The sequence below is a fragment of the Episyrphus balteatus genome, chromosome X (assembly GCF_945859705.1).
Source record: "Episyrphus balteatus chromosome X, idEpiBalt1.1, whole genome shotgun sequence".
Taxonomy (NCBI): Eukaryota; Metazoa; Arthropoda; class Insecta; order Diptera; family Syrphidae; genus Episyrphus; species Episyrphus balteatus.
In genome coordinates, this window is record NC_079138.1 from 7,597,515 (window position 1) to 8,174,230 (window position 576,716).

At 32.2% G+C, this 576,716-nt stretch overlaps 14 protein-coding genes and 1 long non-coding RNA gene across 34 annotated transcripts in view; 8 read left to right on the forward strand and 7 right to left on the reverse strand.

Moving 5' to 3' along the window:
- Positions 1-9,655, forward strand: part of LOC129920610 (mucin-2) — a 17,065-nt gene extending 7,410 nt beyond the window's left edge. For all 3 annotated transcript variants that reach the window (XM_056002026.1, XM_056002028.1, XM_056002027.1), the window contains exons 2-6: positions 1-27; positions 6,088-7,703; positions 7,791-7,934; positions 8,090-8,740; positions 8,797-9,655. The exon at positions 1-27 is cut by the window's left edge and continues 104 nt beyond it. In XM_056002026.1, the coding sequence (XP_055858001.1) occupies positions 11-27; positions 6,088-7,703; positions 7,791-7,934; positions 8,090-8,740; positions 8,797-9,014 (2,646 nt within the window). In that variant the 5' untranslated portion in view covers positions 1-10 and the 3' untranslated portion in view covers positions 9,015-9,655. The remainder of the gene's footprint in view (positions 28-6,087; positions 7,704-7,790; positions 7,935-8,089; positions 8,741-8,796) is intronic.
- Positions 9,656-13,170: 3,515 nt separating this feature from the next.
- LOC129920632 (uncharacterized) lies at positions 13,171-38,801 on the reverse strand. The gene is made up of 4 exons (XM_056002047.1): positions 38,491-38,801; positions 37,863-38,414; positions 13,614-13,763; positions 13,171-13,531 (listed from the first exon to the last, which is right to left on the reverse strand). The coding sequence occupies exons 1-4, from the start codon at positions 38,698-38,700 to the stop codon at positions 13,268-13,270; spliced, it is 1,176 nt and encodes a 391-aa protein (XP_055858022.1). The 5' UTR covers positions 38,701-38,801; the 3' UTR covers positions 13,171-13,267.
- Positions 38,802-41,558: 2,757 nt separating this feature from the next.
- Positions 41,559-55,746, forward strand: LOC129920551 (protein DENND6A). The gene is made up of 4 exons (XM_056001874.1): positions 41,559-42,157; positions 42,221-42,523; positions 53,870-55,162; positions 55,225-55,746. The coding sequence occupies exons 1-4, from the start codon at positions 41,978-41,980 to the stop codon at positions 55,477-55,479; spliced, it is 2,031 nt and encodes a 676-aa protein (XP_055857849.1). The 5' UTR covers positions 41,559-41,977; the 3' UTR covers positions 55,480-55,746.
- A 5,871-nt stretch (positions 55,747-61,617) lies between these two features.
- Positions 61,618-111,279, reverse strand: LOC129920731 (eukaryotic translation initiation factor 4 gamma 3). 7 transcript variants are annotated; one of them, XM_056002298.1, is made up of 18 exons: positions 110,877-111,279; positions 105,134-105,217; positions 104,768-105,060; positions 83,802-83,968; positions 81,321-81,812; positions 80,422-81,027; positions 80,212-80,359; positions 80,017-80,143; positions 79,749-79,804; positions 64,674-67,705; positions 64,356-64,608; positions 64,134-64,291; positions 63,569-64,064; positions 63,289-63,503; positions 63,081-63,227; positions 62,778-63,000; positions 62,604-62,708; positions 61,618-62,462 (listed from the first exon to the last, which is right to left on the reverse strand). In XM_056002298.1, the coding sequence occupies exons 4-18, from the start codon at positions 83,874-83,876 to the stop codon at positions 62,389-62,391; spliced, it is 6,207 nt and encodes a 2,068-aa protein (XP_055858273.1). In that variant the 5' UTR covers positions 83,877-83,968; positions 104,768-105,060; positions 105,134-105,217; positions 110,877-111,279; the 3' UTR covers positions 61,618-62,388. The 7 variants fall into 7 exon arrangements, with proteins under 7 accessions (XP_055858273.1, XP_055858272.1, XP_055858269.1 ...); XM_056002297.1 differs by having other exon boundaries at positions 110,399-111,279; XM_056002294.1 differs by lacking the exons at positions 104,768-105,060; positions 105,134-105,217; positions 110,877-111,279 and adding exons at positions 84,161-85,893; positions 89,374-89,492.
- Positions 111,280-117,714: 6,435 nt separating this feature from the next.
- Positions 117,715-119,651, forward strand: LOC129920715 (tRNA-dihydrouridine(20a/20b) synthase [NAD(P)+]-like). Its single transcript, XM_056002259.1, has 3 exons — positions 117,715-118,078; positions 118,141-118,262; positions 118,327-119,651. The coding sequence occupies exons 1-3, from the start codon at positions 117,984-117,986 to the stop codon at positions 119,292-119,294; spliced, it is 1,185 nt and encodes a 394-aa protein (XP_055858234.1). The 5' UTR covers positions 117,715-117,983; the 3' UTR covers positions 119,295-119,651.
- A 4,372-nt stretch (positions 119,652-124,023) lies between these two features.
- Positions 124,024-259,745, forward strand: LOC129920710 (cell adhesion molecule Dscam2-like). The gene is given in 24 exon segments (XM_056002248.1): positions 124,024-124,914; positions 138,426-139,169; positions 166,161-166,336; positions 166,648-166,795; positions 171,597-171,758; positions 172,007-172,156; positions 172,298-172,415; positions 204,577-204,826; positions 204,897-205,101; positions 205,217-205,353; positions 209,017-209,176; positions 210,689-210,799; positions 211,302-211,460; positions 239,073-239,414; positions 242,838-242,957; positions 243,022-243,204; positions 243,275-243,724; positions 243,786-245,132; positions 245,240-245,518; positions 245,573-246,013; positions 246,067-246,147; positions 246,209-246,607; positions 246,681-246,762; positions 257,277-259,745. Coding segments are annotated over 23 exon segments (6,519 nt in total). The 5' UTR covers positions 124,024-124,914; positions 138,426-138,946; the 3' UTR covers positions 258,073-259,745.
- Positions 132,134-137,434, forward strand: LOC129920526 (uncharacterized). Its single transcript, XM_056001821.1, has 2 exons — positions 132,134-132,140; positions 136,479-137,434. The coding sequence occupies exons 1-2, from the start codon at positions 132,134-132,136 to the stop codon at positions 137,432-137,434; spliced, it is 963 nt and encodes a 320-aa protein (XP_055857796.1).
- Positions 259,746-290,862: 31,117 nt separating the features above from the next.
- On the reverse strand, positions 290,863-317,912 carry LOC129920712 (RNA-binding protein MEX3B). 2 transcript variants are annotated; one of them, XM_056002251.1, is made up of 3 exons: positions 316,876-317,912; positions 301,635-302,842; positions 290,863-292,629 (listed from the first exon to the last, which is right to left on the reverse strand). In XM_056002251.1, the coding sequence occupies exons 2-3, from the start codon at positions 302,557-302,559 to the stop codon at positions 291,257-291,259; spliced, it is 2,298 nt and encodes a 765-aa protein (XP_055858226.1). In that variant the 5' UTR covers positions 302,560-302,842; positions 316,876-317,912; the 3' UTR covers positions 290,863-291,256. The 2 variants fall into 2 exon arrangements, with proteins under 2 accessions (XP_055858226.1, XP_055858227.1); XM_056002252.1 differs by lacking the exon at positions 316,876-317,912 and adding an exon at positions 305,350-306,035.
- Positions 312,065-321,472, reverse strand: LOC129920545 (uncharacterized). Its single transcript, XM_056001864.1, has 2 exons — positions 320,711-321,472; positions 312,065-312,133 (listed from the first exon to the last, which is right to left on the reverse strand). Exons 1-2 carry the CDS (start codon positions 321,470-321,472, stop codon positions 312,065-312,067), a joined length of 831 nt encoding a protein of 276 aa, XP_055857839.1.
- A 3,311-nt stretch (positions 321,473-324,783) lies between these two features.
- On the reverse strand, positions 324,784-325,191 carry LOC129920546 (uncharacterized). The gene has a single exon (XM_056001865.1). It carries the CDS (start codon positions 325,189-325,191, stop codon positions 324,784-324,786), a length of 408 nt encoding a protein of 135 aa, XP_055857840.1.
- Positions 325,192-353,141: 27,950 nt separating this feature from the next.
- Positions 353,142-355,171, reverse strand: LOC129920716 (uncharacterized). Of its 5 annotated transcripts, XM_056002263.1 has the most exons (5): positions 354,926-355,087; positions 354,833-354,847; positions 354,531-354,729; positions 354,373-354,471; positions 353,142-354,305 (listed from the first exon to the last, which is right to left on the reverse strand). In XM_056002263.1, exons 3-5 carry the CDS (start codon positions 354,628-354,630, stop codon positions 353,542-353,544), a joined length of 963 nt encoding a protein of 320 aa, XP_055858238.1. In that variant the 5' UTR covers positions 354,631-354,729; positions 354,833-354,847; positions 354,926-355,087; the 3' UTR covers positions 353,142-353,541. The 5 variants fall into 5 exon arrangements, 4 of the variants coding, with proteins under 4 accessions (XP_055858238.1, XP_055858237.1, XP_055858235.1 ...); XR_008773294.1 differs by having other exon boundaries at positions 354,527-354,847; positions 354,926-355,166; XM_056002262.1 differs by lacking the exon at positions 354,833-354,847 and having other exon boundaries at positions 355,058-355,171.
- Positions 355,172-382,308: 27,137 nt separating this feature from the next.
- LOC129920719 (uncharacterized) lies at positions 382,309-383,690 on the forward strand. Its single transcript, XR_008773295.1, has 2 exons — positions 382,309-383,232; positions 383,327-383,690. It is a non-coding gene; the product is annotated as an uncharacterized LOC129920719 (long non-coding RNA).
- Positions 383,691-404,329: 20,639 nt separating this feature from the next.
- LOC129920714 (single-stranded DNA-binding protein 3) lies at positions 404,330-454,087 on the forward strand. Of its 5 annotated transcripts, none has more exons than XM_056002255.1 (15): positions 404,330-404,457; positions 411,472-411,544; positions 411,649-411,710; positions 411,831-411,915; positions 413,395-413,439; positions 413,513-413,599; positions 415,610-415,702; positions 419,753-419,836; positions 419,919-419,967; positions 420,032-420,231; positions 420,299-420,334; positions 426,038-426,098; positions 426,155-426,225; positions 427,075-427,275; positions 453,535-454,087. In XM_056002255.1, exons 1-15 carry the CDS (start codon positions 404,402-404,404, stop codon positions 453,577-453,579), a joined length of 1,248 nt encoding a protein of 415 aa, XP_055858230.1. In that variant the 5' UTR covers positions 404,330-404,401; the 3' UTR covers positions 453,580-454,087. The 5 variants fall into 5 exon arrangements, with proteins under 5 accessions (XP_055858230.1, XP_055858233.1, XP_055858228.1 ...); XM_056002258.1 differs by lacking the exon at positions 453,535-454,087 and adding an exon at positions 448,833-449,056; XM_056002253.1 differs by lacking the exon at positions 453,535-454,087 and adding an exon at positions 437,689-440,354.
- Positions 454,088-454,899: 812 nt separating this feature from the next.
- Positions 454,900-488,368, reverse strand: LOC129920711 (glutamate receptor ionotropic, kainate 2). 2 transcript variants are annotated; one of them, XM_056002249.1, is made up of 13 exons: positions 488,100-488,367; positions 484,356-484,517; positions 484,028-484,279; positions 481,417-481,583; positions 481,129-481,356; positions 478,360-478,512; positions 478,088-478,291; positions 477,829-478,032; positions 477,663-477,767; positions 476,572-477,027; positions 455,822-456,023; positions 455,583-455,771; positions 454,902-455,509 (listed from the first exon to the last, which is right to left on the reverse strand). In XM_056002249.1, exons 1-13 carry the CDS (start codon positions 488,221-488,223, stop codon positions 455,046-455,048), a joined length of 2,910 nt encoding a protein of 969 aa, XP_055858224.1. In that variant the 5' UTR covers positions 488,224-488,367; the 3' UTR covers positions 454,902-455,045. The 2 variants fall into 2 exon arrangements, with proteins under 2 accessions (XP_055858225.1, XP_055858224.1); XM_056002250.1 differs by lacking the exon at positions 476,572-477,027 and having other exon boundaries at positions 454,900-455,509; positions 488,100-488,368.
- Positions 488,369-518,639: 30,271 nt separating this feature from the next.
- Positions 518,640-522,654, forward strand: LOC129920717 (mucin-2-like). Of its 2 annotated transcripts, none has more exons than XM_056002264.1 (3): positions 518,640-518,700; positions 518,784-518,838; positions 518,930-522,654. In XM_056002264.1, exon 3 carries the CDS (start codon positions 519,881-519,883, stop codon positions 520,787-520,789), a length of 909 nt encoding a protein of 302 aa, XP_055858239.1. In that variant the 5' UTR covers positions 518,640-518,700; positions 518,784-518,838; positions 518,930-519,880; the 3' UTR covers positions 520,790-522,654. The 2 variants fall into 2 exon arrangements, with proteins under 2 accessions (XP_055858239.1, XP_055858240.1); XM_056002265.1 differs by having other exon boundaries at positions 518,649-518,696.
- Positions 522,655-576,716: the final 54,062 nt, after the last annotated feature.

Below are 576,716 nucleotides of genomic sequence, written 5' to 3' on the forward strand. Positions count from 1 at the left end.
TCAAAACAATATGTTTCTTATTAAAATGTAAGTACACCTGATAATTATCATTTATCACCATTATTTAAGTGAAAACAAATATGCGGCGCCAATATACATACAAAACCTACTTGTATCCCGCCCGTATCATGGCATGGTCTTGAAGTCTTCAGTCGACGAGTGTTATGGTCAATTGAAATGAATAGAGTAGATAAATGAAAATTTCACAACATAAACGGTTTACGGGAAAAACCTTCAAATCTGGCATCAGCTATGAGTATAGTGTATTTGTTTTTTGTGCTTGTGCTTGAGCTAGAGCTCACATTGTTTAAAGAAAAACACACACCTTAAGCAAAACAAAAAGTTAAAAAAAAAAAAAAAAAAAACAAAACCGCTAAATAAAATTGCTTAATGAATTGGCAAGTTATTGAATAGTTTCACCCATTTGGTTAATTAATTTAGTTTTCTGTAAAATTTTTTGGCAACTATAATAGAAAGTATTGGTGCTATAAGGAGTTTTTTTTAAAAAAGCTTTTCAAAAAGATTTGCAACTTGTGCAATTTTTCAAATGAAATGTCTTAGAATTTTTGTTCTAATTAAATAAATAACCAAGATATCAACTAAATTATTTCTTAATAAATCGAAGCTGGTTTTTGAAATGCAAAAAGTAATAACATTCAAGACTTTTGAATCTCTAGTCAAGGATCTAGGATATCCTGTCCTTATTTTATAGGTATTTTTTTTTTTTGTTTTTAATGTTCTTGCTACATTCCTCCCCTTATACAATTCAACAGTAATACTCGTACTTGAAGGAATGCCCATTAGTTTATACAGATATTCTTTCTTTAGTCGCACTACGGGAATGTGAAATGCATTACCCGCCTCAGTTTTTCCCTCCCAAGAATGTGGATCGATTTCTTTTTATATACCACTAACTCTTTTCCAAACGCTCGCACTGTTTGGACACATACATACTAAGGGCACCCGCAATCCCTTTAGTGCGCGCAGATTATAAAAAAAAATATCTTTTTGGGTCCACGTTGACAATAATTCATAACCCCTCATCTGACTCATTTGTTGATATAATTGATTAGGTTAAGGTAGATGCATTAAGTGTGGCTTTAAAAAGAAAACAAGTTTGCATGTTCTAAGACTTTGTATCGGGTATGGAAGTTTGGTTAGAATTAACCATGTTCTAATATTTTTTTAAGGGTTCGTTAATTTTGGCTAGTGGCGGTTAGTTCACATGGTTGTTATCAAACTGTGTTTAAACAGTTAGATCCTTTTCAAGATTGTATAACTTTAATAATTATGTTTAAACGAATTAAATACTTTTGGTAATCGTTTTAGCAACGTCTAAGGTACTCCTTTAAATAGTTGTTTAAAAATGATCGATCGGCCAATAATTATATCAAAAAGGCGAAGATCAAATTTTGCCTTGGGTCATTTAACCCACTAGTGACAACGTTGATTGAAATTAATAGGTGCAACAACGGGGAGGGTAATTTATCAAAGGCTAACCTTGCCTAAAAAAATATTAATACATAGGTATAAGTCAACTCCCTCTAAGTAGAATTTCCCTGTAACTCGAACTTTTTTCCCTGTAACTCGAACTTTTTTAACCATTTTCAATGAAAGTTTTTGAAGAAAAAAGAATATATTAATCCCCCTAACACGAACCAATTTTATTGTCCCGTGGGGGTCGACTGTACGTACATATTATATTGAATTTGCCTTTAAGCAACGTTGCTTAAATTCGTTCACAAAACGATTGTTTTGTAAATATAAACGTTAGGGAACTAACACGCTATATGAAAAGTACCTACCGTTGTGTTGTGTCAATGTCATAAATACATTTACGAAAATTAATTTGGTTTTCAACTGGTAATCCGGAAGAACTCTGCGATCCCGAACGCCAAAAAAAATACTCAAACACATTTCTTTTCAGTTGGAAGTTTTTCATGTCTATGTGTTTTTTCACAATTTCCCTTATCACTTGACAACTATGAACATGATAAAGAGGGAAATAGCAAACCGTTTATGAATATTCCTAATCATTTTATTTTAATATTAATCATTTTGTGGAACTTTTTAAGAGTTAATTTAATAAAATTTTACATATATTTTGCAAAACAATCGCACCAAAAAAAAACAAACAAAAAATTAAGTTTGACAAATTTGACGTTTAAAAGCTTGAATGTGTGAGTGCTTCTGATTCTGGATTTTGATTTCAAAATCAGAAAAGAAATTCTCTTCTTTCCAGAAGAGCACTGTCATCCGACGCCAATAAAACACTTTCAGAAGCATCCGGAAGCATTCCGGACGACCAATCGAAAACGTAATAAGGCAGATTGCTGATTGATTGATTGAACGGAAAATCGTATCCGTAGGGTATATCCCTATAGGCCTAATTTTTTACAAAACTGAAATTTGTTTATTCAACAATGACATTCAGTTAAATGGTGGCTTTTTCATAAGAAAAAAAAATTGTTTAATCTAAATCTGTCAAAAGAACTAATGTTTTTATCAGTTAACTGAATTTATAGGTGTTTTCGTTTGGTAAAAAATCAATTTATTTGTTGATCTAAATCTGTCAAAAAACTGTTGTTGCGACTACTTAATTGTAGATCAGATCAAAAATTATTTTTTTGACAGATTTAGATCAAAAAATAAATTGATTTTTTTACCAAACGAAAACACCATACAAAAATCAGAAATCAGTTTTCTGACAGATTTAGATATAAAAAAGATTGATTTTTTACCAATGGAAAAGAGGACAAATTTCTCGAGTTCCTAACTGTCAAAATAAATAAATTTGAGTGCGAACAGCTACGAATAAGAAGTACTTCTTATTCTTAGGCAAACAGTTAGTACTTGTTGGGAAGTTTGTTAACCTGATGAAAAAAACCTTGGGACAAACAAATAATTTAACCGCTTATACCGCGCAAACTATGTAGATAAGGGTCGCTGTATTCTTTTAAAGCTAATTGGCCGTTTAAGCAACGAACTACGGATGGACAGTAATCAAAAGTTCTTTTTAACAAAAGAACGTGTTAAGCACCCCAGTCACGCATGTGCTTGTGGCATGTAAGACTTGACTATTAATAGAAAAAAAAAAAACAAAACAATAAAAGGGTAAAGACTTGAAATATAAAATGAGAAACGTACCCAACATAAAGTGGTTTTTCTTTCTTAATGAAAAAAAAAAATCTGTCGAGAGAATTCCAAATGCAGTTAAAACAAGCAAGCTCACCTTATATGTTTTACGGTAGCGTGGCGTAGCGATGGCGTGGCGTGATGTGACGTATACCACAGAGACACTTTGAAGTGAATACCATTAAAATGTCATGGATCTCTCTTATTGCGAACTTAATTACCTTGTACACAATAACCAGTTCATCCACATAGCTAGATGACCTTTCGTATAGTCTCATTTTTGTTTTCTTTTTTTAAATGTTAAATTATTCTACAAAGCTCTTGTCTGTACCTTTAGTTGAAAAAGATTTCTTGAATATCTGTGATATAGTTGAAGTTCAGATAAATAAAAAAAAGAAATAGTAGTTGCCGGGTAATGGCGAGTTTAAGATCAAGTTTTCAAAATCGATACTGGTACTGGTTAACTTGGAATTTGGTAAAACCCAACATTTACGATGAATCATTTTCACAAAATAATTAAGGCCCTTAAATTTAAGCAAGCCATTGCATTCTACTTGTTATGAAGACCAAAATATACATACTTTGGAATAATCCCGACCTACCTCACTTCTTACATAGCTTAAACAAGATACCAACAATCGATGATTTTATATTCCGGTTTTCTTCATTCCAACCTTTTTTTCACAACCAGAAAAGAGTAGGTGTAGTAACCTACCTATCTGCAATACATTTCTTCATTTTTTCGCGATGTATTTTTGTGTATGTTTCAGCTTGATTTGACTTGGCTTAATGAACCTGATCACGAACCGAGTTGTTGGCATGAAAAAAAAAAAAAAAAAAAACATACCCAGACATACATTACATTATTTTCCAAAACTTTTATTATAAAATTTATCTACTTCTGTAACACAAAAGGCAGTCACCAGTCACCACCGTCAGCATCAAAGATGAACGCTTCGAGCGAGGTGTGCCTTCACTTACACGCTGCGGTGATCAGATCTTCATTATATTATACTATTTCATAAAGCAGAAGAAACTAATAAATCTCTACCTATTCCATTTGGGAGATATTTATATGTATGTAACAACCACAATCTACAATCTTGTTGTATAATATTTAAAGATATTTACACTCTGCATCAAATGATTAATGTTGAAAATGTTTTTAAAAATAATGACTGAAACTGAATTTTTAGTTGGAGTTGACTCTTTAACAGTATTAAACGGCTTAAAGTATACTTTAGCAACTAAGATGTCAACTCAGAAGCGCCCAAAATAACGATTCGAAGTTACTACCATAGAATGAATGTTTGAAAAATTTTATTAAATCAAGATAGTTTGTTCGCTAGAAGAAAGTGCCAAAATTCATTTTGAACTTCTTATATCTAAAAAACGTGACGTCATAGATTTTTTTCGACTTCGAATTTGAATTTAGAACATTAAAATATTTAAGAAAAGTATATTTTGTTTCAATGAATGAAAAATTCTCAGTTTTATTGAACATTTATATTCATTTATTTTCAGTATCTATATCATGGTTTCTAATATTTACTTAAAAACACAGTTGGTAACCATTTAACCCCAAAATATTCAACTAGTTTGTGAAACATAAATAGAAAAGATGCCCAAATTGTGCTAATTCAAAACAAAATCCATGAAATAGCGTAATAAGAGGTATTAAAGTGTGTTTTTCTAATTTGGCACTTTTTGGACTTTGTTTAAAAAATTTTTGATTTTTTTTATGAAATATGAATCCTAAACCTTATTCTGCCCGCCATTTTGAAACCACCATTTTGAATAAATAAAAGTTGGTATTTTTTTCGTATTATCCATACTAATACACAAGTCAACAACGTTTTTGGTGCCGAGACTAAGATATACTTTTCTAAAGGTTTTTGGTGTGCTGAACTCGAATCTGAAGTCAAAAACATCCTATCAGCTCCCGTTTTTGAAATATTACCGTTAGAAGATGCAAACATAACTACTTTTGAGGTTATGCTTTTATGTGAAGAAATTTTTTTTAAATACAATTTATTACGGTTTCTGTAAGAACTGTTTTCCTTCTTTCAATATCTTTTCGATATTTTTATTGTTTAAAATATCGTCAGTTTTATGGCTTATTGTAATGTATCACGTTTTCATCTCCTTTTTTGATAAATTAAGCCAAACATTCTTACTTCATTTAAAGATATCTCGCGCAATAAAAAAGATATTGCAAAGATTTAAACGGGTCTTGAAAGAACGAGTTCTTATAGAAACCGTTATGATTTATATTAAAAAAAAATGTCTTCAAATTAAGGCATAGCACCAAAAGTAGTAAAAAAACGTTTTTTTGCATTTTCTAACAAAAATATTTCAAAAACGTGAACTGCTAGGATATTTTTGACTTCGGATTCGAGTTCAGCACACCGGAAACCTTTAGAAAAGTATATTTTGGTTCATGTGGGGAAAATCTTGTTAACTTCAAAATAAGACAAAACAAGATTTTTTTTAACTTTCAAACGGTAATATTTCAAAAACGGGAGCTGATAGGAGCTCAGCACATCAAAAACCTATAAAAAAGTATATTTAAGTGCCCGCACCAAAAAAAATTAAATTTTGTAGACCAGTGATATCTTTCAGTGTACCAAATTGCATGACATTTCGTCAAAAAATGGCTGTGCAAATTAATTTTGATGCAGAAAAGCACCAAAGGCACCACTGTGCAGCGATTACGTCGCTACCAATGTTGATAAGATCAGTAAATTAGAAGTTAACACTTATCGTTCAAAACTATAAGCCAACCGACCGTAACCGGATAAACAGACTGAAATCAGTATCTGTTGCAAGAAATATGCCAGCTAGAATTTGTTCATAAATTATTGAAATCATCATTTTCTTAAATCATAACATTTTAATTGATTCTTAAACAATAACAAAAACAAAAATTCATATTTATTTATCAACTCATAGATGCTTTTTGGGTAGCTTGGTACTGCTTTGCAGTGCGGAAAGCAAGAACGATTCACAAAATCTAACAACAAACGAAAATAACGATTTATTCGACAACGCCGCTGACGCTGCATTTGAAACAGCACATAAAATTCCTGACATGTCGTCGAATGAATTCCAAACATCACATAAGATCTCAAACCAACCTAAGGCAGATTATCTAATCATGGAAAATAATGATGATGACGATGATCATGACTCCAGGTCTTTGATGCAACTACAGCAAACTCAAAATCTACTTTCGACAAAAGAACGACCTGAACTGAATCCTATTTTGAGTGCTCTGATTAATGAAGACGTTATGAAAAGCATAGAAGCTAAACGTGCCATTGAACAGGAACAACTTGATGCTATTGCCCTAGATGAAGCTGCCGATAGCGTCTCATCGACAACAGAAATTCAACCAATGATTTTGACAACTGTCAAAGCTACATTGATGGAACAAGAAGAAGAAGCTAACTCAGGACTAATTGATAAACAAACCAATTTATTCGCAGCTGGATCAGAAAATAATCAAAAATCTCGTATTCAAATTAAAAAGGGTCCCAACGGAATGGACTATGAATATGAATACGTCTACTATTATTACGATGATGATGAGGGTCTTGGAGGTGGAAGTGGAAAAGTGCAACAACAAGAAGCTGAATCAACTCTTGTTCAAGAAACCAGCAAGCGAGGAGCCCAACCTTTGGAACGTGGCAAATCACGTTATACAAATATTGAACGCAGCACAACTTCTGCCCCTGATAATGCTCTTGTAAGTGGAAAAGCCAAGGGACGTGCCGCAGCCCCAACCAATGACGTAGACGAAGGTCGTTTGCCAGTAATTACCCGCTTCCCATCACGTGGAAGTAACAATGAAACCAATCCAACAGCCTCTCTGGAAAGTTTCCAAAACACTGCAAGTGCCTCAAATGAAAAGAGCAAGAAGATCAGCGTTAAGCATCCCAGTCTTGAGTTGGTAGACAGCGAAACATTTAACACTGATGAAAAACAAACTAAGGGTTCTCCACGCAATGGAGATTCTGAGAAAACCACACCAGCTGCAGCAGTAATAAGCGAAGCTCCAACTGAACCAAAAAATGAAGAAAATAACTTGGATGAAAAAATGGTTGACGAAATTGAACAAACAACACCTTTAATGGAAAAGGCTGCATTAGACTTGTATGCAATTTTGGCCAACGAAAATCTAGAAATGGACATGACCACCGATTTAGACAAGGATTTGACAACTATCATGCCAACAGAGTCAGATAATGACATGACCACAATCGAAAATGAAGACCAGACTATAATTCCAACAACACCTGTACCAACAAGTACAACAACCACTACTGAACCACCAACAACAACTACTACAACCACAACAACAACCACTACCACGACTACCACAACGCCGGCACCGCCAACATCTTTGTTTGGTGCTGGGCGTCGTGGATTGGCAGGAACAGCAGGAAGAAACCGATTCCGTTTGAAATCCGGAGCAGCTGAGGCAACTACCACAAGTACAACAGAGGCACCCGCAACGCCAGCTGGAGAGGCACATAGCTCAAGCTCTGGCGGACTAAAAGGAAGAAGTGAGTTTTTTTTTTTCTAATCTTTGAATTCCTTGAAGTCCTCTTGCTTTACTCTGAACCAATGATTATGTTTTTATTTCTTTCCAGATCGTTTCCAGCGCCCATCATTTGGAAACCGTAAAGCTTCTGCAAGCCCAACTCCTGTGTCATCACCAGATACTGTTGAAAAGGAAATTGTCGCCAAGGAATCAGAAAAACCAGTGGAATCTTCGCCTGCACTTCGTGGTAGAAGTAAGTTTTATAATATTATTTAAGAGTAACCATTTGCTTTCATGTTAAAAAAAATTTAATTTATTTTTCATATAATCGCGATCTATCGCGAACTCAGCTTTTGACTTCAAAATGTCTTAATTGAACTAAATATTTGAATTACTATTCATTTCCAGCTCGTAATCGTTTCAACCTTCGTGGCTCTTCCACTACTTCAACAGCAGTGCCGAGCACCGATCAAGAACAAAACGATGAGACTAACCAAATTTCGAGTACTACAGCGCGATCATTACGCGCCCGTCCAACACTGAATATTCGTGGACGAAGTCGCATTGGAGCCCGCCCATCTCCCTCTACACAAGCACCACCTGCAACAGACAACGACGAAACTGCCGCCACTCCAGCTCCATTAGCTGCTGGCGAAGCTGGTGAAGAAAAACCTTCGTCATTGCCATCTCTTCAAACAAGGCCTTCAAGGTTTAATCTAAACCGTGCAGGAGCAGCTGGCGCACCTGGTAGCAATCGTCTATTGCCACGTTCACGCATAAATACTCTTCGTACAACCTCGACAACACCAACATCTGAATCCGTAGATGAAGTTAGCAGCCCTGAAGCTAAAGAAGAAATCGATAACGAAAGTGAACCCAAAAGCGAACCCGAAACAACAACGTCAACAGGAGGACTGAACAAACTCAAATCTCGTCCACGTCTACTAGTTCAACCGAAGACTGATAGCAAACCTAAAGCATCACCGGCAATAGTTGCCGCTAGGAAGCCCAATCCTCTATTAGCGCGGAGAAAGCTTGCACTAGGAGCATCTACGACAGGTAATTAATTCCTCAAATTATACCATTTAAACCTAATTGCATAAAATACTTTTTAGAATCAGTTGCTCCCGCTGAAGAACAGCCATCCGAAGATTCTGGCAGCGAAAGTCATGTTGATAAAACTGACCCCGACGCAAACTCGTCCACAACCGAAGAAATTAAGGCTGAAGACAACACTGAAATTCCAGAAACGACAACAAAACAAGCACGTGGCTTGGGACTTCTAACGCAAAGAAGGCGTCTCCCAATAAGAAAACCTGGAACCCAACTGTAAAATGTCTCAATTTGTTGTTGTCACCCAGTCGCCCATCGTCCTCGCCCCTCTCCCCCCCCCCCCTATGCTGTCCTGCGCCTTCTTAAACTGCATTCACACTCAACATTTTGCCTCTTCTTTTTATTTTAGTGTTTTTTTTTTAGCTGTGCCTTTTTTGAAAAAAAAAACAAACAAACAAAACACGAAAATTATTTTTTAAACAAAAATCAAATCGAGATTAATATATATTTCACTATTTTCTTATTTTTATGTTTTTTAAAGTTCGTAGTATTTCAATATCATATAAAATAATTTGATTTATTTATGTCAGAAAAAAAAAAACAAAATCAATAATATAACTATAAATCTTTGTGTAGTTAGTTATATGAAATATAAAGTCAGTGTTTTGTATTTATTTTTTTTAGTTTCAATCTTTGTATATTTAGCAAAATAAAATAGATCTAAAATAATGCGGGAAAAATAAATACAAACGCTTAAAATTAGTAAGACGATTAATTTAATAAAATAAAAAAAATTATATAACGTATATATAGAAAGAAATAAATGAGATTTATGCTTAGTGATTATTTTAAGTAATTTTCTATTTTAGAAACTACTACTACTACTGCTAAAATTACTTAACAAAAAACTGAACATTGAAAGTAATCTAGCGGATAATAATTTTAAAAATAAAAATTATTACATTCGTTTAAAGTAAAAAATGTTAAAATTATAATCAAATGTTTAATGATTTCTTAAAAAAAAAATAAATTCTTAAAAACAAAACAATAAAAGATGTTTTCCAAGTCTACAGTTGAAACGAATATTTTTTATCAAAGCGGAAGCGGCTGGGCCTACTAAAAGTTCACGGAAATAAGGGGTTAGGGAAGTTATGGATGACATTTCTTTAACCTCATTTTAGTTGGACATTCATTAGAGAAAATTATACCAAATTAAGTTGGGTTAAAAACGGATCATAGGTATATTATATTTTTTCTCCTGTGCGTTTGTTTGTGGCCCTACTCCTACACAGATTTTTTCAAGTAAAAACATCATAACTTCCACTATTTTTAACTGATTTTGATGAATAAAATTATTTAATTCAACATATGTAAATAGAAAAATAAAACTGTTTATAAAAAAAAATCCAAAACACAAAATGTAGTTTAAAACGGTCTCCGAATTTAAAAAAAAAACTGCCAAAAAATGTTACTTTGAGATTCAGTCTATAAAAATCTACACCCAATTTGGTGCTTGAGCAAAATAAAAAAATATTTTCAAAAAGAACAAGTACTCCCAGGGCCGTCTTTAACTAGCCTAGGGCCCTTGGTCACACAAGAATATGGGGTCCTTTTGGAAAGTAAAATAAGTTGTGGTTCACTAGCCGAACCACTCGGAGCTTCTTATGAATAAGAATAGACTTTTAACGTACGTTTTCACGAGATCGCTAGTGTCCTCGTAGAACAATTCTCCTAGATGGAGTTTTCTTCTAATAGCGAGAGAGAGAGAGCAGGGTAGGTGCACAGAAGATGTTGAATAGTTTCCTCTTCTTCTTCATCCATGCAACTTTTGCAGAAATCATTAGAGAACACGCCCATTCTTTTTGCGTGTATGCCTATTAGACAGTGTCCTGTAAGAACACCTATGGTGGAGCTAATAAGCATTCTGCTTAAATTCAACAAACCCTTTGAACGTTTCAACTTTCAAGTCTATAAAAGGCGATATTTGTTGCTAGGCAAGTATTACTCTGAGTCCGTCTAAGATTGGTTTTCTTTAAAGCGTCCTGCTTTAGCATAAGTTTACATGTAGCTATAGGTATTCCTATATAGTGCTTTTCTCGTTGTAGAGGAGTGATAGTTCCTTTTTTGGCAAGTTCGTTCGCCCTACAGTTGCCTGGAATGTCTCTATGTCCCGGCACCCATACGAGGTGAATGTTAAACTGTTCAGACATCTCCCTTAGAGCTGTTTGGCAGTCGAGGACCTTGATTGAATTTGTAGTGACAGAGGCAAGAGATTTAATAGCTGCTTGGCTGTCCGAGAAGATCCGAATATCCGTATTGGATATTACGTTTTCTCTGAGCCAAGAGAGAACCTTAATCGCCAGAATTTCCGCTTGGAACACGCTACATTGGTCTGGTATTCGGAAGAAAAGACTGAGATTCAGTTTTTCCGAGAATATACCACTTCCTACACCTTCGTTGGTTTTTGAACCATCAGTATAGAAGTGTAAAGAGTTATGTCCAGAATGCTACGGTCCTCCAATACAGTTCTGGAGGTTTCGAAATTATTATCGAACACCAATTGAGGTGTGGTATAGTCTAAACGATCCGGAATGAATCCGAAACTGTTTAGAATGTTAGTGTGACCAATATTATTACTGGTCCACTGAAAGGTTGCTTTTAGACTAGTAGCTGAATTTCCTACGGGTTGGGTACGATTGACCGCATTTTAAAATCTTGTTCTTAAAATTTCGCATTACAAAATCTTTTATATCGAAATCTCGCAATTACAAAATCTCGTTTATCGAAAGCTCGCAACATTAAAATCTAGCAAACTAAATTCTCGAAATTTATAATATCGCATTGAAATAAAATATTTATTAATTCGCGCGTGCGAATCAATTAATATTTTATTTCAATGCGAGATTAGATATAAACTTGCATGCTGTATGATATTACTAGCTTAGCATAGCCCAGAGCCTCTCTCTTCTGTTTTTTGTTTTGTTTTGAAGAAAAAAAATTAAAAAGTAAAGGTTTGTAAACTGACAGGCGCCTCAGTCAGTTCTTAGTGTTCAGGGTCAACTGGAGATGTTGAAGTCAAAATGATTTAATGCATGTGAATTTGTCGTATTCGCCCTTACCTGTTCATTTAATCTGCTGCTTACACATTTTACTGCCAAAAAATGTAAGGTCAAAACAATTATTATTTGATGCGGGATTTTCGTATAGCAAGAATTTAATATATATTAGCGAGATTTTTTTCCAAAAAGCGAGATTTTAGTTTCCAGGATTTTGAAAATGCGAGACTTTGTTATGTGAGATGTTTAAAGTGCAAAATTTTGCTTTGCGTGATTTTTGCAAAAATGCGAGCCACAGCGAGCTTATATAGATGCAGCAATCTCTGATGTTCGCAGACGACGAGTTTGACACTATTTTTGTGCCAACCTCCGTCGCCTACTTTTGGAAGGGGTCCTGGTTTCTCCTCAAGGACAGGAATGAACCTGAATCCGAGGTGAGCCCTGACGTCCGCCCAACGGTTAGCTGAGATGTTGCCATTTGGATTACCCCTGTTGGTGACCGTAACAGTAATCTTTTCTCTGACCACCTCACTAAAGGTTTCCCCAATCCGAAGTGCCGGTGGTGCGCAATCGACCACCTTCGCTTTCTTAGATTGAGGTTTATCCCCTTCAAAGGGTCTTGATCGAGGTTTGCCCTCTCCTTTGGTCGAGTTGGAGTTCTTGTTCAGAACTGCAGCTCCAACAAGGGATGGAGCAGCTGGATTCGGGGCGGACTTATCCTGGTCGGTGGTGGTAGTTTCGCTATTCCGTCCACTAACTCCTCCAACCACGATATTCCTCCCCGTTTCAGTGATAATACGGGCATTAGAGGTGGAGGCAGAGTTGCTAATCGTTACTTCGATCCCGCCTTTCTGAGCTTAAGGTGTATCCGGTTTGGGTGTTCCGTCACTTTGGCCTGTGGCAGCAGAGACACCGTCCCCGTATGTTTTGAATTTTCTTTTCATGTGAGACGTCCCGTCACCTTGGTTTGAGGTAGTGAGGTCGTTTTTCACTTCCTCGCCAAAAACCGGTGGCAGCAGAGGCGCCTTGCCTGAAAGATTGTTGTTCCCACTAGCAATAGGATTTGACTCCGTCCTGCTAGTGGTAGCAGTTGGCAAGATAGTCGGCTCACTCGCTTGCGTAGGCTTTTCAGCTAACCCAGAGCTAGTGGTCAGCGAGTCTTGCTTCACGTTCACATTATGTTTTTTTTTTGTTTTGTTTTTTTTTTTTTTGGTTTTTGGAATTAAATTTCAATTAAAATACATTTTTTTTTCTTAACAAAAACATTTCAATATATAATATAAACAAAACTACATATTCGGTCGTTGTAAAAAAAAAAATATATATATATATATTTCATTACATTTTCATGAAATGCGCCTGAAACTTGAAAATAGAATTTTTGTAATGCATATAAATGCCATTTTTAGGCGATTCAAATCTAAAAAAAAAACTCTTTTATCCGAATCACTTATTTCTTTTTTTTCTTTAATATTTTTTAAAATAATGTTTCCTCCTCATTAGGATTTTTGTTGATAGAGAAATATGAATCAAGATCTCTGCAGAGCTCGAAACTTTGCGAAATGCTTAGATCACAGACCCTACTGTCTTTGGTAATATCCAAAAATTTGGTAATTTCTTTCTCATACCGAATACTTTTTTGTGTTGGACCACAAGTCTTAAAGTTTAAATCAGACAAAATTTCATTTCGATGATTACGATTTTTTTTTATTTGATTTGCATGTTGTTTCGAGGTGATAACCTAAGAAAATACATACAAAATGTATAGAAGTAAAACTTGTTTTGTTAAATATGATCCAGCCATTGTACATACTGTCTCTTACCTTGTTTTGATAGAATCCGTTTTCATTTTGGGTATTCCAATCAACTCGAATTCCCTTATGACCATGCTTTTCATTCGTATTTAAATGCTGACTAATGTCGAGGCTGTCTTCAGTTATTATTTTATAAAATTTTGCAGGAACTACAGGGACCTTAAATAAAATTAATTTTTTCAAAACATTATCAACAACAAGATGCTAATAAAATAACAAATAAAGAGCACGACTGGGTCGCACGTACTTGCTCTTATAAAACTAATGTCCTTCACTTCAATGAGAGAACCCTTTTAGTATTTTATCACTTTTGAAGGTTTTTCACGCCCTAAAAGTGTAAAAAATAAAATGCACGACTTGCTCTTAGAGTTAAAGTTGCTTAAATTTTTAAGACTTTTTATATAGAAATTTGGAAAAAAAAATAAAATTCGTTTAAAAAAAAAAAAATAAAATAAAATCTGAAATCAAATTTCCCTCCAAAATAAGTATGCAGTTTTGATTGATATATTAAGATGCATTTTTGGACAAAAAATTTTCAAAATCGTTAGAGCCGTTTTTTAAAAAACTAATTTTTTATAAATAATTTTTTGGAAAAAAAGTTTTAAAATAAAATTGGTATGCCATTTTGTAGAAACCACTAATCAACCACTAAAAAACAAAATTTAAAAAAAATTCAATGTCACGTTTTCGAAATTTTGATTTTTCAAAAAAAATTTTCAATTTTTTTTTTTTAAATCCAAAAATTATTTTTTTGGAAATTAAATTTTTGGTTTATATTTAAATTATATAAATTCTTCTTCACACAAAATTTCGTTGAAATCGTATAAGCACTTTCGGAGATAATCGGATTTGAAAAAAACCGTTCTATGGCAGGTACCGTTAATAATGATTTTCAAAAAAAAAAATTTTCATTAAAAGATAGACCTTAGCTTAAAACTAACATTTGAATTTTTTAAACAAAACCGTTGGAGCCGTTTTGAAGATACTTCAATTTTACTAAAATCGATATATGACAAGTACCATTATTTTTGGTCCAAAAAAATTAATTCCAAAAACCCCTCTGGAGAGTCGCCAAATAAAGGTATTTTTCAGCCAGTGTCCTTCATCAATAAAAAAAAATCACGTGCCAGATAAAAAAAAAATCCCATTTTTTTCTCCCATGATGGGATATTTTTATTTTACAATTATTAGGTATTACTATTTATTATTATTTTTTATTATTTTTTATTTTATTCAACTTCCACTTACATGCTATTTACAATTTCATAAATTCAAAGAAAAATATATTAAATGCAAGAAAATAAATCTGGATCATTCGATAATTTTAATGTTAGAGTTGAATGACCGTCTAAAGTGTTAGTTCAAACAAGATGAAAAACTGACGTGGGGTACTTTCAGTCGTTCTTATGCTAGTTTTTATTACTTTAATTTTTGACGTGATAACGTCTTATAAATCGATGAACCATGGCAGCCACCACAAAAAAGTGACGCCATTTTCTAACGTTACACTCTCGCACTTTCGCAGTGCGGCAAAAAATTTCAATTCAAAATTAAAAACAAACTATTAGAGATACAAAAATCTTTTATAGCTTATTTGAAAGATAATAACCTAAAGCATAATCTAAATGAAGAATTTTTAAAAATGTTGTCATTTAATAGGGTAAACAGGGGTAAAACGGAAAGATGAAATTTGGGCTAAAATCTAAACGCGAAGTCGTAGAGAATTGATTTTTTTTGCTATAGATAGATGTACACGTGTTGGATCTATGACAAAATGATGATTTTGGGTAGAGGAAATTTTTTTTTTTACAATTCCAAAGATGCCGAGTGAAAGATGAGGGAACAAAAATTAGGCGTTTGATACGGATTTTTTTCAACACTCTTCGTTTCGAAATATGAATTTTTGAAAAACACCTTGTTTTTTAGGGGTATTTTTGGGTAGTTTTTGATTTTTAGCTTTTTTTTTGGAGCGTTCAAAAAATCTCAAACTTATAGGACATGTAGGTTTTGGCATTATGCATACAAAAACTTGGAATCCTTTAGTGAGTTTTGACTGAATAACGGAAGAAACTAGTTTTAAAAAAAACACGTTTTTTGACCATTTTTAACCGATTTTCATCGTTTTTTATTTTTATCGTTTTTTCTTTAACAGATACAGGAATAAAGTATATGGAGTAATGATAGACCATGACTAAGACTATATGTGTGCGAAGTTTCAATCATTTTCGTAAACACAATTTTGAGATAACGGTAAAATAAAATTTTAGAATTCAACAGGTTATAACTTTTGACCAAGAGCAGATGGAAAATTTATTAAACTTTTATGAGCATTCTGATACAATTACCTTTCATTTGGTATATCACACATAACGGTAGACTAACTACAAGCTACACAATGTTAAATCAAGAAACTTGCCAAAAACCTCAAAACACAAGTGGAGATATGTTGCCCCCCGAACAGCCACCAGGCACCAGTGTGGGAAGTACAGTAATCTCAGTCTGGAAATTCGACATGGTTGACTTTAAAAAATTCTAACTTCTCTTGTAGGCATCTTTAAAATGAAATTGATACGTCATATGAAAGGTGAAATAATAAGCTTTCACATTCAATATATTTTTTATAGGTTGTCAAACAAAAAAATTGATTCCATAGTCTGAGAACATAAAAATAAATGTTTTTTTTTTGCTTTTTTTAATGAAATTTGATCGAGTTCAAAAAATTCTAGCTCTTTTTGTATGGTTTTGTATGGTCTCATAGACCTCATCGATATATACATTTTGAGCTAAGACAATAAGTTTTCAGATGGTATAAAATTTTTTATAAGTTGTAAGGGAAAAAATGGAATTAATGACGTGAGAAGATAAAAATTCATGTTTTCTTTGCTTTTTTTTATGAAAATGATTGTTTTCAATAAATTATTTTTATACTTTTTGCGCATTATAAAAATTTATCACGTAAAATCATCGTCCGTAAACCGGCTTTACAGACATTCTCTTTTTTTTTAAATAATTAAACTATTGTTAGATGTATGATTGAAATAGGTTATAGAAATTTTTAGAGAAACATAATAGCTATACAAAAAATTCAAGCAAAAGTAAACATTTGTAAAAAAAGAAAAAGCTAAAGAAAAAATCTTTTTGTAAGTATTTTAAATTCTTACTTTATATAGTAATTCAATTTCAATTAAGTTCTTAGTAAAAAGCCAGCCTCTGACTTTTCTAAAAAAAGAATAAAAGTTTGTGATTGTTCTTATTGAAATGGGAAGATTATTGAAGACAATTGAGGATGTCATTAAATAAAAATTCATAAAATGTGTTTTGTGTGGAACTAGAGAATTGACAAGTGAAAAGTTATTAACTCGTAAATTGTATATTGAAGAGTTTCTAGATGGAATGTTACCACTTTGTTTATAAAATTCTTTTAAGACTTTAAAAATATAGATGGCGTAATGGTATTATTTTTAATTCGCAAAAAAGGTGCCAGCTTTCAGTACGTTGATTTTTTTTTACAAATTATACGGAGTATATGCTTTTGTGCTTTCAAAATTGATGTTAATGTGTTCATAAACGCAACGCACCTCCCCAACACACTACCCCGTATTGCAATTTAGACTGAATAAGTCCGTAGTAGATCTTGGTTAACAAATTTTTTGAGCAGTATGGCTTTAACAGATATGTACATCTTTCGAGTTATCAGATTCAAGTAAAATCGTTTTATAATTTGTTAAATTTGACCAATTTTTTAGAGTAAATATTCCACTGTAGTTAGGCTGTTTTGGTCTGCATAAAGCAAATGCGAATAAAAACAAGTTCTATCCCATTATTTTCCCAACGTTTCGTAAGTATTTCTTACTTCATCAGTGGTAATTTTTCCCACACTACTTGGTGTCGAATACTGCCAAGTGTCTTTTGAAGATTTCCTCCCGTCAAAAAAAAAAAGGGGTACTTTATTCAATTTAACAATTCAAAACATAATACATAATTTGTTTCCCTTCCGCTCCTATTGCATATATCCCGGAGACGGCAAAACTCAAATATGACAATTAACACTTATATCACAGCTGGGTATCAGGTACTTTCATTAAATTGCTACAGCATAGCTTTGTTTAAACGTTGGGAAAATAATGGGAATGGGGACTCTACTAAGGAGTACTCTAAATTTTTAGTCTTTTTTCTGGAGTGAAAGAACATAATGAGAGTAATTTTTTTTTTGTAATTGTGTGTGTGACAAGGCAAAAATGGATAATTTCCTTGAAAAAATAGTAATAACAGGCCTAGAGAAAAAAATTCATGAATTGAAAAAAAAAAATAATATTAATAACATAATATGAAGCATAATAAGCGTTCTATGATAAGTCTGCTTCTACACGAAGACGCAAGTCGCAGAAATTATCTTCGAATTTCCTTTTGATTTTCGTTTCGGTGCGTAGCAGTATTTTTTTGAAGACGCAAATTTGACGCTATTTTTTTTTGGTTTTATTTTGTTCTTGTTTTCGTATGACGACTTCTACTGGAAGACGTAGACGTAGTTCTTCATAAGAACAAGGGAGAGAGAAAGATCGATTTCTCCATTGCTCTTATGTGCATCTTGTGCGCCTACGACTTCGTGTAGAAGCAGACTATGTATTTCAATTAAAAAAAAAAAACAACAAAATGTACAAAAAAAAAAAAAAAAAAAAACTTCAGTGGGGTCTATGTGCAACGAAAACTTTTGAATAAATCAAAAACGTTATTATACACGCAAATAATACACAACCGACGAAGCAGACTCCGCGACCGACGAAATAAAATAAAGCAGAACAGCAAAAAATAGAACAAGATCAAAGAGAAACGTCAAAAGACTCAAAATATTTTTTACCGGAGACTCACGGTAGAGAATCTTCCTTCCCTTTTTTCAAATTTATTTCTCCCTTGCTCTTATGTGCGTCTCGCGCTTTGCGTTTGATAATTGAATCGCTTATTTTCAAAACATGATAACTGAATATGTTCTTGGGGGATAACCACACCTGCCTTCAAAATATGAAGCATCTACTCAGTCTATATTCGATTTTACAGCTAACGAAAAACATTTTTATTGTCAAAACATCATAAAAGTCCCGGACTTATCATCTTTTGAAAATAAACAGCAACTTTTTTATGAGTAATTGACTACACATAGAGAAGCTGACTACTGACTCAAAATCTTAAGTTAAAAGCGTCTTTCAAGTAAAATAACTACTCGAAACATTATATTATATTCCCAAATGCAATTGTTTGATAGACTGAGGCTTTAAAAAAATTGTATATTCATTTTAAAACTAATTTCACATTCGTTTATTTTCAAAGTATGATAAGTTCAAAATCGTTTTTATTTTTTATCTTTTAAACAATCGGTCCAAAAAGTAAATACCAAACGATATTCTGTAGCTAGGTAAAAGTTCTACAAAATATATTTTTTGTACATTTTGCTACACTTAACAAAAGAAAATAGAACGTTTTTTTCTTCTCCTGAAAAATTTGAAATCATGGACTTATCATGTTTTGAAAATAAATGATTCAATTGTAAAATAAAAATATCCCATCATCGCAGAAAAAATGAGATTTTTTTTATCTGGCACAGGATTTTTTCATTGATGAAGAACACTGGCTGAAAAACTCTTTTATTCGGTTTTCAATTTCATTTTGGAAAAAGTGAAGAATTAACGAAAATAAACGAAGAAATATGTATGGCGGAATATAATATAATAGGAAATATATTCATAATGGTAATGGTGGTTTTTGTTAATAACAAAAGAATTTTAAAAACTTTTTTTGCATTTTTCTCTTTTCAAACAAAATTTTAAAATTTCAAACTTTAAATTCCTAAAATCTGTATAGATTAGGGTGGTTCAATTTTTTTTTCATCGATAATTTGGTCAAAATAATATCAACGTTGATTTTTTTCGAATTCCACGAACAACTGTAGAAGATAAAAATTTTTAGAGCCACCCTAATACAAAAAAAAATAATTTAAACTCATTGTATCAAAAAACGGAATTTAGAAATTTTCTTATTCATTAAAATTTAAATTCTTCGAAAAATGAAAAAAGTAACATTTTTTGCACCACTCTAATTAATTTTCAATTTTTTTTTACAATACATATTTATATTTACATTTTTTAACAATAAAAACATCGAATCAAGAGCAAAATAAACTTCTTCGGGAGATCTGCAGCCATACAATTTTGGCTGCGCAATATGCTTGACGGACGTTGACGACATAAATGACGTTCATGAACAGCAGTACTGCAGTTGGACTAAGTTAGTCCGATCGCAAATCTTACTTTATGAACACGACTAACGCAGGCCTAAGTTAGGCAGACGTTAATGAAAACACCCTATACCAGATTAAGTATTTTCTTAAATCGCTAATTAATACCAACCATGCAGATAGATAAACCAAAAATAAAAGATTTTTTTACAAAAAAACTAGTTTTGTTTTTAACTTTTTCGAATAAGACACAACATTTTTGGATTCGGTTTTCTATTTTGAAAACAAAATTAGAACTTACATAGAACTTTGTTCTTTTTTTATGTTATAACTTGGAAAACTGTTTTTTTTTTTTCAAAAATCTTTCCTGAAAACAGTTTTATTTAAAAGCAAAATGAATTAAAAATTTATTGGCTTTACAAGAAGTGATAGCACGTCGTTGTGAGTATAACCGTTGATTTGTAATAATGTTTTTTCCAAGCTAAGCCATGTTTTTGAAAAGTACCTACCTCTCCCGTCTAAACGAAGGGGAATAGAACTCTCCCTCTCCTCTACGAATTTTTTCTTGTCCCTATCCGACCAACATGCACTATCTTTTTAGAACATACATACCTTGTGATTCAACGTACCTACATGCCTACATATACAAAATACATAAATATAAAATAGCATTTTAACTTAACTAACTAAATAAATAACAATATATTGGCCGCGGGACGTCCACCTTTCATACAAATACTCCACTCTCCCTAATTAAAAAAAACATATTCGAGTGCACTCTTAACCTTGCCTCGCTCATCGCAACTGCGAGACTGAAAATTAAATTTAGACCTCCTATCCTTATGAATATCTATATACTCTCTTTTTTTCTGAGACCCCAGCCCTATCTAACAATAAATTCGTCTATTTATTCTTTTTTGACCAATCAGAATTGTCCATCGCCACATTTGTTTTCGCAAATTCTCATTTCTCTTTGTAACTATTGCCAGATCAAAACCCAGTCAAAATAATAGTTTTCTATTTTTCGAACTTTTGTCGCGCATACTTTTTCCCTTGAATACTTTTATCTGTTCATACTTTTCTACCTAATACTAAAAGTCGTTTGTTTTCACACTTTTGTTACGGATTCCTTAAATATATATATAAGAAGAAAATCTCAAAATTATATTTCTAAATAATTCTAAAACACGTTTTTCTATAACCCCATTTGAAAATTTCACTTCAACTTTGAAAAGGCTTTTAAAAAATGCTTACATATGCAAGCTTTCTAAGTAGTCAAGAATGAAAGCTTAATGGTTTGTGTGTAATATTTTCAAGATTTTGGATCCGACCGCATCCGACCCCGTTTTTTAGAGCACCATCTTTGTAAATTTAACCCTTTATGTAGTATTTTTTCCAATCTGCAAAGGGGAGGGTTGGTGTTTTTGGCTAGCTAAAAGTGGCATGGGGTAGTTTAAAGCAAGAATATAACTGCTGAATACATAACGTAAAGCAGATTGACCAACAAATTAAAGAAAGAATGAGTAATTTTCAAGTTTTTTTTTTTAAGAGTAAAGCACTGTCAAAGCGATCAACGAATGAACGAACATATGAAATTTTATATTATTATTAGGGTGCTTCTTAAAAATCAATTTTAATGGGACATCCTTTCATTTTGTTCTTCCTGCCGTAAATATAAATTGGGTAAAATTTGGTCCAGTTTAAACACGTTCTAGGGGTCGCTACCACAATTCAAAGTTTTGAAAAATACACCAAATTTTATTTTTTTTTTTTCTCAGAAAATTTTAAAATTTTTAATCAGAATTAAGTACTTTATATTAAATCTTTAACTGTTTTGAAAGAAATTTTGATAAAAATACAGCGGAATAAAAATGAAGTTTAATTTTGAATATTTTTGAATTTGACATTTTTTTTTGTGTTAATCTGTAGAATAGCTAACTGAGTGATCTTTCTTAATTGAAAAATTCAATGATTTTATCTGATCGTTTATGAGCCTTATATCTTTATTCGACAGACAGTTAACTGACTGTTTATTAGAAGATTGAAAAATCGGGTCTTAAGCGTACTTTGTATTGTAACAAAAAAAAATTTGTTGAAATTGATCTTTTTTTTTGTACTTAAACTTTTAGTGAATGGTAGCGACCCCTAAACTTTAACATCTAAATCGGAAAAAAATACCATATACTATGCTTATATAGTAGAACATAATGCAGGGGTGTCCCATTAAAAAATCGAAAAAAAGATTTTTTCGACCATATATGAAGCACCCTAATACTTATGTATTTTTTTTTAGCAAAAACTGGAGTATAAAGTAGCAATCTATGTAACTAAAGTTTAAATTTTTCAAAAAATAAATATTAAATTTCAATTTCTAAAGCCCAGTATCCTGCTGAAGCGAAACGGAAATTTGCATACGAACAAAAAAATTTGTTATGCTTTTCGTTTCACAGTACACCAGCTTGACAAACGACATTCTTACCTTTACTTGAATACTTGGAGAGTTTTCAATAATTTTTCACTGTTCAGGTCAAATTTCTTGGTCCAAAAGAATTTGCACGTTGTGAATTTTTTTCCAGCTTTTTGTCTTCAAAATTATTTTCTAGTTTTAATTTATTGACTTAATTTGATTTTGACTTTCGCTGTTGACTTTGAAGGCTTAGAAACATTTTCGTTTCGCGTAAGCAGCGTACTAGGTAAGCTTCAAATAAGAAAGAAACAAATTGGTGGTTTCGAATTAAAATTTGTCTTATAAACAATTTGTTCTCTGGATTGTTTCTTATTTTTTTTTTTTTGGTTTTTGGAAAAATTTAAACTTTAATAACTACTATTCAATCCAATCCATCATTCGTTGGTCGTCTAATGTAGGGTAGAAGGGGGAGCATTTGCCAATGGGGTACCTTTGCCAGTCCAGGTTTTTTTCAAAACCAAAAGAATATTAAATTCCGAAAAATCATTTTCTGTTGCACATTTATGATTGAAAACTTTCCACAAAGTTTGACAGCTTTTGGCTGGACCCGAAATAAATTAGACGCTTGTGTTAGTTTTTTAATGTTCAGAACCAAAATATGAAGGTGCATAACCGTCGTAAATTGTAGGTATTTGTCTTGTTAAATTACTTTTTCATACAAATATCTTATGAAAATTATGTGTACTATGCTGTGTAGAAGTGATTTTTTTTACTGTTTAACTTATAAAAAAGTTATAAGTAAATGTTTGAAAAATTAGCTTGTGGGGTTCATTTGCCATTTGTTTTTGGGTAGGTTTTGCTCTGGCAAATGCACCCCATGGGAAACATTTGCCAGAAGCGAGCTTCCTCAAAAGAGGATGACAGAATCCTAAAAAATCAATCACTTCTTTGTATTTTCAGCTAAAAAGAAGTTTTGCTTATGATTTTTGCGTTTTATTTGTACTAACTTTGATATTTAGGTAACTGGCAATCCCTCCCCATCCCGGTGGCAAAGCCTCACACCTGGGGAGGCTTTGCCACATCACTTTTAGTTTTTTTGAATAAATTATTAAAAATAGAAATAATTAATATATATCAAGATGAAAAAAATATTTAAGTGAAGATAATAAAGTCAATAATAATATCAGATATAAAAAAATTAAAAGAAACGTAAAAACTTTGCGTTAAGTCAATTTTCCTAAATCCTGGCAAATCCTCCCCCTGCTACCCTACATTTTACATTTATATTTGCATTATTAGCTACTTGCCTTTTATATTAAACTGTAAAAAGCTTTATGAATTTGTGAAAAATACTTTTAGGCAGGTATATCATATTTTGTTTGTTTTTTCTTTCTTTTCCATAATTTTCTTTTAATTAAATTTCATTTTTAACATGACAATAATATTTTTTATATTATATTTTTATGTTTATGTTGATATTTTCATAATAATAGGTACCAATTAATTTTTAAATAAAACATTTTTACATAAGATAATCATTTTTAAGCTATTTTTTATTCATACATTTTTTTTTGCAAATTATCAGTATTTTAAAAGACGGTTAAACAAAATAAACGCTTTTTTACTTAATAAATGAGGACAACAAGGGATTTGGTAATTCTTGTAGGTATGTTATCTGCTATTTTAGGTAAAAAAAAAAATTTAAAGAACTAAAAAGTTTTGTAATTTTTTTACTGAATTCAATTCTGTGAATTTCAATGACATAGACCACTTTTTCATAGTTTCGATCCACTGTGAGGCATAGGGAAAAATGTTTATGAACTGAAAAAAATAATTTCGCAGTAGGCAATATTTTTTGTTTTACTTTTAAAGGGGTTTATTATTTCATGCAAATGCTTCATGGTATATTTTGATTTCTAATATTGAGACAGTATCAAAAAATAATATAACATAAAGAGGTTGGTGTAATTGATTATAAGTTTATTGATTTCTTTTTAGAAATAATACAACTGTCTGCGTAAATAAATTTAAATATAGTTGATGAACCCTTTTTGTTTTCTTTGTAATCTGTTAACTTCACCACAAAGCTATCACTTGTGGCTTTGTTAAATTCAAATTTAAAAAAAAAAATCAGTGGTTTTCTCGTGAAGACCAATGCAATTTGTTTTCGTGACAGTGTCGCGTTCAGGTGTTAAATTTTAATTACATAGGGTCTAAAGGGCGTCTCCGTTTTTCATATAAAAACGTTTTCCTGTTTGTCGTTACTAGCTCTGCGAAAATTTTTGAGATGACCTGACAAAGAATTGATGTTAATACTTTCATTAATTTTTAATTTTTCCTCGTTATTTACTTAACCCTTTAATGCTTAATTTTGGCTCCCATACAAAACTATCTCAAAAGTAAAGCCGAACTAAGATATATTTAAGAATTTCAGCCCAGTTGTGCTCAGATTCAGTTAGAAAATCACACATTCGTTTTCAACTATTCATTTTTTACCTGTAACAATTAAGTGTGCGAAAAATAAGTCAAGAAGAACGGGGAAAGAAATTTCAGCTATAATTTAGAGCGACGTGCGTACTAGGCTTATAGAAATAATTTTTATTTTTTAAAAACTTTTTTTTATTTGAATACATTTTATCTTTCGTTGATAAGAATTACTTTTGATATATTTTCACTATGCTTCTGATCAGTTTTTTTTTTCAGCCTAATCAACACACACTCTTAGTTTGGTTTTATAAATATTGTAAAATAAAAATATCCCGTCAGCTTAGAAAAAATGGGATTTTTTGTATCTGGCGAAGGATTTCTTTTATTGATGAAGAACACTGGCTGGAAAAACTCCTTTATTCGGTTTTTAATTTCATTTTGCAAAAAGTTTTAAAAAGTGTAGAATTAACGAAAATAATGGAAGAATTAAGTTTTGCACTATAATATAACATAACAAAAGAATTTGAAAGAAACACTTTTCGCATTTTTCACTTTTCAAACAAAATGGTAAAATTTCAAACTCCAAATTCATAAGTGTGTGTGCAGATCGGTGTAAATCTGACTAAAAATGTGGAGTAAATCCGGAGTACTCCGTAGTGTTAAAATTACTCCGGAGTAATTCTTGTTTACACTTGTGTGGCGTGAAGTAACACAAAACCTTCAAAAGTGCAAAAATAAGTACTAAAATGGTACTCTCATTGGAATGAAGGAAAAAAACGACACTAAAATAAATGTTTGGTCAGTCTGAGCTAGTCAAAGTTAAGTAGTTTTACACAATGTTTCCACCTACCCTAAATCCGAGATTTAGCTAAGTAGATTTATAATAAATTTACTAGATTTAGAATAAATCTAGATTTACCTAAGTAGATTAAGAATAAATCTATATTTAGCTAAGTAGATTTAGTATAAATCTAGATTTATTCTAAATCTAAAGTAAATTTATTCTAAATCTACTTAGCCAAATCTTAAATCTCGGATTCAGGGTAGGTAGAAACATAGTATTAAATTCCAACGGAAACACGACTAAAGTCTTGTGCTCAACAAAAAAAAAAAACAAATAAACCAAAATAACTGAAAAATTAAATCTTACCTTAAAAATGTCCTTCCTTTCCCTATTATTAACCTTACTAGATTTATTTTGCATGACAAATTTTGGAGGAATTTGCGGCACCTAAAATAAAAATTAATTTTAAGTTTGGGTTGGAAAATGAATTTTCCATCTTTAAAATTCAGTTTTATATAACATTTGCTGTGTTGCTTTACAACAAAAACATGATTTTGTTATTGTTTTGCAAATAAATGATCTGATCTGGATCACGAGGAAAATAAAACACAGCTATTATCAACAAGATTCCAGAAATAAATTAAAAACAAGGTTGAGACGTCAGTTTTTTTTACTATTCGAATCGGCAAAAATGGATTTAACGATACTCCAAAAGCACACTCAATACCCATAACCGTATTAAGGGGGAGGGTTACGGGGTTTCTATCTATCTGTATACAGATCTACAGCCTGAACCAAAAATGTCAAACTCAATGCTTACGAGGGGCCAAAATATCGAGGTCAAAATTTTTATGAGCCGCAGTAAAAAGTAAAATTAAAATTTTTAAAACACAAATTTATAAAAAAAATTGGAAGAATTATTTTATTATTTAATGTTTTCCATTAATCATTTTTTTCTCAAACCAAGTTTGGTTAGCCTGGATGGATGTTATAATAAAATATAAAAAATAGAATACAAATATAAAATTCCGCTTACTTCGGAGTCACACTAGAAATCGCTTGCTATGATTCGGCATAATATGGAAAAATATTTATGGAAAAAACCCGAAGAAAATCGAGAGAACATATCCTTCGAAGATAAATGTAATTCTGCTAGCCTTTTTCATATCTTATATACAGGGTGTCCCACAGTCACCGCCCCAAATGAAAACCATGGATTCCTGGGGTCATTTTAAGTCGAAAAACTTAAGTGGTAATTTTCTCGTTTTCGTCCCGTTTTCGAGTTACCACGGTTTTTATGATTTTTGCTCTCTTGTCCTTTAACTGGCCTTATCTCTGCCAAACTACGTTTGATTTGAAAGATTTTTTTTACAACCAATCAAGAATTTATTACAGTTTAAGTTTGTCTCAAAACTTTTTTTTCTGCGGACAACCGTTTATCCACAATTTTGCATCGAACACAATTTTCTTCGTTTTTTAAGTTGTTTTTTACACTTTCATATCATTTAAGTCAAAAAAACACGTTAATGAGTATTGTTTTTTTGTGCTTTTTATTAAAGCCCAGTTAATTTTCATAAAAAAAATAAGTTTCATTTCATAAAAAGGGCTACTGAAAGTAATTAAAAAAAATAAACAAACTGAGTGAATTAAAAAAAAAAATAATTTTTAAATACAAAATTAATTTAAATGAATTTAAACTCTTTCTAAGCTTTATCTATTTGTTCTTTTCTTAACCACAACAGCTCAGAAAAAGTTTTTAATTCATTTAAATTAATTTTTTATTTAAAAATTATTTTTTTTTTTAATTCACTCAGTTTGTTTATTTTTTACTTGCGATATAGGTACTATATATCAAGTTATGCATTCGTAAAAAAAAAAAAAGTTGAGATAACATTTTTCCATGACATTACGATGGTAGACAATGCCAAAAAAGTGGGTCCCGGAAGTCCGTCTGTCTGTCAGTCTGTCAGTCTGTCAGTCTGTCAGTCTGTCAGTCTGTCAGTCTGTCAGTCTGTCAGTCTGTCAGTCTGTCAGTCTGTCAGTCTGTCAGTCTGTCAGTCTGTCAGTCTGTCAGTCTGTCAGTCTGTCAGTCTGTCAGTCTGTCAGTCTGTCAGTCTGTCTGTCTGTCTGTCTGTATAAGGAGCTACAGCCTAAACGGATGGACCGATTGATGTCAAACCTGGTATGCAGCGTTATTTGGCGACTCTCCAGAGGGGTTTTTGGAATTAATTTTTTTGGACCAAAAATAACGGTACTTGTCATATACCGATTTTAGTAAAATTGAAATATCTCGAAAACGGCTCCAACGATTTTGTTTAAAAAATTCAAGTGTTAGTTTAAAGTTTAGGTCTATGTTCTAATGAAAAAAATTTTTTTTGAAAATCATTATTAACGGTACCTGCCATAGAACCGTTTTTTTTTTCAAATCCGATTATCTCCAAAACTGCTTATTCGATTTCAACGAAACTTTTTGTGAAGAAGCATTTATATAATTTAAATATAAGCCAAAAATAAAATTTTGGAAAAAATAATTTTTGGATTTAAAAAAAAAATTTGAAAATTTTTTTTTGAAAAATCAAATTTTCGAAAACGGTACATTTAATTCTTTTGAAATTTTGTTTTTAGATGTTGATTAGTGATTTCTACAAAATGGCATACCAATTTTATTTTTAAACTTTTTTTTCAAAAAATTATTTATAAAAAATTAGTTTTTTAAAAAACGGCTCTAACGATTTTGAAAATTTTTTTTCTAAAAATGCATGTTAATATATCAATCAAAACTGCATACTTGTTTTGGAGGGCAATTTAATTTCAGATTTTAATTTATTTTTTTTTTTAAAACGAATTTTATTTTTTTTTCCAAATTTCTATATAAAAAGTCTTAAAAATTTAAACAACTTTAACTCTAAGAGCAAGTTCGTGCGACCCCAGTCGTGCATTTTATTTTAATTACTTTCAGTAGCCTTTTTTATGAAATGAAACTTATTTTTTTTATGAAAATTAACTGGGCTTTAATAAAAAGCACAAAAAAACAATACTCATTAACGTGTTTTTTTGACTTAAATGATATGAAAGTGTAAAAAACAACTTAAAAAACGAAGAAAATTGTGTTCGATGCGAAATTGTGGAGAAACGGTTGTCCGCAGAAAAAAAAGTTTTGAGACAAACTTAAACTGTAATAAATTCTTGATTGGTTGTAAAAAAAATCTTTCAAATCAAACGTAGTTTGGCAAAGATAAGGCCAGTTAAAGGACAAGAGAGCAAAAATCATAAAAACCGTGGTAACTCGAAAACGGGACGAAAACGAGAAAATTACCACTTAAGTTTTTCGACTTAAAATGACCCCAGGAATCCATGGTTTTCATTTGGGGCGGTGACTGTGGGACACCCTGCATATAATTCTCCTGTGCGTTTGTTTGTGAGCCTACTCCTTCTAAACGACTTGATAGATTTTTCTGAAATTTGGTGGGGGTGATAAGGTCCATCCGAGACAGGTTTTGTTTTATAATTGGACCCAGTAGGTGGCGCTGTTGTCAAGTTATATGCAAATTCCGTATTTGGGGTCGAATGACTGAACAGATTTTTGTGAAATTTTGTGTGTGCGATAAGGTCTATCCGAGACAGGTTTTGTGTTATAACACTGGTCAACAAAATTTAACTTTTTTTTTGCCACAAGAACCAAAATATACTTTTCTTGTAGTTTTTGGGGTGCTGAATCCGAATCTGAAGTCAGAAAAATTTGATTGGCCTCTGTTTTTGCAATAATACCGTTATAAAATGCTAAAAAACGTCATTTTGGCTGTTTTCGAGGTTCTGTTTTTATGTGGGGTAATTCATTATAAACAAATTTGTAACGGTTATTATAAGAACAGATATTCTTCTTTCAAAAACTGTTTAAATTTTCCCGGTATCTCTTTTATTGCTCGAGATATCTTAAGTTTCATTTAATAAGTCAAAGAGAAACTAAACTTAATCTGAAGTTTAAGTCACTGGTCACAGAATTTTTGCCACAAGAACCAAAATATACTTTTCTGAAGGTTTTTGAGTTGCTGAACTCAAATCCGCAATCGGAAAAATTCTATTAGCCTCCGTTCTTGAATTATAACCGTTATAAAAAAAACCCTTTTTTGCATTTTATAACGGTAATATTTTAAGAACGAAGGCTAATTGAATTTTTCTGATTCTGGATTCAAGTTCAGCAGCCCAAAAACCTTCAGAAAAGTATATTTTGATTCTTGTGGCAAAAAAAGTTTAATTTGGTTGGCCAGTGTTGTTTCTGATTCAAAGACCGCTACTTAAATTTTAAATATCTCGGGCAATAAAAGAGATATCGGAAAGATTTAAACATTTTTTGAAAGAATAAAACTAGCTCTTATAGGCACCGTTACAAATTTATTCACAATTAATTACTCCACATAAAAACATAACCTCGAAAACAGCCAAAATGACGTTTTTTGACATTTTCTAACGGTAATATTTCAAAAACGAAGGCCAATCAAATTTTTCTGACTTCAGATTCGGATTCAGCACCCCGAAAACTACTAGAAAAGTATATTTTGGTTCTTGTGGCAAAAACCTTGTTGACCAGTGTAATTGGACCCGGTAGGTGGCGCTGTTGTCAAGTTATATGCAAATTCCGTATCTGGGGTCGAATGACTGAACAGATTTTTGTGAAATTTTGTGTATGCGATAAGGTCTATCCGAGACAGGTTTTGTGTTATAATTGGACCCGGTAGGTGGCGCTGTTGTCAAGTTATGTATATGCAAATTTCGTATTTGGGGTCGAAAGACTGAATAGATTTTTGTGAAATTTTGTGTGTGCGATAAGGTCCATCTGAGACAGGTATTGTGTTATAATTGGACCCGGTAGGTGGCGCTGTTGTCAAGTTTAATTCAAAATCCGTATTTGGGGTCGAATGACTGGATATTTTTTGTGAAATTTTGTGTGTGTGATAAGCAGGGATAGGATCTTGTGGACCTAAAAACTTAAAAAAAGGCAAAATAAAACTCCCAAAAAGGCATAAAAAGGCATTTATTGAGAAAAGAATGAAATATAAAAATTAATTGCAGTAATTTTGAACAATCATGAGTTTTTTTTTAAATTTTCAGTTAACAAGCGCCTGCGATTGTCCCTTAAGAGTGCTCTAAAGGAGCTAAAATATCTCTCTACATCTGTAGAGACGACTGGACCCCAATTAAAGAACTCGACATCGCCCACTTCAACATTTGCCGGGAGCTCTGGGGTCGAACTACGGCATACGTTCGTTAACGTTTTGACTATTTCTTTCTCTATTTAATTAGAAGAAAATGATAGAGACATAGAGCGTCAATACGTTAATGTACGTATGCCGTAGTTCGAGCCCTGGATTTGTGTTCCAATGTATTACGTAATTTATTTGTTCAACTCTTTCGAGTCCCTTATTTGCCAAAAAAAAATTGATATGTTTTTCTCAAAAACATCTTTTGCGACTGCCCCTTTCGCAGCTTCCAAATCTCTCTTGATTATGTCCAAAATCTGGAGAACTTCTTCAAATCGAGTATTGTAAATTGAGTAAGTTAGCTTTTGAACTCTAATACGTGTTGGTTGTCGGCCGCGCAATAGAACGTAGAAGACAATAAATGGTAGCAATAGCAGACAAACAAGTTGCATAGGTAGATCTTTTCATTCGAATTTTGTTTGTGTGGGGGTAATAAGTGAATTTTTAATATAGAATAGATATATTGAGCAAGTAATATACTGAGTAAAATAGCTTTTTGTTTGTATATTTGAGTGTTTTGTGTGTAGGCATTACCTTTAAGACGCTAAAAAGATAAAAAAAAACATAGGAAAAGACAAAAAAAGGCAATAACAAGAGAAAAGGCAAAAAAAGGCAATAACGAAAGAAAAGGCAAAAAAAAGGCAAAATAAAATACATATATTTGGCACTAGGGGGACGTGAAACGTGTTTGTTTTTAATCTATAATGTCGTACGATTAAGCAAGAAAAAAAGGCAAATTCCACAACATCCTATCCCTGGTGATAAGGTTTGCACCAGGCAGGTTTTGTGTTATAATTGGACCCTGTAGGTTGCGCTAGGGATGGGCTTAACTGCTACTTTTGGATAACTGTTACTACCTGTTATTGCTACTTTCCAATAGCAGGTATAAATACCTGTTACTGAAATAACAGTTAGTAATACAATTTTCACTAAAGAACGAGAGTGCAATCTCATTATTTTGAGAATGATATTTAATAAGAGCAGAAAATTATCTTTAATTGTGGCAATTTAAGTAGTTATAAAACGCGTATCTTTTGCAAAATATAACTAAAACCTGAAGTTATTTTTTTTTCTGTCATTATAATGAAACCATTAATTATGGATGTCCAAAATTACAGGTATAGAAATATTTCTTACAGTAACAGGTATTGGGGAAAACGACGAAATTTTGGTATTAATTTTACATTTTCTCATTTTTCGTATGTAAAATTATACCAAAAATAACAGGTGTAGAAATATTTCTTACAGTAACAGGTATTGGGGAAAACGACGAAATTTTGGTATAAATTTTACATTTTCTCATTTTTCGTATGTAAAATTATACCAAAAATAACAGGTATAGAAATATTTCTTACAGTAACAGGTATTGGGGAAAACGACGAAATTTTGGTATTAATTTTACATTTTCTCATTTTTCGTATGTAAAATCATACCAAAAATAACAGGTATAGAAATATTTCTTACAGTAACAGGTATTGGGGAAAACGACGAAATTTTGGTATAAATTTTACATTTTCTCATTTTTCGTTTGTGTTTTTAACAGATTATTTGCCTGAACTAAAAGTATCAAAGATATGAATTTTATCAAAAGTAACAGGTATTATAAATTCCTTGATAATTTTGAGTAAGGAGATAATTTTGATCCCAATAACAGGTATTATAGGAGCGTTTGTGTTTTTAACAGATTATTTGCCTGAACTGAAAGTATCAAAGATGAATTTTATCAAAAGTAACAGGTATTATAAATTCCTTGATAATTTTGAGTAAGGAGATAATTTTGATCCGAGTAACAGGTATTATAGGAGCGTTTGTGTTTTTAACAGATTATTCGCCTGAACTGAAAGTATCAAAGATGAATTTTATCAAAAGTAACAGGTATTATAAATTCCTTGATAATTTTGACTAAGCAGATAATTTTGATCCGAGTAACAGGTATTACAGATTATTACCGATAAAAATAATTTTTTGTGTAGGATAAGAGAAAGTTGTTTAGATAATTAGTAGGTATTTTTCATTGTATTAACCTTCTTATTACCGAAAATTTTCTTGGATTGCAAAAAAAAATAATATAATTTAAATTTATTTAAGATACTGAAAATATTAACTGTTATTTCAGTAACAGGTATTTTCCCTGATGAGTAGCAAGTTGTTATTGCTACTTTCCAATACCTGTTATTCAATACCTGTTACTGAAATATCGGCCCATTCCTAGGTTGCGCTGTAGTCAAGTTATTTGTGCTCCACATATCAACCGAACCGAGTGAACCGGAAAAAGTTTAACACATTACAGGGCTAAAATTTGAAAACAAATACTTGGAAAGGCGGAACGAAGTCCGCCGGGTCAGCTAGTTCATTTTAAAAGTTTAGTTTGCAAATTTACCTTAATTTGACATATTTCGTCACATCCTCGTTTCTCTTCTGACGTCCCAAAAGAGCTAAGTTGCATTTGAATGCTATAACTTAGTCACAATGTTCGTTATATATAACACTGTGTTACAAAAACAAGGTTTTAAAATATACGCGGTTCTTTTATTGCGGATTTGGCTTCTGCATCAGCTGTTTCGTTACCAGCGATTCCAGCGTGTCTGGGAATCCAAACGATGTTTAAGGTTTCAGAGTTCAAGATCAGATGGTTGCGTATATTTTCTACAATTTCAGTAGAGTTGGAAATATTTTGTAGGGCTTTTATGGTAGAAAGGCTGTCAGAAAATATAATTGTTTTACTTTTCTGGGCGTGAGTTATTGCTTTATATATAGCGAATGCTTCGGCAGTAAAAGTTGAGGTATGCTTTGGTAATAGTCCTTTGGAAACAACTGAATCGGTACCATCAACAACAGCAAAATAGGTGTATGTTTCTGCCTTGGATGCATCCGTAAAGAGTAGTTTCCAACCGAGGGACTTAAAGTTCTCCGAAAATTCCAGAAATAGAGCTTTGTATATATCCACAGAGGTTGAGTTCTTTGGATAGTTGCGAAAATCGGTGTTTATGGTGTAACTTGGGAGGTTCCAAGGTGGTTTGCTAATACTGGTGCGTTTTTGCAAAGAGATCTGTAGGTTGAAATCTTTCGTGAACGTAAGCACCCTGCATAAGATTGATTGTATTTTTTGATTTTTCTTTCTATTCAATATCTTTTTGATTTCTGGATGGATAGTTGTTTTATGGGACGAATTAATTTTTGTAATTATTTTGGATGTAAGAAAATTAATTCGTCCCATAAAACAACTATCCATCCAGAAATCAAAAAGATATTGAATAGAAAGAAAAATCAAAAAATACAATCAACCTTATGCAGGGCGCTTACGTTCACGAAAGATTTCAACCTACAGATCTCTTTGCAAGAACGCACCAGTATTAGCAAACCACCTTGGAACCTCCCAAGTTACACCATAAACACCGATTTTTGCAACTATCCAAAGAACTCAACCTCTGTGGATATATACAAAGCTCTATTTCTAGAATTTTCGGAGAACTTCAAGTCCCTCGGTTGGAAACTACTCTTTACGGATGCATCCAAGGCAGAAACATACACCTCTTTTGCTGTTGTTGATGGTACCGATTCAGTTGTTTCCAAAGGACTATTACCAAAGCATACCTCAACTTTTACTGCCGAAGCATTCGCTATATATAAATCAATAACTCACGCCCAGATAAGTAAAACAATTATATTTTCTGACAGCCTTGCTATCATAAAAGCCCTACAAAATATTTCCAACTCTACTGAAATTGTAGAAAATATACGCAACCATCTGATCTTGAACTCTGAAACCTTAAACATCGTTTGGATTCCCAGACACGCTGGAATCGCTGGTAACGAAACAGCTGATGCAGAAGCCAAATCCGCAATAAAAGAACCATTGAAATAATTTTTTTTAATATAACAAAAAAGACACCATTAGGTTCCTTATTGAAAACTGGAAATTCAAAAGAAAAGACGCTTGGTCAAATTATAACCACCTACACAAAAACGCCAATCCTCACGGGGACAGAGCAATCTATCCCAACATGTCACTAAGTAAACTAAAGGGTTACATCAGGCTCAGACTAGGACATTCATATATAACACATCAGCAACTGTTCAATAAAACATCTCCATCCATATGCCATCTCTGCGAAGAAAATTCCACCCTCACGATGAGCCATTTACTTTCCTGCCCAAAAGTCTCCTCCACATGCGCAAAACTATCCAACCACAACTTAATCCATCTTTTAAAAAATATCAATATCGAAAACATAAACTTAGTTTACAACATTATGAAAACTCTAAAAATTGAAAACTCTGTTTAAAAAAAAAAAAAAAATTATAATAATAATAATATGTAATAATAATCCATTCTTTTTTTCTCTACAGTCTATCTCTCTGTATATAGTTTAAGGCCTTGGTCATCCTTATTAAGTAGGCTCTGTAAGCCGCAATTTCTACATTTCTATGCACCTAGTACCTATATGGCAAGTAAAAATGTTAATTAGTTTTGTGGTCCTACAGAAACTGGCTAAAGACTCAAAAAATCAGAAAAAGAACCGAAAAAATGATTAATAAAAAAAATGATTAAAAAAAATAACTGAAAAATTAAATCTTACCTTAAAAATGTCCTTCCTTTCCCTATTATTAACCTTACTAGATTTATTTTGCATGACAAATTTTGGAGGAATTTGCGGCACCTAAAATAAAAATTAATTTTAAGTTTGGGTTGGAAAATGAATTTTCCATCTTTAAAATTCAGTTTTATATAACATTTGCTGTGTTTTTTGCTTTACAACAAAAGCATGATTTTGTTTTGTTATTGTTTTGCAAATAAATACAATGATCTGATCTGGATCACGAGGAAAATAAAACACAGCTATTATCAACAAGATTCCAGAAATAAATTAAAAACAAGGTTGAGACGTCAGTTTTTTTTTACTATTCGAATCGGCAAAAATGGATTTAACGATACTCCAAAAGCACACTCAATACCCATAACCGTATTAAGGGGGAGGGTTACGGGGTTTCTATCTATCTGTATACAGATCTACAGCCTGAACCAAAAATGTCAAACTCAATGCTTACGAGGGGCCAAAATATCGAGGTCAAAATTTTTATGAGCCGCAGTAAAAAGTAAAATTAAAATTTTTAAAACACAAATTTATAAAAAAAATTGGAAGAATTATTTTATTATTTAATGTTTTCCATTAATCATTTTTTTCTCAAACCAAGTTTGGTTAGCCTGGATGGATCTTATAATAAAATATCAAAAATAGAATACAAATATAAAATTCCGCTTACTTCGGAATAATATGGAAAAATATTTATGGAAAAAACCCGAAGAAAATCGAGAGAACATATCTTTCGAAGATAAATGTAATTCTGCTAGCCTTTTTCATATTCATTTTAAAAGTTTAGTTTGCAAATTTACCTTAATTTGACATATTTCGTCACATCCTCGTTTCTCTTCTGACGTCCCAAAAGAGCTAAGTTGCATTTGAATGCTATAACTTAGTCACAATGTTCGTTATATATAACACTGTGTTACAAAAACAAGGTTTTAAAATATACGCGGTTCTTTTATTGCGGATTTGGCTTCTGCATCAGCTGTTTCGTTACCAGCGATTCCAGCGTGTCTGGGAATCCAAACGATGTTTAAGGTTTCAGAGTTCAAGATCAGATGGTTGCGTATATTTTCTACAATTTCAGTAGAGTTGGAAATATTTTGTAGGGCTTTTATGATAGCAAGGCTGTCAGAAAATATAATTGTTTTACTTATCTGGGCGTGAGTTATTGCTTTATATATAGCGAATGCTTCGGCAGTAAAAGTTGAGGTATGCTTTGGTAATAGTCCTTTGGAAACAACTGAATCGGTACCATCAACAACAGCAAAAGAGGTGTATGTTTCTGCCTTGGATGCATCCGTAAAGAGTAGTTTCCAACCGAGGGACTTGAAGTTCTCCGAAAATTCTAGAAATAGAGCTTTGTATATATCCACAGAGGTTGAGTTCTTTGGATAGTTGCAAAAATCGGTGTTTATGGTGTAACTTGGGAGGTTCCAAGGTGGTTGGCTAATACTGGTGCGTTCTTGCAAAGAGATCTGTAGGTTGAAATCTTTCGCGAACGTAAGCGCCCTACATAAGGTTGATTGTATTTTTTGATTTTTCTTTCTATTCAATATCTTTTTGATTTCTGGATGGATAGTTGTTTTATGGGACGAATTAATTTTCTTACATCCAAAATAATTACAAAAATTAATTCGTCCCATATAAATCAATAACTCACGCCCAGAAAAGTAAAACAATTATATTTTCTGACAGCCTTTCTATCATAAAAGCCCTACAAAATATTTCCAACTCTACTGAAATTGTAGAAAATATACGCAACCATCTAATCTTGAACTCTGAAACCTTAAAAATCGTTTGGATTCCCGGACACGCTGGAATCGCTGGTAACGAAACAGCTGATGCAGAAGCCAAATCCGCAATAAAAGAACCATTGAAATAATTTTTTTTAATATAACAAAAAAGACACCATTAGGTTCCTTATTGAAAACTGGAAATTCAAAAGAAAAGACGCTTGGTCAAATTATAACCACCTACACAAAAACGCCAATCCTCACGGGGACAGAGCAATCTATCCCAACATGTCACTAAGTAAACTAAAGGGTTACATCAGGCTCAGACTAGGACATTCATATATAACACATCAGCAACTGTTCAATAAAACATCTCCATCCATATGCCATCTCTGCGAAGAAAATTCCACCCTCACGATGAGCCATTTACTTTCCTGCCCAAAAGTCTCCTCCACATGCGCAAAACTATCCAACCACAACTTAATCCATCTTTTAAAAAATATCAATATCGAAAACATAAACTTAGTTTACAACATTATGAAAACTCTAAAAATTGAAAACTCTGTTTAAAAAAAAAAAAAAAATTATAATAATAATAATATGTAATAATAATCCATTCTTTTTTTCTCTACAGTCTATCTCTCTGTATATAGTTTAAGGCCTTGGTCATCCTTATTAAGTAGGCTCTGTAAGCCGCAATTTCTACATTTCTATGCACCTAGTACCTATATGGCAAGTAAAAATGTTAATTAGTTTTGTGGTCCTACAGAAACTGGCTAAAGACTCAAAAAATCAGAAAAAGAACCGAAAAAATGATTAATAAAAGCTTACCTTAAAAACTGGCGCTTTTTTTTGCTTGTGATATACTTGACTTAAATCTTTTTCGATGGTTCCATTGGCTAAGTTAGATATTGCTTCTTTAAAAGTAGCCAAATCGTGACGGGTTTCAGTTGTCTTCATTGAAGCATGAATTTTAACGTAGTTTTCAATAATTTGAAAGTTTTCATCATGATATCGCTTTTGACGCTTATTGTAAATCGTTGGAGATGAGTCTAATAAAATGCTTTTGGTAGAATTGGAATTTGGGATAGGAAGAGCTGAAGGATTAAGTAGGAGGTGGAATTTCTTCAAATGGGCTTCGAATGATATACTGTCATTTACAGCAACTGTATCAGAATCTTGATATTGATGTCTATCCGAGGATTTGGGATCGTCGCCGTTTTCTGTAGATGAATAAATATCTCCAAGAAATTGAGACATTTTTAGAGGACGACGATTTGGAGTTGATTTGGTGACGGGTTTGGCAATAATTTCAAATGATTTTTCAGTTTGTTTGGGAGTTGATGATAATAACGGTTTGAATCCAGATGGTACCGCAGTTTCCTTGTATTAAAATTAAGGCATTCGAATCATAAACTCGGAGACATATGAAGTGGAAAAAGGCTATATACGAACTTACAACGCAAGATGATGGATGAGGCTTATTATTGACCAAAATTGTTTCGAATTTATTGTTATTTATTTCAAATTGAATGAATTTCTGCAAATCATCATTTTTGTGTTTTACCACTGTTTTGGGTACGTTAAACAGTTGGTTGTGGTTATTTGCTGAATGGAATTTGTTAAAATTTAATTTGGCTTTTTTAGCCATTAAAAATGCATATAACATGTTGTATGGTATAATAAGGTAATGGTTTGGGGACAATAAAATCTTTTATCTTTTGATTCAGAGTTTTAAACCAGTACAGTTACAGATTACAGTGGAACACAGAAAGGAAGCATCATCCATCAACAAACTATACCAAGACTTTAGACTGGAAACTTTCGTACGTCTTTCCCCCCAAAACCCTTTTGTGTACAGTGCTGTCTGTGAATATATGTGATTGCCACCACGTTGGCAAATGACGTTAACACGCACACATAGATAGATTCACGATATTCACCACACCTCGCAGCTTGTAGGCAAACGTCATTTGACCGCTCAGTTTCAAGTCTTGGTATAGTTTGTCGATGGCCACCACCATAAACAAAAAATACCAAGACTGGAAACTCGGCGGTCAACTGACGTTTGCCTACAAGCTGCGAGGTGTGGTGAATGTCGTGAACCTATCGTTGTGTTCGTGTCAAATGTGTGGTGAATGTCGTGAATCTATAAATGTGTGCGTGTTAACGTCATTTACCAACGTGGTGGCTTTCACATATATTCACAGACAGCACTGTACACAAAAGGGTTTCGGGGGGAAAGACGTACGAAAGTTTCCAGTCTTGGTATTTTTTGTTTATGGCCACCACCACAAACAAACTATACCAAGATTGGTCTGGTTCATAAACAAAAAATACCAAAACTGGAAACTCGGCGGTCAACTGACGTTTGCCTACAAGCTGCAAGGTGTGGTGAATGTCGTGAACTTATCGTTGAGTTCGTGTCCGATGTGTGGTGAATGTCGTGAATCTATAAATGTGTGCGTGTTAACGTCCTTTACCAACGTGGTGGCTTTCACATATCTTCACAGACAACACTGTACACAACAGGGTTTTGGGGGGAAAGACGTACGAAAGTTTCCAGTCTTGGTATTTTTTGTTTATGGTCTGGTTCTTTGTATAAAAAACCTATAGTACTATCATGAAAAAACAGCGCCACCAAAAAAGTAAGCTAGCGAACGAACTAAAAAATATGTCAAATTTGAAACAGAAATGTATATCTCATCACTTACTCCTATTATTAATTCGATCTAAGCGCCCTCGCGACCACTCAGGTAACGAACAAACTAAAAAATTGCACTTCATGATAGTACTATAGATTTTATATACAAAGGTCTGGTTCTACACGAAGACGTAGACGCACAAGATCATAAACAAAAAATACCAAGGCTGGAAACTCGGCCGTCAACTAACGTTTGCCTACAAGTTGCGAGGTGTGGTGAATGTCGTGAACCTATCGTTGTGTTCGTGTCCGATGTGTGGTGAATGTTGAGAATCTATAAATGTGTGAGTGTTAACGTCACTTACCAACGTGGTGGCTTTCACATATATTCACAGACAATACTGAACACAAAAGGGTTTTGGGGGGAGAGACGTACGAAAGCTTCCAGTCTTGGCATTGTTTATCGATGGGGCCAATCCATAAGGTGCGTCCCGCAAAGAGAGATGAGGACTGAGCAGTGAGCACTCAGATGTCGAATTCCTTTAAAAAAAAAACTCGATCTGAAATCGGTTTTTTGCTCAGTAAAATAAAAGTAATATAAAAAATGTTACTTGTGTAAAATTCCCACTCTTTAAGGTAACTGTCAGAAAATGAGTTTGAAAATTTTCAAACTCATTTTCTAAAGTTTTTGCGAGCAAAAAATTAAAAATAATGATGCAGGAAGCTTATTTTTTGGTTAAAAAAAAAAAACAATTTTTGTAGTTTTTTTCATAAACAAAAATAGCGCCAGAAAAGGTATAACTACAACGGCCACTTTTTGCAAAAAGTCAAAAAGTGAAAATTTTCAAACTCATGTTGTGACAGTTTTTTCCACCACAAGATTAAAAATAATGATCTCACCATTAATTTTATGACTGTAAGTATTAGGATTAGGTCTATTTTCACAGATTGAATAATTGAACAAAATAGGAGACTTGGGTGTCACTTATTCAAACTTAATATATTCCTCTTTCGTTAACTTCAAGAAAAGTAAGCGTACTCAGCATAAAAAATCGTATGGAAAAAATGAAGTTTTAGTAATTTTCGATTTTCTTAAAAACTAGCAGAGATACAACTATTTGGTTTTCAGTGTTTGATTAATTGATAGTGCAGTGAATTAAAAAAGTCATTTTAGAGTTTTATTTAACAAAAAGTTAAAAAAAATTAGTATTTTGATTTTACCTTATGTTTTTACATTTTTACTTGCGATATAGCCTGGTACGCTGCTCGCGCTAAAATTTAGCTGAGATAAAATTCCCATACAAGTTATCGATAACTTGTATGGGATCCATTTTATCTCGGCTAAAAATTTTCGATAATTTGTATGGGAGCTAAAATTTAGCGCCAGCAGCGTACCAGGCTTGTATGGGAATTTTATCTCGGCTAAAATTTAGCGCGAGCAGCGTACCAGGCTTAAGTCTCTAAAATCCATTTTCTTCCAAAAATAGAGCAAAATATCTCCTTCAATTTCAGATTTTTTTTTATAAAATGGATTTTAAAGTCATTCAACTATTTTATCATCAAGCCCCTGGTACGCTGCTCGCACTAAATTTTAGCTCCCATACAAATTATAGAAAATTTTTAGCTGAGATAAAATGGATCCCATACAAATTATCGATAACTTGTATGGGAATTTTATCTCAGCTAAAATTTTGCGCGAGCAGCGTACCAGGCTTCATAGATAAAATTTACGGAACATGGCCACAAAGTTCAGTTCTGAGGCATTTCAATCTCTAGCCTCTACACCAAAAACTCCGAAAGATTCAACGAAATAAACACGTCTATAAAATAAACCTACTCCGAATGTCCGAATTCATGCAGAAATGTCATTCTTTTTGACAGAATTTAATTAATTCAATTCTTGTTCTCAGCTTTAAGAAGAGTTGTGCAAAAAAAAAACACACATTTCAGAAGTTTGACCAAATAACTACAAATAATTCCCATAGAGTTAGTTTCAAACTAACAAATATTATACAACACAAATGCTTATCATTATTGTTAACATAATTAAATCAAATTAAATTCAGATATCTCCTCAAATCATTGCGCGCGCGGGAAGAAAAGAAACAAGAGAAATCAAGAAAACAACATTCTCTTGGACATATTTTTTTTTTTGTTTGCTAAACAAAAAATTCCACGACAAATGTTTTTTGGTTGAAAATTGTAGCTTCACCAAAAAAATGCAAAATTGAAAAAAAATAGAAAAATAAAAACACTTAATTGGAAATCTGTGTGAAATTCCTTGCCCCTTTTCCTTCTCGCTATGGAAATCAGTGAAGAAAAAGATTCTCAAATAGGAAGTAATCTCAAAAACAACACAAAACTGCAAACTGGCACTGATACAGAAACAACAACAAGTTCTTGCAACTGGTCAAGATTTTCGGAATGGGTTCATTGTATGTGCGTGGTTACATTCGATCTGGAACTTGGCCAAGCAATCGAGGTTAGTCCTGTTGTTACGATTTTGCTCTCCTAATATTTATAAACAAATTTCACACATTCTTAGGTTATTTATCCAGAAAAATTCACTCCATCTGAACAAGAGAAGACAAATATTTGCTATTTGGCATTTCCAGACTCGAATTCCGGTTGCATGGGCGACACTCAGTTCCATGTTAGATTGAGACTAGCAGCAGATGGAAGCAATCACCAGAATGATAACAATAAAAACACTTCGTTGAGCTTCGAGCATAAACGATTCAATACACAGTGTAATTCTGTGCAGAAAGCAGACAAAGCTCATTATTGGGGTTTTGTGTATTTTCGTCAGAGAAAGGAGGCGTCCTTGCCACGCGGTTACTTCCAAAAGGTTTGTTTCTCTTCTGTTATATAATATTACTAGCTGACCCGGCGGGCTTCGTTTCACTTTTTCTAGTATTTATTTCAAATTTTTGAAACTGTAGTGTGTGAAGCTTTTCCAATACCAACAGAAATCGGGTCTCAACAACAAATCTAATACATACATACATACAATTCCGGTGTCGCGGTGTTTCTGAGACGAACCGATTTTTATGAAATTGTGTGTCATTTCTGGTTGGTCTAAGAATCGTCAGACACCTATTTTTCATACCCCTAAATGCTTAGGGTGGTCGAAACAATTTTTTTTTGGAATGAAATGGTTAAAGTGGTCCAACAAAATTTGTGCTTATCTTGTTTTGAACGATTTTAATGAAAGTTTGTGGGCATATCGGGTTGCATAACTGCTGCATACTCACATTTCGGTTGTACCTCCACTCCCAAAATTTGTTCTGAGCAGAGGCGGATTTACCAGAAGGCTGAGTAGGCTGGAGCCTAGGGCGGCAGATTTTAGGGGCGGCAAATTTGGGGACCGATCTGTTCACCTCATCGAAGTCCAACTAATTTTTCCATGACGACTTTCTGATGTCTTGCAGACAGAATTCTGTAAAAAAAATTTTCCAATGACTTTTTTCTCCCATTAGTCATTGCACATTCCATATTCTAGACTAAAACAGCAAGTTCGCCGCCCTTCAAATAGTAATCGGCATCTGCGCCTTTTGCCCATATTTTGCATGAGAAAATCCCCAATATAACGTAAGACGTTTGTATACTAAAATGACTTGCTCTGGGAGCTACAATTTGTCTTAAATAAGAAATTTATCTTGGCAGTCCCCTTCGCTCTTCGCCCCTCTTTCCCATGACACGATAATTGCTTTATACATTCACACCTATTACGTAGGTCGTTTGTTATGAAACGACACAAAAAAGGACTCACTCTGGACGCCAAAATTGAGGCTCAAAGAGCGAGTCGTTTTTTGTGTCGTTTTATAAAAAACGACTTACGTAATAGGTGTGAATGTATTCCCCTTTTCTCACTAACAACCCATACATCATACATGCCAGTCCAACTACTGGTTGGAGGCTACGAACTGGCTAGTTTATACATATAATTTTGTGATTTTTTTTTAAATTTTAAACAGTGAATTCAATTGTTTTTGTTTTTTTATACGCTAAAAAAATTTAACAGTTACGAGTTACACGTAATTTTAACTTTCGTGTGATTGTAATCACGTTCCTTACAAGTTTTCACGTGAGAATGAGAAGGACTAATGAAGCTATCATATATGACCATATTTGAAAAAGTTGAGGTGATTTTACTTGGGAAAAACATGGTTTTACAAAAAAAAAACAGCGGGATGTTTTCGGAGTGATCCGTTTATCGGGGAAACCCGTAATTTTACTGACACGACATTGTGATTTTACCCAAGATTTTCATGATGTTAAGAACAAACTTGTGGTTTAACCGAAGTGACTCCTGGTTTTCGGGCAACCCATCATATTAATGCGGAACTCAAACTCATTGAAATAAAATGCACGAAATAAAGCACTTTTATATGTTAGTTTACTTGTAGATAGAAATTTAAAAAAAATTTAATGTGGAGGAAGAGCCGACATTTAGGGTAAAATTTTATAAAATGGAAACATTTTTTACTTGCTCTATAGGGCAAGTATTGGTTTCGTGTAGAAAAAAAAATTGAGGTTTTAATCAAAACCAACATTACGATAATGGAGAAGATCAAAAAAGTGGTTTTCGTCATGCCGTCCGTCGGTCTGTGCGTCTGTGCGTCTGTGCGTCTGTACGTCCATCTGTACATCGAGCTAGGGCCTAAACGGATGGATGGATTTGCTTGAAACTTGGTACAGATGACTTTTACGTAATTCCCTAGACCCCTTTTTTTTATTTTTTTAATATCTCCGTTTTAACGCATATCTCCCATATAACGTTTTCGAGGTATTGCAAAATGCGGAGAACGGAAATATGGCGTTGCCGTTTTTCAAAAATTGACATATTTTTAAAGTTCATAAATTTCATCAAAACATAAGTCAATTTTATTCAAAATTTATAGACATAATTTTGAACTGGCGAATGTAAAAAAAATTAAAAAGAAGTTTTTAAAAAAAAATTTTTAAAAGGTTTTTGAAAAAAATAAATTTAAATGTAATTTTTTTAACTTTAATTTTTTTTTTGTATTTTTTCTCGACACTAAACAAAATCTTAAATTTCCGATAGATATTTAAGATAACGATACTTTGAACTACAAGAGCAAGTACGTGCGACCCAGTCGTGCATTTTATTTTATTTGACTTTTTTGAGATTGCTTTGAGTATTACGTCTGCAAATTTAAATCAAAATCGTTAGAGCCGTTTTCGAATAATTTGCTATAACGTGAAAAATTTGTAATGAGAGGTAGGTACACTTTCTAAGCAAGATATAAATTTAAAAAAAAAATGCACGCCTGGGGTCGCATGTACTTGCTTTTATGCTAAAAGTAACTCTAATGGTAAAGCTTTTTATTCAAGAAAATTCGGAAAAATTTTAAATTTGATATTTCCAAGAAATTTCAAAAGAAGTGTAAAAAAATCTGTTTTTATAATTAATTAAACACCGTTTTAAATGATGTTTTACAAAAAAACCAAGTATACCATTTTATTACTTGTATAAAAACGTATTTTTAGAAGAAAAAAAATTCGAAAATCGTTAGAGCTTTTTTTTTTTAAATAATTTTTTATATATACAAAATTTCTGACATTTTTCAAAAAAAAAGTTGGTATGCCATTTTGAAGAATCAATTAATTTACACAAAAAAACGAAATTTAAAAATTTTTCACCAACAGGTTTTCAAAAACTTGATTTTTCAAAAAAAAAAAATGAAATATTTTTTAAAAATCCAAAAATGCGTTTTTGAAAATTTTCTAAAATTTTAATATTATTTTTATCTAAACGCTTTTGCATAAAAATTTTCGTTGAAATCGGGTTAATTTTGTACGAGATATTCAGAAACCAAAAAAAAACGTTCTATGACAGGTACCGTTAATAACGGTACAAAAAATATTTTTATTATTTCAAAAGTTGGCTCTTATGTATAGTACTATACAAAAAAATTTAATCAAAATCGTTAGAGCCGTTTCTGAAAAAAATTTACTTTTCTATTTTCGCTGTACGGCAGGTACCGTTAGTTTTGGTCATACAAAAAATTTCAATTTCCTCTCTAGGGAAGCACCAAAAACTGCTAACTACCAAGTTTGAAGAAAATCACTTCACTCGTTTAGGCTGTAGCTCGAGGTATATACAGACAGACTTACAGACAGACAGAATTGCCGGCACTTTTTTTGACTTCTCCATCATCGTAATGTTAGTTTTGATTAAAACCGCGAACTTTTTTTTTGACAGTTTTTAGTGCTGTACAAGTAGCTACAGCCTAAACGGGTGGACGGATTTTGTTGAAAGTTGATATGGATGTTTTTTTCGTAATTTCCAAGGTTGGTTTTTTTTGTTTTTTAATATCTCGCTTAGAACGTATACCTCCCATACAAAATTTTCGAGTTATTGAAATTTTCTTGAAAACGGCTCTAACGATTTTAATTAAATTTAACACACGTAATGCTGTACATAGTTCTAACATAACTGCGTTTTTAGTTTTTCTCAAAAAATACGGATAGTGGAAATATGGTCTTTACTCTTTACATTTTTTTTAAATCGCGGATGTCGGCTCTTCCCGTACATCATTATGGAGTTATTGCAATTTTTTCAAAAATGGCTGTAATGATTTTGATAAAATTTTGCATAGGTAATATTCAAAGTAATTGCAGTAAAACTGCATTTTTAGTTTTTCTCAAAAAAATCAAGTAAAATAAAATAAAATTGTATCTAACGAACATTTGGCCTCCATGCCGGCTCTTCCCCTACATCAACCAAATTTCTTAAAAATGTATATAGAGGCAGCTCTTATAATCTACAAGTAAGCTAACATAAAAGTGCTTTGAACTCTAAGAGCAAGTACGTGCGGCCCCAGTCGTGCATTTTATTTACCTACTCATCACTCTCCTGAAGAATCTAAAAAACACACTCCAACAACCAACCAATTGCAAAATTTGTCATAATTCTTGAAAAATTAAACCCTTAAAACACGCCTTTATGAGTCAAGTTGCGATGAATAGGGCTATCTTGAGCCGTGCTATGTATTGCATTTCTTTGCATCTTACCTTTTATCTTATAACTTTAAACGAGCTAAAATTGTTTATATATATATATATATATATATAAATATATATAAAATTGGGATCTCGAAAACGGCTCTAACGATTTCGATGAAATTTTCAGGGTTTGTTCATCTAAGCGAGTAAAAAGTTTTGGAAGTATTTTTGGAAAAATCCGCCCACTGCCACGCCCACTTTTTTAACATATAAGTTTTTTCGGGAACGGCTCTAACGATTTCGATGAAATTTTCAGGGTTTGTTTATGTAAGCGAGTAAAAAGTTTTGGAATTTTTTTTTTGAAAAATCCGCCCACTGCCACGCCCACTTTTTTAACATAAAAGTTTTTTTCGGAAACGGCTCTAACGATTTCGATGAAATTTTCAGTGTTTGTTTATCTAAGAAAGTAAAAAGTTTTGGAAGTTTTTTCTTTTTTAAATCCGCCCACTGCCAAGCCCACTTTTTAAATATAGAATTTTTTTTTTTGTAACAACTTTAAAGATTTCGATGAAATTTTCAGGGTTTGGTCCTCTAGGTAGATACAACATTTTGGAAGTATTTTCTCTTATATTAGTTTTTTTTTTAGCGGAGACAGATTCAACGATTTCAATAAATTTTTGAAGGATGGTTCCATGTGTTACGCATTGTTCTTTTTCTTTTTGTTACAATAACTAAACAAAATTTTTTAGATCATGACTTTTTTGATCATGTATTGAAACTTTTAAGTAATTTGTTGATTTGGTATCACTAATTATCTTTGTTTTACGTTTTTTTTTCGTTTTAATGCGACTATTGTTAACGTATAAGAACAAAATAACTCACAAAAAGCAACACCGTTGACCTAATGTCAATCTTATAATATACAGGGTGTCCCAAAAGTAATGGATCAAACGAAATATGCTAATTGGTGAACTTAAGGGCTCTTAGAATTTGGTAACTTGTTCATCCCAAATCCTTACGGTTTTCGATTTAATGCAATTCTTGTGGAATTTCGAAAAATCCCTACTTGGCAACAGTACTCTGCTTCTTGCGCCCATTATTGATTTTTGTTTTTTTAAAATTCTTTTACGACATTGTCAAATAATTAGGAACAATTAATTAATCAAAATATTTTGTATTCCATACACCATTTCGCTGCAAATTAACTAACAGTTTCAAGTTTTATAAAAAATCTATTTCTAACTTTTATTTGCGACCAACACCGCAAAAAAATTTTTCGGTGTGAGAATGGTTTATTATTTTAAAAAGTTGCCCTCTTATTGTAGTTTTCAAAAAAGTATAAAAGTTTCCAAAGTTGCAGTTAGATCGCAAAATATTACAAATTGAATTCAACAAAACAGGGTTTTTCAGTTGGTTGTTTTTTGTTCTGAAAAACCCTGTTTTCTTGAATTAAAATTGTAATATTTTGCGATTATTGATTAATGGCCGCAGGAAGCAGAATACTGTTGCCAAGTAGGGATTTTTCGAAATTTCACAAGAATTGCATTAAATCGAAAACCGTAAGGATTCGGGATGAACAAGGTTCCAAATTCTGAGAGCCCTTAAGTTCCCCAATCAGCATACATAACCTGTATACATAAGTTAAAAAAAAGAAAGGAGTAAAGCATCCACTGATACAGAAAAAAAAAAAAAAACAGGGATAAAAATAGTATTTCTTCATACAAGGCTAAACTTGAAAAAAAGCTTAACTTTATATTCACCATCCAAAACTTTCTGACCCGAAAATTAAAGTTTGAACAAAAAGAGATCTCATTGCTGTAAGCATTTTCGATAATGCAGATTCCTGTAACCCTTCTATTCATTGCTGATCGTATATTCAAACTTAAATAAACTGGATTATAAAGTGGGAATGTGGTGTTTTGTAACCCGCGAAAAAACTGGTCATTGCAAACTCAAACCCACTCCAAAAAATTGCTGTTTACATTTGAATTTTTTCACTGAAAGTTATATTATAACATTTAAGGATACCGAGCAAAGCTCGGTCACCCAGGTACTGGTAATAAAACAATCATTATATTTATTAAATGTGATTTATTTGACATCAAAATGATAAAACATCTAATATTTTGCGACAGAAAAAACAAAAAAACATAAAAAAAATGTATCACAATAATGATAAAAAATGTATCACTCAAATCTACATAATCTTTATCTGAAGGTCAAACATCTGAAAACAGTAAAACACAGAAGCTATTCAGTTTTTTGCGTTTTTCCAACAATTTGGCAAAATGGACTTATTCCGTTCTTACAACTTACGATTCAATTATAGTCAGGGAAAGTGAGGGATTTTTTTCGGTATAATTTTTAAAAATTCGATCAGAAAAATATTTAAGCTGGGGAAAACAAAATGTTCTTTATCAACATTTTTTAAAGGCGAGTTTTCAACTCAAAGCTGTTTTATTTTTATACTAGATATTATCGGAATTTGAGCTTTTTGATTTTTATCCGAAGCCGACCGGCGTGAAGTCTTGGGCAATTAAGAGAAACATGAAGTTTTTTAAAGTTTTTCTTGAAAACTATTTCTCGGATCGAAAAGTGATGCTTATTAATTACAAAAAAAAAGGTAATGCATTTAATCGTTTATCGGACCGTTTTTAAAATAACTATCTATCGGCAAAAAAAAAGGGAAACATGCGTTTTTATTCAGTTTTTCCTTTTTTCGTTTTGTTCATTTGCGGAACAAAATTTTTCGATTCGAGAAACAGGTATCAAGCTAAACGTGAAACTTAATTACAGCTAAAGCTCACTTCGGATTCTTGGGGACTTTTTTTGGGTAATAATAAAAATAATAATTTAAACTATATGCCTGTAAGACCTAAGGTCTTTTTAAATGCATACTCACGGCACTAGTTAGAAGGAATAGAAAGATAGGAAGGAATTTTTTTGTTGGTACAGTGAATTGAGAATAAGATGATTATTATCTCATATAATCCCACGGGTGGCTTCCTGACTGGGGGATAAAGAAAAGTATGCTGCCTGAGGTAGGACTCGAACCCACACCCCCAGGCTGGCAGTCAAGCACTACATCCACTGCACCATTGCCACCATTGGGTAGTCTCCAGACATCCGTTAATGTGTGTGCCAAATTTAAAAAATGTTGAATTTTTTGTTAGGTAAAAACCTTCAGTTACTGGTTTCCTCGGCCAACGAAATTGATAAGTCTTTTGTTTGTTTTTGTTGGTTGTTTTATCATTTGGCGTTTTTTTATTGCATTTTTTTTTTCTTATGGCTTCGTTCAGCATTTTGCTCGATTTCTAGGTCGTTTTATCCTGAGCAAACCGATAAAACTCAGAACTATAAAATACATATATCTGAGCTAAAAAAAAAACATAGATATTTTTTTGACAGTTCCGTGATCTGCTCAGAGGTAAAAAAGAAAAACGCCATTCCCCGCGTTCAACGCAGGCCACCTGAACTTAAGATCTGAATTTTTAGAGGCTCTGATTGGTCAGATGTCATAAAAAGTTAGGTGGCATTTAGTTACGTTTTTTGACATTTAGTTACGATTTTCAGGTGGAAATTTTTATCTGAAAATTCAGATCTGTGTTTGTGGTGGTGAAATTGGTAAACGTGCCAAATGTGCTACACACAAATCGCGACCTTAGGACAACAAGGTTCTAACTGACATTTTTTCCAAAATTGAGTTATATATTGCATTACACTAAAAAGGCTACGCATTGCCGCTATCCAAATTTGGCTATCTCTTTCCGTTTATGAAATAACTCATGAAATTGAAGCCAACAAGGTTCTATCTACAAACACTAAATATGAATTTAAGTTTACAAAGTTCTAATTGCCAGATAGAACCTTTTGCCTTAAAAAACAAAAAATATTTCGGAAATAGAACCTAGTTGAATTTTACGTCGTAAATAGAACCTTATTGCTGTAAATGAATATTTAAACATACATCATTAGAACCTAGTACTCCTTGGAATTACTGGTATTACAATACCCAGTGCAATACCTACATTCCTAAATATATGAAATTAGTGCTGTGAATTCAATAGGTATATATTGTTAAAAAATGCTGTGAACTTATTTAATTTTTACTTATGTACATGAAACTTCATCCTTTCTGTTTTTTCTTTTATAACACTGCACACAAGGTTTTGGATGAATAAACAATACAATACTTTTCCAAGGATTTTTGGTGTGTTGAACTCGAATCCGGGGTCAGAAATATTCTATCAGCTCTAGTTTTTGAAATATTGCCATTAGAAAATGCAAAAACACTTTTTCTGGCTTATAGCTCTTTCCGATATCAATTTTATTTTCCAAGATATCTTAAGTTTAAGTACGTGAGTTTTGGCTTATTTTATCAATAACGTTATTTCAAACTGCAGTAACTTCAAATTAAAATATCTCGGATTATAAAAAAAACATCGCAAAGATTTAAACAGATTTTTAAAGCAGAAGAGCAATTCTTATACAAACCTTCACAAAAAGTGTTGAAAAAAATTCCCTCACATTGCAGCATAGATTCAGAAACAGGTGTTTTTGCATTTTCTAACGGTAATATTTAAAAAACGGGAGCTGATAGAATGTTTCTGAATTCTGATTCGAGTTCAGCACACCAAAAACCTTTGGAAAAGTATTGTTTGGTTAATTCCCTAAACAAACAAATTCCTTACCGTGGCGCAAAGTTCTATCTGGTAATTAGAACCTTCTTGTCCTACGTTTATTTACCTTATCGTTGAGCAACAAAGTTCTATCGATTTTTTAAATTATAAATTATTGATTAACTATTCTTTATAGTTTTTATTGAATTAATGCAACAAAATCCATGAAACAATATAATGTAAAAATTGAAGAACATGTTTAGAATCAAGTTTTGGTTTAAAAGTTATACACGATGAAATATTACATCTTCGTTTTCTCTAAAGTGATAAGAGGGCAGATAGAACCTTCTTGTCCTCATTTCGCGAAATATTGAACTTTGTGATTTTAATACAATTATAAATGGATTCGTTTGTATTTCTTTTGTGTTTGGACATTGTTACGGTGTCATTGTTATTTCAGGATATTACATATGCAATGTAATTAATATAATTTTGTGTTCTTCCTTCGCATGTTTATGTGTGGAAATGGAATTTTTAAAATAAATAAGGAAATAAAAAAACTTAATGAAGAAAATTAAACATACATAAGTGGATAGCAGAAAGAGATTTTATGAATTTTTACAAATACTGAAGTGATCTCACTGAAGTCAATCTAAGTAAAGAAAAAAAGTAGATTCTTCGTTAATGTCATCTGAAATTTTTTCATCTGATTTTTTGCGTTCAACGTCAAAAAAAATCTGAACTTAAGTTCAGATGGTGCGTTGAACCCGGCCATTTACATGATGTGTGCTTACTTACAACACGACAACTTAGCAACAAACGTTGGTGTGCGAGTTGCAAAAAACATGGTACATTTAGTCTTATTTGTTATAATATTTAACGCGTTTAGAGTACAAAGCAATTAATAAATAATAATAATTTAACAATTAAAACAATTAAAAAATTTAATTTTAACAAAAAAAATATAAACAAAATAAAATAAAATTATGAAAAATAACAGATTATACAATTAATTGTGGAATCTAAAAAAATATATAATTTGACGTTTAAAGCTTTAGCAGAACAAACAATTTTGAGCAGCACTTGATCGAACGAATGGGAGGCGAAAATCGATGTTTGGGGGTTAAACTCCCCCCCCCCCGAAATTTTTTGTTTTAAAGGAAAAAAAAAACAATAATTTGGTACTGAAATTCCCAAACTTTAGGACTTATAAAGTAGGTGTTATGTTATAATTTCGCTTTGTGAATGTGGATTTTTTAGTGGGTCCTGGATGAAAACAAATTGAAAACTGATGGATTCATCCCATTTTTACTAACAAAATACAAATGTATGTTTATGTTTATTGTGTCACAGTGATCAGCCAATCTTTCACTTTATGAATCTAAGAATGCGATCTTAGCTATTGAGTAGATGTATGAGATAAATCAAGATAACTAGTTAGATATATGAAGGGTCCAGGGGAAAAACGGCACATGTCCACTTTTTGTCAAAAATAAACTAATGATGAGGTCTTCTGGTATTTACTGAGCACTGTCTGATGGCATCCTTACTTTTAGAAAACAAATTCAAGCCTTGCTAAGAAAATAAATAACTGACGTGCCTTAAGTACTAAGTAGTATGAAGAACAAAATTTTAAAATGCGTTTTTCTCGAAATGAGTTTTTCCCCTGGACCCTTCATATGTAGGTATATGTATTTCACAAAATTTCTATACAAGAATTCGTTCTCAAAATATTGATATTTTTACTCAGAAGAAACCCCTCTTCAATGCTGCATCCAAACTAAGCTGACGTCACAACTTTTTCATTTTTTTTCCCATTAACATGACGGAACGACTTTACGAAGAATAATTTGGAAGCATTTTACTGCAGTTATGGGAATTGCAATGGGGGCACATAACCGCAAAACAGAGAAACGAGACAATTCTTTGCCGCCGGGTACAAAGGGGTTAAGTCATAAATTATAGTTTGCCATTATTTTATCAAAACCCGAAAAGTGAAATTTTATGTTCCGGAAGAGTATTTTCGTCGGTTTTTGGACCATTAATACAGTTAAAAATTACAAGGCTTGGTTTGTTCATTGAGTCGTTCTGGTGGTTGATTCCCATGTCTAACTACTACCTTAAGACCCCGCACGAACTAGTTCCGAATTAAGTTTACAGCAGTCACTTTGCTTTTCAAGCGACGATATAACATATTCAGTCCTATTGTGAGTGAACAAGATTGCACCCGAAAAAATTAAATTTTAACTTTTCCTCTATTGTGAGTTGAGGACAACAAGTTGTTCGCGTCCCGAAAACTCCTCGTATTTTGAACTTTTTGTTCCTGTGAAAGAGGGCATAAGAGGGCTGATAAATAATACAAAGCTGACGGCAAAGCCATAGCTTATAAATTCATTGTTTTTGTTAACTATGCTAAGAAAAGTAGAATAAAAATGAATTACTAAAAAAAAAAATAATACAAAAAATATTTACCTATTTAATTTTTTGAAACTCAGGGTTCCTTTTTGTCTCCGACGCTCTTTTTTATATTCATAAAAAAATTAATTTTAACAGAAACAAATGTGACACCAAATCAAAATAAAAATTTTGTTTGTTTCTTTCAGAGTTTCATATTACTTACGAGGCTTCCGTTTTTTAATTTATTTTACGAAATACTCTCTCAGCTGGCTCCAATGTATTTTTTACATGGTCTAAGTGTGATTGAATCCGCTTGTTATCAAATTTCCAACTGGCCATCATTGCAGGCTGGTGAACTTTTGCGGCTTTCATTATTTGAAACTGTCTATCAAACAGTAATTCCTCTAGCTAATAGCAAAGGTGGCAATCACATCAGCAACACAACAACAACAACGACAACAACAAAGACAACAATAGATAATTTAAATTGTAATTTTAACAAAAACAAAAAACTACTAACTTGTGATGTTTATCCTATTTTACAAACAAAAAACATCTCGTCAGTTAGCGAAATTGATGTTTTTCGAAGTTTATCCTGTGTAATATCAAATGTTTACACTTTGTGGGAACTAGTTCTGACAGCTGAACCAATTGTTGTTATTGGTTCATCACCAGCAGATACATCACATATGGTGCAATCACTTGTTTCACTTATAGCACCACTCGAATTTTGTGCAGAATCACGTCCTTATTTTACAATTCATGATAGTGAATTTAAAGAATTCACACGTGAGCAACAGCAACAAGGCCAATCAGCAACAACAACAGTACCACCAGGTATTATAATTGGCGTGACAAATCCGTTCTTTGTGAAGCTTCTAAAAGACTGGCCACATATGATTCGGATACCAATGAATGATTGTTTTAATTTAACGTCGCATCTAGCAGCAACTACTCCAACATCATCGTCGTCAAGTGTGCCAAAAACATCCTCCTTCACAGGAACATCATCATCATCATCATCATCAGCAGCAGCTAATAAACGAATAAATTCATCAACTAATGACAATGCTGTTGGTCTTATAACAAAGTACAAACCCTTTTTGAAAAAGGACAAAGCATTAATCAAAAAAATTCTAATCGGTGTGAATACAAAGAGACCAGAACATGTTCAATCGGCATTGTTGCGACGAAATTTCCTTGAACTCACCCAAAGTTTCATGATACCGCTCGAACGATATATGGCCTCATTGATGCCACTCCAAAGAGATATTAGCCCATTTAAATCAGCACCAAGTCCGAATCAATTTAAACAAGATGATTTTTTAGCTACTTTAGATCAATCTGGTCCGCATTTGACATCTCCATTAAAAGGAAATTGGAAAAGTCTTTATCAACGTTTCTTTAACTCGCCGAATTTCAAAGGTTGGTATGAGACCCGGCACAAAGAATTACAGCGAACACTTCAGTCTATACAGCTACAAGCATTATCAGGAGCAGTAAGTTTAAAATTTGCTTTACTTATATATATTTTTTTGTTTAATCTCTCTTTTTTTTCTAGGATTTGAATCAATGGGCTCAAGGAAAACAGGAAGTTGAAATAATTGATATGATTATTAAATTAAAACAAAAACTTAAACTATCGTCGTCTATTAACGAAAATTCTAATAATTCATGTTTAAGTGTAAATAATGAAGAAATTATTGTCGGTACAACAACACAATTGAATGAAACAAGAAGAAAACTTTTATATCAAATTGAAAGTATGAAGCAATCTCTACCCGATGACCTTAAAACTATATTATTTGATACGTGATAAGGGGTCAATCACTACTCTACTCTACTACTCTCTCCCCTAAAAAGATTTTCGTTGAAATTAAGATTAAAATTTAATTAATTGTCAATAAATAAATAATGGTAATAAATTTTTAGCTAAATGTATTTTATCCCATTGTGTGATCTCAATAGACGAGGAAGACACAATTGATGAAAAAAGAAACCTATAATTATATTAAGCAAATTTAAACAAAATTTTTGTACCACATAAATTATGTATATTAAATGTTTGGTAAAACACTATGAATTTTATTTGTATTTTATTAATGGAAAGGTATGCTCACTAGGGCCTTCCTTACTTAGGGTTTTTCGAGAATCAAGTTCCTTAGTGGAAAAACTATTTCTATAAAAAAAACTATCCCATACAAATTATAATTTGTTTTGGATAGTTTGACTGGTCGGCAACGTAAATGGAGCTTGAACCAAACCATACTTTTCTAAAGGATTTTTGTGTGCTGATTCCGAATCTCGCAACCGCACTCGACGGATGGAAACTTACGGAAAACAACAACAATTGACATTAGCATCCGACTCCATCCGCCAATTATAGTTCTGCCTTTACAAATCGTATCTACTCGGGAAGAAGAGCATGAGTAGATGATAGTACTAGATTAACCAAAAAATCTACTATTAGTAGACTACCACCTCCAATGGAACAGGGCTATTATGTTTTTGAATAGAAAATATTATCAAATACCACAAGAATCATAAAAAAAAAAAATATTTTCCCACTAAAGATTTTGTTTATCTACTCATTTTTTGACAGCTTACCATAGGCGTGAAGTTGGATGCGCTGATGCATGGATTCGTTTATCGTTATACAAAATCCTAAGAACAAAGAAGTACTTCTTGTTCTTATTCTTAGACAAAATCGCTCTATGTCGTGAATATCGTTGTCCTCCCGTTGGGAGGACCATTTCAGCTTCGGTTAAGGTATTACAAAAGCTTTAAACTTTTAAACTTTAGTAAGGTTGTTGGGCATGGAAAAAGGAGAACGTTATACAAATTTGACCCTCTATAAGGATCTTAAACGAAGCTTTACCGAAGCTCTACCGAAGCTTTGAGATTTGACAGATAGCTTCGGAAGAGCTTGTGTAGCTCTTTAATACATGTCTTATTGAAATTAAAAAAAAAAAAACTACAAAAACAAAAAAGAATTCTTTTTTAACCGGTTTTAAATCATGAATTTTATCTTTTGATCTGATATTATATATAACATTCCATTAGTTTTTAGTATATCTATTAATAATAATTATAAAAGTATATAATTTTTTTTATTACACCCAGGAATCGAACTTCGTATCTGCTTGGTGGTAGTCCAACACTCTACCCACTCGGCCATCCTAGTATATTCATTAATGAAATCAAAAACTTAATCAGTTCAAATAGCAAAAAAATGTCCGAGCTAAATTATTCAATGTCAAAACCAAAAAGTGTCTGACCTAGATTATTTAATATCAAAACCAAAAATCAAATACAAAACTTTGGTAATTTCTGTAAAGCTTCTATAAATTCATTTAGCAGGCTTTTCCGAAAAGAATCTTTTTTGCCTTTAAGTTTCTTTAACAGTATTTAAACAACTTATTAGAAGTTGTTAAACAAGTTCGAATTTCTGTAAGCAATTAAATTCTGAAGCAAGCTCAATACAAGCTGTATAAAAAGTAGTACCTGCGAGATCTCAATTTATAGAAGCTGTTTGTGCTAGTTGGGCTGTGTATATTCTTGTTTTGCCTTTCGTTTCGTAATACGAAATAGGGCCCTGGGACATGCATGTTGTTTTTGGGTGTTATTTTATTTTTCATGCTACTCATATGCTTGCTTTAATAAACCCAAAAAAAAACATGAATACCCTGACCAAACCCCAAGTCCTATGTCGTTTTCCAAAATTATGGGAGTGAATCACTCCTTTTTCGTGCAATTTTGGAATTTGTTCACGAAGAATTTGACAAGTGGAGTTATTTGACGTTTGCTTTGCATGTGTTTGTAATACGAAATAATGAATAAAATAATAACACAATCTTTTAAATTCACTTTTAGTGATTTTTTACAATACTTTATTGAATTTTTTTTGTAAATAAATATAATTTCCTTCACAAAAAAAAGTTAAAACAACCACCCAACAATTTGACAAGCAGTCCATGAAGTCAAATGTAGAAGTATTGGTAATCACTCCGTCACTCCTTCAAAATTTTGGGAGTGAAGAATTCACTCCAAAACTTCACTCCTTTTTCAATTTTGGAATTTGAAATCACTCCTTTTGGAGTGATTATATAGCTAGGAGTGTCACTCCTTGAATTTTGGAAAACGACACTAGAAAAATGGTTTATACCTTTTTGAAAACGGTGTTTAATTTAGACAAGAACCTCATCAAAAATTTTACTTTAAAAGCTATAACAAAATGACCTCATAGGTGAACATATACCTATTTTAAATGAAAAAAAACTTTAACCCTCTTGGGGCGCCATTAAGCGTCAAAATATAAATCTGAAAAAATTAGGTCAAATATCAATTGATAGATAAACGATAAACTTATCAATTGATAGACATTTTCGTATTACGGGTGTCAATTGACAAATTTTTCTCTATTGTGAACATTGGTCATAATTCAATTGTGAATAGGCGCTATTTTTGTTTTGACTTTTCTTTTCACATTAATTTATTTCTTCGTTGTTGCGTTGGTTTTTTAACTTGCGAGTTGTTATTTCAAAAAAATGTAAGTTATTTGTTTAATAAGGTTTGTTTTATTTTTTAACAAATATTTACTTGATTTAGGGCTAGAATAGTTTGCAACAGAAATCAACTAACCAGACTTATAGAGCTATTGGAAGCAAATTCCGAGGTTGCATGAGGCATTTGCGCAAACCCGGCACTTAATCGAATCAAAGTTATTGATCCTTTTGTAAGGCATTTAGCGTTTTAAAAGTTATATTTTCACATCATTTTCTTGATTTTGGCTGCATTGCGGGCCTAGTCCTAGTTTTTTAATCAGAACAGGTACCACGATATGAGTGTTTCCCAAATCGTTCGACTTGAGTCGCAGGTTCGACACGCGAGTCATAATAGTGCCCTAAAAATCACTCATATATCTTCTCGTAATTCCAATGGATTTGAAGCATGCCGTATTTTCCTTCTTAAAATGGTTTCCTCAAATCGAATTTCTTAACCTTTTCGCTCTCTCCAATAATCATTTTTATCAAAAAAAAAAAAACAAAACCGACTTCCATGGATCAAAACTGGGTTTTATGGTTTTTCTAATAGTTCCTATGGCCAAAACTGAATGAAATTGCAGCCACTAGCTTTCCAATACAAAAAGAATTAACAAAATTGGTTCAATTAGTCCAAAGTTATGAGGTAACAAACACAAACAAAAAAATGCAGACGAATTGAATACCTCCTCCTTTTAGGAAGTCGGTAAAAAATAATTCTATCGAGGACATTATTCACTGATACTTGAAAATAAACTTTTTTCACAAAACCTATTTTATTTGACTGAAAATGTCCAACAACGACGTTTTTTAGTGAAAATATATGATGAGAAAAATCTATCGGGAAGAAATTGGCAATTGATGGAAAATTTCATACATAGCAAAATGTTTGACATCCATAATACCGAGTTTATCAAAAGAACTATTGACAATAGATCTCAAATTTTTAGCAATGACAGTTTATCAATTTTGATAGTCGACCACGGTAATACCGATTTATTCGTTTTGTTGATAAATATCAAATATCGTGTTCATATTAAACAACCGTAATAGTGGCCTTAGAAACAGTTTTTCCACTTAGGAACTTGAGTCAAGAATAACGAACGCCCTAATGCTCGCTGTTGTATCTCTGTTTTCGAGTTTTGACACCGCACTGTTCTGAAATTAACTTCAAATAACTCCAAGAAATTTTTAATTTTCGGTTACGAATTATGTTTAAAGAGACCTCTCTTTTGATGGATTTGGAAACATTTGATTTTTTTTCCGAAAATCTTAAAAAAAATAGGTTTGTAAATTTTGTACCTAAATGTATGCGCGTGTTCATTACAAGCTCATAACCTTGATTTTTTCAGAAAATCTTATAAATTTTCCATTCCATAATCAGTGCCTACGTTCTGTAACTCTCGCATCGAGAAATTTCTCGCACGAAACACGCAAATCGGAACAAAAATAATGTGAATCGACACAAAAATCATTTTCTCACATTCGTTTGTTTCTATAAACAAATTTTTCTCGCCTTGAAACATTTCTGAATCAAACTGCTTGACAGACTGGAAAAATGTGAATAAAACTGTGTCTGTAGGAAAATTATCAAGATAATTTCTCGATTGAACTGCCAAAATTACTCACAAGCAAAAAGGATGCGAGAAAGTAAGATATTTAAAAAAAAATTGATAATCTTCCATTAAATGTGAGGAACGTAGGCACAGGCCACAGACTTAGTAAGCCTCGGTGTGCACACAAGTATTTTTTGACGGCAATTCACCGATGTTGTAATGACGCTGCGGTAAATTGACGTCGTAGATTCAAATGGCGTTAGAAAAACGCCGTGCTTAAGGAATACGATCAGTAAAACGAAAAAAAGGAGACAATTTATTCTTAGTTTTTTTGTGTTTGTTTATTTTTGTTTAGTTTTTATACATATAGATTTTTATATATGTTTTACCAATCAGAATAGGTACGTATACATATATAAACATATGTGTGCTTGGTGTACACGTCAATATCTATAAATTCTTACCAAAAATATTAATAATTATTATATATTATTTTTTTTTTTTAATTTTATTATAATTAATCGCTTCTTTTTACTCATTTATACCTTAGTCTTTCCTATAATTGGAAATATTTTTTTTTTAATTTTTCATTTGTTTATATAAAACGTATCTAGGAGAAGTAGCAACACTTTATAGCCATATTATGTATGTATATAGTACTTTTTCCTGATATTTTATATATTTATATATACTTTATATAAATGTGTATTTTCTTCATTTTCATTTCCTTTATTTGCAATGTAAAAAAGTGGTCACCTATACATATTTTTTTTAAATTTTCATTTATATATATACAATGCATTTACAATAACTGTATGTATATATATATATATAATTATATATATTTTGGAAATAAAAGAAATTATATTTATATACATATATTATATATATATATATATATATATGCATAAATTATTTTGGAAATTTTAAACAGCAATAGGATAACGAAACAAAATTGCATTATGTTCTAGTCATGTTATGGGAAATAAAAAAAAATTCTTAAAAACAAATCAATAACAACAAGTCTAAAGATTATGTCCACAGTTGTTGAATGCACATTTTTTGAAAATGAAAAAAAAAGAGTATATTTCAAACTTATTCCTCCTAATGACATTAATTTAGTATATGTGTGCATTGTTTCCTTTAAAAAAAATATATATAAAATATTATACAAAATTAGGTATATAGTAATATTCTATTGTATCTCAACACTGTTGAGGTCATAAAATAATATTATGTATGTAGAACGAAATTGTTGTTTTTTTTTTTGCCAACCTCGCTGTAATTTATTCTTTTAGTTAAACACAAAATTTTATTATTATACAAAAGCTATTTACATTAAAAAAGACATCTTCATTTATCTATTCATTCAGTTTTTTTTTAAATTATTATTTAAAAAAAATCTAATACAACAAAAATAAATAAAATTATTTTTTGTATTTATACGAAATACCCGATAACCAAAATCAAAAATGCAGTAAACTTATTTAGTATAATTTGCACCAGGCTCATGTTTAACAAATGGTATACATATACGCATTAATATATATTTCTATATATATATATATATAAAGCGTATACATCTATGTATTTTATGCATATAAACATATTTATATACATATATATATATAAATATTTATTTTTATTTATAAATATATATATATATATATTTATACATATATATATATATGCATATTTTTTGTATTTTTGATTCTGCAGCTTATATTTATTTATTTAATATTTTTTTAAATTTTAAGTCCACTCTTAGTGAGGAGAAACTGAAAAATAAAACAAATATAATACAAATAAAAACATAACGTCGATTGACAGCTAAATCTGCCATCATTATTCATCGTCTCATAATAGTAGAAGTATTTATATATATATTTTTTTTTTTTTTGCTTTTTCATTATTTTTTTTTTCTTTCAGCAGATCATTATTTATTGTTTTCGTTTTATTTACAATTTTATTACTGTAACCGGTCACAAAATTCTATTATTTTGCGTATGTGATACAAATTGTTTTAAATTAATATATTTAATACATTTCCCTATCTATAGCATTATAAACTGATCATCTGTATTCACTCGATTCGATTAAAATTGAAAATATTTATTTTTTTTTGTTTCTTACTACTTAAAAATATTTATAACAAAACAAGTAATAATGTATTAAAAAAAATTAAACAAAAAAGAAATTAAAAATAAAAATAAAACAAGATGAGCTCCCAATATAATTCATGGTCTATTCATCTTTATATTTGTACAAACAAAAATGTTTTTGCATGCTTGGTTTGTTTTTAGATAGAAACAATAAATTGCAATTTATAATTCAATGTTTGTTTACGCGTGTTTTTATCAAGATATTCATTTCTATTGTTTTCCAAACATGAGGGGTTGGTATTTTTTTGTATCTACCGTTGCATGGTTGTGTGAAAAGGATATGAATAGTTTGATGTTTTTATCGCTTTCAAAATATATCGAATAATGTTTCATGGTTTTTTTTATTTTTGTATGTGATTTTTTTTTTTGTTTTTTTTTGTATTTTTTTTTGTTACTTTAAGTAATTTTAGTTTAGATATTATTCTTAGAAGAGATACGTGACACTTAAACCCAATTGAACTTCATGTTAATTAGCTTCGTCACTCGTTTCACCACTAAGCATTTGATTGAAGAAGAAATTCAATCCTTTAACAGCAACGCCTATGTGAAATAAAAACATAAAATGGAAGGTATAAAATATATGCGGATCTTGTAAATTGTAAATTTTTTCTTATTATTTAAATTGACCAATGATTTTATTAATAAGGTTTAATTTATGAAAAAAAAACATATTTAATTTACCTTTGCCAGCTAAGGCCTCTTCTTTTGAATCTCTCCATTTTAGATAAGATTCTTGCTGTATAACTTCAGCCTCATACAATTCACCAAAAAGTTCACCTAAAAGGCCTGCAAACAATTAAAAACAAAGAAATGTTTAGAATTTAGAAGAATGGGTGAGAGTAGTGTTTTATTTACCCATAGGATGTTCCAACCGATGACATAGCAATTGCATTGCGAACAGAGCTTCAAGCTCTAATTGTTCTTTTGAATCCAATAGACGTGCCATTATAGGAATGCAAGTCTTTTGAAACGTTGGTAATTCTAACTTAAATGTACCATCTTTGAAAGGAATTGCTAAGTTGCAAATGGAAGTTGTCAGTGATCGTGTTAATGTTCTATCGATTTCAGTAACATTGCCCTATAATCACAGCAACAGGAAAAATAGTTAAATTAGTTTTTGGAACACGACATGGAAAAAAAATTATATTTGACACTCACATTAATATAATCAATAACAGATTCAACTGATGCTCCATCTTTAATTAAGTGATCTACACGTTCAATTATTTTTTCATTTAATCTTGTTTTATCTTCTGTCACGACAATATTCGGTTTCGCTGATTCATCTTCCAAGAATTCAAATTTCTGAAAAAATTGAAAGGATTAATGAGAACCCGCACACAATTGATGAAAAGAAAACACCTACATTTGTTTTAATGAAATTAGCGACATCAGACTCGGGCATGAAATCGGTCCAGTTTAATTTTGAATTTTTCCACATAGCACGAGTGAAGTCTGGTCCTATTTCACGAGTGCAATATGTAAGGAGAGTCTTAATGAAACTAACTCCTAGTTTTTGTTCGGCCAATTCTTTTTCCCATAAATCGTTTATGGTTATAATTTTTTTCGTCAATAACGGGCCTGGTATTTAATAAAAAAAAAATTAATATCATCAATTGCATTTGCTAAAAGTTATATAATTTTACCTGCAAATTCAAATATATACATCCATAATTCGGGTACATCAAGTACAAGCTCATTGGCATATTCACAAAATTGTTTATATGCCAATTTAAAGTGTTCGATACTTATGTAATTTCTCTTAAATAAATATGCGACAACATTGGCCGCATAACGTCTCTGCACTTGACCAACATTCCGCAAATGCAAATACTCGGTTAAAATCATAAATAACAAATATGAACGCAGATTTTCCTTGAATTTTGTCAAGCATGGTATGACACTATTGAGTGTTTTTGGATTGGCGACAGCCTCAACCATATCTGGTATAGCTGATCGCATAGCAGTTTCTTCTTCTTTGGTGGGTTCATCGAATACAGCGGGTGGGGCAACAGCTGGTGATTCATATTCTACAGGTGTTGCTGCTGACGCTACATTTGATGACGCTGCTGCTGATGATGTGCTCGAGTTAATGTTTGATAATTGTTGTTGATGTGAAGACGACGACGTTGGTAAGCCCATCTGATGTAAAAAAAAAGAAACAGAATAAATTATTACATCTTCCAGCATACTTGGCATTTAGAAACTAACCTTATTTTGCATTCTAGGGGCCATTGACTGATATTGATTCTTATTGTGACTAGCTGATTTTTGCATATTTGAAGCATTCATCATACCACGACCTGGATTATTACGTGACGAAGAACTTTCCCTAGATCCATGCGCTGAACCACCATGAGAATGAAGACCTGATTTTTTTTTTTTTATTTTAACATTTAGTTTTGTAACTTTTATAACAATCATCATTCTTACCTCGATCATATCGATCCCTTTCCATTGAGTTCTTATTATATGAACTCTTGTTTCGTGGACCACCACGATCGTTTCTGTCATTCCGATCATTGCGATCATTACGGTCATTATTACTTTTTGAATCAATCAATGTAGACAGGGCTGCGAACGAATTCGTTGCATTCGATGATGTTCGAGACTGACCTCCACTGCTGTTCCACAAGAACTGTTGAAGGCCACCCATTTTTTTAGTGCCCATATCTAAGTCATTGAGCTAAAGAGATTGAATGTTTTGACATTAGTTTACAATTTTAAACGAATAATTTTTTAAAAACTTACCATTGGTTCAAGTTTATTGGTGTCAACAGCACCAATCGAACGGTTACCCTTTCCAGGTTGAACATGATGCCACGTATCATCGCTGTTATTGGAGTTATTTCCATTTCCGCTCATACTATTTCCACCTCCTTGATTTTGGTTACGTCTCATTGAACCACTATCATCATTTCGTCCACCTCCTCGGCTACCATCACGATTATTGCCATAAGAATTGTTACCACCGCCACCGAAGCGTCTATCATCTTTTTTCATGCTACCGCTTCCTCCACTGTTACTACCGCCGCCACCACCACCACCACCGCCACTGTTAGACATCATACTACTGTAGTTCATATACTGCGTTGACATTTGTTCAGTTTTAGTTTGTTTTTGAATTTCTTCCATAGTCTTTGGTGTATCTCCACGCGTCGAAACCCATTTCCTTGTCCGCAAATCGATAACATCTTGTAACATAAAACGAACACGACTCGAAATTTTCGCTCCGACTCCTTCTTTGTCTGTTTTAGAGACAATAGCGTGCATTTTTTTCATTGTAACATCCAAATTATATAATACAAGAGGATCTTTTGCCTGTGCGGTCTTCTCGAATTTTTCACCAACTGTAGTCAGCAGTTTACACAGACTCTCTAGTTGATCTTCAGACTTGGCTTTGAGTAAAAGATCGATGCACGAATTAATAATTTTTCCCGTTAACATGGAAATTTTGAATAATTCACCAATGAACCGCACAGTACCTCCCGAACGACGACGTATCTTACGTTCTTCTTCTTCCAATTGTGCTTGAAGTTCTAGCTTTTCAACTGGATCTTTACAATCACGGATTTTATCCAAAATCGGTTGAAGTTTCCTTTCTTTGGCGGCACGTTTAGCAACATTTTCATTAAACTCATTTTCAGTTTTATCGAGCAAAGATGTTCGGAATTGTTTTAAATTCGCCCGCGTACCACTTTCCATTGTATCACGTGCCTTAACTTCGTCTACAAGTCTTTGACATAGCCTTGCATAAGACACTGAAAAGTTGGGCTCATCAATTGCCTTTTCGAAGACCAATTCCATAACGTCGTTAACTTTTTCGTTCGTGTCGATTTTAAGCTTAATTATCTGCTCTACCAATGTATCGAATTTTTCGGGAGTCAATTTGTTGAGAATACCCCGAACTCGACGTTTCAGCTCCTCGCTATCATGCATACCTTCTCCTTGCTCTGGAGCAAGTTGTCGTGGGCGCCAAGCATTGTCAGTCTCGTTAAGTTTGACATCTTGATTGAGAGACAAATTAATACGGAAGACGCTACCTTTGGTGCTTCCTTTATTGCTATTGCGTTGAGTTACACCTGACATTGAAGCTTGTTTATTATTATAACCAGCACCTCCTCCTCCCATACCACCGCTCATTGCCATTCCAGATCGATCACCCATTGAGCCAATTCCACCCATTGATTGGACACGCTTGTTGTTATTTCCTCGAACAAATGATGGCATCAAATTGGGCTGTGACTGTGAGTCTGGAAGAATTGATGCGTTTATCGTACTAACATTGGGTACCTGCCTTGAGGCTTTGGCCTCACGTAATTGCATTAATTGATCACGATCATATTGTTTCTTGCCGGTTGGGTTTTGTGGTGACCATTGTCCTTCGTTGTAATTGATCAATGATTGAATTGCTGCTTGGATGGCTGCAGATTGTTCAGGTGTTGGCTTGGCTTTGCCAGGTGCTACTATTTCTCCTTTTTCTTCAGTGGCACTATTGGGACTGACACCTAAATCAACATTTTCTCCACCGTTTACAGTTGTTACTTCTGTTGTTGGTGTTATTGTTATTTTATCTTCCGAAATCGGTTCTGATTTCGTTTCAACAGATTTAGTATTATTTGTGTTGATATTGCTCTCATTAGCTTCTTGACTACTATTATTGTTGGTGTTTTCAGCCGATTCAACTGCTGTGGTTTTCTCTGCTAAAACGGCGGCTGCTGTAACTTTTGGTGAGTTTGAGTTGGAGTTATTATTGACAATATCTATCGTTGATTTGTCAGTTAACGAATTCAGAACAGAATTACCAGCACTTTGCGTCGTTAGACTGCGATCCGTTTCATCAATGGATGATGTCTTTTTACTTGTGCTAAGGTTGTTATTGTTGTTGTTATTATTAATATTATTATTATTATTAATATTATTGGAACTACTACTATTACTACTACTGCTAATGATAGTATTAATATTATTTATATTTTTATCTAGACTATCGTTTAGTGTATTCGTCTTATAATTTATATTAAGGTTTTCTTTTTGAGAAATTTTCTCTTGTTTGGTGGCATCTTCCTTGCCATTTGTCATCATCATCGCTTCCGATGATGCTGGTGTTGTTGCTGAAACTGATAATTCCGATTGTTGTGAGTCATCAGATGACAATGTTTGCACTGCTGTTGCATTCATTTCAGTTTCACTTAGTTTCATGCTGCTGATGTCTGAGGATTTTGGATTTGCTGTTAATGATTTATCGCTATTAGCCTGAGTTACTTTAGCTAGATCACTGGAAGCATCAATAACAGTGACCTTTTGGGCTGTTTCTGTCGTAGTGGCTATTATATTATTATCATTTATCTCGCTGGAAGATGATTTTTGTAGTAACGAAGTAGTTGATGTAGGAGATGAAGATGAAGACAATGTCGATAATGTGGATGTCGGTGATGAAGATGCTGTGGTTGGTAAGCTATTACAGCTCTCCTGGACTTGAGACGATATTTCAGTAGCAATCGCAGATTCAGTGGTAAATTGTTGAACACTACTTATCAATTCTTTTTCAGTACTTGAAGATTGTAAATCTGCTACTGTTGGTAAATTATCTTGAATTGATTTTTCTTGTTGGATTGGTGGTGCTGCCGTTGTAGCGGTAGGTGTTATTGTTTGGATTTGGTTGCGTGGTGTAGTTGAATTCGTTCCCGGCAAAATCACAGACATATAATCACTAGTTGAAGAAGTTTCAGTTACATCAGTTGTTTTTATTGCTTTATTGAGTGTATCATCAGTTGGTTTAGCTGTAAAAAAAAAAGGAATCCATTAACAATATTTTTTTGTATTTCATCTTGGAGAGCAAATAGACATTTTTACATGCATGTGGCATTAGCTATGTTCGTATGTATAACTCGCTTTTAATTGAAAAACTGAAAGTTCGAAAATAAAAATCGTCCCGACAAACTACAAATTTGTATCCTCTTTTATTCAATGTAAATGTTTGCAATTGTCCCGGTTAATTTCATGGTAACTCACGTTACATTCACGAAAATTTCCAATACATAAATAGATTTTTTTTTATCAATGGTAATATAAATTGATACGAAAATACTGTCCATGAATTTAGCATAACTATTACTTTCATAACTAAGTAAAACTTGGGAAAAATAAAAGTTTGTTAATAACTCATGTTAGTCTGAAGTTTTTGAAATTTAGAATCTTAATTTGTTTTTAATGAGGATACCAAACATAGAGACAAAACCAAACATTTATTCAATATTTCGATGAAAAATTTGAAAATATTTTGGTAACTCACGTTTCATTATTTTGGTAACTCATGTAACCTGCGATTTATTGTTGTGAAGAATAAATGCATTTTCATTAAAGTAATTTTAAAGTCGGATAGTGTGTAACAAAGCTTGCTTAAATAGTTATTTATTTTAGCAATCAGAAGGGAATATATATTGGATTCATCTTGTTTTCTTTGGGCTCATTTTTCTGTCACAACTATGTGAAATTCTTCTGTAGTTGACAAGCTTATGCTTTAAAAGTACTTTTAGATTATTTATACTCCTTGAATTTAATTTCTAGCCATAAGGAAATATAACAAAGAATCTATTCTTGCAACTTGCATAAATAATTGCCGTTTGGAAATAGTAATGAGGAGTCAAATGTAGGAGATCCGAAAAAAGTTGTGAATGCAGTATTGAAGAGGGGTTTATCTTGAGTATAAATCTCAGTTTGCATATTAAATGGTCTTGTTCGGAGTTCGCCATTTTGAAAAACGCGTTTAGTCTCAATATCTCGAGAACGACTGATCGGACAAAAAATTTTCAGAATTTTTTAGATTGGAAATATAATTACCTTTCTTTTTGTAGTACATTATTTTTTTCTATACTTTATATATACTATACATCGTCGGCACAAAGCCAAAACCGCGAATCTGCAATTTTGGACATTTTCACTTTAATGCGTCATTTAACTTGTTTTCGGTCCCTCTATCCACTGCTTCGACCCCAATCATCGATCTGTTTCCTAAAAGCCTAAAATATCAATTTCCGTAGCATGAGTTCCCATAAGATTGCATGAATTTCCAAAACTTTGAAGCCGTTTTTCTCATAACTACAATTTTGCAGATTCGTGGTTTTGGCGTTGTGCCCACGATATATTCTTTCAGAGTTACAGTACCGCAAATAGTGTATTTTTTGATACGTTGAAACTCGATTATCCGGTGTTCGATTAACCGGGACGCTCTATTATCCGTGATGAAAATATTTGACATTCCTTCTCGACAATAAAGGAAATATTTTAATTTTAATTCTGTTATCCGTAATAAACTCTACTATCCGTAACATGAGAACAGGACCAAACAAATTCCTTCAATTGAATTCAGCACACGCCAAAATAAAATTAGGGGATATGTGTTGTGTTTTGTTCCTTACGAGTATTTTTTTCGTTTTTGTTTTTAATATTAAGTTTATAAAAACTTAAATACATACAAATTTTCCGAGAAAAGAAAGTTCTATTATTCGGGATTTTCGATTATCCGTAATGGGCTCGGTCCCGAACATCCCGGTTAATCGAGTTTCAACTGTATTTGAAATATTTTATAAACAAGTGATTTGTAAGGCCTTAAAAAATCCAATTTATAAAGAAATGGACTTGACCATTTCAGCATAATTTAATTTCTAAATTACTAATCGGCATTTGCCGGATTGTTTTAAGGTTTTTATCTTAAAATAAAACCCTTCTCTACATATATATTTGGCACTGCTAAGATTTAATTCCAAATCAAATTGTAAAACGGCAATTGTCGTTTGATTTGTGCTCTCTGAATTATTCTAATCCAGAAATTAGTCATGTTTGTATTTCCGGAATTAACAAGTACAATCTGAATCCTTGATTTTATTAGTTTTTGAAAGAAGCTTAAATTAATATACCCATAAACAATAAAACTAATATCCTCTAAAATTTAATTTGGTTTTGATTAAATGCATCATTGGTATTTTATTTTTCACTTCAAGCTAGGATTGCATAAAACACGATTGTAAGGAAAAATTTGCAGAAATTATGATACATTTTTTGAGATGTGTACATTTTGTAAAAGTAAATAACTCTATTCATGCCAGTACAATTGTAGCGCATCTGAAAGTATGCAAGTAGGGTTAGTATGTTGGGTGAGGTTGGGATGAGAATTCGAAAAAAACTGCCAACTTTAAAACAATTTTCATACCCACTTCTTTTCAAATGAAAGTGAACTGCAAATTAAAACTGGTCAATACTTATGTAAATACATACATACACATACCCATGTAATTCACAAAAAAAAGGAAAAGTAAAAGAAAGAGTGGGTGTGTTTTTCGTTTGAGCATTAAATTTTATTGTGAAATTGTTCATGGAAATTTCATTTAAAAGAGATCTAGATATTATGATGATGGCCTTTAAATAATTCCAACAGCAGATCAATATATATCTGTAAATTGATCATTAATCAATTAAATACTGATACCATTAACTGTCCGCTATTATTGTACCCGCCGTTGCAAACAAACAAATTTATTGACGAAAAACAAAATAAATTGTTAATTTGGAGGAAGCAACAACTTCCCTAAATGGTGTGGATATAAATAATTTTTTTTTTTATTTATTGCACTCGACTATGCGCACGTGTAGTATTGTTTGTCACCATACCAGTCACCAACACTGACACATTCACCAAAAACTCGAAATCAAAATAAAAAAAAATAATAACTAGCAACAGCTCAAGGTTCTTCAAACACCAAGTGCGGCTGGTTTGCCGGATTAATAGTCCCTGAATGAGGTAAAAGTTTTTTTTTTCTTTTGATTTTCTTGTATTAATTAAATTAAGTATTATCTGGCTGCACAAGTCCTAAACAAAATAAATTATTTTCTATTGATTAAGGATCATTATTACGCACGCGGTGCGATTACTTCTCATTAAATTTGGATTCATATAATTATCTAAACAGAAAAGAACCTAGTAAGAGGGCAAGGTGATAAATATAAAAAATGTTCACGGAAGATGTTCTGCATATATATTTTTTATATATGTACATTCACTAAGCAACGGAAGACACAATTGTTGGTAACTCATATATCATATACCTACACAAAATACATATGTAGGTAGTTATATGGTGTAGGCAGGTATATTTGCATTCAAAAGATGTGGCAAAATTCTTTTTTTTTTTTTTTCTTTTGGCTACATTCAAATTTGATATAAATTACATAAAATAGCAACAGGGTATGAATCGTTGAGGTCAGCTTAAAAACTTCACAATTACATTGGAGGTGTGGGTTTTATTACCCAATTTAATCACAGAACTAATATATAAGCACACATGGATGACATCCTCAAATCACCTTTTTTGCAATTTTGTTTCTTAAAAGTGCATATTACAATTGGGAGTCCATAAATAACGATAATTACACAAATTATTTATTAATTAAATTAAAAAGAAAAAAAAATATTGCTACACCGAGAGAAAAAAGAAGCAACAACTGTTAGACGGCCATGCCGCCGCCGCTCCACGCGCACAACGTAACGAATAATTATGATACGCAACCGCAATACGAGGGAAAAATATCATATTGCAAGTGACTGATAGAAAGAAAAAAAAAAAATGACAAAAAAGAAGACGAAAAAAAAGCAAAGACAAAAAAAATAAGAATAAGACTAAGACTAAAAGATTTATTAAAAGAAGAAAGAAACAGAGGTGAATCGAATATACAATTATAAAAAATAATTTTGCCATTAGAACCTCATGAGGAAGAAAAGTTTTGGTACAGAACAGATATATTTAAAGCAGCATATACATTTTTACAACATTAACTCTGAAGTATCTATCTCTGCTGAATGATGGAATGGGTAGATAGATAGGTTCTAGAAATATATACATTTAATGGAATGAGACATGAGAGGCTTGATGTGTCATAAGAAAAAGGTCACACATGGTCGTTACGGCACCAGGGTTGGTTGTCATTCCACTATGAGAAGTTCAGAATAAAATGATCCGAGATGGTCGATGGAGTGAAAAACCGAAAGTGACCAAAAACATATCATTTAATATATCTTGTAAGTTGTAAACCCGGTGAGGTGGTAAATGTGGCAAAAGAAAAGTCATTTCCTAAAAAAATTTTTACCAAATTTACCTCGTTCTTTGTTTTTGATTCGATGAATGATTTTTTAATTTAATTTTATTGAGCTGTTTATACATTCAACTAAAACTTATCGACGCAACGTGCAGAATTGAACGAAAGGGAAACAGAATTTTTAACGTATTTAATATTTATTTTGTTCATTGTTGGCATTGGCACATAAATTTATAATTAATTTCAATCACACAATCTGTTGTGCTTTTTCCTAATAAAATTAGGCATTGCAAATTTGTCATTTTTACTTGCGGTATTTGCGATATAGGTATAATATATCAAGTTATGCATTCGTACAAAAAAAAGTTGAAATAACATTTTTCCATGATATTACGTCCCGGAAGTCCGTCAGTCAGTATAAGGAGCTACAGCCTAAACGGATGGACCGATTGACTTCAAATTTGGTATGTAGCATTTTTTGGAGGCTCTCTAGGAATTAATTTTTTTGGACTAAAAATAACGGTAAATATGATACACCGATTTTGGTAAAGTTGAAATTTCTCAAAAACGGCTCCAAGGCCTATCTTTAAATGAACAATTTTTTTTTTTGAAAATCATTATTAACGGTACCTGCCATATAACCTTTTTTTTTGAATCCGATATTCTCCAAAACGGCTTATTCGATTTCAACGAAACTTTTTGTAAAGAAGCACTTATATAACTCAAATATAAGCTAAAAATAAAATTTCGAAAAAAATAATTTTTGGATTTTAAACGGAACATTGTATTTTTTTTGAAATTTTGCTTTAAGATGTTGATTTCTACAAAATGGCATACCAATTTTATTTTAAAAATTTTTTTCCAAAAAGTTATTCATAAAAAATTAGTTTTAAAAAAAAACGGTCTAATGATTTTGAAAATTTTTTTTTCTAAAAATGCATCTTAATATATCAATCAAAACTGCATACTTGTTTTGGAGGGCAATTTGATTTCAGATTTTGTTTTATTTTTTTAAAAAACGAATTTTATGTTTTTTTTTGCACCTACATATATACAATACACATACATTTCCCAAATTTCTATACAAGGTGATTCAGGAGTAATGTGCCAAAAAGGTAGAGCGTGTAGGTTAGGTCGAGACAAGAAAAAAATCGTATGGGAGGGGGGGGGGGTCTATTCCCCTTCGTTTTGCGGGGAGGGGCAATTTAAAAAAAAAATTGACTTATTTTGGAAAAAATTATTAAAAATCAATGGTAAAATTGCGATTTTATTGCCTAAAGGCCCTTAAAGCTAGAATCCATGGGCGGCGAGCACCCCGAACATAGTAAGAAAAATTGTCAGGTAAGCTTTCAGGTGTTATCAATGAAAAAAGTTGATCGATTCAGGGTTAATCCAATATTGTACCACTTTATTGTATACTTATTTAAGTCTGAATGTTTAAAAAATAATTGACGAATGGTTAATGTTTCATAAATTAATTTATCAACAAGTCCAGCCACGTCAAAACAGAAAATAAAGAGATTTTTTAGAAACAAGTTGTTTTGATTTTTGTTAATTTCTCGAAAATGACAAAATATTTTTTAATATGGTTTTCTGTTTTTGCTTAAAAACAAAAAAAAAGCATCGAATTTTAAAAACTGAATCAGTACTTTAATACATACAATTTTGAAAAAAATTAGTTTGAAATTTTTTTTTTCAAAGTTTTGATTTTGAAAATTAATTTTTCAAAAACTGTGCCATAAAATGGCTTTATTTAAAATTTTTGTAAAAGACTAGGTTTTTATCTTTACAAAAAGGTATAGCACGTTATTGAAGGTGTAACCGTTAATTTTTAAATATTTTTTTTTCCAAATTAAGTAAATTTTTTTTTAAATTGCCTCTCCCCGCTAAACGAAGGGGAATAGACCCCCCTCCCATACGATTTTTTTCTTGTCTCGACCCAACCTATACGCTTCATCTTTTTGGCACATTAGTCCTGAATCACCCTGTATAAAAAGTCTTAAAAATTTAAGCAACTTGAACTCTAAGAGCAAGTTCGGGTCGCACGTGCACGTGCATTTTAATTCCCTAGATTATAACAACCGGTGATTCTTAAAAAAAGGGAGTTTTTTTTATTTTTAAAGGAGAAAAAAAAAACATTACTTTACACGACATGGCCCCATTGACAGACAGTGCATCAATTATTTTAACTTTTACTGGCTGAATACAATGGTGTAGCTGTGGCTGTAGCTTGTAGTACTGTCAAAATTTTACTGAGGGAAACAACAACAAAAGTTGGCGGCAGCTGAGCAAAAAGTTGAGAATACTTCAACTTGCGCTGCAAGCTACAGCCACAGCTACACCATTGTATTCAGGGGGTAAATTTGATAATTTTTTCCTCAAACATTTAATATTTTAACTTTGAATTGACAGCGTGATGTCGTATTCATGAAATGACTAAATATTTGTTTTATATAAAGGGTCGAAAGATCGAGAGGGGAGAGAGATATGTATTTAGAAAGATTTTGACTAGGCCACCACAACGAAACCTCTGGTTTGATCATAAACGCTGGCAAGCACATGCAGCTTAAAAGAAAGCATATAAAGCTACGCTGCAGAGAATGACCAGAGCTTTCAATGAGTTCTAAAAACGAATACAAACTAAGGAACATTGGCTTTGGAGGAGGAATAATAAGTAACATGAAGAAGGAAGGATGGATGCTATTGAAGGAATGAGGAAGTTTTGAGAATGTACTTCTATGGGAAAAATCAGCAATTTTGCTCCAAATCAAAAATTCGGATTACCCGACACATCACTTTTTGTTTCCAATTCGGGTAATTATGTAAATTGGAAATAGCCCAAAAAAGGGCAAACTCGCAAAGGTTCCAAAAATCCAATGTGTAAAATTATACGAAGTTAAATGTCAAAAATACAAGTTTTTCGTATACAGGGTGTCCGAAAAGTCAACGTCGAAACTAAAACGGTAGATGGGGTAGGTGGTGACTGTTATTAGAAAAATAATTTTAAAAAATCGCTGCCATATTATTTTGGGAGTTATGGGCATTCGAAAAAAAATCTTAAAAATGGTGCCGTGACTACAAATCTCAAGTTTTCTCAATTTTTTCTTTTCTTACGGAGCCTTGAATAACCCTGCTAACAAGTGCATTCAAAAATTTTAATTCAGCTGCATCAGTTTTAGGGCAAATATAATTTTTTTGCCCAACTGAGTAGTCAAAAATTTTACATGACCGTAATTCAATGAACCGTAGTGTAACAAAAATGCACTACGATATTTCGGCAAGTTACCTTAAAAGTTGGTGTGTTCAATTCTCTTTTCAAAATGGTATAACATTGTTGAGAATGAAATAAAAATGTTTTTCTTTTAGGAATTCCCACTTTTTTATTAGGAAATTTTTCCATATTTTTTAATTTTTGTACCCTGAAGCCAACTTCTGAAATAAAAAAAAAATTTTTTGTACCATCATAGAAAGGTATTTATGAATACCTCCTAAACGAAATAGCCGATTTAAACAGAAATACAGAAACGTTAAAAAAATCGATACACAAAAAATAGATTTGAAAAAATAAAAAAAAATTTTTTTTTGAAAAATCAATTTTATGAAAACGGGTTGTTGATTTTTTCATGTTTTAAATAACATTTTCTTAAAATTTGCAACTTTTTCTTTTTACAAATAATGTTGGAAAATTTTTATATGCAAAAAAATATTTAAAAAAAAAACGACTTTAACGATTTTCAATTTTTTTTTCTATAAATTCCTTTCTATACAAGAATTGAAATGGCATACTTTGATTCGATTGATTAGATAAATATTTACTAGCACAGTATTTAGACACCAGTAATAGTAAACAAAATTATAATTTATGTTTATATCGCCGGCACAAAACTAAAACCGCAAATCTGCATTTTTGGACATTTTTCTTTAATGCGTCATTTAACTTATTATCGGTCCCTTTGTTTACTGCGTCATCTCATTTTTATATACACTTTTCCAGCTTAGTATGTCGTGCACTTTATTTTTATTGAAGCAGTTAGCTAACAGGTTATGACAGGTAAATTGTACGTGTTATGTTTTCTATGAACTAAAGAAACTCACATCCCAGCAAAAGATAGTCTTCAAACAAAATCAACTATACAAGTTTTGTGTTTGTTTAAATTTTGGGAACAATTGCTCAAGTCTTAAGAGGTTACAAAAACGGTTCTATGGCAACAACGATTTTTGAAAAAAGAATAAGTTTCTAGAAAAGATATAAAAACTAGTATTTGAATTTGTTTAAACAAAATCGTTGGAGCCTTTTTACAGGAAAATAAACTTTTGCACAATCGGTATATGAAAGGCACCTTTATTTTCTGTCCAAAATTCCAAAAACCCCTCTGGAGAGTCGTTATTATTATTATTATTATTATTATTATTATTATTATTATTATTATTATTATTATTATTATTATTATTATTATTATTATTATTATTATCATTATTATTATCATTATTATTATTATTATTATTATTATTATTACTATTATTATTATTATTATTATTATTATTATTATTATTATTATTATTATTATTATTATTATTATTATTATTATTATTATTATTATTATTATTATTATTATTATTATTATTATTATTATTATTATTATTATTATTATTATTATTATTATTATTATTATTATTATTATTATTATTATTATTATTATTATTATTATTATTATTATTATTATTATTATTATTATTATTATTATTATTATTATTATTATTATTATTATTATTATTATTATTATTATTATTATTATTATTATTATTATTATTATTATTATTATTATTATTATTATTATTATTATTATTATTATTATTATTATTATTATTATTATTATTATTATTATTATTATTATTATTATTATTATTATTATTATTATTATTATTATTATTATTATTATTATTATTATTATTATTATTATTATTATTATTATTATTATTATTATTATTATTATTATTATTATTATTATTATTATTATTATTATTATTATTATTATTATTATTATTATAATATATTTTTGGTGACTTCGGTGTAAAATAATTAAAATGGGTAATCAGCACTGTTACCTAGTCTTGGCATAAATATTGATAAAATTTTTAATGCGATTACTTAAAGTCAAAAAAACGTTGTTTTTATCCTTGAATTTATCATTGAACAATTACAGATAGAAATGGCCGCTATTTATGCCCGTGGCGTTATATGTATCACCCGAATTTTGTGAATTAAATTAATTAAAAAAAGGAATTTTTAATGAAGGTCTTAGAAAATGACAAGCTGAGGCGCAATCCTAAACAAAGTTGATCTTTCTTCCGGTCATAGAGGAAGGAATACCTAGAAAGCCGACTCGTACCCCCCTTGCCTAAAACACCCGCAAATTTAATTTCAGATAATTGGTATACATCTCTCTTATTTTTCTCTTGTTTTCCTATCTGTGAATACGTGTGAAAGGTATAATGCGTTTAATACCTTCCTTTCGACAGTAGATGCCCTCACAAACGGGTTTGTGTTTTGAATTTAATCATGATTTTGTTTTGTGTATGAACTTGATTGAGCTATCTGAGCTTAAATAGCTCATTATAGATAAATACGGTGACCATCCGTCCCGGTTTACCCGGGACTGTCCCGTTTTTCTACAGCTTGTCCCGGGTTTTTATTCAAGAAACCCGGGACGTATAAGTGTCCCGTATTTTGTAATTTGTCCCGTGATTGTCCCGTATTTGGATATTCTCTGATTTTTGTATTCAATATTTTAAATACTTTGCACGGAAAATAAGAAAACATTGGGTGGAAATTAAAATTTTTCTAATTTTTCGGATAAAGCATTAAGCCTAGTACGTTGCTGAAGCAAAACGAAAATTTTTCTAAGTCTCCAAAGTCAAAAAACTTTTGCTGCAAGAAAAATTGCCTGGACAAATAATAAATGGGAGTGACAAAGTATTGAAAATTCTCCATATATTCTAGCACAGGTAAGAATTTCGTTACCTAAGCTGCGTTTTGTACAACGAAAAGCTAAATTTGGTGCTGGTTTTCTATGAAAATTTTCGTTTTTTTTTAGTTTTAGTTTTTTTTTAATGTTCGTCAATCATTTAGTTCCAGCTTCTGTTTGTCAGGTTGCTACACCAGGTAAAATGTTTTCGAATAAAGAACAACATATGGAAGAGTAAAGAACCCAGATAAGTTTCAAAACTTTTAAGGACATGTTAAAAGTTGTGTTTAAGATCATACAATTTCAAAATCATTTAAAATAAAATTAAAATGTTAAAAAACAACTCTCCAGACTTGATCAAAAAAATATTTTTTTATAAGTTTTTAACAGACATTATTATAAAACCCCTTTCTTGATTTCTGATTTCGTAAACGACTTGAATGATTTCAACAAAAAAGCTTCCATAAAATCGTTTAGGAAATCTTGATATCAAAATAAGGAAAAATTATGAAAACTCATTTAAAAATTTTTTTTTTTGAAAAATCAATATTTTCAAAACGATCCAACGAATTTTTTATCTGTCCCGGGTTTCGCTTCCAGAAATATGGTCACCGTATAGATAAATCATTTCAATAAATTTGTACAGAAATAAAAATAAAGGTTCGTGTTTTGAATTTATTATTATTATTTTATGAATTAATTCTAATAAGCACTTAAATTATTGTTTTGAGCAAAACTCCACAGTTGAATGTGTTGGTGCCATTTAAAATACACGGGAAAACTAACACATATAAGCACTGTGGAGTTTTTTCTCTCATTGCAGCTTGTAGGGTGAAGGAGAAAAACCAACCGAAGTCGCGTCTCTAGGTATTCCTTTCTCTATGCTTCCGGTGCCGATAGCGCATCTTCGATGTCACTTCTATTTGTAATTATTCAATGATCTAATGCTTTTGATGTACTTCACAAAAGAATAAAATACATTTTTACATTTAAAAATATATAACGATTTTGTCAATTTTTTTTTTTTTTCAAATTTAAAAAATTAATCTTAAATATCCTGACAATATACAATATACATAACTGTAAAGTATAAGTATACATTTTTTTTGTCCAATTTAAATTATTTGAAAACTCAAAAAACTCTTAGTTTAGTAAGCTTATGTTTTGAGTTCTATTAAATGGGAATCCAAAACTAAGGTCTTAATGTTTAGAAAAATGTAAACTGCATTTTTATTTAAAATAAAAACATATTTTAATTTGTCCTTCACATATTGTTCGATACAATACTAATAATGCAATATCTTACACTTTTAATGCAATATAGTTTAACGTTCATAGTGAACGTTTTTCGCAAGTTTAAGTTCTTTCATGTGATACCAAACGTCAAAAATGCCTATCCTCTTTTGGTTTGTTTATATTGCGAAAATATTTTTGACTCAAATTTTGTTAAGAATATTACGGAATTGAATGTGAATTTTCGGGCGAATCTACGAATTGGCGATTTATCTTTTTATTTTCTTGTCCATATAATATTTACAAAATATATTTCAAGGCACAATGACAATTTAAGCCATTTGGAACCTTTTAGGCACATTCACATTATTACATCACTGTATAGATACATATTTCGTACAGTTTTAATCTATATTCGACTATAAAACACTTGAGATATTTAGAAATTCTAATTTTGAAATTTATATTCTGTTGATATAATAGTTCATCTTTTAAAAAATTACTCATAATATAATAAACAAAGTAGATTACTTACCATTTTGTGGATTGTTTTCCTTGTGATCAGGTGGTGCAATTATTGGAATTGATTTGCTGAAAATAAAAAAAAAAAAATATAGAAATATATTAGTTTTAATAACATACAAAACAGACTATAAGATTAATAGTATACACTAAAGAAATGGAAACTTCTATGCAATATCTTAGCTAAAATATAAAGTTGCCTCTATTGAACGTAAGACATGCATTTCATTAACACATTAAAATTTTATGAATCGGTTAAAATATTTTAGAAATTTACTTACTTTTTTCGTTTTGGCGGAGGAGTTGGACGAATTTCTAATAAAGGTCCATCTGATCTCGCCGAAACGATTGGTGTCTGTCCCATAACGTCGTTGATTGTGCATGTTGGCATAGTACGTTGCATCATGTCTATTTTTTGAAGATAAAAACAAAAAAATTATACTCCGGGGTATTAGTTTGCACAGACAAAATGTTACCTATATTATAAGGAATTCCCGGTATACCCTTACTTGTATCACTCAAGTCTTGAGGGACACCAGCTACCGCCGCAACTAATGTCAGATCAGCCACTGGGGCATCCATTGTTAGCTGATCTTGATAGTTTAAATCGGTGTTTGGTCCAGACTTGAAAAGTAATATACATTAAATTTAAATTTTTCATCGTAGTGTGAAAGCAGCAAACATACCTTTGGGATATCTAATTCGTCTAAAATGTTTTTATGTGTTTCAGGATCAATGATTTCTAACGCGTGTCTACGTTTTTTTCGCTGATTATTACAACCCATCGATTGAACTGACTGTTGGCCAACCGATGCTACCCCAAGAACCGTTGTCGAGCCCGACACAGTGGACGTTAAGACAGTTCCAGCTGCCAGTGGAATTTGACCCTGTGTACCATTTGGACCACCCATTGGCCCATTGGGTCCGGCTTGGACTGGTATAGCACTTGTTACACCCGAATGACCTCTTTGATGAGTCTGTGCGCCCGCCGGTATCATAGAATTTTGTGCAAAATATTGATATGGGTAGGTGGTGTAGCTTGTTTGAAGTGGCTGTGTGTAGGAGAATGATGGTGCCTGTTGGTAGGCAGGTTGTCTTGGTGCAAACGACTGGTATGTCGGCATTACGACTGGCTGGTGAATGGGCTGTTGATACATTTGTTGAATGGCAGCTGGTACATGTCGTGCATTTCCACGTGGTGCTGATGAAGCAGCAGCACCACCACGAAATATGCCACTTTGTGGATTCGTGCGTACATTTCCGGTCGAGTTATTAACTGTTGCAGGAACAAACTAAAAACAAAATAAATAAATAAAATTAATAAAATAACACAAATAAAATAACCGAATAAACCGAATAAGTACAGGAAAATCGAAATCGAAAATCTTCTAAAAGAAATGGGAAAACTCAATTTGTTTGTAAATATCAAGTTCAAGACTATTCTTATAAAATAGGAACAAAAAAAAAAAAAAAAACAAAACGAACAAATACATAAACCCAAGACGTAATTTAAGAGCAAAAAAAAAATAAAGGAGGAAAGAAGTGACAACCAAAATTTTTACAACGTTAGACCTAATAGTTTTACCTCTGTTGACTTTTGATATGTACTGCCATTGATTAGTTTACTTTTGATTTGAATATCATATTTCCTCTCAACAACGGAACTCTTTATGGGACCAGCAGCAGCACTTCCACCACAACCACCACCAGCCATACTGGCACCAACACCATTCACATTGCCATTAGCGCTACCGGTACAAGTACCATTTAATGATCCGTTGACACTACCGAATAAAGCTACCGCTGCACCACTGGTCGAATTTATTTGGCAGCTGTTGCTGTGATTCGTAATTGTATATCCGCCACCACTTTGATTTGTTACGGAAGCAGCGGCAGTTTTTAGTATTGGCATAGCACCGTAAGCTGTATGGTATTGCTGTTGGGTGGCAGCGGCCAACGTTGTTGCCGATTGATGTTGCTGATGCTGTTGCTGTTGAGATGGATGCGCCTGCTGTTGTTGCTGTTGTTGTTGTTGCTGTGTTTGTTGAGGATACTTCTTTTTATTTGTTGACATTATCTACAACATAGTTAAGACACAATGGACAGAGAGAATTGTGACAGTTTTGATTTTTAAATTGTTTTTTTTTTTTTTATTTGTTTGTTTCAAATCTCGATTTTGAATTCAAAATCAGCTTTTTATCCACAAAAAAAAATATACAACAAAAATCAAGCAAAACGTTAAACAGAAATAAAACTTAAATTGTGATGAAAGTTTCTGAGCAAGCAAGAGATAGCAAAACAGAAGAGATAAAATACTCTACGTTGCTTTAATGTCAGGTTTTTCAACGCCAATTGTAGAAACTAGGACATTTTTGTAGAAGATCACCGATCATTAAAATGCAATTTGCACAATTGATTGGTAACTGTATGAAAAAAATATGATATAAAAAGCCTGTCAGTTTCATTTTGGACGTTGCACCACAATTCGCGAAGAAATGGCATGTAACAAACAAATACAACGACAGCTATCTTAAAAGTTGGCCCCATACATGGAACACTTCAAATCCGTGAAGCTTGATGAAGTTTTCCATAGTGAAAACGACGACAGGCGCAGCCTGTTAAACAAGAGTGATGTGGTCTTATTCAAGATGATGAGAATCGTCGGAAAAAAAGAAAAAACAGGAAGAAAATTCGTACCAAACTAATTTTTTTTTCATAATAAGTCTACTTCAATATGAAAGGCCATGAAAAGCAAACATTTTTAAGTCATAATCCCGCTTTATGCTATTGTCGTTGTCGTAAAAGTTAAAAAAAAAAAAAAAAAAAAACAACTCAAAATCTTTGTTTAATATTTTCACAATTCAAACACTCTTAAATACTCTTCTAAAAAAAAAATCAGCCTCCACTACCTAGACCTCTGGCAACAAACAGTGCCGACATTTGGAGTGCATCGCACCCTAAGCGTATGGACTCAACAGAAAATTATAGATCCCTGCATTCTTGCAAACTACACGCACACAAGAATTGTTGATATTAGCAAGTCACTAGTCGTCGTCCTGACACATATGTACATTAAGGTGGCCCTTTAATTGGTTTTTAACGAAATTCCATGGTGGATGGACATCAATTAGTTCTAAATAGCGAAACAAAAATCGCTAATTTTTGCGGATTTTTATTTCAACTGCTTAGTCTCCTATACAATATGCGAATTTAATGGAATACCCCATATAAAATTAACTATAAAAATCAAAGGATAAATTAAACATGTGTATTTTAAGTTAAATTCAGGAGAGGAAGTCAGATAAAAATCTAAAAAAAAAATAGGGAAATTGTTTCCCAACATTTCCAACCGGGTGACAGCTATCCAACTGCATGTCCCGGATAAGGACAACCCTAATAATTTAGAAGCTGTACGGCTGTTATGTTTGAGGTGTGCAGGCATGTTCAAAGACAAGCATGAAAGGTAAAGCGTACTTCAAGAATATTAACACGCTTTTTATTGCTTTTAAAGTAAGAGCACCTCTTTATCATTTAAGTAAGCTTTAAGTCGTTTGAAACTATCAAAGACTCTTATTTTAAAATTAATTTTACAAAGCCACTTCTTAGTTTATTTAGAGTAAGATTGAAATGTTCACCAATTTGCGCCAACAATTTTATAAGACAGAACAGAGAAAAAAAAACTTAAAAATAACAAATATTTGAAATTTGTTGCAGAATTTGTCAACCACATTAGTTTATCACCTATCAATTTTCTTTTTATATCGAATATATGAACATTGTACATAGATGGAAAAATAACTGCTTAACGCGATAAAAACTGGAATCGATGACTTTTTGAAAACGATACCAATGTATCTATGTTTCTGTATTGCTTTTTCAATTGGGCCTTTTAATGAATTGATAGCTAAACAATTGTTTGCTCATGTTATTAATATACATTAGGTTTAAAAAACTTAAAAACACTTGAATTTTCGTAAAATTAATTGTGTATTATTTGTTTGAGGGAGGAGACAACTCGTCGAGGCTATATAATTTTTTTTTTTGTCAAGTTGATCAATTAGCTTACCATTTGTTGTTGCGGAGGTGGTTGCATCTTGCTCAGATCTGATTGTGGTGGTGTTGGCGGTGCTGTTGATTGCATTCCGCGTAAAACTGTTTGTGGACCTTGGTGTGGGGATGGCCCAGCTTGTGGGGGTGCTTGAAAACCCGCCGATGATGCTGCTACATAACCATCTGATCCTGCAAGCAAATTAAGAGAGGAAAAAGCGGAGGGAGAGAGAGACAGAAAGAATTGGGAAAGGATTGAAAGTGCGTCATTAGTCCAATGTTTTAATTTTTATAATAATCAAAGAAGAATATTGTTTTTGCTAATGCATAAAGAGTACATAAAAAGTGATGAAATAAACAAATAAGAAAAACACTCACGCGGGTGTATAAAACGATAATGTGGAATTTGCCCTGGACCTGGTTGACCAGGTGCCCCCGCAGCGGCTGCCGCTGCTGCCGCAGCCGCTGCAACTGCTGCTGCCGCTGCAGGGTGCATTAGGCACTGCTGCTGAACGATTGGGTGGAACTCAGCTTGTTGCTGATGTGGAGAATGGGATAACTGCACTTGGGCTTGATGTTGCCCGCCGGCGGATGCATTTCCACCTCCTCCACCATTGAGCACTAGCTGTTGGTGTGTTCCAGAAGAAGTGACAATTTGTTGCTGTTGTTGTTGCTGCTGCTGTTGTTGCTGCTGCTGTTGTTGTTGTTGTTGTTGCTGTTGTTGTTGTTGTTGATGGTGATGTGCAACAGCAGCTTGCTGCTGTTGTGCTTGTTGGTGTTGTTGCTGCTGCTGCTGTTGATGATGTTGGTGTTGGTGCTGCTGATGTTGTTGGTGTTGTTGTTGTTGTTGTATCACAGTCAATTGAGGTACAGTTGCAGCCATTGCCACACTGAGTGGCACTGGTGCACCTACTGGATGTCCTTGATTTGTACCATTTCCTCCACTGCCGCCCGTTGTTGCAGCAATACTGGAGATACTATAATTCGTCACATAACGGGAGACCATTTTGTTTTTTATTTTTTTTTTTTTTGGAATTGGAATTTAATTGCTTGGAATTGCTTGTTTAAAAATATTGCTTTTATGTTTAAGAGAAGGCGTGGGATTTTGTTTTTTTTTTTCTGTTTCACTCGGAAATGTATATTTTTTGTTTTTTTGCTTTTTTTAGGTTTTTCGATTCTTTCTTTTGTATTTTCAAATTTAAAAAAATTTAAAAACAATTTGTATTCTATGTTTTTAAGTCTTTTTTCATGTTTCGATTGTTTCGCTTATATTTAATTATTTTACGAGCTAGTTTTTAGTATTGACTGAACACATTAAAGTTCTCCCATAAAAACTAAGCTTTTTAAATATTTTTGCCTAGATTTTCACTAATATCTTGTTTTCTGTATAATTATAAATAAGTACACGCACACACACGTAAAAATCCCTTTTTTATATAGTTTTTTTTTATGTAAATAATTTAAAAATTTAAAGTGGGTAAGGGATATTTTTTTATGAATTCATTAATGTGTTTTTCTTCGTTTACGAATATAAAAAATTTTCCGAAGAAAAACAGTACAACCCACAAAATAATAAAAGAAAATTATTTATCACTAATTTTTTTTTAGGGCAAAAATGTGTTTTTTTTTCCTTTTTATTTATATTTTGTTCAAGCAAAATTAATTAACTTTTAAATATATTTGTAGTTATTTAATCTCATCGTCGTCGTCTTTTCATCGAACAACAACGCTCGGTTTAATTTGCGATCCTTTATTTTATTTGTAACAATTTTTTTATGTAGTATACGTCTACTACAAATCTCAGCTGACTTTAAATTTGTATTAGTTAACTTATTATAACTTATTTTACAATGATAAGGTTGGTGTTTCTCTTTATTTTTGTTGTGTTTATTAATATTTGTAAAATTTTTGTTGTTGATGCTTTTGTTGTTGGGTTCAGCTAACATTTTTTATTTTTCTGCAGCAGGATTTAATATGTTGTTATTCCGCATTAACCTCCCGTTGTTTTTTTTCTTTGTTTGGAAGCTTTTGTTTGAAACTTCTTTTCAATTTGTTTCACTTTTTTATAATATTCTTGTATATTTGCTTTGTTTTTGTATTTCATTCACGCACTTCTTAAAAAAAAATGAAATGTTTGTTTGTGAAAATTGGCAGTTATTGATACGGCATGTTATATGCATGTAAGTCAAAGCGCAACTGATTTTTTCAAAAATCATCATGAATATGTTTTAGAACATAAGACAAACAAAAACTAGGATCTAATCCTTAAAAATACGAAAGACATTTTCCTAAAGTCTTTATAATATATCGTGGGCACAAAGACAAAACCACGAATCTGCAAAATTGTAGTTTTGAGAAAAACGGCTTCAAAGTTTTGGAAACACATGCAATCTTATGGAAACTCGTGCAACAAAAAATGATATTTTAGGCTTCTAGGCAACAGATGGAGGATTGGGATTGACGCAGTGAATAGAGGGACCGATAACAAGTAAAATGACACATTAAAGTCAAAATGTCCAAAAATGCAGATTCGCGGTTTTGGCGTTGTGCCGACGATATGTAGGTATGATTGATAGGAGTTTCGAAATTATTTAGCAGGTAAAATAAAATAAATTTGCATCACCGATCCTCGAGATGTAATTAAAATGTAATTACCTAGTATTTTTTTTTTTTTTTTTTTCAGAAAACCATTATCTATAAACACAAAAATAAGTCTTTTCTTGTAATTGCATTAAAATGTCCACCATGAATTCGAAAACATTTCGATTGATTTCGAAAACTTCGAAATAGCTTCGAACTCTAAAATTGTCAATTTTGTTAGAAAAATGAAGCAGAATTCAAAAGAAAAGATAATACACAACAATGACAAGAATTTCAATGACTGTAGACACAATTTTCAAATTTTTAATCGCGAGAAGCATGTGTGTTCACAGTTATTGAAATCCTTGTGATCCATTTTTGCGACTGAATAATCGCGCGACTAAAATCGCATGTGTGCGCCTAGCCTAAATCCTATTGCAAATTCATTGGAAAATGCACCAATTTCACGAACAGAAATAAAGTGAATTCAATTCGATCAGAAAATGTTAATGAGTGAAATGCAGAATACCTACCTCATTTAACTTCCGGCGAGTGAATTCGCAAAAAGGGAAATGCAGAATATGGGCGTGAAAATTTAAATTTTAAAAGTTGCAATTCGTACGAAGAATTTCGTAAGGCACTGTATATTTATCATTTCATTCAAGTCCACATGATTTTCATTTCATCTATAGGCCTAGGATATAAACAAAATCATAACAATAAAAATAGTCAGATTAGTTCATAGATTAGTTTTTGAAATAAGATTGAAAATGGATAGAGTTGTACTAAAATGGATGAGCTCTTCGATATTAATATTTTTGGGTGCATCTCAACCTACCACTTTTCTATTTTTTTTTTTTTGATATTTTGTATCCTTTAGTCAAACAGTTTGAACTTGTGAAGCCTGGCAAATAAGTTCCTTAACCATCAATTTCTAATGTATTGATAATTATTGAGGTAGGTATTTAACAATGACGGAACTTTTCAAGTTGCTTGCACACACATAGCAGGTAGGCACCCACTTGTGTGGAGTGTGGCCATATTAGTTCCAAATCTCCAAGTATTTATTGAAAAAGTTTAAAGTTTCCATGTGAAAGGAGTAAAATTACATAATTCTTTAAAACTAAATGTAGGTACATATATCATTCTATAATAGGTAGGTAGGTAGCAACCTTTCAGTTTGGTAATTTGTTTCCTTTTTTAGGTTTTCAAACGAAAATTCAATAAATTTGTCAACATTCACCAACTTGTCAATTCTTGTAGAAAAAAAAAAAAAAAAAATAGAGCGCAAGATCGTATTTCAAATACCATTTTTTTTTTCAGAAGATATAAATTGGATAAGAAAGCACTGACTGGCTGAATACAATGGTGTAGCTGTAGCTTGTAGCGCAAGTTGAACTTTTACCTCTGCTGTCGACTACTTTTGTAGGGTTTTGCCTCAATAAAATGTTGACAGCTATGTACATTTGCACTATTGTATTCAGCCAGTGAGACTACGGTGCAACATATCCATTAAAACAATGTTACAATGTTAAATTAAATTTTAACAAATTAAGTTGATGGGATAGTACCTAATTTTATAAAATCTAGTTTCAAAGCTAAGCCTAGTAACCTACTCGTGCGAAACGAAAAATCCCATATAGACAACGAAATCATAAACGACAAATTCGTAGTGCTATTCATTCTGCAGTACGCTATTCGACCAGCGAAATTGAAAATTATACCAGTTAATTTGGAGTGGTCTTCACCTCTTTTTTGCACACAAATAATAATAATTGCCTAGGACATTAATGTGCGGAAAAATGACGTTTGAGCTTCTTTTACTTTTTTTTTTTTTTTTTTGGTAATTGTTCATTTTGTTATTGCATGTCTTTTTGCTTAAATTTTATTATTTTTGTTTTGCAATTTGTTTAATACTCTACATAAATATAATTTCCGCTGAGATTTCGCAAGCATTTCGTTGTCTCGTGGAGGCTTTTATAGAAGGTTTGTGTGTGTGCAACGAAAAGGGTAGTTGAATGCAATTCCGTCAAATAACTGCACAAATTTCACAAACACATCCAACACAAAAAAAAAAAAACAAACGTGTAATGTGCTTTTCTAGCTTAAGATATTTTTTACACGTTTTTTTATCTTTTTTTTCTTTTCTTTCTTATCCCACTTGATTTTTCGAGAGATGATTGTTTCGTTTTGTCTCTATACTCATCTCGCTCTAGCTTGTTAATTTTTATATAAAAAAAAAACTGTTTCATATTAATTCGAAAAATATCTTCTACACACACATATTTAAATATACATATATACAAAACACTGCATAGCACATGGAAGAGAAACGAGACGAAAGAAAAAAAAATGTAATTAGGATTTCACTTCAGGGTGGGAAGAATTTTGTATGTTTTCTATGTTAAATGATTGATTCTTTCCATTTAGATTTTTGTAAACCTTATCATTAAAAAAAAAAAAACATCTAGAGAATAAATTCACTTTCAACAAAAAAAAAAAATTAAACATAATTGTCAGTCAATTATAATTTGTCGATAATATGCATATTATGTTAATTTAATTTTACTTTCACGACCACCACACAACTTTATGTACCACCTAATATACAAAAAGAAAAATAGCCGTGAGAAACTCTAAAAACCCACTGTTAGATACAAAATGTCTTTTATAGATTATCTCTATTTTAGTAATAAAAATTACTATAAATTTCACGACATAAAATTAAATATTGATTAAACTGGTGAACTGAACATAAAAACATCTTTTTGGTTTTCAGTAATTAGATAGACAGGTACTACACACTTGGAAGGAAGGAAAGGAAACCCGTGTATCCACCAGTCGTTAGTTAGGTTTTCTTGTTATCACGGACACCTTTCTTTTTTTTCAATTTTAATAAAAAAGAATATGTTTGATTGGTAAATAACAAGATGTATTGGGAAAAACATTTAATAAAAAAAATTGGTTTCTATGTTTTCATGGAAAAGATTTATAAAAAAAAAAATACAAACGAGAAGAACACATGATGATGATGAAGACAGAAACGGTAACGAAGACGGTCGACGACCAATGCAAGACTTCATCATTACCATGCAATTTCGTGTGCGTATATTGGTTTCTCTTTCTGGCGTCTTCATGGCAGTAAGATGGAATATTTTATTCAGTAAATTTCTTTTTCTTGCTGAAATTTATCTGTCTCATTCTCATTATATGCAGTGGCACTGTTTTTATCCCTATTTTGATTTTTTTTTATTCTCATTAAAAGACATTATATAGTTTATTCTTTCTAACGTATTTAGAGGCATAAGTGCAATGGAACTGTTTTGTAAAGCATCAAGGTCGAGAACGAAAGAGATAACAGTGAATGTGGGTTTGTAAAATTAGGGATTTTACATAGATTTACATGACAGGCATTGACTTTTTTTTGTCAAGAAATTCGCGAAACTCATGTCTAATTCCTTTCAACAAAAAAAATTGAATCTGAGTGCGTTTAGCGTGTCGTAAACAGTGGGTAAAATTCCCTTTTGTGGGAATATTGACATCAAAAGGGAGAAAGGGAAACCCGCCTGGTTTTGTGGGAATTTCTTCTTAGACCGAAAAAATTATTTTTTCAGAATGTTTTAATAAGTTTTGAAAAAAAATTTTAAGACCTTTTTTCGAAATTGACTTTTTGATGAAAATTTCATCTTTAGGCGTAGACACAACTTCCAAGTTGAAAAAAACAAAAAAATTATTTTGGGTGTCGAAGTTACAGGGGTTGACAAATTTTATAAGTTTGAAGAACAGAATAAATCCAGGATTACAGGCTATTGATTATGTCTTAACTAAGACGTTCACTAGTTTTGATTTCAGAAAACGTTGAATGGGTTATTTATAAGAGAAGATAATACCGCGGAAAAGGTGGAAATTGAAGATAGGGGTGCAAAAGCCCCCTTTTTGGTTTTTTTAATATATCTCGTAAACAAACCATAATTTTAATAAATTGATTTTAAAACTTGTTGTAGAGAATTAAATTCAATATCGGAAAAATGTTTTTAAAAAATTAAAAACAAAAATTCTGTACCAAAACAGGCCAAAAAAAACATGAAAAAAGTCAAGAAAAGCGATTTTTTGAGTTTTTTTTGCTTTTTTAATTGTATTTTTTTGTCAGGGTGAGATAGTCATATGCATTGCTCTAAATAAAAACAGAAGATTAAATTTCCTTCAAATTTTTTTCATTCAAAATTAAATAAAGAATGACCATTCGAACCTTTGCTTATTTCCCCATTTTTTTTTTACCCAAGTAAAAAAGAGACCACTACAAAAATTTTTGTTTTACTATGTATAACACTTTTTTGTTTTGATTACTCAAACTCTATCAATAGTTAATCGATTAGTATCATTAAAACTTTTGTTTTTTGGCTATTGGGTGAAATTTCAAACCGTAAGTTGTAAGAACGGAATAAGTCCAACGTTTTTAAACCGTCATACCTGTCTACCAGAAACGATAGAAATAAAATTTTTGTCTCATTCTACTCAAATCTACATAATCTTTTTTTTATCTGAAGGTCAAACATCTGAAAACAGTAAAATACAGAAGCTATTCAGTTTTTTGCGTTTTCCCAAAAATTTTGCAAAATGGACTTATTCCTTTAAATTAAATGAAAAAAAGGCCTCCTATCAAAAAAAGTTTATTTCATGAACTGGAATTTTGGAAACCTAATATTGCCTTAAGCCTGAAGCGCAGCTGAAGCGAACCGAAAACTTTTCAAGTCTCGAAAGTCAACTGCGAACTTGAAAAAATACCATTCGGTCTTATATGTCAAAATAATAATGATACAAAAAAAAAAAATCAAGAAAAAAACATCAAAAAATAAGTTTTACAGCAAAAACAAAAAAAAAATTAATTTCGTTCAAGATTTCGATGTGCTATTTTTGTATGGTAAATTTCGTTTCGCTTCAGCTGCGTACTAGGCTTTAAAGGTAACAGAAAGAATAAATTGTAAAAACTTCACTTCCAAGGCAATATTTTGAATTACGATCACTTTCTACATTCTTTAATAAGACTTATTAACAAAAGCATTTATTTTGAAGAGCTTTCTACTATCATTTTTAATTTAAAAGACTATACAAATTTTAAAAAAATAAAAGGTTTGCATTGCCTTTGCCCCCATTTCAAAGCAGAGGCTGAAAAAATATCTGTTTATTAATGTCGTTTTCTTTCACTCCAATGAGAGTACCCTTTTAGTACTTATTTTTGCACTTTTGAAGGTTTTGTGTTCTTTGACGCCACAAAAGTGTAAAAAAAAAATTACTCCGGAGTAATTTTAGTTGAAAAGTGAAAAATGCGAAAAGTTTTTTTTTCAAACTCTTTTGTTATTAACAAAAACAACCATTATGAATATATTTTCTATTGTATTATATTCCAAAATGAAATTGAAAACCGAATAAAAAAAGTGTGTTCATCAATAACAAAAAAAATCCTGTGCCATATAGCAAAAAAATTCCATTTTTTTTCTGCGTTGATGGGATATTTTTATTTTACAATTATCAAACTAAGGGTTTGTGTCAATTAGGCTGAAAACCCCGATCAGAAACGTAATGAAAAGATTTTTCGCACTAAGAAGCGCACTTAGTTTGACTTTTGGTATATTTAATATACCAAAAGTCAAACTAAGTGCGCTTCTACACGAAGACGCAAAGTGCGAGACGCACATAAGAGGAAGAGAGAAATAAAGTTCGAAAAAAAGGGAAGGAAGATTTTCTACCGTGAGACTCCGGTAAAAAATTTTGTCACTCTTTTTGACGTTTCTCTTTGATCTTGTTCTTTTTTTTGCTGTTCTGTTTTATTTTATTTCATCGGTCGCGCAGTCTTCTTCGTCGGTTGTGTATCATTTGCATGTATAGCAACGTTTTTAATTTATTCAAAATTTTTCGTTGCACATAGACCCCTCCAGTGGTCTATTTTGTTTGTTTTTTGTACATTTTGGTGTTTTTTTTTTAGAATTAAAATACATAGTCTGCTTCTACACGAAGACGTAGGCGCATAAGATGCACATAAGAGCAATGGAGAAATCGATCTTTCTCTCTCCCTTGTTCTTTATGTGCATCTTGTGCGTCTACGTCTTCCTATAGAAGTCATCATACGAAAACAAGAACAACATATAACCAAAGAAAATAGCTGTCAAATTTGCGTCTTCAAAAAAATACTACGTGTAGAAGCGCGTGACGCACTGAAACGAAAATCAAAAGGAAATTTAAAGATAATTTCTGCGCCTTGCGTCTTCGTGTAGAAGCAGACTTATCAGCGAACGCTTATTATGCTTCATATGTTATTAATATTAAATTTTTTTTTTCAATTCATAAAATTTTTCCTTAGGCCTGTTATCACTATTTTTTTCATGGAAATTATCCATTTTTGCCTTGTCACACAAACAATTACAAAAAAAAAAAATTACTCTCATTATGTTCTTTCACTCCAGAAAAAGGAGTACAAATTTAGAGTACTCCTTAATAGAGTGAAAGAAAACGACATAAGTGAGTTATTACCACTACAAATTATTTATCAACGATATACACAATAATATAATTAATGTTTAAACTACTAATTTAAATCACACAAGTAGGTACAATACGTAAATGTGGTAATAAAAATGCTTTTCATGAATTACCTATGAAAGTATTTTTGCTTTTTTTTCTCTGTGGGAATTTAAAAGGCAAAAATGAAATAGTTTGAGGGGAAAAAAGGGAATTCGGGAGCTGATTAATGGGAATTCTTTAAAAAATGCCCCCCAGCACTGGTCGTAAACAATGTTTCGAGCATGCTTGACAGAACGAAAAATCGATTTTAATTCGATTTTTTTAAAAGGAATTCGACATCAAATTAATCGGTTGACTTGATCGGTAGGGATGTCAGATGTCCCGCCACGCGCGGGGCTGTCCCGCAAAAAGTTTACCGCCAAAAGATTCGAAAATTTTGTGGAACTTTTTTAACAAAATTTCAGCTCCTTATTTTCAGAAAAATATGCGATTTAGTTTTGCATGTTCTGAAAGAAGTTCTGAGAATTCAGTTTATTCAAGAAATCCTAGGGATTGCGGTTGTTAGTACAAAAACCGATTTTCGTTTTTCCGGATTTTTTTCCGTTCGGTTAAACCGGCCGGTTTTGCTTAAAAAAACGGTTTTTGGAAAACCGTTTTTCGTTTTTTTAGCATGATTTGACTGTCAAAAAATAAAAAAAATTTAATCTAAGAACTTTTCGAAAAAAATCCCTAAGCTAGGTAATGGGGTACCTAGTGGCGTATCCAGAAATGGATCATTTTTCAAAATTTTTTTAGAGGGTACCTAAATGTACGAAAAATGTTTCTATTATTTTTTATTCATCTTTGATCGAGAGGGAAGCGCTGTGCTGCGTTACTGAAAGTGGTATAATAGCATTTTACTGCTTCGTACTACTGTCTTCTCCTTTCACATTCAGAGTACCTAGTGTTTTTTCAAAGTTCTTGTGTTCCAAACATTTAACACAAACAGCAAGGAGTTGAGTCATCCTTAAAAAAAAACACTTTATTTCGTTCGAACTTTGTCATGTGCTGAATCCAAAACTGTTTACAGATTTATTCCTATTACGTCTATAGTTTTTGAGCTATACTCATCACTATTTTCGATATATACACCCATGTGCCGCAATTCCACCTAAAGTGAATTCAATTTAGTTTTCAATTTCACGAGAAATGAAATATCAATATATTCTTTATTTCGATCGATTTCAAAAAGTTCGAAATTGCTTCGAACTGTCAAAACTGAAGGATCTTCCATTTTTATTTTGTTTAGTAAAATTACTGATGCTTTTTCAATTGTAGATTGATTGAAAAAGGCCCCAAATTACAGAAACATAGTGAATTGAATTCGATCAGAAAATCTAAAAGAGTGAAAAAATGCAAAACACATAATTTCACTTTCGGCAAGTGAATACGCAAAAAGTGCTCTGAGTCTGTTCAGAGCGCGATCGATGGACTCAGAATAAAATAACTGAGCAGATCCTGAGTTGAATGCTGAACACAAGCATTTAACAAGTGAAATTGAAAAAAAAAAATCTCAAACAAATAAAATAATGGCAAAAGAGTGCAGGAGTCGGTCTAGTTTTTATATTTTAATTTAAGTTTTAAATTTTATTTCTTGTTTCTGTGAAAGAAAATGTCAAGTAAATAGACAAATGTTCATGTGTGTTTTAAAAATAATTCTGAGCGCTCAGAACATTCTTTATTCAGAAGCTGTTCAGTTTTAAGTTATTTGATTTCTTGTTTCTGTGAAAGAAAATGACAAGTAAATAGACAAATGTTCATGTGTGTTTTAAAAAAATTCCGAGCGCACAGAACAAGCTTTGTTCAGAGAAGCTGTTCAGTTTTAAGTTTTAAATAGACAAATGTTCACGTGTGTTTTAAAAATAATTCTGAACGCTCAGAACAAGCTTTGTTCAGAGCGTGCTCACAATGTCCAGGCTCTGTTCACAGCTTTTTTATGAGTTAAAAAAAGAAAAACGCCTAATCTGAGTCCATCGATCGCGCTCTGAACAAACTTTGATGCTCTGAATGTTCAGAGGTAAAAAGAAATACAATTTTTTGTTTGACAGTTCAGGCTCTGTTCTTAACTAAAAAATAAAAACGCCTTAAAAACTCCTGGCGTTAAGAGAGAAATAGGGCGCATTCACGAATGTAGTGTAGAATGTAGAATTTCAACTAGCTTTTGGAATGCGAATTTCCACTACAAAGCTAGTTGACAGATGAAATAAAAAACAATGTGTTTTGAGTGTTTTAAATAGCTTTTTTCCTTGTAATTCCTCAATTTCATAATTTATATTTACATACTGCACAATTAATTTTATTTATATGCTTTTTTCATCAATTCCACCAAAAAATTAAAATCAAAATATAATTGTTTCCATCAAACAGCTGACTGAGAAATGTCAACTAACTTTGAGGTCGAAATTTTTACACTACGTCGGAGGGGAAATTTTAACAAATATTTTAGTTGTTTTCAGCCAGTCGACTACGTAGTCACTAGGTTTGTGAATGCGCCCATAGACTTTCAATAGGTGCGTCCCACCAAGTGAGATCTCTGAGGGCTCAGAGATTTTTTAAGTAAGACGAAAAAATCTCAGCTCACTTTTTTTCTGAGATTTCAGAGACGAAAATTTTTTGGATTTAATTTTTCAGTTTTCTTTCTCTTTCTTTAATTTTTTTTGTTATTGTTTTGATGTTTGTTTTTTGGTGGTGTGCAGTTATAAAAATGCTAAAAACATGAAAATTTAAACAAAATGTTATTATTTTGAGCTTACTTCACGAAGCGTTTTTTTTTTCAAAACTCAACAAACGACAAAAATGCAAAAATGTATGAATAACTTAGATATTGGCATGACAAGGACCAGGCGCAGACGATTTTTTATTGATAATCATTTTTATCAAAAACACAAAACCAAGTTCCATGGATCATATCTGGGTTTTATGGGTTTTCTCATAGTTTCTATAGCCGAAATTGAACGAAGTTAAAATGGGACCACACTGCAGGCATCAACTTTCCAAAAAAGAATATCAAAATTTGTTCACTCAGTCCAAGTTATGACGTAACAAACATAAACAAAAAAAAAATACAGACGAATTGAATACCTCCTCCTTTTTGGAAGTCGGTAAAAATAAAATTTAAGATCGTTAATAAATAATCGTTGTTTTTTTTTTTTCAAAACTCAACAAACCCAAACAAAATTTATGGAGGTTTTACAAAACTTAAGAAAATACTACGAGGTTTTGCAAAACTAAACAAAATTGAAAGTTTTTGCCAAATTCAACAAAGTTTGTCTGTTGTTGCAAAAACTTATCTTTCCCTAAATATCGAATATTATTATTGTATTATTATCACGTGGAGAGCATGGACAACAATGCTCCGGCCCGGAAAGTTTTCGACTGCAACCCAGAGGGACGGCGCAGTAGAGGAAGACCTCGTCTGAGGTGGCGCAACCAAGTGGAAGGGGACCTCAATCAACTTGGCGTGCGCAACTGGAAGCACCGAGCTAAGGATAGAGCTGGCTGGCGAAGCTTGTTGGTTGAGGCCCAAATCCACAGCGGATTGTAGCCGCCTTACGTCGCTGGTCACCCTAAGTAAGTAAGTAAGTAAGTAGAAAACAAAATTTCACTCATTGAACTTGAAAGTTGTGTAAAACATCTTAAAGGAAAAACTCCCAGTAGAGATAGAATTCTCTATCCTATGTTAAAAAATCTCCCATCCTCAGCAACCTCAAGATTATTACTACTATATAATAACATTTTTGACACTGGAATTATTCCTCAAAATTGGAAACAAGCAACAATAATCCCTCTGTCTAAACCGAATAAAAACATAAGTAAAGTCGATGGTTACCGACCCATCTCACTTACACTTGTATGTCAAAAATTCCTCAGAAAATTATTGCAAAACGTTTACTTTGGTTTATTAACTCAAAGAAGCTGATAAGACCCAATCAAGTTGGTTTTCAACCAAACAAGGTTCAATGCATATGTGTTTGTGTAACACTACTAAATGAAAAAAATGCCGCACTGTTTTTTTCAAACACCCATTCCTGTACTTCTTATTCTTAGATGCACTTTTCCAAATTTCAATAAATGCTTTCGGTTTTCAAAAAAAATTATTGGAAAAGCTGTTGTACAGAGGGATTTCTCCCCTTAAGTTATTTATTGGTACATGAATTTGGCGTAAAAGGTTATAACATTAGGTATTAAAAAGTGTACGTTTGGTTTGGTTTCATTTTGAAAAAAAACGCGGTGTTTTCGTGTTTAAAATAAAAAAAATAGTTGCAAATCTTAAAATAACATTTGAGACTACAGATTAGCTATGCAGGAAAGAACAACTCTTCGTTTCTACTTTTTAAAAAGTCGTTTTTTTATTCAAATGGGAAACAATAAACCTTCTCCTGAAAAACTTTTTAAAAAAATTTGTTAGTTTTGCACAAACACTCAATTGCTCAATAATAGGGCCATATAATGTTAAAAAGCCATATCCATTCTTGAACCAAAGTTGAAACACAGGTAGTCCGCCGAATTCAGCAAGTTAAATTCCCGAATCAAAGCTGAATCACGTTTGTATAACTGGCTCTTATGATTAAAAATAAACTTTGATTAACATGCAAAGAATTCAAGAAATTTTGTAAAACCGATTTTCATTTTGAAATTGACGACATTTTTTAAATTTAGGCAGATCCAAACTTTAAAAAATCGCAGATTACTAATATTTTTAATTTAACCTAAAATTTGATTAAAAAAATTGCATGTTTTTAAGAAGTTTTAGTTTAAATAAAAAATATTGGTAATAAATTTTTGATACAAGATTTTCAATTGTACTATGTAACTCTTAATTAATGTCCATATGTATACATCGGTAAATAATATACACATTAGGGTTCTTTTTTTAAGGCGACCATCGATTTTTGTCGCTCCCATTGCAAAATTCGGTTAGAAATGCCCAAAAAACAATTCCCTAAAAGTTTGAGCCCTTAAAATTAAGATTTAGAACTCGCCATTTAAGTTTTAAGATTTCCCAAACAAAATACACATACGTTTTAGGAATTTTTTTTTTTAATTTATAACTATAAAAAAATATGTTCTAATTTTTATTATTTATGAATTACTTTTATGTTAATTTTGTGTGTTTTTAAATATTTTTTTTTTAATATTTCTACTTTTTTATGGTTCCGCAAAATATTATAAAAAAAAAATGTAATTTGATAACTGATTACAGTTATCAGTAATCAATTACTGATTACAAAATATAATCAGTAATCCGGATTACATTTTAATTAATTTTTAATAAATACATATGTTTTACTGTTTTTATGAATAGTCTGATTGATAGTTAAGAAAACAAGATACTTTTCTTAAAATTTACTTCATAGTTATAAAGATATCACCATTTCATAAAGATAAACAATTTCGGATCTTTTTGTAACTTTTCCGAGTAACTTTTCAATATCATGAAAAACAAGCCGAATTCAAAAATTGTTCAAGCAAATTTTTATATAAAATTTTGTTTCCTATCGATATGGATTATTTTAAAAATATTGAAATAATATTTTATAAGAAATTTATGAAAATTATAGATATTGAGCGTATACAGGAGAAAAGAAAATGCTTATACGAGAAAATTTATTACTGCTAAAATTATGAAATATGGACTTTTAAAAATTCTACTGTTTTTTGTTTCTTTGAACAATTACTCTTTTAAACATATTTTGTGTAGTCAACGTCGTTGTTCTAGACTGTTCAGAAAAGAAACGAACAGCTTTTTGCTGTTCATTGAGGTTTTTCTGCTCTGAACTGTTCAAGTTTTTTGTTCATTGACGCTGTCTGGAATGGTTTAGAACAGGATTTTTTGTTCTTTCTTAAGAGTCGGAACAGGTTCGAATAGATTCGTGAGAACTTTCGAATGTATTTGTTGTTGTATTCTGATTTGACATATCTGACGAAACTGTTCTGATCTAACTATTACCTTGTTGAACAAAACTATTTTATCAATTGGTAATTAGTAGTTATTTAATTTACTCTTAAACAACGATTTTTCAAAAATGTTGTGACTCACTTATAAGGTTACCTAGAAAAGTCATTCTAGTGTTTCGGTTCTTCTGTAAAAATTCGTAATTTATTGATCAAGATATGGCCCTAATACTAAGCATTCTTGGAAAAAATAATGAAAGGTCTGAAGTGCGTTCTTTTTTAGGCCAACAGTATGAAGCATTGTATTTATACTTTTCTAATGCTCCCACGTAATAGAATTTTCTGTTTTGCGTAGATGGGATCGTTGCTTAATTTAAAATTTTAAACTTTTTTAGAAAATTAAATTAAAGGGCAATTCCATTATCGCGGGTGCAACATTTATACTAATTTGAAGCTTATTTACAAACAAATACGAAGTTATTTTAATTAAACTATAACTTGAAAGGTACGTATAAACCTGTTTGTTTTTGATTTAGCTATAAAATTTAAATTAAATAAGTAAATCGTCACTAGGAAGGCTTCAAAGTGCGATCGCGGGTGCAAGAAAATCGGCCGTACCTATTTATCTCTTCTTCGTTGGATTAAAAATTACCTTTCGAACCGTTCAATTCAAGTCGTTTTGGATGGATTCAAGTCTGAAACCCACAATATAAACGCTGGTGTGCCCCAGGGCTCCGTTTTGTCTCCGACTCTCTTTCTCATTTTAATTAATGATTTGCTCTCTGAAACTTCTAATCCATTAAATTGTTTCGCAGATGATAGTACCCTCAGCTTTTCATATTCGTTTGAAGATTCACACCCATGTCCTTCGGATGTGGAACTCCAACGGCAAAATTTGATAAGCTCATTAAATTCTGATCTCGAGTGCATTGTCCAATGGGGAATAAGAAACCGAGTAGAATTTAATGCTTCTAAAACACAATGCTGCTTACTATCATTAAAACGAAACCTTCCCCCTTTGCCACTATCCATGAGTGGTACTTGCATCGAGGAAACTGATCAGCTTTCGATTCTAGGTATGTCCATTACAAACCACCTTTTGTGGAATGAGCACATATTCGATGTAGCCAAAAACTCTGCGAAATGCTTAGGTTTCCTCCGAAGATGTAAGAAATATTTCACCCCTTCTGATCTGGCTATAATTTATAAAGCATATATTCGTCCAAAACTCGAGTATAATTCCCATATCTGGGCAGGTGCTCCTAAGACCCACTTGAGTTATTTGGATAGAATTCAAAATAGAGCTTTTAAAATGATAGGTGATAGGTCCATTACTGGTACAATCCCACCTCTTGAGCACCGCCGGAATGTATCATGCCTGTCCTTATTTTATAGGTACTTTTTTAAAAAATGTTCTAATGAAATAGCTAGCTGCATTCCTCCCCTTAAACAATTCAACCGTGATACTCGTACTTCAAGGAATGCCCATCAGTTTACACTTGAAACCAATTTCGGACGTACCGTCAAATACAGAGATTCTTTCTTTAGTCGCACTACGAGAATGTGGAATGCATTACCCGGCTCAGTTTTCCCTCCCATTTTAATGTCCAGAACTTTAAAACTAATATGCATCGGTTTCTCCTTATAAACCCCTCCCTCTTTTCCTAACGCTCGCACTGTGTTGATACATATTAAGGGTACCCAAAACCTCTTTAGTGCGCGCAGATTATAAAAAAAAAAAAAAAAAGATCTAAGTACAAAAACATAAAAGGCTGTTAATTTTCAAACACTTTTGATCTTTTACTTACATATATCGAATGACGTTAAATCAATAATCTTAAAACATATAAAAAAAAAATAAGAAAAAGAAAACGATGAAAAAAATACAAAGAGGAATTTAAATTCGAAGCCATCGTGGGTGAAACACGTGTACAAGGCAACCGAAAGTAAGTAACGGTGAGGAATACACCAACAAAATATTATTTTCTTGTATACAAATAAATACCTTACATGTCGTCGCTCTAGTATTGGAGTGCCGTATACGCCAAATTGCATTTTTTGAACTAGGTATGCAGTCGTATGTTTTCGAAGTTGCTCTTTTCAAATCTGCTATCCATTTTTTTCTATCTTTTTTCGTTGCCGAGATATTCACTATTGTTTTGACAAAAACAAGAAATTTTGGCATTTAAGTCAAATTTTTCATGCAATGCAAGAAAATTTTGAGAATTGTTTTGACGTAGGTACGTTATGTTTTTCTTTGACGTACGTGTATATGAATAAAAGAAACTTCTGATTTTCATGGCGTATACGGCAAACTCATTTTGGACAAAAATTTAAATATTTTGAAAACAAAACGAATTGCAGATGTCCAATAGCATGTATATAAAAGACACATTTTAATTATATATCATACTAAAATATCAAAAAATCCCAGCGGTTAGTTCTTTCGCAATTATCTTCCGAACATTTAAATGCGATTTCCCAAAAATGTAAAAATGGCGTATACGGCACTTCAATACTAGGGCGACGATGTGTCACCACATTTCTATCAAGTTAGTTTAACCTCAAGCTGTCGGTAATGTTAATTTTGAGCCTGTATTGTCAGCCATGATATTAGCTGTTCGTACCGACTCTTTTGTATTAAAGCCTTCCCAAGCGCAAAAAAAACAAATGTTTCTGTTAAATTTGGACTCATGTTTGCGTGTTTTTATTAAATACAGTTATTTTACTTGTTATTATATAAAAAAAAATAACAAATATTGAAATTAAGAAATAATGCCGAAGATCGTCTCAAGCGGAATGGCCCTAAAATACAGCTACACCAATAGATGTCGCTAAAAACTTTCCCTCAATCGATAATACTATAATAGAACAGTATTAAGATAGCCCAATATTATAAAATCTCTTAAAACATCTTCCTATAAAAAATTATTTAGAATTCAATGAAAAATAAAAATTTTGACCATGCCAAGATTCCAAGGGAAAAAAAAGCAAATGTATCTAAACTAGTAAAGATATACGACGTACATTGAATATGATTCTGTTGTGTTGTTATAAGAAGACTTTTGACAAAAAAATCTATTAAGATGTTAATGCATACAATACGATATTTTGACCTCTTAATTTTGAAATAAAAATCATTTTAGTACTTAAAAAAAACCGTAATAGTTTATGTAGTGTGTAAAACTGTTTACATACATATGTATATGTTCGGGTGCTTTTTTTTAAGGCGACCATCGATTTTCATCCTTCCCATTTCGGTTGGAAATGCCCAACAAAAATTCCCTAAAAATTTGAGCCCTTAAAATTAAGATTTAGTACTCGCCATTTAAGTTTTAAGATTTCCCAAACAAAATACACGTAAGTTTTAGAGATTTTATTTTTAAATTTATACAGCTCAGCTGAATTTTATGCTATCTTAATGAATCAAAAAGAATATTATTCAGAAGTGATCGGTCTATAAAAGTGTCATAGCTGACTTTACTTTTATTTCCACCAGTGAGACAGGGCAGGTTATGAAAGCCATTTTTTTCACGATTTTTTGAAATAATATGTATAGAGAATACATTTCTTTTTTCGTGCATAACTTTTTTGAACAGCAAATTAAACTTAACACTGCTCATTTCATTCATTTGCGGGTGGCAATGATAGAGTGGATGTAGTAAATGACTACCTGGAGGTGTGGGTACGAGCCCTTGGGAAGCATTCTTTTATTTATTCCCCACCTTGAACGCCACCGTGGGATTATATGTCATAATAATCAGCTTTTTCTCAATTCACTATACCAGCAAAAATTCTTTCCTATCTTTCTATTTCTTTTAACTAGTCCCGTGCAGTATGCATTTAAAAGACCTTAGGTTTTATATTATACATAATATTATTCACAATTTATACACTAGAAGTTAACATTTCAATCAATTAACTGTTGATAACCTAGCTATCCGTTCAAAGTGGAATATCTTATATGTCTATCATATAATCTATTTATATTTAAAAAAAAATCTCATATAAATTGCCATGCGAACGGATAGTTATGTGAAAGTTTTTTTTAGCTTTGATTGCATTTAATGTATTTAATTTATATAAATATATAATAATATTATGGGTACTCTTTATGCTTGCAAAAATATACAGTTGTGTTCAAAATAATAGTAGTGGCTGCATCAAAAAAACATTTTTTATAATTACGGTGCTTCTACGGTTAAAAATTTAGTTTCTTTGATGTCAAAGTTTGTAACGGTCAATTACTGATAAATGTATCATAGTTTCAAAATGAAAAAGAAGGTTCCAAATAATTTTTCATTGACTTTTGGTTGTTCTTTCTAATTTGACCTGTTCAAAATAATAGTAGTTAAAGTTATTTTTGAAGAATTTAAAAGCGGTTTATAATATAGAATATTTATTTTTGGTTTAAAAGTAAGTACTCATATAATATGAACAATTTTTCAACAAAAAACGATTTGTTTCGGTTTTAATCTATTTAAAGTTCGAAGAGCAAAACACTGCAGTTCGGATAACGGAAACTTTTACGAAAGCTGCTTGAAGAAGGGAAAACCTACTTGGAAATTCAAGGTTATATAAGGATGCTCCCCTACAATGGTAGCCAATGCAATAAACTCAACGAAAAACCCGAAACGTGCGGTAGAAAAAGAAAAAAGACCGTCGTAGATGATAGGCGTATTGTCCAGATGAGCAAAGTTGAGCCTTCTGCATCGTCGTTTCAAATCCAGAAGGCTTTAAGCCTGGATTGCAGTGCAGTGAACATTCGGAGGCGACTGTTAGAGACTAATTTGTACGCTTGAAGTTCACATAAAGTACCGCTGTTAACAAAGAAATATGTTAAAATACTAAAATTTTCGACCCTCCATGTTTAACTTTTTCCGTCGTATACTTTGGAACATATTCCGTATTGGGTGGACGTCGGACGTATTCTGGAGATCCAGTACCACCAAAGAGGACAAATTTGCTCGCATCAGTAAACAATATGTTACGCTATTACTTCGCTGGCCAGTTTATGTAATCTTTTACAAACTGGATACGCTTTTTAACATGTTTCACAGAACTTTTCGTGGACTTCAAGCGTACAAATTAGTCTCTAACAGTCGCCTCCGAATGTTCACTGCACTGCAATCCAGGCTTAAAGCCTTCTGGACTCGAAACGACGATGCTGAAGGCTCAGCTTTGCTCATCTGGACAGTACGCCTGTCATCTACGACGGTCTTTTTTCTTTTTCTACCGCGCGTTTGGGGTTTTTCGTTGAATTTATTGCATTGGCTACCATTGCTGGGGAGCATCCTCATAAAACCTTGAATTTCCAAGTAGGTTTTCCCTTCTTCAAGCAGCTTTCGTAAAAGTTTCCGCTATCCGAACTGCAGTGTTTTGCACTTCGAACTTTAAATAGATTAAAACCGAAACAAATCGTTTTTTGTTGAAAAATTGTTCCTATTATATGAGTACTTACCTTAAACCAAAAATAAATATTCTATGTTATAAACCGCTTTTAAATTCTTCAAAAATAACTTTAACTACTATTATTTTGAGCAGGTCAAATTAGAAAGAACAACCAAAAGTCAATGAAAAATTATTTGGAACCTTCTTTTTCATTTTAAAACTATGATACATTTATTAGTAATTGACCGTTACAAACTTTGACATCAAAGAAACTAAATTTTTAACCGTAGAAGCACCGTAATTATAAAAAATGTTATTTTGATGCAGGCACTACTATTATTTTGAACACAGCTGTATATAATTTAAAAAAATCAGTTTCTCTTAAAGTGTTCAATTAGATAATATTTTCAGTAACTCAGCAACTCATATGAATGTGACAAACTGGACCGATATTTGAAAGAAAACAATTTATTGTTTTCAATTGAATGGAATTTAAAAGAAACTGATTCATGATCAATGAGAATAATTGTATTTTTGTTTTAAATTTTTAAAAATACTTACCGGCTATATAGTAAATTGGCGTTAAGAATACTCCTCTATCAGCTGCTATGTATCCGATTAGGTTTTCTTGCGCAGCAATTTGTTGTTGTTGCTGCTTCTGATACAGATTGTTGAATTCGGACAACTTTTCAGTCTAAAAAAACAGCTAAACAATGATGTTTTGTTTGTTTTTTTATTAGTGTTGTAGGAGTTTTTTTTTGTACAGTGCTCAGACTTTATAAGTTTGACTGAAAGAGTTTTTTTTTATTGAAGTCAATACCACACTAGATCTGTATTGCTTTACTTATTAAATTCTGTTTGGAAGAATCAAATAAAAAATATCAAATTAGTATTATTTCCAAGTTTATTCTAAATGTTTGAATGTACCTTTTATAAGTACTGCGTTTTGTATGTTTGATTAGTACTGAATTATTGTTTTAACTTTTTTTTCGTTGGTTTTTCTATTTAAATCTGAAAAAAAAGAAAAGGGTATAGTAGAATTAAACCTTGTTATGAAAAATGTTTGTTGTAAAAAAGGATAAATCTTATAAAACTACATCACATTGCTCTTATTTATCGATCTCTTTTTACATGATTTTCTTTTTCGATACCCATAGATTTTATTCAAACAATAGAAACAAAAATGCTAGCACCCTTTATAAAAAAAAATTGTGAAATTGATTTAAAATTATTACACCGCAAGATCTTATAGAAGCACTTAAGTCTACTAGTTATCCTCCAATATTAAACCTTATAAAACGAATGTCAAACTCAAAGAAATTGTAAAAAAAAAAATGCAGAATATTGGTCAACAACAAAGACGGGCTAAAGCAAAAATGTTTTATTGTACAATATGATATAGTGTTAATGACAAAATTAGTGGAGAAATATGATCGCGTATATTAAGTGATTCAAAGTGGTAGAGTGAAATGCTTGAAATCCGAGTTTAAATTCAGTAAATTTATTTATCTTCCAGTGGAGATTTGTGCCTCCTTCAGTTGCATTTATTCCATACATCCAGGAACAATTTTTATTTATTTTTTTATGTTTTTGTTTATTTAAAATGTTGTATGGGTCTAAATTTATTTATTTATTCAAATTTGGGATTCACAGTTTTTTGTTAGAATCACATTCCACTTAAAAAAATTCTCCATCAGCTCGTCTGCACATTTTGATTTGTATATTCCAGCAAATGTAAGCAAAAGTTTTACTGTTTTGTTTATGATATATTAAAAAACAATGAATTGAATAAATAAGATTATTTAACAAAAAGATATTGTCGTTTTTTTTTCATATACATATGTCGTCTGTTTTCGACCTATAAGGTATTTTTATTATATAAAAATTAAAAAAAAAAAAATAAAAATGCATTTTGCAGACCAGTATAATTACATATATTAAAAATATTGAAAACCATTAGTCCGGTCAATTCCATTATGTTCTTTGAACAACAACAACAACAACAACATCTTGAAGGTGCTACCACCAAGTGTTTATGGCTAGAGTTACAGTACTGTTTCACGGATGCCAATCCGATCATCAAACTCCTTTATTCCATTTGTATGTGGTGCTTAGTCTAGTAATTTTGCATTTAATCTGAAAAACTTTTTCCGTGACACTTAAATATTGAACCTAGACTAAGCGAGTTTAGAGGCTGGTACACTTCGCACTGCGCCACCTCACCCAATTGAAGGCTTTTTAGCTTATCAATACCTATGTAATGTGAATAGACTTGGCATTTTTACTAGCTGCTTCAAGTATGATTATTGTTATTCGGCTCTTTCAGGTTTTTCTCCATACTCTTAGGCATATCAATAATTTGTTGCATACACGAGAGGTCAATTTAGACTTTCGAGGATGATATATGTATATATGTATAAGTATATTCACGGTAGTATTTAACGAATTGTAATTAATAAATCTTCACTATCCCATGTTTTGTTTTACTCAAGTGAAAAAGAAACCACCTTTGTCTAACACTTTTTTGTCTTGATTACTCAAACTCTACCAATAGTTAATGTATTGTTATCATTAAAACGTTTGTTTTAAAGAAATTATATGTTTAATTCATTCAAAATTTGGCTTTTAAATAAAATTTCGAACGGTAAGTTTTAAGAATGGAATAAGTCCAACGTTTTTAAACCGTTATACCTGTCTACCAGAAAATGATAGAAATATATATTTTCTGTCTCATTCGACTCAAATCCACATTAGTTCGGTCAATGAGGAGTCAAATGGACGGGATCTGAAAAAAGTTGTGAAGTCAGTTGAATATTAGAAATATAATTTATCTTTCTTTCTCTAGTACATCATTTTTCTCTAGGAGTTATACTTTCAGAATAAGAGAACCGCAAAATATGTCACTTTGAGTAATTTCCCACATAGCTCTAAGGGTTGTTTTAAATATTTGAAATATAAAAAAACGCACAATTTGCGGTACTGTAACTCTGAAATTATAACTCTTAGAGAAAAATGATGTACTAGAGAAAGAAAGATACACTGTGTTACAAAATAAAAATCATGTCAATTACTTTGAAAACGACCTAGCAGAGGTGGTAGGTATTACTGAGTACATCATATTTCGGTACTTGAAATTTTTCGTAGACCCGCAAAATTTCAAGTTATCGTCAAAAAACCGTTTTTCAATGTTTTCAGATTTCAACGATTTTTTACTCAGCCATTTTTCGGTCAGTTTCAGATTTTTTTAAGTTCTTAACAGAGGAGTACTTGTTCTTTTTGAAAATATTTTTTTATTATGCTCAAACACTAAATTGGGTGTAGATTTTATGAGCTGAATCTCAAAGTACAACATTTTTTCTCCGTTTTAAGCTTCATTCAGTTTTATTGTTCTATGTCAATGGCGGACGCCCCACAAAACCAAACAATACGTAAACTCAAATTTGTACTGAGGATAAACTACTCTTCAATACTGCATTTACACTTAGCTGACGTCACAACTTTTGCCGGATTTTTTCACATTGACTGAACTACATAATCTTTCTTTTATCTGAAGGTCAAACATCTGAAAACAGTAATACTATGTTTCCACCTACCCTAAATCCGAGATTTAGTTAAGTAGATTTAGGATAAATCTCGAGATTTATTCTAACTCGGATTGAAAGTAGGTCATCATTTTGGATTTAGAGTATGTGAACCCAAATCCGTGATTTAGAGAAGTAGATAAAGAATAAATCTCGGATTTAGGGTAAAACGTAGTATAAAATATAGAAGCTAATCAGTTTTTTACGTTTTCCCAACAATTTTGCAAAATGGACTTATTCCGTTCTTAAAACCTACGTTTCAATTCTTAAAACCTACGTTTCAATGTGGACTTTTTTGAGATTTTGAGATATAACTATTCAAGGTGTTGAAGTTGAATTGTAACCTGCAAGCCTATTCTAAATAAATACTCCCGGGGAAATGTTTTCGGCAGAAGGGATCCCAACTGACATTTCAATTTCGTAAGGGAAAAGCAAAACAGAAACGAATTTTTGCGATTGAAAAATCCCACCCGAAATTATTTCCCCGGCAATTTGTGTAAAGAATGGGTCTGAATTCTAGGTGGTTTAAACAAACTATATATTTCATACATTGTTGAAAAGGTCTAAATGTCTTCTATTCAACACTGGAACATTGTAGAAATATAAAATGGGTACACATTAGACGAAGATAGAATTTTTACAATGCCCTTTAATCCAGATTTTGGGGGTGTTACTGAGTGTTTAAATAACTTTTCCTAATCAGTGCAACTAGCTCTACAAAACGTGATAGGTCTTCTTTGTTTTTGTAACACAATATAATTTTAACAAAAAAAAAAAAAAATAAAATTATTACAAATATCAAACTATACAATTAATTTTGGTATCTAACAAAATATATAATTATGTTTAAAGCTGTTGGTTTTTTCTGACTTGTGTTCATTTGGTAAGGTGTTGAAAATTTGCAAGTCTTTGTAGAATAAAAAATTTTGCTCACTATGGCTATTTTTCATAAAATATTGGATTTGATATTTTTTCTGTCGAAGAAATTGATTCAGTTGGCTTTTGGCATGAAATTATATGAACCTGTTATATCTCGCTAAAAAAAATGCCGAATGTGGCAATGTAGTAACATTTTGAATCGGATATCATTGTTCATATTCTCAATTCCAAGACAATAACTGGAGCGAACGATTTGGCATAGAGTATGAAATGTTGAGAATGAGAAGGGGTTAAGTGAAATATTTCGCGTTTTGAGTCGTCGTCGTCGTTTAAAGTTTTTGTTTTATGGCTTTTTGTATGAAAATGAGAGATTTAGATTAAGAAATATGATCTAAGGCTAACTTCTAAACTATGGACACTAAATGAATGGCAATAACACCAAAATTTAAGTTATCTCGCTGGAAAAAAATAAAAAAAAAATCGAAAATGTCACTTAACCCCTTTTTATTCTAAACGTTTCATACTCTATGCCAAATCGTTCGACTTGCAAATCACAAAAGCCACCACAATTTAAACCACATGGCTGTTACAACAATTGACGACTTGTGCAAGGACCACGAGCAATCAAGTGTTAATAAAAAAAAAAATAACCTCCATACGTCCAACTTCCTTTCAGACAGGTGTCCGGTACATTGTCACATGTTTAAGTAAATTGGAAAAAAGAATCACCCTGCTTTGGGGGTAATAAAACATACTTAAGCAGAAAAAGCATTCACCAGCTAACATGCATGTTACATGGCTTTAAACAAAAAAAAAAAAAAACTCCACAATTCAATGGTTGTTGAATGTTCAATAAGTGCCTAAGTAAAATTACTTGCTCTTAGCACATAAAATGTGGTAATCTTACTACAACCCAAGTTGCACTGGAATTTTTCATCTAAACTGAATCTCCCAACTAAAACTCGTCTAGTTTCATAAACGACAATCATTAAATAGTCATTTAGAATATTACTTATTAGATGCCACATACCCAAAATGTCGATTGCATTTTTATAGTATCCACGTTTTGCAACAACTCAAAAAAAAAAAAAAGTGATATACCTATAGATATTTTGCCGAAAAGACGCCAACTATCGTGTTTTGGGAACTCATCAATTGAGTTTTATTTGAAAGGAATCTGAACGAATAATTCGACTGCGAAATGAAAAATGATAAATTATTTTCAAACTCTAACCCTGTTTGGTTTTAAGTTTAGGTTATTTTATTTTATTTTATTGAAATTTAGTTTTGATAAGTGTCTTGTTGCCTGCTGCCAGACAGGTAATTGGCATTTAGAGTTGGCCAAGAAGCTTAAGCCAGCCACGAACCAGACCAACCATCGTCAATAAATTTACCATGTGTGGCAAACTTCATAATGAAATACGCACAAAACACGTTTTTTGGAATGCCATGTCAGCTTCAGCTTTCAGATAAAAAAGAAAAGGAAAAAAATGCCAAGACAAGAAAAAAACGAAAGCACACACTAGAGTCATATTCTCACATTTTTTTTTTTTTTTTTTGTTTTAATGAAACAAGAACTAATACTTCCCCTTCAATGACCGCTTACCTAACTTAAACTAAAAAAAAAAAAAAAAAAAAAAAAAATGAAAACGAAAATGAAAATGAACACACTTTGTAAACTATTTTTATTTTTTTTTAATTAAAACAAAAAAAAAAAAAAAGAAAAACTCACCAATAAATTTATTTTCAATATCCACTTAACACGGACAAAATATCAAATCAAAAATTGAGAATGGTCCTTTTATTTTATATAGAAATTAAAAAAAAGGGTTAATGCCTTTTTACTTTTGTGGACTGTGGAGAGTTGCAAAACTTTTTGGTTATCTATTTAATAAATAATAAACAATTTTTGCTGAATGTTTCAAGTTTTTATTTTAATTCACTATATTCGCTGTCGTTGTTGTCTGTAACGAAAAAAGACTATAGATGATCGTTATCGTTCGTTGAAAACCCCAACTGATATTCAGGGAATTCTTTAAACAGAAATCACACACACGCGCTCACAACACACGGCTGTCAGCAGAGCTACAGGAGGTTACAATTATAAATTCAGTTTCAGTTTTACAAAAATACAACAAAATTTCATCAATTCCAATTTCGCGAATATGCTTTTGCTGTAAAATTGACTTTTATACGAATACGTTGCGTACCTTTAGATTAACGCGTGTTCACTTGGGATTTTTTTTTTTTGTTTTTTTTTGTTGTCTTGCTGGCCTGTGTCAGCCTGTCGTTGTCGTTATCGCTAGACAATTATTTAGAAACAAAAATCTGTCGGATTTTTTTTTTTTTTGTTCGACAAACGAACAGATTAATTGGATCAAATTATATTAACTTATTTTTTATAATAAAATAAAGAACTTGATAAGTTGAAGTTTATTGTTTTTTTTAATAAGCTCCTCTTATCTCTTGCCGTCAATTAGTTAATGCTTTTTAATTAATCAAATATAAATTTGGATGTTTTCTTTTTACTTGCGTTTTTTTTTTTTATTTTTACACCTTTTTAATGTGACACAGTATTCGTGGCAGCGCTATTTTTCTTTTTAGCGACCCACAAAAGTACGGGACATAGATAAAACAATTTTGAATGGCAATTTGTGTCCCTTCAAGCAGGAAAACTGAGTTCAGAAAAGACACTCCGACCTCCGACCGAGAAAAACGGGGTTGCACTCACACCCCTTCAAGCAAGAAAAGGGAGTTCAGAAAAGACACTCCGACCGAGAAAAACGGGGTTGCACTCACACACTTGCAACTTTTTATGTATGAACACAAAGTCGGACGAGAAATCGTGGTGAAAAAACCAATGCATATAAAATCGGCTCCGCGGTGATTATAATTTCCATACTAATTTGAGCCGCCTTCGGACCCGTTTCGTAGTCGAAGTCGGACTCAGCTTCGCCTGAGGCGGAGCGGACTCGAACGGAGGTCGGACTCGTTTGCTTGAAGGGGTGTGACTTCCAAGTGAATCGTTTATTTCAGAAACGACATAAGTCCATGAGCATAAACTTTTCAGGAGCAACAAAAAACTGTTTACACTTAAAATTTAGAGTATGCCGAGTTATAATCTAGCCTAAGATGCATTTAGAAACCTTTAAAATATAAACTTTTTTTTAGGTCTTTGCGGGTTTTTAAGCCTTTAAAGTCGGTGGACTTATGTCGTTTCTGAAATAAACGAAATTTTTGTGGTAAAACTTTTGTTTTTATTTAGCTATAGTTTTTGAACCCTACTTTCGATTTTAATAAATTAACTAGCAGTAGATAGAGTAAATCTTTACCTTTTTATAGATGTATAACTTAAAGGCTTTCGTGTCATGATGTTTGCCAAAAAAATTTAAAACTGGTAAAATGTCATATTATTCAAGAGTTAAAAATGCTGCCACCACCAGAAATCTGGCTATAACTTTTGAATCCTGAGTACAATTTTAATGAATTTAATAGATATAGATAGAGTAATTCTTTACCTTTTTATAGATATATAACAAAAGGGGGTGCGTGTCAAGATTGCTGCCAAAATAATTTAAAACTGGTAAAAAGTCATGTATTTAACAGTCAAAAATGTTGTCACCGGGTGAAAATTTTCCATATATTTTGAACCCTTTTCTTTCAGTTTTCCTATTTTGGGGGATCTGACATACTTAACTTTTTTTTCAGAAGATGAATAACTATACATAAGTGAGAAATTTCAAAAAAAAAAAAAATTTTGGAAAAAGTGGACTTATGCTGTTTCTGAAATAAACGATTCAAGTGTCATATCCCTTCAAGCAAACGAGTCCGACCTCGGTCCGAATCGGCTCCGAAGTGAGTCCGAGCTTGACAACGAAACCGGCTCCACGGGGGCTCAAATTAGAACGTGTGTGAATTGTGTTAAATAGTTAACCCTGTGTAAAATTTTTGACACTATTGAGGTGAATAAAAGATTTTCAGCTGTTAAAAATTTAATGGGCTCTGGGACCTGGTTAAATTAAGTTAAATTTTTTTTGCAGTTGGTTTTGTTTTTTTTTTTTATTTTTTTTTTGTTAAAAAAGTTTCATGGCAGAAAAGAGGCAGAGGCATGTATTCATTTCAATAGTGTCAAAAAATTTACACGGGTTTAACTTTTTAACGCAATCCACACACGGCCCTAGTATGGAAATTATAATCACCGCGGAGCCGATTGCATATGTATTGGTGTGGTGAAAATCTCCATTCCGAGAAAACACAGCCGAAGTCGTACTCGAGTCGGAGCAGCGAAAACCTACCAGAAAAAGGAATAAAAAAGGAATGACGTTTCGCATTCGCGACCAAAAAAACTTTCACAAACAAAATGTTAACAATTATTTTCTGGAGATACAGCATGCAGGCCAGCGGCAGTAGTAATTGATTTTACAAATTTTATTTGTTGAATGTTGTTCTTGGGTGGTGATGCAGGAGACGATAGATGATTTCCTACGGAAATACAGAAAATTATAATTTATACTGCTTAAGCACACTAAGCAACATTTCAGCGATGCATACCTTTTTAAAATGACGCTTTGTTTTTCTGTTGCCTTTGTCTTTCCTTCGTCAATTTTCCTTTTCGCACTTTTCACCACACGTTTCTCCTTCGATTTTGGGTGTAAAACGGCGCGTGCAAATGGAGAAATCAAATAGAACTCGGTTTTTTTGCTTGAAGGGTAGCTCTGGGCTGGTGAAGACATAACCAAACAATAGAAAGCACGAATTGTGATTGAATTTTAATTTGTGAATTTGGTTCTTGTTTTCCAAAATAAATATGTGAAACTAATGATATTGTTTAATTAATAGGAAATAACAACTTAAAATTTGAAAACAATCGCGAAATATACAAGTTTTTGTGGTTAAATGATTTCGAACACAAACAGTCCCGACAAACAATTTTGGTTCTATAAAGCTTTACAGATGCAATTGTTGCTTCTGTAAAGCATTATAGAAGCAAAATTGTTAGTAGGGGTGTTTGTTATAAGGGCCAGTTGTACAAATATTTAATCCGTGGATCAGCAACTTTTATCTTCTGAAATCGGTAATAAGGCTATAAGGTTTTAGCACTGGTGCAATGTCCATATATGTAAAAATAGCCACATTCACGCTTGAACCGAAGTTGATCCGCAGCTATATGTAATCTGCCGAAATCGGAGGGTTAAATTCCTGAACCAAGGCTGACCTTCGTTTGTACAACTGATGGCCCTAAGTGTGTGTGACCAAATGTTTTTTGTTTACATTTTCCCTGCCCAGAAATGTCAAATTAGAAAAGGAAAAGACAAAAATATAGTTTTTGGAATTTCCCTATAACCTTTAAGCAAGAAAATGGAGTTCTGTTTAAAGCCTTAACTACATTGGCTCAAAAAGTGAAAAAGTACAAAAGTGAAAATTTTCAAATGCATTTTTGTATATTTTTTCGGCTTGAAAAATTAAAACAAATGATGCAGAAAGCGAAGTTTTTGGTCTAATAAACAATTTGTATACTCTTTTTCACAAAACAATTGCTCAAGCCAGAAAAAAAATATTTTCACTTTTGTACTTTTTCAAAAAGTGGTGTATGTAGTTAAGCCTTAATTTCTCCATTTGGACACGCCATTTTACTCACACATAGACAATTTTTTGTGTATGAACACAAAATCGAAGGAGAACCATGTGGTGTAAAGTGCGAAAAGGAAAATGACGAACGAAAGTCAAAGGCACCAAAATAACAAAGCGTAATTTTATATTTTTTTCAAATTCTAGCGTGTCGTGTCTCTCTGTTTATTAAATTATTAATATGGGAAAGTTTTAATGTAAAAAAAAGGTATGTATTGTTGAAATATTGTTAAGTTTTCTTTCGGAGCAATTTTATTAATTAATAATTTTATGTGTTTTCGTAAGAAATTGTCTCCTCCTGCAGCTTGACGCCACCACCTACACAAAAAAATTCAATAGAGCAAATTTGAAGAATTACATCAATTACTCTTGACTGTATCTCCAGAAAATAATTGAAAAAAAATTACTTTGTGAAAGTTAAATAAAATAAAAAAATTTCAGTGAAAAAAAATAAATCTTGTTCTTTTTTGGTCGCAAATGCGAAACGTCATTCCTTTTTTTGTTAACTTTTCTGGTAGGTTTTCGTTGCTCCGACTCGGGTACAACTTTGGCTCTGTTTTCTCGGAGTGGAGATTTTCACCACACTAATACATATGCAATCGGCTCCGCGGTGATTATAATTTCCATACTAATTTGAGCCGCCGTGGGACCCATTTCGTAGTCGAGGTCGGACTCACTTCGGAGCCGACTCGGACCGAGGTTTTGTTTTTGTTAAGGGCCCGACCCATAGAATCCGTTGCGTCCGTTGCGTCGAAGTTTTTGACTGACAGCTCGATAAAATACACACGTTCTTATGGGAAGCGACCCATAAGCGACGGATCGGACGGATGCGTTTATCATTATCATTTCTAGGTATGACTTTGGCATGGTAAAATTGAACTCTACAACAGAATTTAGATATTTAATTGATATATATTATTAGATATTGCAATTTCTTTACAAATAAACATGAAAGTTCACAATTGATAAAATCGGAGAAGAAAAGAACACAGTTCTTAGTTCTGAAATTCTCCGGTGTGCACTCAGAAACAGAAAATCGAAGTGGTCTATGTCAAAACTTTTTTTTCTGTTTTTTTTCTTTGACACTGACGTTGGGCTTAAATTGTATTGATAATATTAATATATGTGAAGGCATAACTACATACACCACTTTTTGAAAAAGTACAAAAGTGAAATTATTTTTGTTCTGGCTAGCGCAATTTTTTTTGTAAGAAAAAGAATACAAATTGTTTTTTAGACCAAAAAATAAGCTTTCTGCATCATTTGTTTTAATTTTCCATCCCGAAAAACTATACAAAAATGTGTTTGAAAATTTTCACTTTTGTACTTTTTCACTTTTTGAGCCAATGTAGTTAAGCCTTAACATTAAATGTTATTTTTATTTAAATTTCTTCACAAATGAACAATGAAAGTTCAGAATTCATAAAATCGGAGAAGCAAAGAACACAGTTCTTAGTTCTGAAACTCCCCGGTGTGCATTCAGAAGCAGAAAATCGAACTGATCTATTGTTGACAACCAATGTCAAAGGATACGACGGATGAAAATTAACATTAAATGTTATTTTTATTTAAATTTCTTCACAAATGAACAATGAAAGTTCACAATTCATAAAATCGGAGAAGCAAAGAACACAGTTCTTAGTTCTGAAACTCCCCGGTGTGCATTCAGAAGCAGAAAATCGAACTGATCTATTGTTGACAACCAATGTCAAAGGATACGACGGATGAAAAAGTAGAAAGTTGGGCTACTTCTTCCGTCGAATCCGTCCGTCTCCGTCCGATCCGTCGCTTATGGGTCGCTTCCCATAAGAACGTGTGTATTTTATCGAGCTGTCAGTTGAAAACTTCGACGGAACGGACGCAACGGATTCTATGGGTTGGGCCCTTATGGGTTGGGCCCTTAACATTGAACCAGAAGAGGTGCGTTCTTTTTCTAACAATAGTCAACGATCGTTGTTATGTCAAAAATTATTGTTGAAGTGCCATTGTTAGAAATCGTTGGATTTTTTACAAATCATTTAGGAACGATTTATTGTTAGAGATTGTTATACTACGTTTCCACCTGACCTAAATCCGAGATTTAGCTAAGCAGATTTAGAATAAATCTCGAGATTTATTCTAAATCTATTTCGCTAAATGGTAGACTTAGATTTACCTAGCCTAAAACCAAGATTTTCAGCTACCCTCAAACTGAGATTTAGAATAAATCTCGAGATTTAAGCTAAATCTACTTAGCTAAATCTCGGATTTAGCATAGGTGGAAACATAGTATTAGACTGTCAAACCACCAGCTAAATTTCTTTTGAGAATACTTTTATTTCCATTATTATAACAAAAAAAATTGTTTTTTATTCACAATAAATTATCTTTCATCAAAAAATTACAAAACTCTCTTTTTATTTTCAATTTTTCCGCTTATTTCCAAAAGAAAAAAAATCTTTGAGTTTGTTTTGTAAAGCCTGGTACGCTGCTCGCGCTAAATTTTAGCTTCCATACAAATTATCGAAAATTTTTAGCCGAGATAAAATGGATCCCATACAAGTTATCGATAACTTGTATGGGAATTTTATCTCAGCTAAATTTTAGCGCGAGCAGCGTACCAGGCTTAAACAAAACATACACTTTGACACATCAACAATCTCATGAATGTTCAACTCATATCATGGAGGTGAGTTGGAAATAGTTACGATTTGTAACTATTTGACACTTCAAAACGAGTTTAGGAACGATGTTCATCTGTCAAATAGTTACAAATCGTAACTATTTTGTAGTTTAGGAACGACAAAAGTTAACGATAGTTAACAATAGTTAACTATTGTTAGAAAAAGAACGCACCTAAGGTGAGTTGGAAAAAGTTACAAAATGTAACTATTTGACACTTCAACATTGCATTTAGGAACGATGTATTGACGTCACAATGTTACATTTCGTAATTTTTTTCTCATTTAGGAACGATGAATGTTAACTATTGTTAACAATAGTTAACATCGGCGAATAAAAGAACGCACTTTAGGGCTACTGTTGGGTCTTAGCCAGAACCATAATTGGCGGATGGAGTCGGAAGCTACTGTGAATTGTTGTTGTTTTCTTTGTATTTTCGATAAGTCAGAGATACTTTGGGTATCTCTGCGATAAGTTTTCATCCGTCGAGTGCTGTTGTGAGCCTTGTTCCCCTCCCGTTTCATCCGACGCTTCAGTCAATTATAGTTCTGGCTTAAGCCTGGTACGCTGCTTGCGCTAAATTTTAGCTGAGATAAAATTCCCATACAAGTTATCGATAACTTGTATGGGATCCATTTTATCTCGGCTAAAAATTTTCGATAATTTGTATGGGAGCTAAAATTTAGCGCGAGCAGCGTACCAGGCTTTAAGGGTTAGAAAAAGAACGCATCTCTCGGGTTCTAGTTATACATATGTTTATGTATAATCAAGTTATGTATGTCTATATACATTTTATGACAACCATAGCCTCAGCATCAGCATGTGGTCTTTCATTATTCAATCTAAGAATAAGAAGTACTTATTCTTAGTTCAATTTGATTAATTTGTTTGCATGAAAATGTCAATATAATACGCGGTCGACAACTAAATGAAAAAAGTATGTTGACTAAGCTACTATTTTGTTCGCCAAATACACAAGTCAACTTTCCTCGCCGTCGTCCTCGTCGTCGTCAGTTTGTTTTAACAATATGACCGAATTCCAAAATATAACACAATTATTCCAAAGTTATAAGGAACAAAACAAATATGTGAATGTAGCTGCTCCCATGGTACGCTACAGCAAGTAAGAAATAAAAAATTCTCCTACCTTGTCATTGTTCATTCATATAACACTACTGATTTTAGGCTAGAGTTTAGGCGTCTTTTACGGCAAAACAATGTGAAACTTTGTTTCACACCAATGATAGTTGCAAACTCATTTAATCACAGCCAACAAGCACGTCTTAGTGAATTTTCTACAAATAAGGGTAACAAAATTATTCTTGACCTTGAAATCGTAATAAAATAAACAATTACCTTTATCTCTCTCAGATGATCGTCCACTCATAGCACAATTTGCATCCCATAATTCCTTAGATATGTTAGCGGCCAGTGAACTTGTCAGCCCTTATGTAGATGGTGTCGATTTGAATTGTGGCTGCCCGCAATCCTGGGCTACAGCAAAAGGCTACGGATGTGCTTTACTTCGAAAGCCAGAATTGGTGGAAGATATTGTAAAAACACTGCGTCGAAATTTTCCTTCATCGTTTAGTGTGTCTATTAAATTGCGATTACTACAGGGAGATATACGATCAACAATAGATCTGTGTCGTCAATTAGAGACATGTGGAGCTACGTTCCTTGTTATTCATGGAAGAACACAGTGGCAGAAAACCTCACATCCAGTTGATGTTACTGCCATGTCCGAAATAAAAAAATCAATTCAGATTCCATTGATTGTGAATGGTAATGTGAAAACAACACAGGATGCCGACGAACTTTACCAACAAACGAAAGCTGATGGGGTTATGGCAGCGAGAGGGCTCTTATCTAATCCATCCCTCTTTACTGGTACGACACAAACAACAATCGAATGCTTACAACAGTGGTTGGACATTGCAAATGCAGCTGGCGATGATTTATCCTTTCAATGTTTGCATCATCATTTAACATTTATGTGGGGCAAGCTGATGCGTCGACGAAGACGCGTAATCTTTAATAATTTCTCAACCAAAGAACAAGTCTTTTCATTTTTCGATGAACATTATGGTATTCGCCCACGAGAGATTGACGATTGGGTTTCAAATATGCCATGTGAATATCCTGATTATATTGCTGCCAAATATTATGCACAAAAAACAACGGCAATCGAAACTTATCGAGATGGTAGAGAAGATGGCACATTTTTTAAAAGTTTCAGACAAAAAGTACTCGATGTAGAGGGTAGTAGTATGAATGGAGATGCAGAAGATGATCGTAATGACTTGTTCTTTCAGAATGGATCAATTTTTGATTTGTGATTGTACATATTTATTAGTCAAATTAATGTCGAATTCTTGTCAAAAAAACAAAAAATATCGAATTAAAATCGATCTTGATGCGTGTTACGTGTCGTTAACAATGTGACGAGACGAGCATGTTTTACTGAACGAAAAAATCGATTTCAAATCGATTTTTATTTTGAGAGGAATTCGACATAAAAGTCGAAGTCCCTGTACAGGACTTCAGTTGTATTTTTTTTATAATTTTTTTGTATGAAAAGTTGGATATATTGCAAGTTATTTTTGAAAATTTGTTAAAAATCTGATCAATTTGAATATAAGTTAAAAATTTTGTGTAGTAATATTAATAAGAATAAACGAAAACATACATACATACATACACAATAACATTAATTGATTAATCTAAGTTAGAGCGCGTTCGAATAAAAGATCACCGAGGTTGCTGCGTGGTTATCCCACAAAGTCGCTGCTGAGAGATCAGACGGCAGCCGATGAATTAAACTGTTGACAGGACAGCCCGTGAAATCTATGAGCACAAAACGAAGAGAGAAACGCCGAATAATAAATGACATATCGTAGGCTTAAAATAAAAAACACTAATCATAGAAATATTTAAAAAAAAATATTTCTATTTTTTTTATGAATCAAACGAAAACTCCCTGGGAAATGTGTTCGGGAAAAGATATCATTTCTTTTTTGTTTTAATTTTGTTCTCTTATCGTTAAGAATGATGAAAAAGTGATTTGGAGTCCTCACGAACGCAATGCCCGGGAGTTTTCATTCACAGTTGTAGGCGGCCACTTGATTATGACCGATGAAAATTTTCACAAATTTGTTACGCTAAAAATTTATTTTATTTTATTTTATTTTTTCTGTACAGTAATTATTATTACGGCTTTCTACTATAACGCTAACGGCCATATTATTCACTAGTTTAAAAAATACATCTGGATGTAAAATTGTCAAATGTCAAAAATAAATCCAAATCCTATTTTAACTATGAAAATAGTTAAAAAATAGTTAAAAATGAGTATTTTTTTCTCTGTGTGATAGTGAATATTATGGATTTGGATTTGTTTTTGACATTTCAATTTCTTTGAATCCAGATGTATTTTTTAAACTAGTGAATAATATGGCCGTAAGTAAGAAAAATTAAAGATTAAAAGGAAAACACGAAATATTGAAAAAATGGTTGTCTCCTCTATCGTCATAAATTTTTTTGACTTTGCCTCTTAAAAAAAAATTAGTAGTGGCTGAGCGAATGTTATAACATGTATTAATTTTAATTATGGGACTACGCATTGATTAAATTTAAAGACTACTTTGCTTTACGTTTTGAATGAGACTCAACTTGTCTTGTCATTCCGATAGTCGCGAGCCCAATTTCCTCAGTGGATAATCGTCGGCACGTTTAAAGAGTCAGCACAATTCAATTATTGTCTCAAAACAATATCCGTAAGATGATATTGAATGGACAATCAAAGTGAACATTATAATTGAAGTGTGCTGAGTTCAACGCACGACGATTTCCTCTGGTAGGTATGGTAGATGGCACAACAAATGTTTTATACAACCGTATACAACGTTAAAACACGTAACAGAAAAATTGTTAAAAATTTGATTATTATAATAAAACTGTACTGTACAGAAAAATAAAATTAAATTAGTTTTTAGCGTTCTAGTGAAAGAATTAATGACAAATTTTTGAAAATTTTCATCGTTCATAATCATGTGGCCACCTACTGTAGAATCGGGTTGAATATAAAACTTTTATTTGGATTTTATTTTACAATATTTATCCCTGATTTTTCAATCGTTTGTAAGAAGAATGTCGCTAAATAAATAAATAAATAGAATAATTCAATTGAAAACGAAAAAAACACGTTTATTCGTAGAAATTAGCCTTATACCCTGTTTTCACTAGAGCCCTTATGAGATAATTTAGCAAATTATCTCATTTCGAATTCCACATCGTATAGAAAAAAAATTTAATTTGAAATTTGAACTGATGTAATTTGCGAATTTATCTCATTTGGGTTGTAGATTGTAGTGAAAACCATTGTATATATTATGGTGCTTCTTAAAAATCAATTTTCGAAATTTTAATGGGACACCCTTTCATTTTGTTTTTCCTGCCTTAAATATAAATTGGGTAAAATTTGGTCCAGTTTAAATACGTTCTAGGGGTCGCTACCACAATTCTACTACAAGTTTTGAAAAAAAAACCAAATTTTGTTTTTTTTTCTCCGAAAATTTTAAAATTTGTAATCAGAATTAATTACTTTATATTAAATCTTTAACTGTTTTAAAAGAAATTTTGATAAAAATACAGCGGAAGAAAAATGAAGTTTAATTTTGAATGTTTTAATGGGACACCCTTTCATTTTGTTTTTCCTGCCTTAAATATAAATTGGGTAAAATTTGGTCCAGTTTAAATACGTTCTAGGGGTCGCTACCACAATTCAAAGTTTTGAAAAAAAAACCAAATTTTGTTTTTTTTTCTCCGAAAATTTTAAAATTTGTAATCAGAATTAATTACTTTATATTAAATCTTTAACTGTTTTAAAAGAAATTTTGATAAAAATACAGCGGAAGAAAAATGAAGTTTAATTTTGAATATTTTTGAATTTGACATTTTTTTTTTGTGTTATTCTGTAGAATAGCTAACTGAGTGATCTTTCTTAATTGAAAAATTCAATGATTTTATCTGATTTTTTATGAGCCTAATATCTTTATTCGACAGACAGTTAACTGACTGTTTATTAGAAGATTGAAAAATCGGGTCTTAAGCGTACTTTGTATTGTAACAAAAAAAATTTTGTTGAAATTGATCTTTTTTTTTTTACTTAAATCTTTAGTGAATGGTAGCGACCCCTAAATTTTAATATTAAAATCGGAAAAAAATACCATATACTATGCTTATATGGTAGAACATATTGCAGGGGTGTCCCATTAAAAAATCGAAAAAAAGATTTTTTCGACCATATAAGAAGCACCCTAGTATATATATTTCTATAGTACTATCATAAAGTCGAACTTAGTATTAGTTCATGTCGCTACTTTTTTGAGGTGGCGCTCAATGTGTTTTTTTTTTCATACAAATTCTGCATTTTTAAGTCACCACTAGAGTTCCTAAGATCGTTTCACTTCATGATAGTACTATGGAAATATATATGAAAACAGGCTATTAACTGGGGTTTATCTGGCTGATGAAAATTTGGCTCAAAAATTAATAGGATTTAAAAAAATAACGTATGTATATGTACCCATGCGTTCCCTTATCTTCAATGATTGCAGCACAATTTCTAGTTTTTTTTTGAAAAACAATATTTTATTCATTGTTTTAGAGTGTTCTCACTTATGGAATTCATGTTTGGGTTAAAATTAATAAAACTAAAATAGTGGAGCTACAAGTTGTTCAAAATAAAGCAATAGAAACTCTTGTTCGGCATCCAACAGGAGAGAGAACGAAATAAATGCACGAGCGTATCACGATATCTTACCAATATCATTTGTCTATGAGCATTAGGTGCTAAATATCACGCATAACATTATAGTGAACCAGATAAATACTACAACTCTTGCATAATCAACACAATACCTACTAGAGGGGCCAATCTTATTCACATTTCATCAAATGAAGCCACGTCAATTCAACATCGGCTTATTATAAGCAGGTAAGTGCTTCTTTCAAAACATTAAATAAAAAAATTTTTTGTAAGAATACTAATGTTGTCATTAAAAATAAATTCATTAATTCTTAATGTACCTAGTTCAGGTAAAATAGAAGGTACATATCATCAACAAATAAAAAAAAATTGTTACACTCATGAACCAAGGATCAATTATATTATCTTATGTTTTTTTTTTTTAATAAATTATGGAATTCAGAATTAGAACCACAAAAACTGGAAAAAAATGGCACCCCAATACAAAAATGGTAGAAATGTTTCATTTATAAAAGAAACCAAGAATCAAAGCAGTCTATACAAAGCAAGAATAAAGATTTTTCATAAATAAAATTAAGTTAAAGGGTGCTTTTTTCGATGAGATAGTAAAATTTGTAATTGGTCCCAAAAAACCACTGATTCTTCTTATTTTTGGCTTTGATGACAAATTGAATTTTAATACTTAAGTTCTTAAGCAATTTACGCAAATCATGGGCCAATGGTGCAAACTTTTTAACGATTTAGTAAAATGTTTAAGCTATTTTAGTAAGTTACTAAGTTAAAAAGAAGAATTTGCTATTTTTAAACGATTTTTTTTACTCAAGTTAAAATCTGAAAATGGCTGCTTTAACTTTTAGTAACTGCTAAATTCATATGATTTCATTTACCTCGAAAATAAAAATGAACTTAAATTTGAGAGAATTAAGTTGTTTTTTAATTTTTTTTTGTCTTGAAATAAATATGTACATATATTTTAGATTAAAAAAAAAAAAAAAATATTCGACGAGAACAGGATTCAAATCCACGTGTGCATATGCAAATTGTATCATCACCCCGTACATAGTAGGTACTCCTTGGTACAATGGTTGAGAATTCCACCATGATAGCTTTTGAGTTACTTTTTATAAAATATTTTATTAAAACTTATTAACATAATAATAAGCTTTAAGGCAAAAGCTTTGCTTGATTAAATTGAGCTTTTATTAACACCGATGAAGTTTTTTTTTTTTCGTTCCAATTTAACAAAAAAGTATGTGCATCAAATCATGGAAAAAAAGCTTCCACTTATAAAGTTGCCAAAGACATCCACCCACTACCTTAAGCTCTGACAATGTTTGACAAAAGTTTTTTACTTTAGCCAACATCATCTCTCTTGAGTTGGCGCATAAGTCAGATTCCAGCATCTGACAGCGTACCACATCTCAATATCCTTATGAACCAGTAGCAGAGAACATACCACAAATGCCATTCACAAATTATACTCCCCCAAAACATAGAAGCGAGCGCAAACGAAACGAAACCCAAAAAGTTTCAAGTTTCCACTACACTTCTCGTACATGAAGAGTAATTGTTAGAAGCCACAGCAGCATCCGTATATCATACAACAACAACAAATCAGTTAAAGGACTTTATCGTTATTTCCGGGACGGAATTTTACTTGGCACGCGCTCTTCGTGCACCAACTCTTTATGCTTCGTATCAGTTCAGCAAAGAAACAGAAACAGGAACAGAACTGAGATCCGAGTGAAAGTTCAGTTAATCATAAATAATCGTCGGCAAAGGATGGAATCGCCTGCACACATTTTCCGTACATCGTTATTTAGCTAATATCTTTGTTTTCCCATGTTTTTTTTATTTTTTTAAAATTGACTTCTCCTGTCGCACAGTCCTTTTCCAATTGATGCACGGTCTTAAAGTAGTTATGCAAAATATAATTTTATCGAAGTTTTCGAAAATGAAAATGGTCAGAACTGAGTACTCTGAGACAGTATTTTGAAAGTGATGTTCAATGCAAAGTGTTTGTGTGATTCTGATATGATAATGATAATAATGATAACAAATAGGTTGCCGCAACGAGAGTGTCAAGTGCCGTGCCGTGTGAATTAATAAAACAGGTCATGTCCCTTGACTACATGCCGCGTGACTGCATTCAGTAATTCCAAATAAACAGTTTATATCTCCAAAAAAAGGTAAATTCTCTTTTATTTTCCATCATAATCATCTCACTGTGCTGTGACTATCGCTGACTGATGTTGGAGTTTCACTTTTCCATTTATTTGTATTTCCATTTTAATAATCCGATTTGGTTGTAAGAGATTATTTTTTGGCATTGGCAGAAGCGCGTTTCATTTAGTAAAATTGGAAAGTAATATGTCAAAACCAACGAATTTTACTCTATTCCTGTCATAATTTGATATTGCTTTGGATAAAAGTAAAATGTGCTCGATTATAAATAAAGGAGAGCAAGGCACAGGTTGGTTGTTTTTATTTCTTTTGGATGATCTTTTGAACGTGTGCCTTTTTTGAACCCACGATTAAATCTGACGTTTTTGGATGAGCATTTAACTCACTAATGTCAAAAACACTTAATTCTTTTCGAGGAATTTCAAAAAGCAAATAAATAATAACCCTATCATAAGGTCTGTTTTCTGTAGTAAGCACGGGATAAACGGGATAAAAGAAACTCAGTCGGGGGTAAGGAATTTACTTGTTAAATGCAACAGCATCTTAACCCCTCGGACTTAGTAACATTGTTTTTGTTGCATTTAACGTGTACATTGTTTAGCCCCGACTGGTTTTTTTGTCAAGCTATTACGGGGGTAAAAAAATCACAGCTATTAAGTTCTTAACGTATGCGTCTATTCATTTTAAACTTTTGAAAGCAAATCATAAAAACTCTAAGTATATTGAAATTTCTTTCTCGAGTAAAAAAATCATAACTTCCACAATTTTGAACTGTGATTTTGATGAATAAAAACTTGTTTGATTCAGCATAAATAAAACTGTTTATGAAAAAAATTTCAAAACACAAAATGTAGCTTAAAACGGTCTCCGAGCTCTAAAAACAGGGAAAAAAAAATCAACAGTTCTCCTATGTTTAGAACTATAGAAAAATCTGAAATTAAAATGACTAAGTACAAAATAGTTGAAATGTGAAAACATTGAAAAACGGTTATTAGAAGATAGCTTGAAATTTTAAGGATCTACGAGAAATTTCAATAGCCGAAATATGATGTACTCAGTAACCTCTGCTAGGTCACTTCCAAAGTAATTGACATGATTTTTATTTTGTGTTATGTGTAATGGGTCAAGTCCACTATTCTATAGGTTGGATATTTTGAGGTCTTAAAAAATTAAGGGTTTTGTTTTATCTTAAATACATACATAATTCAAAAGTTCCTCTAGTTTCCGAGATAGAACTTCTCAAAGTTCAGAATAATGCTCAAATTTCAAATAGACTTGACCCATTATTATTCTGAAAGCCACATTTTTTGTAAAATTTTGTTGGTTGTCTTAAGTAGAAGAATTGTATTTTTTAAAAGAATGGGTACAAAAAACCAAAACCATTTTATTCAAAAATAATCACCCGTATTGCGATTGCCAACAACTATCAATTAATGTTAATTAAATACACAATTATTTTGCAAATACTACCCCGGTTTGTGGTCAGATCAATTATTTGAAAGTTATGTTTTACCTTATTGAGTTCAAAAATAAGAAGACCAAATTCGTTATTTTATTTTGAAATTCTTATTTTAACACACTCAGGGAAAAAAATAGTTATTTTGAAACTATTTGCATAGTCACTTTATATAGAATTCCATGAAATTTGGCGAATAACTATTTTTTGACAGAAAATAGTTACAAAATAGTTAAAAATGACTAGATATTATAAAAGTCACATGCAAAAACAGAATAGTTAAAAATAACTATTAAAATAGTTAAAATTGACTGTGCCGTAGTAATTACGCAACTATTAAAAAAGTAATTTTTAACTCTTATGTTTATATTTAGAAATAACTATTATAATAGTCACATGGCAAAGCAAAATAGTTAAAAAAAACTATTTTGTATAGTTACAGAAAACTATCTTATAGAAGCGTGCCAGTCCGAGTACAAGTTTCAAGTCGTGTGGTACAACAAAAATGGAGGCTTTTGTTAAAAGAATTAAATCTGTTGTTTGTTTAATTCTTTTTAAACAAAAGTCTCTATTTTCGAGGAAAACCAGTCCGTCTCCAAATAAAGGTAAGAAATTATTATTATAATTAATTATTATTATTTGTTCAAAATTATTGACTTATTATTATTGGCCTTATTTTGGCCAATATCAGCATATTTCGTGTGAACCTTATATTTGGGTTACTGCATAAAAAACGATTATAACAAAAAAAAACTATTTAGTAAACATTTTTTCATTTTTAGTGTTTTTTTTATATAATTTCCCCTCCTGTAAGCGGAGGGAGATACATATATACCCCCCCTTCCCCCTAAAAAAAAATTCATTGTATGTATTGTATATAGCTCCTCCCTCCATCTGACTATTTAAATAGTTACAAATAACAATTTTAATAGTTAAAATTGACTATTTAATAGTTAATTTGGAAAACACTTCGATTGACTATTAAAGTAGTCACAAATAACTATTTTTAACTATTTAAAATAGTTATCCCGATTTTAACTATGAAAATGACAATTTTTTTTCTCTTTGTGCAGGAATGCATTTCGGTTCTCAGCTGTAGCATCATCATCAGCGATCGGCAATTAAACTAATTTTTTATTTTTGAGGTCAATAAGGTAAAAGAGCTTTCAAATTACGTACACTGGTCGGGAACGAAAGTATGGCTAGAAACAAACCATAGGTACTTTTCTAAAGGATTTTTATGTGCTGAGTTCGTATCCAAAGTCCAAATTTTACTGGCACGTCACTACCTATGCAGTCTGAATTATTATTATTTATCGTCCTAAATACATATATTTATTTTTTCAAATATTTGAAAAATTAATTCATGATTTATCTCAAAATCTTAGTAGGTATCTACGTATCATAATGAATGTTTTTTTTGTATCCAAATTCCAGTTTGCGACTTCTGGTTTGGATTTTAAAAAATAACATATTGCAAAAAAAATATTTTTGATAAAACATAAAAAAAACTTTAAAAATTAGTTTTTGAGACCTTATATGTATGTAAAGAAAATGTGATGAGTATATGTAGCTAAAAAACTAGACGTCATAGAACAAAACTAAAAACAACTTTGAACTCAGTACTTACGCTAAAGTCAATTAAAATCACCTAACATCAATTGATGATTATTAAATATTAAAAATTGGTATTTTAAAACGTAATTTTTGGGAATAAAATATCTACTTGTTGATGGTTTTCTTTTTTAATAAAATTTCAATTAAACAGTGGGCATATTTTTCTATTTTAAAAACATTTTTAAATTAGTAAAAACGTATACAAATTTGATTTCGCTGAAATATCAATTATTGTAAATCGCAATAAAAATTAAATTTTAAAAACAACAATTCTTCGATTAGATTTTACAATTTTTCTTTTTTCTTTCTGTGGACGTTTTTCTTGTTGTTCATTTTACTCCAGTCAAAGCGTCGGAAAAAAGGACCTAACCTTGGGCACAGAGGCACTGTCAGTTTTTATTTTATGGATCGATAGGGGTATATTTAAAAGGCTTAAAGCCAATTTCTCACCACCTGAGCATTCTTTTTAGCGGAGTTATTCAAAAAATGCATTTTTTGGGATATTTTACTTCTAAGCTAATATCTTTGCTCCAGTTTGTCGTAGACCAAAAAATAAGCATACGTTCTCTTCCTTATAATATTTTCTATCGTTGTATGTGATTTCATTGTATTAAAGTGAGTTACTACAAAATGGCAGCCAGTTAAAGTCAAATTCTAGTTGTTAAAAAACACATGTTCGTTTTTATTTCGAAAAAAGCTAATATTATGGTTAAAATTTTTCTAACATATTTTGTAGCCCTCTTTATTACCTACATTTTACAGAAAAAATCAACTCTTTATAACCAAACCGAGCAATTGATAAATGAACGCAAGTAAGACCGGTGCGAAAACACCCAAAAATATCGTTTTTTGATAATAACTCGGCTTCAGGATGTCCCACGGCAAAAAATAAAGCAATTAATTGTTCGTTACAACATTTTCTATTGTTTTGAGAAAATATTTAATATTAAATAAAAAAGGTATTAGATTTTAACTATGGAATATTACGTTGATAATATTTTGATGTTAAACTTTGCAGAAATAATTTGTAATAAAAATGAAAAAAATATTAATACAAACCGTTTTCCTTTTAATTGGAACTATATAAATATTAGAGTTGGGCACTTTAGTTCATTTGAGTGATCGATCACTTTAGTTCAAATCACGCTACTGAACTAGTTCTGAACTAGTTCATTTTAGTTCAATTTATTTTAATCAGTCCGTTTTTGTTAGAATTAAAAAACAAAATTAGTTTGTTCAAACTATATCCAAATTTATGTAAAATTAACGCATTCTACATAATAAAACGAATTCAACCTAAAAATAGCAGATACATGTTTTTATTTTTTATAAAAATTCTTAATTTCGTTCATATATGTACTTGTCGAGCTTTCTGCTTTCTGATTCCTGACGAAAGTCTAGAAGAAGTTCGTTTTGCTCTCATACAATCGAAATCAAAGTAATGCAAGGACCAATATGCTAGGGTCAATGTGGGTAAATGTAAACAATTTCATGTCTTTTTTTTTCTTTTGACTTTAGATTTTAATATGATTTTACGGAACAACTTGACAGGTATCTTCAAATGCAAATTTGAAATGATGGCAATTCTTTTTTATAAATATAAACAAATATTAACCAAATTGTTTAAATTGCTGTCAAATATGGCATGTTTACAAATACCCCACCATGTCTGTGTTATTTTACAAATTCGGGGTAAATGTAAACAGTGGTTTAAAATTTAGAATTTCTTTTTCAAATTCCAATAAAAGTTTTTGTTTTCTTCCTTTGATTCTTTATATAGGCACTCAATATGCATCCTGAGCAGCTCTGAACGTCATATTTTTATTTTTTTTTACGTCAATGACCGATTTTGCAACATCATTCACTGAAAACGATGTGTTGGCTACTTTAAAGTGTGACTCCGTGGCACTTTAGCAGTAGTAATTGATTAAAACTACTTTATTTTTATTAAAACCAATAATTTCAGCAAAAATATATGTTTACATTTACCCCCAGAATACGTTGTTTACATTTTCCCATCATGAAAAATATTCTGGGGTAAATGTAAACACATGCAAATCGACATAAATGTCCTGTATTTTAAAATTTGTTTATTTCACATAGAATCTACATCAAAATTCGAAACTAAAAAGTATTTGCAAATTGTACTGACTTAATTGAATCTGCAAAAATTTTTAATATTTCTGAAAGACTAACGACTTGTTTGACACTTTAAAAAATTATCTTTCACGGAAAATACGCTCGTCGAATGAATTCTCTCTTGACAGCAATGAGTTTGACGTATAAGTTAAAAGATACATGCGTCCGCGATTTGTACTTATGTATGCGTCAAAGAGATTTAACTGAAGCTTGTTATGAGCCATGTTTTCATTTACCCCTGTTTACATTTACCCACATTGACCCTACTTGTTTTTGTTCTTGCACAGAAATAAGAGTAAGTGGTGTTTGAAGAAACACTGATACTGGCACAAGCGACCTAGTGCCTTTTACATCTAAATCTTGAGGTAGAGCAAAAGAACTGATTTCGCTCCACAAAGAATTGGATGCAATTTCATATGTACTTTGGTTTCTGAACCCCTATTCTTTAAACGTCTGTCAGGTTAAAAGGACGCTGTCGGCGTATAAGACAAAAAGACAAGGACCAAATTTGAAAATTCCCTATACAGATGGGACTTTTACATTCACACAAAAAATATATTAAAAAAAAAAATGATAGTGTAAAGTGAGCGCAAGCTGTTTTGTAATGTCATATTACGACTGCTCTAGGTTGCTGTTAAGTTTGTTGAAAAAAATCTTCTTCGCTATTCGCGAACTAATTTGAACTAAGTAAGTGAACTAAGTTCACTAGTTCACATAAATGAACTAGTTCATTGAACTATATATATTGAATGTTATATCTGATGTATCCATGTTTTTTAATAGATTTGTATTGAAAAATACAAGGGAAAGTAATTCTTATAATAATGCAAAAAATATTAATAAAATAATACGGGTAAAACTATATAGCCAATTATAACGAAAAGTATTATAAATAATATTAAACGTTTTATGCAAAAATATTAAACGGATTTAAAGAAAACCCACATAACTAAAGTATATTATAATATTGTAATACAGAAATATGTATGTATATATTCTTGTATTTGTAGTATTATTTTAGTTAGTTGTTTATAGAAAATAGATACATATACATAGTACCTTATATTTATAATTTTTTATAAATGCCAAGGTTACTGATACACCTCATGAAAGCAAGGCAACTGAACGCTTTTTTCAGTTTTCGAAAATTCCTGAAATTTTCCCATGTTCTAAAGTAAAAAAAAAAAAAACTAAAAACTATTTTCAATTTAACAGTTTTATTAATGCTCACATGTGAGTATAAATAAATAGGTACAGGGCATAGTATTTTTATTTAATAAATATAAAAAGTTTTATTAATTTTTTAAATACATTATTGTAAATAAACTTTAAAAAAAAACATTTCCAGTATCATTTGATGCACATCTAAATCGATAGAAAAAAAAAATGTTCAATAAAAAAAAGTGATTGTTAAAGGATATTTTATTGTATAATATAAGGAACAAATACAAATGTCATTCCTTTTAAGTAATAGCATTCAAAAGGCTTTGTTAGAGTATTTGTTGTTTTGTTTTCAACACAACACAAATTAAACGTTTCGTCAAATTTACTGTAGTTATATTCTTGGCAGTAAAAATATATTTCAGAATTAATTAAAAAAATATGTTTGATTCTAAGGAACTATGTAGAGTTTTTTTTTAAGAAAAAAATCTTTTTTATAATGAAAACCGTTGGAAAATTCAACAAATTTAGTTTCAATAACTGTTTTATCCTCAAGGTGAACTAAATCTTCAGCTAGATTTTGATATGGTGTAAGAGTTCCATAAGTTGGTTTTTCATCAAACACTTTATCATTCCAGTTATGAAAAAAGTATTGCTGATGCCTGACAGCTAGTGTTTCGCAAATATTTATATAATTATTCAAGCTTGCATTCAATTTTGTAAAATAGAGATGTTTCGCTTCATATCTACAGGTAGACATATTAATCAGAGGACCCATATTTTGTATAACACGACAATAATGGGTCAAAAAATGATGTTTTGGCAAAAGACTAATTTTATATTGTTCTACTATGCAACGTAGGTGCTTCTCAATCATGTCTCTTAATGATTCTACTAATAACATTGAGGTTTGGGGCGCAAAAACTATGTTGATTATGTTTAGCACCGATGTAATTCCCTCCCACAAATGTGGAAATATGTCAATATACTCATGAAATATTAATGGAAAATGAAAATTAAGCAGTGGTTTTGACTTGCTGTCAAGCCTAAGTTGATAGGACTCTTTTCCAAACTAATATTCGAAGGTAAACTTTTCCTAAACAAATAACCAAACCGAAAAGATTGAATTTTAATGTTAAGTTGGTCTTCCTTAACAACACCGTTTTCAACTAGCTTCTTTAAAAATGCTCGAATGATAAAAGGTGCGGTTCCTTCCAAAATATCGTGCATGAAGGGTTATTAAAGATGTTAAAATATTGGATATTGTTTAAAAGGCAATATCTTTTTACACCTTTAGATTCACCATACTCTGTATATGTTTGATTATTATTTAAACTAAACATTTCACTATAGTCTGCTGACGAACGAATAAGACTTTGATTTTCAATAAACGATAGCTGTGTGTCCGTTCGAGTCATAGAACATAAACGACAAAAATATGTTGCTCTGGTGGATTCTACAAAGACTAAAACACAAATTGCACCTAAATTGTCATGACTCAGACTTACTAATGAGCCACTTAGAGTTATGTTGTTATCAATACGTATGTCATCTTTTTCGAGAATCATGATATCATCAACGATTGGTTTTAAAATGGTGTTAAAAGAGCACCCAGCATTTTTGATATCATTTGCATAAAAAAGTGAAACTAGATGAATATTTTCTGTTCGCGAATTTATGTTGAAACCTAAATTTAGTAAAGTAAAATATATTGCCCCAATTTTGTGTATTGTTGTTTTACTACCTAATGGATTGACTACTTCAAAATCATCGTAAAATAACTGTAATTGTATGGCACTAGGGTTTTCTAAGAAAAAAGAGTTCGATTTAAATGCTTTTGCACAGCAAAAATTATTTAAATCTTCATCATTACAATTATTATGTTCTTTTGAAAAATAGACACTTTGAAAGGACTCATTTAAAGAGAGTTTAATGTTTCAAGAATAGGAATGTACTGGAAAGTAGGCTTGTGTAGTTCGCGAACGAACTAGTTCAATGAACTAGTTCATCTTGGTGAACTAGTGAACTTAGTTCTCTTACTTAGTTCAATTTAGTTCGCGAATAGCGAAAAAGATTTGTTTCAACAAACTAAACAGCCACCTAGAGCAATCGTAATATGACATTACGACGAAACAGCTTGCGCTCACCTTACATTATGATTTTTTATATATTTTTTGTATGAAATTAAGTCCCATCTGTATAGGGAATTTTCAAATTTGGTCCTTGTCGACGACAGCGCCCTTTTAACCCAACAGACTTTTAAAGAAGGGGTGCAGAAACCAAAGTGCATATGAAATTGCATCCAATTCTTTGTTGAGCGAAATCAGTTCTTCTGCTCTACCTCAAGATTTTGATGCACCACTTACTCTTATTTCTGAGCAACAACAAAAAACAAGAAGCATCTTGGACCTTGCATTACTATGATTTCGATTAAATGAAAGCAAAACGTACTTCTTCTAGACATTCGTCAGGAACCAGAAAAGTCGAAAATGTAGAAAATAAAATATGTACATATCTGTTATATAGGTTGTATTTGTTTTATTATGTAGAATGCGTCAATTTTACATAAATTTGGATACAGTTTGTACAAACTAATTTTGTTTTTTAATTCTAACAAAACTGGGGTGATTAAAATAAATTGAACTAAAATGAACTAGTTCAGAACTAGTTCAGTAGCGTGATTTGAACTAAAGTGATCGATCACTCAAGTGAACTAAAGTGCCCAACTCTACTGGAAAGTACATTGAACAAAAATATCCTTGTATGTTCCGCTCAAAGAATCGAATTTTTTTCCCATCTGCCACCAATACTTTTTGAAATCGAACTTACATACTTTTTTTCAAAAGTCAGTTGTTTCTGTCTTTTATAGGATGAGTCAAATTGCTTTAAATCATTAATGCAAGAATCTTTGCAAGTAGACAACAATGATTGAATATCAATAATTTCAGATTTCAATTTGGCCTGGTCTACAAGAATTTCAACATTTGTTAGGGCCGTGTCAACAATATCACTGGCATTTTTAAGTAGTTTTGTCACATTACATTGGGCTATTCCCATGGCTAATGCTTGGTTTGAAAAATTGTTAATTATTTGCCTAAAATTTATAAGATCATTATTTTGAGAACTAAAGTCGTTTCCTGTATTTGAATTATTAATTTCATTGCAATCACTAATTTCATTTGAAACTGCTTCGATCTCAGAAGAGAGAGTGGAGTCTTGGACAATATTTACACAACTTTTTACATGTCGCCTAAGACCATTATATGTACAAAATTCTCTAGAACAATCCTGGTAGACAACGCATTTTAGAGTAATATTTTTTTCATTTGTGAAAAAATGATCAATACGCAAGTGCGATATAACAAATGATATAGATGGAAATGTTTTTGTACATACGAAGCAAAAATAATGCATCTTAAATAATATGTACCTTAGTTCATGTAAATTTAATTAAATATATTAGTTCATGTAAATTTGATAAGATTTGATTGAAATTAAAATTTTAATTCAAATTTTTAAAAGAACAGTTCAAAAATTTATCAATTCAAAACACTGAATTTGTTGATGAATTTGGAAGAAATTTCAATTATTCTGTTGGACTTGAAATTTCCTATTTTAGGTATATATGGAAAACGCAAAAAAATTATAAAAAGTTATAAGACTAGGATGGTATTGAATATTAAAAACGAAATGCAATTTAAATAATAAATCAAAAGTTTCAATGAAGTTAAAATTTAGAGGTACCTGTTAGATTTTGTTATCTACAATGATATAGTATTGAGAAATTGCCTGGGTGTTGGCACCAACGGCGATTATAAATGGTTGTTCGGAATTGATATTATAATCCGATTTAGGTGTATTGATATGTTGAAACTGAATTAATTTTTCTATTGTGTTTTTAAAATTCATCCTCCGTTTTTCTTTTGATTTGGGCCCTTGAGCAGTTGAGGGAAAGAGCTTAAGAAGTAGTAAGACCAATTCCACTTCAGAGTTCCAATCTGTAAGATATAAACGTTGATTTTTTTAACAAGTAACAATAAACATTATGAAAGTACCTTCTATTTTCTAATCATTCCCATATGTTTCCTTAAACACATCTCTAATGTGCTTTTTTGATACAATAAAGTTTTTTACATTGTAAGAGGTCTATGTAGTCATCACTGATAAGCCAAAAAATAAAGAAAAATCAAAAATTTTCAAAAAAATGGAGAAATATCCTAAAACGGTATGAATTTTTTTTTTCAAAATTTAACTTTTTTTTTGAAAAATTTTAATTTTCTTTGGTTTATCTAAAATTTAAACGTTATTTATTAATAAAATGTGTAGATAAACTCAAAAGAATTTGATTTTGCTTACAATCACCCATAGTTATAAAATAGCTTTGATAGCTTTTCTAAAATGATCTCAAATGTAAAAAAACATTTTTTTTTTTAACAAAGTAAACTTAATTTATTTGTAGAGATTTGAATGAAATTTTCCAATGCATCCTTAAATTCTCTGTAAAGTGATTCGTTGTTGAGATATTGATAGTCAAAGTTAAAAATTTGGTTTGATGACTGATATTGCAGTCTAAAAAAAATCGTAAAAGTTTGAAACAAAAAGAATCTTAAAGCCAAATAAATAGCTTTTCTAAAAATAATAATCATTTTTCGCAAAAAAATTTCCCACTCTTTTTAAGAAACAAAAATAATTTGGAAAATTTTGGTATTTGAATAATTCCAAAGAATTAGCTACCATTAGAAATGAAATATTTAATTTTAAAATCCTAAAACTAGAGGAATGTAGCTTTCACATGCTTTTTGTTTTGTCATGATACGACGATTTTTATACTATTTATCAAAAATCACTAAAAAAATCACAATTTTTTTTGTTCCCTTAATTTTTTGGGCTAGTGTAGTAAGTACCTATAAATTTAAGGTGCTGTAATGCTAATTAAACTTTTTAATTATTTGCTTTCTCAAAGCCTTCTTTGTATTCAGTTTAAATTAAGCCTTAAAGTATAAGAGAAATTCACATCACAAAAAACAAGAAAAGGAAACAAAAAGAATGAATATATTAATCAATACAACTTTTGAAAATATGAGTAATTTTAAAGTACGACACACAATTTTTTAATCACGATTAGAAATCGGTTATTAAATTTATTTATTTATGTACCGCTTTTGAATGAGACTATATATTACATTAAACCTTTAGTAGATTTGAACAAAAATTTCTCCATTTTAATACCAGAAAGAGAGGGGTGGGATTCCAATTCGCTTATCAGCGAACAGGGATTCCCCTTCTACACTGACGGTTCAAAAATAGAATCAGGAACAGGAGATGGGGTGTTCTGTAAACCTCTCAATATTAGAGAATCATATAGACTCCCAGACGATTGCAGTGTGTTTCAAGCTGAAATCTTTGCTATAGAAAAAGCGGCAGAATTGGTTCACAAAGAAAAATTAATCTCCTCGGAGATAACATTCTTTGTGGACAGTCAGGCTGCTATCAAAGCTTTAGCCAGTGAGACGATAAGATCCAAAGCGGTTTTAAACTGCAGAAAGAAAATCAATAGCATTTGCTACACTAACCAAGTAAAACTCTGCTGGGTTCCTGGGCATAGCAATATAGAAGGGAATGAAATAGTGGATGAACTAGCTAGGTTAGGGTCAGCGTCAAAAGAGGATAGCAGCACCCAATTAGTAAGGGGACCAGATATCCCTATCGGTGTGCTCAAAAGGAAAATAGACCTAATGACTAAAGAAAAAATCAATAACACCTGGAAAACTAGGGACGATTGTAGTATCGCTATAAGTTTATGGCCTAAAATCAACGAAAAAGGAACTCGGTATATATTATCCCTGAGTAAAAAGAACATTAGAATCTTGATAGGTGTACTAACGGGTCATTGTGCCATTGGTACAATGGCTATTAGAATGGGTGTATTTTCACCTGATTTCTGCAGAAGCTGTCAAGATGAAGAGGAAATAGAGTCCATTAAACACCTGCTCTGCGATTGTCCAAACCTCCAAACAAACCGACTCCGTTACTTCGGAAAAAGGTTCGTAGGACAACTAGACGATCTAGAGCAGGTGTCAATGGCTAACATGAGAAAATTCATTGAAAGTACAGGATGGTTCGTAAATGAGCCAGTTTTTGTAAACCGATGAACAGTTAGGAACATCAATGCGATTTTTTAAATAAAAGGGAATCACAATGGACCAATAGGCCCCCGTGTATGCTGCAGCTTAGCTGTGCACTACCCTATTTACCTAACCTTACCTAACCTATGTACCAAATTTCAATCAAATCGGTCCACCCGTTCAGTTTTTATAGGTTTTTTCAACTTCCTCCATAGAAGGGAACCACTGTGCGACGCGAAGGACGTCATGACGAGAGCAACTTTTTTTAACTTCTCCATAATCGTAAATCGTAATGTTGGTTTTGATTAAAACCTTGAAATTTTTTTTTGACGACACGAAACCAATAGGATTTGCCTTATATAGCAAGTAAACATTTTCAAAATCGTTAAGCTGGATTCACACCAGGTTCAACATACGTTCCAAATCGACATAATGAATAGTTAAACCTTTCCAAACTGGTTCAATTGATGTGTGGGCTCAGATATGTCCTATATGCATCAGTTAGAATAATTTGGAAATGTTTAACTATTCAGTACGCCAATAAGGAACGTATGTTGATCGTGTTGATCAACCTAGTGTGGATCTAGGTTTAGAGCCGTTTTAAAAAAAATAATTTTTTATACATAAAAATGTCCAAATTAAAAAAAAAAGTGGTATGCCATTTTGAAGAAATAGTTAAGTAACACTTAAAAACGAAATTTCGAAATATTATACTAACCCGTTTTCAAAAAATTGATTTTTCAAAAAAAATAAGACGTTTTTGTATAAAAAATCTCGTTGAAATCGGGTGAGTCACAAACAAAAAAAAAAAAAACGGTTTTATGTCAGGTCAGGTGTCCAGAAAATCTGTTATTCTCTTTGTGTTATGGAAGCTATACCCTCACCAAAAATCGACTTCTAAATCTCTTTTTACTTTTGCTCAAATTAAGACCCTTTGTGTGCAAATTTCTACAATGACACTTTATTTTCAGATCAAATTATAATACAAACATCTTTTTGCTTTCTTACCCTCCACCAGCGTTCGTCTTCTACCTTTGGATAGCGAAAATGAGAAACGACCATGAAAGCTATCATTTTTAATACGAAAACGATGATCCGAAAAATGATCACCAAAAACCATCAGCAACGAACAATAAACTACGACCTTTATCTACCCAGGCTTAATTTATATGAAAATCAATGGCTAAGTATCTGATGGAGTAGATACTTTAATGTTATCAGTTTTTTCCATTACCATCAATTCGGCAAAAAAAAAAAATAAAAAACAAAAAAAGAAAATAAAATAAAAAAAAAAAATTAAAAAAAAAAAAAAAATAAACTTAAGGGAACCATTTATCCCTTCGTCCATATCACATCGCAGGTTAACTACAACTTTACTCTAAATTAGAACTCTGAAACTGAAATTAAAATAATTATACTTGTAATACAATAAGCTACATGAAGATAACTTTTTTTAAACTATAAAAAAAAAACAGAAAGTCGCCATTGTGTTCTTATAATCATAACCGTTTACTTCACCGTTCACTGCGAACTTTAATAATGTTTCAAACAAAGAACGCACACAGGGAGCAGCCATATCCTGGATCAGGGCCAGAACTTAGACGAGAAACCGAAACAGCAAAAGCTATTGAAAAACCATCATTATCAACATCATTATCATCAATGGAATTATCGTCGTCAACATTAAACAGAAAATTCTGTTGCCGACTACGTTTTGTGCGTATTTATGTTGCTCTTTTGCTCTTCATTGTCACTGAAACGGGTAAGTGTTTTTTTTAAATGTTTTTACTTTAATTTTTAGTTTATTAAGTATTTTTGATCCATGAATTAGGAATTCTAAATAAATTTAATAAGCTAATCTGCACCCTGTAAAAGATTTCCCAACAAAACTTGAATACATGTAGGAGGTACGTACTATCTTTTTTGTTTATAAGCAAATAAAAACTTTTGGTGGTTTATTACATTAGAAGAATCCCGTTTTAAGTTTTACCTTTTAAAGTCTAAGTTTCTGGTTTTGGATCCCTAAAGTTTCTGTATTTTATACTGGTTCGGTGCTTAGGGTTTTAACTTAGGTATCCTTCAACTTCTCTTGATATTATGGTATCCAAAACACACTTAAACACACGCTCCCATCGACACGGAATAATCTCCTTCGTTTATATCCAAATCCGGGCCTTTTCATGCATTTTGTTCCCTTTTGACACACTAATGGCTTTAGCAATGAGCGTCCTTACAGTTTTTTGATGGAGGGTGATTATGTACAGTTTTAATCCGAATATAGGAAGAATATTTTGATAAAACTTTAGTATTTCATAGTTTTTTGGTGCAACCAGTCTCAAATTTTCTATCAAAGGCTGAATAGTTAATGGACTGTTTTTTTTTTTTTTTTACTTTTGGATTGAAAAAGTGTGATGAAGATATTCAGTACAAGCTTCTCCCTCAGGTCTGGCTATTTTATGGAATATCGCAGTTTTGCATTTAGTTTAATTCAGGTTAAAACTTCAGATTTTTCCAATATAAATCCTCTAATGGAGTCCTGTTACCATACCATCAATTATTTTCTAATAATTAATCGAGTCCTGTTACCATACAATCAAGTATTTTTTATTTATTTACATATATTATATTAAATTCAATAAAAAATATAAAGTTTTTGGACAAAAATACTTAAATTAGAGGAATAAGTGACCTCCTTACAACCCTATGCCGTTGACCGTGGTAGCAAGCGACGGACGGTGATGGTGCGGAACTGAACCGAAAGCTTTATGCTCTTTGCCATACTTTCCTCCCTTCTCTTTTTGTTATTTAAGCTGGTCGTTTGGGTGGGCTTTATGGTAGACAAGGGGGCGAGAGTGGAGTTTAGGGTACAGAGGAATTTGCAAAGCATGTTCCATTCAATGCCTGTCGTTGTGTCTTTTTCGTCGTTCGGTTCAGTTCTATTCTTCTCTCTAAAGTTACCCTGATTTTCATCCCCAAATATAATTATAATGTAGGTATATACATTTATATCTATAGACTGGGTTGTATGCACATATTTACGACGACCTTTATTGAATGGAATTTTAAAATCCTTTCTCTTTAGTGGATAATGTAAAAAGGAAAGACCATTGATTAAACAGAAATATTTTATTTGCTTTTTAAGGACGACTGACAACTCATCGAATGGAAGACCTTTTTTGTTGTTCATCACTCCGTGTCCGTCCGTCCGCACCTGCCTGGAAAGCAAATATTTACATACACTTAAATACAAGCCACCCGTCTTCGTCTTCGTTTTCGTCTTTGTTCACGCAATCAAAATCCAACCCAAAGCCGAAGCTGAAAGCAATGCCTACACCATTACCATGACCTTCTCTAGTTATCCGCACCACTCCTAAGATTTATTTATCAAACTAAACGAAATTAATCTAACAGAAGCACAAATTTGGATGGATAGTGTTTAGTGTTACATAAGAAATCAGCGAACTCTAGAGTCCCAATCAGAATACACAGGTCTTGCTGTTGCACGTTGCACCACAAAATAAAACAAACTATTTCAAATCGAACACATTCTTTGATGTCTCTGTCGGTCGCATGCATTCTTTTCACGAATTTAATTCAACTCATAAGACATCACTTAATACTAATATAACTTTAATCGGCTATTTTAAATGGACTTTAAAATTCAACGAAGCATTAAGGAAATCTTTATTTCTTGGTTATAAATTTAATTTGTAGGGTAAGGTGGCCTAAAATGCCCCTCCTAATGAAAATGTTTCATATTTCGAAAAAAGTAACATTCAAACATTAATTCTATAAGTAAGTATAAAATGGTATGTAGAAGTAAGTGTGCTATTTTACCCGAGTGCTAAGTAGGTAGGCCATTTTGTCCGTTTTGGTTTTTTTTAAATTTAAGTTTTATACCGAAAAATCTAAAATCGATCTAAGCCAACATATTGCAGTAAATTAGTAATAAATACTTCATACATACACAGGGTGTCCCAAAAGTAATAGGCCAACTTAAGGGCTCTCAAAATTTGGTAACTTGTTCATTCCAAATCCTTACGGTTTTCGATTTAATGCAGTTCTTGTGAAATTTAAAGAAATTCCTACTTGGCAACAGTATTTTGCTTCCTACGCCCATAATTGATTTTTGTTTTTAACAATTCTTTCATTAGAACATTGCCAAATATTTAGGAACAATTAATTGATCAAAATATTTTGTATTTCATACTCCATTTTGCTGATAATTAAATAACAGTTCCAAGTTTTATAATAACTCAATTTCCAACTTTTATTTCAGAGCAACACCGCGAAAAAAATTTGTAGCCTTGTGGTATTACTCCAGTCAAAGCGTCGGAAAAAAGGGCCTCACCTTGCGCAGAGAGGCACTGTCAGTTTAAGTAATATTAAGTCAAAGTCGTTTTTTTGTTTAGCAAACTCTTGCCTTATTATTTTGCAAACGGTGCGAGTATTGGCTAAGAAAATAAAATATTATTGTAGTCCTTTAAATTATCTACAATTTAGCTCTCTACGACCCACGGGAGCCGAGCTATTATAATTTTAAGAAAGTATTAATGCGTACGAAAATTCAAAAAAATTTCCCTTGTTTATGATTCGAATACTAGTTCTCAGTGAGAGGGGTTGTTTTCATTGTTTCTCGTTATAAGAGAATTTGTCTTATGTTTTTTCGTTGGTCATTTGGACTTTTTTTAAAAAATTAATTTCTCATCTCGTGTGGGTCGTAGAGAGCTAAATTTTTTTTAAATTGTAGATAATTTAAAGGACTACAATACAATACAATGTATACAATACAAGAGAATGTATGTTTATTTTTTGGTCTACGATAATCTGGAGCAAAGATATTAGCTTAGAAGCAAAATATCCCAAAAAATGCATTTTTGTGAATAACTCCGCTAATAAGAATGATCAGGTGGTGAGAAATTGGGTTTAAGCCTTTTAAATATACCCCTATCGATCCATGAAATAAAAACAGACAGTGCCTCTCATCGCAAGGTCAAATGACGCTTTGACTGGAGTATATAATAATTTGGAAGTATTGAAACTATCGATAGTTTTGTGAAGTATCGATATACTCGATATTTTTTTGTTATCGATGCTATCGATAGTATGTCAAAGTTTAACCAACACTAAATTAACAGTTAAATTAATTTTTAATGGAAAACATGCTATGTATTTGTGCAAAAGAGAACAAAAACAGCGAAAAAACGATAACAATGTAAAAAATTCCGATTTTTTTAAAAAAATTTCTAAAAAAATCACTAAACTTTCAAATAAATTGTTCAAAATTGTTTACAATGTAGCAAATAACGTTTTAGCAGAATTATTAGCAATATAAACATTGTTTTTGATTGAAAAATGACTAAAAACAGTGGAAAAATCTCAAAATAATTGAAAAAACTTAAAAAAAAAATTTTGTTCGAAGTCGTACCGATAAATCGAAAAACTAATGATGCCAATGGATTTCTCGGGTCCGAAATAGGGCGAAACAGTTAATCGCGCGCCTGTCTCAAAAATTTTTTTCAAAAAACTTGCACAGTGTTTTCAATTCAGAAGCTCTTAGAAAATTGAATTGTGAATTAAACTATGTTGAACTTGAAATTCATAAACTACAATAGCAGGGCAAGTTTTTAAAATAATAAACCACTGCCACACCATACAAATTTTTTTCGCGGTGTTGCTCTGAAATAAAAGTTAGAAATTGAGTTATTATAAAACTTAGAACTGATAATTAATTTCCAGTGAAAATGGCTTATGAAATACAAAATATTTGGATCAATTAATTGTTCCTAAATATTTGGCAATGTTTTAGTGAAAGAATTGTTAAAAACAAAAATCAATTATGGGCGTAGGAAGCAAAATACTGTTGCCAAGTAGGGATTTTTCGAAATTTCCAAGAACTTCATTACCAAATTCTGGAAGCCTTTAAGTTGGCCTATCAGCATATTTCGTTTGATCCATTACTTTTGGGACACCCTGTATAACATTAACGGCTTTCTCGAAATAAATTGTTTTGTATACAGTTTTTTTTTTGTTAAAAAATATGGAAAGGTATAGTTTGAGCTGTCAAATATTAAATAATCGCTTGACAAACATTAATAGCGTTTTTAATTGGCAATCCGGAATTGTTCTTCGATTCGGAATCCTAATTGAACAGTTTTTTTTATTCCGAAGAATCTGAAGTTTGGTGTGAATGTATTGGTTGAGTTTGACGTATGTCACATATATGTGTATTAGAACATATATTATTAGCCTGACCACGGGCAATTGTTTTTAGGTGCAAGAATGTAACCATGTTCCCCTAAAATATTAAAATTCACAGTCTATTCAGGTTGTGATTTTTATAAGTGTCTGTATTCATGGACCAACATTTTGCGTGTTAAGCCTGGTACGCTGCTCGCGCTAAATTTTAGCTCCCATACAAATTATCGAAAAATTTTAGCTGAGCTAAAATGGCTCCCATACAAATTATCGATAACTTGTATGGGAATTTTATCTTGGCTAAAATTTAGCGCGAGCAGCGTACCAGGCTTTAGTAAGGGTATGACAGCATCTAACTGATGAGCCCACTGTCATACCTGGGCGAAACGCATATGGAGTTGAGGTCACTTTAACTTTTTAATAATAAAAAGTTATTAACTTTTTAATTGAATTATATTCAATCACTCCGCTTAAAAATAAAAATAATTTTCATTATTTTTTTCACTTTGTTTACTTATTAGCCTGACCACGGGAAATTGTTTTCAGGTGCAAGAATGTAACCATGTTCCCCTAAAATATTAAAATTCACAGTCTATTCAGGTTGTTTTTTTTTATAAGTGTCTGTATTCATGGACCAAAATTTTGCGTCTTAGTAAGGGTATGACAGCATCTAACTGATGAGCCCACTGTCATACCTGGGCGAAACGCATATGGAGTTGAGGTCACTTTAACTTTTTAATAATAAAAAGTTATTAACTTTTTAATGGAAGTATGTGTATTAGCGCCAAATATGACATTGGTCAAATGTGACATCTGACATTTAAATCTATGAATGTTAGAGTGATTCTGCTTCTGATTCTGTTTTTAAAACCAGAAGAGAAATTCCCTTTTTTTCAGAAACAGAACTGTCAGTTTTGCCCAATTGAACGCATTCAGTTTGCTTTTTTTGCTTCCAGATTGCCAATTAAAAACGCCTTAAAACTTTTCTATTTTGTTCAATTGTACGATTTATATCAATCAAGGAGACCATTTTATCTTGGGCGCCATTTCAGGCCATTTTGCCCTACTAACCCTTACAAAAATTACAGTTGTTTTGTCAAAAGATAATTCCACTAAAACCTTTAGCTGCGTCCATTTTATGTTGATCAACACTGTTTTTTTAGTTGTTGGCCGACATGTTCCTCGTTCACATTCTCAGGAGAGTGTGGAACAATATTGCTACAAGTAAAGATATGCTAAAGCAGGACGCTTTAAAGAAAACCAACCTTAGATGGACTCAGAGTAATAAATTTCTAGCAACTAAGCAATATAGACTTGAAACGCTCAAGGGGAATTTAAATCGAATGCATATTAGCTCCCCCATAGGTAGACACGTAAAAAGAATGGGCGTGTTTTCTAATGATTTCTGCAGAAGTTGCATGGACGAAGAAGAAGAGGAAACTGTTCAACATCTTCTGTACACCTGCACTGCTCTCTCTCTCTCTCTATTAGAAGAAAACTCCATTTAGGAGAATTCTTCTACGAGGACACTAGCGATTTAGTTAAAACGGAAGTTAAAAGTGGTTCGGCTAGTGAGTTCCTAACTTGTACTTGCTAGTCATTTGATGTATCACAATGGATCCATTAGGGTCTAAGCTAAGTGTGTCGGGTAACTTGCCCAACAACCACTACAACCTAAACCTAACCATTGCTTGCTTATGCATTTTGTGAATTGTTTCGCCGACGACTCAACCCTTATACTACGTTTCCACCTACCCTAAATCCGAGATTTAGCATAAATCTCAAGTTTTATTCTAAATCTCGGATTGAAGGTAGGTGAAAATCTTAGATTTAGGGTAGCTGAACCCAAATCTGAGATTTAGCGAAGTAGATTTAAAATAAATCTCGAGATTTATTCTAAATCTACTTAGCTAAATCTCGGATTTACCGTAGGTGGAAACATAGTATTAGCTTCTCATATTCATTTCTTACTTCACGTCCCTGCTCCTCGGATGTAGAGCGTGAACGGTTGTGTATGATTAGTTCATTGAATTCTGATCTCGACAGCATTGTAAAATGGGGATACGAAAACCGAGTAGAATTCAATGCTTCGAATACCTAATGCTGTCTTTTGTCGTTGAAATTCAATGTACCGCCTTTGCCACTATCCATGAGTGGTACCTGCATCAGTGAAACCGAAAAGCTGTCAGTACTAGGTATGTGTGTTAATGATGATCTACCATCTACGTTGGAATGACCACATATTTCAAGTTGCCAAAAATGGTGCTAAATACTTAGGTTTTCTTTAAAGGTGCAGGAAATTCTTCACATCTTCAGACTTGGCCTCAATTTATAAAGCCTACGTCCCACTGTTGTCCAAAATGACTTATCTCGTTGCAAAAATCATAACTTTTGAACGGATTGAGGTAGCGGTACAGTTTTTTTTTTAATTTGAAGGAAATTTCCAGGGCTGTTACACCAATGAATTTCAAGAAAATTGTTTTACAGGGTGTTTAGGAATCATCGGCCGAAAACCGATTTTCTTAAAAAAAAAATATTTAAATTAAAATTGGTATGCCATTTTGTAGAAATCACTAATTCACATCTAAAAAAAGTTCAGATTACACTTTTCCATGATATTACGATTATACACAGAGAAAAATAGACCACATAAAATAGAACAAAAACAATAAGATTTCTCTATGGTTTTCATCCAAGAAGGAAACCTTATTAAAACAATCGGGTTTTCCTTATTGTTTTAAAATCTGCAAAAAAATAAAAAAAACGATGACCAGGCTGGGAATCGAACTGGAGACTTCAAATCATTAGTCGCCCACCTTACCACCTGAACCAACCTGCCTTGAAAATATTGATCGCGATTTTTGTTCTAGTGCTAAGTTGCAAAAAAAATCAACTTTTCAGTCAAATTTTAATAAGATTTTCTCTATAAAAATAATAAGAAATCTCCTTAAAAAAACCTTATTAATCGTTGATTTTAATAAGATTTCCTTATGAAATGTATGGACGGTAAAACAATATGGCAATCTGTTAGTTTTTAGCGGGTCATATTTTTCTCTGTGTAGAGAATGCCAAAAAAGTTGGTCCCGGAAGTCCGTCTGTCTGTCTGTCTGTATAAGGATCTACAGCCTAAACGGATGGACCGATTGACTTCAAATTTGGTATGTAGCATTTTTTGGAGACCCTCCAGAGGGGTTTTTGGAATTAATTTTTTTGGGCCAAAAATAACGGTACTTGTCATACACCAATTTCAGTAAAGCTGTAATTGCTCAAAAACGGCTCCAACGATTTTGTTTAAAAAATTCAAATGTAAGTTTGAAAACAAGGTCTATCTTCTAATGAAAAATATTTTTTTGGAAAATCATTATTAACGGTACCTGCCATAGAACGGTTTTTTTTAAATCCGATATTCTCCGAAACGGCTTATTCGATTTCAACGAAACTTTTTTTGAAGAAGCACTTATATAACTCAAATATAGGCCAAAAATAAAATTTCAAAAAAAATAATTTTTGGATTTTTAAAAAAATTTTGAAATTTTTTTTTGAAAAATAAAATTTTCGAAAACGGGACATTGTATTTTTTTGAAATTTTGTTTTTAGATGTGGATTAGTGATTTCTACAAAATGGCATACCAATTTTAATTTAAACATTTTTTTTAAAGAAAATCTGTTCCTTCTGCCTTCATTTTTTTTTCAAAGTACAAAATCTCGGCAGTGCGCAAGCATGCGCAGCTAAATATTTTTATTTTGGATCAACAATTGATTGGTACACATACCCTATTCGGCTTAATGCATGGAACCGAATGGATTTTTTACGGTACCTGCCATAAAACCGTTTTTTTTTCAAATCCGATATTCTCCGAAACGGCTTATTCGATTTCAACGAAACTTTTTGTGAAGAAGCACTAATATAACTCAAATATAAGCCAAAAATAAAATTTAAAAAAAAATAAATTTTGGATTTTTAAAAAAATTTTGAAATTTTTGTTTGAAAAATAAAATTTTCGAAAACGGGACATTGTATTTTTTTGAAATTTTGTTTTTAAATGTGGATTAGTGATTTCTACAAAATGGCATACCAATTTTAATTTAAACTTTTTTTTTAAAGAAAATCTGTTTTTGGCCGATGATTCCGAAACACCCTGTGAAATAATTTTATTGAAATTCATTGGTATAACAGCCCTAGAAATGTCCTTCAAATAAAAAAAAAAATTGTACCGCTAACTCAATCCGTTCAAAAGTTATGATTTTTGCAACGAGATAAGTCATTTTGGACAACCGTGCGTCCGTCCTAAACTAGAATATAATTCAAATATTTGGTCAGGCGCTTCCCAAACATCTTTGCGCCTACTAGATAGGGTACAACACAGAGCATTAAAACTCATTGGTGATGGAACAATTACTGAATCAATAGATTCTCTTGAACATCGTCGTAATGTCAACTACCTTTCACTCTTTTATCGCTTTTTCTATAATCAGTGCTCTAGTGAAGTTGCTAGTTGCATTCCTCCCTTAAAGAATTTTAACCGCAATACCCGCCTCGCTAGGAATGCCCATAAATTCTACCTGGAACCCAACTTCGGCCGTACAGTTAAGTATAGAGACTCATATTTTAGCCGTTCAACTCGTATGTGGAATGCTTTACCTGGCTCCAGCGTTGCCAACCCATTCAGTCAAAATTATGCCTCACTTGAAAAAAAATTATGCCTTTTCAAATAAATTATGCCTCAATTTAAATTTCTTAGTTTATGCTAAGAAAATTATACATAAAGTAGACAAGTACACAAAACGAAATGTTTATTTAATCAATTTATACATTAAGGGCCAATTTTTCAATAGTTAGATAAACCTCAGATAGAGATTATTCCTAGGAATAAAATTTTTTATATTGAAATTTAATCTTCTGATAGTTTAACTGACTATTGAAAAATCGGGGCTAAGGCAACTTATTTGTCACGGAACGGAAACTTATTTTCTTCGAAAGGAATATTTCAAGACGTTGCTTCATATAATTGGAAGAAATTAACGGCCAATTTTTTTCACCAATAAAAAATATTAGCCTATTTGCAAGCGTTTTAGACCTTTTTACAGCAACAAAAGCCGTGTTTTATTGGTAACTCAGTACTTAGCTCAGTAAAATTTTGCACGGGAAACAACAACAAATGATTGCTAAGGATAGACAAAAGTTTTGTATTTGTTGGTTTACAGAGAAAATTTGTTTCTAAACTTATACATTTTTGACTCTTCAACATTATAGAACTATTAATAATAAATAAAAGTAATCGTTTCTTGTAGTTTACAGCATAAAAAGTTTACTCAGTAAAATACTGAGTACCAATAAAACACGGCTAAAATTAGATTTTTTTCTAGTAAAAGTGATTAGTGTGAAAAAAATTCTTCGAAAAATTAAACACTACAAGAGTTAAATGGTAAAAACAAATTCTGTAGATAAAATTTCGAACAACCTTTATTTAAAAGATTTAGAAAATATTACTTTTTAGTCTTTTTATCAAAATATTTAAAAATTATAAGAAACTTTTAAAATATAAATCAAGAGAAGAAAGAAAAAAATTATGCCTTTTTGGCAAAAAATAAGCCTCAATGCCTTAGCTAATAAAATTATGCCTAAAAGGCATAATTATGCCTCAGTTGGCATCGCTGCCTGGCTCTGTCTTCAAGATCAATGTACATCGGTGTCTCCTACTTAATCCTCTCCTCTTTTCCTAAAAGCTCGCACGGTGTTTTTATAACATTTTAAGGGTATTCATAACCCCTTGATGTGTGCGTTAATTATAAAAAAAAAATAATTTGTGAACACTAGCTCACAGCTGACAACAAACTAAAAAAAGAGAAAAAAAAAGAAAAACAAAACAACCAATTCGCATTAGTTTCCAATTGGTTTTATTAATTTTACAAGATGAACAACAATTTGAGGACAAATTTTGTATTAATTCTATTATATTTTTTTAAATATAAGCGGACTGCAATAACTAGGAAAAATAAAAATAGTTTCAAATGCAATTCTCTCTCTTTCTTGAGAAACGTCAAAACTAAACCACTTGTGTGGTCTGGAGCTGGGTGATTTTAAACCCATTTTATTCACCAGGCTAGTGTCAAAATTTAACCAAAAGTCAAATTTAACCAACATTTTAACGCAATTCGGACACAGTTCTTCCATTTTTCGAGAAAACCTTAGACCTTTGGAAATAAAAAGAAAATTGAAACGAAAAGCATGTAAATAATGTTGTACCAAACTCTCTTACATAATATCATGCTCATGCTTTCACATGTGCTGCAGTTACCTTACATATATAATATATAGGCATGGATAAACACAAGTACCTTTTTGCTTAAGGTGGTTTTCTTTACCAAACAAAAATACCGGCAGCCGGCAGGGAGTCTTAAACTCAAATTCTATATATTTGTACCTACGATTAGATTTATACTTGAACTATATCCTATATAAGGATTAGTTTTGGATTCACAAAAATATTGAACTAAAGAAATTATAATTAAGCGCTTTTTACCCCGATTCTATTTGTATACCAACAGAATGGAGGTAAAATAGTGGTGATGTAGTCTTAAAATTAACTTCCCATAACAATATAAAATTTGAAAAAAAAAAAAAAACACTAACACGATTTTAGAAATTGTCGAGTAAGTTCGTGCGACCAGAGGTTGATTTTATGTTTGTAAACGTTGTCATATCGTCATAGTCATAGCAGCTCGCAAAGGTATTCCACTTTCAAAGTTTTACAAATTTACCAAATTGTTCGACAACGGGTGCAATAATTTCACATGGCAAACTCCAGAACCCTATAACTAAGAAGAGCCTAGGTTTTAATTTCTTTGCTGAGTTGGTACGACCGACGATGTTGTTGTTGTTGTTGTTGTTGTTGTTGTGTTGGGGCTAGGGAGATGCAAAGCCATTCCAGCGGTAAAACTAAGTTAAAATATAGGGAGTAGGACATATATCACATAGAGTTATAGGTACCTATATTTCCACACAAAAGCATTTGATTGAACAGAACATACTAGAGAGGTATACTATACGAAAGTGTATGTATACATACAGTACAGTTATATAGGATATGAGTAGGAGTACCACCTACATGGATGTAGGAGTCGTGTATAGAGTGCAATATACTATACCCACACAAATTATATATGTATATACCAAGGAAATGTCCCTTGATTGCACAAAGGCCTGGTCTCTCTTTATGTGAATTTCAAATTGGTTAGAAGAGTGGATGTGGAATTTGGCATTTTTTTGTATTCCAGCTCCTGTGTGTTACTGTAGATATTTCAGTACTGTGCAACTCCCAGTTCTTGATTGCAATGTACGTATACGTACGTACGTCGTGTATGTTCTGTGTTGCAGCAGCAGTATGATGGAGCAGTGGGCCGGGAAACGCATGTTGTTCTGCGTGAATGAATTTTTGACAATCAACTGTACAAGAGTAATTTGGGCTTTGAGAACATGATTTTCTCAATTTTTTGACAAAGAAACTGCAACATATCCAAATTCAAATTCAAGTGAATTTAATTATTTTTAACAAAACAACAATTTAAGTTACATATACATATATCAGGATGTTTGATTGAAACACGATTCTTTAATAAATAAAAGACTTTCATATATCAAAGGATTTTGAATGAAACCTTATTCTGTTCAAAAATTGAATTGTCTGAACGAGGAGATAGCTCAATATTTTTTTTTTTTTTTTAATTTTGAATTTAAAAATTAACTTAAATGAAAACAAAAAAAAAAACTTAATTTAATAAATTTCAATTGTTATTAAAAATATTTTTTTTACTCTTATCGGTCGAGAAAATTTTATTGAATTTTATAGATATGAACACTTTAAAGTTTAATAAAGAGTTTACTCTATGATAAAATTTTAAAGTGATACATTAAACGGAAAGTAAAGAAATATAAGTTGTAATGCAAAGAAATTTGTAGAAATATCTGAGCTCTTGTGTTGCCATATTAAAACAATCCTAAAGATTTGCAGAAAATTTAGGTTATAATATGCGACACAAAAGCTTTACTTCTACTAAGATACAAATAACCACAAAAAAACCTACCGACTATTTTTTGAATAATTAAAATCAAATAATAAAGTTGTTCAGGCTCTGTAAAACTGGGACCTCAAAATTTAAGAACCAAACTAGTCTAATTCGTCGGTCCACATTTCGTCCATGTTTGTCTACGAAAGAAATGTTAAAAATAAAAAATTTGCACTGAAAAATTCAAGAGTCCTCAAAATTCCCAACAAAAGTTACGCATACACCACAGTGAATTCCATAAAAGTGAAAAGTAAAACAATCTGAATTTTTTTGACCATTCACTAAATGAAAATATACGATTGTAAAGTCAAAATTTGGACTGTAGCACTTACACAGAACTACATAACGGGTATTCCAAATTAAATATATTGACGCTTGTTTCCAAAAACGGAAACAAAACGGCTCAACGAATTTACTTGAAATTTTCTTTTTAAATGTAAATCAGTGGTTTAAAACAAAAGCGTAAAATTAAACAAAAATCAAAAAATGTGTTTTTTAAGTTTATTTTCCAAAATTCCAAATAGTTTAAGAACGGCACGGGAATTTTCTTGAAAATTTTGTTTTAAAATAAACATGGGTATTTTCTTAGAAAAAACATAATGATATGTTAAAATTGAACAAAACTTTCAACCAGCACATTTTTTTTATTAAAAAAATTATTTTTTTTTTGAAAAATCATTTCTGTCAAAACGGCTTTATGAATTTAATTGAAATTTCGTTGTTAAGTGTAAATTAGTAGTTTCTTCAAAACAGAATCGTTAAAGTAACCATTATATTAAAATTTAACAAAATACATCAAATACATCTAATTATGTATGGTAGGTTCCGGTGACGTATACGTAACATTTGTTTTTATAGAAAAACTGAAACGTTTAATATAAAATCTCTTTCGGTAATCAATCAATCAAACGTTGTTGATAGTCTTAAGGATTGAAAATCAATTTTCTATCATATCTTTATATGCAAGCTGGGACACTGTGGTGTATACGCAACAAATTTATCTATTTTTTTCGAATTTTCTTTCTCTTCCAAGATGTTTATGATCACGACTGGGTTATGATGATCTCGGCTTTCACTTCACTGATGAATGTTATAGCTCTATCTGTGGACTCCACCTGGCTGAGATCTGTTTTCTTTTTTTACATTCTTTTAGGACGTGTCGTTTGTTAATGTCTTTTGATCTGGGTCATTATTCTTAGCTAGGACTTAGGAAGTGTTGATTGCTAGTGACTATTGATCTGGGTTAACATATTAGTACCCGTGTTGTCTGTCGATGTTGACTAAACCCGAAGAGGTCACTTTAAACTATATTTTCTTTTCGATTTCGATAGCATGCGTGAATTTGTTAAAAAAAAAAACAACCAAAGCTCAAAATATATAGCCTTTAATATATTGGGTTTTGTTTGTATAAGGGTAGGGACTATCGACTTCTGTTGCTTTCCCAACATTATTCTGTGGAGTATATGAAAGATGTAGGTAAAAGACTAGAATGATCTGTTTGGGCCTCACATGTCTGTATCTATCTTTTGTAGGTAGATAGCCGAGTATGTAATTTTTTTTTGTTTTTAATTCCTATACAATCATAAAACTACATGCACTGCAGTTGCACACACGTGATGTTCTTAGATCGTAAAAGCGTATATGGTATAAAAAAAAAACAGCAAATATATGTGTTGTGTGTATACCTTTCAATGTACACATATTTTGTGCTCACTATATATATGTAACAAACATATATATGCATGTAGTAGCAGGATGCAGCATAAAACCTACAAGAGCAATTGGTTTTTAGCCAGCCTCAGCAGCAGCAGTAGCAGCAGTTGCGGAGGAATGAAATAGAAGTATCCACCTCGTGTCGGTTCTTGGTTTGATTTTTCGGCAGTACAGTTATTCTCCACTGATACACTCAGAAGTATGCACAGCAGTACCCAAACCCAGTTGGCAGTTCCCAGAATAATATCTACTAGCTCAACGTTTTGCCTGTGGTGTGGTATGGTATGGCTCAGTAGGGATAGGATAAACTCTTTCGGACTGCTAACCTTTGTAGCATGATAGCATGGAAGCTTTCTGAGTGGTAGTACTAGTTGATGTACTATATATTTGTATATAGCTTTTATCTACGTATGTACAAAATACAACAGTTTCAGAAAAAGGACTGATTTTGAATACAAAGAGAAACTAATAGTAAAGGAATGTGAATTTTTCATACTCTCTTCTATGCAAACACTCATACAAACACACACACAAAATACACACAACCGAGCTGAAGCCTTACCTGTATGCGATTTGAACTGTTAAGTCTCCGGACGACCGACGGTTCCTGCTTTAGTTTGTGAGTGCCATTGGCAATCTTTTTTTTTAGAAATTCAGGGGCTCAACTTCATGCCTGGTCCTGGTTCTGGTTCCATTATCAATTTAACTCACTTCATACAAAAAATATCGATTGCTGGACTCCAATAAAATTGTTTTTTTTTTTCTTTTTTTTTGTTCCATATCAACTGATACAGAATTTCAAACACCTAATATACCTACATCTCTACACTGTACCCACCTATATATGTATGTAGAAGTGCATATTGTGTGTTAAGTGGCCGAAAAAAATGTGTGTTTCAATTTTCAAACAAAGACGTCGATGTGGAAAGCTACAAAACCATCGTCCTCGTACGGGCAAACCTAGAAACAGAGATATGTACCTATCATTTGTCATTATTTAAGCACCATATCCTTCCTCTCCATAGTAGTTACGTTGAATTTTCTGCATTGATAGATGAATGAATCTAGACACCGCACATGCAGAATATTTCTTTCCCTCTGGGGGTGGGGGTTAATATTTTTTTTTACCTTCTCCGTTTTCAGAAAATTTCATTCCAATTTTTTTGAATTTTTTATTAGTATAGAATAAAAAAAAAAACAGCGTGCAAACTAAAGAAGTTAATATTTCAAACTCAATATTATATTTTATACATTTTTATTATTACTAACCCTCTATCGGCACATGGCCCATGAGTGCGAATTTTGCAGGTCTAAATTAAAAAGAGTAACGATTTTTCAACAATAATAATATATTTTTTTGAAATTGTGAACACAAAATTCGAATTCCGAAAAAAATTCTAGTGACATGAAAAAGTAACAACCAAATTCGCACCCGTGGTGTGCATATCACGTCACAAAAAAGAGGTGTGCCTAACTGCCTACAGATATTTAAAATACAGTTTTGGTTATAGGTTATTAATTTGTGTTGAATATTACTTATCGCCATAAGTTAGCATTTATACGGAAATGCAAGAGGTGCGACTAATTTTTCGAATTTTCTTTAGAAACTCATTCCGTGAGGTGCGTGAGGCACACGTACTTTTTCTTCTTGAATCAAATTTGAAGCTTCGCCTTTGCTTCTAATTCCATCAATCAACTAGGGAAATGAAATGAAACTAAAGAAAAGAATAAGAGCAAAGAGAGATGTTAACATAAGAAGTCTCAGAACTCCGGCTGGTTAATTTTTGTTTCATCTTTTTTCTCTTTTGCACTCATTGTGTTTGAAAAAGGGCCTTAGCTAGCTGCTTCCAGTTTCGCATGCCAAGTTGATTTAGGCTCTTTTGCACTTGCGTGCGCCACCTTAAATGAGGTCTTCCTCTGCTGCACTGTCTCTCTAGGTTGAAATCGAAAACTTTCCAAGCCAGAGTATTTTTGTCCAGCAGCTCCCCATGAACTAGCCATCTCAGGTGCTGCACCTTTACTCTCTTGGCTGTATTAGTGTCCTTGTACAAGCCCTACAGTTCGATGTTGTATCTTCTTCTCCGATCACAATCAATGTAAATGGGACTGAAAACCGCTCGCAAAACAATCCTAGGTGTTTTCATCAGCTTTCAGTTCATGCCTCTGCAACATTTGTATATCAGGACTGTGATGCTTAGAGTCTTGTATATAGACAACTTAGTTGCTGGTCACTTGCTTTCTCAAACCAAAGTAGCGGATGAGCATGAGCTTGCCAGGAAAGGCAGCAAAACTAGACAGGCTCTATGCAGCTTGTCTTTGAAGATACAATCATACTCGCCTTTAAATTGATGAACTGGGTTTTTTGTAAGACCTGCCGTAATATTAATTATTTGGTCATGATCTAAAGCCACACTGATAAGGACCTATTAGATTATTGACGAAGATAGATAGATAGATAAAATTCTTTATTTCATATACTAATGTTTTCAATATTTACTCTTAAGAATAAGGACGTGGCAATTCTGCCGTCTGCCTGAAATGACATTTTATAATAATGAAAAGAAAAATATATTGAAAATATTTGAATAATTTATGACAAACAAAATTCAGTAGAATAAAAATAACTTATTGAATAGATAAAATTAACAGTAAGTTAAAAAAATAAGTAACAATTTTGACGGGATTTGTAACACAAAATACCTACTTTTTTTTCCAAAATTCATAAAAATTTAAAATGTTTTCACAATTTTAAAGTGATTTGAAACACAAAAATAAATTATATATAAATAATGAAACACAATAATTTTATCAGTTAGTGATTTTATCAATTTTAAAGTGATTTGAAGCACAAAATAAAAAGAAAAGTAAAATAATTTAAACTGCAATAACTTTAGATTATCTCATGTTATTGACGAAGAGCTTCAGACGTTCGCATACCACTGCAGATATTATCCTATAGCAGGCGACGTTTAAGAGACTGATTCCTCTGTAATTGGCGCAGTTCTGAGGGTTTCCTTTCTGAAGGATCGGGCAAACAACGCTGAGATTCCGCATTCTGCGGAAATACTTTCAAATCATATTCGTCAGATGAGTTGGTACATACATACTCCCAACCAGGTCATCTCCTGGTGCTTTAAATTTCTCAGCAGTAGAGTAAGTGGACGCACTTTCGAATTTGAAGCACGATTCAAAACGAAGTATAGAAAATATACAGCGCTTTAAAAAACTGCAAAGCTACATATAAACAAAATTTTTTTATTTTATTTTTTATATTTATTTATCGATTTCCTCCATTTTGCCCAGCTTCCATACGCCGAAATGTTAGCTTCCATCGTCGATGTTTCTCATGATTTTGTATAGTAAATAATAGTTAGCAATTCTGTTGTTTTCGGTTGACCCATCGAGTTGAAAGCCACTAGAGCCTGGCAAATTCAAATTCATCCCCCATGTGAATAAAATAACACACACTTCACATAGAATTTGAAGTGTGGATTATCTAGCAAATATTCACACATCTCTATTCAAATGAGTCTGAAAAGCAAAGAGATGAAAGATATCTTCTAATTATACCAATAAAGATAACGATAAAAATAATTTGAGAAGAACAAATCTTAAAATCTAGATAACATTACCACTTTTTTAACACCACCGCACACACACGACACTTAAACCACTCCGATGGTTGAACTCTAAAAGATAAAATCATTATCATCGTTGTCACTTATTCGTTCGTTTGTCTCTCCTTCCTCTTTCAAAAATAACTCATTTTCGCATATAAGAAAAAAAAAAAACATAAAAAACCTTAAAAGTCTAAATATTACGGTACGGAAAGGAGACTTTACGAAACACACGACACTCGCTAATACATAAATTATGTACAAGAGCACTTGTGGGCGGCTGCTATCAATATTTTAATCTCGCTTTTCTTCTTCTATGGTTGGCGTTTACATTTTATGCAGAGTACACATATCCTCCGTACATTTTGTGAGTTGGTGGAAAGGAAATTTAGCAGGAGCCAGGGACCAGAACATGTGTGCGAAGAAGTGTGTGTGTTAACGGTGAACGTCTTGGTTTTCTTCTTCCTCGTTCTTCATCAGCATCACTGTCGTCCTTTCAACCATTTGTCGTCTATATATTATCTCGAAATCATGTTTCCTCCGTACCGTACCGTACCGTACCGTTACCGACAAGGGAACATCCTTTGGAGGATTGCATATTTTTTTTTATGTCGAATTGCAAAGAAAGAAATTCATTTCATCCGAAAAGAAACGGAACAGGAAAAAGAAAAAAAAAAAAGAAGAGAGGAAAAATTCATACACAGGGTGTACGCTGTACACTGCCTGAGAACTTTGCGAAACTTTATTCCTAACCAAAGTATTTAACTCCGTTTTGCAACCAAAGGATATGGGAAGCTCCATGTTTCTCCATTTACTTTCAAACGGCTAGCAAAAAGATATCGTTATCGTATAAATTTTTGATGTTGCAAGTAAACCATTTTAGGAATAAGTAAAATATACAACCACAATTTTTTTGGATTAGCTTATTGGAGTTTTCAAATATTGAAAATTCCAAATTATCAACATATTCATTCCAAAATAAAAAACATCAGAAGTCGATCGTACTAGTTTCTACTCTTCTGATGCAGTTTAGTTTGTTACCCCAAAAAAATAAAGCGAAACCGAATAGGTACATAAATTAAGAAAAAAATCGTAGATGGGCCCAGGATTAGTGGGTGGATGTATGACACCCTGTTCGGTTAGATCCACCATTATAAAAAGGAGGTTTGCTGTAGCTAAGTATATATACGAAGTAAGTTGTACGAATTCTTCCACTTATTGCATATGTGCGGAGCACTATAATAATCGTGCTAATATTGACATAAGACATGTAGATATCATCTAAGTAGTCGGTTTTTTGAAAATGTGAAAGAAATCATGTTCTCGTGTCGCTCGCGCAAAACCATAGGCTCCATAAACAAGCACCCAGTCTGGGAAACTGGGAGCTTGGCCTAGCTGTGAGTTGTGAGAAGCGCAGTCTTGTGTATAGAGAAACTCTCATAGGATAGAAAAAACACGATGTAATTACGCTATCCGATAGGAACACGTTACATACATCCCGATTGAGTGAGTGGATTGTACTTATCTCAAAACTGGTGGCAAATCGCCCGCCAACCACTTGACTCACGTCTCCCTTTATACTCACATCATATATATACAAGAGTATGAAAAAAGGGGTGAACAAAGTAAAACGTCGTCATCGTCATCGTCGTCGTTGTTGCAGCCACAATTTCACCAGGACCAGAATAGAAGTGGGGTGGGGTGGGGGAGAAACACGCTGCCACTGACAGCAGCATTTTATGATATGCTCTGCTCTCGGGCTGGATACTGAATCGGATGCTTGATGCCGGTACATAGAGGAGACGATGGCATACTTGTAAGGATACTTTTATCATGGATTCCATCAAACCAAACATGAAAAATCTACATAAATATATAGATATATGCAGATAAAGAACAAAAAAAAAAAAAAAAAACTGACGATGTCGGTGATGCTGATGATGTTGTTGGAGAATGCTTTAATTTTTAATAGATTGAAGGGTTTTCATTTTTAAATTTCCCCCTATTCTTACGGAAATTTTTACTTTTAAACGATCCCGTCTTTGAATCTCTTCTCTTCATCGTCCTTAACGCAAGATGCACTTCCACACCATACTCGTACTCGTATTCTTAACACATCCACCTAGCGATTAATTGGAGGATAAAACTAGGTAGATACACTCCGGTTCACTTTATATAACAATGACTTTTTTTTTATTTTACGATTTTATTCCAGAATCGAAATTTATCCTTTTTTCCTTAGTTAATAACTTTTTGAGCCAAATTATGGCTTTTTTTTGGTAATGTTTTATGATAAGGTCTTTGATATTCTAAACGTTCTCCCATTGAATTAAAAATGTGGTCACAGAAATGTATAATATTTAGCTTATGTTCATAATCAATTTTAATGTCCTTAGCAAACGTCTACAAAAAAAGATAAAAAGTTATTCCAAATTTTCTAAATATTTGAAAAAAACTGAGTGTATTAATCAAGTGAGATGAAGTGTGTGTCAGGAGGCGTTGTGTGTGATAATCTGAAAACTGGTTATTAGCCTATCTAATAGGAATACATAAATTATTATAAAAAGTCAAAGTATTTTCAATACTTTTTACTAAATGCTTAAGAACGATTGTCGGCGCGCAGACTTTCAAGAATAAAACAAATTCTTTCCAAAACAAAATCCAAATTATTTAGATGATTTTATTTTCTAAAAAATTATAATTATAAATAAAATATTAAAGAAATTATAATTAATGAGAACTTACAAAGGTAAGAAAACTTTAGCTTTTTGTTAAATCTTTTCTGCGGCCAATCTCAAAAGACTTTTTTTATCAAATTACAATTGCATTTTTTTTTAGGTTAGGTTAACCCCGCGGAAAAATTCTAGAACTTTTTGACATTTTACTTTGTTCTTATTCTTTGTGGCGTGGTATTGCCAGAATGATTTAAACAGTGATTTTAAAATAGTGGAGGGTTTATGGCTCGATGACATCCCGGGGCCCGTCTGAAGCTATATCTGAAGACTCCAGATCCAAGACAGCGAGCCTCCCAACCGACCTCTTCACTAAAATGTTCCCATTTGCCAGACGAACATCAGCTACCCGCACAACTCCATCAGGGCCTGGGAAAACGTTTGTCACTCTGCCAAGCCTCCAAGCAGATCGAACTTCTCCCGGCTCAATAACAAGAACAATGCTCCCAATCTCTACTGGCTTTGTTTTTGTGTACCATTTTGATCGTCTCGTCAGCTCAGGAAGATACTCTGTGTACCAACGCCTTGTTAACTCTCTCATAAGGTGTTGCGCTCGACGGCTATACAGCCTACTCCATTGATCGTTGCCAGAAAACACTCCAGGTGCGGTTAAATCCCGATCGGCATCGCCAAAAAGTATGGAATTTGGAGTAAGTGGTCGAGGGTCCTCCGGGTCGACGGGTATATGAGTTAGCGGCCTCCTGTTGATCTGCCCCTGTGCCTCATATAGCGCGTTCAAAAGAACATCTTCTCGAGGTGTCACTCCCTTTAAGGTAATTTCTATGCTGGATTTGATAGATTTAATAAGGCGCTCCCATGCTCCACCCATCCACGGTGAGTATGCAGGTATGAAACGCCAGAGTATGCCCTCGTACTTGGCGCAGTACTCACCGAGAGCAGCCTCCATCTCCTTCACATCTTTATCTAAGCGGTTCTTTGTTCCGACAAAGTTGAGACCATTGTCGCTATAGATGAATTTGGTGACCACACGAATGATGAGAAATCGACGAACAGCCATATAACACTGGTCCATGGTGAGATCATTGAGCACCTCAATGTGAACGGCACGGAAACTCAAACAGGTAAAAATCATCCCATATCGTTTTACTGTGCCTCGTCCATATTTGACATGCATGGGACCGAAACAGTCTACCCCCACATGGGTAAAAGGTCTCAACTGAAAGGCTAACCGACCTTCAGGCAACTGACCCATAAATGGTGTTACTGCCTTTGCCTTGAGTCTTTTGCACATAAAACACTTTGATTGGACTCGTGCCACGGTCGAACGAATGCTTATAATCCAAGCTCTTTCCCTGATGTCTGAGATCGTTGTTGCCGTTGCAACGTGATTGTTAGCTTCATGGTGGTGTTGAACTAATAACTCAACTAGCGGATGGTATTTTGGCAGTATGGCAGGATTCCGTGATGCGTATGAAATATTTGCTTTCTGTATTCTTGAGCCTAGTCGCATAGTACCCTCTTCATCAATAAACGGAGACAGATTCAATAAAGAACTTGTGGGTCCTAAACCTCGATTAGATTGCAAGCAAGAAATTTCATCCGAAAAGACCTCTTGTTGGATTTTTCGAAACACCCAGTCCTGAGCTCTTAAAATTTCTGACGGTGTTGCGAAAGGCTCTGTTTCAATGCCCTTCTTACTCAACAAGTCTTTAAAACGAAGTAATAGTGCCACTACTCTGACTGCCGAAAACCATCTTGCTCGAAACCTTGGTTTCAACTCATCATATATTTTGAATGATATTGGTGGATGTTTATGCAAATTTACTGGGAATTTAGATAAAGCAATTGCGCTTACCTTATTCGCCTCAGCAATAACTTTCCCTGGCGTAACTGGCCAATCAACTTGGGGAAGCTTCAAAAATTCAGGTCCTGCAAACCATCTCGAGTTATTAGAGCTTTCTGCATTCTCACACCATCTGGTTCCATCATCCGCAACATTATCTGCAGATCTCACGAACCACCACTGATGCGGATTAGTAGTTTCCAAAATCTCCCCAACACGAACAGCAACGAAACTTGGGAATTTAAAGGTGGAAGAACTAATCCATGAAAGCACCGTCTTAGAATCGGACATAAACATTATGTCATCAGCTCGAATTGAGTGAGAATTTCTCACGGTTTCCGCAACCCGCACGCCTAGCACAGCTGCCTGCAACTCTAAACGAGGCACTGACAGTCTCTTAACAGGAGCAACCTTCGCCTTAGCCATGGCGATTGCCACTTCGACTGCTCCACTCTGCTCGAAGCGCCAATAGGAAACAGCAGCAAATGCCTTCTCCGAAGCATCCACAAAAACGACCAAACTGATTCTTGAGTGACCCGGGGTAAATGTCGTATACGAACGAGGAATCTTGATTTCCTCTATTTGCCTCAAGATTCTCATGTAATTCAGCCACTGCTCTCTCAAAACACAGGATATCTCCTCATCCCAATTGAAGCCTTCGCGCCAGATCTCTTGCAAAATAAATCGCCCTCTGATGATGAAACAAGAAATAAGACCAAGGGGGTCAAAAACTCTCATAATCGTTCGTAATATTTCTCGTTTGGTTATATCAGCTTTTGATTCCGACATCTTCTTTAAAAATTCTTCATCGTAGAGCTTATAAATCAGATGATCAGATGAAGGTTGCCATAACATACCCAAAATCTTTGTGACATAACTCTCGGACTCATTGGGATCGATGCTGACCAGGCTTGCTTTGATATTCGATTCAGGAATCTGGTCCAAAAATGCACGACTGTTCGATTGAAATCCCACCAGCTCGAAATTCATTGCCTTACAGATTTCAATGGCATCCTTGCTAACAGCAACAGCTTCCTCAACCGTGTCGTGACTATTAAAGTAGTCGTCAACATACGTTCGGTTGACTAGCCCATCTACTGCTTCCGGACACTGCTGCTTATAGAGGTTCGCATGATGATTTTTCACAAATTGTGCAGATGTGGGAGAGCAGGAAGGTCCAAACATCATGACCTGCATAATGTAGACAGCTGGCCTTCTAGAAACATCGCCATCTCTCCAAAGAAACCTCTGGCAATGCTGGTCCGCTTCACAAATTTTAATGCGATGGAACATTTCTCGAACGTCTGCATTTACAGCAACTTTTCTTTCACGAAATTTGAACAGCCCAGCATGAAGAGGTACCAAGTTGTCTGGACCCTTCAATAAATGCGAGTTCAATGAAACTCCATTCACCTTGGCAGCAACATCAGCCACAACTCTTGGCTTCGGTGGATGTTTATTCTGGTTCACAACCATAAATGTAGGTGTATACCAAACTCTCGGATGTTCTTGACACAGTTCTTCCTCTGTTGCAATCCTAGCGTAACCTTTGGATATTAATTCTCGCATGTATTGATTCATCCACGTCAACAGCTCAGGTTTTTTCAACAAAGACTTCTCAAAATTAATAAGTCTTTTCTCAGCCATGGGGTAGCTATCAGGAAGCTCGACGTCATCGGAAGCCCAAAGTAAACCAATCTCGTAGTGGTCGTCAACATAGCGCAAGGTGCGCTTCATCACTTCTAGAGCCCGAGCATCAAGTTGGCTAACAAATTTTCCGCTAGGAGGCCGAACCCCAAATTCCTCGGTTGAGAAATGACGTTTCACTAGATCATGAAGTTCTTCATCTTCCTTGCTGATCCCATGAAAGTAGGAAAACGAAGCTATTTGTGGAGAACTAACACAGGATACGCTGGTTTCCGTCTTTGTTGTACCAAAGACGGTCCAACCTAGGAGTGTCTTCATCGCATGTGGTTCATCATCTTTACCAGATCGCTGACGGCTACCCACAAGAAGCTTGGCTTGATCTAACCCCAGTAATATTTTCGGCCTTGCATCATTTAAATCCGGCAACGGCAAGTCTCTTAGATGCAAGAACTTTTGCTTTAAAGTGGTGACGTTAACACTCTGGTGTGGCAGTTCCAGATTCTTCACTGTATAAATGTCCCTTAGCATATGTCGTTTACGTTTATTTATGCCAGAAACATGTAAATTTGTACGCAAAGAGTCCTCAGTTCTGGAAACGCCTTTTGTCCACTGGAGTGTAAGCTGCTCTGGTTCACCTCTCAAGTCCAGAAAATCGAAAACATCTTTTTCCACCATCGTAATGGATGAGCCATCGTCCAAAAATGCAAATGTGTCTAAAGACTTGTTATTGTTCCCAAATAAACGAACGGGAACAACTTTGAACATAACTGGTGCTTTAGGTTCAAGATGCGACGAATGAATTTGCGACGGTGGAACGAAAGGATGAGCCGATAAATTCAAAGTTGACTTCGTTGTTGACGGATGAAGTAACGGATGATGATTTTTCGAGCAGCCTTCGACACCACACAATTTCTTTTGTGAACAGTCTTTCCATCTATGTGGTGATGACTTTAAGCACCTAAAGCAAATAGCTTTGCTCTTAGCAAATGTGAACCTTTCGTCCAAAGACAAAGCTTTAAATTCTTCACATTCACTTAAGGTGTGTTTGGCTCTTTCACATTTGACACATTTCTCTTCACTCTGTATAACTGGTTGGTGAGTCAAAACCTTTCGTGATGAACTGGAGCCGCTTGCTTTGTCTGACGAAAACTGCTTTGTTGCTTTAGATAAATCTGGTGGCAGGTCGTATAGTTTCTCAGTAAGAAAAACAGCAAAATCTTCTAAATTCGGGTGCGTCTTCTTTGATTTTCGTTTTTGCCAGTCGTGGTATTGGCCGGGAGACAACCTACTTGCTAGATCTGTCAGGATATAGTTGTTGTCTAGTTCCTTACTTAAATTCATTGACTTGATGTCCGCAACAAACCCATTCAGCACCACAGCCCACTGACGCAGTTTTGTATCACTCGGTGAGCTCAACGACGGCAACTTAAGAAGATTCGTAGTGAGACTGTGCACTAAAACATCTGCCCTACCATAAATCGCACGTAATGAGTCCATCACAGCGTTTGCATCAGTCGAATACCTCAGACGATCGCTCACCAGATTATAAGCTTCGCCTTTTAGTGCCTTTCTTAGACGAGAAACATTTTCTTTGGAACTGTATCTGCCTTCAACCGTTGTTGACATGAACACCGATTCAAAATACGGCCATTCTTTATTATCATGCCCCGAAAAAGTGGGCAACTCCTGGACCTGACTGCGATTCAAGATCGTCAATAAATTTGCCATATCTGACTGATGGCACGAACTGTCTTGTGACGCATCTTGCAATTTAACATTGCAGTCTTTTTGCCCCGACAGAGGTGTTGAGTGAGCAGCAGCAGGACCAACCATTTGCTTGTGTCTGCAATCAATTTGTCGAATCGCTTCCAGCCTCTCACTAGCAATCTTTTTTAAATCTGCTGAATGAACAGAACTCGCTTCTTGCCTTGTAACTGACGATGTTGCAACCAACTGCGCTTTCAGCGTGTCCATTTCTGCTTTCAGAGACGCGATTTCCTTGTCTCTCGTGTCAACGATCGTTTGTGCCACTCTAGCCGCCTCAATCAATCCATCCACAGCAGCTAAAACATCATTTTGAGTGCTACTTGCCGTGGCACCTGCAGTGTGTGTAACCTGTTCCTTAATTTGACTTCCAATTTCATCGCAATCATCTCTACGACAAAACCAAGGAGTAGCAGTGTCAAATAAAGTAGGGTTAAAATCAGCACACTTGTAATGCCACCACCTTCGGCATGTTTCACACGAAACCATCTCATCATCATCGGGCAAATCACACTCCGTTGAAGCACAACTGTGTACCATGTCGGTTGACATAATTGAAGTCTTCGTGGTGCAATTCCAGTTAACACCAACTTTAAAATAAAATTATGTCGGCGCGCAGACTTTCAAGAATAAAACAAATTCTTTCCGAAACAAAATCCAAATTATTTAGATGATTTTATTTTCTAAAAAATTATAATTATAAATAAAATATTAAAGAAATTATAATTAATGAGAACTTACAAAGGTAAGAAAACTTTAGCTTTTTGTTAAATCTTTTCTGCGGCCAATCTCAAAAGACTTTTTTTATCAAATTACAATTGCATTTTTTTTTAGGTTAGGTTAACCCCGCGGAAAAATTCTAGAACTTTTTGACATTTTACTTTGTTCTTATTCTTTGTGGCGTGGTATTGCCAGAATGATTTAAACAGTGATTTTAAAATAGTGGAGGGTTTATGGCTCGATGACAACGATTTTGATAAAAAAGTTTATTTTTGTGTTTTTTTTTTTGTCTGCCCGAATATAGGTAAATGAATTAACAAAATTCTTCAAACAAATAATTTTGTTTTTGGATTAAAACAAATATTAAATTTGGTTTATTCACAAAAAAAATTTTATTTTTTATTTAAAAATTTGATACTTTTTAAACTTATCTTACTAAAATCGAATCGAATGGACTTTTGCTCAATTATTTCATTTTTTTTTTTCTGTAGTAAATGCTTCTGGATTTTTTGATACCCAAGGGCCAAATTTTTCTAGTGAACCGCCACACCGCGTAGAGTTCACAAGTACGGCGGGAACACTGGTTGATTGTACTGCTCATGGCAACCCTGAACCAAATGTAGAATGGCTGGACAAAGACAATAATCCCATCACGTCAGTATCTAAGGTAAGACAACTGATGGCAAAGTGGTGAACTCTTGAAACAAAATAATAGGGGTATTCATGTAACGGTGTAAACTCTCTGTGTACCAGGTAAAATAGTAAATAGCTGTCAGACCCATACAAATTTTTTACACATTTATCACTTTACCACGTTTACTCAGAGTTTACATCCACATTTTAGTGGTACCTGAAAAAAGGGAATTTATTAATATTTAAAGTAACTGGCGATTTTAACTTGATATAAGTACGAATAATGTAGAAGATCCTACGTTTTTCTTGGATATTAAATATTTGTACTTTTTTTTTAATTTTCAGGTTCGGCACATACTAGCAAATGGTTCGCTTTATTTTCCGCAGTTCGAGGCAGAAGAGTTCAGACAAGATGTTCATTGGTCAGTGTATAGATGTGTCGCAAGTAATTCTGTTGGAACAATTGTTTCAAGGGATGTTGTCGTCAAGGCTGGTGAGTTATTAGCTTCTTTCTATGGTAATTTTGATTCATGTACCTTTCATTTTTGAAAATAAAAAAATATTATATGGGTTATTTACAGTTTAGTGATAAAAGCGGTCGCACTTGTGGTCGCCATTAAGATAAACTCTAATGAAAGATCTAGCCTTCTAAACAAATTTATCTATTATACACCAAGATGGAGTTATAACCTTATAGTGCTCTTTGGTTCCAAATTTATTTTCCAGACCGTTGTTTACCAATTCTTAATAAATTTAGGTTGCTGATTCCGAAAACAACATTTTTTAGTAGAAGCTCTAGTTTTTAAGTTATTCATACATGAAAAGGCATACAAATTCATACAATTTTTTTTTTGTAATTTTTTTTTAATTTAAACATTTTTTTTTGTATTTTTATTTTACTTACTGAACCGAAATACATTACATTCGAAATAAATTTTTCCATCAAAACTTTAAAAACACTTGTTATAATAAAATCTAAAAAATATACTATGAAATTATCCCCAAAATGTGAAATGAAAATATCTACAAAATAGAGCTCCTAAAAAGCAACCAGTGTAATTTATAGGCTTAGTGATTCTAAATGCATTAGGTTCGATAAACAATTTTCTGGAAAATTTAAACAACAGTTAAAATAAGCATAACTTTAAAAATGATATTAAAATACCCCCAAAATGTGAAAAACTAAAATATTTCAAATAGAAATAAATGAATGTGATTTTTAGGTTTACTGACCCCAAATACAAAAAGTTTAATATAATTTTTTCTGGAAAATTTTAATAAACGCTCAAAATAAGGAAAAATTAAAAATTAGTATGATATTCCCCCAAATATGAAAAATTTAATATTTCAAACTAGAGCTGCTAGAAAGAAACCAATATTATTTTTGAGCTTACTGAACCCAAATCTAATAAAATTGATATAAATTTTTCTGGGAAATTTTAAAAAGTTGAAAATTGTTGGCCAGTGTTATTATTAGAAATATATCTATATGACCTAAGTGCAAGGCCTAATATATTTAATTTCTAAAATCAAAACCTTTAATTAAATTATATGATTTGAAAGGCAACGGGTCGTTATTCTGTATGAAAAAAACCTGCCTGGTTCGATTTCCTAAGGTTATTCCAGCATAGCCTAAGATTTGTTTCCTTAGCCCACCCTAAGTTCTCAAAATTATAAGGGAATAATTTTTTTCACCTTTAAAATAACAAAAAATAATTTTTTTTTGTATTAAGTGTAAAAATTGTTGGTATTTCATTGTGGTGCACCAATGTTAGCCCAGGATAGCCCAACTTTTGTTTTCTCTATCCTTCCCTTAGTTCAGTAAATTATAGAAGCATTATTTTGAACAAAAACAACAAAGTGCCCAAAATCCAATCGAAATTTTAATTTTTTTAACATTCGAGACCCAAGGTCTCGGAACATGTTTTGGTTCAAAGTGAACAGGTCTAAGCATTAAGGAGCCCTCTTGTTGTTGTTTATTTAATACGTTAAATACTAACGTTACAAATTACAAAAAAAATACTTAAAACTAAACTTAAATACAACAAAATTTTAACTACTCAGAGCAAAAAATTTACATCTAAAGCTTTCAGATTTACAGTTATCATTTGTAGAACCAATGAGAATAAAGACTTTATTAAAAATTTTAATTAACTGATTAAGAGGACTATTCGCGCCGTAGTTTGATCTGCTGAAAATAGTTCGAAGTGGTAAATTCCTTCTTAAGTTAGTCTGACTCACATTGAAACATATTCGATCGAGAATTGATGGACATGAAATAGATCCATTTATAACACCTGTTATGAAGCAGAACTGCAAGTACTCTCTGTGACCAGAAAGAGATGGCAAGTTTAACAATTGAAGTCTTGAAGTGTATGGAGGCAAAATAACCCTGTCAGTCCATGGCAAAAAGCGAAGAGAAAATCTTAAAAATTTACGCTGTATACTTTCAATTCTATTTATGTCTATAGAATAGTATGGCGCCCATATAACGCACCCGTATTCAAGAATTGGTCTGACAAGAGAAACATAAAGGATTTTAATTATATAAGGATCATGGAAATCACGGGAAAACCTTTTCACAAAGCCAAGCATTTTATTAGCTTTCTTTATAATATAATTAAAGTGGTCAATAAATGTTAATTTTGAGTCTAATACGATTCCGAGATCAGAAAAACTAGATTCACGATGTAAACGCGTTGAATTTAAACGATAGTCATAATTAATTAAATTGCGTTTGCGTGTAAAACTCATTGTCTTACACTTGTCTATATTTAAAATTAAACGATTGTTGTTGCACCATTCCCAAAATGTATTTAGATCATTTTGTAGTTGTTCACAGTCCGTAATGGAATTAATTTTTCTAAATATTTTTACATCATCAGCATAGATTAATGTCATTGAATGTTTCAATACAGATGGAAGATCATTTATAAATAAAATGAACAACAAAGGGCCAAGGTGACTCCCTTGAGGAACACCAGAATTAACTTTAAATTGACAAGAACGGTTTCTTCTAAACATAACACTATAATATCTATCTTTAAGGTAAGACGAAATCCACACAACAAAATGATCATTGAGTCCAATTTTATTTAATTTACTCAGAAGTATTTTATGACTTAATTTATCAAATGCTTTGCTAAAATCTGTGAAGATGCAATCTACTTGGGAATGATTTTCGAATGAATCCATCCAAAAAGTAGATAACTAAATTAGTAACCGTTGATTTTTTCTTCACGAAACCATTTTGATTTTCACATATAACAGACGAACAATTAAAAGACATTATTTCACAGACAAGAGACTCGAACAGTTTAGGAATAGCTGAAAGTTTCGCTATAGGACGATAATTTGTTATTAAGTTCATAGGGCCTTTTTTATGAACTGGTACTAGATAAGAATATTTCCAAATAGTTGGGAATTTACAACATTTTAAAGACTCGTTGAAAAGAATAAACAATGGATAAGAAATATAAGGCACACATTTTTTTAACATAAATGATGGTATACCATCTAGACCAGGACTAAGACATTCATCTAGTTTTAAAATATTTTCACGTATAGCAGCCTCAGAAATAGAAAAATTAATTGAAGTAAGATGTGTATATTCTAGTGTGTTAGAAGAGATAAAAGAAGTGCTTGTTGAAGAGAAATCTTCGAAGGCACGAAAATTACAATTTTTTTTCGGATTTTCAAAAATTTACTAGCGAAAAAACTACATTTTCGAAAATTTACTCCAAACCCAATTTTTGGCACAAGTTAAAGTCTTCTTATCACTTTTCCCTATTGTTCAACAAGATGGAGTTATAAGTTTATACTGCTCTTCGACCCCGAATTTAACTAAATGAACCATTTGGTGAGTGTAAATTTACTTTAAAAAATTGGAAGAAATTTCCATACAAAAATATTCATATTCTTTTACTTCCTTCTTTCAATCTCAGTAAGTAAGTATATACAACATCCATTGTGATTTGTGAAGTCTTCATAAAAAGGTCTTTCTCATCTCAGGATCGTCATCTTAGTGTTTGTGATGTGGTAATGTGGCGTTTTAATTACGTTTTATGATTTTTTTTTTTGTTTTGTTTATGAAAAGAAATCAATGAAACACAAAACGATTGCAGACGAAATGTATAAGTATACTTGTACTCTCTCGTACATCTATGAGAACATAATATTCTTGTAGTACTAGAATAGGAATAGGTTTGTGTGTAATGCTGATGCCATTGCAATGAAGTGAAAAGAAGACAACAAAGATATATGTTTCATTCATATATTTGCATTTAGGAGGATCTTATATCAAAAGAAAAGGATGCTGCAAAAAAATATAATTCTTCCGATTCACTGTTAGAACCATTGTACTTTGCTATATGGGTGCAAGATGATTCACATAAGGTGCAACAGAAGAAGGCTAGAAAGTATATGCTTGAAATATGATGAGAACAAAAAAAAACTTACTGAAGGGAGGAGGGATATCTAAGTTTAGTTTAGGCGGGGGATATGTTAGTGATAGTAATAATTCAATTGTTCGTATGTGAAACAAAGTTTTACATTAAAGTATATATTAAGGCCACGTGTTAATTGCGTTAAAATTTGGGTTAATGTTTCTAACACGAATAAAATTTGACGTTTCGTTTGAAATAGGATCAAATTTAGCCATTTGCTGTGTGAATTGCGATAAAAGGGATTTTTTAACCAACTTTTCTGCGAAGATTTAAACAATTTCCCTCATGAATTAAGAAAATTTCCTCAACAAAGTATAAACTTCTTTTTCCATGTACAATAATTCCTCGTACAAAACCAATCTAAAAAAAAAAAAAAATAAATTAAATAAAAAGTCTCTTAAAATAACAAAAAAAAAACTTTGTTTTTCTCGATTTTAAAGTGATAATTTAATTTTTTTATACAACAATATGGTTGGTTTATTCAGTATGATAACACTGAACATCATTTTGAAAAGAAAAAAAAAAAAACAATAAATTCAGTTTAAAATTTTTTATATTAATTTCTTACTCAAACTTACATATTGTATTGTTTTCCTGCGAGTCGTCAGATTTTAACCCATTTTAACCTGCTTCACAGCTCGATAAATTGTAACCTATTTTAAAGTGTCAAAATTTAACCAAACGTCAAATTTTAAACCAACATTTTAACGCAATTCACACACGGTCTAAAAGATTTGAAAGTTAAAGACCGCCCTTAAATTTACATATACCTTCCTATAACAGCCTTAAAACCACCATTGTTTAATTTTTGTCTCATGGATTTTTTATTTTTATCTCTGTATTTACCAGTGGTCAACCAACGATATGAACCAGAAGTACAAAACCCAGGTGGATTTATTGGCAGCAATGTCCTCATTAAATGTAACATACCCTCATTCGTGAAAGAATATGTGACAGTGACATCATGGTTGCAAGAGCCCAACTTTAACATATATCCCTCTTTAGAGGGAGGTAAGTCTTATAAATGTAGGTATGTTCGCAAGTATAATTATACAAACATAGGTACGAATTAAAAATATCCAGATGAACTTGAATGTTTCGTAGAAATTTTCGAATCATTTACCTTGTCGGCTTTCTGTTCATAAAAAAATACTTTTTAAATAAAAAAAAAATTAAAAAATTATTTATATTAAATAGGTATAATTTTTTTTCTAAATTTATGATTGAATGCGTTTTTTCTTTCAAAAATGTTATTCAAGATGGAAAAAGTCACATGCTTCCGACAGGAGAACTTTTAGTTTTGAATGTGACACGACTAGATGCACTTCGAATATATCGATGCAGAACCCACCATCAATTAACGCAGGAAGCTGTAGTTAGCAGCAATGTGGGAAAAATACAGTTAACAGGTAAGCAATTAGAATTTTATATATTATCAAAACATTTATCATAATTAAAATGTACCTTATTTAATTTTCAAAAAAAAAAAAAAACATTTTATTTCCTTTTATATTTCTTAATAAAGCAATTTTATCCTCCTTTCTTTTAAGAAATGCGAGAACTTGTTCCACCAATAATTAATGAGAAACTAGTGGTTATGACAGTCAGACTTGGAGATCCTGTGGTCATTCCCTGTGTTGCTTATGCAAATCCAACTCCTGTATATCGGTATGTACAAAATTTTCTTATAATATTTTTACAAAGAAAAAACTTAGTTGACCTGTTTAATAGCGTCAAAAAATTCATTAATTACGTTCTTTTTTATGTCGTTTTCCTTCATTCCAAGGAGAGTAACCTTTTAGTACTTATTTTTGCACTTTTGAAGGTCTTGTGTTCTTTTACGCCACAAAAAATTAAAAAAAAAATAAAACTCCGAGGTATTAGGTATAGTACTACAAGGTCCTCCGCATTTACTCCACATTTTTAGTCAGATGTACATCTATTTGCACACGGACTTGCACACACACTTATGAATTTGGAGTTTGGCATTAAAATTTTTTTTATAAATTGAAAAAAAGCAAAGTGTTTCTTTCAAATGCTTTTGTTATTAACAAAACCAACCATTATGAATATATTTTCTACTACATTATTCCGCCAGATACAGATCTATTTCTTCCATTATTTTCGTTAATCCTTCATTTTTCAAAACTTTTTCAAAATCAAATTGAAAACCGCATAAAAGAATTTTTCAATAAAATACAATAAAAAATCCCAATTTTTAGTTAAGTGAAATCGACAAATTTTTCTTCAACGATGGGATATTTTTATTTTAAAATTATAAAATCAAACTACAAGCTTATAAAAATACCAATAGTTAAATCTATTAAAGAATGCTTCATATTATGTTAGGATAAAATGTAGGTATTCCAATTAAAAAAAGTTGAAAAAAAAAAAATAAAAATTATTTAAATAAATAAAGTCTGACATTTTTTATATCCGTTGTTCTTGACTTATTTTTCGTCCACTAAAATGTAACGAATTTGCGATTTTCTAACTGAATCTGCGCACATAATTCTGCTGCAATTCTTAAATATATCTTAGCTCGGCTAAATTTTTGAGATGGTTCTGTATTGGAGCTAAAATTTATATCGATCTGCGTACAAGGCTTAAGGGGCGCAAACTAGAGGCGTCAACTTTGAAAGGCTCCAGAGCCGCCATTTTGTTATTTTTTCATTTCAAAATTTTTTTTTTCAACACTTGATAATGTCAGTAATATCTTGTCTTTTTCCAAATTTCAATAAGTGCTTTCAGTTTTTCATAAAAAAATAGTGAAAAAGGTGTCTTCTGGAGGGATTTCCCCCCTTAAGGAAATAACTGGAAAAATATAACATTCCGCATTCCTCTTTTTTGAAAATACGAAGAAAAATGAATAATTCAAAGAACGCTAAGTAAGAGCTCTCCCACCGACAAAGTTTTTGAATGAAAAAAATTTCACACCTGAACGTCGATGTTCTGGAATATTTTTCATTAAATTGAGAAAGCCTTAAGATACTCACGTTTGAACACTTGTTTTAGACTCCTGACGCAATCAAAATATTCCACAATAGGTAAATATTGCTAGAGAAAGAAAGATAATTATATTTCCAATCTAAAAAGTCTCCGTAAATTTTCTGTACGGCTAGTCGTTCTCGAGATATTGAGACTAACGCGTTATTCAAAATGGCGGACGCCCCACAAGACCAAACAATACACAAACTGAGACTTAGCAGATGTCACAACTGTTTTCGGATTTTTCCCCATTGACAGAACTAATAGGTACTCCAGAAGAAGTGAAGGAAAATGGCATTACTGTATGTCTCATACAAGAGGCACACCTTAACTTTTTGTTGAAATGGCAAAAAAAAAAAAAATGTACCTACATAAAAGTAATAAAAAAAGTAGTACAATTTGGTACCTAAAACTTAGTAATATGTACATAATTTTCGCTGCATGTTTTTCAATTAGGAGAAAACAAAAAGTTCTGCCAATTTCCGCCATTTTGTTTTATGATCTATTTCCTGTATGGGCAAAAAATACTTAACCAATTTCCGCTTGCGATATTTAATGTCTCCGAGATCTAAGCATGGAATGGTCAACAAAGGTGAACTAGTGTAGTTGTTTAGTTAGCTATAAATTTTTTAATAAATATACATATTGTTTGCGTCTTAACTGCAAACTGAAATTTCTTATAGGTAAATACAAATTGTAAAATATGGTAAGACACCATATTTTATTTAGAATTCTTAAGAATTTTGTTCATTTAAAAATACCAACGAATAATTTTGATCACCTTTTTGGATCAAATATGTGCGACGCGACGCACAGAACGACGAACGAAGAAAACAATTTTTTTTTTAGACTTCTCCATCATCGTAATGTTAGTTTTGATTAAAACCACACGAAATCACTTCTTGCCCTATAGAGCAAATATAAATATTGCGATTTGTAAATAATTCAGCAACCAGACCTCGAAGAAACTTTTGATTTTCAGTTGAATAGAGTCTTATTTGAACTTTTCCATATGAAAATTTTAGTATTATTGCCATGTGTAGGTATATTCTTTAATCAAATAATTTTAAACTTAAAAAGTGTCTAAATTCACATTTTATTCGTTCATATCTTGGTCATCATTCCATAAAAAGTCATCAAAACAAAATTTACCACAAAGCATCCACCGAATAAATTCCTCCGTTTTAATGATTCACTCTCATTTACCGACTTAATAAACTAACATTGTTTCATTACGTTTTTCTAGGCCTTAAGGCAAGAGTATCCCAAGAATACATATCAAACACTTTCCTAAACGATGCTTTTTATTCAATTTTGAATTCAATCACATGCTAAGATTCGTATACATATGACAGCCCATCACATCGTATTGTTTTATTTTTCTCTGTTGCTTTTGAAATTCATTCACATTTTCCATTCCAATCCCAGTTGCCAGTTCCCAGAAACTAAAAGCTAGACCTAGTACCTTCTTTCATATGATTTAATTAAAAAAAAAAATAAACAAAGAAGGCAGAAATTTCGAAAAACCAGTGCCTACATAGCTTCCATTTCTTCCATTTAATTCTCGGAAATAACGTTATGACATGGCTATGGTTAATGGCGAATACGGAGTATATGAAATGTTGTATGTACGTTGGTATGTGGATGTGAATATTGTGAATGCATTACCTCTGCTCTACCGTCACCATCGCATCGTCGTTGTTTGGTTGGTTGGTCGGTCTTTCGGTTGGTCGGTCTTCAGTTAAAATGCTTTGGGTATAGATGGAAAAAGAAGACGTCATATATTATACTTCTGAATTCTACTAATTCAGAAAGATACAAAGCACCAGAGAAGAACATACACAATTCGTATTCGTATCCTCGTATCTTCTATTGAGCAAAAACCCAGAGATTGAAACAATGAATAATTCAGATGAAGACAAGCCTCCCGCAAAAACATAAAAGCACACACAGCACACAGAATGGTATGGAATGATAGCAATAGCAGCTGATTCGTTCACATGAGTCTCTGGATACTGCCATCTGGGGACCCTTTAAGAATCTATTGCGCATCCGGGAATGACATGCTAGTGTTTTTGCTTCAGCTACTGCCTCCATTCCACACTCCACACAAAATAACCCTTCTCGTTCTCAGTCTTCTCGCGAAATTGAATCTTGCGGTGATGTGTGTTTTGAAATTTCTTTACCTTAAGCTCTAGAACTAGGATGGATGTTTGTACACTATACCAAAAAATCAGAAAAATTACGATTCAAGGGATGAGGATGAGAATGAGCCAACGAGGAGAGAAGGCACAAGAGGAGAAGGGACAGATATCGTTGCATATGGCTGGCTCCGGTTTTTAGCTCCAGCTTTAACTTCGTCTCTCCGACTCCGGGCACCTGTTCTCGATTTGTTTGTTAAGCAGCATGGGCCGACTTAGTGAGTTGGAAAAGGATATTAAAGGAAAAATCCTGTCGGCAGATTGTGTGATTGTGTATGGATTTTTTTTTTTGTGGATTTTTTCTATGCAGAATATATTTCTATGACGTTCCTTTGGAAAATGGAAAATAAAAAATGAATTTGAATATGCACGATTGCTGCGGGAAGCATGGCAAATTGTGCAGCCGGATTAAGTTCAATCCATTAGAATTCTAGGTTTCTTGTTGAGGTTGGTTGTTAGTCAATGACATTCGTCTTACATATTTTGAGTTTGAGGTGAGTTTCATATTGATCTCCTTACTACCCTTGCAAAATTTATGATAAATACAAATACTGACTACCACAGCTCTTTACATCCAAACGCATTGTCTGAATATGAAGATAAGGACTATGAGGATTAAAATTGAGGACAATACACCCTGCGAATATATTAGGCGAGTCCTACAAAGAAAAAATCTCTGAGGGCTCAATGTCATTTTTAAAGAGAGCTAAATAATTTTGTGGGATAAGTTTCTCACTTGAATCCAATTTTTGTTTGCAAATCCAACACTTGAATATGTCACCACACAACTGCAACTTTATTTTAAAGATTCAATTGAGAAAAAATGATTTCAAAACTAATTATATTTAGTGAAAGCTCAAAATAATGTTTTTAGCACTTATATTTCTCCACACCACCAATTTGAATATCGAACCAACAGCTGTTTTGTCCAAAAAAAATTAAAAAAAAAAAAAAAAACAAATAAAACCTGAAAAATGAGTCCTAAAAATGTTCACTTTTTGTCTGTCTCTTTGTGGGACGCAATTATTGATTCATACTTCTCGATAATTTGTATGGGCAACATGATCATCTACATCATCTACTCTTAACCCCTTGTAGCCCCATGTGACATATCTGTTACCAACCAACAAAGCTTACAACATAGTTTTTAAATATTTCTTTATCGAAATAGTACAAAATATTTCTAATAAATGCCACCAAAAGTTTGTAATTGGCAGTTAGTGTTGAAAGTTCGGCTTCTTTTTGAAGATAAGCAAAAATAAGTGTATAAACAACGAAATTCAGAAAATATATTTTTGGACTTTAGGAAAGTGCCTTAAAATGGATATTAGATATTTTTTTGTTTGAATTTTTGCTTTTCTATAACAAATAAATTACATATTTAAACTTATTTTTTGACTCCGTTATTTTCGAATTAACTAAGTAAATAATGAAGATATTGAATTAAAAAAAGCGTGTTTTATTATAGTTAAAAGCAAGTCGATTGACATTATAAATTTTAAAATTTACGATCTTGGTTTACAAAGGGTTAACCTTAAGCTCCGTGTCAGAGTGTTTAAATAAATCACTTGTGAAAAAATGGATCACTGTTACGTGTACATAACTTTTTTTCTATACAAAAAAAAAAATTATGTGGGGAATACGCATTATTTTTATTCCTTAAATACAATCGTTTTTCTACATCATTTTTAACTCCAAGCCTTTAAGTTGAAAGGAGTATTCCCAACCTTATCTATTATGAGGTTGATCACTGTGGTGTATACGCAATTTTTTTTTAATCATTTGTGTTTTACACCATTTGATACTCTAAGCTTTAAGGTCCAAAGTGGAATATTTTTAGTTAACCTTTTATGAAAAAGTGGGTCACTGTTGTGTATACCTACGTAATTTTTTTCTATACACAAACATTTATGTGGTGCATACGCATTATTTTTATTCTTTAAATACAATCGTTTTTCTAGGTACATCATTTTTTACTCTAAGTTTTAGAGTTCAAAGGAGCATTTCCAACTTCATCTATTATGAAATAGTGGATAACGTTATTTTTTCTTTTACAAAGTATTCCGTTTTTCTACATCATTTAATACTTCTTAAATAACAAAAATATTATACCATTGCATACAATTTGAATTCGTGAAAATGCAGAACACGTAACATAAGATTCACAGGGTTTGTAAACACGTGAAGGAAAATTTCAAGGATATACAAATTCGACGCAATTAGTTCTCTAAGTCGTTGCAAAGGCGATATGGTGTTGATATATAAAATGATTTTAAAAGAATGTGCAGGATTTTTAATAAGAATTATTCAAAGCATTTGTACAGGCAGGCGTTCCTCAACGATCAGTTTTCTCTCCCACCCTGTATATCCGATTTCCCACACTTAGAAAATTGTGAATTTGGCATGTATGCTGATGATACAGCGATACATTCATCTAAAACATGAAAAAAAACGTAATATATTAGCACCACTGAAAGGAGTCTGATGATCGGGTTGGTCCCCGTGAAATAGCTATAACTCCAGCCTATGAACTTGGTGGTAACACACACAAGTTGTTGTTGTTCATTCAAAACCTTCAATATAAATTGATTACACAAGCAGCTGCCCTGCACGTATTGAAAGCTATACACAAACCTCTTCTAATATACATATAAAACGCTAGTAATTATTATCTTTGAGTAGGGGAAGGTGGCCTAAAATTACCCCCTTAAGGAAAATGTCCCATATCTCGAAAAAAAGTTACATTCAAACTTAAATGCTATATACTTTTCAAAGTTTAATTACGCTCAGTTTTTTTACTTTGCGAGTCAAAAAAATTCCAAAAAGTATTTAAATTTTTTAATTTTCAAAACGTCTTCAAATTTCACCGATCAAATTTACTCGGGCTCCTTTTCCATTTCCTTGGAAAAAGTTGTGGTAATTTTCTCCAGATCTTTCTGTGAGTCATTCAAACCCCCGTTCATGTTGGTTGCTCGTCTCTATAGTGTAGTTTTTGGAACTTCTAATGTTTCGGATGCTTTTTTTTAATGTTTTGGTTTTTTTTATTTAAGTTTTATACCGAAAAATCTAAAATAGTTCTAAGGGAACTTATTTCAGTAAATTAATAAGAAATACTTCATACATACATCATATAAAGAGTCATTTAGGAGCAATGTACCAAAAAGCTAGAGCATGTAGGTTGGGTCGAGACAAGAAAAAATGCTCATTGCCCATTCGTTTAGCAGGGAGGGGCAATAAAAAAAAATTTACTTAATTTGGAAACACAATTATTTAAAATCAACGGTTACACGTACAATAACGTGGTATACCTTTTCGTAAAGCCAAAACCCTCGTCTTTCACAAAAATTTCAAACAAAGCCATTTTATTACACAGTTTTTGCAAAATTAATTTTGAAAATCAAAATTTTGAAAAAAAAAATTCAAACTAATTTTTTTTTAAAATTTGATGTGTTTAAGCACTAAAATTCGGTGCTCTTATTTATATAAAAAAAAAATCCGAAAACCGAATTCAAAAATATCTTGTCATTTTCGAAAAATTAACAAAAAAACCAAAAGTACACCATTGATAACACCTGAAAACTTACCTGAAAAATTTTCTTACTATGTGTGGGGTGCTCGCCGCCCATGGATTCTAGCTTTAAGTGCCTTAAGGCAAAAAAATCGCAATTTTTTAAATGAATATTGAATAACAAATAATAATGTACATAATGTACATCCAAAAGATAAATCGATGACAAGAAAAGGCAAATACGAAGGAAAAGAACTCAAATGTTATCTAGGAAAAAATGATTCTCTTGAAACTTTTAAAAATCAAAGAATAGGATTTAAAACGTCCGTTTTTTTTTTTTTATTATGAACTGCTTGGGCAAATAGTATTTTATTGTTTTTCCTTAAAAAAAAAAAAAACAATTTTATTACCTTAAGGCCTTTACAGCTCGAATCCATGGGCGGCGAGCGCCCCAGACATAGCTAGTAAGAAAAATTCTCAGGTAAGTTTTCAGGTTTTATCAATGGAAAAAGTTGATCAATTCATGGTTACTCCAATACTGTATCACTTCATTGTACCCTTATTTAAGTCTGAAGTTTTAAAAAATAGTTGACGAATGGTGAACGTTTCATATATTAATTTATCAACAAGTCCAGTCACGTAAAAACAGAAAATAAAGAGGTTTTTTGGATAAAAGTAGTTTTGGTATTTTGTTTATTTCTCGAAAATGACAAGATATTTTTGAATTCAGTTTTCTGTTTTTGTTGAAAAATTAATAAGAGCACCGAATTCTAAAAACTTAATTAGTACTTAATTACATGCAATTTTGAAAAAAAAGAGGTTGTCTGTAAAGCCGGTTTACGGACGATGATTTTACGTGATAACGTCGTCTGAAAACAGGTTATGTGCTTTTGTTTAAAATGAGTCAATTGAAGCGTTTACTTATTTCAAACCATCATAATTTACAAGAAAAAGCTAAAAAAAATACCTTTTTTATTTTCTCATTATATTAATTTTTTTATTTGAAAATCTTACAAAAAAATTATGCAATTTAAAAGCCAAGTATTTCTTCTTAAGAATAAAACCATTTTTAAATTTTTACAATGCGCAAAAAGTATAAAAATAATTTATTGAAAACAATCATTTTCATAAACACAAAAAAACATGAATTTTTATCTTCTCACGACATTAATTCCATTTTTTTCCCTAACAACCTATAAAAAATTTGATACCATCTGAAAGCTTATTGTCTTAGCTCATATTTCATATATATACTAAAAGAGCTAGAAATTTTTTAACTCGATCAAATTTCATTAAAAAAAGCAAATAAAAACATTTATTTTTATGTTCTCAGACTGTGGAATCAATTTTTTTGTTTGACAACCTATAAACAATTTTATACCATGTGAAAGCTTATTATTTCAACTTTCATATGACGTATCAAACTCATTTCAAAGATGTCTACAAGAGAAGTTAGAATTTTTAAAATCAACCATGTCGAATTTCCAGACTGAGATTACGGTACTTCCCACACTGGTGGCTGTTAGGGGGGCAACAGATCTCCACTGGTGTTTTGAGGTTTTTCGCAAGTTTCTTGATTTAACATTGTGTAGCTTGTAGTTAGTCTACTGTTATGTGTGATATACCAAATGAAAGGTAATTGTATCAGGATGCTCATAAAAGTTTAATAAAATTTCTGTCTGCTCTTGGTCAAAAGTGTTGATTTCTAAAATTTTATTTTACCGTTATCTCAAAATTGTGTTTACGAAAATGATTGAAACTTCGCACACATTTAGTCGTGGTCATGGTCTATCATTACTCCATATACTTTATTCCTGTATCTATTAAAGAAAAAAAGATAAAAATGAAAATCAGTTAAAAACGGTCAAAAAACATGTGTTTTAAAAACTTGTTTCTTCCGTTATTCAGTCAAAACTCACTAAACGATTCCAATTTTTTGCACATGTATGCATAAGGCCATGAACATGAACGCTCCTAAAAAAAAAAACTAAAAATCAAAAACTATCAAAAAAAAACCCTAAAAAACAAGGTGTTTTTCAAAAATTCATATTAAGGAACACAGAGTGTTGGAAAAAAATTCGTATTAGACGCCTAATTTTTTTTCCCTCATCTTTCACCTGGTACCTTTAGAATTGTTAAAAAAAATCATCATTTTGTCGTGTTTAACGTTCAAACAAAAATTTATAGCTTAGATTTTTTTCTTAAATGCATTTATTCTTAAATTAGTCTCCTCTATCTATAGAAAAAAAAATCAACTCTCTACAATTTCGCGTTTAAATTTTAGCCCAAATTTCATCTTTACGTTTTACCCCTGTTTACCCTATTAAATGACGGAATTTTTAAAAAATCTTTCATTTGGATTAAGCTTTAGGTTATTATCTCTCAAATAAGCTATTGAAGATTTTTGTATCTCTAATAGTTTATTTTTAATTGAAATTTTTGCGCGCACTGCGAAAGTGCGAGAGTGTAACGTTAGAAAATGGCGTCACTTTTTTGTGGTGGCTGCCATGGTTCATCGATTTATAAGACGTTATCACGTCAAAATTACTTTGAAGTTTTTTTCCATTTTTTTTCAAAATTTTTATTTTAAAAATTTATTCTTCAAAAACTGTGCCATAAAATAGCTTTGTTTAAAATTTTTGTGAAAGACTAGGGTTTTGGCTTTATAAAAAGGTATAGCACGTTATTGTAGGTGTAACCGCTGATTTTAAATAATTGTGTTTCCAAATTAAGTCAATGTTTTTTTTAATAGTCCTCCTGTATACATTAACTGCTTTCTTTGTATACAGTTCTTTTGTAAGAAAAGCAACTAGAGACACTTTTACTTGTCAAATTTCAAATGAAGTTAATAAAATTTCGAATACCTATGTCGGTTTTGCCAGGTAAACTTAAGAATCGCATTTATAAAACCTTCTAAATCTGTTCGATTCTTGGTGTGCCTTTTTAGGCCACTTTTCCATACTATTAGCATTGGGGAATTAAAATTAACGCTGAGAAACCAAAAATATGTTGGTCGAAAAAATTAATTCCTTATTCTACTACTCTACTATTTTTTTTTTTTTCAATAAAATTCAAAGAAAATTCAGACACACCCAATTCATATAGTATTAGAAAAATAAAAAAAATCGAGAATCCCTATCAAAATGCCCGAAAGAATATAGAGCTCATATCATTGTATTTAGGTTATTTATGCATGCACTGGCACAAAGTGCAAAATACTACAACTGCTTGCGTTTTTAGCCCCGGGTGGAGGATATTGGTTCCATTTGCATCCTTTCAGCAGTGCTCCCAACTCGCACACATACCTAAAACATATCCACATCCATTATGTACTTCGATTTGTTACATACATAGGAAATAGAATTAATTAATTTTTTTTGTAGCCTTTTTTTTTTAATCAAGCCTTACGCCTTATCCTGACTGCTGCTGGCTGGATGTGACCGTACAAAGCGTTTTATAATCAAAGAAGCTAGCGAGCGACGTTGCAATCAGAATCGTAGTCCTTTTAAGAAAATTTGTTATTACAACTTGCAACAGCTTAAAGCAGGAGTGCTTGGCATCGACATCTCTACAACAGTGTAGTGTACATGATATCCTCTCGCTTCGTACATACTCAAACTCAAACTCGTCGTCTCTAACAGTGCCGTTTTTATGTTGACGTCGTCTTTCTTGGTCATATCGTGATTCTGATTTCTAAGCCCTTTGCCTTTGCTTTCGTTGACGACTAGGAGCAAAGAGCACGACCAGGTCGACATCATAACAAAGAGCCCGACAAATACAACCCCTGGTAGTATGTTTCTAGCCCTACATACGTACTGAGCTATATTTAGATATATTTAAAACGCGTAGAGTGGAGCCACCGTCATCTCGTCATCGTCGTCGTCCTACTTGTCCTCTACTCGTACTAAAAGGGACTCACAATCGTATAACTTTTTTTTCATTTTATACGTACATATATGTACACTGTACACTGCACAGGCACACAACAAAACACGAGTATTCAAAAGCAAGTAGAATAGCACCAGGGATGTGACACGGATAGATTGATAGAATTCTACATAATAATTATGGCTTTAAAAAAAAAAACCAAACCAATCATTAACAAGCAAAAAAAAAAAAAAGAATTCTAGGCGCACACTATACCTACCTCACAAAGTTTTTATATAATAAGTTTTATCAATATAAATGTGGATTTTAATTTCATACCACTGTTAAATTTGTATGTAGATATGTATGTTGGAAAACAATGTCCTTAAATACCTTAAATATCCTAAAATCATTTATACATACATCAAATCATTTGAAACGAGCTATCAGGTTACGTGGATTTAGCCTATCGTTCTCGTATTCACGTTTTTATTTTATGCCTATTTTGTGTGTGGATAAGGATCTGTAGCCATTTTAAATTTCACCTATAAATCTAATCAATTTTTTGAAAAACAAACAACAGTTTTGAATCGGGAACCGTCTGGAGTTACGTTGTCTTTTCATTTCCACATCGAAAGCATAAGACAGGATCGACAAGTATCTAGCCAGAGTTTTTTTACCTACATATATTGAAATCTCGCAGGTATAACTTGAATTCAGCTTTCTTCAGAATTTAATTGCTTATAGAAGTTCGAACTTATTTTGACAACCAATAAATTGTTAAATATTTATGTTTCTACCCAGGTTTATCGTATAATTTAAGTGAACAGTTTCTTCAATTTGGTTTTGAAAATATTCTACCTATAGTTGATATTTTATCATCGCCCACCGGAATTATTGATTTACTAAGTTTAAAATAACAAGTTCGTTATGTTTTGTTTATATAGCTTTATATCGTATAATAATTTAAAGAATTAATTGATGCTTCCACATTATCTAGCAAGCCTTGTCCAATATTTTTTTTTCTTAGTTTTATTTTTTTTTTTCTGTCTCGATCCACTCAGGTTCCTCTTTCTCCTTCATAATAAAAAAAACGTTCTTACTCTCACTGATGCTACCACTCTGCTTGCTAAGCAAACAATACCTAGAATCAGATTTCTTTATCAACCCTGCCGTAAAAGTGAAGTAGAGCGTGCAGCAGTACACAACAAGTAGTGCAGTTTAAAATACAACAAAGACCATAGAAAAGAACAAAAAACGAAAAATAATCGCTCCCATGGGGATGGATGAGAACACAAAGGCAGAGGTGCAGCATAGGTTTGAAAAGGTAGTTTCGTATGCTGGTATGTTGGGTATGGAGGGTATCACAGTAGGAGCAGGCGTATACCTCCCCCGCCTGGTCTTTTCTGAATGCAGGCAAATAGCATGGCGAGTGTATTGTTTGTAATGAAATGATATTAAAAAATAAGCTCCATCCGGAGAGACCTGTCAAAACAATATATCGAAAAGATAAATACATAAATTGAAATACCTAACTAATGTTGAATATTTTGCAAAATGTAAAACTCTGCCAAAGACAGCCTTAATTTTTTTTTTGTTTGATACATTCGCTGATAAATTGTTTATTTTTTTCAAAACCTTTTTGAAAAGATTTGTTTTTTAGATTAAGAAGTACCCAAAGAATTTCCAGGCTAGTACATTACTTTAAACTATTTTATTGAAGTATGGGAACTAGCGTTATAGGAAACGCTTGTTGCGCATGAGAGTGCGAACTTTAAGGCCTTTAAACGCAATTCTGAATTCATGGAATCAATGTGTTCTCATAATTTCTTGCCTCATGATAAATCCGTATTTAGTTGAGGACCGTATTTTTTCCCTGAGATTACAGAATAGGGCATGACAATTTAAAATCATTAAAAATCAAAGCAAAGGTTGGCAATGGTGCAGTGAATTTAGTGCTTGACTGCTAACCTGGAGGTGTGGGTTCGAGCCATACCTCAGGCAGCTTCCCACAGCTTGGAAGCCACCCGTGGGATTATATGAGATAATAATCATCTTCTTCTCAATTCACTGTACCAACAAAAAATACTTTCCTATCTTTCTATTCCTTCTAACTAGTGCCGTGCAGTATGCATTAAAAGACCTTAGGTTTTACAGGCATATAGTTTAAAAAAAAGGTTTGTTTTTATAAGTATGACTGGACTTCATAATTTAAATCGTATAAGCTTAATTTTTCCTAAATTTTGAATTTGAAATTGGAAGATTTTTGGCTTGAAAAGCTTTAAATTTCTGTATAACTTATAAAGCAAACATTTAAATTGTATTAATTTTTGTTTTTTTCTGAGAATAGAAAGAAAGAAAGAAAAGTCCGATAAGCAAGTATAACATTCGTATGTAACGGTGACTTACTGAACTACTTTTATGTGAAATGTGCTAAATACCTCGAAATATTCTTGAAAATGTGCTGTTGAAAGTCTCCTGAAAAAGAAACATCTAGTAGCAAAGACGGGAACCATAATAGAACTTATGCAAACTGCTCTCAACAAGCTACTAAAATGAATTTACAAAGATATATAAAATTCCACAACTAGACCCTCCCTCTATTAATGGTTGTCCATTTACTTTCGCAAGCGAAGCCAAGTACCTCGGTCTTATTTTGGAAAGTGAATTAAACTGAAAAAACCAACATACCTACAAGAAAGAATAAGAAAAGCCACAGTGGCACTCTTCTCTTGCAAAAAAGCTGTAGGGAACAAATGGGGACTGTCCCCTAAAATAACTCACTGGCTATACACTGCGTTCATTAGACCTATTCTCACTTACGGGGTCGCAGTTTGGTGGACTGCTCTGGAAAAAGTAACATATCGCAACTTAAGGGGGGAAATCCCTCTGGACGACGGGTTTTTCAAGAATTTTTTTTGGAAAACTGAAAGCATTAATTTAAGTTTGGAAAAATACATGATATTATTGACATCATGAAGTGTTAACACAATTTTTTTGAAGTAATAAAAAAACAAAATGGCGTTTCTACAGCCGTTTAAAGTTGATGCCTCGCGTTTGCGCCGTGCAATGCCCAGGTCCAGTTAATTATTTATAATCAAAAGATAATTTTTTTTCCATTAAAATATATTTATACGCATTGCATGAACCTAAATTTAGCAAAAAAAAGTGTAAAATAAAAATTAGAGACCAAAAAAACGAAAAAACACAATGTTTTTTTATAAACAAATTGTTAAAAAAAATATTTATTGTGAAAATTATATTGAACTTTTAGGTTTATGCAATGACCAATGAGTAATTTGCACTTTATTTCAAGTCGATAGCTTCATTAGTTTTTGAGTTACGTTGCACGGCGCGGAAAAAAACGTGTTTCGAGAAAAATTCGTTTAAAGTTTTCATTTTTGTCCTGTGGTAGGCTCGAAACTCATGCGTTTCAGGACTATCTGGGGACTTTTGAGGCTTCATTTAAGGCTTAGACCACTAAAATAGTTTCTTCGGTTGATAAATGCTTTTTTTAGGCAAAAAATTAATAATGCAAAAATAAAAAAATTCCAGAGGGTTTTCCCCCCTTAAGTCCGCTCTACTTAATAATGCCACTCCACACTGCCCCGTGGAGTGGATAGAAATTGTCGTTAAAATCTTCTCGATGAAGTGGATTTTCCACCGCATTGGCTTTTTTTTTTGTCCGGAAAAAAGATCTCTATTAACCCTTTCGATACCAAGCTATGAAAATCAATATTAAAAAATGTTTTTTCGGTATTATCGGGTCAAAAACATCACAACTAAGAAATATGAATAGCAAAAAGTTATGTTCCAAAATAATAAATAGTAAAACTAATGTGTTTTTCTCATGTTACATGTAAGTAACATGCACTGCCTATGACCACCAAAAAAAGTCGGAGAGCTGAGAAAATAACTTTTTATGAAACTATAATGTATGCTACTTCTTCTAAGCAAAAAAACAAAACACTTTCTGCATTAACATTTTTTATATCTTTTTAAAAAATAAAAAAAATTTGAATTTCAGTCCCTTTCTCGATAAAAAAAAATTAAAGATATGATATTTGATTAACTTTTTGTAATAATCCAGTAACTAGGCATTATTATCTTTCAAATAAGCCATCGTAACCTAAAAAATTGTTTAATTTAATATTTTTTACGAATTTAAAAAAAAAAATGTTACATGAGAGTAACGCTGGGTCCGAAAGGGTTAAAATAAGGGTTGTAAAAATCATTTGTTTAATGATTATAAATAAACTTTACATTTCAAATTTAACAAAAAAATATTTATTGATTATTGCAAATAATAAATTTTTGCATTAAAAGAAAAATATTTATTGCAAGTGAAAAAATTTTGCATTAAAAAAAATGTAGGCATTGCAAATACAAAATTTTCTGCAATAAAAAAAAATTGAATGGAAAAGTGTGCATTATATTATATTTTTCTAATATCGTTGAATTTAAGAAAACAGTTCGTGGTTAAGTAAAATTTTGCATATTGTAAACTTTGAATAAAAGTGATTTAAAGAAAGTGAGCGAAAATAAAAATTAAATTGAATTAAAATAAAGTGTCTGGTATGATTGCTGAATTATTTCCAATCGAAATATTTTTTTTTTATTCGAAAGCAGATTCTGCGAACCAAAGTTTTGAATGTCTTTGCATTTAGGTCAACAAAATTAAAAAAAAAAAATTCCTAAAAATTTCCCTTCAATGAGTGAGATATCAAAATTAAAGTCTCTTTAAGCTCTATAGTCACAACTGAAAACTAAAAAGTTTCTTGGGGGTCTAGTTGTTGACGTATTTGCAATAAATTTTTTTGAACGGAATGAAAAAGTAAAAATTTAATAAAACGAATAAGTTTTATTGCGAACCTATATAAAACGAATTGGTGACGTTTTCCCCAAGATATAATCCCCAAAATAAGATCCCCGAACCCCAAATCCCCAAAATTAAATCTCCAGCAGCGATATCTCGAAGCCAAAATCTGCAAAAAAATATTTTCAAGTAGTGAATCATGCATGATTCCCTACTTGAACACAGGGCCGTAGCCAGGGCGGGGCATGCAAAATTCCCTACCTTCAAAAATACCTTTCTTATAATTATTCCGTAGTCCGTACCTTCAAAAATGCTCAAACGTTAAAAATTACATTCCTCAAAAATGCACTACCTTCAAAAATTTTCAAGTAGTGAATCATGCATGATTCCCTACTTGAACACAGGGCCGTAGCCAGGGCGGGGCATGCAAAATTCCCTACCTTCAAAAATACCTTTCTTATAATTATTCCGTAGTCCGTACCTTCAAAAATGCTCAAACGTTAAAAATTACATTCCTCAAAAATGCACTACCTTCAAAAATGCTGTATTTTGAAAATGTTCGATCTTTAAAAATGCCTTACTTATGAAAATGCCCTTCTTTTAAAAATGCCCTACTTATAAAAAAGGCGTTAAATTTTTCCTGTATGATATTATAATGCGACAAACAACTGAATATAATTCAGACAATAAAAAAAATACCGGAAAGATTAAAACAGTTTTTGACAGAAGATAAAGTTTTTTTTAAAGAAACCCGTACATTAAAGCATATATCTTCAAAAACAGTAAAAAAAGATTTGTTTGCATTTGTCCGCACAGCTTTAATATTCCAAAAACGAAAACATTTTGACTTCGGATTCCAGTTCAGCACACAAAAAAACCTTTAGAAAAGTTTAGTTAAGTCTTAGATACAAAATAAAAGTTTATTGATGTTAACCTTTATAATACATATACCTATGTATGTTCAAACTAAACGCAAAAGATCCAATGTTTAGTCTTCCTTAAGTGTTATCTTAAACACATCATTCTTTTATATAAGAAAAAGCAAGTTTTCAATTGATTTTTAAGGTCTAACAACACCAACAAGAGAATGGTCAAAAATTACACGGTGTTACAAAAATTAGGTTTTAAAATATACGCGGAAGGAGACCTATCAGGTTTTGTAGAGCTAGTCGCACTGAATACGAAACGGTATTTGAAAATCCCCTAACACCTCCAAAATCTGGAGTTACGGGCAAAAAACGGTTTTTTGGACCTTCACCCATTAAAAAAATTCTAGCTTCGACAATTTTTTACCCATTTTCGATTTACAGTTTCTGATAGAAGATAAATATACCTTTTTAACAATGTATAAAACATGTAACTCGGTTAAACCACTTAGAATTTATAAGAGGTCAAAGTTCAAAAATTAAATTTTTTTTGTCATTTGCCCAACTTCGGCATCAATTTAAAGTATATGTTTTCAAAATAACATGCTATTTAAAAAATATATTCTAAAACTATATCTATTTCCCAATTGATCGAGGTATTTTTTATGAAAATCACTTCAAAATTGGCTTAGAAAAAAAATTTTTTCGATTTCATCCCAGATACAGAAATTCGAACTTTTAGGTATAGAACAAAAATGTTGTTTCGGCACGTAGTAGGATAAGTTGGGCGCCCGGATTTGATGAAGGGTTTTTGTAGAGGAGCTCAATATAAACATGTTTTTCTTTTTCCGTTTAGGTGGGAGGGGCATTTTTCTAAAAAAAAATTATCAAAATAAAAAAAAATTATTAAAAAACAACGGCAACACTTAAAGTAATAAATGATACCATTTGCGAAAGGCAAAATTGTGCATTTCTAATTTTTAAATCAATATAATATTACCAATAATTTTTTAAATAATCGATTTCAAAGTTAAAAATAGGGGAAAAAAATGTTTGAAAACTCATTTTATACTATTTTTGTCCAGACTGTGAATTTTAGTAAATAAATTACTTTGACAGAAAACTGCCTCAATTAATTCCTTATCGAACAGTGAAAACTATATGTTTCTATGTCTTCTAGTTTTTGAGAAAATTGAAAAATAAAAACAAATAAAAACAAAAAATATTTTGAAAAAAGAAAAATCTGATAAAATAATTTTTCAATTTTTCCAAAAACTTCGAAAATGGGTAAAAAATTGTCGAAGCTAGAATTTTTTCAATGGGTGAAGGTCCAAAAAACCGTTTTTTGCCCGTAACTCCAGATTTTGGGGGTGTTAGGGGATTTTCAAATACCGTTTCGTATTCAGTGCGACTAGCTCTACAAAACCTGATAGGTCTCCGCCCGCGTATATTTTGAGTGTTACACCGTGTTATTATTTGAGTAGACTCGAAGATAAAACCGAAAACCAAGAACAGATTTTTTACAAAAAAAAAAAAAAATCAAAATTGGTTGTATATTGCCGTCTATTGGGATTTCAAGAAGAAAAAAACATGAAATAAATTACATTTCACTATTTCTCAAAGACTACGCTGTGTGACAAAATCTAACATTTAAGGATTACTTTAGTCACGACTAAGTACGTTTTGTCGAACATAGTACTACTACTTTCTTTCTTCAATATACCCCCAAAACATGGATTTAATGCACAAAAAAACAAATTTTTCGACCTTCGTTCAGCAATTGCAAAAATCATTGCGTTGCCAATTTTCAACTGACTTGAGTCTAGAAAAAGATATTTAGGCCATTTCAGGAACATGTAATACATTTGGTTTTGATAAAAAAAAGCTAGACCTTGTAAGATCAAGAATTCAATAATACTGTTTTAAACAACATTTGTTCACTTTTTTATCGATTTAAGTTTACACTATTAAAAGTAAATGTAATTTTTAATTTTTATATTATACCTATAAAATATATACATAATACCTTTAATTATTTTCTAATTCAACGAGGTAATTTTTGTCAGACTAGGTTGAGAACTGACTGAGAAAAAAGACCGTTGCCCTACCTTAAATTCAACTCTGGCTACGGGCCTGCTTGAGCATATATGTTTTGGACATAATATTTTGCTTTTTTGTTTTTTTGAATGGAAGTGATAGCCTTATCCATTTATAATCATTATTTTTCGTCTTTTGTTTAATCTTCATACAATAATCCCATCCATAGTAACTATTGTTATGAAACATAACAGCCACTTCCGTGTTTATTAATGCTATACTTTTGACAAATTTCAAGTGCATTCATAATGTGTTTTTCAGAAACACAATCATTATCATGTCATAACGGTAAAAAAAAAGTCATGTCCTTGTTGATGCTGCAAGTGCAACGGTGTTAGTTGAAGAAACTGCACATTGGAGATTTGGAGACTTCGTCGAGATTTTGGCAAAAACATTGTTTGTTTGGAGATTTTAACCATGGAGATTTTCTCTTGGAGATATTGGCAATTGGAGAAATTGGTCTCATAGTGATATTTTTTTTGGGGATTTCGTACGAATCCCAAATAAAACATTACATAATAAAATGAGCCTTTTTTTTAAGTGGGAAAAAATTAGTTAATGATCAATTTAGACAGATATTTTCATTCTCTTATTATTTTATTAATCACAAGCCAAAAACAGCATTATTATTATTATTATTATTATTATTTTTGTTTTTTTAAAGAAGTCTAATTTAAATTTTATTTAAATAAATAAAGTAGTTCTTAAAAACCTTGGTTATTCATAAAAATAAGTTGTTTTTAATTTATTTCTACTTTTGACAATTAGTAATCCAATTACATAATTTAAATAGCTATGCAGTTTTTAAAGCGCAGCGCTTATGTACTCATACAATTATTGTAGAAAATGATAAAAAAAAGAAATAAATAAAATTCATTCATTTGTGGTTGTAGTGAACGAAAACATAAGATGATAAAATTCATTTTACACTGAACGAAAAAAAGCCAATATTTTATGAACTGGTTGCGATAGAACTTTTTTCTATCTGTTTTTAGAACAGTCATAAGTGTAGCTATCAGCCGTTTTAGGGTTGTTCATTTTCTATGGCACACCCTGTATATATTCAGACATATTCTAAACAAAAATTCCCAGGGAAATGGTTTCGGGAGAAGGGCCACAATCGGAAAAATGGCGAAAATTTCCATTTTGTTTTTTGGTTTCCCATATTCTTAACCATTGAAGAACGAAATTCAAGCTAAAAAAATAATGAAATTTCAGGATCTTTTCAGTTAGGAGTTTTTTCAGGAGTTTTTTCAGAATAGGCCTGATTTTGACGATTACAACTCAACTTCAACTTTTTGAATCGTCATACCTAAGAAACGGTGGGTCTTAAGAAAATAAGTGTCATGACACTTTTTATATATAATAATCTGGTCTTCAATTCTTGGGTTGAAAATTTTTTTGACCTTTGACCCCCCGTAAATTTTTTTCCAGGCCTCGGATCGATGAGGACTTTTTAGATTTAATTTATGATGGTGTTTCCAACAATCCTACCAATTTTCAGCTTGCTGGGAATTAATGTAACCTCGGATGTCTAAATTGACCGGACTAATAGTAAAACAATTTCTATACAAAAAATGGACTTATACTTAAGTTTTGTTTTAATTTCAAACTTTGTATATTTTTTTTATTATTAATGAAAGTGGTATAGGTCATTTTGAAAGTAAAAACCCGTTTACTTCCTTTGAAAATTTTGATAAATTTTATTGCATTTTAAAATTTGACATTTTATTAATCTGAAGTGCATCACCTGAATTTCCTATATTTTTAAAAACTCAAAAACACATGAAATGGGCTTATACCACTTTCAAATACAACGGCTCAAATCTCTAGTGGCATTAGTATAATTAAGATAAATGGCTGAAGCACTACCACCCTATTGAAGAGATTTGAATACAAATTGAAAATATGGCATTGTTCTTTTCCTTCTATGATTTTACCAAATTCTCCATTACTAAATGCACCTATGCCTACGCATTGAAAGGAGATTAATTCTTTGTATAGGTATAGAAATGTGTTGGCTTTTAATATTCCATAGAACGTGGGTATTTAGTTTTATAAGTAGATATAGAAAAAATATAAATAAGAAGGGGAAGGTATAGGTAGTCAAAAAGCTGCGTTCATATTTTCCATAATTAAAAATGAATGATATTTCCATCAAAAATATGTAAAAGTTAACAACATATTCAACAAAATATTCAACATTATATTAAAAAATGTTGCAGTAAATGGAACTTGCATTATTTAAAATATTTTAAGAGAAATTTATTTGATGGTCTTTATTATCAACAATTCAAATGCCAACATTGATTTTCGCATTTAAATTTATAAATATCAATTTTTCTGGGAAAATAAATAATGAAAGTGTGCCTTATTTGTATAATACCTATATTTTATTAATCCCACATAAAAGCGTTCAAAGTTGATTGTAAACCATTTAAGTTTGCACATTCACTTTTATTGAATGTTTATTAACCATTTTTTATCCACCATTTAAAAAAAAAATGACAAATTTATGCAAGTTGCGACTTTACTTGAAGCTTATTGTGGTCCGCGTGACTAAACATATTTAATGTTTTTTATGTTTATTTATTTATTCTTTTATAGTACCTATATATATTTGGAGATATTTATTAATTCAGGAAACTAAATTGTCATCAAATAGGAATTCTCGATGAATCAACATTTTGTGTGGAATTTGTTTGATTTCATCTTTTCATGGACGCATTGTCATATGAGGACAAAAAACGTGACGGCTTTACAATTTTAAAGTAGGACTAAAAAGAGGTTGATTTTTAAATAAAATGGGTAGTTCGGTTATATTTGTGTTGATAAGCATTGCCCATTGGGGAATAAGCAATAGGGTGCAATTTGAAAACAAAATGGTGATTTATTTCCAAAAAAAACAGCTTGTCCTTGGTCCTAGAAAGATAGTTTCTACCTTTTTGAAAACGATGTTCAATGTAAACAAGAACCTAATCAAACATTTTTCCTTTGAGGCTTTATATAAAAAAATGACCTCATAATGACCTTATAATTAATATATCTATTTCAAATGAGAAAAGACTTTACACCCCTTGGGGTGCCATCTAGCGTGAAAATAAAAATCTGAAAAAATAGGGGATTATTTTTTTATAAACCTGACGCCAACCACTTGGGTGGTTCGCTTAACGTTTATGTATTATATGGTACGACTGTACGAAGCTTGCATGGATCGAGACGAGAGAGAACAAAACACCTGTTGGAGATCGTTTGCCGACACCATCCACCAGTGAGGAAAGTACCGTAATCTCAGTTTTAATTTTGACAAAGGTAGTTGTCTTTAAAAAAATTGTAACTTGTAGGTGTCGTACGGATATGGTTGATGCATATTTTTAAAGGTGAAAAAATAATAACAATCCAGTCAAATAAGGGTTTAACTCGGAATGAATGCTAATAGAAATTTGTTTTGCTCAATACCTTCGTTTTGGCATTCTTTAACATACCTTAAAAGTCTCTGAAATAAGTTAAACCTGTTTTTCATCCCACAACCCATATTATTATAACCAAAACCAGTTGCAAACTTACTACCGAAAAACCATTAAAAGTTATGGTAGCGGAACCACATTTTGCATGAAGGTTTTCATATCCATTATCATTAGGAATCAAAACAATGCAATGCAAAAAATATTCATATCTATGACAAAATGGAGTTTTTTGTGAAAAGGGGAAAGGAGATGGGGCAAAATTATATGGGACTTGGGCCATGAGCGTACATTAATGAGACTAGTCTCGAATTGAAGCTGGAGCTTAGTATATTCAATATATGAAGTTTTTTTTTAAATCGAAAGTCAGGGTCCTGAGATATAAGGCTCCAAAGTTCGTTCTGATAACCATTTTCTGTCCCTTTTATATGCAAATATCATTAGAACTATAAGAGCTATATGTATGTTTTTGATGTCAAATGAAAGGTTGTTTTTGTGCCTTTTCAACAATATATAACACATATTACACATAAAAAAGAAACGGCGAAAAAATAAAGAAAAAGTAAAATATTAATGAAAAAGAGAGTAATCCTGAACAAGTTTAAGGTTGACTTGAAAAAACGACAAAAACTAAGGATGAGGCTTTGTTCCTGAAAGCCTCTGCAATAATAATCCGCTTTTACCAAAATCGGATTAGATATTTTTTCGAGATATCCCCATAAAAGGTTTTTTTTTTGTGAAAAATTCATACCAAAGCAAGGCACGAGTACGATAACTTAGGCGCCGAGAATTGACAACGGCTATTTGTAGAGGTGTTCAATACAAATATTTTTTCTTACGGGAGAGGGGGGTCAATGTCCCTCCTTTTAGGCGGGAGGGGCAATTTTCAAAAGAAATACTTGAAATCATAAAAAAATTTAAAAAACAACGGCAACACTTACAGTTATCAATGATACTTTTTTCAAAAGCTAGAGTTATACACTTGATTTTAATTTTTAAATCAAACATTTCAATCAATCGTTTTTGAAATAAATCGATTTCAAAATCAACATTTGGGAAAAATAAGATTAAAAAAATACATTGGATACTATTATTGTCAAGTTTTTCAATGAGAAATTGATTGATGAGTAAATTGTATCAATAATTTCCTAATCAAACACTGAAAACCATATCTTCTTATGCTTTCTAGTTTTTGAGAAAATTGTAAAATAAGAAAACTTTTTTCAAATCCTTCAGTGGATTAAGTTTTTGGGGACTATTCTCTGCACCATCAGGGCTCTCCTGCGGTGAGCGTACAATGGGAATCTAGTTTTTTTTTTAAGAAGAACAAAGCTCTTTACTGACTCTATGTATGAATATCGATCTTTTCTGATTTTTGATAATGGTAAACAGCCAAGAAAATAAAAATCTGATTAAGAAATTAGTTTTTCTCTTTTTCATTTTTCTCAAAAAATAGAAGCAAGGCATAAGAAGATATGGTTTTCAGTGTTTGATTAGGAAATTATTGATACAATTTACTCATCAATCAATTTCTCATTGAAAAACTTGACAATAATAGTATCCAATGTATTTTTTTAATCTTATTTTTCCCAAATGTTGATTTTGAAATCGATTTATTTCAAAAACGATTGATTGAAATGTTTGATTTAAAAATTAAAATCAAGTGTATAACTCTAGCTTTTGAAAAAAGTATCATTGATAACTGTAAGTGTTGCCGTTGTTTTTTAAATTTTTTTATGATTTCAAGTATTTCTTTTGAAAATTGCCCCTCCCGCCTAAAAGGAGGGACATTGACCCCCCTCTCCCGTAAGAAAAAATATTTGTATTGAACACCTCTACAAATAGCCGTTGTCAATTCTCGGCGCCTAAGTTATCGTACTCGTGCCTTGCTTTGGTATGAATTTTTCACAAAAAAAAAACCTTTTATGGGGATATCTCGAAAAAATATCTAATCCGATTTTGGTAAAAGCGGATTATTATTGCAGAGGCTTTCAGGAACAAAGCCTCATCCTTAGTTTTTGTCGTTTTTTCAAGTCAACCTTAAACTTGTTCAGGATTACTCTCTTTTTCATTAATATTTTACTTTTTCTTTATTTTTTCGCCGTTTCTTTTTTATGTGTAATATGTGTTATATATTGTTGAAAAGGCACAAAAACAACCTTTCATTTGACATCAAAAACATACATATAGCTCTTATAGTTCTAATGATATTTGCATATAAAAGGGACAGAAAATGGTTATCAGAACGAACTTTGGAGCCTTATATCTCAGGACCCTGACTTTCGATTTTAAAAAAAACTTCATATATTGAATATACTAAGATCCAGCTTCAATTCGAGACTAGTCTCATTAATGTACGCTCATGGCCCAAAAACGCCCCATCTCCTTTGCACTTAAAAACATTCTGGTACAATCTTGGAATTAGTGCTAATATGTAGGCTAATTTTTTTTTTTTTTGATTCTATCTTTGTTGGGATATTCTATAACTTATGCTAAAAATCTAAAAAAATCTCATGTCTGCAAGTCATAATTTTCCTGGTTTGAAATGTCGTATTGAGAGGGGGGGGGGCTCAGGGGTCTCAAGATACCCCCCCCCCCCCCAAACCTTCAAAATCATGTTATTATTTAGCTGATTTCATCATAATGTACATGATTAACTGAAATTTGTTTTTAAATCTTAGAGACTTAGATTCAGCTCAAATGCTCGAGCCCCCTCCAAATTCTGAAACGGTTGTTTGTGTCTGTTTGAGTAAGAGCCTTAGCTGGCGTTGAGAGTTTAGCTAATTTTTTTTTCGTATTTTAGTCCAATTCGGAATTCGGATTGCCATATTGTTTTACTGCCCATATGTTTTATAAGGAAATCTTATTAAAAGCAACGATTAATAAGGTTTTTTATAAGGATTTCTTATTATTTTTATAGAGAAAATCTTATTAATATTTGAGTGAAAAGTTCATTTTTTTTTGCAACTTGGCACTAGAACAAAAATTGCGATCAATATTTTCATAGCAGGTTGGTTCAGGTGGTAAGGTGGGCGACTAATGATTGGAAGTCTCCAGTTCGATTCCTGGTCGTCGTTTTTTTTTTTTTTTTTTTTCAAAACCCTACAACTTGTAGGCTACAAGTGCAGATTTTAAAACAATAAGGAAAACCCGATTGTTTTAATAAGGTTTCCTTCTTGGATGCAACGGCGTATACAAGAACTCAAAACTTAAACAAAAAATTTGTATGTTATACCTACTAAATTTCATTAAGTAAGATGATTTTCAAAATGTTGGAGTTTTAGAACATGAACAAAAATGAAATTTTTTTTTGGTTTTCAAACCAACTATTTTACCATATTTTGGAAAAGTGCTCAAACTTTTAGCGAATGCTATGCTGGATTATGAAGTTTTTTTGGAGTGAAGATGCTTATTTTTTCCAAAAATTAACTTTTAATTAAGAACAACCCAGATTAGAGTATGAACAATTGGGATTATGGGTGGAATATGTATACAAAATAGTACCTAAATGTATGAATTATGAACTTTTTCTATACACATTTCGTGCATATCAAAACTAGTGTATACTTATTAATTCTATTGTACAATTATTTACTATTTTTTATTCATATGGGCCTATTCGTTAGAGTGAATAAAATAATAAATAAGCTTTCTGTGTGGTACATTTTGTTGATAAATCTGTGAACCTACTGGGTGACTGGGTCAATTTTGTTGATGTATTGTATTGAATGCCTCTACAAAAAACCGTTTTCAATTCTCGGCGCCTAAGTAATAGTACTCGAGGCTTGTGCTGTTGTGAATTTTTCTCGAAAACAACATTTTCTGAGGGGGGTATCTCGAAAAGGGAAGCTAATCCGGTTTTGGTAAAAACAGATTATTATTGCTGAGGCCTTCAGGAACAAAGCCTCATTTTTAGTTTTTGTCGTCATTTTAGGTCAACCTTAAACTTGTTTAGGCTCACTGTGAACCTTGTCTCAAGGTAAAATAAATATTTAAGCAAGATTTGTAACTAAACAACCTTTGAGAACTAATTTAAGAACATATAAAATATAACTGAATGTGTTTCATTTGGTAAACCGCTGATCAATAACCGAATGCTGAAGGAATTAGAAACAAATTTTTTTAAAGTTTTAAATAACGAGTGAAAAGCATCTGAAAATTTCTATCCTTTCGTCATTGAAATATTATTATTCGCATAGATTTCAAAACAACATTTGACAAAAAAAAAAATGATTCAAAAATAAATTCACATATCACATTTTCATATCCATACCAACGGCGTATACAAGGGGGGGGGGGGGTCACGGGGTCATGACCCCCCCCCAAGAACTCAGAACTTAAAAAAGAATTTTTTATGTGATACTGAAATCTCTTGAGTAAGATTACACCGGCACACAAAATAAAAAAAGTGTCATGTACCAGGAACCAGACCTATGTTTTTAGGCACGCTGAATCCGAATTTCAAGTCCGTGTGGCCCGGTCACCCTCCAGTTTTGAGCTGTGACTGCATTTTGTTTGGATTTTTATGACTTTTTTGGAGTTTTTTGCATTTTCCTCAAAACTGGAGGGTGACAGGGTCAAACGGACTTGAAATTCGGATTCAGCGTGCCCCAAAAAAATATATAGAAAGATATGTCTGGTTCCTGGTACATGACACTTTTTTTATTTTGTGTGCCGGTGTTATTTTCAAAATGTTGAAATTTTAGAACATGAACGAAAATTAAAAGTAAAAAAAGTTTTTGGTATTCAAACAAACTATTTTACCATATTTTGGGGATGTGGTCATATTTTTAGCGAACGCTATGCTGGATTAGGATTATTGTGATTCGTTCGATAATATTAGTTGAGCTGTGCTGTAGAGTTTTGTATGGAAACAAAATCCGGATAAGTATTATATTCAAAGCTTTGTAAAAGAAATTGAATCGGGTAGGTACACAAAAATAATATCTGCTTACCAGCAAATAAAAGAAGCAGCCATATCTTCTATTTTTTATATGATGAAGTGAATAAAATATGTTTTAAATAGGGAAGCGTGGCCTTGCTGTGTGGAGGTCAATTCTGTTGATAAAATTCGTCATCGGCAAAATGTTAAAGAAGGATATCATTTCTCAAATCTTTTAAGTTTTTTGCAATGTTCCAGTTCAATACATTCGTCTGATAAAATTTGGTGAATTTTGTTTGCTTACAGAATATGACAGTATTTTGTACATACTTAATTTGCTAGATCTGTTGCATTTTTTGAAACAACTATCGATTTGTTAATCATCAATGGCCAGCCAATTATAGAAGCAATGTAAGCAACATTATCTAAGGCAATTTAAATATTTTTATTAAATATCACTTAGGGCTAATTTTTTGAATAGTTAGATAAACCTTAGTTAGAGCTTATTCCTAGGAATAAAAGTTTTTGAAGTTATACTTCTTATGGGAGGGTGGGTATGAAAATTTACTTTTTGACAAGAATGTCAAAGGGATTATGACGCGATCACCCTGGGTAGCAGGGCTGTCGTTTCAACTTTAGAGTAGGCAGTACTTTAGTATTTAAAAATGCAGTACGCCGCAGTACGGCAAACATAAAACACACAACACTTGCAAGTTACATGTTTCATGTGGCAAGTTGCATGTGGCAAGTCGTATGTGGCAAGTTGCATGTGGCAAGTTGTATGCGGCAAGTTGCATGTGGCAAGTTGCATGTGGCAAGTTGCGTGTGGCAAGTTGCATGTGGTAATTTCCATGTGGCAAGTTGCCAGGGTTGCAAAAAGCTCACATTTCAGCTCAGCTCACAGCTCAGCTCAAATTTTAGCTAGGTACCATAGCTTAGCTCATTTGAGCTGAGCTGAAAGTGAGCTGAGCTGAAAGTGAGCGCCCCAACTTCCAACGCCTATATCTCGGAATTTTGATAAAAATGAAAAAAAATTTTTTGATGCCAAAAGGTAGCGAGGACTCTAACCTACATTTGGGTACAACGCCCATCCCTGTAGGTACACGCGTTCTCAAACCGGGTGAACTTAAAGGTAAAAAAAAAGTTAAGCCCGATTCTGAAAAAATAGGTATGATGTGGCGGTTTAACATGGAAGATGATTTTTTAAAAATCTGAGAATGTGCAAAGCGTAGGCCCATGACACAAGCTATCATTGGGTATCACTCCCAAAAATTGCTCTCAAGCGGTTTAGCTTCCAGGAGCATTCAAAGATTCGGGGATTTTTCGAAAAAAAATGTTACCCCAACTTTCAAACGCGATTTTCTCGGAATTTTGAAAAAAATCGAAAAACCGGATTATACCACTATCGGCTAGCTGAGAATATAATATAAGCTTTCATATGGCACCACTCCCCTGTCTCTAGATCAAAGCGTTCCAACGCCTATATCGCGGAATTTTGAAGAAAATGAAAATAAAATTTTTTGATGCCAAAAAGTAGCGGGGACTTTAACCTACATTTGGGTGCAATTCCCATCCCTGTAGGTCCACGCGCTCTCAAACCGGGAGAACTTAAAAGTAAAAAAAAAAAATAGGCACGATTCTGAAAAAATAGGCATGATGTGGCGGTTTAACATGGAAGGCGATCTCAAGCGGTTTACCTTCCAGGAGCGTTCAAAGATTCGGGGATTTTTCGAAAAAAAATTTTACCCCAACTTTCAAACGCGATTTTCTCGGAATTTTGAAAAAAAATCGAAAAACCGGATTATACCACTATCGGCTAGCTGAGAATATAAGCTTTCATATGGCACCACTCCCCTGTCTCTAGATCAAAGCGTTCCAACGCCTATATCGCGGAATTTTGAAGAAAATGAAAATAAAATTTTTGATGCCAAAAGATAGCGGGGACTCTAACCTACATTTGGGTACAACTCCCATTCCTGTAGGTCCACGCGTTCTCAAACCGGGAGAACTTAAAAGTAAAAAAAAATAGGCGCGATTCTGAAAAAAAAGGCATGATGTGGTGGTTTAACATGGAAGGCGATTTTTTAAAAATCTGATAATGTGCAAAGCGTAGGCCCATGACACAGGCTATCATTTAGCATCACTCCCAAAAATTGCTCTAAAGTGGTTTAGCTTCCAGGAGCGTTTAAAGATTCGGGGATTTTTCGAACAAAAATTTTACCCAAACTTTCAAACGCGATTTTCTCGGAATTTTGAAAATAGTCGAAAAACCGGATTGTACCGGAATTTTTTTTTTATGATAAAAAAAGAAATATTTTACTAAAAAAAAATAGAAATATATTTACTATCAAAAACACCAAGAGAAAAGATCACGAAAAATTATCTGTCTTATTTATAAAAATATCTATGTGTTAAAATAATTCCATTAATAACTAGAACCAAACATCTTAAGCTATGGTGTTATATAAAAGTTTAAAATATCTTCATATTTCATTATACTTTCCAAATAAAAATCAATGTATCCTCTCACCCATCACAGCTCAGCTCAGCACACTTTACCTTAGCTCACCCAACAGCTCAGCTCAACCATCAGCTCAGCTCACTTTCAGCTCAGCTCAAATGAGCTGAGCTATGGTACATAGCTCAAAAGTGAGCTAGCTCAAAATTTGAGCTGAGCTGTGAGCTGAGCTCAGCTAACTTTTGAGCTTTGTAGCAACCCTGCAAGTTCCATGTTGCTACTACTTGTGCTGAAGCACACACAATTCTCATAAAATTACCATATCGCACATTTTATGCGCAATTCATTTACTTTCGTTAACCATAAACCGTACGTTCTGAACCGCACAACATGAGTAAATTTCACAGAATAAATTGAAAACTACATGGACGCAAGGAGGATGAAAGAATTAATTTATTGTTCACTTGATAAAAATGTAAAAAACGAAGTGTGGATTAATTAATTTAATAATAGAAATTAAAAATATCAAATGAAATTCATTTATATAAGTATACTGAATGAGAAGTATAACTTCAGTCGAGTGTACATGTGTACACACACTCTTTTTTTTTTATAGTGACATTTATTCTTCTGATAGTCTATCTGACGATTGAAAAAGCAGGGCTTAGTCTAATAAATACAACTGAATGTTTTTTATATTGTAAACCGCTGATTAATACCTGAAAACGGACGAATTCGAAAATATCGCCAAAATAATTTTTTTTGTCTTTACTATTTTAATAGAGGTATTTTAAATTCCCATTCAATTTTAAAACAAAATTTAAAAAAAATTTTAATTTCAAATGCCATTTTTTTTACAAAACTTTGCGATTTGTTTGGCTGAGGTTAGGAAGACTTTTAATTCAAAAGTTAAAACTGTTTTTAAGTAAAAACGATTTTTATTTTAACTTTTTGGGCTAGCGGAAAACAATGAACAGTTGTTTTAAGGCAAATTATTCAATCGAAGTACTCGTACAGTACATTTTATTTTTAGGAGAGGATAGCCTCAATTGGTCAAAGTTAAAGCCTAGTACGCTGCTGATAAGAAAAGAAAAATCACATACAAAAATGAAACAACGAAATGGTAAACCAAAAATTTCGTTCAACTTTTCGTTCTGTAGTACGCTGTTCGGCACAACGAAATTGAAAGTCTAAACTTCTTTTTCGCACACAAACAATTGCCGGGGACATTCATTGTGTGTGGAAAAATGACATTTTGATTTTTTTTGTTTGTTTTTGTTGTTCATTTTGTCATTGCATGTCTTTCTGCGATGCGTGTTTGCTTTTTTTCACTTATGTTTTGCAATTTTTGAGTATTTTTCGGTCCAGATTTCGCAAGCATTTCGTTGTCCTCGTGGAGACCGACGAAAAATTTCGTTTCACATCAGCAGCGTTCTAGGCTTTAAGGCTTAACGCTAAACTTAAACGAATCTCATACCGTTTTTGTTTGGTTATTTTTAGAACTACATTCGGAACTTTTCGATTCGAAATGCAAGACGCACAAATTTTAATGTTTAATAATTCAAAAAGCCCATTTTCAGGTTTATGCCTGCTATCAAAACTTTTGAAAAAAAAAAAAAAAAAAAATTGGCTTGACCCCCCCCAAGAAGCAAACCTGTATACGCCCCTGATCCATACCTACTATTAAAACTTTTGTAAAAAAAAACGACCTTGTTTTTTATGTCTTAAAATTTTATCAATGCCTGGAAGAACTCCCCAAAAAAGTACTTACAATACAATACAATAGGGAGTCTCCAAACCTTGATTTTAGTCAAAAAATCATAAAGGTTTTTTTACTAGATGAACTTTTATTTTAAAACCACACAAAATTAACCATTGAGTAATGAAAAAAGGAAGTAATGCAAAAATTGGAAAAAAAACATTATTGCAGTATCAAACTTATGGAATGAACATAAAAATGATGATAGATTGAATATTTTGCGTAGAGAGCTTGCGGATCTTTAACTAGTTTTGAAAAAATAATTACCAAGGGAATTTATTTTGATGTAAAACGGTACAATTTCCAAAGTTTTTTGGCAACGGAATGCTACGTTTTGTCTGATATAATTTTTTAAAGCCCTCCAAAAACATTTATAATTGACCAATGTTGCGTCGGAAATCTGAAAATTTTAGACAATTTCATGCTCAGCGCATGGTCTGACCTTAATTTGGCTAAAAATCTGTTCTAAATTTTTAATCAATAGTTTGGGCAGTTAGAAAACTCAAAACTTAAATCATTTAAAATCACAGTTGAAAAATGATAAAACTGTAAAATCGCTTACAAATTTTAAAATTTCCCGTTTCAAATGGCAACTTTAAATTCAATGGAGTGTGAATAAATTGAGCTCAAGACCTTTTTTTCTCATTTTCAATCTCTAGATGGGGAATCTCCTACAAAATGTGATTAAATGTTCTTCTTGGTACCGATTTTGCCGCCCCTAATTTTTGCCGCTTTGGTCAATTGCACAACCTAGGTGTAGTTTTATTAAAATAGCTTAATATAAATTTATGTTATCCTTACTTTCAAGAAGTTTACCCAAACTCTTTTGCGAAAGCTGTTTCGTGTATTTTCTGATCGCAAATTTTCTTATACTCCACATTTAGTATATTTTGTAATTTTTAATATTATGTTTTTCACTTCAGTTGGCATACAAAGAGAAACGGTAAAGAAGGCTCTATAGACACATTTCTTGCAACTAGTCGTGCTAAAATACGAGACGGAACTTTAATAATATCATCTATTGAACAAGCGGATGGCGGTTCATTTTTTTGCACAGCAACGAATTCAGAAGGAAGTGAAACCCTTGAGGTGCAGCTTTCTACAGTCTCTCCACTGGCCAGTACAATTCAGCCTGTCATTCAAACAGTAAATCTGGGAAAGTCGGCAGATCTAGTAAGTGCTTAGAAGAAGATTTATTTTTGAGTTCGTAATGCTTAGTGATAAGTGTGTGTTACAAATATAGGTATGTAGTTGCACCGGTTTTCCCAAAGATAGCATTACCTGGCTTAAAGATGGACAGCCACTGCGCTCTGGAGCAAGGGTTCGATTATTATCCAAACAACATATTCGAATAACATCAATTACCAAAGAAGACAAGGGCATGTATCAGTGTTTCGTTAAAAATGACAAAGATTCAAGTCAAGCTACGGCTGAATTGCGTTTAGGGGGTCAGTTAGTTTCCGAGTTTTTTTTTTTTTTTTTTTTGAAATATGTAATTCTATTATAAAAACATTTTTTCTTGTTTTTTTGTTTTTTTTTTTTTTTTGTATTTAAAATTTTTAGAAGTAGCACCGCAACTAATATACAAATTTATTGAGCAAACTATGCAGCCAGGTCCGTCGGTATCATTGAAATGCAGTGCCACTGGCAATCCAACACCCCGCATAGTCTGGCATTTGGATGGTTTTCCTCTGCCAAATGTAAGTTGAAATCTTTTTTTTGATATATTTTGAACACAAAGAACCACAAAATTTTGCCTCATGTACGAGTACGATGCAAACTAAGTAATCTACAAACCACCATCACTACCACCAGCATCAGCAACTAGAAACCAGCATCCAGCATTAGGTTAACTCACCCGTTATATAACAACAGAGTTTAAAATCCTAAAGACTGTATGCGCAGAAACAATTACGGATGAGGCTATAGGATATACGGGATATAAACAAAACTACATACATACTCCCTACATATATGGGGCTGACAGAAAACTAAACTGAAATAAAAATAAAAAAAAAGTACATGTCAAGCGAAAACAACATCTCTACATCACAAACATCTACATATTCCACAATGAAATGTAAAATTGTTGGTATTGGTGGGGTAGTAAAGCCAAAATCAGTGAATAGATGGTAGAGAAGTCGTTCACTAATTTGAACCCGAACCCAACGTCAATGGGACTGACATAGGCTAGGCAAGGCAACCGAAAGCTCAAAACCAACGAACCTCAAATTCACGCATCGGCTTTTTTGGTAGCGTACTTCTCATTGATTTTTGTAAAATTGTGTTGTCTTATGTTTAAACGGGTGATATCTACGTTGCCAACTTTATTATTTTTCATGTCCATTGTTGTTTCATCTTATTTATTTAAACAATTTGATTCCAGGCCATATCTTATTTCATATCTCATTGTCAAAGCTTTTATTTTGTTAAAAACAAAAACAAATAAAAAATATAGATTATCAATTACCATTATTGGTCTGGCCCCATAATTCTGAATTCAGAATGTTGATGTACTTTTTAACAAGACATGTTAATTACTTCGAAACTTAATTAACATTATTGTTTTTGCTATGAACCAATCACTTTTAAAGCTTCGCATTTGTAATAATATGCACGACTTTGGACAAACATAGGGAGAAGGCGGGAGACTTGCGCCAATTTTTTGTTAAATCATTCCTAAACACTTCTCTGTTCATATTAGACCGAGAGCCAACGACATAATGAATCAAGTCATCTAAAGACTGTTGTAAGGCATATCATTAGAAAGGTCTTGGGGAGTAAGGCACGAATCGTTAAGTCTGGCAGCATTTTGGTGTGACCAACATGGTTTCAATTCTACCCAAAGTGTAAAAAAATGAAAAAAGTCAACCTGGTTGGGTAATTTTGTAAGTTTAATTCCCAACCGAAAGTAGTTTGCATTATATTTTTTTTGATGCCATTTGTCACATAATATTCCCAAAAGCGTCAGCACAAAAGGTCAGACCAAATTTCTTTGACAAACACCCTGGCAGACAACTTAAAATGTCGAAATTTAAAAATTTTTGAAAAAATCCTGGTTTTGTTTCTTGTTAAAGAAAACCAGTCATGTAAAAAATGTTGTTACGCATATCAAAGGAAAGGTCTTGATGTGTTGCATAAGAATAAATTTGTCTGGCAGCGTTTTAGTTCGACCCTAAGTGTAAAAAAACAGAAAAAATTCAACGCTTTTAAATCACTTTATTATCTACCAACAATCTCCAACACTTTGTTTCACTTTGTACTGTACTCTTTCACTTTTAAAATCAAACTGTATCCGGTCGGTGTCCACACTGTCCTTTTATACCGGAACCCCGAGACTCGAGAATGTCCCCGAAGGCTCTCGTCCCTGCCTCTCGAAACTTTCTTTCCAGGAGGGGCGCACATAGAGGTATTTCAACAATCTAAGCGGCCAAAATTATTTTTACATTTTTTTTTTATTTTATAACACGCAAATTACAAAAATCAGTTGTCTTTTCTATAAAAAAAACAAATTTTTAGGAAAAAATTTTTTTTTTGAAAAAAAAAAAAATTTTCGTGAATTTTTTTTTTTTTTTGAAAAAAAATTTAAAAAAATATTTTTAAATGCCCAGTATACAAAATTATTTGATAACGAGAGAAAAAATTGAGATTATAAATTTTTTAAATACTAATAATGCCAATATATTCAAATTTTCTATGTGCTGAAAATTCGCGCAACTGCGCTATTCCGCGGCTAAATTTTCAAGAATTTGTTAGCTTAGGCCTCTAAGTTTTCATATTAATAACAAACATTGCGGGATCTAACAGGATCCGTAACCAAATATCTTATCATACCCAAAATTCTTTAAAAAAAACTTTATTTTGGACACTTTTTGACGATCACCAAAAAAATATTAAAATAAAACACATTTCATAAAATAAATTGTTTTTGAATAGTCACATACCTGTATTTTCAGAATCCATCACTATTTTCACCAGAAAAAAATTAATCGCTTAAATTTGAATAAAAAGCTAACAATTTCTCAAGACCGCACAAATCAGTCACGTGCCACGAAAATTCAATAATGAAGTTCAGACAATTTTTTTTTTATTTCTAGCAATTGGAGAAGAGTGGGGTTTCAGCCTATTGTTTGCTGGAGTGTCTCCTACTTGTGTAACTCAATAGTAAAGGCCATTTGTTTACTTTAATATTTTGACTTTTGGCCGCGTAGATCACGCAAATAGCTCTATGTGGGGCGCTTCATATTTCCAGTCTTTTGGTGTTTGTTTAGTTTGAAAATGTACATATATAAATAGGTAACAGAATAAGCTAATGTGAAATTTTTTGATGATGTGAAATTCTTTAAATGGCGGCGTAGTTCAGGATGATAGCAAACTCCTGTGCTGCCATCGGGCGACCAACTAACTCCTATACAGTTTTTAAATTTTGTGTGGAGCTTAACAATACTATTCTCCAGTGAAGTACGTAGGATTTTTTTTGAAATATTAAAATTTAACGATTTTATGGTCTTTTTTCACAAAATTTTGTTTTTGGAATAAATTAATTTTTTCAAACTAATGCCATTTCTTTGAAAATCCATATTTCAAAAAAAATCCTACGTATTTCACGTACTTGTTAAGATCCACACAAAATTTCAGCCCAATCGGTTAATAACTGTAGGAGTTAGTTGGTCGCCCGATGGGAGCATAGGAGTCTGCGATCACCCTGAACTACGCCGCCATTTAAAGAATTTCACATCATTAAAAAATTTCACATTAGCCTATTCTCTTACCTATTGATATACTTAAACAAACTCCAAAAGAAAATAATGTTTCCCCTTCGTATTATACGCTGATGAAAATGGTGAAACGATTTCTTGTCTACAAAGTGTTATTACCCCTAAAGAAGCATTTTTAGAAAAAAAAAAATTCAAAATCGTTAGAGCCGTTTTTTTTTTAAATGGATGCCATTTTGAAGAAATTTCCAATCAACATCTAAAACCGAATTTTTTAAAAAAATTCAATGCCTGGTTTTCGAAATTTGATTTTCAAAAAAAAAATTTTAATTTTTTTTGAAAAAATTAAACTTTTCCGAAATTTTTATATGGCAGGTAGGTTAGGTACCATTATTTTTGGTCCAAAAAAATCAATTCGCAAAATCCAAATTCCTCTTGAGAGTCTCCAAAAAATGATATATGTATGTCAATCGGTCCATCCGTTTAGGCTGTAACTCCGTATATAGACAGACAGACTGATGGACAGACACAGACACACAGACGGACTTTCGGGACTCACTTTTTTTGCATTCTTATTCTGATTATCGTAATGTCATGTCTGACTATATTTTTCTAAAGAAAATAAAAAACATATACTACAATTTCTAGAATGACCGTCTTATGATTGGCCAATATGTGACTTTATTTGGCGATGTCATAAGTCACGTTAATATATCTGCTGTAAAATCTGAAGATGGTGGCGACTATGAATGCAAAGCTATGTCAAAAGCTGGAGAATCATCTCATTCCGCACGATTAAATATTTATGGTAAGCTATTTTAAATTTATATAAATGCTTTTTTTACCGACTTCCAAAAAGGAGGAGGTATTCAATTCGTCTGTATTTTTTTGTTTGTAACCTCATAACTTTGGACTGAGCAAACCAATTTTGATATTTCTTTTTGTATTGGAAAGCTGGTGGCTGCAATGTGGTCCCATTGTGGAAAAAACCATAAAACCCAGTTTTGATCCATGGAAGTCGGTTTTGTTTTTTTGATAAAAATGATTATGATAAAAATTATTATTTAATATGCCATCTAAACTTTGTATTAAAGTAAATACTCATACTACGTAAAGCGTAGACAGACTATTTTAAATAGTTAAACATTGTTATTTGTGACAATTTTAATAATTAATCGAATTATTCTCCAAATTTACAATTTAATAGTCAATTTTAACTATTAAAATAGTTAGTTTTTTTTAAAATTTAAAATAGTTAATTTAGAGAATACTTCAATTTGCTATTAAAATAGCCACACACATAACCAGTTTCAGCTATTTAAAAGAGTTATCCCGTTATAAACTTTTAGTTTGAAATGTGAAAATAGTAGCAGTGTTGTATAGTTTATAATTTTTTAATCAAAACATCACTCGCATATTTACGGGCCAAAATCATGGAGGTGGAAAATTTGATGTTTAGGAATTTTATATAAAAACAACATTAAATTTAAGGTTTTTTTTTCATTTATAGATTGAATATTAAAGCATGCATTCAGAAATATATTTCTTTTATCTATTATACCAAAAAAAAAAGATCGGTCTTTCAACACCGATATGAAAGCCTTTTTTAATTTGTTTAAGGTGTTATTATTATAATGCCTCGTTCAAATTGAAACTATTTCTAGACTCCTAAAGTCGTTTTGAAGATGTCATTAACATTTCCGGGAACATCATTGTCTAGTACTATTTTTGGAAATTGAAAAACACACTATTTTCTGCTCAGTCCGATTATGAACTCATAAATGATATATAGAGACTAGAGCGAATATTCGAGCATGAAAATTTTAAAATAAAACAAAGTTGAATTCTAAATTACTCGGACCTAGAAATTTCCCACCAAGATTTTGACTCTTACAAATATTTACAAAAAAAATTAAAAAAAAACAATCGGCCTTAGCGAGGTTACCCGTCGGAGGTAAAACTGTCCGATTCGGATGAAACCGGACTCCGACGGATTACCTCGCTAGGGCCGAATAATTGCGTTGAGTTGAAAAAAGGGTAAAGCGCCAAATTTGTAGTTTTTGAGTAATTGTCGTTTAAAGTTTTTGGTTTATAACTCTTTGTATGGAAATTTGAGAGATTTAGAAAAACGATCTGAAGCTAAATTCTTAACTAATGAGAATGACACTAGATGAATGCCGATAACACCAAAATTTAAGTTTATCCGCTGGAAAAAATAAAAATTTTCAAGAAGCTCATTTAACCCCTTTTTCTATTCTCGGTTTCAATTATTCAAGAGATAAAATTTTGCGTAATATGAAATGGATGTATTTTTTTATAGGCATGCCATACGTTCGTCCAATGCCGCAAATATCAGCTGTAGCAGGAAAATCGTTTTTTCTTAAGTGTCCTGTAGCTGGATATCCAATTGAAAGTATAACTTTGGAAAAAGGTAAGATTTTAGCTTTTTCTTATATATAAACACACAAATTACGTAATGGAAAAATAACAACAATGAGACCATTCGTAACTATGCAAATTTTTTTATGTTTAATGTCCCTTAACTATAAAAGACTGAAATAAAATCAAAGCCTTATTTATATTTTGTTCATTGTTTATTTATAACATCTGTGTTTTTTTTTTGAAAATTGAGTACTAGACTAAGTTAGATTTTACACGGTAAACAACAACAAATGATTGCTAAGGACAATCAAAAGTATTTTTTTCTTCCTAGACTTATAAGTTTCACCCTTAAACAACAAACGATTAGGTACTTAAAAAAAAGAAATCCTTTGTGTTTTAAGTGCAAAATTTTTACCTAGCTGTGGACTAAGTTACCAAATAAAACAATGCTTTTTGTTGTCTCCCAGGATACTCAATTTCTTGAAAAAAATTTCACTGGAAATTTTCAAAATTTATAAATTAGCTTAAAATTATTTTTTTTTTTTTCATAGATGGAGTTAAACTTCCAATAAATATATGACAGCGGATACAAAATGGTACCTTATCAATTGAAAATGTTCAAAAAACAGCTGACCAAGGAACATACACCTGCATTGCCCGAAACAAACACAATTATACCTCGCAACGCTCAGTCGACATAAAAGTACTCGGTGAGTTCATTTAATCCATTTAGTTCACATTTCCATTTTTTCATATATAAAAAAAAATGTTCCTTCAGGAAGTCCTTATGTAATTCTTTTCTGGAAATGAAGTGTAAATTCTTAGTTCAAAATAATTAAAAAAAAAAACGCTCAAATTCATATCATATTATACCCCCTGCCCTAAACGCGGCTATACTGACTTTTAAACAACTTTGTACATCTTTAGTAAAATGATTTTGCTTTTTTTTGGGTGATGGAGAAAATTAGATGAGCAAATCTACAAAGGATTCCAACAAACCGGAAGTAGAGGTGGAGTAGGCAAAATGTCTAAAAAATTACAAAATTTTTTTTTACTTAGCCCTCCTTTTAAAAAAACACATTTTCTAATATTTTTTAAATTAGTTTTTTTTTTTTGAGAAATAAAATTATCCCACGCCTCTTTTCCCCCATCCCAGGTACCGCACGCGCTGAGGTACATTTACACCGAATAATTTGGCACTTGCGGTGGCTGGTCATATCGGCACTTAAAATCAATCTATTGTTTAACAACGGCTCAATTAATTTAATTATTATTAATTAATTAAACTAAATCATTAATTTCTTCAAAACAGAAGGATTAAACTAAGTATTTAGAAACGACACACTGAATTTTCTTAAAATTTTGTTTTTAAGTGAAGATGGTTTTTTTTCTTCAAATCAAAAGCGTTAAAGAAACTATTATACAGGGTGATTCAGGAGTAATGTGCCAAAAAGCTAGAGCGTGTAGCTTGGGTCGGGATAAGAAAAAAATCGTTTGGAAAAAAATATTAAAAATCAACGGTTACCTACAATAACGCGCTATAACTTTTTGTAAAGCTAAAACCCTAGTCTTTTATAGAAAATTTAAACAAAGCTATTTTAAGACACAGTTTTTGAAAAATTAATTTTTAAAATCAAAATTTTGAAAAAAAATTTGAAAAAAAAATTCAAGCTAATTTTTTTCAAAATTATTATTCAATAATATTATAGAAATGAAACAAAATTTTCACCTTAAAAACCACTCAGTGAATTTAAATTTTGTTTTTAAGTGGAAACTAATAATTTCCTTAAAACAGAATTGTTAAAGTAGTATAGAAAAATTAAACAAAAACACATGTTACGATTAGAAAAAAAATTTTGTTTTTGAAAAATCAAAAAAAGGAATGATGAATTTTCTTGAAGGTGTCAATAATCAAGAAATCTAAAACTTTTATTTCAATCATATTCTTACATAGGCTCTAAATTGTAAAAGAAAATTAAAAATAAGGCTTTGTAAACCTAAATACATATATGTTCATAATGTAGGGGAAGTGGGGCAAGACCGCCCCTTTAGTGTTTGACTGTCTTAAAAACCAATAGAAAACATACACTAGCCCAACAAATTAAATTTAATAAAAAAAAGTCGTGATTTTTTTTTAATGATATTCGAAAGGCTGTATGACAGGAAAAAAATTGTGGCATCAAACAAAAAGCATGTGAAAGCTACATTCTTTTAGTTATAGGTTTTTATGACAAAATATTTTATTTCTAACGGTAAAATAGCTTAATCGTTGGAACTGTTCAAAAACCAAGATTTTTTCTAATATGCAAAGTTTCAGACTTATTCATCAATCAGTTTTTCTGTTGTGAGGGTTTCAACTTTTGAGATGAAATAAAGCACCATATTTCTGCAGCTGTAAATGACTTACTTCTAATCACTTTTTTATGAGAAAAATCAAATTCTTTTGAGTTTATTTGAACATTTTTTTACTAAAATTCGTTTAAATTTTAGATAAATCAAAGAAAAACTAAAGTTTTCAAAAAAAATTTAAATAAAAAAAAAAACTTTTCATACCATTTTTGGATAATTTTCTTATTTTTAAAGTTCAAATAAACTCAAAAGAGTTTGATTTTTCTCATAAAAAAGTGATAAGAAGTAGGTAATTCATTTACAGCTGCAGAAATATGGTGTTTTATTTCATCTCAACAGTTCAAACCCTCACAACAGAAAAACTGCTTGATGAATCAGTCTTAAACCTAACATATTAATTTCAGGTATATTAAGCTTCAATAATTAAGCCTCAGTTTAATCTTATCACCCATAGTTATAAGATAGGGGCACATTTTCTAAAAAAAAACTCAAAAATGATGCCTATTTTGATAGCTTTTCTAAACAAGAAAACATTTTTTTAACAAAGTAAGCAGGGGCGGATCCAGGATTTTTTTCTGGGGGGCACAAGGGACGGATTGGCAAAAAAAACAGCAATAACAGTTAGAAATAAAGTGAAGTACCATACGACTGACTAACAAGCAGAAAATTTTAGCGACCCACAGTGGTCTAAAACCTGGCCAAAACTATTTAGGCACATTTCCCACATCAAATAGGTACCAAATGACCAAAAAGTTATTCGGAAGGAAAAATTTTCATTTTCTTGTTACAGTAAAAGCCACTTAAGTGCTAACCCTCTTACTCCTGGATTAGCCGTAAGAAAAAAAATATAAAAAATCAGAAAATGCACGTACAATTCCTTATTTAATTTTTTGACTTAAGTTGTTTCACCAAATAGTTTTTGAGAAATTAAGTTTTAAAGATGAAATTTTGAAAAAATAATGTTTACGTTTTTTAATTGATTTTGTATAAAATTTTGCAATATTATGGACATAAAATATACCATTAGTTAATGACCTAGTAGTTTTTAGTCAAATACTAAAGACTTCATTCTAATAAATAATAAAGTTCCTAAGAATAACAAAAAAAACTGAATCATACTTTTTTGCCGGGAAACCCAGTTTTGTTTTTTTTTATTTGCATTAACCTTTTGTAACCCAAGGTCGTAAATTTAAAAATTAATAAGTCAATCGATTGGCCTTTATCTTTTAAAAATTCAATAAAGTCATTATTTACTTAGTTATTTCGATATTTTGGGAGTAAAAAAAATGATTAAATAATTTATTTTTATATCAAAATGCAAAAATTCAAGCAAAAAACTATCTAATATTAATTTTTAGGCACTTTCCTAAAATCCAAAAATAAAACCCCGTGGGGTTTACTAACAAAAACTATTTTTTTTCTGAATTTCGTAGTTTTTACACAAATTTGCTTATTTTCAAAAAAAGCCCAATTTTCAACATTAACTGTCAATTAAAAACTATTGGTGCTATTTATTAGAAATTTGAAGTACTATTTCGATAAAGCAATACTTAAAGATTATAATATTAGAAGCTTCAAAAGAAAAAAAAAATAGTGTGTAGAGCTTTTATGCAATCTTTTTCGGTTTGTTACAGAAATGTCACATGGGGCTACAAGGGGTTAAATTGTTTTATACCTCAAGAATATTGTGTTCAAATTGTAGGTCTCTTGGAGCCAAATTGACCAAGTTATGAGTATTTTAATACTTCCCTTAGGAACGTTTTAGTCTTTTAGTCCAGAGTTCAAAACATTAAATCGTGCCCCCGTGCCCCCCCCCCCCCTGAATCCGCCTACTAAGATAAGCTTAATTTTTTGTGGGTTTTAGTTTGATGACTGGTATTGCAGTCTAAAAAAAAATTGTAAAAGTTTGAAACAAAAAAATCTTGAAGCCAAATAAATAACCTTTCTAAAAATAATAATCATTTCATCACAAAAAATGTTCCCATTTTTTTTTTAGAAAAGTAAAAACAAAAAATTTGAAAATTTTGATTTTTGAACAGTTCCAACGATTAATCATAAAAACCTAAAACTAGAAGAATTTAGCTTTCACATGATTTTTGTTTTGTCATGATGCGATCATTTTTTACTGATAGTACAGGATCCCACCGCTCGATTTTGCATCTATCTGTTTTTTTTGATGAAATGTAAATCATATCAAAGGAAATGACGCAAAATTACAAAAAAAAACAGCTTGCCGCAACCCTAGGGTTGCCAAGTTCAAAGAGGTATACTTTTAAAGCAAATTGCATCCATCTGTTTTTTTGAAAATTCTAACACTTAATCAAAGCTTTATTATTCCTCTTTAAAATAAACTAGGGTTGCCATTCAAAGTGTTGCCGCAAAAAGGGTTGCCTGGCTTTGAATATAAAATTCCAAAAAATCATTTATTTTAAATGAAGTTATTTCAAACAAAGTTTTTTGAAATACTTGATCTGAGAAAAACATTTTGAGAAAAAAATTTCAAAACACATTCACTTATAAATTTTTCAAGGTTTAGAATTTTAATAAAAAAATTACTGTCAAAATTAACTGTCCCTTTTGTCCTTTTACCAAATAGTGAAAACCGTACGATTTTATGTCTTCTAGTTTTTGAGAAAATTGAAAAATAGCATAACTACTTTCTTTTCAGAATTTAATTTTTCTGCTTTGTAAGCTTACTTTGGCACAGTCATCTGATTGAACAAAAGTTTTAATATCCCTGTTTAAAATAAACCAGGTTTGCCATTTAAAATATTGCCGCAAGTAGTTGTTGCCACACTTTGAACTTAAAATTCCGAAAAATTATTAAAAATTAAAAAAAATATTTTTAAAAGCTTGAGTCTTACACTTAATTATTAATTTTAAATAAAGTTATTTCATGCAATAGTTTTTGAAATAATTGATTTTAAAGTCAAAATTTTTAGGAAAAAATTAAAAAAAAAAAACATTTACTGAATATTTTTTTTTTGAAGTTTAGAATTTTTAATAAAAAAAAAAAACTATCTGTTAAATTAACTGTACCTATTGATTTTTTACCAAATAGTGAAAACCGTATGATTCTATGTCTTCTAGTTTTTGAGAAAATTGAAAAATACACAAACTACTTTTTTTCAGAATTTAATTTTTTCGGCCTTGTAATAGTCTAAGATCCCGCCTAGGACGACCTACCCTCATCGTAATACCAGTTGAGACTTGAGAGTTATATTTTCTTAAAGATAGTGTCTAAGGAAACAGATGGGCTGATGTCAGAGAAAATTAAATTTAGAAATTTGAATATTCAGGATTTTTAGAAATTTGACATTTTAGAAGGGGAATGTAGAAAAAGGTCAAAAAGCTATTTTCTTAGCAAAAAATGGTATAAAAAAGATTGATACTGGAATCGATAGATATTGTTAAATTATATAAGCCACACATACAAACCAAAAATTTAAAAAATCTGCTACTCGAGATATAATTTTTTTCATACAACACAATACAAAACACGGTCTTGCCCCCACTTCCAATAAATAAGTTGGCTAAAGGCCCAACTATAATGGGCATATGCGCGCATGGGCTTATGTCAAAATCGAACGAACTGCTTCGTCCTGTTTCTGAAAACATGAGGAGTAGCCATAATGAACATACGCGCGCATAGCCTTCTGTCAAAATTTACATTTTTGTTTTCCATAATTTTTGTAAAAAAACGCGTTGAATTTACACAAAAATATTTTTGAAACTGTTTTTATTCAATTCACAATTCGTTTATCACATTTTTATTGAGTGAAAATTAATTTAATGTTTACATCCCCCTTGCATCCATGTTGTTTACATTTTATTCTGAGAAATTTACTCATGCCGTGCGGTTCAGAGCGCACGGCATATTCTTAACGAAAGTTAACGAAGCGTGCATAAGCGCATTATGGCTATCCCATAAGAATTGTGTATATTCGACAACTCACTCATGCCATTTTGACATCAGCCCATACGCGCATATGCCTATTATAGTTGGGCCTTACAACATGCGCACATGAGCGCGTGATTCCAGGTTTTTGAAAAAGATTTCCGTGTTTACACTTTAATAAGTTAGAAATCTTAAATGTACCTAACATCTACGAACATGATGCAACTTTCGTTCATTTTATTAGTAAAATTTTTTAACTATTATGCCAGTTTTCCTCCTTTTTTTTTGTGTTTCATAAGGACTATCCTATATAACATTTTTAGCTCATATTATTGTCATATTAATCAGATAAATTTAGGGTTCAATATATCTAACAAATATACCCTTGTCTTTTCTTTCTTTGTTTTATGAAAAAAAAAACGCACTTTGTGATGTCTAAAAATCGCACCTTGCTTGAATATAATCTAACTAAACTACTTGGCACTGCATTGAATGAAAAATTATGCACAATTTATTTGAAAAAAACTTGCACTTTTTACACAAATTATTAAATTTGCTATAATTTATTTTTGGTTAATTTTATTTATTTTTGGTATTTTAATTAAAAATTATTTTAAACAAATTAAAATAAAGTTCCACCAAAAATTACGCCATTTTCATTTGCCCGCGATTTGAATGTTGGCGATCGAACAAGCATTCAATGCGTAATAGGAACCGGTGACTTACCATTGACATTTACATGGTTAAAAGATGGCCAACAGCTATTCGTTGACGGAAGTACGAGTATGTCATTTGGAGCAGACAGTGGCAATAGTGCAGATGGTGGTGGTGTTGGTGGCCAAGTATCATTTCAAAACAGTGATGATGTTTCAAATCCGGTTGAAAGGGCTAATAATTATAATGCCGTTGGCATTGTGAATATACGCCAAAATGATGATTTTACTAGCGCTTTAAGTATAACAAGTGTGACACAATCTCAAAGCGGTACATACACTTGTCGCGTGCAAAATAATGCAGCAACTGTATCACACTCAGCACAGCTCCGAGTAAATGGTAAAAAATTATTAAGTTAATGGAAAATTTGAATGAGAAATTTTAAAAGTAGATAACTTTCAAAGGGCAGAGCTGTTAGAGAGACTAGTACTTTGTTATTTATATTCTTTTTTTGTATTCTATTCTTTTTTTGTGCACAAAATTTTAAGATTATACAAAATGAATAATGAAATCAAGCCGAAGAAAATTGTTATATGAGAACCTTTTCCGTTTGATGTCGTAGATGCTCAAGCTCTAGGAAATTAAACCAGCGTTATCCATAGCGTAGCACGTTTTTTTAAGTCATTAAAAAATTTCTTTTTAAATTATTAAAAACAATTTTTTTTTTCTTTTTTTCCATTAATTTTCAAACTGCTAACTGCGAAAATTCGATCGATTAAAAAAAAAGAAAGGATTTCTCGATTTTTACAACTTAGTAGGTACCTTATTATCACAAAAGCCATCATGTAAAAATAATAAAGTTGAGTGGACTGTATATTTATGTATTCTGATTAACCAAATTAAATGAAACACAAAACAAACTTTTCTAGTGGGACCATGCGTCCTGTTTATTCGGCGATATTTTTCGACTGACGGTTTTGGTCGAGGAAGAAGGAAGGGAAGAAAAAGGAGATACACACAATTGTTGCTGATCGCCTGTTCGTTTGAGATGTTGAGTGTGTTGAGAGGCTTCTCCTGCGGGTAGGCACGGATTATTTAACATCCTGCCCACTTTAAACCTTCAGTTTAATATTTGATGATTGTTGATCTTCGATGCGTTGGGGGCTTCTTCCGAATAGCATTTGCTCAAGGACATTGGGAAAACCATTGGCGCCCCAGAGTGTTTGTAAATGCCAATGGAAAAAACCAAGTCGATTCGGGTAATACATATGTAGTTAATTGACTGAGGGGATCTTTGCTCGTATAGACCCCTTATAGTGAACTGTTTGGCAGACTAAAGATCTGTTGATTCTCTTGGAGATTTGATGTGGTCAATTATTTGTGATTGGTGTTCTAATGTTTTGTTTGATGTTCTGTAGTTTTCTTGTAATATCGGCTAAACAATGTAAACGTATTGAGCGTTTAAAATTTTTAAATTTTCAAATTTTGGTATTGAAAAATTGATGCATTTAAATTGGTGATTAAGAGTGTTGAGCTGCTGGGAAAAGCTCGGTGTAAACTGCATTCGTCAATAATTATTATTGTTATGCACATGGTTGTTTTGGCATTGTCAGTTTATTTTTTGATTGATTTTGTTTTATGTCATACCCTCATGTTGGTATTGTGCTCTCGTTCTTGAAGTTCTTGCAGCTATTGCTGCTGTTGCTGTTGAATAACCGGTGTATGAGGCTGAATCACAGAGGTTTGTTTTGAAACAGGTTGTTTTTGTTGCAACAATTGTTGCTGTTGTTGTTGAAGTTCTTCTTGTAGTTGCCGCTCTGCTGTGGCAGACCAGCTTCTTGCTTTTGTTGCTAAGGATTGTGACATGATCACTTGATGGCATCGATCAATTGTACTGTTTCCCTCGTGTTTGGTTTGTTTTGCGCATGAACAAGTGTCCCTGCCCACTTTGATTCTACAGAATCAAGAGAATTGATAAAGCTGTATCGTATCTCATATGGCATTCTTAGCCATTTCTCTGTGTTGGAAATGCTCGGAAAGAAAATAAAAGAAAGAGAAAGTATTTAGTCATGCTTCCTACTTGAAGGAATATTATATTGTAAATGAATGTTTTGAAATGTATATGTTTTTGTTTTAAAATTTGTATATAGTGTTTCATATCATGCGCCTCGTGTAGACGATTGATTGTTAAAAGGATACTCAATGTCGACGACTCCTTTTTCTGCATTAATGTACGTTTTGTAAGAACGCACACTCAAAATTAAAAAGTTTAAAGGTCATTCTTTGCAGGCAATAACCTTTCTGCAAGAATGTGCGCTGTGATGAATTTTGTCTCATGAACAAATGATTCATCCTGCAAACGCACACTCAAATTCGAATTGTGAAAAGGATGCCGTTTGAAGACAATCTGCTTTTCTGGAAGAATGTGCGTTTTGTAAGAACGCACACTCAAAATAAAATGTTAAAGGTTTTAAAGCAATTGCCGGTTGTTGAATTTTTTGCATACTAATTTTTGAAAAACGGTGTATATTTTTTTTTTTTTTTTTTTTTTTCTTTCTGAAACAGAGTTGAAATAGAGACAAATTTATTGCTCTTGCACAATAAATCTATCATATTTAAATTTAATTCAGTTAAAAAGAATATAGATGCATGTAGATGCAAATGTACTAGCATTTTTGTTCTACATGATACTCTTTGAAAATTGCCTATGATTTGATTTTGCTTGGTTTGCTTAAGTTTATTTATTGAGGTTGATTTATGACTTTGCTTACAAGAATTTGATTCCTAGGTTAATTTGTGTTATTTGAAAATAACAAATTGAACAGGTTTCTTGCACAAGTGGAAATGAAAACTTTGTTTTTATCAATTTATTGTTTTTAAATTGGTAAACCTTTTTTTTTATATTGGATATAAAATGTGATATAAAATGTGATCTGATATAGCTGATCTGAAAAGGACACCCTATGTAGGCGATCTGATTTCCTGCAAGAATGTACGTTTTGTAAGAACGTGCACTCAAAATGGAATAAAGAAAAGGACACCCTATGTAGGCGGTCTGCTTTCCTGCAAGAATGTACGCTCGGATGAACTTTGTCTCATGAACAAATGATTCATCTTGCAAACGCACACTCAAATTTGAATTGAGAAAAGGACACCCTATGTAGGCGATCTGCTTTTCTGCAAGAATGTACGCTCGGATGAACTTTGTCTCATGAACAAATGATTCATCTTGCAAACGCACACTCAAAATGGATTTGAGAAAAGGACACCCTATTTAGGCGATCTGCTTTTCTGCAAGAATGCACGTTTTGTAAGAACGTGCACTCAAAATGGAATTGAGAAAAGGACACCCTATGTAGGCGATCTGCTTTCCTGCAAGAATGTACGCTCGGATGAACTTTGTCTCATGAACAAATGATTCATCTTGCAAACGCACACTCAAATTTGAATTGAGAAAAGGACACCCTATGTAGGCGATCTGCTTTTCTGCAAGAATGTACGCTCGGATGAACTTTGTCTCATGAACAAATGATTCATCTTGCAAACGCACACTCAAAATGGATTTGAGAAAAGGACACCCTATTTAGGCGATCTGCTTTTCTGCAAGAATGCACGTTTTGTAAGAACGTGCACTCAAAATGGAATTGAGAAAAGGACACCCTATGTAGGCGATCTGCTTTCCTGCAAGAATGTACGCTCGGATGAACTTTGTCTCATGAACAAATGATTCATCTTGCAAACGCACACTCAAATTTGAATTGAGAAAAGGACACCCTATGTAGGCGATCTGCTTTTCTGCAAGAATGTACGCTCGGATGAACTTTGTCTCATGAACAAATGATTCATCTTGCAAACGCACACTCAAAATGGATTTGAGAAAAGGACACCCTATGTAGGCGATCTGCTTTCCTGCAAGAATGTACGCTCGGATGAACTTTGTCTCATGAACAAATGATTCATCTTGCAAACGCACACTCAAATTTGAATTGAGAAAAGGACACCCTATGTAGGCGATCTGCTTTTCTGCAAGAATGTACGCTCGGATGAACTTTGTCTCATGAACAAATGATTCATCTTGCAAACGCACACTCAAATTTGAATTGAGAAAAGGACACCCTATGTAGGCGATCTGCTTTTCTGCAAGAATGTACGCTCGGATGAACTTTGTCTCATGAACAAATGATTCATCTTGCAAACGCACACTCAAAATGGATTTGAGAAAAGGACACCCTATTTAGGCGATCTGCTTTTCTGCAAGAATGCACGTTTTGTAAGAACGTGCACTCAAAATGGAATTGAGAAAAGGACACCCTATGTAGGCGATCTGCTTTCCTGCAAGAATGTACGCTCGGATGAACTTTGTCTCATGAACAAATGATTCATCTTGCAAACGCACACTCAAATTTGAATTGAGAAAAGGACACCCTATGTAGGCGATCTGCTTTCCTGCAAGAATGCACGTTTTGTAAGAACGTGCACTCAAAATGGAATTGAGAAAAGGACACCCTATGTAGGCGATCTGCTTTCCTGCAAGAATGTACGCTCGGATGAACTTTGTCTCATGAACAAATGATTCATCTTGCAAACGCACACTCAAAATGGATTTGAGAAAAGGACACCCTATGTAGGCGATCTGCTTTCCTGCAAGAATGTACGCTCGGATGAACTTTGTCTCATGAACAAATGATTCATCTTGCAAACGCACACTCAAAATGGATTTGAGAAAAGGACACCCTATGTAGGCGATCTGCTTTTCTGTAAGAATGTACGTTTTGTAAGAACGTACACCCAATATAATATATCGAAAGTGCACCCTTTGTAGGCAACAACTTTCTTTCAAGAATGTGTGTTTTCACACTCCCAGTTCGATGTGACTAACCTATTATATGTGTAATATTTGAGCTTCTGATGTTTTTGGATTAAATTTAAAATTTTTAACAAATGCTTCATCTTGGTTTCATGTTAGAATGTACGCCGGGATGAATTTGTCTCCTGAACCAATTATTAACCCTGCGAACGTACACTCAAGTGAAAACGTGAAAGGGTTACCCTTTGTTGGTAACTGCTTTTCTGGAAGAATGTACGCTTGGATGAATTTTGTCTCAAGAACAAATGATTCACCCTGCGAACGCACACTCAAAATCGGATTGTGAAAAGGATGCCCTTCGAAGGCAATCTGCTTTCCTTTTTTGGAAGAATGTACGCTGGGATGAATTTTGTCTCAAGAACAAATGATTCACCCTGCGAACGCACACTCAAAATCGAATTGTGAAAAGGATGCCCTTCGAAGGCAATCTGCTTTCCTTTTTTGGAAGAATGTACGCTGGGATGAATTTTGTCTCAAGAACAAATGATTCACCCTGCGAACGCACACTATAATTCGAATTTTGAAAAGGATGCCCTTCGAAGGCAATCTGCTTTCCCTTTTTGGAAGAATGTACGCTGGGATGAATTTTGTCTCAAGAACAAATGATTCACCCTGCGAACGCACACTCAAAATCGGATTGTGAAAAGGATGCCCTTCGAAGGCAATCTGCTTTCCTTTTTTGGAAGAATGTACGCTGGGATGAATTTTGTCTCAAGAACAAATGATTCATCTTGCAAACGCACACTCAAAATGGATTTGAGAAAAGGACACCCTATTTAGGCGATCTGCTTTTCTGCAAGAATGCACGTTTTGTAAGAACGTGCACTCAAAATGGAATTGAGAAAAGGACACCCTATGTAGGCGATCTGCTTTCCTGCAAGAATGTACGCTCGGATGAATTTTGTCTCATGAACAAATGATTCATCTTGCAAACGCACACTCAAATTTGAATTGAGAAAAGGACACCCTATGTAGGCGATCTGCTTTTCTGCAAGAATGTACGCTCGGATGAACTTTGTCTCATGAACAAATGATTCATCTTGCAAACGCACACTCAAATTTGAATTGAGAAAAGGACACCCTATGTAGGCGATCTGCTTTTCTGCAAGAATGTACGCTCGGATGAACTTTGTCTCATGAACAAATGATTCATCTTGCAAACGCACACTCAAAATGGATTTGAGAAAAGGACACCCTATTTAGGCGATCTGCTTTTCTGCAAGAATGCACGTTTTGTAAGAACGTGCACTCAAAATGGAATTGAGAAAAGGACACCCTATGTAGGCGATCTGCTTTCCTGCAAGAATGTACGCTCGGATGAACTTTGTCTCATGAACAAATGATTCATCTTGCAAACGCACACTCAAATTTGAATTGAGAAAAGGACACCCTATGTAGGCGATCTGCTTTTCTGCAAGAATGTACGCTCGGATGAACTTTGTCTCATGAACAAATGATTCATCTTGCAAACGCACACTCAAAATGGATTTGAGAAAAGGACACCCTATGTAGGCGATCTGCTTTCCTGCAAGAATGCACGTTTTGTAAGAACGTGCACTCAAAATGGAATTGAGAAAAGGACACCCTATGTAGGCGATCTGCTTTCCTGCAAGAATGTACGCTCGGATGAACTTTGTCTCATGAACAAATGATTCATCTTGCAAACGCACACTCAAAATGGATTTGAGAAAAGGACACCCTATGTAGGCGATCTGCTTTCCTGCAAGAATGTACGCTCGGATGAACTTTGTCTCATGAACAAATGATTCATCTTGCAAACGCACACTCAAAATGGATTTGAGAAAAGGACACCCTATGTAGGCGATCTGCTTTTCTGTAAGAATGTACGTTTTGTAAGAACGTACACCCAATATAATATATCGAAAGTGCACCCTTTGTAGGCAACAACTTTCTTTCAAGAATGTGTGTTTTCACACTCCCAGTTCGATGTGACTAACCTATTATATGTGTAATATTTGAGCTTCTGATGTTTTTGGATTAAATTTAAAATTTTTAACAAATGCTTCATCTTGGTTTCATGTTAGAATGTACGCCGGGATGAATTTGTCTCCTGAACCAATTATTAACCCTGCGAACGTACACTCAAGTGAAAACGTGAAAGGGTTACCCTTTGTTGGTAACTGCTTTTCTGGAAGAATGTACGCTTGGATGAATTTTGTCTCAAGAACAAATGATTCACCCTGCGAACGCACACTCAAAATCGGATTGTGAAAAGGATGCCCTTCGAAGGCAATCTGCTTTCCTTTTTTGGAAGAATGTACGCTGGGATGAATTTTGTCTCAAGAACAAATGATTCACCCTGCGAACGCACACTCAAAATCGAATTGTGAAAAGGATGCCCTTCGAAGGCAATCTGCTTTCCTTTTTTGGAAGAATGTACGCTGGGATGAATTTTGTCTCAAGAACAAATGATTCACCCTGCGAACGCACACTATAATTCGAATTTTGAAAAGGATGCCCTTCGAAGGCAATCTGCTTTCCCTTTTTGGAAGAATGTACGCTGGGATGAATTTTGTCTCAAGAACAAATGATTCACCCTGCGAACGCACACTCAAAATCGGATTGTGAAAAGGATGCCCTTCGAAGGCAATCTGCTTTCCTTTTTTGGAAGAATGTACGCTGGGATGAATTTTGTCTCAAGAACAAATGATTCATCTTGCAAACGCACACTCAAAATGGATTTGAGAAAAGGACACCCTATTTAGGCGATCTGCTTTTCTGCAAGAATGCACGTTTTGTAAGAACGTGCACTCAAAATGGAATTGAGAAAAGGACACCCTATGTAGGCGATCTGCTTTCCTGCAAGAATGTACGCTCGGATGAACTTTGTCTCATGAACAAATGATTCATCTTGCAAACGCACACTCAAATTTGAATTGAGAAAAGGACACCCTATGTAGGCGATCTGCTTTTCTGCAAGAATGTACGCTCGGATGAACTTTGTCTCATGAACAAATGATTCATCTTGCAAACGCACACTCAAATTTGAATTGAGAAAAGGACACCCTATGTAGGCGATCTGCTTTTCTGCAAGAATGTACGCTCGGATGAACTTTGTCTCATGAACAAATGATTCATCTTGCAAACGCACACTCAAAATGGATTTGAGAAAAGGACACCCTATTTAGGCGATCTGCTTTTCTGCAAGAATGCACGTTTTGTAAGAACGTGCACTCAAAATGGAATTGAGAAAAGGACACCCTATGTAGGCGATCTGCTTTTCTGCAAGAATGTACGCTCGGATGAACTTTGTCTCATGAACAAATGATTCATCTTGCAAACGCACACTCAAATTTGAATTGAGAAAAGGACACCCTATGTAGGCGATCTGCTTTTCTGCAAGAATGTACGCTCGGATGAACTTTGTCTCATGAACAAATGATTCATCTTGCAAACGCACACTCAAAATGGATTTGAGAAAAGGACACCCTATGTAGGCGATCTGCTTTCCTGCAAGAATGCACGTTTTGTAAGAACGTGCACTCAAAATGGAATTGAGAAAAGGACACCCTATGTAGGCGATCTGCTTTCCTGCAAGAATGTACGCTCGGATGAACTTTGTCTCATGAACAAATGATTCATCTTGCAAACGCACACTCAAAATGGATTTGAGAAAAGGACACCCTATGTAGGCGATCTGCTTTCCTGCAAGAATGTACGCTCGGATGAACTTTGTCTCATGAACAAATGATTCATCTTGCAAACGCACACTCAAAATGGATTTGAGAAAAGGACACCCTATGTAGGCGATCTGCTTTCCTGCAAGAATGCACGTTTTGTAAGAACGTGCACTCAAAATGGAATTGAGAAAAGGACACCCTATGTAGGCGATCTGCTTTCCTGCAAGAATGTACGCTCGGATGAACTTTGTCTCATGAACAAATGATTCATCTTGCAAACGCACACTCAAAATGGATTTGAGAAAAGGACACCCTATGTAGGCGATCTGCTTTCCTGCAAGAATGTACGCTCGGATGAACTTTGTCTCATGAACAAATGATTCATCTTGCAAACGCACACTCAAAATGGATTTGAGAAAAGGACACCCTATGTAGGCGATCTGCTTTCCTGCAAGAATGTACGCTCGGATGAACTTTGTCTCATGAACAAATGATTCATCTTGCAAACGCACACTCAAAATGGATTTGAGAAAAGGACACCCTATGTAGGCGATCTGCTTTCCTGCAAGAATGTACGCTCGGATGAACTTTGTCTCATGAACAAATGATTCATCTTGCAAACGCACACTCAAAATGGATTTGAGAAAAGGACACCCTATGTAGGCGATCTGCTTTCCTGCAAGAATGTACGCTCGGATGAACTTTGTCTCATGAACAAATGATTCATCTTGCAAACGCACACTCAAAATGGATTTGAGAAAAGGACACCCTATGTAGGCGATCTGCTTTCCTGCAAGAATGCACGTTTTGTAAGAACGTGCACTCAAAATGGAATTGAGAAAAGGACACCCTATGTAGGCGATCTGCTTTCCTGCAAGAATGTACGCTCGGATGAACTTTGTCTCATGAACAAATGATTCATCTTGCAAACGCACACTCAAAATGGATTTGAGAAAAGGACACCCTATGTAGGCGATCTGCTTTCCTGCAAGAATGTACGCTCGGATGAACTTTGTCTCATGAACAAATGATTCATCTTGCAAACGCACACTCAAAATGGATTTGAGAAAAGGACACCCTATGTAGGCGATCTGCTTTTCTGTAAGAATGCACGTTTTGTAAGAACGTGCACTCAAAATGGAATTGAGAAAAGGACACCCTATGTAGGCGATCTGCTTTCCTGAAAGAATGTGCGTTTTGTAAGAACGCACACTCAAAATAAAAGTTTAAATGTCACCCTTTGTGGGCAATAACCTTTCTTCAAGAATGTGCCTTTTCTGTTAAAGCGCATTCAGAATATAAAATTTTAAAAGGTTACGATGCATCGGCAACATTTTATCTGCAAGAATGTGCGTTTGTAAGAACGCACATTCAAAATTAAGAAAGGATAAGGGTCGTTCTTTGTGGGCAATAACCTTTCTGCAAAATGTGTTTTCTGTGAACACACATTGAAATTTGCAAGATAATAAGCTTTAAGTGAAAAATCCATCTTATAGGTATTTAGACATAGGTACTATGTAATATAGCTCGACTAATGTGATTTTTATCGTTCATAAAAAATCCTACTTTCTAAATTAAGATGAGAAATATATTCAAATAGGAAACAAGCTTGCATGTTTTGTTGCTTTCGCTCAAAATATCAGAACGATCGTATGATTTCGCTAAAGTATACCGACCCATTTTTTTTTTTTTGACGTAATTAAGTCTTATTAATATTGTGCAAAAGTTTTATTCTTGTGACGTACCTACCAAAAACGGATAAAATGTATTTGCAATTTACACTTTTTATTGATTGCCTCAATAATCACCCATTCAGTTATCAGATTCATAAATCTCACTTTAAATCTCCCAAATAGAAAACAACATAATAAGTAATGGAACTATTACCACAAACAAATAAAACAACAACAAAAACCTCACGCCGACCCAAACAAGTAGTTGGATGATCATCCTATCGATCATCTCAAGAAAACAAAACAATTCAATTCAACAGCACATCTGAACCTCAGACTCAACGCAGAAAGAAACAATATTTCTGATAATTACTAAAGCAGCGCGAAAATAAAGTTCAAATAACACAGCAATAATAATTTCTAATCGCTTCGGGTGGTGCGACGATCAACGATTGTGATCCCATCCATCATAAAAAAAATCTCTTGCAACAAATTCCCAGCCTGAACCCAAAATTAAAAAGGGTTATAGACCGATTGTATATCTACCTACACGAGAAAAAATGTAGTTAGGTACCTAATCCACTTGAAAAACAAAACTCTTTGCTACATACAAAAAGGACAATGAAAACGACCTAACGGGATTTTCTATTTTCAACAGCTGCACTAAACCAGAGCATCAGGGCAACAATAACAAACCCTAAGAAAGAAAAGATTGGTCGCGACATATAAGTGGGTACATTCATTGACTTTGAAAAAGATAATTGCAAATATAAATCTATGCAAACATCGTTTGATAGGTATGTGTCGTGCTATACATACCACCATATACCCATATCCTAATAAGACTCATCTTCAAAGAAAGATGGATGGAGCCAAACGCAAATAGCAATAAAACCATCAGGCGTTTGAGTAGTAGGCAGCTATGAACACGAACTACGAGAATATGATACCAACACCATCTAATGAAATTCTAATAGCTCAAGCATCGCGTCGTACCACGATATAACTACATACATCAACTTCGCATTCGCACAAAGAAACCATGCACTGAAAAATACAAATTCCTTGACTGTAAATTCCAACAAAGAAAAAGGATAATCTACCTATACCTACATAAATTTGTATATATTCGAGTGGCACGCGACGACGAAAACCAAATTCTTTGTTACATGCCTATAAATAAAAATAAAAAAAAAAGGAAACAATAAAGATGACCTAACGGGATATTCTACCTCAGCAGCTGCACCACAAAAGAAAAGGGATCGACGACAACAAACCTCAAAACAAGAAAACAAAACAACAAACAAGTGTTGACGGGAGTTCATGCCACAAAAACAAAAAAAAAAATAAGTAGGTAGGTAGGCTAACTGGATGCCGATCATTTCAGTAAGTATATGGTGCAATAAATACCAAATACGCAAAGGGATAACTTCAATAAACATGTTATTCAAATGGTCAATACCTGTAGCTATGTATGTCATACATGAATCAAAAAATTGATTCAGTCGTCTCAAAATGAAAAATTTTCTACGAACAAATTGATGTTCTTTAAAAACTTGCTGTTAACAGGCGCCAAGTTAAAAACAAAATACATAACAAAAGACAAGCCGCATACCTAAATACAACTTAATGCGTAGATGAAAACACTGATTGGAGTGTTGATTGTAAGAATGAATCAATATTATTATGTGAATAATAGGTAGGTGGGAACATAGTTGCAAATTAATTGTTAAATTCGAAAGCTAAAATCAATTCTGATTTAGAACCACTTTTGAAGAATGCAAATAAATTTTTTCATCGTATGTAGGTACATAAGGTAGGTGTCTTCATTTTCTATGCGTCAGTAAGATACTTTGATGCCTAACACTTTTGTCATAAAATAGAAAGAGTGAGGATCATCTCATTGTATAATTTAACGGCACACGACGAAAGGATGTATCTAGGCATACATACAAGTGGGTACCTCTCCTGTCTCCTATGACAAAAACAAATACAGTGTGCCAAAACAACCATAAAGATTCACATTTGCATCGCAGTTGAGTAGTTAATTACAACAACAAATCTGAAAACAAAAAATAATAAAAAAAAGAAAACAAAACCCATCCCAAAAACATGACTTAACAAGATCCATCGGAATTTACAAAGTACGAAAATCTTTTCCAAGATAGAAAGACAGCTGCGCACAATAACAAAACAAACATACAAAAAATAAACGAGACGAAGATGAGATGAATACAATATCAGTCACGTAGGCGATCTGAAAGGGTTAGATACCTACTACTATTACATATGTATGTGCAATAGAAATAATTTATGACCTGCAATAGCTGTGGTGACTTTGTAGAATAGTAAATAGAGCACACACACTTGTTTCTATTCTATTGAAGTATTATATGTGAAATGTTAAAGTTTTCAAGATCTTTGTAGGTATATACAGGAGAGTATCTCAAGATAGATCCCTGAAAATTTATATGTAAGTATTTTTGTAAGGGAAAAAGGCGAGATTATTGCCGTATTTCGATTTATAAATTGTAAATTGTAGCTGATATTTATTTGATTTGAATATCACTTACTAGCTTTATGTATTTTCTGCTGATTGATTTGACTTTAAACAAAAATAAACTCACAACACAAACACCATGTACCGATATTCTAAGGTCTTTTTTAATAAAGTTTTTTTTTTTTTACGTTTATGTATTTATGCAAATAATTTAAGGTAGGTCACTTGGTGTCGATCCGGCTCGAAGGACCTTGTAAAAATAATAAAGTTGAGTGGACTGTATATTTATGTATTCTGATTAACCAAATTAAATGAAACACAAAACAAACTTTTCTAGTGGGACCATGCGTCCTGTTTATTCGGCGATATTTTTCGACTGACGGTTTTGGTCGAGGAAGAAGGAAGGGAAGAAAAAGGAGATACACACAATTGTTGCTGATCGCCTGTTCGTTTGAGATGTTGAGTGTGTTGAGAGGCTTCTCCTGCGGGTAGGCACGGATTATTTAACACATCATAAGACGTCTTTTCTTGATTTTTGTGGGAAATTTATTCAATTTATCAACATATCAAAATCCTCCTTCATTTTCTTATGCAATAATCGGATGGTATGTGATAATAGCCCTGTTCCATTGAAGGTGGTAGTCTACTAGAAGATGTTTTGGTTAATCTAGTACTATCATCTACTCATGCTCTTCTTCCCGAGTTCGCTAGTAAACTACTAGTAGTACTTTGCCACCTCCCAAACGAACTGGGCTAATGATGGTGAAAGACAAGCAGATCATTTTCCACTCAATGTTCGATTTTTCAGCTGAAAGTAGTCGTATCGAACTTTAAAAAAAAGCAAATTTAATCTGTTTATTTTGCTGGATTTTAATTGATGGACCTTCTTTATATTGCAGCAAATCATTATTTTTATTTTAAAATCAAGGGGCACGGTAGTGCCCAGCCAAGTTCTCTAGCAACTTTGGCACTACACCCTTATTTACAGGAAACAACTCAGGCCATTTTCGACCCCCCTCTAACTTCCACACCAAAGATGCTAGAAATTTCAAACTCACTACATTTGTTGAGCTCGTAAAAACCAAACTCCTCACAAAATTTCAGCCTCCTACGATGAGTAGTTTCTGAGATATAGGGCTTCAAAAATCGCAAAAACCGTAACTGACTCACTGACTCACTGACAGATCATCAAAATTATGGAGAACTTCCCGATATCGTAGAAACTTGAAATTTTACACGGTGATAGGACTTGTGGTGTATACAAAGGAAAAAATCGAAAATTTGAGATTTTCAATTCAGGGGGCGTGGCATCCGCCCATTTCCGCTGAATTTTCATCATATATTATAGAGCACTTCTGATTATCGTAGAATCTTGAAATTTGGTAGAATAGTAGAGCTGGTAGTTAATACAAAGGAAAAAATTTAAAACTTGAGAATTTCAGCCAGGGGGCGTGGCAACCGCCCATTTCCGCTGAATTTTCATAAATTATTATAGAGCACTTCTGAATGTCGTAGAATCTTGAAATTTGGTAGAATAGTAGAGCTGGTAGTTAATACAAAGGAAAAAATTTAAAACTTGAGAATTTCAGCCAGGGGGCGTGGCAACCGCCCATTTCCGCTGAATTTTCATAAATTATTATAGAGCACTTCTGATTGTCGTAGAATCTTGAAATTTGGTAGAATGGTAGAGCTGGTAGTTTTTACAAAGGAAAAAATTTAAAATTTGAGAATTTCAGCCAGGGGGCGTGGCAACCGCCCATTTCCGCTGAATTTTCATAAATTATTATAGAGCACTTCTGATTGTCGTAGAATCTTGAAATTTGGTAGAATGGTAGAGCTGGTAGTTTATACAAAGGAAAAAATTTTAAATTTGAGAATTTCAGCCAGGGGGCGTGGCAACCGGCATTCCCGCTGAATTTTCATAAATTATTATAGAGCACTTCTGATTGTCGTAGAATCTTGAAATTTGGTAGAATGGTAGAGCTGGTAGTTTATACAAAGGAAAAAATTTAAAATTTGAGAATTTCAGCCAGGGGGCGTGGCAACCGCCCATTTCCGCTGAATTTTCATAAATTATTATAGAGCACTTCTGATTGTCGTAGAATCTTGAAATTTGGTAGAATGGTAGAGCTGGTAGTTTATACAAAGGAAAAAATTTTAAATTTGAGAATTTCAGCCAGGGGGCGTGGCAACCGGCATTCCCGCTGAATTTTCATAAATTATTATAGAGCACTTCTGATTGTCGTAGAATCTTGAAATTTGGTAGAATGGTAGAACTGGTAGTTTATACAAAGGAAAAAATTTAAAATTTGAGAATTTCAGCCAGGGGGCGTGGCAACCGCCCATTTCCGCTGAATTTTCATAAATTATTATAGAGCACTTCTGATTGTCGTAGAATCTTGAAATTTGGTAGAATGGTAGAGCTGGTAGTTTATACAAAGGAAAAAATTTAAAATTTGAGAATTTCAGCCAGGGGGCGTGGCAACCGCCCATTTCCGCTGAATTTTCATAAATTATTATAGAGCACTTCTGATTGTGGTAGAATCTTGAAATTTGGTAGAATGGTGGAGCTGGTAGTTTACACAAAGGAAAAAATTTAAAGTTTGAGAATTTCAGGCAGGGGGCGTGGCAACTACCCATTTTCACTGAATTTTCATCAAATATAGAGATTTTATATTCTACAGCCATACCTTGCAAAAAGTAGTGAAATCACAACAAAAACATTACTGTTAAAAAAAGAGCCAAGTTCTCCTATGTTGAAATTATGCTGGCACAAAAAGTACTGAGATGTAAAAGTGTACCAAGTTCTAAAGTTTGGGTTCAAATTCGTATCAATAAAATTTTGATTGTTTACTTGGCAATTTTTGAAATAACTTTAAAAATCGATAATTAAGAAAAATTGTCAAGAGAACAATCAAAATTTTATTGATACGAATTTGAACCCAAACTTTAGAACTTGGTACACTTTTACATCTCAGTACTTTTTGTGCCAGCATAATTTCAACATAGGAGAACTTGGCTCTTTTTTTAACAGTAATGTTTTTGTTGTGATTCCACTTTCTTGTTGTTATTTATAATTTAAGCGTAGCGTGACTGTGTACTGAAACAGCTGCTGTCACGCTACACTTAAATTATAAATAACAACAACAAAGTGGAGTTTTAAAATAAAAAAAAATCCAAAATTTAAGCTGAATGAGTTATCGTATTCATATAGTGGTAAAGTTGGAAAATCTTTTTCCAAGTTCGTAGACCAAAAAAAAAGAACCTTTAAAATAAAAAAAAATCGAGCGGAAAATTCTAGAATACATAAAAGAATTCAAATGACTGAAATACTCTCACAGCTCTGTTAAAAATATTTAATCCTATGTACTTTTCCTTGAAATATAAAATTGTCAGATTCAGATTATTAAAAAAACATATTTGCTTTCAAATTATTTATTTAAACAAAAAGTGCAAGACATAACCCCAAACATTGTATTTTAGGTCTTTAAGAAAATACCACATGACGAATATTGAATTATATACGTACTCCTACTAGCAAGCATACTAATTATGTCACCATACTTTTTTCTTTTGCAAAATTACTGGCAAGCAGGGTAAAAGAACAACTGAAAAATATTTGCAAAAAAAAAATTATTATTGGAAATTAAAAAATTTAGCATTAAAAAAATTTTATTGCAACTGAAAAATATTTCCATTGAAAATAGAGTTTTTATTGCAAATAAAAATATCTGTCATTGAAAAAATTGTTTGCATTGAAAAAAAAAAAAAACCAAATCAAAGCATTAAATTTTGTTTTTAATATTCTTCGAATTTTTTTACAATTCTGGAGGTTTGACCATACATAAGCTATTTCAACTATTATATTGAACCTAATGAATGGTTGAATATCCGAAGTTGTAAGAAATTCGACGAACATTTAAAAAAAATATTTAATGCACACATTTTGCAATGAATTTTTTGTAATGCAAACATTTTTTTTAATGCAAAATATTATTATTTACAATAAAAATTTTATTTTCCATGCAAACATTTTTCAGTTGCAGTAACATTTTTGTAATGCAATTTTTTTTCATTTTAAACAAATGCTTATAACTCTGCTGGCAAGTTGTCACTGGTGTAATTGGAATTGCAACATGAGTCGGATAAATACTCTTGTGTCATGTTCTTAAAGTGTCCGTATCTAAAATACAATAAATTGGTTCTATGCCACTTGCATACAATGTCAATAATAAATGCTTCTGTCTTTTAAAATCCATATATTATGGCCTTTTGGGCTTGAGAATCACTTTAAAATCTAAGAAGTAGTCGTAGTCCTCAGAAAAGAACTGTATTCATAAGATTTCACTACAAGTACACTAAAATGTATGTTTAATATTTTTTTAGAAAAGCAATATAAAAAAATTACTATCTATAAATTACATATTTAATCCTATGTGGGCTTGAGGTCTTTACTTAGCTTTATCTAATTTATAAATCCGACGTTTCGAGTGTGTTTACACTCTTCTTCAGGGCTAAAAATTTTTTTAAAATCAATTAAAAATGCTTATTACAACAAAAATCCAATTTACTTACATTCTATTTAATCTAAAGAAATTAATCTTAAGATCTTCTTAATCTTTGTTTTGTTTTTTGGTTTTTTTTGCTTAAATATTTCAAAATTCAAAAATTAAAAGTCTTGAAAAAGACGTTTTTAATCATTGAAATTTCAAAATATAAAAAATTTTCAAATCAATTTGATAAGAAATTCAAAATTTCTTATCAAATATAATCTACAAAATCAAGTTAAGTTTAAAAACTAAACCTAAATTTAAATTTACCATTAAATAATACTTAAGCTAAATTTATCAATTGAACAAACTGACTATAAATATTACTAAGTCCTTCACAATCAGATCTTCTATTTACCGTATTATCGGTATCTAATATATGTAACATTTCAATTAACATTCTCTTACTATAATGTTTTTCTGTGTCTAAAATATCTACGTCAGTGAAATTTGGTCTATGACCCTCATCAATACAATGCAAAGCTAAAGCTGTTTTTTGCGAATTTCCGCTATTTATATCAGATCTATGACCAGCTATACGATTCTTTAGTTTTTGCATTGATGTACCTACATAAACTGAAGGACAAGAATTTGTCCCATCTCCTAAACATTTTATTTTATAGACAATATTAGATTTTTCATTTTTAGAAAGTTTACCTTTTAAATTCGAAAACAATGAAGTTCTTAGGATATTTGCCGACTTAAAAGCAATGCGAACATTTTCTTTATTTCTTATAGGAGCGTTTAAAATTCTATTTGAAAGATGAGGAATATATTGAACACTTCTGTAAGAAAATTGTGTAACATTTGTTACTAAATTTGTCTGAACCAAAGGATTGAAGTATTGATTCAATAATGTTCGTATTATATTCAAAGGAAAGGAATTGGAAAGTAAAGTATCCGTAATTATTTTAATGTTTTTTTCGCGAAAGACAATGCCACTAATACTCAATACTCTATTAACGAAATTTTTTGCTGTATTGATTATAACTTGTTTAGGCTGTTTAGAATTGTAATTAATAAGACGACCTGAAGATGTTGGTTTCTTATACCAATCAAATATTAATCGATTATTTCTTCTTATCACTAGCACATCAAGATATGGAAGTTTTCCATTATTTTCAAACTCAACTGTGAACTGAATTTTCGGATGAAATGAATTTAATGCAGTTAGAGTTGAATCAACATGACTAGATTTAAGAATAATAAAAATATCATCAACATACTTTGTAACTATTTTTGGTTTATTGGGAATTTTATCAAAAACATTGTCTAGTAAAGCCTCCATTACGATATCTGCTAATATTGGAGAAGCAGGACTTCCCATAGGAACTCCTTGTTTTTGTTGATAAAATATTTTATCATATTCTAAATAATTGTTGTCTATTACGCAAAAACGTAATATTTCTAAGAATTTCAATTTTGGAATTCTTGTATGATCTTTAATAATATCCCAACTCTTCTCAACTAAATCAAATACTAATGGGATAGGAATATTAGTAAATAAAGAAACAACATCAAACGAAACAAGGATATGATCCTGTTCTAAAATAACTGGTGAGACAGTTGAAATAAATGATGAAGCGTTTTTAACATTGTATTTAGAGTTGAAAGTTATATTATTTAAAATTTTAACCATGTATCTGGATAATTCAAAACATGGGACATTTATGGATGAACAAATTGGCCTAAGTGGAATATTAGGTTTATGAATTTTATATAACTTTCAACTCTAAATACAATGTTAAAAACGCTTCATCATTTATTTCAACTGTCTCACCAGTTATTTTAGAACAGGATCATATCCTTGTTTCGTTTGATGTTGTTTCTTTATTTACTAATATTCCTATCCCATTAGTATTTGATTTAGTTGAGAAGAGTTGGGATATTATTAAAGATCATACGAGAATTCCAAAATTGAAATTCTTAGAAATATTACGTTTTTGCGTAATAGACAACAATTATTTAGAATATGATAAAATATTTTATCAACAAAAACAAGGAGTTCCTATGGGAAGTCCTGCTTCTCCAATATTAGCAGATATCGTAATGGAGGCTTTACTAGACAATGTTTTTGATAAAATTCCCAATAAACCAAAAATAGTTACAAAGTATGTTGATGATATTTTTATTATTCTTAAATCTAGTCATGTTGATTCAACTCTAACTGCATTAAATTCATTTCATCCGAAAATTCAGTTCACAGTTGAGTTTGAAAATAATGGAAAACTTCCATATCTTGATGTGCTAGTGATAAGAAGAAATAATCGATTAATATTTGATTGGTATAAGAAACCAACATCTTCAGGTCGTCTTATTAATTACAATTCTAAACAGCCTAAACAAGTTATAATCAATACAGCAAAAAATTTCGTTAATAGAGTATTGAGTATTAGTGGCATTGTCTTTCGCGAAAAAAACATTAAAATAATTACGGATACTTTACTTTCCAATTCCTTTCCTTTGAATATAATACGAACATTATTGAATCAATACTTCAATCCTTTGGTTCAGACAAATTTAGTAACAAATGTTACACAATTTTCTTACAGAAGTGTTCAATATATTCCTCATCTTTCAAATAGAATTTTAAACGCTCCTATAAGAAATAAAGAAAATGTTCGCATTGCTTTTAAGTCGGCAAATATCCTAAGAACTTCATTGTTTTCGAATTTAAAAGGTAAACTTTCTAAAAATGAAAAATCTAATATTGTCTATAAAATAAAATGTTTAGGAGATGGGACAAATTCTTGTCCTTCAGTTTATGTAGGTACATCAATGCAAAAACTAAAGAATCGTATAGCTGGTCATAGATCTGATATAAATAGCGGAAATTCGCAAAAAACAGCTTTAGCTTTGCATTGTATTGATGAGGGTCATAGACCAAATTTCACTGACGTAGATATTTTAGACACAGAAAAACATTATAGTAAGAGAATGTTAATTGAAATGTTACATATATTAGATACCGATAATACGGTAAATAGAAGATCTGATTGTGAAGGACTTAGTAATATTTATAGTCAGTTTGTTCAATTGATAAATTTAGCTTAAGTATTATTTAATGGTAAATTTAAATTTAGGTTTAGTTTTTAAACTTAACTTGATTTTGTAGATTATATTTGATAAGAAATTTTGAATTTCTTATCAAATTGATTTGAAAATTTTTTATATTTTGAAATTTCAATGATTAAAAACGTCTTTTTCAAGACTTTTAATTTTTGAATTTTGAAATATTTAAGCAAAAAAAACCAAAAAACAAAACAAAGATTAAGAAGATCTTAAGATTAATTTCTTTAGATTAAATAGAATGTAAGTAAATTGGATTTTTGTTGTAATAAGCATTTTTAATTGATTTTAAAAAAATTTTTAGCCCTGAAGAAGAGTGTAAACACACTCGAAACGTCGGATTTATAAATTAGATAAAGCTAAGTAAAGACCTCAAGCCCACATAGGATTAAATATTTAATTCAACAAAGGTCACGAAGTAAGAATAATTTAATTAATCTATAAATTACTATCACATTTATGTATATCTTGTCAAAGTGATTGTTGAGCTCAAGGTGGTTAAAATCTATGTGAAAAAAAGAAGCAATTAATATCTTAAAACCTAGTTTAAAGCTAGAGTAGTTTGTTAAATATTTTTTTCAATGCATGTGTGTCTTACCAAAAGTAGAATTTCGCTTTGCATGTGCTTATTTTGCATTTTTATTATTTTTCAAGAGTTATTGTGGTTCAAAATTTCACTTAATTTCAAAAATGAAAAATGTGAAATTTTACTTTTACAATTTCTCTTGAATTTTATTATGTACATCGAATTGAGAGAAACTTAATTCCCAAACCTTTATTTCATTCCGTAAGTTCAAAATGTCTTCATTCAGTTAACAAAAGAAAATAACTAAAATTCAAAGTTTCGCAAAACTTATGTGGTGTATTGCCACCTAAAATATATTTTTAGTTTTTTTTTTAGAAAAACGAAAATTCTATAAATGTATGTGTGTGTGTTTTTTTTTATTAAGAAGTCTGTTTGAGAGCTGTTATTGGTGGTTACATATCGCACCCATGCACCGTAAAATGATATATATATATTTTTATTCTATTTGTTTGAGAAACCTTTTAAATAAAATCAATGAAAACAAAAATTCTCAATAACTCAGCAACAATTATATTTACACACAAACTTTGTATAGTACCCCCTCGTATTTCACCATATAATTTCGAAGAAGAAATCACAGAAGGAATGCGCACACAATTAATGTGTTCCAGCAGCCAAGGCGATCAGCCATTTAATATAACATGGCTAAAAGATGATATACCCATTCAAATTAATAACGAAAACGGCGGTAGTGGCTCGGGCAATGGAAGAGCTATTCAAAAATCTTCAGATCCATCTTTGTATATTAACGAATATGCTCCATTTTCGAGTATTCTATCAATCCATAACGTCAGTTCCAGGCACAATGGCAATTATACCTGTCGCATAACAAATCGTGCTGGATCTGTTGAGCATACAGCGGTTCTTTCCGTAGCCGGTAACGTACAAATTTTGTATTCAAACAAATTTAATGGGCACCTATTAAGCACGGGTTTCATTTTCTTTTTATGCACAAAAAAAAAAAAAACAACACAAATTACCAGCACAGTAAAAATATAAATCGCACCTTTTTTTTAGTTGAATAGATTATTTTAAATAACTGTTATTTGCGTTGGAATATCCTAAAATTTAACGGAAAAAGGCCTAAAGCTACATATATGTACATTAGAGTGGTTCTTATTTAGGACATACAGTTAGATAGCTGCCATCCATCCATCGGTTGAAAATGTTAAGAAAAAATATCCCTAGTTTTTTTAGATTTGTATTCGACTCCCTTCCTCCCGGATTTAAAGTGAAATTATCATATAAAACATATCCTTTGATTTGTACAGGTATAGGTATCTAATTTTATATGGGCTTTTCCATTAGACTTGCGGATTGTAACGGGAGACAGAAATAAAAATCCGCACAAATTAGAGAATTTTTTTTCGCTACTTAGAACTAATTGATGTCCATCCAGAGTGGAATTTCAGAAAAAAAAAAAACAATATAAGGACCACCTTAATGTACATTTAATCCATCGGGGTCTTTGTATATAAAATCTATAGTACTATCATGAAAAAAAAAACAGCGCCACCAAAATAGTAACCTAGCGAACGAACTAAAAACTATGTCAAATTTCAAACAGAAATGTTTATCTTATCTCCTTACTCCCATTATTGAATTCGATCTAAGCGCCCTCGCAACCACTCAGGTAGCGAACAAACTAAAAAATTTCACTTCATGATAGTACTATAGATTTTATATACAAAGATCGGGGTGCATTTGGACATGAATCGTATTAATACTTGTGGTATTTGAAAAGAGCATGATAAATCTAAAAAAAAGGGTGTTTGACATTATTATTTAAACATGAAAAAAATATATACCTTCAGTAATAAATATAGTAATTTGGTTCATTATTTCCCAAAACTTTTTTAAAATGTTTAAAAAAGGTTTTAGTGCCTTAAAAAATAATTATCTTAAGAATTCTGTCTTGTGTTTCGCTTTTGCTTCGGAATATAGGTATAATGCGTTACAATTATTCCAAGACATATTTTCAGAACTAAGCTAACTAAGTTTGATTTGAATTTGTAGTAGACTTCTAATAAGTAAAAAAAAAAATTAATTAAACTTTTTTGAATAAAATCATTCTCAAAATTTCTGAGAAATTTTGCAATCCAAATATTTTTTTCTTCTTATTTTTATTTAATTAGAAAAAGTGTTAAAAAAATTGTCCAAACGTTGATAAATATTATGCTCGAAACCAGACATCTTCGAAGTCCATCCTTATTAAATAGGATTGATTAATAACTACAAAATTCAAGTTGAATACCTTATAGTACGTAGGAATTGCAGAAAATTAACGATAACTCTTTGGCGCCGGGTACAAAGGTCTTAAGTCAGAAAATGTAGTTTTAAGGAAAATGAAATTGAAGTTTCAATTCTTGTTTGTAAATCTGAATATTATTATTTTTAAAAAGTAATGATGCAGAAACATCATTTATAAGATCTATTTTAACATCCATATGCTGTTGACCAGAAAATGACCGTTTTAAAAAATAATTTGTGTTGACTTAACACTTTAGAGCCATTTAGTCTTCAAAAATAAACTTGGTCCAAAGGTGTTAAGTCAAGAAAAATCTTTGTTTACATTGATAACAAGGTTTAATTTATAAAAGAAAGTTGGAAATATTAATGTGATTAATTACCAAATGTGAAAATTCTTTTTGAAATAATATAATACAGTAGAAAAATCGCTTTTCGTTTTTTTTTTTTCTTCCTCTTGACTTAACGCTTTAGGATCAATTGCAAATAAATGCAAGAACAAAGGAGTTAAGTCAACTTACGCCCTTAGTACCATACAATTTAAAAAAATTTTGACTTAAACCCTTTGTACCGAATCATTTCTAACGGTAGGAGATACGCTAGAGCTATGGCGATAGGATCAAACGAAAGAGAAAAAAAACTGACTGAAGTCCAATAAAAATCCGAAAATCGATTTTTTGACTTAACCCCTTTGTACCCGGCATCAAAGAACCGGTCGAACAAAGCTTTTTTTATAAACAGGCAAGGGTACGTACCCCTGTTTTTTTTTTCTTTTTTTTTACATAAAAAATAATTTATTCACCTATATAATGTATAACATGAAATATATAAACGGTTAATCAAATATCAATTGAAAAAAAAAAATTAATTTTGCATTAAAAAAAATATTTATTGCAAATGGGTAATTCCATGAAAATGTGGACACGAATTTTGAACAAATTATGCAGTTTTTTTTGTTAATTATGAAAGTAATAGTTATGCTCCGTTCATGGATAGTAATTTCGTATCAATTTATATTAAAATTAACAACAAAAAATTATTTATGTATCGGAAATTTTTGTGAATGTAACGTGAGTTACCATGGAATTGCCCAAATAAAAAAATATTGCATACAAAAAATATTCGTTGCAACTGAAAAAAAAATTGCATTAAGAAAATTTGTATTTTAACTGAAAAATATTTGCATTAAAAAAATATTTATCGAAAATAAAATTATTTTGCAATGAAAAAAATTTTTCTGCATTGAAAAAAAAAAATTCAATGCAAAATGTGTGCATTAAATATTTTTTTAAATATTCATCGAATTTCTTAATGATTTATTTTAAATTGTAAGAAATTCGACGAATAATAAAAAGAAAATATTTAATGCACACATTTTGAGTTGAATTTTTTTTATCAATGCAGAAAATTTTTTATTTACAATAAAATTTTTTTTTGCAATAAAAATAAATGCAAATATTTTTCAGTTACAATAAATATTTTTTTTTAATGCAAACATTTTTCATTTGCAACAATTATTTTTTTTTATTTGTAATGCAAAACAAATGCATTAAAAAAAATGTATTTTTTACAACCCTGTTGAGGAAACACTTCCTACAGAATCATTAAATGTTCTTTTCCACTTGTTTTTTTGGCTGAATAAATTGGTAGGTATAAAGTTTTAGAATCAGGAACCCAAAATACATCAAACCATATAAACAATCAGGACAATAAAAAAAAAACTCAGTATATCAGAATTAAGTGCGTGTATGCTTGTAAAGTTTATCTAGCCAAAAGCTTTATTTGGAAAGTCTCATTAAGTAATCTGTCAACTTAACTATAAATTGTACTTTGGAAAAGCCTAAGGCTTTAAAGCTCTTGCTTAGTGGAGACATTATCCTTATTAAACTGTAAGTTTAAAAAAGTTATTTTGTTTTGGCTGTTTTGTTTTGGTTTTGTAAAGCTTAATTATATTCACTCTGCATGAAATATATATACATATAAATAAATCCCTTCTACACCTTCTGCATAAGGAAAAACAATATTTCAAAGTTCATATCTCACACACACACAGTTCCACCGAGGTGGGTTACTAAACCAACCGACCGTAATGCCATCCTTGGAAATCCGGTTGTAATTACTTGCATCGCTGATGGGTTTCCGCTTCCGAACGTGACATGGAAGCAATCAATAGGTACGTTAAAGTACCTATTTATTTCTATAGGAATGACTTATAAAATTCAATGTAACTTGATTAGGTGAACATTCAGGAGATTATCGTGAGTTAGGCTATTCTGGTGGCAATTCAATGATTGTCAGTCATAGAAATGGATCACTGATAATACCAAAGGTGAGCAAAGATCACGAAGGTAGTTATTTGTGCCAGGCGAGCAATGGAATCGGTGCAGGACTTAGCACCCTTATCAAGCTAACTGTACATGGTGAGTCGATTTTTTTTGAAAAAAAAACTTGGAAAAATTTCTCTACTCTGGTTTAATTCTTGTTATATAGTTGGCCCTCAGGTTACTGTCCGTAATAAGCAAATAACAGTTCGGCGGGGTGATAGAGTGAACTTGCGATGTGAAGCCGAAGGTGATCAGCCATTGGATATATATTGGCGGGCCAAGGGGAACCGCATTGATACTGCTTATGACATACGATACAATTTGAAAAATTCACCCCTAAGTCGTGGAATTGTGTCAGAGCTTAGTATTTTGCAAGCGGTTATATCTGATAGAGGAGAATATACGTGTGTAGCAAGTAATGCTTATGGACATGATAAAGCAGTTTTACATCTGCAAGTTCAGGAGCCTCCAAATTTTCCTATCAATTTACATGTCGTGGAGCTGGGTAGTCGAACAATAACATTGGCTTGGTCGCGCAATGAACAGGATCAAACAAACTCAAATCGGGACTCTCAACCGATTTCAAATTACATTTTGCAATATAAAAAGGCACAAGGTAAAATATTGCTTAAATTTTTGACATTTTCCTATTCTATTCTGTAATTGGAAATTTTTAGAAGTTTGGCACGAGCACAACAACCAAAAATTGCTACCAGGCGATAAAACATCAGCCCAAGTATCTTCACTAAAACCATCACAAGCTTATCATTTTCGTTTGTATGCTGAAAATCATTTGGGTACGAGCGCACCAAGCGACATTCTACTGGCCCAAACAGACGCCGAGGTTCCAAGTGGACGTCCTCAGTCGGTTGCTGCCGAACCACTGGGTCCGCAACAACTGCTAATAACCTGGCGTCCACCTGATCGAGATAGTTGGAATGGCGAACTTCTTGGCTATACAATAGGCTATCAGAAACACGATGACAGTGCTTACAACTATACCAAGGTTGGAATATTGGTTGGTGAGGGACTGCACGATTTTCGATTGACAGGCTTGGAAAAGTACACACAGTATGATATAACAGTATCGGCTTTCAATATAAAAGGAGATGGACCGCCAAGTGAACCCATAACAGGACACACTTTGGAAGATGTTCCGTCGGTCGCACCACAGGGTGTCACTTGCATCGCATTGACCGCACAGAACATCCAAATATCTTGGCAGGCCCCTCCAAAGGAGCACATCCATGGAATAATTCAGGGCTATAAGCTACTTTATGAGCCTTGTAATGATGATAGTGATTATGGCAATCGCGAGACTAAGATAACTTCCTCATTGAATACAGTCTTACACGGCTTGCAACCATTTACTAAGTATAGCGTTCAGGTATTGGCTTTTACCAGAGCTGGCGAAGGTGTTTTGAGTACAATTGTATCATGCACTACAGAAGAAGCCGTACCAGATGCTCCAGAAAGAGTGAAATCTGTGGTTAGTAGCGAGTCATCTGTAATAATAAGTTGGCTACCACCACGTCGACCAAATGGTATTGTTACTAAATACAATGTTTACATTCGAATACTGGACAAAGGACAAGAGTTAAAAATTCTCAAAGAAGTCTTACCAGCCCACAATAGGCATTTTGAAGCTAAGGATTTGACAGCAAGAGAAACATACGAATCTTGGGTGACTGCATCAACTCGTGTCGGTCAAGGGCCCAGTACTCCGGTCATAAAATTATCACCTAGCTTTGCTGTGCCAGCGGCTATAATATCATTTGGACAAACGTTGAGTGTCAGTTGGAAAGTCGATATGAAATTAACTTGTCTATTTGTGGGTAATCCAAAGCCAAATGTGGAATGGAAGCTTTTGAACGCAAGGTCGAAAAAACAGTTTCGTTTGGAAGTAGGCAATGATAATACACTTACTTTGCGGAATATACAACGCAGCCACGAAGGGAATTATTCATGTGGTGTCCGAAATGCTTTAGGGTCAGATCACGTTGTCTACCAGTTGTTTGTGCAAGGTAATACCTTTGGTTTGGGAAATTGTAAGAAACTCTTAATCCATTTTCTTCAATTAACTCTATAGATACTAATTTTTTAATTAATTTTTGTATTTTTTTGTGCACAGTACCACCTGCGGCTCCTATTTTGTCTGTAACTGGAACTACAGTGAATTCTGTGTCACTACAATGGCGTGTAGATGATATCGGTGGTGCACCACTCAGGGGATTTACTCTCACGTATAGAAAGGAATTTGGCGAATGGGACGAACTGCAACTAGATCGCCGCATTCATTCACATCTATTGGAAAATTTGCAATGCGGAACGCGCTATCAATTTACCATAACTACATTTAATAAAATTGGCACGGGTTTAACTAGTATAATTGAGTCGGCTAAAACCAAGGGTAAGACTAAGATCAAGTTGAAGAAACATAATTTAAAATTTTGTACTCATAAAGGCAATAAACCTGTACCTCCACGCAAACATAACCTTATTCGACCGAATATAACATCTGCAATGCTCGAGTTATCTTCATGGCAAGACGAAGGCTGTCCTATCTTATACTTTACCATAGAATTTCGAAGATATGGAATTTCAAGTGACTGGATTATTGTTTCAAGTAGCATTGCAACGCAAGCTCGATATGTTCTTGGTGACTTGGAGCCTGCCACAGCATACAGTTTACGAATTACTGCCCACAATCATGCAGGATCGACTCTTGCCGAATACATATTTGATACATTACATTTAACAGGCTTGCCAATCAATGATAAGGACGACAACGATACTCCTGAGGTCGGATCGCTGTTTCGAGATGTGCATTTCATTGTTATTCTCATAACATCTGTCTTTGGAACAATATTAGCACTCTTAGGAGCTTGTATTTGCTTTAGACATTGTAAGTATTCAAATATTTTGAGAATCTTTCGTTGAACTAATATTTTTTTTTAGATCCAAGACAATTGCTCAATCGGGATGTTAATTCAATGCGACCACCTTTGAGCGAGGGCAAGGACCCCCGACTCCAAAATCGTAAGACCATTTCTATGCCAAATTGTTTGAAAAAATCATTTCAACAATCATCATACAAAAGGATTATCTTTTACAGGCTTGGAACGAATTCCTGAATACTCTGAAGATATTTATCCTTATGCCACATTTCATCTACCTGATCATGAGAATCAATCTGGCAACATCAATCGAAACGGGCTGATTTATGAATCTCGTGATCAAGACACTCTCACCAGCTCAAATATTAAACGTTCAGCTACAACGGGGGTAAATACTAGCGGTCGAGCAAGTACACCTATTGGAGCAGACAAAAGTTCCACTGGTACTGAAAAACGCCATAAACGTATTTCGAACACCATTAAATCAGAATCAGAAGAATACGATTCCCTTAATTCAGATAGTGATATTTCTGCTGACAGAAATGGCAACAATAGTCGCACCGAATCCAATAGCCACCTAGATGATCCAGCTCTATGCACTCGTACGTATATACCTATATATATATTTTTGTTATTTTTGTTTTTAATAGGAATACAAATTCAATTTCGTTTCAGCACATGGGCATAGTCCAGTATCTCGTGGTGGTGGGAATAAGGAACGACTATCAGTATTCAACAGGACTCCGCTCCATAGTAAGTTAGTATTTGTTCCACTCGTTGGAGTCTGGTACACAGCTGAAACGCAACGAATTTTTTCTATGTTTCAATACTAAAAAACTCTAAGTCTAAGAAATGTGGCATAGTCATATTATATTAGTCTCGTCAAACTGAATATTCCAAATCGAAATGCGTTTTTATTTTGTCAAAGAATTTTTCGTTTTAGTTCAGCTATGTACTAGGCTCCAGGGAAACCCAAAAAAAAAAAAACTAGATTTTTATCATATTTTGAATAACTATTAAAAAACAAAGCAACTAATATCCTTTTTAATTTGTTCCATTCTATACTGAAAAATTTATTGAATTCAATTCCAGAGTATAAGTGTTATTATATTACAAAGTTCGCCATCGACTAAATCATTTTGGTATAAAAATCAAGAACTTTAAGAATTCTCACGCAAGACCCTTTCGAAGTCTTCGAAAACATGGAACCTCCACCCGTGGCCTACAGGAAAAATTGTGTTCTTTCTAATCTTTTCGAATTTGTACTCACTTTTACTAAAAATTTATGAAAAAAGTCTAAATAATTAAATTGACCTTTAATGGATTATAAATAACAGTGAGCCTGAACAAGTTTAAGGTTGACCTAAAATGACGACAAAAACTAAAGATGAGGCTTTGTTCCTGAAGGCCTCAGCAATAATAATCCGTTCATACCAAAATCGGATTAGCTTCCTTTTTCGAGATACCCCCCGTAAACGTGTTTTTTTTTCGAGAAAAAGTTATATCAACGCAAGGCTCGAGTACGATAACTTAGGCGCCGAGAATTGAAAACGGTTTTTAGTAGAGGTATTCAATACAATCATTTTTTGTTATGGGAGGGAGGGTCTATGTCCCCCCCTTTAGGCGGGAGGGGCAATTTTCTAAAAAATCATACAAAAAATAATTAAAAAACAATGGCAACACTTACAGTTATGAATGATACCTTTTTCAAAAGCTAGAATTGTACACTTAATTATAGTTTTTAAATCAAGTTATTTTAATCAGTTATTTTCGAAATAATCGATTTCAAAGTCAACAATTGTGAAAAAAAAATGATTGTATTGAATACCTCTACTAAAAACCGTTTTCAATTCTCGGCGCCTAAGTTATCGTACTCGAGCCTTGCGTTGATATAAATTTTTCTCGAAAAAAACACGTTTACGGGGGGTATATCGAAAAAGGAAGCTAATCCGATTTTGGTAAGAACGGATTATTATTTCTGAGACCTTCAGGAACAAAGCCTCATCTTTAGTTTTTGTCGTCATTTTAGGTCAACCTTAAACTTGTTCAGGCTCACTGTGAAATATGAGGTCTTATAGACTCTAGATCAAAAGCATCTTTGGTATCAGCTGGGACTGGGAACTGTAGATGGCCGTACATTTTGAAATAAGCACATTCTTTTTTTACAAACAGGCGGTTAAGGATGTGCATTCAGGCAAAAAATTAAAAAAAAAAAAAATACCACATACGCCCCAGTGGCCAATAACGTTTGAAATTTAAAACCAATTATATTTTCATTGTTTTTCCACGTTTCTAAAGCCGCATCATATTTGAAATCCCGAGCATCAACAGCCACTTTTAAATCCCATGAAGAAGATTTATTCATGTGCATATTGAAAAATTAAAATTTTCTTGTACTTGTAAGCTTTGTTCATAAATAAATCAGCTCTATTTTGCAAAAACTTTGAAAGTAATTAATTAACTAATACATATTTGATTACGTAAAAACGTTTAATTTGATATTACGTCACATATAGGGTGTCCCAATATCATCGTTCCAAATATTTTTTTTAATCATATTGTAATGTTTTATTCCGGGTTCACAATAAAACTTATTTCGTTTATTTTAACTTCCACTTATCTTTCCGTTCAAATAAGAACACACTTTATTTCAAATCAATTTACTTTTATTATTCGCTCAAACAAACACACTTTTCAATCACTTTATTTACTACTAACAATTTCCAACACTTTATTTCACTTTGTACTCTACTCTTTCACATTCAAGATTAAACTGTCTCCGGTCGGTGTCCACGCTGCCCTTTTATACCTGAAATTCGGAATTCGAGAATGTCTTCGAAGGTTCTCGTCTTTGCTTCTCGAAGCTTCCTTTCCAAGAGGGGGCGCTTCATACTTCCAGTCCAGTGGGATATTTTGGGATATTCAGCAGTCGAGGGAATTTCTTTGGATGCGTTCAGAGGGTAGTTTCTTAATTACTAAAGGTCCGTTCACATTTCTACCTTTACTGTAGCAGGTAGTGTGTTCAGACTTTTATCTTAAAAGTAGTTCGGTAATTCATCGTTACATTGCCCCCCTCTTAGGATTGTTCGTCCCGAACAACTCCATTGCTTCTTTCACCATTATAACGATGTAAACGGTCACAATGAACTACCTTTAATTTGCCTCTTACCCCTCTCTGTATACGGTAAACCACGTCGTTGATTCTGGTTATTACTGTGTAAGGGCCTTCCCAGTTTTGTTGTAGCTTCGGTGATAGTCCCTTTTGTCGGTGGGGATTGTAAAACCACACAAGTTCTCCTTCTTGAAACCCTGTTGCTGTCGCTCGCGCGTCATATCTTGTTTTCATCCTGTCACTAGACGCTTTTATATTTGTCCTTGTCCGTTGGTGAATGTCAGCCAGTGTTTCTTTCAGGTTATCAACATACTCATCTATTTCCTGTGGCTCATTTGGAACACATCCGAATTTTATCTCACTTGGCAGCCGTATTGTAGAACCAAAAAGGACTTCCGATGGTGTATGTCCAGTGGAACTATGTGTTGCACTTCTATAAGCCATCAAGAATAATGGAATATGTCGATCCCAGTCTCGTTGATTATCGTTGACTACTTTTGACAGGTGTTCTTTAAGTGTCCTGTTAAATCGCTCAACCATCCCATCAGATTGTGGATGAAGCGGTGTTGTTCGCGTCTTCTTGATGCCAAGGAGTGAGCAAACCTCTTGAAAAATCTTAGATTCGAAGTTCCTTCCTTGGTCGGAATGAAGTTCCATGGGTACTCCGAACCTGCTCACCCAATGAAAGGCAATCTTATCCACAACTGTTTTGGTTTCCTGGTTTGGGATGGCAAATGCCTCAGGCCACTTGCTGAAGTAATCCATCACTACGAGGATATACCGGTTTCCTTTGTTGGTTTCGGGAAAAGGACCTGCCACGTCTATTGCAATCCTCTCAAAAGGTGTGCCCACATTGTACTGATGCATCTTGCTTTGCATTTTTCTAGCTGGTCCTTTGCTAGCGGCACAAGTATCACATTTTCGGCACCACTTTTCAACGTCTTCTCTCATACGTAACCAGTAGAATTGCTGGCGTACCTTTTCCAGCGTCTTGTTGATGCCTAAATGGCCTCCAGAAGTTCCCTCGTGCATCTCTCGGAGAACATCATTAACCTTTGACTGAGGTACGATTAGTTGCATTACATAAGATTTACCATCTACGGATTCCCACTTACGCCTGAGTAACCCTTCTTGCACATGAAGTGAGTCCCATTGTGCCCAATATGCTTTGAGATTGGGGCTTCGGTCGGAGATGTCGGCCCATTCTGGTTTCTCTTCATGTTCCTTCCATGCAAGGATGGGTTCGATGTCCGAATCTTCCTGTTGGGCCATCCTGAGTTCTTCATTACTCCAGCCGCAAATGGGATCAGCTCTCGTTCTTCTTACAGCGACAACTTCCTTTTCCTCTAGCCGTGTGCAATGCTTGCAGTCTTGCTTGCACGGGCGCCGAGATAATGCGTCTGCATTTGAATGTAGCTTTCCTCTTCGATGTTGAATCTGACATTGATACGTCTGGAGTATCTCGATCCATCTTGCTACTTGACCCTCTGGATTTTTGAAGTTCAAAAGCCAATTTAGTGCACCATGATCTGTGCGAAGAAGGAACTTCTGTCCATAGATGTACTTATGGAAGTGCTTTGTTGCCAATACCAGAGCTAGAAGTTCCCTTCTGGTCACGCAATAGTTTCTTTCTTGTTTCGAGAGTACCTTGCTGAAATAGGCAACGACCTTTTCTTCTCCGTCATGAACTTGCGATAAAACAGCACCAACTCCAACATTACTTGCATCTGCGTCAATGATGAATTGTTTGCCTGGAGTCGGATAGGCCAACACAGGAGCTTCACATAACCGTAGCTTCAGTTCCTGAAAGCTTTTCTCACACTCACCTGACCATTTAAAGGGTTTACCCTTCTCCGTAAGCTGGTGCAAGCTTTTGGCGATTCTCGCAAAATCCTTCACGAACCGTCGATAGTACGTTGCCAAACCGAGGAAACTCCGAAGTTGATGCTTGTCCTGAGGGGTTGGCCAATTCTTCACAGTGTCAACTTTTTCTGGATCAGTCATTACTCCTTGGGATGAGATGATATGCCCCAAATATTTAACCTCGGTCTTGAAAAGTGCACATTTCTTTGGATTTAACTTAAGATGTGCTTCTCGTAGCCTCTGGAATACAGCCTTTAGGTTTTCACAATGGTCATCAAATGTTTTCCCGTAAACGATGACATCATCCAAATAGACTAGGCAAGATTTCCAGGTTAATCCATTTAAAACGCACTCCATTAAGCGCTCAAAAGTAGCTGGGGCATTACATAGCCCAAACGGCATGACATTGAACTGCCACAGACCATTTCCTGTGGAGAAAGCCGTCTTTTCTCGATCTTCTGGATGGATTTCTACCTGCCAGTAGCCACTCTTCAAGTCCAAAGTCGAAAACCATTGTGCTCCTTCCATTGCATCTAGAGTATCGCTGATTCTTGGCAGTGGGTAGCTGTCTTTCTTCGTCACATCATTCAGTCTGCGGTAATCGACACAAAATCGAGTGCTTCCATCTTTCTTTTTGACGAGAACTACCGGTGATGCCCAAGGGCTTTTGGAATTTTCGATCAGCCCATCTTTCTTCATTGTCGATATCATTTCTTCAACTTCACCTTGTTTGGCCAAGGGGAGACGTCTTGCTGGTTGACGAATCGGCCTAGCGTCTCCTGTATCGATTCGATGCTGCACGAGTTGTGTTCGGCCGTATTGCCCGCTGGGTGAAGAGAAGATATCAGCATATTCATGAAGAAGCCTTCCAGCAACATTAAGCTGATGTTGACTCAAGTTGTCTGATTTGAGAATTTGAGTCTTTAGTTTCTCAGAGTTCATAGTCATCTGTGTATCCACCTCGTTGATCTTAGTTATTGCGGCCACAGATTCACATTGCCCAACAACTTCTCCTTTCTTAAGCTTGATTGGGTACGGTTTGATGTTAAGTATCCGTACAGGTACCATGTTGTTCTTTGGTGCCACAAGAGTCTTCCCGATGAAGATGTTTTCGGAACTTTGCTCAACTTCTGGTTCGACCATGAGGTATCGATGGCTTCCACAGTTCCCCTTTAACTTCGTCCACACAAAAACTTCTGAAGAAGGAGGCAAGCACATATCTTCTTTGATGACAGTTCTAATTGTTGTTGAATTTTCGTTGCCATAGACCATTGTTATCTCCACATTTCTGTATTTCAGGACTTGATTACCGATATCCAAAATGATTCCATGCTCCTTCATAAAGTCGATTCCAATGATGCACTCGTCACATATATCTGCCACCAAAAACACATGCGAAAACTCTAGTTCTGCCATACGGATCGTAAGACGAACTTCACCGTACACCCTTGCTGCTTCTCCTGTGGCGGTCTTCAGACGGTAGCTGTTGGTGTTATGTAGCCATGTCATCTTCACCAAGTCTCTTCGTACAATGGAGGCGGTGGCACCGGTGTCAATTGTAGCCACGTGTTGTTTGTTGTTTATGGTCGCCTCCACTGTCAGACTTTTGTTGTCTCGTTTAGTCTGTGAGACTTGAATTGTGGTTCTGGGGCCATCGATACCAGAAACCAGCTTCTGCCCCTCGAAGGTGGTTCTTACTCGTTTCCCGAATGGGAATTCAAGATGAGCATGAGTGTTAGTTGTATCGCTTACCTGTTGTTTGGCAATATTCCTGTTTCCACAGTGTTGGCAAGCAGTTCTTCTTGGTGGCAATCTGCACTGCCGCTGGAGATGTCCGGTCTTGTTACAGTTCCAGCATCGAGCAGCTCCGTCCCGCTGGTTTCTTTGGAATGCGAGTTTTTGACAAGAGCATTCCTCCACTGCAACTTCTCTTACCCGATGAACGCCTTGAGAAGCCTGTTCTGCTGCTTCCATAGTCAGTGCAAACGCTAATGCTTCAGGAAGGGAACGTTTTCCAGCTGTTCGAATTGCTCGCTGAAGATTTATATCAGATACAGCACGTACAAAGGCTTCTGTCGCAAACTGATTGATAATGTCGTCTCCTGCTGTCGGATATGCCAGATGAGCCAACCTTTCAATATCTGCTTGAAGTTGTTGCAGAGTTTCTCCTCTTTTCTGGACTCTTGTATTGAGTTGGACGCGGAAGACTTCCTGCATATGGCCATCTCCAAAGCGTTTTTCAATGACCTGGACAAGAGCGTTAAAGTTACCATTCTTTTCTGGTGCTAACGTTTGTAACAACTCAGCAGCAGGACCTCTAAGAGCAAGAGTCAGCGCTATACATTTGTCTTCGTCATCCCAGCCATTTGTTGTGGCAGCTGCCTCAAACTGTTTCTTGTAGATCGACCAAGAACTTTGTCCATCAAAGGTTGGTGGATGCATTTCTTTCTTCTTTAAATACTCACCAGAACTTTCTCGCACCTTAATTTTTCGAACTTTGTCAAGTTCTTCGGTAAAACTTTGCATTTTAACTTCCATTCCTTTCAATTTGTCATCGAATTTTATTTCTACTTTCTCGAGTTTTTCTTCAACTTTCTCGAACTTTTCTTGAGATTGTTTTTCAACACCTTTGATGGAAGCATCAAGAGCCACGAACCTGTTCTCGATAGCATCAAGCTTACCTTCGATGAGGTTTTTCTGTTCCTCCAGAAGGTTCTTTTGGGTTTCCAATTTTTCGAGAAGATTCTGTTGTTCACTCTTTTGTTCTGTTCGTTGCGCCTCGATTTTTTCTAGAACACTACTCTGTTGTTTTTCTATTTGTTCGAGAACATTCTTCTGTTCATCCTTTTGTTCTTTACGTTGTTGTTCCATTTGATCTTTCTGTTCTTCAAATTTTGCAAGGAGAACAGCCATCATGGATGATATATCGGAACTAGTACTTACTCGTTCTTCTATCATTTCAACTTCGAATTGAAATGTATCCAAATCTTCGTTTTTCTGGGTTAAATAATCCTGTAGACGAATAATGAGATCATTTTTCGATCCAGCAGTAGGAAGACCTCGCTTAGTTAATTCCGCCTTCAACTCAGTCAAACTTAACTGATTTAGTGTTTTACCCATTTTAACTTTTCAAAACGCGAGCACTTTCTTATTTCAAAATGTTTTACACTTTGTTTATTGTTAAAACACACGCGCACTTTTTATTTTATTCGCGAAATTATCTGATTCGCACAAATAAATAAGTTTTATTCCACTTTTCTGACACCAATGTAATGTTTTATTCCGGGTTCACAATAAAACTTATTTCGTTTATTTTAACTTCCACTTATCTTTCCGTTCAAATAAGAACACACTTTATTTCAAATCAATTTACTTTTATTATTCGCTCAAACAAACACACTTTTCAATCACTTTATTTACTACTAACAATTTCCAACACTTTATTTCACTTTGTACTCTACTCTTTCACATTCAAGATTAAACTGTCTCCGGTCGGTGTCCACGCTGCCCTTTTATACCTGAAATTCGGAATTCGAGAATGTCTTCGAAGGTTCTCGTCTTTGCTTCTCGAAGCTTCCTTTCCAAGAGGGGGCGCTTCATACTTCCAGTCCAGTGGGATATTTTGGGATATTCAGCAGTCGAGGGAATTTCTTTGGATGCGTTCAGAGGGTAGTTTCTTAATTACTAAAGGTCCGTTCACATTTCTACCTTTACTGTAGCAGGTAGTGTGTTCAGACTTTTATCTTAAAAGTAGTTCGGTAATTCATCGTTACAATATTTATAAATATAAGTTGGGATAAGAACTCTCAGGCAGGTTTTCTTCTTGCGCTCATCAGTTTTATGAATAGTATGGTCAATAGTGTGGTAAATACTTGGTCTGTTTGGGTTCTTTTTGGACAAAAATATGAAACCTGTCAAATTTTAAGGAGTAGGGATGAAATCCTCAGAGAAAGAAAAATTGTGATAAAGTACCCAAACGCTTTTTGCACAAAATTTTCCGCTACTTTTTCAACAACAACAAAAATGTAAACAACAACACCAATTGAATAAGAAATATAGAAACGAAAAATATCAAAACATTTTGTATTGTTATTCAAACATTTTTTTTAAATTTATTTTTCCATAAAATATTAATAAAAAACTAACGCAATAAATAAAAATAAAAACACAAAACATTGTTCATCAAAAAGTGTAAACACAAATTGAAAAAAAAAAAAAAAAGAAATGAAAAATATTAAAACCACTTATATTGTTTTTGAAACACTTTTTTTTATTATTTTGTTCATAAAATACTAATTTATTTTGATTTTTACAACACTAAAAAAAACGCAATAAATAAAAAAAAAAAATAAAAATGCCACACCGCCATGTTTGTAGTTTGTTTTGTTTATGATGAGCGACAAGAAAAAATAAAGAAAAACAGAGAAAGCACTACCTTTGACAGATTTCAGATTTTTGTCCGAAGAAATTTTTTGGGAAGAAATTCGCAAGAAGGGGAAATTGTTTTCTCTTTCGCGGCTAAATTTTTTGTGAAAAAATGCACAATTTCAGATTACCCAAACAGAAATTGGGTTAAAAATGTTGGAAAAAGTAGAAATATTTCTGTTTAAGGCAGTATCCAAACAGACCTACTCTTACGAGCGCTTTTAAATTATGAGTGTGTAGCAACAATCAAATAAACTTTTGAACGTACTACGACAATCACAACGCACCCGAAACCCGAACGCAAAACAGTTGACTGTCAACTTCTGATAAAGCTGAGACTGCTATTGCCATAATTGCTCTCAATCACTCTGCTTTTCCACTGAGCAGAGAACAGTTGCGTTTTCTCTTTAATATCGCTGCTCACTTATCAGTCTCAGCGTTGCCACTTTGCTGCAATTGCAGTAGATCTACTGCATTTCTTTCAAAAAATAAATCTGCTGCCACTTAATCAAATCTACTGCAATTCTTCAAATCAAATTCCAAGCGTTTTAAGGAAATAATAAACCAACTCCTTTGTAATAAATAGTATTGAAATGTACGAAATCTGATCTTAACTCAAAACCAGCTCTAAAAAGCTGCAAAACATGAAGATCAACACTGTTTTAATTGTTTTTGGCCCAACAGATAGTCTGGATCCGTGAAAAAATCTAAAAGGAAGTACAAATGCTTAATTTCAATTCTGTAGGTACATGAGTTTGGCTTTAATAAGAAAGGTATTCTGACTGTTAGTTAACATACGGGTATTTTGCTTGTTAAATAAAAATCTACTGCCAATTTTTTTAATCTACTACATTTTTTTTATGGATCTACTGCGCAAATTTTTTTAGGAAGTGGCAACACTGCGTCAGTCCCCCTCCCCAGCATTTTTTTTTTTTGTTCTTATACAATTATGAACATGATGCGCTCTAGTCAACAGGAAGAACAGTAAAAATGTTCTATGCTCTTTAAAATTTCACTGCTGTTATAAGTATAACTGTTTTTTGTTCTTTAAAACTTCATTGTTTTTTTTTCAAAAAATATTCTCGGCCTTTTAAAAATTCACTGATTTCTTTGTGAGCATTCAGTTCTTTATATCTTTGGAAGTTCTCCATCAAGTGATCTGGATCGCCAGCTGCAATGCAGTGGATGCAATTTAAGTTTTATTAAGTAAAAAAGAGTAGTATACCTTTATAATCAATAGGGGAAACCCATAGAAACCGTAGAATTTTCTATCGGTAGAAATGAGCTGTCAAAATTTGTATGGGAAAAATATTCTGCAAATCATAGAATTTTATCTCAAAAATTTGAAGCAGAAACCGTAGACAAAAATCTGATAAACTTTGGGCGAGTTCAATCACCTAGCGAATAGGCTATCCGGGATACCCGTTTTTGGAATATCTTTTTGAACGCGATTTATGTCTTATTATTCAAATAAAATATGTTATTATTGTAAAGAGAATAGGGTAAAACTATACAATACGCCCCACTTTTTTTGAATCTTCAATAAAACAAAAAAAATAAAGGAAAATAATAGTTTTTTTGGTAAATATAAAAAGTATAGTCTTTTTTCTTACTTTCGGCATATTCAAATTCATATGTACTAAAATATGTCAGCATATATTTTATATAAATCGTTTAAAAAAAGTTCAAGTGGGGCGTTTTGTAACTCATTTGCTGGGTAAAACGCATTTTGGTTTAATCTGTATGTTTTTATTCATCTCAATTTACTATATACTTGGTTTTTTTGTTTTTTTTTTTTTTTATTCAATGTAGAAATTCTTCTTTACTATTTTTTATTTTAAAATTTTTAAAAGATTTTGAAACATCAACAGTAACAGCATGGATATGCCCCTCGACCACAGACTCTTTGACCCGCCGCCAAAACAATCTTCACAATCCGCAGCAGCTTCATCATCAGCTGCCCATCAACAACAGCGACAACACCACCATAATTCATCATCAGTCAACAACACAAACCTGTCCGGTCTATCCTACAGCAAAGATCATCAAAATGAATCGTCCGAAGTGTCCTCCACGCGTATTACCCAATCGGGTTCATATGTCGAGATTTTAAAAAATACCGCATATCAAAATTTGCATAGTGATGGCAGCCAAGGGCAGCAGAAATCTGCAACCGCAGCTGGTGGCATAGGCGGATTAAAGAAATCATCAATAAACGGCCAGGGCCACCTATCATCATCGTCATCCTGTCAAAATAAAAGCTACGGTGATTTCCTAACCATCACACCACGTCGAAAGGGCAAACTTCTATCGACCTCAGCAGCTATTGGCAATGATCGTTATCAGCACAGTATTGAGCCACTGCATTTGCTAGGCGTTCGAAATGACAACAATTGTACCATGAAATCTACAAAACTCTATGATTACAGAACTTTGGAAACCATCAGTAATGCTGATACCCTACTTTTGGGGGCAACAATCTACCCAAAAGTCAATAAGTCCTATTGCGCTAGCATATCGAATCTTTCTTCTACTGGCAATTTCGATTGTGGTATAAACAATAGTAAAACGTCAAATTTTAGTGACTTTCAGCAAATATTAACAGAAAAAAATCTAAGCCCACCGTCGGCATTTAGCGATGGCGCTGAAAAATCTTCGCTATCGTAAAAGACTGATATAGAAAGTCACATGCTATTTTGAATTTTATATATTTAAAAAAAAATTTTTTTTTTTGGTACACCATACACTTGAAACAGAAGATGGGTACAGATTCTGCAATTAACCAAAACAAATTAATTACATATCAATTCCTTCAATTACTGTCCATTCCCGTTTAAAAGAACAATTAAGTATGTAGCAAGTCAATTCAAAAGAAAAAAATAAATATTCAAATCTGTCTATAAAGACTTGTTTTTTCGGAAATTTTTTCTTGCAAATCTATTTTTACAAGAACAAGCAACACAAAATATGTATGTATTAATTATTTAAAAAAATTCAAAACTCGAACAAGTTTCGCGAGTTTTGCAAAATCTAAATTCTAGTTTTTACAAAGAAGTAAAACAAGTAACATGTCAATTTTTACAATAAAACCTTTATGTTGTGATAACTGGTATAGAGAAAAAAAAAAAAAAACAAGTAAATTGTCTCTTTGTTTAATAAATGGCTCATTTACACATTAAAATAATCAAACCTGTAATTATTTTTTTTTTAGGAAGGAAAATTGTGATTTTTATTTAAATATTAAATAAGCGCTTATTAAACTCACATTTTCTTTCAACTGAATAAAATAATAAATCTTTTTATAGAAAGATACAATATTTAACATATTGTTTAATTGTTTATTGTTTAATATTGTATAGATTCTTTTCGGAGTTCAATCAGGCTTTATAAAACTTTTACAGAGCCTCATAAAAGCTGTTAATGATTTTATGACTTTTATAAGAAATAAACCTTGTAGAATCTTAAGCTTGTGAGATTTCAATTGTCTATTCAAAATTATCCAGTTTCAGTTCAATCATATTTACGCACCACAAAAAAAAACTTCATTTTAAAGTAATGGCGTTTTTAATTGGCAATCCGGAATTGTTCTTCGATTCGTTATCCCAATTGAACAGTTTTTTTTTATTCCGAAGAATCTGAAGTTTGGTGTGAATGTATTGGTTCAGTTTGACATGTGTCACATATATATGTATTCGCGCCAAATTTCATTCATGGTCAAGTGTGACTTCTGACATTTAAATATATGAATGTTTGAGTGATTCTGCTTCTGATTCGTTTTTTAAAACCAGAAGAGAAATTCTCTTTTTTTTCAGAATCAGAACTGTCAGTTTTTCCCAATTGAACAAATTCAGATTGCTTTTTTTTGCTTCCAGATTGCCAATTAAAAACGCCATAAGTAGTAGTAGTATTTAAAATCAATCGTAAGGTTGAAAGCACCCTCCAATGAGAACTTACTCTTTTGTATTGATTTTAAAAACGAAGGCAAAATAGTTTAATATTTTAAAGTATAAATGAGCTCTGCAAATACATCTTTTAAATATACTCCAGAGTTAAAGAATCAAAAATTAATGGTCGATTATTCTATTCAATAAAAAAGAAAGACTTAAAAAGCATTAATATTCATATTTGAAGATTTTTTGTACGAGCAAAAATAATGTGTCAAGTACGAGTACCTTCTTAACAAACGATTCAGACTTTATTTTGTTTTAGTAATAAAAAACTTCAATTTTATGATAAATAATTGTAAATGTATATTACAAACAAAAATTAAATAAAACTTAGAAAGATTAACAGTTAAAACTTATCAAAAATACAAAAAATATATAGGAACAAAATATACATACAAGATAAAAAAATATAATGTTTTATTTTTAATGCAAAAAAACATACAAAATTTTAAATTAAAAAAAAAAAAAAAAAAAAAACAAACGAAAACAGAAGAAAATCTTTATATTCTAAAAAAAATATAAAACTAAAAAAAAAATATAGATCAATTATGTTATTTCTGTAATGTTAAACATACAAAATTAAAATTAATTCACTACCTATGAATGTATTAAATTGTAATTCATATTTATGTATTGAATATTGAATTAAGAACTAATAAATTTGTGTAACGTGTGTATGTAAAAGTCATTAAAATAATAAAATACAAACAAATTGAACTAAATCTTAAATAAAACTTGATTTAAGTGTAGGTTAAACAAACAGAACTATAACATTTTAAATGCAAGAAACAATTTGGAACAAAAATGATAAATTAACTTAATAATAAAAATGTAATAGAATAAAATATTTATTGTGTTGTTTTCTTATTTCCAAAGAGTCATTAAATCTGCCTCTTTCCTCAAACATTCATATATTTTAAATGATTAATAATAATTAATATGTATATAAGGTAAGTAGTTGCTTAAAGACACCTTTCCAATGATGGATTTGTAGGAAATAATTGAAAATCAGCCCTATTGCCATCATAGTGATGAAAAAGCGAAAAAAGAACAAAATTTCCCTAAACTTTTTGCAGAATAGGACTAGCTAAATGTTTTTTTGTCAACAAGGAATGAGCATTGGATTTTTTTGGAAAATCAAAAAAAAACTTTAATTTCTTTTACCTAAACGCCTGTTCACTGTGTACTCCTACTCATATCTGCTTCCAAATACCGATTGAAAACAATTATGAGTCGCAGTGTAAGAAATATGTAATGCTCCTCGAATGTGCCTAAGTGAAACCGGAGCATTAAGTATTTGCAGTTGTTAACCCGTTGTGACCGCTTGATGTAAGCCCACAAGACGTCAACAGTTAGGGACTCGATTATCGAACTGGATGACGTCGGACGGAAAACGGAGAAACGGACGCTGCAAAAAGTTGGAAATTAATACTTCTTGTTTTGGGATCACTGCATTTATTGAAAAGGATGGGCAGAGATTCGACATCAGAAGTGCGATCCCTCACGCCTACACCTAATAAAGATGCAGACGGATTTTAGGCTTTATTGGAACAGCAGAACAAAATTTGTTTTGTTCCATTTTAACCATTTGTTTTGTATAACCTCAGCCGCTGTGAGTTTCACGTGGACAATTTTTCGCCCGAAATATTTTGTTCGTCTGGAATTGAAAAAGCTATTGCAAGTTGCATCGGAATAAAATTACTAAAATTAGCATTTTCCGCTAAACCTGGTATTTCGTTTTTTACTGCTGCTTACCTCATATTTTAACTATAAAAAAGTTAAATATGCGAGGTTTTTTCGGGACGCGAACAACTTGTCGCCCTCAACTCTCAATAGAGGAAAAGTGAAATTTAATTTTTCCGAGTGGAATCTTGTTCACTTGAAACCCATAATAGGGCTGTATATGTTTTTCGGGGAAAATATCGTGTGCACAAAGCCAAAACCACGAATCTGCAAAATTGTTGTTTTGAGAAAAACTTCGAAGGAAATTGATAGTTTAGGCTTCAAGTCAACAGTTGGGCGATTGGGATCGATGCAGTGAATAGAGGGACCGATAACGAAAATCAGCACGGATTTTTTAAAAAGAAATCTACTGTCACTAATTTGTTAGAATTCACAACGTTTTGTTTTGACGCTTTTGAAAAAAAATCTGCAAGTTGATTGCATTTTTACCGATTTTAGCAAGGCATTTGACAAGCTTAATCATAGTATTCTTCTAAATAAACTGTCCAGAATTGGACTTAATGATTCGTTTATAAATTGGTTGTCTTCTTACCGCAGTGATAGACATTATAGCAGGGGCGTACACTCCCTTGGGGCAAGCGGGGCGGCGCACAGTGGGCCCATATGGCCTTAGGCGTCTCAAAAATCTGTAACTTTGTTGTCTTTTGTGATAATTGCTTCAAATTTGGAACATAATGCCTTTGATATATAACGAATCATTCAACTTACTTTTTTTTGAAATTAAAATTATTTTTAAGCTTTTAAAAATTAGTCAAAGTTCAAAAAGTACGATTTTCGCTTGATTTGGGAATTTAAAAATATCTGTAACTTTTTTGTCTCCTGAAATAATTAAACCAAATTTGGAACATATAATCTTTAATGTATCAGAAATCATTGAGCGTAGCTTTTTTTAAATTTTTGAGCTTTGAAAAGCTAGGCAAAGTTCAAAAAGTACAATTTTGGCTCGACTATGGCGTTCCAAAAATCTGTCATTTCTTCGCGTCTGAAAATAATTAACTCAAATTAGGAATATATTACCTGAAATGTTTAATAAATTATTTGATACACTGTTTTTTTAGCATATATTTTTATTTAAGTATTAAACGTTTATTCAAAGCTAAAAAACTACGATTTTGACTAGGCTAGAACGTCTCAAAAATCTGTAACTTTTGTATCTTAAAAGATTATTTTCTCAAATTTTGCAAAATAAGATAAAACTGGTTTCTTAATTTTATAAAGGCCTTCCCTTCGTGTCTTAAAATTACTTAATTATTTGTATGAGTATAAAATAAAGAAAAAATACATTTCAATGTAGTTTGTTTGTGTTACGTTATTTGAAATTAAAGCTATTTTATTGAAAAATTATAAGAAAAATATTGATTATACTCATTTTAAATAAAATTTCGTTTGTAAGGCAAAGTGAAATAGTAGAAAAACTACGCTTTTGAGAAAAGAGCAAAAAAAAAAAAAGAAATTACAAAAAAAAAATGGTTGTCAATTTTCACGAAAATCCTTCTTAATTAAATACTTTAAACGGCTCTTTTGAAAATCTTCGAGTAAAATCAAAATCAGTAAATAAAATCTCGATCTAACTTTTTCCATAGATGAAATTTTTTTCAACAATTACAATATTAAATTCTAACATTTTTCTGCTAACTTAGACTTTTTCTAATAGTACAATGACTGAATTGTTCAAAATACAAATATCTTCAATTTCGGGTGCATATACTAAGTCTAAGAGCCCACAGCAAATTTTGGGAGTTGAGGTATAGCGTATAACCAAGATGTGAGAATGCAGTTTTATAGCCTTATGCGTTCTAATAACGAATTCAAAAGTCTGGCAGCTTTAAATCGCGGCTTTATATGGTTTCCGAGAGGTTAAATATCGCGAGTTTTCCAATTAATGTGAGTAGGCTAAAATAACACAAAATCACATTCTGAATATAAGGACTGATGCTCTGTCATTTCCCCAAGGCCTGAAGACATCAATCTTGACAATGCGATCAATAGAACTCAAGATATGTATTGAAACAGGTCAGGATGCACCAAAATACGTTTTTTTGTACTATGTCTTTCGACAGATATATCGTTCTCTATCAAAGAAAAGCAGATAAAAGCATCCAATTCTTTTTGTATCTTTTAGTACATAAACCAAAGAACAAATTTGTGAAAAAAAGTAGACAGCGGAAGACAGCGGAAACATTTAAAACTCAATTCGAAATTAAAAAACTGCAAATAAAAGCTTATTGTGTGAAATAAATAATATTAATTAAAACTATATTTTTAAAAATTTTTATTTTCAGCAATATAAATAGCAGTTAAAATAAGCTTTCCAACGACATACAACACTTATATAATTTATTCAAATATAGTTTTGAAAACGTATAGTGAAGATTTGGTTTATTTTGTTACTCAAACAAAGTATTTTCAAGTGGAGACTTCAGATACAATTTTGTAATAGAGGAACTCATATTAAAAATCAATTTTTAATGAAAACATATAGATTGACTTTCCCTTGATTCATTTCCGTAAAGAAATTACCAAAAATTAAAATTTCATAAAAACCATTTTTGAGACGCAAATGGTCCTTTGGGCCCATTGTGCGGCGCCCCGGGGCCCCCGACCGAATCCAGGGCCCCCACTGGAGACAATGCAGATAATATAATATATTTATTTAAAAAAGTTACCCCAACAAAATAAACTGCTTTTTTTCAAAGAAAAATTATAATAATCTTAGGGCCCCAAAAAATATTACTTGAAAAATCTTTGCAACCACAAATAATACATTAGAGGCCCTAAAAAAGCAAAAAAAAGTTTTGTTAATGGCATACCAAATATTACTCAAGTCAATACATTATGGGCCCCAAAAAAGCAAACAACTTCAGGCCAGGGGCCCCAAAAGCCTTTACTTCAGGGCCCCCAAAAAATTAAATTAAAAAAAAAATAGTTTTTTAAATTAAATTACATTTGTTGATGGATTACTAAATATTACTTTAGGAGCCCCAAAAAAATATGAATTCGGGGCTCCAAAAATATTATATGAAGGGTCCCAAAAAATAATTTTTCAGGAGCCCCGTTAGTTGAAAGGCAATCAAATGTTAATTGGGGGCCCCAAACTCTATTACTAAGGAGCCCAAAAATATTCATCAAATTTTTTGATGGCATGACAAATAATATTATTTGAGGATCATCAAAACCTTTTACTTCAGTGGTTCAAAACAATCAAATCTAAAATTAAATATCAATTCAGGGGCCCCAACACAAATACATCAGGGCCCAAAATAAAAACATTACGTTATTGGTTGCATTCCGAATATTACTTCGGAACAGAGGCCCCAATACCAATAATATTTTAGGGGCCTTTAAGCACTTAATTTTGAGGCCCCAAAAATAATTTTTCAGGGGCCCCAAAAGAAATAAACTATGTTTGATGATAGAAAATCAGATGTGTACATATTACTTCAGAACAGAGGCCCCAAGAACTATTAATTCTAAGCTAAACAAATTTTAATTTTAGAGGTCTCTAAATATTTAATTTTTTGGGCCCCTATTTCAAGTATTTACTACTTTTATGATAGACATTTTAAGTAAGTATAGCAAAGTGCATAACGAACATATTAAAACATTAAAATAAACCTAAAAATAAATAAGCCATACACAAAAAATGTATGGCGTATACTTACTTTTTTTTTGTATCTAAGGGGCCCCCAAATATCAAAGGGGCCCAAACTTTAGTCTTGCCTCGGGGCCCCGGCGACTCAACGTACGCCACTGCATTATAGTGTAATATTCAGACATAATCACTCAAATAATTTTGTCGTTAATTCCGGTGTACCTCAAGGCAGTCATTTGGGACCACTATTATTTGTTTTATTTATACATAAATGACCTTCCATCTTTTTTAAAAAACTCTTCTTCATTAATGTACGCTGACGATGTAAAAATATTTCGGAAAATAAATTCATTGACTGATTGTAATCTTCTCCAAAATGGCCTACTATGTTTTTGGGAATGGTGCAATAACAATCGTTTATTTTTAAATGTTGATAAATGCAAGACAATGCGTTTCACACGAAAGCATGATTTTATTGTTTTTGATTATATGTTAAACTCCTCTAGTTTACACGTCCAATCCAGCTTTTCTGATCTTGGTATAATCCATAAACAAAAAATACCAAGACTGGAAACTCGGCGGTCAACTGACGTTTGCCTACAAGCTGCGAGGTGTGGTGAATGTCGTGAACTTATCGTTGTGTTCGTGTCCGATGTGTGGTGAATGTCGTGAATTTATAAATGTGTGCGTGTTAACGTCATTTACCAACGTGGTGGCTTTCACATATATTCACAGACAACACTGTACACAAAAGGGTTTTGGGGGGAAAGACGTACGAAAGTTTCCAGTCTTGGTATTTTTTGTTTATGGTATAATCCTAGATTCAAAGTTATCATTTACTAATCACTACGATTCAATAATCAAAAAAGCTAATAGATCACTCGGTTTTATTAAACGTTTTGGAAGTGAGTTCCGTGATCCCTTCGTAATTAAATGTCTTTTTTTTTCGTTTGCCAGATCTGTATTAGAATATGGCTGTGTTATATGGGCCCCTTATTACAATGTTCACACAAATAGAATTGAAAGTGTCCAAAAGAAATTCATTAAGTTTTACCTTCGATTTCTTCCTCGGTCAAATTTAATTGAATGGCCTTCCTACCCTCAGAACTTAATTCTCTTGAATATCCCATCCCTTTCTGCTCATAGAGAGTTTTTACCATAAACAAAAAATACCAAGACTGGAAACTCGGCGGTCAACTGACGTTTGCCTACAAGCTGCGAGGTGTGGTGAATGTCGTGAACCTATCGTTGTGTTCGTGTCCGATGTGTGGTGAATGTCGTGAATCTATAAATGTGTGCGTGTTAACGTCATTTACCAACGTGGTGGCTTTCACATATATTCACAGACAGCACTGTACACAAAAGGGTTTTGGGGGGAAAGACGTACGAAAGTTTCCAGTCTTGGTATTTTTTGTTTATGGTTTTTACAGCTTTGCTTCATCGTTGGATTAATGAATGGATCTATTTGCTAGTTCTCAGTTTTGGGTCGTTTGAGCTTTAACGCGGCCCGTGTCGGGTTAAGAACTAGATTGCCAATACGTCCCAGTTTTAGCAGATCGAACTATGGGTCTAACAGTCCGATTAATCAGTTGATTAATATTTTCAATAAACATTATAACTTAATTGACTCTGTTAACGTAAATTTGAAATCAAAACAGTTTAAAATTAGATTTTTCGTTAATTTTGTAAATTAGAAATTTAATTGTGTTATCTTTTTTTTTACATACATTCATTTTTTATTATTATTGTTATTTATATTTATTTATATTTATAATTACCTGTAACGTTAGGATTTTAACGTGCTCAATAAATCAAAAGTGAAAATGTCCAAAAATGCAGATTCGCGGTTTTGGCGCTGTGCTGACGATATATCGTCGCTTGAAAAAGCAAAGTAACTGTTGCAACTTAATTCGGAACTAGTGCGAGCGGAGTCTTAAGGTAGTGGATGGTTGATATGGGACAAACCAAGCTTCGTCAATTTTTTAACTGTACCTATAAATGGTCCAAAAATGACACATAGACCGACCGACGAAAATACACTTCTGAACCACCTTCATAAATGTCTCGCTACCTCTGTTTTGCAATTATGTGTTAACTACCCATTGCAATTTCCATATCTGCAACAAATATGCTTCCAAATAATTTTTCGTAAAATCGTTCAGTAAATGGGAACAAAATCTGAAAAAGTTGTGACTTCAGCTTAGTTTCGATGCAGCATTGAAGAGGGGTTTCTTCTGAGTATAAATTTAAATATTTTGAGAACGACTTATCGCACAGAAATTTTGTGAAATACAGTTAACTAGTTATCTTAATTTCTCTCATATTTACTCAATAGCTAAGATCGCATTTTTGTTTTGTCAAAAATCACTTATATTCTTCACAAAGCAAAAATTGGCTGATCACTGTTAGTGAAACAACAAACATAAACATATGTGCAAACATACATACATTAGTATATTTTTAATAAAAAATAGCTTGAATTTATCAGTTTTGAATTTGTTTTCATCTATTACCCACCAATCAATCCGCATTCACATCTTTAAAGCAATTTCGGGGGGTTTTAACACCCAAACCCCCCCCCCCTCCCTGCGTTCTCCCCTGGCTGGTACAAATATCACAGTTTGAACCCCGTGTTCAACGCCTTGCATTTACCACTGAAATTGAAGACAGGAGTTAAAAGCAATGTCATTCCTGAAGAGACGAGCTAATCCATCTGAAATGAATGCTTTGGATGTCAAAAGATCAAAAACTCCTCTGTCATCCATAAAATGTTTCACCTGTGGAAAACTGGGACAAAAATCTAATACCTGACGTTTCTCAAGTATGCGATCTGTGGTGTCGAAGAATCATTGTCCAAGGAAGTTCCAGCCGAAAGTCTATACAAACAATAATATAATGCTATGTTTCCACATACCCTATGCTAAATCCGAGATTTGCCTAAGATTTACTCTAAATCTTTTTCGCTTAATCACGGATTTGGGTTCACCTACCCAAAATCCAAGATTTTCACCTACTTTCAATTAGAGATTTAGAATTTATTTCGAGATTTTTTTCTAAATCTACTTAACTAAATCTCGGATTTAGGGTAGGTGGAAACATAATATAACGTGTTACACGTGTGGCAAAGTTGGACACTTTGCATCACGTTGCCTTGGGCTTGGTGAAAGTAAAGTTGACGTTATTTGTCAGATTGATTCTCCTCAGTCCTAACCTTCAGGTATACTTACACATTTCGGTAAGCAAATAGCTATTATTTTATTTTGGCTGAATTCAGAAACGCATCACTGCTTTTGCATCACAACTTTTTGTATGGAAAGAAAACACTACCTTACCTTGATGCGTTATGATTCAGGTTCCGAGTGCTCAATTGTAAAAGAATCTAATAGTTGTAAATTTAGAGGCAAACGTTTTGATAACGTTGTGAGCATGACAGGAATCGGTAAAAAAAGTGTCAAATAGTTACGATTTGTAACTATTTGACATTCAAAACGAGTTTAGGAACGCTCTGGTATTCGATCCCAAAATCCGGTCATAAGTAAAAAAAAAATCGCATTCGACCCGTTATTTTTTGCTTTTCGCATTCCTGAATGCCCATGCTAACTAAAACCGATTTCAAATAATAACTGCTGACCCCCTAATCGCCAAGGTCGTAGTCTAAAACTAGTCGATTTTATAAGCTCAAGCCACAAAAGCTTATTTTGTTTTCAAATTATTAACACTGCAGTCTGTTTTTTATTGTGACTTGTGATAATATTGTGAAAAATTTTTGATGCATGTCCAAGCTTAAGGTATGTCCTTTATATACAGAAATTTCCATATATTTTATTAAAAAGTGCATACAAAAACGTGAAAATTTATGTAATTTTCGGTAGAAAAAAAGTTTTTTTGGTATATTCTCGGGTATGATCGGGCAAAAATTTTTCTTTTATATTTAACTGTACATCTTTGTCATCTCATGCACACACGGAGAAAACAGACCACATAGAATTAAGGCCCAACTATAATAGGCATATGGGCTTATGTCAAAATGGCATAAGTGTGTTGTCGACCATACACATTTCTTATGGGATAGCCATAATGCGCATATGCGCGCTTCGTTAACTTTCGTTAAATGTAAATTTTGACAGAAGGCTATGCGCACGTTTGTTCATTATGGCTACTCCTCATGTTTTCAGAAACAGGACGAAGCAGTTCGTTCGATTTTGACATAAGCCTATGCGCGCATATGCCTATTATGGTTGGGCCTTTATAAGCGGATCGCACCTTAATCTAAGAGGATTTTTTTCTTAGATGACTTTAACCTTAAATTAAGCTGACATCAACTTAAATTAAGGTGACAAGTCACATTAGGTTTGTTCATTGTGAGCTCTAGGGCACTCTGGGTCGCTACGAATTCGTTGTCAAGCGTTTTTTGTAGCTCATTTTTCAACCAGAGTTATTTCGTCTGTGTTCGATGTATGAGATTTTTCACGAAATTCATGAAATAAGAAACCAAATAAAGAAAATAATGTCAAAACAGAAATCAGCCGATGAAACTAAAGCTTTGAGGTGTTCGATGTAAAATAAAACCTGAGAAACTCTGGTTTTTCTGACAATTGATTGACATGACTCAGAGTCCCCTGGAGCGGGAAAACAACGAACAGACCTATTAATTTCTTGAATGCGCAAATTAAAAAAAAAAAACCTGCAGCCTCCGGGAATCGAACCTACAACTGTTGGGTTACTAGGCCAGTGCCTTATCACTGTGCTATCTCATTGTTGGAAATGAGTATGATAAACTGCAAGTTAAGCTAAAAGTGTGCATATAATTTTAAAACTTTTATTTTTGGTCAGGATTTTAAGGTCGAATACTCCTATGAGCGACGATGAAGATTTACCTAAATTGACATATTGCACTTAGGAAAACGCGTCAAATCCTTGTTACTCTTCTGGTGTCCCAAAAAGCTAAGTTGCATTTGAATGCCATAACTAGGGCATTTATGATTCACTTCCTAAATCACTTTAAGAAATCACAGAACTTCCTACCATGATTTAAGCCACAAGATTTCATATTTTATCATCATCATCATATTCATATAATTTAACGGCGAACACGAATTTTGTGGTACAAAATGCGCGGCCCACAAAAACCGAAGGGGCATAAATTATATACTGAACGATAGGAAATGCTCTCGAAATGTGCAGAATGCATAATTGTTTAAGTTTTTTCAACCGAAGTAGGTAAATTAATTAAATTAAAATTGGATATTTCAGTAAACAAAACAAAAAAACAACTGGAATATCTGTTGGAAAATTTCCAATCGACTGGAATGAAATGTCATTCATGACTGAATGAATGAATGAAAGCATTCAGCTAAAATCAAAAACCATTAAGGTGGTTTCACATTGGTGCGTTGTTTTATGATCGCATGTTAACTATGGTTAACTTTCATTGTTTTAGTTATCTAAGTTTAGTTATCTAAATTTAGAAGTAAGATGTTTGTTTTATTATCATGAATTTTTTTGTTAAAATCTAATTCTATTAAAATCGAGTCTATTACTAAGGCCCAATCTTTTGTAAATACTTTTGATTATAAATAAAGATAATCTACACCAAAGGTTATATGTACCATAGATTTTTGTTTTGCAGTATTTTTATATAAAATCACTCAAAACCTGAATTATGAAACCAATGAAATCTATCTTCGTCCTTTTCTCTCTTGAAAAAACATAAGAATTTGACAGTTCCTTTGCCATTTTTCACTTTTAGACTTTTACATTTTTGCATAAAGGCCCTAATATTTTGTTGCACACCAAATGCCGCATGACAAAGCGTTATTCTTAAGAGGTTCAGGGAAAACTAACAAAAACGTCTTTTTTGTTCCTTAAAGCCTTATCTACAATGACCTAAAAAGTGAAAAAGTGGGAAATTTAAAAAATTAATTCTTTTATATTTCTTACGTTATGTAAGTACCTAAAAATTTTTATTTCTTTCTAGCAATATTTGATTTTAGAAAAAAACTACAAGAATTGTTTATTAAAGCAAAAAATAAGCTTCATTATGTTTGATTTTAAGGTAAGAAAAACTGCCAATGCCAAAAAATGTTTTTGAAAATGTTCACTTTTTTATCGCTAGCGTAATTTAAAAAAAGAGTTAACAAATTGTTTTTTATACAAAAAAATAAGCTTTCCGCATTTTTTGTTTTAATTTTCTAGCACGAAAAACCATACAAAAATGTGTTTGAAAATTTTCACTTTTGTACTTTTTCACTTTTTTAGCCAATGTAGTTAAGACTTTTAAAGGTATAACTACAACGGCCATTTTTTGCTAGAAAGAAATAAAATTTTTTACTTATGTAAATTCCCCACTTTTTTACTTTTTAGGTAATTGTAGTTAAGGCTTTAAAGGTATAACTACAACGACCACTTTTTGCAAAAAGTCAAAATGTGAAAATTTTCAAACTCATTTTTTGACAGTTTTTCCGACCACAAAATTAAAAATAATGATGCAGAAAGCTTAGTTTTTGGTTTAAAAAAAATTTTGTAGTTTTTTCCAAAACCAAATAGCACTAGAAAGAAATAAAGAATTTACTTTTGTAAATTTCCCACTTTTTCAGTTAAGTTAAGGCTAAAGCCTGGTACGCTGCTAGCGCTAAATTTTAGCTCCCATACAAATTATCGATAAATTTTATCTGAGCTAAAATGGATCCCATACAAATTATCGATAACTTGTATGGGAATTTTATCTCGGCTAAAATTTAGCGCGAGCAGCGTATCAGGCCTAAAGGTATAAAAGCTGAAATACAATCACGCTTTGCCAAACGCGTCATCGCGTTACGTTGAGAAATCCTCAAAGCGCGCTTCTGTCACTTTGACTTCGAACAGCTGATTGAAACAAAATATCTGCTGTCAAATAAAAAAAAAACACAGTCACTCGCAAAATTATTGGGCCAGGTCTTTATCTTGATTTAATTGTGGAAAAATGAAAAAGGATATTAATGTGTTTAAAAAATGCATAGAAATTTGTTTATTCTTTAATCCAATAGTTATAAAAACAAAACCAATCAAAATAAATTGTTTTTAACAATAAAACTCAGTCTACAACATCATTAAATTATTTTTGTTTTTAATACGTAAATTGTTTTGATTTAAAATATCTCGATGTCGTTTTTTTTGTGCAAAATCTATATAGAGAAATTAAAAAACACACCTAGGTTTGCAATAATTTATTTTTTTTTTTCTTCACATTTGGCGCAATAGTAATGTGGGTGACTGTAACTATGTCTGATAAATGTCAGAAAGCGAGCAAAAGTTCAGTCTGGTTGAACTTTTGCTCACTTTCTTACGTTTCCTTACGTTTGTCAAAAAAGCGTACGTAAGAAATGCGTCATTGTGGAGGTTATACAGATTTCGTATGGTTGAACTTTTGGCAGTTGTCAAAATCGACGGCAAAGCGTGATTGTGTTTCAGCTTTAACTACAACGGCCGCTTTTTGCAAAAAGTTAAAGTTTTCAAACTCATTTTGTGACAGTTTTTCCAAAATTAAAAATAATGATGCAGAAAGCCTATTTTTTGGTTTCAAAAATTATTTTTGTAGTTTTTTTCAAAAAACAAATATAGCGCTAGGTTAGGTTAGGTAGTAGTGGCTGTCAGGCAATTTACCCGACACACTTAGACCCTTATGGATCCATTGTGATACCACAAATGACTAGCAAGTTGGGACTCACTAGCCGAAAATATAGCGCTAGAAACAAATACAAAATTTTTATTTTTTTAAATTTCCCACTTTTTCACTTTTTAGGTCATTGTATGTTATGGCTTTAACATAAAAAAAAAACGTTGTCGTGCGACGCAGTTGTTGTATTAAAGCCTTAAGAATTGATTTGTTTGATTAAAAAAATGTCGATTCTCACTTTCAAAGGGATGTTTTGCTTAAAATTTCACTGCCACACAGTACCACGGATGACCTTTTTACTACTGTATACTGTGAAGATCAACGCACCTTTAATAAATGTAAACCTATCTTTAATCTCTTATTAATATCTGAACGGATTCATTAAAATTTTCACAAATATCACATTGTATATATATTTCTATAGTACTATCAATCCATGAAAATACTTTAGCGACATCTTTTGGTAGATCTGCAATTCAATTTTCTGCATAAGGTTCAAACATAAAATAAACTAGCGATCCCAGCGGTGGCGACGCAAAATAGAAAATTCTACTTCATGAGAGTACTATAAGAATATACAGGGTGTCCCAAAAGTTAACGTCGAAACGAAAACGGTAGATAGGGTAGGTGGTGACAGTTATCAGAAAAATAATAAAAAAAATCGCAGCCATATATTTTGGAAGTTATGGGCATTTGAAAAAAAGTCGAAAAAATGGTCACCCTGTGACGGTTTTTCATGTGCCGTGACTACAAATCTTAATTTTTCTCATTTTTACTTGCGATATAGGTACTATAGGGCAAGTTTAGGATTCGTAAAAAACATTACTAACATTACGATGATGGACAATGTCTGTCTGTCTCTATCTGGAGCTGCAGCCTAAACGAGTGAAGTGATTTTCTTCAAACTTGGTAGTTAGCAGTTTTTGGTGATTCCCTAGAGGGGAAATTGAAATTTTTTTTTATGAGCAAAACTAACGGTACCTGCCATATAATGGAAATAGAAAAGGTAATTTTTTTCAAAAACGGCTCTAACGATTTTGATTAAAATTTTTGTGTGTAGTACTACACATAAGGGCCAACTTTTTAAATAAAAAAAATATTTTTTGTACCGTTATTAACGGTACCTGTCATAGAACGGTTTTTTTCGTTTCTGAATATCTCGTACAAAATTAACCCGATTTAAATGAAAATTTTTATACAAAAGTGTGTAAGTAAAGATAATATTAAAATTTTAGAAAATTTTCAAAAAACGCATTTTTGGTTTTTTAAAAAATATTTCAAAATTTTTTTTTTGAAAAATCAAGTTTTTGAAAACGGATCAATGAAAAATTTTGAAATTTAGTTTTTATGTGTAAATTAATTATTTCTTCAAAATGGCGTACCAACTATTTTTTTGAAAAATGTTAAAAAATTTTATATATAAAAAATTATATTTTTAAAAAACGGCTCCTACAATTTTTAAAATTTTTTTTCTAAAAATACCTTTTTATACGAGAAATAAAATGGCATATTTGTTTTTTTTTTTTAAGATATTTTAAAACGGAGTTTTATTAATTATAAAAACAGATTTAATTTTTTTATACTACTTATGAAATTTCTTCAAAATATCAAATTTTAAATTTCTTGAATAAAAAGCTTAAGCTTAATTCATCTCGGCTATTTTTCATAAATGCGGTCAAAATTTGGAATTCCTTGCCTCAAAACATTAAGCGGATATCAAACTCTATAAAATTTAAAAATGAGCTGTTAAATTTGTATGCATCTCAATGAAAAAAAAAAAAAAAAATAAATAAATCCTTTGACTTATCTTTCATTCTCTTGATTCTTCTCCTATATCTTTTTTTTTTTCTACCCTTTATTTTCTTTTTCTTCTTTTATATACTTATAATTGTAATTGATTGAGTAAGATTAATTATTAATTAATATTTTTTTGTTTTCCTTGTATTGTAAATTTTATTTTCTTTGTAATATGTAATACTGTACTATAAAAGACTTTGTCTTACTGTATACCACTTAAAATTTAATAAACTTAAACTTAAACTAAAAAAAAAAAAAAAAACTTAGTACTAAAAAATTTTACATGACTGTAATTCAATGAGCCGTAGTGTAAAAAAAATGTTCTACGAAGTTTCGGCAAGTTGCCTTTAAAGTTGGTGTGTTCAATTCTCTTTTCAAAATGGTACAACATTGTTGGGAATATTCCATAAATAAACGAGATAAAATTTTTTTTCTTAAGAAATCCGACTTTTTTTTAGGTAATTTTTCCATATTATTTAAGTTTTTCTATTCTGAAAGATTCTGAAAGGCTACATAACTTGAATAATATGGAAAAATTACCTAAAAAAAAGTCGGATTTCTTAAGAAAAAAAATTTTATCTCGGTTATTATGGAATATTCCCAACAATGTTGTACCATTTTGAAAAGAGAATTGAACACACCAACTTTAAAGGCAACTTGCCGAAACTTCGTAGTGCATTTTTTTTACACTACGGCTCATTGAATTAGAGTCATGTAAAATTTTTTAGTACTAAGTTAGGTAAAAACTTAATATTTTCTTTAAAACTGATGCAGCTGAGTTAAAAATTTTGAATGCATTTGATAGCAGGGTTATTCAAGGTTCCGTAACAAAAGAAAAAAATGAGAAAAATTAAGATTTGTAGTCACGGCACATGAAAAACCGTCACAGGGTGACCATTTTTTCGACTTTTTTTCAAATGCCCATAACTTCCAAAATATATGGCTGCGATTTTTTTTATTATTTTTCTGATAACTGTCACCACCTACCCTATCTACCGTTTTCGTTTCGACGTTAACTTTTGGGACACCCTGTATATACCATTGTATATATATTTTTATAGTACTCTCATTGTATATATATTCTTATAGTACTCTCATGAAATAGAATTTTCTGTTTTGCGTGGCCACCGGTGGGATCGCTAGTTTATTTTATATTTGAACCTTATGCAGAAAATTGAAGTGCAGATGTACCAAAAGATGTCGCTAAAGTATTTTCATGGATTGATAGTACTATAGAAATATATATACAATGATATATACAATGAATATCATTCCAACTTGAAGTGCGATAAATAACGCCCTCTCCCTTCCGGAAATTTAAACTTTATAGCTAAGACGAGGTGCAAACACAATGCATTAGGGCGATTACAATTTGCATTTTCTTTTTCGATACTTTTTTTACGTAGTTGAGCGCAGTTAAAACGTAGTTCAACAATATGTATCTAAATCAGGTTTAAAATATAGCAAAAAGTAGGTATATTACACATTCCTGTGTATTTTGTCTTCAAAAAGTGTAGTTAAGTGAAATCAATTTTTCCCTGCATTGCAGGGATCTTAGACAATTTTAGATATTATTTTAAATTAAAGCCTGGTACGCAGCTCGCGCTAAATTTTAGCTCCCATACAAATTATCGAAAAATTTTATCTGACTTAAATTGATCCCATACAAATTATCGATAACTTGTTTGGGAATTTTATCTCGGCTAAAATTTAGCGCGAGCAGCGTACCAGGCTTAAATTTTATTAGTCATTGGGCACGTTCAAACACCTATCGGATAGGCTATCTGGGATACCCGTATCTGGAATATCTCTTTGAACGAAAAGCTATCCACATAGCTTGCCAAAGCAGCTACAAAAAAAATATGAAAATATTGCAAGGTTGAAGTTGTTTCTTTTGAGCAAAATCCTGTTTTTTTTATTGTTGCATAGTATTTGCACAATCGATTTAACTTTAATGCTTGCAAATTTATTTTATTTTCAAGCTGGATAATCGCACGAATAGAAATCAAAATAAAAAATAGCCAAAAGTTTATCAGCTGATTACTTAGATACCTGAGGTATACCGAAAATTCTCGGATACCTTCAGATTATTTTTTGACAGAAAATGGTTCGTTTCTTTGCTAATTTTTTACATTGTTTACAACAACAAAAAGCTATCCGATAGCTTTATGTTAACTGTTTGAACGTGCCCATTTTGTGAATTGCAACAATATGCGCTCCTTTAAAACAATCCGAGAAATAAATTCCAATAACCACTGCTTAATATTTTATATTGAAGTATTTTATTTTCATTAGTAAACTTATAAAAATTTATATATTTTTTCTACCTTAAATTGTCAAACAGTCGGATTTTATTTTATTAATTTATACTTATCCATATATTTTTATATATTTTAAATTAATGTATTCTTGTAATGTTTTTTTTCCACACATGCATATATATATTCACATTCAAATATCTCTTATGTTAGTAATATATATATATTTATATATATATAAACATGTATACAAATGTATGTATGTGTGTGTGTTGTGTGTTCGTGTGTGTGTATGTGTTTGTGTTTTTCGGTGTAGAAATATTATATGGATTACGTATATAATATCGAATATTACAATTATATATGTAAGTTTGAAACAATGCCATTCATATACATCTAGATATACATACATATACAACATATATACTTTCGCAAAGTGTATGTGTTTCGTGTTCTAGACTTTTGTTATTTTTCTTTTGTTGTTGCTTTTGTTCCTTGCTAGACGCATTTACATACACATTAGGGTGGGTCAAAAAAATCGAAATTTTTTTTTTTGATTTGGTACTCCGAAAAATCGATTGCTAGACCCCTCTAGAATATACACACCAAATATGAGCTCTTTATATTAATGGGAAGGTCCTCCGCTTTGCAATTTTCCATTTTTACATCAAGCTTCTACAAAAAAAAAATAATTTTTTTATTAATTGACTTTTTAGCAAATTTCTTTTCATATTCTTGTAGGAAATTGAACGCTCTACAAAAATCACCTTATACACTTTTTTCGTTTATCTAACCGTTGAATAGATATTTGAGGTCCAAAAATCGAGAAAATCTTTAAAAATTCGTTTTTTGTTCTTAATTTTGTAACAAATTGAAAAATTATAATGATCAAACGCGCAAGACATATTCTTGTTGGAAATTGATTGTTCCACAAAAAAGGTCTTATTAACTTTTTTCATTAATCTAACCATTCTAAAGATATTCGAGGTCAAAGTTAAAAAAAAATATAAAAACATTTTATATTTTTAAAAAATTTTTAATTCACTGAAACTTCATTATTTTCAAATTAGCAAGATATATTCTTGTAGGGGCTTAAACGTTCCACAAAAAATTCCTTGGAATGAAATTGATTGCTATAACCGTTTAGAAGATATTCGTATCCAAATCGCAATGCATACGGGTCATAAGAAAACTATTGAAATCAGTGAGCATTGGTTTGGATACGAACATCTTCTAAACGGTTAAAGCAATCAATTTCATTCCAAGGAATTTTTTGTAGAAGGTTTAAGCCCCTACAAGAATATATCTTGCTAATTTGAAAATAATGAAGTTTCAGTGAATTAGAAATTTTTTAAAAATATAAAATGTTTTTATATTTTTTTTTAACTTTGACCTCGAATATCTTTAGAATGGTTAGATTAATGAAAAAAGTTAATAAGACCTTTTTTGTGGAACAATCTATTTCCAACAAGAATATGTCTTGCGCGTTTGATCATTATAATTTTTCAATTTGTTACAAAATTAAGAACAAAAAACGAATTTTTAAAGATTTTCTCGATTTTTGGACCTCAAATATCTATTCAACGGTTAGATAAACGAAAAAAGTGTATATGGTCTTTTTTGTAGAGCGTTCAATTTCCTACAAGAATATGAAAAGAAATTTGCTAAAAAGTCAATTAATAAAAAAAATATTTTTTTTTGTAGAAGCTTGATGTAAAAATGGAAAATTGCAAAGCGGAGGACCTTCCCATTAATATAAAGAGCTCATATTTGGTGTGTATATTCTAGAGGGGTCTAGCAATCGATTTTTCGGAGTACCAAATCAAAAAAAAAATTTTCGATTTTTTTGACCCACCCTAATACACATACATATATGTATTATATAATTCTATCTCATTTTTATTAATTTTGTATTGTTTCCTAAAATGTCGCTTTATATCTACTTATTTTTTTTTTTAATTTATTTTTAGCTTTATTTTTAAGTACATCTTTTTTTTAATTATTAAAGTACATCTTTTTCACGAAGCATAGGTATTTATATAAAAAAAAATTAAAAGATACTTAAAAAATATGTTTTTAAATACGAAACGTCCAAATAGTAAATAGAATATTGAACGAAATGTATTAAAAAATTAAAAATGAGAAGAAAAACTATATAGACATATGTGTTATGAAATTTATTTAATTTTTATTTTTCAAGTAAAGACTTTTGGAAATATATATTGCTTAGGTTTCTTACTAAAATTATTTTTTATATATATTCATATTTTTTAACTTAAATTAATATAATATGAGTTTATTTAAATTTAAATTTATTTAGGTTTATGTGTTTTTTTGTCATATTATTTTTTTTTTTTTATAAATATATATGCACATAAATAATTCATATTTCTTAATATATCTTTGTTAGTTTCGGCGCAATTTAATTTTTTTTTATCATTAGTAAAAATATATAATACATATATGCAATTTAAGATAAGTATCTCTTGTTTGTTATACAAATAAATAAAACTACCAACTCGATTTTGCGTGTGTGTAATTATATTGTTTTGTATTTTAGACATATATGTATGATAAACATATAAGTATACACATTTTTATAATATACGTATAACTTTTTTTCGATTTTGGGTTAGTTTTATTGTTAAACATTATAAGTATGAGATCATAGAAGAAATTGTATCTTTTATAATTTATTTTTTTTAATTTTTTTTTTTTTTGTTGAACATCGTATTGTTTTTTATGTTGAATTCATTTTGTATTGTTACACACCACATTCACATATTTTATTCAATCATAAGTAAAAATATTTTATGATTTTTTTGTTTTAAAATTTTTTTGTGTCTTGAATATTTAAAGATCAAAATATCTTCTTTTTTTTAAATACACACTATATATTTCTGTTTTTTTTTTTTTTTTTTTTTAATTGCAATACTATATTTTGTATATATATATGTGTATTTATAATAATTATAGTAGAAAATATTTAAGATATGTATTTAAATATATGGATATCATATATGTATATATGCAGGAAATATACATACGTATATATTTATATATATATATATAATAAATTGTTTACGGCTGAGTCTTCATAGTTTTTTAATATATTTTTTTTTTTATTTTAATTATATATTCACTTTTTTGGGTACACGCAAGTGCATATATATTTTTTTGAATATAAATAAAAATATATGTTTTACATTACCTATAAATTGTCTCTTCTTATGAATTAGCGCAAAAATATAATTATATATATATATATTTATATATACATATATACATGTATACTTATATACACATATATATATATACATATATACATACATATATTTATATACATATATATATGTACATATACATTTATATTTCTGTTTTCGTATTATGTATGTAGTTTTCGAATGGATTTATAGAAAAGAAGACAACACTTTTTGTGTATAGCTTGTTATGTAATGCATTTAAATTTTAGTATTTTATATGTCTACTTTAAAATTAATATTATTATATTGCAATGATTTTTTTAAAAGTATATTTCTATGTTCGACTTGGAAAACTTATTCTGTGTGCGTTTTGTAGTAAATTTTTATGTCGAAAACAATTAAGAACAAATGATTTGAATTCTTCGGGCCATAATTAATCTTATTTAAAACTGTTAAAAAAAAAACTTTTGAAACACAACATAAGCATGGTATTCACCCCTAAGTCGTTTGTTCTAAAACGTTAACAAAACGACTTGTTTTAGGAGCGCCTATTTGTTTTAAATTAGTAATTCAACTTCGCAGTTCCCTCCACTCTTCGTCCCTCTTCCTTATGTCACGATATTTGCTCTACTCAAGCCTCAATTTTGGCGTTCAGAGAGAGTATTTTTTTAGTACAAACGACTTACGGGGCGATTTTCTTTTTCAGATGTTTGTTTTTAAAATTGCTTCAGGTTGATGGAAGAAACACATTATTAAACTGTCTTTCTTTAGAATAAAAACATGCGCAAAAGTTTATAGAACGACTGATTTAGAAAATATATTGGGTTAATATTAATAAAATGTTCCCTGGGAATAATTTCCAAATTTTTAACATGGGAACGAAAATAATCATGAAAATTTTCCCTCGGAATTAATTATGACATCGGCAGTAAATTTTCCAAGGAAATTATGCTGTCAACGAACGTGATGCTTTGCAGGTAAGTAAGTAGGCGGGGTTTTGGGCAAAGCTATCCGCAGTAGGATTTTCCAACCTTCAACACTGAACAAAAATTTATATGCATGAACCTACCAAGATAAAGGAAAACGTAAACTTATACACTTCGTCAAAATTCTATCCCCAGCTTGGTTAAGCTTCTATTCCTATCTGCAGCTGCGTGTTGTTTTTGTAATGCATGTAAACGCCAACTGCGGATACGGATAGCATTAATTTCGAAGGCGGTTCACAATCTCACAAATTATTCTACGGAAAAAAAAATATTCCGACGGAAACAAAATAGACTTCCCCTATTTGGATGGGAGGTGTAATGGGTAGCGCTCAGCGCAACTAAATAAATCGGAAATTTCTCCAAAACTTCTATTGAAGAAGTGGAATCGGACAACCGTTTTAAAACTAAATCTTAATTAATTATGAGTTTATTTCGAAGGATGGTTATATCATTATAACACATCCTTAAATTTAAAAATTTTCAGATCATTATCATGTACACAAAAAAATATATTTTTTAAAACAATTTTTAAAGCGGATTTTTTAAGACGGGAACACTGCAATACATTTTGAACAAACTTCTAAAATCTCTCGAACCCGAAAAGTATTTTTTAAGTTTAATTCTTCAAAGCAGGTGATTTAATTTGAATATGTACTAATATAAATCAAAGAAAATAACAAGATTTCAAAATTTAATTTTTAATTATTTTCTATACGATATTTTGTTATTATTTTTTAATTTTTTATATCAACGATAGATGTATAGAATTAATTATTATAATTTTAAATTATTATTTGTTATTGTTTTTTTTTTATAGCCATTTAACTCTTGTCATAATAGTGGAAAGTATTTGTTTATTGTTTTGTGTGTACTTCTTTCTGTTTCATATCATAGATAAGTTTATGTATTTATGTATATATTTATTAATTTTTACTTTTTTAAAAGGAAGATTAGTATTTTTTTATTTATCTTTAGTGACTTAAAAAAAAATAAAACAATAACCAACTTGAGAAACTGGTCTTAAAGGGCAGTGTTACGTCTGAAAAATATACAATTTTATTTTTTTGCTATACATTTCTTTTTTTTTTTTTTTTTTTTTGTTTTCCATCACATTAATATAAATATATTAGTTTTTCTTGTTTATTCATTTTTTTTCTTTTAAGATATGCGTCTTTATTTTTGCTATATAAATATTTACTTTCTATTATTTGTTTTTTCCGTAACAGTAAAAGATCTCTATTCTATTTTTTTGTTTCTGTTTCACTACAGCGAATAGCACATTAAGTTTAATTGAAAATTACAGTCGAATAAACAAAGTCTATCTTATTAAACACATATATTTATATTATATGTATACATTAATTGTATAAACTATAATTTATACATACATATATTATATATATATATAATATTTATATTTCATACAATTCTGTTAAAACACTGTGTATTATTATTTTCTTTTTTTTTTATTTTTTTGCTACGATTAATACCCTCATTTTTGTTGTTTACATTTATGTGTTTGTGTATATTATTTATTTATTTAATATCAATTTTTCCATTAAATAAATAAATATTCATAATAAAGACTTAGCATGTTTTGAATTTATTTTTTGCTGTATTTTTTTACTTTACCACACACTGTAAAGAGATCAGTCAATTTTATGGTATTTTTGTATCCACCATTTTTTTATTATTATTATTAATTTTTTTTATAAAACATATATTTTTAATTTGTTCTTTTTAAACTAATAAAATATTTAAGTAAAATATATTTATATTGAACAAAAATAAGCGAAAACGCAAGATTCTTTTTTGTCTGCTTCTTTTTAGATGGGGTAAACTTAATAGAACAACACTAGGTGGTATATATGAAATTTGCTTACTTAGTTAAAATTTATTTATGTAGAGATTCATACATTTTTGTCGTTTTGTTTTTTTTTTTGTTTTGTTTTACATTTCAAAAATACAAAAATACTGTTACTGCTGTTTTTCTTTATTTTTTTGGTTTGTTTCTATTAAATATTCTTTTTTATTAGAATTGATAAACCAGGATTTGGATAACACATACAAAATTATATGCAAAAAAAAAAATCTTAACGAAATTAGTTTAAGAACACTCTGTGGATTTTTTCTTGTTACATAGATTTTTTTCTCGTATATAAATGCATATGTTAATTTTAAATAGGAATTATATAAGTACATATATTTCCTCTGAAAAAAAAAAATAAAATAAAAATTAAATAAAAAATAAGAAACAAAATAAATAATTCGTGTATAAAAGTTTTACTTTTTTGTTTTACTGGAGTATAGTTGTTTTTTTGTTTAATGTTAATTAAGGTTACTAAAATAAAATTCGTTGTGTTTTAATGCTTTTTTAAATAATGTAAAGTCTGTTATATATTTTTAATTTATTTGTATTTTATATTTATTTGGTTATTTTTATTTATTGAGTATGGTATAGTTTTATTTGATTTTTGTTTTATTTTTATTTATATTTTTTTTATTGAATAACTGGTTAGACGAATATAAAATTTTATTTTTGTTTTTAACTATACAATTGAAACATAGATCAAATATATTTTTAAATAGAATAAGGTAAAATATTATTATAACAGGCACCATCTGTGACTGCCTGATAATAGGAGGACAAAGAAATTGATTTTGTTTTTATTTTCTACATTTGCATTTATCATTATAATTGGCCTGCATTCCCATTGTCATGTTCAGAGAGAATAATCTGGTTCTGGATATAATCTTCTAAGGAAAAAACCCTGAAGTGATTCAATTATTTGAAAGAGACAAATCTGTTTTGAGAGTAAACGAAAAGTAAAGAAACGTTTTTTTTTCGATTAAGGTACGTATTTTGAAGAGGATTACAATAAAACATTTTTTTTATTCGAAAACATTTATTTTTTTTTTCAATCTTAAATAAAAATCTCAGATTGACAGCTGATTTGAAATCAAATGGACGACTATTCGAATACAGATCAGTGCAATTATCATTATTGGTAAATTAATACAAGAACTGTTTCAAGGATTCTATACAATTCTTTAAAAAAAGATCTTGAAAACAGAATTTTGCACATCAGAGACGGGAACCAGTACTCTATAAGTAAGATACCACAAGGAATGGTTCTAATTCCAATTTTGTACTCTATAATAAATTCAGACATTTCAAAAAAAGCGTTTTATTTCAATTAGATATTGCAATTAACGGTTTACGAAAAGAAATTAAAAAACGTTCATCAACAGAAAACGTTGAATGATAAGTTTTAGGCTATCGACACATTGGTCACAGATGCCCGCATTCAATTGTTTCAACACTGCGAGAAATCATCACAAAAATAATTGAAACGCAAAAAGCTACCAGTTTTCTCAAGCAATAAGATGCTGGATGATCTCAAAAAAGATTATCATACATATAAACTTATATACAACTAGGGCACAGCAAGGGAAGAGTATCCAGCCGAGACATAATAACGAAATGAAACGGATCTGAACATAAAAAGAAAAAAAAAAAACAAAAATCAATTTATTTTTGGAAAATTGGAAGTAATTTTTGAAATCTTTTAAACACAAAAACAAAAAACAAAACAGAACTCTTTGACCTCCTATAAGTGTTTACTTTTTTTCGTGTTTCCTTTTTCTTAAATTTAAAATTCTTTGTTGCTGCTGTTGTTATGTTGTTGAATAAACATAACACAAAACAATACTTTGATTTAAATATTTTATATACACATATATTATTCTGTATCCAATAAAGGTTTGTCATTATTTTGTTTTTTTCTTCTATATAAATGTGTATGTGCGAATACACAAAGCAAATATATAAATATATATTATGTACGTAACTATTATTTTTTCCGTTGAAACCACACATACGGACTTAAGTTTTGTATACGTTTTATTTTTATTTTTATTTTTGTTTTTATTTTTACTATAACGAATGTCTTAAATTAAAGTGTATTTTGTTTATTTTCTTATATAACAATTTCTCACATACAGATTTAAATTTTTAAGTCCAGTAATAGGGTGTTTTATCAATAAATTATCGAGTTTTTTTTTACATTACACTTTTTTGTTTAATCTTTTAGTAAATTCTTTTATTAATAAAAATATTCAATATAATGTTCTTTTTAATATATTTTTAAGTTGTATGCTTTTTTGGCTCACGTTTACTATTGTTGTTGTTTTCGTTTTACTTTTTTTTAAGTTTGCTAGAAAAAGTCTACACGAAGATACAATTCATCATATTGTATCAAATATTTATTTACCCAATACAATTTTACCATTGAAATAAAATATACTTTTTTTTTTCGTTTTTATAATTAATTTAGTTTTATGTGCCGATTTATTTTTGTTTTGGGGTTTCTTTTCATTTCATTTAATTTTTCTGAATAAATAGATATATATAAATATAAATATAACATATATTATTTTACTCTTATCAATGTTATCATTATTGTTATTATATTTGTTGTTATTATCAAGCACTTAATCGAGGGCCTAGGTGTAATGTGAAAATATTCAGTTAAGAGTTTCTTCACGTTGGAAATTAAATGAGAGTAGAGGAGGTGCTGAATACCCAAGGAAAGAAAACAAAAGCAATGTAACTTCTTGTAACTCGATTGTATGCAACACACTTTTGCTTCTCGCATAAAAATTACGAAGCCATTGTAGCACTCTGACAGATTCTGTTGAATCAAATGAAGTCTATCAAAAATTTTAGCCTCCAGGTTGCCTACAACTTCTTCGTATCAAAAATATTCAATCATATAATTGGCAGAATATGGCTAAGAAGATAAGGACATATCATAGATGTTTTCAAACATCAGTTTAACTTAGCTACAAGCTTAAGCAGTGAACATTAATGATTTGATAACATTTAGTTTTTCTAAGCAACACACTATTAGTTAACGACGAAGTCCATAGGTATTTTCTTGGTAATTCTGACGATTGAAATTCTTGCTAAGTTCACCCAACCGGAAAAATTGAACTAATCTCTTAGATATCCAAGCAAATTAATAACCCTAAATACTGGAAGTTGTTAACTCAAGGGAACCAGAAAGCCTTTAGACTGATTATGGGATACGAATTCGGTTTAAGATTCGATATCTTCCTTTCGACTCGCATCGTATTGCTAAATTATGAAATTCAAAGCGAATATTTCCAAAATTCCAGCCAAATGAAAGCTGGATTCATTAGATTTATTTTATAATAAATTTGATTTATTTTGTAATGTTTGTGGAATCACGTATCTTTTGTCGATCGAAATAACAATCGGCCAAGAAAAAGCAGTCGTAAATGGGAAAGTAAAACGATAGAGGCGAAAACGAAAACAATGATACAAAACTTCACATTCGCCTTCTTAAACGATCAACTTCGTATTCCATAATCAGGCCACTTTATTCATTACAATACTGGGTACAAATCTTATTTCAGTTTTTGAATGGAAAATTACGAGACGTTACATATTGCTATATGAACGATTCGAGCTAAATAAGTTCATCTGCATCTCTCTTCGAACAAAAGGAAATGCAAAAAGAAATAAGTGTTGTGGACAGGAATTTAAAAACTAAAATTGAAGGAGCAGAAGTAAATTACTACACAACCAAAATTATTATTTCTGCTTTTAATTGATTTATTGTTTTATTATATACTTGTATATTATTAATTTATTTGATGTAATTTTGTGTTGATTTGAGTTATTGTATTTTTTTTTTTGTTTTTATTTAATTTTCTTTATTTATAAAAATCGCCGATGAAATATTGACACTAAAAAATATTTTTATTCTTAATATTGACTTTTTGACTAAAATCATGCACCGAAAGTAGTTACGGAATTCAGTCTATTTATACTTTTGTATATATTTATATATATATATTTGTGAGAATCAAATTTTTGTTACTACACTTACACAGCGACGAGACTCATATCCTTCATATTTGTAATGTTATTTCTATACAAATATGTATCCGATTATATATATATATATTCTATATAAATATGAATTTCAAAATTTAATAAATGAAGATGAAATTGTGATTTTTTAGATATTAATAATAATTATTAATGTTTATTCAAAATGAGCATAGTAAATTAGTTACATATTTTTTTTGTTCAAAAAATTAAAAAAAAAAATGATGATGATCTGAAACAGATCGGTTCCTACAAAATGAGATCCAATAAGACTTATATAACAAATGACGCCGTCGGAAAAAAGAAAGTTAATAAGTTATCATTAGTTTCTTCCAGTAAAACTGATTTGAGAAATTAAGATCGAATAAACTTTTAGTATGAAAACTATTTGTTGGCTTACAAATAGGCGACGCACCTTTTAATGTTGTTATTAATTTCTTAATATTTTGACGTTTCACCAATTTTTACAAAGTACTCTCATTTGTCATTACGTTAAATAGATGTAAAAAAGGTTCTTTCCGAATGAAATGGCAATATTTTTGAAAATAATTATAAAAAGTTCCAACAGCAGACATAATTTTTGAAGAATTTTAAATAGCAAAAATATTAAAAAAAAAAAGCAATTTTTAAAATAATAAGGGCAATGTGGTATTGCTTGAAAGAAAAAAGAATTGAAAAGAAAAAACATCAACGCTTTCTTTATAATTTTAATGAATGAGACTACTATAATAGATGACAAATCATCGAAGTTTAAAAATTTCGATTTCAAAGAATCACTCAAACCCTTTGCACATTTTCTGTCATCAGGAGCCGTTTAACAATTTTCGATTCAAAGGTTTGTTTAAACAAAAAAACATTTGAAATTTTGTTTAATTCATTAAAAGAGGAGTTGACATATTTAATTATATTTATACTATAGCTGTTATCTACTTTAAAAAAATTAAAGCAAACTATATTGCGTGGACAGGCTAATTTTTACATGAACAAGTAAGCTAATTTCCGAGTAAAAAAAGGAGCGAATAATGACAAGAATAATTCTTGATAAGTATTTTCCTTACTAAAAACTAACAAAAAAAAAATTTATTTATATATAAGAAAAATTCGAAATTATATGTGTGGTTGATTCATAATGTGTCAAAACGTGATTCTATCATAGAGCTATAATTTTTCTTTTCATCTTAACTCAATAATTCAGTTTTTTTTTTTTGTTATTTGGTTGTTTTTTTTTATATATCTGTATTTTATTTGATTTGCTTTATTTTAGTAATTCGTATTAAAATTTAAACATTTGTTGTTGTCTTTGTTCACAATCCATCATAATTCTATTTTATTTTATAATATATAAATATGTATGTATATATATAATCATATAGATAAAACACATTACATTTTTAAGTCTTTTGGGTAATTAGATATATAATATAATATAATTTTTAAATATTTCATTTAAAATCGATTTTGTATGTTTTTTTCTGCTTTCTGTTTATATATATCTTATATATATAGTATATATATATATCTTTTTATCTTTTAAACTTTATATTATAATAATTCAGTCAAATAAACAATACACCATTTATTCTTAAAAAAGTGAACAAAATAAATATCTTTAGAGTAAATATTATTTATTTTATTTTGTATTTAATATTTATTTGTGTGTGTATATATATTATTTTATATTTATTAAGTATCTGTGTATTTATATATATATATATAGATATATATATATATATATATAATTGATTTCAAAATACAAATTTAGCGAGTACGAGTGAAAAAAGAAACGATTTTTTTATAAATTTTCTTTGAATACGACTTTTTTTTACTTTTGTTTTAATTTAAAACAAAAAATATAAAACTTAATTATGTACAACACGAGTGTGTTACATTAATAGTTTTGTTGGTTTTTTTTTTTTTTTTTTTTCTTTTCTTTTAATAAATTAAGCGTACATTTTTTAATTTATATTCTGTTTTACGTTTGACCTAAATGATTTATTATCATAAAGGAAATAAACATATTTTTGCTTACAGATTTTTTTAATATAGCTTTAACTCTATTTATTTATTCTTTGTTTAAAAAAATTCGTAGAATTCTATTCTATATATTTCTTTTATTTACAAGACGTAGACGTTGCATTTGTTTCATGTTACGTTACGACTTATTAATTTATTGCGATCCCATATGTTATGGATTCAAAATTGTCTTTTTTTTAATAGTTATGTGTAATAATAGAATATTTTATTAAAAATAGTAAATACATACATATGTATATATATTTATATATTAAACTATAAGTTAAGTGCTAAAAATATAGCACATTTTGCTGACTATTTTTATGTGTTTTTTTTCTTTATTTCCGTTTTTTTCGCGGGAATATATTCGAGTATTTATTTTATCTTTTTTTTTATTCTTCTTACTATAGATTCATATTTTTATTAAATAATATGTGTACATATATATTTTTAGGGTCCATTTTTTTTTTTTCTAAGTTCACAGACGAATTATTGCTTCTTAATTATGTATAGAACATTCTATAATAAGTAAGCGAGTTCTAAAAAATTATAATATTTCGCTTGTGAACCGAAAAAAAAAACTAAGTAATTTTTTTTAAAGCACCCTAATAAATATACATATACCTACATATATATTTTGTTAATATTCTTGTATTTTTTGTTTTGTCTAAGAATGTTTTTGTTAAAGTAAATTTAAATAAACGAAGTATACTGTGAAGAATTTTATTTGTTTTGTTTTTTATTAATGATTATACGTAGATATGGGTTTAATATTTCTAAATTTAATTTGTTTTTTTTTTTTCGTTTCTTTTTTACTTTTCTTATTTCAATAAAAACAACATAAATATAATTGAAATCTCAATTTAATAAAAATGAATATGCATCATAAATAACTTTTCATATTAGTGTTTTTTGTTTTCAATTTCTTAATTTAATAATGAAGATCTTTAGAAAGTTTTCTATTTTTGCCTAGAAACTTTAATCATTTTATTTTCTTTTAGAATTATGTATATACATTGGTAATAAAAATATTTGGATGTGTGTGTCAAAAAATTAATTAAAAAAATTCGGATCTGCACTATTATATTAGTATAATGTTCGTAGGATTTTATCAATTATTGACCTCGCAGAGCATAAGCAAAACTGAAAACGATAAGTTCTTATAGATAGCAATTTGTGCAGTCTTATTATTATTGAGTAGTAGAATAATTCAAATCACTGAAGTACCGATTTTGGTCTATGAAGAACAATTTCAACTAAGAGTTGGTCAAGATAAAACGAATATTTTGAGAGTGTTTGTTTTGGTGGGCCAGCAGCGTAGATTAGCATTAGTCTTATGTGGATATAATCATCAAGGCTAAATTAAGCTGATAAATCTTGGATTCACCCATTAACAGTCTACGCATAAGAAATAAAAAAAAAATAATGAAAAGGTTTAAATGATTTTAAAACCACAGAACAGAAGTCGTTTAGGTTCTATCTTGGTAAAGTGATAACAACGAATATCACAAAACAACTAAAACGTGGAAGTTCATACGTTCTTACTTGCCTTGCAATATATTCTAGGTAACCAAGTGAAAATTCTAGTGAAAATAAAAAAAAATACGTTTCACTCAGAGTATTGATTTCGTGCAAAAAGTTTTCATTATCATCAACTAAAGTTTTCACTTCCTTTTCAAAACTAACAAAAAAAAAATTATATAAATCTTCACACAATCATCACCAAGTGAGAATTTAGCGAAAACTATGATTTTATATTTTTTTCGCAAAAAATTAAGCTTTCCAAAACCATGTTTTAATGGTAACTGTGTAGTGTATCCAGCTGACTTAAAATTTTACATTGTTAGCAACAACAAACGATTGTTTTTAATTCTTTGTTTTTGAAACGGTCAAGAACGTATAAGTTTAGCAAAAAAATTTCACTGTAGACCACAACAACCTAATTTAGTTGCTTATCGTGTAAAAATTTTCTAATTGTACGTACAGTACAAAGTCGCCAACAAAACATAGCTTGTATATTTTCCTGATTTGTTTAAATACAAGAACTCGATAGCAAAACTGATATTTTTTTTCGTATACTAAATTTTCTATTTAATTATAGCAACTCGATTGACACACAACCCACAAACTGTTTCAGCTATATTTTATTCAATGTTTTAAATTGTTCGACTATTCAAAATATTTATTTATTTTTCCTAAGTTTCTGTTTTTAACTTTAAATTTTGACTTTTTTTATATAATTTATTAATTTTCAAGAGAAAAAAAAACATAACATTCATTAAAAAAAAAAAACAAATAATTTATAGAAAAAAATCTTATATAAAAAAGTTTTAACAAAAAAATATTTGCAATTTGTTTTACAAATTATATATTCATTATTTATTATTTTCATATAGGTATATAAAACAAGTCTTCTAATAAAAAAATTATAGTTATATTAATAAAGATCTCTATTTTTGTATTTGTTCATTTTGCTATTTAATATTTTTTATGCTTAGTTTAAGTATTTTTTTTTTTTTTTTTCACATAATATCTCGGCCAAAATAACCATTTTTTTGGATATAAAATAAATTAATAAGAAAATTCAACAATTAAAAAATATATAAAAATCCTCTGGGTTTTTTTTATATTCATAAGCATTGTTTTTACTTATGAAAGACAAAAAAAATATATATAAATATTTAATATAAAATATTACAAATAATAAAAAAAATGACTTAACCTGGTATCTAACCTGTTTAAGGCAGAATTCGCATGGCATGGTAGACAGTTTGACTACATACTGGGCAGCAGCCATCAACTGATGTACATATGTGATTGGCGCATTCCATGCAGAACATGTTGTGGCCACATGGCACCAGAGCGGCAGTGACTTCCTTGTCGCCACAAACCAAACATTCACGTCGCATGCTATTGAGTTGTTGTGAAGCTGTGGAAATAAGACCAGCTCGATTGCTATTGTTGACGGCATTGGCAGCAGAAGTGGATGAGATCATATTTGTTATATTGTTGCTTCCTGTAGAGCCACCGGCTCCACCAAGCAGGGAGTCAGTTGGACTAACCGACTGGGATGGTGAACAACCGATTTGACCAGTGACAGGTGGAAGTGTCCAGATGTTTGGCGATTCACCAAGACCTTCATCGACATCGAGAGACTCGCCAAGGTTTTTCCATATGTTCATCAGTTCTGGGCGTGAATTTGTTGCGCTTTTGGAAGATGTGGACGACGAGCTTGATGAACATGATCGGCTTCCACCTGTTGATGATCCAATAACTCCTCCCACCATACCGTTGCCGTTGATTGAATTATTGACTATGCCACTGTTAGTGTTATTGCCACCCATTAGACCATTTATAACTAGATTGGATGCAGAAACAACTACGTTCCCAGCTTGATGAAGCTGGTGTTGCTGTTGATGATGTTGTTGTTGTTGTTGTTGAAGATGGTGATTGGCGTTACCGTTGAAAGCCCCCATGTTCGATGCATTCGCGTGATTTGGTACAACCATGTTACATCCTGACCCATCATCTGGTGACACTTGAGCATCGACATAATCAAACGTTGAACAAATGCCATTTTTATAAATGGAAGCTAAAAATTCCGGACTTAGCTCATCGCCAATGAACATTTGGCTTAGCGAATTGATGGTTTGCACCGATGGGGATAAATTGCCTGTGCGTAAAGCAATGTGAGCTTCAATTTGTTTGCGAGCTGCTTGTACGTTATCGGGCAGGCCAGTTACTTCGAAAATTGGCTCCTTTTCACGGGATGGAGTCACAATATAAGTGTGCGTCTCTTGTTGTATGTGCTTGATAGTGGCACCTTTTGGACCAACAACCAAACCAACTACACGATACGGTACGCGTACTTGAATAGTTACTTGGCCAGGAATAGATGGTGGGCCAGGTGGCACTTTGCCTAAATTACCGGCTAAAATAGGCTTACGGCTGGCACGAATCAAGCTAAAGTGTTCAGCGGCCGATAAGATTTCACGTTTGGCCTTTGCAACATCTTCTTTGCGGCCAGTCACAACAAAAACAGGCTCCTCCCCACGAACCGGAGTTTTAATGTAGGTATTTGTTTTGGCACGTAGAGCTTTGATTTTACATCCTGAAAATTAAAAAGGATTTATAATCAATACAAAAAAATATATTTGCCTGTAATACATATAATATGCCATATCTTAAAATTATAATTTAAGCGCAAAATTCAATATGAATATGAACTTCGAGCAATTTTAGGAAGTCCGTAGGTGCGTTCTCTTTCTAACAATAGTTAACTATTGTTAACTATCGTTAACTTTTGTCGTTCCTAAACTACAAAATAGTTACGATTTGTAACTATTTGACAGATGAACATCGTTCCTAAACTCGTTTTTAATGTCGTTTTCTTTCACTCTATTAAGGAGTACTCTAAATTTTTACTCCTTTTTCTGGAGTGAAAGAACATAATGAGAGTAATTTTTTTTTATGTAATTGTGTGTGTGACAATGCAAAAATGGATAGTTTCCTTGAAAAAAATAGTGATAACAGGCCTAGGGAAATCATTTTATGAATTGAAAAAAAAAATTAATATTAATAACATATGAAGCATAATACACGAAGACGGAAGGCGCAGAAATCATCTTCCAATTTCCTTTTGATTTTCGTTGCGGTGCGTCACGCGCTTCTACACGTATTATTCTTTTGAAGTCGCAAATTTGACAGTTATTTTCTTTGGTTTTATTTTGTTCTTGTTTTCATATGACGACTTCTACAGGAAGACGTAGACGCACGAGATGCACATAAGAACAAGAGAGAGAGAAAGATCGATTTCTCCTTTGCTCTTAATGTGCATCTTGTGCGTCTACGTCTTCGTGTAGAAGCAGACTATGTATTTTAATTCCAAAAAAAAGCACCATAATATACAAAAAAAAAACAACTCCCGTGCGGGGTCTATGTGCAACGAAAACTTTTGAATAAATTAAAAACGTTACTATACGTTTACACTGACTTTTCAAAGGCATTTGATCAACTTAGTCATAAAATAATAATCTTCAAATTAAAAGCTTTTGGTTTTCCACGTATTTTTATTGCCTGGGTTGAATCTTATCTTAACCAAAGATCCTATCAGGTCAAATTTAGAAACTGTCTTTCAGATATTTTCATAGCCAACTCTGGAGTCCCTCAGGGAAGTCACCTAGGCCCATTTTTATTCATTTTAGCTATAAACGACGTAATCTCGTGCATAACTTCAAGTGATATTCTAATATTTGCTGATGATATGAAGATTTTTAAAGAAATTAAGTCTGACAATGATCGTATACTTCTACAAAGCGATATTAACAGTTTTAATGTTTGGTGTGGTAAAAATGGCCTTTCACTTAACCCAGCTAAATGCCAAACAATTACATTCTCGAGAAAACGAGTCATTAATACTTTTGATTACTACATCTTGCAACATAAACTTTGTCGAGTATTTAGTTTCAAAGACTTGGGTGTCCAATTTAGTTCAAATTTAGGATTTACTGAACACATCAATTTTATAGTAAATAAAGCGAGCTCAATGCTTGGTTTTATTAAACGTTGGGCAAAGGAATTTGATGATCCATTTGTTACTCTATCTTTGTACAACTGCTACGTTCGACCCCATCTTGAGTACGCTTCTCAAGTATGGAGTCCTTTTTATGAAGTTCATAAAAACCGAATTGAATCTATTCAACACAATTTTGTACGCTTCGCTCTAAAAGGTCTTCCTTGGACCGATCCTTTCAACTTGCCACCTTATGAACATCGTATTCAACTTCTTCAGATGCAAACTTTAGCACAGAGACGTGTAAATAATGATTTAATCTTTCTTCATCAGCTAATTAATTCCCAAATTGACGCTCCTGATCTATTAGCTTGTATTGGTATAATTTATCCGGGTGGATCTCACCTTTTACGAAGATTTGAACCTTTGCATATCGACTTTCATAGAACAAACTATGGTATTAATGAGCCTCTTAGTCGCATGAGTAAACTTTTTAACTTGAACCATTCATCCTTAGACTTTAATTTGACGAAAATGGGTTTAAAAACATTGTTTCGAACCAGTGCTCCACAATCGTGACTGTTAATCAATGTTTTAAATAAATTATATAATGTTGGATTTTTTGTACTTATAATTGTATAACTTGTAAATTTGTTCGTAATTATTTTGTTTTATATTGTGCATGTGGGAGGTTGTATTTTTTGTTTACTAACCACTAACATGCACTTATGATGAGCCTCTGATCGTAGATAAAAGCTTGTTCTAAGCTTACTACATCAAAGAATCTGAAGTGAAAAAAAAAAAAAAAAAAAAATACACGCAAATAATACACAACCCACAAAGCAGATTCCGCAACCGACGAAATAAAATAGAGCAGAACAGCAAAAAAAAAAGAACAAGATCAAAGAGAAACGTCAAAAAGAGTCACACATTTTTTTACCGGAGACTCAAGGTAGAAAATCTTCCTTCCTTTTTTTTCGAACTTTATTTCTCCTTTGCTCTTATGTGTGTCTCGCGCTTTGCGTTTTCGTGTAGAAGGGGACTTAGTTTTACTTTTGGTATATTTTTCATTATGCTTCTGATCGGTTTTTTCAGCCTAATTGACACACACCCTTAGTTTGATTTTACAATTGTAAAATAAAAATATCCCATCAACGCAGACGAAAATGGGATTTTTTTGTTATATGGCACAGGATTTTTTTTTATTGATGAAGAACACTGGCGGAAAATTTTTTTTATTCGGTTTTCAATTTCATTTTGGAAAAAGTGAAGAATTAACGCAAAAATGGAAGAAATATATCTGACGGAATATAATACAGTAGAAAATATATTCATAATGGTTGTTTTCTGTTAATAACAAAAGAGTTTGAAAGAAAAACTTTTCGCATTTTTCAATTTTCAAACAAAATTTTAAAATGTCAAACTTCAAATTCATAAGTGTGTGTGCAAATCGGTGTAAATCTGACTAAAAATGTGGAGTAAATCCGGGGTACTCCGTAGTACTAAAATTACTCCGGAGTAATTTTTTTTTTACACTTTTGTGGCGTCAAAGAACACAAAACCTTCAAAAGTGCAAAAATAAGTACTAAAAGGGTACTCTCATTGGAGTGAAAGAAAACGACATAAGTGTCAAATAATTACAAATCGTAACTATTTCCAAATCACCTCCATGATATGAGTTGAACATTCATGAGATTGTTGATGTGTCAAAGTGTATGTTTTGTTTACAAAACAAACTCAAAGATTTTTTTTTCTTTTGGAAATAAGCGGAAAAAATTAAAATAAAAAGAGAGTTTTGTAATTTTTTGATGAAAGATAATTTATTGTGAATAAAAAACAATTTTTTTTTTGTTATAATAATGGAATAAAAGTATTCTCAAAAGAAATTTAGCTGGTGGTTTGACAGTCTAACAATCTCTAACAATAAATCGTTCCTAAATGATTTGTAAAAAAATCCAACGATTTCTAACAATGGCACTTCAACAATAATTTTTGACAACAACGATCGTTGACTATTAGGGGGGTTCACATTGACCAACTTACCGGACAGACCAGCCGCCATTTGGTCTGATCTGATGTTGTTTTGATAATGTGAACACCCATCCGACAGCCTGTCCGGTTTGCCGGATGGTTTTCAAAAAATTTCGATTTTTTGGTGGTCGGACGGACATGTTAGTCGATTAAACGACATGTCTGTCCGGCAGACAGTGATAATCCATTCTCTCTAATTTTAGAGCAGAATAGGGTAAAGATACATTAAAAATAAGCTGAAAAATGGGTTTTGATAAAAATTATCTGATGAGTGTGAACGAAAAATATAAAACGGCCATCAGGCCAAATGACAATCGGTCTGTCCGGTAAGTTGGTTAATGTGAACCCCCCTTTTAATTTGAGAGCAAAATAGGCAGAAGATACATTAAAAATAAGCTGAAAAATGTGTTTTGATGAAAATTGTCTGATGAGTGTGAACGAAAAATATAATTCTTTCATCAGGCCAAATGACAATCGGTCTGTCCGGTAATATGGTCAATGTGAACCCCCCTAATAGGGGGGTTCACATTAACCAACTTACCGGACAGACCGATTGTCATTTGGCCTGATGGCCGTTTTATATTTTTCGTTCACACTCATCAGATAATTTTTATCAAAACCCATTTTTCAGCTTATTTTTAATGTATCTTTACCCTATATTGCTCTAAAATTAGAGAGAATGGATTATCACTGTCTGCCGGACAGACATGTCGTTTAATCGACTAACATGTCCGTCCGACCACCAAAAAATCAAAATTTTTTGAAAACCATCCGGCAAACCGGACAGGCTGTCGGATGGGTGTTCACATTATCAAAACAACATCAAATTAGACCAAATGGCGGCTGGTCTGTCCGGTAAGTTGGTCAATGTGAACCCCCCTATTGTTAGAAAAAGAACGCACCTAGTATGATTCACATTTCTGGAGCTTTATGTCGAATTCCTTTCAATTTTTAGAATCGCCTCAACAAAATCGAATTTTTGATGTTAAAAAGGAACATGAAAACAAACCGAATTCTTTTTGCGATTGTGTGTGTGTCGTTTGACAACAATTTTTACACGAACTTCAAGCTGAAATCAAAACAATTTCTGTAAAATAAAACCAAAGATTCCTTTGATCAATAATTTTGTTTATTTGCTTCGGTAATATAAATTTAATTTAATCCAAATCAACAGGAAATTGCAGATACTATCAAGATCTGAGTGAAGATGAAGTAAAAGGTTAATTATTTGGCCGTATTCTGTGGTTTTACAGAGAAAAAAATTTCCTGAAGACAATCACGAGAAGAAAAGTCACAGTAATTTGACTTTTTCACAAGAACTACGCCAAGAAAAATTATATTTTGATCGCATATTGTTTTTTTTATTTATTTCATATTTTTCCGGAATAAAAACACGATATTCCATTATATTTGAAGTTGGTATTCTCAAAAAACACGAAGGAATCTTTCAGCTTGACGTTTGAGAAATGTCAAATGTTCCAAGTGTGTGTGCAAATCCGTGTAAATCTCTCAAAAAAGAAGGATTAAAAAAAATTCGAATTCTGCTTCGTTTGAGGCGAATTTTTTTTCTATGGAACATGATTTTCAGAAAAAATTCGCTTCGAGATCGCCGAAAATTCGATTTTTGGATTGAAAGGAATTCGACATTAATCACTCGAACAAAATTAAATGATGGGTAGCAATTTTGTAACGATTTTACAGAAAATACGATCTAGGATCTACCAAAAAATGAAAGTGACACATTTGCATTCACTTGCTTATAAAATTATAGCCTGCAAACCAATAAGTTAATTAAACCATTTCGAGTTTCTCTATGTATCGGTACCCAACAAAGGTAGACAATGAACTGTTTCCAATTTTTTGATGTTTGTAAAAAATATTATATAGTTAAAATAATATTTTCTTTATTTCCAGGCAACTAGATGCCTTGTTAAAGAATACTGCGGAAGTTATCATACTGGTTATTGATTTTTTTTTTAATATAATGGGCTAATAGTAATTATATTTTCCATTATAAAACAATGATTACCTTAAGAAATTAATATTATTAAAAGGAACAAAAATTTATAAATACTAATAGAAAAAAAGCTAAGGAAAAAATCTAAAAGTTACTCAAAAATGTCATATTTATATTATACCACAGCTAAAGCAAGATTGCAAAGTGCGGTGCTACCACAGACATCTTTATTTTAAGAAATAAATACCAAACAAAAATTATCAGTGAATTTGAAGACGTTTTAAGCCTTTGCTGAAAAAGAAATCAATCCAAATATCAAAACAAATTATTAAAATTGAATAATGACAACAAAATTTAATTTGAACCAATTTAAAATTGACGGAATAGTCACTTCCGCGCCAGTCTGGCGGGGAAGTCAAAACAAAAAATTACAACAATTCTAAAATATTAACTATTATAAAAATTATATTCAATACTGTTTGGATACATTATTTATATATATTTTTAAGTTTTTATTTTTTGTTCCTCACTCTGCCTTTGCATACAAATATCCAGAAACGAATATCTAACCGGCAAAAAGTGAGGCTAATAACCTTTTTAGATAGAAAACTCCCAGACGCAAAGCAGTATGAGAGCTTAAAAAAAAAACAACCCCGCCTTGTCGTCTACTGCATTATCAAAAAGAGCTTATTCTATATGAATTACATACACATGAATTACATAGAATTTATACATAAAGATGTACATTTATATAAGTGTACATTTTATGCGCGCGCATTCAAATCAGCAAGAAGTGAAGAGATATATGCACAACGAAAAGGAAAGAAAAAAACGAAACGGTTTGTATTTGTAGGAGAAAAAAATCCAGCTCAAGGGTGTAACATCCCTTTGGATAAAGTGCACACTAGGGAGCAAACCTGTCCCATTCTCGTATTCTCATTTCAACCAACAACCTCACCTATTTTTTTTTTTTATTTTTATTTGCTGTTGAAGTACCTATAACCCATTGCACGGTTACGATTCTTTGTATGTTTACAATAACAATCAAACCTAAATCGATTACAGCAACTAGCTTAAAACGAAATCGAAGCCGCCATTAATGTTATTTAGAATTGACAGGAACAATCAATCAGGTATAATATTTATTATGGAGCCAAAAATGGGTGATTATTCCAACACCAGGCCCCTCCGTTGTCATTATAAATGTAATACTTTGAAACATATAATATCTGGCAATGCAAAACTGGATTAAAACAATAATTCTCAAAGGAAATTACATGTTGTACAAACAAAAGCCCGGTTCTATCACAAATCTTAAGGAGACTCAAAAATTCAATATAAACTTTGAAAATCAATAAAAAATTCGAATACCAGTTTGTGTCACGTTTATGAATTTTCTGCTGCCAACCATTACTCCTAGAATAGGCAATCTACTATGTTTTTACTTTTTGTTAAAATGTTATGAAACAAAATTAGTTTTAGTAGTTTCCTAGGAGAACTTTTTTTTTTTTTAATTAATTTTGCATCGCAATATAAAAATATAACTTTTAAGGTATATTCTTTAGACTCCATACTAATTAAAGTTTAAAAGAATTTATTAGATTTGAAAGCTTTTTTGTATTAATACAATGTAGATATTGATATTGCAGGTGTCAATTAGCGATTTGAATTTTAAGCCAACGATATGTATCTCATATATCGTCGCTGAGGATCGAATAACTCTTAACCCATAAAAGTCGATTTTTCAGGAGAGGCAAAACTATGATCTGGGTTCGATCTGCTTTAGCTATATACCCGAGCCTGATGGCAACCCTGAGAAATAACTGCCCAAGACAATATATACAAACTTACAGAGGAACACAGTCACACCGAATGTTGCAAAAATGCGCTTTCATTTATTGTGCCGTTTATAAAGATAGTGTTGTCATTTCATTAAAAAAAAAATGGTTTTTAAGCATGGAGTTACACTACTTTAATTATTATTGATTGTCTAATAAGGATGAAATAAGCTAAGCTAATTCGATAAGCTCGGCTCTTATTTCCAAAAGTCTAGCTTGAGAACCATAAATCCTAGAAATACAATAGACAAACAAAATGTATATACAATTTTTAACTCTGCAAAAACGTTTGTTAACGTTCGTTAAAGATTATTTCGAAAAATAACAAAAACAAAATTAAAAGAAACAGCTCTATTGGTTCTGCATTTTCATCCCTGATTATGTGCAACAATGTAAGAGCCATTTCACACATCGCCGAAAACCGGCTCGGTTTCGGGTAAACGCCCCTTTTGGCATTTGTGTATTTTGCAACCATCTAAAAGGGGCGTTTACCCAAAACCGAGCCGGTTTTCGGCGGCGTGTGAAATGGCTTTAAGTGCGTTCCGTTTGTTTTTAGTATTTTTGTATTGATTGCAAACAAATTGGAAAAGCTCTCTAAGACCAAGTGTCTGTAATTGCTTCTTCTATTACTGGAAACATTCTGTATTTCTGCAAGAGGCCATTGACCAGGCGAAGACGACGTTCGCTTTGATGTAAATTAAAAAGACCAACTGCTTGAAATTGGTTTTTCGGTCAAAATATTACATCAGGAACGGACAAACGACTGTTCAATGATAACCAAGAAGAGCTTTACAAAAGGCAAATTTTTTTGACTAAATTTCCAATCAACTTTTCAATAGTATTACCTGAATTGGAAATGTTTTTTTTTCTTTTTGGCATCTAACACTGGCCAACAATTTTCAACTTTCTAAAATTTTCCAGAAAGAAATATTCATACTAGTTTTAAGTTTTTCTTATTTTGAGCGTTTATTAAAATTTTCCAGAAAAAATTTTATTAAACTCAATGTATTTGGGGTAATTAAACCTTAAAATCACATTAATTTTTTTCTAGGAGCTCTATTTTTTTAAATATTTTAGTTTCCCACATTTTGGGGGTAATTTCGTACTTATTTTAAAGTTATGCTTATTTTAACTGTTTGTTAAATTTTCCAGAAATTTTCTTATCGAACCTAATGCGTTTGGGTTCTATAAGCCTAAAAATCACACTGGTTGCTTTCTAGGAGCTCTATTTTTTTAAATATTTTAATTTTTCACATTTTTAGAATAATTTCATACTATTTTTTTTTTTTTGGTTTTATTATTACAAGCGTTTTTAAAGTCTTGTTGGAAAAATTTGATTCGAATGTAATGTATTTCGGTTCAGTAAGTAAAATAAAAATACAAAAAAATTTTTTTAAATAAAAAAAAAAAATTTACAAAAAAAAATTGTATGACTTTCTATGCCTTTTCATGTATGAATAAATTAAAAACTAGAGCTGCTAGAAAAAAACTAATATTATTTTTGGAATCAGCACCCTAAATTTAGTAATGATAAACAACGGTCTGGAAAATTTTTGTGTGTTGGGCAGTGTAATCAATCACGAGTCGTTAAACTCAAGTAAAGTTCCTGAACCAGCCCAATGGCAACGATTAAACGATAGCTATGAGTTACAGAGCAGCATTCATATTTTTGTTACCATCAATAGAAATTATGTATGATTAAAGATCGAAAACTCATAAGTACAATAACATGCAAACATCCCAAAAAGTAAAATAAAAAAAAAAATAACAACATTCACCTTGTCGTCCAACGATTTCAGCAACATGTTCCGAACTCGGTACAGGAACACACTCCGTCATATTTTGTGATTTCTTTGAACGATCTTCTAATGTTGGCAATATGGAGGCAGCGAACTGATTAAGGGTTGTTCCTGGCGGCAGAACATTTGTTGGTTGCATTATTCCCGCTGATGCATTTGTAAGTCCACATGTTAAGTCGTATTGACTATGAATTTGCTGGGGTTGAAGTTGTTGTTGCTGCAGATGATGATTCAAATGTTGGTTTTGTTGTTGCTGTTGCTGTGGACGTTGTGAATGTCCATGTCCATTGTTGAGTGCTGCTGCAACAGCAGCTGCTTGCATTGTATCCGATAATCCTACCATTGACAGCTCTAACGCTAGCTGAAGTGTTCTAGGATCTTCGATTAATGTTGAATTACTACCCATGTTAACCCTACTTCCGCCACCTCCACCATTGAGACTCACTCCTGATAAGGAAGAAATGCCACTGCTACTCGAAGTGCAGTTACTTAAGCCGACTAGATTTGTGGAAGACGACGGAGAACCAGTTAGCGATGGTGTCCCTATTGAACTATTAGGATTCGACTGTGGTGATGACGAAATAGGTGATCCACCTGATATATTTGACGATGATGACGACATCGATGACGACGATGACGAGGATACAGATAATGTAGATGGGTTTCCATTGATTATCGTTTGTGATGAACTAACAACGGATTGCTGCTGCTGCTGCTGATGATGATGCTGTCGTAGTTCCGCAGCAGCAACAGCAACGGCGGCTGATACGGCAGAAGCTGATTGTTGTTGTTGTTGTTGTGATGTTTGTGATGAATTAACACTTGTTGAAAATGATGTTGAAGCATTACATGATCCACCGACATTGCCAGTCGTACGTTCCAAGTCAGAATACAGTGTTGTCATTATTTCTATTTCTATTAAGATTTATAAAATATTGCTTTTTCTTATTTTATTTGTTTTTTTTTTTTCTGCTAATATTCTTTTAATATCTATGAAAATACATTCAGTTCTATTCGTTTTTTAATTTTTTTTTTACCGTTTTTTTTTGTTCAATATAGCAGCGAGGGTTTTGTTCTTTATTTGTTTTCTGTTATTTGATAATTACTTTTGTTTGTTGTTCAGTTATATTTTTTATATAGTTGCTTTTCGTTAATTTTTTGAAATTTTGTTAGTTTGGTTATGTGTTCTGGAAAGAAATAAAAATATTAAATGAATAAAAAAATTATCTCAGAAAATAATCTTGTATAAATCTTGATGTCTAAAAAGCATCATTTCGCAGACAACTAGGTATATCGTCAATGCTATACCAGAGCCACTCTTCAAAAATCTACTTTTTAAAAACATCAACCCGAAAGTAATATGGAGGGCTAAGGGCTGAAGTCAACCAAGTCACAAAAAGTCAATTCGGAGACATAACGAATTAAAGTAAATACGCTACCATTGAATCTTATGGGGAAAATTTTTCTTGAATCTTATGGGGAAAATTTTTCTTGAACAAATACAATACAAATACAACTTTTTGACTAAACGAACGACAGATCTTAATAGAGTTACCCCTTGCGCAGTTTTTGGTAGTAGATTTGAATTTTTTTATTTTTTTATACTTGGTCCGTTACAGCTGTGAGACCTTCATATCATCTGAGACTTTTGTCTGCGATAAATAAGCATGTAAGGCTCTGCAACCGGATATACATATTTATATGTTAGATGACCGGTAAATAAATACTATCGTATGTGGTGGTTGATTCCAAGATAGTTCTTAGGTCAATTTTCAGCACTTTTGTTTTTACTTTGTGAATATGTTAATATTTTTAATTATTTTTACTTTTCGCATCATATTATTCCCTAACTAACTTAATTTCTATTTCCGAGAGTGTGGGTGTAAGAAAAATACATTTTTAATAACAATACTATTTTATAATTATTATTATTTTTTAACAAGTTATAAAAATTAAATGGTAATGTTGCTTTAAAAAGAGCCAAGCTTCTGGGACTATTAGCTCATATATAATAATATCAATTCAATTCATTTATTTGCAAATGTTTTACCTAATTGTAAAGAACCTATCCATCAAATTATAACAAAGCAAAGTTTTTTCTTGCTTGGCGCCCTTTAGTTCTGGCAATCTACAGTAGAATTCGGTTATACCGACCACTCACGGGAGACAAATTTTCCGTCGTTGTAAGCGGTTGTCGCTATATCCAAGGGAAACAAATATTGTAAGCAATAGTGCCGCAACAAACTTTTCCTTAAAATTTCGTCGTTATAACCAAAATGTCGTTATAAGTGAAGTGACTATAAGCGAATTCAACTGTATTTGGTTTTGTGTAATTCATACTTAAAAAAACTCACTTTCTTATGTTCTTATTTAATACATTTTCTCATACTCTAAGCCTTAAGGATACCACCCACATCAAGTTAACAATTTAACCGCAACTCGACCCTGTAATTATGCACTCACAAACGAATTGTACTGATTTCTTAGAGACAGAGTTCTGTCTTTTTATTTCCGTGCTAAGTAAGCCTAAAACTATATAACGTATTTGTGTTAGGATACATCTGCTCATTTACGATTTAAAAAAAATCAATTATTTCGGCCAATGCAGACAAAAGCTGTGGAATTCCTTTGTAGAAATTACGACTTTATAAAGTATGGCAGTCCAAACAAAAACTTAAAATTTAAAGAAACTGGAGAAAATCTGATCTTCTCTAAGTTATGTTTGCTGGATAAACATAATCTCACAGTGGACAAATTAGTTGATTGGAATATTTGCCAAATTTACTTATAACATCAAACGGTAGCTTCAGAATCTCTATTTGAGTACCAAATACCAAAATCCAGCTTTTCGTATTATTTTGCTTATTTATGTCTAGGTTAGTGCTAAGTACATAAAATATTTGTATCTATGTTTTCAAGTATAATAATCAAATTGGCTTAGTCTAGTCCGACTTCCAGTCCATTTCTTTTTGTTTCTTTTCTGGATTGCAATTAATTTGCAAACTGCTTTTTTCAAAAAAATTAATACTTAACCAATATATTTCCAAATAATACTAGATAGAGGTATCTACATATATTTGTAACATAAAATAGGATGAAAATTATGTTTTTGAGGAAACAATGCGCCGTTGCCGGCATTTCCCTAGGATTTATCTGAAGAAAGAAGGAGAAACACACCTTAAATAAAAAATCTTTACACTATTGTGAGATTGCACACGAAATTTCTGGTAGCTACGACATGAACGTGATGTTAGTTACAAGAAACTCTTTTTCCATACACAAAACTAAAACTTCTAGGTATTTCAACAAAGTTCACTATCCTTTGGAAGCGTATCTATAAACGAATCACGCACACAAACAAAATAAGGATATATCACATACACTACGGTCATTCACTTTGAATTTCGCCGCAAATGTACCTTCTTCTATTCCTCTCAATGTTTTTTTTTTTTTATAAAAATAGATACAGAGAAAGCGAGAGAGTGAGTACCGAGCACCGAATAGCAAAACAACAATATTTAAAATGCACAATTGTTTTGAACAAAGTTCTTCTTTTAAAATTAAAAAAAAAAAAAAAAGAAATTTATCTACGATAGAAAAGCACTGTTTTTACGTATTTCTCGAAACATTTTAACATGAAAAAGCAAACATAGTTTCGCAAAAAAGGAAGAATCCTATCGAAAAAAAAACCAACCTCTTTTTGCATAAAGCACGAGATTCATCTGTGCACGCCCAAGCAACAATGAACGCTTAGACCAAACAATTTTATCAACGTCCTTAACCGCCGAAAGTTAAAATCAACTGACATATCCTGATTTCCTGAAGCTGTGTGAAAGCAACCAAAACCCAGTCATGTGATGATTTTTCACACAGACACACGCACATACAAAATGACAAAAAAATATGCGCAGATACAGCTACAGTTCGGCGTCCAAGTCCTACCTGAGTGCCAGTGCTGCCGCTATGCAGGATTTCAACAAAAAAGGGACATGATGAAAAAGGATTCTCTTCCCCAGGCATAGTTATGTCGATATAATGCATTAGTATTACGTAGAAAAATTATTTCCTTCTTTCATTTTTCTTTCTTGAAGGATCTTTTTCAATATTTTTGTTTTGCGAATAGAGAAATGATCCTTTTTGTTCATGATTTGATTGAATCCAATAAGCCTGAATAGATATTACCTACGACAAAAGGAATATTCGAGAGTTTTTATCAAATACCAGAAACGTGTTATAGATACCTACCCTTTACAAGACACGACCAATATAGAAAAATGCATTATTTTACCCATACCTTCTAGTTGACGTAAGCTACATACCCAACTAACTTATTAAGATGCATTGCCTTAGCTTAGTATGAAAACTCCCGAGTTTTATTAAATTTATTTTGGTTTAAATGGTCCATGTTGATCTTGTTAAAAAACGATTTTGCTCACTTGAAACATATTTTAACATTTCATGTTTCCTGGAAAATGGAAGGTTGTATATACAAGCTTCAAGGGGCTATATTAATAGTTATATTTTAGAAGGAGATCAAACTTAGACTGGAGTTATTCCACAGGTTTGAAAGAAGCTCTTCTTCATAGAGAACTGATTTTCATAGCAGTTCTGATTTCCATTCGAATATTATTTTCTCCCGTTTTCAAATTTTAGCTGCTCCGAATTTCATATTCGAACACATTTTGCGAATTCATTGGTGTTTCCAAAATCGAACGGACCTACAATCCGACAAAATGTTTGCCGTTTTCAATCCAGGTAGCAATTTGCTACCGGAAAACAATATTCTCTAAAAAACGGATTCAATTTTCGTTTCCGTTTTCAAATTCGAGCGAATATTAGAACAGCGGTGTTAGAATTGAGTTTTAATTTTCTATGAATAGGGTACGTCCCAGAAAGTTATTGGTTTATTATAGCCTATAATTTCATAAAATAAAAAATGACATAACGGTTGTTTTTCAATGTCGTTGAAATTTTACAATGGTAACCCTATTTCAAAAGAGTAGCGGCAAATAACGTAGAACCAAGCCAGACAATCAAGGGTGAAACAAAAAGGGGGTTAATACACTTTAAAAATACGAGTATCCTTTCCATACACAGCTCGACTGCGACTCTACTCTACAGGATATAATTTCTCTCGGGGCAGATCTCTCTCTCGCTCTCAACGGAGAAACCTACAATTTCAAGCATGTATTCTTTAAAAATAAGAACCCAACTAGGTATTTGGCAGATGTTTTTTTTTTTGTAATAGTCTGCAAAATGTGTTAGATTTTTTTCAACCGCATCTCTAAAAATTTTAATTTCGATTTTGTTTCTATTACAATTAATAAACCGTTAAAAAATACAGGAAAACTTTTTTTTCCAGAGCCGCGTTGGAAACGATCTCTCAAAAATTGATTCCTCATTCGGACGTGTATTGAGAGAGAAGAAATATTTGCCAGCTCTCAATTATTGGATGGGGAGTAGAGGGTGGAGCGAGAAATATGTTGTTGTGTCTAATAGGAAATTAAAAAGGGTCTCTAGATGCTATTGAAGACACCCTACCAGCCGTACGCAGTGACTTCATCAAATGTCTATGTTCTAAAGCGGCAGACCGGTAGGTAGGTTTTTGCTCAAAACAAAACAAACAAAATGGTCTTCCTCTTTATTTGCTGCCGCCGCCGCCGCTGATGAAGCTGATGTTATGACAAAACCTACATAAGAACAGATAGAAATGAACAAAAAAATCAACAAAGAAAAATCCAGAATAGCACGCATACCAATCGAACAAAGTTAAAGCCAACAAAATCATGTACCTATGCATATGCGAAAATATAGCAGAAGAATTGAATTAAGAGAAAAAGGTTTTTTGATATTTTTCTCTGTGCTTTTTTGTCGTTATTATCACCACTACACAACGATTTTAACAACACAACACCAACATCAATACAAAACGAGCGTCTTGTTATTGCCCCTGATTCTCGGTTCGGTTCATTTTGCCTGTCTACCTGAACTCAATTAAGGAAGTGAATAAACTCAAATTGTAGTCAGCTCCTTGTTTTTTTTTTCTTATTATGAAACCTCGGACAAAAAGGAAAAAATGTCCTAAAATTCAAAAATATACAGGCACAATAAATAAAAAAAGATGAATGAAAACGAGCACACGGATAGTGTCGACATTCATATAACCTACCAACCAGATGGCGTTTTTAGGTATCTTTATACGTACCCTGTTTTTTCTTTTTATTTTGTATTTTGTTGTTTTTTTTTTTAAGTTTTTCACTCAGGCCAGGACAGTAATTTTTAAAATGTTTGATGTGTCCAATCGCACACCGGGTTGAAGGTATTCGTACGAATACTCAAAAAGATTATAATAACTCGTCCAAATGCTCAATAATGGAAACGGGAAGGAATTCGACATTAGTAAATTTTAGGGGCGTAGAAACCGCCTTATCAGCCCCTGAGATCAAGGGACCCCGGCACAGCCAATGTGTAAGCAACTACATTAACTTACTTTTTCTAAAAAGCGCAAGTTCCGGGTAATGTGTGACACCTTTCAGTTTCTAGTCACTTCTTCCAATACAATACTTTTTAATATTATAAAGCCAAAAACGTGGACTGTTTTTATCATTGATTGAAAATTATTGAAAAAATCATTGATGCAAAGTTTTAAAATGCTAAAGCCATTCTAGTAATTAACTATGTTTAAATCAGTCTGCTTTTTAAATTATGGGTAAATTTAGATTTTGATCTATAAATTGATTTTTTTCGTTACGAAACGAATACGTTTTCAGATTGATTTATTTGCTATAGTATTGGTGTGTATTGGGGTCTGTGAACCAGGCAACGATTGCAGTTGTCAAATATTAATTCGATCGTTTTTTTTTTTATTCGAATATTAGCTGGAGGAATAAATTAATAAAATATAATTAATTAAATAATCTTAAAATTACTTCAATTTGAATTCAAAACTATTTAAGTTCTTTCTTGAAACCGAAACAAATTATTATCATACAAAAACTTTTCAAACAGATGGATTCCAATAAAACTGCATAGTCGTGTTATCAAAAGAGGGGTAAATCTGCCGAAAAATCCAGATCTGGAAAATTGATCAAAAAATAAATCAATTATTTTGGTCAAACGAAGGCAAAAATTGTCAAAATCAGATCTAAATCAAAAAATAAATTGATTTTTGTACCAAACGAAAACCCCATCAGTAACTTACTTTAGCAATTAACTAAATCGTTTAAAATTTCGCGTCATTATTTTCTTATTAACAAGATTCTTCAGCCACCCTGTATAACACTATTTTAAGGTTTGCATGAAAAAAAGCACAAACAAAAATTGATGCGGGTCAGTTAAGTGCTACATATGGCCCTGGCAAACTTAACACACTTATTATAAACCGAGAAACCGTTAAACACAAATATTCAATAATTTATTAAAATGGCTCATAAATTGTCATTTTGCATCCAAAAAGTGTAAATATTAAAAAATATGCAGACCTATCTGCAAAAAGCAGAAGGTTCTCCAAATCCATTGAGTTTTGGTTTATTTTACAGATATAAGTTCACAGTGAACAGGCCTAAGCATTCAGGTAAGACGATTACAAATTTATTTTTTAAGATTTTCGAAAAAAAAGGTACTTTTAGTTTAAAAAAAAACTCCTACAAGTCCATCGAATGAGATATCATTAAAAAGGTCTGTTTGAGCTCTATTCTAATTAAAAACCAAAAGCCTCTTGGAGGCCTGGTTGCTGAATTATTTGCAATCCAAATATGTTTTTTAAAACCGACTTCCAAAAAGGAGAAGGTTCTCGACTGTTGTTTATGTTATGTTTATGTATGTTACCTCAGGACTTTCGTTGGTCCATTTCTCACAATGGAATCTATGAGAAAGAAGTCGGTTTTTTTGTTAAAAATATATTATTAATACCTATGAAACACAAACATCTGGTGTTAAAGCCTTTTTACTGTTCTGTTAACTTGATTTAAAGTTGACTTGATTTTGTAAAGCCAAAAAATTCGTTTATTTATCTTGTTTCTATGAAATAGTTTTTGAAAATATGTTTTTAAAATCAAAATTTTGAAAAAAACTAATTTTTTCAAAATTTTGAAAAAAAAAATAATTTTTTCAAAATTTTTTGTAGTTAAGTAATAATTTAGCTTTCAAAATTCAGTGCTCTTAATTAATGAAAAAAAAGAAATGAAGACCGTATGCAAAAATGTTTTGTTGTTTTCGAGAAATAAAAAAAAAACCAAAACTACTTTTTTCTTAGAAACCTATTTATTTTTTTGTTTTTGCATGGCCGAACTTGTTGGTAAATCAATTTACGAAACATTAACCTTTCGTCTCTTTTTTATTAATTTAGAGTTTAATGACAAAATAAATTGAGACGGTATTAGTTACCAGTCGCTATTAAAATCGCTGCTTAAGTCGATACTTTTTGGCTGTTTAGGAAATTAAAAAAGGTAGCGATCTCTTTTTGTGAATGAATTTGTGTCCCAATGACCGATGAAAAACAAAACAACGTAAGAATGATTTATATTTCTCTGGTTTTTCATTTCTTTACAAAATTTTAATTTGGTTTGACGTTTTGCATTTGGCACAATTGTAGTGTGTGTGAAAATCTGTGTAAATCCGTCTCAAAAAAGAGATTTAAAAAGGATCGATTCTACTGGAAAAAGTAGAGAATTTTTTAAACGAATGCAAGTCGACTGCAGATCGAATTTTTGGTTGTTTGGAATTCGACAATAATGTCTGGTACCCGCCGCCGCCAATGGATTCTAGCTGTAAGAGACTTAAGATCAGTTTGATTTTCGTTTTCTGAGGGCACACTGGAATTTCAATTTCTCCAATTTTATTAATTGTGAACTTCCATTTTTCATTTAGTGAAGAAATTGTAATAAAAGTACTAATCATGGTCTTATGTCGTTTTCTTTCACTCCAATGAGAGTACCCTTTTAGTACTTATTTTTGCACTTTTGAAGGTTTTGTGTTCTTTGACGCCACAAAAGTGTAAAAAAAAATTACTCCGGAGTAATTTTAGTACTACGGAGTACCCCGGATTTACTCCACATTTTTAGTCAGATTTACACCGATTTGCACAGGGACTTGCACACACACTTATGAATTTGAAGTTTGACATTTTAAAATTTTGTTTGAAAATTGAAAAATGCGAAAAGTTTTTCTTTCAAACTTATTTGTTATTAACAAAAACAACCATTATGAATATATTTTCTACTGTATTATATTCCGCCAGATATATTTCTTCCATTTTTTCGTTAATTCTTCACTTTTCCCAAAATGAAATTGAAAACCGAATAAAAAAAATTTTCCGCCAGTGTTCTTCATCAATAAAAAAAAAAATCCTGTGCCATATACAAAAAAATCCCATTTTGTTCTGCATTGATGGGATATTTTTATTTTACAATTATAAAATCAAACTAAGGATGTGTGTTAATTGCGTGTATAGCAACGTTTTTAATTTATTCAAAAGTTTTCGTTGCACATAAACCTCACTGGAGTTGTTGTTTTTGTATATTTTGGGTTTTTTTTGGAATTAAAATGCATAAATACAAGAAGGCGTAGACGCACAAGATGCACATAAGAGCAAAGGAGAAATCGATCTTTCTCTCTCTCTTGTTCTTACGTGCATCTCGTGCGTCTACGTCTTCCTGTAGAAGTCGTCATACGATAACAAGAACAAAATAAAACCAAATAAAATAACTGTCAAATTTGCTTCTTCAAAAAAATAATACGTGCGGAAGCGCGTGATACACCGAAACGAAAATCAAAAGGAAATTTGAAGATGATTTCTGCGCCTTGCGTCTTCGTGTAGAAGCAGACTTATCAACGAACGCTTATTATGCTTCATATTTTATTAATATTAATATTTTTTTAATTCATAAAATGTTTTCCCTAGGCCTGTTATCACTATTTTTTTCAAGGAAATTATCCATTTTTGCCTTGTCACACACACAATTACAAAAAAAAATTACTCTCATTATGTTCTTTCACACCAGAAAAAGGAGTAAAAATTTAGAGTACTCCTTAATAGAGTGAAAGAAAACGACATTAGTGTATCGACTCTCCTGCTGATAGCACCGTTAACCTAACCTAACCTAACATTTATGTCTTTATGACAGGTGTGCTTGGATTCTCATGAATTTCTGCTCTACCTTCAATTAACCGGTTAAATCCTCACAAAAAAAATGTATTGCGGAGAACACGGGTTACAAGAAAAAGCAGATGTTGTGCTGTGGTACCTAGTAGGTTCAAAAGAGAACAATAAGAAAAAGATCAATGCATCAATTTTACGAAAAAGTATAATTTCGATTGACAATAGATAGATAGGTACAGTCCTTAAATCCGGAATCGATTTTCTCTTCTTTTCAGAATTAGGACTGTCATTGAGTGCCAAACGAACATTTTTAGAACCATTCGGAGTAATTCCGGACAGTTGGGGACGACCAAGTTAAAACGATATTAGTAGGTTCACACTATAACAAAAACAAAAGTGTTTTACAATTATTAATTATAGATGTTGCTACTTGTTAATCTCTTTGACATTAGGTTTTTTTTTATTGCAACCGGGCTTAGCTGGACATAAAAACCCAGTCGGGGCTAAGCAATTTCATGTTTAAGCCCATGGGGCTAAGGTGTTGTTGTATTTAAAATGCAAATTGCTTAGCCCCGGCAAAAAACAAGAGCAAAACAAAACACTATGCGCACGTTAGAACGCCCATGCGGTGCACATTATATTTAATTGAAAGGTTGAGTTCATATTGTCACAAGCAAAGTTCTTACTTTGCATAAAAAAACAAAACTAAAAATCAAATAAGATACTAGAGATTGGTCCTTATTTTAATTTTTTTTTTTTTTTTTTTGCTTACTTCTATGTACATACAATATGTGGGAAACTGTGTAGCAACAATGTAATACAGCATTCAATGCTTGCAAACTCATAAAGAACAACATAAAGATGAATCTATTCAAAAACAACTTTCTTATTAAAAGATCATAAATTAAAATATTTGCGAACGAATGGAGAAAAAACATTTTTTGCTAAATACCTATTACACATTTTCTTTTAATCAAAAAGAGGACATAATGTAGTGCCAAAAAAACAAAGTAGCACTAGCATAGTGTCTGGAAAACCAAAAGCATCATAAAGACAAACCTCTGAAACACTCTCTCTCTATCAAAAATGGCTGACACAAGGACTTAAATAAATCATAAAAAACTTGCAAACATATATAAAACCCCAACTGTCTGTATTGATTCAAAAACAAAATTATACGAGCAACCAATACTTACAAGTTAAAGACAAAAGTTTTTTGCTGTAGGTATATTCGAAAAATACTTCAGCATCAAAAATAACTTTTCCATATGAAAAAGGCAATGACCTGAAAGGAAACCGACGAAGACGACAACAACGAGCACAATGCAAGGATGTGTTTTTTTTTGTTTTGCTTATTTTTTATTTTTTTTTTTGTAATTTTGCTACGCATGCGAGTGCTGTTGTGTGTATATGTACAGTATAGAAGCACACCCCATACATATAATTATCCACCCTTCTTAACTTTCACAGGATATATTTTGCTCACGCACACACAGCTATATTTTAAAAATTAGGGCTATCTATTTGTCGCATGTACTTGCACAGGGTTTCACCGACCTGTGATCAAATTTTGGAGCAAATTTGAAAAAAAGTGGAGCATGTGCAAGATTTCCGGAGGAGTGGAAAAAAATTGCTCCGAACAGACCAAGGTTCGAATTCTGCTTCAAATGTTAAATAGATATTTGAATATATAAGATATTGAGTCATGCCTTATGTTAAGTAGGTCTTATGACGACAAAAAAGAAAAACCAAACATAGTCTAAAGACTGTCTAGCCCCTGCTTTGGTTGCACCGTAATACACTGTGTCCAACATTACAAAAACTTAAATAAATTTTGAAATACTTACTTCTAAATGGACAAAGTACCTATTCATTATTTTACTGTAAACCACAAGAACTTCGTTAAAGAATGTTAAAATAACTTTTAAAAATATTTTCTTGAGACTTCCAAGTCCAGTCAAAAAGAATTTGACACAGATTCTAAAAACATAAAATTGCTAGGAAATGTACTTCGTACATACAAATTTCTCTGGAAAAATATTTCCCTTGTTTCAAACCTGGGAACAAAAATGATCATGAAAAGTTTTTCTCGAAATTTATTGGTATAATATCGGCAGTAAATTTCCAGAGAAATTCAACTGTCATTTCATGTTTTTTTTCTTTCCTAAAATAAATTTCGAAGGATACTCATTGTCGCAAAAAAAATTCCGAGGGACAAAAATATTCAAAGGGAACAAAATTCCTTTAGAGATTCATGATAGAGCGATATACATGAGCCAATTTTTATTGGCAACGCAGTACTTAGTACAGTAAACATACAATAACACTGTAAACCAATTACAAATGAAATGATTACCTTTATTTGTGAATAATTTTTTCATTTCATTTCTTTTATTCAGAAAAAAAAATAAATATACAACTAAAAACCGCAACAAATGAATGTCTATCCTTAGCGTTTTGCTTTGTATACATTTTACTGCTCTAAGTTCCGAGTTACCAATAAAACACGGTTATACCTAATTAGTACTTTCTGGATAAAGGATTCGAAAACAAATCAAACTCGTGGTATCTATGAATCAAATGATATAGAATAAGGAATAAAAGTGCGTCTCGCAATTCTGTCATTCCGTCTATCAGTCTTTCTTGAACTGCAGCCTAAAATTGAATTTTTTTAGAACCAAAATTAATGGTATGTACTTGCCATTGTGACTAAAATGGAAAAAAAATTTCTCAAACACTTAGACGATGTTTGAATTAGGGATGTTGCGAATATTCGCATCCGCATCCGTAAATGCGGAACATCCGCATGAATTGGGAGATCCGCCTCCGCATCCGCAATAATAAATGCGGATTTTCATGCGGATGCAAAGTTGCGACAAGAAAGAAGTTGGGCGGAGCCGGGGAATGGCGCGTACCAATGGGATTCACATCCAGTAACGGTCTGTGACTGATTTTTGTAGGCAAAACACAGACAAAATGCAAAAGTGTTAATTTATAGTCCGTTTTCACTAGAGTCCAAATTAGATAATTTCGCAAATTATCTAATTTTGAATTTCAAATTGTATAGGAAATTTTTAGAATTTGGAATTCGAACTGACGTAATTTGCGAAATTATCAAATTTGGGGCGAAAACAGGCTATTAATATAGATCTTTCTTTCCGGACAAAAAAAGGGCCAGTGCCAGTGAAGTCTTTAACGATAATTTCAACACACTCCACAAGGCAGTTTTTCTAGGGAACAATTATGTACAAAGTAGCGCGGGCTTAACTAACCAACCTCTGTGTAACCGACTTGATGCAGAGAAGGTGGCGGTATTACTTTTTATTAAGTCTAATGCACCTCTTTTTAATTTCTCTCACTATAAAGACAAATAATAAAAATGTAATTTATAACTGTATCATTGTTTAAATTAATTAACTTAAACATCTGCAGATGTTAACTTTCAAAAATCCGCATCCGCATCTGCATCCGCGGATGTGAAAAAATCCACATCCGCAACATCCCTAGTTTGAATTACTCTGAGGTGATGCGATGTCAGCGCGGTAATTTGCTTGTTTTTAAAATAAACTATTTTTTCATGACTTTTGAGTGCTTTTTTTATGACAAGGCTCTAAATTAGCCAAACTACAACCCATTAGTTACCTACTTTTGTTTTTGTTCAAAAAAAGTTCGTTACTGATCAGCATTTTTCTTTTCTAATAAACAATTTATTAATTATTTAAATAACCTAAGAGTTTTTTTTTTTTTTTTCATTTAAATAAAAACTAGTTACCTATGTTACAAAATAAAAATTAAATTAAAAATAAAAGTTGTTGAATTTTTCAACAAAAAATTTTAATTAAAAGTTAAACGATCTTTTAAACAAAAAATTATTATTAAAAGTTAAAAGATTTTTTAACATTTTTGTAGACAGTAGGTTTTCCATTTGCAGTCAATCTTGCTTTTAATTTCGCTTCATTGACAGGACTACCTAACAGAAAGAAAACATTTTTGTTTTGAACATTGTAAACAGGTGCAATATAGAAAGTGTAAGTACACAGATGCAAAAGTTTGGAAAATAGCTTTATAGGCGAGCAAGTTATAGGCAGTTAAAGTAGAGCAGATAATTCTTATAATTAAACACATTTTACTAAGAGGATCAAACTTATTGGTGTAAAATTTTAAACGATTTAAATGCTAAAGGCATTTTAGTAATTTACAAAAAGTCAAAAGCAGACTGATTTTTAACTTAGTAAATTACTAAATTAGCTTTAGCGAAATCGTTTAAAATTTTGCGCCATTGTGATTGTATTTACTAGCTAATGCAAATACTGAACCTTTTAAAGGGAACATTAAAAAAAACAGAAAGACAATTTTAGCAAACAAAATATTTCGCGGCTCAACTTTCCTTTAGGGTCGCACGAATTTTAATACGCGAATACTTTTATTTGAAAGATTAATAACTAAAAGTAATACAAATAACAATTTTAATGTTAGGAAACGTGTATTTTTAATTAATTTTTTTGAAGTTCATTTTTTTATACAAAATGCATGCAAATTACGACCGCGATTTTTTTTTTAATAGTTCTTTTTACATACCCAAACTTGTCCACATCTCAAATCCTATAGTGAGCCCAAGTAGGGGGGTTGCAGGGGGGCAGCATACCCCCCCCCCCCCTCCCATACCTATCTCACTTTTATACGCCTCAAACTTCAAATTTTTCGTGGTCGTCATTTGCATGCATTTTGTATGAAAAACTTAAATATTTATTTTTTATTCATACTAAGGAGTGTTTCCTTACCTTAATATTTTAAAGGTATTCTATTGAGACCCTAAGCTCACTGTAAAAAAATTATTAGAACTCTAGGTGTGCGCCCTTAATGGAAAGTCGCCCGTCATTTTCGTGGAGCCCCTCAAAATGAGATTTTCTAAAGGATCTTCCGGTGGGGGAAAAAACCGCGTTTTTTGCTATTCTCAGAGATGGATAAGTTAAAATAAAAGGAAGCTAGTATCAAGAGAAAAGTATGTACCAATAATTTCAAAAATACACAAAAACAAAAAAGAACTCAGGACAGGAGCAAAAAATAAATAGAAATGGAATTTTGTTTCTTTTTCTATAATTTTGATATAAGACTACTCACTTTTTATCCTTTTTTTTTTGTTTTTTTCTTTGTTGTTGGCTCGAGGTCAGCGAAATTGAAAATAAACCAAACCCAAAAAAGGAAGGAAGAAAAGAACAAAAAAATGGTAAGCGAATGAACAAAGAGAAAATCACCAAAAGTTCCTTTTTCTTAGTTGCGGTGTTTGCAGGCAAAACGTATTTTTCGCTGTTTGTTTTTTTTTTTTTTTTTGCTTGAAAATTGTTTTGTGCTATAATTGAGAAGTAGAAAGTAGAAAGATTAAAAAGGGTGGTCAGGGGAGCACCCGATAAAAAAGCTGGATGTATTTTTTATTCGTCTCGTCCTTTTTGCACTGACGAGATGATGATGATGTTGGTTGATGGTAGTGGTACTGTTTACGGTGTCAAGGAAGTATAAACTTATTCTTGTTTGAAAAAAATATCAACACAGTCGCACGCACGCATGTTCGCCAAGAAATCGAAAATTTTATTTTTTTTTTAAATGCTCCCTACTTTTTTCTCTGAGATTGTGTTTTTCTTAATATTTAGGTACGAATTTTGGAGCTATATTTTTTTTTTGAGGAAATTAAAAAAATTTGATTTTGTTTATTTTTCAAATGTTTGGTCTTAAAAAACATCAACACCTCAAAAAGAGCTTGTTTGTCGCGCAAAAATTACAGCAACTTTTAACACATCCAACGTCCGCGAAATATTTTTGCAAACTGAGGCGTCGTGCTTGTGGTGCGGATTATGAAAAAAATATACCGGAATGTTGATGGTGGTCTCGGTCCGGTCTCTGGGCCCGACTCTAGATATGGCTCAGGTTCTTCTCTGGCCGCCGCCGCCGTTCTTTTGTCATTCTCATTGCATTTGCTTGCCTTGTTTCGATGTCGTTGTTGATGTTAAAAATGTTGATGCCGATGCCGTCTGGCCTAGCCTGGCTGATGATGAAGTTAAAATTTGTTTTTGGAAGGGAAGAAAGTGGTGTTGTGTAGGTACGATTTGTGTAAAAGGGAAATTGCGGAATAGTTGGATATTGCGTAGTCCTCTTTACTTCTTTGTCCTCATCATAAAGAAGTGAGGAGTATTTGTGCAGTCTGTGCGAAGACGACTGTCTATGAAAACAGTGATGCAAAATTGATGTAAATTTAGGATAAATTAATTATTAGTTTTTTATCAGGGTTTTTAGGCGGGGAGTCGGAAAGTAAATGTAAATAAAGGAAAAATATTAACCTTCTAGTGTCTTCTTTATTAGGGATGTTTAAATGTCTTTTTTTATTACAATTGGGCTTAACAAAAAAACGGTGTCGGGGCTAAGCAATATGCATGTTAAAGACAACATGTAAGTAGGCGATGGCTCGCGCCAAATTTCAATTTTAAATAAATTATTTTGATAGTTAGTACCTAGGTCCGTTTTTTGAAAACTAAAAACAATTTTGGTTGCAGCTGCTGTGGGCTTTTAGGAGAGAAAACAAAAAACGAAAATCAAAGCAGATAGAAATAAGAAAATCCGGAAAACTCGTATCATTTTTTCAAAACTAAGTACATAATATTTGCCCTGAATTTATTTTTATTATTTTACTTTAGAAACTTGGAGAATATTTTGTTCGTATTTGGTTCCAAATTTATGAACCTATAGAATTACGCCAATGACTTGAAATGGTCATTTATGTATTTTGTTTACTATATGTATGTATGTAGCATCCTATTTTAGAAAAATTAGTAAAAAAAAAAAACTTTTTTTCTAAGTCTTAATATTTTGTGTTTGAAAATTTTATTTAACCCTCCAGTGCACACGTGGGGCTTGACAGGCCCAAAAGAAAACTAAACGCGAATAAAATTGCAATTTCTTTCTTTCAATTGAAATAATCTTCTAAATATGTACCTTCTAACAACCTCAAAATGCATCCTAGCACATATATAAATAATATAAATATAATAAGTTCAATAGGTTTAGTTTAAACTAAGCTTTGGGCCTACTAGGTCCCACGTATACAATGACGTAACTTTACAATTTTTTGGATTTTCAAAAAGGTCCGGTTAGCTTATAAGTAAAATTTCATTTCATTATTTTAACCTTAAGTGCCTCCGGATTGTGGGTTCATCTTTGAAAAAGCTGATTTTTGCCTAAAAACCACACATGCTTTGCTTAATTTATTATTATCTCATTTCTTATAAAAGCTAATTTAGGAGCATGTGCCAAAAAGCTTAAGCGTGTAGGTTGGGTCCGGACAAGAAAATTGCCCCGTTTAGTCAGGAGGGGCAATTTTCTAAAAAAAATGATTTAATTAGGAAAAAATATTATTAAAAATCAACGGTTATACCTACAACAACATGTTATACCTTTTTGTTAAGCCCAAAATCTCTTTTTTATTTTGCTTTCAAATAAAGCTGTTTTATATAAAAGTTCTTGAAAAATTAATTAATTTTAAAAATCAAGATTTTGAAAAAAAATTTTTTTAATTTGCGAACGGATTTTTTTTTCAAAATTTTATGTTCTTAAGTACTATTTAAGTTTTCAAAATTCAATGCTCTTATTTTTTGTCAGCAAAAACAGAAAACCGGATGCAAAAATGTTTTGTCGTTTTTGAGAAATTAAAAAAAAAAACCAAAACTACATTTTTCTAAGAATTACTAATTAATTTATGAAATATTATATCTTTCTTTTATTATTTTTAGAAAATCGTAAGTTTGAATATGTTTCCTTTGCATTAACTACAATTCTACCAAGTCTCAAGATTCTAGGGTATTCAGAAGTATACTTTTTAATAATTGATATTAATTCTACCAAAAACGGCGGTTACCACGCCCCCTGAATGTAAAATCTCAATTTTTCCATTTTTTTTCTTTGTATGGTCATGGATCTTGAAGTACAAGATCCATGACCATAACAAGTTTCTATGAAAACTAGGAGTTTGCCATAATTTTTATCATATACATACAAATGTTAGTTAGTGTGTTAGTGAGTAAATCAGCTACTCTTTTTGCGATTTTTGAAGGCCTTTTACTCAGAAACTACTAATCCTACGTAGCTTTTGAGGAGCTTGATTTGGACTATGTTAACAAATAAAACGAGTGTGAAATATTTGACATTATTGAAACAAAAGTTAGAATGGTTCGAAAAAGGCCTGAGTTTTTTCCTAAGGTTTTAGGACCAAAGTTCATAGAGAACTTGGTTGGGCAACCGGAGGCAGAAGATAAAGTCTGATTATAACCAAATTTTATATTATTGTTCTATTCACAGTTTGGCACCTTTTCATCACTGTGCCCGTAAAAAAATCAGCAAAAAAAATTTCTCCATACATTTGTGACCCAGCCTAATGTATATTTATAATCTTATATAGAGTTAATTTTAACCCTAAAAATCTAACCTTATTTTGTAGTACGTTTATCTACCCGTCAAAACGACGAAATGATTTTTAACTGCGCCGTTAAGAAAAAGTTATTAACTTATTTCTGTGAAGTTAAATAATTCATGTTTAGTAGTTATTTATTTAACAGAAAACGCAAAAAATGATTTTTTTAACAAACGGGTTACACGAATTGAGAATCCAATCGGAAGCTCCTTTTTCGGAGAAAACAGAAAAAATAAAATTATTGTTCGTCAAATCGACGAAGGTTAGCTATCTAGGGTTAAGGTTAACGAAAGTCAAATAAAAACAATATTCAATTTCTAATTTCTAGTTTCAATTTACATCGAAAATCATTTAAGTGAACGAAGGATTAAAATATAAAGGTGCAAAAATGTACTTAATATTTTTCAACATCCTCCGCCGCCGAGTTATATAAGAACTTATTTCCAAAGGGTACAAAAGTTGAACTGGTCTTCGAAGAACTGAACCATTAGGTAATCGTACTTCACATGCACGAACTTTTCCGACTCGCCCTGGAAATGTTTTTCGGATGATCGCTAATCGCCAGAGTATCCTACGCAAAGATGGATCTTCTATTAGAACAACATCTCCAGCTGCAAGGTAGGTCGATGCTGCTTGTCTCTCATGATGTAAAGAGCGTAACTGTTGAAGATATTCTCTAAACCAACGACGTTTAAATATTGAAATATTCTGTAAACGTTGTGCCCACTCTGATCTCAGCGTATTTTGATTGATGGGTTGAAAATTCTGTTCGGGTGTAGAATCACCAGATATTCCTTGAACACCAAGAAAATGGGCAGGTGTGAATGGAGCACAATCCGAAAAATCATCACTGCAGTACGTAAGAGGTCGTGAATTGACTACAGTTTCAACTTCAGTAAGAAGAGTAGTAAATTGGTCGATAGATAAAGTTGCTTTCAGCACTGCACCCTTCAATGAAGGTTTCACAACTCTTACTAGACCCTCCCAGAATCCACCCCACCAAGGTGCACGTTCGACGATAAATTTCCAGGTAATACGTTGATCAGTTAAGAAGCATTGAAAATCGGGATTTGATTTCAATTTAAGTTTATGACTTAGTTCTGTAGATGCCTTTTTGAAAGTCTTGGCATTATCGGAATATATAATCCGAGGTGCACCTCTTCGCGCAATAAAACGCCTCAATGCCAAAAGACAACTTTCGGCTGTCAGATCCAAAACCACCTCTAAGTGCACTGCTCTAACTGCTGCACAAGTAAGTAGCATTATGTAGACCTTCCTCGATTATTTGGTGCTATCGATCGCATAAAGCGGACCAGCAAAATCCACACCAGTGATCTCGAAAGGCCTTGTATGCAGTATTCGCTCTCTAGGAAGTGGAGCGAAGGGTTGTGATGCTGATTTAGCTTGAAGGAGCTTGCAAACAAAACAATTTTTAATAATATTTTTAACAAGTTGTCTTACTTTAAGTATCCAGAATCTTGAGCGAAGCTTTGAAAGCACTGAATTCGTTCCAGCATGAAATAGATTTTCGTGGGTGTCTCTTACAATCAGCTTCGTAATGTGCGATGATTTTGGCATAATATACGGATGAGATTCTTCTGGACTTAATCCTGAAAAAAAACTGAAGACGCCCTGAAGAGTTGCCAGATCAGCACTTGATGGAATACATTTTTTATTAAAAAGTAAGGTTAATTCATCTTTAAAATGCTGCCTCTGGGCATATTTTATCCAGCATTTTTCGGCAGCTATAATTTCATCGGCCGTAAGAAAAGTTGGAAACTTTTTTTTTGTCTTAAAGAAATTAAATGCACCAAAAAAGTAAGCGGTCGTTCGGAGCAGATGCCTCCAAGTGCTAAAATCGATTGGATTCATAGATGGAGTAATAATATTTTTTAACTCAACTAAAGCGGAGTTAGTTTCAATTTCTTCAGTCACATGTAAAGATGTCATCAAGGTGGTAATACTGATATCTTTTTCTGGCCATGTTGATTGATTTTCTTTTAACCAATCCGGTCCAGACATCCACAAAGATGAATTTATAAGAGCGTTAGCGTTAATACCTCTTGTGACTAGGTCTACTGGGTTTTCTAGGCCTGGACAGTGTCTCCACTTTGAAATGGATCTTATTTCACGGACCCTGTTTTCAATATATGATTTCCAACATTTACTGGAACCAGTAATCCAAAACCATGAAATTTTCGAATCTGTCCATAGATAAGTATCATTAAATTCAACACGCAAGTTTTTCTGCAAGTAATGTAATAAACGAGCTGCAACGAGAGCAGCTGTTAATTCAAACTTTGGAATGGTAAGTTCGTTCTGATTTTTGTTGTTTAGAGGTGCCACTCTATTTTTAGCACATAAGAAACGCACAAAAATATTTCCAATATCGTCACAGGTTCTTGCATAGGCTACGGCTCCGAAAGCATATTGGCTCGCATCTGCAAAAATATGTATATCAACGTTTCTCTTACCAACAATCACATGACGTGGAAAGGCTATTTTCCGAAGATCGCTCACTTCATGGCAGCATGTCATCCAAATTTTAATCATATCTTCAGGTAAGAGCTCGTCCCACTCTAGATGTTTACATAAAAACTTTTGAGGAGAAGAGCGCACGTTCGGGGGTATGTTTGTTCAGCTTCTTTAAGCCAGAACTATAATTGTCGGATCGTAGGATGCAAACGGAGGGGAACAGCGCTCGCAACCGCACTCGACGGATGAAAACTTGTGGAAAATACAAAGAAAACAACAACAATTGACAGTAGCTTCCGACTCCATCCGCCAATTATGGTTCTGGCTTTAATCGCCTTTATAATTGTGACAGCCAAATGACCAGAAGTGCGTTCTTTTTCTAACAATAGTTAACTATTGTTAACTATCGTTAACTTTTGTCGTCCCTAAACTACAAAATAGTTACGATTTGTAACTATTTGACAGATGAACATCGTTCCTAAACTCGTTTTGAAGTGTCAAATAGTTACAAATCGTAACTATTTCCAACTCACCTCCATGATATGAGTTGAAGACTCATGAGATTGTTGATGTGTCAAAGTGGATGTTTTGTTTACAAAACCAACCTAAAGATTTTTTTCATTTGGAAATAAGCGGAAAAAAAGAAAATAAAAACAGAGTTTTGTAATTTTATGATGAGAGAGAATTTATTTTGACTAAAAAAACATGATTTTTGTTATAATTATGGAAATAAAAATATTCTCGAAACAATTTTTTTTGGTGGTTTGACCATTGTATATATATTTCTATAGTACTATCAATCCATGAAAATACTTTAGCGACATCTTTTGGTAGATCTGCACTTCAATTTTCTGCATAAGGTTCAAACATAAAATAAACTAGCGATCCCTGAGGTGGTGACGCAAAACAGAAAATTCTACTTCATGAGAGTACTATAAGAATATATATACAATGGTTTGACAGTTTAACAATATGTAACAATAAATCGTTCCTAAATGATTTGTAAAAAACCCAACAATTTCTAACAATGACACATCAACAATATTTTTTGACATAACAACAATAGTTGACTATTGTTAGAAAAAGAACGCAGCTCAGGGCTGCAAGTGAAGCCAAATGTCACACGAGTCATTCGAAATACCTCTATATCAGGAAGATTGTCAACGTTACTTACGGCCATATTATTCACTCTGGATTTAGTTTGGATTTAAGTTAATTTTAAATCCAATCCATTAAATTTGAATTTTATAAATCCAAGGATTTAATATTTTGGTCATATTATTCACTCAAAACAAAATTATATGTTTATTCAATAAATTTTGTATAATTTGCATTTATCTTTATTTTTCCTTCACAAAATACGTGAAAAAACAACTGAACACTTTGAAAATTAATTTTAAATCTAGATTTATAAAGTTAAACAGACCTCCAGAGAGCAGTTTAAATTTGTTTGGATTTAACGAGATTGGATTTAAAAAATTGGATTTAAGATTGGATTTAAGTAGTGAATATTATGGAATTGGATTTATTTTTGACATTTGACATTGTTTACATCCAGATGTATTTTTTAGTGAATAAAATGGCCGTTAATTTATCCGAAAACCTAATAAATCTGTGACTATCGCGGTCTTTCGGGTGCAGCATTGTCTGTAAAAAAGCCTTTTCTATAGGTTTGTTCCAGACTTTTTGTGCACTAAATTCGGCAGTCTGTCAAATTAATGAGAGTTGGGAGAGAATTCTCTCAGAAGTAAATAAAACTACGAAAGACTGCCAAAAAGTGTGGAACAAGTTGAACACCATTATACAACACAATTTCATATTTTATGCTTTATTCGATAAACATTAACACTTTTTTAATGCAAACACACGTAAACGCGATTCAATTCAAAAAAATCACTACAATTTGATTTGTTTTCTTCTCAATTTATTTGTTTGACATACGTCAACTTTTCATTTGACAGAACTCATATTTCTGCCGGAAGAAATTCTCTGGGCTAAATTTGTCAGGGTGGGGACATTTTTTACTCTCTCGTGAGCGCTCTCTTCTACACAATGTTTGAAGTTGGGAACAGACTCTGACCAAAAATAACCAAAAATTACTAAATTCGGCAGTTGCAAACTGAGTGTGGAACGGACCTTATATCTGTTGTTAATGCAATCTTACCAATTCTGAAATTTAGTAGAATCGTTATAATATCAGGTAACAGATTATTGCCCACTTCAAGTTGTTGGTTAAGCGAATATTGATTAGAGTCATGAGCTGACGCATCAAAAACGATACGCAATTTCGTTGTTTCTTTGTCTTCCCTGTAGACTGGACGGCGAGGCATGTAAAACACACGTTCGCCTTCGATTGGGTACGGTGCTTGTTCGGCTATTCCACTTGAGAGCACATTCCACTTAAGCGCGTTGTCATACTCCAGAAGTTTTTTATTAACGCAAAGTTTTCTGACGAAGGCCTTGAAACGTTGTAGGGCCCCTGGATAGTTGTCATCAAGTAAACCCATCTATTTCCACGGGAGCAATGCTTCAAAGCGATAATCTAACCTGCGAATATTAAGAGATAAATCTGTATTGACATTTTCATTAGATGTTAAAGCAATTCCCAGAACTTCGAGTTGCCAAAATTTACTAGCTTCTTCGCAGACGCATACCTAGAGACGTAATGCTAGTTTTGGAAACTTCAGTTTGTGGCAATGGTCCTTGAATTGTCCAGCTAAATACAGTTTCTATTGCTGTTAGTTTATCGGTGATTCGCTTATATTTGTCCGTAGCAAATTGCCAGTAGTAATCAGCACCAATTAGGAGACTTATGCCTTCTTCTGGTATATTTCCTTAAGTACGAGAATCTGCTAATGGTAAACCATTCAAAGATGTTTCCAGCAATTGACTCGGGGGCGCAGCGAGAGCATTAACACAAATTTCGGGTACTTCAATTCAATCGCTTCAACAACGAACGTACGATTATTATATTGGCTACGTAAGATTATTTTTACCTTACTACATAACCGGTTTGGCTTACGCTTATCACTTCCAAATGATAATATACTCAAATTGTGAGAACCGGTCGGTGACAAATTAATGCAGCGAGCAACAGATGATTTTACAAAAGGCATTTGGCTCCCACCATCCATGACAAATCGAATAAACGACTTTCTGTTAGAAATCCCGTTTCCAGCAAATGCACAAGCAGTCGGTAATAAAACACTACATGACTGTCCAAGTGTTTGAGCAGTATACAAATTAAAAGTATTTTGACCCGAAGATGGCATACTTAGCTTTTTCGATAATTGTGACGTAGGCTCAGCTGAGCCACCAATTCTACCAGTACCTTGTTTTGCTTCGTTAATTCGGGCTATGAACAGAGGATCGCACATGCTTGTTGCGTGGCGCCCATTGCAAGTACTGTAAGTAACTCGTTTTACCTTGTAGGTTTTAGAATTGTGTCCCTTCGTACAGCAACGAAAACACCTACCATCAGTGCGAAGCAATTCTTTTTTGTAGATAAGTTCGGTAAGCAATTACATTCGGTGATTGCGTGATCTTTACTTTTACAAAAGAAGCACGAATCTTCATGCTCCCCTGCCGTAAACAGCCCCACAGCGGTTTTGACTTGTCAAGAACTCGTACCTGGTTGATACTGATTACGAGCAGAGTAACCTTTTGCTTCATTCGCCTTTTCTAAAGCTTCGACCTCTCGTTTGAGAAATGTAGAGAATTTATTGCCGATTGACTTTGTAGAAGTGATTTCAGATGCCGATGTTGAAGCTAAGTCGTCCATATTTTCGTCTGAGTTTTCGACCTGAAGATTGCCAGATAGACTGTGGTAAAAACGATGCAAATCCACACGAAGATCATTCGGAATGCATCGGAGAAGCACACCTTTGAGCATCACAAAATATTGTAGCGAAGGAACACCCAAAGATGTCAGAGATCAAGTTGAGGTTAGAACCGATGTATACAATCGTCTCAGCCCAACAGAATCTGTTTTAGAACTAACTGGTGGTGTTGATAAAAGCTGCTGCATTGTATGGTCGATTATTTTTTAGTGATCTCCGTACTCCTATTTGAGCAACTCAATTATAGTTGGCTTCTGTTGGCGTTAGGCCAGCTAATGTTTCTGCAGCTCTTCCATACAGTGACGTTTCTAAATAATTGAACTTATCGATGGTCGTTAATGATTAATTTTCATGAATTAAGGTACGATACTGCCCCCAAAATGGAACCCAGTCTTTATAATCACCTGAGAATCTTTTAAGAAATAATTTTTTTAACTTTACCGCATGTTGCATCGTATTAGGAACAACTGTAGAAGTCTCGTGGACACGTGATGCTTCTGGAAGTGGACCTGTTTGCAGTAGCCGAATTTTTGACAATCTATGCTTCAACCGCGTGATTACCCCTATTACCTTATCGTTATAGTCAGCCACAGCTTCTGATTCCTTTACGAAGTCTTCGGGTTTAATCAAAGACTTGAACTCGCTGTTTGCTTTAAGTAAACGAGCAGACGATCCAGAAATACCTCCAGCTCGTCCTCGATTTTATCAAGATTTTCTGCGTTGGATTTAATTTCAGATTCTTCAGAAATTAAATATTCGTTTGCTGCCTTCACAAGCTTGGTCACTTGACCAGGGTAGGATGAACGGCTTGCTAAATCCATCTAGGACTATGATAAATGTTATCTTTTTTTTTTACACTATCAGTTCATAGCCGAAGAGCGCTTATAGCAAGCAACGTCTTGCAACCATTTGCCAACACAAAATTGTGTTATCCGGCACATCACTTAGTGCAGTGTTAGTAGTTAGTAAGCAAATAATAACTACAAAAAACGTACACTAAGAAAAAAACATTATGAGGATCAGACCATGGCAGTCCTTTAATGGCGAAACGAATGAAATTACGTTGTACTGATTCCAGTCTTAGAAAGGAGACTTGCGATGCGTACTCAAGGTGGGGGCGTACTAAACAATTTTAGAGGGAAAGAGTCACATAAGGATATTGAAATTCTTTTGACCAACGCTTCACAAAACCTAACATAGAGAAGGCCTTATTCACGATGACGTTGATATGGTCGGAAAAATCAAGATTATAACTAAAATTAACCCCTAGCTCTTTAAAGCTCTGAACACGCTGTAATGTGTGTTGGGATATTTTATATTCATACAAACTAGGAGCAGGTTTTTTTTTGAAAAAGTCATTTTCTGACATTTTATTGGATTCAAAACTAAGCTATTCTTACTACACCATATAGAAAAATGATTAATGTCCTCTTGCAGAAGCCTCCGATCATTAACCGATTTGATACTTTTATAAATTTTCATGTCATCTGCAAAAATGAGCATTTCGCTATGGGGCATCATTTATAGCTAGAATAAAAAGAAGAGGTCCTTAATGACTTCCTTGCGGAACACCTGATTTTGCGATGAACGATTTTGAGAGAGCGTTTCTGAACTTCACTTGATAAGATTTATTTTCAAGATAAGAAGAAATCCAATTAACGAAGCCTAAAGGGAAACCTAGAGTTTTTAATTTAAATTTGATAATGTCATGGGAGAGTTGGTCAAAAGCCTTAGAATAGTCCGTATAGATACAGTCAAGTTCCTGTCCACTTTCTAACGTATTTGAACACTTATGTAAAAAAGTAAGCAAGTTTGTAACCGTCGATAGTTTTTGCATAAAGCCTTGCTGTTGAATGCATATAATTCTTTTACAGTGGAACGCCAAGCTATCGCAAACGACTTGCTCAAAAAGCTTTGGAATACAAGACAGCTTAGATATGGGTCTGTAATTGACTATTTTGGATTTATCTCCTTTTTTAAAAACAGGAGTAATAAACGCTTGTTTGCAAATGCTAGGCAATTTACCTAACTTGAGAGATAATTCAAAAATAAGTTTAAGTGGAAGAGATAAAATTGACCTACAATTTTTCAAAACTGCTGCAGGAATACCGTCTGGTCCGACAGAATAATCTTCATGTAGTAATGAAAGAAAATGGGATACTTTACAAGTATCAATTTGAATATTATTAAATGTAACTTGTGGGCAATTTTCTAAATAACGGAAGTAATCTACGTCCACATTGGCGGGTATGTCAATAAAAGATTGACAGAAGTCGCAAAAGCATCGCAAATATCTTAAATGGAGAAATATTTGTAGTTCGATAGTTTTGAAGCGTTTCTTTAAATTAATTAAACTGTTAAGCTCCCGGGTTTTGGCACCAAAATGTAAAATTAAAATCCCAGGAACATGTTAAGTTTCGATTTTAAAGTTTGAAATAAAAAAACGAGTAGCTGTCCCAACCCTAAATACTCCGTAAACTCCTCGGTAAAGAACTACCCCAATTTTATTCGATCTCACGTTTTAAACCCAACATCCTCTTCTTCATACTCTACAACCTCCTCATCTTCTTACCCTGCACCCTCTTCTACTTTGAGTCCAACAGCTCATTCTTACTGTCCCCCAATCACTACAACGTCTGGACTTTCTCTCACCCATAACGTTTCACAACAGTACCCCAACTGCTCCGTCTCAAACTCCTCCAGCCTTAATAATCCTCATATATCTTCACCCCCTTTCTTAGATCCTCTTACCCCACCAGTAGCCAAGTTAACAAAACATTTTGTTGACCTTAACGATGATGGTCGTTACGTCCTCTCACGTCTTCGTGATCGTAGAATTTATGCTAACATTCGCCTTTACCTTGCTTACCTACATGACAAACATGACTCCGTTATTGTTGATGGGGTTACTAGAACAAACCTTATAGTTTCCATTCAACAAGAAGGTCTCCCTACCAACCCAGATTTGCTAAGATCAATTTACGTCCGATATCATGAAGAGTACAATCTCACTCCAGCTGATGTTGCAAATGATCTTGCGTCATTCGCCTCTCATGTTAATTCAAATCGGATTTCTCATTTACAAAGAAGTCGGACCAATTTTAATAATTTTTTTCGTCCCTAAACCTCCTCAATCCCAAAATTTATATTATTAAAATGTCAGAGGTCTTCGCACTAAAACCTCATCTGTCTATCTTAATTCTTCAACACTTCCCTATGATATTTTTGCACTCACTGAAACCAATCTTCTACCTAGCATTAACGATAATGAACTTTTCAACCCTGACTTTAATGTTTTTAGAGCTGATGGATCTTTGAGTAATGATCTATCCCTTGGTCGTGGAGTTCTGTTAGCAATTAATAATCGTTTCGACTCATCACTCCTTAAAACTTCTGATTCCCCTTCTTTTGAGTTTGTCTGCGTCAAATCAAAAATTGGCAAATTTAATGTCTACACAGTTTGCTGTTATATCCGGCCTTGCCAGCCTATTGAATCATACCAGCTTGCAGTCGATGCTCTTGACTCTATCTTCGATGTCACCGACTCGTCGGATGTTGTCTTAGTTTTAGGAGACTTCAATTTTCCAAATCTTCAATGGACTCCCTCTGATGATGAATCTTACTTTTTGACTTCAAATGCCACAACAGATAAGGAAATCCTATTCACCGATTGCGTTTCTGACTTAGGACTTTTTCAACTAAGTGGAATTAAAAACAATTTAGGGCGGCAACTCGACCTCGTCTTCTCATCAGATGTAGATAACTGCATACTTTCTGCAAGCGATCACCTTCTTTCGACCCTAGATTCGTACCACCCTCCTCTATTTCTCACCTTTTCCTATAACTCCTCCCTTACTGTCATTCCATCTGAATTTCCAAATGTCTTCAATTTTCGCAAAGCAAACTTTTCGAAACTTAATGACTTACTACATGCTGCCAACTTTAGTAGTATCCTTGAAAGCCGCGATATTAATACTTCTCTCTCTCAATTCTATTCCATTGTCTTCAATTGTATAAGCCAATCGGTACCAACTGCCCCTCAAAAAAACATTTCCTCTAGTCCTCCGTGGTACAACAATGAACTCAAGTCACTCAGAAATAGAAGAAATAAACTCTGGCGCAAATATCTGCAATCTCGTTCTGGCTTTGACTTCTCGAATTTCCAGTGCTTGAACTTTTTGTTTTCTGAGTTATGTAACTCTCTCTATAATGATTACCTTTTAAAAATTCAATCCAACATACTATCCGATCCTAAAAGCTTCTTCCATTTCATTAACGCTAAAAAGAAATCGGATAGCTACCCTTCTACCCTTGCTTATTTGAACACATGCTCGGATGATCCCAAAATAATAACTAATCTATTTGCGCAATTCTTTAGCCAGTCTTTTTCTAATAATTCCTCACAACCGGACTTAGATTATTTTTCATATTTAGCCACTTGCACTCAAACGTCATTAACTTCCATTGTTATTCCCTCGTCCGTCGTTCTTGAAAAGATAAACAAACTCAAAGTTAAATATACTGGAGGTCCTGATGGTTTACCTTCAATAATTTTAAAAAATTGCTCTGCAAACCTACTACAACCCTTAACTGCTCTTTTTCAGCTCTCTATCTCAAAAGGGATCTTCCCTTCTCTTTGGAAATGTTCCTACATTATCCCGATCCATAAAAAAGGTCCCAAAAAAGAAATCTCTAACTACCGCCCCATAGCTAAACTATCATGCATACCCAAGCTTTTTGAAAGCATAGTCTATGACACAATGCTCTTCCATTGTAAGCAAATTTTCTCCCCTAATCAACACGGTTTTCTAACTGGTAGATCAACTACCACAAACTTAGTTGATTTCGTTTCCAGTTCAATTTGTGCCATGGAGGCTGGCAAAGAAATAGATGTAGTTGCAACTGACCTAAGCAAAGCCTTCGATAAAATCTCACATACCCTTATTCTCTTCAAACTAAAATCACTTGGTTTTCAACCCTCTTTTATTGCATGGATCGAATCATATTTAAATGGACGCCAGTATAATGTCCTTTTTAGAGGTTCAGAATCAATCCCAATCCTTGCAACATCTGGCGTTCCGCAAGGTAGCCATCTCGGCCCTCTGATTTTCATATTAACAATCAATGATGTCGATTGTGTCATAAAAGATTCTTCAATCTCAGTGTACGCTGACGATAAAAAAATATATAGAAGTATCTCCTCCCTTAATGATACCCTCCTTCTTCAACGTGACCTAGACCGATTTTCTACCTTGTGTCAGAAGAACTTCCTTGAGCTTAATGTGAGCAAATGTCAAGCAATAACGTATTCACGTAAACGCTCATCACTTCTCCCTCGTACCTACTTTATTAATAATGAGCCGGTCACACAAGTGGATTCTTTGCGAGATCTCGGAGTAATATGTGATAAGGAACTTAATTTCAGATCCCACATCACTAACTCGATAAATAGAGCAAACTCCGCACTTGGTTTTGTTAAACGTTGGTCCAAAGAATTCTCCGACCCTTATGTCACAAAAACCCTTTATCTAACATTTGTCAGACCTCTTCTCGAATATGCTAGCCAGGTATGGTCCCCATTTTATGCATCTTATTCACTTCGTATAGAAGCCGTCCAACGTAGATTTCTTCGATTTGCTCTGCGTGGTCTTCCCTGGCCTGATAGATTTAACCTCCCACCTTATGTTGATCGTTTAAAACTCATAGATTTACAACCCCTTGATATACGCCGTAAAGTTGCTGACATTGTTTTCATCCATCAACTTTTAACTGGTAATATCGATTGCCCTGCTCTTTTGCAAAAAATCTCCCTCTATACTAACCCGAGAAATCTAAGATCTGTTTCTCTTTTTGTTCTTGACTATCACCGTACAAATTATGGATGTAACGAACCAATGAATCGCATGCTACGTACCACTAATAGCGTGGATAACTCTTTTGATTTCCACCACTCCAAACATTCTCTAAAAACCTCTCTCTACAATATTTTCTTAACCCCAGAACCTCCCTAATTTATCTTCCCTAAAATTAATTTAGTTCTTAAGTATTTTTATCATCTAGTTTTAAGTTTTTTTTTTGTAAACAATAGTTGTAAGTTTCTATGCTTGTATGCTTGTATTAAGCTAAATAAATAAATAAATAAATAAATAAATAAATGACAACCTTTATTTGTAAGAAATATAAATCAATTTAATTTTTAGAATTCATTTTACATTCTTATATAGAGTATATTCAATTTCTACTTTCAATTAACATCGAAAATCATTAAAGTGAACGAAGGATTAAAATTTAAAGGTGCAAACAAAGGAATGTACCTAAATTTTTCAACAGTATATTGTAGTTTTTCACAAAGTTATAATTTGTGACCATGGCATCTTTTGGAAAGTCAAGGAAGTTTTCTTCTGAGGATCTGGATAGGAATTCTCTTTCTCTGTTGCCTATGCATTCAGCCCCAGTTCCTTCCTTGGCAAATCTCATGATAGCTCCCTTAGCAGCACTTTCAATAAATAGGTGAAGTGGAGTTAAATCAAGAATAACCTCCATTGCTGCTGTAGGGCATGTTCTCATAGCCCCGGTGATGCGAGTCTTTGCACTTTATCTAGTGATTTCCTAGTTGTTGCAAGATCGGTTCTTACCCTGGTCTTGACTTTTGGGAGGTTCGCTTGAACTTACTAGTTTTCTCTCCTCCATCTTTTTCTTGGCTTCTTTCCAAGACAAACCTTGCCTCAGGAATCTGCTATACCATTTCTTGTCCGCTCCACTAAGCGAATCACGGTATAGTGAGTCGTTTTGACCACCTGAACCCGGATTCGGATTAGTGCGTGCTTTTATGGCTATTGTCGATGGAGTTGATTCTGCTTCTGATGGTTTGTTCCCATCTTTAGCATTTACTTCGGCCCTAGTACCATCTTCCACTACCTTAGAAGGGATACTCCCGAGAATAGCTTCTGATGATACCGCGCCTTGAGCTAACCGGTTCTTTTTGTGCTGCTTTGGCTTTGCATTCCTTTTGCTGCACGCTGCACCCCGGTTCATAACATATGGTCCTGCAGCTAACTTTTCAAAAAGAACAAGTAATCCTCTGTTTAGAACTGTAAAAAAATCAAATTGACCTAAAAATGGCTGAGTAAAAAACCGTTGAAATCTGAAAACATTGAAAAACGGTTTTTTGACGATAACTTGAAATTTTGAAGGTCTACGAAAAATTTCAAGTGCCGAAATATGATGTACTCTGTAATACCTACAACTTCTGCTAGGTCATTTCAAAAGTAATTGACATGATTTTTATTTTGTAACACAGTGTTATTTTTTTATTTATTATTAAGTTTTATCCAATTAATTTTCAATAAGCGATCATTATGAATTTTCCACAATATCGTTATTTCATATGAACTAGAATGGTAAGTTTCATTTTGTATGTACCCACCAAAGGATTCGAACCAATCGAAAGTTGTAATATACGCCTAAAGGTATGCAACGCTTTTCAACCCTTTGGAACGTATTACCAATTTGTAACGACTTCCGAATTCAAATTTCTAAACTGTTATACATGCGATATAACGAATTTTCTTACAATATTTTTCATCTCAAGGGGGTTGCGAACTCAAAAAATTTGAAAAACTTTAATTTGAGCGGATTTCTGCATTGTTTTTTGCTAAGATGACTTTCACCTTAAATTAAGGTGACAAATCACATTAATATCTTGAATACGCAAATCAAAAAAAAATAAACTGGCAGCCACCGGAATCGAACTTACAACTGTTGGGTTACTAGGCCAGTGCCTTAATAAACTGCAAGTAAAGCTAAAGTGTGACTATAATTTAAAATTTTTTATTAAATTTAAATAAGATGAAGTTCACATTAAATTTAACTGAGTTTAAGTGGGATCACCATATTTTAAGAGGATATCAACTTATTTTAAGGTGGCACTTTTTTCTCCGTGATATGATGGTTTAAAAACCAACAAAGGTATAGGAAGTGAATCTCAGTCTTTTCTTCCGCTACCAGACCAATGTAGCGTGTTCCAAGCGGAAATTCTGACGATTTAGGAGGTTCTCTCTTGGCTCAGAGAAAACGTAATATCCAACACGGATATTCGGATCTTTTCGGACAGCCAAGCAGCTATTTAATCTCTTGCCTCTGTCACAACAAATTCACGGTCCTCAACTGCCAAACATCTCTAAGGGAGATGTCTGAGCAGTTTAACATTCACCTCGTATGGGCGCTGGGACATAGAGACATTCCACGCAACTGTAGGGTGGACGAACTCGCCAAACAAGGAACAATCACTCCTCTACAACCAGAATGGAACAATATAGGAATACCTATCGCTACATGTAAACTTATGCTAAAGCAGGACGATTTAAAGAAAACCAACCTTAGATGGAATCAGAGTAATACTTGCCTAGCAACTAAACAAATATGGCCTTGTATAGACTTGAAACGCTCAAAGGGTTTGTTGACTTTAAACAGAATGCATATTAGCTCCACCATAGGTGTTCTTACAGGACACTGTCTAATAAGTAGACACGCAAAAAGAATGGGCTTGTTCTCTAATGATTTCTGCAGAAGTTGCATGGATGAAGAAGAGGAAACTGTTTAACATCTTCTGTGCATCTGCCCTGCTCTCTCTATTAGAAAAAAAAACTCCATCTAGGAGAATTTTTCTACGAGGACAATAGCGATCTAGTGGAAAAGGACGTTTAAAGTCTATCTTTATTCCTAAGAAACTCCGAGTGGTTCGGCTAGTGAGTTCCTAAATTGCTAGTCTTTTGTGGTATCACAATTGATCCATAAGGGTCTAAGTGTGTCGGGTGCTTTGTCTGACTTAACCTGGTACAGACGATTTTTATGGAATTCTGAAAGTTGATTTTTGTTTGTTATTTTATATCTCGCTTAGAAAGTGTACCTCCCATACAAATTTATTTATTTATTTATTCTTTATTTATCTACGGATTTATAAATCTTACAGACTACTTACAAATTTCATTAAAAGCTTAATAAATACAATATTTTTGGTTTATTTTCATTTTGGTTTCTATTCATTGCCAAGTCTATTTCATTACAGTAGTTATTATAAAGCTTAATGCATCTAGTGAAAGATTCATTACAACCATAGTTAAATCTATGTCGAGGGATATTAAGAAAATCACGTTGACGCATTCTTCTTTCTGGAATATATTTTTCAATTTATACCAAAAACGGCTCTAACGATTTTTATTAAACTTTGCAGACGTTTTATTCAAAGCGATTGCAATAAAACTGCATTTTTATTTTTCCAAAAAAAAAATAAAATACATTTTGTTTTTAACAAAATTTTGCAATAAATGTTGGCTCTTCCCCAACATGAACAAAATTTCTTTAAAATTTAAATAGAGGTAGGGGTAGCTCTTAAAATCTTTAAGTTAACTAACACTAACATAATAGTGTTTTGAACTGCAAGAGCAAGTACGTGCGACCCAGTCGTGCGTTTTATTTTTCTAGGCGTCGTCGCCGCGGCGCTGGTCACCCTAGTAAGTATACATATGCACAAATGTCATAACTTTTAACTGAATTTAATTTCATTTATTCCGTTTTTTGTATTGTATTTATGTACATTTTTTATTTAGTTTAAATCCAATATACCTATGAGGCGTTCAGAATAATAATGGATCAAGTCCATTTGAAATTTGTGCATTATTTTGAACTTTGGGAAGCTTTTACTCAGGAACTAAACGCACTGTTGAAATAAATTTTTCACAGATGAATAGCTCTATATCTCCAGAATTTTTTTTCTTTCATACTTTTTGATATTAAACGAAACCCTTAATTGTTATGATCTTAAAACATGCAACCTATTATGCCGTACTAAGCAAAAAGGGCGCATATCCATTTGACAAGGGAAAAGGTGGAAAATTTGAAAAAAAGTAGAGGATAGGCAAAATTTTCGAAGCAGATTTGAAAAAAAATCGTTAATTTTCAGGAAATAATTTCAATTAAAAAATAATTAAATCTTAAGATAAAGTCAATTCAATTTATAAAAAAGAATTCTTCAGTGATAAAGTCACCTTGGACTAATTTATATTGTTTTAGAAACCACATTAAAATGGTGGTTCTAAAATGTGTTTACAATTTTAAAATAAATACAATTTCAATTTCAATCATTCTAATCTGATTAGTTGGGTTAGTTTAGGTAACAATTTTACTGTGTGGAAAAGTGGAGTAAATCTCGGAAAATTGGTGTGTTGGGGTAGATTGTTAAGATAAAAAAAATTTTCATGCGATTGATTGGGAAGGGAATCGAAAATAACATTTTTGTTCAATACCGAATTTCTGTATCTGCGTCGAAATCGTAAATTTTTTTCTTCTAAGCCAATTTTCATAAAAAGTGCCACGTTTGGTTTGGAAGCACATATTATTTTAGAATATATTTTTAAAGCATGTTGTTTTGAAAACATGTACTTACTTTAAAATAAATGGAATTTTTGAACTTTGCCAGCTTTTAAATTATAGGTGGTTTAATCGAGCCGCATGTTTATACATTGTTGTTCTATCCAAAACTGTACAAAAATTTAATATGGGTAAGAAATTGACGAAGCTAGATATTTTCAATGGATGAAGGTAAAAAAAATCGTTTTTTCCCCCCTAACTCCAGATTTTGAGGGAGTTAGGGAGTTTTTAAATATCGTTTCGTAATCAGCGCAACTAGCCCTACAAAACGTGATAGGTCTCCGCCCGAGTATATTTTTCAACCTTTCTTTTGTCTTTAGTCTTGGAGGCGTTTTTTACGTGTTTTGGTTGACGCGTTTTGGACCCGTCTTGGATGCGTTTTGTACGCATTTTAGGCGCGTTTTTGAAGCGTTTTGATCGCGTCTTGGATGCGTTTTGGACGCATGTTAAACGTGTTTTGGGAGCGTTCCTAACGCGTTTTGGACGCATTTTGGACGCGTTTTGGACGCGTCTTGGACGCATTTAAGAAGCGTTTTAGATGTATTTTAGGCGTGTTTTGGTCGCGTCTTTTACGCGTTTTGTATGCGTTGTGGACTGTTTTAGATGCGTTTTAGACGTGTTTTAGACCCAAAAAATTATAAAACAAATTCGCAAAAAAGAGGTGTGCCTACAGAGGGTTAATCATATCTCCCTAGAAATAAAATGCACGACTGGGTCGCACGAACTTGCTCTTAGAGTTCAAGTTGCTTAAATTTTTGAGATTTTTATATAGAAATTTGGGAAATGAAGGTACTATATAGGTACAAAAAAAAATAAATAAAAAAAAAACATAAAATTCTTAAAAAATAAAATAAAGTCTGAAATCAAATCGCCCTCTAAAACAAGTATGCAGTTTTGATTGATATATTTAGATGCATTTTTAGAAAAAAAAATTCCAAAATCGTTAGAGCGGTTTTTTAAAAAACTAATTTTTTATAAGTTTTAAAATAAAATTGGTATGCCATTTTGTAGAAATCACTAATCAACATCTAGAAACAAAATTTCAAAAAAATTCAATGTCCAGTTTTCGAAAATTTGATTGAAAATTGCAAATTTTTTTTAAAAATCCAAAAATTATTTGTTTCGAAATTTTATTAAATCTTCTTCACAAAAAGTTTCGTTGAAATCGAATGCGCAGTTTCGGAGTAAATCGGATTAAAAAAAAAACCGTTCTATGGCAGGTACCGTTAATAATGATTTTCCAAAAAAAATTTATCAGTAAAATATGACCTTGTCTTTAAACTTACATACATTTGAATTTTTTTAGACAAAATCGTTGAAGCCGTTTTCGAGCAATTTTAACTTTACTAAAATCGGTGTATGACAAGAACCGTTATTTATGGTCCAAAAAAATTAATTCCAAAAACCCCTCTGGAGAGTCACAAAATAACGCTACATACCAAGTTTGACATCAATCGGTCCATCTGTTTAGGCCGTAGCTTAGTATACAGACAGACTGACAGACGGACTTCCGGGACCGGGAAAAATGTTATCTAAACTTTTTTTTTTGTACTAATGCATAACTTGTACCTACATATATCGCAAGTAAAAAAGGAACAACAAATTTTCATCGAAAAACTGCAGAACAGAAAAAAAGGTTCTTATTTCAGATATGTAATTTTCCATTTTGTTATATGACAACCTATAATAAATTGTATATCGCTGGAAAGCCTACATATTTAGCTTTTTTTGTTTTGTTAGTGATTCGCAAATAAATACAATGATCTGGGGTCGAACTGCGACATACGTTCGTTAACGTATTGACGCTTTTTGTCTCTATCATTTTCTTCTGATTAAATAGAGAGAGCAATAGTCAAAACGTTAACGAACGTATGCTGTAGTTCGACCCCTGATCTGGTTCACGAGAAAAATAAAAAACAGCTTTTATTGATGATGAAAAAAATTTAAGTGAATGTAAACTCAAAAATAAAATTCACAGGTCAACGCTCGGTGGAAGTTTGTAAATTGTTAATATTTATAAATGTTTTATACACTATTAATTCTTTTGTTTTGCAACTAAGAAAGTATTTAGTAGTATTTAAGTCAAAAACTTATCCTCGGCTAAAAAATCAACCAAATTCACACACGGCCTAGAACTAAGACTTGAAAAATATGTCCCGTTTTTGAAAAATTGATATTTAAAAAATATATAATAATGAATGTTATCTTCTTCGTTGGCTACAGGTCGTATTTTGATTTTACTTTTATTACCAGAGTATTGGATATCAGTGATATTGCCTTTCGTCAGAATAACATTAACAAAATCATGGATACTCTGCTTTCAAATTTTTTTCCAATAAATATAATAAAAACATTATTGAACCATTATTTTAATCCACTGGTTCAACCATTATTTATGATGATAAATCAAATATCGTATATAAAATAAAATGTTAAGGTGATGGAACAAACAATTGCCCATCAGTTTATGCCCATCCATGCAAAAATTGAAAAACCGTATCGCCGGTCATAGATCAAATATAAATAACGGTCATAGACCAGATTATAACAATGTAGATATTTTACAAACAGAAAAGAATTATAGTAAAAGAATGGTATTAGAAGTGCTACATGTGCTTCAATCGTCACGATTGAAGTTTTTGTGGCGTTTTATCGCAATCGCCTCGCGTACCAGCCGTGGGATGTATAGTTTTAAGCTTTCGCGGTCATGGGATACCGTCATCAACACCTCACGGTCATCCCAAGTTAAAGTGAAAACACCCTGTGATGTAGTGAGCACTGTTTGCTCCCAACAAACTTCACCTCAAGAAGAACCCCAACAACAACAACAACAACAACCAGAGTTAGAACGGCCTACGCACAAATACAACTTGCGGAGCCGATCTAACCAACTTTAACATTTTATGGCAGTTTCCCGGTGACCAAGCTCAATGAAATTCGATGCTAAACGTTCGCGGTGAGTACAAAAGTACTTTCTTTTGTTAAAAAACGCGGCTAATCCGAGAATTTTAAAAATTATACATAGGTATGTTAAGGATGAAACATGAAATAAATTTACTCCACACAGGTTTGTTACAAAGAAAAGCGTATATCTTCTTAAACCAAAATATCAAATTAAGTTATTGCCATTATGTACAGCCCTATTCTGCTGTTCCCGTGAATCTCAGATCCGATTCACACATTCGGTTCACTTCAACTCTACCTTGCCATCCTGCTATCCATCGGGTAAACTGCATTATCATCCCTCAATTTGACGTCCAGGTGAACGTCAAATTAAAAAAAAATGGCGACGAAGTAAATTGAAAGGAAAACAAAATTTTTTGTTTGTGTTTATTTGCATAGAAAAAATAAAAGCAGCCGATTAAAAGTTAAGAAATAATTAAAAATTTATGAAAAGTGGCATTTTGCTTAATTTCAACGATGGTGAATTTATTTTTACAAACAAAAGTGACAGATCCGCAACATTTTTTATGCGGATTGCAAATGTATGGAGCAAGTTCATTCACGTGATTAGTGGAATACTGAACAACATTACCGATATTACCGACGTGAGTTTGGATTCCCCCCGATGAATAGCAGAATGGTAATTGGTGAATATTTAGCGATTTTTCCCCCCGATGGATAGCAGAATAGGGCTGGTAGTTATGATAGAGCGTTCGTGGATCGAGAAATATGTAATCATGTAATAGTTATTATATCATGTTATTATATTTATTATATTATGGAAAACTATATTTTTTTTCAGGTTTTAAAAGTTTTCATGACCCCCCCCCCTAGATCCGCCACTGCTTAGCTTTGATTTGATACACTTATCATATCTCTACGACGCACAGTGGATCGAAACTGTGAAAAAGTGGTCATGGGGCTGTAACTTTTGATTTAATGGAGGGATTTTAAAACGGTTTTCGCTGTTTTGCTTCTTGAAAATCATACAATTAAATTCAGCCGGAAAAAAGGCCAAAATTTTCTTAATTCTTCAAAATTTTGACCTGAAATATCTGATAAGAAAAAAAAAAAATACCAAATCCTTATTTAATCACGAAGAAAAGTATGATTTTACTTTGTTGACTCATTCCTTAATTCCAAAAAACGTTTACTTACTTTAAGATTCATTCAAAGTTCTGAAAACTTCTACAAAAAAAAATTCTTCTGAACAAAAAATAGTTAAAAATTGATTTTCCTGTAAAAGTATGTTTTATTTGGAATTATTATTAAAAATATCAACATAAATATTTTTAAGAAAATCATAATTTAAAAAATTAAAAAAAAAAAAAGTAATTCAATGGTAAATTAAGATTTAAAAAAATTCAATAAAAAAGTAAATTATGAATTCAATAAAAAATAAGAAAAAAAAAACAAAATATGGAATAAACAAAGGTATTTTTCACAAATTAAGTTAAGTTTTCTTCAAAGAAAACTAAATATTATTTTCCACGATTTCAACGGGAACACAAAGTAATTTCAAAACCTCGTCTGGAAGTTCATTTTTTTTACTACTTGTAAGGCAAGGTGATAAGAATGTAATGTAAGGATCAGAAAGTATAAGCAAATTGTTTAATAAGTCTTCGTTGGTAACAATCCTGTTCATTTTTCGAGTAGAATTCTCACGAATTCTACGAAATTCTTTATGTTTTGCTTCTGAAGCTTCTTCTGAAAGCTTTCCGATGGGAAGCAAAGCATGCCTGATTATGTCGGCTCCATGGACTAGAATTTTGTGGACTGTGGGAGGCATAAAATACCAAGGGTATTCGGATACATACATTTCAGCTGTTTCATAAGCAAAAGTTTGAAACTCATCTGCATTTATATCTTCGCCAGATGCCATTGTTATCAAAAGTATATTAATTCTTTGAATAAGAATAATATTTAAACCAGTGATGTTCGAAACTATGTCTGCGTTGCAAAAAAATTTTCTGGCGGTATTGCCATCATTTGTCGTTCCTTTGCCTTGCTTCACAACATCCACAAGTAGCCCAAGCCTTGATCGCAGTTTTTCTTGAATATCTTTTTTCTGAATAGCTTTCATCGCTTTGTGCTCTTCAGTTTTTGCACACCAATTTTTAAATCCTAAATTATAAGAAACATGCAGAAGCCATTCCATGCACCTTATCCATGCATGTAAGGGCGAAATACCAAATTTGAAAAATTCTTCATTTTTTTCTTTTTTGCATGCAATTTTCAAGTCGTTCATCTCACTTGACTTAGCTTGACAAATGTAACAGCGCTGAGATGATGAATTATTGGCAATACTGTTACAGATTTTGCCGTCAATCATGGTTAGCAGCATTTTGTGTTTAATTTTAAAAGAATCAACTAATGTTGGCAAAAGATTATCAATTAAATTTTGAATCTCTCTATTTTCTTTTTGAATCAAGCTTTCTGTCTCTTTTTCAAATCGAAACCTTACTGGCCTACAGTAGCGGGTTGAAGAGGGTTTAGGATTTTCCCATAGAACAGTTTTATCTTCTTCACTGTAAAGTTTTATCGGCACCAAACTAGTCATAAAAACTGATGAATCATTAGAATTTTCAGAAGAAAACTTCTGTTTATAAAGACTTTGGCCCGATGCTCCATCGAACCCCCATTTAGTGATTAAACAAAGGTCATTGGTTTGCAGATTTGAAATTTGAATGCATTTAGGCTAGGCGCACACATGCGATTTTAGTCGCGCGATTATTCAGTCGCAAAAATGGATCACATGGATTTCAATGCCTCTGAACACACATGCTTCCCGCGATTAAAAAATTGAAAATTGTGTCTACAGTCATTGTCATCTAATTTGCGACTGAATAATCGCGCGATCAAAATCACATGTGTGCGCTTAGCCTTAAATAAACTTTTTGTTGTTTGGTTTAGTAGAGCCTGCATATCAACTGTAGCACTAATCTCATCGATTAAAATACTGGATTTAGGTGGATAATATTCCTGTTTTGTTTTCTGTAATGCGTAATAAGATGGATATAAATCCACTCCATGTTCTTGTGCACATTTTTTTAATTCAATATATTGCGCTTTACTAAGGCCTAGTGTTACGAACAGTGCTAGCGCTTTTTCGTTCGAAATAATAGAACCTTTAGGATTTTGGTTAATGCAGAACTCATATATTTGCTTTGAATTTTCTGGATTTTTAATTAAAAAATCGATTACCTTTGAAGCATCAAGGTTTCCTTCCGCTTTGAGCTTCATTTTTGAGGCATAAAGCAGCTCGTTACTGCCAAGACTTTCCCGAATTGATTGCGTTCTTTTTCTTTTTTGGCGTTCACCTAAGCTGTTGAAATCCGTAGATATAATTGAAGAGGTTGATGGGTCAGTCCCAGTTCTAAAATCTTCTTGGTTGAATTTAGTCTCAAGCCATTTTTTGTTTCTTTTAAGAAACCTTACTTTGTTATAGCTACATTCTAAAAATTTTGTTCTCAAATTAACGCAAAACTTACGGAAAAATTCACTCAAGTGAAGTTTGCTGCCCACAAATTTTGTATTGCTTTTCGATAAAACATAATCAATCAAATATTTATGATCACTTAGATCCCGACCGTTTTCTTTTAACACGTTAAAAAAATCTTCGTAACTATGTTGCACCATTTTCACACACTTTTCCGGTTTGGGTTTTTTCACTTAAATAAAAATGATCTAGACTAAGTGTTTAGTAAATCTTCACTAACTAACAAAGAGAGCAAAAAATAACAGTTATATAGAAAGCAAAATCTTTTCTTTCTCATTTAATTTTCTTGTTAGAACAGTTTCATATGAGATAAGGAGAAAACATGTACGTAAAACTTTCTAAAAGACAATAACTAATAACAAAGCGTGTTCCTTTCTCCCCATCCCCCTTTTGCCCTCATCTTCCATCTTTAAATCAGAGATGAATACTTGCTTCATATGTAGTATTTCAAATACATTTCTTTTTTGTATGTCATCTTTAAATAATTTTAATAGATTATTGTATGGACTAGGTATAATAATATCCCCCAGGGGAAAATCTGAATGATGTTAAATCAAATAGTTCTTATATCCTTCATGAAAATCATAATTTAATACTTACTACCTTTAACTTTAAGAAAACCTAAAAATTTAATTTAATATTTTGTTTTTGAATTTATTGGTCAAGCTCCTTTACGTTATGTATTCACTAGTTATATTGCTTTAAACTACCCCATGCTACTTTCAGCTAGCCAAATAACACCAACATTCCCCTTTGCAGATTGGAAAAAAATACTACCTAAAGGGTAAAATTTACAAAGATGGTGCTCTAAAAAACGGGGTCGGATTCGGTCGGATCCAAAATTTTAAAAATATTACACACAAACTATTAAGCTTTCATTCTAGACTACTTAGAAAGCTTGCATATGTAAGCATTTTTTTAAAAGCGTTTTTAAAGTTGAGAGAAATTTTCAAAAAGGGTTATAGAAAAACGTGTTTCAGAATTATTTAGAAATATAATTTTAAGATTTTTTTCTTAAATATATATTTTAGATATCAGTATCTTATCAAAAAAATTTACTTCAAGAAGATATCTTAAAAAATGAGAAAGATATAAGAGTATGAAAATTTCTAAGAAAAACATCATTTTTTTTCTTCTGAAAAAGTCCCCACTTGAGACTCTGTATCTTGGAAACCACAGCGTTTTGATAAAAACAACTTGCGGATTATGAAAGAAGGGACAATTATCTGTGCAATCCAAAAAAAAAATCGTTCCATAAACTAAAAAAAAAAAATGACCCCATGACCGGAATTTTGTACTAGACGATCCACTGTGCGGCGTAAGGAATAATAAAGGTCTTATATAGGAAGAGGGCAGCGTTACCACGTCGTAAGGAATAATAAGGGTCTTATATAGGAAGAGGGCAGCGTTACCACTTGCAGAAAAAAAGTAGATTTGAAGAAAAAATGGAATAAGATTGAAAAAAATCGAAGTAGATTTCAAAATATCCTTTTCTTTATAAAAAATCTATATTTAAAAAAAATAATTCTATTAAATTTATTTAATTTAAATAATTTAATTAGAAAAAACAACTAAAACCAAAAAATTTTACTCTTTCAAACTACATATTTGTTTTATACACATTTGTTTTATAACATAACATTATAACAGTAAGTCACAGGGTCATTAAATAAGCTTTCTGTGGCTTTGCTGTGTGGTACATTTTGTTGATAAATCTGTGAACCTAATGGGTGACTGGGTCAATTTTGTTGATATTTTGTGACGGATTTTGCGTCATTAAAAATTAACTCTACAAAATCTATAAAAAGAATCTCATTTCTTAAATTTTTAAGGTTTTTGCAAAATATAACTGAATTTGTTTAATTTTGTAAGTCGGTGATAAATAACCAAAGGCTGCAGGAATCTGAGACACATTTTTTTAAAGTTCTAAATAACGAGGATCTGACAAATTTCTATCCCTTCGTCATTGAAATATTAATATTCGCATAAATCTTAAAACAACATTTGGAAAAAATTTAATTTTAAAATGCAATTTTTTTACGAAACTTTGTTATTCGTATGCCAAAGGTTAGAAGTACTTTTAATTTAAGAGTTACGACTGTAATTAAATACGAAGATTTTTATTATAGCTTTTACAAATAATTTTCGGCTAGTGGAAAGCAATGCTGAGTTTTCACTTTAAAGACAGATTATTCCATCGACGATTTAAAATGTAATTTTAAGAACAGGATTGGCTAAACTAAATCACATACCTACATACCGTTTTCATTTGGTATAATTCTAAGAACTCTCAGAAAAGGCCAGATTCGAAATGCGAAACGAACAAATTTTCATAATTGCAAAAGAAAAATGTCAAAAATTACCACATTGGTCAATATGGATAAAGAAGTAATTTATTTTACACAAATTACACTTTTCTTAACATAGATTACCATTTTGTTTCCTTTTATTTAACTATGTCATTAAATAACGATCTTATTCCATATATCAAACAACATTGTTTAATGACAAAATGTATACTTTAAAATTTAAATTATTTAAATGTATGCTTGCCTTTCAAAAATCAGAACAGTGATTTTGTGCCAGACAAACGAATCATCTCAGAATTAATCGGAACTACTCGAGACATTTCAGGATGACCAAAAGAACACTCTATTAACTTTATTTTTGTTTATTCAATTCAAATTCAAAAATAAATTCACATAGAAAATTTTCATATCAATACCTACTATTAAAACTTTTGTAAGAAAAAATTTTATTCGTAACTTTCCCTTTCACCTATTACCCGAAAAAATAATTTGTTTTAAAAACAATCATGTCTCAATTTTATCCTACATACAAACTTTAACTGAAAATTCAGACATACCATATTTGTGTTGTTACCTTACGACTAATTACTAATTACTTTTTTCTAAACCCTTTCTAAACAGTTGCAAATGAAAAATTACCTGGTGGTCATTCCGTAATTATCAAAACGATAATTGCAAAAACGATAATCGAAAACTTGATCGTCTTTGATTACTTTCTTTGATACTTGGAATATAAATCGAAAGTGAATGAGAAGGAATTGAAGGTAGAAATAAAATAAAATGCATTTTTTAATGTTCTTATATCCTTCATAGACTTTATTTATTTAACACAACAATTTTGATTGTGTTTATTTACAAAAACAGTTTCTATAAATTGAGAAGATTCACAAAAAGGATTCATTTTGTTTACAAATTTATTCAGGAAGATACCTATTTATAGCTATTCATAATCGTCTAAGCACAATCATTTTCATAATGCGAAGATAGTGATTCTTGAAATTACGGATATCAAACCATCGTCGAAACGATAACGTTTTCGATAATCGTGTTAAGGTCCCAACCCATAGAATCCGTTGCTTCAATCAATCCGTTGAAGTTGAAGGATAGGACAGAAAGGGGTGACCCATAGAATACGTCGCATGACGGATTGCTTTTTGACATCTCACTCCAAATTCCAAGTTTCGTTTGATATTTTCTCGCTGAATGTGCACTAAGGAAGTTCTGATGCAAGCATAGCCGTATTTAGGGGGGGGGGGGGTTTTGGGTGTTTAACCCCCCCGAAATTTTTTTTCAGAAAATCAAAAGATACCTATATTATAAACATATACAAGTCAAATATGTGCAGCACTGAATGATTTGTTTTTGTATTTTAGTGATTTGATTACCTATATGAAAATCTCCCTTAAAATCACTACCAATTTTGTATCGTTGCAGAAGCTGTCGATGAAGTTTGTATAAAGGAAAACAAAAATTGTTTGGTCCATTACAAAGAGTTTTTATCTCTTTGACCATTTCCTTAAGCACTATGTTAACACCTTAAAATGCTCTTTTAAGAACCCTTTAAATACCACAAGTACTTATGCAGGGTTTTTGGTGCCGAGACTAAACTATGCTTTTTCAAAGGGTTTCGGTGGCCGAACTTGAATCCAAAGACGGACTCATTCGATCACATCTCGTTTTTGAAATATTACCCTTAAATCTATTTAAATCTTTCAGACATCTTTTCTACTGTCCGAGATATCTTCAGTTGCTTATTACCCACTTTTGTTCTATGTTAACCTTAAATCCAGTATGTAAGCGAAAATAAATGTATCGATTTATTCAGAGACTGTAGTACCTACCAACGCTAGGAAATAACCTCGAAAACTGGTAAAAAGCGGGATTTTCGATTTTCTAACGGGAATATCTCAAAAATGCGATGTGATAGAATTTTTCTGAGTTCGGATTCGAGCTCAGCACATAAAAAAACCTCTAGAAAAGTATATCTTGGTTTCTGTAACAAAAACCTTGTTGGCCATACTCAAAATAAAAAAAATGCGCTTATACTTTTGCAATGGAAGAAAAACTTGTTTTTATTTCTAAAAATTATAAGAGAAAGTAAAGGGACATTTTGTTCTTCTCAATATTCTTGTTTTTTGATCCCCTTTAACAAAAAAAAATAGTAGGGTGTCGCTGCAATACTCGGTTTTATATAAATAGCATTTTTATATGGTGCGATTATACTTTTGCAAAGCACTGTATTTACAACATTTCGTTATTCTTTTGTTTCAAATTATAAAATTAAACAATTTCAGTTTATTGTTAAATTTCAAAGTGAAGTATAACACTGGTCAACAAAATTAAACTTCTTTTTTGTTACAGAAACCAGGGTATACTCTTCTATAGGTTTTTTGTGTGCTGAGCTAAAAACCGAAGTCAGAAAAATTCGATCACATCACGTTTTTGAGATATTCCCGTTAGAAAATCGAAAATGCCGCTTTTTACCAGTTTTCAGGGTTATTTTTTAGCGTTTACTTATTTTTTTTAAATTGAATTTGTAACAGTTTCTAAAAGAATTAAGTTTTGTCTCTCTAAATCCGTTTAAATCTTTTAAATATCTATTTTCTTCCTCGAGAAATCATAACTTGAAATCAAAGTGTTTGGGGCATCTCATATTTATTTGCTTTTAATAGCAAATATCTTAAAGTTCTGTACCAATCGCTTTCAAATTTTGACACAATTCTTTTAGAAACTGTTACAAATTTATATAACTTTGAAAACTGGTAAAAATCGGCATTTTCGATTTTCTAACGGGAATATCTCCAAAACGTGATGTGATAGAATTTTTCTGAGTTCGGATTCGAGCTCAGCACATAAAAAAACCTTTAGAAAAGTATATCTTGGTTTCTGTAACAAAAACCTTGTTGACCAGTGTAATTAGCTCATGTCAAACAACTTGGATTATTTAAAATTTTGGTTTTTAAGTATTGCTAATTTCATTTAGAACTCAATAGATAGAATGTACCTGTCAATTTTCTGCTACAAAATTTCAGAGCAAGAAAAAGTACATTTTTCAATATTTTATATATTAAATTGTACGAAATAATTTTTTTTATAAAGCCTTAGAATGGTTAAAATTTGTTTTTTTTTTTTTAATTTTCTTGCTCGCTAACGCTCGCAATTTATATCAACCAACTTATCACTCTTTGTACCTACAAAACTAGAGATGCCGCCATTTTTAAATTCGTTTACCGCAAGCAGGGCTTTTTTAAACTTTTAACTACGAATTCCTCTCCTAAAAAATACTTAAAAAGGATATTGGCAAATTTTTCGCTTCTACACAGTTCAAACGAGTATTTGATTTAGCGGGATTTAGAATCGACTGCAGTTACATATAGTTGATACAAAGTATTGTGATTTCTAAAAAAAAATTTTGTTTGGTCTGAGCTAACCCCCCCCCCCCCCCCCGAAATGAAATCCTAGCTACGGCTATGGATGCAAGAAATTGTTAACTATTATCGTTGTTCTTTTTTTTAATAAAATAAAATGTGTGACTAAATTCCATGTAGGCACAGTTAAAAACAGTTTTTAATAACATCAGGTATGATTTTCGCATTGTAAAATTGAACTTTACAACAGAATTTAGATATTTAATTGATATATATTATTATATATATCATTAAATGTTACTTTTATTTCAATTTCTTCACAAATAAACAATGAAAAGTTCAAAATTTATAATATCGGAGAAGAAAAGAACACAGTTCTTAGTTCTGAAACTCCCCGGTGTGCACTCAGAAGCAGAAAATCGAACTGATCTATTGTTGACAATCAATGTCAAAGGATACGACGGATGAAAAAGTAGAAAGTTGGGCTACTTCTTCCGTCGAATCCGTCGGCCTCCGTCCGATCCGTCGCTTATGGGTCGCTTCCCATAAGAACGTGTGTATTTTATCGAGCTGTCAGTTGAAAACTTCGACGGAACGGACGTAACGGATTCTATGGGTTGGGCCCTTTACGGAGTCACCTACAGATAGACATAATAGCGTCAATACGTCAACGTGTTATCGTAATAGTATGCCGTAATTTGGCTCCTGCTTCCATCTCTCAGTCTTATTCCAGGCCACTTGCAGGAGGAGTAGCTTTGAGCTTTGTGGAACGTCTGGGGTGCTACTTCAATGTAGTTACTCAAACATTACCGAAAGAAAGCTTACACTTACCACAAGAAACAAAATATACTTTTCTAGAGGTTTTGGGGTGCTGAATTCGAATCCGAAGTCAGAAAATTTAGATTGGCCTCCGTATTGGAAATATTACTGTTATAAAACGCCAAAAAACGTCATTATGATTGTTTTCGAGGTTATGTTTTTATGTGGGGTGCTTAATTGGCCCATGATTATGAAAGTGGACTAAGTCACTTTTTGCATTGTTTAAAGAAAAACTTACAAATTAATTTTCTTATAACGATTTAATTATATTTGTTTTTTGAAATCACTGAAAGCGCAAGAAATAAATTGCACGACTGGGGTCGCACGTACTTGCTCTTATGCTTAAAGTAACTATAATGTTAAAGCTTTTTATTCAAGAAATTTAAAATTCGATATTTTGAAGAAATTTCATAAGTAGTATAAAAAAATTAAATCTGTTTTTATAATTAATAAAACTCCGTTTTAAAATTCCTTAAAAAAAAAAAAAACAAATATGCCATTTTATTTCTCGTATAAAAAGGTATTTTTAGAAAAAAAATTTTGAAAATTGTAGGAGCCGTTTTTAAAAAAAAATAATTTTTTATATATAAAATTTTTTTAACATTTTTCAAAAAAAAAGTTGGTATGCCATTTTGAAGAAATAATTAATTTACACATAAAAACTAAATTTCAAAATTTTTCATTGATCCGTTTTCAAAAAATTGATTTTTCAAAAAAAAATTTTGAAATATTTTTTAAAAATCCAAAATTGCGTTTTTTGAAAATTTTCTAAATTTTAAATATTATCTTTACTTACACACGTTTGTATAAAAATTTTCATTTAAATCGGGTTTATGTTGTACGAGATATTCAGAAACGAAAAAAACCGTTCTATGACAGGTACCGTTAATAACGGTACAAAAAATATTTTTTTTATTTAAAAAGTTGGCTCTTATGTGTAGTACTACACACAAAAATTTTAATCAAAATCGTTAGAGCCGTTTTTGAAAAAAATTAACTTTTCTATTTCCGTTATATGGCAGGTACCGTTAGTTTTGGTCATAAAAAAAAAATTTCAATTTCCCCTCTAGGGAATCACCAAAAACTGCTAACTACCAAGTTTGAAGAAAATCACTTCACTCGTTTAGGCTGCAGCTCCAGATAGAGACAGACGGACAGACAGACAGACAGACAGACAGAGAGACAGACAGACAGACAGACAGAATTGCCGGACCCACTTTTTTGGCATTCTCCATCATCGTAATGTCATGTAAAATTGTTATCTCGAGTTCGATTTTTTTTACGAATCCTAAACTTGCCCTATAGTACCTATATCGCAAGTAAAAAGTTTATGTACTGTAATTTCGCTTTCAAATAAACTTTAAAATAATTATTTTTAGGCTAGATTTTTTTTAGGAGGGGCACAACTATGAATGAGTTTGTAACGGTGCCTATAAGAACTGATTTTATTCTTCCAAAAAGTGTTTATTAGCCCTATTCTGCTATTCGATTCACGTGAATCGAAAGATTTAATTCATTAACCACATCGAATTGTCTTCCATATAAACTTATGTCTTTCGATAGCAAGACGTTGATTCTCTCTGTTTTAGTAATCCTCAGACAAAATTTTGTGTGAACATTTTATTTTAACCGCCATTTAAACGCATGTTATTTTAGACTTTCACGTGAATCGAATAGCAGAATAGGGCTGTATATCTTTCCGATATTTTAAATTTATTTAAGTCTTTGGCTCAAAAACAGCCCTGATTAACCAAATTAAACTTCTTTTTGCCACAAGAATCAAAATATACTCATCTGAAGGTTTTAGGGTTGCTGAACTAGAATCCTAAGTGAGAAAAATTCTATAAGCCTTCGTTGTTAAAATATTACCGTTATAAAATGCAAAAAAATAAGGGGTATTCACGATTCGATGCAAATGGTCTTGTATCGTTGCAAAAGTACAAAAGTGTAACATTTTCTTAAACTTAAACAGCCAAATATACAGACTACAATTTTTTTTACACTTTTGCACTTTTGCTATACCTTAATCCTAAATAAATAAAATCTAGCAATTTTACACCTTTTCGTTGCACCAGATCGTGAATACTCCTATAGTTTTTACTTGCGATATAGGTACTATAGGGCAAGTTTAGGATTCGTAAAAAAAATCGAACTCGAGATAACAATTTTACATGACATTACGATGATGGAGAATGCCAAAAAAGTGGGTCCGGCAATTCTGTCTGTCTGTCTGTCCGTCTGTCTCTATCTGGAGCTGCAGCCTAAACGAGTGAAGTGATTTTCTTCAAACTTGGTAGTTAGCAGTTTTTGGTGATTCCCTAGAGGGGAAATTGAAATTTTTTTTTTATGACCAAAACTAACGGTACCTGCCATATAATGGAAATAGAAAAGGTAATTTTTTTCAAAAACGGCTCTAACGATTTTGATTAAAATTTTTGTGTGTAGTACTACACATAAGGGCCAACTTTTTAAATAAAAAAAATATGTTTTGTACCGTTATTAACGGTACCTGTCATAGAACGGTTTTTTTCGTTTCTGAATATCTCGTACAAAATTAACCCGATTTAAATGAAAATTTTTATACAAAAGTGTGTAAGTAAAGATAATATTAAAATTTTAGAAAATTTTCAAAAAACGCATTTTTGGTTTTTTAAAAAATATTTCAAAATTTTTTTTTGAAAAATCAATTTTTTGAAAACGGATCAATGAAAAATTTTGAAATTTAGTTTTTATGTGTAAATTAATTATTTCTTCAAAATGGCATACCAACTTTTTTTTTGAAAAATGTTAAAAAAATTTTATATATAAAAAATTATTTTTTTAAAAAACGAGAAATAAAATGGCATATTTGTTTTTTTTTTTAAGATATTTTAAAACGGAGTTTTATTAATTATAAAAACAGATTTAATTTTTTTATACTACTTATGAAATTTCTTCAAAATATCGAATTTTAAATTTCTTGAATAAAAAGCTTTAACATTATAGTTACTTTAAGCATAAGAGCAAGTACGTGCGACCCCGGTGGTGAAATTTATTTTTTATAACGGTTACGAGTATATTCATTCAACAAAAAAAAAAGGGAGGCTAATAGAATATTTCTGACTTTGGAAATATTTTGATTCTTTTGGCGAAAATTCTGTGATCTTAACCTTAATTTGGTTTTTAGCTTATTAACTGAATCTTAAGATATCTCGAGTAATAAAAAAGATATGGTGTTATGTCTCGAACTTTCGAAATTAAAAGAAAAGTCGATTTCTTTAAAAAATAATGAACTTCTTTATTCTAATTTAAATGAAAAACTAATAATATTTATTTTGACAAACAGAAAAGTATTAAAACAATTGATAACTAGATTTATATGATTAGTTAAAGTAGAAATTAAGTACAGTAGCTCATATTTATAAATATTATACAACATATGGGGAAGATTGAAACAGAAGAAAACAAGCTGTTCTCATAATCACCGTTACCCCACATAAAAACATAACCTCGAAAACAGCCAAAAATTGTGTGACTTCAGATTCGAGTTCAGTATACATCAAAAACCTCTAGAAAAAAATATCTTGATTCTTGTGGCAAAAAAAAAAGTTAAATTTTGCTGACTAGTGTAATTTTAAAATTCAAGTATTTATAAAAGGTACAAAAGTTGCTTTTATTGCCTTATCGTTTTTTGTGTTTTTGTCTTCCTTTTATTCTCTGCTACCATACTATCCAAGATTTTTAGCTTTTCTTCATTGTACCTGCGCTTTTCTTTAATTTTGTTCTCTTCTCTATGATCTTTCATCTCAAAGTATTTGAGAAAGAAATCGTTCTTCTGGTTCAACAGCTTCTGTTGTATGTCTTTTGACGAAGACTTGGGAAGTGCTGTAAAACATGGTTTTCCGTCTTCTGCTTCTGCCGCTGACGATGATAAACAATGTAACGGCGACACTGCAATGGCAGCAGGATCAGGATCAGGCCTCGCACTGATCTCTTCAAATGTTTCGAAAAATCTTTCTCCACCCAATGACTTCGAGTCATCATTATCTTCCTGTGTGTCTCTGTCTTGCTCATCTAACTCATCGTCGTCATTGTAGACGGTTACTTTACGGTGCACCCCGCTTCCCTTTTTTCTCCGTTTTTTAACGCATTTTAGTCGAGTTTCGACCTGCTTTGCGGTAAGGTGAACTTTAAATTTGCCCTCAATTTGCTTAGCTAAGTAGGACCACATCAGTTTTTTTGTCCGAAACTTTTTGAATCGGCCTACACAAGTGATATATTTATTATATATTTGAAGCATAAATCTCGTTTGCTCTTCGTCCCATTTAAAGACTAAAATGTTATTGTAGTTATTGAGTTTAGGATTTTCCACATCTAACGATACCATTTTTGTTTTATGTTCCTCCTCCAGAAGGGCAAAAGGAGATGTAGAAAACTCTTGATTGTTATATAATAAATCTTTAAATAAATTAAATTTGTAAAATAACGTGTGTATACTATGTACCTGCTCTGACTCTCTGAGAAATTTCTGTTGGTAGATTCAACTCCCCAAATCCATAAAAATCGGCAACATTGTAAAATGGTTCTTTCAAAAAACGTCTCGCTGCAATAAAATGTATCTTAGTGTTTTTTATAAATAAATAGTTAGATACTTTTACTAACTTTTCGTACTCTTTATAAAAACATAGTCGTTCTTGCCAACAAGAGTGCCATTTTCATCACCTTCCAATACAAAATCGTTAAGATTTATTGTGCTTGTCATTACTCTTCACCATGTCTCTAGTTTAGGGTTAATTCGACTTGGAAACCAATATTTTTGTAATTTTGTCTTTGACTCGAATCCCAACTAAATTCTTGTGTTCTTGTAACACAAAAAAAAAAATTGATTTTTTTCATGAATCCCTGGTTGTAGTAGGATTGGACAAGTATATTTTCTTGTCTATTAAAATAAATAAAATGTTTACTAGGACGCTTGTATTCTGTGAATAGTGTTGAAATGTTGGGTTAATTTAAATTATTACATTCCAAAGCAAATCAACAAAAACAGAATTGTTCACCTTTAGTAAATCGGCAGAAGAAATTTATCAAAGGAAATAAAAACTTAAAAAGTGCTTTAATTATTTTTAATTGTTGTGTTCACCGAGGATTTTTCTAGATCAGAACAGGAGGGTTCACATTGACCAACTTACCGGACACACTTATCACACAATTTTCATCAAAACAATTCAAGCAGGAAAACTGAGCTCAGAAAAACACTCCGACCTCAAAACGCGAAATACGAAAAAAAAAAGAGGTTGCACTCACACACCCTTCAAGCAAACAGGTCCGACTTCGGATCAGAAACTGGTCCGAAGGCGGCTCAAATTAGTATGGAAATTATAATCACCGCGAAGTCGATTGCATATGTATTGGTGTGGTGAAAATCTCCATTCCGAGAAAACGGAGCCGAAGGTGGACCTGAGCCGGAGCAGCGAAAACCTACCAGAAAGAGGAATAAGAAAGGGATGACATTTCGCATTTGCGACCAAAAAAAGAACAAGATTTATTTTTTTTTCACTGAAACTGTTTTATTTTTTATTTTATTTTGGCAAACGAAATTTTCACAATAAATACAATATAAAATACAATACATTTTTTTTCATTTTATTTCATTTGATGCTGCTGCTGTTGTTGGTGTTTTTTTAGATACCCAATCGCATGTTTCACCTTCTAGATTTTTCTTCATCATTAGAGATTACATCTACAACATTTTAACCCAAACACTTTGAGCGATATATAAAACATACCTTTTTTGTTTTCCATATTGTTTATAATTTAATAAAATTGTTTATAATTAATAAACTAACATTATACAAACAACGACACGAGACACGACGCGACCAAACACTTCAACAAAAAAATAACAAAATGACGCTTTGGCTCTTGTTGGCCTTGTCTTTCTTTTCCTTTTCTCATTTTTCACCACGATTCTCGTTCGACTTTGTGTTCATACACAAAAAGTTGCAAGTGTGTGAGTGCAAGCCCGATTTTCGCGGTCTGAGGTCGGAGTTTCTTTGTTGAACTCAGTTTTCTTGCTTGAAGGGCACTTGCAACTTTTTGTGTATGACCTTCAAGCAAGAAAACGGAGTTCAGAAAAGACACTCCGACCTCCGACCGAGAAAAGCGGGGTTGCACTCACACACTTGCAATTTTTTGTGTATGAACACAAAGTCGAAGGAGAATCGTGGTGAAAAGTGAGAAAAGGAAAACGAACGTACGAAAGACAAAGACAACAAGAAAAGGTATAATGCGTCATATTTTGTTATTATTTGGCGTTTGTTGCAGTATCTAGTCGGTGGTCGGGTCGTGTGTCGTGCCTCGTTCTAAAACTAAACACATTGTTTTATTAATATGGAAAATTTTATTTCAAAAAAAGGTATGAATTGCTTAACGTGCTTCTGCGATTTTATAATTAATAATAGTTTATCATTTTGTTGTTTTTCAAGGAGTTCAATAATGAGACGCTAGCTGAGAATTTTCACCCTAACCTAAACTTCCCACAACGCACAACAACTACAATTTTCTTCAATGATGCAAATTCTCCAGCAGCTGTATCAAAGAATACAATAAAATAAAATTTGGTGTTAAAAAAAAACAATAAAAAAAATTTAAGAAAAAGAAAATCGTGTTATGTTTTGTTTGCAAATGCTTCCAAATGGCAAGCACAATTTTTTTTCCATTCCAATGCCGGACGTCATTCATTCCGACTTCGGCTCCGTTTTCTCGGAATGGAGATTTTCACCACACCAATACATATGCAATCGACTTCGCGGTGATTATAATTTCCATACTAATTTGAGCCGCCTTCGGACCCGTTTCTGAGCCGAAGTCGGACTCAGCTCCACCTGAGGCGGAGCGGATGCGGACCGAGGTCAGACTTGTTTGCTTGAAGGGTGAACACAAAGTCGAAGGAGAAGCGTGGTGAAGAGTGCGAAAAGGAGAAATGACGAAAGAAAGACAAAGGCAAGAAAATGACAAAGCGCCATTTTGTTATTTAAGCGGAAAAAAAATAAATCATGTTCTTTTTTTGGTTGCAAATGGCTTCAAATACCATACGTCATTCCTTTTTTCGATTCTTTTTCTGGTTCTTTTTTCCGACACGCCTATGAGCTAGGCTCCGTTTATTCGGAATGGAGAATTTCACCACACCAATACATATGCAATCGGCTTCGCGGTGATTATAATTTTCATACTAATTTGAGCCGCCGTGGGACCCGTTTCGTAGGCGAGGTTGGACTCACGTCGGAGTCGATTCGGACCTAGGTCGGACTCGTTTGCTTGGAGGGCTATTCTAATCTGATCTGATTCAAAAGCAAGAACAGAAAATCCTGTTCTAAACTGTTCTAGATTTGTCAATGAACAGCAAACTAGAACAGTTAAGCACAAAAAAAAAACTCAATGAACAGCAAAAAGCTGTACTTTTCTGCCTAGAACAGTCCAGCACATCGTCGGTGAACACAACTAATATGTAAACACAAAATAAAAACGAAAGATATTTTATAAAAACATAAGGGAGCAGTGGCCCGTTCTTTTATTAAATTGAGTTAACTTTGGTTGTTGTGTTAAAAAAATCGTTGTTGTTGTTCATGTTGATTTTGTTAGAAAATTTTAACTTTTAAATTAAAATTGCGAATTGGGTTAAAATGTGTTAAATGGGACTTTATTTTTGGCACTTCTTTGGATTTAAATTCCCTCAAGATAAAACAAAATTACCCCAAAATATGGTTTTTCTTATATTCATTTAATTATTTTTTTTTACAAAACCCAGCTGAAAATATATAAAGTTAAATATTCTAGTATGAAAATGAAAGAAATTCTCAATTTCCACTTCATTACGATCAACAAGAAATTATTAATTCAGTCTTCGAACACTAATCAAGGGGCACGGTAGTGCCCAGCCAAGTTCTCTAGCAACTTTGGCACTACACCCTTATTTACAGGAAACAACTCAGGCCATTTTCGACCCCCCTCTAACTTCCACACCAAAGATGCTAGAAATTTCAAACTCACTACATGAGCTCGTAAAAACCAAACTCCTCACAAAATTTCAGCCTCCTACGATGAGTAGTTTCTGAGATATAGGGCTTCAAAAATCGCAAAAACCGTAACTGACTCACTGACTCAATGACAGATCATCAAAATTATGGAGAACTTCCCGATATCGTAGAAACTTGAAATTTTACACGGTGATAGGACTTGTGGTGTATACAAAGGAAAAAATCGAAAATTTGAGATTTTCAATTCAGGGGGCGTGGCATCCGCCCATTTCCGCTGAATTTTCATCATATATTATAGAGCACTTCTGATTATCGTAGAATCTTGAAATTTGGTAGAATAGTAGAGCTAGTAGTTTATACAAAGGAAAAAATTTGAAACTTGAGAATTTCAGCCAGGGGGCGTGGCAACCGCCCATTTCCGCTGAATTTTCATAAATTATTATAGAGCACTTCTGAATGTCGTAGAATCTTGAAATTTGGTAGAATAGTAGAGCTAGTAGTTTATACAAAGGAAAAAATTTAAAACTTGAGAATTTCAGCCAGGGGGCGTGGCAACCGCCCATTTCCGCTGAATTTTCATAAATTATTATAGAGCACTTCTGATTGTCGTAGAATCTTGAAATTTGGTAGAATAGTAGAGCTGGTAGTTTATACAAAGGAATAAATTTAAAATTTGAGAATTTCAGCCAGGGGGCGTGGCAACCGCCCATTTCCGCTGAATTTTCATAAATTATTATAGAGCACTTCTGATTGTCGTAGAATCTTGAAATTTGGTAGAATAGTAGAGCTGGTAGTTCATACAAAGGAAAAAATTTAAAACTTGAGAATTTCAGCCAATGGGCGTGGCAACCGCCCATTTCCGCTGAGTTTTCATAAATTATTATAGAGCACTTCTGATTGTCGTAGAATCTTGAAATTTGGTAGAATGGTAGAGCTGGTAGTTTATACAAAGGAAACAATTTTAAATTTGAGAATTTCAGCCAGGGGGCGTGGCAACCGGCATTCCCGCTGAATTTTCATCAAATATTATAGAGCACTTCTGATTGTCGTAGAATCTTGAAATTTGGTAGAATGGTGGAGCTGGTAGTTTACACAAAGGAAAAAATTTAAAGTTTGAGAATTTCAGGCAGGGGGCGTGGCAACCACCCATTTTCACTGAATTTTCATCAAATATAGAGATTTTATATTCTACAGCCATACCTTGCAAAAAGTAGTGAAATCACAACAAAAACATTACTGTTAAAAAAAGAGCCAAGTTCTCTTATATTGAAATTATGCTGGCACAAAAAGTACTGAGATGTAAAAGTGTACCAAGTTCTAAAGTTTGGGTTCAAATTCGTATCAATAAAATTTTGATTGTTTACTTGGCAATTTTTGAAATAACTTTAAAAATCGATAATTAAGAAAAATATTCTGCCATGAAACTCCTTTAAAAAAAAAAAATAAAAAACAAAACGAAACCATCTGCAAAAAAAAAATTAACTCAAATTTAACCAGGTCCCAGAGCCCAATAAATTTTTAACAGCTGAAAATTTTTTATTCACCTTAAAAGTGTCAAAAATTTAACACGGATTTAACTATTTAATGCAATTCACACACGGCCTAACGCAATCCTTACACGGCTTTGGTATGGAAATTATAATCACCGCGGAGCCTATTGCATATGTATTGGTGTGGTGAAAATCTCCACTCCGAGAAAACGGAGCCGAAGTCCTACCCGAGTCGGAGCAGCGAAAACCTACCAGAAAAAGGAATCGAAAAACGGAATGACGTTTGGCACCTAAAGCCATTTGCAACAACAAAAAGAAAACAATTTTTTTTTTTTCACTAAAAATTTTTCATTTTATTTTCACAAAAACACATATAGGTATTAATAATTTTCTGTTGATATATCCTACAAGTACTGCCCAGCGGCTGCAGTGTTGTTTGATCTTCCATATAATTCGACAAATTATAATTTGTATTGAATAATTACATAGCTGATGAATGTTGTTGTTGGTTTAATGCCGGAGGAGAAGATTACCTACGAAAAACATAAAATGATTAAATATTAATAAGAAAATTGGTCAGCTACATTTCAGCAATGTATACCTTTATTTTTGGTTGAAATATTCCAATTTGTTAACTTAACAGGATTCTAATATTTATTTTATTATAAAAATTAAAATTATTATATGACGAGCCACGACACGCGAGACAATGCAACAAATAACAAAATGGCTCTATGTCATTAGCCCTGTTCCATTGGAGTTGGTAGTTCATGGTATAAAAAGACAAGGTATGATCATTAGAGCCGCCATCTTACAAAATGGGGTAGTAAGGTTTTGACTTTTAATATTTGGCAAAGTCAAAAGCAACAACAATTTCCAAGACAAATTTGTTTACAACAACAATTTCAATGGGCAGCTGTCAAAACCTTAAGTAGCCATTTTTAAGTTTTGACAGTTCTCGATACAGATAGTTTTTTCTAATGATCACACCTTCTCTTTTTATACCATGGTGGTAGTTTACTCGTGAGTAGAAATCTAGTACAAAACTACACATTCCTATCTACTCATGAGTAAACTACCACCTCCAATGGAACGGGGCTATTTTGTTTCTCTAAACAAAAAATACCAAGACTGGAAACTTTCGTACGTCTTTCCCCCCAAAACAGTGTTGTCTGTGAATATATGTGAAAGCCACCACGTTGGTAAATGACGTTAACACGCACACATTTAAAGATTCACGACATTCACCACACCTCGCAGCTTGTAGGCAAACATCAGTTGACCGCCGAGTTTCCAGTCTTGGTATTTTTTGTTTATGTTACCCCCTAAAACCCTTTTGTGTACAGTGTTGTCTGTGAATATATGTGAAAGCCACCACGTTGGTAAATGACGTTAACATGCACACATTTATAGATTCACGACATTTACCACACATCCAACACGAACATAATGATAGATTGACGACATTCACCACACCTCGCAGCTTGTAGGCAAACGTCATTCGACCGCTCAGTTTCCAGTCTTGGTATTTTTCGTTTATGGTATACCCTTCCTCATTCTATTGCTATTATTTTATTGGGAGAGAGAACAGAGATACCCAAAGGAGATGGGAAACTTCGTACGTTTTACCCCCCAAAACCCATTTGTTTATTTCGTGTTGTTGTTATCTCTTTTGTATTCGTGGATAAATGTGAAAAACACACATAGTGTAGCCACGGTGTTTTTACGCACACCTAAGCAAAAATGTACGATTTTTCACGCATACTTAGCCAAAAATGTATATTTTTTCACGCATACTTATCCAAAAATCTCTACCGCAGCTTGTAGGCAAACCCGTATGACGTCAGAAGTTTCTCATCTCTTTTGGGTATCTCTGGTACAAATGTAGTTAGTGCGATGGATTTCTTCATACACATATACATAAATACATTTATGGCCAGTTGTACAAATGTGGTTCAGCCTCGGGTCCGAAATTTAACTCGCCAATTTCGGCGGATTAGCAGTGGATCAACTTTGATTCAAGGATGGATTTAGTATTTGAACCTATATTTACCTAGAACCAGTGCACAGTGGGTCACCTTCCATACAAAGTGCGGTCAAAAATATAATGACCATTTTTTTTTTAATGAAACACCTGTATTATCATTTTATATGATTTATTATTGCAAAAAAATGCATCAAGTCAGTTTTTTAAAATTTTGGTTATTTTCAAGAAAAATAAAAAAAGGTAAAAAATTTTTTTTTTTGAAAATATAAAAAAAAATGGTTAATGCCGGAAATGGACCTGCCTGTCAGTCGAGCACTTTACCCTTACCCTCTAGTTCAGTCTTTAATAAAAATAATAGTGCCAAAAAGGAATTTTTTTAGTTTTACGTTGAAATTTTTTTTTCTCCGTGTATCGTCATTTAAACTCGTATTACTCGAAAAGGGGAAAAAACGGCGCTATTATTTCGAAAGGTAGGAAGGTATTCTTCATTTGAGAACTTAAATTGTAGAGGGCACTCGAAGGCAAACCAACTAAATCTCTAATTTAATGAAAATTGAGCTAAATAAAAATGGTTAAAATTGCTTCGCTAACGAGCCCCATTACAATTAGCCTTAATGTTATTTAACAATATAATTTATGTTTTTAGAAAGTATTAACCTTCTCGTTTAATATCCATAACAATTTAATACTGTTCACAATTTTTAACACCCGCTATCACTATCGCAAGTTCACACCTTATAACTGCAGCGATTAAAAAATTGTACCTTTTTTTATATACCGACTTTGAATGGCTATTAAGAAATGAAAAAAAGGGTAACCGTCAAATTTTTTTTTGGTTTTGGTTCGATGGGAGATTGTAGAACGTCGTTTAATCATTGGATTTTAAAAAATTGACATTTACTTTTTTTATTTTTGACCTATGGCGGGACCCACTGTGCAGTGCTAAAACTCAATATTACCAGCGAATTCAGAAGATAAAAGTTGCTGAACCACGGATTAAATATTTGTACAACTGGTCCTTAGTGGCGCGGTAAATTTCATGATTTTCCTCATACACTCAATTTCATTCCTCATCATCAGGAGTGAGAACTGAGAAGTAGAAGTACGAATAGTTTTTTTTTTTTTGAGAAGAAAGAGTAAATAGATAATTTTTTGTTGTTTTTACAAGGAGGTGTGAAGTAATGCATTTTTTTGCTTTGAGGCGATGGGACATTTCTGAGTGGTGTATGGGACATTTGTATTGCCTCATGAATGAGGTACCCATCACTATTCGGACAATTCATTTCATATGTCTCGTTCGCCAGATGATGATGTATGATTTTTGCGGATAAAATTTATTTTATATGCCGTCAATTTTGTATTAATACTTCTTATTTTTTTCCTTCTAAAAAATAAACAAACTTTTTTTTTATAATTCGGCAAGATGTTTTATTCTGCTATTCTGTTATTAATTTCCATACAAAAATCTAATCTGTCAAAAAAACCTTTGATGATTTTCATATTTGGTATTCGGCATACCTAATCTGCTATGAAATCTTTTATAAAATCTTTTGCAAAGTTCGAACAGTAAAAAATTCTTTTACGAATCTCATTTTTGGTATTCAGCAAGCCTTAATCTGTTATGAAATCTTTTATGTATCAGACAGATTTTTGCTGCTTTTATCATAAAAGATTTCATGAAAGTAGCAAATTTTCAATAAATGTAGGTGTTTTTTTATTTATAGCTTTTTTTACAAACAATTGAAACGGAGGTAAGTTTTTTATTCATAAAATACCATCAAGTAATTAAAAAAATAAAGTTACTTCAGATACGACGAGTGACTAGGACAAATCTAATGCAAAACTAAAAGCCAGGGCTGGTTTTTTTTTTTTAATTGATTGCGTACTTTATTAATGTTCCCTTTATGGCACACTTGTTGTTTGCGAAGCAAATACTAGATTTGCAATTCAGCAATGTATAATTATGCTTTAATCTGATCTGTGTAATATTATCTCTCTTAAAAGCGATACCTAAGTCTGCAAAGATCAATAATGATTCTTTTTGTTCTATCGTTTATTTAGTGTTAGTGTAAGTATTATTTCAAGTTGTTTAGTTAGAATAAAGCAGTCGACACTTGTCGTCTTGTCTTACACTTTGTTTTTTTTTATGTAATAAAAGAAATCGTTTTTGAAACAAAAAATGTTTTATTTAGTGCCAGTTGTACAATCGTTAATCAGCCTTGGTTCAGGAAATTAACCCACCGATTTCGGCGAATTAGCTGCGGGTCAACGTGTCGGTTCAAGCATGAATGTGTCTATTTCTTCATATATGAACCTTGAACCAGTGCTAAACTTCAGTCTTGCTACCGATTTCAGAAGATAAAAGTTGCTGATTCACGGATTAAATATTTGTACAACTGGCCCTTAAAAGGCTCAATAAAACTAATTTAACTATATAAATAACGAAGTCTCTCCTATCGATGTTTTATTTATTTTTACTTTCACAAAGGCGCTCCAATTTTTTTTTTATTTTACTTTTTCAAAGGCGTCCGTATGTTTTGTCCTAAACTTTTTGAAGAATGAAGGCGCTCCCCAATTTTGGGTTAATTTTTGGCTTCCGGAAGGACAATGATGTCCAAAATTTAAGTTCATCTTTGCAGACATAGAGGAAGGAAGGTATTCCTTTTAAATCTACTTCGCTAAATCTCAGATTTGGGTTCAGCTACCCTAAATCTAAAATTTCCACCTATTTTCAATCCGAGATTTAGAATAAAACTCGAGATTTATGTTAAATCTACTTAGCTAAATCTCGGATTTAAGGTAGGTGGAAATGTAGTATAAGTAACATGAATATTTAATTTTTTTTAAATCCAGTGCATTCTTATGGGAGAAATTTTGTTAGATTTTTTCCGAAAAAAAAATATTTTTTAACTCACCACAGCTGTAAACCAAAATCGCAAAAAAAAATATACTCACTATGATTTTTTTTCTCGCAAGACAATGTGCAGCTCATTGTTTTTGCGAAAAAAATCTTACTGTTATCTGTTCACCACAGAATTTTTTTTTCATTAAAAAAAATTTGTTTCTTCACCATTAATTTTGGTTTATCGAAAAGAAATGTATACTAAGCTTTAGTCAAAAAAAGGGTAAGAATTGGGCTTTTAAGCAATCTGTCTTTGTCTTTTTCCTTTCTAATTTGACAGTTCATTAAAGAAGAACAAGACAAAACCAACCAATCAAATCGAAGCAATTCTGAGGAAAACAAAATAAATGCGATTTTCATTGCAAGAAGGTGGTCAAGTAAATTTCTCTTATAAAAATAATAAAATTAATAGTTTTCCGTGCTGTGACGTGTTAAACAACATAAATAAAATATTTTAAACCAATTCGATCGTGTTTTGGTTTTGATTTTCCAAAACTTCACAACTTTCTTATACATTCGAAATTCGATCAAATCAAATTGCGCCTTGAAATCTTCCTCAGAATTGAACTGTCAAAATTTTTTTTTCAATTTTTTTTTCCATTTTTGAATTTGACGTCTGGCTTAAAAACCCAATTAAGAATTTATTTTTGTAGTTAAGGCAGTGTGCGAATTGCATTAAAATGTTGGTTAAAATTTGACGTTTGGTTAAAACTTGATACTAGTGTGGTGAATAAAATGGGTTAAATGTACCCAGCTGCGGAGCAGTGTAAAATTTGACACTAGTGGTTAAAATATGACGTTTCTCAAGATAAGAAGATCAAGGAAGATTTGGAATTATTTTTTTTATAATCCGTTGATGTTTTAAGAAATGTAAAAGTATTAATGCTATTAATTAATACAAAGTACTTCCTCAAATTATTATTATTCATCTTGAAAAATTGAAAATGTACGTTTGAAAATGTTTTTTTTTTATTATTGTTTATAATTTTTTTTGTTGGCAGCTGATGAACTATGAATTAGTGTTCGAAGACTGAATAAAAAATGTCTTTTTGATCGTAAAGAAGTGGAAATTGTCGATAAAAATATAAAAATAGTATGTGAAATTTAGAATTTCTTACATCGGTATTTATACTAGAATATTTAACTTCATATATTTTCAGCTGAGTTTTGTTATAAAAAATAATTAATTGAATATAAGAAAAACCATTTTTGAGGGTAATTTTGTTTTATCTTGAGGGAATTTTAATCAAAGTAGTGCAAAAAAAAAAAGTCCCATTTAACACATTCTAACCCAATTCGCACACCAAAAAAATAAATTTGATCCCTTTTTTAACCAAACGTCAAAGTTTAATCGTGGTAGAAAATTTAACCAACATTTTAACGCAGTTCACACACGGCCTTAAGTTTTTTTCTATTTAAGACCTAGTTACAACAATTATTTAAAGTGTGCTCCTAGATTTTGTATGCTTGATAGAGCCCGTTTTTTGGATTTTGTTGCTGCATATGTGAAAAGCAACAACAAATTTAACACCCTTACAGCAAGAAAACGGAGTTCAGACATAATTGCTCCATTTAGAAACGCCAAATCTGAGATTAGTCTAGTTGACACTCAAACACTTACAACTTTTTGTGTATGAACACAAAGTTGAAGGAGAAGCGTGGTGAAAAGTGCGAAAAAGAAGAACTGACGAAAGAAAGACATAGGCAAGAAAATAACAAAGCGCCATTTTATTATTTATTGCAGTTCCTCGCGTGTTGTTGTCGTGCTCGTGACTCGTCATTTATATTAATCATGTTAACAAATTGGAATATTTTAACCTTAAAAAAAAGGTGTGCATTGCTGAAATGTAGCTTAACAACTTTCTTATCAATAGTTAATCATTTTGTGTTTTTTGTAGGAAATCTTCTCCTCCGGCAAACCAACGCGTGAAACCACCACTAACATTCAACAGCTACAATTCATTTCAACAATTTGTCGTATTGCTTCCGACGCCACTCCAGTCGCTGTATCAACAGAAAATTGTTAAAATATTTAGTTTGTGAAAATAAAATGAAAAAAATTGTTTGTGCTCCGACTCGGCTACGAGCTTGGCTCTCTCGAAATGGAGAATTTCACCACACCAATACATATGCAATCGACTCCGCGGTGATTATAATTTCCATACAAATTTGGGCCGCGGCGGAGCCTGTTGAGAGGCCGAGCTCGAATACACTTCGGAGCCGATGCGGACCCAGGTCGGACTCGTTTCCTTGACGGGCATCCCTTCAAGCAAACGACGTCTGAATCAGCTCCGAAGAGAGTCCGAGCTTGGTCTCGAAATGTGCTTTGTTCCGGCTCAATTGAGTATGCAAATTATAATCAAAGCGAAGCCGATTATATAAGATGGGTGAGGTGAAATTCATTACTTCGAGGAAACGGAGCCAATGTCGGTCGTACCCGATTCGGAACAGGAAACGTACTTGAAAAGGAATCGAAAAAAAAATGAAGTTTGGAATTTGAAGCCGTTTGCAATCAAAAAAAGAATACGATTTATTTTTCCACTAAAAAATTTTCTATTCACAAACAAAATTATTTTAATAATTTTCTGTTGACACTAGCCAGTGGCTGGATTGTTACTTGATGTAATTCGACGAATATTTGAAAAGAATTATAGCTGTTGAAAGTTGGTTGTGGTTTGATGCAAAAGGTGAAGAAGATTTCCTACGAAAAACACAAAATGATTAATTACACTGTGTTACAAAATAAAAATCATGTTTATTACTTTGGAAGTGACCTAGCAGAGGTTGTAGGTATTACTGATTATATCTTATTTCGGCACTTGAAATTTTTCGATATCGTCAAATGGAACAAATTACTTTTCTGAAAAGAGCAAAGTTTTGCTAATTTGCAAAGAATTCTTTGATTTCGTTGCATCAAACAAAAAAACTTTGCACTCTCCATTTAGAATTCTGCAAAGTTTTGCAATAATATGCAAATGCAAAATTTCATTTGCGGATGCCAATTTCTCGTGTAAAGTTCAGGTATATTAAATGATTATTTAAAATAAATCGCTTTGAACGAATTTTTGAAGATGAATAGTACAGTAATAGTAACGTGAGTGATGTAAAATTAAGAATACATTTTCAAATTAGGAATAATTAATTATTAAGAATATATAACTATGGTTAGTAGTAGTGAAAACAAGTTGAAGTAGCATTGTTAGAATTTGTTGTGTTCTTTTTACAAATCATTTAGGAACTATTTGGTGTTGGATAATGTTTAACTGTCAAACTACCATTTTATTTTAGAATAATCCCAATTCTGAAAGTCATGTTTTTATTCAAAATAAATTTTCACCCATCATAAAATTTCAAAAATTAAATTTTAATTTAATTTTTCCGTTGATAAATAAAAGAAATAAAAATGCCTTGAAAACCAATCACCTGATTTCACAGATCAACACACTAAACTCAGATCATGGAAGTGAATTGGAAAAAGTTACGATTCGTGACTATTTGACACTTTAAAAGGAGTTTAGGAACGATATTCAGCTGTCACATAGTTACAAATTGTATAACTAAACAAAAGAACATAGTTCGATATTGTGTATAAGCATAAACTATGGTAAGATAAATAACGCACCTCTGCGCTCTGCTTCATGGCCACATAGCCTCCTCTAGAATTGCCAACCACCTTATTTCAAACAAATTGCAGCAAAGCAACAGTATAAGTAACCATAACCAAAAAATAACAAATGATAAAGTTAAGTACAATAAAATTTCAAAAGATATCGTTGCTTAAGTAAATAAATTGCACGACTGGGGTCGCACGTACTTGCTCTTATGCTTAAAGTAACTATAATGTTAAAGCTTTTTATTCAAGAAATTTAAAATTTGATATTTTGAAGAAATTTCATAAGTAGTATAAAAAAATTAAATCTGTTTTTATAATTAATTAAACTCCGTTTTAAATTATCTTAAAAAAAAAACAAATATGCCATTTTATTTCTTGTATAAAAAGGTATTTTTAGAAAAAAATTTTCGAAAATTGTAGGAGCCGTTTTTTAAAAAAATAATTTTTTATGTATACAAATTTTTTAACATTTTTCAAAAAAAAAGTTGGTATGCCATTTTGAAGAAATAATTAATTTACACATAAAAACTAAATTTCAAAATTTTTCATTGATCCGTTTTCAAAAAATTGATTTTTCAAAAAAAAATTTTGAAATATTTTTTAAAAATCCAAAATTGCGTTTTTTGAAAATTTTCTAAATTTTAAATATTATCTTTACTTACACACGTTTGTATAAAAATTTTCATTTAAATCGGGTTTATGTTGTACGAGATATTCAGAAACGAAAAAAACCGTTCTATGACAGGTACCGTTAATAACGGTACAAAAAATATTTTTTTTATTTAAAAAGTTGGCTCTTATGTGTAGTACTACACACAAAAATTTTAATCAAAATCGTTAGAGCCGTTTTTGAAAAAAATTAACTTTTCTATTTCCGTTATATGGCAGGTACCGTTAGTTTTGGTCATAAAAAAAAATTTCAATTTCCCCTCTAGGGAATCACCAAAAACTGCTAACTACCAAGTTTGAAGAAAATCACTTCACTCGTGTAGGCTGCAGCTCCAGATAGAGACAGACGGACAGACAGACAGACAGACAGACAGAATTGCCGGACCCACTTTTTTGGCATTCTCCATCATCGTAATGTCATGTAAAATTGTTATCTCGAGTTCGATTTTTTTTACGAATCCTAAACTTGCCCTATAGTACCTATATCGCAAGTAAAAAGAAGATTTCAACCTTTTTAAACAACGAAAAGAAGTTAAAACTATTTACTGCTTTACTTTGCAAATTTTTTGGAAAAATTTTTTCACCGACAGAATATTTGTGTGGGAGTCTGAACGAAAAAGTCTTATTTATGTAAAATGAAAGTTATTTACATGTTGTGTGAAGTAATTTACATTTTTTTTGGTTGAAAATTATAATTTGTTTTATTTTAAAGTTCAAAAACAACAAATAATTCCCAAACTCAAAGGCTCTCTGAGTTGTTAAGTTGGTTCTATAGGAAGTCTTGTATAAAAAGCAAATTGACATAAAAGAAAAAAGTAATTTCTATTAGAATGTTTACAAAACATTAATAAACATGGGTCTTACTAATAAATCGATCGCTAAATACGCATTTAGATAGATACCTACTCAAATTTTAAAGACGTCCTTAAATGTGGTCTTACCAATAACAAAATTAATCACTTCTTTTTACTAACTTCCACTCTATTACTAAATTTACTGCAATTTACAACTGCAAAATTTATTAAAACCCTTAAAATGTAGATAAGAAATAAAAAAATGCCAAAAGCTGAACTCGAACTCCAGAACTCTCAGATACCTTTTATGAAGCAAAATATTCATGCCTATTATAGAAGACGCAGTGACTCAGTCCCCGGGAATCTACTCGATCCGCAACCGAATCAAATTTCAATCTGTGAACTCCCCGGGATGAACTGTATTATCCATCCACGAAAACACACTAAACTGCTTACCGACATATCGTCGGTGAAACCAGAAAAGTGTGTAACTCCAAATTTTCTGAAAATTAGATTTGAATGCCATCTGTTAGACAAACCTAATATCTACCGTTCCTTAAACTCAGAATCCCTTAAAGTTCATAGTTTTTATTTTATTAGCAAATTAGAAAATGAAAACTCATACAAATGCCTTCAAAACGATTTTGTTTTTTTGCTCTCCTATAAAATTTGCTAAAATGGAGTTACACACTTTTCTGGTTTCACCGACGATATGTCATTGTTGACACTTACATAGCCAAATGTCTTTCTATCACTTCCGCACCGGCGGCTTCGGTAATACGAAATGTTGTGAAAGTGACTCTCACTCCCGCCGCAGTGCATCTGCGTCTTCGGTAATAGGCATGATTAAAATCTTAGAGATTTAGAGACAGATCAGATCATAGCCGTATTTAGGGGGGGGGGGGGTTTTGGGTGTTTAACCCGCCCCGAAATTTTTTTTCAGAAAATCAAAAGATTCCTTTATTATAAACATATACAAGTCTAATATATGCAGCCCTAAATAATTTGTTTTTGTATTTTAGTGATTTGATTACCTATACGAAAATCTCCCTTAAAATCACTACCAATTTTGCATCGTTGCAGAAGCTGTCGATGAAGTTTGTATAAAGGAAAACAAAAATTGTTTGGTCCATTACAAAGAGTTTTTATCTCTTTGACCATTTCCTTAAGCACTATGTTAACACCTTAAAATGCTCTTTTAAGAACCCTTTAAATACCACAAGTACTTATGCAGGGTTTTTGGTGCCGAGACTAAACTATGCTTTTTCAAAGGGTTTCGGTGGCCGAACTCGAAATATTACCCTTAAATCTATTTAAATCTTTCAGACATCTTTTCTACTGTCCGAGATATCTTCAGTTGCTTATTACCCACTTTTGTTCTATGTTAACCTTAAATCCAGTATGTAAGCGAAAATAAATGTATCGATTTTTTCAGAGACTGTAGTACCTACCAACGCCAGGAAATAACCTCGAAAACTGGTAAAAAGCGGGATTTTCGATTTTCTAACGGGAATATCTCAAAAACGCGATGTGATAGAATTTTTCTGAGTTCGGATTCGAGCTCAGCATATAAAAAACCTTTAGAAAAGTATATCTTGTCTTTCTGTAACAAAAACCTTGTTGGCCATACTCAAAATAAAAAAAATGCAATTATACTTTTGCAATGGAAGAAAAACTTGTTTTTATTTCTAAAAATTATAAGAGAAAGTAACGGGAAATTTTGTTCTTCTCAATATTCTTGTTTTTTGATCCCCTTTAATAAAAAAATAGTAGGGTGTCGCTGCAATACGCAGTTTTATATAAATAGCATTTTTATATGGTGCGATTATACTTTTGCAAAGCACTGTATTTACAACATTTCGTTATTCTTTTGTTTCAAATTATAAAATTAAACAATTTCAGTTTATTGTTAAATATCAAAGTGAAGTATAACACTGGTCAACAAAATTAAACTTCTTTTTTGTTACAGAAACCAGGGTATACTCTTCTATAGGTTTTTTGTGTGCTGAGCTCGAAACCGAAGTCAGAAAAATTCGATCACATCAAGTTTTTGAGATATTCCCGTTAGAAAATCGAAAATGCCGCTTTTTACCAGTTTTCAGGGTTATTTTTTAGCGTTTACTTATTTTTTTTAAATTGAATTTGTAACAGTTTCTAAAAGAATTAAGTTTTGTCTCTCTAAATCCGTTTAAATCTTTTAAATATCTATTTTCTTCCTCGAGAAATCATAACTTGAAATCAAAGTGCTTGGGGCTTCGCTTTCAAATTTTGACACAATTCTGTTAGAAACTGTTACAAATTTAATTTAAAAAAAAAAATAAGTAAACGCTGAAAAATAACTTTGAAAACTGGTAAAAATCGGCATTTTCAATTTTCTATCGGGAATATCTCCAAAACGTGATGTGATAGAATTTTTCTGACTTCGGATTCGAGCTCAGCCTGTAGAAAAGTATACCCTGGTTTCTGTAACAAAAACCTTGTTGACCAGTGTAATTAGCTCATGTCAAACAACTTGGATTATTTAAAATTTTGGTTTTTAAGTATTGCTAATTTCATTTAGAACTCAATAGATAGAATGTACCTGTCAATTTTCTGCTACAAAATTTCAGTGCAAGAAAAAGTACATTTTTCAATGTTTTATATATTAAATTGTTCGAAATAATTTTTTTTATAAAGCCTTAGATTGGTTAAAATTTGTTTCTTAAAAAAAATTTTCTTGCTCGCTAACACTCGCAATTTATATCAACCAACTTATCACTCTTTGTACCTACAAAACTAGAGATGCCGCTGAATATTCGGCCATTTTTAAATTACGTTTACCGCAAGCAGGGCTTTTTTAAACTTTTAACTACGAATTCCTCTCCTAAAAATACTTTAAAAGGATATTGGCAAATTTTCGCTTCTACACAGTTCAAATGACTATTTGATTTAGCGGGATTTAGAATCGACTGCAGTTACATATAGTTGATACAAAGTATTGTGATTTCTAAAAAAAATTTTGTTTGGTGTGAGCTAACCCCCCCCGAAATGAAATCCTAGCTACGGCTATGTCCGTTACTCGTTACTGAAGCAAATACCCGCATTTTAGTAACGAATACATACGATTTGCTACAGCTCTAGCAGTAAGATGGTTGTTCGCAAGGCGCAACGTTTTATCTACGTGAAAATTTATATTTTTTATGAAAAAAGTTATTTTTGTTTTTTTTTTTAATACAAAAAATAAAATATTGGCATTTAAGCATTAACTACATTGGCTTAAAAGTGTAAATGTACTTAAGTGAAAATTTTCAAACATATTTCTGGATGGAAAACTTAAAAAAAGCTTAATTTTTTGATCTAAAAAACAATTTATATACTCTTTTTCACATTAAACTTGCACAAGCGAGAAAAAAAATAACAAATGGAAAAAATAATTTCACATAAGGGCGCCAGGTGGTTGCAGCGCCTTACCATCACCAAACAAAATAAATAAAAATAAATATACCCCTGTTTTTGAGATTTTCAATTTGACAGCTGTGGATTGAAAAAATCCAAGAAAAAAGGACACTTTTATTTTAACAAATTTTATTATTTTTATGACTTAATTCTACCAAAAAACAATTCTAAATTATTCTTCGATAATCTATTTATATGAATAAATTCACTTTACATATATTTATGTTGCAAATAAAGTGTATTCACATGTGAAAGGAAAGGGCCTCTGAATGGTTATAAAAATGTCTTTTGCACAATTTTACACAGCAATACTTTATTGTTTTTATTCTATTTGTTTTTTATTAACTAAAACTTATTTTCTCACTATTTAATTCTATAAAAGTTTTTGCAATTGTGTTAAAGAATGATTTTAAAGGGTTTTTGAATTTGAATTACACTTTGGTTTTAATTCTATCACACACCAGAATGGCGCGAATGACAGCGTTGGATTTATTTTTGACAGTTTTTTTTCCACGCTATCCTACACTATAAAAGTGATATACACCCATTCCTGTACTTTTTATTCTTAGTTTTTTTCAGCCTAATTGACACACACCCTTAGTTTGAGAATTGGAAAATAAAAATGGGATTATATATCGCGGAATATTTGATATCTTAAAACTAATGGTTTCTTTAAGCAAATTCCAGATTGCACTTCTGATTTGGATTTAAAAAAGCAACATATTACATATTTCGGATTAAACATCAAGAAGAATTTCTTTGAAAATTAGTTTTTGAGACTTTCACGTTCTGCATTTTTGACTTTTTGCACATTCAATTGCCGAAAGAGAAATTAGGTTTTCTGCATTTTTTCACCATTTAGATTTTCTGATCGAATTCAACTTACTTTGTTTCTGTTCGTGAATTGCCTTTTTCAATGAATCTGCAATTTTTGGACAAAATATTATCAAAACTTATATTTGTATTGTATTTAAGTGTTTATTTGTTGTTAATTTAATAAAAAATACATAAAACACATGAGGCGTGAGTCATGTAATATGATAATTAATCACTGTCTATGTGTTTGCAACCTCATTCGCTTTAGGTACACTTTTTACCTTAAACATTTTTCTTTTAAAATTTGGAAAATGTATCTTTTTATTTTTTCTTTTAAATACTGCGTTTTTCCTTTAAAACTGCCAGTAAGATTGATAAGAATAAATCTGTAAACAGTTTTGAATTCAGCCCCTTGCTGTTTGTGTAAAATGTTTGGGATGGGAGCGTATCGGAATCCCGCTTTTTAAAATCCCGTTTTTCGAAAATCCCAAAAAAAAAATTTTCAAAATACCGTCTTCTAAAATACCGATTTTCTAAATCCCGTCTTCTGAAATCCTGCTTATTTAAAATTCTGATCAATTATAATCCCGCATTTCAAAATCCACTCAAATGCCGAAAATCCCGCTTTTTTACAAAATCATGAATTTAAAAAAATCATGAGAAATAAAACTTTTAAGGTTTTCGCGGTTGTTAACACATGACATTATTAGGGTTTTCGGATGATCGGCGTTATATATATATAAATATAAAGTGAGATCACTACTGTACTCACTCACCCCAAACGTTTCGCTTCAAATTGCAATGAGCGTGGTCACCGGGAGATGTTATAAGCGATTTTGGCTACGCAAGTTGTAGCGGGGCGTAGGAGGTTCCGTGTTTAGTTGTAGGCTTGCAAGTTGCAAGTACCGTACTCACTGTATCCTTGTTGGTGTGAAGCGGCAGTTGTATAGAACGTGACGAGTTAAATAAAGGGTCCCACGTACGAGATAGCTTAACACTGTCGTCCCGATTGAAATTTTGATGTCGTTTTATTTCAATCGCTTCACGAACCAGGCGCGGTATATAGTGAGGCTCTTTTGCTAGAACCTTAGCTTGATCGAAATAGCTAAACTAGTTCAATACATTTTGTCATTCCCAACGTCAGTTTTCAGGTTTTAAACAAATTCTAAACAATTTATAAGAAAATAGTTTGGTAGCATAGATTTAAAACTGTTCAAAAAGTTAAGCCCAGAGTAATCTCCGGGCTAAACAAAGAAGCCCAAGGGGCTAATAGGTGTGTTTTTTATTACCACTGGGCTTAACTGGACAAAAAAAATCTACATGTTAAATAACACCTTAGCCCCGTGGGCTTAGTTGTTTAGCCCGGAGATTTGTCTGGGCTTAACTTTTTGACCAGTTTTAAATCTGTGCTACCAAACTAATTTTTTCATAAACTGTTTAGAATTTGTTTACAAACGTGAAAACTGACGTTTGGAATGATAAAATGTATTTAACAAGTTTTGCTAGCATACATTTTTGTATCTCTTTGTAAAACATACATGAAAAATACAATAATAACTCGAAAGCGAAAAATATGACAAGTTAAATTTTTGTTGCGTCTTGTGTTTTCGGAACATTCAATATACAGTGCTGCCAAGATTTCAGGTTAAGCCCCGATGCGTTTTTTTTTGTCCAGTTAAGCCCGGTGGTATAAAAAAAACACACCTAATGTGTTGTTAAAATGTAAATTGCTTAGTCAGCTATTACATGAAGCCTCAAGAGGCTTGACTCTTTTTTCGAATTTCCTTTTGATAAATCATTCTGTGAGGCGCGTACTGTTACACGATGCCTCTTGTGTCAAGGACTCAAATTTGACATTTCTCTTTTGATTTAAAATTTGTTGTTGTTGTATTGCACCAAGAAGCAAAAAGAAATGAGAGGGATGTTGAAAAAAGAAAAAGTGGAAAAAGCAACGTCAAAAAAGAGTCTCGTACTCACGACGCACGACTCCCCGGTCGGATAATTTTTTCTTTCATGTTTTTTCTCTTTTGCACTCATTTTGTTTAAAAAGAGTCGCGCCTCTTGAGGCTTAATGTAATACCTGACTTAGCCCTGACTGTGTTTTTTTTGTCAAGTTAAGACCGGTGGTAATAAAAAAACACATCTAATATTTACTATCGCTTATACTTGATTAAAGCTTAGTATAGACCAACCTATGTTGGGTTTGAACTTCCAAGATATTTTATTGTCATGAAAAATCAAGTTTTAGATTCCTCATTACGAGTGGATTTTTGTTTCCATAAATATTTTAATTATGAGCTCTAATCGGGGATGGGGAATAGCTGCTCTTTTGTGTTTTTGTTTCCTTTTTTTCTAAGTTCAGTGAAATAAGTGTTTTTTAAAGATTTAAATTCACTTAGAGAACAAAATAGTTATTATCGGGATAACTATTAAAATAGTTAAAAAAAATATGCAGTTATTTTGACTATTTTAATAATTTACTATTAAATAGTCAATTTTAACTATTAAAATGGTTATATGTGACTATTTAAATAGTCAATAATGACTATTTAATAGCCAATAATGACTATTTTCTCTGTGTAGACATGCAAAATGAGGAATATGTACCTACTGGTTTTGAACGTACCCTCCATAAACAAAAAATACCAAGACTGGAAACTCGGCGGTCAACTGACGTTTGCCTACAAGCTGCGAGGTGTGGTGAATGTCGTGAACCTATCGTTGTGTTCGTGTCCGATGTGTGGCGAATGTCGTGAATCTATAAATGTGTGCGTGTTAACGTCATTTACCAACGTGGTGGCTTTCACATATATTCACAGACAGCACTGTACACAAAAGGGTTTTGGGGGGAAAGACGTACGAAAGTTTCCAGTCTTGGTATTTTTTGTTTATGGTACCCTCACGTTAAAATAGTTATTATCGAGATAACTGTTCAAATAGTTAAAAAAAATAGTTAATTTTTACTACTTTAATAGTCAATCGAAGTACTCGTATTCTCAAAATTAACTCTTAAATAGTCAATTTTAACTATTAAAATAGTTATATGTGACTTTTTAAATAGTCAATAATGACTATTTTTTTAGTCAATAATGACTATTTTTTAGTCAATAATGACTATTTTTTAGTCAATAATGACTATTTAAAAGCCAATAATGGCTATTTAACATAGTTATCCCGGTTTTAACTATTAAAATAGTTATATTTTTTCTCTGTATACAGTTAATAATTTTATAAAATATAAAAAAATACATAGTAACATCCAGTGCGTTTCCATCGACTTTATTCCTTTAATTTATTGAACCCTAAGAAATCTGTAGGCCTTGTGATATCTAAGAAAGTTGTTGACCTTTCTTACTTCCCTCCTCTGCTCCTACATAGCTCATCAATTAAATATGTTGAAACTGCTAAAAATCTAGGTATGGTTTTCAATCGAACTTTAACATGGAATAATCACATAAGCATAGCTGTGGGTAAAACATATGGGATTATTCTATGTACGTACCATGTGGGCAACATAATCTTTTACGCCCATAAAAGTGCGGATGCTATTAGCAAAACCGTTAGTCTAACCAACTCTCATATATGGCTGCGAAATATATTCCCATTGCGATTCCGTCAGCAAAAGAAAGCTAAACGTTGCTTTTAACAGTCTGATACACGCTATATCTACTGTTTGCGCAGATATGACAGTGTAACTAATTTTTCCAAAAAACTTTTACGGCCATATTATTCACTCTGGATTTAGTTTGGATTAAAGTTAATTTAAAATCCAATCGCTCAAATCCGAATTTTATAAATCTAAGGATTTAATTTTTTGTTCATATTATTCACTCAAAAAAAATTATGTGATTATTCAATGAATTTTGTATGATTTGCATTTGTCTTTATTTTTCCTTCTCAAAATACTTGACAAAGCAACTGAACACTGTGATAATGAATTTTACATCTGGATTTATAAAGTTAAACAGACCTCCAGAGAGCAGTTCAAATATATTTGGATTTAACGAAATTGGATTTAAGATTGGATTTAAGTAGTGAATATTTTGGATTTGGATTTATTTTTGACATTTCTTTACATCCATATGTATTTTTAAACTAGTGATAAATATGGCCGTTAGACATGACTTTTGAAAATTTCCTTCCGCCTCCACAAGAGATATTTTTCTCTAACTCAATGTCTAACATCTACAACATAACAGGCTGCCTCCACAGGAGATAATTTTTGTCATGTTGACGTGTCTTAACAAGAAATGTCTTGTGAAGGCTATCCATTTCTTGTTATGATTCAATGTTAGACAATCGTGTCTTCGATTTTGTTTGAACACGAATGTCTAACATTGAATTTGACAGATGTGTTTTTTTTCCCTTCAAGCAAGAAAACGGAGTCCAGAAAAGATTTCCGACCTCCGACCGAGAAAAGCGGGGTTGCACTCACACACTTGCAACTTTTTGTGTATGAACACAAAGTCTAAGAGAATCGTGGTGAAAACTGAGAAAAGGAAAAAAAAGTAGACAGACATAGCCAACAAGAGCAAAAGCGTCATTTTGTTATTTTTTGTTGAAGTGTTTAGTCGCGTCGTGTCTCTCGTCGTTGTTAATAAAATATAAGTGTAATTATAAACAATTATATTAAACTATTAACAATATGGAAACAAAAAAAGGTATGTTGTATATATCGCTCAAAGTGTTTGGATTAAAATGATGTGTTTCTGTTTGTGTTGTAGATGTAATCTCTAATTATGAAGAAAAAGGCAGAAGGTGAAACATGCGATTGGGCATCTAAAGATGGCAGCAACAACAAATAAAATAAAATGAAAAAATGCATTCTATTTTATATTGTATATATTGTGAAAATTTCGTTTGCCAAAATTAAATAAAAAAAAACAGTTTCAGTGAAAAAAAAAAATCTAGTTCTTTTTTTGGTCGCAAATGCGAAACGTCATCCCTTTTTTATTCCTCTTTCTGGTAGGTTTTCGCTGCTCCGACTCAGGTCCGCCGTCGGCTCCATTTTCTCGGAATGAAGATTTTCACCACACCAATACATATGCAATCGACTTCGCGGTGATTATAATTTCCATACTAATTTGAGCCGCCTTCAGACCAGTTTCTGATCCGAAGTCGGACTCAGCTCCGCCTCAGGCGGAGCGGATTCGGACCGAGGTCGGACCTGTTTGCTTGAAGGGTTCTTTTGGAAGGGTAGTTTTTTCATTATTTTTTGTCCTCTCATGAGCAAGGTTGTCTCCGTAGTAGCGGACAACAAAATATATTTGTTTGTTTTGCGAATTTTTGTATGTTCTATGTTGAATTGAATTAGATTTAATGAAATGGTATTATACTTTTTGAATTTATTTATTTATTGTAAATTTATTTAACAGGTATTATAATTAATTTTGTAAATTAAAGCTTGTTTATTTCCTAGAAGGAAAGAAAAGAAAAAAACAAACCAAGCAATAGGTACATGCATAGTTTGTCGATGAGTGCATGTGTACATTGAAAAAATTTAACAAAAAGAAGTATTCATACAAAATTGACGGCATATAAAATAAATTTTGTCCATACAAAATCATACATCATCCTCTGGTGAACGAAGCATATGAAATGAAATGTCCGAATAAAATTTGCCCAGGCAAGAAAATGAAAATTGTTATGTTGTAGATGTTAGACATTGAGTTAGACAAAAATATCTCCTGTGGAGGCGGCCTGTAACAATTTTCATTTTCTTGGCTGGCAAAATTATGTTCGGACAATTCATTTCATATGCTTCGGTCGCCAGAAGATGATGTATGATTTTTTGCGGACAAAATTTATTTTATATGACCAATTTTGTATGATTCTTTTTTTTAAATTTTTTTCAATGTATAGGTACATGTAGCTACATATTGCCTGGTTTGTTTTTTATTTGCCTTCTAAAACAATCTATTTTTATAAAAATTAATTATAATACCTGGTATATAAATTCAAAATAAATAAATAAATTCAAAAAGTATATAACATTTCATGAAATCTAATTCAATTCAACATAAAACATGCAAAAATTCGCAAAACAAACAAATATTATTTTGTCGTCCGCTACTACGGAGACAACCTTCTTCATGAGAGGACAAAAAATAATGAAAAAACTGCACTTCCAAAAGAAAAAAAACACATCTGTCAAATTCGTTGTTAGACATCCGTGTTCAGACAAAATCGACATTGAATCATAACAAAAAATGGCGAGCCTCCACAAGACATTTCTTGTTAAGACACTTCAACATGACAAAAATTATATCCTGTGGAGGCGGCCTGTAAAGTTTACTTTCAAAGATACTCCTCAACCGTGAACCTCAATATCTCAGTGATATGATAACCATTGTATATACATATATTTCCATAGTGCTATCATGAAGTAAAACGATCTTAGGAATTCTAGTGGTGACTTGAAAAATCAGAATTTGTATGAAAAAAACACACTGAGCGCCACCTCAAAAAAGTGGCGACATGAACTAATACTAAATTCGATTTTATGATAGTACTATAGAAATATACCTCCCTCACATCCGAGCGTCAGTTCTTCGTATATTCAGTTAGATTATGGAATTCTCTCCCACGAAATATAAGAGAAATAGACGATGTTTTGAAACTACAAACTAGAATAAAGCTTCACTTTTCACAGCAATAATAATTTGTTTACAATTTGATACCAAATTTATAGTTTTTTTTCCCTCTCTTCCTTCTTTTTCTTTTTTCTTCTCTTTTTTTTCTTTCTTTCTTGGTTTCATTTTTTTTTTTAATTTTCGAATGTATTTTCGTAAAAAAAATTGTCAAATACTAGCTGTCATTAAATGTTTAATTGTAGCTTATATCTAAGTTATAAGACAATATGTCTTAATGTGTATAGGTTTTCAAGAAATAAATAAATAAATAAAATAAATAAATATTTATCTAAATATCCGAAGAATTATTTATAGGGTTTTTAAAAGACCATTGTGAGAGTTTACAATTTCATGACAACTTCTTTCTGTGTTTTTAATTTATTTCTGGAGCCTGTTTCAGAGCTTACTACATCAACTACATCAGCTATTAAAAAATGTTTTTCACTAAACTTTTCAAAATTCCACTGAATATAAAAACAGTGTCTCTAAAACAGGAACTCTGTTAGTTTGGATGGTGCTTGAGTAAATGATCAAAGACGTTGAAATGCGTTTCTCTAGGCATTAAAAAAAAAAACAGTTACAGTTAAAGTGACTTATGAAAAATCCCTAACCAAACGTTGTACCTTTTGGTCCAAACAAATCTTTTATTTTCTCTTATAATAACTTCAACTGTAGCATCTTTAACTATACAAAATTGGAAGAATCTTTAAGAGAGATTTTCATATAATCACTTAAATACACAAACAATCAAATAAGAGCTGCATATATCAGGTTTGTATTTGTTTAAATTCTTAACTAAAGGTACATCTTTTGGATTTTGAAAAAAAATTTAGGAAAGAAAAAAAAATAAAGAAAGAAAAACAACTCCTAAGCTATATGAAAAATGAATCAAATTTTCAAAGACGCGCGCAATTTTTAAGAACTTCGATTTTTAAAAATCGATTTCTAGTGTTTTTTGTTAACTGCGTTATATTTAACTTAATCTAGAGTTTAAAAATCGAAAAAATTACGAAATTTAAAATACATTTCTATGCTCCATTTATTAACAAATTTGGTTTGTTTTGGTTTTCGCCGAGTTTAAAACGTCAAAGTGGCAACTGTAAAAAAAGAGAAGACAAATGTTCGAACATTGTTGCCACTTCCAAACAAAGTTTGCGCAGTAGATCCATAAAAAAAATCGCAGTAGATTTCATCTAACAATCAAAATACCCGTATGTTGAGCTAACACTCAGAATACTTTTCTTATTACAACCAAACTCATGTAAAGAATTTAAATTAAGCATTTGTACTTCCTTTTAGATTTTTTTTTTCACTAATATAGGCTCTATCTGTTGGGCCAAAAACACTTTAAACAGTGTTAATCTTGGTGTTTTGCAGCTTTTTAGAGCTGGTTCTGAGTTAAGAGCAGATTTTGTACATTTCAATACTACTTATTACAAAGGAATTGGTTTATTATTTCCTTAAAACGCTTGGAATTTGATTTGAAGAAGTGCAGTAGATCTACTGCAATTGCAGCAAAGTTGCAACGCTGGTTCGAACTTCCCAAATTAAAACTTTCTGTCTCTTTTGGCTCTCTTTCTCACCATGAAGTGGAAGTAAAGGCTTAACTACATACACCACTTTTTGAAAAAGTACAAAAGTGAAAATATTTTTTTTCTCGCTAGCGCAATTGTTTTGTGAATAAGAGTATACAAATAGTTTTTTAGACCAAAAAATAAGCTTTCTGCATCATTAGTTTTAATTTTCCAGCCCGAAAAACTACACAAAAATGCATTTGAAAATTTTCACTTTTGTACTTTTTCACTTTTTGAGCCAATGTAGTTATACCTTAAGAAAGCAACACAGAAATGTCAAAATGGATATGCGGAGTGAAGGCATAGTAGAATATAATTAGAAAAAACACACTAGAAATCTATTTAAATGAATTTTTTTTTAATTGCGCCCTTGTTTAAAAATTTGATTTGTTTAGGTCTTCGTCGAGTTTATGAGGCAGCGTTTTTTTTTTTCGTTGGTGTGGAACACCCTTAAAGAAAAGACCACACCGGATAGGTAAGCGTTAGCGGTACGGGTACTTGTATGAAACAAATTACAAACTGACACATCAATGTTCAGATTTGAAATTTTTTTAATACAAGTACCGCTACCGCACACCTTGCGGTGTGGTCAAGCCTTAATTCATACCTGTAGGTGTTGCCGTTCTTTTTAAATATTTTGTACCTATTCCCTTAAAAAACTTATAACAAATATGTAATTAAACTTTCTCATTTATTCATATTAAATTTGTAATTATGGTATTTATATCTTGAATCTGGAATATACAACTCATTTTCAATTTGAAAACGAAGAAATGGAACACTATCATAAAAAGTAACTTTTTAGTCAGTGATTTGCATCAAATATTCCAGTGTGCAATTGGTTGAACGAATGTGAATAAAACGAACAACAAAAGAAAAAAATACCTCATAAGGGGTAATCAAAACGAGTCCTACAATAAAAATAAGTGTGTAGTGACGTACCTACAAGTGTATATACAGTGTCAAAACTTATATAATATTAATTTTTTATTTGTATTTGTGTGGTTGGGGTATTTAATGGAGAATATAAACTTATAATACAGCAACGGTTTCAGTCTGTCATAGTTGTAGTTTTGTACTCTTCTAGCTGTAGAAACGCAGGGGAACTATGTTCCAAAACAAAACAAAAACGAAAAAAAAAGAAATAACAAACAAACGACTGAAACAAAGTCATACTCGTGAAAGAGATGCCACCATCAACTTGTAAATTTGTGTAGAAGGCTGAAAATGAAAAAACCTCTCCAAATTCAGTTGTTCGGTTTTGAACGATCTTTACCGACGAACGGCTGCTAAGTGGGTACGTTAACGACTAGTACACCTTGTGACAAGATAAAGTTTTTGTGTTCATCTCGTCGTTTTTTTGCCGCGCCGTTACAGTATTTAATTATTTTAATTTTATTTCGTTAAAAAAATCTGGTTAGAATTTTATGCTTTTTTTTCATTTTTTTAAATTGTATAATAAGAAAAAAAAAAACAGATTCAAATTAAATTATTAAATATTTTTCACCAGATTTTTAGTGTGTGAACCATGTAGATGCGATTTGATTATGGCGGAGTGTGTACTTTGTTTTATAAAAAAAAAAACGTACATGACTTTTTTTCATCATCTACTTTTCGTATTTCGGTTCTCGCGCGTGAAAAGCTTTTTTTTTTTTATTTTCTTCCCAAAGTTCCAATTTATACAATTTTTCTATTATATTCAATTATATTGCAAAATGCAAAGAGAGTGAGAGAGAAACAAATTATTAGGGAAACACATCTAATTGTTTTATTTTTTTTTACTTAAGATGAAACATTGGACCTAATCGATAGCAAAAGGAAAACTGTAAAAAGAAAAAGTCACAAATAGTTAGAAAAAAAGAAAGTTTTTTTTTTAACAAATGTACTGTTTTTTGTAGTTGCCGTGTAGGCACCCACTACTTTTTTGTGCAGTGGAAGACGGTGTATATGTTGTGAATCCAATATAATAAGAAAAAAAAAAAAAATAAAACTACGACCGAATAGGCGAATAAGCTAGGTTTTTTGTTTCTTTCAAAAACAAGCTTCAACTGTTTCAGTATACTAGCCTTTTTTTGTAGAGTAAATGTGTAAATAGTTTTATGCTTTCTACCTTGTATGTTTTTAGTGCTTAATGGAGTGTTTTTTGAGTGCGTCTTAATAATTAAGTAAAGAAAAAAAGAGACGGGGAAGATATGGAAGTACATTTTGGATATTAAAATTAGAAAGAAGAAGACAGTTGTATAGTTGCGAAAAACGGTAGTCCAACCAACCATCCATAAACCCTTCCCACCGACACACCGCCGATCAAAACTTCCTCCCTCTCCTCCTTGCTACACTCTTCCTCCTCATCATTGCTCGAATATCACAACCACCAACATTATTGCCGTATGAAATAGTATCGTCACACACTTGCCCAAATACAAAACGATATAGGTGTATAGGGGACATTGCTATACATATAAATGGACCTACAATATACCTCAATTTTTGTTTTCTCTCCTATCCTTTCCTACTAACTGCATAGGAAACGGAGGGGCAAATACATTTGAGGGATTTTTTTAAGTGTGACAGTTAATTTAGTTATCTTAATAAAAAAAAATTATATCGGTAAAATCATGGTTTGAATGCTTTTCGGAACAGAGATATGGAAAGCTTCTTTATCAGCCCTTCTCTCTCTCTCTCTCTCTTCCTCTCTATTTGTTTCTCTTTCACTCTTCTTATTTCGAGTTATCCTCCTCATTCCCTGTTTTGGAGGAGACGTGTGTATTGATATTTTTACTTTCAATCTTCACGTCCGGGAATTCCTTGTTTTGAATTTCGAAAATCTAATTTGAGTTATCCCTAATTTCTAACCTATTAGTAACTTACAGTGAAAAAAAGAAAAAAGTTTCTAATTTTTCTGCACAAAACAAAAGTGTAAACCAAAAAAAAGAAAACAAGTAAAAAAAAAAACATATTGTGATAAATAAAAACTACACAAAATAAAAAAAAAAAGAAAGGAGAAAAGAGACAGCAATCTTAGAAAAAACGAAGCAACCGTCGAAGGAACAAAAAATTAAAACAAAAGTAAATAAACACCACTTTTTAAAATACAGATTTTTTTCTTTTAAATTGTTTCTTATACCTATGTTGTATCACTTGGCTTTATTTTTCATATTTCTTGTGGTATATCTATACATTTGTTTCATTATGATATTTTATCCAAAAGTAAACAAAATGTTTACATAAAAAATAGTACAGGTATTTAATTAGGCTAAGAAATAAGTTGAAAGTAAAGGTTGTGAATTTTTTTTGATATAGAAACTTAATAATTTAATTTTTGACATAACATTTGATGTATTTGCACTACTTTGTTTGTACCGTTGAATTTAGTTGGATTTTTATGTACAGGAATATTCTTCGTTTGTGTATATTCTCATATACCTATACAAAATGAGCCGGTGTTTCGCGGCAACTTCATATATTATATAAATCGATTTATATACAACGATGAGCCGGAGAGAGACCATTACCAACAGTTTGGTTGGGTTGTGTTTTTCTTTTTTTTTTTTTTTCTTTTCTTATACCTACACATATAAATGTAATCTTTCGTTTGTGTTTTTTTGTATATATATCTGTAAGTATTAACCAGAATCAAATGTATTCCTTAAAAAACCTATACAAATAAACAGAAACTTGGATTATGTGAAAGTAAAAAAATTAATATTGTTCAATTTTATTTTGGATACAGAATGAAAGAAATGGAAAAATGATGAAAGAATGATATATATTTGATATGAAAAACAATAATATGCTGGCGTATTGACACCTGCCATGCACACCTTACACTTATATGCGTTTGTTGTGTGTGTGTGTGTGTTAACATACGTATGTACAGTTTTGAAACGGTTAATTTTGTTATTTCTTTTTTCATCCATCAATTTTTTTTTTTTTTTTTTGTTTATATGTAGGTAGGTGTACTCCAAGAAGTGTTTTTGTTATGAAAAAAAAAAAATTAATGTCTAGGTATGCAAAAAAAAAAAAAATAAATAAAACAGTTCAGAAAACTGATTACAAATACAAATATATAAAGAAGATGAGTACCACGTGTACTTGAGAGAATATTTATGTAGATAGACACATATATCATATATAGAAGGGGAGGCAAGGTAGACGACAACTCTGTTATGATTTACGAAGGTATAAAAGAGTGCGCGCACAATACACCTCTCTTATACTTTCTGTATTCTTCACTCTCATGATATGTGAAGTCATTTATTCCTTCATTACACCTATACAGTATACACCTAACTATGTGCTCATCTTAATGCCTATTAAAAAAAACATACATATTAACTACCTATGTAGCTATAGAAGGTAGGCAGGTATATATTGTTTTTTTTTTTTTTTTTTTTTTTTTTTGTTTCTAATTATATAGGTTTGTATTTTAGAGAATAATTTTTATTTAAATATGGAATAAAATTTGCCATTTTTTCTGTTTACAGCTACACTCAGAGAAATAAAAGTTAAAATCGGGATCACTATTTTAAATATGTATGTAGTTAACAATTGTTACTTGTGACTAGTTAAATTAGTTATCCCGATACTATTTTTTTCTCTCAGTGTATAGGTATCGTATCTGACTAGCTTCTTTTCTATTTGTTTTTTTTTTTCTTAAAATTGCTTATAAGAAAATAAGGTGTATATATAGTAAGTAGACGTACCTGCTGTGATAACATTGGGTGCAACAGATCTTTGTTAATGAACAAAAAATTAAATTATAAAAAGAAAACAAATGTAAATATTTATGTATGTTAATAATAGAGAAAAGTTTTTTTTTATCTAGGTATCTGACGTAATTTGACATGTGCAATTTAAGATTTCACTTCTTTAAGTGTCCATTTGAGAATTTAAGGTCGTTTTTTTTTTTTGCCTGAGCACATGGTGTGGTGTACGACCTCGCTAACACTGTTGATAATTTGCCGCTTTACTTGTGTAGGTGGGTGGTGTTTGCATTGGATGGTGCCTTACACCCATGCAGCTTTCTTAAGCTGGGTCCACACTAGGTTGATCAACACGTTCAACATGCGTTCCAAATCAATATAATTAACAGTTAAACCTTTTAAAATTTGGTCAATTGATGTGTATGCTCTGATATGTCCTATATATCAGTTAGAATAATTTGGAAATTTTTAAATGTTCAGTACCTATGTCGATTTGGAAAGTATGTTGAACGTGTTGATCAACCTAATGTGGACCCAGCTTTACAAATCCTGATCTTGCTGGAGGACCAGAATGAGGAAACTGCGGCTGTAGTGCTTAGAACTGCCAAAATTTAAAACAATCAAAATAGATAGATATAGGTATGTATGTATGTATATAGGTTTAATAACACTACAAATAGGTACATACTTACATACGTACTGGGTTACCTTCGCGCCTCGTAAAGCGGATTTTTTCCTCTTTTCTCGCCCAATCCACTTTTAAAAAATTATTCAAAAACTCCTCTTTTGATATTTTGGTGCCTCTTTTTCCTAATTTTAAAAAATATCTGCTCTACTACGTTAAATTTTCTTGCTGACCGCAAGAAAATTTAACATTTGATGCTAAGATTTTTTTCAAGCTAAGTTTTAAATTCTGTTCCCCACGTTGCAATGCTCAATTTAACCAGATAAAGTAAAGAGAACAGAGTATTAACCCTTCAAACCATTCAAACTCAAATTTCCTTTCGATTTTCTGAGAAATGACACTATCCATTTTTGAAAGTCACTCTTAGTTTAGTTTTGTTTACTCTTCATACCTATAAAGCTTTCCTAAAACAATGACAACGGCCGACAACAAACATTGCCGACTAAACTAAATTTTCACACCTGAACGTCGAAGACTAAAAACGTTATTGGCAGAGGAGAGAAATTTCACACCTGTTCGTCGACGGAAAAAAACGCTTTCGTCGTTCCAAAATTTAATTTTATTAGTATTCAACATTTTCAGAATTTTCAGCGACAAAAGTACCTATATCATAATTTCGTGCAACGCTGTGATGTAATTTATTGAATTATATTGAGTAATTTATTTTATTTTGACTGAGGCCGCTATTTTTCTCGAAATCTCGAATAAAAAGGTAGCCCTGGATATACATACATAGGTATCTACTACAATCAGCGCTGCCACCCCAAAGGCAATTGAGCGCAGTATATTTCAAGAAAAAGCACAATAGATTGCATTATACCGCAGAAGATTTTTAAATATACAAATAGGGTTGCCAACCGTACTCTAAAAAAGAGTATTGTACTCTATTTCACGTGTTTGTACTCTATAATCTATAACTCTGATAGAGAACGTCAAAATAATCTTTTTTTACTTAAGGCTAAGTGTACCACCACATAAACATCTTAACGTTTACAAATTGGTGGATAACTTTCATATTTCTAAAGATAATTGAATGAAAAAGATAACGAGGCTTAAAATATTCGACCTTATAATAACTAAATATGAACAATTGTGATTTAGAGAGTACAAAGCACTATAATTTTGGTCGTTGTTTTAGTATGACCTACTTGTTTTGTTTGTTTCTTAGTCAGACTTAAAATTTATTTTTTTTAAATTTTGTTTTGGAATGAAATTGAATCAAAGGAAGGAGTAAGCTTTTTTCAAAAAATTAAACTTTGTTTTTTTTTTTGAATAGAAAAATATGAAACGCAACTGATGCTATTTTTCTTAATTTTCCAATGTTTGAACTGGTGTAACTTCTGATGTTTTCAATATAATTCATGGAAGTAAAAAAAATTTTTAGAATATTAATACCTTTATTAAAAAAAAAAAAAAACAGTTTTAAATATTAATTAAAGTAAAATGTTTAAAAAGGATTCTGTACTTTTTCAGAAATATTAGTTTAATTTATTTTTAACTCAAATTTTGTTCTCTATTTTACTTTGTTTTGTTTAAGACCTCAAAACATTAGATTTTTTCTTGTAAAAAATCAAGGTATTTTTGTTCGAGTTAAGCTTCTTATATTGGTAACTGCAAAAATTGTGAACTATATACTATCTGTTCTTACAACTTCAGCATTCACTGAGAGAGTATTTTGGGTCATGAATTTATATCAATTTTGAATTTGCCCGTTTAGGGTTATACAGATACACATATTTTAAAAATAACAAAAATATTGTTATATACTGCAAGAAGTACCAAAAAATACATTTTCAAGACTTGAAATGAATGGTACTCTTCTTTTTTCAAATGTACTCTTTTTTGTCGTCTCTGAGATCAAATATACTCTATTCCTTCTTAAAAAAGTTGGTAACCCTATATACAAACAACATTCAAATCACAGAAATATATTTTACTATAACACAAATTAAAAAATTAGCTCAACAGTAAAAAAAAAACGAAACAGCTCTATCTTCGGTTTCACGTCATTACATCATTTTGTTCGCCCGGAAATCCGGAATCTTAACAGGTATTACGAGTTTAACTTCTATCTCACAAGAGATGTCGGTAACTTCTCAAATTACCTAAAAAAGAGTTAAGAATACGGCTAGTTTCCCGAACATGAACACCGTTTGGCCCGGAACTCACAAGTCACAAGTGAAATTCAATTTTCCGTTTGGAATTTTGTTCACGTAAAACTCACGATAAGGCTGTATTTGAATTTTTCAGTGCATACATTTAGAGTAAGTGAACGTGGCTCAGTATTTAAAATTTTGAAATAGACAACAATCAAACTTTGGTTAGGTACTATTAAAATTTTTAAAAGGAGAGTAGATTCGTTTTTTCTGCGCAGTAGATTTTCATTTGGGCTAAAACGCAGTAGATCTACTGCTAAAGGAGTAAGGTGGCAGCCCTGACTACAATTAGGTACTTACATACACATGTAGGCTGGCGTGTGCTAAAGATCGATTTTTAAAGAGCCGTGAGCAGCGTATAAAAAGAGCAGCTTTAAAAAGCTGCCATTTAATCACTCTTTAAATAAGAGGGCACTTCCAGTATCGCAGGAGCAACATTTATACTCATTCGAAGTATATGTACAAACAAATACAAAAATATTTTAATCAAACTATAATTTGAAAGGGTGCATTTGAACTAGGGATGTTGCGGATGTGGATTTTTTCACATCCGCGGATGCAGACTCGGATGCGATTTTTGAAAGTTAACATCAGCAGATGCGGATGTTTAAGATGTTATATAATAAGTTAATATAAATGGATTAATACAATTTTTATTATTTGGGTTTAGTGAGAGAAAATAAAAAGTAATACCTTCTCTGCATCAAGTCGGTTACACAGAGGTTGGTTAATTAAGCCCGCGCTGTGTAGTGGGTAGAAATTATCGTTAAAGACTTTACTGGCACTAGCCCTTTTATTGTCTGGAAAGAAAGATCTCTATTAAAATACTGTTTTCATCCCAAATTTGATAATTTCGCAAATTTTAAATTCGAAATGAGATAATTTGCGAAATTATCTAATTTGGGCTCTAGTGCAAATGGGCTATAAAATTAAGACTTTTGCATTTTGTCTGTGTTTTGTCTAAAAAAAATCAGTCATTGACCATTACTCGGTGTGAATCCCATTGGTACGCGCAATTCGCCGGCTCCACCCAACTTCTTTCTGGTCACCATTTCCTTGCATCCGCATCCGCATGAAAATCCGCATTGATTATTGCAGACGCGGAGGCGGATGTCCCAATTCATGCGGATGTTCCGCATTTGCGGGTGCGGATGCGAATATTCGCAACATCCCTAATTTGAACCTGTTTATTTTTGATCGTCACTAGGATGAGTTCAAAGTGCGATCGCGGGTGCAACAAAATCAGCCCTACCTTTTTAGATCTAAGTACAAAAACATAAAAATCTGTTAATTTTAAAACACTTTTGATTTTTTACTCAAATTATATTAAGAGTCAAATTATCTCAAGTGGGCCAATATTCCAAAGTATTTTTGAAAAACTTCAATTTTGTTAAAAGTTATAAACAAATGAATATTTGTACGTCTTTTTGTTAAAATGACTGTATCGGAGTAGTGAAAAAATAAAAATCAATGAAATTGTTTATAACAAAATCAATGATTTATAAATAATTTGTTGTTTTTTTTTTTTAATTATTTTTTTTTTAATTGTTGTGTGTACAATTGGTAATATGTGTACCAAATTTCATTGATTTCTATTTTTTCATCACTGAGATACAGTCATTTTAACAAAAAGACGTACAAATTTTCATTTGTTTATAACTTTTAACAAAATTGAAATTTTTCAAAAATACTTTGCAATATTATTTTTAACTTATAAATCTTCCAATATATGCAAGAAAAATATCAAATTCGAGAAGTCGGTTTTAGGTGGCCCACTTAAGTAAATTTGACTACGAATGACGTTAAGTCAACAATTTAAAACATAAAAAATAAATAAGAAAAAAGAATAAAATGAAAAAAAAAAAAAAACAAAGAAGCTATCGCGGGTGCAACACGTTTACAATGGCTACCGAAAATAAGTATCGGTAATGAAAACACCAACAAAATATTATATTCTTTATGTAAACAACTACCTAACATGTGTCATCCTCATCACCATGTCTAACAAAACAAGTAAGTTTAACCTCAAGCTGTCGGTAATGGAAATTTTGATCCTGTATTACCAGCCATGATATTTGCAGTTCATACAGACTCTTTTGCATTAAAGCCTTCCCAAGTGCAATAAATCAAATATTTTTGTTAAATTTGGCCTCATTTTTGCGTGTTTTTATTTTACTTGTTATTTTTTACAAAAAAGTAACAAAAATTGAAATTTAGAAATTATGCCGAAGATCGTCTATAGCGGAATGGCCCAAGAGTTAACGCCGCAAATTGTTCTTAAACTTCTTCCTGATTTAAAATATGATTGAAAATATAAAATAAACAAAAGCAAAGTTACCATTTTCACAATTTATTTCAAATTGAACTTCTCTGTTTCGTCATCATCATGATAAACTTTTCTCTAAATCTCTGCTTTTTTCATCGTTAATTAAATCATTAGATATTAAAAACAAAATGCTCACAAAAAAGTTGTGAAATTTTTAAACCATTTCATTTCGGGACCATTTTCTGAACACAGCAGTGAAGATACAGAGAACAGATAATGTAACAGCGAATTCGATTGGGTTGGATTTTTTAAGGCTGAGGACTGAGCATTGAGCAGCTATATTAAAGAGCTATCGCATGTAAAAGCATAGTGATTGAAAGCAGTTATCGCAATAACAGCCTCAGCACTACATGTAGGTTAGATGTTAAATTAATGAAAAATTGCTGTACAAGAAGTAGAGCCAAGCCATTTCTGTTTTCAGCTGTATGTATAATTCCAGCGCTTTAATTATTCTACAGAATTAGCAATCTGTACTTGAACCCACAAACACATCAGATTTGTTGGTACCTATATCTAGTCTTTTCCTGATTATGGTTCTCTGACTTTAGTCCTGTGAAATCAGCAAATAGATATATCTGCTGAAGATGCCGCGAATATTCGGCCACTATTCGGTTTTCGGCCAATTTTTTGATATTCGGCATTCGGCCGAATAGTTTACCACATTGGGCTGAACACCGAATACCAAATAGAGAATAAAAAAGACAATTATAATAATAATAATAATAATTATTATTTTTTTAACAACAAAATGTTCAAAAATTGTTATTTAAGTATTTAGAATTGACTAATGGTAAGTTCTGATGAATAAAAATTAATTTTTAAACCTTTGTTGATAACAAATTATTACGTCTATCCCCGTAAATAATTCCAGCTTGTGAAAAACATGTCTCACCCGCAAATTAAATTAAAAAAAAAAACATACATTCAAACAATAAAAAACACACGAAGTAGTTAGATAGATACGCAAACAAATCAAACCAATAAGACAGGTTATAAAATGTCAAAAGTCATGAAGCAGTAAGATAGATACTCATCGTTGGTCGAATATTCGGTTTTCGGCCAAATCACTATTCGCGGCATCTCTAATATCTACAAAAATAGTAGGGAAATATTGTTTTTTTTTTAAAGAGTATCTACCTCTTGGGGATTCCAAAAACACAAAGTTCGAACAAAATAACCCTCTGCGTCGTCCGCCTATTTGAAAAAAAAAACCTGAAAAACCGTTAGAATTTCGTACTAAAAACGGATTCTAATGTACAAAAATAGAGAACAAAAAATCGTATGAAAAATTGATTGCCGATACCAATAGATTCCCAGGGAAATTTTTATCCCGCTAGCCCCCAATATGTAATTATGTAATTTCTATGATATGGTATGAAGGTACTAGGACAAGTTTAAGGATTCGTAGAAAAAATCAAACTCGAGATAACAATCAAACATGACATTGCAATAACAGGCAATATAAAAAGTTGGTCTTACAATTCTGTCTCTCTATCTCGAGCTATATCCTAAATCAATCAAGCGATTTGCTTCAAAGTTGGTAGTTAAGAGGTTTGCATGATTCAAAAGAGGGGAAATTGAATTTTTAAGAACCAAAATTAACGGTACCTTCTTGCCATAATTATCAAAATAGAAAGGGTTGTTTTACTGGAAAAGGATTTCTATTTTTAAAAAATTTGTAGCTGTTTAATTGAGAAATAAAGGACATCCAATGAATAGTTTTTGAAAAAAAAGTTTGCGTACACATGTAGGTCAAAAAAATCGAAATTCTTTTTTTTTTGATTTTGTAATCCGAAAAATCGATTGCTATACACACCTAATATAAGCACTTTATATTAATGGGAAGGTCATAAACAAAAAATACCAAGACTGGAAACTCGGCGGTCAACTGACGTTTGCCTACAAGCTGCGCGGTGTGGTGAATGTCGTGAACCTATCGTTGTGTTCGTGTCCGATGTGTGGTGAATGTCGTGAATCTATAAATGTGTGCGTGTTAACGTCATTTATCAACGTGGTGGCTTTCACATATATTCACAGACAGCACTGTCCACAAAAGGGTTTTGGGGGGAAAGACGTACGAAATTTTCCAGTCTTGGTATTTTTTGTTTATGGGGAAGGTCCTCCGCTTCGCTTACATCAAGCTTCTACTAAAAAAAATCATTTTTTATAAATCGACTTTTCAGCAAATTTCTTTAAATATTCTTATAGGGAATTGAACGCTCTACAAAAAAGGCTTTCTACACTTTTTTTCGTTTATCTAACCGTTTAATAGATATTTGAGTTCCAAAAATCGAGAAAATCTTTAAAAATTCGTTTTTTGTTCTTGATTTTGTAACAAATTGAAAAATTATATTAATCAAACGCGCAAGACATATTCTTGTAGAAGATAGATTGCTCCACAAAAAAAGTCTTATTAACTTTTTTCATTAATTTAACCATTTGAAAGATATTCGAGGTCAAAGTTAAAAAAAAATTATAAAAACATTTTTTACTTTTAAAAATTTTCTAATTTAATTCATTATTATCAAGTTAGCAAGATGTATTCTTATAGGGGCTTAAACGTTCTACGTTCTACAATTTATTACTTTAAATGTTTAGAAGATATTCGTATCCAAATCGTAATGCCGACGGGTTCTTTTTTGAGGACGTGAAGATGGGTGGCACACCACTGGCCTAGTCGTAGTCGTATGATGTGGTGATCTTGAATGTTGGTATATTTGTAGAGTAATAAATTAATTCAGAAAATGTTTTTAGCATGGAAATTTTTTTAAAGCTATTTTTTTATTTTTTAATTATTTTTTACTTGAGGGCAAGTATTGGTTTCGTGTCGAAAAAAATTTGAGGTTTTAAATAAAACCAACATTACGATGATGGAGAAATCCGAAAAAGTGGGTCTCGCAATTTCGTCCGTGCGTCCATCTGTACACATTTCCACAGCCTAAACGGGTGGACGGATTTTCTTCAAATTCGGTACAGATGACTTTTATAGAACTCTGAAAGTTTTTTTTTTTGTTTTTTTTTTTTTTTATATCTCGCTTAAGAAGTGTACCTCCCATACAAATTTTTCATGTTATAGCTAATTTCTCGGAAACGGCTCTGACGATTTTGATTAAACTTTGCTGACGTAATATTCAAAGCAATTTCAATAAAACAGCACTTTTAGTTTTTCTCAAAAAAGTCAAATAACAAACAAATTTTTTCATTTATTTCATTTAACAAAAGTTTGCGGTTCTTCCCCAACATCAACAAAATTTCTTTAAAATTTATATAGGGGCAGCTCTTAAAATCTACAATTTAAAGAACATAAAAGTGTTTTGAACTGCAAGAACAAGTACGTGAGACCCAGTCGTGCATTTTTTTTTTTTGACGTGATAACGTCCTATAAATCGATGAACACTTCTTCCACTTTACGCAAGCAGCAGTGTGCATTAGGGTGGTCCAATTTTTTGGTTTTTACATTTCCGTTGTTCCCCACTCAAAAATTGGTTGCATATGTGTTTTGTATTACACACGTGAAATTTCAGCTTTTTAGGTGAAGTGTAAGTGGGCGCTCAACAAGCCCAAAGTTTTTGCTCACATGCTGTTATAGCTGGGTCCTCATGCCTAGTAATTAACTCTTGTTTTGATTTATCAAGTGGATTAAGTTATGATGTGGTAAAGTTTTTCATAAAAAACCAATAGTTAAGTGATATTTTCAGAGATAATAATAATTTTTGTTCATTTAAATTCGTCTGTAAGTATTTTTTGCTTAAAGTTAACAAAACAGAATTAATCAATGAAATACGAGCTAGTGACTCAAAACCAAAGAAACATGAAAATCATTTACATGGTTGTCGTTAACATGCGTGCTTATCATGTTTAAGCCAAATTCCAACCTCAAGCCAAGTCCTAATACAATATAATCAGATATTAAGGGTAAGGTAAGGGTAACAAAGTCTAATATTCCAAAGCTGATGAGCGCCCTCTTCCTTTTACTTTTGAGGGCTAAAACTTTCAGCATGTGTTGGTATTGATGTCTGAAGCAAAATAATGCGTAGGGAACTAATGAATTATATGGTTTATTTTTTTGCCTTATAACGTGGACCACACTAGTGTGCATAGATTGCAATTTGATTTGAATGCCAAGTCAAAGTTGCCAATTGCAACTTAAGTAAGCCATACGTATTTACAACCCGATTCACCTCCACAGTCACAACTTGTGAGAGTCCCAACATTTCTCAAAGCTGTGATATCCTATAGAGCAGGTCACAGTTCACAGCAACTTTTTGTGACTCTTACAAGTTGTGACTGTGGGAGATAATACCCCGATTAGAGTCAGCAGCTCATTGTTGAACGATTTATCTTTTCCACCAGAGGTTAAAGGTTAAATTTCCAAGACAGCTTAAAAATATTTTTTAATTTTCTTATATGATTTTTTTTTTAATTTGTAATGGAATGCGAATGCATTTAAAAATGAGTTTTTAAGCCCTTGCTGTCAATATAAAAGTTTATTCATCAAATTTGGTACAAAACTACTGATCCACATACGAACTTACTCTAAGAGAGTTATAATACTTATAGACGTAAATAAATAAATAAATATGCATTTCAACCCAACGATCCTTAAAATGGGCAGGCACTTACGTAATGTTTCTTTTTGAATCAAAGAGAAAAAACCGAGCGCATGACGAGAGAAAATTCATTTTTTGTTCTTTTTTTTCATTTTATTAAAATAAAAAACTGTATTTTATAAAACAAAAATTGAAAATATAAATGCACTTACAGAAAAAATGCGTTTATTATATACGTATGCCTGCGCTTGGAGGGATGTTTTTGTCTTAAACCACGTTCAGTCCACGGTACCTTAAACACACATACATACGTTTACGTGATATATTGCATCAGGGTACATATTGTACACAATAAACAATGAAAAAAGAGAGGTGTAACGGGTATGGTCTTAGTGTCGATGGGTGGATGTGATATGTTTGGGACGATTCGTCTGAGGTGTTTCGATCTGAATTGGGGTGTTGTAGGTACAATTTTACTCCCTGCCTCGACTCAACTCGACTCAACTCACAGTTGAAACTTGTTGCCTCTTTTCAATATTTTTGTTTGGTTGGTTAGAGGGATGCGTTGCGGTTGCGAGAGAAATCGTAGTAAATGGTAATAGACCGGGTGGGATTTTTTTTCGCCTACAACCGATGCGACGGACGGACGCGAGTAGCAAAGGTTGGGTGGTGGTTGAATTGGTGTACAAATCAATGAATTAAAAATGGGTAAAAACGTTGCACAAGTTTAAATAAATATTTCTATTGTTTTTGAATAGACTTTCGACCTCAGTGTGCTTTTGTCAAGAATGCATTTCTTTGGTACTATTCCATAAGTTATTTCATACATAATGTATGAGAGAGAATTATTAATGAGAGTTTCTAGATATCGTTATTATTGTACTAGATCTATATAATTTGATGTAATTTTATAATTAACTTATTGTGATGGAAATTAATATTTTAAAAAATAAGTATTTGATTTATGTTTTGTCAATTAGGCAGACGGCAAAAAAGCCTTGCTTTTTGATTTTTGTTTTTATAATCTTGGTAAATATTCAAGAATAACCAATAAAAATTTATCTAATCTAAAATCTAATCTACATAATGTATGTGACATGATGTCAATTTTTCCACCATTAAAACAAAAAGGAAATAAATCCGTGCATAGAGCTCGGTTTTTTGTTTTGCGTTTGATATATTATATGTACACATAAGTAATTTAAACATATAATAACTTATGTATGCTTATGCATATGTCTCCCATATCGGAACTGACAGTAAAATAATTAAAATCAGATCGTTGTTAATAACGTCTTCAAAAAAAAAAAAAAAATCTTGACAAAAATAGCAATTCTTTATTTTGTTCCCCCTAAACGAACTGCATGATTGGGTTGCGGTTGATCGCATAGTTCCATATTACCAAAAATGAAAATGTAGGTAAAACTTTTGAAAAGTGTTAACCCTCTATAACTCATGAGTTCAGAATAAGAAAAGAATTGCAGAATTATATAGTGACACGCATTTAAAAAAAATACGTAAGTTATATTTTTTTGAAATCATAATAATTAATTCAGTTATGTTACAATAAATGGTATGTAGCTTCTAGGCAACAATGAGTAATAAATAAAAAACTATATCAGCTATCATCATCAAAATCGAGTTCATCTTCACTTTTCGCGACGCAAAACAAAGTAAAAATGAGTAAATATTAGCAATATTCATACCGTTTCAACACAATGTAGCCCACAGGATACAAACCCAAATTGGCACTTCACACAAAGAAAAAACAATAAGAAACTACAAAAAGCAATTATCTTGTAAACATTGAGCACTTACTTTATAGATTTTCACAAAAAAAAAAAAAAACACTTTATAAACCAAAAACAATTTTTTTATTGTTTTTAAGAAAAAGCACACTTCCAACTTTTAGAAATTATTAGTTTACTAAAGGGATTTCTCCGTAAGAACAATTGAGTTGTCCATCTCTTCATGTTTTTGGTATTTGATTAGAAGATAACAGTATAGAATACATTCTGCAATGCTTAAAAACGGACAATTTTAAAAAGAGTAGGAGAAAAGGGGGGTTAAGCGGTTTGTTGCCTGTGGTATACTATATGCTATAGAGGGTTAAACTACTGAAAACAACAACAAACTGTGGCACATGTTACATTGGGGTGCCTATTGTTTCGCCTTTTTTACTTCGATTTCTGTTATTTCGTTTTTGACACAATTTTTTTTTATTAGTTCGCCATCCTTTATTTAGGTTTTCGTTTACTTCGTATTTCGATCACTTCGCCTAACTATAACTTCGCCTTGTGTCTTCTTGATTTTTATTTATTTCGCATTTTCATTACAAGTCCAATGAGTTGTTTCGCCAAGGTTCATTTCGCTTTTAGTTTATTTTGGCATCTGGTTATTCCGTCTTCAGTTTTGTGGATTGTTTTGGGTTTTGAAGACTTTTGGATTAAAGATAAGCAAATCCTTATAATATAAGAGAGTTGTTCCTTAAATTGTAACGAATTCGTTGTTTTTTTCTTTTTTGGGCATTTTTAAAATTAACAGGCACTCAAAATGCCGTGAATTATTCGCCACCATTTGTTTCGCCATTTTTTTGTGGATGTTAATAGCCTAAGGGCGTTAAAATTCCCGCGAATTTAAAGCCCTTAGGCTATTAACATCCACAAAAAAATGGGCGAAACAAATGGTGGCGAAATAATTAATGTCCAAGTGAACTAAAGGCGACTTAATTCTAAAACGAAATAATGAAAAAACGAAGTGATCACTAACAAAATAAACTAAAAACGAAGTCATTAGAAAACGGAGTATAATTTTGTCGAAATAAGGAAAAACGAAATAAATAAAAAACTAAACAACAAAAATACGAAACAATAAAACAGCGAATCGACTTAGACAAAACAACAAAAAACCGAAATAAGAAAAGCGAAACAAACCATACCCGTTACATTGCAATTGTATAAGCACGTGAATTTACATATACTGTATTTTTTTTTTGTAATTTTAAAAATTTTTCAAAACATTTATCATTAGTCCGTTTTCAAAAAAATTTATTTTTCAATTCAAAAAAACATTTTACTAAGACTTTTTTACGCACGAAAATATTCTTTGAAATCTAGTTCGTCATTTACGAGAAAGTTAGACACAAAAAGAATAACGGTTCTATGGTAGCTATTGTTAATAACACAGCCACACAAAAAACGAATGTACTGACCTGGGGATGCGACTATGTTAATCATGGAGGATCATAGTGGTGGGAGTTTTCTTTTTTATAGAGGCACTTTATTGAAAAATGTATGCCCATGCACAATAGAGTGTCCAGTAATTTTATTATGACTTTTGTTTTTGCTCCCATTTCATCGAAAGAGGTATCAAAAGTTGCGTATTAACGAGTAGCTTTTAATATGATCTTACTATTTAATTTGAACTTTTAAAAGACTTTTAAAGCCCGAAAAAACTTTAAAAGTCTTTTTGTTATTTGTACGAAGAATTATTTCCGCCAGTGTACATACAAATACAAAACATGTTTGAATTAATGATAATTTGACCAAATATTTGAGCTATTATTGTTTATATACGATTTTAAGTTATGCTTTTCGCGGGTATCAATCATTTTAAGTTTAATTAAATTTTACGAAACTACGCACAGGTACAACTTGCGTGCGCGATCGAGAACAAACAACAACATTTAACAATATCCATCAAACCCATTGTAATCCCGTGACCACGAAGTTTGAAAGTTCTTCGAAACGTCGGGGCGAAGAAATAAAATTAATATTTCTTATAAATACGCGGTGAGTTTCGTAAAATTTAATTAAACTTAATATTATTGTTTATATTGTTGAATCTGGCTTTTTTTTATCAAGTTTTAATACCAATCTGTTAGATTTAATAAAATACCCCTGATGAAGTCGAGATATTACAACGAATTGTAGGGAAAAAGTATGAAATAAAAATTTGTATTTGCATATAGAAGGAAGTGACCAAAAAAAGCCCGATTCAACACTAACATTAAAAAAACATTTTTTTTTTTAAAGATGAATTTCCTTAATTACAGTTGAAACCCGATTAACCGGGATGTTCGAGGCCGAGCCCATTAAGGATAATCGAAAATCCCGAATAATAGAACTTTCTTTTCTCGAAAAATTTGTATGTATTTAAGTTTTTATAAACAAAATATTAAAAATAAAAACGAAAACAAACAAAGATACTCGTAAGGAACAAAACACAACACATATCCCCTAATTTTATTTTGGCATGTTTTGAATTGAATTGAAGGAATTTGTTTGGTCCTGTTCTCATGTTACGGATAGTAAAGTTATTACGGATAATAGAGTTTAAATTAAAATATTTCCTTTATTGTCGAGAAGGAATGTCAAATATTTTCATCACGGATAATAGAGCGTCCCGGTTAATCAAACCCCGGATAATTGAGTTTCAACTGTATAACTTTGTACGTGCGAATACATAATTGTTATTATTAAACAAATGTCATACCTTACCTACTTTAATTGTCAGTTATATGAAAATCCCCAGATATCTGCTTGTGAATGTAAGAAAAATAAAATACACGACTGGGTCGCACGAACTTGCTCTTAGAGTTAAAGTTGCTTAAATTTTTAAGACTTTTTATAGAAATTTGAAAAAAAAAAAAAATAAAATTCGTTTTTTTTTTTTTTTAAATAAAATCTGAAATCTAATTGCCCTCAAAAACAAGTATGCAGTTTTGATTGATATATTAAGATGCATTTTTAGAAAAAAATTTTCAAAATCGTTAGAGCCGTTTTTTTAAAAAACTAATTTTTTTGGAAAAAAAGTTTTAAAATAAAATTGCTATGCCATTTTGTAGAAATCACTAACCAACATCTAAAAACAAAATTTCAAAAAAATTCAATGTCCCGTTTTCGAAAATTTGATTTAAAAAAAAAAATTTCCTTGAAATCGAATAAGCAGTTTCGAAGATAATCGAATTTGAAAAAAAAAAAACGGTTCTAGGGCAGGTACCGTTAATAATGATTTTCAAACAAAATTTTTTCCATTAAAAGATAGACCTTAGCTTAAAACTAACATTTTATTTTTTTAAACAAAATCGTTGGAGCCGTTTTTGAGATATTTCAATTTTACTAAAATCGGTATATGACAAGTACCGTTATTTTTGGTCCAAAAAAATTAATTCCAAAAATCCCTCTGGAGAGTCGCCAAATAACGCTACATATCAAGTTTGGCATTAATCGGTCCATCCGTTTAGGCTGTAGCTCATTATACAGACAGACAGACGGACTTCCGGGACCCATGTTATCTCAACTTTTTTTTTGTACGAATGCATAACTTGATATATACTATAGTACCTATATCGCAGGTAAAAAATATTTCTATAGCAAATAATTCAGCAACCAGACCTCCAAGAATATTTAGTTTGAATAGAGCTGAAAGGAGACCTTTCTTTTGATGTCTCACTTGATGGATTTGGAGGAAATTCTAGAAAATATTTGATTTTTTTTGCATTTATTTCATTTACTTGAATGCACTGCATACTCCTGTTCACTGTGAAATCATATCTGCAAACCAAAACCCGTCTCGTTACTTGCTTCCGAATTTAAAAAAAATAATAGATTGCACAAAATTCATCAACCAGACCTACCAGACTTTCAGATTTCTTTTTACATATTGGTTCAATATTCAATTCTGTCTTTCTATTTCTGTTAACAGCATTCTATAGCTTAAAAAAATTACATTATACTTACTGATTTGTTTTCTCTTCCGCAGATATAAAAAAATATTCAATTCCAATGCGCAACAAAATTGAATAAAACACTTTTAACCATATATACGTACCATCATAAACAAAAGCACCTATAAAAGAAGAAAAAAAAAACAAATAATTTTACAGCAATAGTTTTAAAATTTTTAAATTATCAAAGAATAACTAAAGAAAAACATCGAAGAGATTGGCAACATTATTTTCTTAAACCATTGCCTCGCGCCCTTCTTAAAAAAATAAAAAAAATATTTGTATCCACATCAGCCTAAAAACAAGCAGCAATATTTTAACAATCATTAAAAACCAACAAAAAAAAAATTAAAATCATGTGAACCATTTTACTACTACAAAAATGTAGATATAAGCAATTTATATAAAATTTATACACAACGTAAAACACCAACAACATTAATTTCTCACGGGTTTTAAATTTAAAAATATAAAATATATATTTTTTAAATAATATGTTTTAAACAAAAAAAAAAAAAAACTAAAAGCAAAGCAAAAAAAGCAAATAAAACAAATTACAAAATATAATGCTAAAAAATTTATATAAACCAATCATCAAGAAAAATGTTTAAAATTAATAAATTTTGTAGCAGTAGTTTTGATGTAACAAAGGATTTTAGTTATCTTCTTAAATTTACAAAATTAAACCAAATCACGCTGGAAAAATACATAAATATTAATAATAATAAAAAAAATTATAATAAGAGAATTCCAAAGTATTATTGTTGTTGATAATTATGAAAAGTCCAAGTGATATAAATGATAAAAAATTAAACGTTATCGTTAGTGTGTTACTCTTCAAATCGAAAAAAAACGATTACGGAAACTATCATAAACTACTAATAGCTAAATTACAAATAAAACCATCAACTACTGATAAATTTATAATAAATATTGAAAATATAGTGCTAAAAAATAATAGCATAACATCAAAACTAAACTCAACTGAAAATTTCGAATCCGAGGTAAGATCTTTTCAAAAAGCTTCTTCGTTAATTATGCTGCATCGTTTGTCCGGTTTTTGCCAGCATAAAAAACAGCAACAGCAGCATAAACAAAAAAAAAATTCAATTCAGCAACAAGAGCAACAAGAAGCTCTAGATCATCATCAGCCCGGTTTTTGCCATCAACAAAAGCAACAAGTTCAAGCTCAAGATCATTATCACCAAGATCATCATCACAAACAAATACAAGAATTATTAGATTCAAAATCACCAACAACAACAACAATAACTGAAAACGAGCAATTCCATAGTAAAAAATACCAGGCATCAAGAAAAAATAACAATAACAACAATAACATCGCCAAAAACAATATATATAACACCAAATCAACAACAATAACAACTTATAACAATTATTACAATAATATTAATTCAAGCTGTAACAGTATCAATATAAGCAATATAATTCGGACAGACGGAGAATCAATTGCATCTTTAACTTCAGTTACAACAATTACACCAAAACCAAGTTTAACAATTATAAATAACAGATTGAGTAGCAGTAACAACGCCAACAACACCAACAACAAACATATAAATAGTTATAGAATAAATCAAATTAATACAAATAAAAATAATAATTGTTGGAATCGCAACCGGTATCGAGTAGATCTTAATAATTTAAGAAAAAACTGCAAATTATTTGTGTTTGACTGTAATCAATTCGAAAAATTGTTTTCATCAACACCAACAAGTGATAGAAAATTTATTAGAACAACAAGAAATAAGAACCTCGTTAAATTGTCGTTGTTTTTCCCGTTGTTGTCGTCGTCTTTGCTCTCGTTGTCGTCGTCGTTAAAGTTTTCGTCGTTTTTTTTATCGTCGTCGTTAAAACAATACGCGTGGTGGTGTTTTTTATTGCCAGTTACGTCAAACTTCTCATTGTCATTTCTGCTATCGACGGCATCAGTATCATTGTTATCATCATCAACTACAGCAGCATTAGCAGTGACCTCAAAATCGTTGTTATCGTCGTCCTTTTTGTTAAATGCGTTGAAATTTGTTGCGAATCACGTATGAGTAATGGGATGTTATTATTGACAGCTTAAAACAAATTAAACAAAATAAACAAAAACTCATATTACAATTAATTCTAAAAAAAAATTAAAAACACCAAAAAGCAACAACCACCCCTCCCCCTAAATGCGTATGTTTTATAAATAAATTTTTAAATTAAAAAACACAATTCCCAAACACATATATATATATATAAAAAAATTAAACATAAAAACAACATAAATTTAATACGAAGGGAAGTCAAGACTTTTTAAGTTAAAAATAAAAAATTGTGTATATAAAATAAAATTAAACAAAAGAATAAAAAATATAAATATATTTATTTATACACGCAAAAGGATTAAACATACACTTCATCACGTCACAGAAAAAAAATTATGTATGGAAAGTCAAAGAATTCAACAGTGCCCTCGGATGCACAAGCTAGAGAAAAGTAAGTTTTAAAATATGTTTTTTTTTTTAAATTTAGTATAATAATTTTTTTAAATTTAGTATAATATAATAAAATTGATAGTAAATATTAAGGTGTAGGTGACCATGGCGCAGAGGAATAGGTATTTGACTGCAGAGCTGGCATTGTGGCTTTGAGCCGAAGGGCCAGCTCAGCAGTTTTTCTTAAATCGCCAGCTTAACTGAAGCCATCTTTTCCATAACATAACACATTAGATGTACTCTAGTACTATCATCTACTCATGCTCTTCTTCCCGAGTAGATACGATTTGTATTGAATTCGCTGAAAGTGCGTTCCATTTAAAATCACTAGTTAACTACCTACTAGTATTACTTTACCACCTCCCAATGAAACAGGGCTTACATTTACTTCAACACTGTCGTAACTAAAAAATGGTTTTTCTGGCAACGAGTTTTTAAATGTCGATCTATTTTTGTATGTAAAAAATCAATTTTCAAAACATGTTTTACAAACTTTCTCTGTAGGAAAAATAAATTTTTTTTTCAATTTAAAAAAAAAATTGAACCACCCTAACGGCAATTTTTTTTTTTCTTCCAGAATTTGGTTAAAATAATATTCACATTGATTTCTTTTTTAATTTCACAAGCAACTGTAGAAGATAACCTTAATACGAAAAATTTCAACTTAAACTCATTAGCGCAAATTTTCAAACATTTAAACCCTACTCTAAATCTACTTTAAAACGGAGGTCAGAACTAAAAACAAAATTTAAAACGAGAGTCTACTCTTTGATATTTTCGAACGATTTAAAGTAGTCTTTAAAGGCAGCAAAACGCTTGTCTGTCTTTTTTAAAGTATGCTTTTATTTGTTGATGTTTGTCAATGAAAAGCAATAAAAGTAAAGAAAATTGATTTTAGAAGTGAAAAATATTCTTTTAAATAAATATTTCTCATATTTGAACACATAATTGAACAATAGATATCTGGAACCATACAATACAAATTATGCTTCAGATCAACTTCACACAATTAACCCAATATGCGATATTGGTCATTTGAAGTCAAAGCCAGTGTTTTTTTTTTAAGTTTTAATTTTAATTTTATTTCAGATATACTTGATAAAAACAAGAAATAAAAATAAAACATTTTTGTCAAAAACTACATTCAAGGTTCTTTTTGTTTGTCCAATCTAATGTCGTTTGCAAACTCTCCACATTCAGTAGCTTAAATTCCTGATTTTTTTTCTTGGTCAACTTTATCTTTTGTAGATGCAAAAATGTTTTTTAGTTTTTGGATATTAGAGAACACTGGTGAAATGTTATTAAACGGTTTTTAAATTTGTTCATTATATCTGGGATATAATTAAAAACTTCTCTTTTTATTTCATTCGTGAAATCTAAACAATTTTGCTTAAACAAAGTTGATCTTTCATTTTGGTACACTTTCATTGAATGCTTTTTTATAATGGAATCCACAAGAGTCTTGGAATAACCATTTAAACTAGCTACATCAAGTATGTACTCATATTCTTTTTTAAAATTTACTATAGATAGTAGAAGATGGACAATACGATGTGCCATAGAATGAAACGACGCGTGTTTATGTTGAATAGGGCAATAAGAATCACTAGTTATTATTCTTTTTGTACTAGTTGGCTTATGGTATATTGCAACATCAATTTTGTCCAACTTTCTCGTCAGTTCCAAGTCTAAAAAGGCCACTTCTTTTTCATTTGTGAATTTTATTGATTCGCATTGATTATTTAAAAGGTTTAAAAAATTATCACTTAAAATTGTAAAAATGTCATCCACATACCGATAAAACACTTCTGGTAAACTACCTCAAGCTTTTAATTTCATTTTAAGCTTTGGCATATAAATTTCAGCAATGAAAGGGCTTAGTAGGTTACCAATACTTGTGCCTTTTGTTGACTTAAAATATTCACTGCGAAACTGGAAAAAACTATGGTTCATACACATGTTGGCAGCCTTTGTATGAACAGATCTTTTCTCACTTGGTATATTATTTTCTGTAAGATAATCATCTAATGCCTTAATAGCTTCATCAACAGGCGGAAAAAGAGACACAACATCATACGAAAACATCTTTTCACCCGGTTTTAAAACTAGGTTCTGTATATTTTTACAAAACTGTAGGGGATTTTTCATCGACGCACTTTTAATGGGATTTAAACAATTCATTTCCCGTACCAACCACTTAGCCACTTTGCTACACGCAGAATCTATGCTCAGAATTATCGGTTGTAAAAAAAATGTATCGGTTTGTGAATTTTTGGCAAACCTTGAATACGAGCAACTTTTGGGTTGGGTACAATTAACGAAAACTGCAATTTTTTGTTATTAAACACATCACTTATTTCTATTCTTAGGCTATTCACTTCATCTTTCATTTTTGACAAGGGATTTTTCCTAACTTTTTGATAATTTCATCGAATTTATCGAAATAACAATTTTTCTTTTTAATTATTCTTATATTTATTTATCACAGATTTTCGATCTTTTGATTTATATGAATATATTAAATTTAACGCAGTAGATCTTATACTTTTTTGCACATCGAACGGTTTGTACTTGAGCATGGTTTCAATGTCAACAACCAAATCAAGCAAGGGTTCTTTTTTAGTTACCGGTGTGAAATTAAAACCTTTCCTTTTCCAATTCCGAAAAAAACAAGCTTTATCGCTTAAATGAGTGCTGACTGAAAATCTGCGCCATTATCTCAAAAATTAAAAATGAAAAAAGAACCATTTTTTGCCCACCCTAATTTTTAATTTAAAATTAAAATTAAGTGTACAACTTTGATTTTTGAAAAAATGTACCTAAGTATTGCCGTTGTTTTAAATAATTATTTAAAACAAAAAAATTGTCGCTCCTCCTCTCTATAGTAAAGAATAATTGTATTAAACTCCTCTACAAAAAAAAAAAACGATATAAATTTTTGCCATCTGTGTAAGTTATCGTACTCTCCCCTTAAATGTTTCTTTTTAACTTGTGTAAAACTAAAAATGCGAAAAAAAGATAGGTTCAAATTGCCATAATTGGGTTAGTTTTCAATAAAAATCTTGAATCTTGTTTTTTTATTTAATTTGATTTTTTGTTATGTTTCGGCTGTTTTGTTATTAAATTTTTTTTTTAATTAAAAAAAAAACAACCTCGATAGGAAATTCAATTCTCAACAAAAAGTTTTAAGAGCAATTTTGGCCGATAGGAGAACACGCAGCAAAGCTAGGTATTCCTAACAACACCTTTTGTCGCAGTTGTTTGAATCATCACTTCCTATGCCAATGTTCTGAACTTGCTAGAAGTAGAGTGCTCTCTCTGGGCAGTGAATTTTTCAACGATATAAATAACATCTCAGAATTAAAGATCAAAGACTTGATCTCATTCCTCAATGCAACGAAGTGGTTTTAGGCCAGCCTAAACACTCGTTTTTCTTGAAATCGCATTATTTTCAATTAATCCATTTATAACTTATAGGTTTCACAAGTTTTGGTATCAAAACGGCGCTTTCTGCGCTAATTGGGTCATTAAGCTAGGTTGCTTATGACTGCCATCTCTACCTACCTACCTACCTAGGTACTCTTTTGCATTAAAGCCATCCCAAGAGCAATAAAATAAATGTTTCTGTTAAATTTGGCAATATTTTTGTTTGTTTTTATCATTATTACAAAAAAGTAATAAATATTGAAATTTAGAAATTATGACGAAGATCGTCTATAGCGGAATGGCCCAGTTCCTATAAAACTCACAAACAGTCAAAATAACTTTTTTTTTTTTTGCATTTTTTAACGGTAATGAGTATTTCAAACACGGAAACTAGCAACATTTTTCTGACTTCGGATTCGAGTTCAGCAGCCTTCAAAATTTCAGAAAATTATATAGTTTAATTTTGTATTACACTATTTTTTATATAACGGCCATTCCATTTGCATTTTTAGGACATTTTCACGCTTATTATCCAGTTTATCTCGTTAAAGCAGTTTATCTCGTTAAACAGTTTATCTCGTTAAAGCAATATTTTTCTTTGAAACTTGGTGGGCCTTGAATAAATACGTTTTTTTACACAATGTCACACCCCACGGTGACGGTGGTCTTGAAAATGCGGCAGGTTTTACAAAAATGGACCCCAAAAGTAATGATGCAGATTTGTTCGAAATGATCTCAGGATTCCAAATTTGTAAATTTCAAAATCGTACCTGATCCCTTTTTTGAGTTACAGGGATTATACATATATAAACATTTGACTTAGAGTGGGGGAAAAAAATTAAACAAAAAACAAAAGCACATTATAATGTCCTATACCTTTTTATAAAGCTAAAATATACTGCTTCAATTTGATGTTTATTTGAAGTTGATTGAGTACCTAAATAGTTTTTGAGAAATTTAATTTCAAAGTCAAAATTTAAAAAAAAAAAAATTGTTTTTTTGTATTTAAGTTCATTTTTTTTTAATTTGAATTACAAGGTACAAGTTTTTTTCAAAATTGAATGCTCTATTTAGTTCTTAGTCAAATCCTTAAGAATATTCTAGTTTTTCAAAAATGGAAAAAAAAGATAGGCACTTTTTTATTTGCTTTATTTGTTCCTAAGGAAAAATTTGTGTAGGTAATGGTTATTTAATCAACAGATTTGTAAGTTCTAATCACACTTAGCGTGACTCAGAATCAACCCCAAAAACGTCGTGGCATTTTGGCTGCTTTTTTGAGGTTTTTTTTTGTTCATTTTTGGTGTTTTTTTTTTTACATTTTTAGAGTTTTGTATTTTTTTTTTAATTTTTATATTTTTTTTAAGTAATTTTTATTACGTTCTGAATATTTCAGGACTATTTTTGGAATGTAAGAGTTATAATGTTACGTATAACAGAAAAATATCCCACATTACATAGATTTCAGGATAGCTAAGGTCCTCAGGGACCACAAAATCTTTTCTCGATTTTCATCGTGAGAGCAATTTTTCATGAATCCATGTTGACTTTTCGCGTTAATTTAAAAAAAGAAGACGCCTGATCAGCAGCGTGTTACTGTGACCTTTTTTCCATTTGATTTGAGGCTATTTTTTTTTTTAATTTGAAAAAAAAAAAAATAAAAAAAAGCTTAAAAAAAATTTAGAGAAAAGATACATCTTTCCTTGAATCTCAAAAACTAAGATACTTTGAAACACGCGGTTTTTGTTTTTGACTTATAATCAATGAGAGCATTGATTCGTGTAAAAAATTTTACCCTAACAATTGAATAAAATAAACGAAGAAAAAAAAAATATTTTTTTCTAAAATGATTACTTTAAAATTAAATTTCTCAAAAACTATTTACTTAATCAACTTCAAATAAACATCAAATTAAAGGAGTATATTTTAGCTTTCCAAAAAGGTATAGGACATTATAATGTCTAAGTCTAATGTTCTAAGTCAATTGTATATACAGGGTGTCCCAAAAGTTAACGTCGAAGCGAAAACCGTAGATAGGGTAGGTGGTGAGAGTTATCAGAAAAATAATAAAAAAAATCGCAGCCATATATTTTGTGAGTTATGGGCATTTGAATAAAAGTCGGAAAAAATAGTCACCCTGTGAGGGTTTTTTATGTGCCGTGACTACAAATCTTAATTTTTCTCATTTTTTTCTTTTGTTACGGAACCTTGAATAACCCTGCTACCAAATGCATTCAAAAAATTTTACTCAGCTGCATCAGTTTTAAAGAAAATTTCACTTTTTTGCCCAACTAAGTACTAAAAATTTTTACATGACTCTAATTCAATGAACCGTAGTGTAAAAAAAAATACACTACGATGTTTCGGCAAGTTACCTTAAAAGTTGGTGTGTTCAATTCTCTTTTCAAAATGGTATAACATTGTTGAGAATATTCCATAAATAACCGAGATAAAATTTATTTTCTTAAGAAATCTAACTTTTTTATTAGGTTATTTTTCCATATTATTTAAGTTTTTGTATTCTGAAAGGTTCCGAAAGGGTACAAAACTAAAATAATATGGAAAATATACCTAATAAAAGAAACATCGTAGTGCATTTTGTTTACACTACGGTTCATTGAATTAGAGTCATGTAAAATTTTTTAGTACTTAGTTGGGCAAAAAAGTGAAATTTTCTTTAAAACTGATGCAGCTGAATAAAATTTTTTGAATGCATTTGGTAGCAGGGTTATTCAAGGTTCCGTAACAAAAGAAAAAAATGAGAAAAATTAAGATTTGTAGTCACGGCACATAAAAAACCCTCACAGGGTGACTATTTTTTCGACTTTTATTCAAATGCCCATAACTCACAAAATATATGGCTGCGATTTTTTTTATTATTTTTCTGATAACTGTCACCACCTACCCTATCTACCGTTTTCGTTTCGACGTTAACTTTTGGGACACCCTGTATATGTATAATGCCTGTAACTCAAAAAAAGGATCAGGTACGATTTTGAAATTTACAAATTTGGAATCCTGAGATCATTTCGAACAAATCTGCATCATTACTTTTGGGGTCCATTTTTGTAAAACCTGCCGCGTTTTCAAGACCACCGTGACCCGTTACATAAATATAATTTTTGAATTGTAATAAAAATATAGTGTTTTTTTTTTTATAAAGTTCCTTCAAATATATGCCAACTTCAAACGTTATAAAATATCCTTTTAAATAGAACACGGAATCGTTCAAAAAATGTTTTTTTTTTTATACAGTTTTAATGATGCAAGGTATTTAATACTTTAGTGAAAGATGGGTGGGTTATTATTTATGAATAGTACCCGCCAACCGTATTTAATCGTTATCGCCCCTGAATTTTGCCACACTGTGCAATTGAGCAACTTGTAGCACAATTATACATGTAATAAGACCTGAAATCTGGAGCTCTAGACTCAAATAATTCTAAAGAAACCAAATAATTTTGAATATTTGCTAAACCATTGTTTTTAAATTTGTAATTTAAAAGAAAATTAAGAGCAAAAATTTTGTATTATTGTTTTGTGTCAATGTGTTAAGTGTTAATATTTGACCATTTATTTTGATTGCTTCCAGACTTGCCCTTTACGTTTATGAATACCTGCTGCATGTTGGCGCACAGAAGGCGGCACAGACATTTCTTTCTGAAGTAAGTAAGAAAAAAGCCATTCATCTTCCAAAAATATTTTAAGGAAATATATAATATTAAAAATTTTATTTAATTGGCTGTATTGCGTTTTTTTTATATTACAGATCCGATGGGAGAAAAATATAACGTTAGGGGAGCCGCCTGGGTTTCTCCATACGTGGTGGTGGTAAGTGTTAAAACTTATTAACAACCCTGCCACTCAATCTCTTGTTCTCTTTCTTAAACAAAAACAAGAAAAAAACTAACGCAAAAAATAATATATTTTTATAATGTCTACTTTTTTAAGTGTGTTTTGGGACTTGTACTGCGCAGCACCAGAGCGAAGAGACCAGTGTGACCATTCATCAGAAGCTAAAGCGTTTCACGATTACGTAAGTTCACCAATATTAACCTCACATTTCTTTCATTAAATTTTCCAACAAACCTAGAAATGCAGAGGGAGAGATATTGCGATTTTGTAAGAGAAGAGAATAAAGGATTACATTTTGTGTGTGTGTGTGTGTGTGATTGTTTTTGTATGTGTGTGCGGGAGAGAGATGGGGTGTGAGTTGGAATCAGTGAACAAGTAAAACGAGTAGGTGGAAAAATACACGTATAAAACAACTGCCAACTGCTTTCCACTATCCTTATTCCAATGTCAACACCCATCCAGAATAACTGACTCTATATACTTTTACTGTAAATATGATCTCTTTACGTCTGATTTCAGCAACAACAACAAGAATATTCTATATTAAGTTAAGAAGTCTCATCTTCTGTCTGGTTTTATTTTCAGAGAAATCCTGTTTCCCATATTTTTTTTTATAACAATATAAACAAACATACATTAAAGAATTCTTATCAAAATTCAAGGGAAATTAAATTCATTTTTTAAAAGCTACCTTGCCAAATTAGAAGTATCCAATTTTTCTTTAGTTTGTGTTTCGTCCCATTCTATCCTTAAGCGAACACCTACTTTTATATGAGTGCTGGTGGGGTCAGAGAAAAACTCTATTCTTAATATTTTTTATGAAGGATTCGTCGCGCTTCTTGTTGCCCTGTTGCGGTTTTTTATAGCAAGTTAGTCGTGGTGTTCAATTGTTTTTTTTGTTATTGTTTTTTTTTTTTTAATTCATCCCTCATCAAGTATTACACTTGTTATTTTCTTTTTATCTGTATTTGTCTATAAACCATAATTTTTCGCAATGCTATCTTCAGAAAGAGATCAATTAAAATTTGTTGGTGGTTTTTCTTTGATTATCCTTTTTTGGCGCAACAATTAATTTTGCTTCTTCTTAGGCCGCCGACATGGCTTGAAAAAAAAAACATATTTGCGTGATTGATGTTCACCTAAAAAATCATTGTGTCAAATTACACAAGAACAGCTTCCAAAACGGAAGAAACAAGGCGGTGGGGTCCATGTAGGGGTGCTAGTGCATGGGAGTATTCGAAAACTCTATCAAAGAATGAAAAAATCTTAACACATCAATTTATAATAGAACTCAAAAGGAAAATAAGGCAGAAGATATCCACCCGGTGGTGATTATGGGGAAAGAAAACTTCTCCGAGCTCGTAAACAACGAAGATTGTCAATAAAACGGCGCCCACCTACATGATGTGGCCAGGGGCTTACACCAACGCATTTGTAAAAGTTGTTTGCAAATCTAACCCAAGTTTCTAATGTCAAAAAGATGATGCCCATATACGCCACCAATTATCCTTTTTTTAAGCTTATAAGAAAATAAAATAGAAAGGCCTTTTCTAAAAGATCAGTACTAGATCTTACAAGACATGAGGAAAATGGGTCTTTTTTTCTATCACCGTTTTCTGATGAACAAAAATTTTAAAAAGCTTTATCTTTTAAATTTTAGGGATTTGTGAGCTCTGGTTATGGCGTAAATGGAATTGGTGGGCATGTAAGTAATGTTATACAACAGTCAACGTTCAATAAAAACGCAAAATATTATAAATTTTTTTTTTCAAATTTAGAATGCCGGACCCGCACCAAGCCCTTTAGGACAGTTACCACCAAATGAGGGAATGCCAGGTGGTCCAATGGCACCCAACTTTTTTCCTGTAAGTTTTTATAAATTTTAATAAAATTAATAAAATAAAACTAAATACCAAAAATTTAATTCGTAAAATAATGGGTTACTGTATGTACTTTAGTTTTGTTTAACTTATAATTTTATTTTGTTTGCTTTTGGTTTCAATGCAGAAAGTAGTATTATTGTTTTTACTTCTGAAATGTTTTTCATTATAATGATTCACGCTGATTATGACATAAAAAATAGTGCAGTCTAAAGGTGGAGGAACAAATAAAGACCGTATACTTGTGAAAAGACTTAAGCTCTACTTATGTAACTATCAAAATGTATTCTTCTTCTTTTGAGTAAAAAAAAAAATGATGGTTTGAGATTTCATGTTTTCTGATTTCTTGCTTTGTCTTTATTCATATAATAACACCCTTAAGATGTAATCATCCGAATGTGCTCAATTTTTTCAATTTGCTTAAACTTTTACCCTACATGCTGATATTTATAGACTTGTCACCAGTTATGAATCTGGATAAGTGATGTGGTTGTAAATAATTGAGGTGAAATATTTGTTTTTAATTTTAAACTGCAATTACGAGTTAAAAAAAAAAACAAAGTTGATCAGAGCGACCGTAAAAAACTGAACTTAATACTGCAAGCCAGAGTTGCCGCTAAATTCAAATAATTCACTCACTTTTTTCATAGAAGTGTTTTTATTTAACTGGGAATTCACTGTGTTTTTAAAAATAGATTATTTTTCAATTCAATAGTTTCAACTGAATTATAAACTTGTAAAAACTGCTATATTTTTAAATAATAATAATAATATTCTCTTGGTATTATGTCAACGATTTACAATATCAACGAATTATTTATTTACTTAAGGGGGGAAATCCCTCTGGACGACGGGTTTTTCAAGAATTTTTATTGAAAAACTGAAAGCATTAATTAAAATTTGGAAAAATACATGATATTATTGACATCATGAAGTGCTAACACAATTTTTTTGAAGTAATAAAAAAACAAAATGGCGGCTCTACAGCCGTTTAAAGTTGATGCCTCGCGTTTGTGCCGTGCAATGCCCAGGTCCAGTTAATTATTTATAATCAAAAGAGATTTTTTTTCCATTAAAATATATTTAAACGTGTTTCGAGGAAAATTCGTTTAAAGTTTTAATTTTTGTACTGTGGTATGCTCCGAACGCATAGGTTTCAGGACTATCTGGAGACTTTTGGGGCTTTATTTAAGGCTAAGATCACTAAAATAGTTTCTTCGGTTGATAAATGATTTTTTTAGGCAAACAATTAATAATGCAAAAATAAAAAAATTCCAGAGGGTTTTCCCCCCTTAATGTTTAATTATTTTAAACTTATTTGAAAAAGTGTTTGTACAGGTATCGTAATCTCGAAAAAAAAGTTGTTTGTATTATTTATTTATTTTGTTCATTCTAGTTGGCCTTTTGCACAAAATATCATTTGTTTTGCTAGTAAACAAAAAACAAATCCATTATCATCTCATTTCTCATAATCAAAAAATTCACATCCATACTCTTTCATAATGTATAAAAAGCTGCTTTAAAGAAGATTCAAAGAAAAGTCGTTTTTGACTTAAGGAACATTGAAAATTTCCCACAAATTAAAAAAAAAAATTATTTAGAATTAGAATTTACTGTCACAGATTCAATGTGATAGTACAATAGTTTAATCAAAAGATGATGATGATTTGGTAAACAAATGAAAAAAAAAATTATGTAAATATTAAGATTCAAGGTTAGACTTACTCACTTTGGTTATTTATAAATAAAAAATTAAAACAAAAATAAAATGATGCATGTTTGTTTTTTATTTAAATTTTAATTTAATCTACACACATACTCTTCGATGCCAAATAGATTTACATTTTTTTTTTAATCTATATCTTATTGTTTCTTTAGTTTTGGAAAATAGATTGTACAAAAAAATTGGTTGTTTATATATTTAAACTTTTGTTTTTAAGATTTTTCTTCATCTCTTCATTTTTGTGTTGTTGCTGCTATATATTATGTTTTCAGAATTCCACAATGCGGCCATCACCACCTACTCATTCATCAAGTCAACAGTCCCCGCACCCCCAACCCCCACCATCACAAATGATGCCTGGTCAGGTTAGTTTCTTTTTTTAATTCAAGTTCAAGAAACAAAAATTAGCATTAAGATATAAGATCTATCAAAAATTATGTGGGAAATTTTTGTGTATAGTAAAAGACAGCGTTCTTATAACAAATCAACTCACTCTCAAATCTCATTAATCATTAAAAGCTTTATAGTTCCAATACTAATTATTTATTTATTCCTCAATAATTTTACTTCTTTTATAGAAATTGTTTTTTTTGTCTCTTTTTTAACTTTGTATTTCATTTCTATTTTATATTGATTTTAATAATTGAAAACTCCTTCGAAAAAGTAGCACATATCCATATTTTGGAGAAAAATATAAATATAAAATTGATTCCTCGTTTAACTTAATATTACTTTTTATGAAAGTGTTATATTAATTATGTAATATATAACAAGGAGTCAGATTCGCATAACCACAGGGTTCCTTACTGGACACTGCTCAGTTAAAAAAAAAAAAAACACCTCAAGACCATGGGCATTTCACAAGACGATATCTGCAGAATGTGTAACGAAGACGAAGAAACAGCAGAACACATACTGTGTCACTATAATTGCTTAATCAATAACGTCGCCGTCACCTCGGAGGGTATTATCTCGAAGCGGCAAACATCGCCGCTAGTTCACCCAAAAACATACTAAGTTTTATAAACTTAGGAACTATACAAAAGAGGAAATCATAATAGGCCAATCAGAGGCCGCAGTGATAAGGCGAATTATTCCCACCTCTCACCCTAATCTTAATATAACAAATAATAAACTTCTTCATGGGCTCGAGGTCACGAAGATAGAAATCATTTATAACATATAACATTCCATAAAGGGGGACTAACAACTCTCAACTTTAATTTTCAAGAATAGAAAAGACCCACAATTTAGCGCCGAGTACGAAGCAGAGATGCACTTTTTCATGCAATACTCTTGGAGGCTTTTTCAATTCCTCGCAAGAGGCAGTACCTCTGAAAAATATATTTTTTAGGTGTTGGAAGCTGGGATTCGAATCCAGAACTAACCATTAACCATTGCGACACGGGGTACTACAAAAGGAAGAGTTAAATTGATTAAAATTAAATACTAACGGAATATTAATTTTCACACGACCTACTTAGACACTTTTTGTTGCTGAACGCATTTATATGTGTGTTTCAAACAGAAAAGAACAGCTTTTTTCTGTTCATTGAGGTTTATCTGTTCTGAACTTTTCTGTTTTTCTTTTTTATTTTGACAACCTACGTTTAAATGACTGTTCTAACTTGTTCTGATCTGATCTTGAAAAATCCTCGTTGAACACAACTTATCTCAAACTCTCCCGAAAATATGCAACTTCAATAATGTAATTTATAATTTTATTTCTTAAGTTATTTAAAAGATAATGACAATCTTAATTTAAATTATTTGTGAGTTAAAATTAATGAATTAAAATGTTCCTTGCAATCTATGACACGATGAAAATTTCATGCTGGTCAACAGAGAACAACTTTCTGTCCAAATATACATTTCATATACATATATGTATCTGACTTTGTGAAAAGTAACTTCATCTTTTAAGAGTTTAAAAAGTCGAAAAGTCTCAAATATATTACCTTTTTTTTTGTTCTTAACTGTGTAGTTTTTGTTTGTGTTTACATAAGGTATTACAGTTTTGCCCTGCACATGGCGTTATATAGATTTACTGCGTAAAATAAACACGCACTTGGTATTGGGCTAGAGCTTGGGCAAGAAGGGAGTAAACGACCCTCTTGCCCCTCCCTATGTGATTATGAAAGTGACGACCTTTGATGAGAGTTATTTTTATTTTTTTTTAAATTTTGTATTGTATGTAACAACAAGTAGTATATCTTAGTCTTAATTTGCCTATTTATCATTTAAAGATTTTTTTTTCTGTTCAAAATTGCTCTAGAACTTAAAAGAAGAATAGGCCAGTCATTATGTCGGAAAAAACGGCTTAGAAATGCAAAAAGACCGAGAAAGCTAAATTTTTGGATATGTTGTAAAGGATGGTTAAAAAAGCTTAACTTGATAACTTTTTTGACAATAACTCGGCTATCCTTCGAGATACGAAAATTTTGCAAGTAGCTTTTTTGTAGCTTTTACCATGTTCTACAATTCATGCACACATTTTTTGCGTATCATGAACAGTTTTCGAGATATCGATCAAGAAAGTCAAAAATTTACGATATGCGATTTGTTTTTTGACAGTATCTATTTTTAGGTGATGTATATCCAAAAAAATATTAAAATCAAATTTGTAGACCCTGTTCAGACCTACAATTTTGTAATTTTATTTTTTTTTTTTTGACAAAAATTACGACCTCCAGCCGCCCTCAAAGTCGTTTACTCCGCAACCACCTCCATATTGGATATTCATCACCAAAAAATAAATAATGTCAAAAAACAAATCGCATATCGCAAATTTTTGACTTTCTTGATCGATAACTCGAAAACGGTTCATGATACGCAAAAACTGTGTATGCATGAATTGTAGAACATAGTAAAAGCTACAAAAAAGCTTTTCGTATCTCGAAGGATAGCCGAGTTATTGTCAAAAAAGTTATTGCGGAAAAAGCTCATAGGAAATCTTGGTCGAAAACTTTAAGTTAAGCTTTTTTAAGCTTCCCCTACGCCTACAACATATCCAAAATTTAGCTTTCTCGGTCATTTTGCATTTCCAAATGTATATAATGACTGGACTAGAATAGATACAAAGGTTTTAGTTTAGAAACAATCAATATGTCTTAAACATAACTTGATTTTCTTTTTTTCAATTCATATTTTTAATTTTAAGAAAAATGTATATTTCTCGTTGTGAGCTCTAGGGCACTCTGGGTTGCTCCGAATTCGTTGTCAAGCGTTTTTTTGTGGCTCCTTTTTCAACCAGAGTTATTTCCTCTGTGTTTGATGTTCGCTCTGAACGCACCCTGAACAACTCTGGGTATTTTGTCAGAGCGTGGAATTCAGAGCTACCAAAATCAAATCAGCTGTTGTCATTTAAGAAAAAAAAAAATTGTTTGAAGTGCGAAAAGTGATTTGTCGTTTGTGGATATAAAATTTGTGTGGTAAATATGAGATTTTTCACGAAATTCATGAATAAGAAACAAAATAAAGAAAAAAAATGTCAAAACAGAAATCAGCTGATGAAACTAAACCTTTGAGGTGTTCGATGTAAAATAAAACCTGAGAAACTCTGGTTTTTTTGACAATTGATTGACATGACTCAGAGTGCCCTGGAGCGGGAAAACAACAAACAGACCTATAGTAGGTCTGTTCCAGACTTTTTGTGCACTAAACTAGGAAGTCTTTCAAATTAATGAGAGTTGGGAGAGATTTCTCTCAGTAGGAAAACTACGAAAGACTACCGAAAAGTCTGGAACAAGTTGAACACCATTATACAACACAATTTCATATTTTATGCTTAATTCGATAAACATTAACACTTTTTTAATGCAAAAAACACGTAAACGCGATTCAATTTAGAAATCACTACAATTTGATTTGTTTTCTTCTTTATTTATTTGTTTGACATACGTCAACTTTTCATTTGACAGAACTCATATTTCTGCCGGAAGAAATTCGTTGGGCTAAATTTGTCAGGGTGGGGAAATTTTTTACTCTCTCGTGGGCGCTCTCTTCTACACAATTTTTGAAGTTCGGAACAGACTCAGATCAAAAATAACCAAATATTACTAAATTCGGCAGTTTCAAACTAAGTGTGGAACGGACCTGGTATGGGGAATTACAAAGTAAAAATCCCTGTATTTTTTAAATACTATGTCATCAATCTTAAGGCTTAATGTATGGAGAAAATAATCTTAATCTATTCCCCTTATTCGTTCTCTATTGTTGGCCAGTTGATTAAGGTAGTGGTGATATTACAAGAATCACACCTCATTCTCAAATTTGCTACGTTTCAAGGAGTTTTCCAAAAAATAACGTGGAATGTTCTTTTTACGCTTTTAATAAATACAGTATCGTACAGTTATAAATATTCGAACAAAGACCTTATTTTCTTTTTCTTTAATTTTACTTTTGTTTATATATAGCCATTCATGGGAGCGCCAAGATATCCATCTGGTCCAAGGCCGGGTGTTCGGATGCCACAAGGAATTGGAAACGATTTCAATGGAGTAGGTTTTTGACAAAAATGTTTTGTTATTGTTGAAATGAACAACATTTTATGCAAAATTATCTTTGTCTCTTCTTTTTTAGCCACCTGGACAACCAATGATGCCAAACAGTATGGACCCAACGAGACAAGGCAATTATAAAAAAGGACAATATCTTTGTTTTTATAAAAAAATTGTATAAACGTCTTATTATAGGAGGTCCTCCTGGTATGGGTCCTATGAATCCACGTATGAATCCACCCCGAGGTCCTGGAATGGGACCAATGGGACCTGCTACATATGGACCAGGAATGAGAGGTCCACCTCCAAATAGTAGTTTAGCACCCGGAGGGCCAGGAATGCCTCCAATGGGGATGGCCGGAGGAAGACCACAATGGCAACCAAATACATCAACGGTATGATGCAATATATTTATAAGTTTAAATTCAATAACTTAATAAGGTATTTTAAAAATTTTTATAGCCAATGAACTATTCGTCGTCATCGCCAGGGAATTATGTAAGTTTAATTTTTTTTTTTTTTTCAAAAGTCCACTTGCATAGGTGTAGATAATCTGGAAAGATTTAAAACATCTTAAAAAAAAAAGAAATTAATTTCTGAACTGTTACACTAACGATAATCTAATCGTCTTTAGTTTGCTCTCCGCAAATCAATCGTTATCGTCTTGCATTACTATGGGTGCTTATTGAAGTACTAATTGGGTTGGGTTGAGAATAACAAAATGCCGTCTGACCAAAACAATTAAAAACATTGCATAGGTATTTTATTTTGGAATATGAACCGAAAGTGAAGTCAAAAAAAGAACATGACGTCTAGGGAAGTTTATCCCGAAGCAAATGCTTTTTACAGTTTTGAAATTTCATTTCAAAATATCGAGATCTCCCTAAACAAATTTTCGACTTCAGATAGATTTTCAGCTATTTGGCAGTTTGTCAAAACTCAATCGCCATCACCATCATGGCATCGTCAAATATTTTTTGACTTCCTCGCAAAACTTTCTAAGGCTTCAAGTGACTTTTTGTGTGACATTGGGCGCATTCACGAATGTAGTGACTACGTAGTCGAATTTCAACTACCATTTGGAATGCGAATTTGAACTACAAAGCTATTCAAACGTAAACTGTCATATTTGACACATGAAACCATATGAAATAAAAAAAATGTGTGTTTTTTTAGTGCTTTAACCCTTAACCACCTACCCCCTATTTCAGTCACTTAACCACCTACGTGCAGTCCAGGAGACCGCTACAGAATTTTACCTCTATCTCGCAAATTCTGGTATTATATTTTTTTTTAAATCAATAATATTGTTTATAATACATTTAACCATTATTTTAAAGATTAAAATAACATAAATTAAATTAATGTTTTGTGATTTTATCAAAAACTTCATATATTGGCGCTTTTAGAGCAAAAAATGACTCTGCTCATACATTGAGCTCTGTTACTGTAGGAGCTACAAAGTTGGAATTCTTCGTATTTATTCTTATAAACTAACATATCAAAGAATTAAATAAAAATAAAAAAATGGATAGTAAAAAAAATCTTCAGCAAAATTGCAAGGCACCAACATTCTCAATTTTTCGCTGCAATTAGTGCAAATTTTGCTCGGGCATTTTTTTTTTGTACATGAAATATTAGGAACTTGTTTTTCGCATTTTAAGAATTTCTACACTTGATAGGCTCGATAAATCTTCAATTATTTGTAGAAAACGGCGAAAAAAAAGTCACATAACTACCTACCTGCGGCCTCGGAGACCGCTGGAGAAATAATTTTACTAACCTAGGCCAAACGCGTGCACGTATTAAAGCCCAAAGCTCATGCGTGATGCAGTTTCAGGTGTAGAAAAGGTACATAGATTATCGCACGACACACACACAAAGAAATATTTGCAGGTAGGTGGTTAAGGGTTAAATAGCTTTTTTTCCTTTCCTAATTTTTTAATTTCATATTTTATATTTAAATACTGCACAATTATTTCATTTTGAATGCTTTTTTTATCAATTCAACCAAAAAATTAAATAAAATACAATTGTTTCCATCAAACAGCTGACTGAGAAATGTCAACTAACTTTGAAGTCGAAATTTTTACACTACGTCGCGACGCGTCGGAGGGGAAATTTTAACTAATTTTTTAGTTGTTTTCAGACAATCAGAACGAGTCGACTACGTAGTCACTAGGTTCGTGAATGCGCCCATTGTGCTCTTACATAACCATAATCAGACATTGGTGCCATTGCCGACGTTTTTGATATATTACATTACAGGCATAATGTGGCTGCAATTGCAGGTCGTATACAGCCGGTCGTATTATGTATCTGCTTATTGAAAAATGCTTGTTTTGAGAAAAAAAAATACTTCTTTCATGGTTCTTCCTGTTTCATGCAGAAAAATAATTTAAAGGAATTCGGTGCTGAAGAAGAAGCATCAACTTCTTAATACAGTGGAGAAAAAGTTAAGATCAGTGGCCCGTTCTTTTATTAAATAAAGTTAACTTTGGTTGTTATGTCAAAAAAATCGTTGTATTTGTTTTTGTTTGATTTTGTTAGAAATTTCAACTTTGATTTAGGAACGACTAATGTTACATTTTGTTGATCTGTCAAAACAAAATTTTTGGAAATCAATTTTATGAATGATAAGAAAGATTACATGATTTTAAAATCATATAATTATCAACAAAAGGTCATCACCATCAACATATTAAACAAGAAAGAATAATGAAATAATTCTTTTAAATTAAATTCTAAGCAAATTGAAACAAAAACATGCATTAAATAATTTCAAATATGAAAACAAACAAAAACTTTCTTCTCACATCTTCCCCTCTCTTCCGTTTTTGTTTATTTTTTTGTTTATTTTATTGAGTCTTCAAAGTTAGGTTACATTTTATATCTTATTCTAACAATAGCTTTTATTGTACTAAAGTGGCTATAAAGTATTGCCTTCTTTTTCGAGTATTTTTTTTGTAAAGCCTCGTGGCTGTCAGTATTTATATAAAACTAAATATATGGTTGGACTGCTTTTGCTCATAAGCATTTAGTTGAATTTGTTTGTGACGGTAGTCACGAATACATATATACAATAAACTTAACCTATCTTAAAACTACATATATACGAAAACTGGCCAGTGCAGTGATATGCTTAATATCTAACATATTGTTGAGATTTTTTTATTTTTTTTTCGTTTCTTTTCTTTTTTGTTTCTTTTGAGTTTATGAAGCGAGAGCGCCATATATACATTAAACATACAAGTAAAATCACATTGTAGCAAACAATAAAACATTCAATTTAGATGAAATTAAATCAATTAACTGGCGAATATGTTTTAAAGTATTTTAGATGTACTAGGGAATATGCTTTCAGTTTTAGCATCAGGTGTTTCGATGCGCCGTTATGATTCGTACCGCTTACTTGTATGGATATAGCGTGCGATGAAATGCCGCTATTTACTGTTGTGGTGTGTTATGTTGTACTGTTAGCACAGTTTAACTTTTTGTACATACTAGTTTCCCTGTTTTATGGCGATGTAATTATCCATCCTAGTCACTTTTTGTGTTGTTATTAGCTGTGGCTAATTGTCTGTTGCTGTTGATGATTTATGTCGACTTCAAAGTCGCACGTTCTTTGCAGGACACACGAACGGGTTGGGGCATCCCGCAGACCCGTAAGTGACTCGTCCGGATCTCCATCACTATTTGAATTAATTAGCTGTGGCTAATTATCTATTGCTGGTGTTGACTTATAAGTCACACGTGTTTGTTGGACATACGAATGGGTTGGGGCAATCCCACAGACCCATTAGTAACTCGTCCAGATAATATAACTTTACGTTAAACTTTTACTAGCTCCAAGAGCTGCGACTGCCTTCGGCCACGGTTACTTTCTCCTCCCCCTCTCTTCCGCATTTAGTTGTGTTTGACAGATTAACATTGAAACTCAAGTCTAGATGCTGAGCTGGAAAAAGTTACAGAATGTAACTATTTGACACTTCAACATTGCATTTAGGAACGATGTTGTGACGTCACAATGTTACATTTCGTAACTTTTTTTCTCATTTAGGAACGATGAAAGTTAACTATTGTTAACAATAGTTAACATCGGCGAATAAAAGAACGTATTATCAGAGATAGTGAAATAAGGTGACAACCAGCGGATAAACTGTTAAAGTCACATTTTTAAAGATACTCACATGCATAACGACTAATTTCAGCAAAAAATAAAAATGGAATCTGAAACAAGTACGCTCTTCCAATAAGCAGGTATCTCCAAAAAAGCATTTCATTGGGGTGTTGTTCAATACTTTAAGGCTGTAGATGCTAAAACCATTGGTAGCAAAAATTATTTCACCGTACACCAAGCGCAATATAAAAAAAAAGCATTTTATTGGGGTGTTCAATACTTTAAGGCTGTAGATGCTAAAATCAATGGTAGCAAAAATTATTTCACCGAACACTAGGCGCAATAAAAAAAATATAAGCCACCGATTGATCAAACCTGGCATAATATTATCACACACATACTTTTGTTGATCAATTAACTTAGGAAGTTTAGTTTTGCACAAAAATTCTTAGTTAATTAGATTTGTTTGGCAAAACCTGGGGTGGAATCGGCTAAGTTGATTTGCCATAGTTGACAGTTACAAATCACAAAATCTGTCTGCGTAATGTGATTGTCATATGTGATTATCACATTTTTATGACTTTTTCTTGTGACACCGTTTTTGCTATCACTTTCATACAAAAATATATTTCTTTTTCCATTTTTCAACACAAAAAAAAAAAAAAAAACAAATTATAACTTAAATTTTGTATTTTATTGTATTATAAGGAAAACATTCTTCAATACACAATAATAATTTTGTTTTGCCTGCAGTTAACTTATTTTCATCCTAAAAACTCGAACTTCGTTAACCATTTGAGATCGTTTGTTGTTTAAAAAAAAAAAAACAGAAATCCGTTTATAAAATAAATATTCGCAAATTGTTGAGGAACGGCAGAAAAAGAATATCCAAGTTTTTTTTTATTCACATTAATGTATGTAGATGGAATTAATTTCTTCTTAAAGATGGACACTTTTTATAAAACACGAATATAACACGTAGGTGCCTACGTAGAAAATGTTACACGCGACGACAATTTAGTAATTGATTAATTATTTTTAATTATTTTGCTCAGTAATAAACAAAGTTGAAGCAAAACAACATTATGTACACTACAGTAAAAAAAATAATATTTGTGCCCATGATTCTGAAAGTGGACTAAGTCACTTTTTGCATTGTTTGGAGAAAAACTTACTTAATAATTTTCTTATAACGATTTAATTGTATTTCTTTTTTGAAATCACTGAAGGAGCAATAAAGAAGTTTATTTACTGCAATTTCGCTTTCAAATAAACTATACCCCTTAAATAATAATTATTTTTATGCTAGATTTGTTGGTTTTTTAGGAGTGACTTAGTCCACTTTCATAATTAAGGGCACATTTATGAATGAAAATTTGACAGATGTGTGCCATTTTTGTGTATTCCCACGAAGTGATGCCAATTTTTAATAATAATTATAATTTTAACTATATGCCTGTAAGACCTTAGGTCTTTTAAATGCATACTGCACGGCACTAGTTAGAAGGAATAGAAAGATAGGAAAGAATTTTTTGTTGGTACAGTGAATTGAGAATAAGATGATTATTATCTCATATAATCCCACAGGGGGCTTCCAAGCTCGGGGATAAAGAAAAGAATGCTGCCTGAGGTAGGGCTCGAACCCACACCTCCAGGCTAGCAGTCAAGTACTACATCCACTGCACCATTGCCATTTATCAAAATTTACACAGACAGAAAATTTTATTTGATCACATTTGATTGTCACAAAAGTGACTATCGCCAATGACCTTATACGATTCCACCCCTTTAGTAATTTGTTTGAAAGCGATCAGATTTGGGAATGATAAATACGTTTTTTTTGTCTTTTTCTCTCTTACACAATTTAGTAAACCTAAATAAAATTTTCGAAAAACAAATTTGAATAACATACAACAACAATTCTTTAAGCTAAATACAAAAGTCCGATTTTGCCAAACCAGCCAAACGCGAATTTTTCGGCCACACACATTTACTAAACTCTCTTTTTATAAGAATTAACCATACCACAAATCAATTTGAGAGTAAGCAAGTTAAAAATTTTAAATTTTTTTTCTCAACAGGGCCCGCCGGGTTCAAGTGGGCCCCCTGGACCCGGAACGCCTATCATGCCATCGCCGCAAGGTAAAATAGTAACTATAACAAACACAAACCAATAAACTATTATTTTCTTATCACAGACTCATCGAATTCTGGAGGTGAAAATATGTACACTTTAATGAAACCAGTTCCAAGTGGCAATATGGGAAGTGTAAGTGTTTAAAATAACTTGAGTTTTTTTTTAAGCTTATGATTATTATTGAGTTCAACAATTGCAGTATATCTGCTCTCTTAAAAAATATAATTACTTACACTAGAATCGACGACCGTTTTTTTGTTTTTAATTACTTTCACAATAAATTAAATTGGACATACATAATGTTTTAATTTTTATAAAACTTTCTTGTAGGAGTTATATATTTTGTTGTATAAACTAAACATGTGTATGCGTGCAAACTACATCCGAGATTGCTTAATCTTGTAAAATGTCCAACTTTGAAAATATAAAAAATATTTTTTTCTTGGATGTCATTTGAACATCACTTTATCATTTTCACAAATAAGCCAACTTCGACTTGTTTGTTATTAGGACGACTAACAAAAAAAAAACGAATGCTTCAAATCACGACAAACCTAAGAGTATCTTATCCACCAGGACTGTTATTACATTTCAAAACTACGCACACGATAAACATTAGAGTTCTCATGCTTTTAAAACATTTTGAAATGAAGGATTTTTCTCGTTTCTCAGCACTTGTGATGTGAAATGAATATTTAAACTCTCCATTAAAACCTTTTTTTGCAGAAAAGTACGTGGTTCGTTTTTCCGTAAGTCCGTTCGTATTTAATAAGGTTAGAAGTAATGACGTTATTCCATCGTCTGTAATAGAAATGTCTTATTTACTATGCAAGTTTCCTAAATAATAGAAGCAAACAAAACTATTTTAAAACTTATCACAGGCAAAAATATGTTTTCTTCGGTCGTAATATTAATTATACAACTTCAAAATATTTTAATTTTTTATAAAAAAAAAAAAATTATGAGCCATTTACTTTTTAGGAATTCCCAATGGGAGGAGGACCAGATGGTGGTCCTATGGGACCGATGGGTCCCAATACAATGGGACCTGTACTTAATGGAGATGGACTAGATGGTATGAAAAACTCACCCGCTAATGGAGGACCTGGGACGCCGAGAGAAGATTCAGGGAGTGGTATGGGTGATTACAATTTAAGCGGTTTTGGCGGACCAGGAGAAAATGTAAGTCAAAATTCAATTTTTTCTTTCACAGCATAGACTTATAGTAAAAAAAGCTAGTGAATAAAATTTATGTGCATAATTTAGTTTATTGAAAAGAAGAAAAAAAAAAACATTACGTTAACACGTTCGCTCGTATTTTTTTTTATTGCTCATCGAAAGGAAAGCAAAACTTAAATTAATAACGTGACTATATAAAAAATTGAAAAACCAAAACACACTCCTGGAGTTGCTAGTGAACGTGTTGACATTATTTTGACTAAATTTGCACTACAAAATTTTACTACTAAAAAAAAAAACAAAAAAATATCACAATATTTATTGAACTAACACCAAACCGAAGGAAGGAGTAAAAATATTTTATATAATTTTCCATTTTTTATGACATAATTATGTTTTTTTTTTAATTATATTTAAAGAAAAAAAAAAAAGTTGAATTATTTTTTTTTAAGTTTAATTAAATATTTATTTGAAAAAAAAAATCAAATTTTAGAATGTGATGTTGATGTTTTTTTCTCTTTATCTTCGCAAACATGAAAAAAATCCAACACGTTTATATTTGTTATTTTTTTAATTTTATTTTTAACAATAAACAGAATTTCATTTAGTATTTTCTTTTTCTTTATAAAAAAAAAATAAAACATTTTTTATAAAAACAAAAAAAAAAAGAAGATTTTTATAAATCTGTTTCCAAAGTATATGGCCATACAAAATATTAATAATATATCAAAAAAGTCCGCTCATTTTTGTTTCTCTTACAAAAATACAAAAAAAAAATTGCCTATTTTTAACTAAACTGAATCAAAAAATGTTTTAATCAAACACATTTATTTTTATCATGATGTTTTGTAACTTATAATTATTAATTTAAAATGGTTGAAAATGTTATTACTCTTTGTTTAATGTATCATTTTTAAAACACAAAATCTATTACTAAGAATCATTTTTGTTAATATATATAGAAAAAAAGAAAAGAACTACTTAATAATTTTTTTTATATTTTTTAATTTTTTTTTTATTTTAATCGGAGATTTCAAAAAATATACGTATGCTTTTCATTTGTATTTTTATCTTGTTAAATTTGTTGTGTGATTCTTTCCTTTTGTAAAAATATTTTCAAAATACATTTTTATAACTGTTTTTGGAATATACGTTTATATACTATAATATTTATTATATTATTTATATTTTTCGTATAAAATTGTTGTTTTGCTAAGTTTATTATTTTTGTTCATTTTACTTGCATGTTTTACTTTGCGTTTATTAATATTTTTTATCCGCGGTTGCTTTTTTTCTGACTTTTCTTATTCTTGTTTAAATCTGGTTATAAACTAGTTGATAATTTGTACGTGGACTTAATTGAATTCTTAATCAATTTATTAAGTATAATAGATTGCTATCGCAACAATCTTGGAATGGTGCCCTTGAATATTCTTACTGTTTGTGTAATGAACAAAAAACTACTCCCAATATACCATATATGTATATAGGTGTATTTTAATTGTGTCTGTGGCATAACAAAAGATTAATTTTTTGAATATGTTTTGATGCTTCAGCATATAACTCTTTTCTCCATAAACGACTCGATTAAAAATTTGAATTGGTGAGTACAGCTGAGTCTGCTATTGCGATAGCCGCTTCCAATCACTCTGCTCTTCAAATGATCAGTGAACAGTTGCGATTTCTCTTCAATATAGCTGCCCACTTCTCAGTCCTCAGCCTAACAAAAATCCAAAACTGCAAAGCTGCTCTCTGTCCTTTGTACCTTCACTGCTCTTTTTCAGAAAATGTACTCAGCTCTTTAAATTTGAATTACCCTTGTTTCATCGCAGGCATTTAAAAGATCAATTTGGTAACTAATTTTTTATTTGAATTTTTTTCTACTTATATTGGCTGTGCAAGTAACGGTTCAATTGGTGAGCTTTTCATCTTGAGAGAAATAAAACGGCTGAATCTATTTTTTCATAATAAGAACGGCCAAAGTAGCACATCTTTAATATTTTTTCCTTCTTTTGTTTGATTTAAGATTTTGCAATAGTTAGAAACAGCTACTGTTCTATCAAGTCATGTACACCTACACATACAAAAATAAAAAGCACGACTGGGTCGCACGACCTTGCTCTTGTAGTTCAGAGAACCCTTATATCATAGCGTTTTCGTTTGGTCGTCCGGGACTGTCCGGAATTCTTCCGAACGATTCTGAAACTGTTCGTTTGGCACTCAATGACAGTTCTAATTCTGAAAAGAAGAGAAAATCGATTCTGAATTTTGAGGCAGAATCAAAACCAGAATCACGCACACATGTTCACACTTAAGACGTCAAAGTAATAAAATGTCATTCTTTGTTGTTCATTTCTCAATTTTTAGATTTTTAACTATGCACAAACTTTAAACTATATTAAAATAAAGTGAAAAAAACAAAAAAAGAATAGATAACTTAATAATAATAAAAAAAAAATAAAAAAAACAAAACTTTCATCAGACGTTCGCATTTGATGTTTCACAAATACAAAGAAACCCAAACTTCAGAATCAAAAAAAAGTATACAACACTGATCGTTTGGCATTCCGGATCGGACAGTCCCGGACAGTTCTAAGAATTCCCAAACGAAAACGCTATCAGTTCACCAATGAGCATTCACCTATATTAATAAATTTTAAAGAAAATTGGTTTCTCTTAACGTATTAGGGGAAGAGCCGACATCCGTGATTAAAAAAAAGGAAATGAAATATGTATAGCTCAGTCAATGGGGAAACATCCGAAAAAAGTTGTGACGTCAGCTAAGTTTGGATGCAGTATTGAAGGGGGGTTAATCAGGAGTATTAATTGCGTATTGTTTGGTCTTGTGGAGCGTCCGCCATTTTGAAAAACGCATTTGTCTCAATAGGTTTGTTCATTGTGAGCTCTAGGGCACTCTGGGACGATCCGAATTCGTAGTCAAGCGTTTTTTGTAGCTCCTTTTTCAACCAGAGTTATTTCCTCTGTGTTCGATGTTCGCTCCGAACGCACCCTGAACAACTCTGGGTATTTTGTCAGAGCGTGGAATTCAGAGTTATCAAAATTAAATCAGCTGTTGTCATTTAAGTAAAAAAAAATTGTTTGAGATGCGAAAAGTGATTTGTTGTTTGTGGATACAAAATTTGTGTGGTAAATATGAGATTTTTCACGAAATTCATGAAATAAGAAACTAAATAAAGAAATAAATGTCAAAACAGAAATCAGCTGATGAAACTAAACCTCTGTGGTGCGTTCTTTTATTCGCCGATGTTAACTATCGAACATTTGTCCCTGTCTTCTCTTTCTTTTTACAGTTACCATTTTGACGTTTTAAACTCGGCGAAAACCAAAACAAACCAAAAAACAAAAAAAGCAAAACATACAGCATAGAAATATATTTTAAATTTCGTAATTTTTTCGATTTGTAGAAACTAGATTTAGTTATAGTAGAACTTTATTACCAAAAAAACACTTGCAATCGATTTGTATGAGTTTTTTTTGCAAACAAAACAGTTCTTTAAAATTGCGCGCGTGCTTGAAAAATTTGGTTTGTTTTGGTTTTCACCCGGTTTAGAAGATATTTTTTTTTATTTTCTTTTGTTCGTTTGGTACTGACAGATGAGCAAAATTCCGAATTGTTAACAATATTTAACTTTCATCGTTCCTAAATGAGAAAAAAGTTACGAAATGTAACATCGTGACGTCACAACATCGTTCCTAAATGCAATGTTGAAGTGTCAAATAGTTACATTCTGTAACTTTTTCCAGCTCAGCTTTTAGACTTGAGTTTCAATGTTAATCTGTCAAACACAACTAAATGTAGAAGAGAGGGGATGATGTGAGAAGATAATTTTTTGTTTGTTTTCATATTTGAAATTATTTAATGCATATTTTTCTTTCAATTTGCTAAGAATTTAATTTGAAAGAATTATTTCAGTGCCAAATAAATTATTTCTTGTTTATTTATTCATAAAATTAATCTCAAAAAATTTGTTTTGACAGATCAACTAAATGTAACATTAGTCGTTCCTAAATAGAAGTTGAAATTTTCCAACAAAATCCAACGAAAACAACAACAACGATTTTTTTTGACACAGCAGCCAAAGTTAACTTTGTTTAATAAAAGAACAGACCACTGAGGTGTTCGATGTAAAATAAAACCCGAGAAACTCTGGTTTTTTTTTGACAATTGATTGAAATGACTCAGAGTACCCTGGAGCGGGAAAACAACGAACAAACTTAATATCTCGAGAACTACTGGGTGGATAAAAAATTTGCAAGGATTTTTAGATTGGAAATATAATTTTCTTTCTTTCTCTAGTACATCATTTTTCTTCAGAGCTACAGTACCGCAAATAGTGCAAAAAGTGCATTTTTTGATATTTTAAACAACGCTTAGAAATAGGTGTCAAATAACTGAATATGGGATACTTTTCGGTACTCTTACTCTGAAAGTATAACTCCTAGAGAAAAATGATGTACTAGAGAAAGAAAGATAAATTATATTTCCAATTTAAAAAATCCTTGCAAATTTTTTGTCCGACCATTCGTTCTCGAGACAAATGCGTTTTTTAAAATGGCGAACTCCCCACAAGACCAAACAATGCGCAAACTAAGATTTACACTCAAGATTAACCCCTCTTCAATACTGCATCCAAACTTAGCTGACGTCATAACTTTTTTCGGATCCCCTGCATTTGACTCCTCATTGACTGAACTAGTACCATATTTTCGTTATCCGTATTTTTTGAGAAAATTTATAAATCCAGTTTTTCTTGAATTAATTACAGCATAAGGTATACCAAAGTAAATAAAAATCGTGTTTTTGAAAAAATTGCAGTAACTCAAAAATTTTGTATGGGAGGTACAATTTTTAAGTAAGATATTTTATTTTTTTGCCCTATAGATAGTCTATAGAATTTTGTTATGAGCTTTCCAAAAAAATTATCAACTAAAATAACTATCTTTTCGTTTATTTTTGAACCGATAGATAAAAAACACTATTCATACATTTCATACTTATCAACGTATTATTTTTGTGTAATTTATTTTAAATTTATTTATTTTAATTATAAACGTTTGTTTTTTTTACTTGCATTCGTTAAACTAGTGCTTGCTTCAAAGATATCGCTTCAAATAATTTCTTCTAACAACAAATTTTTTTTCTCATGCACAACAACTAACAAATTATACATATAAATATTTCGTTATTTTCTTCCCCCTATTCTTAACCCCCCACTTCGTCCATCGTCCAACCCTCTTTCACAATCTTAACTATAAACTAAAAAAAACATACTTCGTACTTATAATAACAACACAAAAATATTAAATAAAAAATGCTTTAGTTTTTTTATACATACAAAACTTTAATAAAAGAAAATAATAGTAAAAAAAAAACAAAAAGAATATCTTTTTTAATAATAAACAAAAAACAACAATATATTCAAATAGATGAAAAGTTATAATAGAATATTTTTACTTGACGAGCAGTTAATCATTAACATACGAAAAAACGAATGATTATGAATATTATTAGTTTTTGTTTTTCAAATTGACAATAATATTTAATAATTAATTTCCTTCTTCAAAAATAGAAGTTTTGCTTTCTTGACGTTGGTGTTTTAATTTTTGTTTTTTAAATTTAATTCTTTTTCAAATAAAAACTCGAATACATGGTTATTTCTATTATATATTTTTTTTTATATACATATATGTGTGTATTGAAAGTATTCGTCTGATATGTATATTAACAAAAATAGAAAAACACTTTCCTTTAAAAAAAAAATGTTTTAACAAAAAAGCAAAATATAATTAAATAATAAAAAAAAAACAGAAACAAACATTTTATTTTTTATAATTTTTAATACACTTTAAGCACTTTAACCATTAAAAAATCAAAAAAAAAATCTATAAAAAATCAATGTTGTTTCCCGAAAATGAAAATACGAAATGAAATTTTGCAGGACCAAACTGAGTCGGCAGCTATCCTGAAAATTAAGGAAAGCATGCAGGAAGAGGCGAAACGTTTCGAGAAAGACTCTGATCATCCTGATTATTTTATGCAATAACATCCCTCTTTTCTTAAGGCTAATTTTAATTTTTAAATCAAACATAAAAAACAACCATAGTATGTTATATATATAAATGTATTATTTTTAAAATTAATATCTTTGCTTTATTATTGTTTTTTTTTTTCAATTAATATTTAGTATTTTTTTTTAATAATTTTTTTTTGTTTTGGTATATATATATATGTATATATATATATATATGTATATATATATATATAAAATATATATTTATTTATATGTATATATATATATATATATATACTTGCTCTTGAGTTAAAATATATATATATATGTATATATATATATGTATATATGTATATATATATGTATATATATATATATGTATATATATACATATATGTATATATGATTTCAATAATTTCTTTTTTTTCCATCCTTAGTCACTTATTTAATTAATTTTTTGTTCATTGAAAACGAAAAAAAGAAGAGCCGAAAAATGCAATATATGTGTATGCCTAGGATGCTTATTTCAAAACTTTTTTTTTACTTCACAGCTAAATATTTTTCTTGATATCAAAGCAATATTCTCCCCTTATTTGGGCTTAATAGAATTTAAAAACGCTCCCAAGGATTTTTTTATTTTATTTACTTTCACTACAAGAATTCACCATAAGAAAGAACTAAAAGGCGCTATTAAATTTTTTTTCATTGAATAATATTTTGATTGTGAAGCGAGAAAAAAAGCTATTAAAGAGCGTTCTTAAATATTATATTAGTAGTGTTTGGAGGAAACATGATTAACCTACTTGAAAATAATGGATCAAACGACAACTTCATTTGTAAATGAAAAATAAAAATGTCATAAGTGTTATCACGCTTTTTTCCCAAACAGCACAGATATATATAAATATGTATATATAAATATGCATTATAAATAAATACATATTTTTATTTATTTATTCTTCTGCACGTTTTTTTAACGTGTCATGTGTAAAGGACCCAACCCATTGAATCCGTCGAATGCGTTTCGGCAATCAATCCGTTGATGTTGACTGATGGGACGGAAAGGGGTGACCCATAGAATACGTATCGTGACGGATTACTTTTTGACAGCTCGTTTCAAATTCCTAGGCTTGTTCGTGCATTAAGGAAATTCTGATGTTTTCTGTTGGAAACAATTTTTAACTGTTATGGTACTTGCTCTTGAGTTAAAAACAATTTTTAATAACAGATAGTCAGTTGTAGGTATGACTGGCATTTTAAAATTGAACTAAGACATCTTATTGAATTCAGAAATGTAGTTAGGACTTAAATTTTTATATTCGAAAAAAAAAGGAAAGAAAGAAAGCGAAAATCGAACTGATTACTGATCTATTTTTGACAATTGATGTCAACGGATCTGCCAGATTAAAAAGTTGAAAGTTCGACTACTTTTTCCGTTGCTTTTGGGTTGGTTCTCATAAGAACGTTTGTATTTTATCAGGCTTTCAGTTGAAAACTTCGACGTAACGCACGCGACGGATTGTATAGATTGGTCCCTTAAGGATTTACCAACAAACTTCAGTCACTTATATTCTCCTAACGAATTTCTAGCTATTCTTCTACACTTTCTATGACAAAACAAGACGAACAAAGTTCATAAACACATTTTGCAAAAGACAACATCACCATGTTATAAAATTTAAATAAAATTAAATTCTGTACAAAAAAAAAAAACTAAATAATGTAAGCAAACAAAATGACAAACAAAACGTACATCAGTTCTTTGCCTTGCTCTGGTCGGTGTATTTTTCAAAATATAATTATTTATAAATTTTATATGATCGATGTTTTTTAAAAGCTTTTTATATAAAATTTATGTAGAATATAATATTTGTGAATTTATATATTGAAACATAAATATGTATATATTTATTCTATATAACTTTAAATTTAAACTGTTTTAAAAGTATTTTTATTTAAGAATCCTTTTATCTTTAGTTTTGTTTTTGTTTTTATTTATTTTTATATAAAAATATGTATTTTTTTTTTTAAGGACTAACTGTTTAAAATGAGGGCATTTTTCTATTTTATGTGTAGGTACTCTGGGGAATGTTTTTGCATTTATTTAACATTTTTGTGTATAATCATTTAAAATTTTGTTGCAAACATTATTATAATAAAAGAGGAAAACATCTGAAAAAGTCACAGGGAAGAAATATAGGTACAGCAATTGGATACGGTGCTTGTAGGCTTGTTAGTTTGTTTTTATATGGCTATTCCAGTTCAGTTCATTTCATATCCCGAAAAAAAGTGATACAATAGTATTAAATTATGGGTTTGAGACTAATTTAGAGCCGAAGTAAACTCCAAGATGAAATTTTGTATACCAAAAATTGTCGATGAATTATGTTATTTCCAGAAACCATGATAAAGATACGATAAATGATTAAAATCATGGGTGCTTTCATAATTGCATGGTTGCTTTGTTTACATGCGGTCATTTGCGATCAGACTAATGTCAGAAAAACTATTTGCGCATGTATTTTACTTTAAATTTATGAACACTTTTTCTAAATTGCGTCATTTGTCAAATTTTTTGAATTGCAATTCAGCCTCTTCTCCAAAATAACAAAATAACAATATATTATCTTAATTCAATCCTTTAAGAAAAAAAACTTTTTTTAAAAATTTCTGTCAATATTTACAAATTTATTATATCCAAGAAATTGGGGGCTATTTTTGTTATTTTGACTTGAACTTTGAATTTCCAATTAATATTTTGACAGATTTGAGAAACAAACAAAAGCTGTATCATCTTTTACGTCATGTTTCATCTTTCTTTAAGTTTAAATTTATTGCGCATGAGAATTTTTTCATTTGCACATTTGCGCTGCAAATATTTGCGTTGCAAATATTTGCGTTTTGCATTTATGAACACCTGACATTTGTCATTTGCATTAATGAAAGCTTTGCATTCGTCAGACTTGCGCAACCATGCATTTATAAAAGCGCCCCATGTTGGGGGCTATCGTGAATAAAAACTTCCCTCGGAATTGTTCCCTTAATTCAAACATAGAAATGAAAATGAACATGCTAAATTCCCAGAGGAATTTAGCTGTCATTTGTTACGATTTATACCCTGCAATAAAATTCCGAGCAAGATTCACGATCGCGCAATAAATTCCGAGAGAAACAAAATTCCCCTGGAGATTCAGGATAGGGTCAATTTAGCACCTTCAATTATGATTCATTTCAATGATAAACGCTGAAACGTATAAATCTTAAAATTAACCTCCCAGTTTCTATTTTTGTAATATTGTATTGCTTTTCATATGTTTTCTTCATGTTATTTATTTGTCATAAGAGTTATTGCACAAATTAAGAATTTTGCACTAAAATATACTTTTTCATTGAATTATCTTTTTGAATAAAGGGAGGTTGATTTTTTTTCAATCAAATTTTCCTCAAAATGTGAGGTTCATTGAATTAGGGGACTATTCATTGTTGGACAGCCAATCCTGGTTTTATGTATTTAAAAAATAAAGCAAGTTTAAAACTTTCATATCAATATTTGAAAGTAAAATTTTACATCGAAGCAAATAAATGAACTATTCCAAGAATCGGAATACATGAACCAAGACCATGTAGAAAATTGTAATTGTCAATACTGTTCTCTAAAAAAGAAGCATTGTCAACTTTTCATATCATAAAAAAAAAATTTTATGACAAAAAAATCGGTCAAATTTTGATAGTAAATTGAGAAGTTCCTTTGCAAAAAACTAAGTTAGTCATCTTGTATACAATAAGAGCCAAAGACAGTATTAAATTTTTTACACAGCGGAAAATCTGAACGCATCCCACAAACAATTTGGAATTTTTCTTTTTTGAATTTCACTTTGAATTGAATTCAAATATTTTTTTAAAAATTATATGCGGGTGTGTGTGTGTGTGTGTGTTTTGTTTCTACGCTTAAATTTTCACAAATCATTTTTTTTAATGAATAGTGGGAATAGAATCTCTCTGTTTTTCTCCCAGGATTAATTTAAAAGTCATTCACCAAACCACACAAACTTCAATTAATTTGCATTATAACCCTGAACACTAAAAAAAACCTTAACACTTTATGAACGCATGTTAAAAAAATGAATACGAAATATCGGTATATTGTTGTATATCGGTGTGTTATATATATATCTTCTTTTGACAAATCTGTGTCGTGGTTAACAAAAATATTAAATATTTTGTTTTGTTTTTTTTTTTTTTTTCTATATGGAATCTCTAATACAAGTTTTGACCAGATTATATCTTCTTATTCAAATTAAAAAAAAAAAAAAAAAAAAAAAAAAACAAATAAATATATATATATATAACGTTCATATATAATGTATTCTCATATTCAATTCAGATGAGCCTGAAAGAAGTCAAATATAGCTCGCTAAATATATTTGGACTTGTGCCACCGGCGGCGACTTCGTCCAATGAGTGCAACATAAACAACCACTCCGATCAACCTTGATGAGAGTATAATGTCGAATGTCATCCGTTGCAGCAATTTTAAGGATTTGATGATGTGAATGAGAACACACACTTTGGAATGTATTCAAAACGAAACAAAGAACTTTCTCTGGTACGCCATTTTATTTTGGTGTTTTTCAATTTAACTAAATGTTTACAAAAAAAAAAACTTTTATGTGCCTGTAGCCTGTTTATATGGAATGACGTCTCTTGCTCTTTGTTTTCCTTGGAATAATAATAACTTTCCTAATAAAACGAACAAAAAAATAATAAGTTACTTTTATGTTCTTGTCTATTGGTTATAATGAAATTATTTTTCAAACTTCAAACGATCAGAAAGCGTTTTTTTTTTTTTGTTTATTTATTTTAAGTTGATAAGATTATTTGGGCAGTACAAAGAAAGCGCTGATGTTTAATTAAGAATTTCAGTTGAATTTGCTCCATTCTTTTCTTTAACGGACATTAAGACCTAGTTTTTCAGTGCGAGATCATCCTTCTTTCGGTTAACTATGAGTCAACTCTAACAACTCAAAAAATTCCGAGGGAAAAAATATTCCCCTGGAGATTCAGGATAGGTGAGTTTTTCCTTAGGACGGACAATATTCAAACTCTTAACCAAATACAGTCAATGCCCTCTAAGTCGAACTTTCACGTGACTTGAAAATTGATTCAAGTAAAAGAGAAATTCGAGTTAGAGAGATTAATTTCATTTATTTTCTTCCAATTTTTCAAGTTCGAGTTAGAGATAAACTCGACTCAGAGGGAGTTCAACTTAGAGGAAGTTGACTGTACATTAAAGGTTTTGCCAATTTCAACTTAGTTTGCATGCAAACCGAGAAGGAAGTAATCTGCTAGCAGAGTAAAATCGAAAACATAAGGAGTAGCCATAATTAACATACGCGCTCATAGCCTTCTGTCACGATTTACATTTTTGTTTCCCATAATTTTTGTAAAAAAAAAACGCGTTGAATTATACAAAAATATTTTTAAAACTGTTTTTATACAATTCACAATTCGTTTATCGCATTTTTATTAAGTGAAAATTAATTTAATTTTTCCATCCCCCTTGCATCCATGTTGTTTACATTTTATTCAGAGAAATTTACTCATGCCGTGCGGTTCAGAGCACACGGTATATGCTTAACGAAAGTAAACGAAGCGCGCATATGCGCATTATGGCTATCCCATAAGAATTGTGTATGTTTGACAACTCACTCATGCCATTTTGACATAAGCCCATGCGCGCATATGGGCCAAAATATTATTTAGTGCCTAAAAAATGTCCCTTTTTTTGAATTTCATTTTTCTTGAAGAAAAAGTACAAATTAGTAGAAAAACTATATTGAGTTATAAAATTAACATTATTTACTCTTACAAGTAGTTTGAAACCCAAATTTGGATCGAATTGTTTACAAATCACGGTAACATTGTGGTTTATCTTGGTAACGCAGTCGTATTTAAAGTTTTAAAGCTGATTTTTGGTACACACAGAAACAAACAAGGTAAAATCATTAAAAATAAAAATGATTCATCATAATTTTACCAATGATTTTGCTCCATAGGTGTTTCGGATTATTTTGAAAGGATTCCATTCCTTTTAAGACAACATTTCGTTCCTGTTAAAAAACTTTTTTATGTACAGTCGTCGGCATAATTATTTTGACTAATTTACAATTCTCGATCTAATAAGAATAATTTCTAACGGTTAAACTTTATATAGGTAAAGTTAGTGGTTATTTATTAAGTAGCTTTGAAATTAATTAAACACAATTTGAACTACAAGTTAAGTTTTCATTTGACATTGGATGTAAACAACGAATTAACATTGTGTTTGGTAGATATCGATAGTTTCCATTGTCGATTGTATCGATAGTTTTAAGAAAAAACTATCGATAATATCGGTAGCCTTGTGGTAAAATAATTTGGAAGTATTGAAACTATCGATAGTGTTGTGAAGTATCGATATACTCGATATTTTTTTGTTATCGATGCTATAGATAGACTGTCGAAGTTTAACCAACACTAAATTAACAGCTAATTTAATTTTTAATGGAAAACATGCAATGTATTTGTGCAAAAGAGAACAAAAACAGCGAAAAAACGATAAATGTAAAAAATTTCGATTTTTTTTTTAATTTCTTCAAAAAAATCACTACACTTTCAAATAAATTGTTCAAAATTGTTTATAATATCTTTCGACTGGTAGCAAATAACGTTTGAGCAGAATTATTAGCTACATAAATATTGTTTTTGGTTGAAAATGACTAAAAACAGTGGGAAACTCTCAAAATAATTGAAAAAACTTTCAAAAAAAAATTTTGTTCGAAGTCGTACCGATAAATCGAAAAACTAATGACGCCAATCGATTTGTCGGGTCCGAAATAGGGCGAAACAGTTAATCGCGCACCTGTCTCAAAAATTTTTTTCAAAAAACTTGCACAGTGTAACCATTAACTTTACCTATATAAAGTTTAACCGTAAGAAATTATTCTTATCAGTTCGAGAACTGTAAATTAGCCAAAATAATTATGCCGACGACTGTATCTAAAAAAAAAAACTACTTATATCTCTGTCTCCCTCTTATCTCTGAATGTTTTAATCTTATTTTTGAATTGCGTACAATTATATTCATTTGAAAAAACTCTTTTGCTTCCGAGCAACACATCTATCCACTGAGCAACAATTTTATAATAGATTAAAGTATAACCATTCTATGTCAACTAAAATATATGAAAATATATTGATAAAAATGTCCATATTTTTTTTTTTTCAAAATTCACTGTCCAAAGGGACAACTTTTTAGGCACTAAATAGTATTATGGCCCATATGCCTATTACAGTTGGGCCTTAAGCGCTGTGGGACGATAGCAAAAATCATTTTTCGGCTTCTATAAACAAGATATTTCGAAGGTGACGTCACCTGCCTTTTTTATAGGAAAAGAGATGGTTTCATAGTGTCACTTTAAAATTATCGTCTAATGTTTAGCTCTCCATTTAGTTTTCCACTGAGCGACTGAAATTGTTCTTTAAAACGAAAAAGAATAAGAAATCGGAGATGGGTTCTATTATGGTTTCTTTATAATGTGTAATACATATATCGTTCACATTTGCGCACATTGCCACCCTATGTCCTTTATGATTGGGCCCTAAGCCTTGTAATGTCCTTGGCAATAAGAAAGGGAGACTTCACCAATGAACGAAATTTTTCGTTAACGATTTCATTCATTTTACTTATGTATGGAATTTTTCTTTTTCGCAATAGTAACGTCCTTGTCTTTTACATTAAGATCCCAATGATCTCGCATTAGTAAAACTGAATTTTGAATTTGTTTGAACTCTTATCAAACATGTTTTATTTTTTGGTTAGGTGTAGATTATAGGCCATAGTGAGTGGGCGAAATAAGAAATTTAAGCCGCTTTTAATACTGCGAGTAATTGTGTTTTTTTTTTAAATATGTATATAATTGTTTGATGTAATTGTTACGGAAATAATTATAAGGTATGCATCTTAAAATTTTTTTTTCATTTAAGATTAAATTTCTTTTGATGTTGTGACAAATGTTGGGTATTTTTTTAAAATTAAACGGATATGTTCCGTCTGTCTCTCAAAGGTAATTTTAACATTACCTTTATTTAACTTTTGCAATTTGTTTTGTTTTTGTTTTTTTTTTTTTTTTTTGTTCATGAATTCCAATTGCGCGGTAAAAGTCCCAAACTGAGAAGTCGGAAAAAATCCGGATAAAGGTCGTTCGGGAAAATAATGAATTGATTAGTTAACTCTGGGAATAGATGAAGTAATAGACCGAGAGCCGGCAGCATATTTTGGCAGTTTTGGTATAACCGAAATTCGAGTGTGCAAATATCTAAATATGCACCACAGTATGTGAACGGAAAAAGTCTGGCAGTGATCTTTTTCAGCTTTCCCTTGCCAGACGCATCCAAAGTGCAATCAAAAATCAACTTTTGGCGTTTTGGTATAACTGAATAAATGATACACAAAAAAAATCGTAAAAAATCCCCTGATTTCAAAACTGTGGGTACCAGGAGTTTTGTTTTCAGCTTTCCCCCCGCCAGACCGCTTTAAAGCATTCTCAAGTGCATTTTTCTAATAAAAAACCTAATTCATTATTTTCTGTTAGGTATAACCGTATGATGTTAACAAATTAACATTCTATGTCTATTCCTGGTTTAGAAAATATAAGTTTAAGTCAGATATTTTTCAGCCTTCCCTCTGCCAGACGCCTTTAAAGGTTTCCCAAACACATTTTTCAATACAAAAAACACCTAGTTTCTGTTTTTTTCTTATAAAATTGATTGTATAAAATGTGCTTTTAGACTCGTGTCTTTTTTCTCTTTCGAGCCCTAAAGTCAATATACATTTCGGATTTTTTTTCCAGACCCCCATATAACAAAAACTTTTCCGTACTATTGAGATACCTTTTAGGGCGTCTGGCAGAGGGAAGGCTGAAAAATATCTGACTTAAACTTATATTTTCTAAATCAGAAAAAGGCAGAGAATGTTAATATTTGGCCATCATATGGTTACTCTAAACAAAAAAAATATTATTTCAATTTTATAAGAAAAAAACAGAAACTAGGTGTTTTTTGTATGGAAAAATGTGTTTGGGAAACCTTTAAGGGCGTCTGGCAGAGGGAAGGCTGAAAAATATCTGACTTAAACTTATATTTTCTAAACCAGGAATAGACATAGAATGTTAATTTGTTAACATCATACGGTTATACCTAACAGAAAATAAGTAACTAGGTTTTTTATTAGAAAAATGCACTTCAGAATGCTTTAAAGCGGTCTGGAGGAGCTGAAAAAAAACTTCTGTTACCCACATTTTTGAAATCAGGGGATTTTTTATGATTTTTTGGTGTATCACTTAATCGGTTATACCAAAACGCCAAAAGTTGATTTTTACCTGCACTTTGGATGCGTCTGGCAAGGGAAAGCTGAAAAAGATCACTGCCAGACTTTTTCCGTTAACATACTGTGGTGCATATTTAGATATTTGCACACTCGAATTTCGGTTATACCAAAACTGCCAAAATATGCTGCCGGCTCTTTAGGCTATAATGTATGTACTTGAAATTCAACTATTTACTATCAAAAACAGGGTTCAATTAATAGCCATCGAAATCCCCTACTTAAAATTTTCCCTATCTTATTTCGTTTTTTTTTTTTTTTTTTATTTTTCTGAATGCTAGAATCAATTGCAATCAATAAAATTTCTCTATTTGACATCTTTTTTGTTTTTTTTTCGACATTCAATGAAATGAGATAGGTTTGCCTTTTCTTAGGGACGAATTTGTCACTTCCTCGCAAGACGTTAGATAAGCTGTGTTCGAAAATTCTGATTATGATATTTCATCGCTCTTGGAATTACGAAAAGTTTAAAAAAGTTTCCCCCAAATAAAGTGGATTTAAGATCAGGTTGATATTGTATTGTAAACAATATTTTAGGATTACTTTCTACAAATGAAATAATTTTAAGAAGATTAAAGATAATTAGTTAAAGTAGGGTTAGTTGTGAGATTCTCATAAAATAAATGATGAATTCTAGATATGTACCTACAATTGATTTGTATTTATGACATTTATGATGAATGAAAAATTTAAACAAAAACTGAGTTAGGATATGAGCTATTTATAAAATAACGGGCAACACTAAGTATTATAACTGTGTATGCCGCACAGCATGTTTCGATGCTAAACAAAAAGTCTGGAACAAATTCGTTGGTATCAGACTTAAATTTTCTTTTTTTTTTTCTTTATGGACGCTATAATTTTATTGTCCTCTAGAAAGTTCTAAAGTGTGTGTTACATTCAAGAATCTCGTTAAACGATCAAATTTTGTTGCCACATTACATTTTTCATTTTGATTCGATATGTCTTAAAAAACATATTTTTGTTGCATGTGTTTTACAATAATGTCTTAAACGTTCTAGGTCATTTGCATATACTTACATCGAATTTTGCAAATAATTACAATAAATAATATAACTGAATCCTGCATTAAAATATTAATTAATCTACAAGAAACAAGTTAGTAATTTGATCAGCATACATATTTAATTATTTTGTGTTTTTATTTCTTGAGTGTGTCTTATTTTTTAATGACTATTTAATTTATTTTATTTTTTTTATTTAAATTTATATTATTTTTTTAATTTAAATTTATATTATTTTATTTCATTTCATTTTACTTTATTTTATTTTATTTTTTTTTTTATTTAAATTTATATTATTTTTTTTTATTTTTTTTTATTTTATTTTATTTTATTTTATTTTATTTTATTTTATGATGACGTCAAGGGATTCTTATTTCAAAATGCCTTAAAATTTGAATTATTTTTTATTATTATTAACTTATTCATCTGATCCTAAAAAAACACAAGTTTAATTATTTAACATTTTACATAAATTATGAATACTAAATTTCCGTCCGTGTGTAAAAAATATCGTCAATGCTTCAACTCACATCAATTATAATATTTTTCACTTTCTTTGAATTTTATATTGTACAAAAATAAAATTTAGCAAAAAAATAAATTAATTAAAAACAGAAAAATACAAACAGACAGGCAAACTGTTATAATTTAAATAAACTTTTATAACAATTTTTGTTACTTGTGCAAAGTAACAAAAAGTTTTACTAAGAAACTAAAAAAAAAACATGAAGATTCTTTATATCAGCATCACATTTAATAAAATTTGAATTAAAATCTTTTGAATCCTAAAAAGGTAAAATAAATTCGCAAGCTACGTTTTTTTTTTATTTATTTAATTTAAAAGCTTAATGCAAGATCAGTTCGTGTATTTCGGTGAAAAGAAAATAACAGAACGATTCGAGTAAAACATACTTAAGCTATTTCGAAATAATTCTCGACGTGCATTCTGAACAGAAAATGTACATGAATAGATTTTTATATAGCTTAAATTTCTGGAAATTTTAAAATTGCAATAATTATTAATTATTAAATTTCGAATTTTATAGTATTAAAAGCCGTTGTTAGAAAAAATTGTTGTAAACCATGTGTAAAAAAAACCATGGGATTTATTTAGATCATTTTTGGCATCGAAAGGAGGCAAAATAAAACTCTAAGGGCCAGTTTTTCACTACAGACTTAACCCTGAGTAGACTCCGAATTATAAACATTAATTTCTCAATTGATATTTCTTGTTTAAAATGTTTATTACACTGTGCAAGTCAAAATCTTTGACAAGTGCGCTGTTGACTGTTTCCCTCTATTTCGGACCTTAGAAGTCGATTGGCATCATTAGTTTTTCGATTTATCGGTACGACTTCGAACAAAATTTTTTTCGGAAATTTTTTCAATAATTTTAAGAATTTTGCCCGGTTTAAAGTAATTTTTCTTGTTTATATTACTATTTATTCTGCTCAAACGTTATTAACTACCAACATAAACTAATGGCTTTGTAAAAATATATATCTTTAGTAATGAATGTGTTGCCGTTGTGTTGTAATAACTTTTTTTTCATTTGAAGCCGATTTGTGAGAAAATTGATTCTACCGCCTAAACGATTTAATCTTATCCTTCACTCCCATACAATTTTTTTTTTTGTAAATAATCTAAATAATCTTTATACATCATTTTATTTATGGAATTAAAAAAAAACACATAGGTTTTAAAGTATTTTTCATTACCGGCGTTTAAGAACAGAAATTATAAAAATTGGATCTATTTGCTTTAGTTACTCCACTAAAAAATAATAAAACGATAACAATGGAAAAAAATCCAAATTTCTTGAATTTTTTTCAACAAAAACTTGCTAAAATTGTTTATTTTTCTTTATGCTGGTAGTAAATAACGTTTAAGCAGAATAAATAGCAAAATAAACAAGAAAATGAATTTAAACCGGGCAAAATGCTTTAGATTATTATAAAAACTTCCGAAAAAAATTTGTTCGAAGTCGTACCGATAAATCGAAAAACTAATGATGCCAATCGATTTCTCAGCTCCGAAATAGCTGGAACAGTCAACAGCGCACTTGTCTCAAAAAATTTGTTGAAAAAAACTTGCACAGTGTTATTATTCAACTTTTTTTTTCTCGTAAACTTTTCTTAAATTTTTGGGGCCGAACAAGAAACGAGTTGAGCATTCCAAAGCTTTTCGAATCCAATTATTTCAGGTGCGATTTTTTAGGATTGTGACTGAGATTTAATTCTAGTTTCTTCAAAGATGAGTTTTAAGTAATTCCAAAAATTATCGGTTTGTATACAAAAAAAAAGAATTCCATTGAATTGCAGCTAACCAATGCGTCGACATGATTTGTTGAATTTTATGACGTACCTAATAGTTAAATGGGGGCATTATGATTGTGATCGCTTTAGAATTATCCATTTAAAGAAAAAAATTATTATTTTTTCAAAATTTTTTTTTAATATAATTTATTAAATCAAATTCAACAATTTTACGGATTTTTTGTTAAAATATAAAAAATAGAGTAACTAAAACATTTTTGGCTGCAATATTTTGTTTAGTAAAAGAACATTTTCTTGAGATAGACCCAATGTGTGAAAGAAATCCAGAAAAAAAAAATAAAAATAAAAATAATTTTTTTTTGCACTCGCGATGTCGCACAGTGGGACGAATATATAGAAAAATCGGTTTTTCTAATATCTTGTGTTTAAGTGACTGAAACTACGCAAAGTTGCATTAAGACGTCTATTTACACATTAATATATGAATTAAACTTGAAAACCAAAAAAATGGAAACGTTTTAGCAAGGAAATTCATTTTTATTTAATTAAAAGAGTCGAGCAGCGAATTTTTTTTTTGATATTCTCTTTATTATCATTTTGTCTCTTCTTTTAGCTAATTTAAATTTATGTAGAATAGGAGTGACTATAGCATAAATATTAAAACATTATAATTTGAATAATCAAACAAAAAAGAAAATAACAAAATAGAAAAATAAAACTTTTTATTAAGTGTCGATGTCCGGGTTAAGTTCTAGGGCAAAAATAAGATCTGTACAATTTTTTGATAAATATTGGTATATATATCGATCATAATTTAATATATGGAAAGTTTTTGACTGTTAATTTGACAACTGCTAAGTATTTTTGCATTTTTAAAGACCTTAATCCCATCATTTTTGATTTAACCGGTAAAATGTTATAAATAATATTGGTTTAATGAGCATTTTTTTTGTTTTAAACTAATGTTTACACTTACGCAATCAAGTATATCTGTAGTTATATTCAGATAAGAATTCAGCCATTATTCGTTAGCGCTCATGAACCGATGGAGTCCTCTAGAAGACTGCTCCCACTTCTATTTTACCTTGAGGCAATAAAATTTTGTAACTTCCTTTATTTGAGCTTCCACTTCTTCTGTTGACTCCTCTAAGCGAAGAAATTGATGAATTTTCAAACACACGTTATCAAATTTGCTTGTTCTAGCCCCATCCAGCGAAGTTTCTAGCATTTGGCCATTTTTGATACAGGGGGTTGAACCTTAAAAAATTATATTTGAAGTACTTGGCGCAAAATTGCCGCAAGATTTTTTTCTTGATTCATTTAGAGGACACTTTACTGAGTATAAAACCAAAAAAACTCTAGAGAGCCTTTTAGATATAAAAAAGAAAATCTTACTTAAAGTAAAAAATTATTTTTTCCATCCACACTTGCAAAATCATAAATAAAAAAAAAAAAAAATACAATAAAAAGAAAAATTTATTTAATATTAAATATTAATTTGAATACATTGATGAGTTTTATTATCCATTATTAAATTAATTTTTTATGGCACACAAAATTTGGGAGTAATACAAATTAAAACCTGATTTTTCAGCACGAAAAAAAAAATCTAACTTGACAATGTTTGGCTCTCTATAACTATTGTACTAATTGGTCAATGCAAATTATTTTGATGCAGTTTGAACCTAAATATATCAATCACTCAAAAGTACCTCAAACGTATTTATTGGTATGGGTCGTCCCACTGTGTGTCGTCAGCGTTTCTTTCTTCCATCTCATGCATTTAAAAAAATTCAAAAAAAAATGTTCGATCTAATTAATAATCCAATAATCTAGTAAAATTGTGAATTTCGCCCATAGAGCATAACGATTTTTTTTGGTTTAGGATTTTTGTCGTGCTGTTTTTGTATGAGTTTTCGTTTCTCTTCAGGAGCCTACTAGGCTTAATAAGGATAGAAGGATAGAACGTATTTGTTTCATTTTTAAAGACAATTTTATTCTCTTTATACAAAGTACAAAGAAGATAGTTGAGAACGACTTGAAGACACAACGTTTTGGGGGTTGAATTAAACATATTGAGCCTTGCTACACTTTGTCCAGTAAAGATTGTCAATCAGTACAGGGAAGATAGGGCGTTTGCATCTAACTTGGGTTATAGCGAACTACATGACTGGTCTAGGGTTCTTATGACACCCAATTTTATGTTTCATGTAAATGTAAAAATAAATGCATCACCCACATAATTCACACATCAAATTTCAGAAATACATGGGATTCGTTTTTGAAATTTCTTCAAATTGATTGCTTACATTTGTAATACACTGTTATTAAAAAAAAAAAAAAAATACTACGGATTCTGACATTTTAATATATTATACAGATAAATAATTTTTGCATCATTGGAATACTTCCTAATATTTATTTATAAAATTTAAAGGATATAAATTAGTTTTCATATATTGATTGAAACAAAATTATATTTCCGATAGAAGTCCTTTAAAATGCTTCTGGTTGTTCATGATAACAAATAAAAAAAACTACATCCAATTCTTTTTTTAAATTTATTAATTTGTTTAATATCAAAAGCGATATAAGCTGTGGTGATAGTGATATAAGTATTCAATTAAATGAACTCTAGATAAACAAAAATATGATTCAACTTTATTTTTTAATTTCATTATCAATTTATTTTTTAATTTATGTATATTACTTATATTTTCTGCCTCTTGTCTATATTTGTCGTTTTTCTGTTGTAATAAAGATTTTTGTTTTATTTATGTATATTTCTTTTATTTTCTTACAGTTATGGAAATGATTTTTACTTAGGATATTTTTTTTAAATAAGAAAAAAACAGGCAACGGATTTAAATTTGTCTAAAATAAAAATTAAAAATAAATACAAGAACACACCTATAAAAATCATAAAACATATACAAAAACATTTGCTTTTTCTTTTTATATTACAACATAAAATACAAAAGAAAAAAATATATATTTTAAAAAATAAAGAAAATTTAAAATTCAGAACTAATTTTGTCATCATTTCTTTCTTTTCATTTTTGTTTTGTATGGTATACACATTAGTTCAATTAAAAAAAGGTAACAATAAAGATAGCAAAAATAGAAAACAAAACACACAATATACATATTTATGAAAAATACAAAATAAATGGAAAAAAAAAAGAAAGCAAACAAGAAACAAGTTACCTTTTATGCCGAAACAACAAAAAATGATATTAAATTGGTCCATATTGATCCAACTTTAGTATAAAAAAGAAAAAATAATTGTTTTTATTTTCCAAATTTAATTTTGATAATACAAAAAAAAAAAATAAAACAATTTAAAGCGTTTACTTACAATTTTTATTTTTTTAATTAGCTCGTTAATCATGTATTTTTTGTATTATTTATTAAATTTTATTATATCCTAAACGATAAATAGAATGTTGTTTTCTCTTAAGAGTAAAATCTGTAAATAAATATAAAAAAAATAATAATAATTGTGAGAATAACAGAAAAAAAATATGAATTATGCTGTATGATTTGAATTTCAAGTAAACAACAAAATGAAAACGAATTATTTGAGAGTTAAATAAAAATAATTAAATACAAAACAACAAGATTTAAATGTACGGTTGTCGTTGTTCACAAATGAATTAGAATGATTTATGTACAATGTAGTTTCAATTTTACCGGCGTCAAATTTTGATGTAAAAATATTCGGGCGATCAAACCAAAGAGTTTAAGGGAATGGGGAATAAATTGGCGATCCTTCTTGAGGAATTGCAGGGCAATTTCAATATTATCTCTTCATAGAAAAACTCTTGTAGCTCAAAAATTCTGGATCAAACCATCACCTGCAAGCACACAAATTATCAAGCTTCAATTTTTTTTGTCCAAAATCTGGGGCCAAAGATACTTCACTTTAAACTGTTTTCAAAATTCATGTCATGTCATTATGACTCGCGAGTCAATTTGGAAAACACTCATGGTATTCCGATTAGAAAACTACGAGGATCAGCCCGCAATGCAGTCAAATTAAATAAAATGATGTGACAATGGCTCAATAAGTTTGATTCGCCAAATTTTTCTAGCGGTTCGCAAGTCAAAATAAGGCTCTAATAATGAACTAAAAAAATACGTAGTTGCAATACCAACTGCTGATTTATTTCAACGTCGAGCAGTATTTTTTGCAACATGAATTTTTAGTGATAGGCCTTGGTCTGGTTTTCATCAGTTTCGAATGCATTTGATATAAAAATAAATGGAAACAGATGGAATATGAAATGTGCTTCCGCTTGTATGTCCATCTTCAGGGTAATACAATGTATCAAACTTTTATATAAACTCGCAGTGTTATTGCGTAATGAAATTACCAGATGCAGTTCAATGATGCAAGACAGTTTTGTGACACATAAAAGTGTATTTTTGGGACGTTATTGGTAAGCTTTTTGAAACATTTAACGTTTACAAATTTAGGCGAGATGTGTTGTAATATTGATCCAGAGGAGTTTATGGTCGCTAAATTCCCTACTCTTAACAGCTCATTTGTGATAATCGTTGTAATCTTTTAAAAGTTAGATCCCGAACAGAAAATTAATTCAGTCGTGGGTTAAATTGGAAACAACCTGTTTATATTCAAATGAAGTAAACTGTTTAATATAATTTTGAATGTGAGAATGACTGTTTTTTATATACATATATACACTTATATTTAGTTTTTATGTAAAAGTACTAAGTAATAGAAGAAAAAAACAAAACACTGTTAAATAAATAAATAAAATAAATTAAAAAAATAATAAAATAATAAAAAAAACTTATCTCATTACACATAAATGAAGATCTGTTCAGTTGTGAAAGTTCCAATAAACACAAACGCACGTATAAAATTTCATCGTTGTAAATATATATATAAATATAAAAATAATAAAACAAAAAACCAAACAGCAAAATAACCAGTTACACATGTTTTATGTTTAAATGTTGTTAAACAAAAATATTAAACAAACGAAATCTCCCTATTTTTTTTTTTTTACTTTTTGTCTTGTTTATTCATATTTTGTTGTTCTGCTTACACAATTTGACTTTATTTAGGTATTATTTTTCGTTTTTCGTTTATCTTTTTTCTGCGAAATAAATAAAATTGAAAACATATTCGCAATAAAAAAATAATTTTAATGGTCATGAGATGCAAAGCAACCTGGGTTGGGTTTGTGTCTTCACTCTGTTCAAAGAGTATGAACACATGTCCAAAATTTAAGAGATAAAAACTTTATATAAAGAGTAGAATTTGAATGCAAACATATTTTTACACAGGAACTGATCTGACCTCGCATTCCGAACTGTGGCCTGATTTATGGAATACGAAGTCGATCGTTTAAGGAGGCGAATGTCAAGTTTTGTATTATTGTTTTCGCTTTCGCCTCTATCGTTTTATCTTCCCATCGATTTACGACACTTTTTTCGTGGCGGCGACAAAAGAAATTTTTACTGTTGTTTTTCAATAACAAATAATTTTCAATTGCTTATAATTGTGCACGTTTATCAACAACAAATAAATTATAAAAACAAATGCGCGGAAGTTCACTGAAGAAAATAGCGTAGGTAGGTACTTCCTGGGTTTTTTTTGTTCCTGAAATATGTATGGTTCTGACTTTCTGCATAAATAAATTACAATATAGTACATTTAAAATTAATGTATTTTATTTTAATTCAGAGCTAAAGAAAATCGGTACATGTTTTCATAAATAAATCTAATAAATCCAGCTGTCATTTGGCTGGAATATTGGAAATATTCGCTTCGAATTCGAAAAGGAGATATCGAATCTTAAACGATCGACTTAAGGCTTAAGAGGAGACGAAAATCCCACATTCTATCAAGTTCAAGTGTTGGACAGGTGGTTCAAGCTGTTATGAGGCTTAAATCTAAGATTTTATTTAAAAGCTTCTACACAGAGAGAAAACATATTCTATTTACAACTCTTTTTCTTAGAAAATTTGTATGTACTCATAGAATGTACCACTTTAATTTTTACATTTGTTGATAAATTCTAATGTATTAAAGCTTGAGCAAGGCCAATAAAAAAAAAAAAACAAATAGTAGGGGAGAGTGGGGCACATTTGAACACTTTTTGCTTTCGCAGCTGCTTGAACGAAATATGTTCGTTTTCTTGATCTGTAAAGTTTACTATCATTGAACAGTAACATTGAACTTCAATTTAAAATAACGTTTGGTTAGTTTGACGAAATATTTATATTAAATTTTGATGTTTAACCAATATAAGCTCCATGTATGGGGCAGCTTTCAACATGGAAGAGGCACTTTTGAACAGCAGTATTAGTTTCGTTGTAATGAATAAATAACACTCAACTTTTTATTAGTTTTTTAATAAGAACGTACACAAACTCAAAATTGATTATTATATCCTATTCAAGGAACCAAAAAAATAATAAAAATTCAGAAAAAATAACCTTAAAATTTAAACTATAGTTATCTTATCACATTTATTAGTTCAAAAGAAATACAAAAAACAAGAAAAATTCATTTAAAACATAACTTAGAAAAACGGAATTCATACCATTTATGCTTCTCAGAGTAAAATAGATTGGATATGGTGTTGACGGGTTCAAATATCGAATAACTTCTAAAAAAGATTGATAATCTAAAATGTTATATACAGTGTTCAAATGTGCCCCGTGTTCAAAAGTGCCCCACTCTCCCCTACATATATGGATTATGGATATTATGCACTTTGAAGAGTAATTGCTTAAAACACAATTTTCTTTATTTAGCGCACTGTTTTTCAGTTTTTTTCCCAACCCATTGACTGGCATACAATTTAAAATTCTGTGTTGGCACCCAGCGTTTGCCTTTGTTTGTGATTTTTTTAATACACTTTGTGTGCAAATATGTTATTGGGTGTTATTTTAAAAACTTATTCAGACCTATTTTGAATTCTATGTAAAAAAATTCTTATGTTTAAACCCAAAATAATAAGAACCAGAAGAACATTGCTCACTAGCGCACTTGGTGACATGAACAAAATTCCACCCAATTGACCCTTAGTGTCAATTTCGGATGAAAAGTTTTTTATGTCCCTTAAACACTCATTTTGCTGAACTGTTTTTCAGGCGAAATGCAAAGTGTAATTGACTGTTTCGTCTTGTATTAAATTTTAGAGACGAACAAGAAATCATTTAAAGGGGAAAATAACCTTTGGGTGAAACTCACGACAGCTTTCGAAATTTTGGATGAAAACAAACATTTCGGATGAAAATTTATTCGAGTTAAAAAATCTGTTTGGTGAATGTTAAATGTCTGGAAAATGTACACAAATTTGAGACGAACAATTGATTTGTAGTTTTCTTATTCTTGCTTTTAAGTTAATTAATTTCTTTGTATATTTGTTTTAACCTCCTTATTTCTCATTTTCGTATTCAACTTTATTCATTTTGGACAGTCTAAAGTCTTACAAAAATAGAAATTACTCTCATTCAATTTTTAGGTTTTGGAATTCTTTGATCAAACACAACGACTCATAAACTCTTAGAATCTTCAGCTGCAAGTCCAACATAAAATTTAAATTTATTACTTTTCCGCATTTTAGATCTTATTAAAATTTTCTTTTTAACTATTAGTACATATTTATATATTTTTACTGTTATATAAAAAAAAATCTCATTTTATTTCGAAAACCCAGAGAAGAGAAAAATGAAAAAGAAATTTAAATTAAAGAAAAACATATTTTTAATTAAAAACAAAATCGAAAAAAAACTAAGTTTTATAAAGAATTAAATGTTGGAAAATTAAATTTCAAACTTAAATTCTAATTCTACCAAATGTGAGAGAGAGATCTATGTTTCATAGTTTATTATCATATGAATATGTATGTATGTATTTGAATTATAACCTTTTCAACTGCATGGATCTAAAATAAGTACACAATTAGTTTTTTGTTTTTTCTTCTATTTATTTTTAAGATACAAACAATGAACGAAGAAATAAATTTACGTGAAAAAAAACCTAATTAAAGTTACAAATTACATGGATAAAAAACTAATAAACAAATATTAATAAATAAGTTTAACAAACAAAAACAAAAATTATTTTAAGCTTAAATGCTTATACAGATATATATATATTTTATATATCTATTATATATACATATATATATCTATATATATATATATATATATATAATTTTCTGTTTTAAATAAATGCGTATTCTTAAGGACATTAATATGAACATGTATATATACAAAAGTATTAAATTAATTTTTTTAATAATACAATAAAACTATATCTGAATTATTCAATTATGTATTTATAAAAAAAATTAATAATAAGAAACAGCAGAATACAAAAGAAAAAAAATATTGCAAACAATGTAGTCAGCGTCGACATTGAGTACACTATATAATAGATACAAAAGAATGAAGATGAAAAAAAAAAAATAAAATAAAATAAAAAAAAAAAAAAAATAAAAAAAATGCGAACAAAATATATTACAAAAAAAAAGAGAAATAATTTAATAAATAAAATTAAAAAAAAAGACTGTTTTATTTTATTTTTGTTTCCAGCATACGTTCCTACATCCTTGCAAACCAGTGTTCATTTTGAGCATTAAAAAAAATATTTCGATTGTCAATTGCAGATCTGCGTCTTGCAGATATCTGCTCCCACATTTTAGAAAAAAAAATCTTTGGGTTCAAATAACTCTGGAACGAGACCTCATTTTGGTTTTCACTTATCAATAGGGTTTAAAGAGACCTTTCTTTTGATGTATGTATTTGAATAGGTTTTCGAGAAAAAATACCTACATTTTTAAAAATTTACTCCAAATCCATCGAATGGGGCATCAAAAAAAAGGTCTCTTTATGCTTTATTCAGAAATTTATTTTAATAGAAATTTAAAATATTAAGAAAAACGAAATAAAACTTCTTTTTAATATTTCATAAATTAAATCATGTTCTTCAACAAAATATAAAGAATTTTTAGTAAAGGTACAATCTTTTTCATTCATTCTGGCATCCTACTGGCATCGGAGTAGCACTCAATTCACTGAAAGATTTACTCGGTGTTCGAAAAATTTGCTTATCAATGTTTTCGCCGTTACTTCGGTAATTGCTGGACTGAATTTTTCTGTGAACAGATGAGTACTTTCGGGATTTTGCATAAATCTCATTATTATCTATGAAATCGGAAGATGCGGCCAGTGATGTACATTTCGAACATTTCCGACTAAGTGCTGGTCGTTGCCTTGGACCCATGCAACGCAAAGCAAAACAGAACTCTGTTGCCATTTCCTCACAAAGAGTTTGTTGGATCCCTCGTGTCATTTGATTATCTCCATCGCTGGTGCATAGTCTTATCGCATTTCCTGGCACAGAAGAAATTTTCTTATTATGCTGCCGGAATTCATAAATCGACATACAAACAGCAATAATAAGTCCGCAAACGAGAACCACGAAAACTCCACCTAAGTTTGAAAAAGTCTAAATTAAATTCTCTATAGAAATTGTTATTAAAGCCTTTTCCTTAAGTAAGCTTACCTATGTTATCAAGCCCCAAAGCGTTCGCTTTTGATTGTTTGCTTTTGTCTTTACGCAGGCAAGTCTCACCAGCATTTTTCCACCATTTATCATATAACATTTGAATCTCTCCTTTTTCTTGAAGTTCAAGGATTGTGAGTGAAATTTTATCACGCCATGGAGACCCCATTGGTGTTGCTATTCCGTAACCTTTAAACATACGTGTTTCAGATTTGCAGGTGTAATTTGTTAAAATAAACCTTTGGCATCAAGAAGTCCTCCGATTTGAGTAAGATTACAATCTCTTTGTACAATGTAGTCAAGCATTGTTGATTCCATTAAAAAAGCGTAGTTACCTTCTAGAACACGTTTAATACCTTCTTCGTATGTTGTTGTAAATACTGACGGTTTTCTGTTTTCCATAAAGCGCCACATTTTTCGATATGTTTCAATCATTGAATCCTAATGTAATCATACAGTCAATTATAAAATTCTTTCTAAAGATTTATCAGTTTCATAGGGCCATATTCATAGACACTGTCTAAGCCTAACTAACACAACAGCTTCTGCAAATTGAAATCTCGCAGGTATTGCTTTTCATATAGCTTGTATATAACTTGCTTCAGAATTTAATTGCTTATATAAGTTTGAACATGTTTAACAACTAATAAGCTGTTCAGATACTGTTAAGAAAAACTTAACCGAAGAAAACTTTTTCTTCTGATAAGCTTCGGTAAATGAACTTTGATTTTTGATTTGGAAATTGAATAATCTAGCTCGGGCAGTTTTTTGGTTTATACATTGAATAATCTAGCTCGGAAATTTTTTTTTTTTTGGTTTTGACTGAATAATTTAGCTCCGACATTTCTGCTATTTGAAAAAAAAAGAAGCTGAAATGTAGCTTTTGTAATACCTTTACCGAAGCCGAAATGTTAGTTGGGAGCTTTAAGAAAGACTGGGGTTTATCCTATTCAAATAACATTAGATAAACCCCAGTCTGAGATAAACTGGGATTAGACTATGCACAGGGAAAAATAGACCACATAAAAAAGAACAAAAACAATTAGATTTCTCTATGGTTTTCATCCAAGAAGGAAACCTTATTAAAACAATCGGGTTTTCCTTATTGTTTTAAATTCTGCACTTGTAGGGTTTTGGCAAGAAAAAAAAAAACTACGACCAGGTCGGGGATTGAACCGAAGTCATCAAATCATTAGTCGCACACCTTACCACCTTAAGCAACCTGCTATAAATATATTGATCGCGATTTTTGTTTTAGTGCCTATTAATTGTTGATTTTGTAGCGAACATTCATCTGGCAATGCTGTAACAAAAGCTTAGCATACAGATGATCATTGCAGTTTATAAAATATAAAGTTAATCATTCGCATTTTTAACTTTGATGTACTCCACTTTTCTAATTAAATTACATTACCTATTTTCTTAAAACTAAAAGCTAAATGAATTATTGTTTATTCAGTTATTTGTTTAAACGGCTTCTTTTTCATTTCAAAAGATTAAACTTACGCTTCCACAAAGTGGTGATCCCGTATTAAGTAACACGCGAGCAGAAGCGGTATTCATAGATAAATCTATAAATTTTAATTTGCCATAGGTAGTGCAACACGTGTAATCGCGAAATTTTATAACTATGACATTAACAACATCGCAGAGTACAACTGTTCAAAATGCACCACCAACTACCACAGTGGCTGCACCTACATTTACTTCCTGGTCAGAAAACGTAAGTTTTCCCTCAGCAACTGAGATTCAAAAAGTGTCGGTAAGAGTCCCAGCATTCTGGCGCATAAGATCTAAGCTTTGGTTTTCCCAGATTGAATCCCAGTTTTTCACTGGTATTTCAGGTATTTCAGCTGACACTTCAAAATATCACACTGTAGTAGCGTCCATAGAAAGTAGTGTGCTGGCTGAGGTAAGTGATATTATTTTGCAACCGCCAGCTGAGCAAATGTATGACACCCTTAAAAGCAGGCTCATCGAAAGATTCGTCGATTCTGAAGAAAAAAGAATCAAAAAAGTTTGATTGTTTTATTGATTGATTTAGGTGATAAAAGACCATCACAGCTTTTGCATTAAATGCGCGATCTTGCTGGAAACAAGTTGAGTGACGACCTTCTTAAAGCCATAGAGGAAGGAATACCTAGAGAGCCGACTCGTACCCCCCTTACCTAAAACACCCGCAAATTTAATTTCAGATAATCTCTCTTATTTTTCTCTTGTTTTCCTATCTGTGAATACGTGTGAAAAGTACAATTCGTTTAATACCTTCCTTTCACCAGTAGATGTCCTCACAAACTTTGAATTTAAACATGATTTTGGTTTGTACATGAACTTGAATAGCTCAAATAGCTCACTCCAGACACCCACCTTTCAATAAATATGTACAGAAATAAAAAAAAAAGGTTCGTGTTTTGAATTTATTATATTATTTTTTTATGAATTTATTTCCTACTGAGCACTTAAATTGTTTTTAATTGTTTTGAGCTCAACTCCACAGTTGAATGTGTTGGTGCCATTTAAAATGCACGGGAAAACTACCACATATAAGCACTGTGGAGTTTTTCCTCTCATTGCAGCTTGTAGGGTGGAAGAGAAAAACCAACCGAAGTCGCGTCTCTAGGTATTCCTTCCTCTATGCTTAAAGCAATGTGGATGCAGCGTTTGTCATCCGCAACGAGAGGTATATTCAGCCCTATCGGCAATCTCACGTGAGAAATTTCCCCGGGAGTAGGTTTTCTCTCCCGGGAATTTTTCTCCTTATCGGCAATCTCCATCGGAATTTCGTTTTCGGGAAAGAAGTACAGCCAACTTAACAAAACAAAAAAACCTTCGAACACATGTCTTCAAAAATTTTGACAACTCTAATTTGATTGTATTTAGTGCACAAAAACAATTAAAATGTTTAATAGTCAATATTTATATAATTTTTTTGTTTGGTGTTGATTTGTGGATTTTTATTCAATAATTTTTTTTTATTTTTTGCCCATTAGTTTTGTGTTTTTAATTTTAATTAAAGAATCAATCAATAAAGTTTTTTAAGCTTTGTTTTTATTTTCGACATGATAAACAAATAACTGAAATAAATTGAGGCATTCCACATAATTTGATCATTTCTTCGACCAAAGCAGCAAACTAATGCTCTCGGAATGGTCTCCTTTAGTTCCATGCTTTATTTTTTTGGGTTTTCTTATATTTTATTTTTGTCTACTATTTTGCGTTATCCAGTTGCAATATCATTTGCTTTTTGTCGGATTAAGGAAGTAAATAATTTAATATTTTTAACAGAATATTTTGAAAGAAAAACACTTACATTTTGGCTTCAAAATATCTGTTCCCCATAAAAAATATGATAGAAATACTTCGGGGGAAAAACTTCATTCCCGATAGTTATTTTTGTGTGGGAATTTTTTCCTAGGAAATTTTTCCATTCAAAAAGTATTGCCGATACTGATTTTTCGGAATAGAGAAATTTTTCCAGGGAAATTGTATTGCCGATAGGGCTGATTAACCGTAAGTTGTGATAAGCTACCCAATTAGCTGTTTTTGCCGACAAAGTAGTGGAAGCAAGTCAAGGCAATACCGTTTCTGCAATCACCTCACGCTCGTCATCAACAACAGCAACACTCGACCTCCATAAAAAAATATTTCTTCTAAATGAAATAACAAAGATTAAAGCAAACATGAGAGGCAGAGACACAATCAGAATGATACATCTTCACGAGGAGGTTTGTGTTGGTATCACAAGCAAAAAAGCAAGAAATTGCACACATCCATGCAATTTCAACAACTAAATTTTTCGGAAAACTAACAACTCCATCTATTCAAACACAGCAGGGGCCCTATTTTGTAAAACGATTATCGTTGAAACTACTTCTAGTCCAGTGCATTTATAATTTGACCCAGCAGTTTGTACCACCCCCAAATTTTTTTTGCTCATTCGATAGAGCATTGGCTGAATATCATTACCCTCATTTTTCGCACTCGTGAAATTCACCTTTCGGCCGCCATCTTGGATTTTAGTTTTTCTTAAATATCTCGATTTCTATTTATCGTACATAAAAGTTGTGTATACAAAAAACCTAGAGAATTAAATTTCCCGTCTTTTATATAAAGCACTTTTTTTCGAAATTCTCAATATTTAAAAAGTTACAAGTCAAAATAGTAAAAAAAAAAAAAAAAAAAAAAAAAAAATTGAATTTTGAGACCTTTATACTAAAATTTTGAAAAAAACGTCCGAGAGAAGATTATTCACCTCAAAATTCTCTACAACTCTGTCATACAACTTTTTTCTGTATCGCTATAAATGCAAAAGTTATAAACACTTTCTTGTTAAAAAAGACTGCTGTTGTGCCATGGGCCCCCCAGCAGTTTGTACCACCCCCAATTTTTGTTTCCTCATTCCATAGAGCATTGGCTGAATATCATTACCCTCATTTTTCGCACTCGTGAAATTCACCTTTCGGCCGCCATCTTGGATTTTAGTTTTTCTTAAATATCTCGATTTCTATTTATCGTACATAAAAGTTGTGTATACAAAAAACCTAGAGAATTAAATTTCCCGTCTTTTATGTAAAGCACTTTTTTTCGATATTCTCAATATTTAAAAAGTTACAAGTCAAAATAGTAAAAAAAAACAACTGTTGTCGAATTTGGACACAGGGTGAGGCTAGTGTGTATACTCTATTACATGACACTAAAAACAGTTTACCAGCCATGTTTTAAGGAATATACTTGGTAATACCAACTCTTTTCCACGCCACCATTGAGGTAAAGTTCTAGGCGCGTTTTTTTTAAAGTGGTTTCCCCAGGAGGCCTAATCCACGTTAATTGGTTTTTTACGCTTGAAATTCACTTTGAACATCAATCCTTGTAAGGATTGATGTATAGTCATACAGACGCGTCTAGACGTAAAAAAGACGCAAAATGCAAAAAATAGCGGATATTTCTTATTACAAATTTTATTTTCCTGTAATTCTAATTTTTTTATTTGGAAAACGGCTTTTATTTTTTAAGTCTTCCCTAATTTATTTGATTTCCTTAACGGAAATCAAATTTTTAAGAAAAGGACGTAATAAAGGACATTCTTTGATACGCTTTTTATTTAGAAAACGGCTTTTATTTATTTTGTCCTTCTTATTTTATTTTATTATCTTAACGGAAACATATTGGTTGGTTTACTTTTTCGAATTGAGAAAGAGTTCGTCGGTAATAAAGTTTTGAAGTTATAAATTTTAAAAGTGGTGAATTTAAAAAGTGATAAAGTTTAAAAGCGGTAAATTTTAAAAGTGAGAATATTAAGTAGGTATATATTAACAAAAAGTTTAAACAAAAAGTAGAAATTAGAAAAAATGAGCACCTGTTTTATTTGCTCTGAGCCCTTACAAATAGGTAAGGTTGCTACAGTGAAAAAAAAAGGTGTTCAAACGCTTATTTCGGCATATTAGTGTATCGAGGTCTCTCGGAGAGTTCGAAAGCCTTATTTGTTACAGGGTCCATCGCGCTATCTAGTGTTACCCGCGAAATGGAGGAATTCAGCGGTAAGCAATTCGTTTCTTCTGAGCAACACGTTGATGCAAGAACTTCCCGTATCACCCGTGACAATTCAGACCAGGAAAAACTTGATATGTGGCTTGCTCAACATTCGCCCTTCCCAGAATGTCATGAGCTTTTTTCTATCGGCTCTGGATTAGTCGCTGATCTTTCTGTGAACTGTCATCTAGCTGACAAAGTCGGCGAAGACATCCTACACAATGTCACGGGACAATTTTTTGAAAATTTGAAGCTGCATCGGAAAGATCGGGTTAAAACTTTCGCTACAATGTCCCGCAGTATCACGGTGGATTCCGAACAAATAATTGTATCTACTGAAACGATTTTTCATAGAATGATTTTGGCTCAGAGAACGAGTGAAGAGCTGGAAGAATGTCTCCAATACGAGTTGTCACCTTACCCGTTAGCATTATTTGTTGATTCGGGCATGCGGAAAACACAAAAGTCTGCATTCTGCAAGGAATTTAATGAGCTTGCAATAACCTTGGAAACTTCTTTGTCAATATGCGAAGTAATCGACGGAGGATTTTTACTGCATAGGGTAATATGGCAACGCGATGCATCCTTCCGAGACATTTGTGCTAGTTACGTGAACTTTATATCCAGGAACTTCAAGCCCAATCCTGTTATCGTTTTCGATGGCTACCCAGAAAATGGTTCTAATTTTAACACCAAGAACGCTGAACGCCAAAGACGGGCAATAGGTGGGCGTGCAATTGATATGATTTTCAATGAGGAGACAATATTTAACAAAACAACTCAACAACAGTTTCTCGCTAACGAACGCAACAAAAAAAACTTTGTAAATATGCTGAAAAGTCATTTAACCAATTACGGATTTACGGTTAGACAAGCTTGGGAGTGTAACAAACAGCTCTTCATAAGTTTAAGTGCCAGTATCAACTGACTGTTTATTATCTCAGCATATCTTAAATTAGGTATACATATTTTGTTACATTAATCTTGTGTTGTTACACATACATACATGTGTATATACGTACAGTAATTCATAGCGTATGTTTGGTATGTTACAACTTCCTTTTTTTTTTTTTTTTTTTTTTTTTTTTTTTAAATTCAAAATAGTTCAAAAATTGTTAACTTTACAAAATAAGTTGTTTCCAACAAAATAATATAATAATAATGAAAAAGAAATAATATAATCTAACAATTTAAAAAAAAACATTTGTAATTCAAAATTGTTCAACTTTACAAAATAAATTGTTTACAAAAAAAATAATATGAAATTAACTACCTATATTGAATTCAATGAAAAGAAATAATATAATATAACAATTTAAACAACAAAAATTAATACTGCAATTGTATGAGAAAGAAGAGAAAGGAAATATTATAAAAATATTAGAAAATTCAAAAATAGTATATATGTACATCATTTATTTTCAAGAACAATCATGTTTAAAAAACCTTACCACTTCTGGTCCTGCAAGTCTCTTGAGATATTGGTTCTGAATTTTCATACCCAGAAAAATCTTTCATACCAATACGTTTTCTAATATCGGAACTGTTTCGCCTGTATTGTCCTCCGTTTGTTTGCACTAAATAGGATCTCGGAGTGTGCCACTTTTTGTAAATTGTTCCTGGTTTCCAAATATTTTTATCTCTGACCATAACACTATCATTAACCTCAAACTCTGATCTGACAATTGAATTTTTATTATAATATTTTTCCAAATTTCTTTGCTTTTTTGAAAACTGATCCTCAATGTTCTGTTTCTGGCTTGTTTCAAAAAAACTATTATGAACTGGGAGTATTGACCTTAGTCTTCTATTTTGCATTAATTGAGCCGGTGATACGGACATATCTTTAACGGGGGTATTTCTATATTCTAATAAAGCGAGAAAGTATTCCCATTCACTGCCACTTTTTCTAAGTATATTCTTTGATATTTGTACCGCTCTTTCAGCTAATCCATTTGATTTTGGATAGAGTGGACTGCTCGTTTCAATAGTAAAATCCAATTCCTTAGCGAAATTTCTACACTCAAATGAAGAAAAGGGTACATTATCAGCTATGACCGTTTTGGGAATACCCCAATAAGAAAATATTTCCAACCACTTTGATATTACCTCTTTAGATGATTTATTTTTGATTTTTTTAAGTTCTAACCACTTCGTATGATAATCTATTAGAGCTAAATAGCTAGATCCCCCAAACTCTAAAATATCACAACCTACTTTTTGAAAAGGAAACTTCGGTATTTCATGTGATATTAGTGGTTCCTTGCAATTTTTATGTTGATACTTTTGACAAAGCATACATTCTGCTGCCAATTTCTCTATATCCTTGGAAATGCCTGGCCAATACACCGAATTTATAGCATTTTTTTTCATTTTTTCTACGCCCAAATGTGAAGTATGAAGTTGACGAAGAATCTCTGTTCTCATAATTTTAGGTACTATAATCCGATTATTGTAAAAAAGAATTTCATCTTCCAGAAAAATATCATGTCGTATTTTAAAGTAAAATTTTATGTTCTCGTCTAATTTTGTTTTATCATTTGGCCAACCTTCCTGACACAGTTTCTTTAATTTTCTCAATATAATATCTTCATCAGTATTCTTCTTAAAATCAAATTTCCTTTCCTCACTAACATTTATTGATAAAACCGCTTCCGTTATTGTAGGGTCCTCATCACAATTTCCTGTATCTTCATAATATCTTGATAAATAATCAGCTATATGCAGGTATTTTCCTGGCATATATTTAACTTTCACATCAAAATTCAGTAATTTCAACCGCATTCTTTGTAACTTAGAAGATGGAATTTTATCAATTTGCTTATTCATAATGGATTCTAGAGGCTTATGGTCACTGTACAGAAGTACACTGCGACCATAAGAATAAAAATAAAATTTCTTACATGCAAATAGTATGGCGAGAAGTTCTTTCTCGATCTGCGAATATCTACGCTCGCTGTCTGTTAAACTCCTGGATGCGAACGAAATAGGTTGGTTATCCTGTAACAAACAACAACCCAATCCATTTTGAGAGGCATCCGTCTGTATACAGATATTTTTAGTTTCGTCGAATGGTTTTAAAATAGGAGAATTCAAAATAGCTTTCTTTATTATCTCAACTGCACTTGAATGTACTTCTAACCAATTGAATATAACGTTTTTTCTTAATAGTTCTCTCAACGGAGAAGTTAGTTCAGCTAAATTTGGTATAAAAGCTCTTACGTAATTAATGACACCCAAAAACTTTTGAAGATCTTTTTTGTCATGTGGATTCTTCATTTTCTGTATAGCCCGTATTCTATCTCTATCTGGACGTACCCCACTTTTTGAAAAAACATGGCCCAAGTAATTTATTTCCTTTGCATTTATTTGCATTTTGTCTGGATTGAACTTTATATTATTCTCTCGAGCTCTATTCAGAACTGCTAGAAGATTTTCGTCATGCTCTTCCTGAGTAGTGCCAAATATAACTATATCATCTATGTATATGCAAACTCCCCTCAAGCCACTAAAATTACTTTCATTCATTTTTTGAAAGACCTTAGGGGCTACCTTTACCCCAAATGGTAATCTATTGCAGTCATACAGCCCGTATGGTGTTGCAAAAGCACACAATTTCCGCGATTCTTCTGTTAATTCTACATGCCAAAACCCATCTTTTAAATCTAATACACTGAAGAATTTGGCTCCATTTAAGGTAGTCATTATTTGTTCTAGAGTGGGAATCAAAACTACTTCATCAATCAGACATTTATTCAACTCCATTGGATCTAAACATAGCCTTAAACTCCCGTTTTTCTTTTCTACAATAATTAAATTGCTAATCCAATCCCTTTTCTCTTCACATTTTGTAATAATACCTTCATTTTCCATTCTATCTAAAGTGACCTTAAGACGTTCCCTTAATTTAAGAGGAACCCTTCTAGCTGAACGTGCTATCGGAACTGCATTTTCTTTTATTTGAATGTTATATTTTTGTGTAAATTTACCTATTCCACAAAACAAATCAGAATATTCCCTTTCAATAATTTCTTTTGAAAACTTTGAATAATTTTTACAATCGCTGTTGCTAATGTTTTTAATTGAATCAATTCTACTCACAATTTTTAGATGTACGCATGTCTGAAGTCCAAGTATTGGAACATAATTTTCTTTTACTATAACAAATTTTTGGAAACTCACTTCATTCCTCCGAATACATTTTAGTGTACAAACTCCCAGTGGCACAATCTTTGACCCTCCATATGCTTGCAGAACGGTGGATGTTGGACGTAAAACTGCTTGATTTTTTAATTTTTTAAATATCCCCTGGGGAAGAATGTTCACATCGGCTCCCGTATCTAGTTTAAACTCAACAAATGTATCGTTTATTTTAATAGATTCCACCCAACATCTTGACGAGACTTGCAGTTCCATTTGATGGTCTTGTTTTTTTGAATCTATGGAATGAATATAAAACTCGTTATTAGAATCTAAATCATCTTCTTCTTCATTTACATTTATTTCTCTAACATTTTTTATTTTACAAGCAATAGCAAAATGATTTAACCTTGAACAATTTTTGCATTTTTTACCAAAGGCGGGACAATTTCTCCGCTTATGTGACGAGTTGCAATACTGACAATTATTTATATAATCAACGTTATTTTTACTGTTACTTTTATTGTTACTGTAAGTGTTAGTATTACTGTACTTATTAAAATTATTTGCATGTGGTTTTACTTTTTGATAATTATTTTGATTACTCATCGGTTTTTCTTGTCTACTTTTCACCTCGTGTATTGCTGACCCAGGTTTCTGAATATTTGTTATTTGCTCCCTCGTTGCTTCTGCTGCTCTGCCTTTCTCCACTGCCCTCGCAAAATCCAATTTATCCTCTTGTAGGAATTTCTCTTGAAGTTTCTTGTCATAAACTCCCAGCACCAAGCGATCTCTTAACATCTCGTTTTCACTGCTTCCGAACTCACATGTTCGAACTAACCTCTTCAGATCCATCAGAAAAACGTCAAACGGTTCACCTTCACTTTGATTACGGTTGTAAAAAATGAACCTTTCATACACTGTATTTTTTTTTGGCAGGCAAAAATCTTCAAATGCCTTTATCACTTCATTATATTTTTTCTTATTCGCTTCAGATAAATTAAACGTGTTATAAACTTCTAGCGCTTCCTCTCCTATAGCATTCAAAAACGTGGCTATTTTGACCTCTTCCTCTTTTTTAGCAACGCCTGAAGCGGTCAAGAAAATTTCAAAGCTTTGTTTAAAACGCCTCCAGTTTTCGCAAATATTTCCATTTAAATTAAGATTACTAACTGGCTTAATAACTCCCAATTCCATTTTGAAATCGATTTTATTCCAAACAACGATTGGACTAAAACACGTGCTGCTCTTTTTTTGGAGATACTTATTTAGTTTTTCACTTTCATCCAATTTTTGCTTCTTGTGAACTGTTGTTGGCAAATAATATTGAACAATTCTGTTTCTTAGCACTTTTTTAACGCGAGTTGATTTATTTAATTCTTTAGAACAAGCAATGACCATATCTCAAATTTAATGTTCTTATACGTGTAGGCTTTTCTTTCGGCTGCGCCATGTAACAAACAGCTCTTCATAAGTTTAAGTGCCAGTATCAACTGACTGTTTATTATCTCAGCATATCTTAAATTAGGTATACATATTTTGTTACATTAATCTTGTGTTGTTACACATACATACATGTGTATATACGTACAGTAATTCATAGCGTATGTTTGGTATGTTACAGGGAGGATGCGGACAGGGACATCGTCCAAACTGCTGTGGAAATTTCTTCGCTGTTTGCTGCAATTGTGATTGTGGGTGAGGACACTGACCTTCTTGTCCTCATGTGTGCAATTGCGAGAAAACATAAAAACATTTATTTCCGCAAAGCGGGCAGAGGAAATACCGCAGCAAAAATGTACTCCACTACAAGCTTCAAGCACGGTGATTTGTTAGACCATGTGCTGTTTATTTATGCATTTTCAGGCTGTGACACAGTATCGGCAATTTGCGGTATGGGAAAAAGAAAAATAGTTGACGTCATTAAGAAAAATGCTCATCTCCGAGAAGGCTTACAATTGTTCACAGATACTACCGCCAGTCAAAATAATATTGCCATAGCTGGGGAGAGCGTAATGTCATCAATGTATGGTGGACGTGGAAATAGTGAATCAATTGACAAATTGCGCTACAGATTGTTTGCACAGTTAGGATTAAAAACAAAAGCCGATCTATCACGGTTACCACCAACGAGCGCAGCCACACGCCAACATTCCCTTCGGACGTACCACCAAGTCCAAAAGTGGCTCGGCGAAGATAAAAATGCACTCGAATGGGGATGGCAAAAATCAAACCGTGGGTTAGAGCCAGTGATGAGTGCAAAAGAACCTGTTCCTCGAGTTTTATTGAACATGATTTCCTGCGGATGCACCACAACATGTGGTAGGGCTTGTGGCTGCAGAAAAGCAGGACTAAAATGTTCAATCATGTGCAAGGTTTGCTGCGGTGAAACATGCTCCAACAAAAAGGAAGACATTGAAGACTCTGAAGACGAGGACTGTGATGATTCCGATGATGATGCACCAACGATGGTCAGCCTTCCTAGTTTATTTAAAAAAACAAAGCCAAACACATCAAACAAATCAGACGGTTATGATTCCGAAAATGAAAGTGGTGAAGAAGCAATATGTTACGAACCAAAACCAAAAAAATCAAAATGAATTTCAAGCGTAAAAAACCAATTAACGTGGATTAGGCCTCCTGGGGAAACCACTTTAAAAAAAACGCGCCTAGAACTTTACCTCAATGGTGGCGTGGAAAAGAGTTGGTATTACCAAGTATATTCCTTAAAACATGGCTGGTAAACTGTTTTTAGTGTCATGTAATAGAGTATACACACTAGCCTCACCCTGTGTCCAAATTCGACAACAGTTGTTTTTTTTTACTATTTTGACTTGTAACTTTTTAAATATTGAGAATATCGAAAAAAAGTGCTTTACATAAAAGACGGGAAATTTAATTCTCTAGGTTTTTTGTATACACAACTTTTATGTACGATAAATAGAAATCGAGATATTTAAGAAAAACTAAAATCCAAGATGGCGGCCGAAAGGTGAATTTCACGAGTGCGAAAAATGAGGGTAATGATATTCAGCCAATGCTCTATGGAATGAGGAAACAAAAATTGGGGGTGGTACAAACTGCTGGGGGGCCCATGGCACAACAGCAGTCTTTTTTAACAAGAAAGTGTTTATAACTTTTGCATTTATAGCGATACAGAAAAAAGTTGTATGACAGAGTTGTAGAGAATTTTGAGGTGAATAATCTTCTCTCGGACGTTTTTTTCAAAATTTTAGTATAAAGGTCTCAAAATTCAATTTTTTTTTTTTTTTTTTTTTTTTTTTTACTATTTTGACTTGTAACTTTTTAAATATTGAGAATTTCGAAAAAAAGTGCTTTATATAAAAGACGGGAAATTTAATTCTCTAGGTTTTTTGTATACACAACTTTTATGTACGATAAATAGAAATCGAGATATTTAAGAAAAACTAAAATCCAAGATGGCGGCCGAAAGGTGAATTTCACGAGTGCGAAAAATGAGGGTAATGATATTCAGCCAATGCTCTATCGAATGAGCAAAAAAAATTTGGGGGTGGTACAAACTGCTGGGTCGCCCATATATGAACATCATAAATGCACTGGACTATTCGTTCTTGTTCAAATGCGATTAGCTACTACGATAATCGTTTGATTTCAACGATACTCGTTAATGCTTACGACTGTCATTTCAATATCGTTTGACTTTCGTTCTCGTTTGTCTTGCTTAGAAAAAAAAAAATTGCCAAACTTCGAAGCTAATTTTATTTCCACTGATTGCAATGAAATAACAAATATATAAACATACTCAAATATTAAAACGAAGAAGCAATTTTTTTTATTATTATTAAACCACAACAACACAACAAAACTATAAAACAAACATTGATCTCAATCTTCATGTCCAATTAACAATGGCAGAGATAAATTTCTCGGAAAGATGATTTTCTTCTTTAAACTTATAAAATAAATAGTGGAAATCACAAAATATGTCCATAAAGTCAATTTTATTAAGTTTTTGAATAGAAAACATTATTAAATAGCACAAGAAAAGTAAAAGAAAATTTTTTTGCCACTGAAGATTTTGTTTATCTACTTATTTTTTGACAGCTTTTCATTGGCGTGAAGTTGGTACGCTTGAAAAAAAAATTGTTTTTTCATTTTTATCTGGCAATATTTTCAATTATGCATTATCGTTGTACTAAATCGCTTTATGTCGTGACTATCGTTGTCCTGGGTATCGTTGTTTTGACTTTCGTTTCGTAATACAAAATAGGGCCCCAGATGGACACATACATACACGTCACTTATTTGTTTTTGACCCACACACTAAATTCAACTTCTTAATTGACACGGGAGCGATATCATCTCTGTCGTTCCTCCGTTACAAAAAGAAAAACGATAACGATGTATTTTTAACCTGTTTGCAGCTAACGGCACAAACATTTTAACACATGGAACAAAAAATCTGATAGTGGCACTTGGAATTCCCAGCAATTTTCAGTGGAAATTTGTTATAGCTGATGTGTCTAAACCAATTATTGGAGCAGATTTCTTAGAACAGCACGGACTTTTAGTGGACCTGTTTGCATCTGGAAATAAGTGCAAGTATAAAACATGTGTAATATCCTCAGGTTTCTTTTATAGAAAATAACTCATCCTTTACGAATTTTGCAGGACTACACATTTTATGCAGAAGAAAAAAGTTTTATCCGTCATTGATTTATTCCGGGCTTACAACAAATTCCCATTGAAGAATCAGACATTCGTAAGACCGCCATATCCTCACTATTTGGTCTTTTTGAATGTCGTGTTATGTTTTGTGGTCTGAAGAATGCCGCTAGACATTTCAACGAATAATTGATGAAGCATTGCGGGATCTCGACTTCGGTTTCCCCTATATTGATGATATTTGTATAGCTTCGGGTAATATGGAGCAGCACACAGAACACAGAACACTTACGTCTAGTCTTTCAACAGCTGAGGAAGTTCCATTTCGTCGTAAATGTTTCAAAATGTCAATTTAGCAAGCAAGAAGTCAAATTCTTAGGCAATCTCATTAATTCCGATGGAATCAAGCCACTTACTGAAAAGGTTCAGGCAATTTTGGACTTCAAACTGCATGCCAACTCAGGTAAATGGTTTAAGAGGATTTTCTGCTACAATCAATTTTTATAGAAGATTTCTGCCTCACGCTGCTGAGAAACAACTTATGTCGTTTTCTATTGACTTATGAGATTTTTGTGTAAAAATCTCAGATTTTCCACTGCAAATACGGAAAATATGAAATCTAGTTTTGTAATTGTGAACGAAATCTGAGCGTATAAAAAGAATAAATCAGACAAATGTCAAACAGAGGAGTGTGTGTGAAAGTGCGTGTGTTTGTATGCGTGAATCTTGATAAAAATGCACATTCAGATTTCTGATTCTTAGTTTCATTTTTTTGTCATTTTTTTTGAATCTCAAGACGTAAATAGATCATGAAATCTGAGATTTTTCCACTATTTCAACTCTCCACCCCCCCCCCCCCCCCTTTCAGCTGTCAGATTCACAAATCTCTTTCTGAGATTCGTCAATAGAAAACGACATTAAACTCCAAGCACTTATCAAGGGTAATAATCGTACCGATAAATTTCTTATTCAATGGACGGAAGAAACGAAAGCTGCTTTAGAAAATTGTAAATCAAATCTTGCTGATGCAACCTTATTAGCTCATCCAACAGTTAATGCCGATTTTTCGATGTATTTTGACGCATCCGACTTTGCAATTGGTGCTGTTTTGCAAAAATTAACAAATGGCATCACACATGAGTTTTTTTTCTCTAGAAAGCTTTCTAAATCGCAAGTATTCTGCCTATGGCAGGGAGCTTCTTTCAGCATAGGCATACTCAGCTGTCAAATACCTTAGGTATGTGCTTGAAGGTCGCACATTTGTAATATTTACAGACCACAAGCCTCTGACCTTTGTTTTTCGTCAGAAACCCGACAAAGCGTCTCAACGTCAAGAGCGTTTCACTGATTTTATAAGTCAGTTTACTACAGATATTTGTCACATCAGCGGAAAGGACAATATAGTAGCTGACACTTTATTTCGAATTGAGACAGTGGAAAATTGACTTAATTACGAAACCCTCGCAGCAGAACAACATATTGACCAAGAACTGCAAGAATACCTCCACAGTCCAACATCATCGCTAAGGCTACAGAGATTTCCAGTATCACCACCATCTGCACAAAGCTTGCTTTGTGACACATCGACTGGAAGGATCCGACCATACATAATCAATCATCTGCGAAAAATAATATTCGATAGCATTCACAATCTTTGTCACCCTGGAGTAAAAGCAACAACTAAAATGTTAGCTGAGCGTTACGTATGGCTAAACCTTAGGAGAGACTGTCGTAAGTGGGTTCAAGCATGCTTACCTTGTCAATGAGCAAAGACACATCGTCATAACAGATCCGTACTCGGTTCATTCAAACTCCCAAATGGAAGATTTTCTAAAGTCAACATTGAAATCGTTGGTCCACTTCCATCATCAAAAAATCAAAAGTTCTGCTTAACATATGTCGACCGTTTCACGGGGTGGCCCGAAGCTTTTCCAATGGAAGATATAACTGCAGAAACTGATGCACGTACTTTGTATAGTGGATGGAATGCACGCTTTGGTGTGCCAATATATATAACAACTGATCAAGGTCGGCAGTTCGAGTCAGTTCTCTTTAGAGCGCTAACCAAGCTACTCGGAGTTCTAAGAGTCCGGACAACACCATATCATCCAGCAGCCAATGGAATGGTCGAACGCTGGCATCGTACTATGAAGAGCGCAATCAAATGTTATCAAACCGATCGCGATCGTTGGAAAGTTTTGCCATCAATTCTCCTTGGGCGTCGATGCTGTTTTAAGGATGACATTAGTGCTACACCAGCCGAGTTAGTTTACGGCACAAACTTACGCTCACCAGGAGAGTTTTTTGAAGACACAATACCAAACAAGTCAAGTGAAGATTTCGTGAACCAACTTCGAGCTAATATGAACAAATTGTCACCAGTTCCAACATCTCCTCACTCCAATTCTTCGAAGGTTTTCGTGCACAAAGATTTAAGTTCTACTTCACATGTGTTCCTGCGAAGAGATGCAGCAGGAAGACCTTTGCAACCAGGGTATGATGGACCTTTTAAAGTACTAAATAAATTTTCTAAATTCTTTACAGTTCTCACCCCTAAAGGCGAACGAAAAACTATTTCAATCGATCGTTTGAAGCCGGCATACAAAACTGAATATTATGACGTCGCACTATGTGGCAAAATGCCGATTTCGTGCGATTAATTAAAAACAGTCGCTATCAATGGTTTTTTTTTTCAAAATATAAATAAGTTAATGTAAGAAATAGTTAAATTATATGTTTGTTTTAACTATTATAGGGTAAACGATTATAAAAATCAATTTTTACTTGCACACTAAAGGTAGGTACTATAAGGCAAGTATGAATGTTCTATGTAGGTACATCGTACATATGAGATCTTGACTTTTTTTTTTATTTCAAAACTATTATAAGGAATGATATAAGAATAGTAAAAAAGTGGGTAGGAAAATCTTTCGGATTTGTGCTCGTCTGGGCCTCGCAACTGGGGCCCAAACCAATGAACGCATTCGCCTCAAATTTTATAGTTAATAGTTATGGGTAAGTTGCTCGATGACATTTTTTTTTACTTTTTTAGGAATAGTATATAACGTCACCTGCCATACAGCCAATATAATATAAAGGTAATTTTGTTCTCGAAAACGGATCTAACGATTTTCCTCCAAACAATAATTCAAACAAATTCCATGGATTTTTTCAATCGCATGTTCTTATATGTATAAACGTGTTGACGAGATTTGAAAAATATTGGTTGAGCTGTTTTGAGAAATTTAAAAACAAGTAATACACGTAATACACACACATATGTTTTAAATTTTGAAATCTTGAACACATTGTTATACATAGTAAAGATCAGTTAGATCATTTAATCTATCTTGTTTTTTTATTATTGGAACGCGACATTGAGAAAAAATCGCAGGATTTCTCACGTATTGTTCTTTAAAAAAAATTTGGGTGTCATTTCTACTCTATACCTAATCCCCATATATTAAACCGGCACTAAAATAACAAATACGGTATACAATTTATTTTGAGCCTCAGAAATAAAAAAATCGATTTATCTTAACCACTTGCTTATTAAAGCAGTTGTTAAAAATAATGCTCTTCAACCTACCTTTATGAGAAGTACAATCACTCAAAAACATTTTTGTACAAATTTTCGAAATATGTAAAAACAAATACAAATTTCTCGAAAAGTGATATACTGATTTTTATAATTTTTTTCTCAAATATCTTTGGTATTATACTTGTAATATTATGTATTCAATTTCTTTTTTAAGCTAAAAAAAAAGAAACAAAATTTATTGAATTAAGAAAACAATTATTGTAATTCGATTTACTCGAAAAGTAATCGATCAATTTGAATGATTTTTTTTTTCAAAAAATCTTTAATAGTACTATAATAATAATTTGTATCTAAGTTTTTTTTAAAGCTTGAAAAAAAAAGAAGTAAAAAAAATCGATTTTTTTAAATTTTCGATGTATGGATTTTTACTGTTTTTTAAAATTTTAATATCTTCGGGGCAAAATGATTCAACAAAACTCTTTAGTTTCTGCTTTTAGACACTATTATTAATATTAAACTATGCAAAAGATCAATTTGATCATTCTGCCCCTGCTATGATTTCCGGCCACTTAATGACGATCATACCCAAATTTTGACTTAAAATCGAAATAGTACCCCTTATATAAAATTGGTAACATTTTTGAGTCGGAAAAAAAGTGATATACATTCATAAATACATAAGAAAAATAAAAATTAAAAGAAAAAATTACTTGCCTTAAAAACAGATCAAAATAAAACAAACCAAAGACAATGCTTTTTTTTTCATACAAAAAGTAATTTAAATTTTCAGCCTAAGTCCCAATCTTTGAGAGCCTCTAGCTTCGAAAGCGAGCTATATAATCTTATGAAATTTCAAAACTTGATTGGAAATAATGTCTAATTTATAACTCCATAAGAATTTTGATAAAAATCGGAAATTTTGCGTCGGACAACCGCTTGAGAAGAATGTTGTTCACTACACTTTTCTAATTAAATTACATTACCTATTTTCTTAAAATAAAAAGCTAAATGTATTATTATTAATTAAAGTTATTTGTTTAAACTAAACGGCTTCTTTTTCATTTCATAAGATTAACCTTACGCTTCCACAATTTTAATAATATTTCCTTATAAAACATATAGACAATAAAACAATAAGGCAATCTGTTAGTATTTAGGTGGTCATATTTTTCTCTGTGCGGCCACTACTACGGTTGTCAAATATCAATTGATAGATGAACGATAAACTTATCAATTGATAGACATTTTGGTATTACGGCTATCAATTGATAAATTTTTCTATATTGTGAACATTGATACAAATACAATTATGAATAGGCGCTATTTTTGTTTTGACATTTCATTTCACATTAATTTATTTTGTCGTTGTTTGACTTAGTTTCTTTCTTCTTCAGAATTCTTCTTTAGAAAATCGGAAATTCAGTAAAAAGTCTAGGGACAAATTAAAAATTTGTTGGGTCGTTTTGAACACATTGTTTTTTCAAAAAAAAAAAAAATTATAATGAAATGAGTTTTCATGAGTCTAGGGTTGCCAGATATATTTTGACGAAACTAGTAATTGAGATGCAAAATCCCGGACTTTCCCGGACAAACAAGGACAAAAAAGAGTACAAAACTAGGACAAACGAACGCTTAGTTGAAATAAAAAAAAAGAAAACGGAAAAATCCCTCCCTGGTTCCCTTACCAACATTTTTTTTCTTATTTTTTTCACAAATAATAGAACCTTGAGACAAAGTTTGGCATTTCCTGTCGTATACTTAGAGCCGTTTGCTGAATCGAAACTAAAGCATTTAAGTTCTACATAAATCCCTATGTGACAGTTTACGCGGAGGAAAAAGAAGAGAATAAGAATTTATGTTCAACATGGCCCTTAGTATATGAGTATTATACTAAACTTTTGAGCTAATATTACAAAAAATTAATAAAATGCTAAAGTCGTTTTAGTTAGTTACTTAGTTAAGAAACAGACTTTTTTCGACTTAAAAACTTACTTACTTAAATGGCTTTAGCATTTTCCTAAATCGTGTTTTATAATAATTGTTAATTAAGTTACTAATAAAACTGGAAAAGTAAATTTTCTCACGAAAATTTTTTAACATATTGTATGCAGGACAGTTACAATTGTTTTCTTTCAGGTTTCAGTGCTAATTTTGTAGCTCTTAAAGTTACATGAAAAAATCGGAAGACTCCCAAAAATACCGTTATTTTAAACTAAATATAAAAAAAAATGTGTTGATTAGATAATTCACTAAGCAGTAGCTCATACGCAGTTTTGATTATATTGGAACAGATTATAAAACAAATTGACCATATAATAAACCAAATTAAATACGCCTAGCTTTTAATGAACTCTATTCGTTCTTCGAACAAGCATACAAGTAGTGAGATATTAAAAGCTTGAAAAGAGTACAATCCCGGACAATTAATAGAAACTATCCCGGACGTCCCCCACACACCAAAAAAAGAGTACATGTCCGGGAAAACCCGGACGGATGGCAACCCTACATGAGTCAGACATCAAGAAAACTGTTTTATAATAGGTAGGTACTGTTAATAACTTCTAAAAAAATATTTTTTAATCAAAATTGTGAACTGTTTTTTAAGCATTTTAATTCCTTAAAAGTTTTAAAATTTAGCTGGGTTCTTTCCTAAAAAAAATTATTATTATTGAATTTCCGGTGTTGCATTTCAAGCTCATAAACACAAGCTAGAACTAAATAGTTGACGAAATTTTTTTTAAACAAATGCATCCTCAAATCGAACTTCTTTATCTATTTCGCTGTCTCCAAAAAATAATGCAATACAATTTTTTTCACAAAACTTATTTTATTTGACTAAAAATGTCCAGCAACGACTTTTTTTTATCAAAAAAATATGATGAGAAAAATCTATCGGAAATCAATTTGCAATTGATGAAAAATTTGATAGATAGCAAAATTTTTTACATCCATAATACCGAGTTTATCAAAAGAACTATTCACAATAGATCTCAGTTTACCAAAAATTTATGATAGTCGATAACCGTAATACCGATTCATTAATTTTGTTGATAAATATAAAATATCGTGTTGATATTTGACAACCGTAATAGGGACCTATGAATATGCCCTTCTTCTTAAGCTTAAACTCACCCTGAAAAACGTCATTGTCGATCCACTTTCTAATGTTCCATACGATATATCTGTTTGTGATGCCAAATCATCAGCATTTTCAATCGGCGTAATCATTCGTTCAACAGTCAGAAATGCAGCCAAGTTAGCCGTGTACGATGATATCATAATTAGAGTAAAAAACCACCAAATTGCACTGACAATTCGTGTTGACGCTGCCTTTGGATTATAGTCGGAACCTTGCTGCATAAGCGTTCCTATGGCAAACCAAAAACTATTTCCGAGTGTAAAGTGATTACCAATTTCTTCGTTTTTGGTATCACATGGATTTAAATTATGTAATTCGTATGGTGAAAATCTTGCAACTCCGTATATTGTGAGGGATACCAAAACATAAGCAGCCAATACATAAAGCCAAATGTCAAATGCCAAAGGATTCATGAATGAAAATAAACGCGAAGGTGGTGTACTAGGCACCTATTGAATAAAAAATTAGAAACCATAACTATTTGAGTATCTTTTAAAGTATAAATTATAGGGCAACGGTCGTATACGTTGTATAACTATGGACAACTGATTTAATTTGGAAAATGTGTTCAAAAACCCTGTTTATTGTTGTCTAATTGCCAGAAGCGTACTTTGAGATGACGGGGCCCCAGAGCAAGACTAAGTTTTTAGGCCCTTTGATATGTGGAGTCCTCATTGCTATAGAAATTACTTTTTTTTTATAAGCGACTGATGTTATTTGTTGTTTGTGTCTTAAGTAGAGGCCTTGACATCGTCGGTCGGGGGCCCCAGGGCTCCAGTGGCTCCAGTGGTGCGTGTACGCCCCTACTAATAGCTGTCAAACTTAGATACAAAAGTAGATTATCTCAACACAATTTTCCACAATTTGAAAAAAAAGTAATACGTTGTCTAAGTAGACAACAATCTAATAAATATGTACATACTACTGCAAATTCATAAGTTATTTTGAAAATATTACTAAAATCAGACTAAAAAATATGGAACAAGAAAATATTGTCTTTTGAAATTGCGTTGTTATGGCCTTTCCAATCATATTATTACTTACTTGCTTATTTAAAAAGAGATCAGCAAAAGTAGTTGCTTACCTTAAAAAGAATACTGATCCCTAAGTTCATAAATGGTTTTGTGAAATCAATAACACTCTCACGTGCATAGTTAATTGTCATTGATCCAACAGCTAAATCAGCCTTCTGGTAATATCAAAAATAATTTAAAAAATAAAATATTTTATTTTATATTCTCATTACTTACATATTTCATCAATTGTGCAACCATTCCATTCCATTCGCCACTTATTGGATCCTTTGCTCCATATTTGCGGTCGGGTACTAGATCAAGAATATAATCAAATCCAGTTTCACGGGCGACCAAGTCCAAAATATCAACACAAAATCCATAAAAGCGCTCATTTCCAGTAAAATTCTTTCCATACCGCATCATTACGTACGGTGTTTCCTTTATACATTATGACTATTACTGCATCACTTTGAGTTTTGTTTGGAAAGCTTACCAAAATTGTTATTACCACTAATGTAACATTTATCGATCCAGATTCAAAGAATTTTGAACGATCTGTAATGTTAAGTCGAGTTTGAGGTGACCATTCGCCAACTTTAACAATGGAATGTTGTTTCAATTTGACCAAATCTAGTTTAAATTGAATGCGTTGGCCTTCTTTAAATTGAATCGGTCCAGTAAGTCCCTTCCATTCAACCTTTTTTTTTGTTTAAGTCAAAAAGTCAATAAATGTCTTACAACAACAAAAAATAAATAAAAAATCACCGAATTAATATAATTGATTAAACTAAGGCCACCGTCCCAAGGATTAGCTTCTGAACAAGATAAGTTTGAAAGATTCAGTGTATGTGATAAGTCCAAGGTTTGAAGTCCTAGGGCAAAAATATAAACTGAATCGTAGATCAAAGCAGGTTCGGTCTGTAAAGAAAATGCATTAAAATTGTGCAACGGTTTTTCAAAACGACAAAACAATTTTAAACCTTATGGAAATCAACTTAGTAACCTAGTTTTACGATCCTGTGTCGTTTGCTACTTTCAATTATTTATTTAAAGCCTAAAGGGGCCGCTTAGGCAAGACACTTGTGTACACACTTTTGCGCACATTTGTATGTACACCGCACCACAGACGGCACACCGATCATAACACCGACACAAAAAAATCAAAAAGTTTTGATTTTGTGGCTCCGGTGAGCACACAAGTGTGGTGTGTATGGGCCGCTTAAGCGGCCGTGAAACATGGAAAACATTTTATCTGTATACTTGTATTAAGCTGATGATACCCGGGTAACCGGTTACCCGGGTAGTACCCGGGTACCCGAGTAAATCGGGTAATGCCCGGGTTCCGAAACTACCCGGGCACCCAACTTCCCGATTACCCGACTACCCGATTGCCCGGGTATAATTTGTCACTGAATTTATCGGTATTGCTACCTAATTTTACAAAATATTTTTCCACGACTAGTAAAATGCTTTTGAAAAAGTGATAAAGATAGTAATATAATTGTTTTTATTTGTATATTCGGTTACCCGGGTACCCGGGCATTACCCGATTTACTCGGGTACCCACACTCTGGTAATTTTGCTTACCCGGGCAATAGCCATTTTACCCAGGTACCCGGGTACTCGGGTAATTTACTACCCGGGTACAAGCTACCCGGGTAACCGAGTACCCGGGTCGAATCGTCAGCCCTATGTCAAACTCACAAAAGTGATTTGGCTCTTCCAAAAACTAACAGTCTGCTTGATACTTCGCTATGGCTATAATACCGCGGAAACTATGTTAAAAGAAAAGGAATTTGCAGGAATATGGATAGCACTTTAAGCTTAGAATTTTGATGGCGATTCCGGTAACAGTCGCAATACAAGTGAAGAGTGAAGTTTTTCCAATTTTAACTTATATTAGGTCAACAAGGTTATACATTAGACTGATTCAAAAAAAAAAAATTTTTTTTTGTTCAAAGCATTGTTGAAAATATTGTTGGAAATGACGAAAAAAAAATTATGTAAAAGTTTCAGCCCTTAATGTTAACATTAAGTACCGCCGCATCGCAAATTTCTATTTCCCATACGATTTGTATGGGAAAGATTGTATATTTGTGTTTAGAATTTTTTATCTTTTTAATGGTTCATCCAAAAGGCTTGACAATCATTTTCTTTTATAAAAATGTCCGCTCTACAAAAAAGTTCTTATTAATTTTTTTGATTTAGCCCCACGTTTCGAAGTTATTCAACTTTAAAATATAAAAAGTAATTTTCCCTCATTTTTTTCCGATTTTTTGACGAAATTATTAGGTTTTTTCAAAAACTTTGGCAAAATTTTCGAATATTTGTATTCTATGTTTTTTAGAGCGTAAATATTTTGTAGAGCGTTCAATTTTATACAAGAAAATGATTAAATCTAGCTTTTTTGATGAACCATTAAAAAGATAAAAAATTCTAAACACAAATACACAATCTTTCCCATACAAATCGTATGGGAAATAGAAATTTGCGATGCGGCGGTACTAAATGTTAACATTAAGATCTGAAACTTTTACAGAATTTTTTTTCGTCATTTCCAACAATATTTTCAACAATTCTTTGAACAAAAAAAATTTTTTTTTTTGAATCAGTCTATTATACATGCTATTATTAAGGTGACCATATTTCTGGGAGCTAAACCCGGGACAAATAAAAAATTCGTTGGATTGTTTTGAAAACATTGGTTTATAAAAAAAATAATAAAATGAGTTTTCATAATTTTTCCTAATTTTGATACCTAGATTTCTTAAACGATTTTATGGGAACATTTTCGTTGAAATCATTTAACTCGTTTCCAAGGAAGTCAGAAATCAAGAAACCGGTTTTATTTTATGTAGGTACCTACCTACTATAATAATTTCAAAAAAAAATATTTTTTAATCAAAAATTGTGAGAACTGGTTTTTAACACTCTAATTTTATTTTAAAAGATTTTGTAATATTTTATTCAACTTTTAATATGTCCTTTGAAATTAAGCAAAAAAACTTTTTCTGGTGTAGCATTTCATCCTGACAAACACAAACTCGAACTAAATAATTGACGAAATTTTTTTTAAAAACTAATGCTTTTTCGAAAAATTAGATAAACGTTTATTTTCCAAGCACTGGGGGTCGAATCACGGCATACGATTACGTTCATACGTTACCGATTTGACTATTTCTGTCTCTATTTAATCAGTAGAAAAAGAAAGCTACACATAGCAACCATATGTTTCCAGTTTTCGTAAAAAGTATTTAAAATTTTGAATACAAAAATCAGAGAATGTGAAAATACGGGACAATCACGGGTTTCTTATATGAAAATCCGGGACAAGGTACAGAAATACGGGACAGTCCCGGGTAAACCAGGACGGATGGTCACCGTTGCTATAATAAATAAGAATTTTACAAAATGCTATTAACTGGCCCATAAACAACACAATTGTGAGTGTATCACACAAAGTACAAGGATGGTCACAACGACACCAATATAAAAAAATTAAAAAAGTGCGTGGCCCATTTTATGATTACTAACCTCTATTATTCGATCTTTACGAAAAACTTCTTGGTCCCTGATATTTAATTGATTAAATAATTCCATATCTTTGAGAACCTCCTTGACACTCACATCACCAGTATCAACCAATCTAAAAGCTGTTATATTGACAAAATTATATTTAAAATCATCAAGCTCAAATGTTTCAATATCGAAACTTGTAAATAAATAATGATATTTGTATTCGTTCATCTGCAGCTGAAGTATCTGTGAATTAATTAAAAACATTTACATATGTTTAGATATATGTTAAAAAAGTATAGTTACGCCTTTAAGTAGAAATGAAATATTCGTTGTACTCGTATCAATGACAATATTATTAATTTCTTTATTTTTAAACTCATTTAGAACATGAATATAAGTTGATGGTTCCACTTCACGTATATGCATTTCTATTCCTGAAGATCGTATAAGTTCTCTCAGTTGGATAAGACCTTAAAAAAAAAAAAAAACAGAATACTGGTCAATATTCGAGAAAATCTTCCAAATCCATGGAGTGTTACATCAAAAGAATGGTTTCTTTAAGCTCTCTATTCATAATTGAAAACCAAAAGTTTCTGGGAAGTAAGAACAAGAAGTTAAAATTTGTCATTGCAAGGGAGTCAAAAATGAATGAATGTGAGCTTTTAACCGACTTCCAAAAAGGAGGAGGTTCCCAATTAGTCTGTATTTTTTTTTATTAACGTAATAACTTCTTATAAATGGAATCTTTCAAAACGACTTAATGGATTTACTTGAAATTTTGTTTTAATTGTAAATTATTAATTTCTTTATATTTTAAGTTTAATTTTGAAAAATTATTTAAAACAAAAGCATTAAATTATAACCATTAGTTGAAAATTTAACAAAGTCAACTTATGTTGTGCCCTCTTCCATACCTACCAGAGGAAATCGTCGTGCGTTGAAATCAGCACACTTCAATTATAATGTTCACTTTGATTGTCCATTCGGTATCATCTTTCGGATATTGTTTTGGGTCAATCAAAGTGCAATTAGACAATAATTGAGTTGTGCTGACTCTTTAAACTTGTCGACGATTATCCACTGAGGAAGTTGGGCTCGCGACTATCGGAATGACACGAAAAGTTGAGTCTAATTCAAAACGTAGAAAAGAGTAGCTTGTTTTTAAGTTTAATCAATGCGAAATCCCAATGTATAACTTTTTATGTTATAACACATACAACGATTTTTTTTTAATTAAAAAACAATTAGTTTTTGACGTGATAACATCTTATAAATCAATGAACCATGGCAGCCACCACAAAAAAGTGACGCCATTTTCTCCCGTTCCACTTGAAATTTTTCGCAGTGCGGCAAAAATTTCAATTTAAAATAAACTATTATTTATGTTGTAGATAGATAATAGACAGGACTATATCTGTGCAAAATTTCAATCAATTTTGTAGTCACAATTTTGATATAACGGTAAAATAAAGTTCTATTTTTCAACAGGTTATATCTTTTGATCTAGAGCAGATACAAATTTGATTTAACTTTATTGAGCATTCTGGTGATATTACCTTTCATTTGATATATCACATATAACTGTACATTCACTGCAAGCTACACAATGTTAAATTAAAAAACTTGCGAAATACCTGTGGAGATCTATTGATCATGAACAGCCACCAGTGTGGGATGTACCGTAATCTCAGTTTGGAATTTCTTTAAAAAATTCTAACTTTTTTCTAGGCATCGCAGAAATAAGATTGAAACGTCATATGAAAGGTGAAATAATGAACAAATTCTAGCTCTTTTTGTAGATGTCTAATAGACTTGATCGATATATATGTATATATTATTTTGAGCTGAAGCAATAAGCCAGGTGCTATAAAATGCATTAAAGGTAGTTATATCAAAAAAATGGATTTTTGGGTGATGGAAGTGACTTTTCCACTTTTTTCATAAGAAATGATTGTTTTTAATAAATTATTTTAATACTTTTTGCGCATTGTAAAAATTTAAAAATGCTTTTCTTGTTTGAAAGAAATATTTGACTTTTTAATGGTATAATTTTTTTGTAAGCTTTCAAAATACAAAATTAATGTAATGAGAAAAGAAAAAAGGTAATTTTTTCTAGCTCTTTCTTGTAAATTATGATTGTTTGAAATGAATTAACGCTGCAATTGACTCATTTTAAACAAAAGCACACAACCTGTTTTCTTACTACGTTATCACGAAAAGTCATCGTACGTAAACCGTCTTTACAGACAACCTCTTTTTTTCAAAAATCGATTCTATCAAAACGGCTTAATGGATTTACTTGAAATTTTGTATTGTAAATAAGTAGTTTCCTTAAAATAAATTGTGTTAAAGTAGCCATTGCACTTAAACTAATGAAAAACACATTTTTTGATTTTTTCAACAAAATTAAAGTTTGATTTTCAAAAATCAATTGTTTTAAATCGGCTCATGGCCATTTTTTAAGTTTTGTTTTAAGTTAATATGGGTATTATCATCAAAACAAAAGCATTAAAGTAACCTTAAGTTAAAAATTTAACAAAGTTTTCATACAACGAAATTTTTTTTATTAAAAAACAATACATTTTTTTTTTACAAAAATCGATTCTTTCAAAACGGCTTAATGGATTTAATTAAAATTTTGTTTTTTACTGTAAATAAGTAGTTTCTTTAAAACAAATTGTGTAAATTAAATTAAGGAAAAACACATTTTATGATTTTTTCCAACAAAATTTAAGTTTGATTTTTCAAAATCAGTTGTTTAAAATCGGCTCGTAGAAATTTCTTTAAATTTTGTTTTTATGTTAAGATGGATATTATCTAGTCTAGAACTGTTGTCAACAAAACATAAAATTCAACTAGTTAACATAAACAAACAAAGTCAAATAAACAAAAGACATACAAAAAAAAAACTTACCACAATGTTTTTCAAAAAGTACGCCAATTTTTGTCCAATTTAAATATCGAATAACATCTTGAAATGCAGTATTGACATAATATTGAGATGGATGTAAATTAATCGAGAATTCTCTCACTCGATTTTCCACATCAATTCTTGATTCCAAATGGGGTATATCAAGTGCATCGCATATTGAATGTATGTGTGCTCGTGAGACAGCATCTGATGGTCCAAAGATTGCATGTACTCCAAGATTTATTTGGGAACAAACTTAATGTATTAAATAAAAGATAAAAAAACACAAGCCTATTAAAATAAGTGTTTAAAAAAAAAATATACATAATACCTTTCTTGCTAGCTCGAAATGAATCGTTTTTGGATATATACTGAATATCATATTCCAATGCTGTGTGGGGTAAAATACCCTTGTCTCGATTAATGTTATGTACAGCGTACTTAAACGCTAGCACTGCCGGACTATCTATTTGATCCTCATTGAAAATTCCACCTTTTAAAAAGAAGAAAGTTGATAATAAATCGTTCAACATGTAACAGTACTACAGTCTACATATAAAAGAAATTTAACAAAAATAATACGAGCACTGTTGTAGTGCTCTATTTCGTTCTAGTTTTCAATATTCATGTCCAGTAACTTGTATATTAGGGTGGGTCAAAAAAATCGAAATTCTTTTTTTTTGAATTGGTACTCCGAAAAATCGATTGCTAGACCCCTCTAGAATATACACACCAAATATGAGCTCTTTATATTAATGGGAAGGTCCTCCGCTTTTAAATTTTCCATTTTTGCATCAAGCTTCTACAAAACAAATTATTTTTTTTATAAATCGACTTTTTTGCAAATTTCTTTGCTTATTCTTGTAGGAAATTGAACGCTCTACAAAAAAGACCTCATACTTTTTTGTCGTTTATCTAACCGTTTAATAGATATTTGAGGTCCAAAGTTAAAAAAAAAATTTAAAACATTTTTTATTTTTCAAAATTTTCTAATTTACTGAAAATTCAATATTTTCAAATAAACAAGATGTTTTCTTGTAGGGGCTTAGGTAAACGTTCTATAAAAAGTTCCTTGGCAGCAAATTAATTGCTTTAACCGTTTAGAAGATAATCGTATTCAAATCGCAATGCATGCTTGTCATAAGAAAGAAAACTATTGAAATCAGTGGGCATTGGTTTGGATACGAATATCTTCTAAACGGTTAAAGCAATTAATTTGCTGCCAAAGAACTTTTTATAGAACGCTTAAGCCCCTACAAGAAAACATCTTGCTAATTTGAAAATATTGAATTTTCAGTGAATTAGAAAATTTTGAAAAGTAAAAAATGTTTTAAGATTTTTTTTTAACTTTGACCTCGAATATCTTTAGAATGGTAAGATTATTGAAAAAAATTATTAAGACCTTTTTTGTGGACCAATCTGTTTCCTACAAGAATAAGTCTTGCGCGTTTGATTATTATAATTTTTCAATTTGTTAAAAAATTAAGAACAAAAAAAGAATTTTTAAAGATTTTTTCGAGAAAAAAATTAAAAAATCTCGATTTAAATCTAGAATAACTTCTTTAGAACTCAATTTAGGGAAAATTACTAAGAGACCTTTTTTGTAGAGAATTAAATTTTCTATAAGAATCTGTCGTGGTTTTATTTTTCTATTCACTTATTTGCTCATCACAAAATTCCAAAGTGAAACAGTCAAATTGAAAAAACACTTCGATTTAAAAAGCTAATTACTCGAATACGGCTCGTCTGACGAAAATTTTCATTCAGATCTTTTCTGTAGGAAATTTAATTTTATATAAGAAAAAATGAACAGAATTTTTTTTTACTTTCATCGTCTAGCAGTTCTGTTGTAACACATCATATCATGTATAAAAATAAAAAACACCGATGATAGAACTCTTAAAATTATTTTTAACGGCTCAAATTTTCACCAAATTTTTTTTTCATCATCCTGAACAAGATTTTCGAAGTAACTTTCAAAAAAAAAATATTTTATTTTTTTGGCCCAGTCTAATATACATACATATCGTCGCCATAGTATTGGAGTGCCGTATACGCCAAAGTGTATTTTTTAAACTAGGTATGCAGTCTTGTGTTTTTGAGGGTGCTCTTTTTAAATCTGCTATCCGTTTTTTTTATATTTTTTTGTTTGCTGAGATATTCACGTATTGTTTTGACGTAAACACCAAATTTTGGCATTTACGTCAAATTTTTCATGCAATTTACGAACATTTTGAGAATTGTTTTGACGCACGTTTTAAAACGTTTATGTTTTTTTTTTACCTACGTGGGCTAATTCTGCTTTAGGTTTCGTCAAGCGCTGGTCTAAAGAGTTTTCTGACCCTTACGTTACGAAATCACTTTATACCACTTTTGTTAGGCCCTTACTCGAATATGCTAGCCAAGTCTGGTCTCGGTATCACCAAGTTCACGTAAAAAGAATTGAATCAATACAGCGCCGATTCCTTCGTTTTGCCTTAAGAGGTCTCCCGTGGGTTGACAATTTCAACTTGCCCCCATATCAAGAACGGTTGCGACTCATTAATTTATAATCTCTAGAAAAACGTCTCGAAGTTGCCGATGTTATTTTCATACACCAAATTTTGTCTAATGTAATTGAAAGCTCCACCCTACTTGAGCAAATTAGTTTTAATGTAAGTTCCTACTCTCTCAGAACGACCCCGCAATTTCATCAAGCTCTTCATAGAACTGATTATGGCAAAAATGAACCTATTACGAGAATGTTAAGGAATGTTAATAAAAATTGTAATATTTTTGATTGCACTAACAGCAAGTTCACACAAAAAAACCTCCTAAATGGTATTTTATAGCTCTCTTGGACCTTAATATTAGTAAATAGTAAAAAAGAAACTGAAACTGGACTTTTTTTTAACTGATTTAACAAGTGCTTAAGCATGCTTTTTCATTTAATTTTTGTTTCTTTTCTAAACTTTTTTTAAATTTTTTATTTTTTTTTTTTCTTATTTAATACTTCATTTTTATTTTTTTCTATATATTGGAATGCTTTCGCATGCTCCTATATAGATATTTACTTTTTACATTTTGTAACTGCTTGTAATAAGCAGCCCCGCTCTTATCTCGTGTTTTTCTTTTCTTCAAAAAACTCTAATTTAAGTGCCGATATGACTAGCCACCGCAAGTGCCATCATACTCGGTGTAAATGGACCCCAACGCGTGCGGTATCTGGGGGGGAAAGAGGCGTGGGATAATTTAATTTGTATGAATAAAAGAAACTTCTGATTTTCATGGCGTGTACGGCAAAATTTTGGACAAAAATTTAAATATTTTGAAAACTAAACGAGTTTTAGATGTCCAATAACATGTATATAAAAGATAAATTTTAACTAGATATATATCATACTAAAAAATCAAAAAAATGCCAGCGGTTAGTTTTTTTCGCAATAATCTTCCGAACATTTAAATGCGATTTCCCAAATATGTAAAAATTGCGGCGCTTCAATACTAGGGCGACGATATATGTAGGTACTCCATTCTCACCGTCATTTGATCTTGCACGCCATATTTTTTTTATTCATGCATCAATTTTGGCTTTTTTAAAAGGGAGACGGACACAATCCCGAAATTTTTTATCTATAAAACCCAAAATCAAGAATCCCGAAAACCCTAAATCCGGAAAACCCAGAATTCCAAAAAACCAAAATCCAGAAAGGCAAAAATCCCGAAAATAAAACTGAAACAATAAAAAAACTCTTCAAAATTGTCGATTCTGGGTTTTTGGGATTCTGGATTTTGGGAATTCTGGGCTTTCGGTACTTTAGAATTTCGGGTTTTCTGGATTTCGGTTTTCAGGATTTCGACCCCAACCCGCGAACAATATCACTTTTGAATAAAATGCATTAGGTAATTAATCTTTTTTTTTTTGATAGACCACATAAAATATATCAAAAGAAAACATTTCCGTCAATATTTATTTGAAAAAAAAATGACACGAAAAAATTATATTAGTAAATTTCTCAAATCGATTTTAATAAAATTTTCCGAAATATATAGAAACTTTTTTTTACATAAAGATTAAGATGAAAGACTCACTTACCAATACGTACTACAGAAGGCAACAAGGACACTTCACTTATCCATAATAACTCAAAAAGAAGACCGACTAGAACTTTTGTAGCTAAAACAAGAAATTCAAAACGTTTGCCCTTAGCTTTCAACATTTTTTATTTCTAACAAGTTTAAACAGCGTTATATTCATATTTTCTTTTTTTAAAAACATTAAAACATTAGATATTAATTTTGAAACAATTAATTTGCAAAAATGAATGTTTGTTTTTCCAATCTATTTTTATGACTGACACTGAATTTCTTGGAAACTTAATGAAGCCCTAGAAGGTGAGGCGGATAAAATAAAAAAAGACAAAAAAAGAAAAACATTTCACAAGGTATAGGCACTAGGCATTGCTTAATGGTTGGACCCTTAGTCAATAATTATGTTAGAGAAATAAAAAAAAAATCAATCTACCCTCGATAGTTGCATATTTTAATCTTTTTTCGTTATATATAAAAATTATACTAGTTGCATGTTAACTAAGTTAAGGGGGATGGTATTGCCCACCCTGGTTCTGGTTCGCAATGACAAACACCAAACAGATACCAAATGAACACAGTGGGTCCAATGCAAAAAAATAAGCTTAAGCTCCTAGGTCAATGGTCATTGACCTGGAGCCTGCATTAAAGTTTTTCATATATATACTATTTGAAGAGGTCACTACAAAAATTCCTATAATTACTAAAGCTCCTAGTATATGTATTATGTATATTTGTATATGTATATATTAAACTTTAAATAGTTATATATATAATAAATAAAATAAATAAATAAATAAAAAAAAAAAAAAATAAAAATATGTTGAGATCTATCTCAAGAAAATGTACTGAAAAATGAGAAAAGAGCTTAAGCTCATTCTTTCTTGCATACGACCCAATATAGATAGCAATTCTTATTACTTGCGATATAGGTACTATAGGGCAAGTTTAGGATTCGTAAAAAAATCGAACTCGAGATAACAATTTTACATGACATTACGATGATGGAGAATTCCAAAAAAGTGGGTCCGGCAATTCTGTCTGTCTGTCTGTCTGTCTGTCTGTGTGTCTGTTTGTCTGTCTCTATCTGGAGCTGCAGCCTAAACGAGTGAAGTGATTTTCTTCAAACTTGGTAGTTAGCAGTTTTTGGTGATTCCCTAGAGGGGAAATTGAAATTTTTTTTTTATGACCAAAACTAACGGTACCTGCCATATAACGGAAATAGAAAAGTTAATTTTTTTCAAAAACGGCTCTAACGATTTTGATTAAAATTTTTGTGTGTAGTACTATCCATAAGAGCCAACTTTTTAAATAAAAAAAATATTTTTTGTACCGTTATTAACGGTACCTGTCATAGAACGGGTTTTTTCATTTCTGAATATCTCGTACAACATTAACCCGATTTAAATGAAAATTTTTATACAAACGTGTGTAAGTAAAGATAATATTAAAATTTTAGAAAATTTTCAAAAAACGCATTTTTGTTTTTTTAAAAAATATTTCAAAATGTTTTTTTGAAAAATCAATTTTTTGAAAACGGATCAATGAAAAATTTTGAAATTTAATTTTTATGTGTAAATTAATTATTTCTTCACAATGGCATACCAACTTTTTTTTTGAAAAATGTTAAAAAATTTTTATATACAAAAAATTATTTTTTTAAAAAACGGCTCCTACAATTTTCGAAAATTTTTTTCTAAAAATACCTTTTTATACGAGAAATAAAATGGCATATTTGTTTTTTATTTTAAGATAATTTAAAACGGAGTTTAATTAATTATAAAAACAGATTTAATTTTTTTATACTACTTATGAAATTTCTTCAAAATATCAAATTTTAAATGTCTTGAATAAAAAGCTTTAACATTATAGTTACTTTAAGCATAAGAGCAAGTACGTGCGACCCCAGTCGTGCAATTTATTTTTTTTTTTTGACACAGTTCGGACAGATGAAAAGAAAATACCTAATTGGCATTGCAAATAACTCTACAACCAAAACTTAAGTAACTTTTGCTGTTAGAAGATACAGTGGGCCTTACCAATAATCAAATTTAAAGCTCAGTTAAATATTTAACTGAGCGTTAAATATTTCTCCATACCAATAACCAATTTAATAGTCAGGTTAAGGGTTAACGCCACGTTAATTTTATAGTTGGGAAACTGAACTATAACCGCGCGGTTAAATGTAAACGCACGGTTTGTACTGTCATTTGTCAGCAAAAAAAAAAAACATTTGTCAAGTCAACAAGCTGTTGAGAAAAATTAATAATATTGGCGGCAATTGTAAATGGAAAAATTTATTTGTTTACAAATATTTATCTTTTTTATCAATAATATTCATTACTTTCAGAAAAGGCTGAAAAAGAAAACTAACCCCCTGAATACAATGGTGTAGCTGTGGCTGTAGCTTGTAGCGCAAGTTGAATAATTCTCAACTTTTTGATCAGCTGCTGCCAACTTTTGTTGTTGTTTCCCTCAGTAAAATTTTGGCAGTACTACAAGCTACAGCCGCAACTACACCATTGTACAATTAGTTAAAAGCGTGTTTATTTTGATTATTAGTATACACCCAATTTAACGCGACGGTAAAATTAAACCCGACGATACTTAAACGTGTGTTTAGCGATTCATTATTGGTAAGGCCCAGTGCATTTAAGAAGTTTATGTTATATGAGTGACCCAGCAGTTTGTGCAACCACTATTTTTTTTTTATTCGATAGAGAGTTGGATGAATATCATAGCCTTGATTTTTCGCACTCGGAATTCACCTTTTGGCCGCCATTTTGGATTTTAGAATTTATTCAATATCTCGAATTCTATTCAATTCCTAGGTCAAAAATGTCATAAATCAAAAGTTTTGCCTCAATCATTTTTGTCATAAAATAAAATATGGCCGAGTTATTAACTTTACTTAGGACTTTGACCAACTATAAAATTGAATTTAATTAACTCATTTGTTATTATATCATTTTTTAGGTACCTTATTTAACTGTGAATAAGTCTGTCCCTGGTCATTTTTGGTTAAAACGAGTAAAAATGGAGCTATTAAATTAAAACTGAACCAACCTCTTTTCCAAGATAACGGCTTTTCCCGACATTCTATCATCCGAGCAACAGGGGCGTACACACAATTTGGGCAAGTGGGGCGGTGCGGTGCCCCGGGGCCCCCAACACGCCATGTCAGGACCCCATAAGGCGACAATGCAGAGAAGGCAAGTGGCTATAAAAGTATCGATGCAATAATCATTTTTATCAAAAAAAAAAAACAAAACCGACTTCCATGATTATAAACGTGGTTTTATGGTTTTTCTAATAGTTCCTATGGCTTAAACTAACCGAAATTGAAATGGGACTACATTGCAGCCACCCATGGTATAAAAAGAGAAGGTATGATCATTAGAAAAAACTCAGTATCGAGAACTGTCAAAACTTATGGCTGCTTAAGGTTTTGACAGCCCAGCCCATTGAAATTGTTGTTGTAAACAAATTTGTCTTGGAAATTGTTGTTGCTTTTGACTTTGCCAAATGCCAAACGTCAAAACCTTATTACCCCATTTTGTAAGATGGCGGCTCTAATGATCATACCTTGTCTTTTTATACCATGGCAGCCACCAGCTTTCCAATACAATACAAAAAGAATTATCAAAATTGATTCACTCAGCCCAAAGTTATGCGGTAACAAACATAAACAAAAAAATACAGACGAATTGAGTACCTCGGTAAAAAGATAAGATACTTGACATGAATCACTTCGGAAACAAGAGAGACAAATTATATTTTTCAGTGAATTGGTAGGCAACCACATAATATTTCATCTAAAGAAAAAAGTATTACCTCAGGGGTCCCAAAAAAATGAATTGATTTTTTGAAAGAAAAATTACATATTATCTTGGGGCCCTAAAAAATATTACTTCCATAATTTTAACGACCAACAAATGATAGGTACATCAGGGGCCCCAAACAAAATAAGTGGGCGTATACGTACTTTTTTATTTGTTCTTATTTTCTATATCAAAGGGGCCCTAAAAACTAAGTCTTGCCCCGGGGCTCCGACAACTCAACGTACACCTCTGCCAGCAAATTGACTTTAGGATACGGACATTTACGCAAACAAATTCCATGAAAACAATTTTGTCCCGCAAAAAATGCGATTTCAGGCCCATATTTTCTGGGCTACAGATGAATCGTAGTAAAATTTATTTATTACATGTTATTAAAGTTAGAATTGAGTATTCTTTTTTTTTTAAATCATTTTATACCTTCATTATTTTTGTATGAAAACTGTGTCATATAGAAATTTTTTTTCGCAAGAAATTCTTTCCCCACAATTTTTCCGCGATTTCTAATTTTTACCGACTTCCAAAAAGGGGGAGGTATTCAATTTGTCGGTTTTTTTTGTTATGTTTGTTACCTCATAACTTTGGACGGAGTGAACCAATATAATATATATATATAATAACGAAGAAAAAAATTGAATTATATATATAATATATATGTATTGTATATATATAAAGGATACTTTTTGTATTGGAAAGCTGGTGCCTGCAGTGTGGTCCCATTTAGTTCAGTTCTGGCTATATAAACTATGAGAAAATCCATAAAACACAGTTTTGACCCATGGAAGTCGGTTTTTTTTTTTTTTTTTTGATAAAAATGATTATTGATAATAATAATTATAAATAAATTAAGATCTCAGAAATATTCATAGGGACCATTATCTCTGTGCTTAGTTAGGTACTACCAGGGACGTACGTTGAGTTGTCAGGGCCCCGGGGCAAGACTAAATTTTTGGGCCCCTTTGATTTAAGTTCGAAACGAGAAAAAAACTAACACCCCTCTAACAAATAGTTAGAGAAATGAATATATCAATTCATTTATTCATTTCAATTTCAATTCATTTATTTTATATAAAAAGCCTTAAGACTAACATCTTTTTTATGGCCTTAAAATTAGGTTTTTTTTCGAGAATCAAGTTATTAAGTGGAAAAACTGTTTCTAAATACTAAACAAAAAAAATCCTCTAATTTTTTCAACGTTTTCAAAAATTTATAAACCATTTTTCTAGGACCAGGGGTTTAGTCAGGGCATATGCTTGTTTTTATTAAAACAAGTTTTTATTAAAACAAGCATATGAAATAGCATGAAAAATAATATACAACCCAAAAAAAAACATGCATGTCTTGACTAAACCCCTGGTCTTAGAAAAATGGTTTATACCTTTTTGAAAACGTTGTTTAATGTTGACAATAACCTCATCAAAAAAATTTGATTGACAAAAAAAAATGGCCTTATAAGTCAAAACATACCTATTTAAAATGATAAAAAACTTTAACCCTCTTGGGCGCCATCTAGTGTCAAAAAAAAAATCTGAAAAAATTAAAGAATTTTTATTTTTATTATTTAGAAACAGAACTTGATTCAAAAATAACGAACCTTCTAATTCTAATATATATTATATTATATAAAAAAAAAAAAAGCAACAAAGGTAATTGAATATAAAAAAAAATAAATTCCTATTGCTATAATACTGATAACATTAATTAACAAACAGAGAGTGAAAATGTAAAGCTATGTTAGGGTTTCGTAGATAACACCGGTCAACAAAATGGGAAACCTACACTATCTCCAAAAAATAAAATCTCAATCGGATAAAATCTCCAGAAAATTTTTGACCCCATGGACAAAATCTCCATGGGGAAAGGCATCCAATGGACAAAATCTCCAATAAATAATTTTTTCTCCCATTTTCTCCAAATCCACAAAAATCTCCAATTAGTAAAAACAAAAACTTAATAAAATGATAAAAAAAAAACACTGTTAGTCAAAGTAAAATCAGAACTAAACACGACAATTTTAAAATCATAAAGGTTCTTCTTTTAAAACGGAATAGAAAAAATAAATTGTGTAAACAACCGTGACTTGAACCTTCTTTGTTTGACCTACCATTCGTGTGCCTTAACCATGATTCTAATATACTGGAAGGATACAGCGAGTTGAACTAAGCATAATCTTTTGAGGCAAGTTATCACAGCATACAATTAAATATGAGTAAAAATAGGTTTTTCCAAAATGAAGATGCGCAAGTTGTGTATTAAGCAATCAAATCGCGCGAGCGATTTTCGCTCGGAGATTTTTTTTTTTTGAGATTTTTTCCTGGAGATTTTGTCTATACCCAGGTTTGTCTTGGGAATTTTGGCTTTGGGGATTTTCTCTTTGGGATTATGGGTTTTGGTCATTCATCACCAACCCCAACAAAATTTTTTTTGCCACAAGAACCAAAATATACTTTTCTAGTAGTTTTTGAGGTGCTGAAGTCAGAAAAATTTTATTGGCCTCCGTTTTTGAAATATTACCGTTATAAAATGCTAAAAATCGTCATTTTGGCTGTTTTCGAGGTTCTGTTTTTATGTGAAGCATAAACATTGTTGACCAGTGTAATTGGTGATGGAGGGGATACAATTATCCAAATTTACTATATTTTTAAAATCAGCAGGTAAGGCGTATACTTATAGCGTTTTCGTTTGGTAATTCTTAGAACTATCCGGGACCGTCGATCCGGGGAACAAACTTCGCTGCTGTTATTTGATTCTGAAGTTTGGGTTTGTTTGTATTTGTGAAACGTCAAATGCGAACGTCAATGATGAAATTTTTGTTTTGTTTTATTTTTTTGTATACCTTCGAGCTGCGACCTACCTCAATAAAAATGTCTAAAATAAATTTTTGTGATTTCGAGATAATTACCGAGGAAAATGGAGATATAAATTTTCTTTAGATCACGAAATTTTGACGGTCAACTCCGATGAAGTTGCAAAGTTTTATGGTTTACAACAAAAGACACTTGATAATGAGCCTGCGCCTCTGACATGTGGTAGGATTTTAAAATAAATAATAATTTAAATAGCTTCCGGTGGAGCTTCGCGACCGTGAAGGTCACTTCCAGATGGACACCTCACTGTCCGAGGAATGGCAACCTCAGATATGCACACTCAACTACCAGCAGGGGCGTATACAGGATTGCTTCTTGGGGGGGGTCATGCCAAATTTTTTTTTTTCAAAAGTTTTGATAGCAGGCATAAACTTGAAAATCTGCTTCGAATAGTTCCGAAAATAGTTCTAAAAATAACCAAACAAAAACGGTATGAGATTCGTTTAAGTTTAACGTTAAGCCTTAGGGCCTAGAACGCTGCTGATGTGAAACGAAATTTTTCGTCGGTCTCCCAAGGACAAAGAAATGCTTGCGAAATCTGGACGGAAAAATACTCAAAAATTGCAAAAAATAAATAAAAAAAAAGTAAACACCCATCGCAGAAAGACATGCAATGACAAAATGAACAACAAAAACAAACAAAATAAAATGCACGACTGGGGTCGCACGTACTTGCTCTTGCAGTTCAAAACACTTTTATGTTAGTTTACTTGTAGATTTTACGAGCTGCCTCTATTTAAATTTTAAAGAAATTTTGTTGAGGTTGGAGAAGAGCCGACATTTAGACTAAATTTTTTTTATATAAATTTTTTTTTTTTGTTACTTAACTTTTTTGAGAAAAAATAAAAATGCAATTTTACTGCCATTGCTTTAAATATTACGTATACAAAATTTAATCAAAATCGTTAGAGCCGTTTTCGAGAAATTTGCAATATCGTATTTTTTTGTATGGGAGGTATACGTTCTAAACGAGATATAAAAAAACAAAAAAAAAACAACTTTTAGAATTCCATAAAAATCATCTGTACCAAATTTGAAGAAAATCCATCCACGCGTTAAGGCTGTGGAAATGTGTACAGATGGACGTACAGACGCACAGACGCACGGACGGATTTGCGAGACCCACTTTTTTGGAATTCTCCATCATGGTAATGTTGGTTTTGATTAAAACCTCAAATTTTTTTTCGACACGAAACCAATACTTGCCCTATAGAGCAAGTAAAAACACAAATGTCATTTTCCACACACAATTAATGTTCCCGGAAATTGTTTGTGTGCGAAAAAGAAGTGGAGACTTTTCAATTTCGTTGTGCCGAACAGCGTACTGCAGAACGAAAAGTTGGACGAAATTTTTGGTTTACCATTTTATTGTTTCATTTTTGTATTGGATTTTTCGTTTCACATCAGCAGCGTACGTTACAGTGGTAACTTTTGAATTAAAAGACTTCCTAACCTCAGTCAAACGAATCGCAAAGTTTTGTAAAAAAAAATGCATTTGAAAATATAATTTTTTTTAAATTTTGTTTTAAAATTGTATGGGAATTTTATTACTTTAATGACGCGGGGGATACAGTTTTCTTACAAGAAATTAGAATTCAATGCTGTTTGCATAAAACCTAACACCGACACATGTTAAGGATAGTTTCTGATTCAAATACCCCTATCAAAATAGTAAACACAAAAAAATATTTTTTGCGATATTTTGGAATTCGTCAGTTTTCAGCGGTTTACAATATAAAACACATTCAGTTTTATTTATTAGATTAAGCCCTGTTTTTTCAATCGTCAGTTAGACTATCAGAAGAATAAATGTCAATATAAAAAACTTTTATTTCTAGGAATAAGATCTAACTGACTCTATTGAAAAATTAGCCCTAAGTGATATTTAAAAATAATATTTATAATAATATTTGCCTTAGACAAGGTTGCTTACATTCGTATTTATAATCGGTTTGCCATTGATGATTAACACATCAATAGTTGTTTCAAAAAATGTAACAGAGTTGACTAATCTAGTACAAAACACTGTTATATTCTGTAAGCAAACAAAATTCACCAAATTTGATCAGACGAATGTATTGAACTGGAACATTGAAAAAAACTAAAAAGATTTGAGTAATGATATCCTTCTTTAAAATTTTGCCGATGGCGAATGTAATCAACAGTATGACCTTCACACAGCAAGGCACAGAAAGCTTCCCTATTTAATTGATATTTTATTCACTTCATCATATAATCATCATATAAAAAAACAAGATTGCTTTTTTTATTTACTGGTAAGCAGTGACTAGCCCTTAAGAGATGATTTTTGTGTAACTACCCTATTTAATTTCTTTTAAAAAGCTTTGAATATAATACTTTTTCGGATTTTAAATCCATACAAAACTACAAAACTCTACAGTACAGCTCAACTAATATTTTATCAAACAAATCAAAATAATCCTAATCCAGAATAGCGTTCGCTAAAAATATGACCACATCGCCAAATTATGGTAAATTCTGTGGCAACAAGGAATAACAACATAAGTCAACTTATGTCGAAATTGAGATTTTCACAAAATCTGATGCACAATAAGCGATTCTATCTACCATATTTTTTTCATATTTTTATCTTAAGCGGCTTATGAATTACAGGTAAAAGAAAAATGACATTAGCATTGACTTCTTATGGGAAGCCAAACTTTCAAAACGCTCTCCTGAAAAGTTGTAAAAACTGACTTATGTTGTTTTTCCTTATTGCCACAGAATTAGTTTGTTTGAATACCAAAAAATTTTTTAACTTTTAATTTTCGTTCATGTTCTAAAACTTCAACATTTTGAAAATCATCTTAATCAAGAGATTTCAGTATCACACAATAATTTCTTTTTTAAGTTCTCAGTTCTTGGGGGGGGTCATGACCCCGTGACCCCCCCCTTGTATACGCCGTTGACTACCAGGTAGAAAAGCCAAAGCCAAGTGCACACACCTATACAAACAACATAGAACATAAAGGGACAACACAATAAAGCTCAAGCAAATGCCCGAAAAAAACTCAAAGAGATTCAACCAAGACAAGACCATTGAAAATCCACGAACGACTACATAGGACCGAATGGAGTACATGACACATTCACTCATCTCGCCAAGGAGCCTCAGAAGGTCAACATGGCCAAAAAAAAACTACTACAAGGACAAACACTTAACTACAACTTACAACCGGTTAGTTCACGCCAGAAATGCAAGTCACTCCACATCCCCAAAACCACAAAAGGCACAACATGACAGACACCCCAATCCCCGCACAATCTTCAATATGGATCCAGTCCCAGTGCTACTAAGTGAAACACTTAGAACAAAGGGCACCATTGCCACAGCAAAAAACAGCATTGAGTGATCACATGAAAGGCAGAAAAAAGAGTCAGGATGAGACCAATAAGGCCACAATCCCGCTCAAAAGTCTATCAAGGGGTTTCGAAAATTAATTCTGACCTGTAAACAGGCTCCTCTCTCCTCACATCTTCTAATGCAAAAGATCCGGTCACTTTGGCTAGGTGTAAACCATAGCCAAAGGGCACCATTACCATTTCAGAAGAATACGTTGAGGTAATCCCACAACAAGCTTTTTCACCCACTGTAAGATTTGGAGGTTGCGAATTAATAATCAGCCCATCAAGAAGCGCCCAGAGGTCCCAGAGGTGTACAGCCGCAACCAAACTATTTTAGTGTAGATCCCAGGCGATCATACCAAAATTCATGTAAACAAGAATCCAGAAGAACCCCTTGTTGCAATGTAGCACGTAAAAGACAAGGAAAAACAGAGCGCCATTAAAGCCGACGAATCTGAAAAACTCGTTCAGCGTAGATGGCTAGACTTTCAGCCGTTTCTCTTGTAAGGAGAATTTGACTGAAGTCCCAAGCGTCATCTACCCGCACCACTCCCATTGCAGTGATATCTCTGCAGTGAGTGTAACGCGGACAATCAATGAGAACGTGTCTCCAATCCTCTCTCTCCTCTCCACACGCACATTCCGGTGACTCAGTCAAGGTCCTTTCATACAAAAATGCATTTAAGGATCCATGACCTGTCAAAAGAAAGCCCGTGAAGAGTGAGAAGTCCAGACATCCACGCTCACACGCAACCCTAACATCAGGAAGGAAGTTAAATGTGGCTCTCCCCTTATCACTCTCTGTCCATTGAGTCTGCCATCTAGAGAAGACACACTCCCTTAGCAATACCTTCTTTGCAGAAAAACTCATACCGCCAGTTTCACGACATTCCTCCCAGTCAGAAGCTGAGAGTGACCATTCGTCGCCCGAGAGTTGTTTTGTCGTAAACGCCAAAATGCACTTTTTTAAACTGGATATGTAGTAATAGGTTTTAGAACGTTCTCTTTTCATTTCTGTTATCAGATTTGTCCTATCGTTTACCGTTACTGAGATAATTAGTGTTCATTTTGTCGTATATCCACAAAATAAGCATCAGATTAGCGTTGGTTTGTCGTAAGCGCCAACTTTTGGCGTTTACGACAAAAATTCTATATATTTTTCAGCTTTTTTTTCTTCAGTATTGGTTTGTCGTACGTCGTACAAAACAGATACGGTAGAAAATTTCGATCTTGTTTTGTCTTACATGTATGTAGGTATATAACCCAAATAGAATATAAACAAATATAATAAATATAATATTTATTGAAAATAAGGACTTCATGTGCTATAAGGACAACGAATTTAAAAACTAAGGGCTGCATTAAGCTTTGCGCTACTTGAGGTTTTGCACTATTCCCAGAGGTGCAAGGAAGAAAAAAGTGCATCTGAGAGACATCTCAAATGTTGTATATTTTGTCATGGTTCTTGTCGTTTGTTCCTGCCGCTAGATACTTGACCTCATCCTCGGTCGCAAGTACCGCTTATAAATATGTACACTTGTTGATCTTCTATCCAACACAAGATTAAGAAGTCGACCGTCGGTCGCGGGCGCCGCTTCGTTCAAGCGCGTTGTCTTGAGCGAAGTGAAAAAAGGTTGCAGTTTTATTGTTTTATTGTTGTACACTTATTGATCTTGTCACTTCGTTCGCGCGCGCTGTCTTCAACGAAGTAAAGTGAAAAAAAGGTTGCTGTTTTATTGCTGTATACTTATTGATCTTGTATCGAACACACAAGATCAACAAGTCGACTGTAGTCGTGGGCGCCGAGCCCGTGGCGCCTCTTCGTTCACGCGCGTTGTCGTGAACGAAGCGAAAAAGGGTTGCTGTGAGTTTTGTTATTGCACCCGCTCGCAAAAAACACCTGCTGGTCGAAAATTATTTTTTTAAGGCGCCATTGTTCTTCGCTAAATTTGCGTTATTGTTTTGCAAATTGATGATACTGATAATACTTTTACACTATTTTATAAAGCGAGTGGTAGAAAAGTGGAATATAAAAGCTCATCAATATTTAAAACATATAAAAAGTCTACCATAGCAACTCCTGTAAATTTGTTCAGCTAATGTCTTCAAATTACTAAAAAATCTAACTCGATAACTTAGGATAAGATTATTAATATTAAAAGCCTTTTCATATTTATGCCTAAATCAGACCAAGAATATTATGAAGCGTTATTCAAATCAAAAAATTAGAATAAATTCTTTAGTTTGATATTTATTTAATTTACTTTTATTTATGACCATATATTAATTTATTAATTTAACCAAACTTGGTTTATTTTTATTTTATTTCTTTCATATTTCGTAGCCATAGGATGACTTTTATTTTTTGTTGACATTTTTTCAATTTTTTTTTTATGTTTATGGTCATATTTTTTGGTTTTTCTTTATTTATCTATTTATTTTAATAATTGAGCCTCTAAGTCAAACCAATACTACTTCTATGTAATAAGAAACTATTTTTTTAAATGTTTAATTAATAAATAAAAACGAACTGTGAAAATTTTGTTATTTATTTTTTAGTATTGGAATGTCGTACGTGCGTCTACTTTGTCGTACGTGTATGGGATGGAAAAAAAAGTTGATTTTGGTGGCGTTTACGACAAACTGATTTTGGATAAAAACCTTGATAATTTGAAAACTAAAATAGATGTGACAATTTTGACAACATAAATATGAAGAAAATATCGCACAAAATATTCTATTAAAAATTGAAAAAAATCTATCGGCCAATTTTTTTTTTATAAAAGCTCAAACCTTAAAATGCGATTTCCCAAAATTCCAAAATTGGCGTATACGACAAAACAATTCTCAGGCGACGCATTGTTGCCGCAACCTGTAGGCAATACTTTTACGTATTACCTCAAGATCTAGTGCATAGAGGAAGGAATACCTAGAGAGCCGACTCGTACCCCCCTTACCTAAAACACCCGCAAATTTAATTTCAGATAATCTCTCTTATTTTTCTCTTGTTTTCCTATCTGTGAATACGTGTGAAAAGTACAATTCGTTTAATACCTTCCTTTCACCAGTAGATGTCCTCACAAATTTTGAATTTAAACATGATTTTGGTTTGTACATGAACTTGAATAGCTCAAATAGCTCACTCCAGACACCCACCTTTCAATAAATATGTACAGAAATAAAAAAAAAAGGTTCGTGTTTTGAATTTATTATATTATTTTTTTATGAATTTATTTCCTACTGAGCACTTAAATTGTTTTTAATTGTTTTGAGCTCAACTCCACAGTTGAATGTGTTGGTGCCATTTAAAATGCACGGGAAAACTACCACATATAAGCACTGTGGAGTTTTTCCTCTCATTGCAGCTTGTAGGGTGGAAGAGAAAAACCAACCGAAGTCGCGTCTCTAGGTATTCCTTCCTCTATGATCTAGTGGAGGCACACCAGCTAAAACTTGTAAAGCCTCCGTAGAGACAGTGCGGCATACACGAAGCGAACCAAAGAGCATAATCCTCTGCGAACTGAGGATAAGCTTTTTACCATTCACTGACTTGACACAATTGTACCATATAGATGCACCAAATGTTGCACAAGCAACAAGTAGCCCATTATATACAGTACGACGTGCAGCCCCAGAAAGGCCCCAGTCACACTTCAGCATCCTATTTACTGTAGGCACAAGAGTGGTGAGCTTTGATTTCACACGGTGAAGATGTGGAAGAAAACTCAACCTCTCTCCTATGGGGATTCCAAGATACCTGACTTCCGTCACATCGCCAACCTTAATGCACGGTGGCCACCTCAAGGACAATTTGCCCTTAAGAAGCATGATTGCTGTCTTTTCAACAGCAATATCCACCCCAACATTCGCACCCCAAATGCCAACCTTGCGCATGACCTCCGTGCTTCTCGTTTCGAGGGAGAGACGAGTCTCACCCTCAACGAGAACAAGAAGATCATCAGCATAGGCAATGCATTTGCAATACGGCTGCCAGGATGAAAGCTGCTGCAACAAGGTGTGCATCATAAGATTCCATATATTATTATTATTATTTATTTAATCTTTATTTTTTCAAATAAAAGATACAAACTTATAATTAAATAAAAGATTTACAAGCATGGCTTATAAGCCGTCTGCCGGTTATTTCAAAGTTATTTCAATTTAAGAGAGAATTATTATTTTTATAAAGCAAATCAAAAAAAGAAGTACAAAATAATTAATATTTATAATTAGATAAAAAAAAATGAAAATAAAGACATGCCAGAGTAATATGCTACAATTCATGAATTTTAAAATTCAAATTAAAGAAAAAATACAAAATGGTTGTTAAACAATATTTCAATATTTTTTTTTTTTTGTTTTGGAATAAATCCGGGCTTTTAGTTTAGCTAAAACAAAAACATAATTTAATAATGACATTAAATCCTTAAACACATTTTTTATTGAAAAATGTTGTTATAATGGAATACATCCGGGCCTTTAGTTTAGCTAAAACAAAATTAATGGTAACTACATATTTATCACAGATTGTGAGCTTAATTCTTTGATATATCAAGATTAAAAATGAATGTTTAAGCCTGGTACGCTGCTCGCGCTAAATTTTAGCTCCCATACAAATTATCGATTATTTTTATCTGAGCTAAAATGGATCCCATACAAATTATCGATAACTTGTATGGGAATTTTATCTCAGCTAAATTTTAGCGCGAGCAGCGTACCAGGCTTTAATGTTAAATATTTATACAAAATACAACCTAAAATATAAAAAAGAATATAAGACTTGCAACATCCTGTGTAAATCGGGCTTTTAGTTTAGCTAAAACATAATTATTTTAGATTGGTTAGGTTAACGTAATTATTCCTATATGAAAACGCTTCTGAAGAAAACCGGATAAGCAATTTCCAACCACACTCTCCATTAAGAACCGCAAGGCAATCTTCTAATGAAAGGAAACTCTTATTAAAATAAACACGTCGTATTTCCTGTAAAATAGGACACGATGCTATTAGATGAAAAACGGTTTCGGCTTCATTCAGATTACACAATGTGCAACTGGGGTAAATATCATTTCTTTGAGGTCTGTAGTTTAGTTCTAGCATTTCCGTGCGCAGCTTGAATATCAAACTCATCTCGTTAACAGTGAACTCGTTTCAAAAGTAATAAAAAAATTTGCTTTTAGATTCCTTATGAAAATTGGAGGTAGCCCAGATTCAATTTGAATGGCATAATTCGGTGTATTCGGTGGGAGTCTAAAGATTCGTTTGAAAAACTATCTCTGAATCGTTTCCATCTCTTCTGCTTCTTTGTATCCGTAAACTTCATTACCATAACAAAAACAGCTCTTAATGGTTGCATCGAACACTTTAAATTTTGAAGCCGGGTCAATACTTTTGTTTTTGAAAAAGTTTGACCACATGCAGTTGATAGCTGTTTTAGCTGCGGATAATTTGTCTTTTATGTGAACTCGAAAATTCAAATTGTGTGAAATGGTGAAGCCTAAATTTTTGAAATGTTGAACTACTTCTATGATAGAACCATTGAGATTCCAAGTGCGATCGTTCCCTGCTCCACGGTTCTGGGGACGAAAAATCATAATTTTAGACTTCGAAGTATTGATCTTTAAATCCGACAGATCACAATATTGTTTCAACTTATTAATTTAAAGTTGAAGTGTCACAGGGTTATCCGTCAAAATCACGAGATCATCCGCGTAAAGCAACACTTTAATCCTCAACATCGTTAATAAACAGAGAAAAAATTAACGGACTCAAAATACAGCCCTGTGGAACTCCCGTATCGGACATAAATTCTTTGGACTTGTTCCTGCCGTTCGAAACCACAGCAGTCATATTGAAGAGAAGTTGCTCATATACTTTTATAAATTTGGTCGATAACCCAATACCTGCGAGTTTGAATAATAGCGAGCGTCTGTTGATTGTGTCAGAAGCCGCTTTAAAGTCAACGAAAAATGCATAAAGATTTGTTTTTTTTTTCTTTAAAACGTCTATCAACACTTGTGAGCGCAAAGATTTGGTCGACTGTTGAAAGATTAGCTCTAAAACCAGCTTGAAAGCAGCTTATTTTGTTATTAGATTCAACCTAATTCGTAAGTCTTAAATACAGAACTTGAGTGAATAGTTTCCTAAGAGAACTGAGAATGGAAATTTCTCTATAGTTTTCAGCAAGATTTGGGTCACCTTTTTTAAAAATTGCAAAGATAGGCGAAGACCGGAAACAAACTGGAATACCCTCTTTATCAAACATTTCATTAAACAATACTAGAATATATTCCAATAACATTGGAGTGGCATTTTTGTAGAACTCGGCTGGGATACCGTCTAAGCCTGAAGCCTTATTATCTTTCATTTTCTTAAGTGCAACAAGCAGTTCCATCATTGAGAATGGAACATCCAATTTATCAATATATACGAATGGTAATGCGAAACTTACAGACATTTGGGATGGGTCCGGGAGTAAAAGTTTTTCCAAATATGATGCCATTACGTCAACACTAATAGAGGACATATCTGCCTTATTGTGACCACCTAAAATGCGCACGTTTTTCCAAAATACTCTAGGATCCTTGCTTTTAATCAGAATTAAAGCTGAGTTTTCTAGAAGGAGTTGTTTTTTTTTTGCTTACACAGGTTTGAAGTGAGTATTTGCTTGCAAATACAAAGATTTAAAACCCAAGTTATTCGTTTCTCTAAAAAGATTTAGCAATTTAAAGGATTTCTCTCTACTTTTCCTACACTGCCGTGTTAAGCAAAAAGGGCGCATATCCATTTTTGTAGTTTTGAGATACCTAAATGAATTTTAGTGTTTGTGGATTTCGCACCCTTAAATTAATTATTTTTCAAAATTTAAAAAAATGATATATTTGTTTTAAAAAAGTGTATTTTTTATAGCATTCATGATTTTATTATATGTTGTGTATTTTAAGAGAAAATGGACATACGCCCTTTTTGCTTAGTAAAACACATAAGATGTGCAATGCCGTGCTAAGCAAAAAGGGCGCATATCCACTTTTGCAGTTTTTATTAAATTGAATTTTATTGTTTCTGGTTTTTGCACCTTTTAATTAAATATTTTAAAAGAATATGGAGAAACCTACGCCTTTTTTTAATAAGTAAAACACATAAAGAGTGCAAATGTGCTCTTTTGGATATATGAAAAGATTCGGAAAAATTGCCATAATTTTGTATTTGACTTAATCAAATAAAATAAAAAATGTCTCATAACATTTCATAAGCAAAAATAGACATTAATTCATAATTACAAAAATTAAATAACATAAAAAAAACAAACAAACAAAAAAAAACATCAAAAACAATAATTCAACATGAAACATACTAAGTAATTTACTAAAAATGGTTTAGCTTCTCAGTCATTTTCCAAACAAAACGGGAAGTGTTTTCCAGATATTAAGCCAGTTTTCTGGTAAAATCTGGCTTATTTTTTGGATAAGATCTATTTTTCTGGTTAACGAGATACCTCGGGGAATTTGTTTCGCGACAGGCATTTTGATCCCATATTTTATGAAATTTGCTTTCAGAAAACTTAATTCGGTATTACGCACATAATACTTGGGTTTTACCACCAAGGGCAAAATTTTTTTTTATGGGATGCTTCAAATTATGACCGGTTTTTTCTGCTTTACTTTTACAGTCGAAAAATTTTTCATTAATCTGTTAAATCTTTTTATGCTTTCTTATCACTTTCATTCGAGAAGTAAATATGTATTTCATGTGGTTTAAGGAACTTGTCACTTCACTATCAATGCTTGGCGGAAATTCATTTGCCTGAGGGCCGACACATTTGCGAACAACATAGTGACAAAATTGTTATTTGTATATTTTTCTATCAAACAAAATGATTGCCACAACAAATTTTTCGGGAAATTCGTGACAAATTTTGAAAAAACTCCAGACAGTTCATTGTTATTACCATTTTTTTATGATCCCACAACTTGACATTTCAAAAAAATATTTTTGTGACACAGCATTTACACAATTGTCAAGTGGTCATTTACAAAATTGAAATAGGTACCTGATGGTAAAAAGATTCGGCCGACATAAATATTATTATATTTTATCGTTTATTTTACATACATATATTAAATCCAAAAAAAGTATTCAAAGTTACTTCTGAAATAACGAAAACTACTTTTTAAATGGTTTTTATATCCTTTTTTTTTTGAAGATTGTTGAAGACTTTTTTTTTTGATAATATTTTGTGTGTAAAAATTTTCAAAATTTTTCAAAAACGAATTAATCTACATATTTAAACAAAATTTTACCCCTTTTGAAAAATTTGATTTAAAAAAAAAAATTGAAATTAAAAAAAAAATCCGAAATTAATATTTTTTAAAAGTTTTCTTAATATTTAAATTAAAGTTACTGATTTTAAGTAAAAACGCGTATGAACCAACAAAGTTGTGAGATACTATGTAAAAATGGACTCATACGCAAAGAATTATGGCTTATGTGCCTTTTTTGCTTAGTAAATGGTTCATACGCCCTTTTTGCTTAGTATCATGATAGAAAATGGATATGCGCCCTTTTTCATTTGCGGTTTTGGGCTATTTCAAGTTGGAAATGCGATTTTTTTATCTCGCCCAAAAATAAAGTGCTGCTTAACGTTTTCAAATATGCCGCAAACTCATTTTTTTGATTTTTTTGATCAGTAAAGAACTGATTTTGATTCAATCCAACGAAGTTTGTTTGAGTCGTTTACAATTTCGCGCCGAATGTTACAATCTAGGGTTTTAAACTCACATGATACACAAATGGGAAGGTGTGTTGAATAGTTAGCTGGACAAACCTCGAAATCTTTTATAGTATGAAGCCAATCCCCTTTTGCTAAACAAAAATCAATTACTGAACAGCCCTGGCTAGAAATAAATGTAAAATTGCCAATACTATCACTTTTAGAAGTCCCATTTAAGATATGAAAACCAAAATCCTCAACCAAATCCATCACGCATTTTCCATTTGAATTAATGCATCCGTCTAAAGAATTTCTTTCACATAAAAATTCCCTATCCGACTATTGAGATCACCAATTACTAAAATATTATCATTATTTTGATTTATAAGAAAATTATAAAGATCTTCAAATTCCGGTTTCCAATTTCCATAATTCAGGTAAATAGGGACTATTATGTAATTTTTCGAATTAATGACACATTCTATTATAATTTTGTTTTCGCTTGTTTTGAAATTAATGTTTTTATTTGAAAAATTATTTTTAATACCACAAAGTATGCCACCGCTGGCTCGGCCAAGTCTATTATTTCTAATAGCTGGAATCCATCTTAGGTTAAAACCTTCAAAGTATTTCAGATATTGCAACTCCTTACCCTCTTCTACAAACGTTTCTAGTAATATAAAAATATCATAACTTAAAATTAATTGAAAAAAATCCGGCATGAGTAATTTGTTTTTAAGTCCTGTAACATTATAACAAAAAATATTTAGTTTAAAAAAATGTAAGTTAATATTATGGCAGACGGCATCCCTAGGATAGGGAATGATGAACGTTGCTTAATCTGCGACACGAACCATGTTGACTGTTCCCATAACGACTCCCAGAGGGCTCTTGTATGGCATTGGAGATATTATTGACGTTTATGTTGTCAAAAAAGCACATTGAATCATCACCAAAGGTTGTTTTGATAAATGACAGTTCATCAGTTGTTGTTATTTTCAACCCTCGCACAGTGTGGCCAATCACGAATCTAGCTGGACAAAATTAATAACTCGCGTTAAATCGACTTTTTTTCTAAACAGTTTTAAACAAATGAATGTGAATAGATAAAATTCTATAAAAAAGAAATATTTTTTAAAAAGAAATCTATAATTTCTGCAAAAAGTGGGTCAAAATAGTGATGAAGAAAATGCATTTTTATAGTATTTGAATTTATGTTTCCGTAAACGTATTCTATGATTGGATATACTTAATTATTTTAAAAAACGCTTGAAAAATCTCAATAAATAAAAGCTCTATTGCTATTTACGAAAAAAGAGAGGCGGAATAATTAGTTTTTATTAAGAAATAGAACTTTTACACACGTTTTTGACAGGTGACATATATGATTTATTTTCTCATTATCATGCTTTAAATTAAAATTTTAGCAATGATTTTAATTAAATATGCTTCACAATCATAAAAAATGGCATCACCTTTAAAAATATCTGCAGATAATTTAAAAAAGTAACTCCTTTTTGTGCGATGCAAACTTGAAACAGAAGGGCCTATTAAAAACAACTGTGTTTATATTACCTTCGATGTTTTTCAAGCTAATAATTCTCTAAATTTCTTCGTGACCCTATTTCTGGCCTTTTACACTTGCTTGCTTTTTGCATTGAACTTGTTTAAGATGTTCCGACAGAAAAGCATCATTCATCAATGATAATGCCTCATTAGTTGAAAATTCCAGTAGTTTAGTAGTTCCAGAGGATCAGAATTTAATTTTTTATACATTTTGATCCTTCACTCATTTCAATAAATCCTTTCCGGTATTATTGGAAAATGCTTTTTCAATTTTGCGGAGAGCGATTCTGCTGATTTTAACTATTTTCTAATGGATAGGTGCACTTAGGAGACTTTTAACCTTCCGTTTGTTATATTTTTCCCGTTTTTTTAGTTTTTAAAAATTCTTTTCTACTTTTGTTTCACTATCTACTGTTTTTGTTTATTTAGTTATCACATAATATTGGTCAAGCAAAATGAAATTCATGTTTAAAGAGCGGTCCAATGTTTCTTCCACCTTTTTTGTCTTTTTTTTTCGCTTAACTTGAAGCACAAAACTTTTATATATGTTTTTAATTTTTCTTTATTGTCAAAAATGTTCCAAAGATGATACCTGCTCATTAAAAGATAAAAAAAACTGTCTTTTCGATCTTATTTGGCAGTTTTGACACATTTTTCGAAAATTTGTTTTTTTTGAAAATCTTGACTTCATTTTGAAAAGTGAAAAAAGTTGTATGTCGGTCGAGAAAACGCGAGACATGTAAATAGCTAATCTTAATGACAACACTCCACAATACATTAATTAATTAATTTCAGACCGGAAAAATGCGGAAAAATTAACTTTACCTCTAATTGAAAAACAAAGATATTTTTTTTTTGCACTTCCTAGCCTTCTTATAGAATTTTTTTTTTTTTAAATAGTTGCAATATTAATTAATAAATAAAAATTAAAACACTTTACCTCCAAATGTAGATTAACAATTAAAAAAAACAATTAGAACCAAAAAACTACCACAGCGTTTTTAATCGTCAACCAAACTCAAGCGAAAAATAGAATACTTTGTATTATCTCCATCCAACTGTTAACAAGAACCAACTTTCAAGCTTAGCTTACGCTAATCCGAGATGAAAACAAAAAAACCAAACATGAATTACAGTTACCCATTTTATTGAGAAGCTCAACTCATGATTTAAAATCATGTGGCTAAACTTTTTTTTTTCTATTTTGTCCAGTCAGATTGGCGAATTACCACACTGTGCCTCGTAGCGAATCGTATGAGAACGTAAAATCCGATATTTTAAGTTTAGATCCTCGGATAACAATTTTTGCTTGTGGGTTTTTTTCCAAAAGCTTACTCTTGATATCGAAAAGAGTTCTCCTTTTTTTCGATGTACTACAATTCCAGTTCCCTTAAGCTTCGGCGCGGCTTCTACAATTTTCTGTGCAGTGTTTCTGTTATTGAAGTTTAAAACCATGGTGGTTTTGTTGTTGTGTCGGTTTGTAAACTCGTGTGTTTTATCAAAAGGCAATTCTGACAAGTTTGTTTTGCTTGCTAATCCTTGTCTGCTTTCTCATCTGGGGGTAGATGCAATACAACTATATTTTCGTTCGCTTTTTGATGTAGCATTTCCAATTGCTTCTCTAGTGCTTCGCAATAGTTTTCAACGGTGGTTAAGCGTTCCGTAAGGTGTTGGTTTTGGGACCGCAAGAGCTGTATTTCAGCTGAGACAGCAGAGACATCGGTTTTTGTTGCTATATTTTGTTGATGCTCCGCCAGGCAACCGTCGACAATAGATTTTATTTGAATTGCATCCATCTTTTCGGGGCTTTTATGCAGTTAGACGTTTTTTTGTGTTAATTTTTTGCTGTTTGGGGATTTGTTTGGCGATATTTCCGCCAATTTCCTCTTCCCTTGCATAAAAAAAAAAAAAATGGCTGCCTTTTGTTCAAAATTCAAAAGTTTAACTTATCCTATCTTTTGAATAATGTTGTGTGCAATATTCCACTTAATTGGTGTGTAATTTAGTTTCAAAATTGTTGTCAAACAAAAATTTTATATTAATTAGTTTTGATTTAAAAAATAAAAATAATTTAATCAGAGGACTAAGAAACTTTGACTTTCACTTATCTCTCTCACTCTTTCACTTTTTTTCCATATATATGGACCCCTAACAGACACCTGCGGACAACCTCTTTCAACATTAATAGAAACAGAACCAACCGGGCTGACAGCATGAGCAGTTCTGCCAGAGAAGTAGCTCCTCCAGATGCCAACCTCACGACAGCCGACCTCGACGAGCCTGCGTTCAACCACAGACCAGTCAAGGTAGTCAAATGCACCCTTGAAGTCGATAAAGATCCCCAGAACGTATTTGCTAGAGGCACTTTCAACGCAACTCAGAACGCGGAGCCACGCATCTTCGACACTGCAACCTTGTTTAAAACCGAACTGGAATGGGCACTGCTGAGGGACGCTCTCCATTAGTCTGTCAACCAAGACCATTTCGAGCACTTTTCCAAGTACTGGAAGAAGACTGATTCCACGATAAGATCTAGGATTAGTCCTGACCCTATCGGTAGACTTCAAAAGAATCGTCACCTTGGCAGATTTCCATTCCAGGGGAAAATAATTCTCCCTGAAACAGCTCGAGTACAAAGCCATCAGGTATTCTGGGATTGCCGCCCAGATGGCTTTCACCATCCCGCCAGTCAAACCATCAAATCCTGGTGACTTTTTCGATTTAAGTCTAGCCAATTTCTCCCTCCCTTACTATGGGAGCAGGTTCATTCAAGTCCATAGAAATACTCATTGACCAGTCCCCCTGGGAAAGAAGGACTTCATTAGGGCAGCAACAGTGTCCTTCCATGATGTGAGGACAAGCCCCCCATCATGAATGGTCCCTATCTCCAGAGATTTCCTCCCCCGAGTGACACGGTAGAGATGGCCCAATTATCATCACGGTGTAACTCAGGGAAGGACTTCCACTCATCATTCTTGCTTTGAGTCAGCAGTCTTTTGTATTCTGTCATGGCCAACCTTAGGGCAAGCTTTGACTGATCCAAGTCAGCTAACCCACGACGCCTGCAATCTCCTCACATACAGGCGCATGGATTGGAGTTCAGATGTCCGCCACTTGACTCTCCTTGGATTCACCTTACGGATCCTCCTGAAGAGCCGGTTGTTAACATCGCATACACAATCATTAAGCATAGCAACCTTATCATCGACCCCCAAACTTTGAAAGGCTTCAAGTGACATAGACATGGCTCCTCTTGCAACTTCAGACTGGTATAATCTCCAGTCCACGTTGTGCAAATGCCAGCTCCTCACATTCGTGGTACACTGGTTTTTAAGACAGTTTTTAATCTATTTTTTTTAAAGTTTAAATCAAAAAGGTTTGAATTTAAATTTAAAAGCCATAATTTGTTCGGTGTGGTGGAATATTCATTAGGTCCATGCATCGGAGGCTATAAGCACCCCCTCGATAGTTAAAACCAACAGAATTAAGTTAATTTGGTGCATCAATTACGCCTGTGATTAACTGGTGAATCAAGATTATATCATTGTTAACCCTCCTTTGAGCCAAAGTTTGAATCTGAAGGAGATTAATCCGATGTTCATAAGGAGGAAGATTATAAGGATCAGACCATGGCAGTCCTTTTAAGGCGAAACGAATGAAATTACGTTGTACTGATTCCAGTCTTACATTATGGGTCTCGTAAAAAGGAGTCCAGACTTGCGATGCGTACTCAAGGTGGGGGCGTACTAAACAATTTTAGAGGGAAAGAGTCACATAAGGATCTTGAAATTCTTTTGACCAACGCTTCACGAAACCTAACATAGAGAAGGCCTTATTCACGATGACGTTGATATGGTCGCAAAAATCAAGATTATAACTAAAATTAATCCCTAGGTCTTTAAAGCTCTGAACACGCTGTAATGTGTGTTGGGATATTTTATATTCATACAAACTAGGAGCACGTTTTTTAGAAAAAGTCATTGTCTGACATTTTATTGGATTCAAAACTAAGCTATTCTTACTACACCATATAGAAAAATGATTAATGTCCTCTTGCAGAAGCCTCCGATCATTAACCGATTTGATACTTTTATAAATTTTCATGTCATCTGCAAAAGTGAGAATTTCGCTATGGTGAATACATAATGGGGCATCATTTATAGCTAGAATAAAAAGAAGAGGTCCTGAATGACTTCCTTGCGGAACACCTGATTTTGCGATGAACGATTTTGAGAGAGCGTCTCTGAACTTCACTTGATAAGATTTATTTTCAAGATAAGAAGAAATCCAATTAACGAAGCCTAAAGGGAAACCTAGAGTTTTTAATTTAAATTTGATAATGTCATGAGAGAGTTGGTCAAAAGCCTTAGAATAGTCCGTATAGATACAGTCAAGTTCCTGTGCACTTTTTAACGTAACTTATGTAAAAAAGTAAGCAAGTTTGTAACCGTCGATCGATTCTGCATAAAGCCATGCTGTTGAATGCATATAATATAATTCTTTTATAGTGGAACGCCAAGCTATCGCAAACAACTTGCTCAAAAAGCTTTGGAATACAAGACAGCTTAGATATGGGTCTGTAATTGACTATATTGGATTTATCTCCTTTTTCAAAAACAGGAGTAATAAACGCTTGTTTCCAAATGCTCGGAAATTTACCTAACTTGAGAGATAATTCAAAAATAAGTTTAAGTGGAAGAGATAAAATTGACCTACAATTTTTCAAAACTGCTGCAAGAATACCGTCTGGCCCGACAGAATAATCTTCATGTAGTAATGAAAGAAAATGGGATACCTTACAAGTATCAATTTAAATATTATTAAATGTAACTTGTGGGCAATTTTCTAAATAACGGAAGTAATCTAAGTCTACATTGGCGGGTATGTCAATAAAAGATTGACTGATTGAAGTTAGTCGCAAAAGCATCGCAAATATCTAAAGTACTCTTTAAGATGTTGTTTTTATAACTGAAATTGACTGGATAGCCATCTGATTTCTGTTTCACATTAACAAATTTCCAAAAATATTTAGGATATTGCTTGAGACTATTTTCCATAGAACTAAGATAATCTGCATATAAGTTATTAGAGAGGGTTTTAAACTCTCGAAAACTTGAGATATAAATTTCTTTATTTCCTGGGCACATAGTTCTTAGATAATTTTTCCAAGCTTTGTTTCTCTTATTTCAAAGAATCTTTAGCTCTTTTGTATACCAAGAATGAGAAACGTTAGAATATTTCGATCTTTTTGTGGGACTATTTCGCTTATACAATTGTTTAAAAAAACACGGTAAAAGTGAGAAACAGTTATCAGATGTATTGAGAATGTCGGAAAGCTGCTGATAATTAGCCTTACGAAAGTTAAAAAAATACGAAGTGTCTGCACAAAAGCAGTCTACCAAAGCTACCCTCGACATTGACACACACGCGAAACCTCCCGTTGGAACTCCTGTAAGGTAAGCTTACATAAGTTTAACTTATGCAGCTCACTCAAAAATTCCTCGGGAGAAATTCGTTTCTCCACACCCTGAACCACAAGGGACATACCCTTCCTGGATTCTGCAGATAAACCAACCTCCTCAAGCTTGTTATGCCCAAGGAAGGTGTACCGTTCGGCTATAGAGGGCATGCAGACAACAACGCCCCCCTGCTTGTCAGGGCGCACAGTATGCACCCTGACACCCACAGCAGGCACCAGCTCATCTACCACCCTCCTCTTTACTTCAGCAGGGGTGTCATTTTCCCCCAACCCTGACCACCAACGACCACGTCTCCGTTGGCTTACTGGCTTCGACATCAGGTAGTAAAACCTGTGTTTTCACCACCAAACCACTAGAGACAGCAGCCGACCTGTCAATTTGGATGAACGAAGGACCACCTCAACGCCAACGGGGACACCTAAGGACCTGGCAGGCCCACTTGGCCCAGCAGTCCCTTTTCAGGCTCCCTAGCAATAACAGAAGTTCCACCTTCAAATCCTCCCCCTGAGTCTTGTTGCTGGTTAGTGGAGGGGAGAGGAGCGTGGAAGAGGAAGAGTCGATAAGGCAGTAAGACTACTATACCGTGACAGGAACATCTGGAAAAGGAAAGAGGAACACCAGGAAAAAGGGAAAGAGTGTCTACTCCCGAAAACTTGTCGGATGTGGGGGGGATCTTGTTCCCGGAAGTAAACTTCACCAGCAGCCAAAAACATAAATCAGGCCGATAACTAAAACAAAAATCAAAATTTGACGCGGACGGACGTTCACCACACCAAGGGCACTGCCGGTGTTATTGCAGTGTGGCCTTTTACCCACCCAACCATGAGAATCCTCGGCCATTTTGGATTCTCCCAAACGTTGTCGTTCCAGTAGAGATCAGGTCCTTACCATCGTTGAAACTCGGCTTCCATCTGCATTCCTAAAAATTTCTTTAAAGAATCATTGTTTCACCCAAGTGAAACAGAAACAAAACGACCAAAAAGTTTCTTTTTTTTTCCAAAACATGGGCGTCTTTCAGTTTATTTTCACATATTTGAATTTAAGAAAAAAATCAACAAAAAGTAAATTAAATTAACAAAAATAATTTGTAACAAAATAAATTAACAAACAAAAAATAACTAACCAAGAAAACCAGAAAAAAGCTAAGCAAAACAAAAGAAAAATGTAACAAAAAAAAACGATTCCTTTTTTAGGCAATGAACAAAAAAACAATTAGGATAGCCTTTGTGGTACTTACCTAAATTTAAAAACAAAAAAACGTCCCAGGATTCCCTACCCCTAGAGAGCTCTTTGGAGGTTGGTTTTTTTACCCCTAGGAAAAATGACAAAAAAATTTCAGAAAATCGCGCTGACCCCGAGGAATGATTTTCTATCATTTACAATATAAATTAAGATTTTAGAATTTTAACCCTAGTTTACATCCTGGGGTGTGATACACCCCAGACGACTTTTAAATGCTTGTAACTTTTTAGAAAATCAGTTTTTCGACTTGGGATCAGAGATGGCAAAAATGGGATTTTTTTTGATTTCCTACATTTGTTACGTCTACTACATAAATGAGGTAGTTAACGTAGTTTAATGTAGTTAACGTAGTTAAATGTAGCAGACGTAGCGCTAGACGTCAAAATGTAGTTTGAAATGCCAATTTTACCACCAAATTGTCAAAGTCTTATTCAAATCGAAATACATAGCTGTGATAGTGTGAATTTGAATAGAATATTTGAAACCAGATGGATTTGGGGTGGTTTCTTTGAAAAGGTTTTACTTTACTAAACCAAATTCTCACGAAAACACAGCTATTTATTTTTTAATATTTTTGAAATATAACGTTTTTTATGTAGTTATTGCACGTAGCAAATGTAGGTAGTACATGAAACAAATCAAGCGAGTAGTTTATTCGATTAACTACGCGTAGTTAACCGAGTAGATTACCTGACGTAATCTACTCTGCCATCTCTGCTTGGGATACAAAATCAGTGAACAAAATTCTTTTTTCTAAATAGTTTTCTTCTTTATTTTATCAAAGAGCTTCCATTTGATTTTTTGGAAATTTCGTGTGAAAAAAGGTAGTCCACACTTGCCTGGGGTGTGTTACACCCCAATGATCAAAATGTGAAATAAATCAATTTTTTTTAAGTGTTTATTTTATTTTTCATGAATTATAAGTAAATCATAATTAACATTTCGATGTGTAAGCTTATTCTGGTATAGGTAGATCGAAGTTCTGGAAAAAAATTAGTACAAACTGTATTGATGTGGTGTTGACAAGTGTTTTTTTCACAAACATCGCAAGTTGATCTCGATTTCCTGTCGCCTGCTCTCGGACAAAGGTGGCAATTTTACGAACGTTTTTTTTATGATTAGCAATAACTGTTTGCGTGGAAGCTTCTCGTGAACTGAATGAAAAACTGCGATTGTCTTCCCATACTGCATCATAGAGAGCATCAAGACTAGCTTTGGATAACCTTTTTTTCTATAGAAGGATGCGAACGATCATCCAACTCTATTTCCATTTGTTCTTCTACAAGTTGGATAAGCTTTTCGTTTCGAAATAACTTTATATTTCTTGAAGGAGGGTTAAAATGGCGAAAAATAAGAACTGTGGCTAATGCTGAATTATCCAATAAATTGTAAAATACAACCATGGGCCACCGAATGGTTTGGTGAGAACATGAATAAAAAGATACCATTTGGTCAAACAAGTCGACTCCTTTTATTCCGTTATAGAATAATATCATGACAGGTTTATTTTGAGGTCCAAAAACTACTTTATCAACAATGTGCTGTGTTGAAAGCAGTCCAACTTGTTTCCTGGGTTTTGGAACCCAAGTCTAGCATTGCTCTCAACGCTGTTGCTCTTTCTTTTTCATCACCTTTATTATATTTTTTTCAATAATTTATCTATGTAAATAAGACACTAAAACAAAAATTACATTTAAAAAGTTATTTCACTTTTAACAATTATGTTAGAAAACAATATTTTCATACTTAATTTTTGATAAATTGCAAAGCTTTTCGCACTTATCTACAAAATCGCCTTAAATTTTGCCGAACAATTCACGTATTTATAAACAAAAACAATTTTAATGTCAACTCGATTGCAAAAAAAACGTAAATAATTCACCAGAACATTAATTTAAACAAATATATGCGCTGAAAACTGTTGGGGTGTAACACACCCCAGGCAAGAAAGGTAGTAAGTTTTTTGGGGATGTAAACTAGGGTTAAGAAAAAAAAATATATATTCAAAAAAGTAGTTAAAACTTAGACGCCAAAAAATAAATAATTAATAAATAGAGACAAAACACAAACACATAAATTTTAAAAACGGTACCTATGTTGTTGGACACGTGATGATGGGGGTTAACTATTGCAATTCCCCTTTATTTTTAGGTTTATTTTTATTTTTGGTTCTTTTTACCAACTTACTGCGACATTTTTTTTTTTTTTTGTAGGTGAGTAATTTCTTTTTCTTCTCAGAGTCATTCAGGGGTACTTTTGTATAGACCAGCCCTCAAGTCTTACTGGGTGCTTCGATGGACGGCCTAAGGCTCCCTTCGCACAACGGTGTTGAAGTCAGCTGAATGTGGGCCCGAACTCAATTATCTTTCTTTTCATCAAAAAAAATGAGGTTGAAAAATAATGAAATTTTATAATGGTGCGGCGGCCCAGCCTTTTTATGACAATCTGGGACCGCCGATAATAAACCTAAGAATTTCACTTTGATTTAAAGCTATTCAATAAAAAATTTGCTAAAATTCGCTGAACTCACCACTTTTAATTATTTGGCAAAATTTCTTATTTAGTTCACCACACGTTTGTATAGGAAATTCAATTCCAAAAAAAGGTTTCAAACTGATCTTTGTGATTTTGCGTTTTAAAAAAATAATGGCAAAAAAAAACATTAACTAACCACTCAACTCTTGGTTTTTATATTTAAAAAAAATTACCGAAATGAACTTTTCACCACTATTCACTTTTTAAATTTTTAAATTTTTTTTTCTAAATAAATTTTATTTGAATTTAATTCGGTTTATTTAATTTTTTTTTTTTTTTTGTTTTGCCTTAAAAAAACTTTGGCAGCAATACCTCGACCGAACTGCTTCCCGATTGGTTTTTGAATGACAAAAGTACTGCGGCATGTCAAAATCCCGATCTCAAAGGAGAACAAAGAAGAAAAACAACTTTGACATTTGCCGGAGAACCTCCAAAAAATTTTTATCGCATCTTCAACATAACTGATCAAACATCACCCGATTCACATCTCTCAATATAAACCTTATATACACTCTTGTAAGTATTGGTGAGCATTTCTATATCCCCCCTTTCTATCTTCGAATTCGAACTTTATTATAGGGCACGATCAGAAAAAGGAAATTACCTTGTTGCAACCCTCCACCGATAGATGGCTTGTAAGGTTAAGGGTGTGTTTATATTGGCTTATTCAGAATTGGAGGTTTAAGTTTGGTTTGTACGTAAAACAACAAGACTAACCGGTGACATGAACATAAACAAAAAGTACGTATTGAACAATTAAAAGAACTAATATGAGCCGCCTTCGGACCCGTTTCTGAGCCGAAGTCGGACTCAGCTCCGCCCGAGGCGGAGCGGATTCGGACCGAGGTCGGACTTGTTTGCTTGAAGGGTAGGCACGAATCGGTCCATTCAACTCGACTCTCATGTAACCATATAAAGTAGGAAGTCTGAACAATGGTTGGTCGGTGTCATGTCATCCTTCTTTATCCAAATCAATTTCGGAACTCAACAATCAACATGGTAGGTAATTAATTCTTCATTTGTTTATTATTTTAGGCTTCATTTTATTATTTATCATACTTATAATTATTATTTTGTCTTTTTTAGGTTTTAAGTAATGCTTCCAGCTGGAGTTTTCATCGATGGATATCGTCACATGTGGGTAAGTTTGTTTTTCATTTCCTTCTTAGGAAATGTTTACATTGTTTTTTTTTTCTTTGACTTTCTAAATTAATCTTTCTTTTTCATTCTAGGTCTAGGGCGCAGTTCAACAGGCGTCCGCAACAGTCTCTCGTTAACGCCCGTTAGCCCCATGATCAGGGGGATTCATACTTGGACGCCACTTTAACAATACAACTGCCAGCTTCAGGGAAGCTGGCAACCAAACCCACGAGATCCATTTTTATCTCCGCACACCTTGCCATAACGCCATTCACTTGAATCGACGAGTGAACATACGGTGTTAGCATCATTCACGTCAATAGCGGCACCGCCCCTAGTGTCTGTGAACGAGCGCATAAATGTCCTTAACTTGTCCGTTAAGAACAATGGGTTCCTGCAACAACGCAAAGCTAACCCGCATGCTGGTCAGTCGCTGCCCTAAATCATACATGACTGCCTATGTATGGTGGCAGTTAAATTGTATTAATTTAACTGCCATTTTAGTGCTTGGCACCCGCTCTTGCCACTGCCGCAGCATAGACAGGACAGTCTTTGCTTAGCATAAAGTGTCCTGCCGGGCTTCCCCTAAAGTCGCAATCACGACAATTGATCGCATTGCCGCAATCCCGTTTAGACACACAGACTCCGTCTGCCTACACCTAGAGGCAAAGTGGTCCAGTCCAAGGCAGCGACTACACCACTGAACCAAACGTTTCTCTTTAACGGGAAACGAAAAGTGTTTTATATAACACCTCCCGTCTCCCAACAAGAAACCTCCAGCCCGAGGGGAGCACTCAAGAACAACATTATGTCGTCCTTCCCCAGCTTTCCAAGGAGTCGAGAGCGAAACCTCCCGTTGGAACTCCTTTGAGGTAAGCTTGCATAAGTTCAACTTATGCAGCTCACCCAAAAATTCCTCGGGAGAAATTCGTTTCTCCACACCCTGAACCACAAGGGACATACCTTTCCTGGATTCAGCAGATAGACCAACCTCCTCAAGCTTTTTATGCCCAAGGAACGTGTTCCGCTCGGCTAAAGAGGGCATGCAGACAACAACGCCCCCCTGTTTGCCAGGGCGCACATTATGCACCCTGACACCCACAGCAGGCACCAGTTCATCCACCACCCTCCTCTTTATTTCAGCAGGGGTGTCATTTTTCCCCCCTTTGACCACCAACGACCACGTCTCAGTTGGCTTAGTGGCTTCAACATCAGGTAGTGAAACCTGTGTTTTCACCACCAAACCACTAGAGACCGCAGCCGACCTGTCAATTTGGGTGAACGAAGGACGTTCAGCCACCTCTACGCCAACAGGAACACCTAAGGATCTGGCAGGCTCACTTGGCACAGCAGTTCCCCGGAGTCCATTTTCAGGCTTCCTAGCTATAACAGAAGCTCCACCTTCAATTCTCCCTCTGAGCCTCTCGTTTACGCCCGTCAGCCCCATGATCAAGGATTCATATTTGGACGCTACATTTACAATACGGCTGCCAGCTTCAGGGAAACTAGCCACCAAACCCACGAGATCAATTCTAATCTCTGCACATCTTGCCATAACGTTGGCCAGAGTCAAACTTTCATCAAGGCTCCCACCCACACCAGACAAGTTGACAGAGCCGCCTGCAGTCACCCCCACAGAAGGGGAGATAGCTTGTTTATTCTTATTGGGCTTGTCCCCAGCACCAGCTACCTTCGCAGGAGCAGCAACCCTATCTACCTTTGGCACCGCAGCCACACCTGAAGCTCCTTTTGAAGCTCCAGATGGAGGCAACACCACCTTAGAGGCAACCAAGGGCACCGATCCCCCGAAACCAGCTGTCACCACAGGCTCATCCATAAGGTTAACAAGAACACCCATCTTCTGTGCGGGCAACCCGCCAGCAATATCCCCCAAAGTAGAAGAAGGAGGAGGAGAAATCTCCACAATATACTTCTTCTTTTTGTCTAATTAATCCGAGGCCCCCGACGAGTTAGCCTTAGCTACCTCGCGGACATTCCTCTTCCTACGACTCTTTACTAAAGTAAAGTCATCAGTCTCCATGGCAGAATCATCCACCATAGAAGACTCAGAAACAATTCTTTTCTTAACCTTCTTATGCTTCTTCTTGTTAGGGTTCTTCATATCAACCCTACCTTCAGAATCCTTCATCAGGAAGCTTTCCTTCATTTGGGGCTTAATAAAAAACCCCATCCTCACTCTCACAATCGGAGGTGAGCCCTATAAGCTTGTCCGCAGACATCACTTATCTAACACCACTTGAAAAAATAATTTTCAAAAGTGGCAATCGTGAAACAAAATTTTGCCTCAGTTGGCAATAATATATCGAAAAAATTTTTGAAAATTTTTTCAAAAAATTTTACCCCAGTTGGCAATTATGGTCAACAATGAAAATAATATTTTGCCAAGGGTATCAACAATGGTGGCAATATTAAAAAATATTGCCTAACCAAGGTCGGCCAATCAAAAATTCTTCGAAGAGTGGCGAAAATTTTCAAATGATTGAAAAAATATTTATTAACGAATGAAAATTAGTTTTGTAAAAAAAAGAGAGTAAATGAAATTAAAAAATATTAATAACAAATGAGAATTAAGTTTATATAAAAATGAAAAATGAAATACAACAACCCACGCGATTGGTGGGTTGGAAAATTTAAAAATAAAGAAATAAGATAAGAGAACCAATTAAAATTAATGTTATAAAATAAGAGAAAAAATAAGAGAAAAGAATATAAGAACTCACGTGATTGGTGGATACCAAAGTAAACCACCAAAAAATCACTCGATTAAACTAAATTAAAAGAAAATTAAATTAAATTTATCAAGAAAAATCGCACAAATCTATCATAAATCAATAAGTAATCAAAATCGTAAAACCTTTATCGAACAAGCCAAATCAACCGAATCAAAAACCGAATCAAAACACTACTATTTCTTCAAAAATCAAAAAATCCGCACCACAATCAAAAAACACGTCCGTTCACTACAGAGCTACTAAGTCGAGTGAGTAAATAGGGACAGTAGGAATCTCGTTAATCCATTCATGCGCGTCACTAATTAGATGACGAGGCATTTGGCTAGAAATAATTTAGACTGGTCAGCCAGGACAGTCTTTTATTTTTTCAGATCTATGACATTAAAAAATAATAAATTTCATTTTACAATTCATTTACATTTCAAATAATATCATGCACTAAATATACTACTTAAATTGTTACATTGTATTTCATATATTTCATGTTGATCGTTGACTGAGAGATGATCGCTGGTGTCTTTTTCTACTAAATTGAATGGTAGTAGTACCCTCGTTAATGGAACGCATCAGATGATTTGTTCAATTATATGGCAAAATGGATAGCATATTACTGGGTGTTTCGTTGGTGTGGAGGCCTTGTTCTCCACACAAATTTCATAAAGTCTCGGTGAGACGTGCAACTACCGCGGATGGTGGTAGTAATTATATCGTTAGCAGTGATTTTTGGTAAACGCAGATGATGTTTGAGGTAATTATTGCGCTTGCAATAATTGATGCCTCTGGCGCCAACAATGAGTGGCAGTACATGTATGTTATGAGAGGGAAAACGTTGTTGGATGGCATCAATGAATGTCGCTGTGCTGTAAATTGCGACCTTATTGTTGTATTGGAAGTCCAGACTGAGTGGACCTTCCCAGTTCACACCGATATCTGAGATGATGAGGGTGTTGTTTTTCATTAGTATTAAGTCGGGTTTCTTTAAAATGCCGTCACTACAGCGGATGTTGGGTTCGAGCATGTATGTCCATCCACGACGAGCAACGAAGGTGGTGATTCGTTTAATGACGTAGTTATGGAGAGCGATTCTGGTGGAATGCGTAATTGGGCATTTTTGAAGAATGTGGCTCACTGTCTCACGTCGCGGACATCCAGCTCTGCAGAAGCGGGCATCGGGTGGGTTTGACGGGATGCCAGCACAGGGCAGTAGATTGTATCTCAACAAGATGGCACGTACATAGTCCTCGCCTGACCAACATTTTGGCGGATTTGTTATGTAGGCGGAACTAGACGTTGAATGCTTTGCCTGCCAAAGACCGTTGCCGGAGAAGGATTCTTGCAGAAGTCTAGTGTGTTTGGCTTGGATTTCTATTTTTCCTTCAGATCCTGGCTTGATCATGGTTTTGATGGAAGTAATTCTGGCTTGTGATAGATGGAACGTCGCATTCAGTAAATTATTGGCTGCACATAATCTGTCAATTCTTTTTATAATAATTGGTGGTATACTGTCCGCCAGACAGAATATGCCCAGGCCACCGTCTTTGATTGGAGCATAGAACATACTGCTGTGCGAGTGAGGATTAAGATTTAATATTTTCCTGAGTGTTACCCTTAAGAGAGTCATAGTTACTCCCGCCGTTTACCCGCGCTTACTTGAATTTCTTCACTTTGACATTCAGAGCACTGGGCAGAAATCACATTGTGTCAACACCCGTTAGGGCCATCACAATGCTTTGTTTTAATTAGACAGTCGGATTCCCCAAGTCCGTGCCAGTTCTGAATTGATTGTTAATTGATAGTCGTTATAAATCAAAAGAACATACCTTGCGATATATCTTAAGATTTTTAGCAAGAAAATTCCACAATTGGTTACGTAAACTACTATCCGGGGAACAAAATTCAAGAATTTTTATTTACCCAGAACGAGTACATAAACCATGTTATTGCTTCCAATTCAAGCCCGACTATCTCAATCTTCAGAGCCAATCCTTATCCCGAAGTTACGGATCTAATTTGCCGACTTCCCTTACCTACATTATTCTATCGACTAGAGACTCTTCACCTTGGAGACCAGCTGCGGATATCGGTACGGCCTGTTGAGAAGTTTGCGTAATCCCACCATAAATTTTCAAGGTCCGAGGAGAAAATATCGACACAACAGTAAATGTCATGCTCTTCTAGTCCATCTACCATATCTCTCTTCGAAAGACTTCCATGGTAGTACGACTATAAAACAGAAAAGAAAACTCTTTCGATATCTCTCGACGGCTTCTTTATGGTCGTTCCTGTTGCCAGGATGAGCAAAAAGCCCATTTTTAATAACAAACGGATACTCAACAGGTTACGGAATTGGAACCGTATTCCCTTTCGTTCAAAATTTATCAAGTGTTTTAAATATTTATTTTTTTATTTCATATAATAGAATAATAATATATATTTTTGTATTTTTAATTTTTATATATTTTTTTTATTTATATTTGCTCATATATTTTTTTTTTTTTATTTTTAATAACATAATATATATTTTTGTAATTTATTAAAATGTTTTTTTAATTTTTATTTTTTATTTTTTATAACTTGAAAATTTTCAGCTTTCGCCTTGAACTTAGGACCGACTAACTCGTGATCAACCACTGTTCACACGAAACCCTTCTCCACTTCAGTCCTCCAAGGTCTCATTCGATTATTTGCTACTACCACCAAGATCTGTACCAATAGCGGCTCCATGCAGGCTTACGCCAAACACTTCTAAGCACGCCATTGTACCCTCCTACTCACTAAAGTTTCAAAATTTAAATTCAATCAGATCGAAAATACTTTAGCGATAATGTATAGGTATACAACTTAAGCGCCATCCATTTTAAGGGCTAGTTGCTTCGGCAGGTGAGTTGTTACACACTCCTTAGCGGATTCCGACTTCCATGGCCACCGTCCTGCTGTTTTAAGCAACCAACGCCTTTCATGGTATCTGCATGAGTTGTTAATTTTGGCACCTTAACACTATGTTTGGTTCATCCCACAGCGCCAGTTCTGCTTACCTAAAGTGGCACACTGGGCACAATATATCACAACCAAAACCTTCATATCAAACAAGGCTAGGTTTTTACCCATTTAAAGTTTGAGAGTAGGTTAAGATCGTTTCAACCCTAAGGCCTCTAATCATTCGCTTTACCAGATAAGATTATTTTATATAATTTTTAATTGCACCAGCTATCCTGAGGGAAACTTCGGAGGGAACCAGCTACTAGATGGTTCGATTAGTCTTTCGCCCCTATACTCAATTCTGACAATCGATTTGCACGTCAGAACTGTTTCGGTCTTCCATCAGGGTTTCCCCTGACTTCAACCTGATCAAGTATAGTTCACCATCTTTCGGGTCACAGCATATATGCTCAAGGTACGCCCTAGTTAGAGGCATTAATAATATAAATATCATTATGCATAACTGTATAGAAAGCCCCGGGATTGAATAAATAATTCATAACAAATTATAAACTAATCCCATTATTAATTATTAAAAATACCCAATGACTTGCACATATTTTAGACTCCTTGGTCCGTGTTTCAAGACGGGTCCCGAAGGTATCCTGAATCTATCGCATTGTTAACCCTTTCGAACCCAAGCTATGAAAATCAATACTAAAAAATGTTTTTTCGGTATTATCGGGTCAAAAACATCACAACTAAGTAATATGAATAGCAAAAAGTTATTTTCCAAAATAATAAATAGCAAAACTAATGTGTTTTTCTCATGTTACATGTAAGTAACATGCACTGCCTATGACCACCAAAAAAAGTCGGAGAACTGAGAAAATAACTTTTTATGAAACTATAATGTATGCTACTTCTTCTAAGCAAAAAAACAAAACACTTTCTGCATTAATCTTTTTTTCAAAATTATGGCCATATATAAAAAATTTTTTTTTGCAAAAAAATGTAAATTTCAGTCCCTTTCTCGATAAAAAAATTAAAGGTATGATATTTGACTAACTTTTTGTAATAATCCAGTAACTAGGCATTATTATCTTTCAATTAAGCCATCGTAACCTAAAAAATTGTTTAATTTAATATATTTTTTTACGAATTTAAAAAAAAATGTTACATGAGAGTAACGCTGGGTCCGAAAGGGTTAATCATAAAAGTGCATACAATATAAATAAACAAATCAATAGATCTATTTACCATTGTAAAATTCCGAAAAATTTAAGCACAATATATAATTATATCTGTCAATGATTTATCAAATCCAAAACATTTATTTTATGTTGAAAATCCGAAGATAAACAATTTGAATAAACTTAAGTAATGGAAATTATGATAAATATTTATTACATTAACAGATTACAATGTCCTTATATGGAAAAATTGCACACTATTGTTAAAATATTTTTTATATATTTTTATATTAGCATTGAATTTTCCATAATGGATATTCAGGTTCATCGGGCTTGACCTCTAAGCAGTTCCACGTACTATTTAACTCTCTATTCAGAGTTCTTTTCAACTTTCCCTCACGGTACTTGTTTACTATCGGTCTCATGGTTATATTTAGTTTTAGATGGAGTTTACCACCCACTTAGTGCTGCACTATCAAGCAACACGACTCTTTGGAGACACCTTCTAGTAATCATTAACGTTATACGGGCCTGGCACCCTCTATGGGTAAATGGCCTCATTTAAGAAGGACTTAAATCGTTAATTTCTCATACTAGATTATAGATGTTCCATACACTGCATCCCATATTTGCCATAAAGACAAAATGGCTTAGTGATGAACTGATTTCTTTTCCCTCGCCGCTACTAAGAAAATCCTTGTTAGTTTATTTTCCTTCCCTCATTAATATGCTTAAATTTGGGGAGTTATCTCATATGAGCTGAGGTTGCTTAATACTTTTTATTTGCTTAATAATTTTATATACTCAATTCAAAATATTTTGTATATATCGATCATTTCAGCCATTTTATCAATTCAAGTAGAATGCCTCAATTGCCAAATTATATTATGACAACGATCTGCAATGTTAGAAATTTTTATATACTAACATCCTCTAAAAAATAGATAAAACGAACTTACTGTCGCTCGATATTATTTTGAGGTGTATATTATATTTTAATATTATGAATTTTTACAAATCCAATAACGTAACATGCGTTTGATAAAACAAAAGCAGCTTGTTTAGCATAGTATCACAACCCTCACAACGTCACAACGTTTATTTACGCCACTTCGAAAGGGTTATTACCCCGGATATTTACCCGAAGGGTACGACACCTTTGGTTTTCGACTTTTTCTATAGCAAGTTTGTTTATGCAAATATATATTTTCATAAGCGTCAAATCTCACCACGAATCAAAAACACGTGTGTTCACTACAAGGTTACTAGGTCGAGTGAGTAAATAGGGACAGTAGGAATCTCGTTAATCCATTCATGCGAAATAAATAACACTTTGAAAAAATTTTTATTTAATCTTTTCTTTATTAAACTATTATTTGTTTCAATTCTTCTTGGTTGGTTGGTGTTAACTAACTAACTTTTCTTTTTAAAAAAATGAATTTCAGAGCCAACCGGAACATTGCAATAACTGCACTATTGAAATGTCAATAAGTGTGTATTGCACAACAATTCTGAGTCCACCACACATTCCACTTACCTCACTCTTTGTTTACTTCTTATGCTTTCGTAACTTTTATAGGTCAATATAAAAGTGACGAAAGCAACAATTAGTAAGTTAATCAAATATGTGGACTCAGCAAAGCTTTTCCGTTGCTCTGACCTTCTTATAATTAAGTATGGTTTATGACCAATACTTAACTTGCACGTCACTAATTAGATGCCGAGGCATTTGGGTAGAAATAAATATTGAGCCGTTCAGCCAGGGTGGCCCTTTATTTGTTCATAAATCTAATTATAAACTACTTTAATAATAATAATTACATTATATTGCATTACATTGATTGATTAAATATATGATGTGGGGTAGGTTTTATGTTCCAGCTGAACGCTCTGCTTTTCTACTGTAAGGCAGTAGTACCTCGTCTTGTAAGGAGGTAGTAGGTCTTCCGAAGATTCTCTCAGTAATTATATTAACTGCATTCTTCAGATTAAACCCGGTTTGGCGGTGGTCGTGATCGCCATATGTTTTTCATGAAATCTCGGTGTATGATGTTGCTTCCTTTTTAGTGCAGGCGCTAGAGGTAGTTGAGTATGCAAAATATGAGGACCGAGTTTCACCAATGGATTAGAGTTCAGAAAGGGTCAGAGATAAATAATGTGGATCTTGATGGTCAATTTTGTGGTCCATTATTTTTGTACGCCTCTAAGTTTTTTTTTATTGAAAATTAACCCAAGTATGGCTATATGAACCTAGCTTTTTTTTGGCATTTTTAGTTTTAGAAAAGTAATAAAGAAACATTTGAGGGGAGAGTACGATACCTAAAGCTCCAAGAATTGATTTTTTTTATAGAGGAATTTAATACAATCATTCTTGGCCATAAAATAGTTGTCTATCTCACTCCGTTCAGGAGGGCGGGGCAGTTTTCAAAAAAATGACTTTAAATCAAAAAAAATTATTAAAAAACAATGGCAACACTTACAGTTAAAAATGTTACTTTTTTCAAAAGCTAGAACTGTACCTACACTTAATTTTATTTCAAAGTCAATATTAGCGAAAAAAAAGTTTAAAAAACACGTTGAGTACTATTTTAATAGAGGTAGTTGAGCGTGCAAAATGTGAGGACCAGCAAATATGACTGAATTCTTATACCTTAGACAAGGCATGTCAAACATGCAGCCCGCGGGGCGCATGCGGCCCACAACGCATAACTTTGCGGCCCTGTCCACATTTTTATTAATTTTGAGTTTTAGATTATAATTTAGATTCTATGTTCACAGCTTTCGACACACATGCACCTCCTTTTTTTCCTATTCAACAAATAAATATGGGACGAAACCATACAAAATAACAAATTTTGTAAGATCTCGTTGTTTAAATCAGGGTAAGTTATGTGATTTCTTAAAGTGAACTAGGAAGCGATTATTCTGTGTTAACTTACCCACGATTCTTAGGTTTGTGAATTTTTTTTAGTTTTTAATGATAAAAGTTTTTAAACCAGCATGTTTTGCTATCATGATACCTACCTAGATGTAGCAAAACATTTATCTGAGTTAAACTTAAAACTACGAGGAAAATTCATAATACAACGAATATGTGAACAAATGCACCATTCAAATGCAAATGTGCATTCAATGTGCATCAAATTGCAACCTAGCTCTTTTGGAACATCAGAAGATAAACCAGGATTTGACGTACTTTCCTACTTGCGATATATGAAACTTAAGTAAATTGGTATCATCAGTCGGCCGTATCAAAAATAAAAAAGGCTTGCAGAGTAATTCTTGAAAGACAAGTTCTCTTGATTTTCTTCGCTTTTTTCCATAAACATAGAATTAATGCCGAATCATGTGAAAAAAAGCGATTTCTAGTGTGACTCCGGAGTAAATTCCAAATTAATTGAAGTTCCCTTTTTACTTGCGATATAGGTACTATAGGGCAAGTTTAGGATTCGTAAAAAAAATCGAACTCGAGATAACAATTTTACATGACATTACGATGATGGAGAATGCCAAAAAAGTGGGTCCGGCAATTCTGTCTGTCTGTCTGTCTGTCTGTCTGTCTGTCTGTCTGTCCGTCTGTCTCTATCTGGAGCTGCAGCCTAAACGAGTGAAGTGATTTTCTTCAAACTTGGTAGTTAGCAGTTTTTGGTGATTCCCTAGAGGGGAAATTGAAATTTTTTTTTTATGACCAAAACTAACGGTACCTGCCATATAACGGAAATAGAAAAGTTAATTTTTTTCAAAAACGGCTCTAACGATTTTGATTAAAATTTTTGTGTGTAATACTACACATAAGGGCCAACTTTTTAAATAAAAAAAATATTTTTTGTACCGTTATTAACGGTACCTGTCATAGAACGGTTTTTTTCGTTTCTGAATATCTCGTACAAAATTAACCCGATTTAAATGAAAATTTTTATACAAAAGTGTGTAAGTAAAGATAATATTAAAATTTTAGAAAAATTTCAAAAAACGCATTTTTGGTTTTTTAAAAAATATTTCAAATTTTTTTTTTGAAAAATCAATTTTTTGAAAACGGATCAATGAAAAATTTTGAAATTTAGTTTTTATGTGTAAATTAATTATTTCTTCAAAATGGCATACCAACTTTTTTTTTGAAAAATGTTAAAAAAATTTTATATATAAAAAATTATTTTTTTAAAAAACGGCTCCTACAATTTTCAAAATTTTTTTTCTAAAAATACCTTTTTATACGAGAAATAAAATGGCATATTTTTTTTTTTTTTTAAGATATTTTAAAACGGAGTTTTATTAATTATAAAAACAGATTTAATTTTTTTATACTACTTATGAAATTTCTTCAAAATATCGAATTTTAAATTTCTTGAATAAAAAGCTTTAACATTATAGTTACTTTAAGCATAAGAGCAAGTACGTGCGACCCCAGTCGTGCAATTTATTTTAAGTATTTTTGTGCACTTGAAAACTGCCATATAAAATCGTTTGCAAATTTCAGAGTAGGTATGTACCCGTCGATTCGAGCAGTTATTTCAGTCATTAGAAGGAATAAAATCCTGAATAACTAACTTTGCTCTGAAAAAAAAAAAAAGTTTTATATTTATATTTTCATATTTATTTATTCAACACGTTAAATACTAACGCAGTAATCTCTTATATTATGACATTAAATATACTTATAAATACTTAAATCTATTTTATAAATTTAATTGTAATGTTTAATGTAAGAAGAACATATTCTTAAAATTTTATGATTTTACGTTAACATTAACTGATTGAATTAAGAAATAGTTTTTATTGAAGATATTAATCAAAATATTGAGAGGACTATTGGCCCCATAGTTAGATCTACTAAAGATATTACAAAGAGGCAATTGCCTTCTTAAGCTGCAACGACTAACACTAAAACTCAATCTACAGAGAACCGATGGAGCTGTAACAGTTCCGCTAACAATTGCCACCATAAAACAGAATTGCAAGTACTCTCGATGACTTAAAATAGATGGAAGATTTATTAGTTGAAGTCTATGTGAATATGGTGGCAAATCAGTCATAATAGACCAGGGAAGAAAACGTAAACAAAATCTCATAAATCTTCTTTGAACACATTCTATTCTGTTGACATGAACCGCGTAATATGGGCCCATACAATACAACCGTATTCCAGAATAGACCTAACAAATGAACCATACAGAATTTTAAGCACATAAGGATCACGAAAGTCACGAGCAAATCTTTTAATGAAACCAAGCATCTTATTAGCTTTTTATTTATAATATAATCGTAATGGTTAGTGAATGAAAGTTTTAAATCCAACACCACACAGAGGTCAGAGAAACTTGAAAGACTACATAATTGAGACGTGTTCAACAAATAAGTATAAGACAGGACATTGTGTTTGCGTTTAAAACGCATTATTTTACACTTGTCAATATTTAAAGACAGACGATTAGTATTACACCATTCCCAGAATTTTTGAAGATCTTCTTGTAAAAGTTCACAGTTAGCTACTGAGTCAATTTTTCGAAATATTTTCACGTCATCGGCATAAATTAAAGACAAAGACATAGAGTTTCTTAAAACAGAAGGAAGATCATTAATAAATAAGACAAACAATAAAGGACCAAGGTGACTACCTTGAGGTACACCCGAATTAACTTTAAACCATTGGGAACATTCATTTCTAAATACAACACTATATAATCTATTTTTGAGATACGAAGAAATCCATAAAATAAAGCGATCGTTAAGTCCAATGGTGCTTAGTTTCTTAAGTAATATTTCATGATTAAGTTTGTCGAAAGCTTTACTGAAATCAGTAAAAACACAATCTACTTGCTTATACTTTTCAAAGGCATCTAAGCAGAACTGTGTAAACTGTAGTAAATTTGTGACCGTAGATTTCTTTTTGACAAAGCCATGTTGGTTTTCACATATAACAGAGGTACAATGAAATGACAGAATATCACAGACAATAGATTCGAACAGTTTAGGGATGACAGAAAGCTTGGCAATAGGTCTGTCGTTTGTCACTAATTTTTTTGGACCTTTCTTATGAATGGGAGTAAGAAATGCATTTTTTCATATAGCGGGAAGCGTAGAATTACTAATTGACGTATTTAAAAGCACAAACAACGGGTAAAACATATATATTGCACATTTTTTTCAAAATAATAAAGGTAAATGAAAAAAAAAATAGTTTTATCATTCTTGCTGTTTTTTTTACAAAATTGTTTTACCTATAAAAATTGACAAAACACATCTTGCCGTTAGGTTTGATGGTCCCTTACCAATCCCTTGCGTGTGGAGAAGAGAGAGAAGATTGGAGGCACGTTCTCATTGATTGTCCACGTTACACCTACTGCAGAGATCTCACTGCAATGGGCGTGGTGCGGGTAGATGACGCTTGGGACTACAGCCAAGTTCTCCTACCAAGAGAAATGGCGTCGGCTTTAATGGCATTCTGTTTTTCCTTGTCTTTTACGTGCTACGCTACAACAAGGGGTTCTTCCGTTTGTGGGTCCTTGTTGGCAGGACTAGATTCTTGTTTACATGAATTCGAGTATAATCGCCCGGGATCTGCACTGAACTAGTTGGGCTGCGGCTGTGCACTTCTGGGACCCTGAGCGCTTTTTGATGGGTTAGATTATTAATTCGAAATCTCCAAACCTTACAGCGGGTGAAAAAGCTTGTTGTGGGATTACCTCAACGTGTTCTTCTGCCATGGTAATGGTGCCCTTTGGCTTTGGTTTACACCTACCCAAAGTGACTGGATATTTTGCATAAGAAAATGTTAGGAGTGAGGTGCCTGTTTACAGGTCAGAATAAGTTTTCTCAACCCCTTGACCATATGGTTGGTAGGTGTTTTGAGCGGGATTGTGGCCTTATTGGTCTCATCCTGACTCTCTCGCTGCCTTCCATGTGATCACCCCAACGCAATTTCTTGCTGTGGCGATGGTTTATTTATTTATTTATATATTTAATATGTTAAATGCTAACATTACAAATAAGCTTAAATACTAACAATGGAATCATTAAACTTAAACTCAATATATGAGTAATAATTGTCAATTAATCAAAATAAAATATACATATATTAACATTGAAATTAAATGTACTAATATAAATAACAACAGAAAAAACAACATTCTGCTAAATTAATTAAATTGATTAAAGAAGCTATTTTTGAATTTATGGGATTTAACATTATCATTAATAGAATCGATTATATGAAAGTTTTTGTTAAAAATATTAATTAGTTGATTCATAGAGCTATTGACGCCATAGTTAGATCTACTAAAAACTACACAAATTGGTAACCTATTTCTTAAACCAGCACGCCCAACATTAAAATTCAGTCGATCCAACACTGAAGAAGATATTGACCCTCTTATTATCCCAATTATAAAACATAATTGCAAATACTCTCTGTGAACTGAAAGTGATGGTAAATCAATAAGTTTAAGTCCATCCGAGTATGGAGGTAGGACAATTCTATCGGACCATGAAAGAAAACGCAACGAAAATCTCATGAACCTTCTCACTTTCAATTCTGTTTATATGAATCATATAGTAAGGTGCCCACACTATACATCTGTATTCAAGAATTGGCCTAACAAATGAAATATATAGAACCTTCAAGACATATGGATCCTCGAACTCCCGCGCAAATCTTTTGATGAAGCCAAGTGTTACATTGGCTCTTTTAATAATGTGGTTATAATGATCAGTAAAAGTTAGTTTCGGATCTAAATTGATTCCTAGGTCAGAAAAATTTGATAATTTACATAATTACATAATTGCGACGAATTTATCTCATAGTTATAAGCAATTAAATTTTGTTTTCGTGTAAAGCTCATTGATTTACACTTGTCAATAAAGCGATTGTCAATAAGGCGATTTGTGCAACACCATTCCCAAAATCTTTTTAAGTCTTCTTGCAGGAGCTTACAATCGGAAAGGGAATTTATTGTTCGAAATATTTTCACGTCGTCAGCATAATTTAAAGTTTTTGAGTTTTGGAAAACTTAGCTCAGACCAAACAACATTTTTTTTATCATACTTTGTATCAACTATAATACGTAACTGCAGTCGATTTGCCCGATAATCCCGCTAAAGCAAATGGTCATTTGAACTTTGTCGAAGCGAAAAACTTGCCAATTTCATTTTAAAGTATTTTTTAGGAGAGGAATTCGTAGTTAAAAATTAAAATAGCTCTGCTTACTATACCGTTATCGAATTTAAATTGCGAGCGTTAGCGAGCAAGAAATTTTTTTTAAGAAACAAATTTTTACCATTCTTAGGCTTTATACAAAATATTATTTCGTACAATTTTATATATAAAACATTGAAAAATGTTTTTCGCACTGAAATTTTGTAGCGGAAAATTTTTAGGTACATTCTATCTATTGAGTTCTAAATTAAATTGGCAATATTTAAAAACAAAAATTTTAGGGCCAGTTGTACAAATATTTAATCCGCGGTGCAACAACTTTTATGTTCTGAAATCACTGGTAATGTTCCGGTTTAGCACTGGTGCAAGGTCCACATATCGCCGGCGTATAGCAAAATTGTTCTAAATCCACTTTTTACCGAAAATGAGTTAATGATGCAGTTTTACTAATTTGAGGGTGCTCTTTCCGAATTTAAAAACCGTTTTTGTCGAAAAAATTTCATTCCGCACATATTATAATTTAATGGGACATAAAACAATAAAAACAGGGAAGTCCCATCATATTTTGTTCTAAGTCCACTTTTTATTTAAGGAAAAAACGTACTTGTATAGGAATTGTTCTATGTCCAATGTTGGGGTTTTTTGTTTCAAAAAATATTTAAAAATAGTATGCACCTACTAATGAGGTAAACTTGTATATTTTATTAAAGAGAGAAGAACAAATTTTATTTAAAACATAACTTGAATGCTAAACGAGCAAAAAATTGTCACTTAAACCAATTTGAAACTTAAAAATCGTCCAATGTAAAATTTGCTTTTTGTGACTAAGACCAATTTTCCTTTACGGCGACACGATATGTAAAAACAGCCACATCCATGGTTGAACCGAAGTTGACCCCCTGCTAATCCTCCGAAATCGGTGTGTTAAATTCCTGATCCGAGACTGAACCATGTTTATACAACTGGCCCTTAAATAATCCAAGTTGTTTGGCATGAGCTAGTTGTACTTCACTTTTAAATTTAACAATAAACTGAAATTGTTTAGTTTTATAATTTGAAACAAAAAAATAACGAAATGTTGTACATAGGTACTACACTCTCTGAAGAAATGGAAGCATGTGTGTTAACTAGGGTGGTCCTTATTCAGGATCGGTTCCAAATCAGGAAAAAAATACCATCTTTTTTTTTTCATATTTTTATCTCTCACCCTTCCTGGCCCTATTTTGATAAGAAGTTACTATAGCAGGAGCGATATTCAGTGTCAAGTATTGGGTAAATTGTGGATGTTTGATCATTTATACATGTAAACTTCTTAATCAAATAGGGTCAGTAGGGGTCAGGAATAAAAATTTGAAAAAATTAGGGCATTTTTTTCCTGATTTGGAACCATTCTAGGGAGCGTCCCCAATTTTTTTCCCCTAAGGACCACCCTAGTGTTCACAAGCATTGAAATCCTTGTGATTCATTTTTGCGACTGAATAATCACGCGACTAAAATCGCATGTGTGCGCCTAGCCATAACGGTGATATTTCTTTGGATTCGAGTTTGGCACACCGAAACCCTTTGAAAAAGTATACTTTATTCTCGGCACCAAAAACCATGCATAAATACTTGTGGTATTTAAAGGGTTCTTAAAAGAGCATTTTAAGGTTTTAACATGGTGCTTAAGAAAATGGGCACAGAGGCAAAAACTCATTTTTTGGAAAATCCCTTACCAAACGTTTTAATGGGCCAAAATTTTTTTGTTTTCCCTTATAAAAACTTCATCGACAGCTTCTTTAACGATACAAAATTGGTAGAGACTTTAAAGAAGATTTTCATATAGTTAATCAAATCACTAAAATACAAAAACAAACCATTTAGTGCCACACGTATTAGACTTGTTCTTGTTAATAATATATCTTTTGATTTTCTGAAAAAAAAAATTTCGGGGGGGGGTTAAATTTAAATTATAAATAAATTCTGAATAGATAAAATTAGTGTAGTTTTCAAATTCATTTTTATGCTCCATATATACATTGTAATCTTCATCAGTCCTAGACTTACTAAACTTTACCCAGGCTTTGTTTCTCTTGTTTTTTAAAGTTTTTACATGCATATCTAACCATGGCGGATTAGTTTGTTTTTCTCTTATTTTTCGTAAAGGAATAGCTTCGATAATACAATCAAATAATACATTATAAAATTTTATAGTCATGTCGTCTAAGTTTGAGTTTAAAAATATGGTATTCCAATTTATACTATCAAGTAAGTTAAAAAGTTGATTGAAATTACATTCTTTAAAGTTAAATTCTAATTTATCATTACAATTACTAGGTAGATTATAAACACTCAAGCTCAGAGAAATTGATAATGCGGGGTGGTGTCGGTCCTCTTCAATAAGTTTTGAGTCACAAAGTTCAACATAGCTGTCCGATGTTAAACATCCAGAAAAGTAAACAAGGTCCAGAAGATGGTGCCCTTTGTTCTAAGTGTTTCACTTAGTAACACTGGGACTGGATCCATATCGATGAATTGTGTGGGGATTTTAGTGCCTTGCAGTTCTGGCGCGAACTAACCGGTTGTAAGTTGTAGCTAAGTGTTTGTCCTTGTAGTAGTTTTTTGGCCATTTTGACCTTCTGAGGCTCCTTGGTGGAGGTGAGTGCATGTGTCATGTACTCGTTCCCTCCATTTGGGTGTCCTCTGTAGTCGTTCGTGGATTTTAAGTGGTCGTGCCTCGGTTGAATTTCTTTGAGTTTTTTCGGACATTCTTGCTTGGGTTTTGTTTGTTTGTGTTGTTTTTTCTCTGTTGTTTGTATAGGTGTGTGCACAGAGATTTCTTCCCCCGAGTGACACGGTAGAGATGACCCCAAGGATCATCACGGTGTAACTCGGTGAAGGACTTCCACTCGTCATTCTTGCTTTGAGTCAGCAGTCTTTTGTATTCTGCCATAGCCAACCTTAGGGCAAGCTTTGACTGATCCAAGTCAGCTAACCCACTCCTCACATACAGGCGCATGGATTGGAGTTCAGATGTCCACCACTTGACTCTCCTTAAATTCACCTTAAGGATCCTCCTGAAGAGCCGGTCGTTAACATCCCATACACAACCATTAAGCATAGCAACCTTATCATCGACCCCCAAACTTTGAAAGGCTTCAAGTGACATAGACATGGCTCCTCTTGCAACTTCAGACTGGTATAATCTCCAGTCCACGTTCTGCAAATGCCAGCTCCTCACATTCAAATCAACTTCTCCTGCATTCGGATTGGTTTCAGAAGAAGCAATCACAACCTGCAAGAGGATGTGATCGCTCAATCCTTCACCTTCCAGAATGCTCCAACAAAAGTTAAAGACTGAAACAGCCGACATATTTGCCAGAGTCACATCTATGTCACTACGCCCGTTTGGACTGTCAAATGTGTACATGTCACTCATGGAGAGCAACCATACGATTCTCAATAATAAATTCGCTTAACAGCCTTCCCCTGTTGGCACTGTGAGACGAGGACACAAGGTCCGTCATCTTACTGTACCAAGCAGGAGAGACTGCATTAGCGTCCATACCGAAAATTGCAGGTACATCCCCAGCCAACCGAACCAACCGAGGCAATACAAGATTGCAACAACAACCTACTAAGGTGTACTAAGTATGGTTCAATGTCAAGGGCATGCCTAAAGTAGAGACTGCACAAAAGCAAGTTGCCAAAGCTACCCTCGACATTGACGTACACTCCCCATTCACTTGAATCGACGAGTGAACATACGGTGTTAGCATCGATCACGACAATAGCGGCACCGCCCCTAGTGTCTGTGAACGAGCGCATAAATGCAGGAATGCCCTTAACTTGTCCGTTAAGAACAATGGGTTCCTGCAACAACGCAAAGCTAACCCGCATGCTGGTCAGTCGCTGCCCTAAATCATACATGACTGCCCAAGCATGTTGGCAGTTAAATTGTATTAATTTAACTGCCATTTTAATGCTTGGCACCCGCTCTTGCAACTGCCGCAGCATAGACAGGACAGTCTTTGCTTAGCATAAAGTGTCCTGCCGGGCTTCCCCTAAAGTCGCAATCACGACAATTGATCGCATTGCCGCAATCCCGTTTAGAGTGGCCCGACTGTCCACAACGCCAACACACAGACTCCTTCTGCCTACACTTAGAGGCAAAGTGGTCCAGACTAAGGCAGCGATTGCACCACTGCACCAAAGGTTTCTCATTAACGAGAAACGAAAAGTGTTTTATATAACGCCTCCCTTCTCTCAACAAGAAACCTCCAGCCCGAGGGGAGCACTCAAAAACGACATTATGTCTCCCTTCCCCAGCTTTCCAAGGAGCCGAGAGCGATAACGGAAGTTCCACCTTCAATCCTCCCCATGAGCCTCTCGTTAACGTCCGTTAGCCCCATGATCAAAGGGATTCATACTTGGACGCCACATTAACAATGCAACTGCCAGCTTCAGGGAAGCTGTCAACCAAACCCACGAGATCCATTTTTATATCCGCACACCTTGCCATAACGTTGGCCAGAGTAAGACTTTCGTCAAGACTGCCACCAACACCAGACAAGGCGACAGAACCGCCTGCAGTCACCCCCACAGAAGGGGAGAGATCTTGCTTCCCCTTTTTGGGCTTATCCCCAGCAACAGCTACCTTCGCAGGAGCAGCAACCTTAACTTCCTTCGGCACCGTAGCCACACCTGAAGCTCTTTTTGAAGCTCCAGATGGAGGCAACACCACCTTAGAGGCAACCAAGGGCACCAATCCCCCGGAACCAGCTGTCACCACAGGCTCATCCAAGAGGTCAACAAGAACCCCCATCTTCTGTGCAGGCAACCCGCCAGCAGTATCCCCCAAAGCAACCGAAGAAGAAGAAGGAGGAGGAGGAGAAACCTCCACAAAGAACTTCTTCCTATCCAAGGAGTCCGAGGCCTCTGACGAGTTTGCCTTAGCAACCTCGCGGACCTGCCTCTTCCTTGGCCCCTTGGCAACCGTGACGTCGTCTGTATCCATGGCAGAATCCTCCACCACAGACGAATCAGAAACAACCACAATACCCTTCTTATCCTTCATTTTCTTCTTGAGGTTAACCTTAACCTCCTTGACTTCAGAGTCCTTCAATAAATAGCTTTTCTTCTTAAAGGGCTTAGCGAAAACCCCATTCTCACTCTCGCAATCCGAGGTGAGACCGATCATGTTGTCCTCAGACATCACGAAAAAAAAACCAGGCCACTGAAAATTAAAAAAAAATTTTCCAAAGTGGCAACCTTGAAAATTTTTTCAATTATGCCAATGTTTTTTTCAAAATTTTTCAAAATTTTCGAAAAAATTTCAACTTAGTTGGCAATTATGGTTAACCAAAAAAGTTGAATTCTACCAAGGGTGGCAATAATGGTAGCAATCTTCCAAAGAAAATTACTTCACCAAAATTAGCCAATCGGAAATTAATTGACAAGTGGTGAGATTCAAGAAAAAGAAGCAAATAATATTAATAACCAATTAAAAGAAAGTTTATAAAAAAAAGATATATTTGAAATAAGTAACCAAATAAAATTCTACTCGACTAGATAGGCATAGAGGAAGGAATACCATAGAGGAAGGAATACCTAGAGAGCCGACTCGTACCCCCCTTGCCTAAAACACCCGCAAATTTAATTTCAGATAATTGGTATTCATCTCTCTTATTTTTCTCTTGTTTTCCTATCTGTGAATACGTGTGAAAGCTATAATGATCCTTTCACCAGTAGATGTCCTCACAAATTTTGAATTTAAACATGATTTTGGTTTGTACATGAACTTGAATAGCTCAAATAGCTCACTCCAGACACCCACCTTTCAATAAATATGTACAGAAATAAAAAAAGGTTCGTGTTTTGAATTTATTATATTATTTTTTTATGAATTTATTTCCTACTGAGCACTTAAATTGTTTTTAATTGTTTTGAGCTCAACTCAACAGTTGAATGTGTTGGTGCCATTTAAAATGCACGGGAAAACTACCAAATATAAGCACTGTGGAGTTTTTCCTCTCATTGCAGCTTGTAGGGTGGAAGAGAAAAACCAACCGAAGTCGCGTCTCTAGGTATTCCTTCCTCTATGCACCCTACAAGCTGCAATGAGAGGAAAAACTCCACAGTGCTTATATGTGGTAGTTTTCCCGTGCATTTTAAATGGCACCAACACATTCAACTGTGGAGTTGAGCTCAAAACAATTAAAACAATTTAAGTGCTCAGTAGAGGAATTAATTCATAAAAAAATAATATAATAAATTCAAAATACGAACCATTTTTTTTATTTCTGTACATATTTATTGAAAGTATCTGGAGTGAGCTATTTGAGCTATTCAAGTTCATGTACAAACCAAAATCATGTTTAAATTCAAAATTTGTGAGGACATCTACTGGTGAAAGGAAGGTATTAAACGAATTGTACTCATTGTATATATATTTCTATAGTACTATCAATCCATGATGGTGTTGGCTACTTTAAAATGTGACTCCGCGGCACTTTAGCAATAGCAATCGACTAAAAATACTTTATTTTTATTAAAACCAATAATTTCAGCAAAAATATATGTTTATATTTACCCCCAGAATACGTTGTTTACATTTACCCATTATGAAAAATATTCTGGGGTAAATGTAAACACATGCAAATCGACATAAATGTCCTGTATTTTAAAATTTGGTTGTATCACATAGAATCTACATCAAAATTAAAAACAAAAAAGTATTTGCAAATTATACTGACTTAATTGAATCTGCAAAAATATTTAATTTTTCTGAAAGACTAACGACTTGTTTGGCACTTCAAAAAATTATCTTTCACGGAAAATACGCTCGTCGAATGAATTCTCTCTTGACAGCAATGAGCTTGACGTATATGTTAAAAGATACATGCGTCCGCGATTTGTACTTATGTATGCATCAAAGAGATTTAACTGAAGCTTGTTATGAGCCATGTTTTCATTTACCCCTGTTTACATTTACCCACATTGACCCTACCCAACTTTGCTGCATGTTCCCCTATCGGTACGGTGACCATATTTCTGGAAGCGAAACGAAATATTGATTTTTCAAAAAAAAAAAAATTAAATTTTTTTAAATGAGTTTTCATAATTTGTCCTTATTTTGATATCAAGATTTCCTAAACCATGTTATAGGAGCGTTTTTGTTGAATTCATTTGAGTTGTTTACGAAATCGGAAATCAAGAAAATATTTTATAATAATGTCTGTTGAAAACTTCTAAGAAAATATTTTTTTAATCAAAATCGGGAGAGCTGTTTTTTAACATTTTAATTTTATTTTAAATGATTTGGAAATTGTATGATTTTTAACACAGCTTTTAAATATGTCCTTAAAAGTTTTGAAACTAATCTGGGTTCTTTACTCTTCCATATAAGTTGTTCTTTATTCGAAAACATTTTACCTGGTGTAGCAACCTGACAAACAGAAGCTGGAACTTAATAATTGACGAAAATTTAAAAAAAAACTAAAGCCTACTCTAGATGCGAAACGAAAATTCTCATACAAATCCAGCACAAAATTTTGCTTTTCGTTGCACAGTACGCAGCGAAATTCTTATCTATGCCAGAATATATGGAGATTTTTCAATTGTTTGTCACTCCCATTTATTTGTCCAGGCAATTTTTCTTGCAGCTAAAGTTTGTTCCCTTTGGAGACTTAGAAAAATGTTCGTTTTGCTTTAGCAGCGTACTAGGCTTGATGCTTTATCCGAAAAATTAGAAAAATTTTAATTTCCAGCCACTCTTTTCTTGTTTTCAGTAAAAAGTATTTAAAATATTGAATAAAAAAATCAGAGATTGTCCAAATACGGGACAGTCACGGGACAAATTACAAAATACGGGACACTTATACGTCCCGGGTTTCTTAAATAAAAACCCGGGACAAGCTGTAGAAATACGGGACAGTCCCTGGTAAACCGGGACGGATGGTCACCGTACCTATCGGCCAATGTCCTGTGCACACCGCAACGATTCATGATTCATGAGAGTACTATATTAATATATATACAATGCTAGCGATCCCAGCGGTGGCGACGCAAAACAGAAAATTCTACTTCATGAGAGTACTATAAGAATATATATACAATGTTGTACTTTTCACACGTATTTACTGATAGGAAAACAAGAGAAAAATAAGAGAGATTATCTGAAATTAAATTTGCGGGTGTTTTAGGTAAGGGGGGTACGAGTCGGCTCTCTAGGTATTCCTTCCTCTATGAGGTATTCCTTCCTCTATGTATGGAGATAGGAGTGTGTAGTTGTTGTACTAGATTTCTACTCACGAGTAAACTATTACCTTCAATATAACAGGGCTATTGTGTTTATAATGAATTATGACTCCCATCACATCCTGAAGGAAAATTTTATTTAATCAACTTACGGAATTGTTTTTTATATAATTTTTTAGATAATTTTATTGTTAATAAATCTTACCTTTGACATTTTGTGTTTATTTGAACAACAATGGAGCTATTCAATAAAAACGATACCAATCTCTTTTCCAAAATGGCGGCTGCTCCCGACCTCCTATCATCTGAACAAATTAACTTAGTTATGATAAGGAAACACATTCCATGAAAAAAATTTTGTCCCGCGAAAAATATGATTTCATGCCCATATTTTGACATATTTGCCGCGGCTCTAATAATAAAATCAAAATTGAAACTTTTTCGTATGATTTCTCTTTCCAGTTATATAATGCAACCGTAATGCCGACTTATCACGAGTCGATTTTCACCGTGCGGCGAAGCTTTTCGGCGTCAGTCGAGTCGTGTGACAATCCCCATCCATACTAGAGTTCTAGAGGACTTTAGCCGTGAGACATATCATGTGGCTAAAATCGACTCGTGAAGTCGGCATAGTTATACCTACTTATACCTTTTGAATCTAAGATATTTTCTTATTGTAAATCGAAATTATCTGTGAAACATCAAGTTGCTATAATTTTTTTGTTGATTTGCAATATTTATTATAGTTATTTCAAAACTTTTAGTTTACATTTATAAAATGACATAATGGGACACCAGATTATAAGCAGAAACACAATCACGCTTTGCCAGACGCGTCATCGCGTTACGTTGAGAAATCCTCAAAGCGCGCTTCTGTCACTTTGACTTCAAACGGCTGATTGAAACATAAAATCTGCTGTCAAATAAAAAAAACAAAGTCACTTACAAAATTATTGGGCCAAGTCTTTACCTTGATTTAAAAGTGGAAAACTGAAGAAGGATATTAATGTGTTTAAAAAATGCATAGAAATTTGTTTATTTTTTAATCCTATAGTTATAAAAACAAACTAATCAAAATAAATTGTTTTTTAAACAGAACAAACAATAAAACTCAGTCTACAACATCATAAAATTATTGTTGTTTTTAATACGTAAATTGTTTTTATTTAAAATATCTCGATGTCGTTTTCTTTAGCAAAATCTATATAGAGAAACAAAACACACCTAGTTTTGTAATAATTTTTTTTTTTTTATTCACATTTGGCCCAATAATTATGTGGGTGACTGTAACTATGTCTGATAAATGTCAGAAAGTGAGCAAAAGTTCAGTCTGGTTGAACTTTTGCTCGCTTTCTTACACGGTTAAAAATTCTGGAGTATTTTTAAATACAGCTCTTGTATTAAAGCAATTTTCAATACAAAAAATATTACATTTTAATACTTCCAAAATATTAAAATTATTTTTAATCTTTTTTGTATTAAATTTCAATATTTAAGTATTAAGTTTATTACTTGTAATACAAAAATTATTAGAAAATAATCTCCGTGGGTTAAATTCTAATCTTGTATTGAATTTTAATACCGCTGTATTAGGTTTTAATATTTGATTATATTGTATTACATTTTAATATAATTATACTACATTTTAATATAATTGTATTAAAATATAATACAAATTTATTAAAAACTAATATAAAAAGTATTAAATTGTAATACGAGAATATTAAATTTTAATCAAACGTCAGCAGCCAAAGTACACATAATAAGGTAATATATTCCGAACGTTGTCAAAATTTGTTTGTCAAAAATGGGCACCAATCTGTCAGGTCGGTCTTTAATTTGTTTTTGTTTTAATTTATTTGAAAAAATTATAAATTAAAAAATAACAAATTTCCTTGTGTTTCTTCGCGGAAAATGGTGAATAATTGTTAACAAATTAGTGGTGTGAGTGGTTTTTCGGTTTTTGTGCGTTTTTCGTCTGTAAATAAACGAAATAAGATTTACGGTAGCTGACATTGGTCGCCAAATTGTCATGTTTTGACAATTTGGCGACCAATGTCAGCAGCAGCCATTTTAAAAATGAAAAAAATCCATTGTTTGAGGTAACTTTTCAAAAAAAAAATATAATAAAAATTTGAAAATTTGCACTAATTTGAAGGCGCTTTGTGTTTTTTCGAAGCAAAATACAAACATTGCAGATGAATTTTGATCGGCAATAAGGTTTTACATGCCACAGTTTGTGAAACAGATATTATAGAGACAATAATATCACCATTATTATATTATTTATGATTAATATTTATTTTCAGTAATGAATTTAGGAAATGAATACATATTATTAACTTTAAATACATTTGGAAATAAATATGAAAAGATTAAATTTTAATATGCAATCATTGAAATTTAATACGTTTGGTATTAAATTCTAATATAAACTGTATTATTTTTTAATACAACTATATTACATCCATCTTAATACATTTTTTATTAACTTTTTATTAACAAGACAAATATTAAAATTTAATACATTTCTGGTGTAGACCTATATGTAACCCAAAAAGTATTAAAAAATACTCCAGAATTTTTAACCGTATACGTTTCCTTACGTTTGTCAAAAAAAGCGTATGTAGAAAAAGCGTCATTGTGTGAGGTTACACAGATTTCGTATGGTTGAACTTTTGGCAGCTGTCGAAATCGACGGCAAATCGTGATTGTGTTTCTGCTTTATAGCCGATTAGTCTTTAGTAAGTTACCTACACAAATTTCTAACCTAACTTAAAAAAAGCTTATGATATTCAAAAGCCATCGGAAAAGGGCCCAAGAATTACTTTGCCTAGGGGCCTATGCCATGGTTAATCCGGCACTGAACAAACCACGTGATTGGTGGGTTGAAAAAATAAGAAAAAGAAATGAATGGCCAATTAAAATTAAGTCAATATAAGTACAAGTGACCTCAACTCCAAAAATTAATAAAGCGTTTCACCCAGGTACGACAGTGGGCTCATCAGTTAGATCTGTCGTACCCTTACTAAGACGACTTATTTTTCTTTGTTATTATATAAGCCTGACCACGGGCATACATTTTCTAAGTGTCTGAATTTAAACAAATTCCCTTAGAATATTATAATTCACAGTATATTCATGCTGTGAGTTTTATATAGTGTCGGTAAACATCGACCAAAATAAGGCGTCTTTGTAAGGGTACGACAGATCTAACTGATGAGCCCACTGTCGTACCTGGGCGAAACGCTTTATTAATTTTTGGAGTTGAGGTCACTTGAACTTATATTGAATTATATTCAATCACTCCACTTAAAATAAAAATAATTTTAATAATTTTTTATTATATTTGTGACGTTTGCCAGGACGCATATTATGCACCCTGACACCCACAGCAGGCACAATTACCTCTTCTACACTTTTCTTGACTTCCTCGACGGACTCGTTTTTCTTGCCCTTGACAATTAACGACCATGTCTCAGTAGGCTTAGCAGGCACAACAACAGGCTGCGAAACCTTTGCTCCACCTGCAAAGCCACCAGAGACTGTGGCCGACAAGTCAATCTGGGCAAACGAAGGCCGCTCAGAAACAGCTATACCTACACGGAGAAAAATGAATCTAGTATTTTATACTCCATATGACTAGTAAGGAAATTAAAGTAAAAAGCCCTAGATTTTAAGTAAAATTTACCTTACGTATTGAACATTTCTTGGCTCCGTAAAGTAATTTTTACAAGAAAATTATGGTAAACAAAATAAAGTAGTATATACCTTACGAGTAGCAATATTTTCTTTACGTAGAGTAAAATAAACCTTCATCCAAAAAAGTGTAAGATTCTAGTAAAACATATTTTACAAATTTAACTATTCTATGAATAAGTTTTATCTTACACTAAGGTAATAATATTACCTAGGAATTTTCCCCTATACATAGTAATAACTCTTAATTGCTGTCATTGAAAAGTCTGCCATTTTGTCTTCCATGTGTTTTGGAAATTTTTTTTTTGTCAAAGCTTTTAGGTGTCCGGGTGCTGAATAATCAATAAAATCTAAAAAATTCTTTTCTCATTTGTGTTTTTCTTTTGGAAGTGAAATGTTTTCATTACTTTTTGTGTTCTTTTATGCGTTGTTATTGGCTCCGTAATTACGGATAGCAAATTTTTTTCTTGTGTTAGAATTATATAGGACTATCCATTCCATATGCATTAACATCATTCAATCTAATTAATTCATGAAGAATTAGAAAAAAATTGGATCAAATAAAGTCAATTTCATTTTTATTGATGATATTTTCTTAAATAAAATTGTTTGTTTGCACCTTACAAAAATTATAATAAACTAGGTAATTTATATGTAATTATTGAAAAACATAACAGGGTCATACGTTACTTACTTCTAAATAGCTTTGAGGATTAAGTATGTGTTACAGAGTTATGCTTTTCAATAATTACAAAAATCACCTTTTTTATTTTAATTTTTGTAAGATAAATGCATACAATTTTATTTAGAAAAATGTCATCAATAAAAATGAAATTGACTTTTTTTGATCCAATCTGTAACTAAATTATATACCTTCCATAGAGAAGTTCAATTTACTTTAAAAATCAGTATTTTCAGCCTTATAGTAAGGTAAAATATGTACCTAACTTTCTAGTAATTTCTATTAGAAATTCATACAAAAAAAGGCTTTACTGTAAGGTTAATCATAAGCTATAAATTTACTCGAAAAGTAAGGTAAATTCCATTTTATTGGGGAGTCATCCCTATTTAAACTTTACATTAAAGTTAAATATACCAGAAATAAGGTGGTTCATACCTTATTTTTTCTCCGTGTACAGGTACACCCAGAGATTTGGCAGATCCAATTGACCCGCCAAAACCACGAGGAGCCACTGAAGGCTCCATTAAAGAGGAGCCAGAATGACCCTCTAGGCGCCCTCTGAGTCGCTCATTGACTCCAGAGAGTCCCATGACAAGGGCCTCATACTTTGAGGAGAGCTCAACAATCTTGCTTCCTAACTCAGGGCAGCTTGAGATTAGGCCAACCATGTCAACCTTAATCTCAGCACACCTTGCCATAACACTGGCAAGATTAAGAGTCACCTCCAAACCCTTACCAGCAAGGCGGCTTTAGAGCTGCCCTGAGCTCCAGACACCTCCTTCTTATTCTGACTCTTGCCAGATACAGGCTTCTTAGGGCATTTGACAGCCAACAAATTAGGAGCTGAGTCCACCGGAGAAGTCTCCACCAATGAAGGAGCCACTGCAGCCAGATCTTCCTTAGGTGATCCAACCTGAGGCCCTCCCACCACCGAGGACTCCACCGGGGGAGTCATCACACCATTTGCAATTCCGGCTGCATACCACCCTCCTCAGAAGAAGGAGGTGCCTCAAAAACAAAATCTTTCCCACAACATCGGGGTTGGAGTTTCCCGATTCACCCCCATCCTTGACAACGCTACACGGAGAAAAAATAAGGTATGAACCACCTTATTTCTGGTAAATTTAACTTTAATGTAAAGTTTAAATAGGGATTACTCCCCAATAAAATGGAATTTACCTTACTTTTCTAGTAAATTTATAGCTTATGATTAACTTTACAGTAAAGCCTTTTTTTGTATGAATTTCTAATAGAAATTACTAGAAAGTTAGGTACACATTTTTCCTTACTATAGGGCTAAAAATACTGATTTTTAAAGTAAATTGAACTTCTCTATGGAAGGTATATAATTTAGTTACAGATTGGATCAAATAAAGTCAATTTCATTTTTATTAATGACATTTTTCTAAATAAAATTGTATGTATTTATCTTACAAAAATTAAAATAAAAAAGGTAATTTTTGTAATTATTGAAAAACATAACTAGGTAACACGAACTTAATCCTCAAAGCTATTTAGAAGTAAGTAACGTATGACCCTGTTATGTTTTTCAATAATTACATAAATTACCTAGTTTATTATAATTTTTGTAAGATGCAAACAAACGATTTTATTTTGGAAAATATCATCAATAAAAATGAAATTGACTTTATTTGATCCAATTTTTTTCTAATTCTTCATGAATTAATTAGATTGAATGATGTTAATGCATATGGAATGGATAGTCCTATATAATTCTAACACAAGAAAAAAATTTGCTATCCGTAATTACGGAGCCAATAATAACACATAAAAGAACACAAAAAGAAATGAAAACATTTCACTTTTAAATGAAAAACACAAATGGGAAAAGAAATTTTTACATTTTATTTCTTTATTAATTATTCCGCACCCGGACACCTGAAAGCTTTGACAAAAAAAAAATATCCAAAACAAATGGAAAACAAAATGGCAGACTTTTCAATGACAGCAATTAAGAGTTATTACTATGTATAGGGGAAAATTCCTAGAATTAGGTAATATTATTACCTTAGTGTAAGGTAAAACTTATTCATAGAATAGTTTAATTTGTAAAATATGTTTTACTAGAATCTTAAAGTGAAAAGAGTCATACACTTTTTTGGATGAAGGTTTATTTAACTCTACGTATAGAAAATATTGCTACTCGTAAGGTATATATACTACTTTATTTTGTTCACCATAATTTTCTTGTAAAAATTACTTTACGGAGCCAAGAAATCATAGAGGAAGGAATACCTAGAGACATAGAGGAAGGAATACCTTCCTCTATGCAAGAAATGTTCAATACGTAAGGTAAATTTTACTTAAAATCTAGGGCTTTTTACTTTAATTTCCTTACTAGTCATATGGAGTATAAAATACTTGATTCATTTTTCTCCGTGTACGCTTCCTGGACTTCTTGGAGTCCTTGGAATCGGACACAACCATTGAAGAATCAGTTGAATAGGCTGATCCAGTCTCATCCTTCTTGCTCTTCTTAAGCTTCATTCCCTTCTTCTTCCTTGGGTTAGGAAGAGGAGGAGCATTCATCTTACCACCCTTCATATACTGAGCCTTCTCACTTTATAGATATAAGATCCAAGTTCCTACCAAAATTAATAATTAATTTTTTTTTAAGTTATTTACTTTTATGTATCTTTTTAATGAAGTGATATTTTGTATACAATAAAATATATATATTTTAAAAAGAATCAGATCATTTTTGCATCATTTTGCTTCCGGATTTTGGTTTCCTTCTTCAGCATCCCATAGGTTTTCTCCGTCTATGCACAAGTTGTGCAAAACACAGCATGCAAGAATGAACTTGCTCATTCTTTCCACAGTGTGGAAATCAAGGCGAACTAGCTGTCGAAATCTATTTTTTAATTATCCAAATGCGTTTTCAATTTTCACTCTTGTCGCGCAATGTTTTTTGTTGTATATTTGTTTTTGTCGGTCCATGTTTCGTCAGTAAATATTGTTTTATAGGGTATGCAGCATCACCCAAAAGATGGTACTGCGTCCCACATACATATTACAGGTAGGTTGTTGCTTATATATGAAATCTGGAACACTTTTGAATCGTGGATCTTACTGGGGGCTCCAAGGAATACATCGACAAAACGTTTCTAAGCGTCACATATTCCTTGAAGGGTAAGTGATACCAGATCGTGACGATTTATATAAGTGGACAGGACTTTATTTGCAGGCTTTCTCACATAAATATAACATCCATCGATGCATCCTTAAACATAAGGAAAAGAAGAGAAATAGTTTAAAAAAATAGTTTCTTAGCATAAATCATACAAAAAGTAAACAACCTGTTGGAACTTAGCTGCAGATTGTGCCTTTTCTTCATCTGTTGATGGGAATTTGATGTAGTTTGACGAAATTTCAAATACAAATTCCAGCACGTTCGTTAGAACTTTAAAAGTGGTAGACATAGCAAAATTAAATAAATTGCCAACTGAGCGGTAAGAATTTTTGTTGCCAGCGAACCTATGAGTAAAATAAATGAGTTATAATATTGGTCAGACATTTTAAAATTACCATAAAAATGCGAGCACTTGCGCTCTAGCAGGAATTTCTTCTCTTCCACCGCAGTCAATTTTCCTTTTAAAATGTACAGATGCTTGGTACATCTAAACCTACTCGAAAGTTTTCAAGAAACTACGTTCGAATGAAAAAATTATAATTGTTATTACAATTGAATTCTTGTTGCGTTTGGGGGACACATTTATGTACATACCTGTTTTACTGAATATTCCTCAATAACAGAAAGGAAGTTCACAATTTGGGGTCTGTGATTTTTATCAAACTCCTTCAGTAAAACTTCCACCAGAAATTCATCATCGCTTGAGGAAGATGATAAGATGATGATGATGATTGTACGTATGATGCCATGTTATTAAATAAAAAGTTATCCATTTTTTTGTTTTCACTTTGTTTAAAAATTATTTAAAGTTTGTGCACAGTTCAAGATTTGAACATTAAAAAATTAACAACAAACTATGACATTCATTACTTTGACGTCTAATCGCTTGTGTTGTGAGAATGTGTGCGTGATTCTCTTTTTGATTCTGACTTAAAACTCGGAATCGATTTTCTCTTCTTTTCAGAATTAGAACTGTCATTTAGTGCCAAACGATCAGTTTCAGAATCGTTCGGAGTAATTCCGGACGCTTCCGGACGACCAAACGAATACGCTATTATAAATTTCTACAACGAAAAAGAACATCATAGGCATATCAAAAACACAGTTAGACAGGTGGGATACGTGGTCATACTTTCTCAATGAGTATATTAAACGGACACATGCATTGAAGGCAACATTTAATTTTTGCTTGCTAGTTGAGTCCATGCCACCATAAATTGGAGCTCCATATAAAATAATAGGTGCAAGTAAGGTTTTAACTAGCATTAGTCTACTAGATTGCGTTATGAAGTAGGAGACTCTCCACAAGCACCTAAGACAATTGTAGATAGCTCTAATGATTTTATTTAAATGGTTGTTCCAAGTTAGAGTTATATTGAAAATGAAACCCAGATTAAGCAAGGTAGACTAATAACGAATAATATTCCCATTAAGACAGATTTTTGGAAAATATGACTCATTTAAACTTTTCTTGTAAATTATAATGCTCTGCGATTTAATTTGATTTATCAATGTACAGCTGTGTACAAAATAACATTTTTTATATTTACTGTGCTTCTACGGTTAAAAATTTAATTTCTTTGATGTCAAAGTTTGTAACGTTCTATTACTAATAAATATATCGAAGTTTTAAATTGAAAAAGCAGGTGCCAACTAATTTGTGATAGACCTTTGGTTGTTCTTTCTAATTTAACCTGTTCAAAATAATAGTAGTTAAAGTTATTTTTGAAGAATTTAAAAGCGGTTTATAACTTAGAATATTTATTTTTGATTTAAAAGTAAGTACTCATATAGTTTGAACAATTTTTTAACAAAAAACGATTTGTTTCGGTTTTAATCTATTCAAGTTTCGAAGAGCAAAACACTGCAGTTCGGATAACGGAAACTTAAACGAAAGGTGCTTGAAGAAGGGAAAACCTACTTGGAAATTCAAGGTTTTATTAGGATGCTCCCCTACAATGGTAGCCAATGCAAAAAACTCAACGAAAGACCCATGCCACCCGTACCCAAACATTCATCCCAGTCTGTTGCCGAGAGTGACCATTGCCTCCGTAGCCTGAAAGCAATGCCTTTACGCATCACCTCCAGGTCAAGTGGAGGCACACCTGCTAAAACTTGTAAGGCCTCCGTAGATACAGTATGGCATACACGAAGTGAACCAAGGAGCATAATCCTCTGAGTACTGAGGATTAGCCTTCTTCCTTCCACTGACTTGACACAGCCGTACCATATAGATGCACCAAATGTTGCGCAAGCAACAAGTAGTCTATTATATACAGTACGACGTGCAGCCCCAGAAAGGCCCCAATTACACTTCAGTACCCTGTTTACTGTGGGCACAAGAGAGGTGAGCTTAGACCTCATCTGGTGTAGGTGGGGAAGAAAATTCAACCTCTCTCCTATGGTGATCCCAAGATACCTGACTTTCGTTACATATTTTAGTCCCACCTCGCCAACCTTAACACACGGTGGTCGCCTCAAGGACAATTTGCCTTTAAGCAGCATGATTGCTGTCTTTTCAACAGCAATGTCCACCCCAACACCCGCACCCCAAGTGCCAACCATGAGCATGACCTCCATGCTTCTTGTTTCAAGCGAGAGACGATTCTCGCCCTCAACAAGAACAAGAAGATCATCCGCATAGGCAATACACTTGCAATATGGCTGCCAGGATGAAAGTTGCTGAAGCAGGGTGTCCATCATAAGGTTCCATATATATGGACCACCGACAGATCCCTGCGGACAGCCTCTCTCAACATCAATTGAAACCGAATCAATAGGGCTGACAACATGAGCGGTCCTATCAGAGAAATAGCTACTCCATATTCCAACTTCACAACAACCAACATCAACAAGCCTGCGCTTAACCACAGACCAGTCAAGGTAATCAAACGCGCCCTTGAAGTCAATAAAAATTCCCAGAACGTACTTGCTACTGGCACTTTCTACGCAACTCAAAACGTGGGACCATGCATCTTCAACACTGCAACCAGGTTTAAAACCAAACTGGAATGGACACTGCTGAGGAACGCTCTCCATTAGTCTGTCAACCAAGACTCTTTCAAGCACTTTTCCAAGTACTGGAAGGAGACTGATTCCACGATAGGATCTAGGATTAGTCCTGACCCTATCGGTAGACTTCAGAAGAATCGTCACCATAGCAGATTTCCATTCCAGGGGAAAATAATTTTCCCTGAAACAGCTCGAGTACAAAGCCATCAGGTATTCGGGGATTGCCGCCCAGATGGCTTTCACCATCCCACCAGTCAAACCATCGAAGCCTGGTGACTTTTTCGATTTAAGTCTAGCAATGGCAGAGTCAATTTCTCCTTCCCTTACCATGGGAGCAGATTCATACGAGTCCACAAATGGACCTTCACGATCAGCCCCCCTGGGAAAGAAGGACTTCATTAAGGCAGTTACAGAGTCATTCCATGATGTGTGGACAAGCCCCCCATCATGAATGGACCCTATCTCCAAAGATTTCCTCCCCCGACAAACACGGTAGAGATGACCCCAAGGGTCATCACGGTGCTCCTCGGCGAAGGACTTCCATTCATCATTCTTAGTTTGGGTCAACAGCCTTTTGTATTCAGCTATAGCCCGCCTTAAGTCAAGCTTTGACTGATCCAAGTCCGTAGACCCAATTCGCCTGCAGGGTTGAAACCTCTTACGAAGTCTCTTCACATGCAGGCGCATGGCTTGGAGCTCGTTTGTCCACCACCTGACCCTCTTTGGATTTACCTTACGGATCCTCCTAAAGAGCCGGTCGTTAACATCCCATACGCAACCATTTAGCATAGCAACCTTGTCGTCAACCCCCAAACTTTGAAAGGCTTCAAGTGGCACAGACATGACTCCTCTTGCAACTTCGGACTGGTATAGTCTCCAGTCAACGTCGTGCAAATGCCAGCTCTTCACATCCAATACAACTCCTACATTCGGATTGCTAACAGGAGGAGTAATCTCAACCTGTAAGAGGCTGTGATCACTCAAACCTTCACCTCCCCGAATGCTCCAGCGGAAGTCAAAGATGCGAACAGCCGGCAGATTTGCCAGAGTCACATCTATGTCACTGTGCCCGTTTGGACCGTCAAACGTGTATAGGTCACTCGGTTCATTGAGAACAACCAAGCGATTCTCGATAATGAGTTCACTTAACAGCACTGTGAGACATGGACACACTGTCCGCCATCTTACTGTACCAAGCAGGAGAGACTGCATTAGCGTCCATACCAAAAATCGCAGGCACATTCCCAGCAAGCCGAACCAACCTACCAAGGTATGCCAAGTATGGTTCAATGTCAAGGGCATGCTTAAAGTAAAGACTACATAAAAGCAGTCTACCAAAGCTACCCTCAACATTCACGCACACTCCCCATTCACTAGAATCAACAAGTGAGCATACGGTATTAACATCGTTCACGACAATAGCAGCATGACCACTAGTGTCCGTGAACGAGCGCATAAATGCAGGGATGCCCTTAACTTGCCCATTGACAAGAAAGGGCTCCTGCAGTAACGCATAACTAAACCGCATGCTGGATAAAATCTGTCCCAAATCACACATGACTGCCCAAGCATGTTGGCAGTTAAATTGTAATAATTTAACTGCCATTTTAATGCCTGGCACCCGCTCTTGCCACTGCCGCAGCATAGACAGGACAGTCCATGCTTAACATAAAGTGTCCTGCCGGGCTTCCCCTAAAGTCGCAATCACGACAATGGATCGCATTGCCGCAATCCCGTTTAGAGTGACCCGACTGTCCACAACGCAAACACACAGACTGAGTCTGCTTACACCTATTGACAAAGTGGTCCAGCCCAAGGCAGCGATTACACCACTGGACCAAAGGTTTCTCTTTAACGGGAAACGAAAAGTGTTTTATATAACACCTCCCGTCTCCCAACAAGAAACCTCCAGCCCGAGGGGAGCACTCAAGAACAACATTTAGTCGTCCTTCCCCAACTTTCCAAGGAGCCAAGAGCGAAACCTCCCGTTGAAACTCTTTTGAGGTAAGCTTGCATAAGTTCAACTTATGCAGCTCACCCAAAAATTCCTCTGGAGAAATTCGTTTCTCCACACCCTGAACCAAAAGAGACATACCCTTCCTGGATTCAGCAGATAGACCAACCTCCTCAAGCTTTTTATGCCCAAGGAACGTGTTCCGCTCGGCTAAAGAGGGCATGCAGACAACAACACCCCCTGTTTGCCAGGGCGCACAGTATGCACCCTGACACCCACCGCAGGCACAAGCTCATCCACCACCCTCCTCTTTACTTCTGCAGGGGTGTCATTTTTCCTCCCTTTGACCACCAACGACCACGTCTCAGTTGGCTTAGTGGCTTCAACATCAGGTAGTGAAACCTGTGTTTTCACCACCAAACCACTAGAGACCGCAGCCGACCTGTCAATTTGGGTGAACGAAGGACGTTCAGCCACCTCTACGCCAACAGGAACACCTAAGGATCTGGCAGGCCCACTTGGCCCAGCAGTTCCCTGGAGTCCATTTTCAGGCTTCCTAGCTATAACAGAAGCTCCACCTTCAATTCTCCCTCTGAGCCTCTCGTTTACGCCCGTCAGCCCCATGATCAAGGATTCATATTTGGACGCTACATTTACAATACGGCTGCCAGCTTCAGGGAAACTAGCCACCAAACCCACGAGATCAATTTTAATCTCTGCACATCTTGCCATAACGTTGGCCAGAGTCAAACTTTCATCAAGGCTCCCACCCACACCAGACAAGGCGACAGAGCCGCCTGCAGTCACCCCCACAGAAGGGGAGATAGCTTGTTTATTCTTATTGGGCTTGTCCCCAGCACCAGCTACCTTCGCAGGAGCAGCAACCCTATCTACCTTTGGCACCGCAGCCACACCTGAAGCTCCTTTTGAAGCTCCAGATGGAGGCAACACCACCTTAGAGGCAACCAAGGGCACCGCTCCCCCGAAACCAGCTGTCACCACAGGCTCATCCATAAGGTCAACAAGAACCCCCATCTTCTGTGCGGGCAACCCGCCAGCAGTATCTCCCAAAGAAGAGGAAGGAGGAGGAGAAACCTCCACTATAAATTTCTTCTTGTCTAAGGAATCCGATACCTCCGACGAGTTAGCCTTAGCAATCTCGCGGACATTCCTCTTCCTTCGACCCTTAACTACCGTGAAATCGTCCGTATCCATGGCAGAATCATCAACCACAGACGAATCAGAAACAACTCTCTTCTTTGACTTTTTAGACTTCTTCTTGTTTGGGTTAGTCATAACCACCTTTATCTCGGTATCTCTAATGAGATAGCTTTCTTTTATCTGAGGTTTAAGGAAAACCCCATCCTCACTCTCACAATCGGAGGTGATTCCGATCAATTTGTCCTCAGACATCTTAACATCAACACCACTTTAAAAAAATACATTTTCAAAAGTGGCAACCGTAAAAATAATTTTGCCTCAGTTGGCAACAATTAACCGAAAAAAATTTTGAAAAAAAATTTTACCTCAGTTGGCAACTATGGTCAACAATAAAAACCAAATTTTGCCGAGGGTGGCAACAGTGGTGACAATATTATAAAATATTGCCTAACCAAAGTCAACCAATCAGAAAATTACCGATATGTGGCGAAATTTTAAAACTATTGAAAAAATATTTATTCAACCAATGAAAATTAAGTTTATAAAAAAAAGAGAGTAAATGAAAAAAAAAATATTGAAATAGCAAATGAAAATTAAGTTTATAAAATAAATGAAAATGAAAAGCAACAACCCACGTGATTGGTGGGTTGGAAATTTGGAAAATTAAGAGTAATGAAAATAGCCAATGAAAATTAATGTTATAAAAAATAAAAGAAAAAAGAGAAAATAATAAAAAAACTCACGTGATTGGTGGATACCAAAGCAACCACCAAGAATCACTCGAATTAAAAAGAAAAATTAAATTAAAATTAAAAAATCGCACAAATCTATCTAAACACAACCAATAATCAAATCGTTAACCGTAATCAAAACAAAGCCAAATCAACCGAATCAAACCGAATCACAAATCACTATCTCTTCAAAAAATTAAAAAAACCGCACCACAATCGAAACACGTCCTTTCACATCAAAGCTCAGAGCCGGTTTTAGGGGGGGGGCAGCCTGGGCCGTCGCCCAGGGGCGCAAGAATTGAGGGGCGCCGCAGGCGCCCCGAACTTTTACAAAAGTTATATAAATAACGAAGTCTTTCCAATCGATGTTTTATTTTTTTTTTACATTCACAAAGGCGCCCCAATTTGTTTCTATTTTACATTTTCAACGGCGCTCGTATTGTTTGTCCTAAACTTTTTGAAGAATGAAGGCGCCCCCCAATTTTGGGTTAATTTATTTGGAAGGACAATGGTGTCCAAAATCTTCGTTCATCTTTGAAGAACAAGGCGCCCCAATTTCTTTTGAAAGACTAAAGCAATCCTAATATTCCTCCTACCAATTTAATTTTTGCAAAGGTGCAACTATAACAATGAATAAGGAAAAAGAAGGGAGACGGACAGAATCCCGAAATTAAAAATCCAGAAAGCCCAAAATCCAGAAAACCCTCTCCCCCCTCCAGGGCACTCTAAGTCATTTCAATTAACTGTGAAAAAAATCAGAGTTTCTCGGGTTTTCATTTTACATCGAACACCTCAGAGCTTTAGTTTCATCAGCGAACATCGAACACAGAGGAAATAACTCTGGTTGAAAAAGGAGCTACAAAAAACGCTTGACAACGAATTCGGAGCGACCCAGAGTGCCCTAGAGCTCACAACGAACAAACCTTATACTTATAAAGGTATGTTGTTTTCGATTGGCAGTCCGGAAGCACCTGGAATCATTAAGAAGCGTGTTGCAAGTTTTTTATTCTCCTAGTGAAAAAACAAAAACAAAATATTTGATTTTTCACCAATACAGATATTAAATTTTAGAATTGGGTGGAAGCGATTCAAAGTTTTTTATTGGATTTCAGAATGAGTGAATCATTGAGTGATTCCAATCGAAAACGACATTAATGTACCTAGTTGAAAAAGTTTTTGAAAAAATATTGTTCAAATAAAACCAACTGTACCTAATCTTTAAATGTGTTTAAACAAAAAAGTCAGAGATAAAGGTAGTCTAGTCAATTGAGCCTAAATGACATGAATAATTAATTTTTTTTTAAGTTAACCTTTTTAAGTTAATACACTGCACATTTTTAATAAATGCATTAACAAGTATATGAGAGGTAAGACATAATCTGCTATTGCTTTTTTTCGTGATTTTAAAAAATTGTTTTTAGATGAATTTTTTTTTAGAGGCGCCACTTGCAATCTTGCCCAGGGGCGCCGGTAGTGCTTAAACCGGCACTGTCAAAGCTACTAAGTCGAGTCGAACGTAAGGGAGCAAACAAACGTGCTCTCAAAAATGTTTAATTGTTTGAGCACTTTCCTGACTGGTAATGCTCCTGCTTCAACTCCTTCGCCACCACCGCCGGTCGCAAAATAAAGTGTTTGTCCAACCACAGAATATTTTTGTAAACAAAACTGAAGTACCTTTTTTTTATGTGAACCCGCCAGAACTACGAGGAGCAACTGAAGGCTCCATTAAAGAGGAGCCAGAATGACCCTCTAGGCGACCTCTGAGTCGCTCATTGACTCCAGAGAGTCCCATGACAAGGGCTTCATACTTTGAGGAGAGCTCTACAATCTTGCTTCCTAACTCAGGGCAGCTTGAGATTAGGCCAACCATGTCAACCTTAATCTCAGCACACCTTGCCAAAACACTGGCAAGATTTAGAGTCACTTCAAAACTCTTACCAGGCACGGCGGCTTTAAAGCTGCCCTGAGCTCCAGACACCTCCTTCTTATCCTGACTCTTGTCAGATACAGGCTTCTTAGGGCATTTGGCAGCCAACAAATTAAGAGCTGAGTCCACCGGAGAAGTCTCCACCAATGAAGGAGCCACTGCAGCCAGATCTTCCTTAGGAGATCCAACCTGAGGCCCTCCCACCACCGAGGACTCCACCGGGGGAGTCATCACACCATTTGCAATTCCGGCTGCATACCACCCTCCTCAGAAGAAGGAGGTGCCTCAAAAACAAAATCTTTCCCACAACATCGGGGTTGGAGTTTCCCGATTCACCCCCATCCTTGACAACGCTACACGGAGAAAAAATAAGGTATGAACCACCTTATTTCTGGTAAATTTAACTTTAATGTAAAGTTTAAATAGGGATTACTCCCCAATAAAATGGAATTTACCTTACTTTTCTAGTAAATTTATAGCTTATGATTAACTTTACAGTAAAGCCTTTTTTTGTATGAATTTCTAATAGAAATTACTAGAAAGTTAGGTACACATTTTTCCTTACTATAGGGCTAAAAATACTGATTTTTAAAGTAAATTGAACTTCTCTATGGAAGGTATATAATTTAGTTACAGATTGGATCAAATAAAGTCAATTTCATTTTTATTAATGACATTTTTCTAAATAAAATTGTATGTATTTATCTTACAAAAATTAAAATAAAAAAGGTAATTTTTGTAATTATTGAAAAACATAACTAGGTAACACGAACTTAATCCTCAAAGCTATTTAGAAGTAAGTAACGTATGACCCTGTTATGTTTTTCAATAATTACATAAATTACCTAGTTTATTATAATTTTTGTAAGATGCAAACAAACGATTTTATTTTGGAAAATATCATCAATAAAAATGAAATTGACTTTATTTGATCCAATTTTTTTCTAATTCTTCATGAATTAATTAGATTGAATGATGTTAATGCATATGGAATGGATAGTCCTATATAATTCTAACACAAGAAAAAAATTTGCTATCCGTAATTACGGAGCCAATAATAACACATAAAAGAACACAAAAAGAAATGAAAACATTTCACTTTTAAATGAAAAACACAAATGGGAAAAGAAATTTTTACATTTTATTTCTTTATTAATTATTCCGCACCCGGACACCTGAAAGCTTTGACAAAAAAAAAATATCCAAAACAAATGGAAAACAAAATGGCAGACTTTTCAATGACAGCAATTAAGAGTTATTACTATGTATAGGGGAAAATTCCTAGAATTAGGTAATATTATTACCTTAGTGTAAGGTAAAACTTATTCATAGAATAGTTTAATTTGTAAAATATGTTTTACTAGAATCTTAAAGTGAAAAGAGTCATACACTTTTTTGGATGAAGGTTTATTTAACTCTACGTATAGAAAATATTGCTACTCGTAAGGTATATATACTACTTTATTTTGTTCACCATAATTTTCTTGTAAAAATTACTTTACGGAGCAAAGAAATCATAGAGGAAGGAATACCTAGAGACATAGAGGAAGGAATACCTAGAGAGCCGACTCGTACCCCCCTTGCCTAAAACACCCGCAAATTTAATTTCAGATAATCTCTCTTATTTTTCTCTTGTTTTCCTATCTGTGAATACGTGTGAAAGGTACAACCATAAACAAAAAATACCAAGACTGGAAAATTTCGTACGTCTTTCCCCCCAAAACCCTTTTGTGTACAGTGCTGTCTGTGAATATATGTGAAAGCCACCACGTTGGTAAATGACGTTAACACGCACACATTTATAGATTCACGACATTCACCACACATCCAACACGAACACAACGATAGGTTCACGACATTCACCACACCTCGCAGCTTGTAGGCAAACGTCAGTTGACCGCCGAGTTTCCAGTCTTGGTATTTTTTGTTTATGGGTACAACATTGTATATATATTTCTGTAGTACTATTAATAGGGAGAATTTTCTGTTTTACGTCGCCACCGCAGGATCGCTAGTCTCGCTTACTTTTGGCAGTGGAGACTTAAAAAATTGTGAGAGCGCACGAAAGAGAGATTTGAATATAAATTTGAATTTGAGAGTAAAGAGCGAAATTATAAATTCTGTCTTTGCAGTGAAGTGACAGAACAGAAAAATGAAAAACAAAAACAAATCAATGGATTTTGTTTTTTCTTCGTATTTATGAAGGGGTTTAGCTGAAACGGTAAATGATTGTATGGATGTTGTGTATGGGTGATTCTTGAAAAAAAAATATATGGGTGTGTGTTTATTTTGAATTTGAAACTCTTGCCAATGAAGGAATATTTTCAATTTTTACAAAAACATAGCAATATTTATTTCTTTTTTCATATATGTGAAGATTACATATACATGCAAGCATACAAGCAAAGATCAAATAAAAATGTGTTATATTATGAATTCTGATAGAAGGTTGCAACTTTTTTTTTATTTGTAGGTATGTATGTATGTATAATTCATTTTCCTTTAAAGGTACCTACCTACATAGAAATGTAAAAATTCTTTAAAAGTTTCAATTTGTTGTCGTTTTCAATTAGGGTGGGAAAATCAGCGCAAATTTTCAGAAATTCGAAACAAGCAAAAAACACTTATTCTTTTTAAGGTATTTTTGAGTGCTTTTTTACCTTAGGAATTTTCGAATTTTTACCGAATAATATGAAGAAACTATTTTTTAACACATTTTCAAGTGTTTTCAAGGGGTTTTTTTTTATAAATATCTTTGACAGGTAGGTAATTAAAAATACTTTAAAGTCTATAGATTAGAAATTGTCGGCAGACGGCTTATAAGCCATGCTTGTATATCTTTTATTTAATTATAAGTTTGTATCTTTTCTTTGAAAAAATAAAGATTAATAATAATAATAATAATAATAATAATAATTAGAAATTGTCGATGTTGCCGTATTGTTTTTTAAAATTAATATTAAATTTTTTTGAACAAAACCCTTTTTTTCGGCCGGATTCCCTAATATTGCCAATTTTTTAGCTTTAGTTACTCCACTATATTATACTTTTAAGCAACATATGGAGTTGAATATAGTTTTATACATCAACTATAACATTTTATATACAAAAATCAAAACATGAATCTCAACGTCAGTGTGGAATTTTTTCATACTGTTGCATGAATACGACTATCGCTTACCTTTCTGGGGTGGTCATTCCTTAACTTAAATGAAAGTCCAAAATAAAAACTGTCAAAAAGCCATAAAAAAAACAAAGTCCACAAAGGTTTAAGTATTTTTAATAACAAATAAGCTTGTATTCTTTTCCTCATCACCCAGTGGGGTAGAATACTAGATGCGTATTTTTTAGCGAGGTTTCCCCAGTAGGCCTATTCCTCGTTTTATTAAATAAACAAACAAAAAGTTAAAAATTTATTAAAACATTACAATCATAATATTAAAATATTTTTGTATGTACATGTCAAACTTAAAACCTAAAGAAACTTTTTGTTTTGCACATCACACTTGCCACTCAATAATTTATCACATAGCACTTGGCACTCAATATTTGTCACTTAACACTTAGGTACTTACTTACTTGCACTTATCCGTTGCCCCTGCCACTATCTCCGATGAAAACAAAACACAAATTAAACTGGAAACTCATAAATTCATTAAAAAATAAAAATGATAGAAAAAAATAAATAATAATATAATAAATATAATAAAATGACTAGAAAATTAATAATATTTACAAGAAAAATTAAAAACTAACAAGCAAAAACCGGAAAACTTAAAAATAGCGTTAAAAAAAAACAAAAGAAAAGAAAAACCAAACACAAATTATCCTAAAAACTCACAAATTCATTTAAAAATAAAAATGATAGAAAAAAATAAATAATAATATAATAAATATAATAAAATGACTAGAAAATTAATAATATTTATATTTATTATATTTATATTTATTTAGAAATATATATACAATGGGTACAACATTGTATATATATTCTTATAGTACTCTCATGAAGTAGAATTTTCTATTTTGCGTCGCCACCGCTGGGATCGCTAGTTTATTTTATGTTTGAACCTTATGCAGAAAATTGAAGTGCAGATCTACCAAAAGATGTCGCTAAAGTATTTTCATGGATTGATAGTACTATAGAAATATATATACAATGGGTACAATTCGTTTAATACCTTCCTTTCACCAGTAGATGTCCTCACAAATTTTGAATTTAAACATGATTTTGGTTTGAACATGAACTTGAATAGCTCAAATAGCTCACTCCAGACACCCACCTTTCAATAAATATGTACAGAAATAAAAAAAAAAGGTTCGTGTTTTGAATTTATTATATTATTTTTTTATGAATTTATTTCCTACTGAGCACTTAAATTGTTTTTAATTGTTTTGAGCTCAACTCCACAGTTGAATGTGTTGGTGCCATTTAAAATGCACGGGAAAACTACCACATATAAGCACTGTGGAGTTTTTCCTCTCATTGCAGCTTGTAGGGTGGAAGAGAAAAACCAACCGAAGTCGCGTCTCTAGGTATTCCTTCCTCTATGCTGAAAGAAAACTTCTGTTCAAAATAATAAGAGAAGAAAATAACGTCACATTTGCACACAAATCTAATGAAACATTATCCAAACTATACACTAACACCAAAACACCAATTCCAAAAGAACACATGCACGACATCATATACCAAATTGATTGCAATGGTAAAGAGGGGGAAGAATGCAGTCTAGTTTACATCGGCACAACGAAGAGAGCATTAGAGAATAAAAGAGAATCAACTGGACTATCACAATTCACAACACATATTGGAAACGGGACATGCTGCAGACATCGAAAACGTAAAGATCTTGGACAAAGAAAGAAAGAGCAGTACGAGACAGAGATACCCAAAGGAGATGGGAAACTTTCGTACGTTTTACCCCCCAAAACCCATTTGTTTATTTCGTTTTGTTTTAATCTCTTTTGTATTTGTGAATAAATGTGAAAAACACACATAGTGTAGCCACGGTGTTTTTACGCACACCTAAGCAAAAATGTACGATTTTTCACGCATACTTAGCCAAAAATGTATATTTTTTCACGCATACTTATCCAAAAATGTCTACCGCAGCTTGTAGGCAAACCCGTATGACGTCAGAAACTTCTCATCTCTTTTGGGTATCTCTGGTACGAGATTTACATTAGAAAGTCTGAGAATTCAACCAAAGAGAGCATATTCGATGAATTTAAAAGAAGACATCGACAGTACCAACTCAATATATAACACCGCCATTCTGTGATATTTATGTTGTGCGTTAAGATGTAAAAAATTTGTATTGTTAAATTGTGATGTTATTAATTTATTAAATTTTATGTAAATTTATTTAAAAATATTTAGTTAAATTTTGATTAAAAAATAAAAATATATTAAAATGCAATAAAAACAAAAAAATAATGTAAGTTATAAAAAAATATATAAAAAATATCCTAATTGTAAAATTAAAACTAATTAAAGAATTGTTATTTTATGTATGTATGTAGACGTAATAATAAAGCGCCCCTGAAGATGCTGAGAAACTCCAGCGAAACGTCGCACAGTGTGCAATTTTGCCAATCTAGCAGTACTTAATTCTAATTCCAAGTAAACTTAATTTTTTTGATGCAAACCAGCTTAATTTTGTTAAGTATTGTATTTCTACAAGGGTTTTATTGATTTTTAAAATAATGTATCTAACTATATGTCCAATATGTGGTATACGAGTACAAAATGTACCACAATGGGTGGGGAAGAGCCGACATCGAGCAAACGATTTTGGGAGTTGGTTCTTAAACTGTCTCTATTTCGAAAACGAAGCAAAATATCGAAAAATTTTATTTAATCTTTTTGTCTTATTTTGACAACAAGAATCTAAAAAAGTTATTTTCAATTTGTAAAAATGTGATGTGCGATTTTTCAAAAGATCAAAAAATTGGTTTTTGGCCTATGTACCTGAACAAAAAAAAAATTTTGTATGGGGTCAGCAGTCTAAAGCATGGAAAGTAAACGAATTCTAACACAGAATATACCAACGGAGATTTTAAACCCAATAACACGAAATATACACGAGGATACATTTTTAAAACGCTTCACAAAGTTACAGAACACAATAAAAAAACATCACTTTTAAGGACTTCAAACAAACGACTTTTTTTTTTATTTGTAAGTGCACAAAAAAATTACTTACCCTGAGAAGTTCTAATATATTACCAAAAATAAATAAAATAAATTTAATTTACACAACTTATTTTCCACTTGACCACGCTGTTATCAACTTGAAACAAGAAAAGCAATGAGCTTCAATTTTTTTTTCTCTTGAACCAAGCTGATGTTTGTGATTCTGTTGAACGGTAAATACAGTTGTTTTCTTGTTTTTTTTTTTTTTAACACTCTATTGCCAGAGGTTTTACCTTTCATATGATACCAATTTTGTCGCATTTGAGAGACATTTATTTTTGATTAAAGTTCCGCTAGATTGGCAAAATTACACACTGTGCGTCGGGACAAAAATTTATGTTTTAATTTTTTATTTTACATAAACTAACTAAATTGACCAAAAAAACCCAACTAAACTAATAAAATTATAAAATTATAAAGAATTGGTCACAAACACAAACTTAATATTGTTCAAATTATATGAGTACTTACTTTTAAACCAAAAATAAATATTCTAAGTTATAAACCGCTTTTAAATTCTTCAAAAATAACTTTAACTACTATTATTTTGAACAGGTTAAATTAGAAAGAACAACCAAAGGTCAATCACAAATTAGTTGGCACCTGCTTTTTCATTTTAAAACTTCGATATATTTATTAGTAATTGAACGTTACAAACTTTGACATCAAAGAAATTAAATTTTAAAACGTAGAAGCACCGTAAATATAAACAATGTTATTTTGTTGCAGGCACTACTATTATTTTGAACACAACTGTAGGAGGAAAATTCATTCCAAAATAAAGAAGTTGGGTTATGCGTGAATATTCTCATTGCCTGGTGCTCACATATGAGCAAGAGAAATATTAAATCTGGACTTTAAATTGAAATAGGATTATCTTTTGAAAACGGTTAACAAACGTATCCATAAATAATTATTTTTTTAGATAATATCTATATTATGATTCTCAATTTTTCTCTGTTAAAATTTATACGAAATGTAAAACGGCACTAGAACTACAAGGTACCTACTCACATGTCAATGCTCTAAAATAAAGCATTTTAAACAATAAAAAAAGATTCCACCATTCCCTCCAACCTTACTGTTTTGAAAGTGTTAACAAGAAAAAACCAAAACGAGTATACTTTTAGGAGCGAAACTAAAGCGCCACCTCGCGAATATTTCATCCAATGGTTTGAGTAAATGATTAGCTGTGTTCAGCTTCAAATATTATTGTGTGTGTTTATTTACAGGAAGTCGTCGATAATGTAATTCATGTAGTTTAGTAAGTTGATAAAGGTGTTACATTTGAAAAGAAGTCACATTAACTGCATTGGTTATTTTCAAAAAGGAGAAAGATCAACTTCACAAAATTACGCTACACAATCCAATAAATTAGACTTTGAAAGTATTTTACATTTTCTCTAAATCCTCAACCAATAACTGAGTGGAGACTAGAGAGTAAAAATGTTTGCTATACAGTGGCGTAGCGAGGGGGGGTATATTAACAAAAGGTGATATCAGTGGTCAAGAATCGGATCTTAAATTTTACTTATCTCCTTACTTTTAATTTAATTTTTTGTTCTTTAGGCCTATTATGCAAGTGGAGCTCATCTTTGCTTCTATACAAAATTCTCTCCTTAATTAAGCAGAGCTAAAATTTATTTATGAATTTCAACCAAGTTGTGCGCAGCTCCAGTAGTCCAGTGCATTTATGATGTTCATATATGGGCGACCCAGCAGTTTGTACCACCCCCAAATTTTTTTTGCTCATTCGAAACGTAGGCAATTAAATTTCGCGTCTTTTATGTTAAGAACACTTTTTCGATATTCTGAATATTAAAAAAGTTACAATCCAAAAAAGTAAAAAAAATGACAATTTTAAAGATTTGAGCACTTTATCAAAATTATGAAAAAACGTATCGAATAAAGATTATTCGCCTTAAAATTCTCTACAACTCTGCAATACAACTTTTTTTGTATCGCTATAATAATTAAAGTTATTAATACTTTTTTGGTAAAAAATACCCCTTTTTTACGCAATGAAGAGACTTAAATATAAAAAATTGCAGGTCTTGAATTTTCTCTTGTAACATAAAGCTATAAAATACTCACTAATCATTTAAAATTCAAGATTTGGTAAAAAAAAAAATTAAGAAAAAAGTAAAGATAAAAAACACAAACAAAAAAGAGCATTTTTTACAAAAAAAGTATTAATAACTTTTGTATTTATAGCTATAGAAAAAAGTTGTATAGCAGAGTTGTAGAGAATTTTAAGGTGAATAATCTTATCTCGGAAGGTTTTTTCATAATTTTTATAAAAAGTGCTCAAAACTTTAAAATTGTCACTTTTTTCTATTTTTTTGACTTTGTTGGCTTGTAACTTTTTTAATATTCAGAATATCGAAAAAGTGTTCTGAACATAAAAGACGCAAAATTTGATTGCCTACGTTTCTTGCATACACAATTTTTATGTAGGATAAATAGAAATCGAGATATTCAACAAAAATTAAAATCCTAGATGGCGGCCGAAAGGTGCGAGTGCGAAAAATCAGGGTATTGATATTCAGCCAATACTCTATCGAATGAGCAAAAAAAATTTGGGGGTGGTACAAACTGCTGGGTCAAATTATAAATGCACTGGACTACAGTTAAAAAACCACATTTTCGTTTCGAACTGCACATTTTGTATACAGGGTGTCCCAAAAGTTAACGTCGAAACGAAAACGGTAGATAGGGTAGGTGGTGACAGTTATCAGAAAAATAATAAAAAAAATCGCAGCCATATATTTTGGGAGTTATGGGCATTTGAAAAAAAGTAGAAAAAATGGTCACCCTGTGACGGTTTTTTATGTGCCGTGACTACAAATCTTAATTTTTCTCACTTTTTTCTGTTGTTACGAAACCTTGAATAACGCTGCTATCAAATGCATTCAAAAATGTTAACTCAGCTGCATCAGTTTTAAAGAAAATATTACTTTTTTACCCAACTTAGTACTAAAAAATTTTACATGACTCTAATTCAATGAGCCGTAGTGTAAAAAATGCACTACGATGTTTCGGCAAGTTGCCTTAAAAGTTGGTGTGTTCAATTCTCTTTTCAAAATGGTATAACATTGTTGAGAATATTCCATAAATAACCGAGATAAAATTTGTTTTCTTAAGAAATCAGACTTTTTTATGAGGTAATTTTTCAATATGCGGGAATGCAAAAAATCCTTTTACAAGAGGGAAGATCTGGGTAGACGAACTTTTAAAAAGTGAGAAAAAAAAATTCGATCGTCATCGGCACCGTTGCCGTAAGAAGCAAGCAAAACAAAATTAAAAAAAAAACAGAAGAAAGAAAACGAAAGAGATTAAATTTTTTTAAGGAATTCCCTTGCTTTCGCAACATTGAAAAATAAAAACAACAAATATTTTGAAAAAAGAAAAATCTGATAAAATAATTTTTCAATTTTCTCAAAAACTCGAAGACATATAGAAACATATAGTTTTCACTGTTCGATAAGGAATCAATTGAGGCAGTTTTCTGTGTGAGTAATTTTTTTTTTTATTAAAATTCACAGTGTGGACAAAAATAGTATAAAATGAGTTTTTTTTGCACCTATTTTTAACATTGAAATCGATTATTTCAAAAACTATTGGTTATAATATATTGATTTAAAAATTAAAATTAAATGTACAATTTTGCCTTTCGGAAATGGTATCATTTATTACTGTAAGTGTTGCCCTCGTTTTTTAATAGTTTTTTTTTATTTTGATAATATTTTTTTAGAAAACCTAAACGGGGGGAGATAGACCCCTCTCCCAAAGAAAAAAATGTTTGTATTGAACTCCTCTACAAAAACCTGTTATCAAATCCTGGCGTCCAAGTTATCCTACTACGTGCCAAAACAACATTTTTGTTCCATACCTAAAAGTTCGAATTTCTGTATCTGGGTTGAAATCGTAAAATTTTTTTGCTAAGCCAATTTTAAACTGATTTTCATAAAAAATACCTGGTTTGATTTGGTAATAAATATTATTTTAGAATATATTTTTAAAACAGCGAACGAATTTGTAACCAGTGCGACTAGCTCTACAAAATGTGATAGGTCTCCGCCCGCTTATATTTTAAAACATCATTTTTGTAACACCGTGTAATCTTTGGTAGTAGGTAACTTGCATTTATCCTTAAAAAACAGTGCATCGCTAACTGCAGATCGGTGCGACACTTCCGGTATCTATTTCAGGTGCCACAAGTGTCTGCGGGGAGCGACCGAATACTGAACGGATTAATGTTGCTGAACATCTATAAAAATATAGATACTGATTGTGTGGAGGTCATAAAAAAAAAATGGCAAAAGTACCAAGGCACATTAATATTTGTTATTTGATATATTAAGGTGCATTTTTAGAAAAAATAAAATGCACGACTGGGTCGCACGAACTTGCTCTTAGAGTTCAAGTTGCTTAAGTTTTTAAGACTTTTTATATAGAAACTTAGGAAAAGAAAACATAACAAGTATGCATTTTTATTTAATATATTAAGGTGCATTTTTAGAAAAAGAAATGTTCAAAATCGTTAGAGCCGTTTTTAAAAAAACTAATTATTTATAAATAAAATTGGTATGACATTTTGTAAAAATCACTAATCAACATCGAAAAACAAAATTTCAAAAAAATTCAATGTCCCGTTTTCGAAAATTTGATTTTTCAAAAAAAAATTTCAAAATTTTTTTAAAAATCCAAAAATTATTTTTTTTTTCAAAATTTTATTTTTGGCTTATATTTAAAGTATATAAATGCTTGTCTATAAAAAATTTCGTTGAAATACAATAAGCAGTTCTGCTGAAAATCCGATTTGAAAAAAGCGGTCCTATGGTAGGTACCGTTAATAATGATTTTCAAAAAAAATTTTTTCTTCAAAAGATAAACCTCATTTAAAAGCTAATATTTGAATTTTTTTTAACAAAATCGTTGGAGCCGTTTTCGTGAAATTAAACTTTTCCGAAATTTTTGTATGGCAGGTACCGTTATTTTTGGTCCAAAAAAATTAATTCCAAAAACCCCTTTGGAGAGCCTCCAAAAAATGCTTCATACCAAGTTTGAAGTCAATCGGTCCATCCGTTCAGGCTGTAGCACTTATACAGACAGACAGACAGACTGACAGACAGACAGACAGACGGACTTCCGGGACCCACTTTTTTGGCATTCTCTACCATCGTAATGTCATGGAAAAATGTTATCTCAACTTTTTTTTTTTTGTACGAATGCATAACTTGATATATGTATAGTACCTATATCGCAAGTAAAAATCAAAAAATAAATAATTTTTTGGAAAAAAAATTTAAAAAAATTGCTTTGCCATTTTGTAGAAATCACTGATCGACATATAAAAACAAAATTTCAAAAAAATCCAATGTGCCGTTTTCGAAAATTTGATTTTTCAAAAAAAAAAAAATTCAAATTTTTTTAAATCCAAAAATTATTTTTTTTTCAAAATTTAATTTTTGGCTTATATAAAAATTATATAAATGCTTTTTTAAAAAAAGTTTCTTTCAAATCGAATAAGTAGTTTCGGAGTATATCGCATTAAAAAAAAAAACCGGTATATGGCAGGTACCACTAATAATGATTTCCAAAATAAATTGTTTTATTGAAAGATCGACCTTCTCTTTAAACTTACATTTGAATTTTTTTTTAACAAAATCGTTGGAGTCGTTTTCGAGATATTTCAATTTTACTAAAAACGGTATATGACAAGTACCGTTATTTTTGGTCCAAACAAATTTATTCCAAAAACCCCCCTGGAGAGTCGCCAAATAATGCTACATACCAAGTTTCACAACAATCAGTCTATCCGTTTAGGCTGTAGCTTCGTTTTCAGACTGCGACAGACTGACAGACTATCCGAAATATAGTTTTTATACACGGATTTGCTCTAGCAGCGCTTATAGCATTATTACTTTGTTTAAAAAGTATTTGCTTTTTGCTACACTTTTTCTAATATGAAAAGACTTAAAACTTTTTGTTCTTCAAAAGCGGTGGGCTTTCCTCCTTTAGCTGATTTTAAGAAACTAAAATTAATGAAAAGCCAAATTAAAAAAAAAAAAAAAAAAACAAAAGAATACAAAAACACAAAAAACTTTCTACAAATAATCCAAAAAAGGGACCAAATGATCTTCTTCAGAATTATAGAATTAGACAAGTTTTGCTTTTGTTTTTAATTGGAAAACTTTTGTTTATTATGCATTCTACGACGACGACGTTTTAGCTTCTGATGGGGAAATTTTAATTTAGTATATTTCGTGTCTTAAGGAGATTAAGTTTAAGAGTAGCAGGAACTATACTCTTATGCAAAATAGACGACCCTGAATTTAAATTATTGCAGCCTTTGCATGAACATGTAGCTAGCATAGCTTGAATGTTGTATTAGCTGAATCATTTTTCTGCAGTTTGAAACAAAAGTAGATTTTTTTTTTGCGCGGCTTCTCAAGTTGTCGTTTGTTGCTAAAATAACTCTGGACTATCTGATAGATGCGTGTTAAAAATCTCTATTGAAATCAATTTATTTTTTCGGTTTTACACGCGGTTTTAAATTTTGTGCGGTCTACAAAAAAAAAATATTAAACCCAATGGCCTTTTAGGTTGAAGTATTTTTCAGTTTTAATTTTAATTAAAATCCAAATTCCAGAAAATATAACCCAAATAGGTAAACATTATTATTATTACTATCTGCATCTGCATCCTCTTATATGTGCTTATGTTTGTATGTTAAAAAATGTACAAGTATATGTATCTACCTATTTCATTTTCTAAATATTCGAGATTATACAAAAACCTTACATTCGCTTTTTTTCATCATTCTCTTTTTCTGTTATAGGAAGGAACTTAAGAACGTGGTGTAGAGCATTTGGGATCTGGGTGCTGGTGCTGGGTGCACAAACGATTTGCTCTTGCAATGCCGAAAGTGATAGACTGGTCACTTTTAGTGTGCCTCATATAGACTACTACCTACTGGAAGAAGAAATGCACGGCTTCTGTCTTATTATTATCGCCGATGTCATGTTTTAGAGCAACTAACTTTGCGGTAGCTGGTAGCACATTCATATGTATGTACGATGTACGTACCTACTTACGCTGGGCTGCGGCAGGAGTTCTTTCTTCACTTTCAGTTGCAAAAAGCAGGACCAGGAGACTCTTGCAAGACAATAGAAATATATTTTATACAAAATATTATACAGCAGCATGATATTGTAAGTCGTATATAGTAGACGCTGATTTTTAAGATGCATGTAGCCGTAGCCATGCAGTCGTCAGTCGGTTGGCGCGCGGCGGCTGCTGTGGCTTCGGTCGTCTCTATTCTCGAAGCCGTGCACACGCTAGTTTTACCTCTAGGTAGCTGAAAAAAAAAAAAAAAAAAAAAAAAAAAAACAATTATTACATACAAAATAATATCAATGAATGAAACGGCGAAATTGTTTTGTTGCAAGGTTGCATCTCTTCACGAGAACAGAAAGCAGAGTATGATTGGATATCTAACTGGTAACAACAAGATACGAGTCAATACAGATTTATATAGTCCAAAGGGCACAGTTGCATATTGTCGCCAAGTGCATTAAACGGAAACGGAAACGGAACTACTTTACCTTCGAAGAACAGGTGGGCGAATCAGTCGTTCGGCTGCAAGCTGTAGAAGCATCAACTTAAATGAGCTCCTGTGGTCCATCAATCTCTCGGTCTTTCCTAAAAAAGCCAACCACGCCTTCCATAACCTTCGCTACCTGATGAGAAAAAGAAGCGGATTACGCAAGCCATGACCAACTCCTGATCTACAAACAACTTCTCCGATCTGACATCGCTTACAGCTTTCCGAAAATGTTTGAGAGAAAAATACTTACAATCTGCACCGAACTTTACTTCGACCGACACGACCTCAAAAATACTACAGCAACGAGCCACTCAAAGAGATATTATATTACGAGAAATTACATGTCCAAACAAATAGCCTTTTCATATGCTAACATATTTAATGTATAACCGGCGGCGGGCGTTACCGTAGAGAACTAAGAAGTTTAAACTCTGATTACACTTTGTACTGAGCAAAATTCCCATTAAATTGATTTTTATATTTTTTTATTTGACCAAATGTCAAAAATTTCAGTTAATCATTTTCTTCTTCAATTCGGTTCATAAAATATGGTATTTTCTGCAAATAAGTTTTATTTTTGACGAGTTGCCATTTTTGTATCTCTCTTTTAACAAACACAAGATGGTCAAACATTATGACATGCCATGGTCTAGGCCAGGCATGTCAAACTTGCGGCCCACAACATATATTTGTGCGGCCCAAGCTTCATTTCGGTACAACTTGCATTTTCAATTTTTCTACATTCAATTTCTGTTTAAAAGAATAAAATTGAAATGTCTATAATGAAAACAAACAAATCGGGGAATCTCATGAAATTGTTTTGAATTTCTCACTTCGCAAATTTTTAGTCTTTGAAAGACAAGTTGTCTTTATTTTCATCGATTTGTTCTATAAATATAGAATCAGTACGTAATCATTTGCAAATGGAGCTAATCGAAATCCAGTGTGACCCAGAATAACAGATTAACACCTGGGGTCTGTTTTAAAAGTAATAACTTCTGATAAAATTTCTCCAAAAGTAGCAGAAAAGAGGTGCCAAGTGTCAGGCAGAGAACATTAATATTACTATTGTTCTTGTTCTTTTACAAAATTTCGCCGTAAACCAAAATTGTTCTAAGTCACAAAAAGCTAATTTTACAGGGGACGATTTTTAAGTTTCAAATTGGTTTAAAGCGACAATTTTCTGCTCATTTGCCATTCAAGTTATGTTTTTGAAAAAGTTTGTTTTTTTTTCTCTTGAATAAAATATACAAGTTTATTTCATTAGGAGGTGCATTCTATTTTTAAATATTTTTAAAACTAAAAACCCAAAATTGGACATAGAATACTTCCTATACAAGTACGTTTTTTCCTTAAATAAAAAGTGGACTAAGAACAAAATATGATGGAACAATCAAGAATACTCGGGCTCATTTTCAAAAGGCTACTTCCCTGTTTTTATTGTTCTATGTCCCATTCAATTATATTATCTGCGGAATGAAATTTTTTGACAAAATTCAAATTCGTAAAACTGCATGATTAACTCATTTTCGGTAAAAAGTGGATTTAGATTAATTTTGCTTTACGTCGACGAAAAGTAAATCTGATTCATAAAAATCTAATTGTTTCTTTTTTTGCGGCCCATAGAAATTTAGATCCTGCTATTTTGGCCCGTGAAAGCCATTGAGTTTGACATGCCTGGTCTAGGCTATATGCAAAACGTTCAAAAAATGTATTGTCTCTAAGCAATTGCATATCAGCTCTCTAATAGGTGTCCTAACAGGACACTGCCTCATAGGGAGACACGTCATAAGACTTGGCGTAGTCTCAAATGACTTTTGTGGAAGTTGCTTCGATGATGAAGAAGAAGAAACAATCCAACATCTTCTCTACTCATGTCCTGCCCTTTTCAGTAGACGTATAAATTATACTTGGACAAAATATTTCTTAGAAGATACTAGTGAACTTATTAATACTGAAATCTTCAACCTTCACCGCTTCATTAAAAGCTCCAACTGGTTTAATTAGTGAGGAATTTCCTTGCATAATCATGGTATCACAACGGACCAATAAGTGGTCTGAGTGTGTCAGTCGTTTTCCTGACAGCCATTTCTATCTGACCTATCTCTCTTTTTAACTAAATTGGACTTCCATTCTACTTAGGTTTTTTTTTTCTTTTTAATTTGAGGTTGGTTATTTCGAACCTAGACTCACTTTTAAATTATAATCGTTTTAATTTTTTTCCCCAATTTGAAATACGCTTTTTGCAATTTTCCATGCAGATTTTAATTAAGTATTTTTCGGACTTACCGCGAAAATAAAATATGACACGGCTCGATGTTTCTATAAGGTTACACTTATCGTGGTCACGAGATGACTGATGGTTTGTGGGTGGGTGTTGTTGTTGTGTAACCTTATCGAAACGTCGAGCCGTGTCATATTGTATATGATTATAAGTGTTATTGTCGCGGTAAGTCCGAAAAATACTTAATTAAAATGTGTATAAACCGCGAATATGAAAGTTTAAAATTAAAAATGTTTGCAGTTTAAAAACGAACCACGCTTCCCTGACTATGCAAAACACAGTCTTGTGATTTTTTGTTTTTCCTATAAGAATCATTGTTTTCATTGAACATATCCATAGGAAAACAAATACAATTAACAAGGAAGTCTAAAAAGAGAGGCTGGTCGTTGGTTGCTGGCGCTGAGCTGCGCTGGTGCTGGCACAGATGGAACGTATAACATCAATAGATATGAAAGAAAATTCCAAGTGCAGCTGGTTATGTTGAGGCTACCTTTACTCGTATGAAGTTAAGATATCTACCAAACATATGGAGCGTGTGTTGGTTCTACTAACGCTGATGTCGAGTAAAAAGAGAAAAAAAGTCATTTTCTTTTGCATTTTAAAACATAAACAAAATGCACTGCAAATTCAATATTTTTAGAACTTGAAATGCACACAAATTTAGGCATATACATATATTCCTGTTGCCTACTTTCTTTATTGAACTTATGATAACGGGTGTTTGCAAGATAACCATCAACTTTCGAAATATGCAAAAAGCTCTTTTATGTTCTTTGACTCTTTTAGGTACAAACGACCAGTTCCATTTAAACGAAATATCTTTTAGAACTCTAAGGGCCCTATCATGAATCGCAAGTCGAACGTATTGTTGTATTCCTACGATGATCAATTCGCAATGCAGCCAATTCAATTTTCAATTTTGGTTTATTGAACTTGCTATTTCTAAGCTACATTGATAGATACAAAATTTTGCTGGCACAAAGGGGGCCTAACGTTTAACAATGACAATGTAATAAAATATAAATAAATATAAAACATGGATAAACTTAATTTTAAAAGTCTGCTTGTCATCAGGGTGTTCAGACCCGGATGTCCAGTTGTAGGGTAGGTTGAGCTGGGTTGGTTTGGTTGGAGTTTAGCCACGATAGTATGCCGAATGCGCATCGACGTTGAAGTTAACTGGTACCTCATTGTCCGCTGAAATTATGTGCTCATCCAGTAGGTATATCCAAAGAACAAAGGTACCTACACTGAGGGAAGAAATACATTGAAGTTGAAACGTCTTTGTTTGAAAGATTAACTACTTTGATTTATGTGACTTTAAGATACGAAACCATAAAAAATTAACCTATTTTCCACGTTGATTCTGAAATGTTCATCTTCAACGCAAAATCATTCCGAATAATAGTTAAATCAATATGGTTTTCATTGATTTTACGTTGTTTTATGGTGGCTTTTCCCTCAGTGTAGGTTCGAGATTTCGTTGAGTTGTCTTCCTTCTCATAAGTTGATTAGGGTGGTTGACGATGCTTCGGACAGATTTCTTCGCCGATTGCAGTAGATACTTATCCAATGGTATGATTGAGTCGCTTGTTGCCTTTTGGCTTTTCTGAGGACCAATCCAGAATGAATGTTGAATCTCAGGAGCTCGTTAAAGTTGATACCTAGGTATTTGGTGTTCCGTTTGACTGGCAATTTAGTTCCATCTAGAAGTGTCAACGTGATGCTCCTACAGCTTCCAGCTGATCGACTGCCTAGTCCTCCTGCTAGTCTAAGGCACAGTAGTTCCGACTTGGGTGAGTTGATTCGGATACCCTATTTACTGTAAAACTCATACAGTTTCCGAATGTGAGCTTCAACTTTCCGGGTAGCTATCGTTGCGTTGTTGGAGAGATGGATTTGCAGTATGTGAGTGTATCGTCGGCGTAGAGCAGGTTCTCGCACTCACTTGCAGGCGGTTGGTCTGACGTCAGGATGCTATAGCGGAAAGGACCAAGTTTTGATTCTTGGGCCAATCCAGCTCTGATGCACTTCATTGTTGAATTGCTGCCCTTCACTTGCACAAACAAGTTTCTGGAAGAAAGAAAGAAAAAGATAATTTTAATTAGTGCTAATGGAAAGCCTTGTATGTGGAGATTATGGATAAGGGCTTCTATCCATACACTGTCAAATGCTTTCTCGACATCCAGAAAGCATGCGAGGGTGACTT

Coding starts and splice junctions, on each gene's coding strand:
- LOC129920717 (XM_056002264.1), top strand. CDS start 519,881: ATGCAGACAACAACGCCCCCCTGTTTGCCAGGGCGCACATTATGCACC.
- LOC129920716 (XM_056002262.1), bottom strand. CDS start 354,630: ATGACAAGCACAATAAATCTTAACGATTTTGTATTGGAAGGTGATGAA. Junction 354,472..354,530: donor TTTTATAAAGAGTACGAAAA/GTTAGTAAAAGT, acceptor ATTTTATTGCAG/CGAGACGTTTTTTGAAAGAA. Junction 354,306..354,372: donor TTCTCAGAGAGTCAGAGCAG/GTACATAGTATA, acceptor ATAACAATCAAG/AGTTTTCTACATCTCCTTTT.
- LOC129920545 (XM_056001864.1), bottom strand. CDS start 321,472: ATGCTACTTACTTGTGCAGCAGTTAGAGCAGTGCACTTAGAGGTGGTT. Junction 312,134..320,710: donor GAAAAGTTCGTGCATGTGAA/GTACGATTACCT, acceptor TTTTTGTTATAG/TGTGAACCTACTAATATCGT.
- LOC129920715 (XM_056002259.1), top strand. CDS start 117,984: ATGACCGAATTCCAAAATATAACACAATTATTCCAAAGTTATAAGGAA. Junction 118,079..118,140: donor CCCATGGTACGCTACAGCAA/GTAAGAAATAAA, acceptor TACTGATTTTAG/GCTAGAGTTTAGGCGTCTTT. Junction 118,263..118,326: donor TGAATTTTCTACAAATAAGG/GTAACAAAATTA, acceptor TATCTCTCTCAG/ATGATCGTCCACTCATAGCA.
- LOC129920711 (XM_056002249.1), bottom strand. CDS start 488,223: ATGTTGAAAGCTAAGGGCAAACGTTTTGAATTTCTTGTTTTAGCTACA. Junction 477,768..477,828: donor TTGCACAATTGATGAAATAT/GTAAGTAATGAG, acceptor TGATATTACCAG/AAGGCTGATTTAGCTGTTGG. Junction 455,772..455,821: donor AGGACTTCTTGATGCCAAAG/GTTTATTTTAAC, acceptor GTATGTTTAAAG/GTTACGGAATAGCAACACCA.
- LOC129920632 (XM_056002047.1), bottom strand. CDS start 38,700: ATGTTATATGCATTTTTAATGGCTAAAAAAGCCAAATTAAATTTTAAC. Junction 13,764..37,862: donor AAAAAGCGCCAGTTTTTAAG/GTAAGCTTTTAT, acceptor ATTTTATTTAAG/GTCCCTGTAGTTCCTGCAAA. Junction 13,532..13,613: donor ACGGATTCTATCAAAACAAG/GTAAGAGACAGT, acceptor GTATTTTCTTAG/GTTATCACCTCGAAACAACA.
- LOC129920551 (XM_056001874.1), top strand. CDS start 41,978: ATGGAAATCAGTGAAGAAAAAGATTCTCAAATAGGAAGTAATCTCAAA. Junction 42,524..53,869: donor CACGCGGTTACTTCCAAAAG/GTTTGTTTCTCT, acceptor TGTTTCTTTCAG/AGTTTCATATTACTTACGAG. Junction 55,163..55,224: donor TACAAGCATTATCAGGAGCA/GTAAGTTTAAAA, acceptor TTTTTTTTCTAG/GATTTGAATCAATGGGCTCA.
- LOC129920714 (XM_056002253.1), top strand. CDS start 404,402: ATGTATGGAAAGTCAAAGAATTCAACAGTGCCCTCGGATGCACAAGCT. Junction 419,837..419,918: donor TTGGAAACGATTTCAATGGA/GTAGGTTTTTGA, acceptor CTTCTTTTTTAG/CCACCTGGACAACCAATGAT. Junction 420,335..426,037: donor CGTCATCGCCAGGGAATTAT/GTAAGTTTAATT, acceptor TTTTCTCAACAG/GGCCCGCCGGGTTCAAGTGG.
- LOC129920731 (XM_056002292.1), bottom strand. CDS start 84,788: ATGGTCTCCCGTTATGTGACGAATTATAGTATCTCCAGTATTGCTGCA. Junction 80,360..80,421: donor ACGAATTAGATATCCCAAAG/GTATGTTTGCTG, acceptor TTACTTTTCAAG/TCTGGACCAAACACCGATTT. Junction 64,609..64,673: donor CCAATAAACTTGAACCAATG/GTAAGTTTTTAA, acceptor CAATCTCTTTAG/CTCAATGACTTAGATATGGG.
- LOC129920712 (XM_056002251.1), bottom strand. CDS start 302,559: ATGACAACACTGTATTCTGACTTGGAACGTACGACTGGCAATGTCGGT. Junction 292,630..301,634: donor TGAAATCGTTGGACGACAAG/GTGAATGTTGTT, acceptor TTTAATTTTCAG/GATGTAAAATCAAAGCTCTA.
- LOC129920546 (XM_056001865.1), bottom strand. CDS start 325,191: ATGGGTTTACTTGATGACAACTATCCAGGGGCCCTACAACGTTTCAAG.